The sequence below is a fragment of the Hyla sarda genome, chromosome 1 (genome assembly GCF_029499605.1).
Source record: "Hyla sarda isolate aHylSar1 chromosome 1, aHylSar1.hap1, whole genome shotgun sequence".
NCBI classification, from domain to species: Eukaryota; Metazoa; Chordata; class Amphibia; order Anura; family Hylidae; genus Hyla; species Hyla sarda.
This window is the reverse complement of record NC_079189.1, coordinates 544598852-545175567: the sequence shown is the minus strand read 5'-3', so window position 1 is coordinate 545175567 and position 576716 is coordinate 544598852. Positions and strand designations below refer to the sequence as shown.

Genomic DNA, 576716 nt, shown 5'->3' with positions numbered 1-576716 from the left:
AATAAAACAAAACCTATATAAGTTGGGTATCGTTCCAATCGTATGGACAAATTACTATAACATGTCATTTGTACCGAAAAGTGCACTGTGTATAAACAGAAGCCCCCAACTTGCTTTTTTAATTTTATTTCTCCATATATATCTACTTCGTTGTAGATTCGGTGGCAAAATGAGTGATGTCATTACAAAGTTCAGTTGGTCGGTAGAGGACACAAGATTCCTGAGTAAGCAGCAGCGTCCCTGCCCCAGCTTACTACATGCAGTACATGGGGCCGGTAGAGCGGCCAGGAGCGAGGTCCCCTTCAGTGTCATCTAAGAAGGGGGCCTCGCACATAGCAGTGGCTGGTAATGGGGGCGGCCCTGCGGAGAGGATGGGCGGCCCTGCGTAGAGGGGGGATAACTTCATTCTCGGTCCCCTAGCAGGGATTCCTGGGGGGGATCCATCCCCCCCAGTGCCCCCCCTCCCTGGTCCCTATGCCCCTGCCCCTATGGTGCCATAACAGCAAAAAAAAACACATGGCATACTATTTTGGTAACTACACCCCTCAAGTCACGTAACAAGGAGTACAGTGAGCCTTAACACCCCACAGGTGTTTGACGACTTTTCGTTAAATTCGAATGTGTAAATACATTTTTTTTCCACTAAAATGCTGTGCACGAGGCCCCAAAACTTCCTCATTTCGGCTGCATGAACTGTTGGGCATACAAGTTTGTTTGCTCCACCATTAGATTGACAAAGTCGTCACTGAAATAAAAACTAAAAAAGTCCATTTCAGTGTACCCAAGTATGTAAATCTGGCGGGAAGGCAGGGGAAGTGTGTATGTGTGTGCTTGGGTTCAAACTATATAACGATGCGTGATTAGAAGTCACACACCATTATATTATAACAAAAAAAAAAAACGCTGCCAAAAAAATAATAATAATCATCCGACCAATAGCAGCTCATCTGGGGAGGTGTCCTGATTGCCACCTCCCCTCAGCAACAGGAGGTGATTGGCGATGTATAGTATACCGCCGCTTACCTTCTAATTCCGGGTCATCGGACCCGTATTACCAGAATTGCCGCAGATCGCCAGTGTGTATTCACCAGCGATCTGCGGCGATTGCCAACATGGGGGGTCTCAGGACCACCCCATGCATTGTTACGGGAGGCCTGCTGAACGATTTCAGCATCCCGGTCCCCAAATGGCAAGTGGTGGGGACCGGAATTCCCATGGCCAGACAGGTACCTGTACGCTCTGTGTCCTAGACGGATTGAATGTCTGATGGAGATGGGCCTTAAATAACAATTAATGTGTCTTGCAGACTACTCATGTCCAACTGCAGCACATAGACCAGGATAGAAAAATAAACTGCCATTTCTGGGTTTTTCTCATTTGAAGCATATGGTAGTTACAGAAACCTTTTCCTTAGTGGTTGGTCACTATCATTTATGAAACATGGGAAATTGGACATCCACCTAGGGTGCCCAGTTTTGTATTATTATTATATTATTAATAAAACCAGCAGATTTTTTTGGGGGGTTATCATATTGCTGTAAATGTTATACTTTGTATTTGTAAAACATGATTTCTGGAGGTTATAATACTGTAATATATATTAACCCCTTAATAACTTCTGCTGTATATATACGGCGCAGCCATGTGGCAGTTCTATGAAGCAAGCTCAGAAGCTAAACACGCTTCATCTCCGCTTGATCCTGGCTGATGTGGGTCATCAGCAATCAGGCAATGTCCGGCATTAACTGTTAAGGCGCCATGGTCAAAGTTTGCCGCATCTAAAATGCCCAAAATTGTGAAATTTGTTAAAAAAAAAAAAAAAGAAAATTTAACCTCTTCCCTAATAACAAAAGTTTAAATAAAAAAAATGTAAACAAAAATAAGCATAAACATGTGTGGTATCGGCACGTGAATAAATGTCAGAACTATTAAAATATAATGTTTATGTGATAAATTGCGCTCCGGCAACTCACTCTGGCTGTGAACGCATTGTCCCCTGCTCATCACCAGCCAACGGGGCTGGGATTCGCATTGCAGGACCTATCCGCATGCGAATCCCAGCCCGTCACTCTCCTCTGTCCTCTGCTGCTTCCTCTCAGCTCCGGCATGCGTTCCCTCTGCTCGGAGCTCTAAGATTTAAAGGGCCAGTGTGCCCGTTGCACCTGTCACACTATTATAAGTTTCTGCACCTCCCACTTACCTCTGCTTTGTTGCCCTAGTGCCGTAGATAAAGCGTTTCTGTGAGTTGCCTTGCCATTTTTAGACCTCATTGTTCTGTGACGTCACCTTGCTCCTTTGCCGCCTGCCTACTGACCTCCTGCTACGTTCCTGACTACGCTCTGTTGCTGTCTGCCCTGACCTTCTGCTATCCTGACTTTGAGTTGCCGTACCCTACCTGTGCCTCGAACTTCATCAGCCATCTGTGTGGTCAAGTCGTGCCAGGGGTAGCGACCTGCCGCAGCAAGTCCATCCCGCTTTGCGGCAGATTCTGGTGAAAACCTTAGACTTTGCTCCCTGGTATGGTCCGAGTCATCTGCCACACAGGTCCAGTGGATCCACATCCATCGGTTTTCCTATCTCCTGAAACGGGAGTGTTACAATAACAACAGTGCATGTGAGGAGTTACCCCTCCCCCCCCCCCATAGTGCAGGTAAGTGTATGGAGGGGGGTTATTAGTAAATTCCCTCCTGTAGCCTTGAGTGTAGTCATGAGAGTAATCACAGTCCTGAAATGCTCCATTAAGAAAGTCTTCACTGGTTAGCTCCCATTGAGTGAATTGGTCCCACACTATAGCAAATTTTACATGTTATGTACATGTGGCTGTGTTTTGTATAGGGTCCATTTTCACAGCACCTACAGAAATCAGATGCACAATTACATAAAAATAGCAGTGCCAAATTAATGTAGTGAAACACAGTGACAGCACTGCAACCATATGATGACCAATGGCCAGGCGCCCCTTCTCACCTGCCCGCTGCAAAGCGGGATGGACTTGCAGCGAGCTCTGGTGAAAACCAGCAGCACCTTAGACCCCACTCCCTGGTACTGCTGTGTCATCTGCCACACAAGTCCAGAGGATCCACTACCACAAGTGTTCCTGTCTACTGAACCGTGAGTGTTACAGGAAGATCCGGCCATGGATCTCGCTAAGGTACCTCTGCCAAAAGTCTTGGATCTTCCTTCCTTTGTGGTGCGCCAGTCTCAGCAGTTGGCCCGACAAGGGCAGCAATTTACACAACTGTCTGCTATGATGCAACGACTCCTAGCCATGCAGCAGCAACAGTATCAGCCGCAACCTGCTCCAGTGTCTTCACCAGTTCCTGAAGCGTCTTCAGGCTACAAGTTGCGTGTACCTCTACCCTCAAAGTATGATGGTGATCCTAAGCTGTGTAGAGGCTTTGTTACACAGTGCTCTATGCATCTGGAGATAATGTCGGACCAATTTCCAACATAACGCGCTATGGTGGCCTTTGTACTCAGTCTTCTGTCCTGAAAAGCCTTGGCCTGGGCTACACCTCTTTGGGACTGCGGTGAACTGGTTACCTCCACATTGATGGCGTTTCTGGCTCAATTCCACAGTGTCTTTGAAGAACCTGCACGTGCTTCTTCTGCCGAGATGGCTCTTCTGAATCTCTGCCAAGGGAATTCCTCTGTTGGTGACTATGCGGTCCAATTCTGCACTCTGGCCTCTGAGCTTGCATGGAACTACAAGGCCTTGTGTGCCACTTTCAAAAAAGGATTGTCTTGCAGAATAAAAGGCGCCCTCGCTGCCCGAGATCCTCCGTCTTCCCTAAGTGAATTAATCCATTCTGGTATACCTATTGATGTGTGTTTTGCCGAAAGTCAGGAGGAACTATGCTTGGAGAGGGAACGAGCTCGTACCCCAAGATTTCCTCATTTGACTCTGTGTTTCAATGCCCATCTCTACAAACTCCTGTGCCTCTTGCTGAAGAGTCTATGCAAGTAGATCGTTCTCGCTTAACCCAACTGGAGAGATCTTGATGACGCAATGAGAATTTGTGTCTATATTGTGCTAGCCCCGAGCACTTTCTCTAGACTGTACAGTTCGCCCTCAGCATCCGGGAAACACTCGCACCTAGGGCACATGGGAGAGGCATCCCTAGCTTGACTGGAGATCTGGAGAGATTACTCGTTGGGGGCAGTTCTGTCAAAATCGTTGTCTCAGGCCAGTCCAGCCTAAACTTGTTTCTTCTCATCCTCCTCTGCCAGGTCTGCCTCTTTCGTATCAAGATTACTCGGATTTCTTCTGTGAAAAGCAGGCTGAGACTCTTCCTCCACATCATTCCTACAATTTCCCCATTGATTTACAGCCTGGGACTATACCACCACATGGAATAATCTATCCTTTGTCTGTTCCTGAGACTCAAGCCATAGTTACATAGTTACATAGTTACATAGTTACATAGTTAGTACGGTCGAAAAAAGACATATGTCCATCAAGTTCAACCAGGGAATTAAGGGGTAGGGGTGTGGCGCGATATTGGGGAAGGGATGAGATTTTATATTTCTTCATAAGCATTAATCTTATTTTGTTCCAGGAATGTATCTAATCCTGTTTTAAAGCTGTTAATTGTTCCTGCTGTGACCAGTTCCTGAGGTAGACCGTTCCATAAATTCACAGTCCTCACGGTAAAGAAGGCGTGTCGCCCCTTGAGACTAAACTTTTTTTTCTCCAGACGGAGGGAGTGCCCCCTCGTCCTTTGGGGGGGTTTAACCTGGAACAGTTTTTCTCCATATTTTTTGTATGGGCCATTAATATACTTATATACGTTTATCATATCCCCCCTTAAACGTCTCTTCTCAAGACTAAACAATTGTAACTCCTTTAATCGCTCCTCATAGCTAAGATGTTCCATGCCCCATATTAGTTTAGTCGCGCGTCTCTGCACCCTTTCCAACTCCGCAGTGTCCCTTTTATGGACAGGTGACCAAAACTGAACAGCATATTCCAGGTGAGGCCGTACCAATGCTTTATAAAGGGGGAGTATTATGTCCCTGTCCCTTGAGTCCATGCCTCTTTTGATACATGACAATATCCTGCCGGCTTTGGAAGCAGCAGCCTGACATTGCATGCTATTCTGTAGTCTGTGATCTACAAGTACACCCAGATCCTTCTCTACCAGTGACTCTGCCAGTTTAATCCCCCCTAAGACATACGATGCATGCAGGTTATTAGTACCCAGATGCATAACTTTACATTTATCCACATTGAACCTCATTTGCCAAGTGGATGCCCAGACACTTAGTCTATCCAAGTCATCTTGTAACTTATGCACATCCTCTATAGACTGTACCGTGCTACAAAGCTTGGTGTCATCTGCAAAGATAGAAACAGAGCTGTTAATACCATCCTCTATATCATTGATAAATAAATTAAACAACAGCGGTCCCAGTACTGAACCTTGGGGTACACCACTAATAACCGGGGACCAATCAGAGTACGAATCATTGACCACCACTCTCTGGGTACGATCCATGAGCCAGTGTTCAATCCAGTTACAAACTAAAATTTCCAAACCCAAAGACCTTAACTTACCTGTCAGACGTCTATGAGGGACAGTATCAAATGCTTTAGCAAAATCCAGAAACACTATATCCACAGCCATTCCTCTGTCAAGGCTTCTACTCACCTCTTCATAAAAGCAAATTAGATTGGTTTGACAACTTCTATCCTTAGTAAACCCATGCTGGCTATCACTTATAATACTATTATCCCCTATGTATTCCTGTATGTAATCCCTTATAAGTCCTTCAAACAATTTACCCACAATGCACGTTAAACTTACCGGTCTATAGTTTCCTGGGGAAGACCTAGAGCCCTTTTTGAAGATTGGCACCACATTCGCCTTGCGCCAGTCCCTTGGCACAATACCAGACACCAGAGAATCTCTAAATATCATGAACAGGGGTACAGATATTACTGAACTTACCTCTCTAAGAACTCTTGGGTGTAGTCCATCCGGTCCTGGGGATTTGCTTACATTTATATCACTTAACTTACCTTGTACCATCTCTACATTAAGCCAGTTCAGTACATTACATGATGTGTTACCAGCACTGACCTGGCCAATGTCAGCTCCTTCTTCCATAGTGTATACAGAACTAAAGAACCCATTCAGTAGCTCCGCCTTCTCTTGATCGCCTGTGACAACCTCCCCATTATCATTATTAAGGGGTCCTACATGCTCTGTCCTTGGTTTTTTTGCATTTATATATCTAAAAAAATATTTAGGATTAGTTTTGCTTTCTTTGGCCACCTGTCTCTCATTTTGAATTTTTGCTGTTTTTATTACATTTTTACAGATTTTATTAAGCTCCTTGTACTGTTTAAATGTTATCGCTGACCCATCAGATTTGTATTTTTTGAAGGCTATTTTTTTGCTGTTTATTGCTCTTTTAACATCATGTGTCAGCCATGTAGGATTTAGTTTCAATCGTTTATATTTGTTCCCCTTTGGTATATATTTAGCTGTATAGTTATTTAGAGTTAATTTAAAGATGTCCCATTTACCTTCTGTATCAGTATTTGAGAACACCTCCCCCCAGTCTATGTCCTGTAGTGCAGCCCTCAGCCCAGGGAAATTTGCCTTTTTAAAGTTATATGTTTTTGCCTTCCCCGCCTGTCTTTGTTTTCTACATTTTAAGTCAAAAGTAACTATATTGTGGTCGCTATTACCAAGGTTTTCCCGCACAGTTACATTACCAACCAGCTCTGCGTTGTTGGAAATGATCAGATCCAACAAGGCATCACTTCTTGTTGGGTCCTCCACAAACTGGCCCATAAAATTATCCTGCAATAAATTTAGGAATTGTCGCCCCTTTGTAGTTTTAGCCAACCCCGGACCCCAATCTATATCTGGATAGTTAAAATCTCCCATTATTACCACTGTACCTGCCCGGGCGGCCCTCTCTATTTGTTTATGAAGCCGAACTTCTATCTCTTCAGTGATATTAGGGGGTCTGTAGATTACCCCAAATATTATTTTTTCAGTATTTCCCTCCTTTTGTAATTCTACCCACAATGATTCCACATCCTCAGAATCATCACACACTATGGCATCGTTCACACTGACTTTCATACCACTTCTTACATACAGACAGACTCCACCACCTTTTCTGTTCATTCTATCCTTGCGAAACAATGTAAACCCCTGCAGATTGACAGCCCAGTCATGCGAGGAGTCCAGCCATGTCTCAGTGACCCCAACTATATCAATATGTTCCTCCAGTATCAAGGCCTCAAGCTCCCCCATTTTATTTGCTAGGCTTCTGGCATTTGTGAACATACACTTTACATTTCCATCCTTTATGTTATTGGGGTTAATGGGATTCAAGGGTGTAAGTTTTATTTTCCTATGAAGCCTATATAGCCATGAAGCCTTCATGGCTATATAAATCCAGAAGAACCTTTAAAAGGGATTTATCCGAAAATCCTCCTCTCCAGCCGGAGCAGGTTTCTTCTTCGTTGGGAAGAAGGATATTTCTCTCCGTCCATGTATTGATTATAGGGGACAAGATCACAGTCAAAAATTGTTATCCACTTCCTCTGATCTCTGAGCTTTTTGACCGTCTACGTGGTGCCAAGGTCTTCACAAATTTGGATTTGCAGGGAGCTTACAATCTGATTCGTATCTGTGAGGGTGACGAATGGAAAACAGCCTTTGCCTTTCGGTCTTTGCAATGCTCCAGCAGTTTTTCAGGAATTCGTCAATGATATCTTCCGAGATCTTCTCTACACCTGTGTTGTCGTATATCTTGATGATATCCTGATCTTCTCTTCCAACCTTGAGGAGCATCGCACACATTTTCTGAAAGTCGAAACGCGTTGGTGCGTTTCGTTTGTGTGTTTTTACTCTATGTTTTTCTGATTTTTGTTGAGCACTATTTTGGATTTTAAAATGTTCTAATTAAGTCTGGATTTTTTATCTGACTGAAGAGCCGGATTACCTTTGTCTATTTATTGCCACACCTGAAGACACGGCTTCAGTACTTTGACCGACTTGCTCCCACGAGGAAGGCTATGCTGGCATCTGCCGAGAGTTGGTATATTGGTGAGCTGAACTACGTTTTCCCCTTGTATTGTTGTCATCTACCAAATCATATCATCTCGGATTGAGGAGTTCAGTTTGCTTCTAAGTTTTGACGAGCTCTCTGTTCCTGCCTAGACATCTACCTGGATTTCTCCTCTGCCTATCATCCTCAGTCCAATGGTCAGGTGGAAAGGGTTAACCAAATTCTGGAGACTTATTTACGTCATTTTGTCTCAACTCGTTAGGACGATTGGGTTGATCTTCTTCCTTGGGCCGAATCACAAGGATTCCGAATCCAAGAGGACTTCTCCGTTCTTTGTTGTCTATGGACATCATCCCTTTCCTCCTCTCCCAGTTTCTGTTTCCATCGGTGTGCCAGCTGTTGATTTTCTGATCCATGACTTCTTGTCCATCTGGCAACAGTCCATCTGGCAATTTTTGTCTCAACCCTCTTCTCGCATGAAAACCCAGGCCGATAAAAAAAGAAGATCTCCTCCGTATTTTTTCTCCCGGTGATAAAGTATGGTTATCCTCCAAGTACATTTGTTTCAAAATTCCCAGTTACAAGTTGGGTCCTCACTTCCTGGGTCTGTTCGAGGTCCTGCAAAGAATTTACCCAGTCTCATATAAACTCAGTTTGCCGTCTTCACTTCGTATTTCAAACTCCTCGCATGTGTTACTCCTCAAGCCTCTGACAATTAACCGTTGTTCTTAAAAGAACACTACTTGTACTCCCGTTTTTGGTTCCTCAGATGTGTTTCAGGTTAAGGAGATCTTGGCACCGAAAAAGTGTGAGGTAAGAAATTCTTCTTAGTCGTCTAGAAGGGATTTGGCCTTGAGGAGAGATCCTGGGAGCCTGAGGAAAACATCCTGGATCGTGGTCTCCTCAAACTTTTTCTTAGCCCTAAAAGGAGGGGAGAGATCAAAGGGAGAGGGGTGGGGGGTACTGTGACAACTTGTTCTCCGTCCACTCACTCTGGCTCAGTGCATTGTCCTCTTCTCGTCCCCAGCCGGCACGGCTGAGATTCGCATTGCAGGATGCAGCCTGTCACTCACCTCTGTCCTCTGCTGCTTCCTCTCAGCTTCGGGCGCGCGTGCCAGAGCTCTAGAATTAAAAGGGCCAGTGCGCCCATAATTATCCGTTGCACCTGTCCCACTGTTATAAGTTTCTGCACCTCCCACTTACCCCTGCCGGATCTTTGTGTCCCTAGTGCCATAAAGAAACATTCCTGTGAGTTGCCTTGCCATTTTCTGACCTCATTGTTCAGTGACCTGAGCTTGCTACTTTGCCGCCTGCCTACTGACCTCCTGCTACGTTCCTGACTACACTCCTGTGCCGCCTGCCCTTCTGCTATCCTGACCTCGAGTTGCCGTATCTTACCTGTGCCTTGAACCTCCTCAGCCACCTGTGTGGTTGAGTCGTGCCAGGGGTAGCGACCTGGGTGCCGCCTGCTGCTGCAAGTCCATCCCGCTTTGCTGGGGTCTGGTGAAAACCAGAGGAAGCTTAGACACCACTCCCTGGTACGGCCTGTGTCATCTGTCACACAGGTCCAGCGGATACACTACCACAAGTGTTCCTGTCTACTGAACAATGAGTGTTAAAGTTCATTGTCAATGGCCTATGCATAAAAAAATACTAAATTCCAGAATTGCATAATTTTGGTCACTTCATATACCAGAAAAAATTATAAAAAGCAATCAAAAGTCCCATCAAAATAAATATGGTACCAAAAAAAATATATAGATCATAGTGCAAAAAATGAGCCCCCCATACATCCTGTATGCTAAAAAATAGAAAAGCTATAGGGGTCAGAAAAGGACAATTTTAAGCATACTACTCTTTGTACAAAAAAGTTTACATTTCTTAAAAGTAGTAAAGTAGAACACAATCTATATAAATCGGGTATCATTGTAATCAAATGGACCCACAGAATAAAGAAAAAAGAGAACATAAATTTTACTGAAAAGTATGCTGCATAGAAACACAGGAGATAAGATGTCTGATCGCGGGGGTCCCGCCACTGGGGACAATATAGCATGCGGCACCCACCTGTTTCTTGTCCAGAAGTGCTGGAGGGTCTGGGTCGCGACCACGGGAACGGAAGTCCGTGACGTCATGACTCCGCCCCGTGTGACGTCATGCCCCATTCCCTCAATGCAAGTCTATGGGAGGGGGCGTGACGGCCCTCCAGCGCTTCCAGACAAGAAACAGGTGGGTGCCGCATGCTCTATTGCGGGGGTCCACAGTGGCGGGAGCCCTGCGATCAGACATCTTATCCCCTATACTTTGGATAGGGGATAAGATGTTAGGGGTGGAGTACCCCTTTAAGGGGTAAAACACAATGTATGGTCAAGACAATTAGCTAACCTGTCTTCACAAATGGTCAATTTCTAATATATATAAAAGAAAACAATAAATCACTTTAAGAAGTCATATTGAATTATACTTTAATTTTGCATAGAGAAATAATTATGGTGCAGTTTTACTAATGTTATGCTAGTTCATCAATACAGTTAATTGAGGTGTAAGTTTGATAAGATTCATTAGCATGATTTATTTGGCTTATGTAGTTCATCTATAATAATAGTATCTACTCAGATGATCCTGACAACTAAAAGATAAAATAGAAGAACTAGACTTGAATTCTTAGACACTAGTTGCTGTACCTTTAATATTTTGTGTTGTTTGCCAACCATGCTTTTAGCAGATATTTTTCTTTAGTGCTTTTGCATTTGTCTTTCTATACGTATGTAGCTTTCTGTGATGCACTAACCTGGTGTCTTAATTTTTGAGCTTACTGGACAAGGATCTTCCTAGAGGATTAACCATGGTACAACTTCACTCCACTTACCTTGGGCATTGCTGCATCCAGAAGAAGTTCCCCAACTCTACAGTGTGGCACTGGATCCGGAAATGAGGCAAAACAACATTCAGTGTATTCGCAGTGAAGGACATGCATATCGTATCTTCACTGACTTTTGCATCTTTGTTTCTGAGGTTTTCTTGAATCCTTGCAGCCGGACTGTAGGATAGTCAGACAAGCTTGGATTTTGATTATAGACAAGACTAAGGTATTGTGTTCTTTTTGTTTGAGGTGTTCCTAGTTTTAGTTTCACTTAATGCTAACTATTGCAGTCTTCTTGCTGCAGCTCAGTCCAACTTCTACGACTCTTGAGATTATGAGGGAAAAAAAGATATAATAACTTTGCAAACAGCCATCAGCTATACAGGTATCATTTAGGTTAATTTCTTTCTACCAGTTATCTGCCCATGTCTGCAGCTGTGAGCATGATATAGAACTAACAGATTCTCTTTAGTAACCTTGATCTCCCTCTGTTTCTAATTATCTTCTCACTTATTTATGAAAACTGATTTTCACTTATGTTAAGTATTTGTCATCACCCAAAAACTGGTAGAGTTAATTTTGTATTTGGCTCTCCACATTGAATTTACTGATATGTTGGTTTTACATTTAGTTGGCTAAGTTTGAGGCTTCTGATGAGCTGAGGGTTAATTACTAGAGATGAGCGCGTTGAGTCCAGTAAACTGAGTCTCTCTCAGAACGTTAGGGTAAATTCAGTGCACGAAACTTTAGAATTTTGTCAGGCTAGGCTCGTGTGTCATCTTCCTGCATTACTGTGTCCAGTTGAAGCACTACAGATCCCAGCAGTGTCACTGCAGACAGAGTGCATAGAAGCTATCATATTACAATACAAAGCAAGCTGAGCAAAGCAGTGGGCTGACCTGCATTTTAACATAAATACTGTACACATTAAAAGCCTTTATAGTAAAAGTGAAATATGCATTTTAGGCAAAGTTATGCGTATTTTCCTCGTTTTAATCAAACATATAGTATTGTACCTGGGTTTAACATAATATGCATTGAAAATGTGTCTACTAGTGAACATGGAATGCGCATTTTAAGCCAAGTTACGTATATATTTTTAAGTAGACATATAGGGTGTCGTTTGCCAATGTGATCTCAAAATCTTTTTTTATAGCAAAAAGTGTCTGGTAGAGGAATAAGCAAGCAAAAGTTGTCACTGTCTTTCATGAAGTTGTGTGGTTGCAGAGCATAGTACGGCCCTTGTGGACTGTTTAACTCATTCTCAGGTCTTTTCAGAAGGAGGAAGTAGAGTATAACAATATGATTTTGACTCAGGTGTCAGTGGATTCCTTATCGTCTACAGCAGTGCTTCTCAAATAGTGAGGCTCCATAAAGGGGGGCCCGACTCACTCGCAAGCGGCGTCCCACATGGCGTCGGTTGCCTAGCAACTCTACGGCTGGATCTTACTTACAGCCCTGGGTTGTCAGTGTGGCTGCCTGGGAGAGGCGCTTTGAACTCCGGCATGGCGCGCAGCTACGTTCAGACGTGAGGTCACGTCACCGGGGTGACGTGACCTCACGTCTAAGCGCAGCAGCCCACCATGTCAGAGTTCACTGTGCCACCGAGCAGTGCGCCCGCCGCCCCTGCTCTCTCTCGTACAGGCCCTGCGTGTCCTCAGGTACAGATCCCTGCTTGTCCTCCATGTAAAGAGCCCTGCTTGTTGTCAGTGTACAGAGCCCTGCTTGTTGTCAGTGTACAGAGCCCCGCTTGTTGTCAGTGTACAGAGCCCCGCTTGTTGTCAGTGTACAGAGCCCCGCTTGTTGTCAGTGTACAGAGCCCCGCTTGTTGTCAGTGTACAGAGCCCTGCTTGTTGTCAGTGTACAGAGCCCCGCTTGTTGTCAGTGTACAGAGCCCCACTTGTGGTCAGTGTACAGAGCCCTGCTTGTTATCAGTGTACAGAGCCCTGCTTGTCCTCAGTGTACAGAGCCCTGCTTGTTGTCAGTGTACAGAGCCCTGCTTGTTGTCAGTGTACAGAGCCTCATATACGTTAATAAGGATACAGTGTTATGCAGAGGTGTACTAATAACAATTTTATAGACAAATGATACTATTTACAGTTGCGCGGGGGGCGCAAAATGTTTTCTTCTTCCTAGGGGGGGGGGGGGGGCATGACAGAAAATAATTGAGAAGCACTGGTCTACAGTTACATGGTGTGGTGGAAATGTCTGTTCTAGATGGTCTTTTTCATCATTTTTGTCTTTGCTTCCCTCCTAGTGCTAAGCAGAAGGATGCCATTAGCTAATAAAAGGAGTTGTGCCACAGTCAGCCTTTGGAGTGTGTTGCAGAGGTGATGGAGATGAAAGCAGTGGCTGAGCACTAGTGGATTTGGTGGTGATAGCCGTGGTGGTGAGATTGTAAGGCATCATTGTGGACATGCTGGGGGGGAGCAACGAGCCCTGGATCAGACATCAACAGTTCATACTGAGAGGGGTCGAGGGGAAGATCAGAAGGAGTTAAATCATAATCATGCCAGCAGTCCTGTTTATCTGATCAGCTCAGAAGCAGGTGATGGCAATGCTGCGGCCTCTGATGGCTTGAGAAAAAAGCCTTCCAGTGGATGGGCACAGTCGATGGTGCTGCAAAAAAGTAAGTAAGGCATAGCCTGTGTCCGACTTTAGGAATTAAGGTTTTACATTAGTATCACTAGTCCACCACTGCCTGCTGTCTGCTGGCTTCTACTAGCACTAATCTGCAACTGCCCATTACCCCAAAATCAGGCTTTCCATTCAAGCTATTTCCTCTTTACCATTTCAGGACCCCAATAAAATATTTTTTTTCAGCTTTTCATATAATTTTTGGAATGCTTGGAATAAGCCATGGCATCTTCTTCACTTGCCAGCCACAAAACCTGTTGCAACTGTCATAAAGAGAGAATTTTTAATATTTTCCCCAACTTTACAATATTTACAAAAGCTATTTAGTTAAAATGCATACAAAATCCGCTAGTGCAATGTGTTTTAAAACAAGCTGGTAGTTACCATGGGTTACCAAATCTTACTGTAAGTTTGACATTAACTTAACCTTAAAACCACTTTAAAACTACTTGAATACATTCCTAGATGACCCTAGCAGTGTTATACAGAACTTTAGAGCTCTAAGGCAAGTTATACACTTGTTTTGAGGCTTATTTCATTGTAGGTTTGTGTAGAACCTGTTTGATGAAAACCAATATTTTACTAAAACTTCGGTGAGCCATGTATCTCTTGCTCTGCATTATGTGCTTAGTATGAGCAGAACATGACCTTGGCTATATTTGGGGGCTCCCCCAGATTGCAACTTGTGTGTACCACCTGTGTATTTTGTTGCTTTATTCCTGTTTACCGTATATACTCGAGTATAAGCCGACCCGAATATAAGCCGAGGCCCCTAATTTTACCCAAAAAACTCAGGAAAAGTTATTGACTCGACTATAAGCCTAGGGTGGGAAATACATCATCCCCCCATGTCATCATCCCCCCTGTCATCATCCAGACCCCTGTCATCATCACCCTGTCATCATCCCCCCCCCCATCATCACCGCCTGTCAATCCCTTCATCAGTGGACCTCCAGATGTTGCAAAACTACAACTCCCAGCATGCCCGGACAGCCATCTGCCATTTTTCGTGCTGAAAACGCCCCCCTCGGCTTATACTCGAGTGAACTCTCCGCCTGTCAATCCCTTCGAAATGGTCTTCAACCTGTGGACTTCCAGATGTTGCAAAACTACAACTCCCAGCATGCCCGGACAGCCATCGGCTGTCCGGGCATGCTGGGAGTTGTAGTTTTGAAACATCTGGAGGTCCGCAGGTTGAAGACCACTGCGGCCTTTGTCATCATCCAGACCCCCCTTTAGTTTTCTACTCACCTCCCTTCGGTGGGAAGGAAGGGTGAGCTGGTCCGGGCCATCTATGCTGCAGGGACCGTCCGGTAGGGAGGGTTAGTCGTTCCGGGCTGTCCATATTAACCGGGAGGCCCTCTTCTCCGCTCCGGGCTGGCCCGGACTAGTGACGTTGGCTTGACCACGACGCACAGGGATGTTCATGCGCAGGGATGTCACGGACCAACTCACCCTTCCTTCCCACCGAGGGGAGGGGAGTAGAAAACTAAAGGGGGGTCTGGATGATGACGAAGGCCGCAGTGGTCTTCAACCTTCAAACCTCCAGATGTTTCAAAACTACAACTCCCAGCATGCCCGGACAGCCGATGGCTGTCCGGGCATGCTGGGAGTTATAGTTTTGCAACATCTGGAAGTCCGCAGGTTGAAGACCATTTCGAAGGGATTGACAGGCGGAGAGTTCACTCGAGTATAAGCCGAGGGGGGGGGGGGGTTTCAGCATGAAAAAATTGTGCTGAAAAACTCGGCTTATACTCGAGTATATACGGTATTTCTTTGTATCTTGTTGCTTTATTCTTTATCAATTAAGTAAATTATATTCACTTAGCTATTTTATATTAACCTATTTATTCTCACAATTTATGAATCCACTGTAAAACACAACCTTCTACAACAAATGTAGCAGTGCCCATCCGCCTTATAAATCAATATTGCTTATTGCTGCATCCTGTTCTCTTTACAAGCAGAAGTACCCCTGTTTTATGTAGCCCCAGGTGACAAAACTTTTAGTGTGTCTGGGTTTAACCCTAATCGGGAAAAAGATAGAATTTTTAGCTTCTGAAGGAGTGTAATACCACTTATCAGATATGGTGCTCTCAATTTCTCAAAGTACTGTTCCATTTACAGTTCATTAGTACCTTCAAACATTTCTCTGCAACAAAAAATGCTGTTTGTTTCTCTACACACCAGAGAGATTTTGAAAGCAGTTCATCCACTATTAAATCTTTGAAGAAGTCTCTTGTTGGTCCATTAAAAGATTTTACAGCCTGCTCTGAATCAATAAATGTGGATAGCGGGATGAACAGAGCTCTTAAAGCATGGTGTGACTAGCAAGCTCAGCCTGTGGTCTTATGTATAAATCTACTTGTTATTCAGAACTGATACAAAACCAATCAAAATGAAAACCTTGTTGTGAAGCAACGAAGTATATGCCAGAATCCCTTTATCAAGTCTAAATCTGAATAACCCCCAAGAGCAGCTTTATTTAACTAATATTCTGAGCCATGCATGGTCTAATGATCTGCTTTACACACAAATAGAGCCTCGCTGCACTTTTTAAAAAAGACGATTCTGTTTAAAAAGTAATTTATTTTTAGTGATGGGAAAGTAAGACTACAACAAATAACTTAAGCATAAACACTAAGCAATATAACAATAAAGTAAAACAATACTAAGTAGTTTTATAATCAGTTGTATCTCAATAAAGAGAGTGAATATCCCAAAACCAAAAAAGTTTGTTTGGGCAACGATACCCAAAACTGACCCTTTGCCTTAGATCCACTTCCTTTACTTTTATATAGATTATGAAAAGATGTAACTTTTTGTGTTTCAAAAAGTAGTGTTTTCAAGCAGACTAATAACAAGAAATAAAAGCTTTAGGACAACATTATAGACCTCTATAAACTAGATCCATGAGCACATAGGGGGGAAACGCGTTGGAATGCTTGGCACATATACCGTATTTAATGCTTCATTGGCAGGAATTGTGAGCAGTACTTTGAATGTGTGAACCTGGGTTATATCTTGTGGTCATATTAGACCAACCCTTATCCCAGGAAATATTGTTTATTTTCACTTGAGTGCTGTGTACTGTGTAGTTTCTTTTTGACAGACAACTTGTATCGTATTGTTTGTAGCACACTTGTTGGTGTCGGTGGACTTACATATTTTAATGTAATCTTAGTAAAAGAAAAATTTTAATAAGAGGCATAATACTCTATCATATCCATCAGCACATAATCCACCTACATTCCTTACATCCCTTTATTTTATTTTTCTGTGGGCAAAAATAAGCTAAAAGAGCACTTTAGTATTCCATAGCCAATGTCCTGGAGGCAGGGCCAGTGGGTGTGGAGCTGCCCTGAGCCAACAATCCTCTCTCCCCAACATCACCAGCTTTTGATTTACACACAGAATTACTTGGCTGATGGCAGCTCTGTATCTGCAGTCTGGGTGTGCACCAGAAACCACAGTGCTGGCACACACACAGCACTGCACACACGGTCAATGCAAGTATACTGTGTCAGTGAGTCATGCAAAGTGCCAGTACCTTTCACAAAACCAGCAAATCTTTATGTGTCAGTCACAGAACAAGAGCCCTCCCTGCTTAAAACCAGAAGAGAGAGGAGGCTCTGCTCTAAACTGAAAAAGGCAGATGGGAAGATCTCTTTAAGGCCAAAGATCAGACCGAAAAATTATCCAAAGGATAGGGGATAAGATGTCTGATCGCGGGGGTTCCGCCGCTGTGATCTCTCCTGCAGCAACCCCTGTCATCTGCTGCATGGAGCGAACTTTGCTCCGTGCCTGATAACGGGCAATACAGTGGCCAGAGTATCGTGACATCACGGCCCCGTCCCCTTGTGATGTCACGCCCTGCCCTCTCAATACAAGTCTATGGGAGAGGGCATGACAGCCACCATACCCCCCTCCCATAGACTTGCATGGAGGGGGTGGGGCATAATGGTACAAGTGGGCGGGCCGTGACATCACGATACTCCGGCCCCTGTATCGCCCGTCATCTGGCACGGAGCAAGGTTTGCTCCATGCAGCAGATGACACGGGGTGCTGCAGGAGAGATCACGTGGGTTCCCAGCAGCGGGACCCCCGCAGTTAAACATCTTATCCCCTATCCTTTGGATAGAGGATAAGATATCTGGAGGCGGAGTACCCCATTAATGCAGGCATCAGACTGGACCCCTATAAAAAAATTTCAACCCCATACAAGACACCTCCTCAGTCTTGTCTCTTTTTTTTTTTTTTTTATTATCTCCAAGCACCGCTGCATTAAGAATTCAGATTTTTCATAATTGAAGTTTGCAGAAAATAAGTTGTTTTCCTAGAAACCAGAAACAGAAGCACTTTTCTAAATATAAGATATTGTTTATCTTGCATTATTCTTCTGTGTATACTGACTAGAGAAGAGTCTGAGAATGACAAGCATGCACAGCCTGGGAACAAGCAAGGCACTGTTTTTGGCATAAAGCATCATTTTTTTTTTTTTTTTTTAAACCCTGAACTACCTGTTTAAAAATAAAAGGTACAAATATTATCCCTTGTAAGATAATTATCCCTTTTACACAAGGTAAAAAAATTGAAAAGAGACATTTTCCTTAGCAAGGACATAAGCAAAGGTTAAAGTGTTCCGAGCACTAGTTCATGGACCTAAATATAAAAAATTGATGAATGGCATGGAAGAAAAAAAATAATAATAGACAATAACAAATGAACAGGGAGAGAGTTAAGAAGGGCAGGGTCACCTTGGGCCATAGATACAGAAAAATGAAATGTTATGCAGGACATCCACTCTAGGAGTCATATATATTGTAAACCTAAGGATATCCAACATTATTAAAACGTTTCTGACAATAGATAGGGAAACTGGACAACTTCCTGAAAGGCCTTATCCAGAGCTGTAACTAGCAAAAAAATCACCATTCACACATGCATATCTAGAATGTAACTTAATGTATCCCCTCATCTGCATAAAATGTAACTTACAAAGTAACGTGCAATGATTTCCCATTTACTGGATGGACCCCAACTTATATTCAGACACTAGACCCACCTACATTTCTTAAAGTAGTACTCCATAAAGTTAAACAGATTTGTGAATAACTTATTTTTTTGTAGTTCTTTTCCATCTGACCACAGTGCTCTCTGCTGACACCTCTGTCTGTGTCAGGAACTGTCCAGTTTAGGAGCAAATCCCCATAGCAAACCTCCTTTATTTATTCTCTGACAACATTGAAAAACATATTTCCAAGATCTTCTGTATTGTTTTAATAAAATGGAAACTAACAGCGGGTTCTCCTGCACTAAACCCAATACACAGAGTTCTAGTGTGGGTGAAGCTGATTAAAATGATGTCGTCCCCTCTGCTCCTATATGTCCACCCACCTGGTGAATATTCATGGTATCAGAGGCAAATACACCCTGAATCTCCGGAATGGTGGCACTTATTTGTGTATTTTAATCTGGTTCACCCGCACTATAACCCTGTGTCTTGGGATTAGTGCGGATGAACCGGCTCTTTAGGGTACGGTCCCAGTTAGCGTTTATGCAGCGTATTTCACACTGTGCAAAATGTTCTGCACATCAGGAGATACGCTGTGTATTCTGCGATGAGCATACACACGGGCCTACCCAGCATATTGGTGGCAGGGCCATGTGTTGGCGTGACTGCGACGCACGGCCCTGCCCCCCAAACCTCACTGAACACACAGGCCTCCCACCGGGTAGCCCTGTGTATTTGATAACTGCAGAATACGCTGTGCAGCCCATTTTGCGCATTGTAAAATATACTGCATTAGCGCCATGTGGGTCCGTACCCATAAGGTGACATAAGAAACCTAATTAAGTTGTTCTAAATTCAGATGACTTAAAAAATAAATGTTAGGAAAGTAGAAAAATATTTTATGAATATACTTAAATGTAAGAAGTAAACTAGAGTGTGAAAAATGGAAGCAGGAAAACTTGGTCCGACAGGGTTAAATGATTGCATCAAGCTTGATTCTTTGTTGTTATATTTATACTTTAACTTGATTTATATTTTTGGCTACATATTATACACTCTGTATTAGGTTACTATGCTTTATCCCACTATTTATCTTGTGTATCTATGTTGTTTTCTAATGTACCTGTCCCAAGGAATGGGATTGTTGGTAAGAATAGGATTTTTAAAGGAGGGGTTTTAGGTGCTGAGGACGGCTAGAGAAAATACAGAGAGTTGTACAAAACAGCGTGAATCCTTTTGCCTATAACCCCTGCCATATGTGGTGAATAAAAGGCTCATGGTGAGTGCCGTCCATTGGATTCTAACTTCTGTAACCTTGTTGTAATGTAAGAAGTTTCGGCTGGTCCAGTCTATTTGATGAACTGTAAAACTACAATATTTAAGAGGTTATATGATCTTTTAAATTGACGTAGGACAAGTGATTGTCGGCACTCCTGTAGGTGGTGGTGCAGGGTTTACTTTTGCAACATATCTCTTCCTTTGCTGTCTGGAGCAGCTATTTCCGTAACAAATACTGTTAAAGGGGTACTCCAGTGGAAAGCATTTTTTTTAAATCAACTGGTGCCAGAAAGTTAAACATATTTGTAAGTTAATTCTATTATAGAATCTTAATCCTTCCAGTAGTTATCAGCTGCTGTATGCTCTGCAGGAAATTGTATAATTCTTTTTTTGTCTGACCACAGTGCTCTCTGCTGATACCACTGCCTATTGTCCAGTGCAGGATAGGTTTGCTATGGGGATTGTCTCCTGCTCTGGACAGTTCCTGTCATGGACTGAGGTGTCAGCAGAGAGCACTGTAGTTAGACAGAAAAAAAATTCAAAAATAAAAGAACTTCCTCTGGATCATACAGCAACTGATAACTACTGGAAGGATTAAGATTTTTAAATAGAAGTAATTTACAAATCTGTTCAACTTTCTGGAACCAGTTGATTTAAAAAAAAACAACTTCTTTCCCTTGGAGTTTTCTATTTAAGATATTTTGTCTGAATAAACTTACCTTTGCGTACTACTAGTCAGTGCTAAGACTTGTACAGCCTTTTAAATGGCACTGTCATCAAAACTAATTTTTGCTATTGCACTCCTTATGGCAAATAAAAAATCTTTCTAATGTACTTTGTTTAAAAAATGAAGTTTTCTGTTTTATTTGTTTCACTACATTAATTTGGCACTGCTATTTTCTATGTCATTGTGCATCTGATTTCTGTAGGTGCTGTGAAAAAGGACCCTATACAAAACACAGCTACATAAACATAACATGTAAAATTTGCTATAGTGTGGGACCAATTCACTCATTGGGACCTAACCAGTGAACACTTTCTTAATGGAGCATTTCAGGACTGCGATTACTCTTATGACTACACTCAAGGCTAGAGGAGGGAATCTACTAATAGCCCCCCTCCATACACTTACCTGCACTATGGGGGGGTAACTCCTCATAAGCACTGTTGTTATTTTAACATGTTTCAGAAGACAGGAACACCGGTGGATGTGGATCCGCTGTGGATCTCTGTGGCAGATGACTCGGACCGTACCAGGGAGCGGAGTCTAAGGTGCCGCTGGTTTGCTTCCCCTGGCATGGCTTGACCACACAGGTGGCTGAGGAGATGTGAGGCACAGGAGGGATAAGGCAGCTCGTAGTCAAGATAGCAGAAGGTCAGGGCAGGCAGCAGAGGAGTGTAGTCAGGACATAGAAGGAGGTCAGTAGGCAGGCGGTAGAGGAGCAAGGTCAGGTCACAGAGCAAAGGATGAGATACACAGCAAGGCAACTCTCAGGTATGCTTTCTCACAGGTTCAAGGCAACAAAGATCTGGCAGGGAAGTGTGGGAGGAGGAGGAATTTATCAATGAGCCACAGGTGTACTACACTAATGGGCGCACTGGCCCTTTAAATCTTAAAGCTCCGGCGCGCGTGCCCTAGGGGACAGGGACACACGCGCCGGAGCAGAGAGGCAGAGGCAGGGGCGGGAGAAGCACCTGGTGAGTGACGTACTGGGATTCACGGGTGTGTCCCGCGATGTGAATCCTAGCCCCGCCAGCAGCAGCAGGTAACGGGACCATGCGCTCACAGCTAGCACGTGCGGCCGGAGCGCAAAACGTAAAAGTTATACTGAGAATAATAGCTTATATAGTATACTATTACTTTACTATATTATTATACTTTTTTTTTTACCCTTTGAACTTTATTTAAAGGACCATATTAATATATTTTTGCTCTTCTCACATGAATAACATTTTTATTTCAGATGTTTTATAACCAAATTACTATTGTTGTTCAACATGAATTTACTAACCATTATCATGCCCCCAAACATTTTGGTGATGTTTCTCAAAAATCCAATATACAAATATCAAGAGAGAAAAGGAGAGAAAACTGCCAAGGCAATGATCATTTTTCATTCTGCCACAGAGCTTTATTTCAATGAAATCTCTCTTAGAGCGATTGTTTTTCTACTTAATCATTCATGCCTTGTCCAGTTAGCCTGAGTGGCATTTTTATTCCACAAGCCAAGTTTTTAAAGGTGCATTATTCAGTGCTTTTGGCACCAGCTACACTTTACTGCTCCGGTTCCAGAACATTTTTTATGAAAATGTTTCAATAGTAAAACGAAACACGCCTTCAAGACTTCATTTACTTTCTTACTGGAGCGTTATTCAACTGAGAAATGTTAGATTGGGATTTAGTGAAGACTCTATGACTTTAAGGCATTGATATTTATCCCAGTTAGTGATGCTGATCTCTCTATACCAGGTTTCAATATTAATCTCTGTATAATCTTAGATTACTTGCCCTTCTGTTTCTGAAACAGGTCAAGAGGTTTGGACCCAGTGTACTACCCAACCGTTTTGCTTTGAGCCGTACTCAGGAGTAGAATATATGTACCCTCTAGGTTTTTATCCTTTATTTTGCTCAAAGATACAGGTGGACTTAGGTGCTAGAGGATACCATGTCACTTCCCAAGCATCAGAATATTGTCAAAAAGACCAACTTTACCAGCAGGCACTATTTCCAGTGTATGTAATCACTATTTTTTAATTATTTTACACATACAATGCAATCACATCTTTCTGGGGTCGCAGCCCAGAGAATAGGCAGGGGGGTTGAAGCAGGTGGCACAAATTTGTTGACATCAATTTTGGTTAGGCACATGAGAGAAGGTACGGTACAGGAGGGATGAGGCAGAGATGGAATCCAGAAGACAGGCTTAGGTCAATACACAAATGTAGGGAAGAGATTTAAAAGGGAACTCCCCTGGAAGACATGTTTTTTTTTTTTAAATCAACTGGTGCCAGAAAGTTAAACAGATTTGTAAATTACTTTTATTTAAAAATCCTAATCCTTCTAGTACTTATCAGCTGCTGTATGCTCCACAGGACGCTCTATTCTTTTTGAATTTGTAACACTCACGTTTCTGAAGACAGATACTCCGGTGGATGTGGATCCGCTGGACCTGTGTGGCAGATGACTCGGACCGTATCAGGGAGCAGAATCTAAAGTGCCACTGGTTTTCACCAGAGCCTGCCGCAAAGCGGGATGGACTTGCTGCGGCAGGCGGCACCCAGGTTGCTACCCTGAGGAGATGCGAGGCACAGCAGGGATAAGGCAACACGTAGTCTAGATAGCAGAAGGTCAGGGAAGGTGGCACAGTAGCGTAGTCAAAGCGAAGCAGGAGTTCAGTAGGCAGGCGGCAGAAGAGCAATGTCAATTCACAAGATCAAGAGATCTGATACACGGCAAGGCAATACTGAGGTACGCTTTTTCAAAGGCACAAGGCAACAAAGATCCGGCAGGGAACTGAGGAGGGTGGAAGAATTAATAAATGAGCCACAGGTGGATTACACTAATGAGCGTACTGGCTCTTTAAATCTTAATGCTATGGCGTGCCCGCCCTAGGGGACAGGGCCACGCGTAGCGGAGCAGAGGGGCAGAGGCAGGAGAAACACCCGAGGGTGACGGACTGGGGCTCGCATGAAGGGGCGCGTCCCGCGATGCGAGTCCCAGCCCCATTGGCAGCAGAAGGTAAGGGGACCATGCGCGTGTGTGGCCGGAGCGCATAACGTAACAGTACCCCCCCCCCCCTTTGCTCTCCCCCTCCTTTTATGAGAGAGAAAACTCCTGAGAAGGTCACGATCAAGGATATTCTCCTCAGGCTCCCAAGATCTCTCCTCAGGACTGTAACCCTCCCAGTCAACCCCAAAAAATTTTTACCTATCACAGTTTTTGCAGCAAGAATCTGTTTAACTTTGTAGATGTCAGATGAGCCGGAGACAGTTGTGGGGACAAGATTCTTCTGAGAGAACCGGTTTATGACAAGAGGCTTGAGGAGAGAGATGTGGAAGGAATTGGTAATACGTAATGTAGCAGGTAGACGGAGTTTGTAGGAGAGAGGATTGATCTTTTGTAGAATCTGGAAGGGACTGAGCTTGTAACAGGGATCTTGAAGCGGATGTACTTGGATGAAAGCCACACCATGTCACCAGGAGAGAAGGACAGAGGAGGTCTTCTACTTTTATCCGCTTGCGCCTTCATGCGTGAAGAAGCCTGGGATAATGACTGTCGGGTCTGTTGCCAGATGATGGAGAAGTCACGGACCAGCTCATCAACAGCAGGCACACTGGAGGAGACTGTGAGAGGAAGAGGAGAACGAAGATGGAGTCCGTAGACAACAAAAAAGGGGGACGACCTTGTGGACTCGGAATCCTTATGATTATATGAGAATTCAGAAGGTCGACCCAATCATCTTTGCGAGCTGAAACAAAATGCCAAAGAAAAGTCTCAAGGATTTGATTAACCCTCTCCACCTGACCGTTGGACTGAGGGTGGTAGGCCAAGGAGAAGTCCAGATTGATGTCCAGACGGTTACAAAGGGCTTGCCAGAACTTAGAGACAAATTGCATACCTCGATCCGAACCGATATGCTGAGGTAGACCATGTAAACGAAAGACATGCAACAAGTACTTTGTCAGCTGCAGGGCAGAAGGAAGACCTGGTAGAGGAATGAAATGAGCCATCTTGGAAAACCGATCTACAACGACTCAGATGACAGTGTTATTATGAGAAGGTGGCAAATCGGTGATGAAATCCATGGCGATGTGGGACCAGGGAGTCTCTGGAATGGATAAAGGCTGTAAGAGTCCTGCAGATCTTTGTTGAGGAGTTTTGACATGGGCACATGTTTCACAGGACCGAACAAAATCAGAAACATCACGTTCAAGATGGGGCCACCAGTAGTGCCGGGAAATAAGAAGTAGAGTCTTGTATATTCCAGGATGTCCTGCTGTCAAGGAAGAATGACCCCATTTCGGGACCTTGCATCTCAATCTGGCGGGCACAAAGGGTTTTCCCGGAGGAACTTGCTGAATCTCGGCAGGAGCGGCAGAAATCAAACGGTCAGGAGGAATAATATGCCTAGGCACGGAGTCCAAACCAATGACGTCAGAGGACCTGGAGACAGCATCAGCCCTGATGTTCTTGTCTGCTGGACAGAAGTGAATGAAGAAGTTGAACCTAGAAAAGAACAGTGACCATCTTGCCTGGGGGGGGGGTTCAAACACTGAGCAGACTGAAGGTATAGAAAATTCTTATGATTGGAGTAGATGCTGACCAGATGAGAAGAACCTTCCAATAAATGTCGCCATTCCTCCAAAGCTAGCTTGATAGCGAGGAGTTCACAATCTCCAATAGAGTAATTCCTCTCAGCAGGAGAGATTGTCTTGGAGAAGAATACACAAGTTACATTCTTGCCCTTGGCGTTTTTCTGAGTGAGAACGGCACCCGCTCCAATAGATGAGGCATCAACCTTCAAAGCAAAGGGCCTCTCCGGAACAGGTCTTGTAAGCACGGGAGCAGAGGAAAATGCAGACTTTATGTGGGAGAAGGCCTCTTCAGCCTCTTGAGGCCAAGATTTAGGATTAGATGCTGTTACGCCTAGCGCTCCGGGTCCCCGCTCCTCCCCGGAGCGCGTACGGCGTCTCTCTCTCCGCAGCGCCCCGGTCGGTCCCGCTGACCGGGAGCGCTGCACTGTCATGACCGTCGGGGATGCGATTCGCACGGCGGGACGCGCCCGCTCGCGAATCGCATCCCAGGTCACTTACCCGTTCCCGTCCCCTGCTGTCATGTGCTGGCGCGCGCGGCTCCGCTCTCTATGGCGCGCGCGCGCCAGCTCCCTGAGACTTAAAGGGCCAGTGCACCAATGATTGGTGCCTGGCCCAATTAGCTTAATTGGCATCCACCTGCTCCCTGGCTATATCTGATCTCCTCCCATGCACTCCCTTGCCGGATCTTGTTGCCTTGTGCCAGTGAAAGCGTTTTGTGTGTCCAAAGCCTGTGTACCAGAACTTCTGCTATCCACCCTGACTACGAACCTTGCCGCCTGCCCCCGACCTTCTGCTACGTCCGACCTTGCTTCTGTCTACTCCCTTGTACCGCGCCTATCTTCAGCAGTCAGAGAGGTTGAGCCGTTGCTAGTGGATACGACCTGGTAACTACCGCCGCAGCAAGACCATCCCGCTTTGCGGCGGGCTCTGGTGAAAACCAGTAGTGACTTAGAACCGGTCCACTAGCACGGTCCTCGCCAATCCCTCTCTGGCACAGAGGATCCACCTCCTACCAGCCGGGATCGTGACAGTAGATCCGGCCATGGATTCCGCTGAAGTTCCTCTGCCAGTTGTCGCCGACCTCCCCACACTGGTCGCCCAGCAAGCCCGACAGATTGCCCAACAAGATCACCAGCTGTCGTACTTGACCACCATGACACAGCAACTCCAGTCGCAGCTACAGCAGATTCAGTCTCAGCTACAGCAGCAGCAACCATCTCCTCCGCCAGCTCCTGCACCTCTTCCGCAGCGAGTGGCCACTCCTAGCCTCCGCCTGTCCTTGCCAGACAAATTTAATGGGGACTCTAAGTTTTGCCGTGGCTTTCTTTCGCAATGTTCCCTGCACTTGGAGATGATGTCTGATCAGTTTCCTACTGAAAGGTCTAAGGTGGCTTTCGTAGTCAGCCTTCTGTCTGGAAAAGCCCTGTCATGGGCCACACCGCTCTGGGACCGCAATGACCCCGTCACTGCCTCTGTACACTCCTTCTTCTCGGAAATTCGAAGTGTCTTTGAGGAACCTGCCCGAGCCTCTTCTGCTGAGACTGCCCTGCTGAACCTGGTCCAGGGTAATTCTTCCGTTGGCGAGTACGCCATACAATTCCGTACTCTTGCTTCTGAACTTTCCTGGAATAATGAGGCCCTCTGCGCGACCTTTAAAAAAGGCCTATCCAGCAACATTAAAGATGTTCTGGCCGCACGAGATACTCCTGTTAACCTGCATGAACTCATTCATCTAGCCACTCGCATTGACATGCGTTTTTCTGAGAGGCATCAAGAGCTCCGCCAGGAAAAAGACTTAGATCTCTGGACACCTCTCCCACAGTCTCCATTGCAATCTGCGCCTAGGCCTCCCGCCGAGGAGGCCATGCAAGTGGATCGGTCTCGCCTGACCCTGGAAGAGAGGAATCGCCGTAAGGAAGAGAATCTTTGTCTGTACTGTGCCAGTACCGAACATTTTTTGGTGGATTGCCCTATCCGTCCTCCACGTCTGGGAAACGCACGCTCGCACCCAGCTCTCGTGGGTGTGGCGTCTCTTGATGCTAAGTTGGCTTCTCCACGTCTCACGGTGCCTGTACGGATTTCTCCTTCAGCCAGCTCTTCCCTCTCAGCCGTGGCCTGCCTGGACTCTGGTGCCTCTGGGAATTTTATTCGGGAGTCCTTGGTGAATAAATTCCGCATCCCGGTGACCCGTCTTGTCAAGCCACTCCACATTTCCGCGGTCAACAGAGCCAGGTTGGATTGCACCGTGCGTTTCCGCACGAAGCCCCTCCTAATGTGCATCGGACCTCATCATGAGAAAATTGAGTTTTTGGTCCTCTCCAATTGCACTTCTGAAATTCTCCTTGGACTACCCTGGCTTCAACACCATTCCCCAACCCTGGATTGGTCCACAGGGGAGATCAAGAGCTGGGGTACCTCTTGCTTCAAGGACTGCCTTAAACCGGTTCCCAGTACTCCCTGCCGTGACCCTGTGGTTCCTCCTGTATCCGGTCTCCCTAAGGTCGTTATGGACTCTGCCCGCCTTAAGAAGTGCCTCTCCCCCCCTCCCAGTCCAGTCAGGCAAGCCTCGGTGCCTCCTCATGGCCCTCGTCCTGGTGTCACACTGCCCCGTGCCAGGCCTCGCCCTCTGCCCTCCCTCCCCATTCCCACTCCTGCTGTACTGCCTGCCGTTGAGGAATCCCTCCATCCTTTCCCGGTGTCCTCATCCCAGGGGAGGCAGTTACCGGACAAAGAGAAGGGGAGACCTAAGGGGGGGGGTACTGTTACGCCTAGCGCTCCGGGTCCCCGCTCCTCCCCGGAGCACGTACGGTGTCTCTCTCTCCGCAGCGCCCCGGTCGGTCCCGCTGACCGGGAGCGCTGCACTGTCATGACCGTCGGGGATGCGATTCGCACGGCGGGACGCGCCCGCTCGCGAATCGCATCCCAGGTCACTTACCCGTTCCCGTCCCCTGCTGTCATGTGCTGGCGCGCGCGGCTCCGCTCTCTAGGGCGCGCGCGCGCCAGCTCCCTGAGACTTAAAGGGCCAGTGCACCAATGATTGGTGCCTGGCCCAATTAGCTTAATTGGCTTCCACCTGCTCCCTGGCTATATCTGATCTCCTCCCATGCACTCCCTTGCCGGATCTTGTTGCCTTGTGCCAGTGAAAGCGTTTTGTGTGTCCAAAGCCTGTGTACCAGAACTTCTGCTATCCACCCTGACTACGAACCTTGCCGCCTGCCCCCGACCTTCTGCTACGTCCGACCTTGCTTCTGTCTACTCCCTTGTACCGCGCCTATCTTCAGCAGTCAGAGAGGTTGAGCCGTTGCTAGTGGATACGACCTGGTCACTACCGCCGCAGCAAGACCATCCCGCTTTGCGGCGGGCTCTGGTGAAAACCAGTAGTGACTTAGAACCGGTCCACTAGCACGGTCCTCGCCAATCCCTCTCTGGCACAGAGGATCCACCTCCTACCAGCCGGGATCGTGACAGATGCCTTTTTAGTGAAAGCCACAATAGGAGAAACCAAGGATGAAAAATGTGGGATAAACTGACGATAATAGTTAGTGAATGCCAGAAAGCATTGAATAGCACGTAGGCCCAATAGACAAGGCGAATCCAATATTGCAGACAACTTATCTGGATCCATCTGCAAGCCCCGAAGAGAGACAATGTAGGGAAGAAACGGAAGACTAGATTTCTCGAACAGGCATTTCTCCAGTTTGGCGTAGAGATGATTCTTCCGTAGTCGCTGTAGAACCAAGCAAACATTAGTATGATGCTCCTCTAGGTGGGAAGAAAGATTGGGATGTTATCTAGGTATACGACAACACAGGTGTAGAGAAGATCACGGAAGATATCATTGAAAAACGGCTGGAGCATTGCAGAGACCGAAAGGCATTACAAGATACTCAAAATGTCTGTCACGAGTATTGAAGGCCGTTTTCCATTCATCTCCCTTGCGGATACGAATGAGGTTATACGCACCACATAAGTCCAACTTGGAGAAGACCTTAGCACCACGTAGATGGTTAAAAAGTTCTGAGATAAGAGGTAGAGGGTAACAGTTGTTGACCATGATTTTGTCCCCTGTAGTCAATGCATGGACGGAGTGAGCCATCCTTCTTCCCTACAAAGAAGAAACCTGCTCAAGCAGGACAAGAGGACTTACGAATAAATCCCTTTTGGAGATTCTCCTGGATATACTCAGCCATGGCTTTGGTCTCAGGAACTAGAGGTATATCTCAGGTATATCCTCCCACGAGGGGGAGTGGTACCAGGCAGAAGATCAATAGGGCAGTCATAAGGACGATGTGGAGGCAGAGATTCAGCCTGTTTCTTGCAGAAAATGTCAGCAAAATCTTACATAGTTAGTATGGTTTAAAAAAGACATACGTCCATCAAGTCCAACCAGGGAATTGAAGGGAAGGGTGTAAGGGGATAAGGAAAAGGGATGTAGTTTTATAATTCTGCATAAGCATTAATGTTATTTTGTTCCAGGAATGTATCTAACCCTGTTTTAAAGCTATTAATTGTTCCTGCTGTGACCAGTTCCTGAGGTAGACTGTTCCATAAATTCCCATGGTAAAGAAGGCATGTCGCCCCTTTAGACTAAACCTTTTCTTCTCCAGACGAAGGGAGTGCCCCCTCGTCCTTTGGGGGGGGGGGGTTTAACCTGGAACAGTTTTTCTCCATATTTTTTGTATGGGCATTTTATATACTTATATATGTTTATCATATCCCCCCTTAAACGTCTCTTCTCAAGACTAAACAATTGTAACTCCTTTAATCGCTCCTCATAGCTAAAATGTTCCATGCCCCATATTAGTTTAGTCGCACGTCTCTGCACCCTTTCCAGCTCCGCAGTGTACCTTTTATGGACAGGCAACCAAAACTGAACAGCATATTCCAGGTGAGGCCGTACCAATGCTTTATAAAGGGGGAGTATTATGTCCCTGTCCCTTGAGTCCATGCCTCTTTTGATACATGACAATATCCTGCTGGCTTTGGAAGCAGCAGCCTGACATTGCATGCTATACTGAAGTCTGTGATCTACAAGTACACCCAGATCCTTCTCTACCAGTGACTGCCAATTTAATTCCCCCTAAGACATACGATGCATGTGCATGTTCTTAGTACACAGATGCATAACCTTACATTTATCCACATTGAACCTCATTTGCCAAGTGGATGCCCAGACACTTAGTCTATCCAAGTCATCTTGTAACTTATGCACATCCTCTATAGACTGTACCGTGCTACAAAGCTTGGTGTCATCTGCAAAGATAGAAACAGAGCTGTTAATACCATCCTCTATATCATTGATAAATAAATTAAACAGCAGCGGGCCCAGTACTGAACCTTGGGGTACACCACTTATAACCGGGGACCAATCAGAGTACAAATCATTGACCACCACTCTCTGGGTACGATCCATGAGCCAGTGTTCAACCAGTTACAAACTAAAGTTTCCAAACCCAAAGACCTTAACTTACCTGTCAGACGTCTATGAGGGACAGTATAAAATGCTTTAGCAAAATCCAGAAACACTATATCCACAGCCATTCCTCTGTCAAGGCTTCTACTCACCTCTTCATAAAAGCAAATTAGATTGGTTTGACAACTTCTATCCTTAGTAAACCCATGCTGGCTATCACTTATGATACAATTATCCCCTATGTATTTCTGTATGTAATCATTTATAAGTCCTTCAAACAATTTACCCACAATGCACGTTAAACTTACCGGTCTATAATTGCCTGAGGAAGACCTAGAGCCCTTTTTGAAGATTGGCACCACATTCGCTTTGCGCCAGTCCCTTGGCACAATACCAGACACCAGAGAATCTCTAAATATCATGAACAAGGGTACAGATATTACTGAACTTACCCCTCTTAGAACTCTTGGGTGTAGTCCATCCGGTCCTGGAGATTTGCTTACATTTACTTTACTTAACTTACCTTGTACCATCTCTACATTAAGCTAGTTCAGTACATTACATGATGTGTTACTAGCACTGACCTGGCCAATGTCAGCTCCTCCTTCTTCCATAGTATATACAGATCTTGGTAAGGTGGAGTCAGGCCAGGTAAAGGAGGAAGACGAGAAACAACTTTACGCAGAACAGGTTGGAGGCAAAAATGTCTCCAGTTCTCCAATCCAGTTGCAGGGAATGGCGTTGCAGCCAAGGAAGGCCAAGAAGAATCTCAGAAGTACAGTGTGGCAGAACATATAATTAAATTGTATGCGATACTCCCACTTACATGACGAGAGATTCAGCACGGAAGTGAACCAAAAACGTAACAGAATTTTCTTTTCTGTCTGACCACAGTGCTCTCTGCTGTCCATTTTAGGAACTGTCCCGATTAGGATAGGTTTGCTATGGGGATTTGCTCCTACTCTGGACAGTTCCTAAAATGGACAGAGGTATCAGCAGAGAGCACTGTGGTCAGACAGAAAGGAAATTAAAAAAGAAAAGAACTTCCTGTGGAGCATACAGCATATGATAAGTACTGGAAAGAATCAGATTGTTATATAGAAGTAATTTACAAATCTGTTTCTTGCACCGGTTTATTTAAAAAAAAAAAAAAAAAAACGTTTTCCAGTACCCCTTTAATATGGATCTGGGGGAGCTGCTTTAAATCCATAGTGCTGATCTAGGACTGAAAGGAGAAAGATTAGGGTAAAGTGTACTGTCTCTTTAAACAACAGTGAGGGTCTATGCCATAGCGTCCAGTAGAGTAAAAGCAGACGTAGGCAATATGGCGGCCAGAAAGAACTGGGTATGCATGGACCAGGAAGTGACAGTACACTTTACACCTCATTGAAAAAAATAAATAAATGGGTGGTCTTATGAAGAAAACCCCTGACTATATGCATTATTAAAGGAACTGAACCTCATAGAAGGAATACCCCTACCCATGACTTTCCTCCATTAGACAGAATGGATAGCTGCTCTAATGGCTGCCATTTAATATTATATTGCCAAAACAAATCAATTAAGAAGTTCTGCGCTCATCGGTGATGTTATTTCTTCTTCTTTATTAATAGATACTTACAAGTACGGTATCAAGGCCTGGTAAAGTGCCGGTAGGCACAAACTAACGTTTGCCTTTGCATGTAAACCCCTACTGTCATCCTGTAAATTTTCCCTGCTTATTTTAAAATAAAGAAAAAGAAATAACATCCTCAGTGAGTGCAGCACCTCTTATTTGTGGATTTGTTTCTGCTGGAATGTTCTTTGTGAACTTGCACAATTGGATAGCTTCTGATAATTGTTTCGGACACCTGCGCATGGGGAGTGTAAACGCTAGAGGTTCAATATCTAGATAGGATCTGTGCTAGCTGTGCAGTAAAATGATATTGCCCTTGCAATGGCCACTGCAGGGAAAATATCTGGCTGTGGCTTTGCCTAGTGAGACAACATGTCTACAAGTGATTTCCAGTCCCTGGACTGAAAAGTCTTTACAGGCTACCCATGAGGTGTACTAACCCTCATGGGTTGGGGGGAGCTAAAAAAAAAACACATACTCACCCCAGTTCTTATTCCAGCGTCCCAATTTTTGAATGGGGCAGATGGAAAGATGCTGGTGGTTGATATCACCAATTGTGCCTTCCCATTGCATTTCACATAGAGAATGTTTATGTCCATTACAGGCACCTGCTTAGTCTTAGGCGCCCTTCGCATACATATGTCGTCCAGCGGTGTTTCCCTCCAGCGCTGTAGAAAAGCACTGGATGGAAATTGATTGTAGAATTGATCCCATTCATTTGCATGAGACAGTTCACATTCATCCGGCATCTCAAGTTGGACGCCAGAGGGTGGAACACGCCGCATGGGCACCAGACATCTTGATGCGTTCCCCTGTTCAGCAAGGACAATAAAGGTATGTTCAAATGGCAGAATTTGTGCGTTATGTCCACATAGAATATTCCACACGGACATTCCTGCTGCAGCAGAGTCCCATTGATTTCAATGGGATTCTGCTGCACTGTGCACACGACAGAATTTCTGCACCAGATGTTTTTGCCACGGAAATTCCGATTCCGACGTTCGCAGAAAGAATAGACATGTCAATTCTTTCTGCGGATTCCGCAAGGAAATGCATTGCTGTCTATGAGCGATCCCAGCACCCGTCGGATTAGTCAAATGTTTGGAAAGTCTGCACGTGTTTTCCATGCGGACATTCTGCACCTTTTTCACAGTGAACCTGGCCTTAATACATGCCAGAGCCTAAACAACAGATGCCAAGTGATGCACTTTTGTCATCAGTTGTGGCATCAGTTGGCCAAGTTTAGACTGAGCCGGGCGCTGGTCATATGTGAACCCCCACCTAAGACTATTATTTCCCCTATTATTGCACTTGTAGATGCAATTCTAGAGAAAAAAGGTAGATTACCAACTGTATCTATCTATCCCTGACACTATACATTTCACAGTAGACCAGTGCTTCTTAACCAGTGTGCCTCCAGCTGTTGCAAAACTAGTTTTGCAACAGCTGGAGTCACGCTGGTTGGGAAACCCTGCAATAGACGGTTACTTTTATTCCCAACCACAACCCAATAGCATAATCTTCAATAACACTTTGATATCAGATGTTTTTTATTTATTTATTTTTTGTGGTTTTGTTGTGTTTGGAAAAACCACTAACATTTTGTCATGAATTGCTTCAGTTTTGCAGGTAGAACTTAAAAAAAAGTGTAGTTCTGGTTCAGTAGTTTTTATTAGCAGTTTTAAAGTGCAAGTTAATACAATAAACATAAAACTAACAAACAAAATGACATATAAGATCTATCTCATATGTACTCGACAAAGTTGCGATGCACAGTGTTTCCCAACCAGGGTGCCTCCAGCTGTTGCAAAACTACAACTACCAGCATGCCCAGACAGCCAATGTTGAGAGTTGCAAATTTGCAACAGCTGGAGGCACCCTGGTTGTGAAACCCTGGTATAGCACATTGGGGAGTAATGAGTCCAATGCAAGGTGAGTAATTCATACAAATATATAGAATGCACAATATCTAAACCGAATTCAATAATATAAGAGTATGTTAAAAAAAAGTTTAGTTCACCTGTAAAAACTGCACTGCCAATAAATAAATTGCAAAACCGCAGGAATTTGCGCAAAATTCATTTCGTTTTTCATATGCATTTTTTTTCTGGATTTCCAAGGACAACAAAAGCAGCGTGAGCATCCAGCCTAATAGTAGAATAATTTGTGTTCTGCAGAACCGCGGCCATATTTTATAACAGGCACGAGATTTAATGCTCTTCAGTAAAGCGAATTAGGAATGCATAAAATGTAAATGTAGTTGTGAATGTAAAATACAATCGGCGCGTATCTGTCAGAAAGGTTTTATTAGTTAACGCAGAGCTGGAGGGATCTGTGCAAACAGCTGGCGGATCAGATGGCCTTCTACAAAAGTGCAAGGACGGATAAATGTTATGTTATTGTCTTAAAGTAGACTACTCGAGGACAGTATAGTGGAGCTGGCTAACCAGGATTAACCCCTTAAAGGAGTAGTCCAGTGCTGAAAAACGTATCCCCTATCCTAAGGATAGGGCATACGTTTCTGATCGTGGGGGGTCCGACAGCTGGGACCCTCTGTGATCACTTGGAAGGGACCCTGTGCTCAGTGAGGAGTACGTGCTGCAAGCGGCACACGGTCCATTCATTTCTATAGGAGCAACGAAAAGACGCGAGTACAGCACTTGGAGCGCGTGCCGTATTCAAGTAGATGACAAGCTTCTCACTGAGAGAGCCGGGGTTCAAGCAGTCAGACCCAACCCTGCAATCAGCTACTTATCCACTACGTTTACTTTAGCCAGAGTTCTCCTTTAAGAACAAAGCCTATTATGGCCTTCAGGACACAGCAATTTGGCTTTGGTTTTTCATAACTTTATTGTTTTTCTGTAGATGTAGTTATAAGTACAGTTATACTGTGTATCTGTGAACTGTAAACTGTGAAGAAGCTGCACTAGCTGTGTTGCCTATGTATTGTTACCTGCTTTCAATAAACGTTGAATGGGACGTGTGCTGCAGTTATTTTCTCTTTTTTTTATGTGAATGAGGCTAAGTTTCCACTTATTGATTTTCTGGCGTTTTTTTTTACCTTAAAAAAGAAAAAACTACATATTTGCTGCTGCACATTTTCCTACCCATTAAAGGGGAACTCCACCCCTAGACATCTTATCTTAGATGTCTGATTACGGGGCTCCTGCCGCTGGGGACCCCCGCGATCTCCCTGCTGCACTCAGCATTCGTTTAAAGCGTTGGGTGCAGCTCCGGAGGCTCGTGACATCATGGCCATGCCTGCTTGTGACGTCATGACCATGCCCCCTCAATGAAAGTCTATGAGAGGAGGCGCAGCGCCGCCCCCTCCCATGGACTTGCATTGAGGGGGGCATGGATGTGATGTCACGAGCGGGGCGTGACCGTGACGTTTCAAGCCTCCATCCAGCATTGCAAGTCATCCGGCATAGAGCGAAGTTCGCTCCGCGCACTGGATGTCTGGGGTGCCGAAGTCACCAGCTGCGAGACCCCCGCAATCAGACATCTTATCCCCTATGCTTTGGATAGGGGATAAGAAGTCTAGGGGTGGAGTACCCCTTCAAAGTAGATGGGGGGGAATTCATCAAGAGTAGTGTAGGTGGATGTCTTTTTACCCCATTGATTTGTGTGGTAGAAAATGTGATCCTACACCAAATACAGGGTGGGCCATTTATATGGTTACACCTTAAGAAAATGGGAATGGTTGGTGATATTAACTTCCTGTTTGTGGCACATTAGTATATGTGAGGGGGGGAACTTTTTAAGATGGGTGGTGACCATGGCGGTCATTTTGAAGTCGGCCATTTTGAATCTAACTTTTGTTTTTTCAATAGGAAGAGGGTCATGTGACACATCAAACTGCTGAAGGCAATTGTATATGCTGTGAAGATACGAGATGTGCAGCACCTGAAACTACGGATACGGATACTGGAAGCCTGTGCTAGCATTTCTCCTGCGGTGTTGCTATCAGTGTGTGAAGAGTGGGAGAAGAGGGTGGCATTGACAATCCAACACAATGGGCAGCACATTGAACACATTTTATAAGTGGCCAGAAACTTGTAAATAACTCATGAAAGAATAAAGTTACATTAAAATCAAGCACATCATTGTTTTTCTTGTGAAATTTCCAGTAAGTGTGATGTGTCACATGACCCTCTTCCTATTGAAAAAACAAAAGTTGGATTCAAAATGGCCGACTTCAAAATGGCGACCATGGTCCCCACCCATCTTGAAAAGTTTCCCCCCTCACATATACTAATGTGCCACAAGCAGAAAGTTAATATCACCAACCAATCCCATTTTATTAAGGTTTATTTCAGCTAACATCTGACCACACTACACTATGTAGCATTTGTGCCTTTTTTTTTGTGGTATTCGGGTTGTTTTTGCAAAAAAAGTGGAAATCTAACCTTACATGGACTATGCTGGTTTAAGGCCGCTTTCACACTATAGAATGCTCCATTTTAAAGATCCGTTATAATGACCCGTTAACAAAACCATTAAAACTGGATGTTAAACAGCCGTTACAAAATCCTATTATAGTCTATACCCGTTTAATAACGGACGTTGTTTAGAAATGGCCGTTTAACAGCCATTTTTAATGGTTTTGTTACCGGGTCATTATAATGGATCGTTAAAACAGAGCATTCTATATTGTGCAAGCAGCCTAAAGCTCCGTCAGATCCTGGACTTATTTTGCATGCACAGGAGCACACTTGTTTTAGGAAATCTGAACAACGCCAGCTACATACTCTGGTGAGATTATTAAATAATTTGAAAGACACCATATGATTTTTTGCCCAAAATGTATTTAAGTATAAAAAATTAATAAATGAATTAATAACTAAATAACTAACTAACTGCATAACTAAATAAATAACTAAAGTATCCGTTGCATTCCATTTATTTTTAGAGATTTCCCACTGCTGTTATTGAGCCCCAGAGAGTCCTTTCCAATGTGCACAGTTATTCTCATTTTCTTTATTTTAGGGGGAGTGGGGCCAGAGATGGACTGTTTGTCAGTGGTACACACATAGTTACTTCCTCTCTTCGTTGTCTAGCTATTCACAGCACAGCACAACATTCAGTCCTAACTGCAAATGCCATAGAATAGTGCTACTGAAATTGCACTAAACAGGCTGACTCTGTGCTGGGGGATGATTTACTTAGTAGACTGTAGGTTACACTACAGCACTGAGGGAATACCAGAGTAGGTAAGGGACAGCTGCCCATAGCTTTATGGGTGGTTTGAGATGAGAAGGAAGCCTTGATTTACATTTGAAGAACAGTGTAGATTATCTTCAGCATTCAGACTGGCTAGCTCAGGCTTTCTCTCGCTCCATCCTGAGCAGATCACATGGCTAAAACCCAACCCACCTCCTAAAATATGTCCTGCTATGTCTGGTACTAGAGACCTAACAACAGGCAGTGTGCAGCAGATTGCAAGGAAATGAGACACCTACTGACCAAAATTTTAGAGCTGTTTTTCCAGGGTTAGGATTAATTTTTGTAAATTAAGTGATTTACAAATACGTTAAAAATCACATAGACTTAAATTGAGGGAAGTTGTTTGGAACTGCAGGAACCATTTAAGAGAAAACATACCTTAAAAATCTCAATAACATTATTAGAAACATTTTACAACAGTATTTGCATGACACAGCGGGAAATGGTTGGGAATGATCCAAAGATCAAAGAAACCTACAGTCTTGGCCATTGAAGGGTGTTTTTATATAATTAATGCTCAATCACCACAGCAATGAAAAGTTCATTTCCTTCTCAATATAATCTCATATCTCATATATTTTAGCTGCCATGTAGCATGCACAGGCTGTGTATGTAGACAATACAGGCAGAGTATTTCTCCAATGTGGACACCTCTAGAGATTTTTTTTAATTGACAAATTTTTTTCCAGTTGACAAAAAAAAAAAAAAACATAATAGCAGATTTGCTAAGTAAAATTCTCACAAACTTTGGCTCAAATTTACCTTGCACACATTTATTTCATGCTTCAGACAATTTTTGCGCTGTGTTAACCCTTTAGTGATGCAGCCTTGTTTGGCCTTAATGATTTTGTGATTTTTCAGTGTATTGATTTTTTGCACCTCACCTTTCCAACAGGACCATATGGAGGCTGTACTTTGTAGTGACATCACTAATTTTACCACAAAATCTACAGGCTTGTTAAAAAAAATGATTATTTTGGAGGCTTTAGTTTCTACGCAGTACACTTTAAAGCCAACCCGGCAGATCCAACAAAAAAACATTTCTTTTAATCACTCACTCAGTACCTAATCCTGACCATGTACATCTACTAGTATGTGTCCAAGCAGGCAAGGGGGGCAGTTGTTTGACTGTCTTTTTCAGTATGAAAATTTTCTAACGAAAGCAATTGCAAAACCTAGTAGTTTTGCATGCTTTACAAAATGTAAAAAGTTTTTGTATCTGACAGTGCCGATTTAAGATTAAAATGGCACATAATATTTATTCGGTTGGTCAATAATATTACCATGATACCCAATTTACATAGGTTTTGTTTTCTTTTACTACTTTTAAAATGATATAACTTTTTGCAAAAAAAAATTAATATGCTTAAAATTGTCCTCTTCTGACCCCTGTAACTGTCTCATTTCTTCGTATACGGGGGCTGTATGAGGGCTTTTTTGCGTTGTGTTCTGAAGTTTTTATTGGTGCAATCTTTGTTTTGATGGACCTTTTTGATCACTTTTTATTCAATTTTTTCAAGTAAATAAAGTGACCAAACAACAGCAATTCTGGACTTTTGTATTTTTTTTTACATTTACGCCGTTCACTGTGCAGTTTCACTAACATGATATTTTATATAGTTTGTATAGTATGTATTCCTGGAGTGGCAATCCAAGAGCACAGAGGGGCTCTCTGGCCATTACCCGGCTAATCAGGACTCCCAAGGTGGTTCTGATCAACCCTTCTGAACCCACCGGCACCAGAATATTGGCACATTAGATCTTGGCATTAACTTTGCAGGATCTAAAGAATTAATGCCTCTCTAAGGCAAGCGCAGCTCCTGAGTTCACTTTAAAGGTGTTAATGTTTTCCCTCCCCTGACATAACTATACATTATAGGGTGGGAAAGGGTTAAACAAAGGGGTGCGACTTAAGAGGTGATGGGGATGTGACTAAGCAAAAGGGGGGGTTAAAATGTGCCACATTGCACCAAAGTTTTATCCCAGAAAATTGGTCTAAAACCAACAAGAGGTGCCATAAAGGTGGCATTAAAAAAAAGTGTCTGCAGGTTTGTCATTTAGTTGTCTAATTTTAGGAGTGTAAATAAATGTGCCCCATGATCTCGGTTCACACAGTTTTACCGATACATGGTAGGCATAGGTAGGCATGCTATCCAAAAGGGAACCTGATGTATACTGTAGCGTATTGGCAGCAGTCCCATTCAGTTTAATGACATGAACATAGCCAACTGGTAACGACGTTCGGGCAATTTCTCGCAATTCTGTGTTTCTTTTCTTTACTGTGTTTTTATGTGGGACATTAATCTGTGTTTATTAGCTTTTAGTATTCTCATGTGTCTACCTACCTCCATTGTTGATAGACGACTAACTGATCCTCTGTGAAGTGGAAAAGTGATAGGGAACTTCAGTGGCGTTTAATTATGCACATTGTTATGCATCTCTACACATTCCTTTGTTGGTATATGCATTTAATATTCATTTATTATGTTATCTATCTATTGGCCTGCATACTGTCTATGCTGTATCACCTTGTGTATATTAACTTTTCTGATCTTTATGACATGTGTTTATTATATTTTGCACTCATCATTTTATTCTAAAATGTTCTCATTTAATATTTTTATTGTCCATTTATTATTATTTTGAGACTGCAGGCACTCTTATCACTTTACGTCTGCATATGTGGTAGTGTATTTCATAAGTGCCATGCACATTTGCATTTATTCTGCTTGATAGATATATTTTTATTATTATTACATTTGCAATGGTTTGCACTGGGTATTACATAGTTACATAGTTAGTATGGTTGAAAAAAGACATGCGTCCATCAAGTCCAACCAGGGAATTGAAGGGAAGGGTGTAAGGGGATAAGGGAAAGGGATATAGTTTTATAATTCTGCATAAGCATTAATGCTATTTTGTTCCAGGAATGTATCTAACCCTGTTTTAAAGCTGTTAATTGTTCCTGCTATGACCAGTTCCTGAGGTAGACCGTTCCATAAATTCACAGTCCTCACGGTAAAGAAGGCGTGTCGCCCCTTTAGACTAAACCTTTTCTTCTCTAGACGGAGGGAGTGCCCCCTCGTCCTTTGGGGGGGTTTAACCTGGAACAGTTTTTCTCCATATTTTTTGTATGGGCCATTTATATACTTATATACGTTTATCATATCCCCCCTTAAACGTCTCTTCTCAAGACTAAACAATTGTAACTCCTTTAATCGCTCCTCATAGCTTAGATGTTCCATGCCCCATATTAGTTTAGTCGCGCGTCTCTGCACCCTTTCCAACTCCGCAGTGTCCCTTTTATGAACAGGCGACCAAAACTGAACAGCATATTCCAGGTGAGGCCGTACCAATGCTTTATAAAGGGGGAGTATTATGTCCCTGTCCCTTGAGTCCATGCCTCTTTTGATAAATGACAATATCCTGCCGGCTTTGGAAGCAGCAGCCTGACATTGCATGCTATTCTGTAGTCTGTGATCTACAAGTACACCCAGATCCTTCTCTACCAGTGACTCTGCCAGTTTAATCCCCCCTAAGACATACGACGCATGCAGGTTATTAGTACCCAGATGCATAACTTTACATTCATCCACATTGAACCTCATTTGCCAAGTGGATGCCCAGACACTTAGTCTATCCAAGTCATCTTGTAACTTATGCACATCCTCTATAGACTGTACCGTGCTACAAAGCTTGGTGTCATCTGCAAAGATAGAAACAGAGCTGTTAATACCATCCTCTATATCATTGATAAATAAATTAAACAGCAGCGGGCCCAGTACTGAACCTTGGGGTACACCACTTATAACCGGGGACCAATCAGAGTACGAATCATTGACCACCACTCTCTGGGTACGATCCATGAGCCAGTGTTCAATCCAGTTACAAACTAAAGTTTCCAAGCCCAAGGACCTTAACTTACCTGTCAGACGTCTGTGAGGGACAGTATCAAACGCTTTGGCAAAATCCAGAAACACTATATCCACAGCCATTCCTCTGTCAAGGCTTCTACTCACCTCTTCATAAAAGCAAATTAGATTGGTTTGACAACTTCTATCCTTAGTAAACCCATGCTGGCTATCACTTATAATACTATTATCCCCTATGTATTCCTGTATGTAATCCCTTATAAGTCCTTCAAACAATTTACCCACAATGCACGTTAGACTTACCGGTCTATAATTGCCTGGCGAAGACCTAGAGCCCTTCTTGAAGATTGGTACCACATTAGCCTTGCGCCAGTCCCTTGGCACAATACCAGACACCAGAGAATCTCTAAATATCATGAACAAGGGTACAGATATTACTGAACTTACCTCTCTAAGAATTCTTGGGTGTAGTCCATCCGGCCCTGGAGATTTGCTTACATTTATATTACTTAACTTACCTTGTACCATCTCTACATTAAGCCAGTTCAATACATTCTATGATGTGTTACCAGCACTGACCTGGCCAATGTCAGCTCCTTCTTTCATAGTATATACAGAACTAAAGAACCCATTCAGTAGCTCCGCCTTCTCTTGATCGCCCGTGACAACCTCCCCATTATCATTATTAAGGGGTCCTACATGCTCTGTCCTTGTTTTTTTTGTATTCATATATCTAAAAAAATATTTAGGATTAGTTTTGCTTTCTTTGGCCACCTGTCTCTCATTTTGAATTTTTGCTGTTTATATTACATTTTTACAGATTTTATTAAGCTCCTTGTACTGTTTAAATGTTATAGCTGACCCATCAGATTTGTATTTTTTGAAGGCTATTTTTTGTTGTTTATTGCTCTTTTAACCTCATTTGTCAGCCATGTAGGATTTAGTTTTAATCGTTTATATTTGTTCCCCTTTGGTATATATTTAGCTGTATAGTTATTTAGAGTTGATTTAAAGATGTCCCATTTACCTTCTGTATCAGTATTTGAGAACACCTCCCCCCAGTCTATGTCCTGTAGTGCAGCCCTCAGCCCAGGGAAGTTTGCCTTTTTAAAGTTATATGTTTTTGCTTTCCCCGTCTGTCTTTGTTTTCTACATTTTAAGTCAAAAGTAACTATATTGTGGTCGCTATTACCAAGGTTTTCCCGCACAGTTACATTACCAACCAGCTCTGCGTTGTTGGAAATGATCAGATCCAACAAGGCATCACTTCTTGTTGGGTCCTCCACAAACTGGCCCATAAAATTATCCTGCAATAAATTTAGGAATTTTCTCCCCTTTGTAGTTTTAGCCAACCCCCGGCCCCAATCTATATCTGGATAGTTAAAATGTCCCATTATTACCGCTGTACCTGCCCGGGCGGCCCTCTCTATTTGTTTATACAGCCGACCTTCTATCTCTTCAGTGATATTAGGGGGTCTGTAGATTACACCAAATATAATTTTTTCAGTATTTCCCTCCTTTTGTAATTCTACCCACAGTGATTCCACCTCCTCAGAATCATCACACACTATGGCATCGTTCACACTGACTTTCATACCACTTCTTACATACAGACAGACTCCACCACCTTTTCTGTTCATTCTATCCTTGCGAAACAATGTAAACCCCTGCAGATTGACAGCCCAGTCATGCGAGGAGTCCAGCCATGTCTCCGTGACCCCAACTATATCAATATGTTCCTCCAGTATCAAGGCCTCAAGCTCCCCCATTTTATTTGCTAGGCTTCTGGCATTTGTGAACATACACTTTACATTTCCATTAAGTTTTACACATATAGTCTCACTAATGGGATTTTCTGAGTTATTGGGGTTAATGTTATTATTTGAGTTATAAGGGCTAATTGTACTATTTAAGTTATTGGGGCTAATGGGATTTTTTGAGTTATTGGGTCTAACATTATTATTTAAGTTATTGGGGCTAATGGGATTTTTTGCGTTATTGCATCTAACGTTGTTATTTAAGTTATTGGGGCTAACGGTATTTTTTGAGTTAATGGGGCTTATTGTAGTTATTGAGTTATTGGGGCTAATGGAATTTTTTGAATTATTGGGATTACAATTTTTCGGGCTACATTTATTTTTACAGCTGGTTTGTAACGCATGAATCTCCTTATCCACTGCTCTTAACCTCCCCCCGCAGGACTCCTCTCCACCCACCATTATGTCCTGACCCCTCTCTAACCTATCCATCCCACTGTCTGCTTTCTTTGCTTTATTATCCTCCCCCCACTCACCTAGTTTAAATACTCAGCCACCCCTTCCAGGATTCTCTCCCCCAGCACAGCAGACCCCCTTCCATTCAGGTGCAAATTATCCGTAGAATAGAGTTTGTACCCCAATGAAAAGTCAGCCCAGTGCTCTAAAAACCCAAACCCTTCCCCCTCACACCACGACTTAAGCCATGCATTTAACTCCCTAAGCTCCCACTGTCTTTCCTGCGATGCGCATGGCACAGGAAGTATTCCAGAGAACACAACCTTAGAGGTCCTTCCCTTCAGCTTGGCACCTAGTTCCTTGTAATTATTCTTCAAGGACCTCCACCTACCATGTATTCTGTCGTTGGTTCCCACATGGACCACGACAGCTGGGTCATCCCCAGCCCCCCCTAGTAATTTGTCCACCCTTTCCACCACATGCTGAACCCTGGCACCAGGGAGACAGCAAACCATTCGGTTGAGGTGGTCTTGGCGACAAATTATTCTATCCGTCTTCCTGATTATAGAATCCCCTACCACAACTAACTGTCTTGGCCTACCTGCGTTACCATCCCCCACACTACTAGTTGAGCTGTTCCCCCGGCTGTTAGGGAGACCAGTATCCACTAGGGTTGCCATCTCTGATACTGAGGCCCTCGCATCATCGCCCAATTTGGCAATTTTACTTGGGAGATCAGAAGCAGAAGTGACCTTCCTTTTCCTTGCCCCCTTTCCAGTCCCTCTAACTACATAAACCCAGCTCCCTACTTGGGCCTCCTGGCAACCTCCATTTCTACCCCACTAACTGCTTGCTCTGTAAGATTGTCAATCGCCCTCAATGTTGCATTTTGCTCCTCTAGATCTCTAATACGAGCTTCCAGGTGGGCAACATGCTCACATTTGTCACAGCGGTATTCACCCTGAAGCTGCTGCTCCAGAGATGTATACATGTGGCACAATGTGCACTGAAGAAAACCTCCAATCCTGCTGTCCATATCCTTGGTGACAAACAGCTGTTATTAACTATTAAGAAAAACTACTTTTATCAAGGGAGTGTAATACTTACAGTTACAGTGGGTCCTGCTTACAACTCCTGCTTTTTAAACTTCTGCTTATAAAACTTCTCAAATGTAACACTTAATAATACAACACTTTAGAATACAGACCCAGCTTCAGCTAGACTCAGTCAGAGCAGGGCTCACATAGTTTCCCAGTTAGTTTTATACACCTGAGAGCAGTTAATCAATTACTTTTATTTGTAGCTCTGGCGCATTTCCAATGCATGCACATTGTTTCCTGCAGGGTCTTAGTCCTAATATTTTTTGGGGTTGGTAGCACATGGTGACGCCAAATCCAGCTGTTCTAGCATCCTCACATTCATACCAACATATCTTTATGGGGCCGTGCACCTCCTCTGATGATTCTGCATGTGTGTGGTGGGCGCTGTACCTTGATGCCATGCCCAGCAGACCTATTCACGGGAAACACATTAATGGTTTACGTGACTTATAGAAATGGAGGGGTTAAATAGGTTATCCAGGGATAGACACACAGAGCTAATTTCTTCAAAAATTGTACCATCCCTGTCCTCAGGTTGTCCGTGGTATTACAACTTGAGTCCATTTACTTCAATCAAACTGAGCTCCAATACCACACAAAGCCTGATCACATAGGTGGGGCTGTTTTTGGAAAAAAATTGCTCTGTTTTTTCATCCCTTGATAACCATTTTAACCTATCTACTTTATCCCAATGACAAAGCACACATGAAATTCATGCTGAGGGGCTGTAGGTAGACACCAGAAACATCTTAGGTAATAGCCACATGCTGAGTGGACATGGCTACTATAGCAGGCACTGTGCACTTTAGCAGATATTTATCATTGTTTTGTGCAAGTTCTCAGTGGTTTTCCATCTTAGAAGGTTATGCTCTTTTTCTTTATATAAAGAACGATTAGATGAAAAATTCATCTATACAGAATCAAAAATTAGAAATAAAAATTACGGAAAGACAGAGTTACATATGAACATTACTGATATAAGCAGGGGGTGTATGGGTTGTATACCCACCATCCTCTAGAAATCTGCTATGCCATAATGCTCAGTGGGGCCAAAACAGCTTATTTCACTAATGTCCTTACACGTCTTTGCCTTTCTGTAAATCATAGATTTTTTTATATTATGTACAAATACACTTTTAGACAAGAATCTGGTGTCTGAATGTGCCCTGGAATATCTACTACTTGTCATACAGATAATTACTTCCTCATATATTCTCATTTTCAATATGTTTTTTTCCAATGGGATCTCTATATCGAAAACCATAGATAACTGCATTTTTAAAACAGGTATACCCATCCATCTAAATGGAGGTCTTAAATTTGACTCTGTTGTATTCATCATTCAATAGATGTGACAGCTAATGGAAAGAAATACTTTTACAGACCACATAAAATATTAAAAAATATATTTATCTATTTCACCCGAGCTGTAGTGAAAAGTGAAGCCAACAGCTTCAAACTCCCAACTCCCATATTTTACTCTCTCTGCTCATAGCTGAACATTCCAATTTTCGGTTCAATGGTCCATTTAGTACAGGCACCTAATAAATGAGGCTGTGTAATTCGGTGTAATTTAGTTTGGGCCCCTGATTTAGATGTCTAGGACAATATTCCATTTACTAGCTTTCCTACAAATACATCAGAAAGCGTTAATATATTCCCGATAATGCATAATGACCGTAATTTATGACTTGCACATTCATATTTCCTGCGACTATTTTTCTCCTGTGGTTTGTACTGGAAAACACAATAGTTGTTAATGATTTTACATGCCTTGTTACAATCTCATGGGCTGCATATTTGTCTATGTTCAAGGTAAAACTAATCTCACAGCTGCCAAAAAAAGGGCTTTTTATTTATTTTCTGGTGTATCGGGGAAAAAAAAGTAAGAAGTAAATTGAATAGACCCCTCCAAGTCCGGCAGCACGTTTACTAGTGATGCCAATAAATTGATGACATTACCCAGCTGTCATCCTTCACAATTTATCTAATAATGAACACATTTTATAAGCCTTGGGTAGCGGGCGCCGGCAAAGGATAGAACTATCCACCCAAGCTGAAGTAATCCATCTTTGCTACAGCTTATGTAATTGGAGGTATAAACAGTAAAACTCTGCAGCCTATTTTATTAAAAATGTATAGGTGGAGTAAATCTGCCCCTCCCCTCCTCCCATAGTGCATGCAGTGGAACAATGGCGGACTCTGTCTGCTAATGCTTCTATGTATTAATACATTTTTCAATTACCTAGGAGTAAACAATACTTATAGCCCTCCCCTATGGCAGAATGACATTTAAGAAAAAAGGAACTGAAGCCTAATGTGAACACGTATATGTCAGTTAGGTACGTGTCCAAAGAGGGAAGCGAAAAGAAAACAAAAAAAAATTGAGAGGACTGAATACGTTTTACCCAGTGTGCTCCTTTCTGACAGAAGATGTTTTATGCAGTCTGCACCTTTAATTTCTTTCTATACATGTCTGGAATTTTTGATCTGTATTAAATGGACGGCATTGTCAGGACGAGATTACAGCATTATTCAATGCGCTCTATTAAATTTGTAATACGTGTTATGGAGAGGAGGCTGCGGTAAAGTATTGACTGTAAAAATAATATCGCAGTTCTTCTTTGCTGGAGATTTTCTTATTTTTATTTTTTTTTTGTTTTGTTGGAACCATCAGGTCTTGTGACAGAATCCATTAGGGAGAGCGAGGAACAGCTGTTTGTGTGACTGTGACACCAAGTCAAGGTTGAGTTATTCCAAGGGAACCGAAGAACTCACCGGCTTTTAGGGCTTCCATTAAACTGTTGTCTAGAAGTAAAATGCATACCCAGCAAATATAGCAAATATTCAACTACAATAACAGGGGGGCTTTGAAGGTAGCATACTCTAGGTATGGCATTTTCTTTTCCCATAGGATTCTATTTCAAACATGAATCAGACCTGAAAAAAAATATTAAGCATTATTCGAGTGTAGAGCTGTAGTAAAAAACAAAAGTAAAATAAATATGCTTACCCACCCCCGATACCACACTGTTCCTACTTCAGCTAAGAGCAGGACCTGCCTGCCAAGCCGATTACTGGAGGTAGCAGTGCCCTGTCTTGGCCAGTGTTTGGCTCAGTTGGAAGGTCCTGCTTTGAGCTCTTATCTTGAAAGCAGGCAGAAGACAGGAGCAGTAATGGACCAGAAGAAGATGAGCGGCAGCAGGACAAGTGGGGTATCAGGAAGAGAACAGTATAGCTTTTTAACGTTTCACTTTAGCCCCAGCACCATATACATATGTGGTGTCCCGGTACCGGATTGCATCCGTTACCTTGTGGTGAGGTCCCCAAAGTCAGAGTCCCTAGGTACCAGTGGGATCCTCATCTATAGTTAGCCCCTAGTCACCCCTTTAATAATTAAAATTTATTCGAATTCTAATTGTCTTTATGTATATAAGGTGTACTTACCTTGTTGTTGGTGTCGCAGGACCTGCGGAATAAGTGATGCGTTCCAGAACTCTATGGTTTTTACTCAAGGACCTTTGGAGGTAGTCAGGTGATCACCCACCATGCTTTGTAACGGTGAGTGACAGCTGACATGGACCAATCCAAAACGGCCCTGCCCCTGCCCATATAAGGGAGCGGCGGCCATTAATCTTTCTCTTTCCTCGTGGGCTGATGATGAGGACGGATCTGCGATGCTGTCATCGGCAACCACTAGGCCCAAAGCCTTGCGGCAACTGCCATCATTCCAAAACTGTGAGTTACTTCAATTCCCTATTACTCCGCAAAATCACTGGACCTAAACAGACCTCTAAATCCAGCGGATCTCTGCAAAACCTAAGTCTACTAATCTCAGGATAACTTATCGGTCCTAAGCAACTGTCAGTCACTGCCGTGCTGATAATAGACTCTGTTACTAAGACTGTTACCGTTACTGAATGTACCGCAATTCATCAGTAAAGTTCCTGCAAGTTCAAGTTCAGCACTGCCGTGGACAATCATTTATTTCTACACGCACCTATCGTTTTTGGGAAGGGTGGCAATAGGCCTAGCAACTACCTCAGCGTATTAACCCTCACCCTGGCGTCATGAGTGACAAGGGTTAAATTAACCCCTCATATTACAACACAGCAACACCCCGACTACACTATACCCCCCAAGGGCTACCACACATATTTTCCTCACACTAGCATACCCAAGCAAAAACCACAAAACTGTGTGAAGTAGGCATAAGGTACAGTTCGAAAACACAATATTTTGGGTGTTTTTTTGAGCAATAATGCATCCATTCCATTGCTCAAAAGAACAATCCAGAACTATGTTTTTATATTCATAAATTCTTTTGGACCTAATGGAGAAATGGTTAATAATTCATAGCCAAGATTATATGACCAAAATATGAAGTGCAAAATCTTTTTTTGGCCTTTTGCAGCTCATTTCTAAAAACTTTTTTTTACAAGATTTTGGGTGGTTTTTCCAAACAAGAAACATGTTAATTCTTTCTCAGAATCCAGAATTCTGCAGTTAAAAACAATGAGAGGCTGCTGCACCTGAATTTCTGAGTGGAATTTCTTGGTTAGAGATTAAATAGGTTTAATGGGCCCATAGGCCCATATTACTAAGCAAACAGTCGCACAGCGTTTTTCCATCGGAAAAACGCAGCGGACAGATTTTAGCAGGGGGTCAACAAGGAGACGCAAAATGCCAAACCCACTTTGCATTTTTGGGTTTGGCGTTTTTTCCCGACCCCAACTTTTTGCTGACATCTGGCAGTTTTGCCAAATTACAGCATAATGAAACTATGGTATTTTTTAATGCTAACTGTTGCTGCTTAGTTGGTATCTGGCTGAGAATGAAATATGAGGAACCCTATACATTTTTTTTTTTCATAAATACATTTTTAAAAATGCATAGGGTTCCCCATATTTTTATTCTCGGCCAAATACCAACCAAGCAGCAACAGCCTGACGTTACCAGGGTGGGTGAGGACCATTGTTACTGGCCCTCCCCAGCCTAAATAATGCCAGCCTGTTACCACCTAGGCACATCTTTGGCTGTCCGGGCATGCTAGGAGTTGTAGTTTAGCAAAAACTGGAATCTCCCTGTCTGGGAAGATACTGCCATAAGGGTTTGTTCACATTATACAAAACGTTGGGAACAGAGCCTCAGATTTACCACCCTGGCTCCCTTCTGTAGCTCCACCCCTAATGATGGCATCACCAGGGGGCGGAGCTACACGGACCTGGCAGGGACAGGAGCGAGGGTGGACATCTGGCTTCTGTATACAATATTTACAGCTATCTATAGATAACTGACTATACTGTATACTGCCTGAAGGGGCTGCAGGAGCAGGCAGTCTTGTTAGTATAGTGACTGGATTCCCGGCTCCTGTATAGTATACACGGTACACCTGTGCACCCCTGTATACAATATGGCCGGGAGAGGTGAGTAGTGATGCTGTACATCACTCCTCACCTCCATATACTCTGTGGACTGGGTGCTCTGCATTCAACCGGTGAACTGGTACCCTGAAGACAGTGAGAAGGCTGCCACAGTTTTCACACACCAGAAAAAATGACAGAAAAACTGTCAAAATGCAGGAAAACGTTGTTGCAGTTTTTCTGGCATTTTTCAGGTGTAAAAACATAGCCTAAGGGTTCGTTCACACACTAGTAACTAGCAACGGGTTTCCTGCTGCAGGAAACCCACTGCAAGTTACGCTACCATTCATCTGAATGGGTCCGCGGACAGTCCGCAAATGTGACACTATTGCGGACTGTCTGTGAACCCATTCAAATCAATGGTAGTGTAACTAGCCGCGGGTTTCCCGCATCGTGAAACCCGCTGCTGGTAATAGCGTGTGAACGCACCCTCAGGGTGGTTTTACCTTTTGGAAAAATGTTTTTGAAGTTTTTGATGCATCTACTACTGACTTTGGCTCAAACATAATAGAAAATTGGCTACACAAAAGCTGTTTGTAAAGTCAGCCTGAGGCTATGTCCATACATTCCAACTTGTCTATTCTTTCTGCGGATTTCACTTGGAAATGCATTGCTGTCTATAAGACAATGCATTTCTGAGCGGTCCTAGCGCCCGCAATATCATTCACATGTGCGGGATGTCCACCTGTGTTCTGGGTGGATATTTTGCACATTTTCTGCCATGTAAACCTTAGGGTACTATTATATATAGAAGTTGCAGGGTGGTAGTGTGCCACATAGCATGCACACCGGAAAAATCATTTCAATTATGTGTGAAATCTTGGGTAGAGGGTAGAGTCAGAGATCATTTGTCTGTAAAAATGATGAAAACAAAATGCCAATGTGGTTGTATGACATGTTATCTGGAAGTCAATAAGGAAATATGAAAAGCCATATAGTACCTACATGGTATTGTTGCTTGCAGTGTTGTGAACCCTTTGGCCTCTTTGTGTCCTTTGCAGTTTTTGGGGAAAAAAAAATATTTTAATCATGCTTTGGTGTTTTTAGGCAGTTTTGGGGCATTTTTTTCTCTCCTGTAGACCTTTATGGGTTAAAAAAAAATGTGTACATCTATGTGGGCTTTCTTTTTTTCCCCTACATAGTTCATGCAGTTGATATGGGAATAATGACTAAAAGGTGTCTAGTGCAGAATTTGTTTTATATCCCTTTCTATCCCTTTCCTGGGAATTGTGTGATCACAAACCAACACCAGTAGGGGCTTCATTTTACTTTATGCACATCAATAATGGGAAGGTAAGATTTATTAATATCAAGATGCTTTAAAAGGTGTTACAATTTTTCTATTGACTTGTGACATGTCACCCATAGGGTTTTGCTGTGTTTTCCTTTGTGCTGAGCAGTATTCAGCTGCACCACTTCCCCCATGCTCCCCTATGCATGAAGCCAGCAGTTAACGTGTGGAAACAAATGACAAATGACTTAGTCAAGATCTCAACATTTCTGTAGAATAAGATCTCAATGGTTCAGGCTTAGCAGCATTATCTACTGGAGTGTTTCTGTGCTTTCCAGACGATTAGTACTATGACATGAGTGAGTGATAGAGCGATGAACCATTCTTAGTTTCTGAAAAGCAATACCTTCTGTACAATACATTTACTGAAAAAAGGCCAAAATGTGCTCCATAAAAGGTGAATTTTGCATTAGAATCCTCCATCCTCAGATACATCATCAATGTTACATGGGATGAGGACCATCATACCCCCCCCCCCCATTACTTAAACTAAAATAGAAGACACGACAACTGTTGGGCATAAAGGCCACGGCCGTTTATTGAGGGTAAATAATTAAATTAATAATTAATCAAACAATTAATAAATAATCAATAACTGAATAAATAAATAACCAATTAAAACCATAGTAAACCAACCAATAATAATAACCAGTGTTTCCTTACTCCACCACAGCTGTCCCACCAGAACTCTGGGTGACACCCCCTTTAAGAAATTAAATTAAACCATAAAAAACTATAGCTGTCCGCCGTAAGGCGACGCCCTCAAAAACAGACCGTGACAGGGAGGGAGGGACGGGCATGCTGAATCTTTCACAGGTGTTACTTCAGACTGACCACCGGGTCAGTCCAGCTGTTGCTTAAATAGACTTCTATCTTCCCGCCGCTGCAGTGATTCACCAATCCTGATCCAGAGCCATTCTGCCCAGCAACATGCTGGCCCTATGAGAAAACTCGGCACAGAGGTTAGTAACTGTATAAACTCATCCCTGTAAACATTATATTAACTATTTCCCATCCACTTGAACTAAACCTTTAGGGAGGGGATGATGGCCCATCCCATGTGGCCCTTACATTACCTTCCAGGGCCCTAACATGGGATGAGGACCATCATACCCCCCCCCCCCCCCCCATTACTTAAACTAAAATAGAAGACACGACAACTGTTGGGGATAAAGGCCACGGCCTTTTATTGAGGGTAAATAATTTAATTAATAATTAATCAAACAATTAATAAATAATCAATAACTGAATAAATAAATAACCAATAATAATAACCAGTGTATCCTTACTCCACCACAGCTGTCCACCCAGAACTCTGGGTGACACCCCCAAACGCATGCCTGTATACAGGCATGCCTACCCCACAACCGTGGCCTTTTCAATAATATTCTGGAGCCCCATATTGAAAATCTCCACTCCTATGTAAAACAAGTGTACATTTTCAAATCTATACAACCCTGGGATGAAACCCTCCAAATCAGTTTGTCTATAAGAAAACCCACCCACAGATTTCATGAATTTCTCCACACTTCTATTTAAGCGTTTCCGAATTCTCTCAAGGAAACGATACTTTTTGGTTGCCCAAGCCAGTCTAGGTATTATTTCTGAAAACACAACTGTCGCTGACGGAAACATATCCATAATGGAAAATATTGTCTGCTTAAGGTTCTGGTACAATAAGGACATGTTGGTTCTGCCTACGTCATTCCCACTTATGTGCAGAACCAACACGTCCGGATGGGGCCAAATGCTAGACTTACTCAAGTACAGATCGAATAGATCAGCCAAACATAAACCCCTTTGTCCCCCCCAAAAAACACAGACCTTTTCAACTGGAAAATTTAAATTTAAACCGTATGGTCTGGTTACCGCTTGCCTCCTGGCCCAGTGGACGAAGGAGTGTCCCAAAATCCACACAATTTTGATAGCTTCATCTGAAAGAAACAATAGTTAATCAATCAACAATACTGGGCGAATATAAATCTTGTACCTATCAGACTCCCATCTGCCCAATTTCTTTATGTCTTCTACAGACAGACCAGCTAAGGCGGCTTCAGTAGCCGCCCCAATTCTAAAAGAGTGCGGGCTAACGCCTATATTACCCATACCTAGGTGATTAGCACATTTCTTTAGGACAGACTTGAATTGGAAAATGGTGAATGGAGAGCCATCTCTGTGTGTGAAAAAATGTGGAGAGACCCCTGGACGAAGTGCCAGATAATACTCCACCACTTTAGCAGGACAAAGATTATTATTTGACAGACGAAAAATGTGTAATAATTTTCCTTTCCCCAATGTATCTGTTTTAGATCTTTTAATATTTATTATTAATGCCCTGGAAGTAACTGAAATGTCCCCCAGGGCTAATGGAGAGGGAGAAAGTCTGTTTGGTGCAGTAAACTCACCCACCCTTAAGGCTCCGAAAAATGCAAAGGCTGTTTTAAACATTACTGATTCAAAGCTATCCAAACAGACATCCTGGCAAGCCTTGCAAAGCTTAACCAGAGTAGAGAAAACTATGGGTGGCCTACGGTCCTTACTGGCTCTCGTACTGCGGTAACCTTTCATGACCTGTTTAACTTGAAAGAATGAGTTGATATGTCTACCACTTCTGGAAAAATGATATCCCAGCTAAAAAACTGGACACATAACTATGGGACCATTTTTTGACTAACAAAGAAGCAAGAAACTGCAGGGCAGAACTAGTATGCAAGTAACCATTGTCCCTACAAAACGAACACCATACAGACCAAAACTTGCAATAATCCGCATATGTTTTGTCAGCAATGGACTTCTTCGCGTATTCCTGTATCAGTCCCACACAAGGTCCCATAAATGGGGTGGACATGGTATGCTTTCCTTGGCTGCCTCCGGCATACTTGATGGAACCTGTGAAACTGACCCAGTGACAAAGAATCAGCTATACAATTCACCTTGCCCTTAATATAGGTAGCCTTAAGCCAAACATTTAATTGCAAACACAAAAGCACCAAGTACCGCAGTAACTTAACCACTGGCTCGGATTTAGCAGACAAACAGTTAATTGCAAACGCCACCCCTTTATTATCCGTGTGTACCACTATCCTCCTGTTCTTGAACAACTGTCCCCATAAAACTAGGGCGACCACTACTGGAAACAATTCTAACAATTGAATGTTAGCTGTAAAACCCGCCTCAAACCAATGGTTCTGCTGACCATTGTCCATTAAAATATGCACCAAAGCCAAAGGAACCCGCTGCATCTGTGAAAATACCTAACTCTTCAAGGGAAGCAAAGTCAGCCTGCCAGATAGATGCACCATTAAAGTTAGTTAAAAATTCGGCCCACAAAGATAGATCATCTTTCATCACTCTATCTAATCTAACATGACTCCTAGGTGACTTAAGGCCCCTTGTAGCCATATATAATCTCTTTGAAAACACCCTGCCCATGGGAATCACCCTGGCTGCAAAAACTAACAGACCCAACAACCTTTGTAACTCCTTAAGGGTAACTTTCTTTTTAATCATTAAACTATGTATGCTATCCAGCATAGACACAATCTTCTCCTGAGGTAATGAAAATAACATAAAACTAGAATCAATAACAACACCTAAAAAGATCAACCTTTGACATGGAAGAACTGTTTTCTCATTAGCTAAAGGTACACCAAACAAACAGCAGATATCCTTAAAAGCCTTAAACAGCCTGTGGATATCCTCCCTACCACCTTGACCCAAAAACAAAAAATCATCTAAGTAGTGTAAAATATCACCTACCGGGCAAACCTGTTTGACAGACCACTCTAAAAATGATGCAAATGCCTCAAAATAATAACATGAAAGAGTGAAGCCCTTTGGGAGAGCCTTATCAAAGTAAAACCTGTTGTCAAATTGGAAACCCAATGAATTATAACCCGTCTCCCTAACCGGTAACAATCTAAACGCCGATTTGATGTCCGCCTTGGCCATTAAAGCATCTTGACCGAACTTACGCAACTTGTCCAAGGCGGAGTCAAAAGACGCATACTCAACCTGAAATTTCTCATTGTTAACCGCATCATTCAGAGATGAATTTAAAGGGTAAGATAAATTATGAATTAATCTGAACTCCCCTGGTTCTTTTTTGGGGACAATACCCAAAGGGGACAACCTAAAATTATCAAACGGGGGAGAATCAAAAGGACCCTCAACTCTGCCCTCCTCCACCTCTTTCTTTATTTTATTTTCTTTCTGACCACCTCAGCATGTCGAGCCACTGATTTCAAATTGTCTACCCAGAAGCATCCCGTGCCAGAAAATTCAGGAACAAAAAAACCAATCGCAAAACCCTCAATCAACATATTAGCTCTCACCGTGTCTGGGTACCTGCTTAGAAATGGCAACATGTTTTTGAGCGTCACTGGAGTCCATGCTGCGGGAAAGCGCCTCCCTGCTGGACGGGGCATTCTGGGTAGACAAATTGATTCTTTTAAAGCATTTGGAGACTGGGTGATTTGCCCCGCAATGGGAGCATTCGTGTCTATATTTGCAGCTGGCCTGCCACCTGCAATGGCTTTCGTTGAAGGCAAAACATACCCCCTTGCGAAAGGAGCCATGACTTGAGGGAGGCAAGCTGCGAGACCTTTGTGGTAACATTAGCTTCAGCCACAAACCCACATCCTTTTGACCCCATTTAATTTGAGGATGGTGTTACGCCTAGCGCTCCGGGTCCCCGCTCCTCCCCGGAGCGCTCACGGCGCCGTTCTCCCTGCAGCTCCCCGGTCAGCGCTGACCGGGAGCGCTGCCCTGTCATGGCCGTTGGGGATGCGATTCGCACAGCGGGACGCGCCCGCTCGCGAATCGCATCCCAGGTCACTTACCCGTTCCCGTCTCCTGCGGTCATGTGCTGGCGCGCGCGGCTCCGCTCTCTAGGGCGCGCGCGCGCCAGCTCCCTGAGACTTAAAGGGCCAGTGCACCAATGATTGGTGCCTGGCCCAATTAGCTTAATTGGTTCCCATCTGTTTCCTGGCTATATCTAGTCTCCTCCCTTGCACTTCCTTGCCGGATCTTGTTGCCCTAGAGCCTAGTGAAAGCGTTTTTTGTGTGTTTATACCCTGTGTACCAGAACTTTGCTATCTCCCCTGACTACGAACCTTGCCGCCTGCCCCCGACCTTCTGCTACGTCCGACTTTGCTTCTGCCTACTCCCTTGTACCTCGCCTATCTTCAGCAGCCAGAGAGGTGAGCCGTTGCTAGTGGATACGACCTGGTCACTACCGCCGCAGCAAGACCATCCCGCTTTGCGGCGGGCTCTGGTGAAAACCTGTAGTGTCTTAGAACCGGTCCACTAGCACGGTCCTCGCTATCCCTCTCTGGCACAGAGGATCCACCTCCTGCCAGCCGGCATCGTGACAGATGGACTGATAATTTCTGACGAAACATTTCGTCATAACCTATCCAGGCCACCCCACCAAAATTTCTGTATGCCTCCAATATAATGCCCATGTGTTGGAATAAAGCCGAACATAAATTCGGCCTCTTCTCGCCCATGACCGCAGCAAAAATACAAAACGCTTGCACCCAATTATTAAATGACCTCACCGCTTGCGTTTTCCTTTTCTCATCCTCTTTATCCTCCTTCTTCCATCAGAACTTTTCTGTTGTTCCCTAACTGATGGCAACAAAGAGAATATCTCAATATATTCGCCCCTCCATATCTTCTCCTTGGTGCTGACAGATAAGTGGAAACCTAAAGGAGACAACTCACAAGTAAGAGCCTCCTTCATACAAACACCAGGAACTGACAAGGAGGGGAGAGATTGGCTGACGGACACCCGTTCAGAATCCTGCTGTTTGCCTGACATGTCAGGCGTGTTACCCTCTTTAGCATTAGCTACACTTAACTGGTTGGCAGAATCAACTGTATTAACACCACTAAAATGATCTGAGCTATTACTGGTTGCCGGGCAGGAATGGGTTAACCCGGAGCTGCTAGGTTGAGGGACCCAGGCACTGCTGGGACTCCCCAAAGATGCAGAATGAGCGTGAGGGGTGGTCGTTAACTTCTCCCCTGCCGGCACCGCAGCCATCATATTAAAGAAGAATGTATAAATAGGAAAAAATACCCGGTTCCACAGCGCAATCCACAAATTCAATCAGGAGATGATGATGGATGTATAAGATATTTTATTAGGCCAGGGTGCAATGCGTTTCGGGGCTTGGGATCCCCTTCGTCAGGCAAATAGGCATCATAACATATCAGACAAACTGGTGCCCTTAAATAAAACCATTTTTTGGCGCCAAAATGAAGCTCCGCTCAATAGGCGTGGCCTCCATGAGCGGAATTAACATAGTGACATAAATGTATTGAAAAAACTCCCGATGATACTGATGATGACAGCCGGAGGAAGACAGGCTAAAATTGGTAACAAATTACCCTTATGTAGTGGGTGAAGGACTTCATAAAAGTTGGAGTTGTGTGATTGGGTAGATAGAAAAATAGATACAGATACTTAAAACAATAAGCGGCTAGTACTGATACTCCTTTAGCAGCCATAATAAATAACACATTAATTAGCACAAAATTCTGTGTATTAAGATGAGAAGTGGCTAAAACTCTAGTAATAACACCCTGAGAATAAATTTACATATTCATAAACCCCAAGGTATGGATTGGTCACAAGCTGCACCCCAAGGAAATGGCAGTGAGTAGGGCAATTGGGCTTTGGTAAGGGTATGTGGTGAATTCACCGAATGATATTGATGGCTTCATTGAGACCTAATGGGTATAAACTATTACATTTGTAAATCCAATAGGATTCTCTTTTCTGTAATCTGTCAAATCTATCGTGTGTTTTGGCAGGGATATGCTCAATAACTTTTAAAGAGAAAACGGAAAAATCTTTGTTATGACACATAGTCGCATGTTTGGACACACTCTGATTCAGAAATCCACGTTGAACGTTAAAGCGGTGTTTATTCATCCGGCAGCGTAACTGTTGCATAGTTCTACCAACGTATTGTAAGTGGCAGGGACATTCAAGTAGATGTATGACGTAAGGTGTGGAGCAGTCCACTCTGCTTTTCAGGGTAAAAGATTCTTTGGTCACATTGCTGGTAAGATTAGTAGCGCCTTCAATGATATTGTTACTAGTGTTGCTCACGAACATTCGCAATTCGAATTTTATTCGCGAATATCGCATATTCGCGAATTCCCGATTATTCGCGAATATAGCACTATATATTCGGAATTACGAATATTTTTTTTTTTTTTTCACAGTACACATCACAGTGATCATCCCTCTCTGCTTCCAGCTTGTGTGGTGTTAAGAAGGCTCTAATACTACTGTGTGATACTGGTGTGCGAATTTTCGCATATGCAAAAATTTGCATATGCAAATTTTTTGCATTTGCGAATTTTCGCTTATGCAAATTTTTGTATATGCTTATTTCCGCATAGGTAAATTTTCGCATATGCGAAAGTAAAACGAGAATATTGCGAATATTCGCGAATATATGACGAATATTCGTCCATATATTCGCGAATATTCGCGAATTCGAATATGGCCTATGCCGCTCAACACTAATTGTTACAACATTTGCATGTTTTGCTTCTGCATTTATATACCCCCGGGTTGTTCTTAGTCAGAACAGGAAGGGGATCACGGCTTCTTAAACGACTGGGTGCCAAAACATTCTTTAACCCCTTAAGGACTCAGCCCATTTTGGCCTTAAGGACTCAGACAATTAAATTTTTACGTTTTCATTTTTTCCTCCTCGCCTTCTAAAAATCATAACTCTTTTATATTTTCATCCACAGACTAGTATGAGGGCTTGTTTTTTGCGCGACCAGTTGTCCTTTGTAAATACATAACTCATTATATCATAAAATGTATGGCGCAATTAAAAAAAACACTATTTTTGTGGGGAAATTAAAAAGAAAAACACAATTTTGCTAATTTTGGAAGGTTTCGTTTTCACGTCGTACAATTTACGGTAAAAATGACATGTGTTCTTTATTCTGAGGGTCATTACAATTAAAATGATACCCATTAGTACATACTTTTATATTATTGTTGTGCTTAAAAAAAATCACAAACTTTTAAACCAAATTAGTACGTTTATAATCCCTTTATTTTGATGACCTCTAACTTTTTTATTTTTCCGTATAGGCGGCGGTATGAGGGCTCATTTTTTTGCGCCATGATCTGTACTTTTTTTTTATACCACATTTGCATATAAAAAAATTTTAATTCATTTTTTATAATTTTTTTTTCAAAAAATGTATGAAAAAAGTAGCAATTTAGGACTTTTTTTTCTTTTTTACGTTCACCCTACGGGATCATTAACATTTTATTTTAATAGTTCGGACACTTATGCACGCGGCGATACCAAATATGTCTATTAAATTTATTTTTTACGCTTTTTGGGGGTAAAATAGGAAAAAACTGCCGTTTTACTTTTTTATTGGGGGAGGGGATTTTTCACTTTTTTTTAACTTTTACTTTTACATTTTTTACATTTTTTTTTACACTTGAATAGTCCCCATAGGGGACTATTCATAGCAATACCATGATTGCTAATACTGATCTGTTCTATGTATGGGACATAGAACAGATCAGTGTTATCGGTCATCTTCTGTTCTGGTCTGCTCGATCTCAGACCATAGCAGAAGACGCTGGGAGCCAGAAGGAGGAAGGTGAGGGGACCTCCGTGCGGCGTCCTGAATGATCGGATTCCCGCAGCAGCGCTGCGGGCGATCCGATCATTCATTGAAATCGCGCACTGCCGCAGATGCCGGGATCTGTATTGATCCCGGCACCTGAGGGGTTAATGGCGGACGCCCGCGAGATCGCGGGCATCGGCCATTGCCGGCAGGTCCCTGGCTGCGATCAGCAGCCGGGATCAGCCGCGCATGACACGGGCATCGCTCCGATGCCCGAGGTTATGCACAGGACGTAAATGTACGTCCTGGTGCGTTAAGTACCACCGCACCAGGACGTACATTTACGTCCTACGTCCTTAAGGGGTTAAGGTGCCTGCACGCCTGAATGTAATAGCAGGTCTATCTGGAATGTGTTCTCCCAATATGGGATCTTGTTTTAGAATATTCCACTGGAATGCTATGTGCATGCTATGTGCTCGTCCCTTCATCATCTTACTATTAGTAGTGGTGGTGAAAGATTTGCACTGCTGCTACTAAAAGTATAGTGGTTGAAGGACTGTAAAGATGGAAGAGCCTGCAGCCACCTTAAACAGCTGATGAGCGGGGGTCCCTTGGGATCTAATATTGATGGCTATTACTGAGGCTAGGCATTTTCTAAGGCTGCATAACCCCTCTGCGTTCCAGGTAGGTCTTTTATACACAATATATAAATAGTTAATTCATTTTCATCTTTAGTTAAAATATTGCATGCCGTGTTTGTTTCACAGTTTCACCATTGTGTGAACAAGACTAAAAAAAGGCACACAAAGCTAACGCTCAGCCGGGTTGTCCACACCTACTGTAAATTACACAGGGGGTAACAGATGTTATTTTAAAAACACACATTGCATAGATCACACTTAGATGAAAAGCTTATACATAAGCAACAAAAGGTTACACGTGAGCGAGCTAAGAAACTGTAGGAGGAATTTTCAAAGACGTTTTATCCAAGGTACGCAAAGGTAAAAATGCATTAAATGAATTAACATCATGACATAAGTTATGCTAAATCTTTTAGTCCTTAGGAGGCCACAGCCCATCTACAAAATCTACCCGCTGTACTGGTTGCTTCCATTAAAATAAGAAAAGAAGCACAAAATAGCAAAAGGTCATGTATTCTTTCACAAATGGGATTTTTGGTTAAATTTGCAACTTCTATCTGCCAGAAAACTGGAATAAATAGGTTATTAGATTCCCCCCTCCCCTTTGTCCTTGACCACTGAGTGACCACCCATACATGTTTTTACGGCAGTCACTTGGGAGCTTTTGGCCAGACTGACACCTTTTTATGGGGACTCCTGGGCTGGGGCCCCACATTCAATGCCAGGAGTGACAAAACTTCCATTCCTGGCAGTTAAACCCATTAAATGCTGTGATCAAAACATGAACACAGTTTTTAAAAACTCTCCAAAGGATAGGGGATAAAATGTATGTGTTACACCGAGCGCTCCGGGTCCCTGCTCCTCCCCGGAGCGCTCGCGGCGTTCCTCTCTCTGCAGCGCCCCGGTCAGACCCGCTGACCGGGAGCGCTGCACTGACATTGCCGGCGGGGATGCGATTCGCATAGCGGGACGCGCCCGCTCGCGAATCGCATCCCAAGTCACTTACCTGTCCCCGTCCCCGGCTGTCATGTCCTGGCGCGTGCGGCTCCGCTCCTTAGGGCGAGCGCGCGCCAGCTCTCTAAGATTTAAAGGGCCAGTGCACCAGTGATTGGTGCCTGGCCCAATCAGCCTAATTAGCTTCCACCTTCTCCCTGTCCAAATTACCTCACTTCCCCTGCACTCCCGTGCCGGATCTTGTTGCCTTGTGCCAGTGAAAGCGTTTAGTGTTGTCCAAAGCCTGTGTTCCTGATCTCCTGCTATCCTCATTGACTATGAAGCTTGCCGCCTGCCCCGACCTTCTGCTACGTCTGACCTTACCTCTGCCTAGTTCTTCTGTCCCACGCCTTCTCAGCAGTCAGCGAGGTTGAGCCGTTGCCAGTGGATACGTCCTGGTTGCTACCGCCACAGCAAGACCATCCCGCTTTGCGGTGGGCTCTGGTGAAAACCAGTAGCAACCCTAGAACCGGTCCACCGACACGGTCCACGCCAATCCCTCGCTGACACAGAGGATCCACATCCAGCCTGCCGAATCGTAACAGTATGATCTCGGGGGTCCCGCTGCAGCACTGGAGGCTCTGAGTGAGAAGCGTGCCGACCCCTCCCATAGACTTGCATTGAGGTCTATGGCATCTAGTGAAAGATGCCATAAATAAATTATATTATGCGAAAAAACAATGCTGCTCCTCATATACATACATCAGTTTATCCTGAAAAGATTATCAAAAGTTTGGTGACCATATAGGGTTAAGCTGGGCATATACTGGTCAGGAAAGAAAAAATAAATAAATGAATAAAACAGGATTTCAAATTTATATCTGACAGATCCCATTCCACTAGTTCTTTTCTTACAGTATTACAGTATTTTGACCAAAGAAAATGTCTCACAGGTGGGGAATATGTGGTGAGGGTGCAATGGAAGGGCAGATGTTATTACCCTAGGGGCAGATGGTATTAACCCATTGTGTTTGTGACGCCAGGGCGTGGTTATCCTCTACACCACCCGAGGTATGGCTGCTGGTTCCTGGGCCAGGCGCAGGGCAAATAATCACTCCGATGCAAGGTTACAGAACAACAGCAGCTTTACTGAGGCAGACAGGTGTTATTGTCTTTGCAGCTCAGTTAGTCCCAAGGAGATGACCAGTGACTTTAGGAGACTTGCGGGCTTGCTGGGACTTGTAGTGGACTTGGACTGAATGAAACAATCCCACGCTGAGTTTAGCAGACTGAATAGACTTGACTATGACTAGACTTCTCCCCTGTGGTTGCTTACCAGGTTTTGATGTTCACCTGAAGGGGTACACTGTTGATGGAAGCATGGCTGCGTGGTTGGGCCTTGGTCTTCCTTAGGACACCAGACACTCTCAGGTCTTGACTGTACTGTAGCTCAGCAACAACTCTAACTCATCTAACTAGCTCATCCCTGGGTTTATCAGGGAGCAATGGAGGGGTCCTATAGGTCACCCACAAGGGGTCCTATAGGTCACCCACAAGTCACCTTGTCACTGACAGCTTCCCTGGTTACATGACTTGGTAACAACACTTAAAGGCATATTAACATCAAAGAGACAATTTAATAAATCACATAAGGCACTGTTAACCATTTAGGGTTTGTGGAATAGAGGTGGACTCAGGGGACACTGAAATGGATTCTGCCACACAGGACGGAAAAGGGTACAGGAGGGCAACTCTTGTACTGGGCCACCACAAATAACTTTGGGATCACAATAAACATAAATGCATAGAAGATCTGGGCACACATAGACTCTCTCAATGCTCAACTCTCACATTTACATTTTTTTTTTTGCTACAATCTCACTTACTGGGAAGTACCTGCCTACTGGGTGACACCTATCTATAAAGAGGGGCAATATTACCATTAAGGCCACAATTGGTGGGGAAAATGCATGGATGATGCTGGGAACATGGTGACTAAGATGTTTGTCCCACGAATTCTGTGGATATGAGTTGTGGACAAGAGATTTTGTAAGGGCTGAATGGAAAAGAAGACAATGTGAATGCCTTGGATCAGAAAAGACTACATCTGTAAGTCACTGGATGGAACTGCACTGTAAGCACTTGTACAGATATGCAGCTCTGATCTAAGACTATATGGTCACTGTATGTGGGTATTTTTGGTCTTTATTCTATTTTCCTCGTAACAGTATAGTGGTATAATTTAGTCATTGTGTGGTGGTAATGGTAGTGGTCATTGCAGGACTGTATTATTTATCTTGGTAGAAATGTTAGTGTCACGTATGGGCAGGGAACAGTAAAGCCCTAACTCACCCACAGCCACTTACCCTACCTATTGCCTATCCGCTCTAAGTGACGAATCGACAACCATGATGACAAACCTTCCCTGCTAAGTGCTAGGGCATCACAGTCAAAAGAATAAAATACAAAAACAGTAGGAGTCGGGAAACAGCTGGATGCACACAAACTACACTAAGACATACACACAGTCAAGTCAATGTCAGCCTAGCCGAGGTCAGTACCAGGAAATAACGGAGTACAAGAACACAGAGCAAGAGAAGAGTAAAGGGAAAAGCCAAAGATCAGTAAACAAGCAGGTATCCAGTAAGCAGGCGGTGTCAGCTAAGGTATAACCTTTCACAGACAATGAACTGATCACTACTTCTAGCTTACATAGGCAGGTGATCAGAGATACACCTTCCTGAGCTGAGCAGAGCTGAGAACCACACCCAGATGACACAAAGGAGCTCCAAGCTCCAGCCCAACTAGAGTCATTTAACTCTTCATGTTCAGCCAGAAGTTACAGCTTAGTCTTGGTGTTCCGAATTTGGCCATTAACAGCATGATGGTGATATGTATGATGATAATATTTCTTTCTTGTATACTGGTAGTATTGGTCATTTTGGCCTTGGTATACTGGATCTGTTCAGTAACAGTATGATGGTAATGTGTAAGGTGATAATATCTGACTCTTGTATATTGGTATTATTTAGTAACTGTCGGACCATATACATTAGAGGCATAGGATGTGTATCTATAGCTGTATGGTCTTGCCAACCAGCCTGCAGCTCAGTTTCAGGGTCTCGGCAATCTTCTTTTAGCCCAGACCATCTTTATGTAGAGCTATAATTCTTTTTTTCAGATCATTAGACTGTTCTTTGCCATAAGGTGCCATTTTTTACTTCCAGTGACCAGTATTAGAGAGTGTGAGAGTGATAACACCAAATTTATGACACCTGCCCCCATTTACACCTGAGACCTTGTAACTCCATTGAGTCACATGACACTGGGGTTTATTGGACCCAATTTGGACATTTCCACTTAGGGGTGTACTCACTTTTGTTGCCAAGGGTTAGATGGCTGTGTACTCACTGCTTTATATTGTAGGAGAGGGTCATTTCTTCAGTGTTGTCACATGAAAAGATATAATAAAATAATTGCAAAAATGTGAGGGGTGTTTGGTTATCTCGCCAGACATATTGCCGTATTGCCAATAACTTTTTTAATGTGATCTTTCTAAATCAGCCACAGGTATGCAGAGAGGATGTAAAAATGTTCAAAATTGTTCACACTATTACATTTCCAATGATGAAGTCCTCTGCTCACTATTACTGCATACTGTACATGGGTTGTCTCACTGGAAAAAGCCCCAACCTCACCTGGAAACTATTTGCAAAAGGTTTGCTTTGCAGACTATTATCAAGCAGTTTTCAAATTGTTTGAAAACACTAGAAACATGTTTAATAAACAATGTTTTGAAAACATGTTTATAGGTCGCTTTGTTTCAGGACCAGTCAGTTGAGTTAGACATGTTTATCGAGGAGCCTGGGGCTATTAAACAAATATACCTGCCTCTGATGGAACGGGACATGGAATGCCTTCAACTTCTTATCAGTCTCATTGTTTAGAGAAATATATCTGCAATTTCCTTGGGAGCATTGTGCTTCCTGTTCCTATTTTTGTTCCAACAATTTTTTTAAAGGGGTATTCTGGCCAAAGACATCATATAGAGGATGAGATGTCTGATCGCGGGGGGCCTGCCATTGGGACCCTCCACGATCACCGTGCATCAACCACGTTCTATGCCAGGCTGCTGCTCCAGTCAGACATGAATGGAGGGGGCATGGCGTGTCGTCACGTCTCCGGTCCCGTAAACACAGAGGTTTCCAAGACTGGAGCAGCAGCCCGGTGAAAGGAAAAAAAAACTGTGACACATAGCCGAATGTGGCCTGGGCTCCTGAGCTCAGCGTCCTTAACCCTTTTCAGTGCTGATCGCTGTTAGGATTAGGGGTTAGGATTAGGTTTAGGATGAGGGGTTAGGGTTAGGATTAGGGTTAAAGATTAGAATTAGGATTAGGATTAGAGGTTAGAGTTAGAATTAGGGGCTAGGGTTAGGTTTAGAGGATAGGTTAGGGGTTAGGATTAGGGGTTAAGATTAGAGGTTAGAGGGTAAGGGTAAGGATTAGGTGTTAGCGTAAGGAACTGAAGGGTTAACTTGCACTGAGAGCCTTTGTTTGGTCTTGTTGCTTTGGTTACGCCTGTCTGCTAAGACTGGTCAACTGACCTTGATTGTACACCTGGTCTGGACCTATTTAAGATGGCAGTCTATTCCCAGTCTTTGCCTGCTAAAGAGCTCAGTTTTTGTACTCCTTGCATGCTTTCTGCTGTATCTGTTATATCTGGCATTTTGACTCTTTGGCTCTGCTCTCTGACTCTTCTCTGTGGTATTAGCAATTTTTGTACTCTGACAAACTCCTGGCTTTTCATCTGTTCCTGCTCCTGTGGAGCCACAAGTTAGTCTTCCTTACCGATTTTTGGTAACCGCAAAATGTTCAAAACCTTTTGTGAGAGCTGCAAATTGTACTTCAGGTTAAGGCCTTACACATCTGGTACCGAGGCCCAAAGAGTGGGCATCATCATGTCTCTTTTGCAAGGGAATCCCAAGGAATGGGTATTTTCCCTTGTTCCCGATACTCCGGAGTTATCCTCAGTGGATGCCTTATTTACAGGATTGGGTCTTTTGTACGCTGAACCGGACCGCGCTGTGTACGCTGAGAGTCAACTGCGTACATTAAAGCAAGGTCGTTGACCAGTAGAGGAGTACTGTGCAGATTTTAGAAAGTGGTGCATGGCCTCCAACTGGAATACTCCAGCTTTGATTTGTCAGTTCAGACTTGGGTTATCTGACACCTTAAAGGGCATGCTTGTTACGTATCTCTCTCCTGACACCCTTGACCAAGCCATGACTTTAGCTGTGCGTTTGGATAGACGTTTGCGAGAACGCAAACGGGAGTGTTCTTCATCCTCTGTCCCTCCTGTCCTACTTGATTCCTCTCCTGTCTCTAAATCTGTCCCTGAGGATGAACCTATGCAGATAGGGTCCATTCGTGCCCCGTAAGAAGAGATTTTGTCAACTCTATGGACTGTTTTTTACTGTGGAGAGGACACTAATTTCATCGCCTCCTGTGTCAAGCGTTGGCATCCAAGTGACAATCGTGGTGGCCACTTGGGCGCACAGGTATGTCATGCCTCTCAGAGAGCTACGCCTGGCAGAGTTCTTCCAGGGGGGGCATTGTTCCTACTTGTGTACAATCTGATTTTACATCTAAGAGTATTATGAAGCCTGTTTTGCTTCAGCCTCTGGTTAAATCGGCATCTTGTGACATCTTGGACAATGAGAGTGGGGAGAGCACTCCAGTTGATTTGTGGTCAGAGGGTAGTAATGAGGATCTGGAGAATGACTGTGAGGACATCAATGAGTGGTGTCATTTGAAGGATGAGGATACAGATGAGGACATTGATGGTCCATCTGTATCCAAGTCAAGACCTTTATACTCTCAGGTGCTTAAGGGTCCAGTGGCCCCTCTTAAAAGGTACTGTAAGGAACCGAAGGGTTAACTTGCACTGAGAGATTTTGTTTGGTCTTGTTACTTTGGTTACGCCTGACTGCTGAGACTGGTCAGCTGACCTTGATTGTACACCTGGTCTGGACCTATTTAAGATGGCAGTCTACTCCCAGTCTTTGCCTGCTAAACAGCTCAGTTTTTGTACTCCTTGTATGCTTTCTACTCTATCTGTTATATCTGCCATTTTGACCCTTTGGCTCTGCTCTCTGACTCTCCTCTCTGGTATTAACGATTTTTGTACTCTGACAAACTCCTGGCTTTTGACGCAGATAGTGGACTTGGATTTATTGTGTGAGTGTGTTAGTTTTGCTTTGTTAGTCTGTCTGTTCCCTACTGTTCCTTGACCTGAGTCTGTATTATTGTATTTTATTATTTTACATATTACGTCCCTCACTTGTCTAGGGAGGGACTGTCACCATGGTTATGGACCTGTAGCCTAGGGCAGGTTCGTAAGTAGGCAGGAATAGGGGAGGGGGCAAGAATAGTGGGCACTCCTTACCTGCCAATATGTGACAGTTGGGGTTAGGATTAGGGGTTAGGATAAGGGATAAGGGTTAGGATTAGGGGGAAGGATTTGGGGTTAGAATTAGGGATAGGGGTTAGGATTAGAGGTTAGGTGTTGGGATTAGGGTAAGGATTAGGGATTAGGGTTAGGATTAAAGGTTAGAGTTAGGATTAAGGGTTTGGATTATGGGTTAGGTTAGGGGTTAGGATTAGTGGTTAGAATAAGGGATAAGGGTAAGGATTAGGGGTTAGGGTCAGGGATAAGGGATAGGATTAGAGGTTAGGTGTTAGGATTAGTGTAAGGGAGTGAGAGGGGTCGGCTGTGCGGATGGTCACATTCCGCTACAGGGACACAGTTTTCTTCATTACAGGTCTTCCCATTATAGTTTCAGTTCCACTCTAAAAATATAAAAAATACTGATGAAAATACTGAACAACATACGGTGTGAACCCAGCCTAAAGGTATATTCACACAGCGTAAAAAATACAGCAATGATTTATTATATACCATATTTTCAGCTGATTACGGAAAACAAATGTCCATAATTTTTTATATCCATTTTCTTTTGTAATTGGCTGAAAATACGAGGAAAATAAATTACAGAAGCATTTTTTTTCTGTGTGTGAACATACCCTAAGACTTAAGCCTTAATGAGTATTAGAGTTTACAGACTTCAGGTCAAAGAAAATGTATTATGTAAGAGATGAAAATACAGAAGAAAATGCTCACACAGCACAAAGCTAAAGAAAACTGACTGACTCCCAGAAAGAGAATATTTCCCAGACTGTTACCAAACATGTCCAGACTTTGTTTACAAATTTTGTTTTTTGTTATACATTTGAAATGGAAAACAAGGAATATTATTTTTATGTGAAAAATGTTTCTTGACAGTTGTAAACAATTTGCAAACAATAAAAAAAAAAAAAAACACAAAACCATGTAGGAATAACAAGACATTTGCTTGCAATCAGTTTCCAATGTTTTCAATGTGGACATGGATTAAGACTCTCAGAAGCTGAAAATGAGCACAGTTCGGCTGGGTTCACAGCGAAAAAAGTATAGTGAATGGATTTGCACCTTCTTCAGTGATTTGGACCCACTCTTGGTTTTACATGAAACCAAATGACCTGAATACTATGTGTGACCGAAGCCTATGAACTGTTTTCACTGTGACACAGCTTTCAAAGTAAAAGATACTTAACACCTTCTCTTCCCAGGACGGGTATGTCTTGGGGGGGGGCTTATTTGGAGCAGAATTCTGTTGTGATCGTTGCTGTTACTAACCCTTTAGATCCTGCGATTAAAGTCGATCATGGGACCTATTTCTGCGAAGAATATTGGTGCCGGCCGATCCAAGACAATAAGCGCGTCTAACAGACGAGCTTATAGTTAATTGTAGGGCTCGGCTGATTGACAGAGTGAAAAACCATTGGATCTTCCCACTTCAATCACTCTTGCGGCTGCCCGCAATGTGCAGGCAGCCAACAGGAGACCCGTGCATCAATCCTCTGCGCTCTATGCTCCAGTGCATGAGTGACATAATCATCATATGCCGAAGCACAGACCAGAGGCACATGATGATGTAGTCCCCAGCAGCGAGGAGAGAGGCTGCTGGGGTATATGGGTGAACCAAGTGAGTATGGATCTGTTTTGTTTTTTGTTTTTTTATCTTAAAAGAGTAGTCTACTGCAGAGTATTTTTGGTCCATTGTGCCTGGGCTGGAAAAAAAAAAAGAAAATAAACTTTTTCCTTTCATTTATTTTTCAGCCCGGCACAAAGGACTAAAAATACTCTGCAGTAGACTGCCCCTTTAATATTAGTGGTTGCTGCACTAAAGGGAGCTACTGTTCTAAAGGAGGCTGTTGCACTAAAGGGAGCTGTTTTACTAAAGGGGGCTTTTGCACTAAAGGGGGCTTTTGCACTAAAGGGGGCTGCTGCACTAATGGGGACTGCTGCACTAATGGGGACTGCTGCACTACAATTATTTACTTAAAGGGGGCAGATGCACGTACATTTACCTAATGGGCAGCTGCCACACGTACATTTACCTAAAGGGGGCTGACACAACAGCATTTATTTAAAGGGAGCTGCTGCACTAAAGGGGGCTGCTGCTCCTAAGGGGGCTGCTGCACTAAAGTGGGCTGCTGCTCTAAAGTGGGCTGCTGCTCTAAAGAGGGCTGATATTCTAAAGGGGGCTGCTGTTACAAAGGGGCTGCTGAACCTACATTTACCTAAAGGGGGCTGTTGTACCTACATTTATCTAAAGGGTGCTTCTGCAACTACATTTACCTAAAGGGGGGCTGTTTCACTAAAGAGGGCTGCTGCACTAAAGGGAACTGTTGGACTAAAGGGGGCTGTTGCACTAATGGGGGCTGCTGCACTAAAGGGGGGATGCTGCACTACAACTACCTAAAGGGGACTGCTGCACTAAAACCATCTAAAGGGGGCTGCTGCATTACAACTACCTAAAGGGGGCTGCTGCACCTACAACTACCTAAAGGGCGCTGCTGCACCTACATTTACCTAAAGGGGCAGCCACACCTACATTTACCTAAAGGGGAATGCCGCACCTACATTTACCTAAAGGGGGATGCTGACACTACATTTACCTAAAGGGGGCTGCTGCAACTACATTTATTTAAAGGGGGCTGTTGCACTACAACTACCAAAAAGGGCTGCTACTTTATACAGGAGGCTTTTATCTACAAGGGGACCTACCAACAGGGTGTAAACCCTACTTATAGGGGGATACTATTACCTAAAGGGAGTAACTATCTACAGGGACAGCTACCTACAGGTGACACCTACCTAAAGGGGTACCTACCTACTCAGGGCACCAGCATGATGGGGAAAACTATGTAAAGAGACCTGTATACCTACTGGAGTGACCACATAACTACTTTATGAGGGGGCTACCTATTCTTTCCCAACCCACTTATCTACACTTTCTACTATGTAGGACACTAAGAGGGTTATTATTACTGTTTGGAAAAGTGCAGATTCTAAAATGTTTGTTTGTTTGTTTGGCAGGTTCTGTGGAGATGAGCTGTGGTTAAAGAAGAAATCATTATGACGGTCTGGGCCAGATGGAGAAGAAAAAGGAAAGTGAACGACTCCAATCAGAGAAGACGTCACCAAAGAGTCATTGGATTTAACTAATGTAATCACTTATACACTTATATGGTCTGCAGAGCAGTGTAGAGCTGATATCTACCTCTATATGGTCACTGTAGGGGAGAAATTTCCTCCTTGTATACTGGTATTATTGATAATATTAGTCTCAGTATACAGGATTTGATCAGTAACAGTATAATGATGACATGTATGGTGATAGTATTCCTCCATGTATACTGGCATTATTGGTAATATTGTTCTCAGCATACAGGATTTGGTTAGTAACAGTATGATGGTAATATACTGTTGTGGCTCCGCCTTCACGTAGCCATACCCATGACCGAAATGGGCTGCTTAGTCTAAAATGCCCGGGCCGACATTTGGTTCCAGTCCGGTTAGCTGACTAGAGTAAAGTAAAGGGCAGAGCAGAAAGGTGGCCATATAACCATATACAGTAAATAGTAGCATAAGGCTGGGTTCACACCACGTTTTGTTCATACGGGGACCGGATTCGGCTGAGGGATGGGAAAACCGGGCACTCCCATATCCCGGCCACTCCCATCTCATTTGAATGAGCCGACTGGAGTCAGAAAGTGACTCAGCTAGGTTCATTTTTGTCCCGTATCCGGTTTTCTGGCCGGATTGAAAACCATGGCATGGTGCGGTTTTCAGTCCAGCCAGAAAACCGGATACGGGGCAAACATGAGCCGACCAGATTCACTATCTGACTCCAGTAAGCTCGTTCAAATGAATGAGATAGGGGCCAGGTCTGGCCCGGATACACCTGGTTTTCCCATCCCCCAGTCAGATCCGGTCCCCGGATGAACAAGACATGGTGTGAACCTAGCCTAAGGCTGGGTTTCTACTTTGCAGTTTTTGAGCCAAAGCTAAAAGTGTATTCAAAAAGAATGGGAAATAAAATAGCATACAGTATAACTTCTCCCTGCTGGATGCAATCTTCGCTTTGGTTCAAAAACTGCATTGGGAGTAAAAAAAAAAAAAAACTGTCAAACATTGTTAGGTGGACTACCCCTCTATGTGGAAGTCAGCTTTAAGTACTGAATATGATTTTAACATCTTGAGGACTCATAATTCACCTTTCAATTTTGCACCTACAGACCCATATAAGGCCTTGTTTTTTGCGTCACCAATTTTTTCTTTGTAATCACATTGCTTATTTTATAACATAATCTGCAGCAAAACAAAAGAAAACTTATTTGTGGTGTGGAATAAAAAAAACGCCATATTGCAAATTTTTAGGGCTTCCGTTTCTACACAGTGCACTTTTCGGTAAAAAAGACATTTATCTTTATTCTGTAAGTCCATACGTTTACAAGGGTACCCAATTTATGTAGGTTTTATTTTATTTTACTACTTTAAAAAATTATAACTACGTGCACCAAAATTAGTATGTTTATAATTGTCATCTTCGGACCCCTATAACTTTTTTATTTTTATGCATACGGGGCTATATGAGGGCTCATTTTTTGTGCCATGGTTTGTAGTTTTTATTGGTGGGACAACAATAACTTTTTATTAATATTTTTTATGGTATATGAAGTGACCAAAAATGCACAATTTTGGACTTCGGAATTTTTTTACGTATACACCATCGACCGTGCGGGTTAGCTAACCTTATATTTTAATAGTTTGGACATTTACTCACGTGGCGGTACCACATATGATTATTTTTATTTTTTATTACATTATTTTATTTAAGAGTCAAACCATGAAGCTTTTATTATGGCATAAAGGAAATCACATAATACAGCATAAAAGTAGGAAATAAAAAACTGCAGCCAGAAAGGCCAAAACATTAACAGCAGGCAGATACAAGATACAAGTATAAACGATACACAGAGCAGGCTCTTGAAAATAAACATAACAAGAAAGCCACAACATGGGCCAGTGGCTGAGAACAAGGACAGTCAATCCCTATGGTAAAGTAACATAACACAGACTAAACAAGTCCACCCCATCAATATAGTGAGAGGCAATAGGGGAAGCGCCGGGCAATACAAAGATGACAGCCATGGATCGAATACTGCTTCAAACTGTTCAACAGTGTCATCCCTAATAGCAGATAACTTTTCATTGAGCATGATAAGATTAATCCTATCAATCACTCTCATGTAATCCAGGACTGACTGCCAGGGCCGGATCATCATTGGTGCTCATGGAGCACCTGCTCCGGGCCCCGTGCCCGCAGGGGGCCCCGTCACATTCGGGACATCCCACGGGCTGCTTAGTAGCGGATCGGGGCCCCCGATAGCCCGGCCGCGGCCACTTTAAAACAGTGGCCGGCGGCTGCTGCTGTGGGCCCGCCCCGGACTCCTCCTGCTTTTTCTATATTTCATATTTCCTTACCTGGCCGCTCTCGGCAGGCTCAGGTGATGCGTCGGGTCATGTGGGCTGTGGCGAGTGACGTCTCCTGCGGCTCCTCTGCACAGTGTCAGGGACGTCACTTCTCATTTCCGGCAGTCGCTCCGCTACAGGGCACAGTTTTCTTCATTACACCCCAGCGCTGCAGGAAATGACGAGTGACGTCGTGCAGAGGAGCCGCAGGAGACATAACTCGTCACAGCCCATGAGACCCGACGCTACCTGAGCCTGCCGAGCGCGGCCAGGTAAGTAAATATGAAAAATATAAAAAGCAGGAGGAGGGGGGAGCAATGAGCAGGGGAGGATGAGTGGGGGAGGATGATGAGGCAGAGGGGGGTAATGACGAGCAGGGGGGTAATGAGGAGCAGGGGGGGTAATGAGGAGCAGGGGGGGTAATGACGAGCAGGGGGGGGTAATGACGAGCAGGGGGGGTAATGACGAGCAGGGGGGTAATGACGAGCAGAGGGGGGGTAATGACGAGCAGGGGGGGAAATGATGAGCAAGGGGGGAATGATGAGCAGGGGGGAATGATGAGCAGGAGGGGGTAATGATGAGCAGGAGCAGGGGGGGTAAGGATGAGCAGGGGGGTAATGATGAGCAGGGGGGAATGATGAGCAGGGGGGGTAATGATGAGCAGGGGGGTAAGGATGAGCAGGGGGGTAATGATGAGTAGGGGGGAATGATGAGCAGGGGGGAATGATGAGCAGGGGGGTAATGATGAGTAGGAGCAGGGGGGGTAAGGATGAGCAGGGGGGAAATGATGAGCAGGGGGGTAATGATGAGCAGGGGGTAATTATGAGCAGGGGGGGTAATGATGAGCAGGGGGGTAATGATGAGCAGGGAGGGTAATGATGAGCAGGGGGGTAATGATGAGCAGGGGGGGTAATGATGAGCAGGGGGGGTAATGATGAGCAGGGGGGGTAATTATGAGCAGGAGGGGTAATGATGAGCAGGAGGGGTAATGATGAGCAGGGGGGATAATGATGAGCAGGGGTGGAATGATGAGCAGGGGGGGGTTGGAATGATGAGCAGGGGGGATGATGAGCAGGGGGGTAATGATGAGCAGGGGGGGTAATGATGAGGGGAGTGGAATGATGAGCAGGGGTGGAATGATGAGCAGGGGGGGATGATGAGCAGGGGGGGTAATGATGGGGGGGGATGATGAGCAGGGGTGGAATGATGAGCAGGGGGGTTAATGATGAGCTGGGGGGGTAATGATGAGGGGGGGTGATGAGCAGGGGTGGAATGATGAGCAGGGGTGGAATGATGAGCAGGGGGGGAATGATGAGCAGGGGGGTTAATGATGAGCAGGGGGGGAATGATGAGGGGGGGGAATGATGAGCAGGGGTGGAATGATGAGCAGGGGGGAATGATGAGCGGGGTGACACTGTATATGAGGCTCCAGCTGTTACAAAACTACAACTCCTATAACGCCTGAAGCTCTCCAGACATAATGGGGGTTGTAGCTTTGCAACAGCTGCAAAGAGTGACCTGAACTAAAGTGATTTTAGACCATGCAGCCCGTTTTATTTTAACGGGGGCCTGACTCCTGTTCCACTCAGTGGAAGGGATGTATACCTGATGGTTGTAATCTGCATACCGGAATAAAAGCTGCTTGCAAGAGAGGACGCTGGTGAGTGCTCTGCTTTCTCTTTCTTCTGTGGATATAATTTAAAAAATCTGTTTAACTTTCTGGCACCAGTTGATTTAAAAAAAAAAAAAGAGGTTTTCACCGGAGTACCCCTTTAATGCCAGATATTGGCCAGATTGGTGATGCCCAGAATTAACCCTGGGTCCTGGCTGCTGATAGCAGTCGGGACCCACAGGGTTTAAAGCGTTCTCCACTCATGAGAACGATTTAAATGCCAGTAACAGGACCAGGGCATTCATGTATGCCCTGAGTCCTTAAGGACTTGGGAACGGGGGCATACCTGTACGCCCTGTGTCCCCAAGTGGTTAAAGTATGTTATTTATCTTGTTTATAAAACATGGCCGTACCAATGAATATACAAAGCGCTGTAAGCTCTTGTGAACAGTGCCCTTACTCCTCTTGTTTGAATAATCAATGTGTATTATTGTAATGCCTGATGTTGTCCTTTTTTATAGCCTCAAAATTGTAAAAATTAATAAAATAAATATTTACAAAATATAAATATTTAATATTATGATGATTATTATTATATTTAAACTAAAATCAAATCTTTTATTTTCTATCGCCCTTTTCCAGCATTGTGTTTTACCAGCTGACTAAGGGTATTTTTTTCTTGCCTTTCTCCTTTGAGCTCGCCATGTGTCTGCCATGGGATGTGAGCTGTCTTACATTGACTAGTATTAAGTATTAATGATATTTTCAGAAGAGCAATTTGGAGAACCTTTAACATAAATATGGTAATACGTCTGTTGAAGATTGCTTCTTATATTCCTAATGTTTAGGATAGTACTTCAAGAAGAAAAACGATTATTGTGACAATATCTTTCCATTTACTCAATGTCATGCATGCTCTTACACTCTTGAATAACTCCTGCAGCTTCAGGAACTACCATTGTTGGATTGGATTAGCCCTGGTATAGTGCAAGACTGCACATCAAGTTTTGTAATCCCCCCAGGGACTGTTCTTCCAGTTTACAATATCTTCAAACCCAGTTGTCTCCTTAATCCTATTTTTCCCTTATCTGGCCAGCTCACCCTTTTCTTTGCACATCTGTTTGCTTTTGACAGCTTACTGCAGCAGAACCGGCAATTAATTGAAGATGGTATGACTTTAAATCCCTCCGCTACTACCGAGTCTTGTGTTGATCGTTGTGCTGTGGCTTAGAGTATGCACCCATGTAAACCTATTTAAATAGTTCTTTTAGACATGTGTCTTTAAGAAAACAATATATGTTCATTTGTTTCTGAAGTGGAATGAATGACACAGGCTTTGAAGTAAAAAGATAAAGTTGAGCAGTGGCGTTGCTGAGGTTGGTGTCACCCGGAGCGATAGAAAATTGTGTCACCCCATAGCTACCCTACCACCCCCCCCCCCCCCCCCCAAGTAAGTCTTTAGCCTGTTGTGACAGACGCCACTGGTGTAGTGCATTGTGAAAAATTCCAGTATAATAATATAATATAAAAATATCATTTGCCCACAGAATGGGAAAGCGCTAAAGAAGTTTTCACCATTTAAAACTACAGCTCCCAGAATGACTTAGAGGGGTACTCCACTGGAAAACATTTCCCTTTAAATCAACTGGTGCAAGAATGTTAAACAGATTTGTAAATTACATCTATTTAAAATGTTAATCCTTCCAGTACTTATCAGCTGCTGTATGCTCCACAGGAAGTTCTTTTCTTTTTTAATTTCCTTTCTAGTCTGACCTCAGTGCTCTCTGCTGACACCTCTGTCCATGTCAGGAACTGTCCAGAGCAAGGGAGGTTTGCTATAAGGGATTTGCTCCTACTATGGACAGCTCCTAAAATGGACAGAGGTGTCAGCAGAGAGCACTGTTGTCAGGCTGGAACGAAATTAAAAAATAAAAGAACTTACTGTGGAGCATACAGAAGCTGATACGTACTGGATGGGTTAAGATTTTTAAATAGAAGTAATTTACTAATCTGTTTAACTTTCTGGCACCAGTTGATTAAAAAAATTGTTTACTGGTGGAGTACCCCTTTAAGCAGTGGTGAGGTTAAGCTTGGAGTTGTTTATCTCATCATAACTGTAGAATTTACAAGTGACTACAGCTCTGATAGGGCATGGTGAGGAGAATACACAATAATATCAGTGACTACAGTTAACGTCTTCTCTATAGTCTTTCCTTATCTAATTCAGATGGAACATACAGCCATGATTTTTTCCAGCTACATTTTCTCTCTGCAGAGTGTGACGCCCAAATGGATCCTCATTATGTCAGCAGATTTTGATCCTCTATATGAAAACAATTATTATTATAAACCTGCCCGACACTGTATCCTCTAAATATAATACTACTATACACTGCACTCTTTGAACATAAACCTTCCACATACCGTAACCTTTGAATATAAATCTGCCACATACCGTACCCTCTAGATATAAACCATCACACACTGTATCCTCTGAATATAATACTGTCACACACCGTACCCTCTGAATATAATGCTACCACACACTGAACCCACTGAATATAATACTGCCACACACTGTACCCTCTGAATATAATACTACCACACACTGTACATTATGAATATAATACCAACACACACTGCACTCTCAGAATATAAACCTGCCACACACCTACGCTATAAATACAATACTACCACACACTGTACCCTCTGAATATACTACCACACACTGCGCCCTCTGAATACAACCTTGCCATACAGTACATCCTCTGAATATAACCTTGCCAAACAGTGCACCCTCTGCACCCACATTAGGTAGCAGGTTCCCCACATTAGGTAGCATAGTCCCCCCCCCCCCATCCCCCCCAAACACACTGGTACTCACAGGCACACAAAGACACACACACAGACAGACACAAACCGGCACACACTGACACACAGACAGACACACACAGAGACACACACACACACACACAGACACACTGTGCAGGTGTGCTGGGGGTGTGCTGAGCGGCATGGTGTCATCCCATCAGGCTGGTGTCAACCGGTGCGGCCCACACCCCCCGCATCCCGGTCGATACGCCACTGGAGTTGAGCCTTAGTCCTGGGCTACTTCTCTGCAAATTGAACATATTTCAGTTTTTCCTTTCCATTATTTCAACCCTTTAAAGGGTTTCAACCCTTTAAAGGGAATCTGACAGCAGCATCACTGGCACTAACCTAAATATTCAGGGTAATAGTGCAGGTGATGCTGATCCAAACACAGTTTACCTTATAGCAATCCATGCAGCCATTTTGTTGTAATCCTTATGTAACGGGGTTTAGGGAGTTTCCACCTGTATCCCTGTGTGGAGGATGGCATTTGAGAATGGAATATGAGGTCGGGATATGAGTGGGATATGAGGACAGGATAGGAGGTCGGTGAATGAGGTTGGGGTATGAGATCGGATATAAGGACAGGATATGAGGACGGGATGTCAGGATGGAATACGAGGACAGGACATGAGAGCAGAATATGAAGTCGGGATATGAGGTTAGGATATGAGGCCAGGATATAAGGATGATAATGTCATTGCTACTTTTCCTCTCCCATATGGTTTAGGAAGACTTGCAATGCTGGTGTTAGGCCGAGCGCTCCGGGTCCCCGCTCCTCCCCGGAGCGCTCGCAGCATCCTATCATTCGCAGCGCCCCGGTCAGACCTGCTGACCGGGTGCGCTGCAATATCACTCCCAGCCGGGATGCGATTCGCGACGCGGGAGGCGCCCGCTCGCGATGCGCGTTCCGGCTCCCGTACCTGACCCGTTCCCCGTCTGTCTTGTCCCGGCGCGCGCGGCCCCGCTCCTTAGGGCGCGCGCCCGCCGGGTCTCTGATTTAAAGGGCCACTGCGCCACTGATTGGCGCAGCAGGCCTAATCAGTGTTATCACCTGTGCACTCCCTACTTATACCTCACTTCCCCTGCACTCCCTCGCCGGATCTTGTTGCCCTTGTGCCAGTGAAAGCATTTCCTTGTGTGTTCCTAGCCTGTGTTCCAGACCTCCTGCCGTTGCCCCTGACTACGATCTTTGCTGCCTGCCCTGACCTTCTGCTACGTCCGACCTTGCTCTTGTCTACTCCCTTGTACCGCGCCTATCTTCAGCAGTCAGAGAGGTTGAGCCGTTGCTGGTGGATACGACCTGGTTGCTACCGCCGCTGCAAGACCATCCCGCTTTGCGGCGGGCTCTGGTGAATACCAGTAGCAACTTAGAACCGGTCCACCAACACGATCTACGCCAATCCCTCTCTGGCACAAAGGATCCACCTCCAGCCAGCCGAATCGTGACAGCTGGGCACTCAGCTAATATTTTAATAGTTCTTTTTTTTTTTTTTGTTACATTTTAGGACTTTCGATTGATTATACAGTGTAATACAATACTTTAGCATTGCAGTATACTGTTAGATAGGTGATATACTATTACAGCCTGTCTTCAAAAGGCCTCCAACCACCAACTGATGGGTACCCTACTATTGCATTTTCAGTCTGAGCTGACAGATTGGGCACCTGTCAAATAACCATCCAGATGCCGTGACCATGGGATCGAGAGCACTTGTCTCTGTGAACTTGCTGGGCACGTGTGGTTGCCTTGGCGGAAGAGCAGCTTTGGACTTTCATTCTAGTGATCATCTGTGGTCCCTGTAATTTGACACCCACAAAGAAAAAGTTATGACATATTCTAGCAATACACTACAATTTTTATTTAAAGCCCAGGGAAGGGGCTTTAGTAATGTATGGGAAATTATAAAGTTGGTCCTGTGCAAATCTATCTATAAAAAAAAAACTTGGAAACATAAATCTATGTGATTTACTATAAGCTATAACTATCATGCTGAATATAAATAGAATGAGCTGTGCTACATATGTCAATAAGGCCCCCAATCTAAAGTTTAGAATAGACTAAAATATAAACCCCTTATAAGTCACATGTAGGTCACAGCATGGAACCGGATAATGGAATGTAAAGCCATTATCGGAGATGACGCTTCCGTTCTGGAGTTAGATGGATTCCTTATTAATTATGGAGGTTCTGTCACCTCCTTATGGGATCTCTGGAGTGATTTCTTTCTTAAGGCGATTTGTTGAAGTCTCTATTTTATGAACATTTTGTACTGGACTCTTCTGCTTTTCATTTACATTCAAGAAGAGCAATGCCTGAAATTATTAAAACGTGCAAATCCCATGTAAGTGAAAGCATTCTTAATAACCCCATTCCCTGTTGGCTTCATTATTTCTGCCTGTTTCAGAGCTACACGACAGCAGCTTGTCACATTTCTGCATAAAGCACTTACATCTCTAGTGAAGTCATTGAGGTATAGGTGGCGCACAATCTGTTACCCCAGTTTTTGAATAATCTTTTATATCAGTTAGACAGAACATGCAAACATTTTTGGATAACTCTAGGACGTGAGGTATACTTTCTATAGCAACATTGTTTCTAGTCATTAAAAAGTATAATTTAGCAAAACTCATCACTAGAGATGAGCGAATCAAATCTGACGAATTCTAATTCGTTACGAATTTCATGAAAAATTTGATTTGTAATGAATGCGAATATCGCCGCGTTTCTATGTGCAAATCGCTTAATTAAACTCCATTTAGTGCAATCCTGTCTCCAAGGCATCTAAAATGACAGATCCACATGTAAGGACATGGGGCAAGGAATCCTGGGAAGGCGGGAACACCCCTGTGATGTCACAGCCCTATATAATCGGCAGCCATATTGCGGCCAGTCACTTCATCCTTACACTGCAGAGAGATAGATAGGGACAGACAGCCCTGTGTGTTACATAGAAAAGCTTTTTCCAGCAGCGATTTACCTCCTAGTCAAGTCAGCGTTCTGCTGGACAGAGAGCAGTTTGTTTGTCACAGAAGAGCATTCTTACTGCAGCAATCCACCTTCTTTCACTGTCTACAGCATTTTATTATAGAGAGGATCATAGAACAGTTTGTTGCACAGAAGAACAGTAGCGATTCAGCTCAAGCACAAATCCTGCATAGAAGCACTGATAGGAAAGGGAGTGAGATTGAGGGCAATTTTGGCTGTAGTACACAGTGACTGTGTGCTACAGCACTGGTTTCTACTGCTGGTGTTGTGCACAAAAACTTTTTTAAGCGTACTGTAGTGCAATTTTTTGCCCTCATAAGGGCATACCACATACGTACAACTAAGTGCTGTACCATTGTATCCCTGACAAAGTCTCAAGGGCATAGATACTGTGAAAGGACAGCCAAAAGTACTCACCGGCTGGTGTTGTACACATACTTTTTTAAGCATACTGAAGAGCATTTTTCTGCCCTCATAAGTGCTTACCACATAAGTACACCTGTGTTCTACCATTTTTTTCCTGATAAAGTCTCAAGGGCCTAGATACTGTGAAAGTACAGCCAAAAGTACTCACTGACTGATGTTGTACACAAAAACTTTTTTAAGCTTACTGTTGCGCATTTTTCTGCCCTCATAAGTGCATACCATATATGTACATCTAAGTGTTGTACAATTTTGTTCCTGATAAAGTCTCAAGAGCCTAGATACTGGGAAAGGACAGCCAAAAGTACTCACTGGCTGGTGTTGTACACCCAAAAAAAATTAAGCGTACTGTAGTGCATTTTTCTGCCCTCATAAGTGCATACCACATACGTACATCTAAGTGTTGTACCATTTTATCCCTGACAAAGTCTCAAGGGCCTAAATACTGTGAAAGGACAGCCAAAAGTACTCATCGGCTGGTGTTGTACATATACTTTTTTAAGCATACTGTAGCGCATTTGTCTGTCCTCATAAGTGCATATCACATACGTACATCTAAGTCTTGTACCATTTTGTTCCTGATAAAGTCTTAAGGGCAAAGATACTGTGAAAGGACAGCCAAAAGTACACACCTGCTGCTGTTCTAGACAAATACTGTTTTAAGCTTAGTGAAGCGTATTGTACTCCCCTCATATACACACTAAGTCAGGCAGAGAAGTGCCAGGAAGTGCACAGAGGAGTAGCAGAGGCCTAAATTCATCAGGCACAAGCAGAGGTCGCAGCAGACTAGGGGCTAGTGGCAGCAGGAGTCGCAGCAAGAGGCCTGATGTCCCGGTATCAGCTAGTGGTCGTGTCTCAACCAGCAACCCATCTGCTGTCATCGATTTGTTAACACAGTCATCCACTTTATCACAAGTGACATCTGATACCCCCAGTCACCCGGTGGGTTCCTCAGACACAATCCACAGTTGGCATGGCATGGGAGCAGTCCATGTCCTCTCATTGCCTCTATCCTATATTGTTCCCTCCCCTACAGAAGTATCTTATGCTCAGGGCCGGTTTGGGCTTAGCATGGCCCTAGGCAAAATCAAAAGTGGGGCCCCAAAAGTCATAGTAGTGCACTAACCAGATTTGAACATTTTTGGTCACTTCAAATACTATAAAAAAAATATCTATATTGAAAAGTCCCATCAAAACAAAAATGGTTCCGATAAAAACTACAAATCACAGCGCAAAAAATGACCCTCATACATCCCTATATACAGAAAAATAAAAGAGTTATAGGGATCAGAATAGTACAAATTTATATTTTTGTATAAAGCCACTAAGGTGAGCCGCCAGAACTTTAGTAAATAACTTCAGAGTTAAGGAGGGCAATGGGCCTATAGCTAGCACAATCATGGGGGTCCTTACCGAGTTTAGGGATAAGAGTCACCATAGAGTATAGAAAGGACTGCGGAATCCCCTCCCCCCCTAAGAAGGAATTGAAGAGAGAAACCAGTCTAGGCAAAAGGGCAGATGCAAACGTTTTATAGGAGAGATAGGTAAAGCCGTCTGGACCAGGGGAGCGTCCCGCAGGGAGAGACTTAAGGACTTCTGTTATTTCCTCAGGGGTGATCGGAGCGTTCAGAACAGCACGATCAAAGGCCGAGAGAGATGGTAAATAGCATTGTGACAAAAAGGAACTCAAGGCAGCATCTCTTTCCCCCAGGTCAGATGGAAGCTGAGAGGGTAGAGAATACAGTTTGGAGTATTAGTCCAGGAAAGTACGAGACATAGCTTCAGGGTGGTATTGTAGGGTGCCCGCAGCATCCCTCAGGGCCGACAGAAACTGGGCAGTGGCGTGATCTCGCAAGCGTCTCGCTTACAAAGTGTGGGCTTTATTACCCTTTTCATAAAAGCGTTGCTTAGCATAGAGTAGGAGGCGTTCAACCTTACACAAGGCCAAATCTCCCAGACGAGAACTAGCAGCAACCAAGCGCCGCAACACCGATAGGGACGGGGAAAGTAAAAGATCCTAGAAATCTCAGCTTGAAGCTCCCAGGCACAAGCCAAAGCATCCCTTTTCAATCGAGTCCCTAGGGCAATACAGGGACCCCTGATCAGATTTATGCGTTTCCCACAAAATAGCCTGCGAGGAGACAGAGCCATCATTGGCCTTTTCTTTTTCTGACTTACACGATTCCACATTCTGCTTATTCTGTGCCTGTTCCTGTCCCAACCGCTTCTATTACTGTACCTGCTGTGTTACAAAGTCTCAGGGGGTAAAATGTGTATGAATTTCTGGGGCACGGTCACCTTTATAATAAGTTCCTGGGGGCACAGTGAATGACAGCATTATACTCAGAGAACACAGTGTGTGAAGCTGTTATTTTTAGGAGGTGCAGTGTATGCTATATATACTGTATATGGGCAATGTGTGTGGCAGTATAATGTTCACAGGGTACAATGTGTGGCGGTGCAATGAGCTTGTCTTAATATAGAGGTCGTGTATCTGCTGCAAAAGTGATGAGCCAAAGATGCCTGGGCTGCAAACTCTGCAAGTGAGAAATAGCTGAATGAAATCTTGGTGGTTTGGATCCGAAGACATTGTCATGTAAGTCACTAACACCAATATATATTTTGGTAGACTGTGCCCCAACAGTCCTGTGTCCATTTGCTGTGCTCAAGCCATACTGATACAGTTTCTAATGGTAAAACTTCTATATTGTGTTAACTCGACTTGGCAATTAGTATACTCGATAGTTAGAGAAGAAATAGCTTTCCATGATGTGAAATGCTGCAGGCATCTCTCACAGCCAGTAGAGAACCTTTTCTTAAAAATTTTAATCCCATCCCCCATTTTTCACAGACAGCTCCTTATGCCCTCTCTCACATACAGCTTGGTTTGCCCCCTCTCTCACAGACTGCTCCATTTGTCCCCTATTTCACAGACTGCTCCCTTTGGCTCCTTTCACACAGACTACTCCTACTGACCCCTCTCTCACAGACTGCTCCTTATGATCTCTCTCACAGACCATTCAGTTTGCCCTCATCTGTTACAAATGGAACACTCTTGGGATGTTTACTATCTGCGCTAATCATAGAGATGAGTGCAGGGAGTAGAGGGAGGCCTGTGCAGCTCTCTTCATGATTAAGGAGGGGGGGATTTAAGTGTCCATAAGCTTATTTAATTCTAAAAGATTTGTCCAAAACAAATATGGAAACTTGTTCTGCACTTCTGGGGGGTCAAGACCCATCAGCCTCCCCTCTCCTTATGAACCAACAGGAAAATTAATGACCACTATAAACAGAATCATTGATCCCTACGATACTGTTAGTTCAGGTCATTAGACCTGTGGTCAGGATTGATGGTCGTAATAAGGATGCTTAAATACAGCTGCATCTGAATGAGACCTAATACAAAAATTAAAGAAGTGTAAGTGAAGAATTCAAGATATGTTCACAGGCTTAACAACAGTGTGTAATTATTAATGTATTTCCATTCATGCCAAAGCAGTTTTTTTTTTTAATCTAAATAAGGCAAACAATGTAAACAGAACCATCAGATTTCTTTCTCCTTTAAAGAAGAATCTGGATCACTTCCAGCTAGCGGGAATGACATATATTCATAAGCCAGGGCTTAGATCTTAATAGTCTTTTATACAAGCTACAAAACGGCTCACATTTGGTACAAACTGACCCAGTTGGCTTGCAATGCTTAAAGCCGAGTAATAGAATCTGGAATTGAACCAAGAGATAATGCTTCTTCTCTTACAACAAAAGCACAGTTGGAGAATTGCTTCCTCCCTATAAGAATCACCCTGCATTGCCTTGAATAGTGAAGATAGTTGTAACTCACATAACACAGTAAACACGTTTTACATGAAAGAGTCAGTGTGATACTAAACATTTTTTTCTGTAAATGATGCAGATAGATAGATAGATATGAGATAGATAGATATGAGAGAGATAGATAGATATGAGATAGATAGATAGATAGATATGAGATAGATAGATATGAGAGAGATAGATAGATATGAGATAGATAGATAGATAGATAGATATGAGATAGATAGATATGAGATAGATAGATATGAGAGATAGATATGAGATAGATAGATAGATGATAAATAGATAGATAGATAGATAGATATGAGAGATAGATATGAGATAGATAGATGATAAATAGATAGATAGATAGATAGATAGATAGATATATATGAGATAGATACATAGATATATAGATATGAGAGATAAATAGATAGATATGAGATAGATAAATAGATAGATAGATAGATAGATATGAGAGATAGATATGAGATAGATAGATAGATAGATAGATATGAGATAGATAGATAGATAGATAGATATGAGAGATAGATGGATAGGTAGACATGAGAGATAGATGGATAGGTAGATAGATAGATGATTGATTGATTGATTGATAGATAGATAAATAGATAGAAATGAGATAGATAGATAGATATGAGAGATAGATAGATATGATATATATATATATATATATATGAGATAGATAGATAGAATAGATAGATAGACATGAGATAGATAGATATGAGAGAGAGAGAGATATGAGATGGATAGATTGATTGATTGAGAGATAGATAGATATGAGATAGATATAAGATAGATAGATAGATAGATATGAGAGATATATAGATAGATAGATATGATATATATATATATATATATATATATATATATGAGATAGATAGATATAATAGATAGATAGACATGAGATAGATAGATATGAGAGAGAGATATGAGATAGATATAAGATAGATAGATATAAGATAGATATGAGATAGATATAAGATAGATAGATATGAGAGATAGATAGATAGATAGATATATATGAGATAGATATATATATATATATATATGAGATAGATAGATATAATAGACAGATAGACATGAGATAGATAGATATGAGAGAGAGATATGGGATAGATAGATTGATTGATTGAGAGATAGATAGATATGAGATAGATATAAGATAGATAGATAGATATAAGATAGATATGATATAGATATAAGATAGATAGATAGATAGATAGATATAAGATAGATATGATATAGATAGATTTCTGCTACTGATTGGCCAGTAGATCTGTACTTGAATTAACCCTTTTGTATAGGGATGTCCCAACACCGGACATTTGCTAAAGTGCTTGTACTAATGCAAATGTCTCTGATACCTAATCTGATACCTGCCAATGGGACCCCCTGCACCCTGTGCACGCTACCAAACTATGCAGCACGCTCAGCAGCTGAGCACGTGTCATAGCCAGGACCTGTGGTTAATGCCGAAAATCACTGATCGCGGTGATGTTCAGCATTAACCCTTTAGATACCACAATCAAAGTTAATTGAGGTGTCTGAAAGTCCTGAAATTAGGTGGAGGTCAGCTCAGGTATGCTGATCGGGATCACCGTGGTGAAATCGGGGAGTCCCGATAAACTGAGAGGATGGCCTAAGGTCCCTTACCATGCTTCGTGCCTTCTGATTTGTCGCTCCTATACTACAGCCAGCCAGATAAGTAGTAAAGGAGCACAGATAACACTGATCAATGTTGTGGTATGGCATGGCAATTATGATGCAACCTACAGATTGTATGTAAAAGTCACCTATGGGGACTAAAAACTAAAAAATTTGTAAAAAAAAATTATGAATAATAATAAATAAATAATAAATATGAATTAACCCCTTCCCTAATAAAGGTTTGATTCACCACCTTTTCCAAATAAAATAATGTAAACAAAAATAAATATAAACATATGTGATATCGGTGCATGCGTAAATGTCTGATCTATTAAAATATAACTTTAAATAAACCACATGATCAATGACGTTAATATAAAAAAATACAAAAAATACAGAATTGCGTATTTTTGTAACTTCATATACTATGAAAATGTATTAAAAGCGATGAAAAGATCCCATCAAAACCAAAACAGCACCCACAAAAACTACAGATCACGGTGCAAAAAAAGAGCCCTCATAGACCTCCATATACGGAAAAAAAAAGTTATAGGAGTCAGAAGAGGACAATTTTAACCCCTTAAGGACTCAGGGTTTTTCCGTTTTTGCACTTTCGTTTTTTCCTCCTTACCTTTAAAAAATCATAACCCTTTCAATTTTCCACCTAAAAATCCATATTATGGCTTATTTTTTGCGTCGCCAATTCTACTTTGCAGTGACATTAGTCATTTTACCCAAAAATGCACGGCGAAACGGAAAAAAAAATCATTGTGCGACAAAATCGAAAAAAAAACGCCATTTTGTAACTTTTGGGGGCTTACGTTTCTACGCAGTGCATATTTCGGTAAAAATTACACCTTATCATTATTCTCTAGGTCCATACGGTTAAAATGATACCCTACTTATATAGGTTTGATTTTGTCGCACTTCTGGAAAAAATCCTAACTACATGCAGGAAAATTTATACGTTTAAAAATGTCATCTTCTGACCCCTATAACTTTTTTATTTTTCCACGTACGGGGCGGTTTGAGGACTCATTTTTTTGCGCCGTGATCTGAAGTTTTTATTGGTATGATTTTTGTTTTGATCTGACTTTTTGATCACTTTTTATTAATTTTTTAATGTTATAAAAAGTTACCAAAATACGCTTTTTTGGACTTTGGAATTTTTTTGCGCGTACGCCATTGACCGTACGGCTTAATCAATGATATATTTTAATAGTTCGGACATTTACGCACGCGGCGATACCACATATGTTTATTTTTTTTTTTTTACACTGTTTTATTTTTCTTATGGGAAAAGGGGGGTGATTCAAACTTTTATTAGGGAAGGGGTTAAATGACCTTTATTAACCCTTTTTTTTTACTTTTTTTTTGCAGTGTTATAGGTCCCATAGGGACCTATAACACTGCACACACTGATTTCTCATCCTGATCACAGGCGTGTATTAACACGCCTGTGATCAGCATTGTCGACGCTTGACTGCTCCTGCCTGGATCTCAGGGACGGAGCAGTCATTCGTCGATCGGACACCAAGGAGGCAGGTAAGAGCCCTCCCGGTGTCCGATCAGCTGTTCGGGACGCCGCGGTGGTCCCGAACAGCCCGACTGAGCAGCCGGGATACTTTCAGTTTCACTTTAGAAGCGGCGGTCAGCTTTGACCGCCGCTTCTAAAGGGTTAATACCGCACATCGCCGCGATCGGCGATGTGTGGTATTAGCCGCGGGTCCCGGCCGTTGATTAGCGCCGGGACCCACGCGATATGATGCGGGATCGCGGCGCGATCCCGCTTCATATCGCGGGAGCCGGCGCAGGACGTAAATATACGTCCTGCGTCGTTAAGGGGTTAAGCATACTTTTTTTTTGTACAATAGTTTATAATTTTTAAAAATAGTAAATTCTGTAGGTGGAAAATTGAAAATGCTATGAATATTAGAAGGGGAGGAGGGAAAAACAAAAGTGCAAAAATGAAAAATGCCTGTGTCCTCAAGGGGTTAAAAAGTGTCCTGTTCAGACAGCTGTCCGAGCCGTCTACTCTCTAATCCGCTCACTAGCTGCAGGGCACTTGTCCCGAATGACCTGGCCAGCAAGCGTTCCCGATGTAGGCCGCAGCTTCAGGCCTGCACCAGAGCAGAGGACGAAAGATGCAAGAGGTAAGTATAACTTTTTTTGTTTCAGTATTGGGGTACCCTCTCCCGGTCATACAGCTTTCCCAGTCTCCTGTAGAGACTATATGTCAGGAGACTGGGAAAGCTGGGTGACAGGCAGTACTCAGTGCTCTGTAGGTGGGGAAAAAGTTGAAATAAAATTAAATTTTTTTTTGTTTTTTTAATATAAAAATACCCTTCCCCTAATAAAAACTGGGAAAAATTTTTTTTCCTATAAAAAAAAAACCTTTAAAAAACTTGTCACATGACATTTAAAACTGTTAATTTGGTTTTGGGTCCTATGGTAATATGCGGCCAGTTAAACCAGTGATTAGTATGTGACAGATGCACTTAAAAGACAACTTTTATGCTTCCTACCTGCTATAGATTGGTATTAAAAAGTTTTCTCCAGCAAACATGCTTTCAGGGACAACTGAACGGTATCATAATATTCCACAATTATGTCTATATGTCACCTCTTAACACAGAAGATGCAAGGATATGAAAATAAGATGTCAGTACTTTGGCACCTACCAGCTGCCACTAAATAGGAATCTGTATCTGATACTTTTCTGACATGTGCAAATCTAATTCCCAATATACTGATGAAGCCCCCTGAGACCTGATCCCAACTGCTCTGCCAGGTATATTGAAGCACGCCAGGCAAAACTGATTTACGGTGTTATGCCTAAAAGGGGTGTTGAATGATCAAAGATTTTGTTGTAGGCTACAGCCACATATTGCAGAAAACCGGGTGGGTAAATGCTAATGGGGTCCATGCTTCTTTACATACAGTACTTTAAAGGGGTATTCCGGCCCTAAGACATCCAAAGGATAGGGGATAAGATGTCTGATGGCAGGGCCTTCACGCCCCCATAGGCTTGCATTGAGGGGACAGGGCGTGATGTCACAAATGGACGGAGTGGTGATGTCACGATTCTTCGGCCCTGTGGTCGTGAGCCTTCAGACATGGAGCTATGGTCGCTCCGTGCAGCTGAGACAGGTGGGTGCTGCATGAGAGATTGTGGGGGTCATAAGCGGCAGGACCCCCATGTTCAGACATCCTTTGGGTAGGGGGTAAGATGTCTTAGGGCCGAAGTACCCCTTTAAGATTAAACATTTTTTTTTTTACATATTTCAAATTTAAAGTTGGAGATTTTCCTGCAGCAAAATCCACCACAACTGTGGACTTCTTTCAGAATTGACGTCCCCCTTTGAAATCAAAGGAAAAATCTACAATGGGTCCAGTATAAAATTAAGATGCCTGACCCTCTGTACCATATTTCCTCTACTGTGTATGAACAGACTAGTGACCACAAACCAGAGCTACCATATATACTCGAGTATAAGCCGAGTTTTTCAGCACGATTTTTTGTGCTGAAAAGCCCCCCTTGGCTTATACTCGAGTGGACAAAAAAACGTTTCTGGCTTTAGCTGTGATGGGATGGTCCCAGCCGTCCATCTCCGCCTGTCAATCCCTTCTCAGTGGTCTTCAACCTGCGGACCTCCAGATGTTGCAAAACTACAACTCCCAGCATGCCCGGACAGCCATCGGCTGTCCGGGCATGCTGGGAGTTGTAGTTTTGAAACATCTGGAGGTCCGCAGGTTGAAGACCACTGCAGCCTTCGTCATCATCCAGACCCCCTTTTGTTTTCTACTCACCTCCCCTCGGTGGGAAGGGTGAGCTGGTCCAGGCCATCCTTATTCGACCTCCTATGCTGCAGGGACCGTCCGGTGGGGAGGGTTAGTCATTCCTGGCTGTCCATCTTCACCGGGAGGCCCTCTTCTCAGCTCCAGCCCGGCCCTGGACTAGTGACGTTGCCTTGACAACGACACTCAGGGACGTCCGTGCGTGACGTCCCTGCGCGGTGGCGTCAAGGTAGCTTCACTACTCCAGGGGTGATGACGAGGGGGGATGATGGCGAGGGGGCATGATGTGAGGGTGATGATGACGGGGTGATGATGACGGGAGTGATAGTGACGAGGGTCTGGATGATGACATGGGGGGGATCATGTATTTCCCACCCAAGGCATATAGTCGAGTCAATAACTTTTCCTGGGTTTTTGGGGTGAAATTAGGGGCCTCGGCATATATTCGGGATGGCTTCTACTCGAGTATATACGGTAAATGCCGCATTCACACTGCCCGCATCTGACCATGCTACTTTGGTACCTGCCACGACCTTTCCCTTGGTCCACATGGCCAATACCCACAGTGGGACCACACTTTAAGAGCTAGTGACCTGGCAGTCTCCAGCAGAAAAGTTCATTTTAATGTAAGAGGGTTAATGGGTGAAAACCTTTGGGCTTAGATACCTCCTTCAAAAGTGACCCAATAGACACAGTGGAACAGTGGGTCCACATACATTGCCCATTATATACAGCTATAGGTCTGTACTCTTAGTTCTAAGATTTGTGCTGTTTGACTAATAGGTAGACTATGAGTTTGTGTATGCATGCGGAGACAGCTTCTTTTGCCTTCCTTTACCTCTTAGGCACACAGACTTTTTTATCAGGGATATGGCAGAATATTCAGCTGACAGGGATGGTTAATAGGGCCTGATGAATGTTATCAGAGGGAGGAACTGTGGCAGATGCAATCCTAGATCCTATTACTGCAATGCATTTAATTAATAGTATTAGTGGTGTGAAGAAAGTAGGACATCACTTTCCTAAGTAATTTGAAAATGAAATGAGCTTTATAAGTCTGCAGTGTAAATCTTATGAAAGTGCATTATAATGTGTACCGAGATATTTCTATGCAATGGACAATGCAAAGTGTTGAATGTAGAACCAGGACAATAGAAATCAATCTATTTTTCAGCCAGGACTTCCTCAAAATTGGACTGTTTGAGCACAATACAGTGGGCCCAGGTTCTGAGCTATATGTCCCAAATGTCTAGTAGAAGGCACCTACGAGTCTTACAATTTATGTATTGGTGACATACATGTACAATTGCTGTATTGGTGACCATGCATTTAGAATAACTATTAGATCATCCCACAGTTACCTCTCCTGACCTCCCCATAATTGTTCAGCACATCCAGGGTAAACCACAACCAGAGTGGTCTGCTGTCGGTTTAAACCTTAAAAACCGATAGGGTCAGGCGTTGAATCTAACACTCCCAACCCTTCTACCCACCTGTCAGAACCTATACGGTTAAAAGGTTCTGACAGGTTCTATGTAGTTTTTTGTTGCTCGGTTAAGCCCGGTTGTCTGACTGGTCAGCTGACCTTGATTGGAGCACCTGTTCTGGCTCCATATAAGCTGGCAGTCTACTCCCAGTCAGTGCTTACTATAGAGCTCAGTTTGTACTCTAGCTACCTGTCGTCTGTATTTGTTATATCTGGCTTTTTGAACCTTTGGCTCCTCTCTCTGACTATTCTCTCTGGTATAAGTGATTTTGTACTGTGACATCTCCTGGCTTTGGATGCAGATAGTTGACATTGGACTTATTGTGTGAGTGTTTAGTCTATCTTTGTTAGTCTGTCTGTTAACCTACTGTCCCCGGACCTAAGTCTGTGTCATTATAGTTTATTTTTTTGACAAATAGGCCCCTCACATATATAGGAATGGAGTGTCTTCGTGGTTCTGGACCTGTTATTTAGGAAAGGTACGCAACTAGGCAGGGATAGGGGGAGAGGGGGAGAATAGTGTGCACTCCTTCCCTGTCCATTCCCACCACCACCAACATCATCTGTTGATGGAGAGTCAGGCGGCTGCCATACATCTTAGAAAGGCGGCTGAACCAACCTTCGGTCTAGGGTGTATGAGCACCCTTAGATTATAGAGTAATATGACCTGTGTGCAATGATAACAGAATAATTCACGTTTTTTTCTTGACAGAGCTGGGTCAATTTTTTTTACATTTTTTTTATTTTGATAGCGTTCACTGTGTTGCTGAGTGGCAATGTGAGGCATGGACCAGGACCAGGAAGTGAAGTTCACTGGGGACCATGTGCTGGGGTCGACGAAAGACATTGCCACTCGCCTTTGATCCACCTCTGTCAGTGATTGACTAAGCAGCACTCTGATGTATTGGGCCCCAGCAGCAGGAAGTGAAGCATGGCAGAGACCGGAAGCAGCGATACCTGAAGCTACAGAGAATAGACAGCATGGGCATGATTTTAGAAAAATGCTTTTTGCCTCACAACCCCTTTTAAGTTGTGGCCCTGTTAAAGGGGTTATCCAGGAATAGAAAAACAGAACTGATTTCTTTAAAAAAAAACACTCCCCGTCTGTTCCAGGTTGGGTGGGGTCTAAATAGGACCACCCGCTTGACCCAGAAAGCCCAGAACGAGCAGAGATATAAATGCCAATTTGGTACGTATATGCCAATTTGTCATGGCAACTTATCCTGGGACTTTTCCCACAAAACTATATATAAATCTAATCAGCTCCTTCTGCTTTATAACCTGAATTGGACTGTATTTTTAACATGACATTTTTTGCATGACAGATTGTCTGTTTTAGAAAAAAACATGTTCAATGGTTTATCCAAGGTTAGAAAAACATGACTGCTTTCATCCAGAAATAGTCCCACTCTTGTCCTCAGTTTGTTTGTGGTATAGCATCTCAGTTCCATTTAACCTGTTCAGGATGCAGGGCGTATGCATACGTCCTGCATCCCGAGTCCTTAAGGACGTAGGGCATATGGATACACCCGTGGGAATTCCGGTCCCCACCACTAGCTGGTTGGGGACCAGACCGGGATGCCTGCTGAAATCATTCAGCAGGCATCCCGGCACATTGCCGAGGGGGGTTCTGAGACCCACCCATATCGGCGATCGGAGAAAATTGCATGTCAATTCAGACATGCGATTTTCTACTATTCCGGGCTGATCGGGTCTCTGGTGACCCGATCGCCCGGAAAATAGGGATGATCGGAGCTGTCAGTGACAGCTCCAATCATCCTGAGGGTTAGGAGCGAGGTTGCAGTGCTGAAACCTCCTCCTATCCCCTGCCATTAGTCAGCACTGAGTGCTGACCAATGGCAGTTGAAGATGGGGGTTGCCATGGAAACCCCTCGCTCTGCCCACCCCTGGATGTCGGGCAGAAAGGGGGGGAGAAGATGGCGGCCAGTTCCTGTGGAGAAGATGCCGAGGGGACCGCCGATTGTCGGTGACATCAGCGGAGATCAGCGCAGAAGGTAGGGAGGCGACGGTGTGGAGCATCAAGGGAGGTGGCAGTAAAGCGATCTTTACTGCTGCCTTCCTAGTGGAAGCCAAACTGCAACTCCCAGCATGCTGGGAGTTGTAGTTTTGCAACATCTGGAGGGTCACAGTTTGGAGACCACTATTACAGTGGTGCCCAAACGGTAGCCCTCCAGATGTTGCAAAACTACAACTCTCAGCATGCCTAGACTGCCCAGGCATGCTGGGAGTTGTAGTTCTGTAAGATCTGTCCCTTCAGATTTTGCAATTTTCATGAAAATTTTGAAAATGTATGCTCTACTTTGAAGCCCTCCAATTTTTCCACAAAGTATAAATATGTCCATTTTATGATGCCAACATAAAGTAGACATATTGTATTTGTGAATCAATATAAAAGTTATTTGGAATATCAATTTTCCTTATAAGCAGAGAGTTTCAAAGTTAGAAAAATGCTAAATTTTCAAAATTTTCATGACATTTTGGGATTTTTCACAAAGAAAGGATGCAAGTAACGCCGAAAATTTACTGCTAAAATAAAGTAGAATATGTCACGAAAAAGCAATCTCAGAATCAGAATAATCGGTAAAAGCATCTTAGAGTTATTAATGCTTAAAGTGACAGTGTTCAGAATAGCAAAAAATGGCTCAGTCCTTAAGGGGTTAAGTGAAAGAAGCTGAAATGTAATTCCACAAAAAAAAAAACCTAAGGACAGGTGTTGCTCTGTTTTTGAAAGAAAGTGTTTTTCAATCCTGGACAGCCCCTCTAAAACCTGTATTAAGAAATGTATAAAGAATCCTCATCCATTAGCTAGGGTAGGTGCAGAGAGTGGTTAAAAATAACGTCTCTCATTCTGGAGGACCTGTGTAATGTTGGCGGTTGGCAGCCGTCAACATGCAGATAGTTCCTCTACTTAACTTAGTTGAGCCGCACACTCGACTCTTCCTCCTCACTGCAGGTTCCAAACTTCCTCCTTAGTACTTGCCAATTACAATGACAAGTACATGTCTGTCATGTCAGTGTATAGACAGATAAGTCCGGAAATGGGTGCAGATAGGGGTGCGTAGTTCTGCCTCGGATCACAGCTACTTGTGTTTTAGAACGGTGGGCTGCTCTGACCAAATAAAGTGCAGGTAAATCATAAAGTGTGTAGAATAATGCAGTCGGCATTTTTGAGCTGTAAACACCAACACAGCTTCTGTTTGCAGTGCTATTACCATCTACAGCATTAGCTCGCCCTCCTGCCTGTATCCCCAGTGCTTGGCACTGGGTCATTTTGGCCTTCCTGGCCAGCTGCCACTCAATTGGGACCACTCTTTTGCTAAAAACCTGGTATTTCCCCTGCAGCTCAAATCCAGCTTCCACATCCAGCAGCAGTATAAAAGATGAAAACCAGGGGTATAAGACTGCTCTCAAGTTTGACCCAAAGCCAAGCTGATAAATAGCACAGTGGTTTGCACCCATTGGAGCATTGCAACCTGGCAAGTTGATAGATTACATGGCCATCCGATGCTTTCACTGGTAACTGTGTAATGCCTTATTTGGTCTGTGGCGGTGCTGCAAGGCAATTGAACAAGTGTGACTGCTCATTACTGGATGTCCTAACAGCAGGGCACTCATTAACTGTATTCACCTTACTTTTGAGACACTTTTATAAAAATAAAAAAGAATTAGTCAAAGAGAAGAATCCATTTAATGCCGCAAAAATATTGTGCAAGAAGGAACAGTATGGTAATATCTACTATATAATATATAATTGATTTTAATAAACTTCATCTGTGTACAAATATTCATGCATCATTTTCAGGAGATAAAAAAAATAGTATAAAGAATTAGTTGAAATTCTATAATTTTTTATTATTTATTTATTGCTACAAAAGTCCAAAACTGAAAGCTATTGATCTAGCATCCTGAATGTGCAGGTCTGGGACACTGAGGCCGAGTCCTTGAATAACAACAGGGCTGCAGTTTTAATTGTAGAGAAATATCAAGAGTGATAAAATACCAGTGTTCTCCAATCGATGCATCATCCAAACTCAATAAAGCTTCCCCCTCTGGGAGACACCATATCTGAATTGTCAAATACTCTGTATAAAACAAGTAACATTACCTTGGCCATTTCATTTGGGCTCGTGGCAGATAGTTGATCTATATTACAGGCCAACTAAAATATCATTTGTCATGATTAAAAGAACCTTACTTCGTCTCCATGGCCTCGCTGACATGTGCCACTGTCTCCTTTTTCGTCCATCGAGTAAACACTTGCTGAAAAACAAAATAGATGAGTAAATAATATAAAACGTAATGAGCCATTGTATGTAGAATTTGCAAGATGCTGATAATTGTAACAATGCCATTACGGTTAAGCATTGCTTGTCCAAGCAGTAAATCCTTCTGGAGCTATATGTCTGCAGTGTAATACCCCAGGCCCGGGGGGAGCAGGTTTCAGGTGGTTGATTAAAAGCACACGCTACCAGCACTATTTCCCTGGCCGGATCTCTTTATCAATGTTGGCATGTGCGGTTTTTGAGAAATGAGTAAACAAGTTGTGCACATTTTTCTGGGAAATGCGATGTGACAAAGTGTTGACAAACCAATCATGCCCCAAAGCCTAATGTAAATTTATTAAATGACATCACCGCTACAATTTATAACTTTTTTGATCCACGGGACATTTAATCCAAGTACTGTATCATTTATGTGCACTGGTCTTGCAGAACTGTTGGCCTCAGAACCTTTCAAAGACTTCCTGAGACCCTAGGGCAATGGCAACCTCTTATATGAAACATAATTTGGGCATCAGATGAAAATAGCATATATGGTATACACAGTGGGGGTTATTTATCAATAATGGTCTTGGCTAGATCATTTTTGTGGTTTGTCTAGATGCGTTTCTTTTGGCGGTACTGCTCCAAATTTATCATATTGTCGCAGTGACCATGATAAATTATGCGCAGATCATTGCGCAGTGACCATGATAAATTTTGATGCACCCAGATCATTTTCTACTCCGCTTTCAGATCATGTCTATCCTGCTTCTAAGGCTAGGATTCCACTTGTTTTTTTTTATGCGTTTTTTTTCACAAATAAAAACCCCAGAAAAAAAAAGCCAGAAAAAGCGCCAGTGCAATTTCCTGTGTCTGACGTTTTTTCTGGCGTTTTGGCAGTGGAAATTGCATTTTTGGGCCCATTTTTTCAAAATGTGTTGGGTATCAGAATTTTTTTTTAAATAAAAAAAATAAATAAAAAAATAAAAAGGATGCAGTAGGGATGGGAAAAATGTATTTAACAAAATTTTTATTTTTTATCATGAAATTTTAATTAATTCTTAATAAAGTGTATGTGTGTGTATGTGTTTCACTTTTTTTTCTCTATTTTTTAAATTTTTTAGGTAGCATTACTACTCCCAGCATAGTAACATAGTAACATAGTTCATAAGTTTGAAAAAAGACCAGAGTCAATCAAGTTCAACCTATAACCCTAATGAGTCCCTGCTGAGCTGATCCAGAGGAAGGCAAAAAACCCTCATACTAGAGGTAAAAATTCCTTCCCGACTCCAAATATGGCATCAGAATAAATCCCTGGATCAACTCTCTGTCCATATAATTCTAGTATACATAACCTGTAATGTAATTACTCTCCAAAAAATGCATCCAGACCCCTTTTGAACTCTTTTACAAAGTTCACCATGACCACCTCCTCTGGCAGAGAATTCCACAGTCTCACTGCTCTTACAGTAAAGAACCCCCGTCTGTGCTGGTGTAGAAACCTTCTTTCCTTCTTTTAGATGTAGAGGATGCCCCCTTGTTATAGATACAGTCCTGGGTATAAATAGATCATGGGAGAGATCTCTGTACTGCCACCCGATATATTTATACATAGTTATTAGGTCGCCCCTAAGCCTTCTTTTTTCTAAACTAAATAACCCTAATGCTGATAATATTTCTGGGTACTGTAGTTCTCCCATTCCCTGTATTACCCTGGTTACCCATCTTTGAACCCTCTCCAGATCCACTATATCTTTCTTGTACACTGGTGCCCAGTACTGTACACAGTATTCTATGTGTGGTCTGACTAGTGATTTGTACAGTGGTAGAATAATTTCTTGTCGTGGGCATCTATGCCCCTATTGATGCACCCCATGATTTTATTTGCCTTGGCAGCAGCTGCCCGACACTGGTCACTACAGCTAAGTTTACTATTAACTAAAACCCCTAAGTCCTTTTCCACGTCAGTTGTCCCAAGTGTTCTCCCATTTAATACATAATCCCAGCCCGGATTTTTCTTCCCCATGTGCATAACCTTACGTTTATCAGTGTTGAACCTCATCTGCCACTTCTCAGCCCAAACCTTAAACCTATCCAGATCCATTTGTAACAGTGCACTGTCCTCTATTGTGTTTACCGCTTTACAGAGTTTAGTATCATCTGCAAAGATTGCAACTTCACTATTCAACCCCTCTACAAGGTCATTAATAAATATATTAAATAGGACAGGACCCAAGACTGACCCCTGTGGTACCCCACTAGTAACAGTCACCCACTCAGAATAAGTACCATTAATATTCACCCTCTGTTTCCTATCACTGAGCCAGTTACTTACCCACTTGCACACATTCTCCCCCAGCCCAATGCTTCTCATTTTATGCACCAATCTTTTATGTGGAACCGTATCAAATGCTTTGGAAAAATCCAGATATATGACATCCAGTGATTCCCCCTTGTCCAGTCTGGAGCTCACCTCCTCATAAAAGCTGATCAGGTTAGTTTGACAGGACTGATCCCTCATAAAGCCATGCTGATATGGTGTCATACATTTATTTTTATCAAGATATTCCAAAATAGCATCTCTTAGAAAACCCTCAAACAATTTACATAAAACAGGGGTTAAACTAACAGGCCTATAATTCCCGGGATCATCTTTTGTCCCCTTTTTATATATTGGCACCACATTTGCCATGCGCCAGTCCTAGGGAACAGTCCCTGTTACTATGGAGTCCATGAATATTAAAAATAGGGGTCTGTCTATTACATTACTTAATTCTTTTGGAACACGGGGTAAATGCCATCTGGACCTGGTGATTTGTCTATTTAGATTTTTTGTAGGCGGCACTGTACTTCTTCCTGGATTAGACAGGTGACTGTACTGGGGAGTTTGCCTTATCTCGCTGTATTTCACCTGGCATTTCTTTTTCCTCGGTGAATACAGTAGAGAAGAATTTGTTTAATATAATTGCTTTTTCCTGATCCCCGTTTATAATTTCTTCCTCGTCATTTTTTATGGGGCCTACACTTTCATTTTTGACCTTTTTGCCAGTTATATAGTTAAAGAACATTTTGGGGTTGGTTTTACTCTCTTGGGCAATGAGTCTTTCTGTCTCTATTTTTGAGGCTTTTATCTGTTTTTTACATATTTTACTTTTTTCTCTATAGCATTTTAATGCTTCTTCACTGCCGTCCTGTTTTAGTAGTTTAAATGCTTTATTTTTGTCATTTATTGCCCCTTAATGCTTTTATTCATCCATATAAATTTTCTTTTATTTCTGACCCTTTTATTCTCATAAGGTATTTACATCTTACAGTGAGAGTTTAAGATTTTTTTTAAAGTCTCCCATTTAGTGTCAGTATTCTTGTTTTTGAGGACATTATCCCATTTTATATTATTAAGGGCTTTTCTGAGTTGATAAAACTTTGCCTTCCTAAAGTTCATTGTTTTTGTGGCCCCTCGCGAGATTCTCTTATTGAAGAACAAGTTATAATGTATTATATTATGATCACTATTTCCTAGGTGTCCTATTTGCACATTAGTTACTCTGTCAGGTCTGTTGGTTAATATTAAGTCTAGTAGGACGCCCCCTCTGGTCTAGTAGGGCACCCCCAGACTGTTCCATGATGGGAGTAGTAGTACCTGTACTAATAGACAGATCGTCCCGGTGTCAATCCTGACATCCAATGCGATTGTCCTATCTATTGCAGAGATGCGGAGTGGCTCTATACAGCTCTCGCATCTCTGCTCTGTTCTCCGGGCCGGCCAGTCATGTGAATAGAAATTCACATCACTCATTCATATTTTCCGCCCAGAGTGGTGATTGGCCGGATGGTGGCAGCCAATCACAGCTATCAGCGGGAAATATGAATCAGTGATGTTCTAGTCATATTACTGGCCGGTTGGAGCATAGTGCAGAGATGTGGAGCACAGGAGAAAGCCGCTCTGCATCTCTGCAATAGATAGGACGATCGCATTGGGTGTCAGGAGTGACACCCGTGGTGATCTGTCCTTAACTGAAGGTACTACTACTCCCAACATGGAGCACACTCTGCTCCATGCTGGGAGCTGTAGTACCTGCATTAAAAGACAGATCGCAGCAAGTGTAACATCTGACACCTGTTGCGATCTGTCTATTAATGCAGGAACTACAACTCCTAGCACTGACAGAGTGTGCTCCATGTTGGGAGTAGTAGTACCTGCAGTTAAGGAAAGATCACAGCGTGTGTCACACCTGACACCCACTGTGATCCTCCTGTATAATGTATAGATCCGGGCAGCCGGTCTTCTATGATCCCCTGCACTGCTGTATATATATGCCTGTTCATATTTCCCACAGGGTTGTGATTGGCTGGAACCATCTGGCCAATCACAGCTCTCTGCGGGAAATAGGAACAGGTGTGTATATACGGCAGTGCAGGGGACCATAAAAGAGCGGCCGGCCGCATCTATAAATTATACAGAAGGATCGCAATGGACCCAGGGCGATCTGTCAATTAGTGCAGGTACTACTTCTCCCATCATGGAACAGTGTGTTCCATGCTGGGAGTAGTAGTACAACCTAAAATATGAAAAAAAAAATACAGAAATAAAGTGAAAAACACACACACACTACATTTTTATTGTTGTTGGCTACATATATGTTGGCTGCATTTTTTTGTGCCCCATTTGCGGAATAATTTGTGCAAAAATGTAAAACATGCAGATAATAAATACATTACCACTGCATCCATCACTTCAAAAACTGGTCTAGCAAGACCAAAAGGTAAGAATGTCGGAATTTAAAACTTGTAAAAAAAAAACGCCGAAAATAAATGCAATTTGAGCGAAAATAAACAAAATTCGCAGATGTTGACCAAAAAGAAGAATAGAACACAATGATAAATAACTCCCAGTTTCTTGTGAAACCATTCAGTCCCTTGGTGTTTTTATTCCTGTTTTGTTGTATTAGAACTTGGAATTAAAAGGGATTTTGGGGTGGGGGATATGTACAATACTGACCACTTTGAAGATACAGAATATTTTTTACTGAGATACAAACAAAAATTTAAGGGATATTCCGACTTAAATGGGCACTGTCGTTTACAAAAAATGTAATGTAATGTGGATAATAACATTATCTGTACATTATATTTGTAAATACATTGGTTAAAATTGTGCATATTTTTGGATGACAACATGTTCTATACTTCTTACCACTAGGGGTCCCTCCACTGTCCAGAACACTGTCTTGTCCCTGTAGATGTTTCCTCTGTGTATCTTTACAAAGACAATATTAAGGAAGCATGGGCAGGACAGGCAGGGCTCTGTGCATGCACTCGGGTTGTCAATCAGTCTGCTCTGTGAGCTGATAAGTCACAGAGCCTCAGTGCACAGAATAGCCAATCATCAGCTCTGAAGAATGAGGGAGGAAGTTACACATGAGATTTGTGGGTAAGTACAGGAATGTCCCCTTCTCCTCATTGAACTGCCTGCAGTGTGAGCAACACAAACTAGGAAAAAAGTAGTCTATGCAGGTCAGAGCCTTGCATAAGGAATACTTGATTTTTTTATGTACTCCCTCATTGTACTTCTCCTCTCCGGCTTGGCCTACCGTGGTTGCAACTCCATGCCCCGCAGTTGGATTGGAAAACTGGAGAAGTTCTTCGTTGGGGACAGCATTGCATCAACCACTGTATTCAGATATGTTTGGCTAAGTTGGAATCATCTTTTTTCCTCTACCCAGTTTGCCTTTGTTCCTTCAGGACTTTGCTGATGTCTTCAGTGAAAAACAAGCTGAAGTCCTAACACCACATCGTCCCTATGACTGTCCTATTGATTTGCTGCCCGGCTCTACACCTCCTCAGGGCAGAATCTACCCTTTGTTGGTCCCTGAAACTCAGGCTATGTCTAATTACATCCAGGAGAATCTTCAGAAGGGATTTATTAGGAAGCACATTGCTTCCATGGCGCTTCTCATATATTCTGCTCTCATGACCTCTCTCCCATACATACTGCTCCCATTGACCCTTCTCTCGTGTATACTTCTCCCATGGTCCCCTCTCTCATACATACATCCTGCTTCCATGGTCCCCTCTCCCATATGTACACTTATTCCATGGCTCCCTCTCTCATATACTGCTCCCATGCCCCCTCTTATATATACTGCTATCATGGCCCCTCTCAAATGTACAGATGTGGTGCTGTTTTTGTCTAATCATGTTTGACCCCTTTAAGCAAATTTAGACCTGTATTACAGATGCAACACTTGGACAACACAAAATTGTTCTCAATCATACCTCATGGGGTCAGGATGCAGACCCTAAAATGTGTCTGTATTAAGATCATTTGAAATGGGCTCTAGGAAGAAAGAACTATTGTGGCAAGACAAATTAGAAAATGGCTTCACATTCAACACAACATTGGTTATGTAGTATGTTTTGGAGCATAACCACAGGGAAGTTGTGGATGTTTGTTTAGTTACATAGACCTAGGATACATATATTGGGATTTCAGCATGAGAGTGGTATCTAATATCTATCCACACATCTCTATTAGGGACCCTCCGTGTAGCAGGCTAGAGATGTGTTAGCCTCCGCTCCACTTCATTACTATTGGTATAACTAATCTATGCATAAACTGAAGAAAGACTGCTTGCCTGACTATAGGTATAGAAGGGTTATGGGAAGCCTTAAATTGCACTATGAGTGAAAACACACCATTATTTAACCCAGCGGAGGCTGCAACTGATATAGTGTGGGGTATGCATAGCTGTGCAGCATAACAGATTGCAAATAGTGGATTACTACACTGTTTAGTGTCCCTATACTATATAGCACCTTTATTCAGTGGAATGCTCTGTCTACCTTTGTGCTCTGGTTTCTGATGACACTCAGTGACCAATTCTCTGTGATACCCCAAATACAATGGGGGCAAAAAAAAGTATTTAGTCAGCCACCAATTATACAAGTTCTCCCACTTAAAAAGATGAAAGAGGCATGAAAATGTCATCATAGGTATACCTCAACTATGAGAGACATAATGAGAAAAAAATCCATAAAGTCACTGTCAGGACTGGAGGAGACAGGGAGAGTGAGCCCTAAACTGCCTATTTGCCCATCCATCCTAAACGATGGATCGACAACTGGGCGCCGGTCCCTTCCTGGGCTAAAGTGCAGTGGAGTAAAAACACAAATACATAGTCGGTCGCAGGCCAGAAATGGAAAACTACTAGAAAATGAGATATACCAGACAGTCAGAATATGCATCCAGGTAAAGAAAACAGACAGGGCCGCACCTCCACAATTTTGTATTTTGATCTAATTACTTCTCAGCATAATTTCAAAAACTAACAGGTTGTTAGTATACATTTTGAGCAATAGGTACAAGCCCACTCGCCACGTCAAGGCTACCTATTAAGAGTGGGTCCCAAAAGTCCCTAGCATAAAATGGCGTAGCACTGGGTGGCGTCAATCACCGCCGCGACACCAGTGCCCACAGGGGGAACAACCCACTGGTAGAGCAGCCCCAATGCCACTCAAACCAGTATCCGGGCCGCATCCCCCCCCCCCCCCCCCCCCACAGACACAGCACTGCGGCAGCAACGGACGCCGCACAGCACCACACCAGTGTGAACAAGGTGTAAAAGCTCACTTACCATGTGCTCCCAGTCAGACTGGGAGGCTGCTAGAAAATGAAAGGGCCTTGTGTAGCTACCTGCTACTTATATAGGGTTGGGCTGAAGGGGTCGGGCGGAGTGCAGGTCAAGTGGAAAAAACAAAAAAGGAGGGGATAGAATACACAATGTGAATCCAGGTAGAAAAAACAGACATGGCCACACATCCACAATTTTTATTTTGATCTAATTGCTTCTCAGCATAATTTCAAAAACTAACAGGTTGTTTGTATACATTTTGATCAAAATACATTTTGATCACAAGTCCACTCGTCACTCAGGATGAGTCAGAATAGACTCCATGAACAAACAAACTGGACACCCCACTCCACAATATCAGTAGCCATTAATAATAAGCCAAATAGGGTACTGGTCAGCGGACACATTCCACCGTGTGGACAAGATGCTGACCCAGTAGGAAACAGAAATATAATAGATGAAACACTAGACTAGAACCGGATTAGTCTGAATAGACTCCAGAACACCAAACAGAATTATAACATACTAGACTAGAACCGGATGAGTCTGAATAGATAACCAAAAAATGTTTATTGATTAGTTAGATAAATGGTCTCAGCAGGGCCCTTGCTAGAGACCAGTAATAAATTAGTAATGAAACAATGATGTATAATGAAAAATAAAATAAAATAATAATTTTTAGCAGCCACCTCTGTATAACTTGGATTATATTTGGTCAAAACCAGCCATTTCTGTTATCTGATTTGTATTATCGGCAGTCTTTGAATAACAGTAACAATTAACGGCAGTCTTAGAATAACAGTAGCAGTTATCGGCAGTCTTAGGATAACTGTTATCCTGAGACTGCCGATAACTGCTACTGTTATTCTAAGACTGCCGTTAATTGCTACTGTTATTCTAAGACTGCCGATAATACAAATCAGATAACAGAAACGGCTGGATTTGACCAAATATAATTGGAGATTTTCCTATCCTTGGTGAAGGAATATATAGATTTTATTAAAGACAAAACGCGAGTATTTTGCTTATAAACTTCATTTACTGATCAGCAGCAAAAGAATATTAAAATGAATATTACAGAAGAAAAAACTTTAAACATAAGGTATAGCGTAGCCAACATGCTAGCGTATAACTACAGCCAATCAGGATACAGTGTTGGATATAATATTGGCAGTTGACAGAAACACTTCCTTCTTCTTTGCAGCGAAGGGAAAAAACAGTCCATAACTTTGAGGGAAATTAGTAGACTGGAAAAACGTCGGGAGAGAAGAACTTCTGTACAGAGGGTGATCTTCTGGAACATCATGTAGACCACTAGATATAAATCCTTGTTAGGAGGCTGAAAAACAAACAAGAAATAAAAGTATTATAGGGAAGGGATCTTAGGGAGGGATAATACTCGCGTTTTGTCTTTAATAAAATCTATATTTTCCTTCACCAAAGATAGGAAAATCTCCAATTTTATAGAAAGACAAAACGCTCCTATTATGCTAGTTTAAAGCTAAGCGTAAAATATGATACAATTTGATATTAAAGTATATAACAATTGAAAATATATAACATGGACTATAGAAGGACCATAGAGACATGAGACTGGGGTTTGAAATAAAAAGTCTTAAATGTAGAATCAGATGACCAATTTGCCACCTTAAGAATATCTGAAAGTGTAGCACAGGATTGAAATAATTTAGTGGATACAGCTCCTTTGGTGAAATGAGCGCCAAAAGTAGATATGTCAATGTCAGCCATTTCCATAGTCAATTTTACCCAGCGGGCTAAAGTCGTGGAAGAGACAGGATTGTGAGGTCTACAAAAAGAGATAAGGAGTGGTGAAGATGAAGAAGATCGTAAAGATTGAGTCCTGGACTCATAAGAACGTAGACAACGCACTACACAAATTTTGTGTTGATGAGGAAATGCAGGATAGAATACAGAATGGAGATTAGTTTTTGTGCGACAAAAAACAGTCAAGACTACTCCTTCTGGTGAATATTGCATTCTAGATATATCCAAAGCCCTAAAATGGAAAACACGCTTGACAGATATAAGACAGAGAAGAACAGTGCGTTTAAAAGAAAGTAGTTTTAAAGATAAGGAATCGTTATCTTCCCAAGATAGAAAGAGATCAAGAATGAGATCGTCCCAAGTTGAATTGTATTTAGGTAATGGAGGGCGTCTGAAACGCATGCCTTTCAAAAGTCTACATACAAGAGGATGTTTGCCTATTGGAATGAAATCAATGAGAGGATGTTTAGCAGAAAGAGCAGATCGATAAAGGTTGATTGTTCTATAGGCTTTGCCCGCATCAAAGGATGCTGAAAGAAAATTTAAAATGTCAGATATAAATGCTTGTAAGGGATCCAGATCCCGTTGAGAGCACCAATAAATCCACATTTTTCAGGCTGATCTGTAAGCAGATCTGGTACCTGGAGCTTAAGCGTCTCATAGGAGTTCCCTATTTGTGAAAGAAAATGAAGAGGTTGATCCGGAATTCCCGATATCAGCCAAGCGACAAGGATGAGTTGATCTGACAAGATCAAAGGATGAAAGTTGCCCAGAGGATCTAGGAGAAGATCTGGAATGGAAGGTAGAATCCGAGGGTAGTCTATCAAGAGATGTAGAAGTTGAGGGACCCATGATTGAGTCCGCCACCAAGGCGTGATGAGAACCATGGTGGACTTCCGTAGTGAAGTTTGAAGAAGAACTCATGGAATAAGATTGAAAGGAGGGAATGCATATAGTAGTTGTTGAGGCCAAAATTGGAGGAAAGCATCTATCCCTAGAGCATCCGGATCTTGTTTCCAACTGAAGAATTGTGGAATTTGGCAATTCAGACGTGAAGCGAACATGTCGAGATAGAGAGGAGCCCATAACTGGTTGATATGTTGGAACACTTCTGGATGAAGTTTCCAATCGCTGAAATCTGTAAGATATCGGGAGTTCCAATCTGCGATTGAATTGGATATTCCCGGAAGATATTCTGCCTTCAATGTAATGTGTCTGTCTAGACAAAAATGCCATAAATCTCTGGCAATGTCGGCAAGGGCTTTGGAATTTGTACCACCAAGATGATTTATATATTGAACCGCTGATATATTGTCAATGCGAAGTAAAACACAGCAATGTGATAAATTCTTTGCAAAGCTCTTTAGAGCGAAGGACCCAGCTAAAAGTTCCAAGCAATTGATGTGAAGAGTGGATTTGGAAGAAGACCATTTCCCTCCAGTAGAGAGGGAATCGCAGCGAGCTCCCCATCCCGAGAGACTCGCATCTGATTCTATAATGATGTCTGGATTGGGATCGAAATGTTTTCCCATTCCATATTTGGATGTGAGAGAGCCACCAAAGAAGTTCTTCTTTGGCATCTGAGGATAGACGAATCTCATCTGAATATCCTAGGACTTCTCTCAGGTGTCGAATTTTTAGGTGTTGAAGGGCTCGATAATGTAGAGGAGCCGGAAAGACTGCCTGAATAGAAGCCGAAAGAAGACCTGCTATCCGAGCAATAGCTCTCAGAGAAATCAGATCCTTCCGAAGAAGTTGGCAAATTTCTTTCCATATAGTATTCAATCTCTTCGGGGGAAGACTCAAAGTGGTCGACTGAGTGTTGACCAGAAATCCCCGAAATTCTATTTCCTGAGAAGGTTGGAGAATGGATTTTTTGTGGTTGACCAGAAAACCCAGATTGGTTAGAAGAGACAGAGTCCAGTCTCTGTGAGAGAGAAGAACAGATTCAGACTGTGCCATAAGGAGAATGTCGTCTAGATAAATGATGAGACGGACACCTTGACTTCTGAGTAGGGCGACAATAGGTTTTAGAAGTTTAGTGAAACACCATGGGGCCGAGGATAGGCCGAATGGAAGGCAAGTGAATTGCCACTTCTGATTGTTCCATAGAAATTGAAGGAAGATTTGCGAGGAAGGATGGAATATTCATTTTAGTATTCTTTTGCTGCTGATCAGTAAATGAAGTTTATAAGCATAATAGGAGCGTTTTGTCTTTCTATAAAATCCAAGTTATACAGAGGTGGCTGCTAAAAACTATTATTTTATTTTATATTTCATTATACATCATTGTTTCATTACTAATTTATCACTGGTCTCTAGCAAGGGCCCTGCTGAGACCATTTATCTAACTAATCAATAAATATTTTTGTTGTTATCTATACAACTAGTCTGCACATTTCATTCCATTACACATTTTAACCACTATATACATTTATTATAAACCCAGTCATCAATTCCACATTCACTAAATATATACCTTGAGGTCTGCAACCCTTTTCCTTTTATTGTGAACACAGACTAAACAGAACGGACATACTAATCCTAAAACTGACAAATGTAACGCAGACTAAAAACTACTATGAGCATGCTATTTAACCATGGCTAAAACCCAAAACATAAGTGCATGCTAAAGCAAAAATAGTAGATTAAAAGTTCAGACAAACAAAAAGTGTTTCACCAACAGCTTCATAGCAGCATGTCAGAAGCAAGACAGGATATCAATCACCAGCTCAGAAGCTAGACTGAGCTGGCCTTATCTAGACACACCCAAAGAGCTATTGGATGAAAAGCCAAAGGCTTTAACTATTCCCTTGCCAGGGAATATAAAACTGTTCAGACCACGTAAATCAAACAGCAGTCTGAACAGACATTACAATCACATTTTAAAAGAATGTGGTCACGATTGGGCAGGGAAGGAGTGCACACTATTCTTGCTTACTCCCCTATCCCTGCCTACTTATGTACCCACCCTGAGCAATGGGTCTGTAACCACGGTGACAGTCCTTCCCTAGACAAGTGAGGGACGTAATAGTCAAAATAATAAAATACAATAATACAGACTCAGGTCAAGGAACAGTAGGGAACAGATAGACTAAGGGTGGTTTCACATCACGTTTTGTACTTACGGTTCCCGTATACTGCTGGGAGGAGGGGAGGCGGGGCTTAATTGCGGCGCCCGCACTCAGCCGTATAGGGGAACCGTATTTAATGTATGTCTATGTGCCGACCGGAGTGAACCGCAGCCTCCGGTCGGCTGCGTTTTCGGCCGCATGCGGTTTTCCGACTGTAGGCAAAAACGCGGTCGACCACGTTTTTGCCTGCGGTCGGGAAACCGCATACGGCCGAAAACGCAGCCGACCGGAGGCTGCGGTTCACTCCGGTCGGCTCATACACATGCATTAAATATGGTTCCCCTATACGGCTGAGTGCGGGTGCCGCGATTAAGCCCTGCCCCCCCTCCTCCCAGCCGTATACAGGAACCATAAGTACAAAATGTGGTGTGAAACCACCCTAACAAAGCAAAACTAACACACTTACAAAAAAAAGTCAAAGTCCACTTTCTGCCTCAAAAGCCAGGAGTTTGTCAGAGTACAAAAGCACTAATACTAGAGAGAAGAGACAGAGAGCGGAGCCAAAGGGTCAAAAAGCCATATAAAACAGATACAGTAAAACGCTAGCTCGGAGTAAAAACTGAGCTCTTTAGCTTATAAGGAGTCAGAACAGGTGCTCCAATCAAGGTCAGCTGACCAGTCCAGACAGTCGGGCATAACGCAGTAACAAAAAACAACAAATAACCTGTCAGAATCTTTTAACCCTATAGGTTTTGACAAATTTATTTGCAAATTATGGTGGAAAATAAGTATTTGGTCACCTAAAAACAAGCAAGATTTCTGGCTCTCACAGACCTGTAACTTCTTCTTTAAGAGTCTCCTCTGTCCTCCACTCGTTACCTGTATTAATGGCACCTGTTTGAACTTGTTATTAGTATAAAAGACACCTGTCCACAACCTCAAACAGTCATACTCCAAACTCCACTATGGCCAAGACCAAAGAGCTGTCGAAGGACACCAGAAACAAAATGGTAGACCTGCACCAGGCTAGGAAGATTGAACCGGCAATAGGCAAGCAGCTTGGTATAAAGAAATCAACTGTGGGAGCAATTATTAGAAAATGGAAGATGGTGGTGGTGATGGTTGTACCCCAATCTCTGGCTCTCCAGCTGTTACAAAACTACAATTTCCACAATTCCTCAGGCTCCCCAGACATAATGGAAGTTATAGCTTTGCAACAGCTGGAGAGCCACTTGTAACGAGGTGATTGGTTGGTCCCAGCCTTACCCTGGTGCAGGGGGGGCCCAGGGTAATTTTTTACATCAGGGCCCTGTGGTTTCCAGCTACGCCCCTGATCTTGCCCCTGTAGGAACTGTCTGCTCAGCCAATAACTGGCCGCAGAGGTGACCCTGTAATAAGAAGTAGTACATCTGTAGAAGATGTCAGTAGATGTGGGGCCCTATGATTTCTCTGTAGGTCATTGCTGTGTGAATATTGTGCAATGTTTGTATTCAATTCTAAACTTCATGTATTCATAAATTGAAATAAATGGATCTTGCTGTGGATTTACCTTCCTTTTAGAATAAGTACAAAAGGGTATTACTGCCATCTAGTGGAAACCAGTGATATAACATTGGTGTCCACAACCATTTTTTAAAGCATTTAGGGACCACAGTTAAATTTAACACAAAGATTTAATTTCCATTAAGTTTAATCAACTTAGTAATGGCTTAGATTTATGCATTTACCAAATAACTGTAAAATTTAGTTAAAACCTTTTTTTTCTTATAAATCTCATGTTCATGGTTTAAACATGGCTTAAAAGTTAATACAGGAAAAAAATTAGTTAGCAGTTCCTGCCGAAATGCTTTAAAAAGGGTCACAAAACCCGTTAAGCTGTAACTTCTACCAGTGAACCATCTACAAAAACTGCAACTGAAACCTAACTAGGGAAACAAAAAAACAAGCATATTCAGGAGTCCACGGAAGAAGATTCATGTGAAAGTAAGGCCTTGAGGAGGTAAGGAAGAAAGATTTGCCTCTTTTAAGACTGTGTTCACGTGTTGTATTTTTTCCCATTTAAAGTACCGTCACCGTACTGTTGTGCTTTCGCGTAATTTCCCTAATTTGCTGAAATCCCTTTTCACAATTGTGCAAATCACTGTGAATGCATCATTTTTACAATCAAACCATAATGATTTTATAAGAGAGAACCAGATACATTACAGTAAAGTATCACAATACAGCAAAAGGAAAGTTCGTACATCAATTGACAGTGTATAGTGCAATGACATCCATAATTAACATCCTTTAAAAAAAAAAAAAGGTAATTTCTCCCTTTCTAATTAAGTATCTCCTTCTTTAGAATTTTTGCGCAGTGACACCCCCATTCCTCATAAATGAATTGTATCATTTAACCCCTTAAGGATGCAGGGTTTTTCAATTTTTGCATTTTAGTTTTTTCTTCCTTACCTTTTAAAAATCATAACCCTTTCATTTTTCCATCTAAAAATCCATATTATGGCTTATTTTTGCGTCACCAATTCTACTTTGCAGTGACATTAGTCATTTTACCCAAAAATCCACGGCGAAACGGGAAAAAAAATAATTGTGCGACAAAATCGAAGAAAAAACATCCTTTTGTAATTTTTGGGGGCTTCCGTTTCTACGCAGTGGATATTTCGGTAAAAATTACACCTTATCATCATTCTGTAGGTCCATACGGTTAAAATGATACCCTATTTATATAGGTTTGATTTTGTCGTACATCAGGAAAAAATCATAACTACATGCAGGAAAATGTAAACGTTTAAAACTGTCCTCTTCTGACCCCTATAACGTTTTTATTTTTCCACGTATGGGGTGGTATGAGGGCTAATTTTTTGCGCCGTGATCTGAAGTTTTTATCGGTACCATGTTTGCATTGATCTGACTTTTTGATCACTTTTTATTCATTTTTAATGGTATGAAAAGTGACCAAAAATACGCTTTTTTGGACTTTGGAATGTTTTTACGTGTACGCCATTTACCATTTGGTTTAACTAACGATATATTTTTATAGTTCGGACATTTAGGCACGCGGCGATACCACATATGTTTATTTTTATTTACAATGTTTTATTTTTTTATGGGAAAAGGGGGGTGATTCAAACTTTTATTAGGGAAGGGGTTAAATGATCTTTTTTAACACTTTTTCTTTATTTTATTTTTTTTGCAGTGTTATAGCTCCCATAGGGACCTATAACACTGCACACACTGATCTTTTACACAGATCATTGGCGTGTATTAAGAAGCCTGTGATCAGCTTTTTTGGCGCTTGACTGCTCCTGCCTGGATCTCAGGCACGGAGCAGTCATTCGCCAATCGGACACCTAGGAGGCAGGTAATGGCCCTCCCGGTGTCCTGTAAGCTGTTCGGGACGCTGCAATTTCACTGCAGCGGTCCTGAACAGCCCGACTGAGTAGCCGGGATACTTTCACTTCAGACGCGGCGGTCAGCTTTGATCGCCGCGTCTGAAGGGTTAATACAGGGAATCACCGTGATCGGTGAAGTCCTTTATTAGCCGCGGGTCCTGGCCGTTGATGGCCGCCGGGACCCACCCGATATGACGCGGGGTCACCGAGTGACCCCGCGGCATATCACGGGAGCCGGCGGAGGATGTAAATATACGTCTTTCGTCGTTAAGGGGTTAATATCCATATCATGTCTTAGTCCACACCCCAATGATAACTTAGGAGTTCCCTGCCCTCTACCAGGACTCCTATAAGAATGTATTATTTAAGACATCACTTGTCAGATCAGTCTAAATATTCCCTTTAAAGGGTTCCTCTCATCAAAAAAACTTTTGATATATTATAGATTAATGTATGCAGAATAACTTTCCAATTGCATGTTATTAAAAAATATGCTTCTTTTTATTTAATTTTCCACTTTGAAGAAATGACCACTAGGGGTCTCCCTACCAGTCCTGTCAGCAAGCATTTCAGACTCATGCTGGAGTCCTAAACACTACGAGCTGCCAGTCTGCTTTGTTCACAAAGGAGAACACTCAGAGCTGCCAGCCTGCTTTGTTCACAGCCTGTTTGGCTGTGAACAAAGCAGGCTGGCAGCTCTGAGTGTTTAGGACTCCAGCATGAGTCAGAAATGCTTGCTGACAGGACTGATCAGGAAAAATACAATAGAAAGAAGCATATTTTTCATTAACATGCTATTGGAAAGTTATTCAACATTCATTAATCTAAAATATATCAAAAGTTTATTTGATGAGAGGTACCCTTTAAAATATTCCCTCAGCAAACTAAATATCCTTCACTGATCTCATTTATTCATTTATGTGCCCATCTGGAACTTCCATTGCTGAGCCGGAATCCACCATACGGATCAATCAGCTAGAACTTATGTTAGTGGTGTAAACATATGGCATATGGCACAGCGAATCATTGTCCACCTTAGGCGGACCAATCACCATCTAGCCATGTGCCTCACATAAACAAACAACCACCTATCTGCTGTCTTCAACATATAAATGAAGAGTAGCCATTCCCTTTACACACCTGGTGTAAATACACGGCACAGCCAATGAGTGACTACCCCATAAACCAATCATCATCCACTTACAGACTCGATGTAAAGAATCATCAATCCGCATCCTTGTCGTATGAATTAATAGAAGCAGCATACAGTATCGGACTGAATAAATATCTGACACTTGTCTGCACTAAACATGGAAAGCGCCATGATGACACTTACATAAAACATCCCACATCTGAACAATAGAAACAATATGCACAAACCATAAATTCAAAATAACATTCCATACAAGAACTTTTTAATAGTTCTTTGTAACACTTCTTCCATGATATTTCTTGTTTTAGAAAAAGTTTTTATCATGAAATGTAATACTGGATATCCCAGCCGGCATACCCTTTCCGGTTTTGGATTTAAGTCACTATGACATCTCCTTTCCCACATTTTTTTAAAACTTTTTTTAAAATATTGTACTGTATGTATAAAAGCAATGAGTGTGTGTATTTATATATATATATATATATATATATATATATATATATATATATATATATATGACGAAATGAGGGACCCCTCGCAAAAGTCATAGTCTTTCAAGTTGAATAAAGAAAAGAAGTCTTTCACAATACAACTCTTCCAGTATCCTTACCGTCCCGTACCCCCACCTGGGAAACAGGACCACCGCACCCAGGCGCCGAGATCTGCATCCATCTTTTTCCTGCCGGATTAGAGACCCTAATGTCCAGATCCAGTACAAGCTCCATTGTTTGCAACCAACATCATCTATGATCAGGACTGATGCATGGCAGCCACGGGAGAATTTGACAGTGTATTTTAAACTCTAAGGCGATATCCAGTGTTGTGCCTGTAGCGCAACATAAAAAGGTGAGCGTGCTTATCCCACCCCAACGTTCCTTGTTGAATCCACCACTTTAGCAGACCAAAGTAATGGCACTTAGATAGCAGCCGTTCTTTGTTTCCTTTTCTTTCTCCATTATATACATGTGCAATGGCTGACACCCACCCTTAAAGGCAGAAAAATGTCTCATATCCGGGCTATGGGATGATGACTATCAAGGCTTTGAAATGCTAGTATAATGTTCCACTGTGTCATTATGAATCACTGACAAGTTCTCATTTACTATAATATGATTAATAATATGATTAAATCTCTCAATATGCAGGCATTTCCCTATGTAGCCACCTGTAGTCATAGATAGGGTACAAGGGAGATGGAAACTAAGAATATCATCCAAGTCAAGGACCTGTGTCCAGAGGGTAGCTACAACAGTGCAAGACCACCAAATATGGTACATAATACCCCTTTGGGCACACCCCCTAAAGCAAAGTGGAGATTTGAGAGGATAAATTGCATGCAGTCACGTTGGAACTAAATTAAATATATTCTGTGTAGAATCTTAAGAGATGCTTCTGCCAGGGAAACCCACCGACTCCCCTTAAAAGTGCAACATTCTTTCCATTGAGTGAGTGAAAGAGAGGAGTGGATGTCATCCTCCTATGCCATCATGAATGTAAGCTTCTTATCTTTATGAGAATGAATGTGACCATATGAATGGGACAATAAGCCTGTAGTCTCTGGAGTATATATTGAAAACGCTTCATAAAAGGTAGGAGCCATCTCAGACGGATTTGGTACTATTGACGAAAAATGTGACAGGATGTGATGGGCCCTAAATAGTTCCCTCCCTGGGAGAGCATATCGGGAACGTGAGGTTGCCATAGAGATCAACTTCTTTCCGCTAAGAAAATTGTACAGTTGTGTAAGCCGATGAGTAGACCCCCAGGTAAACCCCATGGGATCCATGCCAAGTAGAAATTCAGAATTAGAAACCAAAGACAGAAGAGGGGAGACAAAAGACTGCAGAGATAAATTGAAATGTACCAATCGCCACAAAGAGAAGGATTATAGAGTCACCTGGGCAGAGTAGGGCACCAAAGGTGCTAGAGGACAAGAAGAGAATAGAAGGAAACCAGGGCAGCCTTTAGGCCAACCCAGTGAGGTGCATGAAGGCCATGTTCACACAATGGAATTTCTTCTGCAGAATTCCGCATGGACATTTTGCAGGAACTGAGTCCCATTGATTTCAGTGGGATTCTGCTGCACTGTTGACATGGCAGAATTTCTGCACCAGATGTTTCTGGGGCGGAAATTCATATTCCGGCATCCGCAGAAAGAATAGTCATGTCTATTCTTTCTGCAGAGCCCACATGGAAAATGTATATCCGTCTATGAGATGGTACATTTCAACTGTGTTAACATAGCAGTCACATTCACACAGGCGAGCTGCCCCACATGAGCAGCATAATATTATGTGAGAAAATTGGGTACCGACAAGCCCCCCCATCCTCCTGTGGTATTGCATATTAGCTCTAGACATATGAGGCCGAATATATGACCGTACATATACAGTTACTGCAGAAGGATGTATTCGTCTATCATGCTTAAACATGTAAAGAAGTCAAGGGAAAAATACACCATTCTTATCGTGATTTTGTACATTGGCTGTAAAAACATCCCGAAAAGCAGCATGTGCCTCGAGTTTAAAGTAAGCCACACCAGAGGGTACATCCAGGCCCGATTTAAAAATAAAGAAATTTAGTTTAAAAATACTTATAGAAGTATTTTGCAATGTCAAGTTTAAAAAAGCAATAAATAATAATAATAAATCATAATAATAAATATTTATTTATGTAGCACCAACAAATTACACCGCACTTTACAATTTTAAAGGGGTACTCCAGTGGAAAAACTGTTTTTAAATCAACTGGTGCCAAAAAGTTAAACAGATTTGTAAATTACTTCTATTTAAAAATCTTCTAGTACTTATCAGCAGCTGTGTGCGCCACAGGAAGTTCTTTTCTTTTAGAATTTCTTATCCGTCTGACCACAGTGCTCTCCTGTCCTCTAGCACCTTTGGTCTGTCCAGAGCAGGATAGGTTTGCTATGGGGATTTGCTTCTACTCTGGACAGTTCCTGACATGAACAAAGGTGTCAGCAAAGAGCACTGTGGTCTGACAGAAAGGAAATTCAAAGAGAAAAGAACATCCTCTGTAATACACAGCAGATGATAAGTGTTAGGCCGAGTGCTCCGGGTCCCTGCTCCTCCCCGGAGCGCTCGGGGCATTCTCCTCTCTGCAGCGCCCCGGTCAGACCCGCTGACAGGGAGCACTGCACTGACACTGCCGATGGGGATGCGATTCGCATAGCGGGATGCGCCCGCTCGCGGATCACATCCCAATCCACTTACCTGTTCCGGTCCCCGGCTGTCACGTCCTGGCACGCGTGGCTCCGCTCCCTAGGGCGCACGCGCGCCAGCTCTCTAAGATTTAAAGGGCCAGTGCACCACTAATTGGTGCCTGGCCCAATCAGTGTAATTAGCTCCCACCTGCTCCACGCCTTTATAACCTCACTTCCCCTTCCCAGCATTGCCGGATCTTGTTGCCCTTGTGCCTAGTGAAAGCGTTTCCTGTGATTGCCTTATCCAGACCTTCTGCCGTTACCATTGACTACGAACCTTGCCGCCTGCCCTGACCTTCTGCTACGTCTGACCTCGCCTCTGTCTAGTCCTTCTGTCCCATGTCTTCTCAGCAGTCAGCGAGGTTGAGCCGTTACCGGTGGATACGACCTGGTTGCTACCGCAGCAGCAAGACCATCCCGCTTTGCGGCGGGCTCTGGTGAATACCAGTAGCAGCTTAGACCCAGTCCACCGGTACAGTCCACGCCAATCCCTCTCTGACACAGAGGATCCACATCCAGCCTGCCGAATCCTAACAATAAGTACTGGAAAGATTAGGATTTTTAAATATAAGTAATTTACAGATATGTTGAACTTTCTGGCACCAGTTGATTTAAAGAAAATAGTTTTCACCGGAGTACCCCTTTAAGGGTACAAATAAGGACAAAAATTAGACATTACAAAAATGACACACTGATTATTCAACCAAAAGGAGAAAGGGCCCAGCTTGGAACAGCTTACATAGAAAAAATCCTGATAAAAAAATAATAATACATTTAAAAATTTTTTTTTTTACATTTTACACCATGACAAAGGTAGTGTGAACATTGTGCCTCATTTTTCATGTAAACACGAGTATGAGCCTTTGAAAATGCCCTGTAATCTAGACCAAATCTGACACCTGCTTGGCGTGAAACTTGGTAAAAAGTGATGCGAAAAGTTTTAAATATGTCTCCCAGTATGTGTATTACAGAAACTACAGCCATGTCCTCTTCCTATTGTAAAACTACAACTCCCAGCATGCCCGCACAGCAAAAGGCTGTGCGGGCATGCTGGGAGTTGCAGTTTTGCAATAGCTGAAGGCACCCTGGTCGGGGAACACTGGTATAGAGGAAGAGGGGATAAACGTGTGTTACTCGTAAAATTGCCAGCAGCAACCGCTTGAGGACCTGTGGTCACATGTTGATGGTGTGAAGGTCTTCAAAAGACAAGTGAGTAGGTGGGCAGCCTCACTTCCATTTCCCAGTGGAGAGAAGGGCAGAAGGGTCACCCACTGGAGAGTGATTTACTGTGTATGTCAGTCTGTCAGAAAGTTTGTTCGGCATGAAGATATAGTGGGGACAGCCACTACACGTATCAAATAGGTTTATCATTAGTTATTACAGTAAAGGAGGTAACTGTAACTATGTGAGAATATTTGATACCTATACATGTGCATGTGAGCTGGATATGCACTAATATGCACTTAAAGGAAAATTGTCAAACTGTTCACCCACTCTAAACCCAATACACTGGGTTATAGTGTGGGTGAACAGGAGTCCAAAGAGGGGTCACTTACTTAAATACGTCCAGTAGATCCTGAGATGTCCCCCCCAAAATATCTTCTGCTTATTTCAGTGAATCGCATGCCGGGGGCGGGGCTTCGTTACTCCACTTCACTAGGATGTGGAGTCACAGACAATGAATATGTAAATTTAATGGTCAGAGCCCCGCCTCCTGCGTGCTATTCACTGAATTCAGCAGAGGATCTTCTGGGGGACTTATCTCAGGGCCTATCTGGGGGACATGTCTCATGGACATATTTAAGTAAGTGACCCCAATGTATCGTAGTGATACCTTACCAATGTATTGGGTTTAGTGTGGGTGAACAGGCTGACAGTTTTCCTTCAAATTTGTATAGCAACCTTACCTACTGTAGTTGTAGGACCTTTTCTTTTTTCCAAAGCCTTGATGATCCCTTTCATAAGCCCACAAAATAACCATCAATGATCCGACTCTGAGTGCATTACTGCAAATTTATACTGAGCAGGCTTTTGGGCAGTGTGTCACATTATAAGATCCTTATCGTACCATTTATGTCAAATGAATTAATAATCGTAATTTCCAGATGCAGCATTTCTATAATCTCTGTATCTTTATGTTTGTTCTTCAGTTTGATGCAGTTAGCAGATATGTGGTTATTGGTATATGTCTAAGGGGTTTTTAAGGCTCATTTCTCCCAATGGTTCATTATTTGTGAGACTTCTTAGATAAGCATTGCAAGAAGACGTGAGAACTACCATGTACTGTACAGCTGTATACTGTATGTTTTTTTATATACCTACCTTAATGTTATCTATGTCATTTCCAATGATTTTTTCTTTTTGCTTATAGAGAGCTTATATATTCTGCAGAGACCCAGAAGAGCTCACAATCTAATTTCCCCATCTCAGACTCAAACTTTCCTAGGAAGCCAAGTAACTTATCTGTATGTGTTCAAAGCGTGGGTGGAAACCCACACAAACAATGTGAGTGCCTACAAACTCCAACCCTTGGTCAGGATCCCAGTGTTACTGTACAAGGCAACCCTAGGGGCTGATGGCATTAACCCCTTGTATTCGTGATGCCAGGGTGTGGTTTATCAAAGATACCACCGGAAGGTATACTGCTAGATCCTGGGCTAGGCACGAGGGCAGTAATGACTCCGACACCAAGTTACGGATAATGGTAGCTTCACTGAAGGTAAACAGATGGTAAAGTCTATACAGTTCAGCCAGGGCCCACGGAGGTGACCAGTGATTCAGAGACCTTAAGGGCTTGCTGGAACTTGAAGTAGTACTGGACAATGTAATGCAGGCCAATCTGACTTTATAGATGACAAGGACTGACTTGACTTGACTTCACAGAAGTGTGATTGACTTGGAGTTACATTATGTTGTTTAAGTGTTCCCTTCATTTTTTTGAGCAGTGTATATTGAGTTCTGGGGAGAAGTGTTATAATACCAAGGTGCCCCAGCAGCCAAGGCATTGGGCAGATAGCCTCGGGCAACCTAATCCAAACCAGTGAATTAAAGTGTTTAAAGAGTGTTAGCAATGCAGTTACAAGCGAAAACAATCCCACATGTTTACCCTGTTACTAAGTAAAGAGCCTAAATGGACATTTACCTGTGTTACATGGACTAATTTCTATTTTGTTCCATAATCAGTTTGTGTGGGTTTCCTTCCACGCTTTGAACACATACAGATAAGTTATTTGGCTTCCTAGGAAAGTTTGAGTCTGAGATGGGGAAATTAGATTGTGAGCTCTTTTGGGTCTCTGCAGAACAGGCCGTCGTTACCGGACCGGCAAACCAAGCAATTACTTGGGGCCCCGAGCTGGCTGGGGGGCCCCCAGCAGAGCTGGTGCTTGTCCATCCTGTAGCGACAGGGCACTTCGGGGGGCCCGCACATTTCAATTAAATTACCTTTTTGTAGGGCACAGGCCCCTTAAGAAACAAAGCAGGGCCGGCACCGGACAGGTCAGGGGCTGATGGGAGGAGAGACGTCACGTGCCCCGCGCAGGCACGCACGTCTACTCCAATCACCTGACCTGTCCCTGCCTACATCCCCACGCGAACCTCCAGCATCCTCCCCGTGCACTGACAGGAGCAGCAGCAGACTCGCGCTGCTGCAACGATCTTCGGCAGGGTAAGTAAACTGGCACGGGGGGGGCGAGGGGGGGTTGTGATTGTATGGTGGTTAGGGGACTACAAGGGTGTGTGTGTGTGTGCGTGTGTGCGTGTGTGTGTGTGTCGGGGGGGGGCGTTATGGGGGTGATGAGAGGTGCAGGGGTGTTATGGGGGTGAAAAGAGGTGCAGGGGGGGGTTATGGGGGTGATGAGAGGTGCAGGGGGTGTTATGGGGGTGATGAGAGGTGCAGGGGGGTGTTATGGGGGTGATAAGAGGTGCAGGGGGTTATGGGGAATGTTATGGGAGTGATGAGAGGTGCAGGGGTGTTATGGGGGTGATAAGAGGTGCAGGGGTGTTATGGGGTGATAAGAGGTGCAGGGGTGTGTTATGGGGGTGATAAGAGGTGCAGGGGGGTTATGGGGAATGTTATGGGAGTAATGAGAGGTGCAGGGGTGTTATGGGGGTGATAAGAGGTGCAGGGGTGTTATGGGGTGATAAGAGGTGCAGGGGTGTTATTGGGGTGATAAGAGGTGCAGGGGGGTGTTATGGGGGTGATAAGAGGTGCAGGGGGGTTATCGGGAATGTTATGTGGGTGATGAGAGGTGCAGGGGTGTTGTGGGGGTGATAAGAGGTGCAGGGGGTGTTATGTGGGGAGATAAGAGGTGCAGGGGGGTTATGGGGAATGTTATGGGGGTGTTATGGGGGTCATGAGAGGTGCAGGGGTGTTATGGGGTGATAAGAGGTGCAGGGGTGTTATGGGGGTGATAAGAGGTGCATGGGGTATTATGGGGGTGATGAGAGGTGCAGGGGGGTGTTATGGGGGTGATGAGAGGTGCAGGGGGGTGTTATGGGGGTGATGAGAGGTGCAGGGGGTGATAAGAGGTGCAGGGGGGTTATGGGGAATGTTATGGGGGTGATGAGAAGTGCAGGGGTGTTATGGGGGTCATAAGAGGTGCAGGGGGTTTATGGGGGTGATAAGAGGTGCAGGGGGGTTATGGGGAATGTTATGGAGGTGTTATGGGGGTGATGAGAGGTGCAGGGGGGAGTGTTATGGGGGTGATGAGAGGTGCAGGGAGGTGTTATGGGGGTGATAAGAGGTGCAGGGGGGTTATAGGGAATGTTATGGGGGTGATGAGAGGTGTGTTACGCCGAGCGCTCCGGGTCCCCGCTCCTCCCCGGAGCGCTCGCTACACTCCTCTCACTGCAGCGCTCCGGTCGGTTCCACGGACCCGGGGCGCTGCGATACCGCCTCTGGCCGGGATGCGATTCGCGATGCGGGTAGCGCCCGCTCGCGATGCGCACCCCGGCTCCCGTACCTGACTCGCTCTCCGTCAGTTCTGTCCCGGCGCGCGCGGCCCCGCTCCCTAGGGCGCGCGCGCGCCGGGTCTCTGCGATTTAAAGGGCCACTGCGCCGCTGATTGGCGCAGTGGTTCCAATTAGTGTTTACACCTGTGCACTTCCCTATATCACCTCACTTCCCCTTCACTCCCTCGCCGGATCTTGTTGCCTTAGTGCCAGTGAAAGCGTTTCCTTGTGTGTTCCTAGCCTGTGTTCCAGACCTCCTGCCGTTGCCCCTGACTACGATCCTTGCTGCCTGCCCCGACCTTCTGCTACGTCCGACCTTGCTTCTGTCTACTCCCTTGTACCGCGCCTATCTTCAGCAGCCAGAGAGGTTGAGCCGTTGCTAGGGGATACGACCTGGTCACTACCGCCGCAGCAAGACCATCCCGCTTTGCGGCGGGCTCTGGTGAAAACCAGTAGTGACTTAGAACCGATCCTCTAGCACGGTCCACGCCAATCCCTCTCTGGCACAGAGGATCCACTACCTGCCAGCCGGCATCGTGACAGTAGATCCGGCCATGGATCCCGCTGAAGTTCCTCTGCCAGTTGTCGCTGACCTCACCACGGTGGTCGCCCAGCAGTCACAACAGATTGCGCAACAAGGCCAACAGCTGTCTCAACTGACTGTTATGCTACAACAGTTACTACCACAGCTCCAGCAACCATCTCCTCCGCCAGCTCCTGTACCTCCTCCGCAGCGAGTGGCCGCTTCTGGACTACGACTATCCTTGCCGGATAAATTTGATGGGGACTCTAAGCTTTGCCGTGGCTTCCTTTCCCAATGTTCATTACACTTGGAGATGATGTCGGACCAGTTCCCCACTGAAAGGTCTAAGGTGGCTTTCGTAGTCAGCCTGCTGTCTGGAAAAGCCCTAGCTTGGGCCACACCGCTCTGGGACCGCAATGACCCCGTCACTGCCTCTGTACACTCCTTCTTCTCGGAAATTCGAAGTGTCTTTGAGGAACCTGCCCGAGCCTCTTCTGCTGAGACTGCCCTGTTGAACCTGGTCCAGGGTAATTCTTCCGTTGGCGAGTATGCCGTACAATTCCGTACTCTTGCTTCTGAATTATCCTGGAACAATGAGGCCCTCTGCGCGACCTTTAAAAAAGGCCTATCCAGCAACATTAAAGATGTTCTGGCCGCACGAGAAATGCCTGCTAATCTTCATGAACTTATTCACCTAGCCACTCGCATTGACATGCGTTTTTCCGAAAGGCGTCAGGAGCTCCGCCAAGATATGGACTCTGTTCGCACGAGGCGTTTCTTCTCCTCGGCTCCTCTCTCCTCTGGTTCCCTGCAATCTGTTCCTGTGCCTCCCGCCGTGGAGGCTATGCAGGTCGACCGGTCTCGCCTGACATCTCAAGAGAGGACACGACGCCGCATGGAGAACCTCTGCCTGTACTGTGCTAGTACCGAACACTTCCTGAGGGATTGTCCTATCCGCCCTCCCCGCCTGGAAAGACGTACCCTGACTCCGCACAAAGGTGAGACAATCCTTGATGTCCACTCTGCTTCTCCACGTCTTACTGTGCCTGTGCGGATGTCTGCCTCTGCCTTCTCCTTCTCTTCTGTGGCCTTCTTAGACTCTGGATCTGCAGGAAATTTTATTTTGGCCTCTCTCGTCAACAGGTTCAACATCCCAGTGACCAGTCTCACCAGACCCCTTTACATCAATTGTATAAACAATGAAAGATTGGACTGTTCCATACGTTTCCGCACGGAGCCCCTTCTAATGAGCATCGGATCTCATCACGAGAGGATTGAACTTTTGGTCCTCCCCAATTGCACCTCGGAAATTCTCCTTGGACTTCCCTGGCTTCAACTTCATTCCCCAACCCTGGATTGGTCCACTGGGGAGATCAAGAGTTGGGGGCCCTCTTGTTCCAAGGACTGTCTAAAACCGGTTCCCAGTAACCCTTGCCGTAACTCTGTGCTTCCTCCAGTAACCGGTCTCCCTAAGGCCTATATGGACTTCGCGGATGTTTTCTGCAAAAAACAAGCGGAGACTCTACCTCCTCACAGGCCTTATGATTGTCCTATCGACCTCCTCCCGGGCACTACTCCACCCCGGGGCAGAATTTATCCTCTCTCTGCCCCAGAGACTCTTGCCATGTCTGAATACGTCCAGGAGAATCTAAAAAAGGGCTTTATCCGTAAATCCTCCTCTCCTGCCGGAGCCGGATTTTTCTTTGTGTCCAAAAAAGATGGCTCTCTACGTCCTTGCATTGACTACCGCGGACTTAATAAAATCACGGTTAAGAACCGCTACCCCTTACCCCTCATCTCTGAACTCTTTGATCGCCTCCAAGGTGCCCACATCTTTACTAAATTGGACTTAAGAGGCGCCTATAACCTCATCCGCATCAGAGAGGGGGATGAGTGGAAAACAGCATTTAACACCAGAGATGGACACTTTGAGTATCTGGTCATGCCCTTTGGCCTGTGCAACGCCCCTGCTGTCTTCCAAGACTTTGTTAATGAAATTTTTCGTGATCTGTTATACTCCTGTGTTGTTGTATATCTTGATGATATCCTAATTTTTTCGGCCAATCTAGAAGAACACCGCCAGCATGTCCGTATGGTTCTTCAGAGACTTCGTGACAATCAACTCTATGCTAAAATTGAGAAATGTCTGTTTGAATGCCAATCTCTTCCTTTTCTAGGATACTTGGTCTCTGGCCAGGGACTACAAATGGATCCAGATAAACTCTCTGCCGTCTTAGATTGGCCACGCCCCTCCGGACTCCGTGCCATCCAACGTTTTTTGGGGTTCGCCAATTATTACAGGCAATTTATTCCACATTTTTCTACCATTGTGGCTCCTATTGTGGCTTTAACCAAAAAAAATGCCGATCCCAAGTCTTGGCCTCCTCAAGCGGAAGACGCCTTTAAACGACTCAAGTCCGCCTTCTCTTCGGCTCCCGTGCTCTCCAGACCTGACCCATCTAAACCCTTCCTATTGGAGGTTGATGCCTCCTCAGTGGGAGCTGGAGCTGTCCTTCTACAAAAAAACTCTTCCGGGCATGCTGTTACTTGTGGGTTTTTTTCTAGGACCTTCTCTCCGGCGGAGAGGAACTACTCCATCGGGGATCGAGAGCTTCTAGCCATTAAATTAGCACTTGAGGAATGGAGGCATCTGCTGGAGGGATCAAGATTTCCAGTTATTATTTACACCGATCACAAGAACCTCTCATACCTCGAGTCTGCCCAACGGCTGAATCCTCGTCAGGCCAGGTGGTCTCTGTTCTTTGCCCGATTTAATTTTGAAATTCACTTTCGGCCTGCTGATAAGAACATTAGGGCCGATGCTCTCTCTCGTTCCTCAGATGCTTCTGAAATTGAACTCTCTCCTCAACACATCATTCCTCCTGACTGCCTGATTTCCACTTCTCCAGCCTCCATCAGGCAAACTCCACCAGGAAAGACCTTTGTTTCTCCACGCCAACGCCTCGGAATCCTCAAATGGGGTCACTCCTCCCATCTCGCAGGTCATGCGGGCATCAAGAAATCTGTGCAACTCATCTCTCGCTTCTATTGGTGGCCGACTCTAGAGACTGATGTGGTGGACTTTGTGCGAGCCTGCACTATCTGTGCCCGGGATAAGACTCCTCGCCAGAAGCCCGCTGGTTTTCTTCTTCCTCTGCCTGTTCCCGAACAACCTTGGTCTCTGATTGGTATGGATTTTATTACTGACTTACCCCCATCCCATGGCAACACTGTTATTTGGGTGGTCGTTGATCGATTCTCCAAAATGGCACATTTCATCCCTCTTCCTGGTCTTCCTTCAGCGCCTCAGTTGGCTAAACAATTTTTTGTACACATTTTTCGTCTTCACGGGTTGCCTACGCAGATCGTCTCGGATAGAGGCGTCCAATTTGTGTCTAAATTCTGGAGGGCTCTCTGTAAACAACTCAAGATTAAATTAAATTTTTCTTCTGCATACCATCCTCAATCCAATGGACAAGTAGAAAGAATTAACCAGATCTTGGGTGACTATTTACGACATTTTGTTTCCTCCCGCCAGGATGACTGGGCAGATCTTCTACCTTGGGCCGAATTCTCGTATAATTTCAGAATCTCTGAATCTTCCTCCAAATCCCCGTTTTTCGTGGTGTACGGCCGTCACCCTCTTCCCCCCCTCCCTACCCCCTTGCCCTCTGGTCTGCCCGCTGTGGATGAAATTTCTCGTGATCTCTCCATCATATGGAGAGAGACCCAAAATTCTCTCTTACAGGCTTCTTCACGCATGAAGAGATTCGCGGATAAGAAAAGAAGAGCTCCTCCCATTTTTTCCCCTGGAGACAAGGTATGGCTCTCCGCCAAATATGTCCGCTTCCGTGTCCCTAGCTATAAGTTGGGACCACGCTATCTTGGTCCTTTCAAGATTTTGCGCCAGATTAATCCTGTCTCTTACAAACTTCTTCTTCCTCCTTCTCTTCGTATTCCTAATGCCTTTCATGTTTCTCTTCTTAAACCACTTATCATTAACCGTTTCTCTCCCAAATCTGTTCCCCCCACTCCTGTCTCCGGCTCCTCGGACATCTTCTCCGTCAAAGAAATTTTAGCATCTAAAAAGGTCAGAGGGAAAACCTTCTTTTTAGTGGATTGGGAGGGTTGTGGTCCAGAAGAGAGGTCCTGGGAACCTGAGGACAATATCCTGGACAAAAGTCTGGTCCTCAGGTTCTCAGGCTCCAAGAAGAGGGGGAGACCCAAGGGGGGGGGTACTGTTACGCCGAGCGCTCCGGGTCCCCGCTCCTCCCCGGAGCGCTCGCTACACTCCTCTCACTGCAGCGCTCCGGTCGGTTCCACGGACCCGGGGCGCTGCGATACCGCCTCTGGCCGGGATGCGATTCGCGATGCGGGTAGCGCCCGCTCGCGATGCGCACCCCGGCTCCCGTACCTGACTCGCTCTCCGTCAGTTCTGTCCCGGCGCGCGCGGCCCCGCTCCCTAGGGCGCGCGCGCGCCGGGTCTCTGCGATTTAAAGGGCCACTGCGCCGCTGATTGGCGCAGTGGTTCCAATTAGTGTTTACACCTGTGCACTTCCCTATATCACCTCACTTCCCCTTCACTCCCTCGCCGGATCTTGTTGCCTTAGTGCCAGTGAAAGCGTTTCCTTGTGTGTTCCTAGCCTGTGTTCCAGACCTCCTGCCGTTGCCCCTGACTACGATCCTTGCTGCCTGCCCCGACCTTCTGCTACGTCCGACCTTGCTTCTGTCTACTCCCTTGTACCGCGCCTATCTTCAGCAGCCAGAGAGGTTGAGCCGTTGCTAGGGGATACGACCTGGTCACTACCGCCGCAGCAAGACCATCCCGCTTTGCGGCGGGCTCTGGTGAAAACCAGTAGTGACTTAGAACCGATCCTCTAGCACGGTCCACGCCAATCCCTCTCTGGCACAGAGGATCCACTACCTGCCAGCCGGCATCGTGACAAGGTGCAAGGGTGTTATGGGGTGATAAGAGGTGCAGGGGTGTTATGGGGTTGATAAGAGGTGCAGGGGTGTTATGGGGGTGATAAGAGGTACATGGGGGTGTTATGGGGGTGATAAGAGGTGCAGGGGGTTATCGGGAATGTTATGGGGGTGATGAGAGGTGCAGGGGTGTTATGGGGGTCATAAGAGGTGCAGGGGGTGTTATGGGGGTGATAAGAGGTGCAGGGGGGTTATGGGCAATGATATGGGGTGTTATGGGGTTGATGAGAGGTGCAGGGGGAGTGTTATGGGGGTGATAAGAGGTGCCGGGGGGTTATGGGGAATGTTATGGGGTGATGCGAGGTGCAGGGGTGTTATGGGGGTGATAAGAGGTGCAGGAGTGTTATGGGGAATGTTATGGGGGGGGGTGTTATGGGGGTGATGAGAGGTGCAGGGGGGTGTTATGGGGGTGATGAGAGGTGCAGGGGGGTGTTATGGGGGTGATGAGAGGTGCCCCCCCCTGCACCTCTCCTCATCACCCCCTCCCCCATAACCCCCCCCCCTGGTTATAGTAGTGATGAGGAGAGGTGGGGGGGGGAGTTATAGTAATGATGAGGAGAGGTTTGGTGGGGGGTTATGGGCGTGATGAGGACACAGAGGATAAGAGGGGTGTATATGTATATATGATGTGTATGCATGTGTGGCAGTATTGTATTCAGTGGATACAGTGTGGAGCAGCATTATATTCAGGGTACAGTGTGTGGCAGCATTATATTCAGGGTACAGTGTGTGGCAGAATTATATTTAGTGGGTACAGTGTGTGGCAGAATTATATTTAGTGGGTACAGCATGTGGCAGTATTCAGGTTACAGTGTGGCAGTATTATATTCAGCAGATGCAGTGTGTGGCAGTATTATATTCAGGGTACAGTGTGTGGCAGTATTATATTTATTGGGTACAGTGTGTGGCACTATTATATCCAGGGTACAGTGTGTGGCAGTATTATATTTAGTGGGTACAGTGTATGGCAGTATTATATTTAGTGGGTACAGTGTGTGGCAGTATTATATTCAGTGGATACAGTGTGGGGCAGTATTCAGGGGTACAGTGAGTGGCAGTATAATATTTAGTGGGTACAGTGTGTGGCAGTATTAAATTTAGTGGGTACAGTGTGCGGCAGGATTATATTTAGTGGGTACAGTGTGTGGCAGGATTAAATTTAGTGGACTGGATACAGCATGTGGCAGTATTCAAGTTACAGTGTGTGGCAGTATTATATTCAGTGGATACAGTGTGTGGCAGTATTATATTCAGGGTACTCTGTGTGGCAGTATTATATCTAGTAGGTACAGTGTATGGCAGTATTATATTTAGTGGGTAGAGTCTGTGGCAGTATTATATTCAGGGTACAGTGTGTGGCAGTGTTATATTTAGTGGGTATAGTGTATGGCAGTATTATATTTAGTGGGTAGAGTGTGTGGCAGTATTATATTCAGGGTACAGTGTGGGGCAGTATTATATTTAGTGGGTACAGTGTATAGCAGTATTTTATTCAGGGTACAGTGAATGGCAGTATTATATTCAGGGTACAGTGTGGGGCAGTATTTTATTTAGGGTACAGTGTGGGGCAGTATTTTATTTAGGGTACAGTGTGGGGTAGTATTTTATTTAGGGTACAGTGTGGGGCAGTATTATATTTAGTGGGTACAGTGAATAGCAGTATTATATTTAGGGGGTACAGTGTATAGCAGTATTATATTCAGGGTACAATGTGTGGCAGTATTATATTTAGGGTACAGTGTGGGGCAGTATTTTATTTAGGATACACTTTCTGGCAGGGTTATAATGATTACTGTCTTCATGCAGAGGATGAGGATCTGCTGACAAAGTGAGGAGCCAACGATGTCTGGATGTCAGACTGCAGAGAAGACTGAGCTGGAGGAAGACCTGGTCTCTGGACCAGATGAAGAAGAAAAGATAACAGAGAAGATGTCACTCAGGTCACTGATGTCATTGTGTGTTCTCCTGACTGTCCCATCAGAGCTGTAGTCACTTGTAAGTTCTGCAGTGATGATGGGTAAAACTGTGTCCAATCTGTGTCTCTTCAGCTGTTACAAAACTACAACTCCCATTGCAAGAGGCTCTTCAGACATGATGGGAGTTTTAGCTTTCCAACAGCTGGAGAACCACTTTAACCGAGTTAATCGGTGGGGGTCTCAGCAGTCAGACCCTCACCCAAAAAAAATGGCCCTGGGGGGTCTGGACAGGGGGTATGGGTAGGGAACACTGCTGCACCTAAAGTGGGGAGAACTATGCTGTACCTCATGTGGGGGGAACACTGCCAACCTAATGTGGGGAAAACTATGCTGCACCTAATGTGGGGGGAACACTGCCTATCTAATGTGGGGGGGAACTCTGCTGCACCTAATGTGGGGGGAACACTGCTGCACCTAATGTGCTTCGTATCGACGTTCGCTCACGTTGCGAATTCAAGGGCCGGCGTTACTATGTCCTGACGCCGGCCCTAGAGCGTGACATGCGTGAACATCAAAGGGGGGGCCTCCATGTCCATTTTGCTTGGGGCCCCCAAATTCCTTCAAACGGCCCTGCTGCAGAATATATAAGCTCTCTATAAGCAAAAATAAATAATCATTGAAAATGACATAGTTAACATTAAGGCAGGTATATAAAAAACATAAATAGAAGTTTGGGTGTTTGGTCCTTTACAGGTTATACAGTACATGCTAGTTCTCACGTCTTCTTGAAGTGCTTATCTAAGAAGTCTTACAAATTATAAACCATTGGGAGAAATGAGCCTTAGAACACATAGCGGAACAAGCAAGCACACGTGCAGAGAGCCCCAAGATGGCGCCGGAGGCCCAGAAAGTTGCCATGGCCGCTGTGCAAATGTTTCAGGAGCTGGCAGATCGTTTACAGCTCATTTCCCTTGGGGCCGAAGAGGCCTGCTACCAAGTCACGCTGCCCGAGGACGATGGAGACTGGCCACCAACCCCGGGGGAGGGAACGCCGGCATCTTCTTGTGCATCATCGCCGGTGAGGCTGTCCCCTTACCACCGGACTTGGGGCTCCTGGGCCAAAATTCCCACTGAGGAGTCAGAAGTGAGTACCCCGGCTGAGGCTGCGTTCTCTACCCATTGTTCTACCCCTAGCCCACAGCAAACCCCACAGGCCCAGAAGTCTGCAGCATGTTCGTGGTCCGCACCCTTACCAAAGTGGTTGTTTGGCGATGAGCCTGGACTAATACAATATATGAGGGTGCACCTTCTTCCCTTGCCAGGGAAGTCCCATCCACCAGTCCCATCGGCCCAGTCCTAGAGGGCCAGAAGAGAAGCTCAGGTGGCCGAGATTGTAGAGGGGCTGAGGGCACAACGAATGGAAAGATATGGGCCGAAGCTGCTGCCATATGAGGTGCGACAAGCGCAGCAGCAGGACATAAAAGCATTGAAGGCCCTGTACATTAGGAAGATAGAACATCCCCTAGAGGTAGAGGCATCAATGGAACGTCGTAGAGCCACGGTCATAAAGTTTGACAAAGTGCGGGGGTTTGGCACCCTCATGGACTGTTGTTATGTTGGGACCATCTTGGTTAATCGTTGGGCAATGCAGAGAAACTATCTCCCCCCATCATTGCATTCTCTAGAGAGCGAGGTGATCGTGGAGCATACTCCTGTACAGAGCTTGAGAGGAGAGTGGGCGGCTGCGGTGATCCGTCACCCGTCAAACCCAGATTCCGTTTGCCTACTTCCCATCGAACGACTAGGACGCCAATCCCTTTGGGTTGCTGCTGCCTAAAGTCAGAGGTACCGTCCAGAATGAGGAGGACTACATGTCTGAAGTGCTTCTCATGGCACCAAAGTATCTACCACAGTCATCTGTGAATTTGCCCAGGCCTACTCCTGTGGTAAGGAGGTTTGGCCTAACCAAACAAGCTGGACTTTTCTTCTGCTTACCACCCTCAAATCAATGGCCAGGTAGAGAGATTTAATCAAATCCTGGGAGATTATTTCCGTCATTTTGTCTCAACTCGGCAGGACAATTGGGTCGACCTTTTACCTTGGGCAGAATTTTCTTATAACCACAAGGTTTCTGAGTCTATGAGGAATTCACCATTCTTTGTTGTCTATGGTCATCATCTTCGTCCTGCTCTTCCTCTTCCAGCTTCTTTTGGAGTACCTGCTATAGATGAACAAGTACGGGACTTTAAGATCATCTGGCAGGAGACCCGTCGTTCTTTGCTTCACGCTTCCTTTCGTATGAAATCTCAAGTGGATAAGAAGAGAAGCTCAAGCCAGTAGTTTTCAACTGTTTTTCACAAGAAGTCATTGTTCGCTCTCTTGTCTCTGGTTCTTCAGATATCTTTGAAATGAAGGAAATTCTGGTGATGAAGACCGTAAGAGGGAGATGTTATTTTTTAGTAGACTGGAAGGGCTTCGATCCTGGGAGCCAGAAGAGAATATTTTGGACCACGACTTGGTCCAAAAATTGAGCCCCAAAAAGAGGGGGGAGACCTAATGGAGGGGTACTGTTACTGCAAGCATTCTGGCCGGTCACACTGGCCGTGAGTGCTCTCTTCCTCTGTTCTCTGGTGGACCCGGGATTCGCATCGCGGGACGCGCCCGCATGCGAATCTCGGGTCGTCACTCACCTTCTCCTTCTTCTGTTTCTCTGTGTTCTCACACCACCAGCACACGTCCTTACCTCCTAGGAGGCGCGCATGCTGGAGCTCTGAGATTTAAAGGGCCAGTGAGCCCTTAATTAGTGCTTGCACGTGTCCCTTCTCTATAAGTATGTGCATCTCCCTCTTGCCGAATCTTTGTGTGCCCAGTGCCCTAGTGAAAGCATTAATTGTGTCTTGCCTTACCGTGTTCCTGACCTACCTGCTTCATGACCTGACCTTGCTCCTGTGCTGCCTGCCTACTGACCTCTTGCTACGTCCCTCTTCTCGCTACCTTGCTGCCAGCCCTAACCTTCTGCTATCCCGACTACGAGTTGCCATATTCCTCCTGTACCACGTTTTCTCCTCAGCAGCCTATGTGGATGAGTCGTGTCAGGGGTAGCGACCTGGGTGCCACCTGCCGCAGCAAGTCCATCCCGCTTTACTCCCTGAAATGTCCCAAGCCATCATTCACACAGGCTCAGCGGATCTTCTACCTCCTTGCTGCTAACAACTAATAGGTTAGCCATGGGTTATCTTCAAGATAGGCCATCATTATTACACCGGTGGGGGTCCAAATCCTGAAAGCCTCGTAATTCAGCATCCTGAAGGGGCCCCAATAGTTTGTGCAAGTGCTGCAGCCTCTTCAATGTTTATTTTCACTCATACTTGCAATCGCTGTACTTTTAGTAGCATCCATCTAAGGAACTGTAGTGCTGCCCAGTTAACGTGAACGGGACAAATCTGCTAATAAAAGTAGGGAAATTGCGAGGAGTAATGCATGTAAAAACTGAAAAGGCTGAACCCCTTGCACAAGTACCACAGCCCCTTTAAGAAGCTACTCTATGAAAATTCTAGGTGTTGGACCTAACTTTTGATGGCCTACCTGGAGGATAACTCCTAAATCTAACGTCTTTTTTGGGGGTCTGTGCTCTGTGGCCCCCCAGTGATTGCTAGATTAAAGCAGCCACAATGATGAGGACATGGCCTGAATGCTGGAGTGAGCGGTCGCATCCCACAGGAGCTCCCGCTACCCAGGTTCTATTACCCTGATTTTACCTACCAAGCCGGGCTGGTCTGTCTCCAGAGGGTGGCTAAGCACCGTGGGAGCCTGTGTGGTGCATCTGGTCCGGGTCCTGCTGGCTGCTGGGGTCTCCGTGGTGGTCGTGCTTCCGAGGCCTGCGGTCCCGGAGTGAAGACAAGGGGAGCATCGCTGAAGTGCAGTGGAGTGGAGTTGCGGTCCTCCTGGTCCAGGGATGTGGTGGTGAGCTCGGAGGTCTGGGAGCTCTGGACAGTGAGGGGATCTAGGTGCCTGGCCATTCTTGCTGTGGGCGGAGCTAAGCCGATTGCCGTGGTTACACCCGCGACGCCCGCGGCTGGCTGAAGCAGCAGCAGGAGAGGTGTTCTGTCCCCTGCCCTGAGGCCTCTTGCTGAGTAGTGGACCTACTGTTCTCCTGACTCCCGTGCCTTAACCTGGCTGGCTTTCCTGTGGGCTCTGTTACCTGGCTTCTGACTGCGGCCTGCTTTGGAGGTGCCTATCTGGGACAGTCCTGTGTATGTTGTGAGTGTCCTCTGCTGCTCATCTCTGATCTGCTATTAACCTGGCTGCACTGTGAGTACACTGGAAGAAACCAGAGGGATTGCTGGGACTTTTAGTACCATACCTACTAGCTGCTGCTACCAATTATGCAGGGTGAGGGGGTGCAGTGCTTTTGGGACTTTGCTACTAGTGTCTTTCTACCTGCTCTGACCTGCCTGCCAATTATGGGTGGCTTGCGTGGCAAGCGTGGATATAAGAAATCTAAACTGAATGCTGATGCCTCCAAGCTGACCTCGGATGCGGATGCCTCCTCTGATGATGGGTCCTCCTGCTCCTCTCGTTCCTGCGGTCTTTCTCCTCGGGATACTGCAGCTCAGACCCTGCTTGCTACTAAAGTCTCTGTGCATGCGGTGAAAGCGCTGAGCCAGTTCTCCAGACCTCCAGACAGTTCCGGGGGGACCTCACCCACTCCACCATTATCCTTGCTGGATGGTTCTCCGATCTCCCTAAAGAGCTTATCCTCAGACAGACCTGTTATTGATGTTGACGAATTGCGGCAAGACTTCATTATCTTGCGTCACGAGACCCAGAAGATACGTGAGCGCACTGAGGAAGTGGAACAAAGGGTTGCTATGGTGGAAGATACTCTTCATCCTTTGCTGGACAGAGTGGACTACTTACAACGCCAGTTGATGGGAGTTCTGGGTCGGTTAGATGATATGGAAAACCGCCTGAGGTGCAACAACATATGCCTGGTGGGCCTTCCTGAAAAGGTGGAGGGAAATGATTCGGTGCTCTTCCTTGAAACGTGGCTCAAAGATCTTCTCCCTGTGGACACTTTCTCCCCATACTTCTCAGTTGAACGAGCACACAGGGTCCCGGCTTGGCCTCCTCCTCCGGGGGGTCCCCCATGTCCTTTTCTGGACAAGCTTCTCCATTTCAAGGATAGAGACGCTATTCTACGAGCTGTTCAACTTAAAGGCAAAGTAATTTGTGAAGAGAGCAGAGTATCCTTCTATCCCGACTTCTCTGTGGAGCTCCATAAGCAAAGGGGGAAATTTACAGAGGTTCGGTCAAAGTTACGTGCCAAAGGTTATCGCTATTCCATGCTTTATCCTGCGAGTGGTAGATGGAACTTCATTGGGTGGATGCAGCACCTTCTGTCAGTCCTGCGGACTGAACTGCCATGGACTGCCCTGCTCAGCGCTCCTTCCTCCTTATTCTGGGGTTTAGTTAGCGAGAGGGAGTTAGGTTACCAGGGACCCCATAGGTTCCGGCTGTCCCTGAGGTGTACCTGGGTAATTTTTAGCTACCGGACGATTTACTGTGGGTGGGGTAGTGGGAGTACTCTGTTTCAGTAGTGTTTCAGTTTGCTAGGCGTTTGGTGGGTGCCCTGCAATAGTTGTAGTTTTTGGGTATAGGTCTGCACTGTGTTAGGGGATGGTTTTAGCTATGTCCCGTTTAGTGTTAGACAGGGAATTGTTGGGATTGTTGTGTTTATGCATTGTTGCCCTTGTTTTTCTGTTAAGTGTGTGTGTTTGTCTTTTTGTGGTATGTGTGTGGTGGGGGTGGTCCTGGTGCTCCATCCTTCCTCCTGGCCCCCTCTTTGTGCTTCCTACTGTTCCTATATTTGGTTGTTGCTAGTGGTACCTTGAAAGTGCTTAGCTGTAATGTCCGAGGGCTTAATTCCAAGTTCAAGAGGGCAGTCGCCCCACATTATTTGCTTGCAGGAGACTCACATCACGGGTCAGAAGGTACTTGCCCTGAAGAGGGCAAGGATAGCGCAGGGTTACCATGCTTTCTATTCTAGTTATTCCAGGGGTGTTTCTGTCTTAGTTACTAAGTCCCTGCCACTGGTGGTTTCTAAGATAGCTTGTGATCACTTTGGGAGGTTTGTCATTTTGCACTGTGGGCTCTTTCTCGTTTGTTCTAGTCTCTGTGTATGTACCGCCTCCATTTCAAATCTCTTTGTTGGAGTTTATTACTAACAACCTCTTGTCTTTTTCCCCTGATCCTGTTTTGTTTTTAGGGGACTTCAATGTGGTTCCTGATCCTCAGCTCGATCGCACCACTGCTGTTGACCCTAGCTCCTCCCATATTAATACCTGGCTCAAGACGTTGGGCCTGACTGACCTCTGGAGATGGAAATATCCTACGGGATCTGCTTTCTCCTTTTATTCTGCTGCCCACAGTTCTTTCTCCAGCATTGACCTTGCTCTGGCTTCCAAGGATCTCCTCCAGGCGGAAAGAGATGTTTCCTACACCACTAGGGGGATCTCAGACCACTCTGCTATATTGGTAATTCTTAGTCTAGGTCCTAGTTCCCCTTCCCGTATTTGGCGCATGCACCCCTGTTGGCACCAGGCGGAAGCGGTAGTGGAGGCTCTGGGGGCTGCTCATACTGAGTACTGGAAGCATAATGCTTTGTATCCTGATCCTCTAGTTCAGTGGGATGCTTACAAGGCCACAATTAGGGGCGCTTTTTTAGCGGGAGTAGCGGGCCAACGGAAATTCAGGTCAGCCAGGGAGCGTGAGTTGCTGCAAGAAGTTGGGGTTTTAGAGGCAGCTTACATTAGAGATCCTACACCTGATAGTGAGCGGGCGTGGGCTAAGGCACAGAGGGCTCTGCTGGTTGTCCAGAAGGATAGGGTCCAATTGAAGTTGACCGACAAGGAGGCGGCGATTTTTGCATTTGGTGATAGGAATGGGAAGCTTTTGGCGTATCTGGCAAAGGCTAACCGCCCTGCCGCCTCTATTCCTTGTATCAAGGGAGGGGACAACTCCATATTGTCAGACCCTCAACAGATTAACTCTGTCTTTAGGGACTTTTACTCTTCCCTGTATTCAGCCCCTACTAAGCCCTGCCAGGGGGAAATTATGTTTTTCTGCAGGACCTGTCCCTCCCAGCGCTTAGCCGTGCCCAAGCGGAGGTGTTAGATACCCAGTTTACCCTGGAGGAGTTGGTGCAGGCTATTAAGGATCTTCCCCATGGGAAGACCCCAGGTTTAGATTGGTTAGTTGGAGATTGGTATGGGATGAGTGAAGAGCGTTTGGCCCATATACTCCTTAAATCATTTCAATCGGTGGCTGAGGCTGACTCGCTTCCAGACTCTGTGAGGGAAGCATTGATGGTGGTACTCCCTAAGCCTGGAAGGGATCCGTTGTTGCCCGATTCTTACAGGCCTATCTCTCTATTGAATGTTGATATTAAGATATTTGCTAAAATACTGGCTACTCGCCTGTATGGGGTCATTGGCTCTATCGTTCATCCTGACCACACCGGGTTCATGCCAGTAGGGCTACTGATGTTAACGTAAAGCGCCTACAGCTCAATATTTACATAGTTACATAGTTAGTACGGTCGAAAAAAGACATATGTCAATCAAGTTCAACGAGGGAATTAAGGGGTAGGGGTGTGGCGCGATATTGGGGAAGGGATGGGATTTTATAATTCTTCATAAGCATTAATGTTATTTTGTTCCAGGAATGTATCTAATTCTGTTTTAAAGCTGTTAATTGTTCCTGCTGTGACCAGTTCCTGAGGTAGACGTTCCATAAATTCACAGTCCTCACGGTAAAGAAGGCGTGTCGCCCCTTGAGACTAAACTTTTTCTTTTCCAGACGGAGGGAGTGCCCCCTCGTCCTTTGGGGGGGTTTAACCTGGAACAGTTTTTCTCCATATTTTTTGTATGGGCCATTAATATACTTATATACGTTTATCATATCCCCCCTTAAACGTCTCTTCTCAAGACTAAACAATTGTAACTCCTTTAATCGCTCCTCATAGCTAAGATGATCCATGCCCCATATTAGTTTAGTCGCGCGTCTCTGCACCCTTTCCAACTCCGCAGTGTCCCTTTTATGGACAGGTGCCCAAAACTGAACAGCATATTCCAGGTGAGGCCGTACCAATGCTTTATAAAGGGGGAGTATTATGTCCCTGTCCCTTGAGTCCATGCCTCTTTTGATACATGACAATATCCTGCCGGCTTTGGAAGCAGCAGCCTGACATTGCATGCTATTCTGTAGTCTGTGATCTACAAGTACACCCAGATCCTTCTCTACCAGTGACTCTGCCAGTTTAATCCCCCCTAAGACATACGATGCATGCAGGTTATTAGTACCCAGATGCATAACTTTACATTTATCAACATTGAACCTCATTTGCCAAGTGGATGCCCAGACACTTAGTCTATCCAAGTCATCCTGTAACTTATGCACATCCTCTATAGACTGTACCGTGCTACAAAGCTTGGTGTCATCTGCAAAGATAGAAACAGAGCTGTTAATACCATCCTCTATATCATTGATAAATAAATTAAACAACAGCGGGCCCAGTACTGAACCTTGGGGTACACCACTAATAACCGGGGACCAATCAGAGTACGAATCATTGACCACCATTCTCTGGGTACGATCCATGAGCCAGTGTTCAATCCAGTTACAAACTAAAATTTCCAAACCCAAAGACCTTAACTTACCTGTCAGACGTCTATGAGGGACAGTATCAAATGCTTTAGCAAAATCCAGAAACACTATATCCACAGCCATTCCTCTGTCAAGGCTTCTACTCACCTCTTCATAAAAGCAAATTAGATTGGTTTGACAACTTCTATCCTTAGTAAACCCATGCTGGCTATCACTTATAATACAATTATCCCCTATGTATTCCTGTATGTAATCCCTTATAAGTCCTTCAAACAATTTACCCACAATGCATGTTAAACTTACCGGTCTATAGTTTCCTGGGGAAGACCTAGAGCCCTTTTTGAAGATTGGCACCACATTCGCCTTGCGGCAGTCCCTTGGCACAATACCAGACACCAGAGAATCTCTAAATATCATGAACAGGGGTACATATATTATTGAACTTACCTCTCTAAGAACTCTTGGGTGCAATCCATCTGGCCCTGGAGATTTGCTTACATTTATATCACTTAACTTACCTTGTACCATCTCTACATTAAGCCAGTTCAGTACATTACATGATGTGTTACCAGCACTGACCTGGCCAATGTCAACTCCTTTTTCCATAGTGTATACAGAACTAAAGAACCCATTCAGTAGCTCCGCTTTCTCTTGATCGCCTGTGACAACCTCCCCATTATCATTATTAAGGGGTCCTACATGCTCTGTCCTTGGTTTTTTTGCATTTATATATCTAAAAAAATATTTAGGATTAGTTTTGCTTTCTTTGGCCACCTGTCTCTCGTTTTGAATTTTTGCTGTTTTTATTACATTTTTACAGATTTTATTAAGCTCTTTGTACTGTTTAAATGTTATCGCTGACCCATCAGATTTGTATTTTTTGAAGGCAATTTTTTTGTTGTTTATTGCTCTTTTAACATCATTTGTCAGCCATGTAGGATTTAGTTTTAATCGTTTATATTTGTTCCCCTTTGGTATATATTTAGCTGTATAGTTATTTAGAGTTGATTTAAAGATGTCCCATTTACCTTCTGTATCAGTATTTGAGAACACCTCCCCCCAGTCTATGTCCTGTAGTGCAGCCCTCAGCCCAGGGAAGTTTGCCTTTTTAAAGTTATATGTTTTTGCCTTCCCCGCCTGTCTTTGTTTTCTACATTTTAAGTCAAAAGTAACTATATTGTGGTCGCTATTACCAAGGTTTTCCCGCACAGTTACATTACCAACTAGCTCTGCGTTGTTGGAAATGATCAGATCCAACAAGGCATCACTTCTTGTTGGGTCCTCCACAAACTGGCCCATAAAATTATCCTGCAATAAATTTAGGAATTGACGCCCCTTTGTAGTTTTAGTCAACCCCGGACCCCAATCTATATCTATATTGCGGCAGTGGGGGAAGGCTTTCCTTCAGGGGTATTGGTTAGTCTTGTCTATAAAGCTTTTGATTTGTTGCTGTGGCCATATCTCTTGGAGGTCTTGGGGGTGTTTGGGTTTGGCCCTAGGTTCTGTGCCTGGGTCCGCTGGTTAAATGATTGCCCCAGGGCCCGTATTCGTGCTAACTTAGATATTTCCGCCCCCTTTGTATTAGGCAGGGGGACTAGACAGGGGTGCTCCCTCTCCCCTTTCCTCTTTGCGTTGGTGATTGAGCCCTTAGCAGTGGCTATATGTAGAGATCCCACTATCTGTGGCATCCCCAGGGAATCCATTGTGGAGACGATAGAGTAGATATTGAGAATTACACCCATTAATCAGGCATAGAGAAGCATTAGGCCCAATTCACACAACAAAACTCCGGATACAGCAGCCTTCTCAGGAATCGGCACTTACAGTCCACGGCTATCTGCTGTGGACAGTAAGCGCTGTTTCATTCACTACAGCATAGTGCCAGGCCTTCTCCTGCACATGTTCAATCTTCTAGCAGAATTCTTCATCAAAAATTTTGCTACAGAACTTCTGTAGTGTGAACTTCACAGCAAAATCCAGTTGAGATTGATGGGAGTCTGCTGCAAGCAGAAATTTTGTAGTGTGAACAGGCCCTTAGTGTGCAGTAAGCAAAGAAAGATGGTATTGTGCAGCATCTATATACAGGGCAAGATAAATGGGACTGTGCAGTATCTATTCAAGGAAATAGACGTAGTACTGTGCATTGTCTATATACTGGGCAAGACATTTTAGTAACGACGTATTTGCTTGATCAAAGATCTTCACATGATCTGCTCACCTACTGTTTTGGGATTATCCATTCAACCAAGAATATTTCACCTGTGTTCCCCAGCTGCCCCAAAATAAATGTTGGCAGATATCAGATGTATTTATGACTTTGATGTGGCAGAAAATCTAGAGATGTAGCCGTAATCTGAGATCCACCAATGATAACATCTCAACATCTTTTACCATATCTGCTTCCAAAAAACGAATAGAAAATGAGGGGAGTAATCAGATTTCAATTGATATGTACATATTTTCTTGCTGATAAATGGTTTTTAGGTTGAGTTTCTTATTCTACCTACAGTAATAGCCGAGCTCTCACTCCCACCCTCAGAGACTCCATTTTTTTGTCAGCAGTTCTGTTATAAATGAAGAAAACATAATAGATGAAAAAAAAATTTGCGTAGCACTCACCATAATGGTGAAAATAAAATCTTCTTTATTTTAAAAACTTTAGAAGTCCATAAACATGTGCAGTGTGACTACAAACAGGGAGAGCTGGAGAGCAGGAAAAAATATAATGCTGCGCTATTCTTACAGCCACCACCATGAAACCCCATGGACCCCATCATAAGTCAGTGGGATCCTTTATGTGATGAATTCAGGGCACTTTCATTTTCATTTCTTTTTCTATGAAGGAGCAGGAAAATGGAAAGATTGACAATAGAGTGAACACAGCCTCAAAAAAGTTCCAGTTTCCAAAAATAATGTTTATAATGAAACCTGCACTCTGTATCAGTTCTTCATGATTTTCGTGACCTTTCCTTGCTGTTATTCAATAGGAACTTTCTTTTTTTTACTGAAGTAGAAATCTGTCCTTGTCCTATGATGGACACATGGGTGCATGACATCTTAAGCTGCTTTCACACTATAAAATTCATCCGTTTTAAAGATCCGTCTGATGTTCCGTCTTGAAAACCCTGCAAATCGGTCGTTAAACGGCCGTTAAAAAATCCCATTACAGTCTATGGGATTTTTACATTATCCGTTTAACCCCTTAAGGACTCAGCCCATTTTGGCCTTAAGGACTCAGACAATTAAATTTTTACGTTTTCATTTTTTCCTCCTCGCCTTCTAAAAATCATAACTCTTTTATATTTTCATCCACAGACTAGTATGAGGGCTTGTTTTTTGCGCGACCAGTTGTCCTTTGTAATGACATAACTCATTATATCATAAAATGTATGGCGCAACCAAACAACACTATTTTTGTGGGGAAATTAAAAAGAAAAACGCAATTTTGCTAATTTTTGAAGGTTTCGTTTTCACGCCGTACAATTTATGGTAAAAATGACATGTGTTCTTTATTCTGAGGGTCAATACAATTAAAATGATACCCATTATTACATACTTTTCCATTATTGTTGTGCTTAAAAAAAATCACAAACTTTTTAACCAAATTAGTATGTTTATAATCCCTTTATTTTGATAACCTCTAACTTTTTTATTTTTCCGTATAAGCGGCGGAATGAGGGCTATTTTTTTGCGCCATGATCTGTACTTTTTTTTGTTACCACATTTGCATATAAAAAACTTTTAATAAATTTTTTATAATTTTTTTTAAATAAAATGTATTAAAAAAGTAGCAATTTTGGACTTTTTTTTTTTTCGTTCACACCGTTCACCATATGGGATCATTAACATTTTATTTTAATAGTTCGGACATTTACGCACGCAGCGATACCAAATATGTCTATAAAATTTATTTTTTTTACGCTTTTTGGGGGTAAAATAGGAAAAAACGGACGTTTTACTTTTTTATTGGGGGAGGGGATTTTTCACTTTTTTTTACTTTTACTTTTACATTTTTTTACATTTTTTTTACAGTTGAATAGTCCCCATAGGGGACTATTCATAGCAATACCATGATTGCTAATACTGATCTGTTCTATGTATAGGACATAGAACAGATCAGTGTTATCGGCGATCTTCTGCTCTGGTCTGCACGATCTCAGACCAGAGCAGGAGACGCCAGGAGCCGGAAGGAGGAAGGTGAGGGGAACTCCGTGCGGCGATCTGAATGATCGGATCCCCGCAGCAGCGCTGCGGGCGATCCGATCATTCATTGAAATCGCGCACTGCCGCAGATGCCGGGATCTGTCTTGATCCCGGCACCTGAGGCGTTAATGGCGGACGCCCGCGAGATCGCGGGGTCGGCCATTGCCGGCGGGTCCCTGGCTGCGATCAGCAGCCGGGATCAGCCACGCATGACACGGGCATCGCTCCGATGCCCGCGGTTATGCACAGGACGTAAATGTATGTCCTGGTGCGTTAAGTACGACCGCACCAGGACGTACATTTACGTCCTGCGTCCTTAAGGGGTTAAATCCGTTATAGTCCGTTATTAATAACGGACGTTATTTTGTGACTGGAGAATGAATGGAAGAAATAGTGCATGCACTATTTCTCCCGTTACTATCTTCCGTCACAAAATAACGTCCGTTATTAATAACGGACTATAACGGATTAAAACGGATAATGTAAAAATCCCATAGACAATAATGGGATTTTCTAACGGCCATTTAACAACCGATTTGCAGGGTTTTCATGACGGAACATCAGACGGATCTTTAAAATGGATGAATTTTATAGTGTGAAAGCAGCCTTACATTAAAGGAGTAGTCCAGTGGTGAACAACTTATCCCCTATCCTAAGGATAGGGGATAAGTTGCAGATCGTGGGGGTCCGACCGCTGGGGCCCCCTGCGATCTCCTGTACAGGGCCCCCGACAGCCCGCGGGAAGGGGGCGTGTTGACCTCCGCACTAAGCGGCGGCCGACACGTCCCCTCAATACAACTCTATGGCAGAGCTGGGAGCGCTGCCTTCGGCAATCTCCGGCTCTGCCATAGCGATGTATTGAGGGGGCGTGTCGGCCGCCGCTTCCTGCAGTGGTCGACACCCGCTATCTGGCTGGAGAGCCTGGCCCCCGTACAGAGAGATCACCGGGGCCCCAGCGGTCGGACCCCCTGCGATCTCAAACTTATCCCCTATCCTTAGGATAGGGGATAAGTTTTTCACCACTGGGCTACCCCTTTAAGGGTGGGTTCACACAGTCAATGGCGCTATGTACTGTGGATAGGAGATGAGTGTTAATGGTGGGACCTTTACACATTTTTTAATCATGATTGGGTCTATTTTCTGATACAGAGCTCCAAATGAGTTCAATCTACACACACTGGCCACTCATTAGGTACAATTCAATTGCTTATTAACATAAATAGCTAATCAGCCAATCACATGGCAGAAACTCACTATAAGACAACTTGCTGGAGTTCACACCAGAATGGGGAAGGAAGGGGATGTAAGTGTCAGTGGTCAGAGGAGAATGGGCAGACTGGTTTAAGATGATATGAAGGCAACAGTAAGTCAAATAACCACTCATTACAACCAAGGTCTGCAGAATACCAACACGTCCAACCTTGAAGCAGATGGGATTCAGCAGCAGAAGACCACACCAGGTGCCACTTCTGTCAGCCAAGACAATTCACACAGACTCACCAAAATTGGACAAAGGAAGACTGGGTGAACAACTGCAACATTCAGATGGCAGGGTCAGAAATTGGTGTAAACAACATGAACGCGTAGATCCATCCTGCCTTGTATCAACAGTTCAGGCTGGTGGTGTAATGGTGTGGGGGACATTTTTTAGCACACTTTGGGCCCCTTAGTACCAATTGGGCACTGTTTAAACAAGATAGTCTATCTGAGTATTATTGCTGACCATGTCCATCCCTTTATGGCCACAATGGGCCATTCTTCTGACAAATCTTACAACATCTCAGTCTGACCTCTGTATGGGCCTGACAGCACCTTTGATTGCATTGTTAAGTCCCATGTAAATAAGGTCAATGTTAAGACATGGCAATAAAGGAAATGTATCATTTATATGTGTTTTATTGATGAAAGCCATTTCATGTTCTGGGCATGCTCTGTGAACAGTGCAGAGATCAGTGTACATGGGGGTGAGCTGGGACCATCACCTATGGTGAAAGGTAGATCCTAAGTTATCTACAACTGTAATCCTCCCTTTGATGAAGAAGAGGAGAATGCTGAGAAGTGGTCTCTATAGAACAGGAAGTATCAGGTTGTTATTAGACTCAAATTGCAAGATTTAGAATTGCTTTATAGTTATAGTTAGTCAAATACTAAACAAAAAACTATACAAAAAAGTTTAATATTAAAAAAAATACTTGATTTTAAGGGTTACTCCACCAGAAAAAAAAAAAATTAAATCAACTGGTGCCAGAAAGTTAAGCATATTTGTAAATTACTTCTATTAAAAAAATCTTAATCCTTTCAGTACTTACCAGCTGCTGTATGATCCACAGGAAGTTCTTTTATTTTTGAATTTCCTTTCTGTCTGAACACAGTGCTCTCTGCTGACACCTCTGTCCATATCAGGAACTGTCCAGAGCAGGAGAGGTTTTCTATGGGGATTTGCTTCTACTCGGGACAATTCCTATAATGGACAGAGGTGTCAGCAGAGAGCCCTGTAGTCAGATAGAAAGGAAATTTGAAAAGAAAATAACTTCCTGTGGAGTATATAACAGCTGATAAGTACTGGAAGGATTAAGATTTTTTAATTAGAAGTAATTTACAAATCTGTTTACCTTTCTGGGACCAGTTGATTTAGAAAAAAAAAATTTCCAGTCGAGTACCCATTTTTGATGACACATTCCCTTTAAAAAGATTTAGTTTGCATGGGCGGAGTGACTTGGATGTGACTGAATTTCCTGCACATTATTGCATTTTATTTCTATATTCTAATGATCCGTAGTATTAAAAAAGTTGTAAGAAATGAAAATAACTGTAGCCTTTGAGCCATATATGGCACTGGGAGTGTGGGGGTGTGTGTGGGATGTACTCTGTCACTGTCATATTTGTGTTGGTGATGCAGATACAGGGACTTTTTACCAGATACACATCACTACGCATAGATCTGTTGCCTAAGCACTTTGTTATCTCTTGTTAATCGTAGCATAACTTGTAACCTGCAGACATCTGGAAAAAAAAAGGTAAGAGTAGCATGATATAGAATATTGTATATTTTTATTGAATAAAATAAAAGAAATAAGTAAATCACTAATAATTTTAAATTTACAAAGAGATAAATACCAGATTAGGGTCGATGTTAGACAAATTATCTAGTGTAGGGCATATTTTCTGTAATTACTTAATAGCATCACTTTTTTTAGTTTTTTGAGCATTTTATTTCACATGGCATTTTAATGGTAGAATTTTATGTTACCTTTATGAAATTTTTTTTTTTGTCCTTTAGTCCAATAGAGAAGCTCATACCAGAGCTCCACTGCATTTTATGTATCACTAGAATATGCTGCAATTGTTAGTTCCTATGTGCTCCACTGCATGTTTCTTTGATTGCTAGGTTATGCTGGGTCTTGTAGTGTTCCTCTTTTTATTTCTTTTTTAACTAGTTTATCCTGGCATTTAAGTGCCTCAATGAGTCACTGCATTTTTATTAAGAGGTCTTGCTGAGACTTGTAGTGGCTAATTGCTCCACTGCATTTATTTTTTTACTATGCTATGTTGAGACACGTAGTATCTTGGAGTTCAATTGTGCATTTATTGTGCTAGCTCAGTGTTCCACTGCACACTTATTTATTACTATGCTAGGTTGGGTATTGCTTTAACGTTGTACTGAGTATTTATTTATTATTAGGTTATGCTAGGACCTGTCATACCTGGGTGTTCCCATTTATATTTAATTTTTTTTCCAGGTTTATTTCACAAAGTTGAGCAGGGTTCATCTAATAAATCACTGTCTCTAGTATTATCCGGACATTTCCTTTCTTAAAATATAGTAGTGATTATGAAATGTCCATAATCCATTAAAGGGGTACTCCGGTGGAAACATTTTTTAATTTTTTATTTTATTTTATTTTTTTAAATCAACTGGTGTTAGAAAGTTAAACAGATAAATTAAGTATATTAAAAAATCTTTATCCTTCCAGTATTTATCAGCTGCTGTATGCTGCATAGGAAGTTGTGTTGTTCTTTTCTGTCTAACCACAATGTTCTCTGCTGACACCTCTGTCTGTGTCAGGAACTGTCCAGAGCAGGAGAAAATCCCCATAGCAAACCTCTCTTGCTCTGGACAGTTCCTGACACAGACAGAAGTGTCAGCAGAGAGCACTGTGTCAGACTGATAAACAACTGCACAACTTCCTCTATAGTATCCAGCAGCTGATAAGTACTGGAAGGATTAAGATTTTTTCATAGAAGTTATTTACAAATCTGTTTAACTTTCTGGAGCCAGTTGTTTTCCACCAGAGTACCCCTTTAAGTGTCAGGAATTGGAAGAAAAAAATGTATCTTAATGAGTGACTTAAACTTTATATAAACAGACAGGTAATGTATATGGTAAATGTATTGTTCAGCCATTCTGCCAGGTAGAGTTAAACAGTGTTCACTTTTTGTATCCTAGTTATTCTTTTAGGAAAAACATGAAACACATTTTGGGGCTGCTATTTGCTGTATGTCTTAAAACAGGTAAGATGATATGTATGCCACCCTATTCTTAATAACTTAAAGGGGTAGTCTTGGGAACTGAACCTTATTAGACACTTATCCTCTATCCACTGGATAACAGGGGGTCCGAGAGCTGACAACTCCGCAATCTCCTGTAAAAGTCCTTGACATGCTCCAGCCCCAATCACTTGCTTCCGTCCAGGAAAGAGCCGGGGCCCGTGCAGGAGATCACGAGGGGTCCCAGCAGCAGCAGTTGGATCCCCCACAATCAGACACTTATCCCCTATCCTATGCATAGGGGATAAGTGTCTGATAAGTTCAGTTCCCTAGACTACCCCTTTAAAATGTATGAATGGAACTGTCAATGCATCCACGCTTTTGTTTTCTTTACAACAATGTATTTTCAATAAAAATGGAAAAAATTACAAAGGAAACAAACAATACAACCAATAGTTAGAAGCTTCCGAATGGCATTATTCAGGAAAAACAGATGCTTCTTCTCCTCCCAGCCTCTGCTCTAACCCAAACTGGCAACAGGTGGTACATACGCCGCAGTCTATGGTTGGTCAAGACGAATGTCCGCACAGTCAGAGCACCAAAGGATTTCAGTGGCACCCGCTACAGACAGGAACTCCGCCTGGAATATATCTGGGCAGAAATTAAGCAGTGTGGATGAGCCTTAAGACTGTCTAGTCTAAGTTTACACTAAGAATATGATGGTTTCAGTAAATCCGGGCCACTAGGGAGGTAATTAAATCTGTCTAATAGTAAAACTGTCTGGTATTGCCCATAGCAACTAATAACGGCTCAGCTTTTTGTGGTGTCTCTGGGTGTGAAGGGGAGGTGTATGGGACAGATGTTGTAGCCCAGGGGCAGGTGTTGTTAACGCCTAAATGTTCATGACGTCTGGGCGTGGTTTTCCCGGTAACCACCCGAACGGTAGTATCGCTATGCCAAGCTTAGGCAGGGCCATAATAGTCCAGGACGAGGTTATGGTTAACAGTAGCGAAGGACCCCTTAGCTTGCTGGGACTTATAGTGACTTTGACAGAGTTTAGGGCAGCCACACTGACTATAATAGACTTGACAATAGAATTGACTTGACTGTACGTAGTGACAGCAGACATAGACTACTTGACTTATTGACATGTGGCTGTAGGTAGGCTTGAGGCCTCCAGATGTGCTGGACACTAGCTCTGAGACATCTGGTCTTTACTGTGCCTCAGGATCAAAACAGAGATTGTAATGGCTCTCCCTCTTATAAAGGGGTGCTCAGCCAGAAGACCATAGGTCAAGCTGCAGGTCACCTGGTTAGCTGGTGCTCTCTGGGTAACAAACACATCATGTGAACACATTATCATGTGACTAACTCAAAGGTCTTTAAAGGTCCTTTATACATAAGACACATAACACTATACATAATATATATTACTATGGGGGAGACCCTGCAGGAGGGCCCCCAGGACACAGAGGGACTCAACCTGACAGGGCCTAAGTACTGTACGGGACTATATCCTGTACTGGGACATTCCAGTTTATTTTACCAGATAATATGAAAGCTGAGCTATGATTGGTTGCTATGGGCAATACCAGACAGCTTTACTATTAGACAGATTTTTATTATCTCCCTGTGCTATTTTGCAGCTTGATTCAAGTGGATATGTGGTGTGTCACGATGCCGGCTGGCAGGTAGTGGATCCTCTGTGCCAGAGAGGGATTGGCGTGGACCGTGCTAGTGGACCGGTTCTAAGCCACTACTGGTTTTCACCAGAGCCCGCCGCAAAGCGGGATGGTCTTGCTGCGGCGGTAGTGACCAGGTCGTATCCACTAGCAACGGCTCACCTCTCTGGCTGCTGAAGATAGGCGCGGTACAAGGGAGTAGGCAAAAGCAAGGTCGGACGTAGCAGAAGGTCGGGGCAGGCAGCAAGGATCGTAGTCAGGGGCAACGGCAGAAGGTCTGGAAACACAGGCAAGGAACACACAAGGAACGCTTTCACTGGCACTAAGGCAACAAGATCCGGCAAGGGAGTGCAGGGGAAGTGAGGTGATATAGGGAAGTGCACAGGTGAACACACTAATTGGAACCACTGCGCCAATCAGCGGCGCAGTGGCCCTTTAAATCGCAGAGACCCGGCGCGCGCGCGCCCTAGGGAGCGGGGCCGCGCGCGCCGGGACAGAACAGACGGAGAGCGAGTCAGGTAGGGGAGCCGGGGTGCGCATCGCGAGCGGGCGCTACCCGCATCGCGAATCGCATCCCGGCTGGCAGCGGAATCGCAGCGCCCCGGGTCAGAGGACGTGACCGGAGCGCTGCCGCGGGGAGAGTGAAGCGAGCGCTCCGGGGAGGAGCGGGGACCCGGAGCGCTCGGCGTAACAGTACCCCCCCCCTTGGGTCTCCCCCTCTTCTTAGAGCCTGAGAACCTGAGGAGCAGACTTTTGTCTAGGATGTTGTCCTCAGGTTCCCAGGATCTCTCTTCAGGACCACAACCCTCCCAGTCTACTAAAAAAAAATTTTTCCCTCTGACCTTTTTGGCAGCTAAAATTTCTTTGACCGAGAAGATGTCCGAGGAGCCGGAAACAGGAGTGGGAGGAACAGATTTGGGAGAAAAACGGTTGAGGATGAGTGGTTTGAGAAGAGAGACGTGAAAGGCATTAGGGATACGAAGAGAGGGAGGAAGAAGAAGTTTATAAGAGACAGGATTAATTTGACACAAAATTTTGAAAGGACCAAGATAGCGTGGTCCCAACTTGTAGCTAGGGACACGGAAGCGGACATATTTAGCGGAGAGCCATACCTTGTCTCCAGGGGAAAAAACGGGGGGAGCTCTTCTTTTCTTATCCGCGAACTTCTTCATGCGTGATGAAGCCTGTAAGAGAGAATTTTGGGTCTCTCTCCATATGATGGAAAGGTCACGAGAAATTTCATCCACAGCGGGCAGACCAGAGGGCAAGGGAGTAGGGAGGGGGGGAAGAGGGTGACGGCCGTACACCACGAAAAATGGGGATTTGGAGGAAGACTCAGAGACCCTGAAGTTATACGAGAATTCGGCCCATGGGAGGAGATCTGCCCAGTCATCCTGGCGGGAGGAAACAAAATGTCGCAAATAATCACCCAAGATCTGGTTAATCCTTTCTACTTGTCCATTGGACTGGGGATGATATGCAGAAGAAAAATTTAATTTAATCTTGAGTTGTTTAAAGGCGTCTTCTGCTTGAGGAGGCCAGGACTTGGGATCAGCATTTTTTTTGGTTAAAGCCACGATAGGAGCCACAATGGTAGAAAAATGTGGAATAAATTGCCTGTAATAATTGGCGAACCCCAAAAAGCGTTGGATAGCACGGAGTCCGGAGGGGCGTGGCCAATCTAAGACGGCAGAGAGTTTGTCTGGATCCATCTGTAGTCCCTGGCCAGAGACCAAATATCCTAGAAAAGGAAGAGATTGGCATTCAAACAGACATTTCTCAATTTTGGCATAGAGTTGGTTGTCACGAAGTCTCTGAAGAACCATACGGACATGCTGGCGGTGTTCTTCTAGATTGGCAGAAAAAATTAGGATATCGTCCAGATATACAACAACACAGGAGTATAACAGATCACGAAAAATTTCATTGACAAAGTCTTGGAAGACGGCAGGGGCGTTGCACAGTCCAAAGGGCATGACCAGATACTCAAAGTGTCCATCTCTGGTGTTAAATGCCGTTTTCCACTCGTCCCCCTCTCTGATGCGGATGAGGTTATAGGCGCCTCTTAAGTCCAATTTAGTGAAGATGTGGGCACCTTGGAGGCGATCAAAGAGTTCAGAGATGAGGGGTAAGGGGTAGCGGTTCTTAACCGTGATTTTATTAAGACCGCGGTAGTCAATGCAAGGACGTAGGGAGCCATCTTTTTTGGACACAAAGAAAAATCCGGCTCCGGCAGGAGAGGAGGATTTACGGATAAAGCCCTTTTTTAGATTCTCCTGGACGTATTCGGACATGGCAAGAGTCTCTGGGGCAGAGAGAGGATAAATTCTGCCCCGGGGTGGAGTAGTGCCCGGGAGGAGGTCGATAGGGCAATCGTAAGGCCTGTGAGGAGGTAGAGTCTCAGCTTGTTTTTTGCAGAAAACATCCGCGAAGTCCATATAGGCCTTAGGGAGACCGGTTACTGGAGGAACCACAGAGTTACGGCAAGGGTTACTGGGAACCGGTTTTAGACAGTTCTTGGAACAAGAGGACCCCCAACTCTTGATCTCCCCAGTGGACCAATCCAGGGTAGGGGAATGAAGTTGAAGCCAGGGAAGTCCAAGGAGAATTTCCGAGGTGCAATTGGGGAGGACCAAAAGTTCAATCCTCTCATGATGAGATCCGATGCTCATAAGAAGGGGCTCCGTGCGGAAACGTATGGTACAGTCCAATCTTTCATTATTTACACAATTGATGTAGAGGGGTCTGGCGAGACTGGTCACCGGGATGTTGAACCTGTTGACGAGAGAGGCCAAAATAAAATTTCCTGCAGATCCAGAGTCCAAGAAGGCCACTGTAGAGAAGGAGAAGGCAGAGGCAGACATCCGCACAGGCACAGTAAGACGTGGAGAAGCAGAGTAGACATCAAGGACTGTCTCACTTTTGTGCGGAGTCAGCGTACGTCTTTCCAGGCGGGGAGGACGGATAGGACAATCTCTCAGGAAGTGTTCGGTACTAGCACAGTACAGGCAGAGGTTCTCCATACGGCGTCGTGTCCTCTCTTGAGGTGTCAGGCGAGACCGGTCGACCTGCATAGCCTCCACGGCGGGAGGCACAGGAACAGATTGCAGGGGACCAGAGGAGAGAGGAGCCGAGGAGAAGAAACGCCTCGTGCGAACAGAGTCCATATCTTGGCGGAGTTCCTGACGCCTTTCGGAAAAACGCATGTCAATGCGAGTGGCTAGGTGAATAAGTTCATGTAGATTAGCAGGAATTTCTCGTGCGGCCAGAACATCTTTAATGTTGCTGGATAGGCCTTTTTTGAAGGTCGCGCAGAGGGCCTCATTATTCCAGGACAATTCAGAAGCAAGAGTACGGAATTGTACGGCATACTCGCCAACGGAAGAATTACCCTGGACCAGGTTCAACAGGGCAGTCTCAGCAGAAGAGGCTCGGGCAGGTTCCTCAAAGACACTTCGGATTTCCGAGAAGAAGGAGTGTACAGAGGCAGTGACGGGGTCATTGCGGTCCCAGAGCGGTGTGGCCCATGACAGGGCTTTTCCGGACAGAAGGCTGACTACGAAAGCCACCTTAGACCTTTCAGTGGGAAACAGGTCCGACATCATCTCCAGTTGCAGGGAACATTGGGAAAGAAAGCCACGGCAAAACTTAGAGTCCCCATCAAATTTATCCGGCAAGGATAAGCGTATCCCAGGAGCGGCCACTCGCTACGGAGGAGGTGCAGGAGCTGGCGGAGGAGATGACTGCTGAAGCTGTGGTAGTAACTGTTGTAGCATAACGGTCAGTTGAGACAGCTGTTGGCCTTGTTGCGCTATCTGTTGTGACTGCTGGGCGACCACCGTGGTGAGGTCAGCGACAACTGGCAGAGGAACTTCAGCGGGATCCATGGCCGGATCTACTGTCACGATGCCGGCTGGCAGGTAGTGGATCCTCTGTGCCAGAGAGGGATTGGCGTGGACCGTGCTAGTGGACCGGTTCTAAGCCACTACTGGTTTTCACCAGAGCCCGCCGCAAAGCGGGATGGTCTTGCTGCGGCGGTAGTGACCAGGTCGTATCCACTAGCAACGGCTCACCTCTCTGGCTGCTGAAGATAGGCGCGGTACAAGGGAGTAGGCAAAAGCAAGGTCGGACGTAGCAGAAGGTCGGGGCAGGCAGCAAGGATCGTAGTCAGGGGCAACGGCAGAAGGTCTGGAAACACAGGCAAGGAACACACAAGGAACGCTTTCACTGGCACTAAGGCAACAAGATCCGGCAAGGGAGTGCAGGGGAAGTGAGGTGATATAGGGAAGTGCACAGGTGAACACACTAATTGGAACCACTGCGCCAATCAGCGGCGCAGTGGCCCTTTAAATCGCAGAGACCCGGCGCGCGCGCGCCCTAGGGAGCGGGGCCGCGCGCGCCGGGACAGAACAGACGGAGAGCGAGTCAGGTAGGGGAGCCGGGGTGCGCATCGCGAGCGGGCGCTACCCGCATCGCGAATCGCATCCCGGCTGGCAGCGGAATCGCAGCGCCCCGGGTCAGAGGACGTGACCGGAGCGCTGCCGCGGGGAGAGTGAAGCGAGCGCTCCGGGGAGGAGCGGGGACCCGGAGCGCTCGGCGTAACATGGTGGCCACGGGTGAGGTCCGCAGCCACCGCTATGCTTGGGGGTTATCACTTGGTTCTTGGGGGTATTAACCCAGGGTCGGATGGTATTAACCCTTAATGTCACGTGACGCCACTGTAGTCTTGGTATCTCCCGGGGTACTACAGGTCCGGGGAACTCCATCTCCCCACAGGCTAGCAAGGAAAGAATTGACTCCACACTAGGTTGCAGTTTAACGGAGGCTTTACTAACTTGAAGATAGGTGGTACAATCTCCACAGCGCTCATCCAAAGTCTCCCAAAGGCTTAACAGACAGTCTCTAGAGGACCACACAGCTTGCAGTGCCTGGACTTGATATTGCTTATATGCTTGGCTCTTACGGCCGGACTAGAAGTTTTAGGTCTGCTCTATATTAGGCTTGAGATTAAAGTAACTTACTGAAGTGTCGGTAGATTTGTGGCTTTTTGCCGGAAGATATTGAATTGTCCTTTAGGAATTCTCTGATCAAGGCTGAAGTAAAGGCTTGATATTTCTCCACTCTGTACTCTGAACTGAAATGAGTTGCTGTTTCTTCACTCAGCTTCTCTCCACACCTGAACTCCTGAACTGCTCTACTGCTCTACTCCTCCGGAACTCCTCTACTGCTCCTGAACTGAACTACACAGGAAATGCCACCCCTTATCAGGGAAGGCTAAACTAAAGCCCATTGGCTAGGCAGCTGTGGATCATAGAGTTGTCTGTTTCCCCCCTAGGATTTACAATAAAGTTACATACAAATAATAACACAACATAACATTCTGCACAAAAGTCTAGTCTAGCTCTCAGTCCTCCACTCTCACATACCCTGACTGAGCATGAGGTTGCTAGGTAACATACTTAAAGCTACAGATACCTAATAACAGATTATTAAGTTATAACAGTGCAAATACACATTAGAAATGGTTGAGTCCCTGCAGGGGAGCCCCAGGACACTGGAGGTCTCAATCTGACAGGGCCTAAAATACTTTGACACAATGTACCTGTACTGGGACACCACAGATAGGGCTAAACTGCAGTACAAAACAAAACAAGACAGATTATAAAGATAAAAAAAATAGGAGGCAAAAATCGGTCACAACAAGATTTATGACCAACTAACTAGTATACCAGACTGATAATTCAGGTTGTAGACATCTTTATTCCTAATGTAGAAATCAAGAATAGATGGAACAAGAGCATTGCAAGTAGAGCACTTACAGTGATCCATAAACTTAAAATGGCATTGAAGGAGTTCTTTAGTGAAATCTAACTTATCCCCTATTCTTTGGATAGGGGATAAGTTATAGATCGCAGGTGGTCCGACCACTGGGACCCCCTGCAATCTCCTGAACAGGGCCCCGGCAGTCTGCTGGCAGGGGGCGTGCCAACCCCTGCACGAAGTGGCGGCCAACACGCCTCCTCCATGTATCCCATAGAGATATATGGAGGGGGCGTGTCAGACATGGCTTCCTGCTGGGGTTGGTATGGCTGCTTCCTGCAGACTGCTGGGGCCCCGTTCAGGGGACCATGGGGGGTCCGAGCGGTTGGACCACCTGCGATATGTAACTTATCCCCAATCCTTTGGATAGGAGATAAGTTATATTTCACTACACTACTCCTTTAACCCCTTAAGGACGCAGCCCTTTTTCACCTTAAGAACTGAGCCCTTTTTCGCAATTCTGACCACCGTCGTTTACGCATTAATAACTCTAAAACCCTTTTACCGAATATTCTGATTCTGAGATTGTTTTTTTGTGACATATTCTACTTTATTTTGGTGGTAAATTTTCGTCGTTACTTGCATCCTTTTTTGGTGAAAAATCCCAAAATGTCATGAAAATTTAGAAAATTTTGCATTTTTCTAACTGAAGCTCTCTGCTTGTAAGGAAAATGGATATTGCAAATAAATTTAATTTTTATTCACAAATACAATATGTCTACTTTATGTTGGCATCATAAAATGGACATAATTTTACTTTTCGAAAAAATTAGAGGGCTTCAAAGTAGAGCAGTAATTTTCACAAATTTAATTAAAATGTTACAGAACTACAACTCCCAGAATTCCTGGGCAGTCTAGGCATGCTGAGAGTTGTAGTTTGGCAACATCTGGAGGGCTACCGTTTGGGCACCACTGTAACAGTGGTCTCCAAACTGTGACCCTCCAGATGTTGCAAAACTACAACTCCCAGCATGCCCACACAGCCTTTGGCTGTCTGGGCATGTTGGAAGTTGCAGTTTGGCACCCACTAGGAAGGGCAGCAGTAAATATTGCTTACTGCCCCCTCCCCCCCCCCCACCTTCGTTTCCCTACCTGCGCCTGTCTCCAGCGACGATCTGTGGTCCCCACGCCATCTTCTTCTCAGGTACCGGCCTCCATCTTCTCCCCCCGTTCTGCCTGACATCCAGGGGTGGGCAGAATGGAGGGTTGCCAACCCACTATCCTGCGCTGCCATTGGTCAGAATCAGTCCTTACCAATGGCAGGGGATAGGAGGAGATCGCAGCACTGCGACCTCACTCCTATCTCTCAGGATGATCAGGGCTGTCACTGACAGCTCCGATCATCCCTATTTTCCGGGTGATTGGGTCACCAGAGACCCGATCAGCCCGGAATAGCAGAAAATCGCATGTCTGAATTGACATGCGATTTTCTGCGATCGCCGACATGGGGGGGTCTCAGGACCCCCCTCGGCGATGTGCCGTGATGCCTGCTGAATGATTCCAGCAGGCATCCCGGTCCGGTCCCCAACCGGCTAGCAGCGGGGACCGGAATTCCCACGGGCCTATGCATATGCCCCACGACCTCCAAGTCGACATGCCGAACTACCAACCCCCCATTACTCGCAACAAATTTGGCAACCGCCTGGTTGACCCGGTCCCTAGCCCGATTCACACAGCGGACCGACTGTTCCTGCGGCCACCTAAGTCTCGCCACGATGTCGGGCCACACGAACAGAAGACCCGGAAACATGGACCACAATCTCAACAAGTCCAGCTTGATGTCTCTAATCAGCGACCGGGAGGTCTGCACCGCCAGGTCGTTCCCTCCAGCATGCACCACCAGCATGAAATGAAGAAACGGAAGAAACTCCGACCACAACAAGCCCCCCTACTCAACCTGAGCCGTTGCCCTGGAGAAACACAGCTGCCGACCGTTCGGCCGCACCGCTGCTCACACTCCACCCCGCCGCACATACGAGTGACCCACGATCCAGACCAAACAGGGACCAGCTTCTGAAAGACAGAACACAAAACTCAAGACCCCAAAAGCAATCCCCCAACCGGACAAAACCAGCCACCCAACCAACCAACCAACCCCCCCCCCCCCCCCCCCCCCCGTTGCAACAAATGCTGCCGCACGTATAGTTGGAACCTGCCAGACTCCCATCTGCCAATCCTCTTAATCACCTAAGGCCCCAACCCCCACCTAGCGGCATCCGTAGCTGCCCCCATCCGGAAGGAATGCGAACTATAACCGGACGCCTCCTCCCCCACCGCGGCCACACACCGCCGGAACACCTGAATAAACTGAAAGCGAGGCAAACTCACACCATCAGCATGCACCAGCAGCGATTCACCACAACCCGGCCGCAAAGCCACAAAAGCCCTGTAACACTGCACGGGGCATGTGACGGACGCCTCCAGAGACGCCAGATGCACCATGAAACCCCTACCCAGCTGATCCATCTTAGACCCCATAGGTATAGGCAGAGTAATCCCCCCTTCCCCATAGGTATAGGCAGACTTATCCCCCCTCTTCCCCATAGGTATAGGCAGAGTTACCCCCCTCTTCCCCATAGATATGGGCAGAGTTACCCCCCCTCTTCCCGGTGCAGTACCGACGACACCTGAGCCTCGGACCGAACCACCCATTCTAAAAACTTACTAAAACACTCAAAATATGCACACGAAATAGAACAACCCATAGGGAGACATAAATCAATGAAAAACTGACCCTCCCAACAACAACCAAGGAGATGAAAACTCTCCAGATGAACTGGCAGCAACTGAAATGCCGCCTTAATGTCGGTCTTGGCCAACAGGGCCCCACGACCGTATTTCCACACCCAAACCAAAGCCTCATCGAACGAGGTGTATGACATAAATACCATCTTTCACCGATGCCCCCTCATGGTGAGAGAGGTGGTGAATGAGGCGGAACTTGTTAGGTTCCCTTTTTGGCACCAGCCCCAAGGGGGATAAACATAAGTCCGGCAATGGCTGCTCAACAAACGGCCCAGCCATCTGGTCCAGCGCCACCTCCTTATACAACTTGTCAGCCACCACGTCGGGATGCGCCAGGGCCATGGACAAGTTGCGCATGTGTGTGTGTGGGGGGGTAACTCTGCCTATACCTATGGGGAACACGGGGGGGGGGGGTAACTTTGCCTATAGCTATGGGGAAGAGGGGGGGTAACTCTGCCTACACCTATGGGGAAGAGGGGGGGTAACTCTGCCTATACCTATGGGGAAGAGGGTGTAACTCTGCTTAATCCTATGGGGAAGAGGGGGGATTACTCTGCCTATACCCATGGGGAAGGGGGGATTACTCTGCCTATACCTATGGGGAAGACGGGGGGGTAACTCTGCCTATAGCTATGGGGAAAGAGTGTGTGTGGAGGGGTTAACTCTGCATATACCTATGGGGAAGACAAGGGGGGGGGGTAACTTTGCCTATAGCTATGGGGAAGAGGGGGGTAACTCTGCCTACACCTATGGGGAAGAGGGGGGGTAACTTTGCCTACACCTATGGAGAAGAGGGGGGATTACTCTGCCTATACCTATGGGGAAGGGGGGATTACTCTGCCTATACCTATGGGGAAGACGGGGAGGGGGGTAACTCTGCCTATACCTATGGGGGAAGTGTGTGTGGGGGGTTACTCTGCCTAAACCCATGGGGACAGGGGGGTTACTTTGCCTATACCTATGGGGAAGGGGGGTAACTCTGCCTACACCTATGTGGAGGACAGGGGGGTAACTCTGCCTATCCTATGCCTATATCTATGGGGAGAAGGGGGTTTAACTCTGCCTATACCTACGGGGAATGGGGGGTTAACTCTGCCTATACCTATGGGGAAAGGGGGGGGGCTCTGCTGGCTATACCTAAGGAGAAGCGGGGGTTAACTCTGTTCCTATATCTTTTGGGAAGGGGGTTTAACTCTGCATCCTATACCTATGGGGATGGGGGGCTAACTCTGCTGCTGCCCATATCTACAGGGAAGGGGAGGGGTTAACTCTGCCATCTATGCCTACAGGGAAGGGGGGCTACCTAACTTTATACCTGGATGCCTAACTACTTACCTACATATCAGGCTCTCTAACTATCTACATACCCAGCTACCTAACTATGTACATACCTGGCCTTCATACATTGCTGCCTAGCTACCTAGCTAGCCCTACCTGGCTTGTCACCTATCTACATATCTGGTTTCCTGATCTACCTACCTAGTTACCTTTTTACCTGGCTATCTACCTGCCCTTTTACTGTGCAGGACACCAAGGAGGGCATTATTACAGTTTGTGGGCCCATAGACGGAAAGATTGTATAGAGGAGGGCACTGGAAAAATGCAGAGTCTGACATGTTTGTCCTGCAGATGTTAAGAGATGGTCTTATCGGGGAAGAGAAGAAAAGGAAAGAGGACGCAGCTGATCAGAAAAGACGTAACTGTGAGTCCCACAATGTAACTGTAATCACTTATATGGTATACAGATCCTGTGTACAGCTGATATCTACAGCCATATGGTCCTGTATATAATCACTTATATTGTATACAGATCCTGTATAGTATACTGGTCTGTGTACAGTGGTTTTATTCAGTACAGTATGGCGGTATTATCCAGTTATTGTGTGGTGGTGTATATTTACTCCCTGTATACCAGTATTATTGGTCATGGAAATTTACCTACGTTAAAGTGTTTCTTACATATATGAATTTTAGTTTATTGTGTGTGGGATTTGGGTGGAATAGGGGCGTGGCAGAAGATTGACGAGCTGCGAGTGTTGTCAGTCTGCCCCTGCTCTTGAGCATTTTTCCTTAGAACACGATTTCCTTCGATTCCTTCTGAGGATGTTTGAAATAATTGACAACTGGATGTTACCATTTCTATTGTCAAAGGGTCACAGTCAGCTCTTATTGGACAGTTTAAGATCATGTTTGGACACGATCCCAATGAGTTACACCCTGTTGATAGGTTGTTTGTACATTTCTAGGAGGAATAACAGTAATGGCAGGCACCATGCAGAGCTCTAAAAATAGATGCTCCATAATTGGTCTTTCATAAAGAATAAAAATATTTATATATATTTATATATAAAAGACATATTAGAAGAGTTGAATAAGGGGACATCATACCTGTTAGAGTACCTATCATGAACTAAACTGTCCCTAATCCCCCAATCTGTCCCTGTCTCTACCTGACACTAACCCTGCATTTATTTATTTTTTCTAAAAAAAAATAAAAAACTTTGTACCTTTTCTCTTCTTCTCTCCTCTGCTCACTCTGCTCACTCTGCAGTCCGTGTGGAGGGAGGAAGGGGCGTGGCCTGCCCTTTCTCCTCTATGCTGCGATCCCTGCATGCATAGAGACCCCTAGTGGTCATATTTTAGAATGAAAAATAAATATATAAAGAAACATTTTAGATCATGACATGCAATTAGAAAGTTGTTAGGGAGACAATAATGAACAATATATTAAAAGTTTTTTTTAAATGACAGGTACTCTTTAATGTTAAAATGTCAAATCCTTTTATATCCAGCACACTGATAACCGTATTGCCTTGCAGAGTGGCATCTTCTTTTTCTCAGTGAGCTAGTTGTCATTAATGTCTCTGTCAGTAGCGGTATTGTCATCCTCATCCACAGGTGCTTCCATAGAGATGATCCACTTCTCCCAGCCCTTGGACAGTCAAGTAAGTGCCTTGCGGCCTCCAGGATAATGGCCTTGCCGATCTGTTATTTTCCCTGGTGGCAGGCATAGAATGTCGATGTTTAGCTGGGCATTGATGGTATTCCTGGTATGAACGGTGGTGGTAATTTCAGTTCTTCCAGTTTTGACCAGTCAATATCTCTAAAAAAGGGGTGCGATCGTATGCAGCCCTGATATCCCAGTCTTTTCCTTGGATCTCCATTCAGCAGCTCCTTTAAAATGGTTTCAACACTGCTGTCAAGATGATATTCTGACAGTGCAGAGATTTTACACTTGAAGCGTTTTCCTCCTGTTGTTAACTGAAAGAGCACAACCCCAAAAGAGTACCAATCTGCTGCAATGTTGTATATTTTTCCTGCTATAACCTCCGGGGCTACATATCCACGGGTTCCGGCATATCCTGTAATACCCTCTGTCTGTTTTAGGGCAAGGCCAAAGTCGGTGATGCGTAAGTGGCCAGCGCTGTCTATGAGAATGTTTTCCGGTTTAATGTCCCTGTGAATAAAGCCTTTGCCGTGAAGAAATTGCAGGCCAGATGTAATTTATTTCGGTTGTGTAGAATGTGGCATCGGCAGTAGGGAGACATCCTTTCTTTTTCAGGTGGCCATGTAAATCTCCCTCAGAGGCAAAGTCCATAAAAAGCAGCATTTTTTTTCAATTGAAAATGACAAATAAGAGTGAATTAAGAAAGGGCTACCTGCAGCAAGTTGTAAAATTTCTTTCTCTATATCAATCCGTTTTCTTGCTGATGGTGAGGTGCCTTCTTCCACAATTTTAACCGCTAGAGTCTTATATAAGACTTTATCCTTGACTTTTAAAACTTGTCCAAAGCCGCCCTTTCCGATGTAGGACTCATAGGTAAACCTCCACTTGGTGATGGGATCATTGTCTGCAGAGTAGTTACCGCTGGGTCCTGGTCTGGGCTCTTTGTCCTGTACTTCATCAGCCTTTGACCCACATTTTCGGATCTTCTGGGCTGGTCCATCCAGGCCGTTGTCCGGCCTTTTCCTCTTTCTTCCACCATCTTTTATGTCCAGACGTGTCTTCTTTTTCAGGGGCTCTGATGGTGTTAGCTCCTCTGTACGCCTTTTTCTCCCTCCCTTTGAATTTAGGGCTTCTTGGTTGTGATTTGAAGACCCCGTATTATAAAAATGCATAAAAAATGCTCAACCATATAATAGCACGTGTGCTCTCAACACTCTCCAAAAGAACAGTGAGCGGGTGTCCAGGATCACAGATTTGATGTCATAAAAGTACATAGGGATGACAGTAGACTAATATGACCATGTTAATATCACTATATAGGGGGGAATTTATCAAGGCTTGTATTGCAGTATTTGGCATAAAAAAAAGTCCACACTTTTAGCGCAAGACTCATTTTGGTAATATAAGTAAATAAAAAAAATGTTTTGCTTAAAAATAGCCACTTTTTTATGCCCGTTTCCTGGTGTAAGCACTGATAAATTTCCCCAATAATAATCTTACCATGACTGGGCTTCTGCATAAGCTTCAGTGTCCTCTTCTGAAACCAATGGATATTGGGAGGATCAACAGCTTCTAAGGCTGGGTTCACATCACGATTTTCCAATCCGGTTCCCGTATACGGTTTCTCAGTAAAAACCGTATGGGACCGTATTGAAAAACGTATACATTGACAAATCATTGAAAACCGTATGCATAAGAATGCATACAGGTGCATACGGTGTGCTGCCACCACGTTTTTTTCCCGTTCTGAAAACCGTGTCCGACCACGGTTTTTGGTCCTGTTCGAAAACCGTATTGCAACCGTATGCATTTTTTTAACATGTATGGGTCAATATGGTTAACCGTACGCTTTTTTGCATTGCGCATGCGCTTTGGACTCCAAAGTCCCTCCCACCTCCCCACCCTTCCAGAACTTCTCAGTCTGCTGAAAAGGAAAGAAGCAGTGACGTGAGCTCCGCCATATTCCTACACCTTTTTCCATGCTTTCCGGATTCCATAGTGAGTACTCTGCCATGTTTTTTAAAACAGGGAAACCACTCCTACTTCTATGGAAATTTCAATTAAACAATGAAATCTTTGTTTAAAAATGTACAAAATTGCTTGACAAAATCCAATTTTCACAGCCAAAAACGCATAGAACAGTACGGAAACTGATACATTTTTTCAAACCGTATACGGTTAAAAAATGCATACGGTTTGCTTTTTCTCATACTGTTCAATCCGGTTCAGTCCGTTTTTAGACCCATACGGTTTTGGAAAAAAACCTGATGGAAAACAGTATTGAAAAATCGTGATGTGAACCCAGCCTAAGTCAGTGGTCTCAAACTGTGGCCCTCCAGATGTTGCAAAACTTCAACCCCCAGCATGCCCGGACAGCCGTTGAAGTTTTACAACATCTGGAGGGCCACAGTTTGAGACGACTGATCTAAGAAAATGTCAGTATTACTGGTTATTACAGTATTACTAGTTACAGGCCAGGTCCGATAGATACTGACTGGCACCGGCATGCGCTCATCCATCAGCATCATTGGGATCATCCATTGTACACTTCTCATATTCTCCAAGTAATCGATGTATACCAAACAGAACATATCGTCCTGTAACACAAAATGTTGTTGTCTTTTTTTTTTTTTTTTTTTAATTGCCAGAAAAACTGTGATTAGGCATGCCTACATAAAACCAAATTTTTTATAGTTAATATCAGGGTAAAACATATACAAAATAACCTCACCATGATTGTGTTTCACATGACTCGGGCCTCTGTCCTAGAAAGGGCGACCTTAGTTTCTCTGGTACGTTCCCCCTAGCCTCAGATGTCCCTAAAATATTAATTGTTTAGAGATAAAGTACTACAGATAGGCAAGGTGCTTCAAATAGGTAAACTATGTAGATTAAAGGGAATAGAAAAACAGAACTAATGCCTTCCAAAAACAGCACTACACCTTTCTGCAGGTTGTGTATGTTATTACAACTTGGCTCCATTTACTTCAATGGAAAAGATGTGACCGTAAAAGTGGACGGACTCCAAAAAGGCAGAAAAACAACAATATAGGCCCAGATTTATAAAACTGTGTGAGGGAAAAACTGGAGAGATTTTTCCACAACAACCAATCACAGCTCAGCTAACCAGCTCTGGTAAAGTGAAAGCTGAGCTGTGATTGGTTGCTGTGGGATAATCTCTCCACTTTTTCTCTCACACAGTTTGATACATTTGGGCTATAGAGGTCAAGGGGAAAAAATATGAATACTTTTAGCCTATAGATAAAGAAGACTGGCTGGGAAACACTGATCTAGTAGATCCTTCCATTTACCACAATTTACAGTACAATCTGAGTGGATTGGGATTTTAAAAGTTTATTTACATATATAGAACCATTTATGATGCTTTTATCTTTAAACCTGAAACATAGTAACATAGTTCATAAGGTTAAAAAAAAGACCAGAGTCCATCGAGTTCAACCTATAACCCTAATGAGTCTCTACTGAGTTGATCCAGAGGAAGGCAAATAACCCTCATCTTAGATGTAAAGTTTTCTTCCCGACTCCAAATATGGCATCAGAATAAATCCCTGGATCAACGCTATGTCGCTATAAATCTAGTATACATAACCTGTAATGTTATTACCAGGGGCAGACTGACCGGCTGGTCCATTCGGATCACAAGAATTTTTATAATTTTTTTTATTAAACACCCCGGCCTGCCCCAGCTTCCAGACAGCCACTGTGGCAGCGGCCCTTTAAGAGAACCGCAGTGGCTGTCTGGGAGAGGGGCTTAGGTCACGCCCCACATGTGACCTTGTATAGGCCCAGGAATTCACTATGCCGCACCGTTAGAGAGCTCCCTGCTCTGCTTTCTCAGCTTTCTCAGTCGGTGTCTGCAGGGCCAAGGACACAAGAACAAGCCAGCCTGGCCAGATGGGTGGTTTATAAATGTAGTAGTTGTATTTTCTACCTGCTGTTTACTGCTCCCTACATGATGGCAGTGGTACAGTCACAACTATAACTTATATGTCTGATTGTGCCACCATGTAGGGAGCGGTGAAAGGCAGGGAGAAAATAGTGAGTGAAAGAGAAGGTTTCCCAGCAGCACAGAGGATTTCTAGCAAACTGTAATAAGACAGACAGCATTGTTCAGTGCAGTGTTTCCCATCCAGGGGGTTTCCAGCAGTTGTAAAACTACAACTCTCAGCATGTCTGGAAAGCCGTTGATCGCCTTTGATTGTCCAGGCATGCTGGGAGTTATAGTTTTGCAACACCCGGAGGCACCCGGGTTGGGAAACACTGGTTCAGTGTATGCCGGTGTTTCCCAACCAGGGTGCCTCTGGATGTTGCAAAACTACAACTCTAAGCATGTCTGGAAAGCCTTTGATAGCCTTTGGTTGTCCAAGCATGCTGGGAGTTGTAGTTTTGCAACACCCAGAGGCACCCTGGTTGGGAAACACTGGTTCAGTGTATGGCAGTGTTTTCCAACCAGGGTGCCACCAGGTGTTGCAAAACTACGACTCCCAGCATGCCCGGACAGCCAAAGGCTGTCCGGGCATGTTGGGAGTTGTAGTTTTGCGACAGCTGGCAGCACCCTGGTTGGAAAACACGGGTTTATGCAAAGGCAAGTTTGCATGTATTATTCCCCTATGGGGACAAGAAATTGTGAAAAAAAATGTAAAATATTAATAAACGTAAAAAAGCCCCTTCCCTAATAAAAGCTGAAATAATCCCCCCTATTCATATTTTTAAAATAAAATGAATGTAAACCAAAATAAACATAAACATGTTTGGTATAGCCACATGCGGAAATGTCTGATTTGTTCAAATATAGCATTATTGAAACCCCACGGCGAATAGGGAAAATGTAAAAGTACCAAACTACAGAATTGCTGATATTTGGTCACTTCAAATACCAGAAGAAAAAAATAGTAAAAAGAGATCAAAAAGTCCCATCAAAACAAAAATGGTACCAATAAAAACTACGGATCAAGACGTTAAAAAAAACTATTAATAAGGCTTTGTTCCTGATTTTTTTTTTTTTTTTTTTTTGGGGCCCCTTTGGCAGTTTCCCTGCAGTTTTTTTTTTTTTTTTTTCAAAGTTTGCTGGGTACAAAAAAATTTTTTATAAAAAATTAAGAAATTGTACAGTAGTGATGGGAGAATTTTTAGGGAACAAACTAGTTTCTTTGTTTTTCAACAATTTTTTTCTTTCTATCAGGGAATGATTTATCTGAGCGTGCAGGGACGTGAAAATGTAGCCGGCTATAAAACTAATGGCAAAGGGGTCAATGTGATTTTTAAATTAAATATTTTCTTCTAATCTTTAGTTTCATTAATTTCATAATAAGTTTCTAACTAATAAAAAATTTAATTTATTGGTTTCATAATTTATAATTTTTTGCCTTTTCATAATTTGCTTTCTAAACAATACAGTGTATTGAAACTCATTGCGATCCTAATCTATAATCCATAGAAGCTGTACCTTCCGCATGCCTGCTATGTACTCCGGCCGGCCAGTGATGTGAATAGAGCTTCACATCACTGGTTCATATTTGCCTCTGAGAGTCTTGATTGGCCGGCACAGTCTGGCCAGTCACAACTCTCAGCAGCAAATATGAATCAATGATGTGAATATAAATTCTGATCGCAACGGGTCACAAGAGTGAGACCTAGTTTCATCTGTCCCTCAGTGCAGGTACTACTGCTCCCAACATGGAACAGACTCTATTCCATGATGGGAGTAGTAGTAGGACCACCATAAAGTACAGTGGAGAATGGATTGTATTGTTATGAAAACATTTATTTATATTTTAAAATATTATTAATTAAAAAATCACATGGACCCCTTTGCCATTTTTTATATTGTTGGTTACATTTTCACATCCCTGCCCGCTACAAAAATTATTCCCTGATAGAAAAAAATAAAATAAAATTGCTATAAAAAAGAAAAAAAATTCCATCCCTACTGCATCATTTTTTTTAAAATGGTAACCTACAAAATGTAATCAAAAAAAGGTAACTCCATCCCTTTTTAGATCGCTAAAGTAAAAAAAAAAGAATAAAAATCACCAGTAAAAACCTCAGTGTTAAAACCAACATGCTAAAGTCTCAACATGCTGCGATTTTCAAAAACTGACAAGGAGCAGGAAAACGCCAAAGAGGGGTGAAAAAAATCAAAAGAAAAGCCAAAGAGGAGTTTTCAAAAGATTGAACTTGTACTCTGATATGTAGGTGTGGGGCAAAAGGGGTTGTCTAGACAGGAATAGGGGTGGGGCAGAGGTGGGGCCAGGGGTAGAGTCTTGCTGGGGGCCCTTGCTTTATTTGGTCCTAGGGCCCTGAGTGGTGTCAGTCCGCCCCTGCATAGAGTTATGGTCTCAAGATACAATGAACGGTCATCCTGGAACCAATTCATATTGTATCTTAAAACGTACCTCTCAGATCCCACAAAAAACAAACAAACCGCTAAACTCTTATGTTACTCGGTACCTAATCCTGATCATGCACATATATGTACATTTTTATGTTTCTAACATCCATATTTCACAAAAAAATTGCCTATTAGCTCACTGTCCATTTCATTCTGTCTTGTGGAGGGGGCGTGTCCTTCTCTTGCCTGCACTGTGCATGACTCAGCTTTGTTGTTCACTCTGCTCACTCACTCCTTGAGCCTGGCAGTCCTTCTCTGTAACTCCTTTTTCTCTGGATTTATGCTATACACATACACACAATGATTATTTGGGATTGCCTGTACTCTACCACCAAAGACAATATGATGAGCATTTAACTTAAATCTTCCTATGCCATTCATGTGTGTCATCCTTAGGCAGTCCTGTAATGCTGGAACTTGTAGTTTTGTAATAGTTGGATGTACAGTGTTTGGATAACTCTTTTTTGCCGCAGTGTTGCCTTCAGCTGTGTGCCTACAGCTTTTGCGAAACTACACCTCCGAGCATGCCCATACATCATATGGCTGTCCAGGCATGCTTGGAGTTGTAGTTTTGCCACAGCTGGAGGCACCAGATTGATAAATCTCTGTGTTACAGCAGTGTTGCGGCAGGCTGTGTTCCTCCTGCAGCCTTGTCCATTAGCCAATTCTTGTCTATGACCATTGGACAAGCTGATGCTGCTGTGGGACTCATCAGTGTCCTAGAAGGTATGGGGACACCTAGTGGAGTGATTTTCAAAGGCAGTTTTCTATAATAAAATGAGAACATTTTTTAAAGAATTATATTAGAAAAACTATCTTGCTGCCAAGATGTACAACATATAAAAAGTTTTTATATCAGAGAGTGCCCGCTAGCCTGCTAATAAGGAGAGAGAAATCCTAAAAGAAATAAAAAAATGATTTACCTTGATTCCCTTTGAATTGAAAGTAAATAGTTAATATTAGTTGTCACATGCAGGAAGTTCATGACCTGGAGCTTTTTTGTAATGTTTTTTCCTTGTTAATTGTTAGACATTGATGAGCGCTGTGTATGCAAAAGTGGAAGATGCAATTCCATTTGCATTGAATATGGTAGAGCTGTCATGTGACTAGATCCCAAAAATAGAGGAAGAAGACATGACTGCACATCCATAACTTTTACTATGATCTTGTAACATGTGACTAGATCCAGCACACCCTGGATTGCAATAGCTTCCTCCTGTCAGAGCTACTTTTTCCTGTTAAGGGATTTGCTTAGGCTTTTCCTGCCCCAAAAAGAAGAATCTTTGGAGTCAGGGGTGTAACTAAAAGGGGGTGCAGAGGTAGCAGTCGCACCAGGGCCCTGGTGCCTAAGGGGGCACCATGGCACATCTGCCCCATAAGAGACCAGTAGAATAAATGGCACATAGTGCCCTGCTGCAGATTTTGCACAGGGGCCCAGAAGCTTCAACTTACGCCTCTGTGCAGGGTAAAACAAATTTACTGTTAAAGGAGTACTCCGGAGCAACTACTCCTTGCTCCGTCCTGCCCGGGCTGCAAAAAAAATGAAAATAAACCATCACTCACCTTCCTGGGTTCCCACGGAGCGCCACTACAGCTGATCGGTCCTCCGGTCCATCTTCTTCATACTTCTGTGTGAATGAAGCGTCACATGGCACTCAGACTATTATGGGCCGAGGCAGAAAATCGTGGCGGCCGGCGATAGGCTGAGCGCCATGTGATGCTTGGTTCACACGGAAGTATGAAGAAGATGGACCGGAGGACCGATCAGCTGTAGTGGCGTTCCGTGGGAACCCAGAAAGGTGAGTGATGGTTTATTTTCTTTTTTTTTTTGCAGCCCGGGCAGGACGGAGCAGGAGTAGTCTGCTCCAGAGTACTCCTTTAACAGTAATCCTATTTACAGATAATTGGGAGTCCCGATGGTCCCGATAATGGGGAGTAATTGTCCTGTTCTTGGGATCAGTGGATTCCCAGTTGTTAAATGTTTAGTGACCTCATAGAGAAAAAATGGTGGTCCACACTGTTTATTCTGGTAACAATTTTTTCCCTGTTCTTGGTAAGCTGGGGTCCCAGTGGTTGGCCTCCTACTGATGCATGCTACCCTATGGGTGGGGGCTCCCCTGTTCACTGCTCTTGTACTAACATGTAAAATGTATTTTGGTAATATTGTGTGCCCCTGTTCTGTATATTTTTTCAGTGATTTAAGTTATTCATAGTCTTATTCTACAGGTCCTGATAGCCGAAATAAGTGTTAAAGAAGTCATTGTAACCTATGTATCAAGATAAAGGTATAAATCCAACCACTGAAAAGGATGTGGTATCAAGTGCAAGTTTTATGGCAGTGCCGAGGGAAGGGTGTAATGCAGAACTGATGAAACCATAACCTTATGTCTTATTGTGTAACAAATGGGAACTGTGGTAGGATTTTCTAAGAATGTGTCACACCTCTTTCTAACCGAAAAAATAGGAGAGTGCAATACAAGAGATTCCTCAGAATGCTATAAAAAGGATCAGTCAAACTTCTTCTGAATTGTAGCTGTGTTCAAAGAAAGTTGTGTCATATCTTACATCTTAGTTTCCCAACCTCCTAAATGGCAGAGGCTCTTGTTGTGTTACATGGTGGCACTCTTCAGTGGTAGATCTTTTATTTAAAACTCTAGGATACGTAGGTGCCCTGTTTACCGAGAGGGCCCTACATCCGGTTTACCACATAAGGGAGTACTATTTACCTTTATCTCTCTATATACAGTCATGGCCGTAATGTTGGCACCCCTGAAATTTTTCAAGAAAGTTATGTATTTCTCACAGAAAAGGATTGCAGTAACACACGTTTTGCTGTACACATTTTTATTCCCTTTGTGTGTATTGGACATAAATAAAAAAAAAAGGAAGGAAAAAAGAAAATTGAACATGATGTCACAAGAAACTCCAAAAATGGTCTGGACAAAATTATTGGCACCCTTTCAAAATTGTGGAAAAATAAGATTGTTTCAAGCATGTGATGCTCCTTTAAACTCACCCGGGGCAATTAACAGGTGTGGGCAATATAAAAATCACACCTGAAAGCAGATAAAATGGAGAAAAGTTCACCTGGTCTTTGCATTGTGTGTCTGTGTGTGCCACACTAAGCATGGACAACAGAAAGAGAAGAAGAAAACAGTCTGAGGACCAAAATTGTGGAAAAATATTAACAATCTCAAGGTTACAAGTCCATCTCCAGAGATCTAGATTTGCCTTTGTCCACAGTGCACAACATTACCAAGAAGTTTGCAACCCATGGCATTGTAGCTAATCTCCCTGGGTCATCCCTGTGGATGGAAGAGAAAAATTGATGAAAGGTGTCAACGCAGGGTAGTCCGGATGGTGGATAAGCAGCCCCAAACAAGTTCCAAAGATATTCAAGCTGTCCTGCAGGCTCAGGGAGCATCAGTGTCAGCGCAAACTATCCGTCAACATTTAAATGAAATGAAACACTATGGCAGGAGACCCAGGAGGACCCCACTGCTGACACAGACAAAAAAAAGGAAGACTACATTATGCCAAAATGAACTTGAGTAAGCCTAAATCCTTCTGGGAAAATGTCTTGTGGAAAGATGAGACCAAGATAGAGCTTTTTGGTAAAGCACATCATTCTACTGTTTACAGAAAACAGAATGAGGCCTACAAAGAAAAGAACACAGTAACTACAGTGAAATATGGTGGAGGTTCAATGATGTTTTGGGGTTGTTTTGCTGCCTCTGGCACTGGGTGCCTTGAATGTGTGCAAGGCATCATGAAATCTGAGGATTACCAACGAATTTTGGGTCGCACTGTACAGCCCAGTGTCAGAAAGCTGGGTTTGCGTCAGAGATTTTGGGTCTTCCAGCAGGACAAGGACCCCAAATATACGTTAAAAAGCACCCAGAAATGGATGGCAACAAAGTGCTGGAGAGTTCGGAAGTGGCCAGAAATGAGTCCAGATCTAAATCCCATTGAACACCTGTGGAGAGATCTTAAAATTGCTGTTGGGAAAAGGCACCCTTCCAATAAGAGAGACCTGAAGCAGTTTGCAAAGGAAGAGTGGTCCAACATTCCGGCTGAGAGGTGTAAGAAGCTTATTGATGGTTATAGCAAGTTATTTTTTACAAAGGGTGTGCAACCAAATATTAAGTTAAGGGTGCCAATAATTTTGTCCAGACCATTTTTGGAGTTTGGTGTGACATTATGTCCAATTTGCTTTTTTTCCTCACTTTTTTGGTTTAGTTCCAACACACACAAAGAGAATAAACATGTGTATAGCAAAACATGTGTTACTAGTTAATTTTCTTGAAAATTTTCAGGGGTGCAAACATTTACGGCCATGACTGTACATAGTTACATAGTTGATTAAGTTGAAAAAAAAGTCCATCAATTTCAACACATTGGCCCTCATTTACTAAGGGTGGATTGTAGGTTTCTTTGTGGGTTTTAATTCCCTACAATTCTTTTTCCACAGTATTTACTAAGGTTTCCCTACATTTTCCACTTTTCCCTACACTTTGCTTTTTTGACACATGCTCTGATCTGTCTAGTTTTCCTCAGCTCAAATCCACCACATTTTATGTGGAAACCTTAGTAAATATGTTGGGGTTTTGTGAAAATGTCGGGAACACGGCCCTTTTCTGAGACCACGCCCCCTTTCCCAGCGGCCACTCCCCTTTTCGGGGGTTTCTTAGCAAAATGGAGAGTTAGTCAGGTTTTTTCAATTCTGGCGCAAATTCTGGCTCAAAATCTGCGACAAATTTTGTGACAGATTCTGGCGCACAACCGGACAAAACATGTCGGGTTTGCAATAGTAAATGAGGGCCATTGAGTATAATGGCACTCACCAAAAGTACTGTGCAAACAATTTACGTTTATTTAAGTGCATGTCCATACGGGTATACTGGCCAGCATGTTCACGAGTATAACATGTTTTTATGGCCTTAAACGAAGATTGTTTGCACAGTACTTTGGGTGAGTGCCATCTACTTTCTTCTATGCTATGGCTATGGACTTTATGTATGCTGCTTAGCTACTGGTTTCAGCACCCCAGAAAAACTGTGCAATATTTAAAATTTTCTAGTGACTAATACCTGCTGTGGAAGACAAAAGTCAGTGGTCCAAATATGGCAAAATAAAATAAATAAAATCCTTGGACCAACACCCTGTCTTCAGAAATCTAGAAGCCATAACTTGTAATATAAAATTTTTCATGAAAGACATCCAGACCCGTCTTGAACTTGTTTAATGAATCAACCATCACAACATCATGTGGAAGAGATTCCATAGTCTCACTGCTCTTACAGTAAAAAATCATCTTCCCTCTAGATGTAGAGTAGAGATGTAAGTTACAGTGATTCGATTAGTCACAAACTTCTCAGCGTTTGCTGACTTTAGCCTGCATAAATTAGTTCAGCTTTCAGGTGCTCCGGAGCACCTGAAAGCTGAACTAATTTATGCAGGATAAAGTCAGTAACTGCCGAGCCGAGAAGTTTGTGACGAATCAAATCACTGTAACTTCGCTCATCTCTAACGTAGAGGATGCCCCTTGTCATGGTTATCAGCCTAAGTATAAGTAGATCAATAGAAAGATCTCTTTATTGTTCATTCATATATTTGTTTATTGTGATTATATCGTTTTAACGAAGTGCTGTTTCAAATCTAAATATCTCCAATGTTGATAATCTGTCTTGGTACTGGAATTCACCCATTCCTTTATTACTTTGGTTGCCCTCCTCTGCATGTGGTCCTGTTCAGTTTTGTCCTTATATTTAGGTGACCAATATTGTACACAATACTCCATGTACAGTTCAGACCAAAAGTTTGGACACACCTTCTCATTCAGAGTTTTCTTTATTTTCATGACTATGAAAATTGTAGATTCACACTGAAGGCATCAAAACTATGAATTAACACATGTGGAATTATATATATAACAAAAAAGTGTGAACATATGTCATATTCTAGGTTCTAGCCACCTTTTGCTTTGATTACTGCTTTGCACACTCTTGGCATTCTCTTCAAGAGGTAGTCACCTGAAATGGTCTTCCAACAGTCTTGAAGGAGTTCCCAGAGATGCTTAGCACTTGTTGGCCCTTTTTGCCTTCACTCTGCGGTCCAGCTCACCCCAAACCATCTCGATTGGGTTCAGGTCTGGTGACTGTGGAGGCCAGGTCATCTGGCGCAGCACCCCATCACTCTCCTTCTTGGTCCAGTAGCCCTTACACAGCCTGGAGGTGTGTTTGGGGTCATTGTCCTGTTGAAAAATAAATGATGGTCCAACTAAACGCAAACCGGATGGAATAGCATACCGCTGCAAGATGCTGTGGTAGCCATGCTGGTTCAGTATGCCTTCAATTTTGAATAAATCCCCAACAGTGTCACCAGCAAAGCCCCACCACACCATCTCACCTCCTCCTCCACACCAGCACACTGTGAAGTGAAAACCATTTCAGGTGACTGCCTCTTGAATCTCAAAAAAGAAAATGCCAAGAGTGTGCAAAGCAGTAATCAAAGCAAAAGGTGGCTACTTTGAAGAACCTAGAATATGACATATTTTCAGTTGTTTCACACTTTTTTTGTTATGTATATAATTCCACATTAATTCATAGTTTTAATGCCTTCAATCTGAATCTACAATTTTCATAGTCATGACAATAAAGAAAACTCTGAATGAGAAGGTGTGTCCAAACTTTTGGTCTGTACTGTATGATCTGACTAAAACAAGCAGAGTGCCATAGTATTTACAGTAGTTACTGAGTTGGATCATAAGGGTGCATTCACACGCATTGTGTTCTTACGGTCACCGGATACCATGGTTTTCAGCCCGGCCAGAAAACCAGATACGGGGGGAAAATGAGCCGAGCGGTGTAACTATCTGACTCTGGTCGGCTCATTGAAATGAATGAGAGGGGGTCCAGGTCCGGCTGGGATACGAGAGCGCCCAGTTTTACAGAAAACTTAGTGTGAATGCACTCTAACTCCGGTTTACACAACGGCAGCCAGACAGTCACAGAGGCAGCCAGCTGGTTGGTTCAGGGGAGAAAGAGGCAGCGGCATATTCTTCTCGCTCCTATCTGGTGGGGGTCACGTCGCCACATAACCGGGGTTTCTTTCCTAAACAGCAACTTCAGCAGTGATTTTGCCTGATAATTAAGAGAATGAGGGGGACCTGGAGGTGAGTGAGCTGCAAGCCGCACGCAGCACGTCACCTACCAAGGAGCCGCAGTTTGGCCTCCCCTGGTTTATAACGTTGATTACTGACCTTCTTCTTATTTTCATAGGATTTACAGAAAGCTGTGATGATATTGTGGACTGTTCCGAGTCTCCAGGTAAGCTATACTGTAACTGATTTAAAGGGGAACTCTGGTACATAAGTTCACATCCCCAATTGACAGGATAGGAGATAAATGTCTCATTGCGTGGGGGGGTCTGACCACTGGGACCCCCCATGATCTCCTGCCCAGCACCTGGCTCTCATGATGCACGGAGCAGCGTCGGCTCCATATACTGTCAACGCCTGCACAAAGCAGTTGCCGACGCCCCCTTCATGTATCTCTATGGAAAAGCCGAAGATACACGGGCAAGATATATACAGATACATGGAGGGGGCATGTCACCAACTGCTTCGTTCTTTTGTGATCTGTACTACCTTTAGGCCCTGTCAGGTTGAGACCCTCAGTGACCTCGGGGCTCCCCTGCAAGGTCTAACCCTGTTGTTCCATAATGTTGTGTATATCCCTTTAATACCTAGACAGCATCCTAATGTATAGGTAGTACAAAGGACCTGTGGGAGGTCTCAAGGACCTGTGTAAGTCTGTCACATGTTATGTTATGCAGTCACATGGTTTGTTGTCACATGTTCTCCCAGAGAGCACCAGCTTAACCTATGACCCACAGCTTGACCAATGGGCTTTAGTCCAGCCCCCCACTATATAAAGGGGCGGCCATTACAATTCACTCTCTTGTACAATCAGTCTTTACTGAGACAGCAACCACCAGAGATCAGTATCTGGAAGACCCCAAAAACTAAAGTCATTCCAGTATGTCTCAAGTCTATGTCTGCTGTCACTGAAACTAGTCAAGTCCTGCACATAGTCAAGTCCAATCTCGAGTCAAGTTAATTACAAGTATATTGTTCCAGCAAGCTGCGAGGTCCTTCTGGGTCCTGGACACCTCTCTGGGAAATCTGGCCTTGGCTGTGAAGATAATTCCATCTGTCTTATACTCAGTAAAGCCTCCATTTGACCATAACTGGTTGTGGACTCTCATTTCAATACTAGCAACTGGGATAGTGGAGAAATAGAGCGTGTGGTGTTCCGGAACCCTAAAACCACACTGGCGTCACGAACACTAGGAGTTAACAACATCTTGCCCCCGGGGGTAAATACCATCTGAACCTACCACTCACACTGCTACACTTGTGATCTCACCACACTGTGGTCGACAATAATCCATGCACAGAGCGGAGATCGCTCCGTGCATTGAAAGAACCAGGGTGCTGGGCAGGAGATCGCAGGGGTCCCAGCTGTCAGACCCACTGCGATCAGACACTTATTCCCTTTCCTGTGAATTGTAACTTATATACCAGAGTGCCTATTTAACTGTCAGAAGTTCACTGATCTATTCTGTATTGCCTATGATGGCTGTGATACACAGAAGCCATGTCCTAACAAATATTATGTATAATGGTTATTAAAGCTATATAGTGTTTTTAATCAATAATCCATTATGTAGTAACCAGATTTCAATGATTTTCATATTTTTTATTTCTTTATGGGTTATCTTTTTTTACAAAAGTGCAGTTGAGCTGTTACAAATAGCATCTCTTAATCAGCAGGAACAGTCCTGTCCTTAATTACATGGACAATGTGTAATACTTACTATTGCCTGTGTTGGCGCTGCAAGATTAGATAGATTCCCCTACAAATTACAGTTAAAGTGGTATTCCAGGAAAAAACTTTTTTTTTTATATCAACTGGCTCCAGAAAGTTAAACAGATTTGTAAATTACTTCTATTAAAAAATCTTAATCCTTTCAATAATTATCAGCTGCTGAAGTTGAATTGTTGTTTTCTGTCTGGAAACAGTGCTCTCTGCTGACATCTCTGCTTGTCTCGGGAACTGCACAGAGTAGAAGAGGTTTGCTATGGGGATTTGCTTCTAAACTGAGCGGTTCCTGAGACAGGTGTCATCAAAGAGCACTTAGACAGAAAACAACAACTCAACTTCAGAAGCTCATAAGTAATGAAAGGATTAAGATTTTTTAATAGAAGTAATTTACAAATCTGGAGCCAGATTTAGCCAGAAATAACTTTCTGGAGCCAGGTGATATATAAAGAAAAAGTTTTTTCCTGTATAACCCCTTTAATTGTTGCCGGAAGGGGGACACTTTGTGGTCATGTTTTTCATATTATTCTTAAAGGGGTACTCCGGCGCTAAACATCTTATCCCCTATCAAAAGGATAGGGGATAAGATGTTAGATCACGGGGATCCCGCCGCTGGGGACGGAGGAGGTGTGACATCCACCACGGCACCTCCCATAGACTTACATTGAGGGGGCGGGGCGTGAAGTCATGAGGGGCTGAGCAGTGACGTCACGATACTCCGTCCCCTGCACCGCCCGTCATCAGCCACAGAGTGACCCTCGCTCTGTGCAGCTGAAAAATGGGGGTGCTGCAGGAGAGATTGTGGGGGTCCCCAGTGGGGGGTTCCCCAAGATATAACATCCTATCCCCTTTCCTTTTGATAGGGGTACGATGTTTAGCGCTGGATTACCCCTGTAAGGGACCATTCTAAAAAGTAGGGATTGTCCATAGCAGACAACTCCTTTCGAAGTTACTTTAGAAGTAAATGTAAATATATTGATGGATATGTAGAGGGGGGGGGGGAGTTGTTACTATTCCTTTTTATAAAGATGAAGAGTAGGTAAAAGGACTAAAAACATAATGTGCTGTCACAATAACTTTATATTACATCAAATTGCCACAAAAATACACACGTACAGTGTGCATTATTGAGGTGCAGGATTTGAAGCTACAGATTTGAATGTAATCTAAATGACTAAACACAGCTTCAAATCTGTATCTTCAAATCATGCACATCAAATGTGTGCAGGATACTGTAAATGTGAATACACCTTTAGGGTAGGGTCACACGTGCCGCATTTTGTTTCGTATTTGCTGCTGCATATTTTCCTACCAACTGACTTCAATTTGTAGGAAAATACGCAGCAGCAAATACGCAGCAAAATACGGCACGTGTGACCCTACCCTCAAGGTTCAGCTAAAATGTTTAATTCCCAGCAGTCTACAGACAACCTGAAGTTATAAGGGAAATCACAGGCACAAAATACTGATGAACAGTCACTCACCTACTATTCAATAAGGGGGGCTTGATATTACGATTGCATACAGACAAGGCTTCTATGGTGGTGCCAGGTGCACAGTTATCATGTGACATGCCAGCTATAAGTCTACTGGTTGTGCCCATAGCATTAGATTGATAAGGCTACCCAGTGCCTTCTAAATACACCCTATAAAATACTACCACCCCATCCTCCCACAGTGTCATATAGTGTCTGTAGACTGCTGGAAACTGGTATATTTAACTTGCTCGTGTATCAGTATCGTTGCTTTCTCTGTAAAATGTCACTTGACTTCACACCCCAGTGTAGAGACAGAAAAATGGTGTGAGATAGGAATGTATACAAGATCTAACAGATACTGTACACAACTGCATGATCGGAGAGAACGACTAGTCTTTATGTTTCCAAAAATAAAGTACAAAAATGGAAACCCTGACACCCACAAGACTCAAGAAACCGATAATTATTTGTCTTAGTGGTCTGTCACTGTAAGGGAAGGTTGTAGGAACCAATATAGAACGATGTCTCATGTGTAAAGATAAACAAGATAATCATTAAAACCAGAAAAGATATTTGACACATAAGGTCAAATGAACGGTCTGAAGGTCTTTTCTGTATGTGCAGGTCTGTAGGTTCAAGTATATGCAAGAGAACAAAACTAAATTGTAGGCAGTATACTCAAGTCATAGGGTAGATGCCATCTACAGCTTAAATAATGAATAAATAGTAAAGAAAAAAATAAGTCCTGTCTGTGTATGAGAGGGGTTGTCTGTGATAAGGCAACTTCTCTTATACACAAACAGTAGTTTTTACTATTTATCCACTATTTAAAGTATATTTGCTGTTTCTAAAGATTTTTAAAAACCTGCATGGTTTGTTAGATTAACCCCTCAGAGTGGTAGCAATGTGATTTTGGGCTCTCACTGTTGTTATTTAGTCCATGAGAGTCCCCTCCATGGTGCACATTTCTCTCCATTTTAGAGGAAAGAGGCAGAGCACACACATGGGGCTTCCTTCCCCTTCTTTCTCTGGCCAATCACAGAACAGCCCATTCTCCTCTTTGCTACATAATAATATAGTGAAAGCTGCTGAAAGTGCACTGAACCAGCTGGGGGATGACTTACACAGTGTACTACTAGAGACAGCATGGGGGGGGGGGAGAAGGGTTACACTATAAACTGAGCTGCTGCTGCTGCTGAGAAGCCAAGGGAAGGGGGAGAGGGAGACGCACAACAGCACTGTGGACAAACAGCAGTAGGTACACTGTAGGTAGGTACACTGCTTTGAGCATTATGGCTCATAAGAGATTAGAGGGAAGCCTTGATTCACCTTTCTGGATCATCTTTAGTAGGTAGACTGGTTCAGCTTGCATGCACACAGTCCAGGCTTTCTTAAGCTCTCTCACATGCTTGCTCTCTTTCTTAAGCACTCTGTCTTCTGCACATAGCACATGGTAAGCCCTACCCCCACTTCCTGTAGTTTGTCCTGTTCTAGCTGTTCCTAGAGATAGATTTCTCCTAACAACAGACAGTGAGCAGTAGTTTGCAGATTAGTTTGCAGTGGCCAAGACCTGTGGTTGTTTTTCAGGGATAAAAAGTCAGTTTTGGTAAATGAACTCATTTACAAATATGTTATGTATCAAAAAGGCTATAAAATAGAGTGACTTTGTTTGAAAAGATAGCGACCACTTAAGCTGTAGATGGAATTTAATTTTAAACAGAACCACCACAGTTTCTAAGACCACCAGTAAGCAGCTCATTTTGATTGTGGAAACATGCAGCTGGCATTGCACATAGTGTTAAAGGTCCCCAAATACAAAAAAAAAACAGACTTTTTTGGGACCAGCTGACTGAAGTGTATAGGGGCCTGCCGTCTCCTCCTGAACAGATGCTGTTGGGGCAAGAAAGATGAGGCATGTTGGATTTCAGCTGCCGGACGCTTTTGTATTTGTGGAAATGAGCAGCCAGAGTTATCTGGCAGTGGCTTATATCTCCTCTCTTTTTCCAGAACACATGTACACTTCTCTTTAGGCAGGTGGTCTAGATCAAGAGGTTGTTTTTTTTCAACAGCTCCTTTTGTATAAAAAAAAAAAAAAAAAAAAACCATGACAGATGGGCTTGAGACCAGAACTCATTGTATAGAGCACACAGGCAGCAGAACTCTCTAGTTCAGTTTCCCAACCAATACACCACCAGCTGTTGCAAAACAAGGTGTATGAGCGCATGAAAGTGGTTACCCATTTGATGAATACGTTGTACAGATATTCTTCCTCCTCCTCTCTGGTGGATCCTATAAAGACAATGGTGTTGGTTTGGTCGATGGTCTCAGCTCGCTTTCCGCAGCCGGCGATTTCTCTCAGGGCACCCCTGTGGGGTAACCCAAATTTGGCACACCTTGAGGCGTTGGAGGCGGCTGGCTTTTGGAGCTCACATGGAGTCAAATTTGCTATGCACCTGTTTGAATAGGAATTATTTCCGTCCTTTTCTGTTATGCAGACTCGCTTTAATGTCCCTCGGAATGCCTATTTTAGGTATATCCAACTGTGACATGTGATCCAGGCATAGTTTGGCTCCCTGGATGTGGCTCCTGCCTTTATTGATGTTGAGTTGTTGCTGGGTACTTTCGACCTCGCCAAACCGCTTACGCAGGCATATGCACTATTACAATCTGTGGAGCCAGATCCCTTTGCCTTGGCTTATCCGAAATGGGCAGAAGATATTCCTGGTCTCTCGAAGGAGCAGTGAAAGGAGGTTGTGTTGTCCTATTATCCCACAGTAGTCAGTGCTCGTGATCTCCTTATCCAGTTTCGTCTTATCATTCGCTTGTATTATATGCCTGTCCGCTTGCTCCGTATGGGGATTTTTATCTTCTGATGTAATGTTCATAGGGGATCCCTTATGCATGCTGTGTTGGACTGCCCATGCGTGGTTCCCTTCTGTAGGGAAGTGCTGCAATTTTTAGCAGACCACCTGGAGTTTCCGTATGTCTATGCCCCCAAAGTATGTCTCCGTGGTGTTATCTATGGGCTGGTGTCTGGTTCGCATAGGCGACTCTTAGTACGATTTCTTCTTTTCTGTGCCCGTAAGGTAATCATCATTGCTTGGAAAGACACCACTACTCCCCCCTCTTTCCCGTTGGGTGGCCTTGGTTAACAAGTATGTTCCTCTGTATCGAGCCTTGTACATAAGTCGCGGTTGTCCGCAAAAGTTGGATAAGGTTTGGTTGCCTTGGTTACTGTTGGAGGCCTCAGCTGATACCCCGGGTCACAGACCTAGTAGGCCTGTCTATTGATGTTGTCGTGCCTGGTTTTTAACCCCTTAAGGACGCAGACCTTTTTCGCAATTCTGACCACCGTCACTTTACGAATTAATAACGCAAAAATGTTTTTTTATGACATATTCTACTTTATTTTGGTGGTAAATTTTCGGCATCACTTGCATCCTTTTTTGGTGAAAAATCCACAAATTTCATGAAAATTTTGAAAATTTAGCATTTTTCGAACTTTGAAGCTCTCTACTTGTAAGGAAAATGGATATTCCCAATACATTTTATTGTTATTCACAAATACAATATGTCCACTTTATGTTGGCATCATAAAATGGACATATTTTAGCTTTTTGAAAAAATTAGACGGCTTCAAAGTAGAGCAGCAATTTTAAAAAATTTCATGAAAATTGCTAAATCTGAAGGGACAGATGTTACAGAACTACAACTCCCAGCATGCCTTGGCAGTCCAGACATGCTGAGAGTTTTTGTTTAGCAACATCTGGAGGGCTACCGTTTGGGCACCACTGTAACAGTGGTCTCCAAACTGTGAACCTCCAGATGTTGCAGAACTACAACTCCCATGCTGGGAGTTGCAGTTTTGCCTTCCTAGTGGTTGCCACAGAAAAGATCACTTTACTTTTACTTTCAATCCCCCCCCCCCCCCCCCCCCCCCGCACCGTAGTTTCCCTACCTGAGCCAGGATCCAGCAGTCTCCAGCAAAGATTGGGGGTCCCCAGGCATCTTTTCCTCCAGGTACCGGCCTCCATCTTCTGTCCATGTTCCCCTCGACATCCAGGGGTGGGCAGAATGGGGGGGTTGCCCACCCCTGGATGTCGAGGGGAACATGGACAGAAGATGGAGTCCATTGGAGGTCCTGCTCTGCCATTGGTCAGAATCAGTTCTGACCAATGGCAGGGGAAAGGAGGAGATCACAGCACTGCGACCTCACTCCTAGCCCTCAGGAAGATCGGGGCTGTCCCTGACAGCTCCGATCGATCGTCGCTATTTTCCGGGTGATCGGGTCACCAGAGACCCAATCATCCCCGAAAAGCAGAAAATTGCATGTCTGAATTGACATGCGATTTTCTGCGATCGCTGACATGGGGGGGGTCTCAGGACCCCCCTGAGCGATGTGTCGGGATGCCTGCTGCATGATTTCAGCAGGCATTCCGGTCCAGCCCCAACCGGCTAGCGGCGAGAAACGGAATTCCCACGGGCATATGCATACGCCCCACGTCCTTAAGGACTCAGGATGCAAGGCGTATGCATATGCCCGGCGTCCTGAACAGGTTAAAGGGTTATTCCAGGAAAAAACTTTTTTTTTTTATATCAACTGGCTCCAGAAAGTTAAACAGATTTGTGAATTACTTCTATTAAAAAAATCTTAATCCTTTCAATAATTATCAGCTGCTGAATTTGAGTTGTTGTTTTCTGGCAACAGTCCTCTCTGCTGACATCTCTGCTTGTCTCAGGAACTGCACAGAGTAGAATAGGTTTTCTATGGGGATTTGCTTCTAAACTGGGCGTTTCCCGAGACACGTTTCATCAGAGAGCACTTAGATTGAAAAGAACAACTCAACTTCAGAAGCTCATAAGTACTGAAAGGATGAAGATTTTTTAATAGAAGTAATTTACAAATCTGTTTAACTTTCTAGAGTCAGTTGATATATATATATATATATATATATATATATATATATATATATATATATATAAAAAAGGTTTTTTCATGCATAACCCCTTTAATGTTGTCGAGAGGGGTGGGAGACGGGAGTCCCCGGGGTTGAGTGTGTGAGTGTCTGGGACACATAGCTCGAGTGATACGAGATTGAACGGTGGCAATTTGTTTTTCTCTCTTCCTATTCCCATGTTCACCTGATACCTGTTTTTGCTTCTAGTTGCTCCTGTGGGGCTCCTAGCTGTATTGTTTTGTTTTATTATGAAAATTGAATAAGTAAAAAGTTTTATTGAGTTGGATTACACTGCTTTTTTTACATCCATATTCTCCAAGAGGTCTTCATGGGCCAGCTTTATGTCAAAAGAACAATCTTACAACAGATGTTGATGAAACGTATCATATTTTGCTCAGAAAATGTTATGTGTATTATTTGTGAATGATATATCTTCTCATCTAAACAGACTGGAATCACGCGATCTTTTGTCAATCAGTTTTCAATGAAAAGGGCCGTTTCCTACATGTGAAATGTTCTTGGTTGCCATATGAATCTTCTGTATTATCGAAAAAAACAGGATACAAATTACATCAGGTGTGGTAAGTTGACTGAATGTTAGTCTCGTGCCACTTATGAATATATCAATAGAAATTGGAGGTGACAGGCACACTAAAATGTTAAACGGGTGTTTTAGGATTAGAAAAACAAAGCTGCTTTTCTCTAGAAACAGTGCCACTCTTGTCCTCTGTTTGTGCGCATTATTGCAGCTCAGTTCTATTGAAATAAATTGGAGCCAGGTTGAGGACAGGTGTGGTACTGTTTTTGGGAAAAAAACAACTATGGGGGAGATTTATCAAAACCTGTGCAGAGGAAAACTTGCCCAGTTGCCCACAGCAACCAATCAGCTTGCTGCTTTCATTTTTATGAAGGCCTGTGAAAAATGAAAGAAGCAATGTGATTGGTTGCTATGGGCAACTGGGCAAGTTTTCCTCTGCACAGGTTTTGATAAATCTCCCCCTATGTTTTTCTAATCCTGAATAGCCTCTTTAGCCTATGAGAATGCAGGTGGTCAAAAATTGAAATCTACTATATCCACTTTTGTAAGGTCTACTTAAATACTGTAAGATCACTGCATTAGAAATGGGTTGTACCATGTTTTTGGGTGATCATGGCTTGTACATGTCAGGGAAGAGATTTCACAAGCTGGTGAACATCCTCCATACTCAACTTAATGGGGTTCTACGCCCGTTACGATCCTTCTGTATAATGTATAGATGCGGCGGCCGCTCTTCTATGGTCCCTGTACTGACGTATATATACACCTATTCATATTTCCCGCAGAGAGTTGTGATTGGCCAGATGGTTCCAGACAATCACAACTCTTTGTGGGATATATGAATATGTGTATATATACATCAGTGCAGGGGACCATAGAAGAGCGGCTGGCCGCATCTATACATTATACAGGAGGATCACAGCGGGTGAGCTGTTCTTACCTGCAGGTACTACTACTCCCAACATGGAGCACACTCTGCTCCATGCTGGGAGCTGTAGTATCTGCATTAATAGACAGATCGCAGCGGGTGTAAGAAGTTACACTCGCTGCGATCTGTCTATTAATGCAGGTACTACAGCTCCCAGCATGGAGCAGAGTGTTCTCCATGTTGGGAGTAGTAGTACTTGCAGTGAAGGACACATCACAGCAGATATCACTACTGACACCCGCTGTGATCGTCCTGTCTAGAGATGAGCGAATTTACAGTAAATTCGATTCGTCACGAACTTCTCGGCTCGGCAGTTGATGACTTATCCTGCATAAATTAGTTCAGCTTTCATGTGCTCCCGTGGGCTGGAAAAGGTGGATAAAGTCCTAGGAGACTCTTTCCTAGGACTGTATCCACCTTTTCCAGCCCACCGGAGCACCTGAAAGCTGAACTAATTTATGCAGAATAAGTCATCAACTGCCGAGCCGAGAAGTTCGTGACGAATCGAATTTACTGTAAATTCGCTCATCTCTAGTCCTGTCTATAGCAATGATGGAGCGGCTGTATACAGTGCTCGCATCTCTCTGCACTATACTCCGGCCACTTATTCATTCATATTTCCCTCAGAGTGGTGATTGGCTGCAACCATCCGGCCAATCACAGCTCTGGGCGGAAAATATGAACGGCCAGTGATGTGGAAAGAACATCATCACTCAGAGTGCAGAGCAGAGATGCAAGCGCTGTATAGAGTCGCTCCGCATCTCTGCTATATTATGGATGATTGCATCGGGTATCAGACTGACACCCGGGGCGATATGACCATTAGTACAGGTACTACTACTCCCATCATGGATCAGTGTGTTACATTCTGGGAGTAGTAGTACTACTTAAAAAATGTAAAAAAAGAAAAAAATGAGAAAAAAAAGTTAAACACACACACTTTATAAAAAAATGTATTACAATTTTGTTATATTTTGTTATTTTTTTTTTTTAGTACCCAACTAATTTTGTACAAAAAACGCCAAAGGGGCCCAAAAAGGCAAATTCCACACAAAGGTAAAAACGCAAGAAAAACAGTGGAAGTTTTTCTGGCGTTTTTTTTTTCCAGTTTTTAAGCCAAAAAAAAACGCAGGGCAAAAATCTAGGGTAAATAAGTTTAAGTTAAATTACAGAAAATATCGGAGTGACATCATAGACTGGTTTATAAGGGTGAGAGCTTGATGGCAAGCCCCATACGAAAGCCTTGTCTGTAGTGAGACAGCCTCTCTAAACTTTTAGGTAAAATCACTAATGAACAGATGATACTGACACAAATCATGTATTCTTATTTTTTGTATTTTAAGGCCTGAACATCTTGACTGTCTAGTGACTGATACATACGACACCTCTATGATCCTCGAGAAGGACAAGCTTGAAACTGATTGGGTGACAACTATTTGGGTGTCCTATGAGATTTCTGATCAGCTTTGTGTGAAAACAAATAATTTCTCTATTTTACCAAAAGGTTAGTCTGTCAGATCAGGCAAAAAAAAAAAAAAAGCCTAATTTCTAAATGTAAAAATGTACAGTGTTACAAAAATTACAGCATTGCTACAGCTGGTAGTGGTGTCAAGGATGACCTGAGGTGAGGCATTAAAATGTGAGTGACTGCCGCTGTATACTGCTGATTGCCGGCACAAGGAATACACACCAGACAGAATGTTGGTATCATATCTCCTTCTCAGCATACTCGCTAAACAGCTGCCCCAAAGTAGTTCTGTTTAATTACACGGAAGTACATTGTTTTTACATTTGACAAAAAGGGAGGTTTAGTTATGACATCAAAATCATCTTGTTACATTTTGATTGGTTATTTGAGCTTTATCTCTGTATATATTAGCATAATTAATATTTTATTTCTTTCTTGGCCAAAGTTCATGTATGCGGCCCTCTCACTCTCATACTAGAAAATCCCAGATCTTTGCCCTTCTATACAATCTGTATCTTCCTCAAATGTTTTGTCTTCTAACGTCTCATCTTGGGCCTCCTGGCATCATTCCAAGGTTTCTGAGTTGCAAGCAGATAGCGAACTGGTTTATAGGTTAAGGGTAGTTTAACAAATATCTTTCTCCAGCATCAGCAATGGTATATTGGCATATTAGTATATTTTGATCAGTCATCAGAAACATAAGGGTCATCCTTGACAATGGCCATAACAAATCTCAAGTTTGCAGACAGAATTAAGGCTATGTTCACACGGCGGCATTCCGTTGTAATTTACTGTCTATTGTTTTTAATTAAATTCCGCAGGCCCATTCAAATTTTCCACATTCGGCAAAAATATAAGACCAGTCTTATATTTTGTGGAATTCCATGGCCGAATCCCATTGAAGTCAGTAAGACTTTGAATTTTAGCGGAATTCCAACACAATTCCAGCAGGAATTCCACAATTCCATTCAACAAGCTTTGTTTTGTGTGAATTTTCCCTGAAAATTCTGTGTGAACATAGCCTAAGCTGCAATTGTATCTAAATCCTAGAACCTGATGGTGCCATATGATCATTCTGCTACAGAAGAGAATATTATTTTCTTATCAGCTACTGAGGCATCTGAGCCTCCATAGGAGAACATGATTTGCATCCATTTAGAAGTGTGACTGCATTAGGAAAACAGTCCATGACAACCAGAGATATATTTAATATGTGATGTTTTATTCTAGTGAATTGTCAATTCCCAAATATCCAACATGCGATTCACTCAGGAAACTTCTTAAGATTTCATCTGGATAAGACTGGACAAGTGAGATATCGAGAAATCACATCGTCTCAGTGGCACACTGTAAGTGGTGAGAACAGTCATTTGGGGAGATTTATCAAAACCTTTCCAGAGGAAAAGTTACTGGGTTGCCCATAGCAACCAATCAGATCGCTTCTTTCATTTTTGAAAAAGTCTCTGAAAAATAAAAGAAGCGATCTGATTGGTTGCTATGGGCAACTCAGCAACTTTTCCTCTGGACAGGTTTTGATAAATCTCCTCCATTGTCTCCACGTACGTTCAGAATACTCATGGTGACAAAGTGATGGCACCCTGGAAGGGTATGAAATTGGTAAAATGGGTAAAACATGACTGCAAGATCAGACTACATAGGGGGAGATTTATCAAGACCTGTGCAAAGGAAAAGTTGTCCAGTTGCCCATAGCAACCAATCAGCTCGCTTCTTTCATTTTTAACAAGGCCTCTGCAAAATGAAAGAAGCGATCTGATTGGTTGCTATGGGCAACTGGGCAACTTTTCCTTTGCACAGGTTTTGATAAATCTCCCCTATAGGGATTATGGGGGAGATTTATCAAAACCTGTCCAGAGGAAAAGTTGCTGAGTTGCCCATAGCAACCAATCAGATCACTTCTTTCATTTTGCAAAGGCCTTGTTAAAAATGAAAGAAGCGATCTGATTGGTTGCTATGGGCAACTCAGCAACTTTTCTCTGGACAGGTTTTGATAGATCTCCCCCGTTGTACTTTCGATAAACAGCATCACATACATTGTTTATTTATTTATTTTTTTGGAGCACAAAAGAACTAAAAGGATACCCCGACTGGAAAACATTATTTTGGCCTTTTGCCACTATCCATAATATAAAAAAAAGTATAAAAATGCCAACAAAGTGACATAGCTGCTAGTAAAAGGGTATATGTCATCATATCAGCTGCGCATGCTTTTATTGTGCTGAAAAATATTTTTATGGGAGCACAAAGTGTCAAAGAGGCATGGCCAAGGGTCAGCTGTGACTTCAGGCCGCAATGTTGATCTGCAGCGATTCCCCACCCGCTCCCTGTTTGACAGACACATCGGGATTGACTGCCAGCGTGGAAATACCACGCATATCTTTATGTATCCAAATGTAGTCCAAATGACATTGCCCTCTTCTTGTGCACCGACCTCCCACAGCGCACGCTGAGCTATACTAGTGGCAGGGACCGGGCTCTAGAAATTGGGACACACGTGCAGTGAGTCTGCCAGGTTATGAGTCAGACTCACCGCGCATGCCCTGCAATCCACATTCACGATGCTTGTATGGTATTTTCACTGACGGACCACTGATCCCTAAGGGGGAGATATATTAAAATCTGTGTAAAGGAGGAGTGGTGGAGTTGCCCATAGCAACCGATCAGATCACTTCTTTCGTTTTGAAAAGGGCCTCTAAAAATTAAAGAAGCATTCTGATTGGTTGCTATGGGCAACTGGTTAACTTTTCTACACAGGTTTTGATAAATCTCCCTCCTATGTGCAGAATAATCCAGCAGTCTTGTTCTTCCAATTTTTTAGCCCCTTTACTAATGTCCCATAGCAGTGTTTCCTAACCAGGGTGCCTCCAGCTGTTGCAAAACTACAACTTCCAGTATGCCTGGACAGCCAACGGCTGTCCAGGCATGCTGGGAGTTGTAGTTTTGTAACAGCTGGAGGCACCCTGGTTGGTTGGTTGGGAAGGGTATGAAATTGGTAAAATGGGTAAGACATGACTGCAAGATCAGACTACATAGGGGGAGATTTATCAAGACCTGTGCAAAGGAAAAGATGTCCAGTTGCCCATAGCAACCAATCAGATCGCTTCTTTCATTTTTAACAAGGCCTCTGCAAAATGAAAGAAGCAATCTGATTGGTTGCTATGGGCAACTGGGCAACTTTTCCTTTGCACAGGTTTTGATAAATCTCCCCCATAGTGATTATGGGGGAGATTTATCAAAACCTGTCCAGAGGAAAAGTTGCTGAGTTGCCCATAGCAACCAATCAAATCGCTTCTTTCATTTTTAAAAAGACCTCTGAAAACTGAAGGAGCAATCTGATTGGTTGCTATGGGCAACTCAGCAACTTTTCCTCTGCAAAGGTTTTGATAAATCTCCCCGTATATGTTGTAAGCATAGGCCTGCAGGAGAGCTATATACACAACCAGCAGGGTATTTTTAATATTTGAATATTTTCAAAGTTGCTTCATTTTTATAGTAGATGGTGGTTGGAATGCTGTACATATATTTTAAAGGACACCGGTCATTTCTAAAAACCTTTGACCTATCATAGTGACATGTCATAAGTTTTGATCAGTGGGGGTCTAGGTGCTTAGACCCCATCGGTCACTAAAACGAAGGAAAAGAAAGTCAGCTCCAAAAAAGAGCCAATTGTATGACATAAAGATTCATAGAAAGGCTGTACACTGCATGCCCGGCTCTCTGAAGCACGTATTTTTGCCCTTATGCTTTAGTGATCAATGAAAATCTAAGCACTTAGATCCCCACTGATCAACACCCGTGTCACCATTAGGGTAGGGTCACATGTAACAGATCCGCAGCGTATTTTACACTGCGAATCCACCAATGTCCGACCCTAGAGTGTGTGTCCTGTAGTGCCTGCTCATAGCAGCATCTGGCGCTACAAGCAGACACTCAGAACCTGCGTGTCGCCACACACATGCACAGTGTACTGAGACATCGCAGCTGCTCTCGGCCAAGCTCAGTGCAATGTCTGTGAGTTCACGGAGCATGCGCGCAGCGACTCACAGGTCCATGTGTGTCTGCTCGTAGCGTCGGATTGCTGCTATGAGCAGGCACACGATAGGATCAGTCATCGTGGATCCACAACGTAAAATACACTGCAGATCCGTTACGTGTGACCCTAGTGTGAAGGGTAAGTTCACATGGTAGGAAAATGTGCAAAATGTCCTCTTGGGAAACACGAGCAGACATTCCACACATTTGAAAGTCCGGCAGGCACAAGAACCGCTGAAAACCGCTGAAATCCGCAGAAAGAATTAACAAGTCTATTCTATGTGCGGATGCCGGAATCGGGATTTCCACAGCAGAAGCATCTGCCACAGAAATTCCACCGTGTGCACAGTGGTGGAATTCTGCACGGATATTCCACCATGTGAACATAGCCTTCAGGTATGTTCACATGCTGGAAATTCCGCAATTCTGCAAATTTCATTCAGCAAAGCTGGCGGATAGTGATGAGCGGCATTGGCCATATTCGAATTCGCAATATTTCGCGAATATATAGCCGAAAAATTCGTCCTGTATTCATGAATTTTGCATATTCATTATATTCGCATATTCGCGTATTCGAGGAAGAAAACAGTGAGGGGGTGGGCAACTTTACTATTGGTTGCTAGGGATGTTGTTGATAACCTCTGATAAGTGTATTTGCATCATTCTAATTGGCCCACAAGTGAAAAGAAGACATATGCGAATATGCAGAAAAAAAGTGAATATTTGTAATTTCGAATATATAGCGAATATATTCGCAATATTCGTGAATTTGCGATAAAAATTCGAAATGCGAATATTTGTGCCCCAACACTACTGGCGGAACACAGTCTATGGGGGAGAATTATCAAAACCTGTGTAGAGGAACAGAGAATTCCACTGAGATTCAAACCCCATTGATTTCAAAGGGATTCCGTTGCAGAATTCCACAAACTATAAGACTGATCTTATATTTCTGGGAATGTGGAAAGCTGACTTTCAATGGGATTTCGCTGTCCCGTTCAGACAACAGAATTTTCAAAATTACGAATTTCTAAAATGATTCTGCATAATTCCACACAGAAATTCTGCCCTGTGAACATACTCTTACATATCAAAAGTTTTTAAAAATGGTAGGTCCCCTTTATGTCAGTCTTCATCATTTTCCCCTATGTTAAGATGTACAACAGCTGGATAAAATGAATTATTAAACGCCTTTGTTCTCTTGTGACAGATCCTAATTAAATGATTCCAGAACAACACACATTGACTAATAATTGAAATATAATGACATTAATGAAGAATGATACATAAAAAATTTTTTTTTTCCTGTAAACAGATCAATGTAACAAACATGTCAGCTAATATATCACTGCCAGGAACACTGTTACCAGAGTCATATGTTATGCAGCAAAGATGTTTCAATGAGTTTTGTTTTCATTGCAAATGGGAAACTGAGACAATAGTTCCACATGGTAAGGACTTCTCTCTCATTTTGCATATAAGATTAGTTTAACATGCTTTATAGTAGAATGTCAATTTATTAGTATCAGGGGTTCACATATGATAGCTGAAAGGATTATCCAGCCTCTTTGAGAAAGCAACTAGTGGTAGGCAATGGGAAGGGAGAATAAAAAAAAAAAAAAAAAAAAAAAAAAATTTACCCCTTTGCTCGCTCCCAGTCCAGCACCACCACTTCCGACAGAAGTGTCCTGATGATGTCCCTGTACAGTAAGCACAGGACTCTGCTGCCAATCACTGACAGAACAAGGGCATGTGACCATTGAGGTCAGTGATTGGCTGCAGAGTCCTGTGCTCAGTGTACACTTTCAGAAGTGGCGGCGCTGGACTGGGAGCGAGCAGAGGGGCAAGTATGGGTTGTTTCTATTCCTGTCGTTGTCTACCACTGGGTCATTTTGTCAAAGGGGCTGTAAAACCACTTTAAAGAGGTTGAAAAAAAGAAACATTTTTTTTTACTAGAAACTGCATAACTCTTGTCCATGGGTTAAGTGTCTTATTACAAGTCAGCCCTGTTTACTTTAAGAAGCTGATTTACCAGACACAACCCATGGACAGAATTGGAACTGTTCCTGAAAAAGTTGATCCTCTGTCTTTTTGTATTATCAAGTGCTAATTAAGACTGTGACCTGTATAAGTATTGCAGAATTTAAATATTGGTAATGGCTGCCTTGGATAGCTGTCAGTCGAATGCTTGTTGGCCAATGGCTATTCTCAATGGGTAGTAAAGAATAGGTTACTTTCAGCCAACTCCTGCAGTTGCTTATCTCTTGAGATAAAAAAAAAAAAAGTCTATAATGGAAGAAAGAAGGGTCGAGCATGTTGGATTTCCACATGCCCAATCCTTCTTTCCCCAACACCTTCTGTTAGCAGAAAGTATGGACACCTGCATACACATTTAATAGTCAGCCAGTCCTGCTGATATTGGTTAGGCTGACATTTATCTAATATATAAGTGCACCTTAGATGCAGGTTTATGTAAAACTGAAGTCTTTTTACAATTAATGGAATTTTTTTTAACCTGTTTGCTTTGGTTATTCATTTTAGAATTATTAGGAGCCCCAGATATCATGGTCACCACTGAAAAGTTATCGCCAGGCAAACAAAGACTTATTCTTGAGTGGAAGGTAGTAAGAGTCCTTTGATTTCTATGTATAGTTACTGTAGATTATAGGGAGAACCAGAAAAAATTTTCTTCGGAAAGGGTCATGTGCAGAGTTATATAATAAAAGTCAACCAGGGTGCTGACAAGAGTATGAAGAACATAGTAGCATAGTAAAGACAACTGTATTATAAGTTTCAATGTGAAGTGTATCTGTCCTTAGATAGCCAACATTTATCCTTTTATATGGATGGAGATGAGCTGCAATATCAGATACAGCCCAAAGTGAGGAGTTATGTTATCTCTGGAAAAATAATAGACTCCCTAACGGCCCATTTATTGTTTCCTTTGACACAACTATATTCCTTTACACAACTATATTACATTTCAGCCACTCCGTTACTGCTGCAATTCCTTGTAGTCCTACAAAGCCAATTTTTATTCACTATAAAACGTAATGGGCAGGGGCATTGCTAAGGGCTCTGCAAAAGTTTAGCTTAGACATCTACTATTTACACCTATGGGCATGGCCTGTCTGTAACTTTCAGTTACTGTACATTGCTAAATGTTCTTTTTATGGGGGGGGAGGGTGGAAAACAGAACAGCAGCAAGTAGATATTAATGCACAGCATCCTAATAATAAGTTATGAAATTAGCCAATTACAGGGGCAAATTGCCCAATCCCTTCACAGTATGCTGGATGCAAGCAGTATAGAATGGACCGTAAAATTCTTACTACCCTGATAATCAAATTAACATTTACTTCCAGTGACAGGTAACAGAGTTGTTCCTTTTTGTTTTCTTCTGCATCTGGCCCAGACCACCATGAACACTTCTTCCAGTCAGATCTAAACTTTGCAGAGTTTGCTGCCCAAATGTCTTTGGCTCCCCTGTACTGTTGTCACACACTGTCCTATTTTTGCCCAACCTGGTCTGAATAATAACCTCACTGTGACCCCTTAAAGAGGCTGTCTGAATTGTCAAAAAATTTTTTTTATTACAGACTGTCATTGCCATAAAATAAACAATTAGTAGCAGATGGCACAAAACCCAGAAGTTAGGATTTTATTACAAGACAATGAGGCTCCCATTATACTATCGCTTCTTTTACTGGTAAAATACAGCAGCAAGGGTTAACAGATAACATTTAGAGAAAAAAAAACTAACAATATGTAAATTAGACATGAACAGTAGCCAATCATCAGACAGCACAGGTAATATAAGGTAAGCACAGGTAACAGTCTTCCTCTGTAGCTCTGCATTAAAGATAAGTACATACTGTGTTTTTTCTTCCCCTCGGGGATTTATTTCTGTTTTATCACAATTTATATGCATTTTGGGTTCATATATTTGATTTAATCTCCATAAGTGACTGTTAAGACAGACTATGTATATATATTATGTAGGCTGTAATCCTTTTCTATGTGCTCTCCCCCCTTTGTATTCAAGTCTTTATCCTCCTATACATTCTCCTCAACACTCACCTTCATATATACTCCTTTGCCAGATTAGAATTCACTTTTCCTGCTTTTTTATCTTATTTTCATATATACAAGTGCTGTTACTAGACTCGAGTGCTTTCTTCCTTCTCCCCGTCGCAGGTCTTGGCACTGCCGAGTTCTCGCGATATTTGTGCTCACCGCTGGTGATCAGCTGTGGCGCGTATTCCTTCTCCTCACAGCCGCTCGTCGTCTCGTCAGCTGTCCGCATATTGACAAGCTCCATCCCACAAGTTGGAACTTCTCTATTAAGGTAATTTTTCCGCCACAAATCCTTATTTCAACTTATACTGCCATCCACTGTTATCTTATGATATAATTATTCTCACATATATCTTTATTTCTTTTTACAGTTCTCCTACCTGACCTTAGCTTGCCTTATCTTCCTATTAGTATACATATTTAACTTATTATCTCATTAAAAGGTGCTTCTTCATTTATACAATTTATTTACAAAACTTTAATAAAAATATTATTGGCTAAATTAATATATTTACATTGCTATTTACATGTTATGTATACAGATATACAGTGGGGATCAAAAGTTTGGGCACCCCAGGTATAAATTTGTATTAATGTGCATAAAGAAGCCAAGGAAAGATGGAAAAATCTCCAAAAGGCATCAAATTACAGATTAGATATTCTTATAATATGTCAACAAAAGTTAGATTTTATTTCCATCATTTACACTTTCAAAATAACAGAAAACAAAAAAATGGCATCTGCAAAAGTTTGGGCACCCTGCGGAGTTAAAGGACATGTCTCACAGTAAAAAAATGTTCAGCTTTTAGTGCAGAAGGTAAAGTTATATAGGTTTGTAAATCACTTCCATTACCAATGCTGCTTAGAAACAAGCTTTTTCTGCATTCTTCTGTCTGACAGGAAGTTCAGCTTTTCTAGGTTTTCATGACTTGCGACCCCCTATTCAGGCTGTTATCAGCAGCACCCCGGGGCCCTGACATGACAATTACCCAGAAAACCCCAGTGCTGCAGAGAGCTCCCTGTGCTCAGCCTTAGCCCCTCCCATCTGATGAATATTCACACTGTCCTCCCTCTGTTCTGCAGTGATTGGCTGAGCAGCACTGCCTATATGCCGGCTGATTCAGATCATAGCAGCCCCAGCAAACAGGCTGATTCTCTCCCCTCTCCTTGCTAATGTTTTTACACTGATAACAGAGGAGAAGGGGGAGGGGAGGGAGCTGCCAGCATAGAGCTGTCACACTGAGAATGGAGAGGAGGGAGAGAGGGAGCTGCAAGAGTAGAGCTGTCACACTGAGCACTGGGGAGAGAGGAGTGCAAGGCAGAGAAGGGGGGAGGTGATTGTGCCACTGTAAAGCTGTTTCACGGAGAGGAGGAGGGGAGGGAGAGATTTTACAGTGTAAAACTGCAGCTTCAACTCCAGGGTCCCTCTCTCTGAGCACTGAGATTAGTTTGTTTCCTCGTGGCCACCCTGCTGTATAGGGCTATGATTGGAGCTCAGTGTTATGTGGGAGTTAGCTAGCAGAGCTGTGGGAGTGACTAACATAAGTTAGGGGTGGTAACAAGCTCTCTGCTGAGGCGGCTGAGAGCAGGAAATGTGAGCAGTGCATGCAGGGAAATGTAGTCTTTGAGATCACAGGCATAGCCACCATAACCAGGAAGTAACTGGAATTTATGAGCTGAATACCCGGTGAATGGGGGCCAGGAAAAAAATCACAAACATGTCAGAGAGGTGGTAGGGGAATATACTATGGAATGGCTATGTATTTTTTTTCTTTGCTGCATGTGATATCTTCCCTAATATCTTGTACTGCCCCCTTTGGCAAATATCACAGCTTGTAAACGCTTTTTGTAGCCAGCCAAGAGTCTTTCGATTCTTGTTTGAGGTATCTTTGCCCATTCTTCCTTACAAAAGTCTTCCAGTTCTTTGAGATTTCTGGGCCGTCTGTCACGCACTGCTCTTTTAAGATCTATCCATAGATTTTCAATTATGTTGAGGTCAGGAGATTGTGAAGGCCATGGCAAAACCTTCAGTTTACACCTCTTGATGTAATCCCCCATAGATTTTGAGGTGTGTTTAGGATCATTATCCATTTGTAGAAGCCATCCTCTCTTTAACTTCAGCTTTTTCACAGATGGTACCAAGTAAGCATCCAAAAATTGCTGAAATTTTAAAGAATATATTTTTCCTTCTACTCGTGAGATGTTCCCTGTGCCACTGGCTGCAATACAACCCCAAAGCATGATTGATCCACCCCCATGCTTAACAGCTGGACAGAGGTTCTTTTCATTGAATTCTGTTCCCCTTCTTCTCCAAACGTACCTTTGCTATTTCCGGCAAAAAGGTTCAATTTTAACCTCATCGGTCCACAGAACTTGTTTCCAAAATGCATCAGGCTTGTCTATATGTTCATTTGCAAAGTTCAAACGCTGATTTTTGTGGTGAGGACATAGAGAGTTTTCTTCTGATGACTCTTCCATGAAGACCATATTTGTACAAGTATCTCTTTATAGTGGAATAGTGTACCACAACTCCAGTGTCTGCCAGATCTTTCTGGAGGGATTGTGCAGTCAAACGTGGGTTTTGAATAGTTTTTCTCACAATTCTGCAAGCTGTTCTGTCTGATATTTTTCTTCATCTTCCAGATCTTGCTTTAACTTCCACTGTTCCTGATGACTGCCATTTCTTAATTACATTCTGAACAGAGGATATTGGCATCTGAAAATGTTTTTCTATCTTCTTATAGCCTTCTCCAGCTTTGTGAGCGTCTATCGGCCTGTGTGCGGAAAAATAAAAAAGTTATAGGGGTCAGAAGATGAGAATTTTTTAACGTATAGATTTTCCTGCATGTAGTTATGATTTTTTTCAGAAGTACGACAAAATCAAACCTATATAAGTAGGGTATCATTTTAACCATATGGACCTACAGAATAAAGATAATGTGTCATTTTACAGAAAAATGCAGTGCATAGAAACAGAAGCCCCCAAAAGTTACAAAATGGCATTTTTTCTTCAATTTTGTCGTACAATGAATATTTTTTCCATTTGGCCGTGGATTTTTTGGTAAAATCACTAATGTCACTGCAAAGTAGAATTGGGGTTGCAAAAAATAAGCCATCATATGGAATTTTATGTGCAAAATTTAAAGTGTTATGATTTTTAGAAGGTGATGAGGAAAAAATGAAAACGGAAAAACCCTGCATCCTTAAGGGGTTAAACGAGCATAATGGGAGCCTCTTCGTCTTTTAATAAAATTGGAGATTTTAATATCCTTTGTGACGGAAAATATAGATTTTATTAAAGACAGGAGGTGAACATTATCCCACCTTTTTATCCCTACCCTATGCTGTCATATATTTTCTCTATTTTTCAGCTTAAAGGGGTACTCCGGTACCACAGTTTTATGGTTATCTAGCGTGTTTGAAGTAAGTTTAGCACTTTTGTAATTCACATGTTATACATCTGTCCACAGTATATATGTTTTCTGACCTCTTTTCTGTGAACAAAGTTTAGTAGTTTTTCTGGTTGCTTTTGACTTTTGTCCACACCTGCCATGTTTGTTCACTGTTGTGGACAAGACGTCAGTGCCGCAGCCGTTGCTGTTTTTTTTTTCTTCTGCAATGGTTTCGCCCCTTTTCCACACCCCTGAAATGAATATTCATTGAATTGTTGAGGGAGGATGGATGTCTCCTTCCGCTGTCACCCTACCCTGCTTGAATACCATGTATCAGCGCCATGGCTGACATGTAACCCCTTCCCCGCCATGGGGACCGTGCACCTGCGGGGGGGGGGGGATCTGCTATCATGATTCCCCCCAGGGGCGGGGTAATTAGGAACATGTCAGCTGCAGTGCTATCCCCACATCGGGGAATAAATGAATTGCCTGCCGCAGCGCTGTCCCCACGTCAGGGAACTAGTCACATGTGACCTGCGGGTGCTGCTCTGCTTCCTGACACCCCCCCCCCCCCCACACACACACACACACACACAAGCAAAGTCCCTGCAAGGGTTAACTGGGAATGAATGAATGAATTGCCAGCCGCAGCGCTGTCCCCACGTCAGGGAACCCCATGTCCGGAAGCAGAGCAGCGCCCGCGGGTCACATATGACTAGTTCCCTGATGTGGGGACAGCGCTGCGGCTGGCAATTCATTCCCATTTAACCCTTGCAGTGACTTTGCTTGGGGGGGGTTATCAGGAAGCAGAGGAGTACCCGCGGGTCACATATGACTAGTTCCCTGATGTGGGGAAAGCGCTGTGGCTGGCAATTCATTCATTCCCAGTTAATTCTTGTGGGGAATTTGCTTGGGGGGCGGTCATTTATCAGGAAGCAGAGGGGCGCCCGCTGGTCACATATGACTAGTTCCCTTATGTGGGGACAGTGCTGCGGCTCGCAATTCATTCATTCCCTGATGTAGGGACTGTGGGGTGAGAAGCTGACAGTGAGGGTGGGAGGACTATACTAATGAGCAGGGCGGGGAAAAGGAATGCTAAAGGGGAAATAAAAAATAAATAAAAACGCCCACAAACAGGGCTGGGCGGCAACGCAAAACAAGTTGGGCAGGGCACTGAAAGAGGAGACAGGCTACAAGGCATGCTGGGAACTGTAGTTTCTGAAGCAAAGGCAAAAAGGAAATAGATGCTACACTACATGGACACATGTGTGCAAAGAAAGGAAAAGAAAGGCAAAAAAGAGCAAGCACGAGACCAGAGATAACAAGAAACCTCACCTGCAATGGTAAGTAGAAACTGAAAAAACACATTGGCCACCGGAGTACCCCTTTAATTCTTCACTTCAAAGAGAACTTCATCATTCCCCAAATTTTCTGTTTGTCAAGTTTTTCCAGGAGTTCTTCAGATCCCACGATTTTCTTCTATCAAATTAGGAATACATGTTCCTTCAAGTTTTTCCTCATTGTCAAGATGAACTGTTTGCTAATTAGTTATATATGTTTTGGACCTTTTGTTCCTATTAATATATACTTGTTTGGAATTAGTTTTTCTGTTTTTTTTACTCGCATCAAAGAAGAGGAAGATTGTTACCTGTGCATACCTTATATTACCTGTGCTGTCTGATGATTGGTTACTGTTCATGGCTTATTTACATATTGTTAGTTTTTTTTCTCTAAATGTTATCTGTTAACTCTTGCTGCAATATTTTACCAAGAAGAGATGTTTGCCTCCTATTTTTAATAAAATCTATATTTTTCATCACCAAGTATAGGGAAATCTCCAATTGTCTGTTAAGTATGTAGGCCTATCATCTTCAAGGAGCAGAGAGGCAGCACTGAACACGTCCTGTCACAGTTGTGACCATTGCGACCCCTATTGCCATGTCACTGAGTATGGGGATCTCAGTTCAGGAGAACTTCGGAGGGCCCAGGAGTTGCAGCCTTGATACAAATATTCTCTGTAGCAATGTGAGTCATTACTCATACTTAAAAATAGGGGTTTGTAGTTACGGTCATCTTTTTCTAGCCTCTAGCCCACCTAGGTTAAAATCTGTGGATGGTGGGTTTGATTCCACTGGGAGCCTTTAATAAAATAACATGGGAATAATTATCTAAGTATTCTAGAGAATGTAGAATCTTTTTCAGACCTTATACCTATATCTGTTGTTTGCCTTTCATTTTTCAGTACATCGGTCATGACTTTGTGGATGGATACCGTGTCATGATTCAGAGGCTCCCAAACAGTTGTGGTTATATTATGACTTTTAATACAACCAATATTAAGATCCATGTAAACCTTTCTGTGGCTTTCTTTAATGTCTCAGTAATGGCTTACAATAAAGCAGGAACATCCAGGTCAGCAAGCACGGTGGTCCCTCTTTTGGCTGAACCAGGTAAAACATCACAAGCTATTTTATCAAGTGTATAAATTGTAATATTATATTATAGTAGAAACGCTAAAGCTGGAAAAGTTAGCTGGAGGGGGAGAGGGGGTGCATGGGCATCTATTCATGGTGCTGGGTGAAAGGGGAAGACTCTAGCACCAGCAGCAAGAATACAAAGCAGTCATTGTGCCAAAAGTTAAGACTCTCTCCAACTCTCCATTTTACTGAGAAAACAAGAAAAAGGTATGTGGCTATTGAAAAGGGCATGTCCCCGAAATGTTCACAAAAAAAAAAAAACATCTACTAAGGTTTCCACATAAAAATGTTGTGGATTTGAGCTGAAGAAAACCCCACAGCTCAGAGCATGTGTAAAAAAAAAAAAGCAAAATGCTGGGAAAAGTGCAAAATGTAAGGGAAAAAATTAGAGAGAGTTAAAACCCACAATAAAAAAAACTACACTCCACTCTTAGTAAATCAGGGCCATTATGTCTGATTGGAATTAGACAGACTTAGCGCCGAGCTGGGGAGGGATGCACGCTGCCCCATATCTAACAATCAGAGGGGTCTCAGGACAAAGACTCCGGCCAATCTTAACTTTTGACAATTCTGTACAAGACAGAAAATATATATATATAAAAAAAAGGCCAGCACATCCAAAAGAACCATTATAAATATTGTAGTACACACTGCTATGGCTAAAATACAGTGCAAACCCAAAAATTACAGCATACTACACACTAGCATACCATCATGGTAGAGTCATCCGATGGAGTGGACCATCTCAACACCGTGAGGTGGTACACACTGCGTGGATATAAACAGAGAGTAACTGGATACCTACATGCCCCATAGTAATGAGGTCACCTTACCATGGTGGGTTGGTACACACTATTTGATCAGGTATGCTTCACCGATGCTTTTATGAGCCGATTATCAAAATATAAATTTTCATGGAAATAAATAGTGAAAGGGGCTTACGCTTTACACATAACCTGCTGCAAGTTTCAGCGTGTCTGTTTGCTAATCATGTGATTCAAGTTGATAACCAGCTTATAAAGGCATCGGTAAAGAAACTTACTAGACTACTTTGTACACCAGGTAGGTAGCTAGCAGCATACAAAATATCTCTTTAGATGTGAATGCTCCTTTAAGAGGTAGAGCAATAAAGGTTAATTATTAATAATACTAATAGTACTACTAATAATAAATAATACTGGAAATATATACTATTACTGATAGTACATTTCTTACATGGTAGAGTATAGAAGGCCTATGTCTGTCCTCTGACTCTCTTAGTCTATGGCACCCGACATCAGGGACTTGCATGCAACTTGCTTTTGGGCTGAAAAAAAGGGAAATCAGCGTTTCTAATAGCTTCAACCATTTTTATTTTCTTAAATGTAAATATAGTTGAATACTGTTTTCTAGAAAGTGTTTGAGGGAACTGGGAGATGGAGGCTAATGGGAATGGCCCTTTTTGTTCTTGCAATAATCTGGCCTCAGCCTGCTAATAATGTCTTAGCTCTTAACCCATATAAATATAAAACATATACACTGTACACAGCTTGTACACTGTCATGACGGACAATGCGTGATGTTACTATGAGAGTACATTTAATTACCTAGTTACATTTTGGATGCTTTGTTTCCTTGCAGATTTTCCAGGAAAGATAAATGCTACCTATGTAAACAACACAATATTTCTCAGTTGGAGCCCATTGTTTGAATGTGATTTTGTTGTAATAAACTGGGGCACAGGCTACTCTAAAATGGAATCCAAAACTATTATGGACAAAATAGAAAATTATTCAATTCCAGGTAATATCCATTTCTTTCCCCCTTGTTGACCACAGCATTTGACAAAAATTATATACGGTAATATTAGTACTGTATTGTCGTATTTGAAGTAATCTTCAGAATAAAGCTAACAGGTCTTTTATACTACATAATGCACTGTGTAAAAATGAAATCTAAGAAACAGAGGCAGAATTTAATTTTTTTTACATTCTACCCACAAATAGTTTTTTTTTAAAGTCTCTCTATACATAATAAAGTATAATAAATGGCACCGCAAACAAATAATTACACCGAAAGACTCCCTGAATGAATGGTGTGCATCGGCACTCTAATCATACTCTATTGCAGTGGTTCTCAACCTTTTTCGCCACTGTACCCACAAAGGGTGAAAGTATGTCGGGCGGAACTTACGCACGAGGGGTACCCGCAGACAAAATACGTCATAAAAGTACTTAATTTTAAAATGGCATGTGCTTACCTTTCTAATGTGATACTAATGCGATACTTAATCCCCTTGTGCCATTATTCCCCCCTCCATCTTAATCCCCTTGTGCCATTATTCCCCCCCCCCTCCGATCCCCCTGGGCCAATATATGAGATACATACAATAACACCCTCCCATACTGCGGTGTTACACTTAGTTTAACATGCTTACCAGGCCTGAGTCTATCCCATTCGGCGGGAGTTGGAGGGCTGCACTGAAGGGTGACGCCCTTCTGCATTGTGCCAGCACCTCCGTGCAACGTCAGGGACGTCACACGTTAGGCCCCCGGCAACCACTCCAGCGTCCAATGCAGGGCCGGTATTTGTCAGCGAATTGCCGTACCCCTGCATAACCCGTGGCGTACACCTGGTTCAGAAACCCTGCTCTATTGGGTTTCCCAACAATGTGGAGAGCTGAGCTAAGCAATGCCTGGAAGACCCAAAGAAAATAAATGAAGCAATGGTCGCACATGTTGATCATCTTGTTATTCTTTATCTTGTAAATTGGGAATAATTTCTGGAGATGGCAATACCCCTTTAAAGTAATGAGACTGCTGGCTTTAGAATATCAATTAAAAAGATAAACGTATGCATTCCAAGCAAAGATTACACTTAATATTAAGTATGATTAATATGAAAAATGTTGTTTGAGGTTATAGGGTAATCAAACTATAGCATCTATATAGAAAGGCGTGGCGTAAGACTACTGTGTCCACCTGGGCAATACTGGTTGTAAACCCCTTGCACATAATAGTATAATACATTTAAAGGGGCACTCCTCCGTCTGCTGTGGTGCCCTCTCCCATAGACTTGCATTGATAGGGGGGTGACGTCACAATGGGACATGGCCGTGATACCATGAGTGGCCATGGCCGTGATGTCATGAGCCTCCAGCGCCACATTGCTAGTCATCCCGCATAGAGGGAAGCTTGCTCTGCGCACTGGATGACTCGGGTGCCGCAGCAGAGATTGCGGGGGTCCCGCCGTGATCAGACATCTTATCCCCTCCGTTGGATAGGGGATAAGATGTCTAGGGGCGGAGTACCCCTTTCAGTAGTCAGCTACATTTATGTATCCCTAATGGCCCAAAGGTCCAATTGGGGTCCGTATCATTGTAAAATTCATAAACAATAATGTTGTACTCTGAAAAACCTCCCAATTCCTGTGTTCTATATCTATTTCCAGGTCCATTTGTAGCCATGGAACGTTACACAATCATGATTTCCCTATATAACTCCTGTCGATGTAAAGATTCCACAGAAGAAACAACATTTGGATTGACCTATATTTATACAGAAGAAGGAGGTATGATCAACATACGAGGAAATGACCTATAGCATAGAGAATATCACACTTAATCATCAAGTGGATGAGAACAGAAGAAAACATCAGCTTCACACATGCCATTACATTTATAACTGGCATGATGCAATGAATGGGCCAAATGCTTTTCATTTAGGGAGAGAGAAGAAAGGATCATGATGGTCCTAAACTCTGACAATTCCGTTGATTCATTGTAAACCTTTCCCTTATCTATTGATAACCAGTATACAGGTGTGATTATAGAAACATCCTATACAACTGCCTCTTTGTTTTTAGATTTTCAGACAGGAGTCTGATAGACAGGACGGGAGTGAGCACAGAGCAGTGCTCGTTCCACCCTCACTTCCAGGACTTTGTCCCAGCCTGTGCTTTAGCTGGGACACAGATGATACTGCAGCCAGATAGGATTGTGTTCTGGATGGTATGGGGACACCTAGTGGCCTTTTTTTTTATAAGCCATGATTTCGATAAAAAAAGGCGATGTCAGATTTTGAATCTGACAGTGCCCCCTTTAAAGGGGTACTCCACTGGAATACATCTTATCCCCTATCCAAAGGATAGGGAATAAGATGTCTGACCACGGGGGTCCCACCACTGGAGACCCCCACGATCTCCAGCCCGGCAGCGGCGGCATCCGGAACACGGAAGCTTGGAGCTTCCGTGTTCATGACGTCATGTCACGCCAGCCCTCTCCATTCATGTCTATGGGAGGGGTGGGGTGATGGATAGTCCATAGCATCACGCCTCCTCCAGTAGACATGAATGGAAGGTGTTTGGCAGCTGTAGTTGCCAGTCATCCAGCACGGAGCGGAGTTCGCTCCGTTCACCAGATGACTAGGGTACCGGGGGGGGGGGGGGGGGTCCCCAGTGATTAGTTATCCTATCCCCAATCATTTGGATAGGGGATAATAAGATGTTTTCCAGCAGAGTACCCATTTAAAGGAGGCAGTTTAACTCCTTAAGGACCCAGCCCAAATATACCTTAAGGTCCCGGCCATTTTTTGAACATCTGACCACTGTCACTTCAAGCATTAATAACTCTGGGATGCTTTTACCGTTCATTCTGATTCCGAGATAGTTTTTTCGTGACATATTGTACTTTATGTTAGCGGTAAAATTTTGTCGATACTTGTATCATTTCTTTGTGAAAAATTCCAAAATTTTATGAAAAAATTGAAAATGTTGCATTTTTTTTTAACTTTGAAGCTCTCTGCTTATAGGGAAAATGAATATTCCAAATAAATTACATATTGATTCACATATACAATATGTCTACTTTATGTTTGCATCATAAAGTTGACATGTTTTTACTTTTGAAAGACATCAGAAGTTCACCAGCAATTTTCCAATATTTCAAAACATTTTCAAAATCGGATTTTTCAGGGACCAGTTCTGTTTAGAAGTGGATTTGAGGGGCCTTCTTATTAGAAATACCCCATAAATGACACCATTATAAAAACTGCACCCCTCAAAGTTTTCAAAATGACATTCAAAAGGTTTGTTAACCCTTTTGGTGTTTCACAGGAATAGCTGCAAGTTGAAGGAGAAAATTCAAAATCTTCATTTTTTAGACTCACATGTTCTTGTAAACCCAGTTTTTGCATTTTTACAAGGGGTAAAAAGAGAGAAATTTTCTTAAAATGTGTAACCCAATTTCTCTCCAGTAAGGAAATACCTCATATGTGTATGTCAAGTGTTCGGCGGGCGCAGTAGAGGGCTCATAAGGGAAGGAGCGACATTGGAATTTTGGAGAGTGAGTTTTTCTGAAATGGTTTTTGGGGGGCATGTCATATTTAGGAAGCCCCTATGGTGCCAGAACAGCAAAAAAAAAACACATGGCATACCATTTTGGAAACTAGACCCCTTGAGGAACGTAACAAGGAATAAAGTGAGCCTTAATACCCCACAGGGGTTTTACGACTTTTGCATATGTAAAAAAAATATATATATATTTTTTCACTAAAATGTGTGTTTCCCACCAAATTTCACATTTTTGCAAGGGTTAATAGCAGAAAATACCCCCCCCAAAATTTGTAACCCCATCTCTTCTGAGTCTGGAGATACCCCATAAGTTGACCTGAAGTGCACTATGGGTAAACTACAATGCTCAGAAGAGAAGGAGTCATATTTGGCTTTTTGAGAGCAAATTTTGCTCGGGGGGCATGTCGCATTTAGGAAGCCCCTATGGTGCCAGAACAGCAAAAAAAAAACACATGGCATACCATTTTGGAAACTAGACCCCTTGAGGAAGGTAACAAGGAATAAAGTAAGCCTTAATACCCCACAGGGGTTTCACGACTTTTGCATATGTAAAAAAAAAAATGTTTTTTCACTAAAATGTGTGGTTTCCCCCCAAATTTCACATTTTTTCAAGGGTTAATAGCAGAAAATACCCCCCAAAATTTGTAACCCGATCTCTTCTGAGTATGGAGGTACCCCATAAGTTGACCTGAAGTGCACTACGGGTGAACTACAATGCTCAGAAGAGAAGGAGTCATATTTGGCTTTTTGAGAGTAAATTTTGCTTTGGGAGCATGTCGCATTTAGGAAGCCCCTATGGTGCCAGAACAGAAAAAAAAACACATGGCATACCCTTTTGGAAACTAGACCCCTTGAGTATGGAGGTACCCCATAAGTGGACGTCAAATGCACTGCAGGAGCGCTACAATGCTCAGAAGAGAAAGAGTCACATTTGCTAATTTTGCTGAAATGCCCCCCATGTCTGGCATGTCGCATTTACTGCCAGAAAAGCAAAACAATTTTAAATTTTTAAATACATTTCTTTGGAAAAAGGACATACCTCATATCTGGGTGTAAAACGGATCTCCGGGTGCACACTGGTCACGGAGGAACAGGAGGGCAGTCAGGGGCCTTGAGCTTCTGCCTATGGAGCCAGAACAGTGGGACCCCCCCATCAAGGGGCATTATATGGGGTACACTAATAACTAACAAGGGGTACAGTGGGACATAAAAGGATAAAACAGGTTATGTTCCCAGAATGATGACCCAGAGCATAGCCAAAACAAAAAAATATGCCCACCCCAAACCCTATGCTCTGAATCATCATTCTGGGAATGTAATGTGTGTGGCCGTCCCTAACCTGTTGCCTCAAATGCGCACCCCGCTCAGGTGGAGAGAGAGTGCTGCGCATTTGAGGCAACATAAAAAGTCCCCAATGATAGTGACTCAGTGACCCATGACCCAGAGAAAAAAATACCCCCAGAGGTCTTATCATTTTTTTTTTAATGAGAGTTTTTTGGGCAATTTAGTGGTTTTATGGGGTTAAAACTTGGAATGTACTCTGGACTTGGTACATTGGGGTCAAATTATGGAAAATTAAAATGAAAAGGGAAAATGTTGTACTGCATGGAAGTGTGATACTCCCTGAAGCAGTTTTTAATGCAGAGGCCCGGATGATCAGGGCAAGTGTCACATTGATAGGTGGTGTCCTTCCTAATCCCCCTCCTGTTACACACTCTGCATTTTTTCTGGGATCGTCCCTTCTTTCCAGTGTGGGGGACCTCACCTGGAAAGTGTTGGCCTGGGACGATCCTGGCACCTATAACTTCAGTTCCTTGGGAAGTCCGGCCTGCTCTTTCCCGGTCAGCAAAGATCAGAACCTTTAGGATTTCTTCTTGGAACTGAAGGTATGTCCCTGTGTTGCCAGCATTCTGGTACAGTACAAAAGAGTTGTACATGGCAACCTGCACCAAGTAGACCTCAACTTTCTTGTACCATACACGTGTTTTCCGCATGGCGTTATATGGCTTCAGGATTTGATCAGAAAGATCAACTCCCCCCATATACCAATTGTAGTCCAGAATACAATTGGGCTTGAGGACCGTTGTTGTGGTACCTCGCACAGGGACAGGTGAGCTGCCGTTACCATGAATAGTGGTCAGCATAAGGACATCCCTCTTATCCTTATACTTGACCAGCAACAGATTTTCATGGGTAAGGGCACGGGACTGACCCTTGGGCATAGGTGTCTGAACAAAATTTAGAGGGAGGCCTCTCTGATTCTTCCGCACGGTCCCACAAGCGGACTTGGATCTGGCGGCAAGGGATGTGAAGAGAGGGATGCTGGTATAAAAGTTGTCCACGTACACGTGGTAACCCTTATCCGGCAATGGGTACATAAGGTCCCAAACTATTTTCCCGCTAACACCCAGAGTGGGGGAACAATCTGGGGGTTCAATACGGGAATCTTGTCCCTCATACACCCTAAACTTGAGAGTGTACCCGGAGGTACTCTCACAAAGTTTATATAGCTTCACGCCATATTGTGCCCGCTTCGAGGGAATATACTGGCGGAAGATGAGTCTCCCCTTATAACTGATGAGAGACTCATCTACAGAGAGCTCCCTAAGCGGTACATAGGCTTTCAAAAATTTGGCCCCAAAGTGATCGATGACCGGCCTCACTTTGTAAAGCCGGTCATAGGTGGGATCACTTCGGGGTGGACATGTCGCATTATCTGCATAATGCAGGCATTTCCGAACGGCCTTGAACTGCTTCCGTGCCATGGCCATACTGTACAGCGGGGTCTGGTATAGGACGTCCCCGCTCCAGTACTGCCTGACACTTGGCTTTTTGACCAGGCCCATGTGCAGCACGAGGCCCCAAAATGTCCTCATTTCGGCTGCACTGACGGCGTACCATTCATTGGACCTGGCAAAAAAAGAATCAGGGTGGTGGGCGATGAACTGCCTGGCATACAGATTCGTCTGCTCCACCATGTGATTGACCAGGCTGTCACTGAAAAAATAACTGAAAAAGTCAAATTCAGTGAACCCAGCCGTGTCAATCCGGATTCCGGAGTCGCCAACAAACTCCGGAATCCGTGGCTGATAACCCTCTGGGGGTCTCCAGACAGGTTCACCGGAAGGGAGCTCCGGTAAAATCGTCTGGGGGGTCGGACTCCTAGTACGAGCGGCATCACCACTCGCACTAGTGCCAGCCACTGGGGCACTTTCATGGGGGTGCGTGGCCTCGCCTGGTGGCATCTCCGCCGCCATGCAGGGGGCTCATCATCAGTACTAGATGATGAGGAGGACGATGAAGAACACAGGAATGTTGGATCTTCATCGTCCTCACTGACAGATTCGGAGTCGGAGGCAAAGAAAAGGGGGCCGTGGCGGGGGGGGAGGGGTTGTGTGTGGGGGGTGGCGGGGATGTATGTAGTGTGTGTGCTTGGTGTATACTATATATAACGGTGAGTGATTAGAAATCACACACCGTTATATGAACAAAAATAAAAAACTGCGGCCCCAAAAAAATGGGGGGCCAAATGCAGCGCCCTGAACCCCTAATAGGGCCCGGGTCAAGCTAAAAAATCTCAGGCAGACCCTTGGGGACCTATTAGGGGGTCAGGGGGGGGAATTTTTTTTTTACTTTTATTTTACTGTTTTACACAATTTTTTCCTACCTTTCCCTGGGGGGTTTTCTGTCCCTGCTCTATGGGTGATCGTCGGTCCTGAGGGGGCTCCAATCCTCACAGGGGGGGGGTCCCTGGCACCTTCGAGCAGCTTTGCCCGCTGACTGAACTCAGCTAATGGGCAGAGTTGCAAGAAGATGCATTTAACCCCTCCCCCGCCGGCTGCTATTGACTGGACGATCGTCCAACCAATAGCCGCGCTCCTGGAGAGGTGACGAAATTGCCACCTCCCCATAGATACAGTGGGTGATAGGGGGTGTATTATACACCCCCGATCACCTTGTATCTTCGGGTCAGTGGGTCACACGTGACCCGCATGACCCGAATCGCGGCAGATCGTTAGTGTGAATTCACCAACGATCTGCCGCGATCGCCGACATGGGGGGGTCTGATGACCCCCCTGGGCATTTGCGCGGGATGCCTGCTGAACGATATCAGCAGGCATCCCGGTCCGGTCCCCACCCGGTGCGCGGCGGGGAACGAAATTCCCACGGGCGTATGGATACGCCCTGGGTCCTTAAGTACCAGGACGTCGAGGCGTATCCATACGCCCTAGGTCCTTAAGTGGTTAAGGCTATGTTCACACTTGTAAGAATTAGACAGATTAATAAATCTGGGCATTTGATTTTGTAATAGAATCCAAGCATTTTTAACTATGACCTGACTCTTAGACTGCAGATGAGAGGAGGAAGTTGTAGATGGTTGCTTTATTATTTATGTTGTCAAAAAAATAAATAAACGCATGACAGGCGTCTGTTTTTGTAGTAACAGGCATATAAATAGAAAACTCTACATCTCGGTATTCGCGTGACCTCTGTAGTATCTGCATTAAAAGTCACTTTTTTTTTAAGTTCCAAGAACAGGTCCACATAATGTTACCGTGAAAAATATTACCAAGACCTCAGCTGTCATTGAGTGGGAAGAGATCCCTGAAGACGACTGTCTGGGATTTTTGTTGGGCTACAGAATTTCCTGCATTGATACTTCAGGAAACTCCAGAATAGGTATGTAATGTAATACATTGTTAGAACCTGGACTTTACACATTATAGTAGGGAAGTACAATACAAAGTAAGTAGACTATAAATGGTCTCGCAGACCAATTTTGAGTATAACACATAGAATATAAAGTACAATAATAAAAAATAAAAAATAAAATTTTAATTAAAAAAAAATTTGTTCTAAAAATCTAGCATGTTTCCCCAGTGGACCCAATGGGAAGGCTTCTTTTTTGAGGTTACATTAGTCCCTAGTGTGCATAGCAATAGTGTGCCAAGATATATTTCTTATTATCACAAAAGGACCTATGGATGGAGGGTAATTTGTTATACACTTTATTTACAATTGACCACATCAGTGGTCACTAGTACCCTAAATTTACCATACATTAAATTAATTTAAACGTAAAACATAACTTTTATTACTGTGCCTATTGTTAAAAACCCAACAGGTGGTCTCTCTATATTGTGCTCAAAACTTGTAAAGCATGTAACTACATGCCACTGATATATATGAATTGCGGCTGCAGTCCGCAAGTTACTAATGAGAGACCTAACTGTTGTTATTTTAAAATACTATACACATCGCCCCCCCCCCCCCCCCCCCCCCCCGACGTTTCACCACCAGCCGGTGGCTTTTTCAAGGGTTTTAGGGCAAAAGATACATTTCTCAACATATGGCGATGCAAGGCTAATAATCTTAATACAAGCAAACTAAGAGAGCAATCTATAACAGTGTTTTCCAAGCAGTGTACCTCCAGCTCTGGCAAAACTACAACTCCCAGCATGCCCGGACAGCCCCATAGCAAACCTCTCCTGCTCTCGACAGTTCCTAAAATAGACGGAGGTGTCAGCAGAGAGCACTGTGGTCAGACTAGAAAGGAAATTCAAAAAGAAAAGAACTTCCTGTGAAGCAGCTGATAAGTACTGGAAGGATTAAGATTTTTAAATAGCCTTCCAGCAGACCAGAGCAGAAGATCCCCGATAATACTGATCAGTACTATGCCCTATGCATAGCACTGAACACTATTAGCAATCTAATGGTTGCTATAAATAGTCCCCTACGGGGACTAAAAAATTGTAAAATAAATGTAAAAAAAAAGTTATAAAAAAAGTGGGGAAAAAAGGAGAAAAAGCCCCTCCCCCAATAAAGTTTTAAATCACCCCTTTTCCCCATATTAATACAAAAAAGTGTAAAAAAAAAAAAAAAGATAAATATTGAACATATTTGGTATCACCGTGTGCGTTAATGTCCGAACTATAAAAATATAATGTTAATGATCCCCTACGTCGAATGTCGTAAACATAAAAAAAATTTTTCTAAAATGTGAGCTTTTTTGTCACATCAAGCTGCAAAATAATTGAATAAAAAGCGATCAAAATGTCACATATATGCAAATGTGATACTAAAACAAACTACAGATCATGGCACAAAAAATGAGCCCTCACACATCTCTGAATACAGAAAAATAAGAAAGTTAGAGGTGGTCAGAATAGGGCAATTTTAAACATACTGATTTTGTAAAAAAAAAGTTTGAGATTTTTTAAAAGCAGTATGTTAATAGAAATGTATGTAACCATGGGTGTCATTCTAATCGTATAGACCCAGAGAATAAAAAAAAATGTAATTTTTACCGTAAAGTGTACAGCGCGAATGCGAAAACCCCCCAAATTGCTAAATTATGATTTTCGTTTAAAATTCCTTACACAAAATTCTTTTGGGGGGTTTACCATACATTTTAGGGTGAAATGAGTGATGTCATTACAAAGTACAACTGGTCAAGCAAAAAACAAGCCCTCATATGGGTCTGGGAACTGAAATATAAAAGAGCTATGAATTTTAGAAGGCGAGGAGGAAAGCGCAAAAATAAAATTGGCTGTGTTCTTAAGGTGACCCAGCCAATTTTCACTGTAGGACCCGGCCATTTTTTGCACATCTGACCACTGTCACTTTAAGCATTAATAACTCTGGAATGCTTTTACCTTTCATTCTGATTCTGAGATTGTTTTTTTCGTGACATATTCTACTTTACGTTAGTGGTAAAATTTTGTCGATACTTGCATCGTTTCTTGGTGAAAAATTCCCAAATTTGATGAAAAAATTGAAAATTTTGATTTTTTTTTATCTTTGAAGCTCTCTGCTTATAAGGAAAATTAATATTCCAAATAAATTATATATTGATTCACATATACAGCATGTTTACTTTATACAACATGTTTTTACTTTTGGAAGACACCAGAGGGCTTCAAAGTTCAGCAGCAATTTTCAAATTTTTCACAAAATTTTCAAAATCAAAATTTTTCAGGGACCAGTTCCGTTTTGAAGTGGATTTGAAGGGCCTTCTTATTAGAAATACCCCAAAAATGACCCCATTATAAAAACTGCAGCCCCCAAAGTATTCAAAATGACATTCAAAAGGTTTGTTAACCCTTTAGGTGTTTCACAGGAATAGCAGCAAATTGAAGGAGAAAATTCAAAATCTTAATTTTTTACACTGGCATGTTCTTGTAGACCCAGTTTTTGAATTTTTACAAGGGGTAAAAGGAGAGAAATCTTCCTAAAATGTGTAGCCCAATTTCTCTCGAGTAAGGAAATACCTCATATGTGTATGTCAAGTGTACGGCGGGCGCAGTAGAGGGCGCAGAAGGGAAGGAGCGACAATGGGATTTTGGAGAGTGAGTTTTTCTGAAATGGTTTTTGTGGGGCATGTCGCATTTAGGAAGCCCCTATGGTGCCAGAACAGCAAAAAAAAAACACATGGCATACTATTTTAGAAACTACACCCCTCAAGGAACACATCAAGGGGTACAGTGAGCCTTAAAACCTCACAGGTGTTTGACGACTTTTTGCTAAAGTCGGATGTGTAAATGAAAAAAAAAATTTTTTTCACTAAATTGCTGGTTTTCCCCCACATTTTATATTTTTACAAGGGATAATAGGAGAAAATTACCCCCAAAATTTTTAACCCCATTTCTTCTGAGTATGGAAATACCCAATGTGTGGACATCAAGTGATCTGCTGGCGCACTACAATGCTCAGAAGAGAAGGAGCGCCATTGAGCTTTTGAAGACAGAATTTGGTTGGAATAGAAGTCGGGGGCCATGTGCGTTTACAAAGCCCCCCGTGGTGCCAGAACAGTGGACCCCCCCACGTGACCCCATTTTGGAAACTACACCACCCACAGAATTTAATAAGGGGTGCAGTGAGTATTTACACCCCACTGGCGTTTGACAGATCTTTGGAACAGTGGGCTGTGAAAATGAAAAATTAAATTTTTCATTTTCACGGACCACTGTTCCAAAAATCTGTCAGACACCTGTGGGGCGTAAATGCTCACTGTACCCCTTATTACATTACGTGAGGGGTGCAGTTTCCAAAACTGTGTCATATGTGGGGGGTTCCATTGTTCTGGCTCTATGGGGGCTTTGTAAACACACGTAGCCTTCAATTCCGGACAAATTTTATCTTCAAAATCCCAATGGTGCTCCTTCTCTTCTGAGCACTGTAGTTCGCCTGCCGAGCACTGTACATCCAAATATGGGGTATGTTCTTACTCAGAAAAAATGGGGTTACAAATTTTGAGGGGCTTTTTTCCTGTTTCCTTGTGAAAATGAAAAATTTTGGGTAACACCAGCATTTTTGTGAAATTTTTTATTTATTTTTTTTCACCCAAATTCGTCAAACACCTGTGGGGTGTGAAGGCTCACTATACCCCTTGTTACTTTCCGTGAGGGGTGTAGTTTCCAAAATGGGATCACATGTGGGTATTTATTTTTTTGCGTTTATGTCAGAACCGCTGTAAAATTAGCCACCCCTGTGCAAATCACCAATGTAGGCCTCAAATGTACATAGTGCGCTCTCACTCTTGAGCCTTGTTATGTGCCCGCAGAGCATTTTACGCCCACATATGGGGTATTTCTGTACTCTGGAGAAATTGCGTTACAAATTTTGGGGGGCTTTTTTTCCTTTTAACACTTGTGAAAATAAAAAGTAGAGAACAACACCAGCATGTTAGTGTAAAATTTTAATTTTTTTTACACTGACAGGCTGGTGTAGCCCCCAACTTTTCCTTTTCATAAGGGGTAAAAGGATAAAAAGCCCCCCAAAATTTGTAACGCAATTTCTCCCGATTACGGAGATAGCCCATATGTGGCCCAAAACTGTTTCCTTGAAATACGACAGGACTCTGAAGTGAGAGCGCCATGCGCATTTGAGGACTAAATTAGGGATTGCATAGGGGTGGACATAGGGGTATTCTACGCCAGTGATTAACAAACAGGGTGTCTCCAGCTGTTGCTAAACTCCCAGCATGCCTGGAAAGTCAGTGGCTGTCCGGAAATGCTGGGAGTTATTGTTTTGCAACAGCTGGAGGCTCCGTTTTGGAAACACTGCCGTACAATACATTTTTCATTTTTATTGGGGGGACAGTTTAAGGGGGTGTATGTGTAGTGTTTTACCCTTTATTATGTGTTAGTGTAGTGTTGTGTTTTTAGGGTACAGTCACACTGGCGGGTTACAGTGAGCTTCCCGCTAGAAATTTGCGCTGCGGCGATAAGTTTGCCGCAGCTCATACTTGAAGCAGGAAACTTACTGTAAACCCGCCCGTGTGAATGTACCCTGTACGTTCACATGGGGGGCAAACCTCCAGCTGTTTCAAAACTACAACTCCCAGCATGTACTGACAGACCGTGCATGCTGGGAGTTGTAGTTTTGCAACAGCTGGAGGCACACTGGTTGGAAAACCTTCAGTTAGGTTCTGTTACCTAACTCAGTATTTTCCAACCAGTGTGCCTATAGCTGTTGCAAAACTACAACTCCCAGCATGTACTGATCGCCGAAGGGCATGCTGGGAGATATAGTTATGCAACAGCTGGAGGGATCGCAACTACAACTCCCAGCATGCCGAGACAGCTGTTTCGGCATGCTGGGATTTGCAGTTTTGCAACATCTGGAGGGCTACAGATAGAGACCACTGCACTGTGATCTCCAAACTGTGGACCTCCAGATGTTGCAAAACTACAAATTCCAGCATGCACAGCCAGCAAACAGCTATGTGGGCATGCTGGGAGTTGTAGTTTTGCAAGATCTAGAGTGCTACAGTATAGAGATCATTGTGCAGTGGTCTCTAAACTGTAGACCTCCAGCTGTTGCAAAACTGCATCTCCCACCATGCCCAGCAGCTGTCTGGGCATGCTGGGAGTTGTAGTTTTGCAACATCTGGAGGGCTACAGTCTCAGACTGTAGCCCTCTAGATGTTGCTAGGCAACTTACCGGCTTCCGTCGGATCAAGGGAGCCGTCCTCTTCTGCCGCACGACATCACCGCCCGCGCCGATCACCGCCGCCGATCCGGTCCCGCAGCTTCCACCGACAGGTAAGTGGATCTTCGGCGTCCTGCCCCGCCTATTGTGGGTGGGCAGAACAGGGAAAATGAAAGTAAACCCCCCCGCCCCCGATCTGCTATTGGTCGTCGCGTCTAGACCACCAATAGCAAAGATAGGAGGGGTGGCACCTCTGCCACCTCACTCCTATGGCTACAGGGGGATCGTGGGTGTCTAAGACAACCGCGATCCCCCTTCTATTCCGGGTCACCATAGACCCGAATTACCCAGAATCGGCGCAAATCGCAAGTGTGAATTTACTTGCGATTTGCGCCAATCGCTGACATGGGGGGGTCTGATGACCCCCCTGGGCATTTGCACGGGGTGCCTGCTGATCGATATCAGCAGTCACCCCGGCCCGGTCTCCGCGCGGTGGGGACCGAAATTCCCACGGGCGTACAGGTACGCCCTGGGTCCTTAAGACCTAGGTACAGAAGGCGTATCCATACGCCCTAGGTCCTGTACGGGTTAAAGGGGTACTCCAGTTTATAAAAATATATCCCCTATCCTTTGTATCTAAGTGTCTGATTGTGGGGGGTTGAAGCGCTAGGACCGCCGCTAACTCCTGCCTGACGCCCTGGCTCTCCCCATACATGGAGCTGTGTCGACTACCGCACAAAGCGGTGACCGACATGCTCCCTTCATGAATCTCTATGGGAGAGTCAGAGATACACGAGTACAGTGCTTCAGCTCACCCATAGAGATGCATTGAGGGTGCATGCAGCCCCGCACTTTGTGCATGAGGAGAGCAGGAGGGTCCCAGCGGTCTGATATTTATCCTCTGGGGATAGGGGATACATTTTCTGGAGTACTCTTATAAGAAAAAGGCAAAACTGATGCTAAGGGGTGCTGAGCTACCTTCAAGCTAGTGTCTGCTCTGACTCAAGCATAACCATAATAAATGTTTAACAAGGAAATCCTATTAGAATTAAGTACAATCTGTTACGGAGACTTACAGAAGCAATTTGTTAAATATATATTGATTTCTCCTTCAAAGGGGTATTCCACGTTTTTTTTTTTTTTTTACTTTTAAGTAATGTGCCCTGGATGCCAAGTTATGCATGTTGTAAATTTACTTGTATTACCTGTGAGGGGTGGATCATCCCCTATTTTGTGTTTTCATGCCCTTGAAGTTTTAGCATTCCTCTGCATTTTGGATTACGGTCGTCTCAAACCTTTCCCGGCTTCCAGTCTGACTCAAGACAACAGCTGATCATAGGCTTGGCTGCTTCTCTTCTTCCCTGTCAAGCCAGGGCCCTGTTCCTCTGTGCCATTGTTGCACACCCAGGTGTCACGATCACACCCTATCGGTCCAGCCAAGACGCTAGAGAGAGTGCGATGGTGCAAGGGTTAAAGCCGCCAGACCTCTGGGTATCCACTACTAGTCCCAGCAAGTCACCAAATTAACCCTTAGATAAACGTGTTTCCACCAGAGCTGCTTTCAGAAAGGTGAGCTCATATATTTATAGATCAAAGACCAGAGCTGATTAATTAAACATTTAATCTGATAAAAGGTATCACATTGCTAACTATATAAAAATACAGAAACAAATTACATACAGTTACAAAAATATATAAAAGAGTTTTGCAAGGCAAGTTCAGAAAACAAAAGATGAAGTTCTTACAGCATGATGATGTAGCAGTCCTTGAGAGTGCTGTTTTTAGGATGGTCTTGCCAGCTTGAGTCTAGCATTGTTTAAATATTATCTCTGCTCCTTTGGAGGGAAACTCCATTCACCCCCCCCCCCCCTCCCCTCTGATCTCACCAGGTGGGGCATCTCTCTTCCTGACCCCTTATCTGTTTGATTATATGATGGGACCAGAGTGCATGACTTCAAAGGAGATAAAAACAAATACCCAGACCCCCCAATAAAATGCAATACACAAACCCACAGTCTGAATGACCTCCACCCCCAGGTCTTGGATAACACCTCACACACAGTTATAATTTATAATACACGTATAGGATTTTAATAATCAGGCCTTGGGCCTGACACCTCCCCCTTAAGATGGGGACAGAGAGATCTTGCCTTTCCAGGCGGATAGATCTGTCTCCATTACTCATCTATTTCTCCCTGACGCGATCGTACCAGTACTTCTGCCTGGACTGTGCTGCTGTGAGGTTGTCATGTACCAGCCCAGTCAATGTCTGCATCCTGTCCCTGAATCTCAGAACATACTCCATCACAGAAGTCTCAGGGGCATGTAGCCCCCCCTTCCCATTCTCCCCTAACTAAATCTAGGGGTCCCCGCACTTTGCAACCATACAATAACTCAAAGGGCGAGAAACCTGTAGACTCTTGGGGTACCTCCCTGTAAGCAAATAACAGATGGGGTAAATACTTTCCCCAGTCTCTGCCCTCCGATTCTACATATTTTTTTAGCATTTGTTTCAAGGTGCCATTGTTACCGGACACTCTGTCCAACCAATGTAGAGGGTTGTGATCAGTTATGACAATAAAATCCTTACCATACAGGTATGGCTGTAATTTTTGCAAAGCCCAGACCACAGCTATACATTCCTTTTCTATGACTGCATAGGCCACTCCCAAATGTCCTGCCAGGGGGGGGTCTCATGGGCCAACCTCAGCAGCTCTTTCCTGTCCTGTCTAGGAACCACTAACGGCCTTTCTCCCTCCTGGGCCCCTAGCATGCCTTTGGAAAGGGACTCCCAGTACAAGATATCATTTTCCCAATACACCCAATGCCCCTCTGTGTCAACATCTGTATGCTCAGCACGTTGTCTCAGCCCTACAAGGGAAGGGTCACTGCACAGAGCTTCCCAGAAATGCTCATTTCCCTCCCCCCATCTCGTGGTATCAGGGAGCACATTTCCCCCAGGTGAACTAGCATCTCCACCTTCGTCTGCTGGGGCTTGCAAGTCACACAGCTTGATTTCCCGGCTGACCTGGTGGTGCTCTGTGGGTGTGTGACTCACCTCCAGGTACTTGCTCCAGCTTGTGCAGATCCACGCTTTTCTGTTGGTGCCCGGTTGTTGGCAAAGTCATCTCCTAGTTCTGCTGCTTCCATGGCTATCTTGGGCTTGTGGCACAGCCTTGAACAAACTGAGTCTAGCATAGTTTAAATATTATCTCTGCTCCTTTGGAGGGAAACTCCATTCACCCGATTATATGATGGAACCAGAGTGCATGACTTCAAAGGAGATAAAAACAAATACCCAGACCCCCCAATAAAATGCAATACACAAACCCACAGTCTGAATGACCTCCACCCCCAGGTCTTGGATAACACCTCACACAAAGTTATAATTTATAATACACATATAGGATTTTAATAATCAGGCCTTGGGCCTGACACCTCCCCCTTAAGATGGGGACAGAGAGATCTTGCCTTTCCAGGCGGATAGATCTGTCTCCATTACTCATCTATTTCTCCCTGACGCGATCGTACCAGTACTTCTGCCTGGACTGTGCTGCTGTGAGGTTGTCATGTACCAGCCCAGTCAATGTCTGCATCCTGTCCCTGAATCTCAGAACATACTCCATCACAGAAGTCTCAGGGGCATGTAGCCCCCCCTTCCCATTCTCCCCTAACTAAATCTAGGGGTCCCCGCACTTTGCAACCATACAATAACTCAAAGGGCGAGAAACCTGTAGACTCTTGGGGTACCTTCCTGTAAGCAAATAACAGATGGGGTAAATACTTTCCCCAGTCTCTGCCCTCCGATTCTACATATTTTTTTAGCATTTGTTTCAAGGTGCCATTGTTACCGGACACTCTGTCCAACCAATGTAGAGGGTTGTGATCAGTTATGACAATAAAATCCTTGCCATACAGGTATGGCTGTAATTTTTGCAAAGCCCAGACCACAGCTATACATTCCTTTTCTATGACTGCATAGGCCACTCCCAAATGTCCTGCCAGGGGGGGTCTCATGGGCCAACCTCAGCAGCTCTTTCCTGTCCTGTCTAGGAACCACTAACGGCCTTTCTCCCTCCTGGGCCCCTAGCATGCCTTTGGAAAGGGACTCCCAGTACAAGATATCATTTTCCCAATACACCCGATGCCCCTCTGTGTCAACATCTGTATGCTCAGCACGTTGTCTCAGCCCTACAAGGGAAGGGTCACTGCACAGAGCTTCCCGGAAATGCTCATTTCCCTCCCCCCATCTCGTGGTATCAGGGAGCACATTTCCCCCAGGTGAACTAGCATCTCCACCTTCGTCTGCTGGGGCTTGCAAGTCACACAGCTTGATTTCCCGGCTGACCTGGTGGTGCTCTGTGGGTGTGTGACTCACCTCCAGGTACTTGCTCCAGCTTGTGCAAATCCACGCTTTGCTGTTGGTGCCCGGTTGTTGGCAAAGTCATCTCCTAGTTCTGCTGCTTCCATGGCTGTCTTGGGCTTGTGGCACAGCCTTGAACAAACTGAGTCTAGCATAGTTTAAATATTATCTCTGCTCCTTTGGAGGGAAACTCCATTCACCCCCCCCCCCCTCCCCTCTGATCCCACCAGGTGGGGCATCTCTCTTCCTGACCCCTTATCTGTTTGATTATATGATGGGACCAGAGTGCATGACTTCAAAGGAGATACAAACAAACAGCCAGACCCCCCCCCCCCCCCAATAAAATGCAATACACAAATCCACAGTCTGAATGACCTCCACCCCCAGGTCTTGGATAACACCTCACACACAGTTATAATTTATAATACACATATATGATTTTAATAATCAGGCCTTGGGCCTGACACCAGGCCTGTCGCTAAAGGACAGGCAAACCAAGCAATTGCTTGGGGCCCCGAGCTTGCCCGGAACCCGAAGCAGAGCCGGTGTTTGTTGTGCTTCCTATAAGGCTGCAGCCGCCTGAGCGCTCTATAGAGATCCTCAGGCAGCTGCAGCACTCCTGGTCACCTCCTGAGTTCCTCCCCTTCCCTGTAGCGTGGCCGAGCTCCTATTCCTCCTGGCTGTCAGTCCGGCCGGGTACTACGCGGTACGGGAACAGGAGATTAAGTTTCCTGTTCCCGCCGGGACTGACAGGAAGTGTACACTGAGTGCTAACTTCCTTTCAGTCCGGCCGGAAACAGGAAACTGAATCTCCTGTACCACGCGGCAAGGAGGTAGAGGAGCTCGGCCACGCTACAGGGTCCAGGGAAGGAGCCGGAGGAGGTAACTGAGAACATAGGTAGGGTAGGGAGGGGAAAAAAATAGAGGGGGAAGTAAGAAGGACACAGTGGGGAGGGCCTCCATGTCTATTTTGCTTGGGGTCCCTAAATTCCTTTAAACGGCCCTGTGCACACCTTCCCTACAGTCACATGAACGCAGCACAGTTAGCATTCAGCGCTGAAGCCACACCCCATGTGATCAGTTGAGTTGCTGTGCGTTGTCTCAGTCCACACAGAAAGCCTGGAAAAGCTCAAGAAAACAGTAATCCATAGTGCAGAGGAATGCCAAACCTTCAATTAAATAAGAAATACAAGTGAAGAGTTCACTTCTGACAGGTATTACAAGCAAATTTACAACATACATCACTTGGCAACAAGGGCTCATAACTTTAAAGTACAAAAAAAAAATGGAATACCGATTAGATTTTTTTTTTTTTTTTTTGCTTCATGTACATGGCACTGCACTTGGTATATACAGCAAAGTAATTTCAGAAATGATTGGGTTGTCTGGCAAAAAAAAAAAAAAAATTTCTGAAAACTTGGCCAAGCTGCCTGATTAAACAAACAAACAAAACAAAAAACTATTATTTAGCAGCTCCCAGTCTTCACCACACTCCAATTCCTGTTGCTGGGGCCCATGACATTAGAGTGCTGTTCAGCCAATTACTGGATGAGGTGGAAAACTGCTGGGGCCAGTGATCGGTAATGTGACTTATCAGGTCCCTGCAACAGGAGGTAAAGTTCACCGGAGATGGGGTTCTGGGGTTGTCATAAGACATTGTCGCAACTAATCACAGTGATTGTCTGAGCAGCACTCTGTCCTATTGGGCCCCAAGAAAACGTATGTGGAGCGCGGCATAGACTGGGAGCATCTATACCAGAGAATAAGGGGAGGGGGGGAGGTAAGTATAGGTAATTGTTTTATTTAAACAGGCAGCCTTTCAATGTTTTCAGAAAAAAACATTTTCAGCAAACTCCTTTAAGTCCACCAGACCCAACCAGTCCCAGGGAGTGGTTTAAATAATAGAGAGGTGCAGTGCATACTTGGTTACTTTTCAACAAAACGAACTTACATTACTGAAATTAGCTAATATTCCCTACCTGAAACCTTCATGTGACTGGGGGCCATGACTTGTGTTTTATTCACATTATGCTCTGATGTATTTCATAATGTTAAAGGGGTGTTTCTCAGGAATGAAAATTAATTGGCAGAAGTCCGGTCTTATGCCATTGGATGTAGAAACTGAGGTCCCTATTGGCCCTGTAAACGTACTAAGAGTTAATGATAGTTTGGAATATTTGGGTATTAAGATCTCTAGCGCTGTCTCGGATTTTGAGAGATTAAATTTAGTACCTCTGATGGGGAAGGTAAGGGGAAAGATAAATACTTGTAGGAAAATGAGATTAGGAATGGCAGATAGAATAGGACTGCTGAGAATGGTATTACTCCCCATGATAACGCATTATTTGAGAGCTTCTCCAATATGGATTAAAACACTTGGTTTAAAAAATTAGAAAGCATATTAAATAATCTTATATGGGGAGGAAAAGAGTTAGGATCAAGAGTCAATATCTGTACCATCCCTTAGAGGAAGGAGGGCTGGGTCTCCCTAACTTTCATCAATATTTCATAGCATCCCAACTAACATTGGTTATCCAAGAGCAACAAACATTGTTGGATTATTTGGAAAGGGGGCGTAAGAAATATGGGTCCATATGGGAGTGGTTGGAGAGTGGGAGTTTGAAGAAGGACGCAGAAGAGGGGAACACAGCTAAAGAAATATTGGTACAAGTATGGGATACTATTAAATCAGCAATAGGGATAACAAGTAGTGTATGGTGTACCCCCATATGGAAAAATGAGAACTTCCCAGAAATAAAGAAAATCGCTGAATATTTGAATTGGGAAGATAAAGGAATTAGGTTGGTAGAGCAGGTTTGCACAAATGGGAAGATAATAGATTGGAAGTGTCTGAGTGAACGCTTTAATTTAAAAAATAGTAATTATTTTGGGTATGTACAGTTAAAGGATGCCTTGGGACAAGAAGAACCGAAAGAAAAATTAAAGGTAGAGTGTTATCACATTACAGAATATATAAAAAATGCACAGGGGGGAAAAAAGAAAATAATGAGTACACTATATAAAATGTTAGGTCAGAAGGGTTGGGAGGACATAGTAAAACGGTTAGGACAGGCACTGGATATAGGTGGAATTTCAGGGGAAGAGTGGAAACTCGTGTTAAAGAATATTAGAAGAACAACGATTAATGCAAATAATAGGGTGTCTTTCTTGATGTTAGTATATCGGGCACAGTACTCACCGCAATTTCTCTATAAAATTAATGTTAGGGAAAATGCACAATGCCCCAAGTGTGGGTTTGAGGGAGGTAATTGGTTACACATGATATGGAATTGCACGAAGTTGCAAAAATTTTGGAGTGTGGTTTTTGAAACTATTAAAGATAGAATAGGGGTGGCATTGCTCTTTGAACCTAAGGTCGCAATCTATGGACTAGAGATAGTGGGAACTAAGCATACAGATCTTATAATTGGAGTATTAGGAGTGGCAAAGAATTTCATTCTCAGGAAATGGTTGGCCCCAGCGGTTCCATCAAGAGAAGAATAAGGTTAGAACTTTTGTATGTATTTTGTATTTATTAAAATAAAAAATAAAAAAAATAAAAAAAGGGGGGGGGGGTTATCCAACAAAGTGATTTTAGTACGTACCTGCCAGACAGTGAAGAACATGGTTAAGGGGGATCCGTGCTTGTCTTGGGGCTAAATGGGTATGTTGTGAGATTACCATAAAACTTGGTCTTTTTGTGAACTGGCTATTTCCTGTAGTTTGTTGTCTGAAACTACAAATCCCATAGTTCCTTGTTTGTAAGTGTGAGGTCATTATTCATCCTCACACACATCAGCCCCCTACCCGTTGACACACACCTGTGCTGCCTTCAAGGCAATAGACCAGTGTTTTCTGACCAGGGTGCCTCCAGCTGTTGCAAATTCTTGCAGAATGATCTCCCACCCAGCGGTCTCTCCCTCTGAACACCTGACTAGTGAGGTAATGCCTCATGCAACACTGCAACCTGTGAAAATCTGAGACGACACTCATTTTGTATGTTGATAAAAATAAATGTAGGGTCAAAAATCACAGAAGAGTTGCGAGACCACCGTGAAACACCAGTACAAACACTATATTATGAACGACACTAACTTTACAGCCCCTGTAGTATAGTCAAATAAAAAACAATCCTGGAATACCCCTTTAACCTCTTAAGGACCCATGACGTACGCGTACGTCATGAGTCCGCTCCCGATCTATAACGCGGGGCCACGGCGGGACCCATGGCTAATAGAGCGTGGCATTGATCACGGTGCCGCGCTATTAACCCTTTAGACGCTGCGTTCAAAGTTGAACGCCGCGTCTAAAGTGAAAGTGAAACCATGCCGGTTAGCTCAGGGAGCTGTTCGGGATAGACGTGGCGAAATCGTGGCATCCCGAACAGCTGTGGGACACAAGGAGGGTCCCTACCTGCCTCCTGGTGTCCGATCGCCGAATGACTGCTCAGTGCCTGAGATCCAGGTATGAGCAGTCAAGCGACAGAATCATCGATCACTGGTTTCCTATGAGAAACCAGTGATCAATGTGAAAGATCAGTGTGTGCAGTGTTGTAGGTCCCTATGGGAGCTATAACATTGAAAAAAAAAAAGTGAAAAAAAAGTGAATAAAGATCGTTTAACACCTCCCCTATTAAAAGTTTGAATCACCCCCCTTTTCCCATAAAAAAAAGTGTAAATAAAAATAAACATAAACATATATGGTATCGCCGCGTGCGGAAATGTCCGAATTATAAAAATATATAATTAATTAAACCGCACGGTCAATGGCGTACGCGCAAAAAAATTCCAGATTCCAAAATAGTACATTTTTGGTCACTTTTTATATCTTGAAAAAATGAATAAAAAGCAATCAATAAGTCCTATCAATGCAAAAAATGGTACCGCTAAAAACTTCAGATCACGGCGCAAAAAATGAGCCCTCATACCGCCCCATATGTGGAAAAATAAAAAGTTATAGGGGTCAGAATATGACAATTTTAAATGTATAAATTTTCCTGCATGTAGTTATGATTTTTTCCAGAAGTATGACAAAATCAAACCTATATAAGTAGGGTATCATTTTAACCGTATGGACCTAGAGAATAAAGAGAAGGTGTCATTTTTACTGAAAAATTTACTGTGTAGAAACGGAAGCCCCCAAAAGTTACAAAATGGCATCTTTTTTTTTCAATTTTGTCTCACAATGATTTTTTTTTCAGTTTCGCCGTAGATTTTTGGGTAAAATGACTGACGTCATTACAAATTAGAATTGATGGCACAAAAAATATGCCATCATATGGATTTTTAGGTGCAAAATTGAAAGAGTTATGATTTTTTTACGTTAAGGAGGAAAAAAATGCAAAAACGGAAAAACCCGGGTCCTTAAGGGGTTAAAGAACATCCGACATTGTAATCTTTGAGGAAATGAGAAAAAAATGCAAACCAAACTGTGGTTACACATTTCTTTCCCTTGGTTTATCAGCTGTCATCTAGAACATTTACACATATAGTAAAGAATAGTAAAGGCTGCAATATTTGTGATGACTCGAGGAGCCTGTATGGTTCTTATATCTGATATCTCTTTTACTGCTGCGGCCCTGCTGTATGAACATTTTGCCCGTCCTTACACAATGCCTTTAGATAACATTTTAGATAATTATAAGATAAATCTATAAATAAAACTCATTGGGGGGAATTTATCATCAGTTTTTCCCTGTTTTTGTGTTGATTTGTCACACAATTGTGTAAAATTGTGTAAGCTATGCAGTGGTCATGAATTCATCATGTGCAATTTGTCTCACAATATGTAGCAAATCTAAACCAGCTCAGACATGGCGTACAAAACTGGCTGTAGACAGCATTTGTAAAAAGTCGCACATTTTGGTATGGGATAAAAAGTTACAGAAAAAGTTGCCGAAGAGGAACCATACAAATGTACTTAAGTGTAATAAAAAAAAGTGTAATAGCCCCATATTTTTCACATGCCATGCAAACATTTAATAAATTTGGCGCACATGTACATTACTACCACACAAATTAAACGTGTGAAAAAAATCATTCCCCTATGCCAGCCTCTATAAATTTGCGCAATGTGTGTGTGCATGTATGTTCCAGCATAATTTTCAAATGGCTGGAGATATTTTGATGAAACTCAGTAAACGTGTTACCTATATGTCAACTAAAAATATAGGATAGGTTCATTATCCCGAACTCGAACACGTTTGTGAATGTCTGAATTTTTGTCTAACGTTTCATGCAAGTCTATGCGACTTTCAGTACCTTACTCCACAAGCTCCACTCTGCATTTCTTGGTGAATGTGTTGGTTCAGATTGCAAGCCACACCTATCCCACAAGTCACACCTCTTTTATGTTTGGCCCTTTTTTGTTTTGTCCAAAGGATAGGGGATAAGATGTCAGATCGCCGGGGTCCCGCCGCTGGGGAACCCCGCAATATAGCAAGCAGCACCCACCTGTAACTGCTTCCGGAAGCACTGGAGGATCTCAGGCTAATTCCTCCCGACCACGGGGACGGAAGATCGTGACGTCACGACTCTGCCCCCATGTGACGTCACGCCCCCCCCCTCAATGCAAGTCTATGGGAGGGGGCATAACAGCCACCACGCCCCCTCGCATAGACGTAAATTGAGGGGGCGGGGCATGACATCACACGGGGGCGAATTTGTGACATCACGATCTTCCAGCGCTTCCGGAAGCAGATACAGGTGGGTGCTGCTTGCTATATTGCTATATTGTCAGCAGCGGGACCCCGGCGATCTGACATCTTATACCCTATCCTTCGGATAGGGGATAAGATGTCTAGGGGCGGAGTACCCCTTTAAAGTTGAAAACCCTATTTTTTGCCCAACATACCTACATCAACCTCAATTTCTTCATTTAACCCCAATTTCTTCATCACAGCTCAGAAATGCCCTACTCCACAAGCTCTGCATCTTCGGGTGAATGTGTTGATCCAGCTTGTATGGCACAACCTACAATCTGTTCATCACTCATAGCCATACCTAAGGACAGGATATGTGGACAAAATAAGAGGACAAGAGCTTCATTGGCTGCAGCAATGTCACACTTTGGCTGGTGATTAGCTGAGCTGCAATGTGATGTAATGGGTCAGGCACCAGGAAGAAGGTCGGGCCTAGACGTATTACATCACACTGCTGCTCAGCTTATCGCCGGCCCAGGCTGGACATTACTGTGGTCGGCAACTAGCACAGCAGTTTGACGTGTCAGGCCCCAGAATGTGGGCCGGCAAGCAGGAGACCAATTCGAGCGGCTCGAGGGAGCGGTTGAAGGTAAGTAAAAGTTTGTTATTTTTTATTGTGGCAGCACGGGCAGAAAAGAAAAACCCCTTTAAGGTCACACATTCATGAGCTCTGCATCAATGTAATATGAGCATCTAATATTATTATAATTAGTGGTATTCATAAAGTGACATGTTTCTGTATTACTTACCCACCATAGGTCCTCTGAAACCAACCATTTGAAAATATAGTATATTTTTGATGTTTAATGTCCATAGACGCCTTTCTTTTAATTCTTGCTTTATACATATTATGGAGCACAAACATAGCTGTATGTGTGACCTGTGTGACCTGTCCTCCTGGGCTTTTCTCCTCCCTGTCTACTATCTGGACTGATCTGTAACCTGTTATCTATAACAATGGCACAACAAAGGATCCGTAGACTTTTTTTTTTGTGTCTAATGAAGACTAGAAAGTTGCTTCATTATTTTATTCATAAAACAGAATAGATAATAACTATGAAGGTGCCCACACTCTTTTAAACACCATTTTCATCTGTTAGATTGTCTTTTTTTTTTTTTTTTGTCAAACAGTTAAAATAGCATTTAGCAGGTGATGTACAATCATATATAATTTTAACAGCCAAAAAGAGTGGATTTTCAGTTGAGTTATTATGTTTCCGGAGTTTCTTTTTTTCTGTTTAGTCTTGTTGTGAGTGATTTATTATATCACTGTTATATTTGGATGTTCACTTTCTAGATATTTACTTGAACACCTCAAGTCAAAGAATCTACCAGATTGAGGGTCTTGCAGGCAGACGCAAATATGAAGTGACTGTGTCAGGAGTGACAGCGACAGGTGTAGGAGCACCCAGTGTTCCTCAGGTGATCCAAACTCTAACCTATGGTACGAGCAATCTTAATTTAATTCAGATTTGTGTGTGAATTCTTATATATATATTTAATTTCCTCATTCAGTTAAATACTGTATGTCCTTTCAGGCTGATAGGATTCTACAGTAATGTCTACAAAACAGCCACTTTCTTCATTTTAGACTAATTCAGGGATTTATTCTAATTGTCATATTTGGGAAGGAATTTTTCCAGTAGTGTGGGGCAATTGGCATCTGCATCATAAGGATTTGTTTTTTGCTTTCCTATGGATCAACATAATTGGGTTATGGAGGGGGGGGGCTTGTCTTTTATCAATCCGATCACCTTAGTAAACAAGTAGAATCTATGAGCTAACTTCCCTTACCTCAACAGCCCAATATGAAAGCACTAAGTTGCAGTTTACATGCATCCAGGGGAAAGATCTTAAAGGTGTTTTAGAAGGAATTTTCCAGCAAATGAAATGGGGGGGGGGGGGGGGGGGCTACTATTCACATTGTGTGTTATATAAATAAAATTTAATTTTAATTGTAGGGCTCACGGTGCCTCCGATGTTCTGCTTCAGCCCCCGATGCGATAGTCTTCCTGAGCTGCAGCGTGACATATCAGGCCCAAGAAGCATCCTGGCCCCTTGCGTCATACTGCAGCTCAGCAATGTCCCGCCTGGGCCAGTGATTCGCTGAGCAGCAGTAACACACATTGGGCCCCTCTCCCACTGGACAACCCCATAAATAGTCATACATATATCTGTCATCCTAGGACATGTATTTGTTCTTTGTATACTATATGTGCAGGACAGTTACTGTTAAAATCTATGGATTTCGAGAAAGTGTATTACCAAATGGCAAATTTTTTGCATAAAAAACTTTTTTTATGTTTTTAGGCTAAAAAATAAGAGTGTGCACATAGACTTAGGGTACGTTCACACTACGGAATTCCCATGGAATTCCACGTGTCATCCGTGAGACCCGTTCACACTGCGGAATTTCAGCGGCGGACAATTCCGCCGCTGAAATTGTTCCGTGCAAAGAAAGAACATGACATGTTCATTCTTTGCGCGGATTCCGCGAGCACTGCATAGCAGTCAATGGTGACGGCTCAGTGCCCCGCGGCCCTAGCACCGAAGTATTTTCATCTGCGGCTGCCAGACGGAGTCTTTGCTCACTGAATTCAGCGAGCTCAGATTCCGCAGTGTGAACGCACTCTTAAAGTGACTGCCCCTGGTGGCCTCCCATCTTTCAGTCATAACTGTATTCAGACATGTCAATAAACCAAAGCAAGAAACAGAGGAATAGTTTCGGTCAGAAAATTGTTGCCTTCTGTCATTTTATCCATCAAGTGGATTTCAAGCGTAATTCGAGCAGAATTTTAGCGGAATCTCCACACGGAAATGAAGAAGAATGAAGGAGGAGGCTATTTAATTCTACTTTTCTGAATTACGCTTGAATTACGCTCTAAAACGATGTTGGGTGGAATTTTTTTTTTTTTTACCATTGACTTCTATTGATTTCTGCTTGCGGATTCCGCTTGAAGAATGAACATGTTCTTTCTTCAAGCGGGACTGAATTCAGCGAGCAGAATTTACTCAGTGTGAACTGAGAAGCGGAAAATACATTGAAGTGAATGGAAAATCAGGTCTCTATTCACTTCTATTTTGTCTTTCCCTGAACAGGTGAAGCTGAATTGCAAACTATTATAATTGTTACTTGTGCCGGACTTATCCTCAGTGCCATCATTCTAGTCAGGGTCTGCGCCTATACAGTTCACAGGTATGTATGTCAGGGACTTGAATAATGATGTTTAGGGCTTATAAACAACGTTATTGTGGATCTGTTGTAGAAAGGCATGATGCCTCTACTGTATGTCACAGATTTCATATAAAATTTGGGAATCCAAATATCAATCTAAATTAAAGTCAGAGCTCACAATGACAATCTTTCCACCCAGCCAGCTTAGTAACTGACCTTCATAATGGCACTGGGACTTTGGTGACATTAATAAAATACATTTGCATCACTTTAATCTCTTTGACAGTACAGGCATACCCTAATCTGAATATATCAAAAATATAACCGACACTTTGGCCGTATGTGTACAAAATGGTATTGCAGCTCTATTTTGTATGAAGCCATAAAGGCACCAATGTAAACATCTGATGTCAGAGACATACAGGCATAATTCATTTCATATTCAAATCAAACTCTGTATATATGTAAGAATTCACAGCATTGGAGCAGCTCATGGAGGCCACACAGCTCTGTACTAGAGAAAAGGGATACAGTATTAGGCTGGGTTCACAATAGCATAATACCAATGTATATTTATGCCAAACACCACACTTGCTGATCTAACCCTTTCCTGCTCTGTATACATAATGTGAAGGCAGAATAATGATTTGCTACTGTAAGTCAGCCAGGTCCTAACAGGCAGGATGCAATTGGCAGCCAGCAAGTACAACAATGTTGCTTTTTTTGTTCACCCTGCATCCTAATGGTAATAAAAAGAGATCACCCTAAAGTATCGCAAATGGTACCAATAAAAATTACAAGACAGCCTGCAAATCCCTGTGATCACCCCAAAAAATGAAACATTACCATTAGCTTAAATGACTACCAGTTAAATGGACTAGGAAGTCCTGATCACACACTTTTTTAGTTTCTTAATGTGCCCTTTTGTTCCTGAGATATGAGGGTTTATAGTTTGTCTGACATGAATGGCAGAACTTAATGGGGTACTCCACTGCCCCAGTGTCCAAAACATTTTGTTCTGAACACTGGGTGCTGGCTGCGAGAGTCGTGACGTCACGGCCACACACCCACAATGCAAGTCTATGGGAGGGGACTTGGCGGCCACCACGCCCCCTCCCATAAACTTGCATTGAGGGGGCGTGGTGGCATGAGGGCGTGGCCATTACATACCAACCCCCGCAGCGCTCACCCAGTGTTCGGAACAAAATGTTCCCGAAGCTGGGGCAGTGGAGTACCCCTTTAATTTTAATTATGGGAGTGAAAATCAAGTGATGGGCAGAATACTAGTGTCAGTGTTTTATATTGAGGGGCGTGTCTGCCCAATTCACACCCTCTGATTATATAATCCCGCCCATCACCTGATATTTACTCCCATTATTAAAATTTATTCCACGCCCATCTGATTTCCTGAACTGTCAGACAAACTATAAACTCTCATATCTCATGAACAGGAGGATGTATCAAGAAACTGAAAAAAGGTGTGTAGAAAGTGAGGCTATTTCATAGTAAAATCTCATTTTGGGAGGGTTGGCCACATGTTCTCTTTAAAGGAAATGTAGAAAAAAGTTATGGTTTACAGAATTGAAAACACAAAAAAATTTCCCTGAGACCAAAGTTTAATTTGTGTTTTTGAGCGGTTACAGACCCTTGCATTATTTACTTCATGTTGGGCTACATTCATATCACGTTTTGAAGCCTACGGCTGCCAGATCAGGCTGGGGATGGGAAAACCAGGCGCTCCCGTACCCTAGCCAGACCAGCGCCGAAACCCATTTAGAGTGACTCCGGTTGGCTCATTTTTGCCCCGTACCTGGTTTTGTGACCAGACCTAAAACTGTAGTATACAGTACAGGAGTGCCCGGTTTTCCAATCCCCCAGCCGGCAGCAGTAGTAGATGATTGGTGACCAGGACAAGAAAGCAATAAGCTCAGAGGCCTCTCATGATTATTGAACGTTCTGTACTGTGCCCCAACATCGGAATAAATGTATCACTTATATATTGAAATGCCATCTTTAAATATGGATAAATAATGCAGAGACACACACTACATAATAAATTGCTATGATGGTATCATAAAGTAGATGACCAATACCCTAAAGAGCACCTGCAAAGTGTCATACTGTAGAGGTATACCATCTCATCCCAAACCGTGCTAGATCTTAGCATGCAGAGACACAATATTGTATTAAAGGTGTGAATAAAGTAATCACAGTAATAAAGGGCAGGGGTTATTACAGTCAACATGCAGCTGACTAATGTGCTAGAATTTCTATTATGAACCCTTTACATGCAATGCTGAAATAATTTTACATGCTAGAAATATTGCCATATTTAATATTTGATTTTACAGAGTAAAGAAGCGGTATTTTCCAAAAATCCCTAATCCAAAACACAGCCACATTGTCAAGATGAATGAAGCAACCGGCACAAAGGTATGTAACCAAACTAGATCCATAAATATTTCATGTTTGAAATAGGTTACTGCACAGAGCACAATCTACATGAGACAGAGGGTAATAGATCCCCCCCCCCCCCTATGTATTCTATATAGTGCACGAGCAGCATGAAGGTCATTATGAAGCATTACTTCTCTTGCTATTTCCAACTGCTCCCTTTACTCTCCATAGCCATCAATGGGCAGCAGCTGTAACCTGTTCTCTCAGTGAAGCTGAAAATCAGTCTCATCTCTGCCTCTCTGAAGACAGATTTTACTAGTGAATTCAGAGAGTTAGAAGAGCAGGAAGCAGGCGGCAGAAGGAGAAGAGTCTGATAAGTGGAAAAAGAAGCATTATTCTGATATATCTGATTAAAAAAAACTTATCACTGTACTGTTAATTGATGGGGAAAAGCAAAATGGTTACACCTTAAAATAAAGATAAAGTGGCACAGGGCAGAGGATTTTAATAATTTTCCCTTTGATTTACCTTACAGACTTTGCTCATGCAGTCATCGCCATATGATGAAGAAAAGTCTTGTTCTAACCACCTTGGTGTGGAGGTGACCCAACAGATAGAATTGATATCAGATAAGTCAAGCATCCAAGAAATGGACAATAGTGTTGGGCAGAAAACATCTAACCATCAGAAGACATCTCATGCCTATGCTGCAAATGTAGAAGATTACATTGACAAAATGTCAGTACTCAAAGCATTCCAAAGGATGCCAGAAACCACTAGCTATGTACGACAACAGCCCACAGATGAATAGATGTAGCATTAGATATACTGCAATCTGTTCTAAAAACATAATGATATATAAACTAGGGATGTCCCGATACCATTTTTTTTTACGACAGAGTACAAGTACCGATACTTTAATTCTAGTACTCGCCGATGCCAATTACGAGTACTTTTATTTTAAAGGGAATCAGACACCAGGGTGACCCGGTTTCTGGTGCTGCTTACCGTGCTGATATGTGAGTTCCTTGTTCTGTGCAATAGAGGCGGCTGCTGTAGTATGGGCCAAGATCTCTCTCTTCCCCATTGGGCAGAACAGGGAATTTGCATTGGCGGCAAGACCAATGTCTCGGGAGCGATTGGTGAGAAGCGGTAGAAACTGGGTCACCTGCACGGTCTACCTATAAATTCAAGTTAGTGCAGGTGACTCTACTGTAAGATTGTCTTTAATAGTAGGTAGTATAGATACTTGCACACATTAGCAGCAGCAGCCCCCCTGCAGACATTAGTAGACAGCGCCCCCTCCCCTTGTAGACAGCACCCTTCTATCATGAGGAAATCCATACCCTCCCCCCAATCTCAAGGTCCCCTTTCTAAATACACTAACATATAAAAATGTTTAAAACAATAATTCACCAAGATGGAGTTGTTGGAATGACTTTAAACGTTATAGGTGTATGTAATGTTGATAGATGTAAGTGATAACATTAGCGTGAAAGGATAAGAATATTGGGGGAAACTGTACAATTCACTAGAGGCTCTAGCACCCTGTTGGGCCACTTCTAGACTGGATACAAGATGTGATATGATTGGGCATGGATGCAGACAGGTTCCATATGGCGTCCTATGGCACATTTGTCCACAGATATTGCAGCTGTATATCCTCCACACTCATAGGTTGCAGAAGCGGGTATCCCATCTGGTCAAATATATTATAAATCTGGTTACTAGGCAGGCAAGGAAATATTGCACTCTGGCAGAGACATTCCTAGAAAACCCTTGCTGTGTGTGGGCGAGCATTATCCTGCTGAAAAGTTGGATGCTTGCCAAGAGAGACAACAAGTGTGGCCACAGGATGCCCTGCACATATCAAAGCTGTTAGTGTCCCTCGTATTACTACTAAGGGTGACAGTCATATGCGATGGCTCCCCAGATCATCACACCAGCAGTTGGGACAGTTTGTTGCTCCACAGCAGAGGCAGGATTGATGCGCTCACCGACAGGCTTACATAAACAAACCCAACAGTTGTCAAATCCCAAAGAAAGCCTGGAATGATATGGTTCCAGTCTGTAGCTGTCAAGATTTCTCATTCACAACAGCACTGCAAACAAAGGCAATAGTGCTGGCTGTCAATGGCAGAACACGTAATGTGACACCAAAGTGTCTGGAAATGGTCCAGGCAGAGATAGAATTCTCTAATAACAGTGCCACCTAGGTCTGGATGGTGAACAAGGAAACTGGGAGTACCTCATACTTGGTGGAACAAATGTTCCTCTCTACTGGTGGTCTGTCTGGGCCATCTGGAGCCTGCTCGCCAAGTATGCGTGCCCTCACATAACCATTGCTATCATTACTTCCTAACAGCTTAGTCAGAACAGTTTAAATGGCGGAAAGTTTGTTGAAACAACCATCCTGCTTTTCTCAGTCTAATGATAGCCTCCTCTCATGATCTGTCAACTCGAGAAAATGTCTTTAAAGGGGTTATCCAGGAAATTTTATTTTTTTTATATATATATTAACTGGCTCCAGAAAGTTAAACAGATTTGTAAATTACTTCTATTAAAAAAACTTAATCCTTTCAGTACTTATGAGCTGCTGAAATTGAGTTGTTCTTTTCTGTCTAAGTGCTCTCTGATGACACCTGTCTCAGGAACCGCCAGTTTAGAAGCAAATCCCCATAGCAACAAGGAGAGAGGTCAGCAGAGAGCACTGTTGCCAGATAGAAAACAACAACTCAATTTCAGCAGATGATAATTATTGAAAGGATTAAGATTTTTTTAATAGAAGTAATTTACAAATCTGTTTAACTTTCTGGAGCCAATTGATACAAAAAAAAAAGTTTTTTTCCTGAAGTACCCCTTTTATATTTACATCCTGTGCCGGCTCCCGCGATATGAAGCTGATATGAAGCTGCGACCCCGCATCACATCGCGTCGGTCCCGGCGCTCATCAACAGCCAGGACCCGCGGCTAATACCACACATCACCGATCACGAAAGTGAAAGTATCCCGGCTAGTCAGTCAGGCTGTTCGGGACCGCCGTGGTGAAATCGCGGCGTCCCGAACAGCTTTCAGGACACAGGGAGGGCCCTTACCTGCCTCCTCTGTGTCCGATCGACGAATGACTGCTCCATGCCCAAGATCCAGGCAGGAGCAGTCAAGCGCCAATAACACTGATCACAGGCATGTTAATACACGCCAGTGATCAGCATAAGAGATCAGTGTGTGCAGTGTTATAGGTCCCTATGGGAGCTATTACACTGCAAAAAAAAAAAAAGTACAAAAAAAAAAAAAAAGTGTTAATAAAGGTCATTTAACCCCTTCCCTAATAAAAGTTTGAATCACCCCCCTTCTCCCATAAAAAAAATTAAACAGTGTAAATAAAAATAAACATATGTGGTATCGCCGCGTGCGTAAATGTCCAAACTATAAAAATATATAATTAAGTAAACCGCACGGTCAATGGCGTATGCGCAAAAGAATTCAAAAGTCCAAAAAAGCATATTTTGGTCACTTTTTATACCATTAAAAAATGAATAAAAAGTGATCAAAAAGTCAAATCAAAAATCATACCGTTAAAAACTTCAGATCACGGCGCAAAAAATTAGCCCTCATACTGCCCTGTACGTGGAAAAATAAAGTTATAGGGGTCAGAAGAGGACATTTTTAAACGTATAAATTTTCCTGCATGTAGTTATGATTTTTTCCAGAAGTACGACAAAATCAAACCTATATAAGTGGGGTATCATTTTAATCATTTGGACCTACAGAATAATGATAAGGTGTCATTTTTACAGAAATATGCACTGCGTAGAAACGGAAGTCCCCAAAAGTTACAAAATGGCTTTTTCCGTTTCGCCGTGAATTTTTGGGTAAAATGACTAATGTCACTGGAAAGTAGAATTGGTGACGCAAAAAATAAGCCAGAATATGGATTTTTAGGTGGAAAATTGAGAGGGTTATGATTTTTAAAAGGTAAGGAGGAAAAAACGAAAATGCAAAAACTGAAAAACCCTGAGTCCTTAAGGGGTTAAGCGCATCATAGAGGCTAGTCTAGCAGACAATGATCTCTCACTGTACACTACCTAAAGGTAACCTCAGAGCCTTTCTAGGTCAGAGGGGGAAGCATTTTTTACATCTTCTTGCGACAAAACCCTAGATCTCTAGATCAGACCACACCTGTAATCATTTCCATATAATTATGAGACATAACTTCATGCTGAGTCTTGTAGCAATTGAACATTGACAATGAGTATACTTTATGGGGCGGGTAAAGCATTCTGGCCATATTTTGTTTTGGGCTTTGACCATTCCTATGCTAGTCTTTGAGCCAGCATAAAATACATTATCTTACATAAGTCCAACCGTAACATGTGCACAGTCTGTAGTGTCCAATGTGGGCCCAAAGTATAAATATTTTGCATGGCCACCAACATTTTCCAGCACTGACGGTATCAGCCAAGCATAGCAGGGGTCCCAGATGCAGACCACCAGCAATCAGGTATTTCATTCCCTATCCTGTGGATTAGATGACTAGTACCAAAGTACCACTTTAACCCCTTAAGGAGTCAGCATTTTAAAGTTTTTGCATTTTTGTTTTTTAATCCTTTCAATTTTCCACCTAAAAATCGATATTATGGCTTATTTTTCTGCGCCACCAATTCTACTTCACAGTGACAGTAATTTTACACAAAAATCCACGGCGAAATGGAAAAAAACATAATTGTGCGACAAAATTGAAGAAAAAATGGCATTTTGTAACTTTTGGGGGATTCCGTTTCTACGCAGTGCATTTTTCGGTTAAAATGACATCTTATTCTGTAGGTCCAAACAGTTAAAATGATACCAGGCACGGAGCATTCGGCGATCGGACATGCAGGAGACAGGAAGGGATCCCTCTTGGTGTCCTGCAAGCTGTGGGATGCTGCGATTTCACCGCGGCGGTCCCGAACAGCTGCCGGAATGCTTTCGGTTTCACTTCAGATGCGGCGGTAAACTTTGATCGCCATGTATGAAAGGTTAATACTGGGCATCCCCGCTATCGATGATGTCCGGTATTAGCCGCGGGTCCCGGCCGCTGATGGCCATCGGGACCGACCCGTTATATCGCGGGAGTCGGCGTTAAGGAGTTAAATTATTCCTGTAATCTACTTGCAGACACAACCACAGCATATATTGAGAGAAAACAAGGAAATTATCCTGTGAAATTCTGCTGAGGTTCTACTAACAGCGACTTATACATTCTACCTCTTTACCAGTGTGAAAATACAATATGCTTACATGTTATTGCTGCAAAGGAAAATCCTTAATTATTATGAGCAATGACCACAACAGAAAAATAAAAAAAAAACTGTTTATTGAAGGATATTTTTTTTAGTTTATGAGTTCTAGGTGTGCAATGTCCCTTGAAGAAGCAGTCATGTAAAACAACATGCCACACTGTTACAAGGCACTGAAGTTTTACTTTGTGCTCTAACGCAGTTCTCCAACCCATGTGCCTCTACCATGCTGGGAGTTGTATTTTTGCAACAGCTAGAAGTACACAGGTTGAGAAGCACTGCTCTAATGTAATGGGGGCAAAAAAAAAAAAACAGCACCACAACTTTCTCAGTCCAGCAGAATGGTGCTCAAAACTTACGTGACCTGGAATCTACAGCAGGCTCCAGTTTTGCCACTGTGGAGTAAAACGATGAGACCATCTAATAAGAGAGTGAAGGACATCAATAGAAAATTTGAAATGTAACAAGAAAATGACAATCCGGTGCATATACAAAACCGTTGTATTGCAGGTAACAATGTAGTGTAAAAGTATGTTGTATACGTTGCATTTTTAGTAGTAAAACCGTGGAGAGAACAGTTACTGGTCATCATTTACAGTTTCAGAGTTTACAGGGAAAATTTGACATGTAAAAAAAAATACCCAGCATACAGTTATGAGCATCGCCCCCCGCTGTACACCCAGTGTAATGTTAAAAATAAATGTACATTTTGTGTTACTGGCAGTGATTACCTTTACATCTTTCTATCTTTCTGATATATGTAGAAAAAAAAAAATCGGTGCTTGATGGAAATAATTCAGGTTTAAAATGATTTTCATAGGCAACTGGACCATATACTAACCAACACGGAAGTGAAACATATATATATAAAAAAAAAAGAAATAGATTCCATTAGAGTTCTATTAGACACCACATAATGCCCACATCATGTTCATTGTGGAATCAGATGAATGCATCTAGAATTTTGGCTGTGAGTTCACTGAAGATCCAGGAGTCTTGGCTAAGCTTAAGCCACTTCTGTTTTCCGTGACTTACTGTACTCGTTTATTGTACAGTTCCCATTGTACCGATTGTCCCCTTCATCATCAACATTTTCATCATTGGCTTCTTCACTCACAATATCCTTTAAGTCATCCTTTATGCTATTCTTTTCCTGAAAGTGAAGTACAGTGACTACTTAGTCTTTAAGCAAGCAGTTTGCAAATAAAGCTTGGCTAGCGATTACAAAAGGCAATAGACATAAGAGATAGGATGTACATAGAACAAAAAACAACTATCAGTGGTATACTGAGCAGATACTGGGCATTCACATGAGCACGTGTACTTCGTAAATGTCCTCAATAACCGCAGGCCATAAACAAAAATCCACCTCTCCTCTGTTCCTTCAGCTCTCCAGAGTGGTGCAAGACCAGTCCCTCGCGCTATTAAAAGTAAAGTCATTTAACCACTTAAGGACTTAGCCCTTTTTCACCTTAAGGACCAGAGCATTTTTTGCAATTCTGACCACTGTCATTTTAAACATTAATAACTCTGGAATGCTTTTAGTTATCATTCTGATTCAGAGACTGTTTTTTCGTGACATATTCTACTTTAACATAGTGGTACATTTTTTGTGGTAACTTGCATCCTTTCTTGGTGAAAAATCCCAAAATTTTATGAAAAAATTGAAAATTTTGCATTTTTCTAACTTTGAAACTCTCTGCTTGTAAGGAAAATAGATATTCCAAATAAAAAAAATTTTGGATTCACATATACAATAGGTCTACTTTATGTTTGCATCATAAAATTGATGAGTTTTTACTTTTGGAAGACACCAGAGGGCTTCAAAGTTCAGCAGCAATTTTCCACAAAATTTTCAAACTCACTATTTTTCAGGGACCAGTTCAGTTTTGAAGTGGATTTGAAGGGTCTTCATATTAGAAATACCCCATAAATGACCCCATTATAAAAACTGCACCCCACAAAGTATTCAAATTGACATTCAGTCAGCGTTTCAACCCTTTAGGTGTTTCACAGGAATAGCAGCAAAGTGAAGGAGAAAATTCAAAATCTTCATTTTTTACACTCGCATGTTCTTGTAGACCCAATTTTTGCAAGGGGTAAAAAGGAGAACATTTTTACTTGTATTTGAAACCCAATTTTTCTCGAGTAAGCACATACCTCATATGTCTATGTAAAGTGTTCGGCGGGCGCAGTAGAGGGCTCAGAAGGGAAGGAGCGACAAATGGGTTTTGGGGGGCATGTCACCTTTAGGAAGCCCCTATGGTGCCAGGACAGCAAAAAAAAAACCCACATGGCATACCATTTTGGAAAATAAACCCCTTGGGGAACGTAACAAGGGGTAAAGTGATCCTTAATACCCCACAGGTGATTCACGACTTTTGCATATGTAAAAAAAAATTTTTTTTTCCCTAAAATGCTTGGTTTCCCAGAAGTTTTACATTTTTAAAAAAGGGTAATAGCAGAAAATACCCCCCAAAATTAGAAGCCCAATTTCTCCCGATTCAGAAAACACCCTATATGGAGGTGAAAAGTGCTCTGCTGGCGCACTACAGGTCTCAGAAGAGAAGGAATCACATTTGGCTTTTTGAAAGCAAATTTTGCTCTGGGGGTATGCCGCATTTAGGAAGCCCCTATGGTGCCAGAACAGCAAAAAAAAAAAAAAAAAAAAAACACATGGCATACTATTTTGGAAACTAGACCCCACAGGGAACTTAACAAGGGGTTAAGTGAACCTTTATACCCCACAGGTGTTTCACTACTTTTGCATATGTAAAATAATTTTTTTTTAACCTAAAATGCTTGTTTTCCCAAAAAAATTAGGGATTGCATAGGGGTGGACATAGGGGTATTCTACGCCAGTGATTCCCAAACAGGGTGCCTCCAGCTGTTGTAAAACTCCCAGCATGCCTGGACAGTCAGTGGCTGTCTGGTAATACTGGGAGTAGTTGTTTTGCAACAGCTGGAGGCTCCGTTTTGGAAACAGTGGCGTACCAGATGTTTTAAATTTTTATTGGGGAGGGGAGGGGGGCTGTGTGGGGGTATGTGTATATGTAGTGTTTTTTACTTTTTCTTTAATTTTGAGTTAGTGTAGTGTAGTGTTTTTAGGGTACAGTCACACGGGCGGGGGTTCACAGTAGTTTCTCGCTGGCAGTTTACGCTGCGGCAGAAAATTTGCCACAGCTCAAACTTGCAGCCGGATACTTACTGTAAACCTCCGCCCATGTGAGTGTACCCTCACATTGGGGGGGGGGGGGGAACATCCAGCTGTTGCAAAACTAAAACTCCCAGCATGCGCTGACAGACTGTACATGCTGAGAGTTTTAGTTTTGCAACAGCTGTAGGCACACTGGTTGTGTATCACTGAGTTTGTGACCTAACTGTTTCACAACTAGTGTGCCTCCAGCTGTTGCAAAACTACAACTCCCAGCATGTACGGTGCATGCTAGGAGTTGTAGTTTGCAACAGCTGGAGGCACACCGGTCGTGAAACACTGAGTTAGGTAAAAAAAAAAAACCTGAGTTTCACAACCAGTGTGCCTTCAGCTGTTGCAAAACTACAACTCTCAGCAGTCACCGACAGCCAACGGGCATGCTGGTAGAGTTGTAGTTATACAACAGCTGAAGGTACACTTTTCCATAGAAAAAATGTGCCTCCAGCTGTTGAAAAACTATAAGTCCCAGCATGCCCATAAGGGAATGCTGGGAGTTGTGGTGGTCTGCCTCCTGCTGTTGCATAACTACAGCTCCCAGCATGCCCTTTTTGCATGCTGGGAGCTGTTGCTAAGCAACAGCAGGAGGCTGTCACTCATCTCCAACTGCTGATCCACGCCGATGCTGCAGGTCAGTCCCTTGCCGCCGCTCCTGGGGCCCCGATCCTAACATTGACGCCGGGGATCGGGGTCCCCAGCTGCCGGGGTCCTCTTCCCACACCCAATCACGTCCTCCGGAAGAGGGGCGGATGGGGTGGCGGGAGTGACACCCGCAGCAGGTGCCCTGATTGGTCGGCCGGTAAACCGGCCGACCAATCAGGGCGATCGTGAGGTGGCACCAGTGCCACCTCACCCCTGCTGGCTATGGCTGTTCGGGGCCATCAGAGACGGCCCCGAACAGCCTGTAATTCCGGGTCACTGGAGACCCGATTGACTCGGAATCCGCTGCAGATCGCTGGGCTGAATTGATTTCAGCAGGCATCGGGCACCAGCTCCCCTCCAGCTAGCGGCGGGGGGCCAGGATTTGACAGGACGTACTCAAACGTCCTGAGTCCTAAAGGACTCGGAAAAGGGGCCGTTTGAGTACGTTCTGCGTCCTTAAGGGGTTAATAGAACAGCAGGACCTTTAGCACTCCGGATAACAGCGAAGGAGAAGGTCCTGCACCATTCACAGAGCAGAGGATGCAGAGGCTTCAGCGCAGGAGCGAAGAGAAGGTGAGGGGAATTTTTATCATTTTCTTTTGGAGGGAACTTATTGGGGGAAATTATTTAATGAGGGTATCTACCTAAAAGTTTTCCTACCTACATGACTATCTAACTCCAGGGGACTTTCTACTTACCTACAGAAGGCTTCTAACATAGTAGGGGGGATTCCCTACCTACCTATTGGAGGCTTCTAACTAATAGGGGAGGATTCCCTACCTAACTACTGGGGGCTTCTACCTATTAGGGGGATTTCCCTACCTAACTACTAGGGGTATATAGCTTAATTATGCATTATCTAATACAGCACTGTGTATTGAGCACACTGCCATCCACTCACTTACTGAGAGGTAGGAAATCACAAAAGGAGGTAGCCTGTCACTCCCAGCATAGAATATGCATTTATTTTATTTATTTATGGGGGCTGCCAGGACTGGAAATAATGGGACAATAGTGTCTGGTAATTATGGACAGAACTATGGCTGATAATTATGGTAGACTGACAATTATGTGAGGGGAAATTAGGGTGGCAACTGTGATTGTTAACTGTGTGGGGTAAACTGTAGCTGAGAAACTATTGTGTGGGGCAACTAAAAGGGAAACTGTGTCTGGCATTTATGAAGGTGAAATGTGGCTAGTAATTATAGAGGTACACAGGCACCTGCTGCACCACCTATAAGGACACCGATGATTCCCAATCATGAAGGAATCTGTGACTAGATACCAATGAAGGTACCTGTAGCTAGATCTATGAAGGCACCTCTGTTTTTGTCCCCTATGAATAAATAAAGCATACTTATACGGGGAGATTCATGAAAACTTGTGCTGAGGAAAAGTCGACCAGTTGGCCTAAGCAACCATGTCGCTTCTTTCATTTTTTAAAAGGCCTCTGAAAAATAAAAGATGCAATCTGATTGGTTGCTATGGGCAACTGGTCAACTTTTCTTCAGCACAGGTCTTGATGAATCTCCCCCATAGTTCTGTACTGTCTATACAGAAAGGAGCCTACTGCAGAAATAAATCCCAGGAACTTTACATGTCCCACAATACAATACTGCAGGGAATTGTTCCCTTTGTAAAGGCTGCAGGCAGGACACATCAGTTTGGTCACTCGATTATCCTTCTCCAAGCCAATGACATTTATTGCAGTTATTAAATCTTGCAAACATGACAGTCTAGAGGTAGAAGGGCACCAAAAGTGCTGATGTGCACAGCTTATTTCCGTAGTAAGCAACACTACATTGCGGCAGTACATATTTCCGAAGGTAATATTAGTGGAAATAGAAACAGATGTGCTGTTTCAGGCATAATACCGGAACACAATATGACACACCTGCTTGGACTGACATTACAAAAATGATTATTATACTATCAGAAGAAGCGGACATTTTTGCAATTTGCACTAAACACAGACAATAGCTGGAATAAGAAAAAAAATGCAGCTCTTACCCTTATCTTGTACTTATCATATGATTCTCTCATTTCTTTGTCTTTATTGCTATTTTTCTTAGATGTGGAACGATCGCTCTCTCTTCTATCTCCGCTGTGATCCCTTTCTTTCCCCTTTTTCTTTTCCTTTCTATTTTTACTAACAGAACAAATAAATTACAAATTTGCAGAAACTTTCAAAAAGGCAGAGATCAGAGAAAATATTTGCAGTTGAAAACATGAAAGTATATGTCAAAAGAAGGGATAAAAATGAATGGAGAGCTTTTCGCTGCCCTAACTCCTCTTCCCCTGTAGTGCAGAGCTGTGATAGACAGCAGTGGGGGAGTATACAGTACAACGCTGTTTCCCCAACCAGTGTGCCTCCAGCTGTTTCAAAAATACAACTCCCAGCATGCCCAGACATCCGCAGGCTGTCCAGGCATGTTGTGAGCTGTAGTTTTGCTACAGCTGGAAGCACACTGGTTGGGGAAACCCTGATGTTCTGACACTTTAACAAGCCCCCCCCCCTCAAATACCGTGATACCGCCATAATTTTAAAAAATACCGTGATACACATTTTTGCTCATACCGCCCAGCTCTAAATCACACTCAAAATCATAGTGGAAAACCACACTACAGGCTGATCCAACTTTGATGTAATGTCCTTAAAACAAGTCAAAATGAGGCTCAGTAGTGTGTGTGGCCTCCATGTGCCCGTATGACCTCCTTACAACGCCTGGGCATGCTCCTGATGAGGTGGCAGATGGTCTCCTGAGGGAGGTCCTCCCAGACCTGGACTAAAGCATCCGCCAACTCCTGGACAGTCTGTGGTGCAACGTGGCGTTGGTGGATGGAGCGAGACATGATGTCCCAGATGTGCTCAATCAGCTTCAGGTCTGTGGAACGGGCGGGCCAGTCCATAGCATCAATGCCTTCCTCTTGCAGGAACTGCTGACACACTCCATCCACATGAGGTCTAGCATTGTCTTGCATTAGTAGGAACCCAGGGCCAACCGCACCAGCATATGGTCTCACAAGGGGTCTGAGGATCTCATCTCGGTACCTTATGGCAGTCAGGCTACCTCTGGCAAGCACATGGAGGGCTGTGTGGCCCCCCAAAAAAATGCCACCCCACACCATTACTGACCCACCGCCAAACCAGTCATGCTGGAAAATGTTGCAGGCACAACGTTTTCCGCAGCGTCTCCAGACTCTGTCACGTCTGTCACATGTGCTCAGTGTGAACCTGCTTTCATCTGTGAAGAGCACAGGGCACCAGTGGCAAATGTACCAATCTTTTTGTTCTCTAGCAAATGCCAAACATCCTGCACGGTGTTCAGCTGTAAGCACAACCCCCACCTGTGGACGTCGGGCCCTCATACCACCCTCATGGAGTCTGTTTCTGACCGTTTGAGTGGACACATGCACATTTGTGGCCTGCTGGAGGTCATTTTGCAGGGCTCTGGAAGTGCTCCTCCTTGCACAAAGGCAGAGGTAGCTGTCCTGCTGCTGGGTTGTTGCCCTCCTACGGCCACCTCCACGTCTACTGATGTACTGGCCTGTCTCCTGGTCGCGCCACCATGCTCTGGACACTACGCTGGCAGACACAGAAAACCTTCTTGCCACATCTTGCATTGATGTGCCATCCTGGATGAGCTGCGCTACCTGAGCCCCTTGGGTGGGCTGTAGACTCAGTCTCATGCTACCACTAGAGTGAAAGCACCGCCAGTATTCAAAAGTGACCAAAACATCAGCAAGGAAGCATAGGAATTGAGAAGTGGTCTGTGGTCTCCACCTGCGGAACCACTCCTTTATTGAGGGCGTCTTGCTAATTGCCTATAATTTCTACCTGTTGTCTGTTCCATTTGCACAACATCATGTGAAATTGATTGTCAATCAGTGTTGCTTCCTGAGTGGACAGTTTGATTTCACAGAAGTGTGACTGACTTGGAGTAACATTGTGTTGTTTAAAGGGGTACTCTGGCCCTAATACATCTTATTCCCTATCCAAAGGATAAGGGATAAGATGCCTGATTGCAGGGGTCCTGCCGCTGGGGACCCCCCATAATCTGTCATTCAGCACCCACCTTTGCGAGCTCTCCGCAGCGCTGGAGGCTCCGAGTGTGCAGCATGACGACCACGAGGCCGGAGTATCCTGATGTCACACCCCGCCCTGCCCTATAGACTTGCATTGAGGGGCGTTTGGAACATTTACTTCCGAATGCTGGCCAGTGGAGTACACTATACACAGTAGTAACCGAGTTATCTTAATGTGTAGAGCGTATATACAACTCCTATACGACAGAGCTCCAGCCTCTCTGTTCAACAGTTCATGATAAGACACACATGTATAGGGCGCAACTCCAGCTGACACGCCGGCAACAGGATTTTAGGTGAGTATACACATGAATGTTCTGACTCACGGTTTAGTAGAAAATTTCTTTCTTGTTTATTCAAGTTTATTCGGGTATTGTCTCGCAGGACATCAGGTTAGCAGCATAATATGCAAGCAGCAAAGGTGGATACAAGCTCCGTGCTCCCTTCAGTCATGGCCCAACGTTTCAGGGGCAAGCCCCCTTAGTCAAGCGCCATGACTAAGGGGGCTTGCCCCTGAAACGTTGGGCCATGACTGAAGGGAGCACGGAGCTTGTATCCACCTTTGCTGCTTGCATATTATGCTGCTAACCTGATGTCCTGCGAGACAATACCCGAGTAAACAAGAAAGAAATTTTCTACTAAACCGTGAGTCAGAACATTCATGTGTATACTCACCTAAAATCCTGTTGCCGGCGTGTCAGCTGGAGTTGCGCCCTATACATGTGTGTCTTATGGCCAGTGGAGTACCCCTTTAATGGAGTTTATCCAGCCTTACAAAACTGATGGTCTGTCCTAAGCCAGCAATATTTGAATGGGCTCTGTAGTTGCAATCACTGTACTATAAGTAGCAGAAGTTCATGGTACTGTAGTGTTGTCACATTTAGGTAAGTAAGGCAGCACTGCAGTACCTTACACCCCTTCTAACTATAGTACAGGGATTCTCGGAGGAGCATAAGTAAGCAAAACAGTACACTGCTCGCAAAAGTGCTATGGCATCGTCAAACTGCTGATCAGTGGGGGTGCCAGAAGTTGGACCCTGTCAGTCTAATATTGATGGCTTATTGCTATAAGCCTTTTGCTGAGGTTAGTCCATTGAAGGCCAAATAACCCCTTTACCAAAACTCCCAAATAAGTGTCTTATGATGGAATATTACCTTCTGGGTGAAGGAGACCTAGAAACCCTCTTCACATATTTGGAACTTTTAGGGGATTTGGAAAGACTTCGACTTCTCCTTTTACGTCTTTCCCTGCAACAAAAAAGGAAACAGTAGTACATGTAAGTAATATTCTTTTTCCTTACAAAAAAGAATCCAACTTTCCCTCTTTAACCCCTTAAGGACCAAGGTAATTTTGGCCTTAAGGACCAGAGCATTTTTTGCACATCTGACCATTGTCAATTTAAGCATTAATAACTCTGGGATGCTTTTACTTATTTTTCAAGATAGTTTTCAAATCAGAATTTTTCAGGGACCAGTTCAGTTTTGAAGTGGGTTTCATATTAGAAATACCCCATAAATGACCCCATTATAAAAACTGCACCCCTCAAAGTATTCAAAATAATATTAAGAATGTTTGCTAACCCTTTAGGTGTTTCACAGGAATAGCAGCAGATTGAAGGAGAAAATTCTAAAGCTAAATTTTTTACACTAACATGTTCTTGTAGACCCAAAAATGCCCCCCAAAATGTGTAACCCAATTTCTTTCAAGTAAGGAAATACCTCATATGTGAACGTAAAGTGCTCTGTGGGTGCACTAGAGGGCTCAGAAGGGAAGGAGCAACAATGGGATTTTGGAGAGTGAATTTTGCTGAAATGGTTTTAGTGGGGCATGTCGCATTAAGGAAGCCCCTATGGTTCCATAACAGCAAAAAAAAAAACAAAAAAAAAAAAACAAAAAAAAAAAAACACATGGTTCACTATTTTGGAATCTACACCCCTCAAGGCACGCAACAAGGGGTACAGTTAGCCTTAACACCCCACAGGTGTTTGACAACTTTTCGTTAAATTCGGATGTGTAAATGGAAAAAAAAAAGGTATTTTTTCACAAAAATGCAGTTTTTTTCCCAAATTTACTATTTTTACAGGAGGTAATAGGAGAAAATGCCCCCCAAAATTTGTAACCCCATTCCTTCTGAGTATGGAAAATACCCCATATGCGGACGTCAAATACTATGCTGGCGCACTACAATACTCAGAAGAGAAGGAGCCACATTTGGCTTCTTAAAAGCAAATTTTGCTGAAATGGTTTTTTTTTTGGGGGGGGGGGGGCATGTCACATTTCGGAAGCTTCTGTGGTGCCATAACAGCAAAAAATACCCACATGGCATACTATTTTGGAAACTAAACCCCTCAAGGCACGTGACAAGGGGTACAATGAGCCTTAACACCCCACAGGTGTTTGATGACTTTTCGTTAAAGTCGGATGAGTAAATAAAAAAAATTATTCACTAAAAAGCAGTTTTTTTCCCAAAATTAACTATTTTTACAAGGAGGTAATAGGAGAAAATGCCCCCCCCCCTCCAAAAAAAAAAAATTTTGTAGCCCCATTTCTTCTGAGTATGGAAATAACCCATGTGTGGACGTCAAGTGCTCTGCGGGCGCACTACAATGCTAAGAAAAGGAGCTTTTGGAGAGAGAATTTGTTTGGAATGGAAGTCGGGGGCCATGTGCGTTTACAAAGCCCCCCATGGTGCCAAAACAGTGGACCCCCCCACCCACATTTTGGAAACTACACCCCTCACAGAATTTAATAAGGGGTGCAGTGAGAATTTATACCCCACTGGTGTTTGACAGACTTTTGGAACAGTGGGCTGTGCGAATAAAAAAATTAAATTTTTCATTTTCACAGACCACTGTTCCAAACGTCTGTCAGACACCTGTGGGGCGTAAGTGCTCACTGCACCCCTTATTAAATTCTGTGAGGGGTGTAGTTCCAAAATGGGGTCACATGTGGGGGGGGTTCCACCGTTCTGGCACCATGGGGGCTTTGTAAACGCACATGGCCTTCAATTCCAGCCAAATTCTTTCTCCAAAAGTCCAATGGCGCTCTTTCTCTTCTGAGCCCTGTAGTTCGCCCACAGAGCACTTCACACCCACATATGGGGTATTTCCCTGCATCGCGGGGTTAACTGAATGACTTCTATAAAAGTCATGATGCGCAAACTACCAGCACATCATGACGTTTATATAAGTAATTTTGCGGGAAGGGGTTAAAGGGTTTCTCTGCTTTAAATAATGCATACTTGTTGGAAAGGTCCCTTGACAATAAAGTGATCATTAAGTGTCCCAGCTGTGGTCTGCGCCACCACAGGAGAAACTAAGCATTACACAGTGCCTTTTCAAATCATCTGGACGTCTGCCTACTGCAGCTCAGATCAACCAGAGCGAGAGACACTAACTGATCCCCATTCTTGCCAAAAGGACCTAGACCAGCGGATCCCCCCCACACACACTTAACTAAAATTTTCACTGCTACATTTATCCTCTATGGGCCTCCCGAGATGCAACAATCGGTAAGAAAACATTTGGAAATAGAGGGTCTAACCTGCTAACACTGCCAGACTTCCTGGCAGAGGAGTGGGTCTTTGTGGGGCTCCTAGACTGTTTTTCCTTCTTCCTTCTATCATTTTTATCTTTTGTTCTTTCTTTTTCCCTAGTTTTGCTTCTTTCTTTGTCTCTTTTCTTCTCCCTGTAGAAATAATAGGAAAAAAAATCTGAAACCTCCCCTCACATCACATTCTTCCTGGTAAAAAATACTCATTATTAAAAGAAATAGTAATTATTAGAATAATAAGACAATGACATCATGTTACACATTTAAAATCCACTGATAAGCATCTGAACATATGAAGTACACCACTAAATAGCACTTTTCTCTGTCCCAATAGTGACATCTAGTGTACAGAATCACACACAATATCCTCCCATTAAAATCTATATTTATTGTAAAATAATTTTGAAGTGTTTTGCCTTTAACTCCTTTAGGACTCAGGGCGTACCTGTACGTCCTGTGTCCCGCTAACTGGGTTTAAACCATTCTCACAAGCGGAGAACGGGTTAAACCCAGTGAGTCCCGGTTGCTAAAGGCAGCCAGGACCCACAGCTAATGCCAGGTACCGCTGATCAGGCCGATGCATTAACCCTTTGATCGCAGCATCTAAACTGAAAGTGAAATTATCCCGGGAGCTCAGCGGAGCTGATCGGGACTATCGAGACAGAATTGTGATGTCCCGATCAGCTTACTGGACGACAGGAGGGTACTCACCTGCCTCCTCGTTGTCCGATTGGGGAACTGCTGCTCCATGCCTGCGCAGCAGACTAGAGCAGCAGAGCGCCGGTAACACTGATCAATGCTGTGCAATGGCATAGCATTGAACAGTGTATGTAGTCAGAAGATTGCATAGAATCCAATGAGTACACCACATCAGGCATCCGTGCGTTCCTTTGATTCGCAGGCCGATTCAGAAACCTCATCCACAAATCCTCCGGATGGATGAGAACGATGTGAGGCAGCCCTGGAGGTTGGGCACGATGAAAGGAAACTTCTGGAGCCACGTCCGAAGTTCCTGGTTCCTCTAGATGGAAGGTGTCTCTTATGGCCGAGACCAATGAGTGCACCATGTCTGACATATCCGTGCGGTCCTCTGAAACAGAGGCCGACTCGGAACTTCATCCACAAGTTCTCCAGGTGAATGGGAACATGTGAGGCGGCCCTGGAAGAGGGGGAGACTGACCAGGTACGCGGGTCTGGAGAGCCAGAGCGGCGACCATGGGAGCGTCCTCTAGGGGAGCGACGCTTGCTACAGGGTGGAGTAACGGGGCGATGCCTGTAAGGGGAACGCCCGTGCCTGCCAGAAGACTCGGATGATGAGTCAAATGAAAAACACCCCTATGACGCTGCGAGAGCGTCAGTATAGGGGGAGAGCGGGACCCTCCGGAGGGCCGTGAGAGTCTCTTCCATGCAGTCACCACATAACGGGAGATCTGAGCCAAGTCGGATATAGACTGGGGGAGGGAGAGAACCCAGGCTGGAGGGGTGGCCGAACCCACCGGGTCTGGAAGACAACCGGGGTAGAATAGCAGGGGGGTCTGGGGGAGCAGTGGAGCAGGCAGAACAAGTGGTTCAGCAGAACCAGACAATTTTAGTTACAGCTTTTACAGATGTAATGAGTGGCTAACACTCCAGTTAACTGTTTAGAGAGAGAAACAGTTCTGGGTACGGACATAGTAAAAAAAGGAGATTTTAACACTTACCGTAAAATCTCTTTCTCAAAGGGTCCATTGGGGGACACAGCCCGTGGGTTATGCTGCTGTCTCTAGGAGGAGGTGTGACACTATGGTAATAAAAAAAAGTCAGTTCCTCCCAGCAGGATATACCCGCCTTCAGGCTCTGAGCTAGTCAGTTTAAGTTCCAGAGCAATAGGAGGAGACCAATAGGGCAGAGAAACAAACAGACAGAGAACCAAAGGAAAAACCCAAAAAGGGTGGAAGCTGTGTCCCCCAATGGATCCTTCGAGAAAGAGATTTTACGGTAAGTGTTAAAAAATCTCCTTTTCTCTATCGGCTCCATTGGGGGGACACAGACCGTGGGACGTACCAAAGCCGTCCCTTGGGCGGGCAGATAAGTAATCAGGCAGACGGACGATCTACTGCTGCCTGCAACACTTTACGACCCAGACTAGCATCAGCCGATGCAAAAGTATGAACTCGGGAAAACCTCGAGAAAGTGTGCAAAGATGACCAGGTAGCCGCCTTGCAAATCTGCGAGGTCGAGGCTCTATTCTGGAGAGCCCAGGATGCCCAACAGAACGTGTGGAACGAGCCACAACCCTGAAAGGAGGAATCTTCCCCTTACAGCTTCCGCAATGGCGGACCAAATCCACCGAGAAATGGTGGCCTTGGAAGCAGGTTGTCCCTTGCGATGACCTTCCGTAAGGACAAAAAAGGAATCACACTGACGAAACGAAGAAGTGATGGAGAGATAAGACCGAACAGCCCAAACAACATCCAGCTTGTGTAGTAAGCGCTCCTTAGGATGAGAAGGAGCCGGACAAAAGGACGGGAGGACAATGTCCTCATTGAGATGAAAGGCCGAGACCACCTTAGGCAAAAAGGAAGGAACTGGCTGGAAAACGACCTTGTCCTGGTGGATCACCAGAAACGGAGAACGGCAGGAAAGGACTGCCAGTTCAGACACCCTCCGGATGGAGGTGATAGCAACAAGAAATGCCACCTTCCAAGAATGGAGGCGGAGAGACACCTCTCTAAGGGTGCACCCTGGAGGGCACTCAGAACCAAATTCAAGTCCCAAGGGGGAGAAGGTGACCGATAAGGAGGAACAGCGTGCGCCACTCCTTGCAGGAAGGTCTGGACACGAGAAATAGAAACCAGGGGCCGAAACCAGACCGTTAAGGGAACTGAGAGACATCCCCAGTTCCAACCCCGACTGCAAAAAAAGGAGAGAAGACGGGGAACAAAGAAGGTCACCGGGGAGAAGTCCTGAGCTTCACACCAACAAAAATAAAACCGCCAAGTACGGTGGTAAATTCGTGCGGAGGAGGGCTTACGAGCCTAGAGTATGGTGTGAATGACTTGGGAAGAGAACCTGCAGGCCCTCAAAACCGCGCTCTAAACCGCCACACCAACAAATGCAGCGACTGTGAAATGGGGTGGCAAGAGGACCCTGAGAGAGTAGGTCCGGGCGGATCGGAAGACGCAGAGGAGCGTCGTCCAGGAGCCTGACTACGTCGGCGTACCACGACCTTCGGGCCAATCTGGAGTTACCAGAAAGGCGAGGACGTCCTCTGCCTTGAGCTTCCTCAGCACCCTAGGAAGGAGCGGAAGAGGAGGGAACAGATAAGGTAGGGCGAACCCGCCCAAGGAAGCACTAGGGAGTCCAATGCCAGAGCCTGAGGGTCCCAGGACTTGGACACAAACGGAAGGATCCTCCGATTGTGCCAGAACGCGAAGAGGATCACATCCGGAAAGCCCCAGAGGTCGCAGAGCTGCGCGAAGACCTCCGGATGAGGAGACCACTTGCCGGGGTCGGGTGAGGACCGACTGAGGAAGTCCACTTCCCAGTTGAGCACTCCCGGAATGTGAAATGCCGAAATGGCCGGAACCTTACTCTCCGCCCAGGTGAGAATCTTGGTCACCTCGGCCATGGATGCCGAGCTGCAAGCGCCGCCCTGTCGATTTATGTACGCCACGGCCGTGGCGTAGTCCGACTGAACGCGGACAGGACGGGACTCCCAATGAAGAAGACAAAGAAGAATCGCACGTAATTCGAATATGTTTATCGGAAGAAGGGTCTCCAGGGGAGACCAGAGTTCCTGGACCATCCAATCCCTGAACACGCCGCCCCAGCCCGACAGGCTAGCACCGTTGTAACAACCTACCAGAGAAGGGGAAGAAATTACCGCCCTTGGAGAAGAAGGGGGGAGCGGAGCCACCAGCGCAGAGACTGATGGACCCTGCGAGGGAGAACAATCTGATGATCGAGAGACAGAGGAGACCTGTTCCATCGAGAGAGAATCGCCAGTTGAAGGGGGCGGTAATGAAACTGGGCAAAGGGTACGGCCTCCATAGTTGCCGCCACCCGACCCAGGACTTCCATACAAGTACAGATGGAGACTGATACCTGGGTCCGAAGGGAGCGGACCCCTCAACCAGAGCGCCAGACGTTTGTCCGGCGGAAGACAAATGCGGGCAGAGGCCGTCAAATTGAAGTCCCAGGAAGGTTAGAGACTGGGTAGGACAGAGGACTGACTTGTCCCGGTTGACCATCCACCCGAAGCGAGTCAGAGTGTGGAGAGTGACGTCCAGATTCTCCAGAGTCTGGACTCTGGTCGGAGCCTTGATGAGAGGGTCCTCCAGATAGGATATCACCTAGATACCCCTCGACCAAACAGGCCCAACACTGGCGCAAGGATCTTTGTAAGGACCCGAGGAGCTGTGGCAAAATCAAAGGGGAGGGCTATGAATTGAAAGTGCCCTTCCGGAACTGCAAGCGGAGGTACCGATGATGGCCCGGAAATATTGGCACATGGAGGTAGGCATCCTTGATGTCCACCGATGAAGGGAACTCCCCTTGTTCCAGGGACGCCACCACCGAACGGAGAGATTCTATTCTGAAGTGGTGGATGAGAAGGATGACGGTTGGATTGGCTGCACAGAACCGTCCATCTTGGGGACCACAAACCCGAAAACGTTCACCTGGAGGAACGGGGACGATAACCCCCTGGAGAAGCAGAGACTGGAGAGACGCTCGAAATTGCTTCGCCAGGGGAGGAGACCGGGGGGCCCGGGATCGAAAAACGCGATCCCTCGGAAGGAAGGCGAAGGCGATCCAGTAACCATTGGACACCACATCCCTGACCCAGAGTCCTGAATGTGTGAAGTCCAGATGTCTCGGAAAACAAGAGACGACCTCCCACCCGAAAAGAAACCGCGGGTGGGGGCCTCACTTCATGCAGAAGTGGGCTTGCGCTTGCCCGATTTTGGCGCAAAACTGCCGGACCGGTTGGAGTCCGAATTTCAAGCCGGGCGTGCCCGGAACAAGGGAGCCTTCTTGTCCCGCGAGGGCGCCTGGAAAAAAGGACTTCCTTTGGGAAGAGGGGCGAGCCTTATTTTGAGGTAATAAGGAACTCTTACCTCCCGTTGCCTCAGAGATCATCTCATCGAGGCGTTTGCCAAAAAGACAGCCACCCGTAAAGGAAAGCTCAGTGAGGGACCTTTTGGAAGCGGCATCCGCAGAACAGCGGGCTGACTACATGGAAGCTGTGCACAGAAAGCCCCCAGCTTTAGAGCATTGGAGAGCCAGAGCAGATAGATCCTCTGGGGGAGATCCTGCTAAGATATCCTGATGGAGCTTCTGGCACCACTCCGACAGGGCCTTGGACACCCATGTCAAGGCGAAAATGGGAAGAGGAGAAGAGCCAGCTGCTTCAGAAGCAAACTTAACTAAGGATTCTACCTTCTTGTCCGTGGGATCCTTGAAGGCAGCGGCAACTGCCAGAGGCAGTGTAGTCACCCTAGAGATCCGGGAGATTAGTGGATCCACTGTGGGAGGGGAAACCACCTTAGCGACAAAGTCCTTGACAAATGGATAACGTTCTTGGATTCTCCTGATTCGCGGGTAGGGCAAGTGGGCAAGGCAGAGCCAGGCATTTTGGTACTACAGTGTATACAGATCAAATAAGTCTATGTATCCTGGCAGCTGCAGAGAGGAGAACAGCTCCATGCAGCTAGAGTGAGAAAAGGAACGGCCAATGGTAGAGGGGGGCGTGCCTGAAGCAGAGGCAATAACTAGTTGGCCCCCCCCCCTGACTGAAATTCGCCCCCACGGCGCTGATTGGAGGCTGATGCGCGCCTCAGAAGAGCTCCGACCGCCCTGTGGGCGGAGCTAAAACCAGGCCGAGAAGGAGCTGTAATGGCGCCCGCTCCTTTTCCCGAGCGCACATGTCATTTGCATATGCGCACGGGGGAACAGAGCGGGCGGTTGATACGCCGGCAGAGACCACCAGAGAAAACTAAAATAAGCCGGCGCTGAGAGCACCCGGCTCGTACCAGCGCCGCGGGCTGCATATAAGGCACTGCCGGCGAAAACGGAAGTAAGCCAGCCCGTACTAGCGCCGCAGCTGTAAGCTGCATATAAGGCGCTGTACAACGTAACACAGCCATGACATGTGGTGATGATGACAAGGGGATGATGAAGGGGGGGGGGTGTGGGATTATGACAAGGGGATGATGAAGGGGGGGGGTGTGAGATGATGACAGGGGGATGATGAAGGGGGGGTGTGGGATGATGACAAGGGGATGATGAAGGGGGGGTGTGTGGGATTATGACAAGGGGATGATGAAGGGGGGGGTGTGAGATGATGACAGGGGGATGATGAAGGGGGGGTGTGGGATGATGACAAGGGGATGATGAAGGGGGGGTGTGGGATGATGACAAGGGGATGATGAAGGGGGGTGTGGGATGATGACAAGGGGATGATGACAAGGGGATGATGAAGGGGGGGTGTGGGATGATGACAGGCGGTGATGATGAAGGGGGGATGATGACAGGCGGTGATGATGAAGGGGGGATGATGACAGGCGGTGATGATGACAGGCGGTGATGATGAAGGGGGGATGATGACAGGGGTCTGGATGATGACAGGGGGATGATGTATTTCCCACCCTAGGCTTATACTCGAGTCAATAACTTTCCTGGGATTTTGGGGTGAAATTAGGGGCCTCGGCTTATATTTGGGTCGGCTTATACTCGAGTATATATGGGTAGTAAAATAAATAAAACCTACATAAATTGGGTATCCCTGTAACCGTATGGACCTACAGAATAAAGCTAATGTGTCATTTTTACCAAAAAGTCCACTGCGTAGAACCGGAAGCCCTAAAAAGTTGAAAAATTTAGTTTTTTTTTTCTTCATTTCACCCCACAAATAATTTTTGGGTGTTTCACCCCAGATTATGTTATAATACAAGTAATGTCATTACAAAGTACAATTGTTGATGCAAAAAACAAGCCCTTATATTGGTCTGTAGGTGCAAAATTGAACTCCTTATGATTTTTAGAAGATGAGGAGGAAAATACGAAAATGCAAAAACGAAGATTGTTTTGAGTCCATAAGCTGAAAATGGGCTGAGTCTTTAAGGGGTTAACGATGGACAATGATCCAATAAGGGACACATCTATAATTTTTTACATGAATGGCCATAAACTTCAAACAGACGTATAGCAAGTAACAAATCTGCATCAAATATGCAAAAAACTTATATCACAAAAGGAAACAGATGCCATAAATAAATAAATGAATGAGTGAATGAATGAATGAATGAAACGGTCAGACTTATCATACTGGGCTATGTTCTTCCCAGTACTAGAGAGTAATAAAGTGCTGGTAAAGTAAAGACGTTAAACTTGGTTTATCAGCCAAGGACTAAAAACTTATGGGTATTATGGGTTTGACACTCATATTAAAGGTGACCATGCACCTTCAATGGCTGTCGGCCAAACATTTATGCAGCCAATAGCTATTATTTTTAATCTTTCCATACAGTCGAATGTTCAGCTTGGATAAAAGTTTGTGTTCTCAATAGAGAGGGGAGGAGAGAGTTGTTACCAGACTCCTCTGGCGCCAGCTTATCTCTGAAAATAGATTGGTTGGATGAAATACAATATGTCTGACCCTTCTCTCCCCCAACATCACCTGTTAATGGGACAGAAGGCCACCAAGCCTGCGGGATTGGGCTGACTTTGCATTAATGTGTATGGTCAGACGAGCAGATCCACAGCGTATTTTACGCTAAGGATCCGCTGATGCAGGGCTGCTACTGGGTGCCTTTGGATGTGCCTGCTCGGAGTAGCAAAATGCTGCAATGAGCAGATACACTGAAGCGATGTTCGTGTCGTCGCGCATGCGCGGTGTACTCGCACACATCATGGCCACTCCCCCTGCACCATGAGCTAGGCCGAGAGCGGCCGCAGTGTATGAGTACACTGCGCATACACGCTGTGACTCGCACATCGCAGTGTGACTGCTGGTAGCGCGCATCTTGCCTCTCCGAGCAGGCACATCAAAAGGCACCATGAAGCGGTCCTTCAGTAGCAGATCCGCAGCTTAAAATACGCTGTGGATCCGCTCATCTGAGCATACCCCAAGACAGGTTTTAACCTCTTAAGGACGCAGGGCGTACCTGTACGCCCTGCGCCCGATCCCAGTATATAAAGCAGGGTTACACCGGTACCCCGTGTTATAGCTGATCGGTCCCAGAGGCTAATGTAAGCCGGAACCCTGGGCTAATAGTGTGCGGCACCAACTATCCCTTTAGAGGCAGCGTTCAAAGTTGACCGCCGCGTCTAAAGTAACAAAAATACACTCCCGTCAGCTCAGTCGGGCTGATTTGGACCATCACTGTGAAATCGCGATGTCCCGATCAGCTAGAACGTGAGCAGAGGGTGCCTTACCTGCCTCTGTCGCGTCCGATCGGAGATTCATTGCTCCAAGCCTGAAATCCAGGCTTGAGCAATCGACCACTGATAACACTGATCATCTCCATGTTAATGCATGGGGGTGATCTGTGTATACGATTAGAGTGTACAGTGCTATAGCCAATAGAGGGAGCTATAACACTGCAAAAAAACAAGCAAAAAAAAGCGTGACAAAAAGGTACTAAAGATCATTTAACCCCTTCCCTAATAAAAGTAAGAATCACCCCCCTTTTCCCATTTAAAAAAATAAATAAAATCTGTGTAAATAAAAATAAACATATGTGGTATCGCCGCGTGTGTAAATGTCCAAACTATGGAAATATATTGTTAATTAAACCGCACGTTCAATGGTGTATGCGCAAAAAAATTCAAAAGTCCAAAAGAGCATATTTTTGGTCACTTTTTATATCATGACCACGGTTTTATGTCTGGTGGGAAAACCGCATACGGGACGAAAATACACTCCCGTCAGCTCAGTCGGGCTGATTTGGACCATCACTGTGAAATCGCGATGTCCCGATCAGCTAGAACGTGAGCAGAGGGTGCCTTACCTGCCTCTGTCGCGTCCGATCGGAGATTCATTGCTCCAAGCCTGAAATCCAGGCTTGAGCAATCGACCACTGATAACACTGATCATCTCCATGTTAATGCATGGGGGTGATCTGTGTATACGATCAGAGTGTACAGTGCTATAGCCAATAGAGGGAGCTATAACACTGCAAAAAAACAAGCAAAAAAAAGCGTGACAAAAAGGTACTAAAGATCATTTAACCCCTTCCCTAATAAAAGTAAGAATCACCCCCCTTTTCCCATTTAAAAAAAAAAATAAAATCTGTGTAAATAAAAATAAACATATGTGGTATCGCCGCGTGTGGAAATGTCCAAACTATGGAAATATATTGTTAATTAAACCGCACGTTCAATGGCGTACGCGCAAAAAAATTCAAAAGTCCAAAAGAGCATATGTTTGGTCACTTTTTATATCATGACCACGGTTTTATGTCTGGTGGGAAAACCGCATACGGGACGAAAATGATCTGACCGTAGTCAGCGCTTCACTCCGATCGGCTCATTGAAATACATTACAAACAGCCCGCATATGGCAGGGATACGGGAGAGCACGGTTTTAGCTTCCCCCAACCGTCATGTGAACCCAGCCTATGTAGGGTATTTTAATCTTATGGACCTACAGCGTAAAGATAAGGTGTCATTTTTACCGAAAAATTTACTGCGTAGAAACGGAAGCCCTCAAAATTTACAAAATTGAATTTTTTCTTCAATTTTGTCGCACAATAAATTTTTTCGCAGTTTCGCCATAAATTTTTGGGTAAAATGACTAATGTCACTGCAAAGTAGAATTGGTGGCGCAAAAAACAAGCCATAATATGGAATTTTAGGTGCAAAACTTAAAGTGTTATGATTTTTAGAAGGTGATGAGGAAAAAAACGAAAATGCAAAAATGGAAAAACCCTGCGTCCTTAAGGGGTTAAACAACTGTATTAATTCAGCATTTAAGGGTCTCTATTATGTATCTGAAAATTATCAGACCAATGAGGTTGTGACCTATCAATTGTTTACTCTCCCTTAGGGAGACTTGTTCCTGTTTGCATTTGCAAAAATTTCAATAAAAATGTATCTGATTTACAAAAAAAAAAACATGGTGTATTGCGAGACCAAAAATAAGGACTACCACTGTTACTGAACTAATAGTACCAGGGAGTGAGATTTCATAGAATTTAATTCTTATTAAATCTGATCATACCTTGAACGTGATCGGCTTTTGGACCTGCGTCTGTCTCTTGATCTAGAAGACTTCTTATGAGGACTTTTTGATCTCCTGCGTTCTTTATGCCTAGATTGGGAACGGTTTTGGGACCTGCTTCTGAAACAATATAACAAGATGATAAGGGTTGTCTTCCCCACACGCTAAATTCCAAACTGGGTAAAAGATGCCTTCTGTTACATTATACTGAATACCCAGATGACAACTTCGTTTCCTTACATTAACAAACAATGCATGAACTTGTTGTGGTCAAAAGCTAGACTAGAATAAAAACTTGTTGTGAATGCTTAAGCAAGCTTTTACCTATGCTTTGAGAGTGACCTTTTCCATCTTGATCTGGACTTGGAGCGAGAACGGGATCGTGTTCTGGAGAGCTTCTGTATCTTTTCAATTGGTTTGCCAGTTTCTGTTGAACATAAAACACGATAAAACAAAGGACTTTAACTTATAAAAGACAAAAGCAGACACAAACATGACAAAAACTGCCTAGAATATAAAGAAGAAAACTGAATTGTTCATAAGCATGCAAATTCCAAAAACATACTGGCTCTTATTTATAGCCAGGTCAGACATATAGACAAAGAGGAGAAACTGTGTAAAGTTTCTGAAAAATAGCTGTAATAGTTTACTCTCTTTACTCTGCTGGTTCAATCAGATCTGACTCCACTGTCTCTTTGGCAAAAGTGCAACTTGAAGTCCTCCGACCTGCAACCTGAGGGGTTTTCTCTTTGGACATCAGATGGTTCCCAGACGATAAACTGATCACAAGGAGGAACCTGGAAGCTGGCATTACCTCTGTAGTACCCCCACCACTGAATGGCCACTGAAATCTACAGGTTGCCCATATTATGCAACTGGAAGATTTAGGGAGAGACAGGAAAGGGGGGGGGGCACTCCCTTGTGACGTATATCAGCTTGGTGTGTACCCTCCACCACACCTAAGTGATATACCAACCTGTTCAGTAGTAGCACCGTGGTGTGCGGCTCCTAGGAGTCTTAGCACCAAGGTGTAAAGATCCGGTTGTAGGAGATGGCTACTACACTCTGACCGGTACTGGTCTTCCTGAAGGGGACCAACGTATAAAGCAAGTAAACATGAAGAAGAAAAAACGATCTTGGAGGTGCTGTTCGGATTGAAGGACATAATCGAAGAACCCAGACAAGCACAGGACAATGAATAATTTATTTTGACGATTAGGACACGTTTGGCTTCCTCAGGTCCAACAACAAAGTACACCCAGTAGTTGTAGATATGGATGGGGGTACTGGTATGAATCCTGTGAGTCTGCATGCTGGTGTGGCAGACCTGAGTTGGACTTGAGGAAGCCACAATACAGTGCTGAAACGAGTCATCCTAATCGTTAAAATAATTCATTGTCCTGTGCTGGTCTAGGTCCTTCGTTTATGTCCTTCAATCAGAGCAGCCCTTCCAGATTCTTTTTTTCTTCTTCTTGTTTAGACAGGGTTCACACTACGGTTTGTAACTACGGTTCCTGTATATGGCTGGGAGGAGGGGTGGGCGGGGCTTAATCGCGGCGCCCGCACTCGGCCGTATTTGGGAACCGTAGTTTATGTATGTCTATGAGCCGACTGGAGTGAATTGCAGCCTCCGGTCGGCTGCTTTTTCGGCTGTATGCGGTTTCCCGACCGCAGGTAAAAACGTGGTCGACCACGTTTTTACCTGCGGTCGGGAAACCGCATACGGCCGAAAACGCAGCCGACCGGAGGCTGCGGTTCACTCCGGTCGGCTCATAGACATACATTAAATACGGTTCCCAAATACGGCTGTGTGCGGGCGCCGTGATTAAGCCCCGCCCACCCCTCCTCCCAGCCATATACAGGAACCGTAGTTACAAACCGTAGTGTGAACCCTGCCTTACTTGGCATATTATGCAGCAGTGTCCAGTACTCCTGAGCATAATCTTTATATCTAGTCAAAGCCCCCTTTATGTACTAATATTTATCTAGAAGGATCAATTTATAAAAACTTCAGGGGATAAAGCTTGAGCATCAGCTTTAGATCAGTGTGGTCTTCCAGTCGAAGCTGTGGTCAAGAAAATTGCAATGGGAAGGCCCAGTGGTGTCATAAAGATAGCTACACTGCACAATGGATGTAGCACATCAACATCCATGCAGATTCGGTCCAGGTGAAAAGATGACAGCTCCACATAAAACAAGACATAACTGCTTACATAACCATATAGGCCCAGATTTATCTCTGTGAGAGAAAAAGTGGAGAGATTTTTCCCCAACAACCAATCACAGCTCAGCTAACAAGCTCCGGTAAAGTGAAAGCGGAGCTGTGATTGGTAACAAGCTTAAGCATATCACATCATCCACATGCAGCCGTATCATCATGCTGTTATACTGCCCACTACCAGGGACATATAGTATACGCTTTCCCAGGGGCAACTATTATAATACAACTGAATATCTGGATTAAAATAGAAAAAAGACTCACATTGCAGTCATGCTAGGAGTGCTGAGAATTGTAGTCTGCTCCCAGTCCTGTACACTTATAATGCAATGAATAGTAAGCTACAAATACCAGCCCTAGAAGATCCACAGTATCCCATCCACCCCTGCAAGTATCAGTGCCAATAAGAACAAGTCCTTGTCATCAGCAAAGTGTAATGTCTGGTTGACTGACAGTTATTAAAGCCAATCATGTTTCTGCAGAGGAAACAAGGAGAAAAAAGGCGAGAGAAAAAAAAAAAGGAACGTTTGTAATTGACAATGCTGCAGTAGATTGTTCCAGAGGACATGCAAATCACTCATGTGTTTGCAACGAGAACAAAGCATTTCCAATATATTATGCAACACCTTCTGCCTTGTATCCTAAGTGTTACTAAAAGTGTTAATAAACAAAAGGAAAGGAAGGGGGTGGTGGCTGTCTAACTCGGGGGTAAGGCTAAGACACCACCAAGACAGGGAACAAAAACAGTATTCAGACAGCGAGAGCAGCAGTGTTTTATTACCCTTGATCATCAGCCATCTCTCTCATACTACATAACAACAACCCTCCATGGCAATTGATAAGCCACTCTACAAAAACATGAAGATTTGACCATTATTTACATAATCACCTTTCAGTCATATTAAAAGGGACCTAAGAAACTAAGACTGGAGCTCTTTCAAGGATCCTTCAAAGAATAGAAGATAGTCACCAGTCAGCTCCAGCAGCTGTGCACTGTGAGCATCCTGAAAAGGTGCTGGAGACTGTGCTTAACCCCTTAAAGACTCAGCCCCTTTTCACCTTAACCCCTTAAGGACCCGGGGGTTTTCAGTTTTTGCATTTTCGTTTTTTCCTCCTTACCTTTAAAAAAATCATAACTCTTTCAATTTTGCACCTAAATCCATATGATGGCTTATTTTTTGCGCCACCAATTCTACTTTGTAATGACATCAGTCATTTTACCCAAAAATCTACCGCGAAACGGGAAAAAAAAAATAGAGAGACAAAATTGAAAAAAAAAAACGCCATTCTGTAACTTTTGGGGGCTTCCATTTCTACACAGTACATTTTTCGGTAAAAATAACATTCTTTATTCTGTAGGTCCATACGATTAAAATGATACCCTACTTATATAGGTTCGATTTTGTCGGACTTCTGGAAAAAATCATAACTACATGCATGAAAATTTATACATTTCAAATATTCATATTCTGACCCCTACAACTTTTTTATTTTTCCGCTTACAGGGCGGTATGAGGGCTCATTTTTTGCGCCGTGATCTGAAGTTTTTAGCGGTACCTGACATATTCTACTTTAACATAGTGGTAAATTTTTGTGGTTACTTGCATCCTTTCTTGGTGAAAAATCCCAAAATGTCATGAAAATTTAGATTTTTCTAACTTTGAAGCTCTCTGCTTGTAAGGAAAATTGACATTCCAAATAAATTATATATTGATTCACATATACAAAATGTCTACTTTATTTTGTCATCATAAAGTTGACATGTTTTTACTTTTTGATGACATTAACCCCTTAAGGACCGGGGGTTTTTCCGTTTTTGCATTTTCGTTTTTTGCTCCTTGCCTTTAAAAAAATCATAACTCTTTCAATTTTGCACCTAAAAATCCTTATGATTGCTTATTTTTTGCGCCACCAATTCTACTTTGTAATGACATCAGTCATTTTGCCCAATAATCTACGGTGAAACGGAAAAAGAAATCATTGTGCGACAAAATTGAAAAAAAAAAAAAATGACACCTTATCTTTATTCTGTAGGTCCATACGATTAAAATGATACCCTACTTATATAGGTTTGATTTTGTCGGACTTCTGGAAAAAATCATAACTACATGCAGGAAAATTAATACGTTTAAAATGGTCATCTTCTGACCCCTATAACTTTTTTATTTTTCCATGTATGGGGCTTGTATGAGGGCTAATTTTTTGCGCCGTGATGTGAAGTTTTTAACGGTACCATTTTTGCATTGATAGGACTTATTGATCGCTTTTTATTCATTTTGAAATGATATAAGAAGTGACCAAAAATGCACTATTTTGGACTTTGGAATTTTTTTGCGCGCACGCCATTGACTGAGCGGTTTAATTAATGATATATTTTTATAATTCGGACATTTCCGCACGCGGTGATACCATATATGTTTATTTTTATTTACACAGTTTTTTTTTTTTATGGGAAAAGGGGGGTGATTCAAACTTTTAATAGGGGAGGGGTTTAATGATATTCATTCACTTTTTTTTTTTCACTTTTTTTTTGCAGTGTTATAGGTCCCTTACATTTTTCATTTTCACGGACCACTGTACCAAAAATCTGTCAGACACATGTGGGGCGTAAATGCTCACTGCATCCCTTATTACATTACATGAGGGGTGTAGTTTCCAAAATGGTGTCACATGTGGGGGGGGGGGGGGTCCATTGTTCTGGTACTATGGGGGCTTTGTAAACACACATGGCCTTCAATACCAGACACATTCTCTCTCCAAAAGCCCAATGGCGCTCCTTCTCTTCTGAGAATTGTAGTTCGCCCGCAGAGCACTTTACATCTACATATGGGGCATTTCCATACTCAGAAGACATGGGGGCTTTTTTCCTATTACCCCTTGTGAAAATGAAAAATTTGGGAAAACATTTTCATGTCCAACTTTAACAAAAATTCTTCAAACACCTGTAGGGTGTTAAGGCTCACTATACCCCTTGTTACATTTTGTGAGGGGTGTAGTTTCCAAAATGGGTCACATGTGGGTGTTTTTTATTTTTTTTGCGTTTATGTCAGAATCGCTGTAACAATCAGCCACCCCTGTGAAAATCACCTCAAATGTACATGGCGCTCACACTCCTGAGCCTTGTTGTGCGCCCGCAGAGTATTTTACGTCCACATATGGGGTATATCCATACTCAGGAGAAATTGCGTTACAAATTTCTGGGGTCTTTTTTTCCTGGAGTAGACCAAAACTTTACCTTTTTAAGGGGTAAAGGAGAAAAAGCACCTCCAATACCAAAATTTCCCTACGGCAGTGTTTCCCAAACAAGGTGCCTCCAGCTGTTGCAAAACTCCCAGCACGCCTGGACAGTCAATGGCAACAGCTGGATGCTCCGTTTTAGAAACTGTGCCGTACCAGACATTTCTCAATTTTATTGGGGGGAGGGGGGTAAATGTGTAGGGGTATATCTATATCTAGTGTTTTACTTTTTATTTTGTGTAGGTGTAGTGTAGTGTTTTAAGGGTACATTCACAAGGGCGGAGATTCACAGCAAGTACATTCACATATTTGGGGGGGAGGGGGGGGCAAACCTCCAGCTGTTGCAAAACTACAACTCCCAGCATGCCCTTTGGCTGTCCGTACATGCTGGGGGATGTAGTTATGCAACAGCTGGAGGCACACTGGTTGTAAAACAGATTCTGTTACTTAACTGAGTGTTTCCCAACCTGTGTGCCTCCAGCTGTTGCAAAAGTACAACTCCCAGCATGTACGGACAGGCAAAAGGCATGCTGGGAGTTGTAGTTTGCAACAGCTGGAGGCACACTGGTTGCGAAACACTGAGTTAGGTAACAAACTATGTGTTTCGCAACCAGTGTGCCATCAGCTGTTGCAAAAACTACAACTCTCAGCATGCAGTGGCAGCTGAAGGGCATGCTGCGACTTGTAGTTATGGAACAGCTGGAGGCATACTACTACAACTTCCAGCATGCCCTTTGGCTGTCAGTGCATGCTGGAGGTTGTAGTTATGCAACAGCTGGAGGCACACTGGTTGCAAAACACAGAGTGTTACTTAACTCCATGTTTCAGTGCATGCTGGGAGTTCTAATTTTGCAAAAGCTGGAGGCACACGGGTTGGGAAACACTGAGTTAGGAAACAGACAATGTTTCCCAACCAGTGTGCCTCCAGTGGGTTGCAAAACTACAGCTCCCAGCATGCCCGGACAGCTGAAGGGCATGTTGGGAGTTTTAGTTATGCAACAACTGGAGGAGAACAGTTTGGAGACCACTGTATAGTGGTCTCCAAACTGTGCTCTTTCAGATGTTGCAAAACTACAACTCCCAGCATGCTGAGACTGTCAAGGCACGCTGGGAGCTGTAGTTCTGCAACATCTGGAGCGCTACAGCTTGGGAACCACTGTATAGTGGCCCTCCAGATGTTGCAAAACTACAATTCCCTGCATGCTGGGAGTTGTAGTTTGGCAACTCCTAGAAGGCAGCAGTGAAGATCACTGACCACTTCAATGCTGCCTCCACCGCCGCCTCCTTACTGCCGTTGATCCCAACGCTGTGATCGCCAGTCCCGCCGCCTCCTTGTGCACTCCGGTACCTGCCGCCACCTTCTTCGACATCCAGAGGCAGGCAGAGCGGGGATTTCAACTTTAACCCTCCCACCCCCTCCTGCCATTGGTCGGTTAGTCCTAAACGACCAATGGCAGGGGATAGGAGGAGGTGGCACCACTGCCACCTCACTCCTATCCTTTAGGATGGTGGGAGCTGTCTCTGACAGCTCCGCTCATCCCTATTTTCCGGGGCTATCATGTCACCAGAGACCCGATCAGCCCGGAATCGCTGCAAATCGCCGATCTGAATTGAACGGCGATTTGCGACAATTGCCCACATGGATTGCCCACAGGACCCCCTCAGGCATTGTCACGGGATGCCTGCTGAATAATTTCAGCAGGCATCCCTCTCCGGTCCCTGCCCGGAAGCAGAGAAACGCAGGGCGTACCTGTACGCCCTGCGTCCTTAAGGAGTCAAAGTGGTAATTCACTGGCCAGTGTTCGGAAGTAAATGTTCTGAGCACTGTTTTCACACTGTGGGAGTCGGCCGCGCCCCTTGTGACATCACAGCCATGCCCCTCAATGAAAGACTATCACGCCCCCTTACATAGACTTGCATTAAGGGGGTGTAGCCGACCCCCGCAGTGCAAAAACAGTGTTGGGAACATTTACTTCTGGACACTGGCCAGTGGAGTACCCCTTTAACTATCAATCTGTTAAAAGTGTTTCCAAAACAAAAAGTACACCAGAGAATATCCCTGTGCTAGGACCCCCAGTGATAAGCCTGGTAAACTGTTGAAAGGTTATGGACACCTTTGACACGGAATAATCATTATTTTTTAAGATGAGAGTGGTTACCCTTTAGTAAAAAATGCATTTAGTTTAAGTGTTCAATCTTCATCCTTTCCTTCATTTTCAGATCCTTAATATATTTGCAGTCTACTTTTGGGTTCAGACGCTTCTCATAAGGGTCCTGCAGTAATACATGGATGTGAGGTCTGTGTGTTCAGCACTATGTGGTTCTACCCAGCAGGTTGCCATTTGTGTGCCCTCCCTCCCCTCTATAGCTAGCAAGGGCTGCACTCCATGTATGGATAGGGAGAAGGCACATGATGAAGGACAGATGGCCTTGTACACAGATTGCAAAAGCTTAAATGGTAGATATTCTGTGTGAAAATTATTTAAAATGTTGCCTCATTTTGTATTCTGGAGACAAACGAAAAAAAAAATTCAATTCAAAAAGGCCTTCAATTTCCTGAGAGTATCATAACAAGAAATGCGTGGAAAAACGGGTCCTCTAGTGTGAGAGAAGCGGCTGACCTCTGTGTTCTGGCTTATATGTGGGGGCCTTGAACAGGGGCACACTCCCCCACTAAATCTAAATTTCTATGGGGTACTTGAAAATTGTGTTTTGTAAATCAGACAATCTGTTTAAAAGCAGTCAATGTGGATGCACATTAACATGAAGTAACAACACTTACATAACATAAGACAACAGATGACATTAGGTTTTGAAAACAAAAATATGTGATGTCTATCCAGGTACATAAGCAATAAAAGTCTCTGATGGGTCACCTACCTGGTTCTATGGCCTCTGAGATCAATGACTGGGCTTCTCGTACACGCTTCATCACTTCTTCTAGTTCTTTTGCAGCAGCTTGAGGCGTCAGCTCAGGAGGCTTTACAATAGCATTATTGGAGTGATTTATTCTGTGGGAACAGTAAAGATTATTCTTAACCATTGTTGAAAATTTAGCAGGTTAAAGACAAAATATAAAATATATTCACTCTTACAGAATACATTAAAGGAGATCTGTAGTGCAATATTATAGATCGCGGGGGGTCTGAGCCATGGGGCCCCCCGGGATCTCCTGGACGGGGCCGCAGCAATATGCTGGAAAGGGGGTGTACCGTCCCCGCATGACGCGGCGGCCGACACGCCCCCTCCATGTACCCCCTAGAGATACATGGAGGGGGGAGTGTCTGCCGCGGCTTTCTGCTGGGGACGAAACTTCACTTCCTGTAGACTGCCGCGGCCCCGTCCAGGAGATCCCAGGGGGCCCCCACGCTCGGAGCACTGGCAATCTATAACTTATCCCCTATCCTTTGGATAGGGGATAGATAAATTATTTTGCGCTGGAATACTCCTTTAAACCATTGTAACTGAAGAAAATCTAGAGCTCCAAGATCCATGAAACTTATCTTTATTTTTCCTTTATTAAAAGAATAAGGATGCAAACGTCTTATACAGGAATAAGCAATAACCGATCTGATGAAAGCCAAAAGACATTTAAATCAGGCTAATGTAATTCTATAGACCTTTTTAGCTTGTAGCTCAGGCAATTTTTTGGCATACACACTGTACATGGCCTTAAACAGGCCTGTAAAAACTAAAAACAAGTATAATCTTCATTTTAGGCACAATTTCCACTAGCATCATGACGTTTCCTCTTCCAATAGCCATGGCAGCTATGCTGGATCTGTTTTTAAATAGATCTCAAATTATTTTAATGGAGTCTTTTAATGGAGTCTTTCAGGTTCCTTTAAATTGGCACTGTTAGATCCAAAAACTTTTTATATGTTATTACTGATGAAAATTAAAGACCTTTTGTAATATAGTTGTTTACATTTTTTTAGAATATTTAATAAAGCAAACTGCCCCTGAAAATCCCACCACTAGGACACCCCATCGATAATAAGACACTAACCAGATCTGCAGCCTCATGCTTGTCCATGAGTCATGGACAAGACTGCACTAATCACCTCCCACCACCACAAGGGAGGGACACCCCCACTTCCCCTGAGAGGATTTCTAACACTGTGAGCTAATCAAAAGAGTTTTTTCTATAATAAATACAGGTGACAGAAGCATAAAAATTGGTCAGGATTAGGTACTGAGTAACATTTTTTATATGGGATCTGACAGGTACGCTTTAAGCTACAGTCTGGGCAATGCTTTCCATAATAAATGCCAAATCCCTCCTGAGGAAATGCATAAGCCAAAAATGTGAACACAGTCTTGCAATCAGCTTTTATACATCAAAACAAATATTAAAACAGGAAGAACTCTATTCACAGTGCTTAAACCTACTTCAGAGGTCTATCACCAAACATAACTCCATTGAACGATAGGGCCCTCAAAACAGAATTCTGGTCAGAAAATTCCACAAAGGCAAATCGCGTTGGCTGCGTCTCATCCCCAGCCATACGGACAAATCTAACATCTCCTACTTGTTTAAAAAATTCAAGTAGCTGCTCTGCTGTAGTCGTCTGAAAAACAAGTTAATAAGAAAATGTAAAAGTTATGAACAGGTTATTTTTATTCATCCATTAATATTTAGTTGTAGATATCCCCTGAGGAAGGCGCAAAACAATTGTAGGAGTAGTGGAGGTTTGTCTAGATGCATTAATATGGGTATGAATATTCAGAGCATAATTGTATTATAATACTTTGTATTGGGTTCTCCCCCAGTATTAGCTCACAGTATTGCCAGTACACTATGACTCAATGGAGAGTAAAGAGGCTAAAATAATTAAATAAATACATATGATCTACAATAAAGAGATGTACCCTGAAATAGTCATTAAAGGACTACGCTGCCCCTAGACATCTTATCACCTATCCTAAAGATAGGGGATAAGATGTCTGATCACGTGGGGTCCGGCCGTTGGGACGCCCCGCGATCTCCAGGTCAGCACCCCTTAGGATAGGGAATAAGATGTCTAGGGGCAAAGTACCCCTATAAAGTACTGCTTGCCCAGTCATTAAGTGTATGGCAGTGATTACCTATGCAGTAAAGTATTCATGCACTCCTGCGCTTTTTTATATGAACTTCACCTAGAAAAAAAAAACTTGTGTTGTGTTGTTTTGTTTTTAAATGTTGGTATTAGTAACATTTGAGATCCTAATTTGATAAGAGGAGTTTGAGACCCTTTCTTGGAATATAATGTTTGAGGAGTCCTTCCTAAATTATAAGTTATATGATTGACCATAAATGAGTATATGGTACAATGGTTACACTAAAGCATAGGTCCAGTGGGAATTTTGTTGATTATGTGAAACTTTAAGGTAAATCATTTGGAAAACAAATTCAAACACTCACTACCTGGGAATTTAAGTTTCCAACATAAATCGTTCTCCGAATTTCATCAACCTTTGTAGGGTCAACATTTCCAACTAAATGTGGTTGTTGCAGTTCAGCAAGTGTAGATATGGCAGGTGAGAGAGCTGGAAGAACTGGTGCAAGAGCTGGAAGAACTGGTTCCAGTGGTGTTGTTAACGTTGCTGCCAGTGTGGTGAATGGGACACTGAGCTGCAAAGTAAAAATAAGTTAATAAAAGGTAAAAGGAATTTAATGGTAATCATATAAGCAGATTTATCAATCTGCTAGAGACAAAAACTAGAGGTATTTGCTCATAACAACAAATCACAGCTCAGCTTTCATTTTCCAAGAGCTTTCTAAAATATGAAAACCGAGCTATGATTGGTTGTTATGGCCTTATTAGTCCAGTTTTTGTCTCAGACAGATTGATTAATCTGGGCCATAATGTGTCATGTTACCTGCTGCCTGTTATATAAGGTCCTCATTAGATCAGAAGTGAAGGGAATGTAGAAACTTAAAGGGGTACTCCACTGGAAAAAAAAAATGTAATGCCAGAAAATTTACAGATTTGTAAATTACTTCTATTTAAAAATCTTAACCCTTCCAGTACTTATCAGCTGCTGTATGTTTCAGAGGAAGTTCTTTTTGAATTTCCTCTCTCTCTGACCACAGTGCTCTCTGCTGACACCTCTGTCCATTTTAGGAACTGTCCAGAGTAGGAGCAAATCTCCACAGAACACCTATCCTACAGTTCCTAAAATTGAAAGCACTGTAGTCAGAAAGAAAGGAAATTCAAAAAAGAAAATAACTTCTTGTGGAGCATATAGCAGCTGATCAGTACTGGAAGTATTATGATTTTTAAATAGAAGTAATTTACAAATCTGTTTAACTTTCTGGCACCGGTTGATTAAAAAAAAAAAAAAAAAAATAAGTTTTCCAGGGGAGTACTTTAAAAAGGAGATTTTTTAACACTTACCGTAAAATCTCTTTCTCGAAGGATCCATTGGGGGAGACAGACTGTGGGTGTATTCTGCTGTCTCTAGAAGGTGTGACACTATGGTAATAAAAAAAGTCGGCTCCTCCCAGCAGGATATACCCGCCTCCAGGCCCTGAGCTAATCAGTTTTAGTTCCAGAGCAATAGGAGAGGACCGACAGGTCAAAGAAGACCCAAACTGTCCGAGAACCAGAAGAAAAAATACAACTGAACACACCCTCGGACAGAGAACCGAAGAAAACCCCCAAAAAAGGGTGGGAGCTGTGTCCCCCAATGGATCCTTCGAGAAAGAGATTTTACGGTAAGTGTTAAAAAATCTACTTTTCTCTATCGGCTCCATTGGGGGACACAGACTGTGGGACGTACCAAAGCCGTCCCTTGGGTGGGCAGATAAGCAGTCAGGCAGACGGCCGTTCCACTGCAGCCTGCAACACTTTACGGCCCAGACTAGCATCAGCTGATGCGAAGGCATGAACCCGGTAGAACCTCGAGAAAGTGTGCAAAGACGACAGGTAGCCGCCTTGCAAAACTGCGAGGCCGAAGCTCTGTTCTGGAGAGCCCAGGATGCCCCAACAGAACGGGTAGAATAAGCCACAACCCTGAAGGGAGGAATCTTCCCTTTACAGCGATAGGCTTCTGAAAAGGCAGACCGAATGCACTGAGAAATGGTGGCCTTGGAAGCAGGTTGTCCCTTACGACGACCTTCTGTGAGGACAAAAAAGGAATCACACTGACGAAACGAAGAAGTAATAGAGAGATAGGACCTAACAGCCCGAACCACATCCAGTTTGTGGAGTAAATGCTCCTTAGGATGAGAAGGAGCGGGACAAAAAGACGGGAGGACAATGTCCTCATTGAGATGAAAAGCCGAAACCACCTTAGGCAAAAAGGAAGGATCTGGCCTGAAAACAACCTTGTCCTGGTGGACCACCAGAAACGGAGAACGACAGAAGAGAGCCGCCAATTCAAACACCCTCCGGATGGAGGTGATAGCAACAAGAAACGCCACCTTCCAAGAAAGGAGGCGCAGAGACACCTCTCTAAGGGGCTCAAAGGGTGCACCCTGGAGGGCACTCAGAACCAGATTCTAGTCCCAAGGGGGAAAGGGTGACCGGTAAGGAGGGACAGCATGCGCCACTCCTTGAAGGAAGGTCCGGACATGAGAATTAGAAGCCAGAGGACGCTGGAAAAGAAAAGAAAAGGCTGAAACATGACCCTTAAGGGAACTGAGAGACAACCCCAGTTCCAAACCCGACTGCGAAAAGGAGAGAAGACGGGGAACCGAGAAAGTCACAGGATACAGGACCTGAGCTTCACACCAGCGAAAATAAGACCGCCAAGTACGGTGGTAAATTTTTGCCGAGGAGGGCTTACGAGCCCTGAGCATGGTGTGAATGACTTGGGAAGAGAACCCGCGGGCCCTCAAAACCGCGGTCTCAACCGCCACGCCGTCAAATGTGACGACTGTAAATTGGGGTGGCAAAGAGGACCCTGTGAGAGCAGGTCCGGACGAAGTGGAAGGTGCAGCGGAGCGTCGTCCAGGAGCCTGACTACGTCGGCGTACCACGACCTTCGGGGCCAATATGGAGCTACCAGAATGGCGGAAACGTCCTCCGCTTTGAGCTTCCTCAGAACTCTGGGAAGGAGCGGAAGTGGAGGGAAACAGGTAGGGTAGGGCAAACCCTGCCCAAGGAATCACTAGGGCATCCACGGCTAGAGCCTGAGGGTCCCGGGACTTGGACACAAAAGGAAGGATCTTCTGATTGTGCCGAGACACGAAGAGGTCCACGTCTGGAATGCCCCCGGAATGTGAATCACCGAAATGGCCGGAACCTTGCTTCCCGCCCAGATGAGAAGCTTTGTCATGGCTGCCGAGCTGCGAGTGCCGCCTTGGCGATTTATGTATGCCACGGCCGTGGCATTGTTCGACTGGACGCGGACAGGACGGGACCGAATCCGCGACTCCCAATGAAAAAGACAAAAGAAGAATCGCCCGTAGTTCCAATAAGTTTATCGGAAGAAGGGCTTCTCGGGGAGACCAGAGTCCCTGAACCGTACAATCCCTGAACACACCACACCAGCCCGACAGACTGGCATCCGTTGTAATTACCTGCCAGTGAAGGGGAAGATATGACCTCCCCTGAAGAAGAAGGGGGGAGCGGAGCCACCAGAGCAGAGACTGACGGATCCTGTGAGGGAGAACATTCTTGCGATCGAGGGACAGAGGAGATCTGTCCCATCGAGAGAGAATCGCCAGCTGAAGAGGGCGGTAATGAAAACTGGGCAAAGGGTACGGCCTCCATGGCCATCACCATCTGACCCAGGACTTTCATACAAGTGCGGATGGAAACTGGGACCTGAGCCCGAAGGGAGCGGACTCCTGGCATAAAAGTCAGACGTTTGTCCGGCGGAAGGCAAATTCGGGCAGAGACCGAGTTGAAGTGAAGTCCCAAGAAGATCAGAGACTGGGTGGGAGAGAGGACTGACTTGTCCCGGTTGACCATCCACCCGAAGCGATCTAGAGTGTGAAGAGTGACATCCACATTCTCCAGAGTTGGGGCTCTGGTGGGAGCCTTGATGAGAAGGTCGTCCAGGTAGGGTATCACCGAGACTCCCCTCGACCGCAACAGGGCCATCACTGGCGCAAGGATCTCGGTAAAGACCCGAGGAGCAGTGGCCAGGCCAAAGGGGAGGGCTACAAATTGAAAATGCCCCTCCGGAACCGCAAAGCAGAGATACCGATGATGGCCTGAAAATATTGGCACATGGAGGTAAGCATCCTTGATGACCACCGAAGAAAGAAACTCCCCTTGTTCTAGGGATGCCACTACCGAACGGAGAGATTCCATTCAGAAGTGGCGGATGTGAAGATGGCGGTTGAGACGCTTGAGGTCTAGGATTGGTCGTACCGAATAGTCCTTCTTGGGGACCACAAAAAGATTGGAATAGAAACCCCGAAAACGTTCCCCTGGAGGAACGGGAACAATAACCCCCTGGAGAAGCAGAGACTGGAGAGCCTCTCGAAATTGCTTCGCCAGAGAAGGAGACTGGAGGGCCCAGGATCGAAAAAAGCGATCCCTTGGGAGGGAGACTAATTCGATTCGGTAATCGTTGGACACCACGTCCCTTTGATTTGGCCGCAAACCGGCCAGAACGGTTGGTGTCCGACTTCCCGGACGGGCCGCGCCCGGAACGAGGGAGCCTTCTTGTCCCGCGAAGGTGCCTGCTCAGACCCCTTGCTGGGGGCCAAGGGTCTGAAAGGACCAAAAGGAAGAGGACTTCCTTTGGGAAGTGCAGCGCGCCTTATTTTGAGCCAACAAGGAACTCTAACCCCCGTCACCTCAGAGATAATCTCGTCAAGGCGCTTGCCAAAAAGACGGCCACCCGTAAAAGGAAGCTCAGTGAGAGACCTTTTGGAAGCGGCATCCGCATTCCAAGCTTTAAGCCACATAGAACGGCGGAGAGCAGCTAGGTGACCCACAGCAAAAGCAGAACAACGGGCTGACTGCATGGAAGCTGTGCACAGAAATTCCCCAGCTTTAGAGCATTGGAGAGCCAGAGCAGACAGATCCTCTGGGGGAGTTTTAGGCACCACTCCGATAGGGCCTTGGACACCCATGTCGTGGCAACGATGGGAAGAAGCGAAGAGCCAGCTGCTTCAGAGGCAAACTTCGCTAAGGACTCCACCTTCTTGTCCGTGGAATCCTTGAAGGCAGCTGCATCTGCCAGTGACAGTGTAGTAGCCTTAGAGATTCGGGAGATTGGTGGATCCACTGAAGGAGGGGGAAACCACCTTAGTGACAAGATCCTTGTCAAATGGATAACGTTGTTGAATCTTCTTTATTCCCGGGAACCTCTTGTCTGGATGTTTCCATGTAGATTCCAGAATGGCGTCAAGGTCAGCGTGAGAGCTGAACCTTTGAGGTGCTGGCTTAGCACGATGAAAGGATATTTCAGGAGTTGCATCCGAAGATCCTGGGTCCTCTTAAGTGAAAGGTGTCTCTTATGGCTGCGACCAATGAGTTCACCGTTTCAACTGTACCCGAGCGGTCCTCTGAGTCAGATGCCGATTCGGAAACCTTGCCAGCCAGTTCACCAGGAGAATGTGAACGAGTGGAGGCAGTCCTGGAGGATGGTGACCCTGACCAAGGAACGCGGCTCTGGCGTGGCAGAGCGGCGACTCCGAGAACGTCCTCTGGAGGAGCGACGTTAGTGACCAGATGATATGGGGGGAGCGCCCACACCTATCTGAAGACTCAATGGAACAGTCGGATGAGGCACCCCTAGTACGCTTGTGAGAGCGTATGTGGGGAAGAGGACCGAGCCCCCAGAGAGGGCCGGTGCAGGGCAGACCCCTTCAAGGTGGACACCACTTCCCGGGAGGCCTCAGCCACCAGGAGACTTGAGTCAAGTGAGCCATATACTGGGTCAGAGAAGAAACCCAGTCTGGAGGGGCGGCTGAATCCACCGGAACCAAAAGGGCATCCGGAGGTACCAGGGGGTCTGGGGGAGCAGTGGAGCAGGCAGAGCAAGTGGGCTCAGCAGAGCCAGGCATTACAGTGCTTACATACAAAATAACCGAAATTCCAGTTTTCTGTTTAGAGGGAGCAACAGCTCTGGGTACGGACTTAATGAGAAAAAGACAGGAACTTTCCCACCCTAGTCTGTGTCCCCTGGCAGCTGCAGTGAGGAGAACTCGGCTCCGTGCAGCTAGAGTGTAAAATAGCCAGTCAATAGCCAGAGAGGGGCGTGCCTGAGGCAGAGGCACTAACTGATTGTCCCCTACTGAAGTTCGCGCCCACGCCTCTAGGGAGCTCTGACAGCCCAGGGGGCGGAGCTATGAGAAGAGCAAGAAGAAGCTGTAATGGTGCCCGCTCCTTGTCCCGAGCGCACATGACAGCCACGTATGCTCTTGGGGGGAAGTGAGCGGGCGGCCCAAATGTCGTCAGCGGCTGCCGGAGAAAACGAAAGTAAGCCGGCGCTCAGAGCGCCCGGCCAGAACGAGCGCCGTGGCTGTCAGCTGCATATAAGGCTCCGCGGTCATAGCCGCACAGTAAACACACCACACACACACAGTGAAGCAGTAAAAACACATTCACACAGTGTAAAAAGGGAATGCATGCCCCCTAAGATGCCACTGCTCGCCCCAGAATAAAAGTCAAGCCCCAGTATAAGCCAGCCCCATAAACCTGAAAAGGTGGGCCAAAAACTGAGGGTCTCCAGAGGTTGCAAATCCGCACCTAAAGGAGAAAAGGGAAATGTACTTACCTCAGTCAGAAGAACTTACCTAATGGAGTCTTCCATGAAGTCTTCAGCCAGCTTTTTGTCGCCTGCATCACACCTAGCTGCTATGTGCAAGCGAGGAGAGCAGGGGAATAGGGGGACCCGGACCCATGAGGTACCAACCCAGGCGTTGACCGTTGGCGAGGGGGGTGAACAGCGCATATACGCAATGACTGTGCCCAATTACTCGCAATGAGGAAACAGGGAACCGGAGTCCCTGAGTCCCCACCTGAAAACAAGAAAGAAAAAGGAATATAAAACTAACACGTCCCTATACTAGGAAAACAATAAATCAGAAGACCTGGTCTGGAGAATTCCAGACCATGTCCACCTCCTGCAAGACACTAAGCTAAAACTGATTAGCTCAGGGCCTGGAGGAGCTGACTTTTTATTACCATAGTGTCACACCTCCTAGAGACAGGAACATACACCCACGGTCTGTGTCCCCCAATGGAGCCGATAGAGAAAGTTCATATAATAGCTCATTCACAGCCACATTTTTTTATTAAATCCTACACAAGGGGATTGAACACAAACCATAGGTAGAGTATCTATTACAAATACTAGAGCCCTTGAACAACTATTAAGGGATTCTCAGGTAGGTTACATTATAACCATGCCACCAAAATCACAAGAGAACTTATCTTAAAGAGCCTGTCAGTAGATTTATGCTGCCGAATAAAGGGCAGAATAAAGTTGACAGGCTCTCTCATCACAACTAAGTTTTATTCTAAAATGCTGAAAAGTCTGAGAAGCAGTCTCCCAGTTTTCCCAACAACCGGCTACATTGACAAGATTTTTCCAGCACTGTGTATAGGGAGAAACTAGTCAATCAAGGCGAGAGGATGCTGGGATCATGCTATATAATTTTAACTAATAAATGGAAAGTAAACTTTTTGGCAATAAGGAGACTAAGAGAAAACAAAAACAGTGTACGTAGGGGGTAAACTCACTTCTCCTTTAATGGTGTCTGTAGCTGGATACATAGGGATCAGATGAAGCAAAATGCTTGGCAATACAGTTATAGACAATCCCCAATTGAGCTAAAAACATATCACTTTATTATGAATACCATTAAATAGGGATATGCGGGTGTTCATATCAGGAGAATTGTTGGTTTGCTCGTTCTAATAATTCTACCCGAAGATACATTTTCTATGGAATTTTGATGATTGATGTAATAGTTTTAATGGTATTCATAATAAAGTGATATGTTTTTATCTCAATTGTGGATTGCTTCTGATTTAAGGTAGCTAATTGACACTGTTGGTCAGTGATAGTGCAATACAGCTATAATTAGCAGGTTTACTTACCAGTGGTACATCCACTTTCTCTCGTCGCAGGACCTAAAGTCAGATAAATATTAGCTGATAATATGCATAAAATACACAAAGCATTATACTGAAACTATAGAATAAATAAAAGTTCATGTCATAAAATTAACCTGAATAATGACAAAAGCAATGCTTCCTCCTGCATCATCAAGGATTCATAGATTGCTCTCTCCTTTCAGCTTTAAAGGGGTACTCCAGTGGAAATTTTTATTTTATTTTTTAAATCAACTGGTGCCAGAAAGTTAAACAGATTTGTAAATTACTTCTATTAAAAAATCTTAATCCTTCTAGTACTTATTAGATGCTGAATACTACAGAGGAAATTCTTTTCTTTTTGTAACACAGAGCTCTCTGCTGAATCACGAGCACACTGATATCTCTGTCCTTTTTAGGAACTGTCCAGAGCAGCATATGTTTGCTATGGGGATTTTCTCCTACTCTGGACAGTTCCTAAAATGGACAGAGATGTCAGCAGGAAGCATTGTGCTCGTGATGTCAGCAGGGAGCTCTGTGTTCCAAAAAGAAAATAATTTCTTCTGTAGTATTCAGCAGCTAATAAGTACTGGAAGGATTAAGATGTTTTAATAGAAGTAATTTACAAATCTGTTTAACTTTCTTGCACCAGTTGATTAAAAAAAAAAAAAAAGGAGTACCCCTTTAAGCAGGAGAAAATTTAGAAAGTTTTGAGAAGCTGCATATCATAGCAATATACTAGGATCACTAAACAGACAGGCAGTGAGAGGCAGAGGGGATGAATAACTCTGTAGCCAACCATTGTACAAACTCACCAACTATATCACTGCTCTCCTGAGTTATTAGTTAGGGCAGAATAATCACTTCAGTAGCACTCCATACATTAGAGAACAAACAGGTAGTGCTTCGTGAGTAATTCATAGTATCCCACAATTGAAATACCTGCACAGGTTTTATGCTGTCTCCGGTTTCAGCAGCATAAAATTGATGACCAGTGTCCTTTAATGCGTTTGGGCACATTTAGAAATCAAGAGCCCAAATTATTTGTCTGAAGCCCTCCAAGTATTTTTAGTTGACTGCCACCTATAATACTTACAGATGCTAGTGGAGATGGAGTAGGTGTAGGAGTAGGTATAGGAAGCAGACCTGCACCAGGAAGCAGGCTGGATAATGTTGGAGCTGGTGCCAAGAGAGAAAGGGCCTTGGCTTCTTCAGGTATTTTACCTGTAGAGGCAACAATTTTAATGTTATTACAAAGTATGCGGTTCTGTTGATATTTCAGATTTTTAAGCCACTACATAAACCAAATAAAAAGGGACTAGTATATCCTTAGTAAGAAAGAATACAAACTCAAGGAATTTTCACCCCTCCTGTAATTACCCTGATCTCCAAGGAAATAAAATAAACGTGTGGAAAACGTCAAATACTAAATCTCATCAAATGGAATTTTACTTATAAAACTGAATAGACAAGTATTTAACACTTTGAGCTATGGGTCACCTGTACTGGAAACTTAAGGTTCATGAACCAAACGATATCAAGCATGGAGCCATTTTCCGGGGCGCTGTTTTCACGCTGATCGAAAGTTGTGTTACACATGACAACCGTTCGTGTTGGCTGCATCACTAATAGCACACAGAACATCAGATACAGAAAAGAAGAACATTTTTTAAAGTTTAATCCCCAAAAAATGCAAGTTACCAAATTTAATAAATAAGATAAAAAAATAAAGCAAAACAAATAATAAAGCAAATGTAACAAAAATAAAAGCAGGGAGAATGACATATTCCCTCTTTGGTAAAATTATTGTTGGGGTTACTAAATTGTGATGTAATGTGGGAATTACACTTCTATACAAATCACAGAAGATAAATTTAGTCTTTATTGGTGCAATTATAATTGATTAGGTAACACCATGCAGGCCAACTAGAGAAGGGCACAGTCCTACCACATAGACCAGATATCAACAGTGCTGGGTTTTAGTTAAAGGGGTACTCCAGGGAAGTATATAAATATTTAAAAAAAAAAAAAAAAGCTCCAATGCCACCACACTAACTGTGCTCCCTGTAAGGTACCTTTCACACTATAAATTCATCCGTTTTAAAGACCCATTATAGTATTCTGTTACAAAAACCCTTAAAATCAGCCGTTAAACGGCAGTTACAAAATCCCATACGCCCGTTTTAACCCGTCATAACAGACGTTATTTTTTGATGGGAGAAAAAAACAGAAAAAATAGTGCCCTCCCCTTGCCTACATCTATCTCCCAGCAATCATTGCAGCTCTGCTCTGCCAGTCAACTTACTCTGAGAGATGCCCCCACCCTCCTGATTTGGACAGAGACAGAGTGGATTGCTGGATGAGGCCATTCCTTCACTTCATGCATGTAAGTGACAACCAAAGAGGGGGTACTGCTGTATGGGCTATGGGCTTAGTTCCTCGGAATACCCCTTTAACTTGTTACAACTGTCTTGTGATGCTTGTATTCACACTACCCCAAGTAAAGGAGATGGCTTCAGATGTCTATTATTGTAGAGTCAGAACTATAGGACTGGGTTCTAGCCAGAAAAGCATGTAATGTTTAACATTAGGCACAAACAAGATATGAATTAACAGACATCGCTACGCAATCTGTGCAACAATTCTTCAGTACAAAACTTGGAAACTGATAATTTTACAAGTTGCTCACATTATTATACAAATAAAAATAAAATAAATATAGGGCATGACTACTTTTAACTATGTGTTATTCTAACCCCTAAAGCAAACTATAAATATAGCATACCTGCAGAATCCATACTAACATTATATAATAACACTTATATTAATTATTAATCTATAATACAAGTGATCCCCAGATGACATGTGAATTTAACTGAAGTGTCCCTTTTAGGTATATCAAAAGTTTTAATTGTTCAGGGTTTTAGTGCTAGGACCCCCACTGATCAGTGCAACCAGCGAGGAAAAGTTTTTCACTACCCGGCTCAAAGCAATTTCCATCCAAAGTCTATGGGGCTGTTGAGAGCAGGTGGATGGAGATGGGTGCAAGCCAGGGAATTAAGCTCTTAAAGGAATCGGTCATCAGTATCACCCACACTAATCTGTTGGTACAGGCGTGTAATGCAGGTGACACTGATGATAATGACCCTTCTCTATCCCGTCTGTCCTTTAGGATTCTTATTCGGGCGATAGGCTTGAGCACGCTAACGTCACCACTGCTACTTCTTCACTCGGCATGGCTGCGAGCAGGCTTGGTATACAGCAGCAGTGAGGTCATTGTGCTCCTGCCGTGCATCAAGCCTGTCGCCCGAATAAGAAGCATAATGGACAAGCAGTACCACGGATCAGGAATAGGCAAGTATCATTAGTGTCATCCACACTACCGGCCTGTACCAAGAGGTTAGGGTGGATGACAATGACAACGGAATCCCTTTAAGCATGCTCTTCTCCTTGCTGCTTCTACTAATCGTTGGGATCTTAACATAGAGTCCCTTTACAAGGCTACACTGGTCTGTTCACTGTGCAGAGAAAACACTAATAAGCAAAAGCAGAATTAAAGGTTATCCCATGGTAAAAGCTATCCCCTATTAACAGGATTAATGATATCTTACTGACTGGAAGGGGTACAACTGCTGGGATTCCCAAGAATGACAGTGGTCAATTGTTCTCTAAGTGAATGAGACGGCAGCATGCATGCTTGGCCATTGCACCATTCACTTTTTTGGGGACTTCTGAACACTGCTAAACACTGAACTTGGCTATGTTTGTAAGTCCCAGGAGAAGTGATCAGTGGAAGTCCCAGTGGTATAATCGCTCCCACCAATCACCATCTTATGTGAATAGAGGATAACTTTTCATCTTGGGATAACCCCTTTAAAGAGGACCCCTCACCTCACTTGACCTGTTATTTAATTGGAAATACAATTATTTACTGAAACAAACCATTCAGAGACATCTTTATTAAAGCTTTGGTTTGTGCTGTTCCTCTAGTATTCTTACTAGAATTTATGATTGTATAGTCAACTGGGTGATACCAGTCGGAGGAGTGTCCCTTCACTGACATTATCCAATTACAGCTTTATAGTCCAAGACAGTGCAGAACACACTTCTTACTGGTAACACCCAGTTGACCATTTATTCATATTACAATACAGAGCTATCAGAAAAGATGGTTCATGGTATAGAGATAGTACACAAGAGAAAGTCTTACTCAATACCCCCTTCTATGAACCAAAATAGTGTATGTACGAATAGCTCCCACTCTGGTACACATGTTCGTACATGCATTAGGCTGGGTTCACACTACGTTTTGTACGGCTGGGAGGAGGGGGCGGGGCTTAATCGCTGCGCCCGCACTTAGCCGTATAGAGGAACCGTATTTAATGCATGTCTATGAGCCGACCGGAGTGAACCGCAGCCTCCGGTCGGCTGCGTTTTCGGCCGAATGCAGTTTCTCGACCACAGGCAAAAACGTGGTCGACCGCGTTTTTGCCTACAGTCGGGAAACCGCATACGGCCGAAAATGCAGCCGACCGGAGGCTGCGGTTCACTCCGGTCGGCTCATAGACATGCATTAAATACTGTTGCCGAATACGGCTGAGTGCAGGCGCCGCAATTAAGCCCCGCCCCCTCCTCCCAGCCGTATTCGGGAACCGTAAGTACAAAACGTAGTGTGAACCCAGCCTTAAACAGGCAGCAATGGATTTATATGGCTGTTATGTAATACACAACAACATTTGCAGGTGGTCTGTATAGCCAGTAATGTTTTTTTTTTACGGCTGCACCAGCTGATCGAGGGGAATAATCTGACCCTCAGTGATCAGTAGGTGATAGTCTATGACAGTGTTTCCCAACCAGGGTGCCTCCAGCTGTTGCAAAACTACAATTCCCAGCATGCCCAGACAGCCTTTGGCTGTCCGGGCATGCTGGGAGTTGAAGTTTTGTAACAGCTGGAGGAACCCTGGTTGGAAAACACTGCTCTATGAACTCCTGTGATGGAAAAGCCCCTATACCCCTCATAATGTTAAAGGGGTACTCCACTGGAAAACATTTTCTTTTAAATCAACTGGTGTCAGAAAGTTAAACAGATTTGTAAATTACTTCTATTAAAAAAATCTTAATCCTTCCAGTACTTATCAGCTGCTGAATGCTCCAGAAGAAGTTATTTTCTTTTTGAATTTCCTTTCTGTCTGACCACAGTGCTCTCTGCTGACACCTCAGGAATTGTCCAGAGAAGGATAGGTTTGCTACGGTGATTTGTTCCTACTCTGGACAGTTCCTAAAGTAGACAGAGGTATCAACAGAGAGCACTGTGGTCAGACAGAAAGGATATTCAAAAAGAAAAGAACTTCCTCTGTAGTATTCAGCAGCTGATAAGTACTGGAAGGATTAAGATTTTTAAATAGAAGTGGTTTACAAATCTCTAACTTTCTGGCACCAGTTGATTTAAAAGAAAATGTTTTCCAGTAGCCCTTTAACAATTAGAATCTAAACTACACAGCTATAAGTGTGGACATATTCATCTTCATGGTAAATATATTTCAGCCACAAAGATTAGCAGATGTGTAGTTAAAATAAATACTAATCATTCAGTCCCAATGACAAACATTAGCAGAATGGTTTTAAAGGGGTTATCCAGGAAAAAACTTTTATATTTTATATATATAATATATTATATATATATATCTCAACTGGCTCCAGAAAGTTAAACAGATTTGTAAATTACTTCTATTAAAAAATCTTAATCCTTTCAGTACTTATGAGCTTCTGAAGTTAAGCTTGTTCTTTTCTGTCTAAGTGCTCTCTGATGACATGTGTCTCGGGAACCGCCCAGTTTAGAAGAGATTTGCTATGGGGATTTGCTTCTAAACTGGACAGTTCCCGAGACATGTGTCATCAGAGAGCACTTAGACAGAAAAGAACAACCTTAATTTCAGAAACTCATAAGTACTGAAAGGATTAAGATTTTTAAATAGAAGTAATTTACAAATCTGTTTAACTTTCTGGAGCCAGTTGATATATAAAAAAAAGTTTTTTCCTGGATAACCCCTTTAATAAGACACCATGAGAGGAGGCTCCAGTAAACTTTAATAGCTGTTTATCGGGAAGGTAAAATTTATGGGGTAACAGCAGCCCGGCTAAGAAGCAATATGCCACAAGTTACAGAAGGAGCTGAATGTATAAAATAGTTTTGCCTTTACTAATTAGGCTTTTACTATAGAAGTGTATATTTAAGTCTCCTCCATGATTGCATAATGTACTTTCTGCTCACCTGTACATGATTAAGAGCCTCCACTGTTTATTCTGCTTCCCTACAGAGTGGTTCCCCTTGGATTACCTATCATGTTGTTTACAGCTTTTGTATGTTTTAAAAAGAACAGGTTTTTTTGGCATATGTGTCATAATGAAAAATTTTGGGCATGATAAGCTTTTTTTTCCGTTGTATTGTGATTGTTACTGTGCATGATCAGTATTGCCTTTGGGGGTTTCTTGTATATCTCTATGGGGAAGAGTAAGCTACAGCCAGACTGGCATTGGCACATCTCTCCTGGAGCAATAGGGTAGGGCAGGAAAAATCTGATATAAAAAAATCTGTCAGGAGGAGAGCAGGAAGGGTGTAACACACAGGTTTTTTGCTAAATCTCCCTTAGTGTCTTGGAAGGGCAAAAATAATTAGAAGCGTATCATATCTCTGTATGAAAAACCAATCTATGGTTTAAAGGAAATCTAATCAGTTTCACCCGCACTAACTTGTCGGTAAAGGTGAAACTGATGACCACCATACTTAGGCTGGGTTCACACAATGTTTTTGCAATACAGTTCCAGTATCAGATTTTTGATTAGAAAAAAAGGGATTCCTCAAAACCGGAATAAACTGTATCAAAACATGTGTACAAACTTTAATCCGAACACGGTTTGAAAAATTATGTCCGGTTGCATCCGTTTTTTTTAAGAAAAAGCCATGTACGTTTTTAACTTTTCCCTCCATTATGAATAAAGTTTCACTTGTTTGATTGAAATTCCAAGAAAAAAAACTGGGCAAAGTCAAAAACTGTATGGGGAAAACTGGATGGAACCATATGCACATACGGTTCTCTACGGTTCCAATTGACTCCCAAGTATACGTTTCAATACGGTTTTTCATCCGGACCAAAAACCGTGATAGGCTACAGTTTTGGGTACGGGGAAAAAAAACTGACAAAACCATACAGGATACAAAACGGACACAACCGGATACATTGTTTGGCATACGGTTTACAATGGAGAGTCAATGCATACGGTTTTCAATACGGTTCCGTACAGTTTTCAAATTGAAAACGTATACGGGAACTGTATTGCAAAAACGTGGTGTGAACCCAGCCTTACCTTATCTCTCCTTCCGTGCTCCTGTTCTCCCACTATCTTTCTGCGTATCTTCCATTTTGGGGCCAACTTGGAGCTTGGGGGGGAGCTTCATGATGTCACCGCTGCTGATTTCTAGCATTTGAAGCCAGCAGAGAAGCAGCAGCAGTGATGTCAGGAAGCTTTACCCATGCTCCAAGTTGGTCCCAGGTTGGAAGATACGAAGGAAGATAGCGAGAGAATGGGAGCACAGAACGGGATCAAGTAGGTATGGTTGTCATCAGTGTTACCTGCACTACCTGTCTGTACTGACAGGTTAGTGCAGATTACACTGATGACAGATTTCCTTTAACAGCATTACTGACTTTTGTTCTTATAATAATGTAAGACTGTGCTCAGGAGACCAATTTTAAAGGGAACCTGTTATTACTTGCCAATAATGCCAACACAAGTCACCTGGGTGGTCCCTAAAAGCTTCTCTTCGCCCATCCATTGATATATAGATCTCTACTTGTTTGGGTATAGGTAGAGAAATATCAATCAAGGCAGACAGGAAGAAGTCACTGGAGACCAGGCAGCATCAAAGTGACAATAGGGTCCCTCACCCTCTAGCCACTTTTAAGTTAGGGTCACACGGGGTCCTGGCAGCAGTCACAGAGGGACTGCAGAGCAAGCTTCCAACTGCAGCAGGGTAGCTCTGTGCCTCTGCTCGTAAGCTGACGATTTCTACAGCGGGAAATCTGCCACTCGGAGTGGACACAGAGCTACCCTGCTGCAGCCGTCAGGGGTGAAATACACTGTGGATTTGCCCCGTGTGACTCTGCCCTTACAAGACTATATGAATTTAAGACAGATCTATTAGATTTGGGTTTGACAAATCTTACTGCAGATTTACTCATCTCTTCTGGGGATGTAAAAAGTGTCTCTGCTCTTTACAATCCAAGACAGATATACTAATCATACTGACCTGAGCATAATAACAAAAATATAAGGGGACAAAGGATAATATCAAGGTGAAAGTTCTAATCACTAGTACAGAAGGAAGAAAAGGCAGAAAAAAAACATAACTCTAATAACTCTAGTATCCACAAGTACCAAAACAAATTTGCTAAAGGACAGGATTTACAGATTACAGAACTATCTAGTATTCATACATAATAGTAGTTCTAAGAAATGTAGGAGTTATAGGTTATAAAGAAACTGCCTTGTGCTAAAATATAAAGAAATTCAATGTTGCCCCCATCATTCTGCACACAATACCCCATAATGCCAAAAAGAAATCAGAACGTTAGAATTATTTGCTAATTTATTGAAAAGGAAAAGCCATGTAATATATTGCACTAACATTCACTGGTATTCAGACTTTACTCACTACTTAGTTGAAGCCCCTTTGGCAGTGATCACAGCCTCCAGTCTTCTTGAGGATGAGGCCACAAGGTTTACATGCCTGGATTTGGAGATTTTCTGCAGATCCTCTTTCAGGTTGAATGGGGACCATCTGTGGTTAGTCATTTTTCAGTTGGGTTCAAGTCAGGGCTCTGGTTGGGCCACTCAAAGACATTCACAGAGTGGTCTCTAAGGCACTCCTGTGTTGTCATGGTTGTGTGCTTACTGTCATTGGGGAGATTTATCAAGACCTGTGCAGAGGACATGTTCACCAGCTGCCCATAGCAATCTGATTGGTTTCTATGGACAACTGGTCAACTTCTCCTATGCAAAAGTTATAATGAATCTCCCCCACTGTCTTGTTAGAAAATAGATATTCCGCCAAGTTAGAGGTCAATAGCGCTCTCTGTATCAGGTTTTCATTAAGAATATCGCTGTACTTTGCTCTACTCAGCTTTCCCTAAATACTGACCATTCTCCCTGTCCCAGCTGCATGATGATGCCCCATGCATCTTTGTAGGAATGGTATGGGACAGAGGAGAAGCAGTGCCTGGTTTCCTCCAGATAAGATGCTTAGAACAGAGGCCAAAAACTTCTAAACTTCTAACTTGGTTCCATCAGAATCTTGTTTCTCACAGTCCAAGAGTCCCTTTGGAGCTTTTTCTTTTTGCAAACTTCAGGCGGCTTTAATGTGTCTTTTACTGAGAGGAGAGGCTTCCTTCTGGCCGCTCTGCCATAAAGCCCAGATTGGTGGAGGCTGCAGTGATGGTAGACCTTCTGGGCGTTTCTACTATCTGCACACAGGAGTTCAGCCACATTGACTACTGGGTTCTTGGTCACCTCTCACACCTAGCCCCTTCTCCTCCAATGTTTGGTGGGGCAGTCAGCTCTTGGAAGAGTCCTGATTGTTCCAAACTTCTACATTGATCTGTATAAAGGATAATGATTCCTCCTAAAAGTCCTCTAAGGGACTAATAAAGTTGAAGTAAAAAAAAAAAAACACCCATTAACCCCTTTAATATTAAGAGTTTAAATCACACCCCTTTTCCCAAATTTCATATAAAAAATATGTAAACATAATAAAAATTAACATGTGTGGTATTGTCGCGTGCGTAAATGTCTGAACTATAAAAATATAATGTTAATTATACTGCATGGTCAATGGTGTATACATAAAAATACCAAAGTCCAAAATTGCGTATTTTTGGTCACCATAAAATTTTTTTTTATTAAAATCGATTAAAAGTCCCATCAAAACAAAAATGATACCAATAAAAACTACAGATCACGGTGCAAAAAATTAGCCATCACACATACCCATATATGGAAAAATAAAAAAGTTAGAGGTCCGTAGAGGACATTTTTAAACATACTAATTTTTGTGCAAAAAGTTATTTTTTTACAGAAGTAAAACAAAATCAAACCTATATAAGTTGGGGATCATTTTAATCGTATGGACCTACAGAATAAATAATACCGAAAAGTGCTCTGCATAGAGTCAGAAGCCCCCAGAAGTTACAAAATGTCATTTTGTTTTTCCAATTTTGCCCCCACAAATATTTTTTTTCTGGTTTCGTTGTAGATATTGTGGTGACATTATTGTTGTCATTACAAAGAAAAATTGGTGGCGCAAAAAACAAAAACTTATATGGGTTTGTAGGTGGAAAATTGAAAGAGTTAGGATTTTTAGAAGGTGAGGAGGGAAAAAAAGAAAGTGCAAATATGAAAAAACCCTGGTCCTTTAGGGGTTAATAGTTATGGAGGCCACTGTGCTCTTGAAAACATTCAGTGCAGCAGATTTTTTTTACCCTTCTCCTGATCTATCCCTCCACACAATCATGTCTGAGTTCTACAGGCAGTTATTTCCTCCTAATGGTCTGGTTTTTTGCTCTGATATCCATTGTCCACTGTGAGACCTTATATAGACAGGACTGTGTCTTTCCAAATCCTGTCCAATCAGATGAATTTACCACAAGTGATCAAAAGAAATGAGAGGCCCCAGAGCTAAATTTAAAGTGTCATAGTTAAGGGTTTGAATACTTATGTCCATGCAAAATTTTTGTTTTTCCTCATTAATACAAACATTTCTGAAATTCTGTTTTCCCTTTGTCATTATTGAGTACTGAGTGCAGAACAATTGGAGAAAACATTTTTTTTGTATTTTAGCATAAAACTGGAACATAAAATGTGAAAAAAATGGAAGGGTATGAAAACTTTTCCAATGCATTTTATATGTAAAATTCTAAACTGTAATAGTAAACTATTCCCACCCAAGATCAACAAGTGATCCAGCTGTACCGTTTCAGCAACTGATAGAACAAGATAGAATCAAAGACACTGCTGTCATGTAGATCCAGAATACCAACCCTGCCAATACTCGGGGAGCATGATTTGTGGCGACAAAGAAATTAATCACACAAGACATTGGCTAGTTTACATAGGAAAACACCTATTATGTATAGGAGGAGAGGTAAAAGCAGCAAATAAAATAAAAGCGGGAGGAAAGAATAAAAACAAAAAACAGAAAAAAAAATAAAAAAATAAAAAACAACACACAGAGACAGGGCGTCCATCTTCGGTAGTCAGACTCCGAGCTCATCCTCACATGTAGGTTTTCCCTTGACGGCTGGTTTAGTGGCATGGCAAACAGTGCCTTACTCAGGCATGTGTAACAGATCTGCCTTGGCCAGGCTAGTCATCTAATAATGCACATATAATCACACAAAAGAGAAAAAAAAAAAAAAAAAGAAGAAGAAAAAAAGAAAAAAACATACAAAACCAAATTGTTAAAATCTGTCTGCTTTGAAACATGGACATAAAAGAAAATGAATGTTTTGAATGTTGCTCAGGTTACATAGATTCCTTTAACATCACCCATTTAGTCTGGTAAAATATATTGACATTGAAGCATGGTTTCACATTAGATTGAGAAATATAACAGTAAACGGGGATAAGTAATAGCGGTCACATCATAACTGGGCTCTACATTGGAGGTATGTCAAAATCTACCATATATCAAATATACACATACCATAACAGGTCCATTCATTTTAAATGCATATTCCAGCATTTTTTTTCCCTTTGAAAAAGCTGTTTCTGGTGCAGAGTTAAAATAGTACCGCCTACAGACTCCCGAAGCCGGCACTCTCTCTACTACTCCCATCATGGATCAGACTCTTATCCATGATGGGAGTAGTAGTCCCCCCAGCTGCAGGAGTCTGCAGGCGACTGGAAAGGCTACACTAGTGCTTGTACTACTACCCCCATCATGGAACAGAGTCTGTTCCATGTTGGGGGTAGTGGTACAGGGGCTGAGGGATTGATCGCACCGGGTCTCACTTCTGAGACCTGATGCAATCAGATGTTATTAACCAAGGGAGCGGGCGGCATGGTCCGCTCCCCTGCAATGTATTTAGAATTTATTCACAAATTCAACACCCCTCTCCCTCCTCCGCATCTTCTAGCTCAATTAGAGCGCACAGCAGGGTCGAATCAGTCCATTCCCCGCTGCTCATCCCTGTACCAGATGAAGAGGAGCAGCAGGGAATGGACTGACATGTCCCCCGCTGTGGGCTCTGATTGCGTTTGTAGTACAGGCAGCGGAGACACGTCAGGTACCGGCTGGGAATGAAGCGCAATAACAGCACACAGCAGAGACATGTCAGTCCATTACCGGCAGCTCATCCCCGTCGGGTACGAGGGATGAGCAGCAGGGAATGGACTGACACGTCCCCTCTGTGCGCCGTTATTGACCTAGAAGATGCGGAGGGTTCGGGGGGAAATAAACTGTGAATAAATTCAGAATATCCACAGTACTAGTTTAAAAACCCCGCCAGGAGCCCTGAACAGCTCCTCGGTGCCAGACATTCAGGGCTCCCGGCTGGGTATTTAAAAATTAAAGTAAAACACACTATATACATCGCAGGGGAGTGGACCATGCTGCCTGCTCCCCTGGTTGTCCGTGGATGTCACCTCTTCTTAGCATGCTCAGAATCACAGTTCAAAAATGGATATTAAAAACCGGGTGCAAAGGGATGACATTAAATGCTCATCAGTTTGCCATAGGCTTCAATGTTACATTTATAATATCCGTTTCTATTCCGTTATTTTGGGCGAAAAAATAAATACTGCATGCAATGTCTTTTTGTCATCAAAATAACGGATTAGGAACCAAATGGGTGCAAACAGCTTGCAAAGGACTGTAAAAAAAATCCCATTTACATCAATGTGATTCATTTACAGCTATTTGCAAAAAGCAAGAACAAATTCGAGAACGGGCATGAATTAACGGGGACAACTCTGGTCCCCAGCAAGTACTGTATGGCTCCTTTCAGTCCCCCAATCTCCTGTATTCTGCTTTCAAGACAAGCAATTGATGCACAACTTGCAACCTCAGCCAATCACTGCCCACAGAGGCGTTCCAGTGAGTGGCTGGGTAGGCAGACAAGAAGACAGTAAAAGATCAAGGGACCGGACAGAGCCCAACGGGAGCTGCGAGGGATAGGAGTTAAGTAAGTATATATATTTTTTTATTTTTTGTTTTATTCCAACTTGGCACCAGCAACATAGGTTCAAAACATCTGAATATTATATATTTTCTTTTCATACAGCAAACCACACTTTTGAGTACTTCAAAAAGGTATATGTTTGTGATAACGACCAACTGCAGTCACTAGAAAACAATGCTTCGGATAGTAAAGTGAACGGGCCTGCCATGGTACACGTCTGCATACCTTTTTGTATGTATTCCAACACATACCTCTACTGTAGGGCTTAGACATGAATGTAGCATTGAGAATATACAAGCTGCACTGTAAACTAAGTCCTTAAAATGGGCACTATCACTTCAAAAAAAAACTTTTCACATGTTGAAGAGACATGCCAAAGGTTTTGATCAGTCAGGGTCTCAGTGTTGAGACCCCACCAATCAATAGGAATAGGCGGGAGAAACATGAACTAAGCACAATCTCTGCCAGCTCCATTTGCATGACCGAGACAGACTATTATGGAACGTCTATGGGACCGTCTACTGGCACACACACCAAGTGGATAGAAGCAGCTACGGGCTTCTCCTCACTTCTTCACTTTTGACGGGTATCTATGACAAGTCAAAAGTCTTTTGAAGTGACAGGTACACTTTAATACAGCTGATATACTTATACACAGAACACGCAGGTAGATTGTATGGATATCTTGGAGCAGAGCCCTATGCATTGTGATTCTAATATCCTAAGTTTGGGGCCATCACTGCTTTTGTGAACTTTTAGGCATGAATCTCTCTGTACAAATGTGGATGGGGTCCAGTGGTCAGACAACAACCCCCCACCCCACCCCCTGCCAAAACACACACAATGAAATACTTATCACCTACCTTGTGGATAGGGGATAAGATCATTTTCAGTGGACAACCCCTTGAAAGGTGTTATCCAGGATAAGAAAAACTAAGCTGATTTCTTCCAAAAACATCACTCCCCCAGGTTGTGGTATTGCAGTTCAGTTACGTACATGCTAGACGACTGTGACATAATGCCCTATTGTAAAATTCGGAAAAGGAAAAAGCATGCATCTAAAGGGAAAGTGCTGAGCTGTGTTTTCCTTTCTGTATTTTACATAGCCCTGGTTTCACTGGCATAGAAGAGTCCACACACACACACACACACACACACACACACACACACAGTGCCCATCGGACAGTTCTTTTTACTATCTGCCAGTGATTTGAAAAGGGATTATCCGGGAAAAACTTTTTATATATCAACTGGCTCCAGAAAGTTAAACAGATTTGTAAATTACTTCTATTAAAAAATCTTAATCCTTTCAGTGCTTATGAGCTGCTGAAGTTGAATTGTTCTTTTCTGTCTAAGTGCTCTCTGATGACACCTGTCTCGGGAGCTGTCCAGAGTAGAAGCAAATTCCCATAGCAAACCTATTCTACTCTGTGCAGTTCCTGAGACAAGCAAAAATGTTAGCAGAGAGCACTGTTTCCAGACAGATAAGAACAACTCAACTTCAGCAGCTGATAATTATTGGAAGGATTAAGATTTTTTAATAGAAGTAATTAACAAATCTGTTTAACTTTCTGGAGCCAGATGATCTAACCAAAAAATGTTTTCCTGGAATACACCTTTAAGGCATTTAACTCATCCAGTGCAGAGTGCTTGTTCCCTCTCTGCAGATGGCAATGCCCCATTGTGACATCGCTATTTCAGATTGGCAGTCCTATTAAAGTAAATTACATCACAAAAGCTTAGGACAGATGTTGTGTTGTTTTTGGAAAAAATTAGCCCTTATGTATTGCTGATAACCCCTTTAAAGACTAAACAGTGAAGTATATTATTCTCTTTCATGAAGACTATGAACATTAATCTCAAGATGTAAAGTACCGTAAGTATGCTTACATGTTGAGGATTGTGCATACATCCATAGACAAGGACTGTCTCTATATGATCACTGTCTTGAAGGGAATATGCCATCACTTTCATGCTGCCTGAACCATGAGTGATTAGGTTGGTTCCCGGTGGCTTCTTTCCACCCCACCAGCTATGACTGATAAATCTCTCCCAGTCTGAGAGACCAATAAAGCCTGTCGGGACGGGCAGAAGCTGCCAGAGACCACGCCAAGATTCATGTTCAGAAAGAATTAAACTGATGATGGGTTCCCTTTATTTTTATAGCATTGCTTGTGTGTATTCTGAGCTTTTATCTAACATTAGGAAGTGCAAACTTAATTGGGGTGCTGCAATGTCTTCTGCACTGTATATGGTAGCCTCCACTGGTAGAGGAATACATCACCGGCACCAGATAAAGACACACAGGATTGTGTGTCCGGTTACCTTATTGTATTTCATTAATATCACAAATGACTTAATATTGGTTCTTGGGTATGCAAGTGTGGTAAAAAAAAAAACTGTCCTACGAAAACAATGCTGGAGAAAATGGGGGAGCCCAAAAAAATGCAGTCAGGTTATCAAGCCAATTGCATATAATAACCCTACTTTACTCCTAGAAATAAGTCAGTCATTTCCTTGGCCAGATGTCAGTAATTAAAAAATAAATAAATAAATAAAACATTATTATAAATAAAAGCATTAAAAAAAAAAAAATTTTTGTAGAACAGTATAGGTTATACATTCTTTAAAACACGATGAAAAACTGAAGGATTTTCAGCATTTTGCGATTTTCTTCTTCTCACTAAGGGCCCACTCAGACGGGGGAATATCCAACCGGAAAAGTTCAGAATGGGCATTTCGTGCTCAACACGTGCCAACTCAATCAGAGCAGATTCTGCTGAATAAATGACACGTTCATTCTCTCAGCAGAGTCAAGAATTTGAATTTCTGGGGCAGAATTTTCTGCCACAGTGATTTTGCCATGTGCACGATGCAGCAGAATCCCATTGCAAACAGTAAGAGGCTGCTGCACCGGAATTTCCAAGCAGGATTTCCACTCAGAAATTCCACCGTATGAACTGACCCAAGGGAGAGAAGTGGCAGGGGATTTATCTATGTACAGGATACAGATCTCCACTGACATACACACAGCATTATAATGGGGTGAACATACACTCTCCCTTGCCCCCTGCAGCCAGTCTCCCAGATCAGTACCTAGAGAGCAAATGTAGACACAAAAGTCACTTTTTCCCTCAGATGTAGTTTAGTATATTGAATAATTAAACCAACTCTTCTAATGTTAACTTATATGCTACAAGTCACATCCTACTAAACTTCTTTTGGTTGGGTGCCAATTGTACATATGCAAAAAGCCTAGGCAGTGAAAAATAATGGAGAAGAAATAGAAAAAACAGTAAAGTTCTGACTTTATCATAAGGTTTCTAAGAAGTAATAGTAAACCGCTGCATGCACTAGAAATTATCCTGAAGTTACCTACTTGGCTAAATGAGTTTTTTCATCTGGACATTACCAAAGGGGATTTGTGTTTGTACCAGAGCTTTTAAGCATAATGGCCCAGATTTATCAAAACCTGTCCAGAGGAAAAGTTCCTGAGTTGCTCATAGCAACCAATCAGATCACTTATTCTATTATATCCTTGTATGATATATACAGCTATTCATTTAAAGGACTGTGTTCCTTTTATTTTATTTTTTTACTGTTAACTGTTTCAATGTTTTCATCAATAGTTTTTTATTTCTTTATTTATTTTATTTATTGTGTACATTACCTGGACTAGTGCTGGGCGGTATACCGGTTCATATCGCATATCGAATTTTTTTTTTCTGCACGATATGGGCCCCTCCCCCCTCGAATGAGTGAATTAACCGCCGCAACGCGCTGTCCCCACATCGGGGAACTAATCATATGTGACCCGCTAGCGCTGTTCTGCTTTTCTTCCGCCCCCCCCCCCCCCCCCAATGAATTATCAGCTGCGCTGTCCCCACATCATGTCACCCGCAAGCGCTCCTCTGCTCGTCCTCCTATGAATTGCGGGCCGCTGGCGCTAGAAATCTGTACTGTACTACAAAGAACGTTGCCCGGGCTGCAAAAATAAACAAAATAAACTTTAACATACCTTCCGACATTCCCCCATTGGTCCAAATTCCACCCCTCACCTGCTTCCTGAGGATGGGAACGTCACAAAGCCGTCAGCAGCGATGTCCCGCCTTGGCCGCTGATAGGCTGAGTGAGTGCACTGTCATTTAAGGAGGCCGGCTCAGCTTATCACCGGCCGCAGCGATGTCACGCCCCGGCCGATGATAGGCTGGCGGCTCTGTGACTTTCTCGACAGCAAGAGGATCGTAGCGCAGGACAGTGAAGATGGTACCATAGCAACGGGGGAACGTAGGCAGGTTAAAATTTATTTTGTTTATTTTTGCAGCCCGGGAAACGTTATTTATAGTACAGTACAGATTTCTAGTGCCGGTGGCCCACAACTCATAGGGGGATGAGCAGAGGAGCGCTTGGGATGACATGATGCGGGGGACAGATGCGGGGGACAGATGCGGGGGACAGATGCGGGGGACAGATGCGGGGGACAGATGCGGGGGACAGATGCGGGGGACAGATGCGGGGGACAGATGCGGGGGACAGATGCGGGGGACAGATGTGGGGACAGATGTGGGGACCGTGCAGCTGATAATTCATTGGGGGGGGGGGTGTTGGGAGAGAAGTGGCGCCCCGGTCACATGGATGGGGGGGGAATACCATGGAACCGCCATCACTTACAAAAATACTGTGACACACGTTTTTGCTCATACCGCCCAGCGCTTTTTATTATCGCGGTATCACGGTATTACCACCTGTACCCCCCACCCCAGTGAGGTCCCTGTGCCCACTAGCGGTGTCAAATGTGCCCCCCGTGAGCGCAATCGCTACCATCACCACTAGCGGGGTCCCTGTGCCCACTAGCGGTGTCACAAGAATGCCAAGCGCGGCTCTGTTCCCCGTCAGTACTCAGGGTACAGGAACAGATTTAAAAGCCTTGCGCGCAGCTAACGTAGTACTGCGCATGCGCAGTACTACGCATATGGCGTAGGGCTAACGCTAGGCTCCTAGCACTGCCTACGTTAGCCCTACGCTATCTGCGTAGTGCTGCGCCTGCGCAGTACTACGTTAGCCGCGCGCGCAAGGCTTTTAAATCTGTTCCCGTACCCTGAGAGCTGACAGGGACGGGGAACAGAGCCGCGCTCAGCATTCTTGTAACACCGCTAGTGGGCACAGGGACCCCGTTAGCGGTGAAGGTAGCGCTCGCGGGTGGCATTCTTGTGACACCGCTAGTGGGCCCATGGATCCCGCTAGTGGTGGGGATTGATCGTGCTCGCGGGGACACTGGCTGACAGGCGCAGCGGAGGGACACAGTAAATGGATTAGCTTCTGTGGCCCGATTCTGCTCTCGGAATCAGGCCACAGAAGCATACCGGGACAAGTGAGGGCGCCGCGCTGGGCTCTACATTTCATCTGGAGGGTGGGGGAGGGGCCCGACCGGTATAGCGGTATGGGAAAAAATCCATACCGTGGGATAAAAAAAAAAAGCGGTATCCGGTTCATACCGGTATACCGCCCAGCACTAACCTGGACCACAGAAAACAAATGACTGAAAAGGAATTATTGACATTATTAGACAGATTTCTGGTCATGCTCTGTGACCTGTGCAGGGAGGGGGAGGTGGGGAGCTATGGTGTCACCTTTCATTGTTATCCTGACTGTGATGAGAAAAAGGAGGCTGCTGAAAAGTTTCCACTACAGAACAGAAAGAGTCTGCTTATTATTAGGCCCAGTAAAATGGAAAAAAGGGGAAAAAAAACATCACCAAAAATTCTACCCCAGAAGCAGCTAGGGAGAGCACAAAATGTTGGGTTGATGGGTGGTTTTGTTATATACCTATTCCACTTGGTATGATTATCATCTATATTTTTTATATAATTATATTATTATGCTTGGTTTGTGAATATATTGTAGTGAATCCTGCGCACATCTTTATTTCCCCGCATGATATATGTCATCGTTATATGTACAGTCCTAAATTGTTTCCTACTTAAGGGTATGTTCACACTGAAGGTTTGGAGAGGAATTTCCTCGAGTAATTCTGCTCGCTTATTCCTCTCCAAATCATTCAGCAGTGAAAAACCCCATAGTATGTAATGACATTTCTGCTTTTCAGTTCACACTGAGGAATTTCCGCTAGCGGAATTCGGTCACTGAATTCCGTTCCGCATGAAGAATGAACATGTTCTTTCTTCATGCGGAATTCGCGTCCTAACCCCATAAAAGTCAATGTAAAAAAAATTTCAGGCCGCCACACTTCCACATGGATTTCCCGCAAAAAATTTTTTTTTACAATGTCTCCTACTGTCATTTCTGAGCGGATTTGTTCAGCGCAAATTCCTCGCACATATTTGTCAGTGTGAACGTACCCTAACTCCAGTGAAAAAACACACACCAGATGGAAACCCGATGGAACCCAAAGTCAAAGAGACCTGTCGGATCCGTTGTTTGCCAGATATGTTACTAAAGCAGAGATCACATCTTCCTAGGAGCTCCATCACAGATGTGATCTTGGCCTTAGTAGCATTTCTGACACCTGTGGACATTTATTGCTGTATTATGCACTTTTCCTGTGGGGAGAGATTTAAAATTTCCAGATATTTTAAAGCCATGGAACAAAACGACCGCCTACTATGTTATAAACATATTATTCATCATTATAAAGCTGGGGGGGAAAAAAAAAAAAAAACGACTAAAAATAAAACTGAAAGAAAATGTTTTTTCCCCAATATTTCTGAGTAGTTATACATATACATTCCTCTGAGTTGTTACATTTTCTGTGTTCTTACCTTTTGTAACTTGCACAGGAGGCCTACGTATTGCTCTCTTATGTCACAGGGGTTCTTTTTAGATTACATTGCATTGTCTCTATTGCATTTTATGTGGTTTTAAATGTATTTTATCATGTATAAATGTTCTAATAAAGATGTACCGTATATATTTTGATCTATATAGTCCGGCTCTTATGTATAGTATGTCTGAACAATAGCTCACTTTCTGATGACACATTCCCTTTAAATGGCCGTATGAAATACTACATTTCCCATAGATTAACAAGGATTCGACAGCAACTTGTTCTTACAAAATCAGCTGTTTGTTTGGGGTCTAGTTTGATGGATATATTAGGGAGACTGTGTTAAGACAATCCCTTAAACCACCAAAAGATTACTAGAAAGTAGCGGACAGACAGGAAAAATAAGGAAATCAGGGAATGAGAAATAAGTAAAGTGCACAGGACAATGGTACGCCACAGAAAAGTAACATTTAGGAACAGAGGAAAAATACCTATAATCTGCAGTACCTTTGAGAGTCTATGAATGATCGTATGACTGAGGAAACTTTCTAACTACGACAAACAGTAGCCAATAAGCATCTATTAGTAATTCAAACCTAAGGGTGCTAAAGGCATAACATCACGGTACACTTAAAGGGGCAGTCCAGTGCTGAAAAACTCATCCCCTATCCTAAGGCTAGGGGATAAGTTTCAGATTGTGGGGGGTCCGACCACTGGGGCCCCCCGCAATCTCCTGTACAGGGCCCCGACTCACTGGACCAGATAGCGGGCGTCGACCACCACACAAACCGGCGGCCGACACGCCCCCTCAATACTGCGCTATGGCAGAGCCGGAGATTGCCGAAGGCAGCGCTCTGGCTCTACCATAGAGTTGTATTGAGGGGGCGTGTCAGTCGCCGATTCGTGCAATGGTCAACACGCCCATTTCCCGCGGGCTGCGGGGGCCCCGTACAGGAGATCACAGGGGGGCCCCAGCGGTCGGACTCCCCGCAATCTGAAACGTATCCCCTATCCTTAGGATAGGGGATAAGTTTTTCACCACTGGATATTTTCCCTGGTAGACTTTTATAGCATTTCCTATAGCTCCATGTCCCAAAATGAAACTATATAAAAATGTTAGAAATGGCTAGCATTGGGTGGGGATTTCAGCTTGGCATCAGATTTAAGCCTCATATGAAGGCTACCACTATACACAATTGATTCAGAAATGATTAGGACATATTATGCAATGACGTTACGTGGTGTGATAGATAACATCAGCAGCAATACTCACCTTCTGCACATGGTACAACTATAAGGGCTCTGTCAATAAAAACCGTGTTGGTTAGATGCTGGGCTACGCCGACACTGGATGGTTCACGAAACTTAATATAACACACTTTGGAAGAAAAAGCAAGGGGCGCATTGCTGGAAGATAAAAGGAGGAACAATTAATCTGATACATGTCACCCTTGTAAAATAAAATACATAAATAAAAAAATAGCTAATAACATAAAGCAGGTTCTCTAGCTTCAAGAGGATTATACCTGTAGTTATGTTCACATATACAGAGGTCCATGTTTAGCAATTCACTTAGACACTTATCCCCTATCACATTTTATCATTTTTTTCTGAGGCTGATATACCATTTTACCTCTAATCCAGGTATACACAAGGCAATTACAAGAGCTTCCACAGTATTCTCTAATAATAGCCTATGCTGCACTATTTAAGCCCAAAAAAATCCAGCACTATTTTTTTAATTACGTCTTTAGAGAAACTAATTTACTACACCAGCAAGCCTGTGACGCGTGGCCCCACCCCCCAAACCTCACTGAGCACACAGGGCTGCTGCCGGCAGAATACGAATCCCGCACATTTTGCACAGTGTGAAATACGCTGCGTTAGCGCTATGTGGGACCGTTCCCTTATTGCCCACTGGCATTGCATTACAATGGGGTATGATGTGCCAGGTTGACATAAGTAGTGCATGACTGTATAAGGGCTCATTCACACAAATGTATCTTGGGTTTGAACAACAATAATATTTTTTATTATTGTTAATTATGATTAAATACTTATAACTAAACAATAGAGATGAGCGAATTTACAGTAAATTCGATTTGTCACAAACTTCTCGGCTCGGCAGTTGATGTCTTATCCTGCATAAATGAGTTCAGCTTTCAGGTGCTCCGGTGGGCTGGAAAAGGTGGATACAGGAAAGAGTCTCCTAGGAATGTATCCACCTTTTCCAACCCACCGAAGCACCTGAAAGCTGTAATAATTTATGCAGGATAAGTCATCAACTGCCGAGCCGAGAAGTTTGTGACTAATTGAATTTACTGTAAGTTCGCTCATCTCTACTAAACAATGCCAATACTGAACATTAAAGGTCTTTGCCCACATCTCCATTTATTCCATTACACGTGTTCCAACAGATCAGTATTGGTGTCATTTCAAGCTTCTAATCAATGGGTTGAATGTTTTGCATAGTTCACATGTTCTTGTTTGTTACATTTTCATTTACATTGGTATTTCAGCAACATCACCAAACCCAACAGACAAAAAAAAAATTAATAGCTTATGTCAGTGTTCTCCAAACTGTGACCCTCCAGATGCCGTTGGCTGTCCAGGAATGCTGGGAGTTGTTTTGAAACACGTGCAGGGCCACAGTTTGGAGACCACTGGCTTACATCACAGCTGTCTAGTGTTTTCCAATGGAGTGCCTCCAGCGGTCCAGGGATGCTGAGAGTTCCACCCTAGGGTATACATTTTCGAAGGGGGGGCTGTTAAAGGGGTAGTACGCCCCTAAACATCTTATATCCTAGCTGCTGGGACCCCCCCAACACCCCCCCCCCCTCCCCCCTGTGCTCTGGACAGTTCCTGATATGGACAGAGGGGTCAGCAGAGAGCACTTGTGGTCAGACAGAAAGGAACTTCAAAAAAGAAAAGAACTTCCTGTGGATTATACAGCAGCTGATAAGTACTGGAAGGATTAAGATTTTTTTTAATAGAAGTAATTTACAAATCTGTTTAACTTTCTGCCACCAGTTGATTTAAAAGAAAATGTTTTCCAGTGGAGTACCCCTTTAATCACTTGGGAGACAAGCAACCTTTTTTTCTTGCGATTGGTGGGGGTCCCCCCTATCAGCAACTTATCTCCTATCATGTGAATAAAGGAATACTTTTAATTTTGTCATAACAGGATCAAACACTGATGAAAACCAGACAAGACCCAAATTACACCCCTGTATTTGTTCAGTGTAAATGTGTCCTAATCGAGAGTATGGGGGAGACTGATCAAAACCTGTCCAGAGGAAAAGTTACTATGAGCAACCTTTCCTCTGGACAGGTTTTGATAAATCTCCCCCGATATGTATAAGTTAGATCCTATAATAACCCCTATAGGAAGGAAACATGTTATTTAGTACTATGCACAGCCTAGATACATGTACTTCAGTGTTTCCTAACCAGCAGACCTCCAGCTGTTGCAAAACTACAACTCCCAGCATGTCTGGACAGCCAAGGACTGTTCGGCATGCTAGGAATTGTAGATTTGAAACAGCTGCAGGCACTGTTGTTGGGAAACACTGTGTACTTGTGACCTGCAGTTATATACAGTGATCCCTCAACTTACAATGGCCTCAACATACAATAGTTTCAACATATAATGGTCTTTTCTGGACCATTGTAACTTGACACCAGACTCAACATACAATGCTTTGGAATCTGCGAAACGTGTCAATGGCTGGAAGAACCGACCAATCAGAATGGATATTTCACTGGTAAAACCCCTGTGCATGCACTGCCTGGTAGCGCCCCCTAAAGTACAGGGAGGTATTACATGTTCTGTACTCTTTACCTGTGCCAGGGTTAGCTGCTCCTTTGGGCATCAGGTGAGGGCGGCTCCATTTTCCTTTATTTTTTTTTTTTTTTTATTTATTTATTTTTTTTAGGACATTGTGTGTTCTGTACAGGACCCTGAAGAAGCTCCTGTCCTCTACATAGACCAGTGTTTCCCAAAGAGGTTGCCTCCAGCTGTTGCAAAACTACAACTCCCAGCATGCCCGGACAGCCTTTGGCTGTCCGGTCATGCTGGGAGTTGTAGTTTTGCAACAGCTGGAGGCCCCCTGGTTGGAAAACACTGAAATAAACAGTGATTTACAGCACCCAGCAGCTCTTTCTTACTTTTATATGTAAGGATTTGCTTTATCTATATTAGTTATCCACTAATTTATCTTTAATCCTCACTTTTTCCTATTTTTGGATGACATTTTGGTGGCTTCCGAACAAATTACCAGGTTTCCAGAGTTCTGGTCTCAACATACAATGGTTTCAACATACAATGGTCGTCCTGGAACCAATTAATATTGTAACTTGAGGGACCGCTATATATTGAGGGGTTGATTATGAAACTGAAAGCTGTTTTGATGGCCTTATTTCCCATAGCAACCACTCACTGCACAGTGTTGTATTCTACACTCGAAATATGAAGTGCTAAGATTGGTTGCTATAGGCAACCCTTTTTTTTTTTTTTTAGTTTTCATCAATCTGACCCAACTGACCAATCACGGCGCAGCTTTCATTTCTTAAACTTTGAGAAAATGAAAGCTGAGCGCCGATTGGTTGCTGCGGTTAACAGTGTCCCCATCAGACAGCGGTCATCAATCCGCTCCATTGTGTTTCCTCTGTGTAAGGAGAAGTAAAGGGTATGTGATGGGGATTACTATGGGAACAATGGAGGGATGTATGCAGAGCGCAGGGCCAAGGGGGAGCGCCCGGGACCCTGTATGTGAATATTCAGCCATTATAAATAACGGGTATTACACGGAATAAGAGCCGACCGGGAACCGCACTCACTCGGGTGGGTAAAGCCGCAGCTCTTCCACGTCTCCCAGGAAAGAAAAGAGCGTCCGCATCTGCTCGCTGGTGACGGAGGCGGACAGGTTGGTCACCTGAATGACCGCGGTCTGTCCGCTGCTCATGACGGCGGTGGGGGTCTGCACCGGAGGGGCCGACACCGGAAACCAGCCGCCTGAGAGCGGCGACCAACGAGCGCGGACGTGCTTAGAGGACAGAACGGCTCCGGAAGACGCGCGCGCTCCTTGTTCGGTCACACAGCGGCCTCTAGTGGCCAAAGTGGGAAATCGCATGAAAAGAGAACAATGGGCTTGTGGTCAGATGAAAAGTTGAGATGTTGCCCATAGCAACCAGAGTGCTTCTTTATTATTTTTAAAAAGGCCTCTGAAAAATGAAAGAAGCAATCTGGTTGGTTGCTATAGGCAACAGCTCCACTTTTCCTTTGCTAGGTTTAAATAACTCTCCCCCAATGTTCTTACATCGGTGGTCTCCAAATTGTAGGAAAACTCCAATTCCCATCATCATGCCCTGACAAGGATATTATAAGAAAAGAGAGCACTCCATAGCGTAAAACCGCCCCGGTGAGAGTGACAATTGATTGGAAGAAACCCTTACCACAGGCGGTTGTGTGAGCTCAGTGGGGGAGATTTGTCAAAACCTGTGCAGAGAAAGAGTGGTGCAGTTGCCCATAGCAACCAATCAGATTGCTTCTTTCATTTTCCACAGGCCTCTAAAGAGGCCTGTGGAAAATGAAAGAAGCAATCTGATTGGTTGCTATGGGCAACTGCACCACTCTTCCTCTGCACAGGTTTTGATAAATCTCCCCCAGTGAGTATAAGACCCGGTCTGCAGCCTCCCAACCAAACGAACAGTAGTGGGTGAAGACTTCCAGAGGATGGTGGGTTACCGCGGCGCTAACCAGGGATAGGCACGTCAGGTAAGTAGAAAGGAAGGATTTTATATTATATAAAACAATGCAACACATTTGACCGCGCTTGCGTGGCTTCATCGGGCATTATGAAGCCGCACAAGCATGGTGAAATGCGTTGCATTGTTTTAAATAAAATCCTTTCTACTTACCTGACGTGCCTATCCCTGGTTAGCACCGCGGTAACCCACCGTCCTCTGGAACTCTTCACCCACTAATGACAAGGATATGGCTAATTTGAGTCTTTCCCAAGCCATGGAGCCTGAAAAACTACAACTCCCAGCATGACAGCCAATGCTGGGAGATGTATTTATGCAACAGCATGCGGCACCCTGGTTGGGAAACATTGGCTTATATAAAGGGCCTAGCTACAAAACTCCTGTAAAAACCATAACTCATGTATTTATTTATTTACTCTTATCTACAGAACCATGCGAAGACTTCTATTATGTGGGACCAATTATACTTTGTAATGATATCATTAATTTTACCACCAAATCTATGGCAAAGACAAAAATAAATTCATGGGGTAAAATAGAAAAACCAAAATGCAATTTTACAACTTTTGGCGGCTTCCGTTTCTACACGGTGCACTTTTCGGTAAAAATGACATGTTATCTTTATTCTGTAGGTCCATAGGATTACAATACAATTTATGTAGGTTTTGTTTTATTTTACTACTTTAACTTTTTTTTTTACTTTTTATTAGAAAATAAGTATGCTTAAAATTGCCCTATTCTGACCCCTATAGCTTTTTTTTTTTTTTTTTGTCCGTATACAGGGCTGTATGGGGCGCTAACTTTTATTGTGCTGTGATCTGGAGTTTTTATTTGTACCATTTTCTTCTTTACATGGCACTTGTTGATCACTTTTTGCTCACTTTATTCTGATATATAATGTGACCAGAAATCAGCAATTCTGGTGTTTGGTATTTTTTTTTTTTTTACTTTTACGCCATTCACCGTCCAGTTTTATTATTGTGGTGACCACTGGTGTGAAATGTGCTGGCAGTGGTTGTGGGAAACAAATAGACACAGTTTGTGACGCCAGGGTAGTGTTAAAGGAGTACTCTGGTGCAGACTACTCCTGCTCCGTCCTGCCAGGGCTGCAAAAAAATAAAAATAAACCATCACTCCCCTTCCTGGGTTCCCACGGTGCGCCACTACAGCTGATCGGTCCTCCGGTCCATCTTCTTCATACTTCCGTGTGAACAAAGGGTCACATGGCACTCAGCCTATCGCCGGCCACCGCGATGTTCTGCCTCGGCCCATAATAGGCTGAGAGCCATGTGACGCTTCGTTCACACGGAAGTATGAAGAAGATGGACCGGAGGACCGATCAGCTGTAGTGGCGCTCCTCGGGAACCCAGGAAGGTGAGTGATGGTTTACTTCATTTTTTTTGCAGCCCGGGCAGAACGGAGCAGGAGTAGTCTGCTCCAGAGTACTCCTTTAACCTCCACACCTCAAGGGTAGCAGCTTCCTGGGCCAAGCGCTAAGGCAATAATGATCACAGATGCACGGTTACGGAAACTGCTTTTTCTTTGATCAAAAAGTGCGCTCAGAGCCTCCATTTTGCTGCTGCAACCTTCTTTTTTTTGTATACTCTGTATTTGCCACAGCAGCGTGCACCCGTGTATTAGGTAGTTGTGCTGGCTATTTTTCTTTTTTTTTTGTGTGTAACTTAGGGGGAATGACACCCTCTGTAGCCGTGCACCCCTCCCCTTTTTCACAGGAGGTATTTTAAATTGATAATGGATCCAGCATGTCACCCAGTCAGAGGCTATATGCCAAGTAGAGGTGAGTGTTTTGAGTGTTAGGCTCAGAATGTGTGTTAGGGTCCCATCTGAAATGAGGCCACCTCCACGTGGTGGATGGGGGTGACACGTTTTGATCAAAAAGTGCGCTAATAGCCTCCATTTTTTGACCAAGAGTGCTGCTGCAACCTTCTTTTTTTTTTTTGTATAAGATTTGTAAATTACTTCTATTAAAAAATCGTAATCCTTCCAGTACTTATTAGCTACTGAATACTACAGAAGAAATGATTTTCTTTTTGGAACACAATGCTCTCTGCTGACACCTCTGTCCATTTTAAGAACTGTCCAGAGTAGGAGAAATTCTCCTTAGCAAACATATGCTGCTCTGGTCAGTTCCTAAAATGGACAGAGATGTCAGCAGAGAGCACTGCGTTACAAAAAGAAAATAATTTCCTCTGTAGTATTCAGCAGCTAATAAGTACTGGAATGATTAAGATTTTTTAAAAGAAGTAATTTACAAATCTGTTTAACTTTTTGGCACCAGTTGATTTAAAAAAAAAAAAAAAAAGTTTTCCACTGGTGTACCCCTTTAATGAAGAGATGAATGAATGAAGACTTGCCTCTTTTTAGAAAATGGAGAAAGCTGCATAATAGTATGTAAAATAAGATGGGTCGAATAAGTAGTAGTTTTTCCTTGAGCTTGTTGATCCTGGGGATGTGTGATAAACATATCATCAGTTGATCACGAGAGAGTCAGGAAGGATGGTGGCACGGAAGGGCAACATTTCTTTCTGGCAAGGGGAGTAAGCTAAACCAAATGAAATACAATTGATGGTATATATCATGGAAAACAATAAGCAGCTGGGAATAGGAGAAAGAGGATAGTTGTGTAAATGGAAGGAGGTGATGGTAAATGGAAAATAAGAGAAATTTAGGGGGAGAGTTTTTTTCCCCTCTCTTTGGGTAAATTAAGGAAAGAAGAGGGGAAAGGAAGAAGAAAGTTTTATTAATATAAAGAGAACACACAAATACGGGTGATATGGGTCTCGAACAGGGCACTAGAACAAAATTTGAGAATTGTAAGGGGGGGGGGGGTTATTTTTTCTATATTTAAAAACTTTCTTTCTTCCATTCATACGGTCCCAGTGACTCCCTGTCAGTCCCAGCTGCAACCACTGTGATTGCAAGCAGGGACAACTGGAATTCAAGAATTACAACTCCCATCATCCAGTACATAAAACGTATAAAAAGGTAATCCCACATCCATGGTTACATATTCCCTTCTACAGCTTACAGCAACAAAAAAGTAATTTCCATCCTACTGAAATTATAGCTCGCATCCATTTCTTCCTGCATATGCAGAGACATTGGAATTACAAGAGGAGTTTTGCAGTAATTTGTCATTTAAAACCAGCTCATATTGTATAATAACAATGACATCATCCTTCACAATTACATTAAATACATACATTATTGTCCCGGCCATCTGCCTCGCAAATTACAATTTGAAGTATCTTTTGATTTCTGATAGAAGAAGTCTGTAAATTTATGGATTTTTGGTAAATTAGGGAAACAGCATTTTTTTGCATACTGTATTATACATATTACTGATGTCCCTGTCCTCAGCTCATCTCTGACCCCCGCAATTATTCATGGCAGCACATCTATATGCTCGAAAAAATAAAATAAATGGGGCTAAAAAAGTAAAGTGAAAATAAAAAAAAATGATGATTTAGAACAAAAACTAGAAGAAAAATTATGAAATGCACTCCTCATTCCATTTAATATTGAGCGCTAAATTTTCTCGTCCCTGCCCACTCGCGAAAATTAAAAGACAAATAAAAAATGTTAAAGGAGGACTCCAGAACATAAAAATTGTCCCCCATACTGCCGGCAGTAAAAAAAATAAAGATGTACATACCTTCCTCCGCTCCCCCGGGGCCTCCGGTAACCGGCTCCGGTCTCCGCCGCGATCCACTTCCTGGTTGCCGGTGGTCGGATGAATCCTACTGCGCTCAGCCAATCACCAGCCGCAGCGCAGTCCGACTCGGCCGGCGATAGGCTGAGCGGCAGTGTGACGTTTTTGGCCCCGGCCGCAGGTGCTGGTGTAGTTTAGAATTTTGTGTCCTGAAGCGTTTTCACACTGCCGCTCAGCCTATCGCCGGCCAAGTCGGACTTCGCTGCGGCCGGTGATTGGCTGAGCGCAGTATGATTCATCCGACCACCGGCAACCAGGAAGTGTATCGCGGCGGAGACCGGAGCCGGTTACCGGAGGCCCCGGGGGAGCGGAGGAAGGTATGTGCATCTTTATTTTTTTACTGCCGGCAGTATGGGCGACAATTTTTATATTCCGGAGTTCTCCTTTAATGTTAAGTTTTAAAAAGGGATGGACCTAAAAATGTAGCCGACAATAATAATAAAAATAATATTTTTTTTTATAATACATTTAAAAAAATATATTTTTATTAGTAATGTATTTTAAACCCTTAAGGACCATGGGTTTTTCTGTTTTTGCACTTTCGTTTTTTCCTCCTCACCTTTTAAAAATCATAACCCTTTCAATTTTTCAATTTTGCACCTAAAAATCCATATTGTGGCTTATTTTTTGTGCCAATTCTACTTTACAGTGACTTCAGTGATTTTACCCAAAAATCTACGGCGAAACAGAAAAAAAAAATCATTGTGTGTCAAAATTGAAGAAAAAACGCCATTTTGTAAATTTTGGGGGCTTCCGTTTCTACGCAGTACATTTTTCGGTAAAAATGACACCTTATCTTTATTCTGTAGATCCATACGATTAAAATGATACCCTACTTATATAGGTTTGATTTTGTCGTACTTCTGTAAAAAATCATAACTACACAGAAAAATGTATACGTTTAAAATTGTCATGTTCTGACCCCTATAACTTTTTTTTTATTTTACCGCTTATGGGGCGGTATGAGGGCTAATTTTTTGCGCCGTGATCTTACGTTTTTAGCGGTACCATTTTTGTATTGATCGGTCTTTTTGATCGCTTTTTATTTTTTTCATGATATAAAAAGTGACCAAATACGTTATTTTGTACTTTGGAAATGTTTTTTTCACGTACGCCATTGACCGTGCGGTTTAATTAATGATATATTTTTATAGTTCGGACATTTACGCACGCGGCGATACTACATATGTTTATATTTATTTTTATTTACATGTTGGTTTTTATGGGAAAAGGGGGGTGATTCAAACTTTTATTAGGGAAAGGGTTAAATGACATTTATTAACTTTTTTTTTTTACACTTTTTTTTTTTTGCAGTGTTATAGCTCCCATAGGGGACTATAACATTGCACACACTGATCTTATACCCTGTTCACTGCAAAGCCATAGCTTTGCATTGATCAGGGTTATCGGCGGTCGATTGATCAAGCCTGCATCTCAGGCTTGGAGCAAACAATCACCGAAGGGACACGCCGGAAGAAGGTAAGAGGAGCTCTGCTCGTGTCCCAGCTGATCGGGACACCGCATTTTCACTGCGGTGGTCCCAATCAGCCCCACCGAGCAGCCGGGCAGCTTTCACTTTCATTTTAGACGCGGCGTTCAACTTTGAACGCCGCGTGTAAAGGGTTAATAGCGCGTTGCACCACGATCGCTGCCGTGCGCTATTAGCCCCGGGTCCCGGCTTCAGATACATGTCGGGACTGACCCGATCACCGCGTGACCCCGCGTTATATGGCGGGAGCCGGCCAAGGATGTAAATATACGTCCTTGGTCGTTAAGGGGTTAATATTGTGTTTAATAAAGTGTGTGTGTGTGTGTCTTTCTCAAAAAATTTTTTTTAGGTAGTACTACTACTCCCAGCATGGAACAGTCTGTTCCATGATGGGAGCTGTAGTACCTGTACTAATAGACAGATCACCGTGGTGTCACTCCTGACACCCGATGCGATTTTCCTTTCTATTGCAGAGATGGAACGGCTTTCCCCTGCGCTCGCATCTCTGCACTATACTCCGGCCGGCCACTTATTAATATTTCCCGCAGAGAGCTGTGATTGGCCAGATGGTTCCAGCCAATCACAGCTATATGGCATATACTCATACAACAGTGAGACCAGAGAAGAGCAGCCGGCCGGCCGCATCTATACATTATACAGGACAATCACAGGAATGTCAGGAGTGTCTCCCGCTGTGATCTTTCCTTACCTGCAGGTACTACTGCTCCCAACATGGAGCACACTCTGCTCCATTCTGGGAGCTGTAGTACCTACATTAATAGACAATTCGCAACAGGTGTCGGAAGTGACACCTTCTGCGATCTGTCTATTAATGAAGGTACTACAGCTCCCAGCATGGAGAAGAGTGTGCTCCATGTTGGGAGCAGTAGTACCTGCTGTTAAGGACAGATCACAGCGGGTGTCACTCCTGACATCCGCTGCGATCGTTCTATCTATTGAAGAGATGTGAGCGCAGGAGAAAGCTGCTCGCATCTATACATTATACAGGACGATCGCAGCAGGTGTCGCTAATGGAGAAATTTGTTATTTTGAATCAAGTCGAAGTTCGTATTTGGCCCAAATCGAATATTTCATGTATTTTGAAATGAATTTGACTTCGTCCAATTCGATTCACTCATCTCTATTCATACTTTTTTTTTCATGCAAAAATTCATAATGAAATTCGTATAGTGCGCATGCACGATTATATCTTTCACCTAAAAGAAGGGAGGGATCAGTTTCCTCTGACTGGAAGTGCCAATATTTGTTAATATTTGCATATTCGCATATTTGCATATAAAAAAAAGAATATTCATCATTACAAATATATATATCACTATATTCTAAATATTTGCGAAATCGCAAAGTGCCGATATTCGCAGTAAAAATTCGTATTTCGAATATTCGCGCTCAACACTAGTTACACTTTGCTGTGTTGGAAAGAGTATTTATTGAAAAAGTATTTATTCGTAAGGCTACTTCTCCTTGAGGCCTGGCTTCTTCTCTTGAAAGAAGGAGGATGTATCACTCAGACAATGTATCATCTATGAGGATCTACCGTATTTATCGGCATATAACACGCACTTTTAAAACTTAAATTTCAGGCAAAAAGCGTGTTATATGCCAATAATTCTTCTGGTCACTGATTTAAAGTGGCCACAGCAGCAGCTGCTTGTTAAGTGACCAGCGGCGTCTCCTCCCCGTTCTGGAAAACTGTCACTTGTTTTCTCCCGCACTATCCACAGGTACTGGTGGATAGTGCGGAAGACACTGATTAAAATGAGCCCTACCTTGTCCGGATCTGCCCTACCTTTTAATCAGCGTCTCCCGCACTATCCACCAGTACCTGTGGATAGTGCGGGAGAAAACAAGTGACAGTTTTACTTTTCGTTTTCCCTACCTCCCCCCTCCCTTATCATTCCCCCTTTTCCCCCGCTTTTCATAGATTTTTTTATTTCCCTTACCTGGCTGAGCTTCGCCAGGTCAGGTCAGGCGGGGGGGGGGGGGGGGGGGGGTCTTGCGGGCTGCGGTCAGTGAAGCAGATGAGTGACGTCCTCTGCCAGCTTCTCTGCACGGCATCAGTGACGTCACTTTTCATTTCCTGTAGTCGCTGCCGAAAAGTGACGTCCCTGATGCCGCGCAAGGAGCCAGGAGAGGATGTCACTCATCTGCTTCACTGACCACAGCCCACAAGACAGTGGAAGCGCAGCCAGGTAAGGAAAGGGGAAGAGTGGTCTTCAGCCTGCGGACCTCCAGATGTTGCAAAACTACATCTCCCAGCATGCCCGGACAGCAGTTGGCTGTCCGGGCATGCTGGGAGTTGTAGTTTTGCAATATCTGGAGGTCCGCAGGTTGAAGACCACTCATAGGAGGAACATGATGGGGGGATGATGAGACAGGGGGAAATAATGGGGGGGGGGGGAATGATGTGAGAATGATGAGACAGGTTGGGGGGATGATGAGACAGGGTGGGGGATGATGATGGGGGACATGGTGAGACAGGGGGAATGATGGGGGACATGATGAGAAAGGGTGGGGGGATAATGATGGGGGACATGATGAGACAGGGTAGGGGATGAAGAGACGGGGAAATGATGAGGGGGGAATGATCGGGGGCATGATGAGACAGGGTGGGGGATGAGGAGATAGGGGGAAATGATGGTGGGGGAGACACTAAATGCTTAATGTCTGTATGGCTAGTGGTGGTCTATGACAGGGGGAAATGATGAGACATGGGGGATGGCGATGAGAGGGGTAAATGTGGCACAGGGACTGATAAAAGGGAAGGAATGATGTGGCACTGGAGAGGACGGGACCAAACTGGGGTGCAGAAGAAAACAAAGTTGGGGGGATGATGTGGCATTTAGTCCAAGTCATTTATTTTACATTTTATTTTTTTTACTTAAATTTCCCTGTTAAAATAGGGGTGCGTGTTATACGCCAGTGCGTGTTATACGCCGTAAATAACATTTCCATAAAGGATCTCTATCGTCCCCCTCTTATCTATTCTTGAGAGAATTAGAGTTAAAGTTGAGCTCACAATTTAATCCAGACCTAGAAGAGGGACACGTAGCAATCAGCTTGTCAAGCAGGCTTGGGAGGAGGAGGGTTCAGCCAATGGGACTAGAAGCAGCCATGTCTACTCCTCCATGACTAGTTAGCAGGAATTAACATAAAGCACAAGTGCCATTCAAAGTTGTTTTTCCACTAACTGATGCATCATATGGAATGCATCTAGGCATTGGCACTAGAGATGAGCGAACTTACAGTAAATTCGATTCGTCACGAACTTCTCGGCTCGGCAGTTGATGACTTTTCCTGCATAAATTAGTTCAGCTTTCCGGTGCTCGGAGACTCTAGGAGACTCTTTCCACCTTTTCCAGCCCACTGGAGCACCTGAAGGCGGAACTAATTTATGCAGGAAAAGTCATCAACTGCCAAGCCGAGAAGTTTGTGACGAATCGAATTTACTGTAAGTTCGCTCATCTCTAATTGGCACAATGCTGTTCATCAGACCTGTCAGGCATTGGGGACAGTTTGTAAGCCACAAGGGATCTGAAAGTTTCCCTTTATTACTCAAAAAGTCACTATGAATACTAAGTCCCTTAGATCCCTAGGCCTTTGCAATGTGTGCCATTTTCCAGCACTTAGAATTAGATTTTTGGTGGTATCATGTATTGAATTCACTGGTGTACTTGGATGATGTCCTACTCTCAAGACCTCAAATCACATGCCTGCATGTTTGCTCATTCAATACTCATCTTTATGAACATTCCCTATACACAAACTAAAGAATTGTGCAAATGCATATGCTTCCTTTCCTGTGTTATGTCATCTCTTTACCTTGTCTTCCTGTGGACACGGAGAAAGATAACTCTGTACTCAAATGGGCTCAACCCACTTGCTATAAACACTCCAGATGTCCATTGGCCTCACTGACTACTAATACCTATTCAGAAGTTTAAGGGTTATTGCTTCTCTCATCAAAAACTAGCCCTAGGGGACAGAGACTGGCATATAAAGCTATTGACATTCTCAATACTACACCTTGATCCAAGCGCTTCTAAAGGCCTCAGTTTCGAGGACAAGATCTTTAACATACCCAATAATTGAGCAGTACGAATAGTTCATAAAGAAATTGTTATAGATAAAAAAAAAAAAAAAGACTTTCTTGTATAGTGCTTATATATTGGTTTTATGAATGCTATGGGTGCTGGACTGATCAGTTTTATTATATTCACTTATGTTCATGACTGTTTGAATTCCACAGTATATGTTGTTATTGGTCCACACATACGCTTAGGGGAGGGCTATATGATGTCATTTCTGACATCATTACGAGATCTATTTATTCATGAACATGACATTTTTTACATGGCTTTAAATATGTTATGTTCGAAGCGCATTGTTTCTGTGTTTCCTGATATCTACTTTGTAGTATGCTGATGGATTTAAATTTTAAGTATTTCATAAAGTTAGACATTTTTTTTAACCAAGCCAGATGCTGGATGTTTTCTGTAGTAAGTCTACTCAATTTAGCAGTCAAACTAACTCTAAAAAGGTAGTGACACCTTGAAGAAGCCAAGCTTCCTGTCACCTCATTCATATCTTCAAAATGCCTGAAAGATTAAATCCTTGCCAAGCCCTCTGTGCTCTTAATTTTTTCTCATTTTGATTTTACTATTACCTACCGTCCTGCAGAGCTGACACTTTGTCTCTTTTGTTACTACTGAATAATGTTTTGATGATTCTGCTCACCTTATCCCCAGTTGTATTGTGGCTGCTATCAACACTACTCCTGCACAACCTTCTAAGGCCAAGGATCTTTGTTTTAAGGTTGTGTCATGGACTAATTCCTCCTTACTCTTTGGACATCAAGGTATCAAATGCATGTCTGAACTCCTGTTTTATCAAAAAGGTACACTTTCTGTATTCAGGTCAGCGTCCATGAAGATAAGTGACCTGAACTAGTGCCTTGTGTAACGCCATTCGGCATGTACTACTGTGTACCAGTACTGTCCCATGCCAAGCAAGTATGACAGCTTCCACCTCCACTCACTGCGCCTGTGCACGGAATTGGCTAACAGCATCTCCCACCATGTAGAGTTCCAAGGAAAAGGGAATGTCCAGCCCAGGATAGCAGTAAAACAGGATACTTTATTGGGTCATATTCAGACGGAACACATAAGCCGACACGTTTCGGGCCTATCACAGGTCCTTAGTCATGGCATACATACATCTTAAAACTCATAATATGTACACAGTATAGTAAAAGTACTGTGTCACATGAACACAAATCAATCTGAGCATTACTTCAAAAATCTGGCACAGATTTGGATATGGGATGAAGACATGAGCTAAAACGTAGATCAAGAAAGCCAAAAAATCTGACATAGATTTAGATATAAGTCGGAGTCAGAATTCACATTGAAACCTATACTAAACAAGAAACAGACCATAGTATTTCAGCATAGAATCTAATATGCAAGTATCAAGTCTTGTCTCAGACTCATACTTTGTGGTTGTCACGTATTAAGTTGGAATATCCAAAAGGATTCGCGATTCAATAAGGTCCGTCTATGATCTCCCCCTCTTGCATGTTTGTGTACCCTCTCTATACCTGTCACCCTCAAGGATGATACATCCCCTTTATGAATGTCTCTAAAATGTTTGGACAGAGATGATACATTAAATTGTGAACCTTTGGCATCAGAGATGTGTCTTATCCTACTTTTCAGTGCATTTGAACCTACATATTTGATCTCGCAAGCAACACAGGTTACTAAATAAACCACATACGTGATATTACAATTAATATATTTTTTAATATCATAAATTTTGCCTGTGTTGCAAGAATAGAAATTACTGGAGATTTGCATGTGGTTGCATGTAATGCACTGTCCATGTCCACACTTCCATGTACTGGGGAAGTTGAGCTATGTAGGTTTAGTTTTGCTTTTATTGAGATCCACAAATAGGCTGGGAGATAGTTTGGATCCTAAGGAACTGTTTGTACTGTTCCATGTGTGCATTTCCTCCTTCACTGTAGGCTCTGGACATCCTTCTCTCCTGCAATTTCAGTTTCTAGAATGTCCCAGAGGGGCTGCGCACATGCGTGCAACCCATTGTAAACTCCTGATTCCTGTCCTTTCTCAATTCATGTCCGGCACCACCTATATGAGAGGACTCTTCTCTTCCTGTGGTGCCTGAGCAATATTGTAGTATCTAAAAGTGAAGCGTGCCTGTTGCCTTGTGGAATACCTGTGTCTGACCTGAGCCTGATATCCTGACCCTGCTTCTGCCTAATCCATAGTAACTGTTGATTCTTCTGTGTATGACCTGGATTTATGACCACGCCTCTGTCTGCTGCTCAAGCCTGCTCCACCTGGCTGCATCTGAGCTCCTCCGCTCTGCTGTTCTAACAGCTCCAGCTCAGCTATAACACTCAGCTATAAAGTCAGCTCTGATAATGCCATGTTGCTGTGCTTATACCATGTAGAGCGTTAACTTGCCCCGCAGCTTAGTTCCATTGAAGTTAATGGAAGCTGAGCTGCATTACCTGACACCACCACTATACAATAAACGGTGCAGGGCTCACAGTGTAATTTACTGTATAGTTCAGGGTGCCAGACTCTTCCTTGGGTTCGGCACCTTCCACCAAACCTGCAAATCCTAAACAGTTTTCATGTCTCTTTGCTCTGCCCACTAGTTATCAATACATTTTTCTCAGAGATCAAGGAGTTGGGCCCACAACTGGCACCTGCTGATAATGAATGGTATCAGAAATCTCTCTGATGTCGGCCAAGTGTTCCCTTCATTTGAAAAAAAAAAAACTTTTGACATGTCACATGAGACATATCAAAAGTTTTAAACTGCCAGGGTCTAGGTGTTCACACAATCTCTAAAATAAACAAGGAAAAGTACTTTACTCCATTTGCTGCAATGATACATTAAAGGTAGTGAGCCAGGAACTTCTTAGCAGCGCGCTGCTCCTGGGCCATTCTATAGCTTGATGGGGGTCTGAACACCCAGACCCCAACCAATAAAACTTTTAACATGTCAAAAGTTTTTGCAAATAACGGGCATAACTACCGTGGCATCTATACAACCTAAGTGGTCTGACCACTTGTCTTGGCAGTCCAAGGCCTTCTGTAGGTCTCCGTGGCTGTCAAGAGAAAACTACCAATAGGCTGTATTATCAAAGTGCCAATTAAATAGATCAATGCAATACATTTGCATTACAGTTTGGTATTGTTATAATCATATAGACTCATAAAATAAAGCTAACGTCAGTTTTAGTGTGTTGGGAATTAAAAAAAGATAATTGTGGGAGTTTCCTATATTCACTTGTACTATTGATCTATGCAAACGACAGTGCCTATTTAAGCAGTTAATGGGGTTATCCAGTGGAATTAGGTAATTTCTTATTGTCGCCGGCTGCATACAAAAATAAAAAACACTAACTCACCTTTTGTAGGCAGCATGAGGACAACAAGAAATTACCTAATTCCACTGAATTCCACCCTCTAAAGCAATGGTTCTCAACCTTTGTCGCTACTGTACTCCCAAAGTGTGAAAGTATGTCCGTGGGTACCCCTCGTGCATAAATTTGCACAGAACTTACGCGCAAGGGGTACCCTCGGACAACATAAGTTATAAAAGTACTTAATTTCATAATGGCATGTGCTTACCTTTGTAATGCAACACTTAATCCCCTTGTGCCATTATTCCCCCTCCCACTGATCCCCTTTTGCCATAATCGGATAATGGCAAAAGGGAATCAGAGGGAGGGGAGAATAATGGCACAAGGGGATTAAGAGGGGGGGGGGGTGAATACCCCCCTCCATCTTAATCCCCTTTGGCCATTAAGCCCCCCCCCCTCCATCTTAATCCTCTTGTGACATTATTCCCCCCTCCGATCCCCCTGGGCCAATATATGAGATACATATGGTAACACCCTCCCATACTGTGGTGTTACATTTAGTTTAACATGTTTACCAGGCCTGTGTCTATACCATTTGGCGGGAGTCAGAATGCCACACTGACAGGTAACGTCATTCTGCGCTGTGCCGGCACCTCCGTGCAACGTCAGGGACGTCACACGTCAGGCCCAGCAGCCACTGTAGCTAACGTAAAGTGGCTGCAACCGCAGGTACAATATAGTGAGCTGCCGCAGCGACTGCGGGTCCAATCCCCACTCTGCGCTGTCAAACACTGGCTAATGCATGGCTGGTATTTGTCAGCAAATTACCCTAACCCCACATAACCCTTGGCACACCCCTAGGGGTACACGAACCCCTGCCCAGAGGTTATTCACCATAAGTTGATTTTAGTACTTACCTGCCAGACAGCAATGGACATGCTTAGGAAGGATCTGCACTTGTCTTAGGGCTAAATGTATATGTTGTGAGATTACCATAACACTGGGGCTAGCTTTTAGTCAACTGGCTATTTCCTATTGGAGTTTGTGCCCTCAGACTACAAGTCCCATGGTTCCTTGTTTGTAAGTGTGAGGTCACTTTTCTCCCTCCCACAAATTATTCACCCCACCCATTGAAGCACACCTGTAATCATTCCCATGCAATAGACCAGTGTTTTCTGACCAGAGTGCCTCCAGCTGTTGCAAAACTGAAATTCTTGCAGAATGATCTCTGCCCCACCCTGCGGTCGCTTCACCCATTGAAGCAGAGACAGGCTCCCTCTGAACACCTATTGGTAGCTTAGGAGTCACGGAAGCCGTGGCAGGTCGCACAATGTATGTCTTCTCCCGTTCCCACCCCACCTGCCTTATTTGATTGATGTACAATGTTTTGCTTCCAGCACTGAGTACTGTATGTTAATATGGGAGAAGAGGGGGAAGGCGTGAATGCTGCAGCTCAACAACGCCTCCTAGACTATTGAGCTCTAAGCACAATAAAGGTGATCTGCAGCCCTAGACACTTATCCTCTATCCACAGGATAGGGGATAAGGGTCTGACCGGGGGGGTCAAAACGCTGGGACCCCGCAATCTCCTGTACGGGGCTTCGGCTCTACTGTGCAGGAGGCATATCAGCTGTAGAATGACGCTGTGGCCGAAACGCCCCCCTGCATGTATCTCTATGGGAGAGGAAGAGATGCAGCGTTCGTGCATCCCCGCCTCTCCCATAGCGCTGTATTGAGGAAGCGTGTTGTCGACCTCAGTGAGGTAGAAGACACGCGCGTTAGCCACGACAAGGCCGGGTCCCTATACGGGAGATCAGGTGGGGTCCCAGTGGTCAGACCCCCTGCAATAAGACACTTATCCCCTATCCTGTGGATAGGGGATTAGTGTCTAAGACTACAGTTCTCCTTTAAGAAGGGATGTTGTGTATTTTTAAGGAATGATTTTATGGGCAATTACCACCGTAATTTAGCATCATGGGTTCCATATGAAAACATTGTGCCTCTGTAGGAAATCAGATGTATACAGAATGACAATATGGGTCCATAGAACGCTATGTAAGGTCACTGTATTCCAGAATCCTGTTTATAGATGGCGTAAATATATTGCATTACATAAGGACGATTGGCTTTTAACCACGAACTGTGTGATTGACGGCCATGAGCTCATTTTCTCCCTGCCCTATATTTATGACCACTTTTGTTTGTTGCTGGTTCGGAGCTGCCCACGGTATTTACTGTAGAATAGATCTCTGTCTGTCTGCATTTGCAGTTACACATTCCAGGACATAGAACAGATTGCTGCATACAGACTCACACAAACAGATGCGTTGTCTGCAACAAATGAATCCAAGCCAAAGCATATTTCATTCACAGCTCTACCCACTTCTCTCTCCGAATACTTTTAGCAGCCCCTGTAAATAATTGACTTCGATGTAAAGAACAACACAGTGTAATTTATTTGATGGTCCTCAATGTGACATTTATCTCTTGGAAGGAACCCACCGCCCCTTCATCTGCCATTATTTGTATAGCCACAGTCTACTGAAAAGTAATGTATCTAGGAGTGAAGCCCAATTTAATCTAGGATCCAAAGATGAGAAACACAGTCACACTATTCCTAATAATCATCTCCTCTTATTTTGTTAGGAATGAGTTAGAAAAAGCAACAGACTTTAGGCGATTTTTATTATAAATTGTCCACTTTCAGATCAAATTTTTTTTTAACCCCTTAACGACCATGGACGTATATTTACATCCGTGGCCGGCTCCGGATCTGTGAAGCGCGCTCAGAAGCTATCAGCAACCAGCATCCGCAGCTAATATCGCCGATCGATGTCCGGTATTAACTCTTTAGATGCCATGATCAAAGTTGATGGCGGTGTCTAAAACAGGAAAAATCCATACTGGCTAGCTCAGCAGAGCTGTTCAGGACCGTTGCGGTAAAATCGCAGTGTCCCGAACAGCTGAGAGGACAGCGGGAGGTGCCTTACCTTCTTCCCGGTTGTCCGATCGGTGTTTGATTGCTCAAAGCTTGAAATCCAGGCTTGAGCAATCAAACGCAGAAAACACTGATCAATGCATTCCTATGGCAATGCATTAAACAGTGCCTGCAATCAGTGTATGCAATATTACAGCCCCTAGAGTGGGCTATAACACTGCATAAATAAAAAAAAAAAACAAAGGTTAATAAATGGGATTTAACCCCTTCCCTAATAAAAATCAGAATTGCCCCCCTTTTCCCATTTAAAAAAAAGGTGTGCAAATAAAAATGAAAACATACATATGTGGTATCGCCACGTGCGTAAATGTCTGAACCATAAAATTATATTGTTAATTAAACCACACGGTCAATGGCGTACACGCAAAAAATTACAAAGTCCGAAATAGAATATTTTTGGTCACTTTTTATACCATAAAAAAAATGAATAAAAAGCGACCAAAAAGTGTGATCAAAACAAAAATGGTCCTTACCTGTACTATAAGACATTCTCGTCTTTGTTGGTTCCTAAACTTGTCCCTCTTTTTAATTCCTTTCTGGATGGGGAGACGATCCCGCAGTCTTTCTTGCACTCCCTTATCACCCTCATACCCAAGCCTGGTAAGGATCCTCATGATTGTTCCAGTTACCGGCCCATTGCCCTCCTTAACTCTGACCTTAAGCTTTTTTCTAAGGTTTTGGCAGTTAGACTATGCTCCTTCCTCCCGGCCCTTGTTCATAAGGACCAGGTTGGATTTATCCCTTGTCGCCAGGGTGGAGACAACACTAGGAGGGTAGTGGACCTGATTGATTTGATCAATCGGACATCTGAACAGGCATTAATTCTTAGTCTTGATGCTGAGAAAGCTTTTGATAGGCTTGGGTGGCCGTTCCTCTTTGCTACTTTACAGAAATTTGGGGTTTCGGGGAAGTTTTTGACTGCACTGCAGGGTCTCTACTCCTCCCCTACAGCTTCACTTAAGCTTCCTCACTCGCCATCTCCTACTTTTTCTTTGTTTAATGGGACTCGTCAGGGTTGCCCGTTATCCCCGCTGATCTTTGCACTCTGTATTGAACCCTTGGCTGCCATGATCAGGGGTGATCCGGACATAACTGGTATTTCCTTACATGATAGGGAGTTCAAGGTTTGTTTATTTGCTGATGATGTTCTTATTACGCTTTCTCGACCTCTACTGTCTCTTCCTTCTCTTTATAGGGTTCTGCATGACTATGGGGTGGTTTCTGGCTACAAGGTAAATCTTTCTAAGTCAGAGGCCCTTCCTCTTAACCTTCCCCCTCATCTTTCTACTCTTTTACGCTCTAACTATTCTTTCCGGTGGTCTCCCTCTGCTATTAAATACCTTGGGGTCTGGATCTCCTCTCACTATTCCTCACTATACTCCACCAACTATCTCCCCCTTTTCAGGGATCTCCGTGCCCTTATGGAAAAATGGCGCTCGCAATATATTTCTTTTTTTGGTCGCATTGCCGCGGTGAAAATGACTGTTCTTCTGAAACTCCTCTACTTTTTTGAAACCCTGCCGTTTCGGGTCCCGCTGTCGGCCCTGCGCTCCCTACAGGCGGCTATTTTTCGGTTCATTTGGGACGGGAAAAGACATCGGCTACCGATGTCCGTGATGTTGGCTGGGCGGGCGTTTGGGGGTCTGGCGGTCCCAGATGTGGTGAAGTATTACTGGGCTGCCCATTTGCGCCATCTCGCGGCGTGGTCCACCTATCATGCCTACAGCCGCTGGATGGAAATAGAGAAGCTGTGGTTAGCGCCTGTCCACCCGAACGCTCTCCTTTGGACTCTTCCTGCTTCTGCTCTTACTCTCTCCCGTCTCCTGGGTCCTATGGCATTTTCTAAATATGTGTGGAATTACTGTTCTGTCAAATTTAAACTGCTGTCTCCCTCTTCCCCTCTTCAATCTTTCATTTATCATCCTAGCTTTCCCCCTGGCCGGACCTCTCTTATGGTGAGGGAATGGGGGTCTAGAGGCCTTTTTTGCTGGGCGGATGTAGTTGACCCTTTGTCACGTACCCTCTTGCCTTTCTCTCAGTTAAAGTCTCGTTGGGATCTCCCCTCGTCTGAGCGTTTTCATTATTCACAGCTACAACACTTTATGTCCTCCACGCTAGGTGCACTGGTGGTGTCTTCCCCTACGGGCTTTGAAAGGCTGTGTCGTGGTGGACCTCAGGCGAGGGGTCTTCTCTCCGATATTTATTCCTTGCTAATCCAACCTCAGGAGGGAGTCCAGGTATCTCATCGCTATATGTCTCGCTGGGAGGAGGCACTTAATACTACTATCACTCTCCCTCAGTGGAAGATTATATGGGAGCGGGCCTCTAGGGCGTCTATATGTACGGCTTATAAGGAGACTCAATATAAGCTACTTATGGGTTGGTACCATACTCCAGAGTTATTGAATAGGCTGAATCCCGATATCCCCCCCCCCCCAGTGCTGGCGTTGTGGGGTGGGTTTGGGTACACTGTTTCATGTTTTCTGGTCCTGCCCTCTTATCACGGGGTATTGGGAGTTAGTGAGTCGTTTGGTATCAGATGTTCTTGGAGTATCGGTCCCTCCTGACCCTCAGGTCTACCTTTTGCACCTCTCACACTCTGCTCTGCCCAAGAAACTGTTTAAGCTATCTATGCATATGTTCTTGGCAGCTAAGACACTTGTTGCTAAGTGCTGGAAGAGGACTCTTCCTCCCTCTGAATCAGACCTGCTCTCCCATATACGTGATATGCGCTCTTTATAATATCTCACTGCCTCTTTGAATAATACTATCCCTGCCTTTCTTTCAGTTTGGGAACCATGGGACCGTTTCTCTGACAGGCAACCTCCCTGAGGCGATACTGACATCTTCCTCCCCCCCCTCTTTCCCCTCCCTCCTTGTTCCCCCTCACCCCCCTTTTTTTGTTGTTGTTTGTTTATTTGTTTTTTGTTTGTTGTTTGTTTGAAGTTTTGTTGTCTTTGTCTCTTTTTTGTCTTTGTTCCTGTCTCCTCCCTTTGTCTTCGTGTTGAAGAGTTTTAGTTCTCTCTTTGAATATTTGGCTATATAACTATGTTCATTTAATACAGTCTGTATGGTTTATCTGAGGGTGGGGCTAGTTGTTTTGGACTACAACTGTTTCTGAATGCTCTGGTCTCTATATTAGCTTGTCACTTGCCCTGATGTGATCGCACTGGGCACTGGCCGGATTATGCTTTGATTGCATTTTACTAACTCTCTGTTTATGTGAAAATCTTTAATAAAAATTACAGTTAAAATTTTTTTTTTTTAAATGGTACCGATAAAAACTTCAGATCACGGTGCAAAAAATGAGCCCTATACTGCCCCATTCGTGGAAAAATAAAAAAGTTATAGGGGTCAGAAGATGACAATTTGAAATGTATAAATTTTCGTGCATGCAGTCATGATTTTCTTCTGAAGTACGACAAAATCAAACCTATATAAGTAGGGTATCATTTTAATCGTATGGACCTACAGAATAAAGAGGTGTAATTTTTACCGAAAAATGTACTGCTTAAAAACGGAAGCAAAATTGCATTTTTTTTTTTTCTTCAATTTTGTTGCACAATGATTTCTTTTTTGTGTTTCCCCGTACATTTTTGGGTAAAATGACTGTCATTACAAAGTAGAATTGATGGTGCAAAAAAAAGCCATCATATGGATTTTTAGGTGTCAAATTGAAAGGGTTATGATTTTTAAAATGTAAGGTGGAAAAAGAGAACATGCAAAAACTGAAAAACGCTCGGTCCTTAACCCTTTAAGGTTCAAATAATTTTTAATTGAATTTTTCAAGAAAATTTTTTCACAAAACAGAATTGGCCAATAGATAACAAACACGGCCAAAAGAACAATACGGAAATAAATAGAACAGAATCATACAAATTCTTTAGAAATGATCACTCAGTTTAGATACACTTCTTTAAAAAAAAAAAAAGAATTAATCAGATTGCACATCTGACCACTGTCACTTTAAGCATTAATAACTCTGGGATGCTTTTACTTTTCATTCTAATTCAGCGATTGTTTTTTCGTGACATATTATTCTACTTTATGTTAGTTGTAAATTTTTGTCGATACTTCAAAAATGTTATTTAAAAAAATTGAAAATTTCGCATTTTTCTAACCTTGAAGCTCTTTGCTTGTAAGGAAAATGGACATTCCAAATAAATTATATGTTTATTCACATATACAATATGTCTACTTTATATTTTCATCATAAAGTTGACATGTTTTTACTTTTGGATGACATCAGAGAGCTTCAAAGTTCAGCATAAATTTTCCAATTTTTTACAAAATTTTCTAAACCGGAACTTTTCAGGGACCAGTTCAGTTTTGAAGTGGATTTGAAGGGCCTTCATATTAGAAATACCCCACAAATGACCCCATTATAAAAACTGCACCCCTCAAAGTATCCAAAATCACATTCAGTAAGTGTGTTAACTCTTTAAGTGTTTCACAGGAATAGCAGCAAAGTGAAGGAGAAAATTCAAAATCTTCATTTTTTACACTTGCATGTTCTTGTAGACCCAGTTTTTGAATTTTTACAAGGGGTAATAGGAGAAAAATCCCCCCAAAATTTGTAACCCAATTTCTCTTGAGTAAGGAAATACCTCATGTGTGTATGTCCAGTGTTCAGTGGGTTTAGTAGAGGGCTCAGAAGGGAAGGAGCAACAATGGGATTTTGGAGAGTAAATTTTGCTTAAAATGTTTTTGGGGGAGCATGTCACATTTAGGAAGCCCCTATGGTGCCAGAACAGCAGAAAACCCCCACATGGCATACCATTTTGGAAACTACACCCCTCAAGGCATGTAACAAGGGGTCCAGTGTGCCTTAACACCCCACAGGTGTTTGACGACTTTTCGTTGAAGTTGGATGTGTAAATGAAAAAAAAAAAAATTTTCACTGAGGTGCTGATTTTTCCCCCAAATTTACCATTTTTACAAAGGGTAATGAGAGAAATTCCCCCCAAAATTTGTAACCATATCTCTTCTGAGTATGGAAATACCCCATGTTAGGTCGTAAAATGCTCTGCGGGCGAACTACAATGCTAAGATGAGAAGGAGTCACATTTTGCTTTTGGAAAGCAAATTTGGCTGAAATGGTTTTTGGGGGGAATATCACATTTAGGAAGCCCCTATGGTGCCAGAACAGCAAGAAGAAAAAAAAACCTGGCATACTATTTTGGAAACTACACACCTTAAGGAATGTAACAAGTGGTACAGTGAGCCTTAATCCCTCACAGGTGTTTGACGACTTTTTGTTAAAATCTGATGTGTAAATGAAAACATTTTTTTTTTTACTAAAATGTAGTTTTTTCCCCAAATTTTACATTTTTACAAGGGGTAATAGGAGAAAATGACCCCCAAAATTTGTAACCCGATTTCTTCTGAGTATAGAAATACCCCATATGTGGACGTCAAGTGCTCTGCTGGCGCACTACAATGCTCAGAAGAGAAGGAGCGCCATTGAGCTTTTGGAGAGAGAATTTGTTTGGAATGGAAGTCAGGGGCCATGTGCATTTACAAAGCCCCCTGTGGTGCCAGAACAGTGGACCCCCCCACATGTGACCACATTTTGGAAACTACACCCCTCACAGAATTAAATAAGGGGTGCAGTGAGTATTTAGACCCCACTGGCGTTTGACAGATCTTTTGAACAGTGGGCTGTGCAAATGAAAAATTAAATTTTTCATTTTCACGGACCACTGTTCCAAAAACCTGTCAGACACCTGTAGGGCGTAAATGCTCACTGTACCCCTTATTACATTACATGAGGGGTGTGGTTTCCAAAATGGGGTCACACTGGGGTGCCACTATTCTGGCACTATGGGGGCTTTGTAAACACACGTGGCCTTCAATTCCGGACAAAATTTATCTTCAAAAGCCCAATGGCTCTCCTTCTCTTCTGAGCATTGTAGTGCACACGCAGAGCACTTTACATCCACATATGGGGTATGGTCTTACTTAGAAGAAATGGGGTTACAAATTTTGGGGGGCTTTTTTCCTATTTTCCCTTGTGAAAATGAAAAATTTAGGATAACACCAGCATTTTAGTGAAAATTTTTTTTTTCTTTTTAATTTTCCCACCCAACTTTACCTGTGGGGTGTTAAGGTTTACTATACCCCTTGTTACATTCTGTGAGGGGAATAGTTTCCAAAATGGGGTCATGTGTGGGTATTTATTTTTTTGCGTTTATGTCAGAACCGCTGTAAAATCGGCCACTCCTGTGCAGATCACCAATTTAGGCCTCAAATGTCTAGTGCGCTCTCACTCCTGAGCCGTGTTGTGCGTCTGCAGAGCATTTTACTTCCACATATGGGGTATTTCCGTGCTCAGGAGAAATTGCGTTACAAATTTTGGGGGTCTTTTTTTCCCTTTTACTGCTTGTAAAAATAAAAAGTATGGGGCAATACCAACATGATAGAGTAAAAAAAATAAAAAAAATTTACACTAACAGGCTAGTGTAGCCCCCAACTTTTCCTTTTCATAAGGGGTAAAAGGAGAAAAATCCCCCCCCAATATTTGTAGTGCAATTTCTCCCGAGTATGGAAATACCCCATATGTGGCCCTAAACTGTTTCCTTGAAATACGACAGGGCTCTGAAGTGAGAGAGCGTTATGCGCACTTGAGGACTACATTAGGGATTGCATAGGGGTATTCTACGCCAGTGATTCCCAAACAGGGTGCCACCAGCTGTTGCTAAACTCCCATCATGCCTGGACAGTCAGTGGCTGTCCGGAAATGCTGGGAGTTGTTGTTTTGCAACAGCAGGAGGCTCTGTTTTGGAAACACTGCCGTACGATAGGGTTTTTCATTTTTATTGGGGGGGGGGAACAGTGTAAGTTGGTGTATATGTAGTGTTTTACCCTTTATTATGTGTTAGTGTAGTGTTTTTAGGGTACAGTCACACTGGCGGGCATTTATGGAGAGTTTCCCACTAGGGACTCAGACTATTTTCACCTTAAGGACTCAGCAAATTTTCATTTTTTACATTTTCGCTTTTATTCCTTCCTTTCTAAAAATCTTAAAACTTTCAATTTTGCACCTACAGACAAATATAAGGGCTTGTTTTTTGTGTCACCAATTGTACTTTGCAATGACACCACTTATTTTGGAATGTAACCTGCGGCAAAACAAAAAAAATATTTGTGGGGTGAAATAAATAAAAAAACGATTTTTTACTTTAGTTTTAGACGCCGCAAACAACTTTGATCACAGCGTCTAAAGGGTTAATGCCGGGCATTAGCCGTTGGTCCTGGCTGCATGTAGCAACCGGAACCCATCTGGTTTAACCCATTCACTTTAAACCTGGTAAACGGGACCAGGGCGTACAGGTACGCCCTGAGTCCTTAAGGATCAGGGATGCAGGGCATATGCATACACCCTGCATCCCCAAGAGGGTACTGAAGCACAGTGGAGCAACACCAGCAGATATGGCTCCCCAAATCATAGTAATTGTGGGGACTTTGGGGTTTTCCTGAACTGTAAGTCATAATCATCACAATTATGACAAATCACAGCTTGAACTAACTTGCTCTGCATGTAATGAGTCTCACATTAGTTTCACCTTTTAAGTTGCATTCCTGAAAGAAATGAACTTTTGCACAATATTCAAATTTTTCGAGTTTCACCTGTAAATTTGTGTTCAATGGGATTCTGCTGGAGTGATCACACTGCAGAATTTCCATGTTAGAAAGTCCTGTATCTGAAATTGAAGATTCAGGACCAGCCAAAAGACCACTGGGTTGCATTGCCATCTATGTAGACACTGCATATCTGTTCGGTCCTACCACTGATCATTTCAGCGATGTAGACAGAATCTCCGCTCAGAATATCTGAGATTCGGCAGTGTGGACAGACCCTTACTTAGAACGCTGTGCTGCGCCATTGTTAGGTGTTCACATCATTGATGATTATGTGCCTATATAGAACCACATGATGGCTGCAGACAAAAACTGGCCATTCTTATGACATACATCTCTGTGGCCAGTCACTGGGTATACAGGGTTTGTCATCATTGCAACCAAGTAAACAAAAAGGTCAGGAATCCCCAGAGAAGCAGCACTGAAGTGTTGGGTGAAATATCAGGTTCCTTTTGTTAGTTTATCAAATTTCCTCCCTTAGGTCATTTTTTCAAGATCTCAGAAAACCCCTTTAATAGTGTTTAAACCACATTTCACTATCCTCGGCTAATATAGGATGCTTTAAAGTGCCCCTGTGCATTGATTATCTCTGTAGTGCTTCTCTTCTCCTGTAGTGGCGCTGCCAGGGAATTGCATACTTATTGCCAGGTTTTCAGGGTTTTCAAATTACCGATGGTAATCCCTGCAGTGGGAATTCTTGGAATCATCTTATCATTGCATCAGACTGAGGAAAGCAAATCCACCAATTTCAGCAGTACCGGTAAACTATCTAATGTATAGGAGGCCCTCCCAACAGATGATGTTGAAATTCAAATGGCTCAATCTTTTGTTCTCGGTAGGATGAGGTTTTCAGAAATGACTGGCAACAGCTTGAAGGGGTACTTAAGGATAGGGGATAAGTGTCTGATCCCTGGCACTTCCATAGAGAATGCATTCTTTATGGGAGCGCCAGAGATAAGCGAGCGATGTACTCGGTGCTACCATAGACACTGCATGGAAGGGGTTTATAGACTTCGCTCTCCATGTACAGGGAGATTCAGGTGCCGTTCTGGAGATCGCAAGGGATTCCAGTGGTCAGACCGCAATGGCCCTCTAAGATTGGGTACTGCGTAGCTACCGTATTTTTCGCTGTATTAGATGCACTTTTTCTTCCCCAAAAAGTTGGAGTTGGTGCGTCTTATACAGCGAATACACATCTATCGCGGCAGTCCCTGCGGCCATCAACGGCCGGGACCCGCGGCTAATACAGGACATCACCGATAGCGGTGATGCCCTGTATTAACCCTTCAGACGCGGCGATCAAAGCTGACCGCCGCATCTGAAGCGAAAGTGACACTAACCCGGCTGCACCGGGAGGGACCTTACCTGCTTCCTCGGTGTCTTCTCCGTGCCAGGATTCCCTGCATGGCTGGCGCTCTTCGTTGTTATCACGTCGTCGCGCACGCCGCCCCCTCATCCAATAGGTGATGGCGGCGGCGGAGAGCGAGGATACCGGGCAGCAGAGATGTTCCGGAGTGACGGGGACACCCCAGGGACGCGGCGACAGCAGTGGAGGGCGACATCCAGGGCAGCGGTGACGGGTCCGGAGTGGCGGGGACACGAGTATTACCTCCTATACCAATGGTCTTCAACCTGCGGACCTCCAGATGTTGCAAAACTACAACTCCTGGCATGCCCGGACAGCCACATGCTGGGAGTTGTAGTTTTGCAACATCTGGAGGTCCGCTGGTTGAAGATCACTGTGACCTATACTTTACATTGTATTCTAGATTTTCCTCTATTTAAAATTGGGTGCGTCTTATATACCGGAGCGTCCTATAGGGCGACAAATACGGTAACTGTCAAAAGCTTTATAAAAAAAAATTACACACAAGAACCCCAGTTTGTAAGAGCATTAGTTTATTTTCTAATTTTCATGTGTTACTTGAGAAACAATTTACTTATATACAAAAATTGGAATGTTGAATAAATGCTGATCATTAAAACATTACACAGCTGTTGACAAGAAGATTCCATTAAAAATAAAAGAGCACAGCATACCTAAACATGAAAGCTGGGCTGAATTTCTTTGCTTTATTGCTAAGTTTTGCAAGTCCATAGAAGGCCTTAAATGTATGTACATATTTCTTTAAAACACAAGTCCAAAATAAAAATTAAGAAAAAGAAAAAAAAAAGAATAGGCTATTTACACAATAAATAGTGGGCGATCTGCAGTTGGGTTGAATCTATCTCAAATCACGAGACAATGAGGCGGCTTGATGTGCATCTCACGTAAATATAGTATATTTCAGTGTCTGCATCTCTGCATAGTTGGGTTCATATAAACCAGACCAATGCCTGGACAGCACAATACATTTTATACACGGTTGCAGTATATATTCGTATACACAGACACCCCAAGCTGTGTATTGTAGGACACCTCGGACTCCTTTGCAATGGAGTTGATTTCAAAACACAAATGTGAGAATTAAAAGGTTTAAACAAAAAAAAATAAAAAATAAAAGTATTCCTTGAAACTGTTGCATTGTTTTGTGTAAGGTGCGTGAATCCTTCTTCTAGTACCTGGAAAACAATGTGTGCTAATTCATATGAAAAAGCAATATACAGCAGTTTTTGAAATGTTCTCCTCCAGACAACCAAAATCAAGAGGTTAATAAATATCAAAGACGGGCTTTCGGGTGCCCACCTGACCTTCAAATGTGTTGCCCACCTATCCAGTATATCTCAATGGAATATAAAATATCACTAATATAGCAAACACTTCATTCCAGACACAGTAATTCAAATGCTGCTGCAAGAGTGAACCGTATTGTTAGTTCAGGAACACATTAAACATTTATTGCCACAAGGCATTTCATCCATTTGTATGCATAGGTCATTTGGATTCACAACCATACCCTTAAATTGCTATGAATTGTGCTCTCACACAGAGAAGTAAAATGATATTGGGAAAACATTTCCGAAAAATCATTCTTATGTCAAGCCATGAAACAGAAATAAGAAAAACACAAGAAATCGCTGGGAGATTCTGTTCTCAGACATGAAATGTTGTTTACCAGGTAAGATTAACACAAATTTAAAGGACATGTTCCCCTCTCTAGACAACTGCTTAAAAAGATGAACTCCTGAAGATCAGTGTTACTGTTTACTTCTATTTATACACTTTATCATATACATTGTAACAAAATACAGCAAATTTCTGCGGTTATATTCCAAAATAGTCACTTCCTATGTAAAGATAAGAGAATGTTAAGTAAAGGAATATAAAGAGCTGTTAAAGGGTTTCTTACAGAACATTACATTCTATATTACCACTGCAGAAATAATAAGAATTACTAGAAGAAAATGCAGCATGTTGCGAACCATTAGGTGGATGAAGAATAAATGGGCCTTGAGCTGGCCATACACATTAGATCATTGTCCGCCTATCCTGCCAATTCTGGTTGGACCAGACAACTAATCTAATCAGTATAGTGGCCTACTGAGTCTCTTCTGTCGGTGGGAAAAAAAAAGGATCGGGCAGCTGGATCTAAACATACTCAGTTCTCAGAGTGTCTGGCTGCAGCTTATCCCTCTTTTCCTATTAAAAACAAGAAGCACTCTCAGCCAAGCAGCGTATAAATGTGTAAGTAGGGGTCAAGACGTAGCTATCCGCAAATGAGAGATTGGCTGATCTTTATCTAATGTGCATGGTCAGCTGTATGTAGAAAGACTAGTGAAGACTAAGTGTCAAAAGTAGGGCTCCTGCACCCAGGCATTCTCTGGCTCTATAGTATCTCATAGTTGTGGGCAGCCATAATATGGCGCCCACAGACAGGTAATTCCTAAGCCTCCAATTATGATATATCATGAATACTACTTGTCTCTTCATAGGGGCCAGAGGGACTCAGGGACTGAGTGTCACCACAATCTCTACTCATGACCTATAGTTTTGACGCTGCCCATGGAAGTGTATAGAGTTGTTTTTTGTTTTTGTTTTAATGTTTGCCATATTTGTATGAATTTGTAAAAATTTATTAAAAACATTTTTTTTTTTCAGGCAGTATTCTGCCCGAGAAAAGTAGTTTGACCTAGGAGGCACTGTATAGCCTATGGTGCAACAGTACAGAACCTTAAAGGGGTACTCTGCTGTTCAGCGTTTGGAACAAACTGTTCCGAATGCTGGAGCCGGGAGCTTGTGACGGCATAGTCCTGCCCCCTCAGACGGTGCGCCCCGTCGCCGCAATGCAAGTTTATGGGAGGGGGCGTGACCGCTGTCACACCCCCTCCCATAGACTTGCATTGAGGGGGCGGGGAGTGACATCATGAGGGGGCGGGGCTATGACGGCATGAGCTCCCGGCGTCGGCTCCAGCGTTTGGAACAGTTTGCTCCAAATGCTGAGCAGCAGATTACCCCTTTAAGGACAACATGAGCTGCCAAACAGGTTCCGTACCCACAGTTCTGCTAGTAACAAGATGCCCCTAATTTTTTGACTCTGCTAGTTTTTCTTATACATGAGACTCCCGATCTAAAATCAGTCCAAATGTATCTAATATGGAGTAAAAAATAAATTATATGCATGTATTTAAAAAAGTACAGACATTGGACAGGGACCCCAGGGGCGGTGTTACTGGCCCATCATAAATATAAATTTGTAAGTTAATAAAACAAGTGTCATAATATGGATCTCGTTAAAACAAATATTATAATTAGCCCTAAAATAAACAGTAATTGGTCATCTATGGCACTTATCCCTGGTCTTTAATAGCTACATGTACTGAAGCGCTGCAGTCCCCACCTATTTACACCAGAACCGTTAATGAAAAAATAGCTACAAGTAATCAACCAATGTTTTTTTGTGGAAAAAATTAAATGCCATTGGAAATATTTACAGGACTAAGGAACAAAGGCAGCTTGTGGTAAATCACTACACAGTATAGCGTTAGAAACCCTTTAATGACTCTAGCACATGTAATTCACATTTCAGTGTTCCCTGTAGAAAGAGCCCTTTTTTTAAATCTCTGACTTTACAAACTGACGATGGGTCCATGGGACCCCTTGAAGACTGTAGCTACTGCCAAAAATGCTTCATGATTCTGCTGCATTTCCATGCACTTGCTTTGGTTACCTAGCACCAAACACTACCACATTTAGCAAGTAAGAGGCCATTCTGTCCCATGTAAAAAGTGAAGAAATGCAGGTGTAATGTCACACCGTCTCTACAAAACAAATTGAAGCTGTGGCCTATAGTTCATGGGCAGAACCAGGTTTTCCTCCGTGGAAAAAACATGGACCAGTAGCAAAGGTTAACTAATAAACCTGGTCCGCCTAGCACACAGCCTATTTGGGACAGTCCAGAGTACTGAAAAAAAAAAAAAAAAAAATGGATGAAAATTGTAGGCACCATGAAGAGATGCTGCCGGTCTAGGCTGAGCTATCATCTTGTCTAGAACGACCAAGGCTAATGTCAGCCTTGGCAACATCTTTTATATTGCATGTGAACAGGTGTCAAATTTCCAAAACATGTAAACACACTTTCCCATATGTTTGTCATTACAATAAAAAAATGTAAATTGCACATAATAAAAATTACCTCCCAAAAAAGAAAAAAAAAAAAAACACTTAAAAAAAATATCAAACAGTTGATATCACGGTTATTAGAAAAATGTATGCTGTCCTTGTCTTTAAAAAAAAGAAAATAAATTGCTTTCGGCATTGAGATCCCCATGATTAAAGAAAAGAGCACTTATTTCCTGCATGTTCAATGAAATCCGATAGGACAGGTGGCTCCATTACCTGGCTAACCACACGCGCCACTTTGCTACACCATTTGCTAAACCATTTACACATAGCAAAGCCAACGTCAACATCAACCTGCCTGACTCTACACAAGTGGTTTTTGATTCAGAAAAATGTATAAAAAAAACAAAGTGTGATACCAGGTGTGAAGAGAGAAAGGCTTACACATACAGAAGAGAACGCTCTGACACTCACCTGCTCATCGCTACAGTTGAGGCTCTTTTTTTTTTCTATCGTACAGATTTTAGTAATACACGTTATCCAAAAATAAACCTACATTCTGTACAAAAACAGCACAGGTTTGTTCTTGTAAGCGCCACTTTCAGCAAACATTCAAACACCCAGACGACAAGGCATTTGACCCCGGCTGTCTTATCCACAGTGGTTTACAACCCACGTATTCGACATTTCAGCTCTGTATAAATTGTTTATCTTTTTATCAAAATCCAAGTGCATGTTCAGATTTGTTTTTTTTTTATCACTCTATGTTGCTTTTATGTATGTACATAGAAAAATAGTTTTTTGATACTAATGAGTCTCTTGACACATTGCTGGCTTTTCCGTCCATTTTTGTGTTTCTTTACACAGCTCCGTCCCGTAAAACAATCAGCTCGACTGCACTCTGAAACTTCTTGAGAAGCAACACCGCTTGTCCATGGTCAATGTTTAGGAAACTGTATCCATTTGCCTAAAGAAAAGAAAAATAAGTTAGATATATATTGCACTTATTTTTTTTTGTTTTGTACTGTGGGTTTATAAAGGCAACAATCAGACCAGAAAATAAATCACATATATATGTTACCTGTACATTTGTGAATCAATAATAGGTGTTCTTATGGTAACTCCTTTAACTAGTTCTTTTTTACCAGCACAATAGGTTTAAAGCCCATCTGTGGCCGAAAACAACTTATCCCCTATCCGCAGGATAGGGCATAAGTGTTTGATTGTGGTGGGTCCGAATGCTGGGAACCCCCGCGATCTCTTGCATGGGGCCACGGATCTCCCATGATGGAGGCGTGCCAGCCACAGCATGACACCGCAGCCGACACGCCTCCTCCTTGTAGTTCTATGGGAGAGGCGGGGAGGCACCGTTCGTGCCTCCCCTCCTCTTCCATAGAACTGTATGGGGACGGGGCGTAATAGTCGACCTCTCTAGGTTGACGCTACACGCATTAGTGCTCTCATTGAGCGCTAATGCAGGGGGGGTGCCAGCGGTTGGACTCCCTGTGATCAAACACTTATCCCCTATCCTGTGGATAGGGCATAAGTGTAATAATGCTGCAGTTGTCCTTTAAGTCACCTGGTAACCAACTGACATATACTTAAAGGCTAAGGCTACACAGTGACTTTGGTCACACAACACTGCAATGTGAACCAATGCCAGATGGGACCAGTTGGATTGTGGCTTGCACATGACTGTAAGCACTGACCTTGATGTAAGTTGCAACCGAGTGCAAACTGCTTGTGGCTAATTTTTTTTTACGCTCTAGCGTAAAATTGAAAGCCAAATCAGGAAAGCCTAAGTGCCAATCTGTTCTGTAGAAACGAAGATACATACTGACTAAAGTCTAAAACAGTGTGCAGTCTAAGAAGCTTTCATTCATTATACAAAATGGACCATGAAGATCTGGCTGCAATATATCTCCCAAGACAAAGGGATTAAAGAAGTACTGCAGCCATAGCGGGTGGTCACGTGAGCGCTTCTGCCTACTGAGCGCTCCTGTGACCAGCGACCATGAATATTCAAATTCAGATGGCGGGCCCGCCTCCAGCGCACAATTCAGCGAAGATAGAAGAGAATATTCTGAGGGACCGGGCACCGGACAGAAGGTATGTATATTAGTCATTGGTTTCCTGTTCACCCACACTATAACACAGTGTATTGGGTTTAGTGTGGGTGAACAGTATGACTGTTTTCCTTTAATATAGATAAATGAGTGTACCCTGTGGGAGCAAAGTGAACCAGTGTGGGCGCAAAGTCGACACAGATGACATATCCTATTTATGGCTGATAAACTCAAGTAAAACATTTTTTTTATTAACAGATACAAAGATATAGCACACGATCCAGCACTTGAAGAAACTTGCAGCTTTACTGGAAATCACGAGGGTACAGACAGGTAAAACTGTTCAAGACAACGTCAGACGCGTTTCAAGAGCATACGGTCTTTTCATCGGTCATTTTTTTTATTAACCCCTTTAGGACTGGGAACATTTTTGGACTTATTTTTTCTTCCTTGCTTTTAACTGGCCATTTATTTTTTATTTTTTCCACTTACACACCTGTATAAGGGCTTCTTTTTTGCAGGACCTAGTGTACTGACCTTATTTTGTTATAGCATGTACTCCTAAATCGAAAATAAAATATTTGTGAAATGAAAATGCAATTTTGCTAATTTGGGAGGAATTCATTTTTGCGCCACTTACCATTCAGTCAAACTACTTAAATTCTAAGCTTTTTTATTTTACTGGGCTGTTTTGTGGCTTTTTTTGTGAGTGGGGTTAAAACCATTTATTTTTTACACACTTTATTAGTCCCCATATGGACTTGTATGAGCCATCATACTGGATTATTAACATTATATTTTAATAGACATGGTTAAAATAGGCATTAACGCATGTGCCGATAAAAAAATATGTTTATTACTGATTTATTTTTTTTTGAGTAAAATGGGAAAAGGGGCGAGTTAAGTTTTAATTGGGCGAGGGGCTTTTTCTTTTTTAAACTTTTTTTCACATTTATTTTACTTTTTTTATGTCCCCATAGGGGACAATTTATAGCAATCCTTAGACTGCTAACACTGTTCAATGCTATGCATAGCACAGGCATAGTACTGATTAGCATTATCAGCGGTCTTTTTCTCAGGTCTGCTGAAAGGCGGGATGACAGCTGGAGGCAGTTGAGGGGACTTCCGTCTGCCATCTTGGATGATCTGATCCCCGTGGCTGTGCCATGGGCGATCAGATTAGCCATTAGAAGCCCTGCATTGACGCATATGCCTGTGATCTGTATTGATTACAGCATCTGAGGGGTTAATGGCTGGCTGCTGATAGCAGACGGGACATGCCGTGCATGATTCGAGCACCGCTCCGGTTCTCGCATGATATACAGGAAGTAAATGTACATCCTACAGCTTTAAAGGGGTTGTCCAGGAATAGAAAAATATAGCTAATTTCTTTCCAAAACTGCTCCCTGTCTGTCTCCAGGTTGGGTGTAGTTTTACAACTTGGCCCTATTCACTTCAATGGAACTGGGCTACAATACCACACCCGACCTGTAGACAGACAGACAGTGTTTTTTTGAAGGAAAAAAACTGCTCTGTTTTTCTATTCCAGGATAACCCCTTAAAGGGGTATTCCAGGATTTTTTTTTATTTGACTATGCTACAGGGGTGTAAAGTTAGTGGCGTTCATAATATAATGTTTGTACCTGTGTGTGACAGTTTTCTCACAATTCTTCTGTGATTTTCACACCAATATTTATTTTTAACAGCATACAAAATGACTGTTGTCTCAGATTTTTCCCAGGTTGCAATGCGGCCGAGACCTGACTCACAAGTCAGCTGATGACAGGGAGCCTGTCTGCTTCAATGGGTGGAGGGATCGCTTGGTGGGAGAGATCAATATGCAACAGCTGTAGGCACCCTGACTGAAAATCACAGGTCTTTTGAATGGATGCAGGGGTGGGGTGGCTGATGTTTTGGAAGGAGGAAAATGGAATTATGGGATTTGTAGCCAAAAAAGAAAAAAACTCAAACAGGAAATACCAGTTCACAAAAAGATAGCCACAGTGTTATGGTGGACTCACAACATAGCCATTTATCCCCAAGACAAGCGCTGATCCTTCCTAAGCATGTCCATTACTGTCTGCCAGGTATGTACTAAAATCACCTTATGGTGGATTACCCCTTTAAAGCCCCATCGCATCAGGACATACATTTATGTCCATTGTCCTTAAGGGGTTAAAGTGTTAATAGCACGATCACTGCATGCCGGCTATTAGCGCCGGCCACCCACCAGCTACTGATATCCAGCAGTCGTGCAGATGTTTAGTCTAGTGGCTCCAGCATTGTACATGTAAACTGTTAGAGCCGTTAGCACAATATGATGCCAATGGAATAAATTATATGTATATGGGGCACATATGAACGCCTTGTACTTGCCTGGAATCTGCTGCTAGCCAGAAGATAAGATGTAAGAAAAAGGGAAGAGTATGAATGTTAATGAAGTGATGGCAGATGTGATAAAGATTTCTTGGATGTGAGGGGGAATGTATGGATGGTGACAAACACCACATTTCGCGTTTCCTGATCTTTACCTGTAGAATTTTGTCCCCAGGCTGTAATAATTTGGATGCTGGTCCTTCAGGCTGTACTCGTGTCACAAATATTCCCTGGTTAAATAAAAAAGTACATTTTATTCAACACACAAGTCTTAAAGTTGGAATAAAGAAAATAACATCACAAATACGAAACTAAACTATGGACCAAACATGGGAATATTAAAGGAGTACACAGGGAGATCGCGGGATGACACTTAGGATAGGGGATACATTTTTATATCACGGATTATTACTTTAAAGGAGAAGTCACATGCTAAATATTACTAAAAAATTTTTTAGATTTTTCAGATTGTTCCACTGGGGCCCCTTGCAATTTCCTGTGAGATAAGCGGTGTGCTTCCTATAACGCCAATTGAGGCATAATCGCCAGGGCACTAGAGCATTGCTTTTTCGTCAAAGATCCCACATTTCCCTCACATTGACTTTCAAGAAAAAGAGGACAGCGTTCAAGACAGTAAGCAGATCAGTATAAACAATAGAGATAACCACAACCCGATCCATAATGCCAGCAGAATGAAGATTGAGGGAAAGAACGAGACTGACCTCAATAGCATGTCTTAACGGCAAATATTTGTTAAAGACCAAATTCCTTGTAGCTGAGTAAAACACTGTCCTGTCATACAATTGCGCCAATAAAGTTACCGCTGAAAACGCCCCCCTCGGCTTATACTCGAGTGAACTCTCCGCCTGTCAATCCCTTCTCAGTGGTCTTCAACCTGCGGACCTCCAGATGTTGCAAAACTACAACTTTCAGCATGCCCAGACAGCCATCGCCTGTCCGGGCATGCTGGGAGTTGTAGTTTTGAAACCTCTGGAGGTCCGCAGGTTGAAGACCACTGCGGCCTTCGTCATCATCCAGACCTCCCTTTAGTTTTCTACTCACCTCCCCTCGGTGGGAAGGAAGCGCATGAACGTCCCTGTGCATCGTCGTCAAGGCAACGTGGAGAAGAGGCCCCCCCCGGTGAAAATGGACAACCTGGAACGACTAACCCTCCCCACCGGACGGTCCCTGCAGCATAGATGGCCCGGACCAACTCACCCTTCCTTCCCACCGAGGGGAGGTGAGTAAAAAACTAAAGGGGGGGGGTCTGGACGAAGGCCGCAGTGGTCTTCAACCTGCGGACCACCAGAGGTTTCAAAACTACAACTCCCAGCATGCCCGGACAGCCATCGGCTGTCCGGGCATGCTGGGAGTTGTAGTTTTGCAACATCTGGAGGTCCGCAGGTTGAAGACCACTGATGAAGGGATTAACAGGGGGGTGATGACGGGGGTCTGGATGATGACATGGGGGGGGGGGATGATGCATTTCCCACTCTAGGCTTATAGTCGAGTCAATAACTTTTCCTGGGTTTTTGGGGTGGAATTAGGGGCCTCAGCTTATATTCGGGTCGGCTTTTACTCGAGTATATACGGTATGCCTTTTCCTTCCCAAAATTCCTCTCCCAGTAAGGCCAGCTCTGGTACCCGAGTTGTTCCACAGAGTATGTTTCGCACAAACACAACAGTGCAGAAGCTGCTTGAACTTCTCCCAAACATTGAAAAAGAGAGGGGACACTTTGCTCAAATCTGGTCTTTCATAAGCTCACTAATAGGAGCATAAGCAGTATTATGATATTGAATGTTCACAGTCGGATTTACAAAAATTAAAAGATGCAATTTAGGTAAGAAAAAGGTATTTATTATAAAAATATAAATATATATGGCATTAGATAGATATATAAGGATAAAATACAATAACATCTTTATGCAAAAGTACGTATAATGCAATCTATATTGTTCAGCCTCTATAGAGAAATAGTGTGCAGGCAATGTGATGTGTCCATAGCATACAAGTCTATGTTGGTATATAACAGTGGAGAGCTTATTGTCCATGTAGTAGTTACTATGTAACTATAGAAATACTTGTAGTCTGTGCAGTCGCTAGATAACTAGTCGTAATAGTTCAGGACAGTTTGTCTCACCCGTCCTGGCGTGGTCCCGTAGAGCTCTCTCTACTTACCCGCTGTGGCTTCCAGCCTGGACGCTTAGTCGCTTCCTGGGTTTAGTGAGTCCTCAGCGCCGGCGAGCCAGGGGAGGGAGTGGTCTGCTGGCCGGCGTGTCGGTAAATTGCTTCACGCGGTGTGCGTACCAGGAGTGGATAAAGTTGATTGTAGCTGTATCTTTGCTTCAGTATGCGGTATAAGCAATACAGCAATCTATAACAACTGCATACTGAAACGACTAGGCGTCCAGGCTGGAAGCCACAGCAGGTAAATAGACAGAGCTCCACGGACCACGCCAGGATGGGTGAGACAAACTGTCCTGAACTATTACGACTAGTTATCTAGCAATATCTATTACGACTAGTTATCTAGCAATATCTATTACGACTAGTTATCTGCACGGACTACAAGTATTTCTATAGTTACATAGCAACTACTACATGGACAATAAGCTCTCCACTGTTATATACCAACATAGACTTGTATACTATGGACACATCACATTGCCTGCACACTATTTCTCTATAGAGGCTGAACAATATAGATTGCATTAAACGTACTTTTACATAAATATTTTATTGTATTTTATCCTTATATATCTATCGGCATTTCTGCAAGGGCCCTGCAGATAATGCCATATATATTTATATTTTTATAATAAATACCTTTTTCTTATGTAAATTGCATCTTTAATTTTTTGTATATCTGCCTGTGAACATTCAATACCATAATACTGCTTATGCTCCTATTAGTGAGCTTATGAAAGACCAGATTTGAGGAAAGTGTCCCCTCTCTTTTTAATGTATATTTGCTCTACAGGTTGCATAGGGTACATAACTTTATACACTAGTACTCATCTGGCATATTTATTTATATCAACTTTCTCTAGTGGTTTGCGCTACCTTCCTTCCATATTTCTTCCAAACATGAACACAATGACTGGGGATCTATCCAGCGGAGAGGCAATCTCAAGTAGACAGACGGTAGTTTTGCCATCAGAATAAACTAACATCAATTTGCCATCCAAGCCTTAAGTGTGGAGATTGGCCCAACGCTTAAACTGTTGGACTGTACTGCCAAGAAATACAGCCACGGATTAGGGAGGGCCAGACCTCCATTGTCCTTACCCCTTTACAGTGTTTCGATGCAATAGAGCTGGGCACCAATCTATAATGAGTTCAGGACAAAGAGAGGCAATTCAGGGATTCAAATCGGGGAATTGTGAAGGACATTCATTGGACAGGCCGCCTATCAGGGAGAGTGGGATTCTCTCCAGACCCTAACTTTTTAAGCAGACATGTCTAACAATGGGATCAGAATAAGATCTAGATAGACATTGTGCCCTAGCAGTCCCCTGAACCCCAAGATAATGAAACTGTGGCACAACCGAGATGCCCACCACTGAGATTTTCAGCAAAAGCAGTAGCAGATCTAAAGGGAGGAGGGCAGATTCAGCCCAAATATTAGGCCAGAGTAAGCCCCAAAGTCTGTCATTAGTTGCATAAAAGGAGAAAAGAAGGAAGCGACATTCCCCAGAATACATTCCCTCCACGTGAGAATATTTCCATAATGCAGAGTCATATAAAGGCACCATAGGGCAGTACAGGCACAGGGAGCATATATGGTCCAAAGTACCAGGCTCCATCCATTCTGCTCTGATTAAAGGTGTTGTTCCAGGATTACAACTTACCACCTATCCACAGAACAGGACATAAGTCTGACCATTAGGACCATTGTGAAGAAGAACTGGGATCCCATGTCCTTCAGTGTGAATATAGCAGGGACTGAACATGTGAGCTGCGGCCCTGTTCACTTGCTAAAGGACTGTCAAAAAAAGGAGAGTTTAGTGCTTGGCTATCTTAGTAAGTCCCATAGTGAGTGAATAGAGGAGCAATCCACATGCTTGACCGCTGCTCCATTCACACTGTTCTCAGATACTTCCCAGCTTTTCTTTGAATAGGTGCCAAGATTTAATATTTGGATAATGTTTTTAAGGCGATGCCTGCTGGTAAAGATAAATATATATTTTTTTATTATATGCAATTAGGGTTGCCACCTGGCTGGTGTTCTACTGGCACAGTCGGTATTTTGGCCACCCTGACAGTATTTTTATATCTAAAATACCGGCCATGAATGCTGCACCATATACTATACTAGTGTTCCCCAACCAGAGCGCCTCCAGCTGTTACGAAACTACAACTCTCATCAACAGCTGGAGACACCCCAGGTTGGGAAACACCGACCTTTTCTATATACTACTATATAGTCCAACATGCTGGGAGTTGTAGTTTTACGTTTGGGGCAGCTGCTGAGCCACAGGCTGTATCAGGGCATGCTGGGAGTTGCAGTTTTAACGTTTGGGGCAGCTGCTGAGCCACAGGCTGTATCAGGGCATGCTGGGAGTTGTAGTTTTACGTTTGGGGCAGCTGCTGAGCCACAGGCTGTATCAGGGCATGCTGGGAGTTGTAGTTAGTAACTAACTGCAAATCCTGAATTTAATAACAAAAAGCGATCAAAAGGTCACATCAAAACAAAAATGGCAACATTAAAAACTGAAGATCGGGGTGCAAAAAATGAGCCGTCATACAGGCCCGTATAAGGAGAAATAAAATAAAAAAGTTATAGGGGTCATAATAGGACAAAATTTCCCCCGCATATATGTGTATCCTGTGATGTCACACATATATATAATTCATTATGCAAATTAGCATGGCCGTTTTGTTTTGGTTGCAAGAAAGGTGGCAACCCTATATGCAATGGTGGCACTAATGGTAAAGGGAGGCAGAAGGCAGATAAATACTTACATCATCACCAGGTCTGAAAGGGTTTCCTCTACCACCAACACCTCCTGATATACTGAAACCAAGCTCAGGATCCTTCAGCAGCCGTACCCTGACCTTAAATTAGTACAGAGAAGGTTAAGTCACTCAGGTCACTAATGAGTAAGATGTGATAAAGTATATTCACATTCTTTGGATCTATACTAAGGGATCACAGAGAATAATGTAGGTGCAGGAATTTAGTGCAATTATTCCAATTAGGCACCAATATAAAAAAAAAAAAAGTGTTGCTACCGTGTTTCTCCGAAAATAAGACCGGGTCTTATAATAATTTTAGTCACAAAAAAACACACTAGGGCTTATTTTCAGGGTAGGGCTTTATTTATTTACATTTGATGGGCGCAGCTCTGCCCCCCAACATCCCCCCCCGCCAGTTTATCAGCCCAGCGCTGCACCCCACATCAGGGGGGGCTAATCGTACCGTATGTCACCCGCGAGCGCTGCTTCTCCCCCCCCCCCCTCCCTGCCAAATAATTATCAGCCGCTGCGCTGTACTTGTAAAGTAGCTTGAGCATGAAGGGCCCACATATACACCTGAATGTTTTTTATGTAGCACACACCTCTATACTTCTAAACACTGGCCAATACCTTTGCGCCAAAAGATCAGTTAAGTATTCCTGTGCCCGGGCTGCAAATATAAAAAAACAAACTTTAACTTACCTTCGTCCTCCCTTCCCGCATTGCTAAGGATCCGGCCTCATGGTCCCTCCGCTGTTCTTGCTGCGGTCCTGGGGATGGAACGTCATAGAGCCTCCAGCCTATCACCGGCCGCAGCGATGTCCCGCCTCGGCCGATGATAGGCTGAGCCAACTGTCATGTAAGAAGCCGGCCGACTCCTTACATGACAATGCGCTCAGCCTATCATCGGCTGAGGCGGGACATCGCTGTGGCCGTTGATAGGCTGAAGGCTCTGTGACATCACAACACCAGGAAGCAGCAAGAGCAGCGGAGAACAGTGAGGCCGGTTCATTAGCAACGGGGGAACGGAGGACTAAGTTAAAGTTTGTTTTTTAATATTTGCAGCCCGGGCATTGCCTAGATCAGTGGTCTTCAACCTGCGGACCTCCAGATGTTGCAAAACTACAACTCCCAGCATGCCCGGACAGCCAACGGCTGTCCGGGCATGCTGGGAGTTGTAGTTTTGCAACATCTGGAGGTCCGCAGGTTGAAGACCACTGGCCTAGGTCTTATTTCGGGGTAGAGCTTATATTGCAGCCCACCCCGATAATCCAGCTAGGGCTTATTTTCCGGGTAGGGTGTATTTTCGGGGAAACACGGTACCTATAGAAACACATAAAAAGAGTATACACGTGCATCAATGCTAGAGGTGCTGTGATCTTGAAGGATAAGCATATATCCAAAAGTATGAGACATTCCAAATATCGTTAAGCACAGAAATCCCACATTAAGGATTTTCTCTCTGTTTGGACAATCACTGAACAGTGTTCCAACAATATGCTGAGATTACAGATATTACAGCTCATTCTTATACAGAATGCTCACTAAAGGGCTCTATAGCGGAATCTGGGACTTAGGAGACTGCCGCACAGCTAGCACTATGGGAAAGGTGGTGTTGCAAATAGGTTTCTTATACTTCAATAGTTATTCAGAAAGGTCAGTAATCATTCAGAAACCGAGAGGTCATGACTTGACATTTAAGATGGAAAGCAGCCTTACCACAGCTGGCTGGGGATGGTGAGGAAGGAGCTGGCTGTAGTTGTTCTGTGACCTCGATGGCTGGCTCATCTGGCCATTGCTCAAAAGCATCTGTAAGTCAATTGCACAAAATAAATAACAGTACCACGTGAACGTTGCAAAAACTGCCAGCTTTCCAGTTTTACCCTTCATAAGTAAGTTAAGGTGTTCCTGTCATTACAAAAATATTTCATATGTCCTAGGACCCCGACTGATCACTAGAATAAGCAGGGAGGGCAGTAATTGGCTACATGCTTCTCTCCCCACATTGGCCCTCATTTACTTAGAAAATCGGGTTGTAAGTCTATCTTGCTTTCTTACCCGACTGCTTTTTTCCCCTGGTATTTATTATTATGTCGCATCCTGTTTGTCGCACGTGGGTTTTGTAGGTTTTGGTTTCCAACTCCTTTGAGTTGTCAGGAAAAAAATCCACAACAATTCAACAAATTCGGGTTGGAAACCTTTATAAATACGTCGAAAAACTCAGAAATGTCGGGTTACGCCCCTTTTTCGGGTTTGGGAGAATCCACATCGGGTCCGTCGTGAAAAAATGTTGCATCGTGTCGCAGACTGGCCAAAAAAAACAGACAAAACAAGTCGGGTTTAGAATAGTAAATGAGGGCCAATGTGTCTATGTGAGTGAGATAGTTACTAATACTTACATTATGAGACAGTCTCGCTCGTGGCCGACCAAAACTTTAGTTATGTCTCTGACCTATCAAAAGTATTTTGTAATGATAGCGTCATTTTACCATTCAAAATGAGATCCGAGCAAGTTCCATATCACATCAGGGTCTCTGGCAACAAGAAACCTTATACTGCATGCTATGTTAAGATGGTGTTTCTTGTAATTTTAGCCCATTTTATACCTTTATATACTGTATGTCAAAATAAGGTACCGCTATATTGTACCCAAATTATATCCAGCATCTAAATAATACTTTTGAACATGTATAATGCTGCTATATGGTTGTAATATAATATACATAAATGTGCCTCCTCCACACACACTTTTTTGTGTGCGTGTGTGTGGTTGTAAGAAAAAAAGCCAAAAAAAAAACACCAGCAATTCATTTCTGTCATTCACATACTATATTTTTAGCAGTTTTTTTATACAATCATGGTCGTAAATGTTGGCACCCCTGAAATTTTTCAAGAAAATGTACTATTTCTCACAGAAAAGGATTGCAGTAACACATATTTTGCTATACATATGTTTATTCCCTTTGAGTGTATTGGAACTAAACCAAAAAAGGGAGGAAAAAAAGCTAATTGGACATAATGTCACATCAAACTCCAAAAATGGGCTGGACAAAATTACTGGCAACTCATGGCACTGTAGCTAATCTCCCTGGGCTTGGACGGAAGAGAAAAATTGATGAAAGGTGTCAACGCAGGATAGTCCGGATGGTGGATAAGCAGCCCCAAACAAATTCCAAAGATATTCAAGCTGTCCTGCAGGCTCAGGGAGCATCAGTGTCAGCACGAACTGTCAGTCAACATTTAAATGAAATTAAACGCTATGGCAGGAGACCCAGGAGGACCCCACTGCTGACACTGAGACATAAAAAAGCAAGACAACATTTTGCCAAAATGAACTTGAGTAAGCCAAAATCCATCTGGGAAAACATCTTGTCGACAGATGAGACCAAGATAGAGCTTTTTGGTAAAGCACATCCTTCTACTGTTTACCAAAAATGGAATGAGACCTACAAAGAAAAGAACACAGGCCGACATTTATCATTGTCTTTAGACTATTTTTTGTGTCTAGAAAAGGCGCAAAGAAAGGTGCAAGCTGGGTTTATTTGCGCCTTTTTTGTGCTTTTTGGTTTGCATACTTCTGCTGATTTTGAATTGCAATCCACTGATTTTGGTGATACACATCATTTGGAAGGGTTTCACGATCTGTGCCTTTTTGTGAAAAAAAACGACACCAGCCCAGACTTAGGCTGGGTTCACATCACGTTTTTCCCCATATGGGAGCGCATACGGCAGGGGGGAGCTAAAAACTTGCGCTCCCTCTATCCCTGCGTATGCGGTCCCGTATGTAATTTCAATCAGCGCACTGGAGTGAACCGGTCGGCTCATTTTCCCCCATACGCGGTTTTCTACCGGACCAAAAACCGCGGTTGACTACGGTTTTAGGTTCGGTAGAAGACCACGCACGGGGAAAGTGAGCTGACCGGTTCACTCCGGTCGGCTCAATTAAATGAATTACATATGGGACTGCATACGCAGGGATAGAGGGAGCGCAAGTTTTTAGCTCCCCCTGCCGTATTCGCTCCCATATGGGGAAAAACGTGATGTGAACCCAGACTTAGCTTAGCTGTATGGTGTATGTGAAGAGTAAAATTTCTGAAAATGTGACCTGCACAAAATATATGAAATGCTCTGCGACTATTTAATTAATTTGGTGTTCCTACACATTACCAGCACACAAAAAAAAAGTGTAGAAAATGCTTCACTTACACCTACAATGATAAATGCTGGCTACAGTACCTTCAGTGAAAAATGGTGGAGGTTCAATGATGATTTGGGGTTGTTTTGCTACCTCTGGCACTGGGTAACTTGAATGTGTACAAGACATCATGAAATCTGAGGATTACCAACATTTGAGGTCGCACTGTACAGCCCAGTGTCAGAAAGCCCAGTGTCGGAAAATATGTGTTACTGCAATCCTTTCTGTGAGAAATACTTAATTTTCTTGAAAAATATCAGGGGTGCCAACATTTACGGCTATGACTGTATGTCGCTTTTCCAAAAATAGCTTGTTTTAGTACATGCATTTTTCGATTGTGTATTTTTTCTGTGGCATTTTTCCTATTACAAGTCATGTGACTCTTATCACGTGATTTAATCTTCTTCCTGACAAATGTGGAAAAAGAAGCCACAAACAAGAAAAGAAGCAACATACATTTACACAAAAAAGTAGGTAAAAAATTATGTTTGTTATACCAGCTTAAATAGGTATTAAATTGGTTTTCTCCTGGGGTTCCATCCTTGGGGCCCCCACATAAAACAGTGCCCTAGGTATCTGCCCAGTTTGACAACCCCTTAAGCCAGCTCTAAGTGAAATTACATATGGAAGCTATAGTGAACATTGAGCAAGAAAATCAACCCTGCAAAAAGGTTGTAAGTCATTAAAACAGCCCTACCTTCTTTCCACTATCAGAGGCACTATCCTTGGAGACCAGTGTTGCGTAGTTTTGCTGTCCAGGTCCAAACACATCATCTTGGGTGGGTTCCCCGGTGCTCCCAGCTGTCGGGTGCTATCACATAGTGGTAGAGAAAATGAATAAAGTTATAACCGTGCACCCAAATCAGGTATAATGTATTAACATTCCTGCTTGTGGCACAAGGTTCAGTAAGCATAACAATATAGAAGCTACAGTCACTGAATATATAAACCCGATTAGCAGGGAGACATGAATTAAACATGTAGAAATTAATGGCATTATATTCAATCCATTAACAAGATTTATTAGCGCTCAGTGCCGAAAATCAGAGTATTTTCATTAGAAAAAGCCAAACGCAGCGTTACAATGATCTGATTAGTTATAGCATTACGGGTATGATGGACAAGATCAAAATATGCGCTCCTAAGCCGGGTCTTGTATGTGGTCGAGTAGGTGTTTTGAATATTGTATAAATTTTAAGATACCGTAACTCTTTTATACTAGTAATATATCATTATGTTCACAGGTCAGATTTATTTTGGGATGTATTTACTTTAAAAATCATAGACCTTAAACCGAGCACCTACTAACATGTTGGAGTGTGTCACCAATCTCCTATCTGTATTTATTGGAGAGCCTATAAGGGAAAGCCTGAGACTGGTACTTGGATTTGTGCTATGGATTTGAAGTTTAAAGGGGTACTCCAGTGGAAAACTTTTTTTATTTTTTTATTTTTTATTTTTTTAAATCAACTGGTGCCAGAAAGTTAAACAGCTTTCTAAATTACTTCTATTAAAAATCTTAATCCTTCCAGTACTTATTAGCTGCTGAATGCTACAGAGGAAATTCTTTTCTTTTTGGAACACAGAGCTCTCTGCTGACATCTCTGTCCATTTTAGGAACTGTCATTCAGTACCTATAGGTGTAAATAACACATGAATATTGTTCCAGAATTTGTTGCTTTTGCCTCATATGGTTCAATCAGATTTTGCGATTGGGTCATGGACTATATTGCCATAGCCATCATTGCCTCTTGAGAAAGCCGGTGACACGGCGAAACGGCGAAACATGTAGAGGCGGCAATTGGATAGCTTTATTTTAAGCGGTACCAGTTGACTGTGAACATAGCAGCCACTGCAGGGCTGCAGTACAGCTACCTTGGAGAGATTGTCTCTCCTTAAATCAATTTAATCTATTATTAGGTCACCTGGTTAACAGTTTTACCATTATTGGGATTAATAATATTTTAACAGTACACAGTAAAAGTTATGTTTTAGGGGTTGCTCAATAGGGGTTTATACCCCGGGCTAAGGCCCAGGGGTTTGGTAATAAGCAGCACCAAGTGCTCCTCTGTATTTGGATTAACTGTGGGCAGACCGTAAATTCAAAGATTTTTCCTGAAAATTTTCTCAAAAGAAAAAAAATGAAAAGTCTTATTTTTTTATTTTTGGAGACTTAATAGTAAAAGGTAGTCAAATATATCATTGTGCATTATTGTATAGTTTAATAGAATAATTTGCACTAATTCTAGCCAATGTCCTATATCTGTGCTGCCTACAAGCCTGGTGGGACCTGTGAAGGATTTGTGTATCCCACCATCAATGACCTCACTATAGCTATAAAAAGTATAAAATGTTGATATAAAAATACTGAACACGACCTGCATAACATAAACAGTCAAATATTAACAGGCAGATTGATTTAGTCAGGCGTTAGTCAGCAACAACCGTAATTGGAAGATTATATGGATTTACTCGTGACATGGTGAGTACTGTGAACAGCAAACAACCTTTTCATGTTAATGGAGGCTTATGAAAGAATCCCCACTGACCAGTTTGGAGCCCTAATTTACAACAATACACCATAATAATCTGCAGGAAAAAATGGTGAATAACTTTGTAAGCACCTTGCTCTACTTCTCTTCTATTAGTTTTGCGTTCTATGATGTTTTATTCTGTTTTTTTATGAAATAATTCCCACTGGGCATTGCATTGTGGGAGCTCAGAAGACAGCTACAGTATATACGCAGGGGGAAGCTTTTAGGTCACATGTCTGACAACAAATCAAACAAACTCTTGTCTGTTTCCATGGGCAACCTGTAGAATTTACCTGTAAAATCCACTGAATCAGATGAGAAAAAGCTCTTAGTTTCCTATGCAAACTTGCTCTGCCCTTCTGCCAATCCCATTAACTTCAGTGGAGAGAGCTGAACACGGAGTGTGCGGTCCCCCTTACCTTCAGTCTTCTGCTGGATGTGGCCGCTAGCTGCTTTAGCTTTAAAGGGGTATTCCAGGAAAAAACTTTTTTTTTTATATATCAACTGGTTCCAGAAAGTTAAACAGATTTGTAAATTACTTCTATTAAAAAATCTTAATCCTTTAAGTACTTATGAGCTTCTGAAGTTAAGGTTGTTCTTTTCTGTCTAAGTGCTCTCTGATGACACGTGTCTCGGGAAACGCCCAGTTTAGAAGCAAATTCCCATAGCAAACCTCTTCTAAACTGGGCGGTTCCCGAGACACGTGTCATCAGAGATTACTTAGACAGAAAAGAACAACCTAAACTTCAGAAGCTCATAAGTACTGAAAGGATTAAGATTTTTTAATAGAAGTAATTTACAAATCTGTTTAACTTTCTGGAGCCAGTTGATATATAAAAAAAAAGTTTTTTCCTGGATAACCCCTTTAAGCTCCACATTTTTGACATATTGGAGAGTATGCCATACATTTTTACAGATACAAAATGTGTCCAGTTTAGAAAACCTATTTTTTATATACACTATAAGGGAATTTTGAGTTAATACAAGGGGTCCTCTGTAATCTTCACACTAGTCAAGAGATGAGTTATTCTGAACAAAGAGTTTCTTTTGCTCTGGAGGCCCTGTGCTAACCTGCAATACACATAGGGGAGATTTATCAAAACCTGTCCAGAAGAAAAGTTGCTGAGTTGCCCATAGCAACCAATCAGATCGTTTCTTTAATTTCTGTGAAAAATGAAGAAGCGATCTGATTGGTTGCTATGGGCAACTCAGCAACTTTTCTTCTGGACAGGTTTTGATAAATCTCCCCCATACAATTTACAGCTTAAAGGGGTACTCCACTGGAAAACATTTTTTTTTTTTAAATCAACTGATGACAGGAAGTTAAACAGATTTGTAAATTACTTCTATTAAAAAATCTTAATCCTTCTACTACTTCTAAGCTTCTGTATGCTCCACTGGAAGTTCTTTTCTTTTTGAATTTCCTTTCTGTCTGACCACAGTGCTCTCTGCTGACACTTCTGACCATTTCAGTAACTGTCCAGAGCAGGAGAAAATCCCCATAGCAAGCCTATCCTGCTCTGGAGAGTTCCTAAAATGGACAGATGTGTCAGCAGAGAGCACTGTGGTCAGACAGAAAGGAAATTCAAAAAGAAAAGTAATTTACAAAGCTGTTTAACTTTCAGCCACAAGTTGATCTAAAAAAAAAAAAATCATGTTTTCCAGTGGAGTACCCCTTTAATTTCCCCTGTGGTGGCTCTGCAGGAAATCTGAACACTTACTGCCAGCTTTCCCCATAGATAACAGGTGATCAAAGGGGAAAACCTAGAAACTTTCTGATTGGAATGTATTAACATAAGTAGACATATTGAAAAGCTAAAAGCCTCTTTAAAGGGGTACTCCAAATTTTTTTTTAGATCAACTGGTGCCAGAAAGTTAAACAGATTTGTAAATGACTTCTATTTAAAAATCTTTGCAATACTTATTAGCTGCTGTATACTACAGAGGAAGCTGTGTAGTTCTTTTCAGTCTGATCAAAGTGCTCTTTGCTGACACCTCTGTCCATGTCAGGAACTGGCCAGAGCAGGAGAGGTTTGCTATGGGGATTTGCTTCTACTCTGGACAGTTCCTGACATGGACAGAGATGTCAGCAGAGAGCACTGTGGTCAGACAGAAAAGAACTACACAACTTCCTCTGTAGTATACAGCAGCTGATAAGTACTGGAAGGATTAAGATTTTTAGTTTTGTAATTTACAAATCTGTATAACTTTCTAGAGCCAGTTAATATAAAAAAATGTTTTCCACTAGAGTACCCCTTTAAAGGAGTAGTCCAGGATAGAAAAATGTATCCCCTATCCTAAGGATAGATGATAAGTGTCAGATTGCGGGGGATCCAACCACTGGGACCCCTTATGATCTCTTCCTAAATGGAGCGTGTCAACCACCGCACAAAGCTGTGGCCAACACTTCCTCTCCATGCAGATCTATAGAAGAGATGGAGATTCCTAAATGCAGCGTTCTGGCTCTCCCATAGAAATGCATGGAGAGGACGTGTTGGCCACCACATCGTGCGGTGATCTACAAGCCCCATTCAGGAGGAGAGTCGGGGTCCCAGACAGGAGATCGCAGGGGTTCCTTAGGATAGGAGGTACATTTTTCTATCCCAGAGTACCCCTTTAAATTTTATTTGAATAAAACAGTTATCCTATTAAACTTAGTATAGCAACATAGAATGCAAAGCCAGGGCACCCTCACTTTGTGGTTCAGGGGGGACAGCCAAGCAACATCACTAATGGTTAACACAAAAAGCAAAAAAGGAGACCGCACATAATGAACACGTCAGAGTGTAGGGAGCAGAAAAGGTGAAATCCCGGATTATGGTTGATTATAGGATCTTGTATTACTAGTAAAAAAAAAAATAGGAGACAAGCACAAGGAAATGACTCTTTAATGTGCCAGCGAATTAGTATTTTAGTGTTTTAGTGTGCCTCCAGCTGTTGCAAAACTACAACTCCCAGCATGCCCGGACAGCCTTTGGCTGTCCGGGCGTGCTGGGAGTTGTAGTTTTACAACAGCTGGAGGTGGTTTGGTTGGTTTATTTTATACATTTGCCCAATGCAGTAATTGGGTCCCCTTCTGAGCTTGCCATAGTAGATTTGTAGAATATATAGAATATATTGTGCACCTGTATCATTTCAAATTCAAGTATTCTTATGGGATCCAATGGCAATTTAAGTTTTTATGGCTGGTGTTGGCTACCAAATGGGCAATTGTTCTTGATGTTCTATCAGGTTGGGGTATATTCCTGCTTCTAAAGACATTAGCATGCAAACGTGCATTTGTAACTGTAAGGCTATGTTCACACGGGCGAAAAATGTGTGGAATGTCCACACGAAAAACTGGTGCGGAAATTCCACACATTTGACTTACCTGCTGGCGCTTGGATATGCGCCATCTCATAGACTGCAATGCATTTCCTTGCAGACTCGGCAGAAAGAATTTCCATGCCAGATGTTTCTGCCATGTAAACAGCGCAGCAAAATCTCATTGAAATCAATGGGACTGTGCGGCAGCGGAAGGTTCGTGCGGAATATTCTGTGTGAACCTGGCCTAACTCCTATTATTTCAATCCCAAATTACCGGAAATTTTAAGCACTGCCAGGGAATCCCTACAAACCATGGTGAAGTTTTTTTTTATTTTATTTTTTTTCTGCATCAGTCATGATGATGGGATTGTTTCTTATCTTCTTGGCAGTCAGACATCAGAAGAGATCCACAAAAAACTGATTGACGCAAATGTTATTTCTATGTGCGGAATCCAGTAACATTGTTTTGGATCAGCTTATTATTGCACTTTAGTAGGTTTTTGTATTGCGTTTCACAGAAATACACATATAAGGTTGTAAAATTTTACCATCATTTCTTACCCTATTGATTTAGGCACATTTGGTCATTTTCAACAATCATAGGTAAAACTACATCCAGCATGTTGGAATTTTTACGATGATCCTAAAACAGCTACTATAAGTACTCACACGAAGTATGTGAACACCAGAACCTCTTCTGTCAGCTACACTCATGGCAACACTGCCCTGGCTGCCATGCAGATCTCTAGAGCTGCCATACAGAGAACCGCTAGCTGCAGTGTAAGTGGAATTAAAGGACCGTGACAGCATGCTCTGAATAGAGAAGGACAGATGTAACATCACAGATTAGTAAAGCATGCATATACAACTCGATGGGTTATTCAGACAACCACTCATCACACGTACACACGTTTCATGCACATACTGTACAAAACATAGATCCCCATGCAGCTGTGTGAGGTATACCCGGAACCCAAGAGGTGAACATGCAATGACTGTATTCCGATAATCACTGTACAAACACGCAGGATCTGAAGCGTCCAGGATATGTTCACACGACAAACATATAGCGGTAGAATCTACACATCTTTATTGTGAAGTTAGGATACACATTTAAGGCCAAAGATAAGAGTCTTAAAGGGGACGTCTCATCAGATCACTTTCAAAATGTAGCCCCTCGGCCTGATCCGTACTGGCATTCCCGGCAAACACCTAATTTTGCCAGGGGACGCCTCAGCCAACCAGGCATTTGCACAGGAAAAAGTTATGACTTTTATTTAGATGACAAATATGGCTCTAGTATGCCAGAATGGCAGCTCTTTCTGAGCTGTACTTCATTCTAGCTAATAGAGGATAGAAATTCCAAGTAGGTTACCCCCTCTGTGATGTTCAGATGTCCCTATAGGCCATATGGACAGGAGTAGTCTTCATGAGGCAACCTCTTTAAAGTGTACCTGTATATAGATTAAAGGGGTATTCCAGGAAAAAAAATTAATCAAATGGCTTCAGAAAGTTAAACAGATTTGTTAATTACTTCTATTGACAAATCTTAATCCTTCCAATAATTATCAGCTGCTGAAGTTGACTTGTTCTTTTCTGTCTGGCAACAGTGCTCTCTGCTGACATCTCAGCTTGTCTCGGGAACTGCACAGAGTAGAAGAGGTTTGCTATGGGGATTTGCTTCTACTCTGGACAATTCCCGAGACACATGTCATCAGAGAACACTTAGACAGAAAACAACAACTCAACTTCAGCAGCTCATAAGTACTGAAAGGATTAAGATTTTTTAATAGAAGTAATTTACAAATCACTTTAACATTCTGGAGCCAGTTGATATATATATAAAAAAAGTGTTTTTTTCCTTCCTGGGTAACCCCTTAAAAAGAAAATAAGAAATGCTTCTTGCTTACTCCTTAACTGATGCTGATCCTGTCCCTGTACTTAAATTCTGGTTTTAATCCTTTTATGGCTCCTTATTACCTTGTTTATGTTGCTCACAATGCATGTAGTTCACTGAAGAGGAGTGGGCGTTCCCTTGTTTGCCCTCACATCACATGTGGGAACTTCCTCCCCAACTCCTCAGAGCTGACAACTGGCTGCTCTGTGCACTGAGGCTCTGTGACATGCCCTTGACTCACAAATATACATATAATGTTATTATATGAAAAGTTTTTTTGCAAATTAAAATGTAAATATATGTTCAATATTGATTCTAGTTTTAGAATAGCATTTACTGATCATAAGGTTACAGACTGTGCTGTAGTCCAGAGCTGAAATCATAATTCTTCTGTTTTCAACTGAAATCAGTTGCCAGAGTGACAGCCATGCCATTAGCAGTTTGTACAAATTTGTGGGACATTTAGCCTTTTTCTACATTAAAGGGGTATTCCAGGCAAAAACTTTTTTTTATATATCAACTGGCTCCGGAAAGTTAAACAGATTTGTAAATTACTTCTATTAAAAAATCTTAATCCTTCCAATAGTTATTAGCTTCTGAAGTTCAGTTGCTGTTTTCTGTGTAACTGCTTTCTGATGACTCACGTCCCGGGAGCTGTCCAGCTCCTATGGGGATATTTGCCCATAATGCAAGGGATATTCTCCCATCATGCACAGCTCCCAGGACATGACATCATCATTGAGCAGTTAGACAGAAAACTTCAGAAGCTAATAACTATTGGAAGGATTAAGATTTTTTAATAGAAGTAATTTACAAATCTGTTTAACTTTCCGGAGCCAGTTGATATATAAAAAAAAGTTTTTGCCTGGAATACCCCTTTAAAGTACTGCACAGCAGGGTGTATTGAGCTTTTCTATTGGAGGTCTGAATCTTTCTAGTGTTTAAATAATCAAATTATTTATTTAACTTTTTAGTGCAGAAGCAAGCTCTGTGCAGACACTGAACCAGCAGGGGATACAGTAAGAGGTAAGATCAGCAACTAGTCAAATTCAAAGGCTACCTCATACTTTTTTGGTCCATGTTTTCTGCTTCCGATAAAAAAGACTGGACATTTTCTGCCATTTAACTAATTTTTTTAACTTGAGTATTTTTTAATTCTATTATGCAATTTGCAAATCAGCCACTTTTTGGGATATAAACTGCCCAAATAAACATGCAGAAAAATTTACATTTGTGCGGCATAAATGGACAAAAAAGGATCTTGCACCACTACGCAGCCGTGATATTACAGCCATCAAATGTTACTGAATGGAAATTACTATTAAGTTCAATGGCACTTAATATAAACACCCATTTTATGGTTCATAAAACGGACCAAAACACTCTGTCTGAACATAGCCTAAAGCTATGAATAAAAATGGGCTGAAAATATGCTGCAGCCAGGATCAGCGCAAGGTACAAAAAGATGTTCTAAATTAAAGCAGATCTTTTCAATGCTATTGCACAACTGCGTTGCTAAGTGTACCCCAATGTAGAGTAGAGCAGGCGTGCATGCCTCCAGGGGTCAAAGAACATGAAAAAGAGAAGTATCCCTGTATCCGACACAACCCGCCCCCCATGTATAACACCATAGTGTTACTATAACTGAAGATAACTCCTAATGTAATTTAAAGGGGTATTCCAGGCCAAAACTTTTTTTTTATATATTAACTGGCTCCGGAAAGTTAAACAGATTAGTAAATTACTTCTATTAAAAAATCTTAATCCTTCCAATAGTTATTAGCTTCTGAAGTTGAGTTGCTGTTTTCTGTCTAACTGCTTTCTGATGACTCACGTCCCGGGAGGTGTGCACTTCCTATGGGGATATTCTCCCATCATGCACAGCTCCCAGGACGTGACATCATCATTGAGCAGTTAGACAGAAAACTTCAGAAGCTAATAACTATTGGAAGGATTAAGATTTTTTAATAGAAGTAATTTAAAAATATGTTTAACTTTCCCGAGCTAGTTGATATATATATATATATATATATATATATAAAGGTTTTGCCTGGAATACCCCTTTAATGTGTTTCTAAGTTTTTAGACCAGGTCTACTGATTTCTAGTGCTGCAATGTTAGGAATGTCCATTGGATTCTTGAAAGTTGCCATTAGGGGGCAGTAGTGCACGGTGAAAATGCTACCAACCTTCCTCCAGCTTAACATAAAAATAAATAAAATCAGAATTTTATGCTCTGCTGTAACTATCTCCAACCTGTGGCTCTTCAGCCGTTACAATACTAGGACTCTTAGCATGATGAGAGTTGGAGTTTTGCAACAACTGGAGAGCTACAGATTGAAGATCCATGCTCTAATAAAAGCCATTACAAAGTAGTGAATCATTCATTTTGCAATTCATACACAGGATACACAATAAAACCTGGGTAATAGATCATTGAGCACACAAGTAGCATAACAATAAGAATGTACTAGAATGTATGGGAAGGCCAGAGGTCCGGGTAGGCTGTGAAGATGTAGACTGAACAACAAGAACCAGCATGTCTTATAAACAGAATAGTCTAAGATAACAGTATAATGCTAAATGACTAGACGTGACTAAAAGGCAGAGGATAGCTTGGGTAATAAAAATACACAATGTAATCCGCTGCAATTATTAAGGCTTCCAAAGCCTCGGAGGAGAATCCAAAACACATAAAGAAAATTGCATTTTTGCTGCCACTCATCCCACTTCTGTACTTTCACACAGCATTAACCTCAGATTATTCACTGGAGGACGGCTGGTTTGCCTCTGGCAACAAACAGTTTTTGGCACAAGAACATACGTGAAAAATAATAGACCTGGAATGAGGCAAAGTCGACAATTTCTAGTACAGGACTACACAAAGCCAAGAAAACTTCAGCACTGGGAAACCAACTCCTACTAACATCCTTTAATTCTGTACAAGCTTTTAATGTCAGACTAAAGGTGCATGATATATCTTATTAGAGAAAAATGCTTCTTTTCTCCTGTTATCAAACTCGCACCCTCTCCTGTTGCTTAAAGGGGTACTCCACCCCTAGACATCTTATCCCCTTTCCAAAGGATAGGGGATAAGATGTCTGATCGTGGGAGGTCCCGCCGCTGGGGACCCCCGCAATATAGCATGCAGCACCCACCTGTTTCTGCTCCGGAAGCGCTGGAGGGTCTGGGTCCCGACCACTGGAACGGAAGTCCGTGACGTCACGACTCCGCCCCGTGTGACGTCACGCCCCCTCACATAGACTTGCATTGAGGGGACTGGTCGTGACGTCACACGGGGGCGGAGTCGTGACATCACGGACTTCCGTTCCGGTTGTCGGGACCCAGACCCCGAGCTTCTGGAGCAGGAACAGGTGGGTGCCGCATGCTATATTGCAGGGGTCCCCAGTGGAGGGACCCCCACAATCAGACATCTTATCCCCTATCCTTTGCATAGGGGATAAGATGTCTAGGGGTGGAGTACCCCTTTAAATCTTCAGCTCAGCTTTGTCCTGGGTATGCAAGAAAAGGGCGGGAGGAGGGAGAACTGCAAATTATAGATGTATTGCAAATTATAGCTGAAGCTTGCAGAGCAGTAATCTGCTACAAAATACCTTATACAAGTTATAATGGCCAGAAATAGTGCTGCTCCGCATGTACACACACAGCTTATCCTGAAAAGTCACCTCAAATGACAGGTACACTTTAAGAGAACAGGGCTGAGTTGCCACCAGAAACCAAAGCCCATAGCACTGTAAAAATGTTAGATTAGAAACAGTTTTTCTAATCTTGGAAACCTACTATTCAACTTTTAGATCACAAAAGGCAAAAACAAAACAATGAATCGGCTATTACTGGTATACAGCAGCCTCACAGGGGCACTGTATAGGAATCACCGCTACTATCCATAATGCAGTGACTGGTCTATTATTGTAATGTTTAAGGAGATGGCACAAACAAAACACCCGCATGAACACGCTGTTACCAATTCTACTACAATAGTCAAGACATTACACAAGAAGCCATCTGATTAAAGGGGAAGACTTTTTCATGAGTGTAACATGTAACATATACAGTGAAAGGATAGAGAGAACAAGGATAAAGTTCTATTTGGAATGCTTAACCTGTGTTATAACACATTTTCATTTAAAGAGGACAATCCCATGACAGACTTTCAGAGTCATAAGATTCAGTAGCTGCTGGTCATTTATTTGTTCAACCAACAACTACGGTACCTGTTCTGTTCACCCCATTCTATATGGGAAGAAGGGAGGTAAGCCACTGCCAGAGCTGTCTGGCAGCGGTCTGCTTCCCATGTCCCCATTCAGTATACATGAACAAAAGGGTTGGGCAGCTGAAATTCGACATGTCCGATACTTCTGCCTGACATCATTTGCGAGAAGACCCCCATACACATTAGATAATTGGCTGATCACACCGAAATTGACAAATTCGGCCCTCTATTTGCTAATGTGAATAAGGTGCGACTGCAGTTACCTATCGTTTTCTGTTCCTCTCATATTACAACCACAGGGGAACATGGGGACTGGTTGCAGGTTTCTTACATTGGAAAAAGATCCCCAGTGATTTTCCTAGTATTAGCCAACATAGCTAATATTGTAACCAGCAGATATCCAGTGTGAGGTCCTGCAAACTATTCCTCATATCTCATAGGGGTTAAATACCAAAGGTAACTTAAAGCGATGGTAGAATTAGGATTCGTGTCTCTGTCCCACATCTTGCTTTGTTTCAAACTGAAAACATATCCTTGTAAACCAATTTTCTTTCTTTTCAACACACATTCTGGATGCACTGCAGTCTGCTTAGAACTCATGGTTTACTAGGAAGCACGCTTATCCTTACCTTTTCAAGTTTTTTTGCTTCTATGTGCCGTAAGACCTGTTCCCGCCAATCGTGAGGGACTTTACCCCGGCCTTGTGGGTCCAGTAAAGAATGTTCAGAATTAACCCTAGCATTTGGCTTTTTGGAAGGACTAGTCCGAGAGTAGTTAAAATCACTGACAGACATTGTTCTCTCGGGAATATCATTAACAGAAGGTCTTGCACTTTGGGGTCTTGGTACATTAGGGCCATCAATACTGTATGTCCTAGCTGACATAGGTCTTTGTGGACCTGCCACCATATGTGATGGTCTTGTCATTGAATGTAATTCTCTGTATGTCATATAGTCCCCTTCTGGTACCACAACCCTTCTGATGGGTCCTGGATCACCTATAGTCATAGAAGCATTGGAGGAGACACTGCCTTGTCTTTGAAGAGTGTTGCGACTAGCGCCTTGAGGGACTCTGTCATTTGGGGACATGGCCCATGCTTCCATGTGCCTCGGTCCCATTCTCTGAGGCACACTGTACATATTACTTGACCTCACATTATTATGATTAGAGAAGTTCAGGTTGGCAGGGTGTTTGGCATAGTTGGGACTATCATTGCTTTCTGATATATGGTAACGTGGAGGTGGTAAGCTTCCTTGGTCCATAGGAATGCTCTGTTTTGGAGACCACAGATTGTCCTTGGCTGAAGCACTGTTTGCACTATACTGAACATTATACTGAGGCACAGCAGCCATCTGAGATGCTGCAGGGGCTCTCATGGTGTATGCCCCCTCTGGGTTGTGGTTGGAATCAAATTTGAAAACAGTTTTTTTTCCAGAAGATAGCAGATCTGAAGAAGAAGAGGAGCTAGGGAAAACCTGCAAAGGTTGATCATATAGAAGAGTGGCCGATTTGCTTCTAACAATATTTTGTCCGTCAGCTCCCATTGCTGCAGATTTACCAACATATGTGGGCTGTGGAGAGCCAGTGTCACTAAGGATATCATAGATCCTCAGTCCACCAGCCTCAATGTTGGTTACACTATGGGATTTTACAACAGAATTCATAGAATCTCCAAGCTGAGGAGACAAATCGTCGGTACTTTTTGAAACACACATTTCGAATGAAGGCACTGAATCCTCTGATGCACTTCTCACCGGGTCACTCATATCTGGGGACATCTGTTCGTCTTGGGAATGTCCATTCACTTTGTTGATTGTACACAGATCTGGGTATGTTTTTCTGTTCTCCAAAACTTCCATCTCCCGTTTATTGTTTGTAAATCCCTTCCCCGAAAGGACTTCCTGTGATATCAATGGCCGATCCAGGGTATCAGAGTACAGGCCATCATCTGTTGTAAGGTTATTATTGATGTTTATCTGGTTCAGATTTTGTGCCATCTCACTGGTATTGTTCATTCTTTTCTCTTGAACTAAATCCTCTTCGCTGTTTGGTGAGGGTATGTCAGATATCGCTCTCTCATCGACAGTATTTAACTTGCTCCCATTATGTAAAATATTGTTTAAGTTTTCATCTTCGTGTCTGAAAATAGAGAGAAAAAAAGTAAGAGTAGTAGGAGCCCAACTATTGGGGATATGTAAAATGCAACCAGAACAGCGATGCATATACGCTATCCCGCACACAGTCTATACATATGTCCATTGCAGACCTTTCATTTACCTGGAGGGTTACATTGCCTCCTTTGTGTTTAAAATCTTTAACCGGTGACCATACTAGTGACATATAATTATGGACTGAATGCATGTATTTTTAGTTGCAGGCAGGGGCAGACCCTGGTATTATAGTAGATATAAAGGTCAAGCAGATTAGTTTAAACCACTAGAGATGAATGAATCGATTTGGAATTATTAAAATTTGTTCAGAATGTCCCAGAACGGATTTTGGCAACTTCGAAATTGTTTGGGCAAATGGCTCAAAATGGCTTCCTTCACTTTTATCAGAAAGAAGATTACGTTTTAGGGACCCTGACCCTAAGTTGGAGTTAGGAGCCCTAACACTACCCTAAATTTAGAGCAAAGGACCCTAACTTGGAGTTAAGTGAGGGCCCCTAATGCTACTAACTTTTAGCTAGGGTTATGCTCTCTTTGCGTTTAAGAGTTTGGACACAGTCCTAGTAGTGTCATACACAACTTTTTAGGGAACTATAAAGGGAACTTTCAATTAGAGCTGGGTGGTAGGACCAAAAATGTGTATCACGGTATATTTGTAAGTTATGGCGGTTCCACGGTATGTAACGGTATTTTCCACCCCCCCAATCATGTGACCCGTGGACGCTGCTTCTCTAATCCCCCCCCCCCCTGGTTTATCAGCCCATCGCTGCGCTGTCCCCCACATCGGGGAACTAATCATAGGTCACCTCTTCCTCCTGTGAGTTGCGGGCCGCCGGCGCTGGAAACCTGTACTGTACTACATATTCCTTGTGCCCCGGCTGCAAAAATAAACAAAAAAATAAACTTTAACTCACCTTCCCACGTTGCTCCGCTAACGGCCTCACGCTGGGGATGGGAACGTCACAAAGCGTCAGCCTATCACCGGCCGCAGCGATGTCCTGCCTTGGTCGATGATAGGCTGAGCGCACTGTCATGTAAGGAGCCGTCCGGCTCCTTACATGACAAGGCGCTCAGCCTATCACCGACCGAGGCGGGACATCGCTGCGGCTGGTGATAGGCTGACGGCTCTGTGACGTTCCAATCCCCAGCATGAGGCCGTTACCGGAGCGACGACGGGGGAACGTAGAAAGGTGAGAAAGTTTATTCTGTTTATTTTTGTAGCCCGGGCACAAGGAATATGTAGTACAGTACAGATTTCCAGCGCTGGCGGCCCGCAACTCACAGGAGGATGAGGTGACCTATGATTAGTTCCCCTATGTGGGGGACAGCGCAGCGCTGGGCTGATAAACTGGGGGGGGGATGAACAGCGCCCGTGGGTCACATATGATTGGTTCCCCGATGTGGGGACAGCGCGCTTCGCCTGATAATTAAGTCATTCGAGGGGGGGGAGGGGCCCAACCGGTATTGCGGTATGGGAAAAATTCATATCGGGAGGGAAAAAAATTTCTGTATTGGGTATGAACTGGTATACCGCCCAGCACTTCTTTCAATGTGGACTTTTCTTTTCCGACAGCCAAATCGAATCTAAAATCAAATTTCTTGAAAATTTTGCAGGTCTATCAACTGCCATTCAACTATAAATAATGCATACATGGTCATGGTAGGAAAATAAATCATTGGACCAAAGCATTTATTTATTAGTGTTTATTAGTGGTCTTTTTTTTTTAGACTCTACAATGGTCACCACGTGGATGTGATCACACTGCCTATTACACGAATGGCTCTCCCCAATATCCACTGCATAAACAAATGCAAAGAGAAGAAGCTTGATCTTTGTAAGCGGTACAACAGATGGATATTACCAAACAGGATTCTGCCAACAATATGATCAGAATATAGTTACCTTAATTTCAAGCTCATGGCAATGCTGGACTCTTTTTCAGGCGAGCACAGGGAGGTATCATGGCTGCTCTCAGTGTTTAGTGAGACGGAGTCAGACATACGGGATGGTGAGGAGCAGTTGCTGTTGTTCTGATTACTGTTGTGGGTCACTTCATCGGACAAAGAGTCTGCATCCTTAATATCATCTGAAAAACAATACAGCCAAACAATTAGGCTCCGGTACTCATCCAGGACACCAGCACTGCAATATAAGAGCACCTCATCCAACTTTAATGCATAAAGTGCATAGAAATATTAAGACATAACAAACCTCAAGCACTCATTTATTAATCATAATGGTAAGTTTGCAGTTTATGTTGGAATTATGAACAGTATAATTTACTGTATACAATATGACTATGTTCTCAGTGTCAGGACATTTTTGTTTCCTTTTATAGCAAAAATATATTCAGAATCATTGTAGGTAGACTGTCATCACTCACATCAGCCCTTGTTATCAATAGGGGCACCTTATCTAATTTCGACTATGGCCCTATGACACACAATCACTAGGGCCAACTTCATAAGACAATAAAAGGGGTGCTCAAAGTGGCATTAAAAAAAAAAAAACAATAACGTACTCGCTGATCCCCTCCCAGTGCCATTCGAACGGTGCCACTCCTACTGCTCAGAACTTGTTCTTGATCCCTACACATAGGAAGTGCCCAGATAAGTCTGGTTGTTCCACTGTTATAGCCAATTATTGGCAGAGTGGGCATTTCCTGTATGTCAGGAAGAGGAACAGGTAATTCTTAAAGTGGAACAGACGCAGCAAGGGCATAGGTAGCCAGGCAAATACAATGTTCTTATAAAAAAAAATATTTATATGTTTTACCTCTACCATGAGCACCCCTAAGAGTAAACCCATTTAGACTATTAGGACGTTCTGTGGCACGAAATCTATGCAGTCGGGGAGAGAAAATACAAACTCCTTGTAGATGTTGCACCTAGGTGGATTTAAATACCAAGACCGCAGTGCTGCAAGGCAACCAAGCCTCTGTGCAGCCCTAGAGACAGGGTTAAGTAGGTCTCAGACGAAAGGGGTGACATACAGGCTACCAATTTTTCACAATAAAGTGGTAGAGGAAATTGTCTGTATGAGGAAGGCTATATAAAGACAGTTTATTTAAGATCAGACAGAACTGTAAAGGCCCTATTACATGATGCAAGAAAGTCATCCAAATCCACCAAACTCAGTGGAATAATGTGTATTAGGGAATCCTAACTCTTCAGATAAAAGCTTTTGGTTTAATAAACATTTGGCTTACAGCTATTGTAGGATAGAGGTTATATGTATAAAATATACGTTGTGGTCCTGCTTTATACAAATGGACAGATTCTAAGGAATTTAGAAGGCAGAGCAACTAAGACTAAAACTCACCTTTCTTGTTGTTGCTCAGAGCCACCACTTTAGGTTGATTCATAGATGTCTCTATGAGCGGTGGCCGCATTTCTGCCATCTTCATTTCTTCATCATATGACAGGTCTTCTGACTCCTGTAGCAAAAAAAATGTCACCAGGTGGGCAATCACTTAAAATCTATAAAAGGGTTGGCCAATCCCAATTTGTTAATAGGGACCTGTGACAAGCAGTCAGCAAAGTGTCTTCCTGCTTGAACCTCAAGTGTTCAGATTTTATCTGAGGGAAAATAGCTTTTCCCACAAAACAGCTTTCTACAAATATGTAAATCTTCCTTTTGGAAGGCATATATAACTCCTAGTAGTATTTTAAGGCTTTTTAAGGGGTTAAAGGGGTACTCCGGTGAAAAACGTTCAACTGGTCCCAGAAAGTTAAACAGATTTGTAAATTACTTCTAATTTAAAAAAATGTAATCCTTCCTGTACTTATTAGCTGCTGAATACTACAGCGGAAATTCTTTTCTTTTTGAAACACAGCTGTCTGCTGACATCATGAGCACAGTGCTCTCTGCTGACATCTCTGTCCATTTTAGGAACTGTCCAGAACAGCATCTGTTTGCTATGGGGATTTCCTTTTACTCTGGACAGTTCCTAAAATGGACAGAGATGTCAGCAGAGAGCACTGTGCTCGTGATGTCAGCAGACAGCTCTGTGTTCCAAATGGAAAATAATTTCCACTGTAGTATTCAGCAGCTAATAAGTACAGGAAGGATTAAGATTTTTTAATAGAAGTAATTTACAAATCTGTTTAACTTTCTGGCACCAGTTGATTAAAATAAATATTTTTCACCGGAGTACCCCTTTAAGCTTTGATTTGTAGGGATGATGCCACCAATATACTTTGCATATTATTTCTCAATAAACCATTGCATGGTCTATAAGACTCCACACACCTTCTGGCACACTGTAAGGAGAAACTTTACCCCCTTCGGACCCGGAGGAAGACTCGGTGGGCCACATTTTGTAGTTAGCACAACATTCCCATCATTGTAATAAGAGCACTTACATATGCAATAAGAATGTCCATAGTAAGTTAACAGCTGCAATTTACAATTAAACAGCTTAAAAACGGTTTTCCAAAATGAATTTAAACAATTATTGTCTCCTTTGATGAGAATTCGTTGTAATGTGACACCGTGGCCCTCAGGCATGCTGTGTGCTCAGTCAAACAGGATGAAAGGCAAGTTCAAAGCGCATTACAATGAGCCTGTGTTAGAAGTAATCAAATATTTCATTATTTCCCAGTTATATAGGTAAAGTAGGTGACTCATGGCTGAGCGATCATCCTGGGAACCTCTAAACAACTAATTAGGAATTAGTAGAATTTTTTAGAATGACTGTCCCCAAGTCATCTGCGGAAGCCTGTGTCATTTTTGTTAACTGACTCACAACTGATTTAACGTACAAAAGTGGTAATCCAGTACCTTCTAAACAAAAAAACAACTCAATATTATATTCTAAATCTTCTTAACACGTAGCAGTTCATGGTACAAAACACAAAAAAAGTCCACTTTATGGCATACATTTTATGCCTTTCAAACCATGCAGCTTCTGTTTGAATTCCACCTACAAATTCACATTGATAAGGAACAATTTATTGTTCTCTTTTCAGAGTTGTGGCCTTGGGGTAGTTATCTGGAATAATATACATGTGCGATATATCTATCTATACATAATCCATGATTTATATCCCTAACCTATTAGGCACTGATTGTATGGTATTAGAGCGGCTGACTCACCATGACAGTCGTGCCCATCACAGTACACATACCTCTAGTGTCTCGTCATGGTTGACAACAGTTTTTGCATTCCAGAGGTTTTTCGTGAGATTAGTTGGTTGCGAGTTTCCTATTGTGTTCTGAGGTTCTGGCTCATAAGGTTTCTGAATACAGTTCCCCACAATACTATTTTCTTTTTCTTCTACATCATTTTTAGCTGGGACAGGTTCTGTAACCTAGGTTTACCCAAAATGGAACAAATCAAAATTTCCATTATGACTATTAAAATCATAAAGAACGTAATATCACATGGAGTATTACAAAAGGTATTCCCATATACAAGACTTACTTACATTAGTATAGCAATAAACCATATAGGAGAATATTGTGCACTGTGGATAGACCATAAGGCATCACACACAGTGGCCCTCATTTACTAAGAAAATCGGGTTGTAAGTCTATCTTGCTTTCTTACCCGACTGCTTTTTTCCCCTGGTATTTATTATTATGTCGCATCCTGTTTGTCGCACGTGGGTTTTGTAGGTTTTGGTTTCCAACTCCTCTGAGCTGTCGGGAAAAAATCCACAACAATTCAACAAATTCGGGTTGGAAACCTTAATAAATACGTGGGAAAGCTCAGAAATGTCGGGTAACGCCCCTTTTTCGGGTTTGGGAGAATCCACATCGGGTCCGTCGGGAAAAAATGTCGCATAGTGTCGCAGACTGGCGCACGATGTCTGCGACATGGCGCAGACAAAGATGCGCCAAAAAAAACAGACAAAAGAGGTCGGGTTTAGAATAGTAAATGAGGGCCAGTGTCTACAGATCCACAGTATGACTTCTAAATATGTGGGCCTAGGGTTACTGGCCAGTCCATCTATACTTATGCAAAAAAAATCTTACCCATTAGGGGTATTTTTTTTTTTTTTTTTTTTTAAATAAAACATTACTTTAAAGTGTTTAAATAAACAGTGCTGAATGATCGCACTCAGTCAACTACTCCAGGATCTTCATACAACTTAAACAAGCAAATGAAATACTAAATAACAAAGTTGTTTTTTATGTCACAGATGTAATAAAAGAAAATGTCCTCAAAGTTATAAATTCAGGGTATGATAAAGATTGGTGGAGGCCCCTGGATGAAAAATAGGTAAGTGCCTAATGCACCCTATCACATGGAATTATAGAAGAGATGGGCATTGTTGTTGATGGGCCTCTCTTCTAGTCTTTGGAACATACAGTAACAAGAAAGCCTCTCCCCCTCTACCCACGCAGATCAGTACATCCTCCGCCCTTGTACCCATTGGTCACCTGGTTCCTATTTTGGTAAAAGAATGAAGCACTGGACTGGGCAGAGAGTGTATGGTGAAGACACCACGGTACAAATGAAAAGTAGAGAAATTGCCTACAGCAACCAACCAGATGTCTCTAAAAATGAGAGCTGGGATCTGTCTAATTACCCTGGGCAGCTGCACTAATTTATATATATACACACAGTGACCCCCGACCTACGATGGCCCCGACATACGATCATTTCAACATACGATGGCCTCTCAGAGGCCATCGCATGTTGAAGGCAGCATCAACATAAGATGCTTTTGTATGTCGGGCCATAGCTGACGGCTATCCGGCAGCGCAGACTGCTTCAGCTGCCACCGGATCGCCGTTTACGGTGCCCCGTGTGGTCCGCTGACGATCACTTACCTGTCCTCGGGGCTCCGGAGCGTCCTCTTTGGGATCCCCTGCATCGTCTGCGCTCTCCATCGTCGTCATTACGTCGTGGCGTACGCCGTCTCGTCATCCGATAGGAGCGGCGTGCGTAGCAACGTGATGGCGGCGACGGAGAGCGAGGATGCAGAGGCCTTGCCGGAGCGTCGGGGACACCCCGGGGATGCGGCGACAGCGATGGAAGGCGACATCCAGGGCAGCAGTGACGAGCGGTAACGGTCCGGAGCGGCGGGGAAACGCGAGTATAACCTCCAATACCAGTGGTCTTCAACCTGCAGACCTCCAGATGTTGCAAAACTACAACTCCCAGCATGCCCGGACAGCCGTTGGCTGTCCGGGCATGCTGGGTGTTGTAGTTTTGCAACATCTGGAGGTCCGCAGGTTATAGACCACTGTCCTATACTTTACATTGCACGGATCCCTCAACACACGATGGATTCAACAAACGATGGTCCACTTGGAACGGATTACCATCGTATGTTGAGGGACCACTGTATGTATGTATATATATATATATATATATATATTTTTTTTTTATTTTTTTTTTTTAATCCACTGGCAACAGACTATTTCTACGTAGATTGTTGTAAGTAAAGTAGACAACAGTTTTCAGAAAATGTTTAACCTTAACTCCTGTGTCTTTCGTGTGCTGTTGCTGGGCTTCATTTTGCTTCACTTCTCTATTGGCTTCCTCAGCCTTTTCTTCATCTTTTAATCGGTGCACTATGGTCTGCACAGTTTTCACCATGTTTTTCAACTCATCGGGGTACGGTGTTGGATATCTCTTCAGATTACCTTCCTGAATTGAAAAGAAAAAAAGGAATCCACATTGATTCCACATCAAAATACTTAGTGCGCACAGCACAAGATCTAAAAAAAAACAAAAAACTTAAAACAAGGCAGATGGAGAGATTACATTCTGGTACAGGGCTGCAGACTATGCTGGCACTAAAAATGAAAATACAGTAATGTTGTATGGAGTTGTGAGAGCACACCCGCAGAATTTCATGTGGTCCTATTTTACCTCTGTATAACTCTAATTTCCGAGGCATGTGGAACAAGAACAGTAGCATGAACTGTTAGAAGCTCAGGGATCTGGAATTCCTATCGCCCGATGCCTAGGTCATGCAGTTCCGGGTGCTGAGCAGGTGAATTTCTCAGGCCCTTAGCCCTGCTTCAAGCAAGCAAGGCCGGACATGAAAGCCCCTGACAAGCACGCCGGCGCTCAGAGGAGTGTATGGAGAAGGCTCCGGACTCGAGAAAAAACAGAGCCAATTTCTTCCAAAAATACTGCCATACCTGCCCCAGATATTCTATGGTATTACAACTTGATTCCTATACCTTCAATGGAACTGACCTGCAATACCTCACACAACCTGAGGACAGGTGAGGTGCAGTTTTTTTTTTTTTTTCTTTATAATCCTGGATAACCCCTTTAAGGTTAGAAACTGAAATCTTAGCACATTCAGCACAGGTATATATTGTCAAATTGATAGAGATGCCAAGATTTCATACCAAGAAAAGCATTGTCATGCATGGACAATCTTAAGGATTGACCTTTCTAAGGCACTGTTCACACTAGCATCACGGCTTCTGTTTATACTGGAGCCAGGACAGCTATTATGCTGGGGCCATTTTTGAACAGATACAGAGTCCTGATGTATCCCCTTCAAGTTTCAATTAGATTTCAGTAGATTCAACATTCAGGTATTTTTGATGGCAGGAATAGTGTTGCCGATTGCACTATTCTCTTTGGCAAAAATACAAGAAACCTCATAGGACAGGCAATGCCAGTGTCAACAGAGCCTTAGAATTAGACATCTAAAACAATGTTGATTCTAATCTACAAAGAGATTAATTCATTTGTCAGTAAAGTTGCTTGACAGATACACTTAATAATGACTGCTCTATATCTTTAAATCAGACTTCATCCCACCCTGACCATAGTGTCCTAATGATCCTGTGCAATCTGGATACTCAAGATGTGCCCAAATTCTTGAGGGTGTCTGGATAGCACCACGTATGTCAAGATTTAACAGAATATGAGTTGTGTAACTTTTGTTTCTGGAAGTTGAATATTTGGTGTAAATAATAGATATTACCTTTGCTTTAAGAGTAAACATCATAAAGGACACGTCTCCGTAGCTTTCAGTAAACATGTCTTACTTCTATTTAATACAATAAAATGGACACAGTATTTCTGCTTCCACAAGCTTAGGTTGGAGCATACTGACCCGGGCTGGAATGTCCCGTTCATCCTTGTCATCATCACACTCGAAGGCAACTTGAGCGCGCTGTTTCCTCTGCTCCTCCCACAATGATGGGTTAAAGCTCTCATTGTCTGAAGAGAATATAACTGTGCAAAAAACAAAAAGACACCCCCATTACAATAATGCCCAAACCACATGATTGTTATATGAACTAAATCAGGTGCCAGGTTTAGGAGCACAAAATATTTTTTGTAGTCATAAATATAAAAAAAATATGAAACAATTTTTACATAAAGAGATGGGAAGCTAACTAAAACTAAAAGCAAATTGCTTATAAATATGGTGAAGTGCCCAACACACAGGGGTACATTCCTTTTTTCTGTGGGCAACACAAGCCTGTGTGCGCCAAAGCCACTTTTTGACAATTGGAAACAGTGCGGCAGCAGGACCCAGGAGAGGTGTGGATACTGCATAGGTGTGGGGATGCAGGTCTAGACCTATCAGACCACCACTGTGTGTATGCCACTGTCCACGTGTATATGCACTGTGTGCATGCAACTTCTTTTGAGCTGGTGTGATAAAGTTTATTCGAGGTGGCAGTAAAATGTTGCTCAGAAGCATTAGATCAAGGTGCATGTTGTGGATGTGCGGCCATGTCTGTTATTTCTCAAGTTGAATTAACATTGGGGGAAATTGATCAAAACCTGTCCAGAGGAAAAGTTCACCAGTGGCGCACAGCAACCAATCAGATCGCTTCTTTCATTTTGCAGAGGCCTTGTTAAAAATGAAAGAAGCGAGCTGATTGGTTGCTATGGGCAACTGGGCAGCTTTTTCTCTGCACAGGTTTTGATAATTCTCCCCCATTGTGTTTTCTATACCCTTTTTTTTTTTTGCTTGGTCTGCACTTTGCACCTCCCCCTCAGCCCAGGCCTATATAATTTGCAGGAAGCTGCATTAGGGCCCTATTCCTCCTGGCAGCCTCCCAGTCTCATGGTGAAAATATTTTTACATCTGTTCCCTCTGGTGCGGTGCGGTTTGGCATCCGTTGCTGCCCCGGCACTGTGTCTGTTTGAGTGGCATTGGGGCTGCTCTGCCAGTTGGGTTGTTCTTCCCGTGGGCACTGGTGTTTGGGCGGTGGTGGTCGCCAATCAGTGCTGCGCTATTTTATGCTAGGGATTCTAGGGACCCACTACTTACAGGTGGCTATGACGTGGCTAGTGAACTTGCAATTCATGATCATAAAGTACACTAACGACCTGTTAGCTTAATTAATGTTGCTGAAAAGCATTAGATCAAGGTGCATGTTGCCGATGTGCAACCATGTCTGTTTTTGAATTCGCAGTAAACTGGGAGACACACGTAACGCACGTTTGGAGTCCCTGTCATGGCTTTCTGCAGGATTCTATGCAGTTTCAGGCTATATTCGAGTCAGTTCGTAGTTCTCTTATCTATCTGCACGTGGAGTGTACATGCAGCGACTTGTAATTCCCTTGAGCCACAGTGGGTCCTATAGGATATCCTGTATTATTATATAGATGCATGCAGTCTGCTTTTATATACCGTGATACACATTGCATAGAATCCTGCAGATAGCAATGACATCGACTCCAACGCCAATGCGTAACTCATGTCTCACATTTTACTGCCATGTCACAACTTCATCACACCAGGAACTGCACACCGGATGGCAATTCTGGTGGATCACAGAAACACATGAATCTGACCTTAGCAGGTTTTGCTGTACATTTTCTAATGTATATGCTACAAATTGTGTATATATTTGAATATTGAGTTATAAACCGTAACTACAGTCACAAAGGGCGCATTATGCAAATGTAACACTAGTACATTCTCTAAATTCCTGTTAGACAAAAATAATCATCAGGCGGATAAATATACAGTAGTGCAGTCTCAGTGGAAACTGTGCACCTGTTCTGTGAAGAAGTCAAAATACAAATGACAAAAGAGAAGGCCGCTCCATTGCCTTTTGTCCATCTGCAGGAGAATGATTAATCTGCAAAGTAAACATCTAAAATTCCATTCAGTGGTGACGGGGAGACCAAATCCAGCAGATTGTTATCCAAGCACAAAGCACAATTCTCTGACTTCTGGAGCATGGCCTGCGAGAACAACAGGTCCAGCCCATGGAACAATATCCACACCAACCCTTGTACTGAAGCAGAGCTATTATTTTTCTCTGGTGTAAATACACGAATACATATGGTGTTTGGACCACAGGGCAGAGAAAAGCTAGAAAGTGTTTGTGTATATATTTATATGAAGGCATTACACATAAAGTCTATTGATTGCAATGGGAACTGTGTACTGTCTGACATTGTTGGAAAAGTGAGCACATGCTGGGGTAACCCGCACCCCAACCACACACCTACAGAATACAGCTGATCACTGCGGAATCCAGCAGATGGACATTCAAGAGAAACATTTTATCAGGGTATGTAACTAATAGAGTTTCTGAAATATCAAAGAAGCTGTGTCACCAATACCACATAGGGGATAAGTGTTATTGGTGGGAAAACTCTTTAAAATTACTATATTAATTAATTAATATGCAATTCCATAACTATAAATGTATAAATAATCCTTAAAAAATACAGAATCAAATCACTGTAAATGGAGCGATTGCAATAATAATATTATGGAAACAGACAAGAAACACTGTTCTCTTACTGTCATCAGTCCTTGGCTGTTGCGGGAACATATAGTTAGTTAAGACGGTTTTCTGTGTGTCTGGATCGGTCTCCTTCTGCAGTGGGATGAGCGGCTTGGACTGAAAATGAACAAACAAGATCAGGACCTTACCCATAATAATGTGTAATCATTACAGTCCTAACTAAGGCTTCTTTCACACTACCATCTTGCCCCTTCTTTTTAACAGCCGTGTTTGTGCTACAAAAGGTCCTGCAAACAAAGTAAAGATACCGGACCATAACTGGTGCTAACGGCTGAATAACGTCTGTCAAAATAACAGGCATATTCATCCTTTAAGACCGTCATAACATCCGTCATGTACCGTTATAGTCTGTTATTTTATGGCCGTTTTAACACCTCTGCCTACAGATTCCCGCAGACGGGACTACTACTACTCCCATCATGGAACAGACTTGTTTCCATGATGGGAGTAGTAGTTCCTGACTGCGGGAGTCTGCCGGTGGCTGGGGAGGCTACATTAATGTTTGTATTACTACACCCATCATGGGGGGGGGGGGGGGGGGGGGTTGTAGTAGAGGGGCTGAGGGATTGATCGCACTGGGTCTCACTTCTGAGACCTGATGCGATCAGAAGTTATTAAACAGGGGAGTTTTAATAACTTCTTATCCCCCCCAGTGTCCTTATTTCCCCTCCCACTGCCTGCTCCTCATCTTCTTGGAGCAGGGCAACAGCAGGACCGCGCTGGTGAATGAATGAATCAGACATCCCGTATGTAGGCTTTATTCATTCACCGCCGCCCGACATGTCCCCACTGCTGCCCTGCTCCTAGCGCAATCAGCACACCGCTGGGAAATGTCTATTCTCTGCTGTTCATATTTGTGGGGTATGGAGATGAGCAGCAGAGAATAGACAGGTCCCCAGCGGGGCGCTCTGATTGCGCTAGGAGCAGGGCAGCAGCGGGGACATGTCGGGCTGCGGTGGTGAATGAATGAAGCCTACATGGGGGATATTTCGGATTCACTTCAAAACTGTTCATGCATGGTGGGAGTTGTAGTTTTGTAAGATTTAGAGGGACACGGTTTAGAAACCACCGCACAGTGATCTCCAAACGGTAGCCCTCCAGCTGTTGCAAAACTACAAAATCCAGCAAGTCCACACAGCAAACAGCTGTCTGGGCATGCTGGGAGTTGTAGTTTTGCAACATCTGGAGGTCTACATTTTAGAGACCACTGTCACCGACTTCCGTAGTCAGCAGGGTCGCTGCACCAGGGAGAGGATCGCCGTCTGCTGCCACCGGTCACACCACAGTTCCCCCATTTTGCCCTCACTACCATGGGTGGGCAGAACGGGGGAACCGAACTTTAACCCCCCCGCCCCCGATCTGCTATTGGTCGGTCGCTTCTGACTGACCAATAGCAGGGATAGGAGCACCTCCCTCCTATCCCTTCAGGGGGGGGGGGGGGTGTCTTGGACATCCCTGATCCCCTTTATTTTCTAGGTAACCGGAGACCTGTATGACCCGGAATCGCCGCAGATCGGCCAGGGGTGGGGGGGAAAGATTTCAGCAGGCATCCTGGTCTGGTCCCTGCACGGCGAGCTGCGGGGACCGGAGAAACGCAGAGCGTACCTGTACGCCCTCAGTCCTTAAGGACTTGGAAACGGGGGGTATGAGTACGCCCTGCATCCTTAAGGGATTAATAGAAGAATTTACAAATCTGTTTAACTTTCTGGCACCAGTTGATTTAAAAAAATATATATAAATGTTTTCCACCAGAGTACCCCTTTAAAGTATCATCAGTTTGCCATAGACATCAATGTTAAAATTTTAACGGCTGTTATTCCACCGTTATTTTTGACAGGACAAAAATTAGTGCATCCATCGTCTTTTGTGCCATTAAAAATAACGGCCGTTAGTCATAACAGGCTATAAAAAATAATCAAAAAATCCCATAGACTTGAATGGGATTTTTTAATGGCCGTTTTTAAGGGTTTTCTAACGGAACTTTGTAAAAGGTCTTTTAACGGAGCAACAGTATAGTATGAAAGCCCAAGCCCAACAAGAAAGATGGAGGTCATGTACTACCCTACTATTTTATCTTTATCTATAAAGAGCTTATATTTAGTGCAGTCAGTAAATTCATTGTATTATGATTGCAAAAATAACACAAAGGCTGTAAGGTTGGGCTCACAAGCAGCAGTAAATTACCTCAAATTATAGTGGTTTGGCGATACAGTTAGTGGCCACATGGTTTTCACAAGTGCAACATGTTAAGAATAGGCACGTTTTAAATTTGAAAATGCCAATTTAAGGTCAATTGTACACGGCAAACTAGATTCTTGCACATTGTATAACATGTAAGTCATTTTAGGTAACTCTTTAGGATAAGCTTTCCGGTGAGTATATAGGAGGAATATTACTATTTCAGGCCCTTATAGTACTTGTATACAACATATTTCCCCCTGGTTTCCCCTTTGAAAGCTCACCTCTGTGTCAGCTTTCTTTGAACTTAGTGGACTAGCATGTTATGGCTCCTATACAATAAGTATACATAAAAACAGGAGACCTTGCTTCTGTACCTCTCTTAAGTAATCCCCCAGAAGTAGCAGCAGCAGCATGGAGGACATTATAAATCAGGACTTGAGCAGTCTAAACTCTGAATCCAGAACCTTCTGTGAAACAAACCTGCAGAGTCTGACGGTTTCTCCCTACACTTTCTCTCCTCATCGCTCACCCCCCCTGAACTACCATTTTTGTAGACTTCTTTCTATGGGCAGTGTACTTTGATCTCCGTAAAGCTGCTTCACTCTGCTAAAATGAAAAATTCCCATCTATATTTAAAAATAATCCTAAATCTGGCAGTTTCCACTTTAGACATAAAACTACATGGAGACTTCCTATTCTGTACAGATAATTTCCCAGCATTTTCTCCATATCAACACAGACAGGAGCACAGTGAAAGATGACATCATAACACTGGATCCAACACAATTCAAAGCACAGCTCAGCCTCCCCTCCCTGAAGAACGATCTCTGAAATGGTAACATCTCCAATGGGACAGCAACTATTTATTGATGTCTATGGTCCTGCGGTAAAGCATGTGTCTAAATGCTGTTAGAAACAGCTCAGGCAAGATAGAAGCCAACATAATAATGTACAATAAATGAAATAAAGAAAATACAAACAGAAAATAGAGACATATTTAAAAAAATAAATAAATAAAAAGAAGAAAAACAACTTCATGTTTCTGTAACTGGCTCAAATAAATTAAAAAAAATCTAGATAACACATTTCCTTGAAGACTAACAATGACAGATAAGAAGTGGGAGGAGGTGAGGAGGAGCCTTCTAAGTAGAGGAGGAGCCTTCTAAGTAGAGGAGGATATTTTTTTTTTCAAGACAAGATACATTACAGAAGTTTGCATATTTGCGTCTACTATTGATTTATATAAAGTGGTTTGAAAGGACAATTACACATTAAGGGTAGGGTCACACACAGAGCATCCACAGCAGATATGACACCATGGATGCGCTGCCGGCAGGAACAGAATGACTGCAGAGCGAGCTTCCAGCTGCAGACGGGTAGCTGTGTGTCTCAGTTTGTGACTGTCAGCGGGAAATCCACCACTGTGCGGACACACAGAGCTAAAGGGAGCAGGGAGCTTGCTCTGCCGTCACTCTGTGCCTGCCAGCAGAGCATCCGCAGCATCAAATATGCTGTGGGTGCACTGTGTGTAACCCTAAGAATGTAAGATACCAGAATAACTGCTTTGTGCACAGATTAACCTGATGGACCACATTACAAGGATCTTTCAGGGGCTGGGGAGTGTATCATGCAATAAACCTGGTACTGTATCGTGCTTTCTAGAAACACAGATGTGAACAGAGGCTAAGAGAAACTGAAGTGCCGCCATGAAAAACTACTTGTAAATAGCCTGTTCAGAACATCATAAAACAAATGTCTTGCTTATGTAGTTTGATGTACAGAATTGTAGGTCAGCATTGCATCTGACATAATATTTCCAACCCGCAAGTAAATCCCTTTGATAATGATTAACAATTGAAATCTGGCTCTGCCAGCACCCGGATGGGGGCCCGGACCTGTCTGCATTATGTAATTATTTGGAAGGTGTGAACACATTAATAAATCTTTCATTACAGTGGAGAAAATGGTTTTCGAGAGAACACAATGTATCGAGAACAAACAACAGGATTGTGCTCTCATGTGCATAAGTGCATAACCTCCTACTGTCAGCGCACACAATGCATTCCAAATAAACCTCCCCGACACACAGTTCTCCTTCTCTCGCAGAGTCCTGTCATTTAGATGTGACGCTCTAGATTTCATTAGACATTGGGGACACAGAGAAAGCATAGTGGGAAAAGGTCATTTCCAGGGAAAGTGTAATCCCCACCTGATTATCTGACAACCACATTGCTGTGAGTTGCTGCAGTCTTGTGAAGCTAAAGGGCAAATTCTTTAGTCTGTGGATAAAAGAAAAATGGATAACGTTGACAAAAAGATTTATTTTTGTGGCATTTGTGGTGACGTTTTGTGGTGAACAGATCAAGGTTCAAGCATATTACCCAAGCAATTACTGTACTTCCAATACATTATATTATATATACACATATATAATGTCAGATGACTGGGGACAATCCTAATCATCTGACATTATCAGCGTTGCGCCTAAACTAGAAAAGATGGTTAAAAGTGGCCATAGACAAATTTGTCAGTGCACACAACAGATTTCGGTAGAGTCACCAATAAAACATACAGTATATGTCTAACTATTTTTCACACTTTCATAGAATTAAGATGCAAATTTATCAAATACGATCTAGGGTTCATTTGACTCTAATGTGTATAGAGGCCATTCAACTGTACCCCGATGTCAAAGGAGAGAAGGCTTGGGCATATTGAAAACCATATGGCACCATTAGGATATGTTCACACTGGAGTGAAATGGTGTAGATTTTATGTGGATTTTGACTTTCCAATGGAAGTCAACTGGGTAAATCTGCAGCAATACTGCAAGAAATCTGCAGCATTTCAGTTTCATGTGAACATACCCTTTTATATAACTCTATAGCTGCCCCAACAGCACAGCACCATATGGACTTACATAGTCATATACACTACTCAAAAAAAATCAAGGGAACACTTAAACAACACACTGTAACTCCATGTCAATCACACTTCTGTGAAATCACACTGTCCACTCAGGAAGCAACACTGATTGACTATCAATTTCACATGATGTTGTGCAAATGGAACAGAAAACAGGTGGAAATAATAGGCAATTAGCAAGATGCCCCAATAAAGGAGTGGTTCTGCAGGTGGTGACTACAGACCACTTATCAGTTCCTATGCTTCCTGGCTGATGTTTTGGTCACTTTTGAATGCTGGCGGTGCTTTCACTCTTGTGGTAGCATGAGACTGAGTCTACACTCCACACAAGTGGCTGAGGTAGTGCAGTTCATCCAATATGGCACATCAATGCGAGCTGTGGCAAGAAGGTTTGCTGTCTGTCAGCGTAGTGTCCAGAGCATGGAGACGCTACCAGGAGACAGGCCAGTATATCAGGAGATGTGGAGGAGGCTGTAGGAGGGCAACAACCCAGCAGCAGGACCCCTACCACTGCTTTGTGCAAGGAGGAGCACTGCCAGAACCCTGCAAAATGACCTCCAGCAGGCCACAAATGTGCATGTGTCCACTCAAACAGTCAGAAACAGACTCCATGAGGGTGGTATGAGGGTCCGGCGTCCACATGTGGGGGTTGTGCTTATAGCCCAATAATGTGCAGGACGCTTGGCATTTGCAAGAGAACACCAAGATTGGCAAATTTTCCACTGGTGCCCTGTGCTCTTCACAGATGAAAGCAGGTTCACAATGAGCACATGTGACAGAGTCTGGAAACGCCGTGGATAATGTTCTGCTGCCTGCAACATCCTCCAGCATGACCGGTTTGGTGGTGGGTCAGTAGTGGTGTGGGCTGTGTGGGGTTTCTTTGGGGGCCGCACAGCCCTCCATGTGCTTGCCAGAGGTAGCCTGACTGCCATTAGGTATTGAGATCCCCAGACCCCTGTTGCGGTTGGCCCTGGGTTCCTCCTAATGCAAGACAATGCTAGATCTCATGTGACTGAAGTGTGTCAGCAGTTCCTGCAAGAGGAAGGCATTGATGCTATGGCCTGGCCTGGCCTGCCCGTTCCCCAGACCTGAATCTGATTGAGCACACCTGGGACATCATTTCTCACTCTATCCACCAATGCCATGTTGCACCACAGACTGTCCAGGAGTTGGTGGATGCTTTAGTCCAGGTCTGGGAGGACATCCCTCATGAGACCATCTGCCACCTCATCAGGAGCATGCCCAGACTTTGTAGGGAGGTCATACGGGCACGTGGAGGCCACACACACTACTGAGTCTCATTTTGACTTGTTTTAAGGACATTAAATCAAAGTTGGATCAGCCTGTAATGTGGTTTTCCACTTTGATTTTGAGTGTGACTCCATATCCAGACCTCCATGGGTTGATAAATTTGATTTCCATTGATAATTTTTGTGTGATTTTGTTGTCAGCACATTCAACTATGTAAATATAGTTCAAACAAAGAAAAGCTTAGGCACAGCAGGTGTAATGAGTTACTCGGGAGATAGCCTCAGTGTCTGAGTCTGTTGGTGGTGGGGTGCTGACATTCAACTATGTGAAGACAAAAGTATTTCATACGATTAGTTCATTCATTCAGATCAAGGATGTGTTATCTTAGTGTTCCCTTTATAATTTTCAGCAGTGTAGTTCGTACTGTTGAAAAAAAAAGACATATGTCCATCAAGTTAAACCAAGGAATTGAAGAGAAGGGGTATGGTTTGGATGAAGGAGAAGTGATGTGATTTTAATTTCTGCATAAAAATGTATGTTTTATTGTTCTAGTAATGTATCTAGCCCTGTTTTGAAGCCCTCCTGCTGTGACCAGTTCCTGAAGTAGCCTGTTCCATAAATTCACAGTTCTTATGGTAAAGATTAGAAGGCTTGTCACCCCTTAAGATAATCTTTTTTTCTACAGACGGAGGGCCATTTATATACTTACATACATTTATCATATCCCTTCTCAAGACTAAACACATTGAATTCTAATCTTTCCTCATAGCTAACATGTATGACAAGTTTAAAGGGCATCTGTCATCAGCATCACTCCCACTAACCTATTGTTATAGGCTTTTAGTGCAGGTGACACTGATGATAATAGTACTTAACATTTTCTGATGCATTCCTCCTTTTCGCCAATATTTCCATTTTTCTTAATATGCTAATGAAGGAGCTTGAGACATGTAGGTAGTACCCATGCCCTGGGTGCATGGTAACACCTGGCTTGAATTTTCATAGTAAATGCCTCCTCCCCTGTGCTGAGACTCCTTTGCTGCAGAATGGAGCTCCACTCTGCATCTAGACCCTTCTCCTCTGCTGTATAACTTCACTTTATATCTCTTGTGGAGATCAAGCTGGAAAGGCTAAGCACACAGGAGGAGGTGTTTACAATGTAGATTCGAGACGAACGTCACTGTGCATCCGGGACTTGGGCACTACCTGTTGCACCAAGCTCCTTTATTAGCATATTAAGAAAAACGGAAAAGAGGCACGCATTGGAAAGCGGTATGTACCATCGTCATCAGCGTCTTCCGCACTCCAAACCTATACCAATAGTTTAGTGCAAGTGATGCTGATGACCGATTCCGTTCAATTTGTCAGAAGACAGATGACCATTTAGTATTCATTTAGTCTGGTAAGGGTACAAACAGTATACTTAGTGGGTTATCTAGCTTTTGCCCATTTTAGAGTAACTGGCATGTATTCTTGATATATTGTTTAATATTGTATTTCTTAACTGGTGAATCTAGCTCCTGGCCCTCCCCGTACTAACTGATGCAGGCAAAATGTAGTCACAGGGTACATTCATATGTTTATCATCTGCTGAAGATTTTCCACTGCACAAATTCTGCAGCAGATTTACTGCAGACCCTTGAAACCAAAGGGTAGCAACATATTTTGCAGCAGAAATTCTGCAGAAGAATTTTCACAGTGGTTTAGGCTTGTGTGAACGTACCCTGGCATGCAGGACGGATTCATAAAGGAGGCAACCGCTTTTACATAGTGACTCATAAAGGTATAGCTGTGATGTCAGAACACCTTAGGAGGGCATACCTTAAGGGTTGTCTCCTTTATGTCATTTCACCTTCATACATAGTGTGGCGTGTGATAGGAATGTGGATGTGGAAGAGCACCTAGGGCAACAAACTGTGGTATGATATGATATACTATATATGTGTATGTAGTTCTGGTGTATACATAAATGGACATGTGTGATTGGTGCTATGGTATGCATGCTTGAATGCCACAGCTGCTGGAGAGCAAGCGGAGATTAGAATGTTAGGTTTAGGTATGTCTACAAGAATCACATAGTACTCCCACTTGAGTAAGACAACATTAGGTTGAAAACACAGAGGAAGCACATTTTCTAAGACTTGTATTCTAAAGTACAAAAATTGCTCATTCTATGTCTCACTCAGGATTTTATTTTAGAGAATGGAGTTTAGTAGGATGAGCATTGTCACCCACAGCCTGGTAGGTTTACTATTATTTATGCCAGAAATAAGGTAAACCTGAAATCTAGTCCAGCTCAGAGATGGCATGAATTAAAACGGTATTTGTTGCTTTAAAAAAAAAACTTTTGACTATGTCAAAAACTCCATCTAAAAACCTAAATGTGTGAACATACCCCTTCATCTAGTTAAGTACATCCTGAGGTAGACCGTTCCATAAATTCACGCCGCCTTTACCGTGAGGACTGTGAATTTATGGAATAGTCTACCTCAGGAACTGGTCACAGCAGGAACAATTAATAGCTTTAAAACAGGGTTAGATACATTCCTGAAACAAAATAACATTAATGCTTATGCAGAATTATTAAACTACATCCCTTCCCCTTATCCCCTTACACCCTTCCCTCCAATTCCCTGGTTGGACTTGATGGACGTATGTCTTTTTTCAACCATACTAACTATGTAACTATGTAACTATCACTCACCTGTTGTCACTTAGATTTATGACCTTCAGTTTCTGCATATCTCCCATCTCTTCTGGGAGACACTCCAATTTGTTAGAATGTAGGAACAATACAGTGGCACTTCTCCAGTGTCCAATCTGTTAAATTAGGGAGGAAAAAATCAAGTTACAAATTGACACAAATTAACATTTTCATAAAAAAAAAATATATGGAATAAGCCATTTTTGCCAATATATATGGTATAAGCCGTTTTTTGCAGCCTATTGCCATAAGGACATGGTCTATCTCTGGTATTGCAGTTCATCCCCATATAAGCGAATTGGGCTGAGCTGCAATACCAGACACAGCCTGTGGCTAAAAGTGGAGTTGAATTTTTCAGCATTAAATTTTCTTTATTAAACAGCTTTTAACAAATCCATTTTTTTAATGATACATTCACTTTAGAAGGAAGACACAACACATAAGATCATGGTGTAGCCCCTTTATAACCTTAGTTTACACAATTATTTCTGTGCAGGGAACCACAGACTGCTAGAAACAGGTTAAAGGGGTATTCCAGGGAAAAACGTTTTTTTTTATATATATCAACTGGCTCCAGAAAGTTAAACAGATTTGTAAATTACTTCTATTAAAAAATCTTAATCCTTTCAGTACTTATGAGCTTCTGAAGTTAAGGTTGTTCTTTTCTGTCTCTGTGCTCTCTGGTTACACCAGTCTCGGGAACCGCCCAGTTTAGAAGCAAATCCCCATAGCAAACCTCTTCTAAACTGGGCTTTTCCAGAGACACGTGTCATCAGAGATTATTTAGACAGAAAAGAACAACCTTAACTTCAGAACCGCATAAGTACTGAAAGGATTAAGATTTTTTAATAGAAGTAATTTACAAATCTGTTTAACTTTCTGGAGCCAGTTGATATATAAAAAAAAAAGTTTTTTCCTGGAATACCCCTTTAAACTGCACAGCATGCACATGAAATAAGATCTGGTTGTGCTAAGTGAGGGCAGGAATTACAGTTTGACAACCAGAACACATTTGAAAGCTTTTACGCCGATACAGTTGCACTGGCACAAGATGTACCATCTGATATTCACATGCCTTCTAGACAGAACACAAATAAATATAGTCAATAAAGATGATGTAGTCACCACTACCATTATTACATCACAGGCACAAACTGTCTTTTCATTTAAGGCCCCCGAACACATTTTGGAAAAAATCAATAATGGTTCTGATTTTGGCAGACCAGCCTACTGAGGAAGAGAAGGATCGGGTGTAAATTTCAGTGCCCCATTCTTTTGTTTTCCTTAGAAACAAGCTGGCAAAATCAGAGTTTGCATGTGTATGTTGTAATGAAAATGAAAAGTTGTTGTCTAACAGTTTGATATGATGTGTGTCAACCTTTTCACGAAGCCCATCACGTAGGCCACACGCTAAAGGGTTTTTTCCATCATTTAAAGTGATGGCTATTATATCACTTTATTATTGGTGGGGGTCTGACCTCAAGGGCCCTTACTGATCCTAAAACAGAAAGGCCTGCAGCACTGATTCAGTAGTGTGGCCCCTTCTTTGTTTTATCCTCCCCAATGGCACTTAAAGCCACGCAATTATGCAGAGAACTGCAGTCACCCCCACCTTCACCTTCATTCCCAGTAAATGTTCCAGATGTCAGACCCCCACGATCACAGTGATGACAAATACAAGAGATACCGTATATACTCGAGTATAAGCTGACCCAAATATAAGCCAAGGCCCCTAATTTTACCCCAAAAACCCAGGAAAAGTTATTGACTCGACTATAAGCCTAGGGTGGGAAATACATCATCCCCCCCATGTAATCATCCAGACCCCCGTCATCATCATCACCGGCTGTCAATCCCTTCAACAGTGGTCTTCAACCTGCGGACCTCCAGATGTTGCAAAACTACAACTCCCAGCATGCCCGGACAGCCGATGGCTGTCCGGGCTTGCTGGGAGTTGTAGTTTTGCAACATCTGGAGGTCCGCAGGTTGAAGACCACTGATGAAGGGATTGACAGGCGGAGAGTTTACTCGAGTATAAGCCAAGGGGGGCGTTTTCAGCACGAAAAATCGTGCTGAAAAACTCGGCTTATACTCGAGTATATATGGTATGTTGTCAAACTCTGCACAGTTCAGCAGAAAATTTGCCCCAATGTGAGATAAATTTTATTTTTTAAACCGTTAGCAATAAATACATCAAGTATACTAAACACTCATTACTTTTCTATATACACAAAGAAACTTTTGAAGTGTTATACAAACATGTCAGAAGTTTAGATTCTTGGGGTCTGTTGCGGATATCCCCAACAATCAATTAAATGAATGATAAAAAAATGGCTTAAACCAATTTGCTTGCAAAAGTAGGGCTACGCAAAAAATCAGTGGGGAAAGCCAGCTCTCAGGTGAGCATTTCTCCTCATTCCATTTTTTCGTGATCTGTGAGGGTCTCAGCCACTCGCACTCTCACCAATCAAATTTTTGACACATTTCTATGACACATGAAACGTTTTTTTTAAACTTAAGTTTCAGTTTCCATAGATAGAGATTTTCTTAAAATTTTGAAAAATGTGCTGTGTGTGCTTAGGACCATAATGCATTGGAGAGTAATGAGGTCTCATCATTGGCACATATGGAGCCATAAGGAAATCTAAAGACCCACCAAATGGTTAAACCATACATCTCACAGGTGCAATTGTCATAATAAAACATTGCTTGGGGGCAATTTTAATGAGCACTATTATACCCATCCCAAATTATTATTCTCAATATTATTTTCAGATCAACTACAGCTCTGTTGCATCCCAAAATGTTAAGAAGCATTACTGCTATATAAGTAATGCAAACCCTATACTAGTAAACTTACAGGTCATGTGTGTTAACCAACAAACTGCCACTAAGAATTAAAGGCGCCGATTCGGTAGACTAAGAATCCTGCCAGACAAAACTGATTAATCTGTGAAGAAGAGCTGCAAGCTAGAAATCTTTAGAAAGTCACGGTTTACTCGCTTACAGTCCTAGTGAAATTGATTCTAAAGCAATTCACACATTGCATGATGAATAAAACAGTCATGGCACCTCTGGGGGAAGCTGTATTAAGAAGTTATGATCAGCAGCAAACGTCCGTATCTGAGAAAATTGCCCGATTGAGGAAGGTAAAGCTTCAATCTCATTGAAACTGCAATCCAGCTCTTCAAGGGAAACCAGCCTGGAGGGAGAAGATGTCGCTATTTAAATAATAACGTATACAATGTTTTAGAAAGCTTCTATATAAACTTCAGAGAACTGTACAGCTGTATGAGATCAGAATCTAATGGATGAAAATCATCTGGGGATAGGAGCTTCAATGAGCTGATCGCCTTTTCTATACGTTATTACCTATCACCATTACAGGTTCACTAAACCTAGGAGAAAACCTAATTCTGTATACTCCTAATTAAACTGCCTTGTAAGAAGAGTTGACTAAAATAAGTATCCACTGTATTTACTCTATTCATCTATTTCCAAAAGCAACAACCGGGGAATTGCTCAATGCAGATGAAACTAAAGCACATCATTTTATGTACATTCATAAGTGGTAGGGGATCCGAAAATGGTCTGGTTTCACATATGATAAGGTACAGAGGGGAGACCTCTAAAATGTGATAAATGTATTACACTGGCTAATGCTGTATAGATAAATGTGGGGCATATTTGGAAGTAGCATAGCGTGGGTTGCCAGCACCTGGTGCAAGGTAACTACTGTGCTTAGATCACCTATTGGTTGGCTTACTTTTCTCAAAAATTGTGGCACACAACAACAAGTCATCCTCCTTTCCCGCTAAAGCCACACTAACTAACAAATTGCTGTCCTATGTCCTCCTGTCATTTGCAAACATCACAGGGAAGCGGTCATACAAACTGTTTATCAGCTATACATGTCATCTTAAAGGGGTACTCTGCCCCTTGACATCTTATCCCCTATCCTATGTCTAGGGGAGGAGTATCCCTTTAATGGGCAACACAACAGAGGCTGGGTTCCCATTACGTTTTCCCCCATACGGGAGTGAATACGGCAGGGGAGAGCTAAAAGCTTGCGCTCCCATATGCCTTTTTATTCGCTTCCGTATGCCATTCATTTCAATGAGCCGACCGCAGTGAAACGTTCGGTTGGCTCATTTTTGCCCCGTATGCGCTTTTACAACCGGACCTAAAAATGTTTCACTGCGGTCGTCTCATTGAAATGAATTACATACGGGAGCGCATAGAAAGGCATATGGGAGCGCAAGATTTTAGCTCTCCCCTGCCGTGTGCACTCCCGTATGGGGGAAAATGTAATGGGAACCCAGCATCATCTGGGGGTGTAGTGAAGAAAACGGTTCCCTGAAGAGAAATGTTCCCAAGCAGCTGATGAGAAATGCTGAGTCAGGAAAGCCACTGTGATTGGCACACCCGCCCCATATTATTGGTTGTTGGGGGGGGGGGGGGGGGGGGGAGTGCAGTCTCTCTCTGCTCACTATTTTGCAGCCTTGCTGTGCCTGGACACAGTTCTCTGCAAACCCTACACGAGCAGACAGATCAGGGGAACAATTCTCTACACCCTCCCTCCCTCCTTCCCCTTCAGACAACCAGCAGCACAGCAGCAGGATATGTCCTTTATCATGTCCCCGATCTCTATGTTCACTTCCCCGATCTCTATGTTCACTTCCCCGATCTCTATGCTCACCCTGGCCGCGAGAGATCAGGGGAACAATGCTCTACAGCCTCCCTCCCACCTTCCCCTTCAGACAACCAGCAGCAGGATATGTTCTTTATCATGTCCCCGATATCTATGCTCGCTCTGGCAGCTGTCAGGGGAACATTTCTTTTCAACGTCTTCTTGCACCAAAATGTACAGTGGAAAATCCACATGATTTAGCATTTCTGTCATGTGTGGCCATACCCTTAGGGCAGTGGTCTCTAAATTGTTGACCTCCAGCTGTTGCAAAACTACAACTCCCAGCATGTTCAGACAGCCGTTTGCTGTCTGGACATGCTGGAAGTTGTTGTTTTGAAACATCTGGAGACCCACAGTTTGCAGATCACTGCGCATAGCTCCCTAAACTTTCGCCATCCACATCTCGCAAAACTACAACTCCCAGCATGCCCCAACAACCAATAGTATGGGGTGGGTGTGCGCATCTCAGCCAACCACAGTGGCTTTGCTGATTTAGCATTTCTCATCAGCTGCTTGGGAACATTTCTCTTCAGGGAACAGGCTCTGTTTGGGGGAAAAAAACATATTTTTGGGAAAGTGTCTATGTAGTATAGCCTAAACTTACCCCCCTATGGTGTCTGGTAAATACATGAGCTGGTTTTCATCTATTTTCAGAGTTGTCAATTTTTTCAGGGCACCTAGAGACGAAAAGAAAAGCAGATTCATTCAATCATTTATGTACAGCAAACCTACAATTTTTCTGGGTTATTTTTACTTAAAGGGGTACTCCCGTTTAAATTTTTTTTTTTTTTTTTAATCAACTGGTGCCAGAAAGTTAAACAGATTTGTAAATCACTTCTATTAAAAAATCGTAATCCTTCCAGTACTTTTTAGGGGCTGTATACTACAGAGAAATCCAAAAAAGACATTCATATCCTCTGATGTCATGACCACAGTGCTCTCTGCTGACCTCTGCTGTCCATTTTAGGAACTCTCCAGAGAAGAAGAAAATCCCCATAGCAAACATCTTTATTCAATTTTAAACATATGGAGTTGTCATGTTGCAAAGGAGTACAGGAAAGAATGCTTCAGGGTGCTGAATGAGAGAATTCTGCATAAGGTCAAATTCTTGTGTTACATGTCGGAATGAACGCCTTCGATTAAAGCAGGGTTTCCCAACCAGGGTGCCTCCAGCTATTGCTAAACTACAACTCCCAGCATAGCTGCTAAACTACAACTCCCAGCATAGTCTCCAAACTGTGGCCCTCCAGCTGTTGCAAAACTACAACTTCCAGCATGCCCAGACAGCCATCGGCTGTCTGGGCATGCTGGGAGTTGTAGTTTTGCAACAGCTGGAGGCAGCCTAGATTGGAAACACTGGATTAGAGAGTGGATACGAATATCTGTATTATAAAATAGAAGGAGTATGGCATATAGTACTAGAGAGATGAACTTAAGATAAATAAAATGATAATAATAATAATACAAGGCAAAATAGGCAGATGACTAGAGCGCCCTCTTCATAGAGGGGCGCCACTTTGCACACTGCAAGATGGGGGGCCACCCAGCCAGCACTATCGTGTCACCCTAGTAGTGACTTAATTACATGAGGAGGAGGTATGTTACAGTGTATCACCCCAGTAGTAAGGCGATTACATGAGGAGGAGGTTTGTTACAGTGTATCACCCCAGTAGTAATTAGATTACATGAGGAGGAGGTTTGTTACAGTGTGTCACCCCAGTAGTAAGGAGATTACATGAGGAGGAGGTTTGTTACAGTGTGTTATCCCAGTAGTAAGGAGATTACATGGGGAGGAGATTTGTTACAGTGTATCACCACAGTAGTAAGGAGATTACATGACGAGGAGGTGTGCTACAGTGTGTCACCCCAGTAGTAAGGAGATTACATGAGGAGGAGGTTTGTTACCGTGTGTCAACCCAGTAGTAAGGAGATTATATGAGGAGGTTTGTTACAGTGTGTCACCTCAGTAGTAAGGAGATTATATGAGGAGGGGGTTAGTTACAGTGTGTTATCCCAGTAGTAAGGGCATTACCTGAGGAGGAGGTTTGCTACAGTGTATCACCCCAGTAGTAAGGAGATTACATGAAGAGGAGGTTTGTTACAGTGTATCACCCCAGTAGTAAGGAGTTTACATGAGGAGGAGGTATGTTACAGTGTATCCCCCTAGTATTAAGGTGATTACATGAGGAGGAGGCTTATTACAGTGTTTCACCCCAATAGTAAGGTGGGGCGTGTCCAAGGGCGGAGATAATGGGCAGGGTCAAGGGGCGGCAAAATTAGCTTGCGCCTAGGGAGGCAAAAATCATTGCCCAGCCTTGGATATTCTTTTGTTTTGCTATTGAAGGATCACATGAGATCTAGACAGATACCAACCAATAGATTCTGGTAACTGTTGAATGGCATTGCTCGACAGCAGCAGGTCTTGTAAGCTTTCGCACCCCGAAATTCCGTCTTCCACCATTTCGATGTTGTTTTTTGACAGATCTAAGTATATCAGTTGTTTCAGACTTCCAAGAAACTGTAGCACGAGAAAGGAAACACTATGTAAGGCAGCGTATGAGCGGTGTCCGTAAATATATCACATGCTTAGATGTAACAATCTCCACATTCTGAACAAAGATTTTGTGTTATGTGTCCTCGGAAACCGAACTGGATCTTCGAGAGGTTTTACATTTCTAAAATGTTTACATCCTGCATGTTGGTTTAGAATGTGAAAGACAATGTCCTGACTGCATAAAAATTGTAAAGGAGCTCTAAAAATACAGAAACCATATTTTGCTGAGGTCATACGAGTATACGTTATATTCTAGGTGGCTATGTCAGGGCACATACATACCCCTGGAATATAGGTAAGTCTATTGCCATCCATCCAGAATTCCTTTAACCCACTCAATTGTTCAAGTACTTCAGGCTAAAAGAAAATGAAAATGATATACGGATTATATACGGTATGTAAAATGATTAAATCCACAAAAATAACACTTAAGTACACTCAAGTAAATAAACATAAAGTACTAAAGTATGCTGTATGGGACAGATACTGTCATGTAAGAACTACATCTAAGTCCCAAAAGGCCACGAAGAACTAAGAGTTGATCCTTAGTGAAGACCCCTCAATTGGTTAAAGCCAAAAAAGGCATTTAATAAAGCCATCTTTAGACTCCTATATTACTGTAAATACTCCTATCAATGGTCACTCCCATTCATTTCAACAAGACCCATAAAATCCACTTCTTCAACTGACATGACCTTTAAACAAAAAAAATTAAATGTAGAAAGTGAAACGATAAAGCTAGGTGCACACTACAGAATTTTGTTGCACAATGCACACAGCAGCGGAACTGTCCCCATCGAAAGAATGATCTTTCTCATTCCTTCGGCAGAATACATAGTCATTTATGAGAAAGGCAAAGTCTGTGCAGTCCTAGTACCAAGTGATTCAGTCAGCACCAGCTGTCCCCGGGACCTCTGGGCAAAAAAATTCCAGCCAGACATTTCTCAGTCTGAATCCAGCCTAAGTGCATTTGCCTGACTGCAAAAACAACTTTTATTGCCGACCATTAACAGACTGACCTCAGTGGTAGTTCCAGACCTGAGTGCAATATTGATCTGTTTGGCCATGTAAACTGAAGGTCAAAAAGGATAAGACTGGGCTGTGCGCCATGTGAAATATACACCAGGGTCACTTTTAACTTTTATACACTGTATTACCGTTACTGTAAAGAGTAACCAAAAAAAGAAGAAAATCCAACTAAATAGTCTGGTCGAGGCCATCCTACTTAAGTCAGATTATTAAATAATAGACAAACCGACACTATATAGATACATAGATGTGAATAACAAAATCATAAGACACCAGTTTGAGCAGGGAGTTTTTGCAGTGCTTACCACTTCTGTGAATTCATTACTTCCGAGATCCAGTCTCTCAAGCTGTGTAAGTCTATTCATAGTTCTGAAAGAGGAAGGCGTCAGAGAAGCAAGTTATATTTTTGTAGTGACAGCAGTACATATATTAGAATGACATTTCTTATCCTCTTGACACCAAGTAGGGTAACTCCGTAGAATAGCATTGCCAGACCAATAAAACTCTTGTGGTGGAGATATATCTTTATGTACCCCTTCTACCCATCATGGAGTGAGGGAACAAGCAGCACTCACGATGCCTGTTACTAGGAATCTCTAATGAATTAAAATGGGAATCTGAACTTCCACCTGATTTTCTCTTTTCTAATGTGTTCATTATGCTGGGGATGAAACATGTTGGGAATTGTAGGTAAACCAAAAAGTCTAGAAATGTTGCTTAAAAAGTACGTAAGCTGAAGATGTTCTGTTCTTTGGAAAATTCCTATTTTTTGGAAGGATACTCTAAAAATAAGCTGATCACAAAATGTGTCTGGTGGAATGCCTAGGTATTTGCTGTAGTCTGCTGGAAACCCGAAGTATTAAAAATTCCATATAGCGCCACCACAGGGGAAATTAAATAGGTTATTCAGTATGAGGGGAGGGGGGTCCCAGCAGCTAACAGCATTTAAAAAAATACTTTTACTTCTGTTCTGCACTCCTGCGGTGCCTATGGTGACTCGCTCCAGTCCCCTACTGTGATCCTCTTCCTTCCCAAAATTGTCAAGTTGGGACCCAGAGTTTCCCACTGCCCCTCATCCAATCACTGGTCACGGCGATGTCCTGCCTCAGCCAGTGATTGGCTGAGGGGCAATGTGACACTGGGCCCTGATGTCACTCCGGGCCTAAGCATCACAATTTCAGGAAGGAAGAGGATCGCAGCCAGGGACCGGAACGCATTACCAGAGGCAACGCTGGAGCAAAGCAGGTGTTAAATGCTGTTTACTGCCAAAGTTCTGATCTCTCCCACTGAATAACCCCTTTAAGCATTACACACTACCCATTCAAATAAAATTGCTGTCTGTCTCTGTCTGGAGGTCCTATCCCGTCCTTTATTGTACACTCTTTATAACCCTTCTCCACTCTGGCTTAAGGTGGCCATACGTTTTCAAAAACTGTCTGCTAAACAAATGTTCTCTCTCCTGGCCTCCCCATACACAAGAACATTCGGCATGGTCGAAGGATCATGTGGTCTCTACAGGGAGGGGAGTGGTAAGGCATAGCCAGACAGCTCTTGCGCAAGCTTATCAGATGAAGCGGTTAAAATACAACACGCTTGACCCTTCTCTGCATCAACTTAATTTGTAGGTGGAGAGTAGGGAAGATATTAAGACATTTGGCCAAACTTAAGAAACGTGGCGGGTTTTGTTGACTTTATTGGCCTTTATAGAGAAGCGGATTCAGAATAGGGGACACCGCTTTATCAGAATTCTCTATTTGGGTATGTGAAAATATGTTTTCTAAACTGGACAACTCCTTTAAAGGGGTACTCCGCTGCCCTGCTTCCGGAGCTCCGCTCCCCAGCATCCTGAAGTTTATTGTTCCGAACGCTGTGTGCGGGCTTCCGTGTTCAGGGCCGCCCCTCGTCACGTCACACCCGCCCCCTTCCCATAGACTTTCCTTGAGGGGGTGAGCGTGACGTCATGAGGGGGCGGGCGTGACATCACGAGGAGCGGCCCTGAACAAGGAAGCCCGCACACAGCGTTCGGAACAATAAACTTCCGGACACTGTGGAGCTGAGCTCCGGAAGCAGGGCAGCAGAGTACCCCTTTAAGGCTTGAGCACCAGTTCCTGTTGTAAGATTTTGGGAATACTGGGAAAGGGAAACTACCAGGGATTTATTGGGAATTCCCTCTTCACTTTCAGCTCCAATGCAAATCAGACTCAATCATTGCATAATGATATGTTGTGTAACTTTCCAAAATACTTTGTGAGTCATTTAATTGATGCCCTTACTGTCTCTTTTAGCTGTTAACAAATGGGAACACGATAATAATTTTACCCACTGGCAGAAAGCAGAGATCTTTTAATAAGGAAGAATAGAAATGAAGTAGTTTAGAAAGTACATTTTTAATATACAAGGATAAATCTGTGTTTTGGTGCATCTGTGTTTGGCTAAAATCACATGTGTAGCACTTATATAAAGGAGTGCTGTTCTTCTCCCCGTGTATCTGATCAATTTCTAATTTCCTCTCTGAACTGTGACCCTGTGGTTGCTAGGCAACAGAGCCCACACTTTCCCACAAACCCCCTTTGCTTGCATACACAGTCAAAACTAGCAGCAATATGTAGTTGGACTGAGCATGTCTGACCGTCTCAGCGGATGCCCTAAGTCGGTTGTAACCAAGGGCAAAAGGGGCAAAAGCAAAGAAGGCACATGGGGGATAAGTAAGCGTATATCTCTAAAACTGTACATTTTTAGAATTGCTTTCACATTTGAAACATACTTAATTTCACATAATACATCAGTTTAGCCCTATTTATCTTTGTGGTAAAAAACCCTTTAAGGAACATAATCCGTTCTCTAAAAGCTATTATCTGAATCCATCCCTGGTGTAATTCTTATCACTTTGGAACGGTTTGGCTCTGATCACAATGTTCACATGAGGGAGACTGAGTCTTATTAGATGTGCAGCAGAACCACGGTATTCAGTGAAGTGCATACTCTGTGTTTACATTCGTAATACTGTAAGTAATATGCTCGCATTTTTTTGGACGGTTCTTGGCAAGAATTTACGTCAAAAATGTTCTAATGCATCTGAACAGGGTTGCCGAAACTCCCTTCATCCATGAACTGGATACAGACTGTCATTGGGTCTGAGGTAAAAATCTATTTCAAACCAAACACACATAAAGGGGGAGATTTATCAAAACCTGTCTAGAGGAAAAGAAGTTGCTGATTTCCCCATAGCAACCAATCAGATCACTTCTTTAAAGGGGTACTCCGGCGCTTAGACATCTTATCCCCTATCCAAAGGCGTGTGACGTCACGCTCCGCCCCTCAATTCAAGCCTATGGGAGGGGGCGTGACAGCTGTCACGCCCCCTCCCATAGGCTTGCATTGATGGATGGAGCGTGACATCAAACGGGGGCGGAGGTGTGACGTCACACGCCGCCTGCCCTGTGGTCGCCGGTAATCAGACCCGGAGCGAACATGCTCCGGGGACTGATTTTAACTGGGGTGCTGCTTGCAAGATCATGGGGGTCCCCAGCAGCGGGACCCCCGCGATGAGGCATCTCCAAAGGATAGGGGATAAGATGGCTGATCGCGGGGGTCCCACTGCTGGGGACCCCCGCGATCTTGCAAGGAGCACCCCAGTTAAAATCAGTCCCCGGGGCATGTTCACTCCGGGTCTGATTACCAGCGACCACGGGGTAGGCGGCGTGTGATGTTACACCTCCGCCCCCGTGTGATGTCACGCTCCGCCCCTCAATGCAAGCCTATGGGATGGGGCGTGACAGCTGTCATGCCCCCTCCCATAGGCTTGAATTGAGGGGCGGAGCGTGACGTCACACGGGGCAGAGGTGTGACGTCACACGCCGCCACACGGAGGCGTGACGTCACAAGCCTTTGGATAGGGGATAAGATGTCTAAGCGCCGGAGTACCCCTTTAAAGAAGTGATCTGATTGGTTGCTATGGGGAACTCAGCAACTTTTCCTCTGGACAGGTTTTGATAAATGTCCCCCAAAGAGGGCCAAAATTTCACTGTGTCAATTGAGGGATACAGGTTGGCATACAGTGTTTTCCCATTAGAAGTGAGTAGTGTTTTCTTTTTTTCTACAATCTATAAGCACTCATAAATATATACTTGTTCAGTCTGTAAATCCTGACCATGACCTAGAAGACAAGACATTACTGACACAGGAATTACAGATCCAATTTCTAGCAGGAGAGATAAACTAGAAGGAATTACAGCTGACAAGTTCTTAGCCCTTTATTTGCCTTTTCTTTCTGGATAACAGCTGACTCTTCTCTTCTTTAAACTACAGTGGTCCCTCAAGTTACAATATTAATTGGTTCTGGGACGACCATTGTATGTTGAAACAATTGTATGTTGATACCATAACTCTATGGAAACCTGGTTATTGGTTCTAAAGGCACCAAAATGTCATCCAAAAATAGGAAAAAGTGAGAATTAAAGAAAAATAAGTAGATAACTAATATAGATAAAGCAAATCCTTACATATAAAAGTAAGAAAGATCTGCTGGGAGCTGTAAATCACTGTCTATATCAGTGTTTCCCAAGCAGGGTGCCCCCAGCTGTTGCAAAACTACAACTCCCAGCATGCCCGGACAGCCAAAGGCTGTCCGGGCATGCTTGGAGTTGTAGTTTTGCAACAGCTGGGGGCACCCTGCTTGAGAAAAACTGGTCTATGTAGAGGACAGGAGCTTCTTCAGGGTCCTGTACAGTACACACAATGTCCTAAAAAAGTAATGGAGTCACCCTCACCTGGTGTCCAAAGGAGCAGCTGACCCTGGTACAGGTAAAGTGTACAGAACATGTAATACCTCCCTGTACTGTAGGGGGCACTATCAGACACCAGTCAGTGCATACGCATCAGTAATACAGGGGTTTTACCAGTGAATGCCCATTTTGATTGGTCGGTTCTTCCGGCCATTGACATGTTTCACAGATCTGGACTGTCTATACATTGTATGTTGAGTCTGGTTTCAACTTACGATGGTCCAGAAAAGACCATTGTATGGTGAAACTATTGTATGTTGAGGCCATGTCACGATGCCGGCTGGCAGGTAGTGGATCCTCTGTGCCAGAGAGGGATTGGCGTGGACCGTGCTAGTGGACCGGTTCTAAGTCACTACTGGTTTTCACCAGAGCCCGCCGCAAAGCGGGATGGACTTGCTGCGGCGGTAGTGACCAGGTCGTATCCACTAGCAACGGCTCAACCTCTCTGGCTGCTGAAGATAGGCGCGGTACAAGGGAGTAGACAGAAGCAAGGTCGGACGTAGCAGAAGGTCGGGGGCAGGCGGCAAGGTTCGTAGTCAGGGATGATAGCAGTAGTACTGGTACACAGGCTTTGGACACACAAAACGCTTTCACTGGCACAAGGCAACAAGATCCGGCAAGGGAGTGCATGGGAGGAGGTCAGATATAGTCAGGGACCAGGTGGAAGCCAATTAAGCTAATTGGGCCAGGCACCAATCATTGGTGCACTGGCCCTTTAAGTCTCAGGGAGCTGGCGCGCGCGCGCCCTAGAGAGCGGAGCCGCGCGCGCCAGCACATGACAGCAGGGGACGGGAACGGGTAAGTGACCTGGGATGCGATTCGCGAGCGGGCGCGTCCCGCTGTGCGAATCGCATCCCCGACGGCCATGACAGTGCAGCGCTCCCGGTCAGCGGGACCGACCGGGGCGCTGCGGAGAGAGAGACGCCGTACGCGCTCCGGGGAGGAGCGGGGACCCGGAGCGCTAGGCGTAACAGGCCATTGTAAGTTGAAGGATCACTGTATCATGAACAGACCCAGGATTGTTGTTAGGCTGCTCCAACAATAAGCACTGACAAACGCTGAATGAACCGAACAGGAAAACATATAAAAAGATGCAAGTGCGTGATTTGGTGGAATGCAAGTTCAATAAACATTCTAATCCCAGCACAGTATAATAAAGGGTGTGCCCAAATGAGACGGGTTCACAGTCAGACCAGCACTGCAGCCAAGGCACCTCGCCGCAGATACCTGGCACTCCACCATTAATTAGAATTAGTCTGTGTATGTCACAGTGACATGTAATTCTCAACCTAAAGAGATTTAGGCAGAAAATAAAACATCTGCTATATGACAAACCCTACGAGACATGGTGCATCTATACATATCATTATTATGTATGTGTATCACAAACATTTTGTCACCTCTTGTTGTTTTAGGCAAGCTACAAATCAAACTTTGCTGCCTGGTAACCCAAACTGTTTTCTGAACACGGTAGGCTTCAGCCACATATCGGTATTGTACAAACAATACTGCTTCCATGGCTGCGTCCACCAAACACTGGCATGTAGCCCTATTAATAATGCTTTGGTTTCAGCCTTCTGCATACTATATTACAAACAATGCTCAAAGGACTAATCGATCTCAAAAGACAAAAAGTTTGATGAAGATTTTATCCAAGTAGAAAAAAATTGTTAGAAAAAGATAAGATTAGTGAACACATATAGATGTCTCCCATTAAACATAGTAATAAATCTGTATGTTGTGAGCTCCCCCTAGGGGTGGCTGTGACAGACAGAATGTTATCATTTACCTCTACAAATGTGTGAGGAGAGGCATGGGACTTGCAGCTCTATGTAGCTATATTAAAACACAATTTTACAACATTTAGGGGAAGATTTATCAAAAAGGGCAAGTTGCTGAGTTGCCCATAGCAACCAATCAAACCGCTTTTTCCAGTTTTCAGAGGCCTTTTTAAAAAATGAAAAAAGCGATCTGATAGGTTGCTATGGGCAACTCAGCAAGTTTTCCTCTGGACAGGTTTTGGTAAATCTCCCCCATGATGTTGAGTCTTTTTAGATTACCAGATGTATTTTAATGGTATTAACAATCCATTTACAAATAATTGATCATTAAGATCTACCAATCATATTTAAGGATACACTTTACAAGGTAAAAGGGAACCTGTCATGTTGAAAATGCAGTCCACTCTGCGGGCATCCTGTTATAGAGCAGGAGGAGCTTAGTACATTGATACCTAGTTGTGTGGGAAAAGTCTCAGGATAACGCTGCTCATTGGGGTACGGTCCTAATGACGGTCCTACTCAGTGTATGAAGGCTATCTCTGTGCGTGTGCATGTAGAAAGAGCTGTCACATGTTACCAGAATGAGCAAATAGTCAAGTGGATGGTCTTACTCAGTGAGTGACAAATCTCTCAAAAGAACACTTACATACATACATACACACACACACACACACACACACACACACACACACACACACACACACAGAGAAACCTGTCAATTTCTGAGTAGGACCACCCATATGACTACTCAATCCAGAATAAGCAGAGTTTTACATGGCTAAATGACAATTTATCCTTTAACTTTTCTCACAAAACTATAATATATATATATATATATATATATATATATATATATATTTAGCTGCTCCTGCCCAATAATAGCATGATGCCTGCAGACCGGAAAGTATTTTCAACGTGACATGTTTCCTTCAATATGAAATAAAGAAATACTTACTTTGGTAACATTTTTAACTGATTCTCCCGAAGTTCCAAAATTTGAAGTTTCGTTAACCTATGGAATTTATAAAGTTAATTAGTGATAATAGAGTGTCTGAAAGAACAAAGAGATAAAGCCAATAACACTAAATAGTCAATAAAAACTGAGGAGATAAAGTTGCAGAAATGTTGGTAATAACCTCATTACCAGGTCCATTTCACTAGTGCATGAGCAGACTTGTGGTCACATGGCTCAACTGGGCTAGTTGTTATGATATGCTTTTTTGCTAATATGTAAATGAGGCTCAAGTGCTCAAGGCGGTGAATAGGAGAAAATGGGCTGGCTAACCCCGGGCTCTTGTCATGCTGGGGAAAGCCCCCTAGGCACTTAAGCATCATTTACACATTAACAATAAGGCTTATAGCTAAGTAAAGAAAAGGACTATGGTGATAAAAAGATATGCCTTACAGGAGTACTCCAGTGCAAAACTTTTTTTTTTTAAATCAACTGGTGCCAGAAAGTTAAACAGATTTGTAAATTACTACTATTAAAAAAAACTTTATCCTTCCTGTACTTATTAGTTGCTGAATACTACAGTGGAAATTCTTTTCCGTTTGAAACACAGAGCTCTCTGCTGACATCACAAGCACAGTGCTCTCTGCTGACATCTCTGTCCATTTTAGGAACTGTGCAGAGAAAAGGAAATCCCCATAGCAAACATTTGCTGTTCTGCGCAGTTCCTAAAATGGACAGAGATGTCAGCAGAGAGCACTGTGCTCGTGATGTCAGCAGACAGCTCTGTGTTTCCAAAAGAAAAAAAGTTTCCGCTGTAGTATTCAGCAGCTAACAAGTACAGGAAGGATTAAGATTTTTTTTATAGAAGTAATTTACAAAATCTGTTTAACTTTCTGGCACCAGTTGATTTAAAAAAAAAAAAAAAGTTTTTCACCGTAATACCCCTTAAAATTATGATGTTTAGCCCTATCTAGCCATAGTCTTATTTACACCCCTGTTTTTCTGCAGACAGCAGCTTTGTTTCCTTTTCATTAAAAAAATCTAGAGATGCAGCATCAATTCCTAAGTACACAACTCTTCAATTCTGTTAGCGATTCAGCACAGATGCTCTAGAAGTTGCCAACCAGTCTCTATTTACAAGCTGCCAGAAATGCAGTCGAGCACTGAACATGGAAATATGGCCCAAAACTGCTGATGGAGAGTAATAAGTCTCTATGGGGAAATCGGCAAGCTGGGGTAGGAAATACCAACTTTCCACCTTCTGAGGCAGAGCTACTTTACATAATTTATTTATATATTTTTATTATGGGACTTTTGTTGATGGTCTATCCTCTGGATAACCCATCAGTATAGGGGAGGGTCAGACACCCAGCACCCCCACCAATCAGATTACTTAAGGTGCCTTTGTGCTCCTGCAAGTTACCTAACAGGCATATTGCTGGACACTTGAAATTGTCTGAACCTGGAATTGAAGCTCATTCCATCTACTTTAATGGGATGCAATGCAACATGCAATACCAGGTACATCAGCTGCAGAACGTAAGGCAGTGCCTCCAGTAGGAACTGAAGAGGCCGCAGCACGAGTACAACTGTCCCATAAATCAGCGGGACCGCCAGGTATGAATGGACTGTTTTACGGAAGAAGAAAAAAAAAGTCCCAGAAAGACCCTGAGGCCATGTTCACATGTCGGAATTTCCGTGCCAGATTCCGCATTGGAATTTGGCACAGAGATTCCGCTGAGTTCAACGGGATTCTGCTGGCTGTGCACATGGCGGAATTTCCGTGCCAGATGTTTCAGGCATGGAATGCCATCTTCCGTGTCCACAGAAAGAATGGACACATTCATTCTTTCTGCAGCCTCCGCACAGAATGAATAGTCGTCTATGAGATGGCGCATTCCAGTGCGGTCCTAGTTTATGCCGACGCCCGCAGTTTGCGGACTGTCCGGAGATTCTCTGTGCGGGCATTCCGTAGTGTGAACATAGCCTAAAAGTTTCCATTCAGTCAGATTGTGGAACAGGAGGCAGGGTGTGTATATATATATATATATATATATATATATATATATATATATATATCCTATAAATGTGACATGTTAACAGTATATGCTGTGGGTTGGGGGAAAAAAAAAGTTGACCCCATAAAGCTACTAATTTGCTAGTCATTCACTATCTGCACAGGAAACCTTGGATAAGAAAACATCTATTTTAATATAACTTAACATTTATAATAGATTAAATAACAGTATACCAATACTAACTAAAAAGCCTTTATCACCAAAAGCTGTGCCCCGGTGTGGACTTTCCGAGGCTTGTATAGGAACAACTTCTCTCTTATTGCATTACATCATGATTTAATAAAACATGGCCAGCAAGCATGTAGGTCTAAAAGACAACCGGTCCCCTCCCTATCCACACAGCTGAACAAGAACAATAGGTTTTAGGTAATTGATTTAGACTTTTACAGCAACTATTCTACAAACCCCACAAGAATCGCATCAAGAGAAAGTCAGTCAAATGGAAATCTTTAAAAGCATCTAAAATCAATGCGAGGCCTAGAAAATAAAATTCAGAGCCCACAGATGTCACCCTTTTAGATATAAAGCCCGAGCACCATCTAAGAGGATTTCCCACGTGGGTTAACAAGAAGAAAAACCACACAACTGACTATTTGCTGACATAGGAGTTCAACAGTGCAAAGACATGGGATTTTTAGTGTGAACTTGGCTGGAGACCTCAGGAAATGTTGGCTGCAAACTACAAAGGGTAACAAGCTGAAATGCTGTGCTTGTGTCTCCCAATAATGGGTAGAAGAAGGGTGAGGAGTCATTACAAGTACAAAACTAAGGATGACAAGCACAGGACTAGCAGAAGGAACCAGAAAAACAGAATAATAGAATTACTGGACATAATTCCTTATACTATAAACCTTTGTAAAACACAAAGTATTACAATGTAAACTGTCTTTCCTTCTAATACTTGCTAATGTCAGGTGCACATAAAAAAATCTCCAGAATGCACCTTTTTCTCACTATGGAAACTGGCTCGGAGTCATTCTGATCTGGACTTTTTACTTCTTAAAGGGGTACTCCACTGACCAGCATTCGGAACATTTAGTTCTGAACGCTGTGTGCATGCTGTGGGGGTTGGCCACGCACCCTCATGAAGTCACATCCTGCCCCCTCAATGCAAGTCTATGGGAGGGGCCACGCCCCCTTTCCATAGACTTGCATTGAGGGGGCGTGGCCGACCCCCGCAGCATGCACACAGCGTTCAGAACTAAGTGTTCTGAACGCTGGCCAATGGAGTACCCCTTTAAACCTCCCCCTCACCAGTCTATCCTGAATGCTGCAGTCAGGCTCATCTATCGAATGTTTTACTCTTACAAAGTTCTCCACAGTGCTTCACCTCCTGACATCTTTTCCTTCATCTCTGTCTACCACCTTACCGAGGCTCTGCATGCTGCAGATAATCTAAGACTAACATCCTCCATAATCCAAAACTTTCCCTCCTGCCTTCAATACTTCTCTCATGCTGCGCCAGAGAGCCCTAAAAACACATCAGGCCTTTCACCCTTACTCCAACTCACCAATATTCCTCAAATGTAATTCAACATCCCCCAAATTCACTTAATATATAATACATTCAGGGACATAAGTATGGTGGGTGCGAGGCTACTTTTGTATAGTATGTGGCACATGGTATGTAGAGTCCTTGTTACAAATGTTGCATTGGGGCCCAGGAGCTACATGTAACACAGTCACTGGCTGGATGGCTGGCTCATACAGATTTAAAGGAGAACTATGAGATTGAAAATGTTATCTCCCGTACGGGGCCGTGGCTCTCTACATAGAGAGCGCGTGTCGACCACCGCACGAGGCAGCGGCTGACACGCGCCCTCCATTTACTGCTATGGGAGAGCCGAAGTGCTGCCTTCAGCAATTTCCAGCTCTCCCATAGCAGTGTATGGAAGGGGCATGTCGGCCGCTGCTTTGTGCGGTGGTAAACACGCCCTCTCTAACCAGAGAGCCGGGGCCCCGTACGGGAGATCGTGGGGGGCACCAGCGGTCGGACCCCCCGCGATCTGAAACTTATCCCATATCCTTAGGATAGGGGATAAATGTTTCAATCCCGTAGTTCTCCTTTAAGTGTACTACCCTGTGCGTGTGTTTTGTTTAGTTTTTTTTTTTTTATTAGGCTAGGGCAACATAGCGACTTTGGTTGCATGACAACAAATTGCACCCAAGTCATGTGACTAAAATCATGCAACTTAGCTATGACTAACTGTCACACAACTTTTACCAGTTAAGATCTCGGTGTCCACAGCATATCACTGCCAAATCACAGAAGTCACAATCAGGTAGAAGTCCTAGGCCACTTGCATTGAGGTCAATGGTGGGCAATTTGTGACCAAAATATTTTCAAGGATTTTTTATTTTTTTTTGGCAACTGTCGCATTAGAGGTCACAGTTCGACATTATGATATTTGTGTCGCGTGAACAAAATCACCATGTAGCCCACAACCTTAAAGTGAGCCTGTCATCACTTCATGCAGTCATTGGGGCATTCCCTGGTGGATTCTCCCCACCCCACCAGCTATGATTCAGAAATCTATCATTCAAGGCTGGTACGGCAGGCATAAGCCTCCTGGATCATTCCCAATGAAACGTGGTTTGGGCTGCATGATAGTGATGACAGATTCCCTTAAATAAAACAATGCTGGACTATCATTGCACTTTAACCTTTCTCTCATTTGAGCAGGTCCCTCCCATCTAATGTTTGAACTGTTAAAGGGGTACTCCACCCCTAGACATCTTATCCCCTATCCAAAGGATAGGGAATAAGATGTCTGATCGCGGGGGTCCCGCCGCTGGGGACCCCCGCAATATAGCACACAACACCCAGCTGTTACTGCTCCGGAAGCGCTGGAGGGTCTGGCTCCCGACCACGGGGACGGAAGATCGTGACGTCACGACTCCGCCCCTGTGTGACGTCACGCACCGCCCCCTCAATGCAAGTCTATGGGAGGGGGCGTGACGACTATCACGCCCCCTCCCATAGACTTGCATTGAGAGGGGGGGGGCGTGACATCACACGAGGGCAGAGTCGTGACGTCACGATCTTCCGTCCCCGTGGTCGGGAGCCAGACCCTCCAGCGCTTCCGGAGCAGTAACAGCTGGGTGCTGCATACTATATTGCGGGGGTCTCCAGCTGCGGGACCCCCGCAATCAGACATCTTATCCCCTATCCAAAGGATAGGGGATAAGATGTCTAGGGGTGGAGTACCCCTTAAAAAAAAAAAATTACTATTTGTTACTCTGAATTGTAAAGTGCTGCAGAATATGTTGGTGCTGTATAAAGAAATATTATTATTGATATTGAGATATATATATATATATACATATATATATATATATATATATATATATATATATATATATATATGATGTTGTAAATAAAAATACATCAGGGTTTGTAGTATTCTAAAATGTGTTTAACATCAGTTACAACTTATATTTTGGGTTTATATGTGAACAAAGTTAGTTAAAGTAAGAACTGTAGGTGCTGTGAGTAATGTAATTCAGTCCCTCGAGCAAACTTAGGCAAGAGACGGTCTGTGTGTATACATTGTGTCATAGATGGGGTATACATTCATATGCATTCATTGCTCTTCTGTAATGTTTATAAATGGCGCAGTCTGGGCAGACGCAGCCCCAAGGTTTCCTCATGGAGACTGAAATACTGCAGCAAACAGATCATAAAATATAACTCTGGGCATTGTTGATTTTCATCTTAAACTATTCAAGTCCAGAATATAAATCAGATACACTTTTTAAGTAGGAACCATCTGCTCATTACATATTACACTGATTTTTATGGTGCTCTATAGAGATACACTTAAACAGCGCTGACATCAATCAACCAATATAGAACCCTATGGAAATATGAAGACTAGCAAAATCTGAGCAAAAAAGCAACATGAAAATGAGTACAGCTGAGAGAGCCAAGGCACAATGTTTTCTATTATTAGGGGCAATATCCCCTGATGCTCAGATGGAGCAGCAGTCACTTTGTGAGATGTAAGCAGTCCTGTGGGTTATCTGGGGTTTGCACAGGATTGCAGATAACCAGATAGCCTTAAAGAGGTACTCAAGTGGGAAAAAAAATACTTTTTTTTGATCAACTGGTGCCAGAAAGTTAAACCGATTTGTAAATTACGACTAAGGGTGCAGATGGACACCTGAAACGCGTCACTATGTATCCTGTTTGCTGGCTTTTAATAATAAAAAAAAAAAAAGATTTTTGCACTATTCCCTCGCTGGACAACTTTCCCGATTAGTAAATTACTTCTATTAAAAAATCTTTACCCTTCCAGTACTTTTAAGCAGCTGTATGCTACAGAGGAAATTATTTTATTTTTGAATTTCTTTTTTGTCCTGTCCACAGTGCTCTCTGCTGACACCTCTGTCCATGTCAGGAACTGTCCAGAGCAGCATAGGTTTGCTATTGGGATTATCTCCTGCTCTGGACAGTTCCTGATATGGGCATCAGATGTCAGCAGAGAACACTGTGGACAAGACAAAAAAGAAATTCAAAAATTAAAGAATTTCCTCTGTAGCATACAGCTGCTAATAAGTACTGGAAGGATTAAGATTTTTTAATAGAAGTAATTTACAAATCTGTTTAACTTTCTGGCACCAATTGATAAAAAAAAAAAAATGTTTTCCACCGAAGTACCCCTTTAAAGAGCTCCTCTGGAAGGTGTACAACAGTTCTTTCCAATAACTGAGCAGTCAACGTAAAAAGGGTGTCACCAACATGCTCCCCCACCCCAAATCTTTGCAGTTATACAGTCATAATATACTATGTGACTTTGGTTTATTCCAGAAACCTAAAGGGGTAATCTAGAAGGATAAAAGTGTTCTCAAACAAACTGGTACCAGAAAGTTATAAAGATTTGTACATCACTATTTAAAAATCGTAACCCATCCACTACTGAGTTGTTGTATGCTCCACAGGAAGTTGTGTAGTTATTTTCTGTCTGACATCATACTCTCTGCTGACACCTCTGTCCATATCAGGAACTGTCCGGAGCAGGAGAGGTTTGCTATGGGGATTTGCTCCTACTCTGGACAGAGATGGCAAACATGGACAGAGGTGGCAGCAGAGAGCACTGTGGTCAGACTGAAAAGTACTACACAACTTTCTCTGGAGGTATTGAGAAGTATTAATGCAGTGTTTCCCAAGCAGGTTGCCCCTAGTTGTTGCAAAGCTACAACTCCCAGCATGCCCGGAGTTGCAGCTTTGCAACAGGTTGGGAAACACTGAACTAATGTAATCATTACCGTAAAGATCTCTATACATAACAAGTTACAGCACAGTACATTATAGTTATAGCTCTCCAGATACCGGCTTAATAGCAATGTCATTCCAGAGACATCTTGTGGTATACGAATTTGACCATCAAAAAAAATTTCTAAAATATTGCATCCCTTTAAATCAAGACAGCTGCTAACAAACCATACGATCGTCTGGACTCACCTGCCAAAATTAGCTGGCAAGAAATCAAGAAAAGCATCATTTAGGTATAACTGAGTCAAGTTTAACAGCTGTGAAAATCCATCTGGGAGCCTAGGGAGAGAAGAAAATATTACCAAAAAATTAGACTGAAAGAAATGCCAACAGAATTGACGGTAAACAGAAAATACTTTGGCGCTCTCTGAACGTAACGGTATGTCATGTGAAGGGACAGATCTCCATCATTTAGAACAAAATTATTATTAATAGAAGATATAAAGCTGTCACGTCCGGCCTCCCAGGATAATGAACACAGCAAATTAACATCTCAGTCCATCAAGAGCAATTTATTCAGTGCACTATAAAGGCTCGATTTAATAAACGCAATGCGACCCAAGGGGTTAAAGGCAGGCAGAACAAGGGCGCAAAAAGAGGCAGTCATTGAGTAAGTAACAGTAACCCAGTTTTTACCAATTTATTACACTTCAGGCACGGGAAATGTCATTTGTCTTATTAACTTTAACTCTTATTAAGTCTGCAAAAAATTACTATGGTTCTGGTACAAAAGGGGGGGGGACATGACAACTTAGTTTGGAAAAATATGGGAAAATTGTAGTATGTGTCTTTTTTTTTAATCTGTATTTCCAAAAGTGGGTGGGAGCCATCTGGTTATAAATTATACATTTGTGTACTGATCTTAGGGTAAATAAATAAATAAAGATTTAGGGGAGGGATTTGTTCACAGGTTTAGAGCCTCTTTTGGTGTAGAAATCACAGAAACGTCTTTGTTGCGCAAAATGTGTGTGACTTTTTGCTAAAGTGGTTTTGACTAAGATGACTTTGGTAAGCACTTTTGGTTTTTTCACTTTGAAGTGATTGCTGATTTATGAAGTGCAACGTTTCTTAAAAAATCCCTCACTTTGTCGCAAGTCTACACCAGCCGAGACCTAGTTGTGGAGAGCATTTTAAAAAAAAAGTAGCATTTATTTTGCAACGAGGTAAAAAAAAGTTGGAGGAGGAATCATGCAAAGTGGTGTTATGAGATGTGAGATTTCTTGCATTTTGCCTACACGTGCCAAATTTATGCCTGTGCGATGATATGATAAATAGGTTGCACATAAGTAAAACCAAAGCAAAAATAAATAACGTCAAAACACGCTTTCTAAAGACAACAATGATAAATGTCCCTCTTAGGATATGTTTACATTACAGAATTTCTGTGTGCGGAATTGCACTCAGGAATTCTGCTGTATAAATCATAACATTGATGTGGATGGGTCTTTCGTTTACCCATTCACACTGCGGGATCCCCAGGCTGCAAAAGTCCTACCAAGCTCACTAGCTGCACACGGCCAAGGAGAAGAGACATGACTGTGCATATGATATTACTACTGCACCAGCTCCAAGACATTGGCATGGTCCTTGGTGGCTTCTCCCCACCACTTCATCGAGTGATAGATCTCTCTCTGTGTTCAGTTAAAATAATATGCAGAGAAAGAAAAGACAAGACAGGCTCTATCTAAGTGCCCTTAAATCCAAAATTGTGAAAAGATGATCTGTTTAGAATCTATCAGTTTCACCTATAGATGAAATAGTGAGATATTGCACTCACCTATCAGCGTTGCGCTGCAGGCACAACACTGTTGATCAGATATAGGAGTTAAAACTCAAGGATATCCCCGCGGCAGCCTTGCATCCATTCCTGGTCATCAGAGATGGCGGTGTGGTTGTTGGAGTCAGATATGTGAGCGAGGAGCTACTCACTGAATTCCATCTGCAATACTGGCGCTTTGCGGGGGAGCTGTAGTACCAAGTAAGGCACGGATGCCAGCCGTAGTAAAACCAATAGGTTTATTTTGGAAGATAGTTTAAATAAACAGGTAGACAACGCGTTTTGCGAGGGAACCCTTGCTGTATTCAGTTAAAAAAAGATCTAATAATCCAGGCAGGTGAAGCAAGAAGAAGCCACAGGCTGTCATGTTGCCAATGTGCGGTGTCATTAACATAATGTATTAAAAGGGAACATGTCATCACTTTCAAGAAGTAGAGTCATTGGGGAGGTTCCCTGTGTCATGTTCCCGGTGGCTCCTGCCCCCAGATCTGTTCCTGTTTGGGTATGGGGAGAGATCTATTCGTAAAGGCTGGTGGGGCGTGGAGAAACTAAGGACCGCACAGAGGACTCTTGGTTCAGGCAGCAATAAAAGGTAAGTTCCCTTTAATGGGGTACTCCGGTGAAAAACTATTTTTTTTTATTTTTTTAAATCAACTGGTGCCAGAAAGATTTGTAAATTACTTCTATTAGAAAATCTTAATTCTTCCTGTACTTATTAGCTGCTGAATACTACAGTGGAAATTATTTTCCGTTTGAAACACAGAGCTGTCTGCTGACATCATGAGCACAGTGCTCTCTGCTGACATCTCTGTCCATTTTAGGAACTGTCCAGAGTAAAAGGAAATCCCCATAGCAAACATATGCTGTTCTGGACAGTTCCTAAAATGGACAGAGATGTCAGCAGAGAGCACTGTGGTCATGATGTCAGCAGAGAGCTCTGTGTTTCAAAAAGAAAAGAATTTCCGCTGTAGTATTCAGCAGTTAATAAGTACAGGAAGGATTAAGATTTTTTAATAGAAGTAATTTACAAATCTGTTTAACTTTCTAGCACCAGTTGATTTAAAAAAAAAAAAAAAAAAAAAGAAAAAAAAAAAAAAAAAAGCTTTTCACCGGAGTACCCCTTTAACTACATTACTGGGGTTGTGATTTTTAAAGACTTTACTATTAGTTTTTCACTATAACCCACTTCTAGACTGTAGACTGCACCAGTGTATCTTTGCTGATTTGACACTAATGGTGATTTAGGGCACATTACAAACTAAAGGCTATTAACACAGCCTATTCGTGTAATAGCGTGCTTTGATATACTGTCAGATTCATGCAGTTTCTCTAAAATGAATCAATGAGGACATGCGATCTGCTTCTTGATTGGTTGGCAAAAAGAAAAAAAAAACGCACTCCTGCAAACTGTTCAATAATCCATTTGCCATTAAAGAGAGAAAGCCCTTTGGAAAAAAAGCACAGAAGCAAAGAAAGAAGGAAGGGCACAAGGGGTTTGAGTCTTGATTTCCGAGCCTTCGTCGCTAAGCAGTTTTCAGTAATAATAATCATTGATTCCCTTGGGTTGCATGTAACATGTCACAGACCTCTTAATTATCCCCTCCTACAGTCACCAATCTGCAGCCTTTACTGCCTAAGCACATAATACATTTACTACCAACATCTCCGCAGATGAAGAAATCTGTGGGAAGACTTAGAAAAATGAACATGCATCTGGATTAAGACCATGACTAATAAACTAATGTTTACTCCATGGTTTAACCAATTATTACTACTTGTCTTGTAGAAAGAAGAAATCGATAAAAGCAACTAGATGTAATGCTCCAACAAATGTAGTTGGAGAACATCATGATACTTACTTGGAAATTGGATTGACGCTTGCTTCGACGATTGTCAAAACTTTACAATTCTTAATATTTTCTGGAAACTCCTGTATACCTGTTAATAATAGAAAAATCCTTAGGTATATGTAAACAAGAGCACTTTCCATAGCATATAGTCAGTGAGAATAGATTATCTGAGTCTATAACCAACTGCAAGAATAATACGCCCATCAAAAAGGCTAAAGACTAGAGAACCTGCACTACTGCATTACCAACAAATTGCAGTACACGTACCTAGTATTGTTGCTGCTGCTATACTGTACATTTGGCATAGATTTGCATATGTCAAACAAGGTCTGTAAATAACCCTCTGATATTAAACATGACAATCGCTCATTGTTAGCCCACACAGTAAATAATTAAAATAGCTGAACCCAAAAAAACAAAGAAGCTGAATATCCGTGTAGGAGAAACTGTTGCGGTTATTAACATGCTATTATAGGACAAGACACTTTGACGACAGTTCCACTCCAACACAGCAGGATATCTATGTCTCTTTATACAACCTTCAAACTATTTCAAAAAATATATAGAATAAAGAATGATATATGATATGATATGGTTGTATACTGTCAGACAACTCGGATTTGCCGTAGGCACGATTTACTTAATGCCACCTCCCAGTAGAGTATAAAGTAGAGAAGAGGCCTCCGAGCAAAGATAAAAATTGGTATCCTCAAAATGGTGCTAAGTTTTTAAAGGATGGTCTGGTGGTTATTCTTTACCATTTCCATGACCCTTGCATCAATTTCTTACCATTGATTACATAACAATGGTCTGGACATCTGAGATAAATTGCCAAGACTAAATGACCCCATCCACGGCTATGCCCCAGCTCTCAAGAGCAGCTGTTTGGGCTACCGCTATGGTTCATATGCTCTTGCCCCACCCCACAGGTAGTTTTTGCTATATCACTTAGGTATCTTAAGACAAAGGTGAATACCTATGAAGAGATTTGTTTTTGCCCTTGGGGACTCATTAGAACTGGACAGAATTTCATGGTGATCAATATGAAAAGCCATATGTGCAGACTTGATCCTGAAGATAACTCACAAGAAAAAGAGTGTGACTGAGCAACAAATCCCTTGGCGTAGAGACAGGATGCAGGAGACCCGAAAAAGTCATCAGAGGAAAGGAGGATTTCCTTTCCCATTATCCTATCACAATGGGTTATCTAAATGTCATCCCTATACTAACTCTGGTTAACTGTGAGAACGCCATTACATTCAGGATTTCTATCTTTTATCAGAGCACTGTATAAACATACACAATTCTTCTGCTATTCTTTGAATATATTCTGTGCTAAGCCTTCTTAAAAAATCTGGAGAGCAACTATTGCCAGGAGTCTGACTTATGTGGTTACTGACAGTCAGGCATTCCATTGGTGTTTCTTGCAGGGTCTGCCTGTAAGCTTGGGGTTAAGGCAGTGACTGTCATAACCTGCCCAAGATCCTGTTAGGATAACTTCATGTGAGGCACTCTCAATACAGGTTCTTGACAACCCAAGGGCACAAGCAAGCTGCAGGAGCACCCAACAACACACCTGATCATCAGTGGTTATGTATACAAAAAAATCACTTCACCAGTGGTCGAATGAACATTTGGGCATTAGAGCACCATGTGGATCTATGGTTGGAAGACATTCACAACACTATTTATAGTGCATAGCGTAAAACCACCCGGGTGAACGTGGCAAAAAATTTGCTTTTAGTAAGCCTCTTACCCCAGTTGGTTGTGTAAGCTCACACACAACAATGTTCAGCGTGGGTGAGTAATATGGTCCGGTCTGCAGCCTCCCAACCAAGTAGACAGCAAATGGGGATCGACTTCCAGAGGATGGCGGGTCTCCACGGCGCTGACCAAGGACGGACAAGTAAGGTAAGTAAAAAGGGATTTTATTGGGATAATGAAATGCGTTTCACCATGCTTGCACGGCTTCATCAGGCATCTGATGCCTGATGATGTCACACAAGCGCGGTGAAACGCATTGCATTATCCCAATAAAATCCCTTTTTACTTACCTGACGTGTCCGTCCTTGGTCAGCGCCGTGGAGACCCACCATCCTCTGGAAGTCAATCCCAATTTACAACACTACTTAGGCAGGATAGGGGTGCAGCCTGCAACACACCTAATTTAGTAGGAACTATATAGATGAAACTATGGGATTGGGGTGTGTGCATCCACTTTATCACTGCCAGTCAGACCATTTGAACATTAGGATAGCTCCTTTGGGTCCATGACAGAAAAATTCCTGAACACGTCTTAAGTGCGTAGCCAGCAGGAAAAAGTGCAAGCAAAAGAGAGTTCTTAAAATGCAGTCTATAAAACTAAACCAAGTGCCCTATAGCTATATATAGCTATGGTATTACGGTATCTAAAAGCCCAGGGGCCTAGATAGTTGCCCCATGTGAAATTATTGTTCTTACTTAATTTCTGCAATAACACTGATCAGGAATTGATTATTTCTGTACTACAGACAGACATGGAGAACACTGTGGTCTGGTCACTTGAATCCTCTATGGCTAGCATCACGCTTGACACCTAATACATAACTATTATGCTTATTTTGAAAAATAGCAGAGTGGAAACATTTTCAGGGATCCATAACAGAATTAAACTTGCACAGATCTCTACTATGTGTTGCTCGTAGTTTACGTTCATCATTCTATCCTGTAGGACTCGAGGTTCCAGGCATCCTAATAAGGACATCAACACAAGTCGAGCTCAAGATGCCAAATCACAACTTGTCATGCCTACAAAATCAGGACTACTAGTATTTAAGAAGGCAAAGATGGTTTTGAAACATTGAAATGTTTTAAGTAGTGCCCCATTGTATACCTATGTTCGGAGGACCTTGATCGGGTCCAGGACACTGGCACCTCTGCTATACGGACTGGCTAAGTAGTGCTGTATTCAGTTTGTATTTATGGTTTAGTATCTATATACATGTGAGCATGACAGGAAACGTATCCAAAATTCTTTACAAGATCATTAATCAATCATGTAAAAACACAAGTACTCAATAAAGAGGCCTGTGTGCAATTCTTGAATATCATACATAAGCTCCAGTCTTTCAGAAAACTGGCAGGAAAAAAAACTTCTTTTTTAGGTTAGGGACTAACCAAGTGTGTGGGAATTACCTGAGGAAACATATCTCCAGTGGGGGAGGTTTCTGTTGCAGCAGTAGCTAAATGAGCCTTGCAAACAAACCGATTCAACTGGTATATGGGGCAGAAATGGAGGGCATCATAGTATTGATCCCCGATTCGCAGGATAGGGAATAAGTCTCTGATCACGGGGGTCCGACCGCTGGGACCCCCTGCGATCTTCTGTACAGGGCCCCAGCTCTGCTCCTGTATGTGACCTTTACCACCCAGCACATCAGCTGGTGGAAACATGCCCCCTTAGTTCATCTCTATGGGAGAGGCGGAGACACAGGACCCCCCGCCATCAGACAATTATCCCCTATTCTGCGGATATAGGATACATTTTTTTGCACTGGACATCATCTTTAACGCAAATGCACTAAATACTTATTCTACTTTACTTTTCTAAAAAAAAGACATGAAAAATGAAGCAGTTTGTTTCAAGTCTACCATGCGGATTTTGCATACACATCGCAGGATATATGAAAACGTAATGGTTTGAGAATACTGCCTTCAACTTTCATCGGGCAAACAAAAGCATAAAACACAGCTACATAAAGTGTCAAACACGTAAATGACTGACAACCAAGAGTCACTAACCCTCCGCGGTGTAATCATCTCATGTCTATTACATTTTCCTTCTCTGTTTCTATATCACCAGCTGCTGGAAAAGAGCTCAGCTATTTCCAAGGCCTTAAATCTATTACATCAACTGGTAAAGTGCAAGGTATCATTTTTTTCATTAAGTCATTTAATCAGACAGTGACTCCGTCCATGATGTATTCAAGATGTCAACTCTGCTGACAAGTAAATAGTCTTATTCGGACGCCTTAGAGATCAGACAAAAATAAAGCACATCCTTAGAATGGAATCTGTAGAGAAGGAAAAGCCTAATTTAAGGCCATTACAGACGGGTTTGTTTATTTTTATTGTGCTGTAAAGTGGAAAACTGATCTGCAAATGTAGATAAAAAGTAGGTGAAATCCAGAAAAATGGTGTATACCTTCACCAGCTGGATAACTTCAGGTGTCACCTGCACATTCAGCCAATACTTAATCTTTAGTAAGGGTACGTTACTTATGGTAATTTACCAGCTGCATTTTACATCTCCCCACTTCAAACTTTTCGTCTGAAAAAATTCTCTTTATTTCTATCCTCTCTTGCCTGTTTCTTGGTGTGTCATTATACTGTTTTTCTCTGACGGTATACTTCCTACCCTGAAATAATTCTCCTTTTTGTAATTACTTAGGGTGCAGTCACATCACGATTTTACCATCCTACTTCTTCTCACGATTTTTAACTTTGAAATCGTACAAATCTGCATGTCAAGTTGTATCCATTGACTTCCATTCATTAATGATAGACAACAAATGCATCAGTTTTGATCCGCATCCGATTTTGCACGATTTAAGATCGGAGGTAAAATCGTGGTTGACCACGAATTTTCGTCCGGATTCTAAATCTGATCGAATTTGTGTCCGATTTTTTTTATTATTGATGTCTATGTAAATCACATGGAATCGTGTAACTGAACGATTCTATCAGATTAATCGCACACAATTTTTTAGTATACATGCGCAGTAGACTTCAAAACACATAAACTTAACTTTATTGCCATTGGCATACATATTAATTTTAAAAACAGGATCAGATTTTTTTGGAAAATCGGATGGATTTATCATCTGTACAATTTTTGGATACGATTTTAAAATCGGATAGCAAAGAAATTTTCACATACGATTGTATACAATTTTTTGCAATCCGATTTTGTCCGATTTTACGGTCCGATAATCGGATGGTTAAATCGTGATGTGAACCTAGCCTTACTACTGAATTTGGAATTTATTATCCTATATGCACATCATGTAGGTCATGTATTAAGAATTGCATATAGGATGAGAAGTCCGCAAATTATTAGGTAAAAAAAAAAAAAATTAGATAAAACTAAAAAGGACCTTTATATGTTGTAATTTTGACTGCATATATTTATTTCACAGTGCATCTTCCCTGTTGGTTGGGACAGATAGGCTCTGTCCTTCCTATTTTTCTGTATGTTGCAATATTTAAAAATCCCTATAAATTTTAATAAAGTTTTACGGCATTTATGAAAAAAAAAAATTTCCAATGTGCTTGATGTTAAAATCTGCACATTGTAGTTTATTCACTTCAGTTCAAGTAGATCATTCTTTTTATGCTGCCTTCAGTTCTTGCATTGTTAACAGAGAAAACAAAAGCTTGATCTCAATACATGCAATTAAAGAATTATATAAAAAGGTACATGAATACGCTATACTTCTAATAAAAGCGGCAAAAAAATTATATCACAACACACAACAGAATGAATCTAAATTTTTTTACTGATAACAAAAACAAACATAAAATTACCCATAAAAATGTTCACACAAAGGACACTTTAAAAACAATGATGGGAAGCATGAGATATGGGTTTAATTTCAGATACATGGAGTGCTGTGACATTATTTAGATAGATAGATATGAGATATATAGATATGAGATATATAGATATGAGATATATAGATATGAGATAGATAGATAGATATGAGATATATAGATATGAGATAGATAGATATGAGATAGATAGATATATATGAGATAGATAGATATATATGAGATAGATAGATATGAGATAGATAGATATGAGATAGATAGATAGATATGAGATAGATAGATAGATATGAGATAGATAGATAGATATGCGATAGATAGATATGCGATAGATAGATAGATATGCGATAGATAGATATGCGATAGATAGATATGCGATAGATAGATATGAGATAGATAGATATGAGATAGATATGAGATAGATAGATATGAGATAGATAGAAATGAGATAGATAGAAATGAGATAGATAGAAATGAGATAGATAGAAATGAGATAGATAGATATGAGCTAGATAGATATGAGCTAGATAGATATGAGATAGATAGATATGAGATAGATAGATATGAGCTAGATAGATATGAGATAGATAGATATGAGATAGATAGATAGATATGAGATAGATAGATAGATAGATATGAGATTTATAGATAGATATGAGCTAGATAGATATGAGCTAGATATGAGATAGATAGATAGATATGAGATAGATAGATATGAGCTAGATAGATAGATATGAGCTAGATAGATATGAGATAGATAGAGATAGATAGATAGATAGATATGAGATAGATAGATATGAGATAGATAGATAGATAGATAGATAGATAGATAATCAGAAGAGGAGCAGCACATTCAGGGTAAAGCAAGGTGCACAGTGCAGGCTGAATCAAGGCTCAAGTCCCAAGACTAGATAGGATAGATAGATAGATAGATAGATAGAATAAATAGATAGAATAAATAGATTGATGAATTTAACCCTCTATCTTGTGCCCCCAAACTGTTTATAAAGTGTCCATTATATGCATGTTTTATGGGTAATTTTTTTTCCCTTCATTTCTATTACATTATGTATTGTGGCATCACTTGGTTGGTTCCTTTTTTTTTATTATTACATTTTTTCATACATATATACAGAAAGAACAAAAGAAAAAAGGAAATACCATATACTATACTCTTAACCAGGAGCTTATCATCATTCCGTCGATATAATCCTAATAATTACCGTATAATAAACATAACTTCAAGTACTACCCATCATACCAACTTATATACAGACAAACACAAACACACATAAACACAAAAGCGCAGAAGTATATACCTAACAGAGATAAGACTGCAATGACTGAATTGTGTTAGAAGGGACCCAAACAAATCCTGACAGATCCTACTGAGGTTCTTTAGGCTTTTGCTTTCTTTGGACAGCAACAACAGCTCTGCAGACCACTGTATTCTTGCCATAAAATAGAATTACCAGTTGGATAGAAATAAAACACCAATATGAACAGTGTAGGATTGCTAATTGAATATTTTGCTTATTACCTTTGAATACGTCTGTGATCCCATTATATTATGTTGATCCGGTTGTTGTTCTTGTGACTAAATCTGCTATATAATAGTTTGACTAATGATAAGCAATTTCCCCAAAAAACACTAATTTTACTTAAAGGGGTACTCTATATTATAATTATTTTTATTTTTTTTAAAGAAAATTGTATAGTACTTTCCAGTCTAACCAAAATGTTCTCTGCTGCCACCTCTCTTATTTTGATGACCTCTAACTTTTTTATTTTTCCGTATAAGCGGCGGTATGAGGGCTCATTTTTTGCGCCATGATCTGTACTTTTTTTTATACCACATTTGCATATAAAAAACTTTTAATACATTTTTATATTTTTTTTAAAAAAATGTATTAAAAAAGTTCACCGTATGGGATCATTAACATTTTATTTTAATAGTTCGGACATTTACGCACGCGGCGATACCAAATATGTCAATTAAATTTACGCTTTTTGGGGGTAAAATAGGAAAAAACGGACGTTTTACTTTTTCATTGGGGGAGGGGATTTTTCACTTTTTTTTACTTTTACATTTTTTTCCATTTTTTTTTACACTTGAATAGTCCCCATAGGGGACTATTCATAGCAATACCATGATTGCTAATACTGATCTGTTCTATGTATAGGACATAGAACAGATCAGTGTTATCGGCGATCTTCTGCTCTGGTCTGCTCGATCTCAGACCAGAGCAGAAGACGCCGGGAGCCGGAAGGAGGAAGGTGAGGGGACCTCCGTGCGGCAGTCTGAATGATCGGATCCCCGCAGCAGCGCTGCGGGCGATCCGATCATTCACTGAAATTGCGTACTGCCGCAGATGCCGGGATCTGTATTGATCCCGGCATCTGAGGGGTTAATGGCGGATGCCCGCGAGATCGCGGGTGTCGGCCATTGCCGGCGGGTCCCTGGCTGCGATCAGCAGCCGGGATCAGCCGCGCATGACACGGGCATCGCTCCGATGCCCGCGGTTATGCACAGGACGTAAATGTACGTCCTGGTGTGTTAAGTATCACCGCACCAGGACGTACATTTACGTCCTGCGTCCTTAAGGGGTTAAGTCATCTTGTTCTAATACAGTGTTCCCCATCCAGTGTGCCTCTAGCTGTTGAAAAACTACAATTCCCAGCATGCCCGGACAGCCTTTGGCTGTCCGGGCATGCCGGGAGTTGTAGTTTTGCAACAGCTAGAGGTACGCTGGTTGGGAAACACTGGTTTAAAATGACAATTTTCCAAACACTAACAGAAGCGATAACAAAATCTGTCACCAAGAGAAGATATAAATGGGTAATAAACTATAAGGCTGGGTTCACATGTGGTCAGCATTTTTGGTCAGGGAAAAAAAACTTTAATGGAAAGATTTGCACTTTCTTTCAGTTTTTTGGCTAAAAATACTGACTAGAATACCTTGTGTGAACCCACAAAAATCCTATTGTATGCTGCGTCAGATAACAGCTAGATGACAACCCCAACGTCCACTGTAATGATGGTCACAGACAATTGTCACCAAAGATTTAGACAACCGAGAGGTCTAAGAAACGGCTGGAAAGACCAATAAACAATACTTCTACTAGACGGGGGAGATGATCTCAAGACAAAGTATCTGATCGCATGCAAATATGACACCCACTGCAGCACTTAGAAGCTTGTTGATATACAATTCAATTAACTTGTGAAGGTACTTACCATTCTTGCTGACATCTAGTTCCCTGAGATTAATGAGATTTGCTATAGATGCTGGCAATATTGTTAGGTCATTGTCTGGCAAACTCAGCTTGTGCAGAGACTGGCAGTTGAATAGTTGCTATTGAAAAAGAAAAAACAGAGAAAAAACATGGCAGTCAGCTTACATTTTCTACTTCACAGCTGATGGTGGGAAAACAGAGAACAAAACAATACGCAAAAGGCACAATGGGGTTTAGGGTTGCAGCGCTTACAGTGCAGGAGTTTTATACCATGATATGTGGCGGTGTATGGTACAGGCCACAGAATCTCAACTCTTGCTTTTGCCCAAGACTTCGAGTATGTGACTCAAGGTTCCACACTGATCAGCGCACACTTCTTTTTACTCAATTTTTACACTTGAAAGAAATGCTGGACATTTCACCGCGCAGGCGCATGTAAAATCCCCGGCAGATTTTTATAAAACTTCATCCAAATGCTTGAGACTGCACAGATATATGAGCATTTTATATATTTTCTGATTCCCGGTATCAAATACTCGTGGCAGCCCCTTTGAGTTTGAGGGGGGTTATCCAGCTATTAAAAACGTATCCCCTATCTACAGAACGGGGCCCGAATTTCCTTGCTGAACCCTTTGGCCTCTACCTTTCAGGATGTACATGTCTCAGCAATGACGGCCCGCTCAGCCAATCACATGCCGCAATGGTGAACTGCCTTAGTCGGCGATTGGCTGAGCGGTCTGTTACTGTTGAGACGTGTACATGCCTGAGGGTTCACAGGGGATAGTCAGGTCCTGTCCTGTGGATAGAGGGTAAGTTTTTAATAGCTGGATAACCCCTTTAATGGACCAAACAGTCTACTATTGACCAATTTCACTCCATATCGCATAGTTTACCAAGCTTTTGCAGTCCTAACAGTTATTAGTAGATTATGTTTTTATCCATTACAGTTTGTCATTTCAGATTACTTTACGTCCTCTGTACACTCCAAATGGAAACTTGCCCTAAGCTCAGCTCCAAAGTGAGTAGAAACTAACTGGTAAGATCTCTTTTACAGACAAGACACACAAATAACAAAAGATCCTACTCCCCTATATCTCAGAAGTGCTTTGCCTGTGTTCCTGCACTCTCTCCCTCATACCCCCCTCCCCTCTTCATAGACTTGTATGAGCAGTGTAACATGATCTCTCAATGAAACAAGGAAATCCATCCCCTTCTAGATCTCTGTTGGAGATAAACAGAAAAGTGGTAGGGGATGAAATAAGCTCAACTGGTGGAGAAGGAAGCATTTTTCTATAATAAGATATATTACAGAATTCCTTATATTTATATAAGAAACCTTATCCTATACAGTTGTTTGTAATGATTGGTTGAAGTATACATCGGAATACCTTTTTGATTATGCAAATGGGCCCTAAGAGCAAAATCCTAAATGAATAAAAAATATTTTCTAAGACGGTAAGGAAAATGTTCATAATGCTGTATGTAAATAAAGAACACTTTGTAGAATTAAAAAAATATTGCAACTTTGGTTGCTAAGGGCAACTGGGCAACTTTTCTTCCTGACAGGTTTTGATAAATCTCCCCCAATGTCTCTATATGAACGGGTTAAGCTGCAGTACCAGGACATGGATGTGTGTTTTATTGTGCTGGTATTGCATTCTTTGTTGCGCTTATCAGTAGGGATCAATGAGCATGTGACCACATATGTAGTTTACCCTTATGATAATTGTGGTAGCCTGGGGGGTGTAGGGTATGGGGAGTGTAGCTGTGCGGTAATTAAAGGGTGCTTGTTAACCCTTTCTATTCGTGATGCCAGGGTGAGGGCTCCTCAATAAAGCTTTTCCTACCGCCGCCCTTCCCAGGAACGATAGGGAGGTAGATGATAATAGGTTTAAGATAGGTAGTAATAATGGATTGTCCACAACCGGAGAGCTTCTGTAAACAGCGTCAACTTTTACTGAAGATTTTCTGTCCGCTTCATTAACATAACAGTCTCCTAGCATAACAACAGCTTTTCCTTGATGATTGACAATGGTTGGGACTTTAGCATTAAGAGTCTTTTAGTCTTTTGCGCTGTTCCACTGGATTTAGGGGAATTCGTTGCGGTCCAGTAGTCACGCTAGCATTAACAGGAATTAGACTTGAACTCACGATTTTTGGTTCTACTGAGGTCGTAGGTTTTGAGGCCTAGCGTGTCTTTGAAAGTTGTGTAGCACCGTCCTGTTAGTCCAGCATCCATGAGAGCAGCAACCCAAGAGAGTGATAATTGGACGCAGCTCCCTTATATGGGCAGGGGCTGGACTAATGCTAATTGGTCCAAACGGATGTCAATCACCATTACAGAGATTTGTGGGAAACACGTGACCCAAGGACCTCCTAAGGTCCTACAACATACCATAGAGGTTACTAGCGTGGTCACATGACCGAAGGTCCTGCGACACTGAACAAGGTAAGTACTATACATTAATATAGAACAGATATAATTATTAAATATATACACAGGGATGTGGAAATTATATCGCCCAATGCCCGAGACATGCAGTTTTGGGCGCTGGGCAGGTGGATTCTTCCGGCATTTAGCCAGGCTTCGGGCAAGCAGCTCTAAATGCCGGAAGAATTTGAAAAATGTGTGCAGCGTTTGTATTGTACCTGCGGCCTCCTTCCTGAAGCGGTGCGCACTATCCGTGACGTCATAGGAAGCGCAGGACGCCGGGACGCATAGGCAGCGGCGTGACGCTGACGTCCCGTGCCGCGCCTGGGATGACGTCACCTGACGTGTGCATCGTGCATCCCCCGGCCCGCACATCGTGCATCCCCCGGCCCGCACATCGTGCATCCCCCGGCCCGCGCATAGTGCATCACCCGGCCCAAGCATCGTGGATCCCCAGGCCCGCGCATCGTGGATCCCCAGGCCCGCGCATCGTGGATCCCCAGGCCCGCGCATCGTGGATCCCCAGGCCCGCGCATCGTGGATCCCCAGGCCCGCGCATCGTGGATCCCCAGGCCCGCGCATCGTGGATCCCCGGCCCGAAAGCAAGGTCCTGCGATCTTTACAGGCAGCAGTAAGTGTAAAACGTCCATAGAGATATTTTTGTAAGGGGGTATGCTTGTTTAAATAGGAACCCTACCTGGGTGATCATGTATATCTGGGGGCCTGTACACCAATTGGGAACCCCTATCTCTTTATCAGGGGGGCTCCAGCTGTTGCAAAACTACAACTCCCAGCATGCTCGGACAGCCAATGGCTGTCTGGGCATGCTGGGAGTTGTAGTTTTGCAACAGCTGGAGGCTTCCTGGTTGGAGAAACAGCGGTATACTGGCTGCACAGTGTTTCCCAAGCAGGGTGCCTCCAGCTGTTGCAAAACTACAACTCCCAGCAACATGTTGGACTATATAGTAGTATATAGTATAGATAAGGGTTTCCCAACCAGGGTGCCTCCAGCTGTTGCAAAACTACAACTCCCAGCATGCTCGGACAGCCAATGGCTGTCTGGGCATGCTGGGAGTTGTAGTTTTGCAACAGCTGGAGGCTCCCTGGTTTCTAGAAACAGCGGTATACTGGTTGCACAGAGTGTCACAGCTCACTTCCCCACTGTGACACACAGGTCCCAGCACATAGAAGATGCCCTATTATCCTTATGTGCGGGCGGCGAAAATGCACGTTTATATAAAAAAACATACCATTTATTCGGTATGAACAGGTATACCGCCCAGCCCTAGGGGTCATATATATCTGGGGGCCTGTACACCTATTGGGAACCCCTATCTCATCATCATCGCCCCCCCGCAGCGCGATCGCGGGGGGAGATCCACTATAGAGGTAGCCGGAGGGCTTACCTCTGCTTCCTGCTGTCCCGCTCTGTCATTGATAGATCCTGGCTGGTCCAGGCTCTATCAATGGATCACAGAGCACACAGATCAATGGAGTTCAATAGAACTCTATTCATCTGTATGAGGAATCTAATGATTCCTCCTATAAATCTAATAAAGTGTAAAAAAAAAAAGTTTGAAAGACACACAGTAACCCAGTGGTCTTCAAACTGTGCCCCTCCAGATGTTCCAAAACTACAATTCCCAGCATGCTAGGACAGCTGTTAGCTGTCCGGGCATGCAGGGAGTTGTAGTTTTGCAACATCTGGAGGGCCACAGTTTGAAGATCGCTGCATTAACCCCTTCCATGTTAAAAGTTGAAATCACCCCCTTTTCTTATATAAAAACATGTAAACATAATAAAAATAAACATATTTGGTATTGCTTTGTCCGTAATTGTACAACCTATTAAAATATAACATTATGTATCCCGTACAGTAAATGTAAAAAAATACCAAACCACCGATTTGCAATTTTTATAATATCCCAGAAAAAAAGTTAAAAAGTCAGATCAATACCAAAATGGTATCGATACAAAAAACAGATTATGGCGCAAAAAAGCCCTCATACAGCCTGGTATGCGGAAAAAAATAAAGCTACAGGGGTTAAAAAATGGCAATTAAAAAATTTTTAAAAAGTTCAGAATTAGCAAAACATGACGTAAATTATACAAATCTGGTATTGCTGTCATCAGGCGCCTAAAGTATAAAACTAACATGTTACCTCAACCACAAGGTAAATGGCGCAGAAAAGAAAACCACCAAATCTGCTAAATTATCTTTTACTATTTCAATTTCACTTCACCTAATATATATTTTTTGGTTTGGAGAATATGTTATTGAAAAATTGAAAAATGTATCCTTATAGTAGGTAGTTATGGCTATTATAGGGCGAGGAGGAAAAAATCAGAGCGTAAAAGCGAAAATTGGCCCGGACAAGTGGATCGTCATGAGGGACAAGTAGATTTTGCTCCATGTTAGTCCCGAGGACAAGTCGTTTTTTTAATAAAATTTCCACACCCCTGTATACATTTATTATTACTAAAGATAAACTTTAGGAGAGGCTACTAGGGGCTGTCCCACCTGAGGAACACTACCTGAATGTAGTTACTCTGACTTTGTGGACCTCTACACTAGGTGCTGTGTGCAATACTGTACCGGGACACCACATAATGCATTCATGCAAATCCCCCCAAAAATTAGAGAGATCACATCATGATGGAACACACCATAATATTCCTTGTCATTGACCACAAGCTCTGGCCCCTTCCACTTGCAAAATCTATAGGTCAGGAGGTCATACATCTGGACTTTCACTAATGTCCTTTGCAAATGATTAGTCTTTTAAAAGGGTCAGACACAGCATACATGGCTTTAAACAGATTTGCATTTAAGATTACGTCATTGTTACAATGATGCTCAAATGAATAAAGCTACTTTGGGTTTGCTGCATCCGTAATTACAAAACATGCAGCCACTGCCACGTAACTTTATTTGACATTCTTATAGAAGCCTGGGCCAGTTTAAATAAGTTCATGCACTATATCAGTGGTCTCCAACCCACAGACCTCCAGATGTTGTAAAACTACAACTCCCAGCATGCCAAGACAGCCGTTGGCTGTCCGGGCATGCTGGGAGTTGTAGTTTTGCAACATCTGGAGGTCCCCAGGTTGAAGACCACTGCACTATATCTAAGGCATCATCTGTTCTGTGAAGAATCTGTGGCCCTCTACATGTAAATATGGGTGCAGCACACACGACGTGATATCTGCATGTGATATTTTGTTAATAAAATGAGTAGTGATCTATCAGCTGAGAAGAGAAGACGGTGCACTTCTTGTATATCTGCTGCCATCAATACAAGGAATGTGCTGCCTCCTAGGTTCATATTGTTTCCATAAATCACATTAGGCTCTAAGGCATATGTCTAGCTGTCACCACCTAACCCCATCAGTGATGATCTCATATTACGTTATCTTTGTCAGAATGGCCAAAAGATTTGTGGAAGAGCTGGTAACATTTGCAAGAAAACACAAACATTATGGGGGAGATTTATCGTTGCTTTTAGAGCATTTCTTTTTGTCTAGGTGTTGGCGCAGTTCAGGCGCAAGCAGTATATTTAGCGACTTTTATGCGTCTTTTGATATAGACAGTTTCACTCTTTTTTCCTACCCGTAGAACTTTTAATTTTTGACCATGCAGTGGTCACGTATTTATCATTTGCGACTTTTGTCAAAAGTCGCTATTTTGTGCACAAAGGTACTTTTTAGGCGCAAAGCTACACCACCTACCAGTAGGCGTGAGAATCGCTTCTACCTTCCACAATTCAACCTTTGACCCCTTGTGGACAACAGCTTCCCACTCCCCTTCTATGACAAGCACTCAGGAGCTGAGCGCAGGTCATAGCTGGCACCAGGACCCATCTCTAATGCCAGACATCACCGATCACGGTGATGCCCGGCTTTAACCCCTTAGACATCGCAATCAAATTTGATTGTAGTGTCTAAAATGCAAGTAATGATGTCCCGGCAGCTCTGTGAAAGTAAATAAAAACGCCTAACCTGCCAAATTCAGGACCCGGGAAAGTGTCTACTTCCCTCCCTCACAAGTCTAGAAAAAGTGTATGTGGTAGAGCTTTTCCCACCACAGCAGAACTGCGCAAAATTCATCATCCTGCTACACCTTCTTGATAAATAAGATAGACGCTAGTCACACCCACCACCCAAATAAACGTGGGTAAATAGTTCTACCGTAGGCATTATTTGATAAATCTGGGCCTATGTGTGTAAGGAATAGGAAGTGAAGTACAAGCATAGCTAGGAAAGCAGCATCACCCCCCCCCCCCCCCCCCCCCGCAACTGATGGGGCCGGGGCACATTGGGGGAGATTTATCAAAACACCTGCACAGAGGAAGAGTGGTGCAGTTGCCCATAGGAACCAATCAGATTGCTTCTTTCCTTTTAGACACGTCTCTTTAAAAATGAAAGAAGCAATCTAATTGGTTGCTATGAGCAACTGCACCACTCTGCCTCTGTTCAGGGTTTGATAAATCTCCCCCATTGTCTTTGTGCTCCGCTGACTTCTCTTCTAACAATCGGTGGAGGTGACAGCAAAAGCTGGTTGTTCTCATCATTTTCGGTCACAAAATACTGCCATATGGTGCCAAGATAATGCTTATATATACAGCTTACCTAAACCCACCACCTAGTGTTAAAATATGCAGTATCTAAATAATGCTACAATAATATAAAGAGGTGGTATATCACTTTATGAACAGTGGAGATCCAAACTCTGGGACCCCCCCTTACACAATCCCAATGAGTGGGACATATCGCTTGTGTAGTGATGAGTCCTCTTCCCTGTTTTGATGATCACTTTTTATTCACACAGTACACATCATTATGATGTGTACTGTAAACACTGTGATGTGTACTGTAAAAAAAAAAAAAAAAAAAAAAAAAAAAAAAAAAAAAAAGAATATTCGGCATAACGAATATATTTCGCTATATTCTAAATATTCGTGCAATCACGAAGTGCTGATATCCGTAATAAAAATCCACTATTCGAATATTCCCGCTCAACACTACTGAATGGATTTGGGTAAGGAATAGTTTGCTTTACTCAGGATCAGCCAGACTTACCACCTATATATTCCAATTAGTGAGGTCGATCCATCTGCCAGTTTCCCTTTAAGGAACCCATATAATATTGCAATTTACTTCCCCAAAAAATACCACCATAAATCCCCCTTAATTAAATCTAGGTTACTTTTAAAGGGGTACTCCGGTGAAAACCTTTTGTCTTTTAAATCAACTGGTGACAGAAAGTTAAACATATTTGTAAATTACTTCTATTAAAAAATCTTAATCCTTCCAGTACTTATTAGCTGCTGAATTCTACAGAGGAAATTCCTTTCTTTTTGGAACACTGATGACATCACGAACACAGTTCTCTCTGCTGACATCTCTGTCCATTTTACCAACCATGCATAGCAGATGTATGCTAAGCGTAGCATGGTGGCTCAGTGGTTAGCATTGCTGCCTTGCAGTGCTGGGGACTTGGGTTCAAATCCCTCTAAGGACAACAATAAATAAAGCGTTATTTTTATTAGAATAACGTCAGCAGAGAGAACTGTGGTCGTGATGTCATCAAAGAGCATTCCAAAAAGAAAATAATTTCCTCTGTAGTATTCAGCAGCTAATAAGTACAGGAAGGATTAAGATTTTTTAATAGATGTAATTTACAAATATGTTTAACTTTCTGCCACCAGTTGATTTAAAAGAAAAAAGGTTTTCACCGGAGTACCCCTTTAACCTGGGTTTTCCATCTTCAGGGACTGTTCATGACCCAAGGCTATTGCCCAATTTTCTCTGACCATGTGATCAGCCTTCGATGGCACATACTAGCAATATACTGTCAAGGTGTTAGATGGAAAGCCATTTTAAAGGTTTTATTTTTGGTAAAATGATGAGACTATGGCATGTTCATATGGTATCATGGTGGTAAGACTACACACCCACTGTGTATGATGAATCTGTATGTGACAGGACTGGAACATTTTATTTGTCTTGACTTCCTTCAAGAACAATTTGATGACATTATTCTGCCTGGGCAAATCAGGGAATGGGAGGAAAGGAAAAAAGTACCGTAATATAGGATTTCTCTATTTTGGTGGATTAACCTTGACAGCTCATTTCAATATAGAGAAAGCGCCCAGATATAAAGGTTGACAATTCTGAGATATGCCTGAGATAAGAGATACCGCTTAGGTTCCTATATGGTTACATATTATACAGCAGTTCCAATGCAGAAATTTTTCTGGGACTGAAAATTGGTCCCATGGGGTTGTTTTGGTGTCAAGCATGTGGATATCTACAAGCCCTGTTGCATCTGAATTCACCCTTACGTTCTAATATTGACCAGATTGTTTCTGGCAATACAGTGGTCCCTCAAGTTACAATATTAATTGGTTCCAGGGCGGGGGCCTCCAGCTGTTGCAAAACTACAACTCCCAGTATGCCCGGACAGCCTTCGGCTGTCCGGGCATTCTGGGAGTTGTAGTTTTGCAACAGCTGGAGGCACCCTCTTTGGGAAACACTGGTCTATGTAGAGGACAGAAGCTTCTTCAGGGTCCTGTACAGAACACGCAATGTCCTAAAAAAAAAAAGTAAAATGGAGCCGCCCTCACCTGGTGTCCAAAAGGAGCAGCTAACCCTGGTACAGGTAAAGTGTACAGAACATGTAATACCTCCCTGTACTGTAGGTGGCGCTACCAGACACCAGTCAGTGCATACACTTCAGTAATACAGGTAAAGAGTAGTACAGAACATGTAATACCTCCCTGTACTGTAGGGGGCGCTACCAGACACCAGTCAGTGCGTGCACGTTAGGATTACAGGGGTTTTACCAGTGAAATGTCCATTCTGATTGGTCGGTTCTTCCAGCCATTGACACGTTTCACAGATTCCATAGCATTGTATGTTGAGTCTGGTTTCAAGTTACAATGGTCCAGAAAAGACCATTGTATGTTGAAACTATTGTATGTTGAGGCCATTGTAAGTTGAGGGATCACTGTACCTTTATTCCCAGAAAGAGCATACATCTTATATACATTGAGAGGCACTGCAGCATTTGTATAAGGTCAGGACTGTGTCACACAATTCTCCACCCAGAGAGCAGACCAAAGCTATTATGTAGGACGGTAACATGGTGTGACACGGTTAGTGTGACATGCCTACTCCCAAAGTCAAATAAGATCATAAATACTAGATGACTTTGTATCTTCATATCCTTTATGACATTTATGAGTCTTCATGACTACAATTTATATCCAAGGTAAAACTTCACGTCAGGAAAAGTCTATTAACCCCTTAAGGACTCAGCCCATTTTGGCCTTAAGGACTCAGACAATTTAATTTTTACGTTTTCATTTTTTTCTCCTCGCCTTCTAAAAATCATAACTCTTTTATATTTTCATCCACAGACTAGTATGAGGGCTTGTTTTTTGCGCGACCAGTTGTCCTTTGTAATGACATAACTCATTATATCATAAAATTTATGGCACAACCAAAAAACACTATTTTTGTGGGGAAATTAAAACGAAAAACGCAATTTTGCTAATTTTGGAAGGTTTCGTTTTCACGCCGTACAATTTACGGTAAAAATTACGTATGTTCTTTATTCTGAGGGTCAATACGATTAAAATGATACCCATTATTATATACTTTTATATTATTGTTGCGCTTAAAAAAAATCACAAACTTTTTAACCAAATTAGTACGTTTATAATCCCTTTATTTTGATGACCTTTAACTTTTTTATTTTTCCGTATAAGCGGCGGTATGAGGGCTCATTTTTTGCGCCATGATCTGTACTTTTTTTTGATACCACATTTGCATATAAAAAACTTAATACATTTTTTAATAATTTTTTTTAATAAAATGTATTTAAAAAGTAGCAATTTTGGACTTTTTTTTTGTTTTTTACGTTCACGCCGTTCACCGTACGGGATCATTAACATTTTATTTTAATAGTTCGGACATTTACGCACGCAGCGATACAAAATATGTCTATAAAATTTATTTTTTACGCTTTTTGGGGGTAAAATAGGAAAAAATGGACGTTTTACTTTTACATTTTTTTACTCTTGAATAGTCCCCATAGGGGACTATTCATAGCAATACCATGATTGCTAATACTGATCTGTTCTATGTATAGGACATAGAACAGATCAGTGTTATCGGTTATCTTCTGTTATGGTCTGATCGATCTCAGACCAGAGCAGGAGACGCCGGGAGCCGGACGGAGGAAGGTGAGGGGACCTCCGTGCGGTGTTCTGAATGATCGGATCCCCGCAGCAGCGCTGCGGGCGATCCGATCGTTCATTTAAATCGCGCACTGCCGCAGATGCCGGGATCTGTATTGATCCCGGCACCTGAGGGGTTAATGGTGGACGCCCGCGATCCCTGGTGGGTCCCAGGCTGCGATCAGCAGTCGGGATCAGCCGCACATGACACGGGCATCACTCCGATGCCCGCGGTTATGCACAGGACGTAAATGTACGTCCTGGTGCGTTAAGTACCACCGCACCAGGATGTACATTTACGTCCTGCGTCCTTAAGGGGTTAAAGGGGTATTCGAGGAAAAAACTTTTTAGATATATATATCAACTGGCTCCAGAAAGTTAAACAGATTTGTTAATTACTTCTATTAAAAAAAATCTTAATCCTTTCAGTACTTATGAGCTTCTGAAGTTAAGGTTGTTCTTTTCTGTCTAAATCCTCTCTGATGACACCTGTCTCGGGAAACGCCCAGTTTAGAAGGGGTTTGCTATGGGGATTTGCTTCTAAACTGGGCGTTTCCCGAGACACGTGTCATCAGAGAGCACTTAGACAGAAAAGAACAACCTTAACTTCAGAAGCTCATAAGTACTGAAAGGATTAAGATTTTTTTAATAGAAGTAATTTAAAAATCTGTTTAACTTTCTGGAGCCAGTTGATATATATAAAAAAAAGTTTTTTCCTGGAATACCCCTTTAACTCTGTTTTTCCCGCACAAGCTTCACTAGGGTCAAATTTTAACGCAATGAATGACTAAATGGCACTGACTAAGGTATGACTCAATATCGTACACTATAGGCTCTTATAATCCAGCTCCTTTTTAAGGCTTCATGCATAGTCATCTCATAGCTCTATTTTATACAGAGCTATAACAGGATTCATAGGGTCTTTACTGTACTTCCTTATCCCTCAGATTTAATGTGGAAATTGTGGCCTGTCCCATCAGGACTTATTCTCTCCTAAATGCTATAGGGAAGAATATGCATATAACAAAGGCAGTAATACAGCATTCATACAGTGCCATAGATTCCCTGCATGTATGACACGCTAGTTCAACGCTTTCTTATTTTACACAAAACATTTTAAAGGATATGTACATTTTTGAAAAAAAGTTATAGTAGCCTGTAGGTTTTAATTGGTGGGATCAGAGTTTAGAGAAATCCAATGATCACTTAAACAAAAGGGCAGTAGCATGTAGCTGAGTGCTGTGCACCCTAACGGCATGATTACATGGCTGATACCTGTGTGTTTTTGACACAGAAACGGCAACGATTGCCACCTCGAAAACCAAGCCATACAAAACTCTGCTTCCTTTGACTTTCATAACTGTATTACAGCCTTTGTTATATGCATATTCTTCCCTATAGCATTTAGGAGAGAATAAGTCCTGATGAGACAGGCCGCTAAGTGTTTGGTGTCCTTATCCACAACAAAATTCGTAGAACTACTATGAATCCGTATACTGCATGCTCAGCAGACACAAAAAAATGTTACAAAAAGTCACAGTTCCTGCCTTCGTGACTGATAGTGGTCTCCGCACCTGGTCCACTCCCTATCCCATATTACACATTTTTTGAAACAGGTAACATATAAATCAATTTCCATGAAGCAGAATAATGTTTGGAAGGCCTGGGAGTTATTTCAATTAAAACAAGGAATGAATAAAAAATAAAACAAAATACACCAAACTACCTTAGCCTTAAAATAGCCTGTCAGCAAGTTCCCCTTCAGATGACAGCTATCTCTCATGACCCATTTATATATATATATATATATATATATATATATATATATACACATATACACACATATATATATATATATATATATATATATACACACACACACACACACACACATATATACATACACACACATACACACACACACACACACACATATATATACATACACACACATACACACACACACATATATACATACACACACATACACACACACACAAATATATACACAAATATACAGTCATGGCCTTAAATGTTGGCTCCCCTGAAATTTTTCTAGAAAATGAAGTATTTCTCGCAGAAAAGGATTGCAGTAACACATGTTTTGCTATACACAGGTTTATTCCCTTTGTGTGTATTGGAACTAAACCAAAAAAGGGAGAAAAAAAGCAAATTGGACATAATGTCACACCAAACTCCAAAAATGGTCTGGACAAAATTATTGCCACCCTTAACTTAATATTTGGTTGCACACCCTTTGGAAAAAATAACTGAAATCAGTCGCTTCCTTTAACCATCAATAAGCTTCTTACACCTCTCAGTCGGAATGTTGGACCACTCTTCCTATGCAAACTGCTCCAGGACTCTCTTATTGGAAGGGCACCTTTTCCCAACAGCAATTTTAAGATCTCTCCACAGGTGTTCAATGGGATTTCTATCTGGACTCATTGCTGGTCACTTCAGAACTCTCCAGCGCTTTGTTGCCATCCATATCTGGGTGCTTTTTGACGTATGTTTGGGGTCATTGTCCTGCTGGAAGACCTAAGATCTCAGAGCTTTCTGACACTGGGCTGTACAGTGCGACCCAAAATCTTTCAGATTTCATAATGCCTTGCACACATTCAAGGCACCCAGTGCCCGAGGCAGCAAAACAACCCCAAAACATCATTGAACCTCCACCATATTTCACTGTAGGTACTGTGTTCTTTTCTTTGTAGGTCTCATTCCTTTTCGGTAAACAGTAGAATGATGTGCTTTACCAAAAAGCTCTATCTTGAGCTCATCTGTCCACAAGATGTTTTCCCAGAAGGATTTTGGCTTACTCAAGTTCATTTTGGCAAAATGTAGTCTTGCTTTTTTATGTCTCTGTGTCAGCAGTGGGGTCCTCCTGGGCCTCCTGCCATAGCATTTCATTTTATTTAAATGTCGACAGATAGTTCGCACTGACACTGATGTTCCCTGAGCCTGCAGGACAGCTTGAATATCTTTGGAACTTGTTTGGGGCTGCTTATCCACCATCCGGACTATCCTGCGTTGACACCTTTCATCAATTTTTCTCTTCGGTCCATGCGCAGGGAGATTAGCTACAGTGCCATGGGTTGCAAACTTCTTCATAATGTTGCGCACTGTGGACACAGGCAAATCTAGATCTCTGGAGATGGACTTGTAACCTTGAGATTGTTGAAATTTTTCAACAATTTTGGTTCTCAAGTCCTCAGACAGTTCTCTTCTCCTCTTTCTGTTGTCCATGCTTAGTGTGGCACACACAGACACACAATGCAAAGACTAAGTGAACTTCTCTCCTATTTATATGCTTTCAAATTGCCCACACCTGTTATATTGCCCACACCTGTTACTTGCCCCATGTGAGTTTAAAGGAGCATCACATGCTTGAAACAATCTTATTCATCCACAATTTTGAAAGGGTGCCAATAATTTTGTCCAGACCATTTTTGGAAGTTTGGTGTGACATTATGTCCAATTAGCTTTTTTTCCTCCTTTTTGGTTTAGTTCCAATACACACAAAGGGAATAAACCTGTGTAGAGCAAAACATGTGTTACTGCAACCCTTTTCTGTGAGAAATACTTCATTTTCTAGAAAAATTTCAGGGGTGCCTACATTTACGGCCATGACTGTGTGTGTGTGTGTATATATATATATATATATATATATATATATATATATGGGACATGAGAGATAGCGGTCATCTGAAGGGGAATTTGCTGACAGCTATTCAAACTGCCAGGCTACAGCCATGACTGTATACAGGGTGGGCCATTTATATGGATACACCTTAATAAAATGGGAATGGTTGGTGATATTAACTTCCTGTTTGTGGCACATTAGTATATGTGAGGGGGGAAACCTTTCAAGATGGGTGGTGACCATGGCAGCCATTTTGAAGTTGGCCATTTTGAATCCAACTTTTGTTTTTTCAATAGGAAGAGGGTCATGTGACACATCAAACTTATTGGGAATTCCACAAGAAAAACAATGATGTGCTTGGTTTTAACGCAACTTTATTCTTTCATGAGTTATTTTCAAGTTTCTGACCACTTATAAAATGTGTTCAATGTGCTGCCCATTGTGTTGGATTGTCAATGCAACAATGCACAATGTTCCCACTCTTCACACACTGATAGCAACACCGCAGGAGAAATGCTAGCACAGGCTTCCAGTATCCGTAGATTGCAACAGGACCCTCAGTTTACGCAGAAGATATTGTTCAGTGATGAGGCAAACTTTTATGTGAATGGTGAAGTTAAAAAACAAAACCACCGCTATTGATCTGACACTAACCCACATTGGATAGATCCCTCCAAGACTGTTTGAACACAAAAATTGATGGTATGGTGTGGTATATGGGGTATAAAGATAGTGGGGCCATTCTTCATCAATGGAAACCTCAAGGCCACTGGATATGCGAATTGCTACATGATGAGGTGTTTCCCTCTTTATGCACTGAAGCTGGCACGTTCCCTGAGTTTTTCCAGCAAGATGGTGACCACCACATTATGGGTGTAAGGTCCAATCATTCCTAAACGAACAGTTTCCTGGAAAGTGGTTTGGTCGTCGTGGGCCAGTTGAATGGCCCCCAAGGTCTCCCCATCTGACCCCCTTAGACTTTTATCTTTGGGGTCATCTGAAGGCAATTGTCTATGCTGTGAAGATACGAGATGTGCAGCACCTGAAACTATGGATACTGGAAGCCTGTGCTGGCATTTCTCCTGCGGTGTTGCTATCAGTGTGTGAAGAGTGGGAGAAGAGGGTTGCATTGACAATCCAACACAATGGGCAGCACATTGAACACATTTTATAAGTGGTCAGAAACTTGTAAATAACTCATGAAAGAATAAAGTTACGTTAAAACCAAGCACATCCTTGTTTTTATTGTGAAATTCCCAATAAGTTTTATGTGTCACATGACCCTCTTCCTATTGAAAAAACTAAAGTTGGATTCAAAATGGCCGACTTCAAAATGGCCGCCATGGTCACCACCCATCTCGAAAAGTTTCCCCCCCTCACATATACTAATGTGCCACAAACAGGAAGTTAATATCACCAACCATTCCCATTTTATTAAGGTGTATCCAAATAAATGGCCCACCCTGTATATGCTGCTTGGCTGAAAGAATGGAGAAAGGGGAGAAAACCTCCTACAAGACTCTCCTGTTGGCTTTTAGCCCCTGACAACAAAACTGTAAAAACAAATAAACTGATTTCATTCATAAAGAAGCCCTGGACAGAGAAATGTGAAGAATGCGTCTTTCTATAAATGATAGATCTATAAATAGTTAACATATTTTACTTGTTTCTTCTATGACACATTTCCCACTAATGTGATGGTCACAGGACAGAACAAGTGAGTCAGAGGGACCTGTACTGGAAGGCCCGGACTGCACTGTGCATTCACTAACTCCAATGACTGACAAGCATCATGTGGAAGCCGAAAATGGAGCCATGACCTAATGACAAGCTTAACATCTTTACACATCCTCACCCAGCTAATAAGAAAGAGGAATGACAACACCGAGAAGAGAGAGAGCGGAGCAGTTATGTGTCACATCTCATTGATTTTCTTCATTTCGGAACACTCCTCCTCTCATGGTTACAAGGGATGTTTAACACTTTGTGTGAATTGGATACAAGCTTTTTTTTACATTTACTTTATATTGGTATGAAGGAGAAAACAGGCAGTCACTTCTACAACATAGATGCAGCGAGCACAGTTCTCACCTATCAGTACCACTTCTGCCATTTGTAGAGAATGTTCTTTAGAACATATCATTTAGCAGAGCCCCCAGAATGGCAATGGAAGGTTCTAATACTTCTAAGCAGAGGATATCAATTTGGGTAAAAGTTGGGTCACAAAGCACACAGCTTTAAGAATTCCCATTTATTGAAATTGTACCAGGGAGTTTGGGCATCAAAACTCAGGTATCTACCTTCTTTCCAGAGCTGGGATTCTCAATCATTCCAATATGGCATCTGACGAGTTTATTTCACACAACTGAAATATAGTAATAACGTCAATTGACTTCTTTTGAAATTGTGTGGTGGCTCAAAAGATGATGCCTACAAGTCTAGAAGATTATAGATCATGCTGGAGTACGGGAGCTGAAGATCAGTAAACTGTGCAGCGCGTCAATTCTGTATGAGATTATTATTATTTTTTAGGCTGGGTTTACATCAGCATTTGGAGCTCTCTTCGCTGATTTTGTCATAATGACAGGACTTTAGCAAAGAAAAGATAAAATGCTTCTTCTTTACCCAGCAAATATAGCAAAGTGGTATCCTGAATGTAAACAAAATATACCTGCGATATACTCAGCTCTGTGGTGGTGATGTCACGAGGGGGCGGAGCCGTGAAATCACCATATTCCGGTCCCTGTATCATGAATCATCAGACACTGAGCAATCTTCGCTCCGTGCAGCTAATGATAAGTGGGTGCTGCAGGAGTCCCCAGCGGCGTGAGCCCCGCAATCAGACATCTTATCCCCTATCCTTTGGATAGGGGATAAGATGTCTAGGGGCGGAGTACCCCTTTAAGCAAATATTCTATATCAACACATAATTTGAACACAAAGTACTAAAGAAATAAAGATTAAGAATACAGATGAGAAGCATTCTTCAGGTCAAAAAAAAAGGTGTGAGGACAACACATTGAGAAAGTAGACTATACAAAAAAGTCCTGAAGAAACGCACTAGATGTAGAAATCTAGGTCACAAACTTAGCATGAAACAAGAACAAAGAATCATGAAAAATTCCATGCCGGATTCAGCATTCTAGCCTTACAGCACATTTATAGAAACAGAAGTGCTTCTGCTGAAACCTGCGCTCCTCAGCCCGGAAAGTACAGGAATCATCAGCACTGTATTCACTCCAAGTATTACAAAATAGGAATGTTAGCTATTCTAAACAGATGATATATCTTTGTGAACATATTTTTTAAAGGGATTTTCCATTAAAACATTTGTATTATCTGTCTTCCCATCGCCAAAGCCAGTGCAATATTAACTATGCAAAAAACAAAGAAAAAAAGGGGGGATTCAGCTCACCACTGTGCGGTATTGGATGCAGGAGCTCCGTAGTTGCAGGAGAGCAAGGCAGGCAAGGCGCGGGCCGTGTCCCGGAGAACAATGGAAGAAGAAAGCACACGTGCAGGGGGGCCTCCAGCTGCTCCAAAAAGTCCAATTAGAAAGTTAAAACTTCACCTTTAATGTAGCATGTTTAAAAGCAAAGGATATCCATGATGGAAATAAAAAAGGAAAGGAAACCGACGTGTTTCGAGCCTGTACTGGCTCTTAGTCGTGGCACATAGTATAACGGGCAAGTGCCCCCTTATATAGTGTAACTCCAAATGACCCCAAACGGAAACAAGGAGGCCCGGATCCCGGAAGGGTAGTGACGTAGATCAATGGTGAAAACACCTATAAGACCTGGACTGGATGGATAGTCATGTGCAAGGTGAGTGCATGACATTCAACACTACGTATACGGTGGCCATGTCTCATTCATATGAACTGACCTCGGCAGCATAGCGTGGCCCGTGTGTAGGCATTATTATTCAGACCTATTTAGGTTGCAGACCGGTTGTACACATATGAAGGGGTCATATATGGGACATCAATTAATTCATGTCCCATATATGACCCCTTCATATGTGTACAACCGGTCAGCAACCTAAATAGGTTTGAATAATAATGCCTACACACGGGCCACGCTATGCTGCCGAGGTCAGTTCATATGAATGAGACATGGCCACCGTATACGTAGTGTTGAATGTCATGCACTCACCTTGCACATGACTATCCATCCAGTCCAGGTCTTATAGGTGTTTTCACCATTGATCTACGTCACTACCCTTCCGGGATCCGGGCCTCCTGGTTTCCGTTTGGGGTCATTTGGAGTTACACAATATAAGGGGGCACTTGCCCATTATACTATGTGCCACGACTAAGAGCCAGTACAGGCTCGAAACGCGTCGGTTTCCTTTCCTTCTTTTTTATTTCCATCATGGATATCCTTTGCTTTTAAACATGCTACATTAAAGGTGAAGTTTTAACTTGCTAATTGGACTTTTTGGAGCAGCTGGAGGCCCCCCTGCACGTGTGCTTTCTTCTTCCGCAATATTAATTATGCAGCTGATAGACTCACTGAATTTAGGAGACCAAGTGACATAGTCAGAGCCCTTTCCACTAGAAGTCTAAAGGGGAAACAGGTTGTTCATAACAGAGGGTCAGTCAACAGCTCCTCACCCCCAATGGTATATAGCAATGTTAGTCAGCACTGTCAGAGGCTAGAAAGTCATTTCCCACCATGACTGCAAATAACTCCATCAGGAGTCCTAGTGCAACCTGTCACGTGCAGCATATAAAACAACTGCACAAAAAAAAGACTGGAAGTCCCTGCTTGGCATATCAAGTAAGATTAGGATAGCTCTTCTTCTTTGACTGCTAATGGAGCCATCTGTTCCCATTGCCCCTACAAAACAGGTTAATTTCAGTGAAGCTCCATCTTTGATATATATATATATATATATATATATATATATATATATATATATATATATATATATATAGCCAGAAAATCAAGCATCTTCCATCATTGCAATAGCTTTACTTTATGTTTTGCTTATGGGTAACAAAGTCTGTTTGGGAATGTAGAAACTGTGAATTGGCATTTAGAGTGGAGAAAATACTTTTTCAAAATTTTCTATGAAATTTGGATACAAAGAACATTTGCTATATCTGGGTATACATGACAAAAATGATGAAACCAAACATAGGTCACACTCAAACAATATGCATAACTCTGAAAAAAAAAAGAATGGACCACAATGGTATTGAAAAGTTAACAGTCTATTAAAACCCATAATATAAAAAGTATTAAATGAGCTACACCCATGTAGTAGTGTCCTAGGAGGTAAGTACTGTATAAAAACCAAATAGATAACTGTAGCTTTTTACATCTAAAAAATGTAAAGCTAATGGCATACTGAAAAATAGGATATTAATTGATAAATGATAAACTCTGTGTGAAAGCACATCAGGTCAATGTCATGTACAATTCCTGGCTAGGTACACAGGAGTCCCAGCATACGTTTCGCTACCACTACCTTCATAGTTAGGGCTTCTGTGTACCTAGGTTGAAATTGTATATGACACTTACCAGATGTGCTGTCACACAGTGTTTATTATTTTGAAATTAGTATTCTATTTCTTATTGTGCCATCGGCTGTGTATTTTTTAGGATGTATACCTAGTTATAGCAATTTATTTGTTTTTTATGGAGTGAGTATTTACCTCCTGTTTCCTCTGGTAAAGCTTATTGAGCCATTTTGTCTTTTTATTACTTTTTTTTATATTATGTGCTTTGGAGTTTCATATCTGGATATACTCAATAATTGACTATAGGATGAATGGGTATTAAAGGGCACTAGATTTTACCCTATATAAAACTTCTTGCAACATGTTAGGGTAAAATAAGACTTCTCACAGGACCGGATGTCCTCCTTGGTGTCAGCTAAAGTTCTGAAAATGAAATTTGAAAATTTCCCACCCAATGGTTATCAGTCGGAAGTAGTCATCAGGGTGTGCGGCATCTTGATGTAGTCACAGAGATCAGAGCTGTAATCACTTCCATTCAGGTGTAATTGACAGCCCTGGCACAATCGTCATCACCGCTCTGCTCCTTTCTCTTCACTGAAGTCTCATGGAAGCTGAGTGTGGTGCCCAGGCATCTCGCCTGAGTGGGAGTGACTACAGCCCCCTGAGTGGGAGTGATCACGCCTGAGTAGGAGTGATTACAGCCCGGAGCTCCGTGACTACATCAGGATGCCACATGCCCCGAAGACTACTTGCAGCTGGTGACAATAGGGCAGGACAATTTCAAACCTCATTTTCTGCACTTCAGCAGATACCAAGGACATCTGGATATGGTAAGAAACCTTATTTTACCCTATTATAACATGCTGTCAACAATTATATAGGGTACAATCTGGTGACTGGTTCTTAAAGAGGTTAGCACACTACACACAACCCCTGTACAGGAAACTTATCTTCCCTTTCATGCAGCCTAACTTGCTGCTTATAACAATGCATTAGCACTCCGCCTCCTAATGCACAGTTATAAGAGATCGGGAGCAGAAAGAATGGCTGCTCGGTGAAGGTGTTCTTAAGTCAATGTCCAAATAAAAGAGATTTACAAAATAAGACTATTGTGCAAAGTGCTGCACTATAGTAATTTTTCATAAAATCACCCGCAATGTTGCATACACACTTTAAGCAAACTGCATTTGACTAATAGATCAACACAAGAGTCGGATGGGCACTGCAAACACCTATAAACTGAGATAAATAATACCTAGGTGTAGTAAAAAGCCTTGGGGTGCTAGACAGTAGATGCAAGCATGTATATCGATATCTTATGCAAGAAGAAAAATGTCTGCACTCACCAATTGACTTTAAAAGAAATTCGGACTTTATTCAGTGTAATAGCAATGTCCATAGAAAATCCAAAAAATACACCCAGGAGGAACCCGGAAGAAGCGTCACAGAGGAGAAACGGTGCTGTAGTTCCTTAACACTTCGGCCGCAGAGCCGCTAGCTGCTCCCCCTCCCTGCTCACCTGGGTGTATTTTTGGGATTTTCTATGGACATTGCTATTACGCTGAATAAAGTCCGAATTTCTTTTAAAGTCAATTGGTGAGTGCAGACATTTTTTTTCTTGCATAAGATATCGATATGCATTTGACTAATGCTGAAGGTAAGGTGCCCCATATGTGTGTGGCGTCATTTATAAACCAGAAATGAGGATCAAGTGAGAAATAACATCAGCTTTTGACAGCCAGGATGGTAGGAAAACATATGAACATCTGCTGAAGAACAAATGTAACAAGGTGCCAGCTAAATGAAAACTTTGGAAGTGTAAGGAACTCCCTGGCTGAGGCTTGTGCTCATGAGATGGAGTCAGAGTTAAGTGAACGGTTGGCACAGAATTCTGCCAAGAAAGCGAGAGCAGCGACGTGAGTTAATGCCCATAAAACACAGCTGGACGAGACCCAGGAGAGAGGGCTGCTTGTCATCAGTGTCATGGAAAATATGAATCCTATACTGAAAATTGGTACCTTGGGAAGCTCTTCAATCTGGTTGGCATCCAAATAAAGTTCCTCCAAGGTTTTCTCAAATGTGAAAATCTCTTTCGGCACCTGTTCCAGGCTGCAGTGAGAATAGTCAAGTGAGGTCACAGTTTCTTCCTCTCCCCGCAAACACCGGCACGGCACCAGCCGCACAAACAGGTTCCTCTTTGCAGTCATTTTCAGGCACTGAAAAGAAAGCCAGATACAATATAAATGTCAAGTATAAATCAACATTCTCAGCAGGTCTTGGGTAAGGCAAATCGTATCCTTGCAGTCCTGAGTATCTGAACGTCCCAAAACATCTCCCGCCTGATAACTCATTTCTAATGCACATTGAGACGTAGTTTAAAAAAAAAAAAAAAAAAAACACACAAGACGCTCCTCCATGAAAATCCAGCTAAACAAGTTTGGATGTGGCGGAATCTTCAGGAGGATCTGCGTCCTATTATAAGAACAACAATGTTGAACTTGTTGGATCACTTTATCCATTTGGAGGCTGGAGTAGTATTTTTTACTGTAGGTTTCAGTGTTGGCTTAGCAGAAAAAGACCATTATAAACCATTTCTACTGTATAAGCAATGAGGTGGGCAGCCGGAGGAGGTCAGGATTGACAATTCTATTATACAATTATATTATAATGATGAGAACTCCGGTCAGACAAGTACAATAATCAGTAATTACCGCTGAACCTGTGAAGCACAATGTCTCAAGGGGAGAGTTTATGATGAACACAGGGAGGAAGTCAATAGCATTCTGAGCCTCCAGCAAAGTTTATATCTGTATACACAACACACATTAACACATAGTGGATAAATTGGGAGCAACACGGGTAAAGGGCAAAAAATCTTTTAGAAATGGAATGTCCAACACAGGAAAAGTGCAATGCAAGGTGCTTTATTAAATCCAGGGGTCTCAATAAAAATACAGATCAATCAGAAGAGACTGACGCATTTCGGGTTATACATTATTAGTCACAACGTATGTTCTGGTCATAATAGAACGCAGTAAAACATTCTTACAACTGGTCATATTTTTATTGAAACCACTAGATTTTATAAAAGCACCTTGCATAGCACTTTCAATGTGCTGGAAATGTTGTTTCTCGGATTGACTTTATTCTAGCAGAGGATGCTGCTGGTGAGTCCGCGCACAAGTGAGCAGAGTGAAGATGTGAGCGGTGTATTTTTTGTGTCAACTTTCAAGGTAACAATGTTTTTTTTTGTCTTTTTTTATTATTAAAAGTGCTCAGGCTGGGCTAAAAAAAAAAAAGGAAATAAATAACATTTTACCTACTGTGATTCTACACCACTGTTGATCCATTGGTTCAAGGAAGTGCCTGCTCAGCCAATCACTGAGCGCAGCAGTGTCTCATCCCGGCTAGTGATTGGCTGAGCAGGAGGGAGCTGAAAGGAGCCACAACAGGAGCTACAGAGGGAGCTGCAGGAGGCCAGGGGGAGGTAAGTATCACTTTTTTTCACCAGGCTTAGCAATAATTTTAGAACACTAGAATACCCCCTTAAAGCCTTCTTTAAAAGCGAGTCCTTCTGTAAATCTTATAAAATTCTATTCCAGCCGTATTTATATGTTCTATCTGTTTACAGGGAGGCTGACAAACTATATGTCTGCAATAAGAATTTCACAGGGGTCGTAACACAGCTATCCCAGGCTATCCATAATAAAGGGACAGATGCACTTTTCAGAAGATTTCCCATTCAGGACTCTTAAGAGACTGTGTACCAAACCTTTAGGTAGCTACGTAGGTTATAATCATATTTATATTTTTGACTACAAATAATAATGTAAAAAATAAAAACATATGAATAAAATGTTTAGTAATGATAGACCCATCACCAGCTTTTATAGAACCCGCAAGTTTAAAGTGACAACAGAGTAGGTCATATCAGGTCACACAGCATTATACCAGGTCACACCTTTATAAGAAACCATGCATCAAGCATGTTGGGTTCTGAATGCAAAGAGTAGTGTAGAAGGCCTATGGGGGAGATTTATCAATGCCTTCTTGACATTTTATTGGCTGTAATTTGGTGCAAATTTTTTGTCCAATCAGCTTTTGTGCAAAAAATTTGCGCAATTTCAAAATAGACACTTTCTGCAAAACTGACTGTGAAATGCAGTGAAACATTATTGACATTGCAGTGAAAGATATTGACACTGTGCACCTTCTAAAAAGGCACAAAAAGTGCGCAAACGTTCAAAAAAAAAAATACACAAATTGATACCATGATACCATACAGCAGATTCTGAAGTGATTTTTCATGCGTGCAAACTTTATCAAAGTCTGTGCACCATTTTGTGTTATTGGTAAGCCAAACACTAAGCAAAATAAAGGCATGAGGAATGACTGCACACAACCACAAATGATAAATCTCCCCCTATATGATTACACATATATCACAAGGGAGTGATGAGACCCTCTAAGGGTAATGTAGCGCGTTAAAATTAATTCGCAAAAAAAGGTCCCACAACACATTGATACTTTTGACTGCCTTAGAGATCACTTGTCTTTCCTCCATTGAGAAAATACATGTCTACACAATAGGGATATCCTGATAAAAAACAAACAAACAAAAAAAAAAAACACTAAACTTTTTTGGCCATTATAAAAGACCTGATCAATACACAATTTTGCCTTGACCATGCAATCAATGGAAATATTTATGCTGGCCAATGATTGCACTATTGTTACTCAATATTAGTATATTTTACATAATACTCGGACTTAAAGGGGTATTCCAGGAAAAAATGTCTTTCTTTATATCAACTGGCTCCAGAAAGTTAAACAAATTTGTAAACTACTTCTATTAAAAAATCTTAATCCTTTCAATAACAGCTGCTGAAGTTGAGTTGTTGTTTTCTTTCTGGCAACAGTGCTCTGTGCTGACATCTCTGCTTGTCTCGGGAACTCCACAGAGTAGAAGAGGTTTGCTATGGGGATTTGCTTCTAAACTGGGCGGTTCCCGAGACGCGTATCATCAGAGAGCACTTCGAAAAGAACAACTTAACTTCAGAAGCTCATAAGTACTGAAAGGATGAAGATTTTTTAATAGAAGTAATTTACAAATCTGTTTAACTTTACGGAGCCAGTTGATATATAAAAAAAAGTTTTTTCCTGGAACACTCCTTTACGGTGTACCTGTCTTTAATAAATAAATAATTATTGACATGTCCTACCAACAAGGAGAACTGACCATCCGCTCCTCTCCTTTCTTTATGTCTATGAGACATGGTCAGCCTCATAGACCAGTGTTTCCCAACCAGGGTGCCTCCTGTTGTTGCAAAGCTACAACTCACAGCATGTCCGAGCAAGCTGGGAGTTGCAGTTTTTACACAGCTGATTGCAAGTCTGTGACATGAAAGGTCGAGCTCTGAATGCGGGGACTAATGTTTTTTTTTGATGACCGTGCCCATTTAAAGGTCAAGGTGCTGAGAAACTCAAAGATTGCTAAAACGGACCCTTTAGGTGGGGATCCGAACATGATGACCACGATTGATCAAAACTTTCAACATGTCAAAAGTTTTCTTAAAGTTCAGAATCTCTCTCAATCTTCATTGGCTCAATTGCATACACAGGAGCTGCCATAATGGTATATATGGTTACATTTCAGATTTTTGTCCAGTTCTCTTTGCTTCAGAAAGGTCACTTTTAGGGCCTGTCTCCTTATCTGAAGAAAGCTGTAACATAGTAACATAGTTCATAAGGTTGAAAAAAGACCAGAGTCCATCAAGTTCAACCTATATCCCTAATGAGTCCCTATTGAGTTGAGTTGATCCAGAGGAAGGCAAAAAACCCTCATACTAGAGGTAAAAATTCCTTCCCAACTCCAAATATGGCATCAGAATAAATCCCTGGATCAATGTCCTGTCCCTATAAATCTAGTATACATAACCTGCAATGTTATTATTCTCCAAAAATGCATCCAGACCCGTTTTGATCTCTTTTACAAAGTTCACCATGACCACCTCCTCCGGGAGAGAATTCCACAGTCTCACTGCTCTTACAGTAAAGAACCCCCGTCTGTGCTGGTGTAGGAACCTTCTTTCCTCTGGACGTAGAGGATGTCCCCTGTGAAGCTGTGAATGGTGCAGCAGAATCCATGGGACTTTGCTGCTACAAATGGAATTCCACTGTGGGGTTTCTGCAGCAAAACGCGTTGAGAAGGGCATGATCTGCCAATTTTAAAATCATCACTGTGTATTGTGCATAAGCAGAGATCTGCAGACTCCGCCACAGCTATATGGGTTAGACGTTACACAATGATATATGATATATATTTTTAGCCTTTTTGTTGGAATATATCTATGTTAGTTCTGACACATTAAAGGGGTACTACGCCCCTAGACATCTTATCCCCTATACAAAGGATAGGGTATAGGATGTCTGATTGCGGGGGTCCCGCAAAGCGGTTCCCCGCGATCTGACATCCTATCCCCTATCCTTTGGATAGGGGATAAGAAGTCTGGGGGCAGAGTACCCCTTTAAGAGTAGAGTCACGTGCCATATTTTTTTTTTTTTTGCTGCTCCTTTTTCTACCCATTGAAGTCAATGTGTAGGACAATATGCAGCAGCAAAATACAGCAAGTGTGACTGTACCCATACAGTTATATTTTAGGGGAGGACATAAAATAGGGGGTTTGTGACTCCAGGTTTGGGCCCAGGAGTTTGTGGTTGGATCGTCTGAAACATTGCAGCATTTCAGAGTGCATCATACCCTATTGTAGTAAGAGAGTGTCAGTGTTTCATGATGCCTGTGGTTCGGGCAGCATGAACCCGATGACAAGTTGCCTTTAAAACAGCCTGCAAAACAAGCTGTACCAAACTCAGCTATCTTGACCGTCTGTCAGTCCCAGAGGCGAAACTACAGGGGTGCAGAGGTAGCAGTCATATTGGGGCTCTGGTGCCTAAGGGGGCCCCAAAGCACATCTGCCCCAGTATTATAATTGGCACATGGGGCCCTGTTGCAGATTTTGCATCAGGACTCAGATGCTAAAAGTTATGTCTCAGAAGCTACAGAGCCCTATTTATGCTGTGCTCCGAGGACTAAATCTGCAAAGCTAATAAAGATCATGATACACTATGAGGCATCTAGTTAAAACGTATAAGGATTTATTGTACAGCGACAGACCATGTAAAATGACTCCCAAAGTATCCGAAACATTATCACAATAAATTGGTAGTCATGGAGATGGGAATGCAAAAACAGAGCAGAGATATACCAGAAACCATAGCACATTAGATATATAGTTATACCCCCCCCCCCCCCCCCCAATATAGTCATTGGCTGGAAACAGAGAGTTCTGTTGTCAGCTGAGAAAAGTGCGCCAAGGAAAAATACATGCTACGTGCCTTTAAGTAGTTGCAGATATTGGCAGCGGCTTCTAGTAGGATTGTATGGCAATCTATAATACAATAACGGGTTTACTGTATCATTTAACATGCATTATTATTATTGTTTATGCTACGCATCATCAAAAACCAGGAAAGGGCCATCATTTTCTTGTTAAAGGCCTTTTAATATTCTATTCAAAAGAATCTATGTTGTCTTGGTCTTCATAGAGAATAGATTCTGGGTACCTCTAAATCAGTCTTTTCTAACCAGTGCGCTGCCAGCTGTTGCAAAACTACAAGTCCAAGCATACCCGGAAAGCCAATGGCCATGCTGCAGTGACACACTGGTTCGGAAACACTGATTTAAAGGGGTTCTCCGGTGCTTAGACATCTTATCCCCTATCCAAAGGATAGGGGATAAGATGCCTGATCGCGGGAGTCCCGCCGATGGGGACCCCCGGGATCTTGCACGCGGCACCCCGTTTGTAATCAGTCCCCAGAGCGTGTTCGCTCCGGGTCTGATTACGGACGACCACAAGGCCGGCGGCGTGTGACGTCACGCTCCGCCCCTCAATGCAAGCCTACAGGAGGGAGCGAACACTCTCCAGGGACTGATTACAACCGGTGTGCCGCGTGCATGATCCCGGGGGTCCCCAGCGGCGGGACTCCAGCGATCAGGCATCTTATCCCCTATCCTTTGGTTAGGGGATGAGATGTCTAAGCACTGGAGAACCCCTTTAAATGGTAGTACAAATGTACAAGGATTTCCAATTATATAAAATCCTGAAATGTTTTGCAGATACATACTGCTTTCAACCTCTTCCTCTGCTTGCACGTCCGTATTTTCTGTAGTTTTGGCATTCCAGGCCAGGTTTTGTTTTTTGGCCATATCATGCACACTCACCATCACTAATCGTGCAGCCCCATTTGCTTTATTACAGCACAGCTGCATCTATGCATTTCATCATTCTAACTGTCACGTGATCACCAATCTAACCTACAGAAAGTTACATGGCTTAATGTGCAAAAAGGAAATCTGTCCTGGGTCAGCTGACCTCCTGTGAACTATATGATGACATAATTGCCATCAGATTGCCTTCTACTAGCTCCTGGACCCCTCACCTCCCCACCCAGATCTGTATACTGCTGTTGCTTCTATCTCTATGGGATCAGGATATGTAGCAGTGATATACCTCTTCTGAGGCTGTGTTTATCCATTATATATTTTGCTTTTATGTTTTGCTTAAAATTTTCTCACAATTGTGGCAAAAAAGGTGCTATTTTACCACAATTGTGCAAATCATGGCAAAAATCTGTACTTTTACAGCAATTTAGGAAAAGCACAGGAGTACTGTGAAAATGTTGTAAAACTAAAAAAAAAATGAAAAAAGGTGATGTGTGAACACACCCTAAAGACTTTATATCTTCATAAAATACCTTAAAGCGCAACTGCCATGAGGTTTGGGGTATATAACCTAACCACAGTGTGTGTATGGTGTGTAAAATATGTCTCCAGCCTTGCTTTTAGCCCTCTTAGTACGGCTTTTATCCCTCTTATTATAAAACACTATTATATGCAGCCACTGACAGTCAGATAGGCGTGGCCAGGGGTTCGCTATGCCCCGTGGCCGCCACCCTGTACACCAGCGCTGGGACCGCTGTGTGATTGACACACAGGTCCCAGCGTATGTGCCCCTTATCTTTCATATGTAAGCGCCGACAGACATATCTTTACGGAGCGCGAGTGCTCACCGACTGTGTGACGACTGTGCGCATGGATAGTGCCAGTCCTTCTCCTCTTACTTCTGTCAGATGGCGCTCACATATGAAAGACAAGGGGCGCATGTGCTGGGACTTGTGTGTCAATCACACAGCGGTCCCAGTGCTGGTGTATAGGGAATAGGCGTGGTGGCCACGGGGCATAGCGAACCCCTGGCCACACCTATCTGTCAGTCAGTGGCAGCATATAAAAGTGTATTTTGAGCTAATAAAAGCCATAATAAGAGGGATAAAAGCAAGGCTGGAGACACTCACTGTGGTTAGGTTATATGCCCCAAACCTCATGACAGTTGCACTTTAGCTGTGCTTATAGGTCAAACCACTTATGCCTAATGGCAATATTTCTTAAAAAGCGCACTTTGAATAAGAAAATGCCTCAATACTGCACAGCAGTATTGATCAGTTTATACTGCTCAAAAAAACTAAAGGGAACACTTAAACAACAATGTAACTCCAAGTCAATGACACTTCTGTGAAATCACACTGTCCACTCAGGAAGCAACACTGATTGACAATCAATTTCACATGTTGTGCAAATGGAACAGACAACAGGTGGAAATTATAGGCAAGTAGCAAGACACCCCCCAATAAAGGAGTGGTTCTGCAGGTGGTGACCACAGACCACTTCTCAGTTCCTATGCTTCCTGGCTGATGTTTTGGTCAATTTTGTATGCTGGCGGTGCTTTCACTCTAGTGGTAGCATGAGATGGAGTCTACAACCCACACAAGTGGCTCAGGTAGTGCAGCTCATCCAGGATGGCACATCAATGCAAGCTGTGGAAAGAAGGTTTCCTGTGTCTGTCAGCGTAGTGTCCAGAGCATGGAGGCACTACCAGGAGACAGGCCAGTACATCAGGATACGTGGAGGCCACTGTAGGAGGGCAACAACCCAGCAGCAGGACCGCTACCTCCACCTTTGTGCAAGGAGAAGCAGGAGGAGCACTGCCAGAGCCCTACAAAATGACCTCCAGCAGGCCACAAATGTGCATGTGTCCACTGAAACGGTCAGAAAAAGACTCCATGAGGGTGGTATGAGGGCCCGACATCTACAGGTGGGGGTTGGGCTTACAGCCCAACACCGTGCAGGACGTTTGGCATTTGCCAGAGAACACCAAGATTGGCCAATTCTCCACTGGCTGCTGTGCTCTTCACAGATGAAAGCAGGTTCACACTGAGCACATATGACAGAGTCTGGAGACGCAGTAGAGAACGTTCTGCTGCCTGCAACATCCTCCAGCATGAGCAGTTTGGCGGTGGGTCAGTAATGGTGTGGGGTGGCATTTCCTTGGGGGGGGCCACACAGCCCTCCATGTGCTTGCCAGAGGTAGCCTGACTACCATTAGGTACAGAGATGAGATCCTCAGACCCCTTGTGAGACCATATGCTGGTGCGGTTGGCCCTGGGTTCCTCCTAATTCAAGACAATGCTAGACCTCATGTGTCTGGAGTGTGTCAGCAGTTCCTGATAGAGGAAGGTATTGATGCTGTGGACTTGCCCGCCGGTTCTCCAGACCTGAATCCGATTGAGCACATCTGAGACATCATGTCTCACTCCATCCACAAATGCCACATTGTACCACAGACTGTCCAGGAGTTGGCGGATGCTTTAGTCCAGGTCTGGGAGGACATCCCTCAGGAGACCATCTGCCACCTTATCAGGAGCATGCCCAGGCGTTGTAGGGAGGTCATATGGGCACATAGAGGCCACACACACTACTGAGCGTCATTTTGACTTGTTTTCAGGACATTACATGAAAGTTGGATCAGCCTGTAGTGTGGTTTTCCACTTTGATTTTGAGTGTGACTCCATATCCAGACCTCAATGGTTTGATAAATTTGATTTCCATTGATAATATTTGTGTGATTTTGTTGTCGGCACATTCAACTATGTAAAGATGAAAGTATTTAATATGATTAGTTCATTCATATCTAGGATGTGTTATCTTAGTGTTCCATAAAATTTTTTGAGCAGTGTACATACAAAATGGAGCCTATCCCATGCCTGCAATATCAGCTAATGAGGGTAAGCACAAGGCATACACAATAAGCTCTCTAATAACAGCCTATGCTGTACTGTAAAGGCAGGGCCACCATCACGGGGTACAGCAGGGTGGTACACCAGTGCTGCAGCACACAGTCGCTGTGTACTACACCCATAATTGCACTCTCTCAATCTCACACCCTTCCCCATCAGTGCTTCTAGGCTGGATTTGGGCTTGAGGTGAATCACTGCTGTAAAAATGATTTTCTGTGCAACACATTGCTGTCTGTCTGTAATAGAACGCTGATGTGACTGGCCGCAATATGGCTGCCGATTATATAGGGCTATGACATCACAGGGGTGGCTGGCTGCTGATAAGCTGCAAGTGATTCAGGGTCCTCCCGCCTTCCCAGGATTCCTTGCCCCATGTCCTCATATGTGGATCCACCAATTTAGATGCCCCAACTGCACTAAATGGAGTTTAATGAAGAGATTCGCGTGGTCGAATTGCGCCATATTCGCATTCGTTGCAAATCGAATTTTTCCTTAAATTAAAAACAAATTCAGAGTCAACAGATTCGATTCGCTCATCCCTACATCTATCTATCTTCAAGGGGCACTACCTACTGGGGGCATTACCTACCACCTACCAGGGGCTTAACCTACTACCTACCTAATGGGGGCGTTAACTAATAGTCGAAGGAAAATTACCTACCCATCACCACACGATCCCCCTACCCTTTACCCAACACATTAACCTACTCCCTAGGACATCAAGGAGGGGGGGGGGGGGGGGGGGGGGGGGAGTAAGGGGACCCAGGCCAAAAGCTGTGTAAGAGGACCCATAATTTCTGATGGCAGCGCTGTGTAAAGGCAAAGAACTAAGAACAAAATAAATAATACAATGTATATAGGGCTGCAACTTGGCCGATTATTGTTTCTATTAATCGGATTAAAATAACCATAGTGGAGAAGAATATAATTTGTGAGTTAGATTACTGAGGGAGTAAATGAAGGGAGGAAATCGGACTGAAGGTCTCTGGTGTGTTTTAGGTAAGGCATGCATTGCTTGTTAAGTGAAAGTTTGCGTGGCCAGCTAGATGCTGAGCTTCGCGGAGGCATAGAGGAGGAGCTTTTTTTTATTATATTTAAATATGTATAATTGAAATATAAATTTTCTTTTGCTTTCCTTGTAAGGGCTATACCCCCCTACCTGTTTCTTACCTGTGGCCAGGGGGACAGAGAGGGGCAGCACATTCCCTGATCATCCATCCTTTGTGTCCCCAGCAGCCCATTTAGTGAAGAGGGGGCCATCTTCTTTCTGCAACTATCGCAAATTTGGCAAAGAGCCTGACAACCGGAGACTCGCGATAACTGCAGAAAGGAGCTGCAGGAAACAGAAGATGGTATGTGCTGGGCCCCCTCTTCACTTAACAGGATATATATATATATATATATATATATATATATATATATACACACACACACAGTGATAATCGCAAAGTGTATGTGAACTTTAGAAATTGGCTGACCAACTAATCAACCAACCGTTTAATAGATTTTGACAACTATTTACATAATCGATTATTTGCTGATTAATGGATTAGTTGTTTCAGCCATAGTTGGAAGGAAGATGCACAAAAATTATACAGTAAAAAATTTTCTGATATATTTTTATCTTTAAAACATCTTATACAACCTAAGGACATCTTTAAGTTTCAGAATTTCTTCAGTCAAAATAAAACCACAGGGAAACATAGCTCAAACTTAAAGGGGTACTCCGCCCCTAGACATATTATCCACTATCCAAAGGTTAGGGGATAAGATGTCTTATTGCAGGGGTCCGGCGATCTTGTCTACAGCACCCCAGATATCCGGTGCACAGAGTGAAATTCCCTACAAGCCAGATGACTGGCGATGCAGGGCGGAGGCTTGTGACATCACTGCCACGCCCCCTCAATGCAATTCTATGGGAGGAGGCGTGATGGCCATGACGTCACGAACGGGGCGTTATCGTAGCATCACGAGTCTCCGGCGCTGCACCCTACGCTCTAAACAAACGCCGGCTGCAGCAGGGAGATCGCAGGTGTCCCCAACGGCAGGAACCCCACGATCGGACATCATATCCCCTCATCCTTTGGATAGGGGATAAAATGTCTAGGGACGGAGTACCCCTTTAATGAAATCATTGCTTTTTTACTATATAAAAGCGGAAAGCAGTAGGCAAACCATAATCTCTATAGCAGTGTTTCCCAACCTGGGCGCCTCCAGCTAATGCAAAACTACAACTCCCAGCATGCCCGGACTTGGCATGCTGGGAATTGTAGTTTTGCAATAGCTGCAGCATACCGGTTGGGAAGCAGTGCTCATAGGCTAGACCCGCAGAATTGGTTGTATAACGACTCCAAATCAACATACACCCCTAAAAAACGTACTGGAACAAAAAATGCCATCAAATAAAATATGCAAATGCTTTAGTGAAATGCATCCACCTAAAATGAGCTTATTACATCCCAATGTGAGGTATATAAAAGATTCCAACAAAACAAGCCTGAAACAGCATGCCCTAATAAGCCACATGTAGGGACAGAGCTACAAAATTCTTAGTATTACGATACATAAATAGGAAACACATGAACAATACTCAACAGGCAGAATAATTCACTCAAGTTCAGTGTATAATAAGGAATAACATTCAGCTAACATGTGCCTACCCCATTGTACCTTGACAGGCGCTAAATTAAGGCAAGAGCCTGAGTAAGTCCAGGTCATGTCCTCTTTCTCTAGTGACTGTCAGTCAAACGGGTAAGGTGGATGCAAGCGGGCCAATTGTTGGCAATAAAGAGGACATGGGCTGGACTTACCTGGACTCTTGCCGTGCTGCGTAATGCCCCCTGGGCTTTTAAAGCTTATTTACATAACAAAAAAGGCTTTTATCTCATTTCTTTATTTTTTTTAAGTATGCCCAGAATCCTGATGACTAGCCATATCTAGCCACCTGCCTATTTACACCCCTGTTTTCCGGTTGACAGGTCCCCTTGAACCCCAGAAGTAATTTACAAATCTGAGTAACTTTCTGGAGCCAGTTGATAAAAAAAAAATTCTACTGGAGTACCCATTTAAGGACACCGCAAATTTCATTTTTGTACTTTCATTTTTTTCCTCCTTGCCTTCTAAGAGCCATTGGTTTTTATTTTTCCATCTTTAGACTCACATGAGGGCTTATTTTTTGCATGACTAATTGTACATTGTAATTATATCACAGATTTTACCATAAAATGTAAAGCGATACAAATAAATATTATTTGTGTGGGGAAATTGAAATAAAAATACACCACAATTTTGCAACTTTTGGAAAATTTTGTTTTCACGCTGAACACTTGAGGGTAAAAATTATTCCTTTATTTTGTGGGTCAAGATGATTAAAATGATACCTATGTTTACATGCTTTTCTATCATTGTACTGCTTTAAAAAAAAAATATCTATATATATATATATATATATATATATATATATATATATATATATTTTTTTTTTTTTTTTAGAAAATAATCATGTTTAAAATTGCCCTATGTTGACCGCTTATAATTTTCTCATTTTTCTGTATACAGGGCTGTATGAGAGCTTATTTTTTTTTTGCGCTGTGATCTTTTACATATATGTATGTGACTTTTCAATTGCGTTTTGTTATTCATTATTTGGGATCATTAACGTTACATTTTGAGTTTGGACATTTGCGATCATTAATTATTTCTTTTAATCCTTTTTAGGGGGTAAAATGGAAAAAAGGGGGTATTTATTTTATTTACATTTTCTATGTCCCCATTGAGGATCCCTAACCATCCAATTGCAATACCTAACAGCCGATGTAACAGTCTTTTTGGAAAGCAGCCATGGTTTATCTGATCTTATACACCCCTTTGATGAGGTAACCTGATAAACCTGTGTCACGACATGACCTGAAGCTGCAATGGGCATAAACAATAAATGAATACCAAAAGCAAATATTTACCCAGACGCATCTATAGGCATTGTACAGCTGGGGCTGAGAAAGTCGCTTTCCTGCTTAGTGAAGCAAATAGATATAATGTGCAGCTATTCAACCATTTCCAACAACCAGCTTAATGTAGACCAAGTACCATCTCACTGCTCTGCAAGAATGCTTAGAAAGTGCTTAAAAAATTGAAGGGGTACTCTGCTGGAAAACACTTTTTTTTTTTTTTTTAAACCAACTGGTGCCAGAAAGTTAAACACATTTGTAAATTACTTCTATCTAAAAGTCTTAATCCTTCAAGTACTTAACTACTGTACGCTCCACAGAAAGTTATTTTCTGTTTGAATTTCCTTTCTGTCTGACCACAGTGCTCTCTGTCCATGTCTCTGTCCATTTTAGGAACTGTCCAGAGTAGGAGCAAATCACCATTGTATAACTCTCCTGCTCCAGACAGTTCCTAAAAACAGGAGAGAAGGCGCTCCATAGGGTAATACCACCGGAGATGAGGGGGGGGGGAGGGGAGAATAAAAACTTATTAAAAACTGCTCACCCTGAGTGGTTGTGTAGCAACATACACAACAATGGGAATCGCTTGGATACAATGGTCCGTCTGCAGCCCTCCTGATGTGGAGTCCACAATGTGTGAAGGCGAGAGATGGCTTCAGTAGGCAGTACAGGAGTACATCGGCGCAGAACTAACACAGGACACAGCAGGTAGGAAACTAAAATCCAGTTTATTGATGCAACGCATTTCCCTGCGCAAGCGCAGATTCATCAGGCCTGATGAATCTGCGCTTGCGCAGGGAAACGCGTTGCATCAATAAACTGGATTTTAGTTTCCTACCTGCTGTGTCCTGGGTCCGTTCACCGCCGATCTACTCTGTACTGCCTACTGAAGCCATCTCTCGCCTTCACACATTGTGGCATGGACAGAGGTGTCAGCAGAGAGCACTGTGGTCAGACAGAAAGGAAATTCAAAAAGAAAAGAACATCCTCTGTAACATATAGCAGCTGATAAGTACTGGAAGGATTCGGATTTTTAAATAGAAGTAATTTTCAAATCTATTTAACTTTCTGGCATCAGTTGATTTAAAAAGAAAATGTTTTCCAGCAGAGTACCCCTTTTTCGTTGAAATAAATAAATAACACTGTGATAAAATAGCATATAGAGAAACCAAACAATTAGCTCTCCTGACATGTTTCTCTACTTGGAATCATCATCAATTAACAGTTGTGGCGTTGCTTTTCCTTTGTCATGTTGCTCTTTTAGAAATGTATTGATATATTGATAATTGATTGAATATATTGATAATTGGGTGTTAAATATACTTTGTAAATGGAAGGCGTCCTTACACCACAACCCCTTCCAATCAACACTTTCTGTGGAAGACATCCCACAATGCTTTAACCTTATATGCCTCAAAAAACAAAACTGGTACAAATATAAGAGTGGACAACAAATCAGGATGTGGAATTCGATTATGTTTATCACATGTATTACAGATACTTAGCTTTAAAGGGGTACTCCAGTACTTAGGGGTACTTAACTTTTTTTTTTCTTAAATCAACTGGTGCCAGAAAGTTAAACAGATTTGGAAATGACTTCTATTAAAAATCTTAATCCTTCCTGCACTTATACTGAATACTACAGAGGAAATTCTTTTCTTTTTGAAACACAGTGCTCTCTGCTGACATCTCTGTCCATTTTAGGAACTGTCCAGAACAGCATATGTTTGCTATGGGGATTTCCTTTTACTCTGGACAGTTCCTAAAATGGACAGAGATGTCAGCAGAAAGCACTGTGCTCATGATGTCAGCAGACAGCTCTGTGTTTCAAACGGAAAAGAATTTCCACTGTAGTATTCAGCAGCTAATAAGTACAGGAAGGATTAAGATTTTTTTAATAGAAGTAATTTACAAATCTGTTTAACTTTCTGGCACCAGTTGGTTTTTCACCGGAGTACCCCTTTAACTGGAATAAGACCAACAGAGATAAGCTTTTACACAAGCCATCCAATGGAAGAGATTTCGATCGATCAGGAAGAATTGGTTGTTGTAGTCTGACTCCTATCCTTCCTATGACAGCTTATCACTGTTCCAAAAATGTATTTATTTTTCAAGTTCACCTTGTATTGCATTTGTAAAATAAAGTCTCAGATACAACCTACAGCAGCAGACAAAAATGACTTTACCAACCTGAATGCTGTGAAGCCCTTGAGTGATATCATGAAGTGTAAATGTAACCGAGGTCATGGAGGTCTGAAGATTAGAAAGCCAGCGTGATCACCCGAGATACTAACTCTTAACTAAACCTGATAAATAGCAGAAAGAACACAATTTTTCCTCTCAATGACATGTTTGTTTTGTGGCAATGCCTCAACAAGTGGTAATGTCTGTATAACTGTTCACACATCTTTAGCAACTTAACTGCCTTGTCTGTGCATCATTTCTTTTAATGGTGGACATAACTGGCCCAAGGCATTGATGTCTAGTTACTCCACTAAATATTAGTATCCTCTCTATTCATTTCTAAGGGAGCACCCAAGATGAGAATCAGCAAAAGGTTTTCAAAGGTAGTTGGTTGCTTGCGAAGCGCTAACATATTCTGTAGTGCATACCATGCATAGATACGTAGAAATGAAGCACTCACCAGGTCTTGAAGTAAATCACCAGCTCCTTTTATTTCATTTGTAGCTTACAGCGATGTAGTAGGTGCAAGGGAGAGCGGACAGGTGTAATATGTGGGGGAAGGGAATGGGCGACGGTCCGTTATCGCACTTGAGCACTTCGTCAGGCCCCTAGGGGCCTGACAAAGCGCGCAAGTACGATAACGGCCCGTCGCCCCCTAGGGGCCTGACGAAGCATGCAAGCGCGATAACCAACCGTCGCCCATTCCCTTCCCCCACATGTAACACCTGTCCGCTCTCCCTTGCACCTACTACATTGCTGTAAGCTACAAATTAAATAAAAGGAGCTGGTGATTTACTTCAAGACCTGGTGAGTGCTTCATTTCTACGTATCTATGCATGGTATACATCTTCAACTTTTGTATGTGAGCACCAAGAGGGTCAGAGTGTTGGAAAAGCCTAGCGGAACAAACCTAGTAGTGGAAGTGCAGTGCCGGGCATGAACTGTTTTGGACTATATTCTGTAGTGCCGTACAGAGACTATAATCACTGACATTGCTCCCGTCCCTATTTCATACAATACCAAATAACCTATAAATATATGTTTTCGGAGTGTGACAGGAAACTCAAAGAAAACCAATGCAAACATGGGAACATACAAACATTACTCTCTTACATACATGAGGCACTAAATATACAGTACATGAGCTAATACGAATGCCTCTTTCTTAAAACAGACTGAGAAATTCTGTATAATATGTCCACAACCATGGAAGTCAAAATTTAACTTGTGACTTGTTTAAGTGGGGTCAGTATAAAGAACCCAGTTATTGTCATCTATAGCCCTTATAAATAAAAAGAATGGCTTATTTTACTATTTATAGCCTAATGAGTGGATGAAAGGAGAAATCTGACAATACGGGAACATGGTCCTGTGTAAGGAAATAGATAAGACCCTCGTTAGCTATGAAGGGAAGTGCAACACACATTACAGAATGTGAAGGAGAGAAGCATCCAAGGCACAACAAATTCCTCAGACACTTCTTATGTTGTGAGAAGGGTGGAATTATGAGAGGAGACGGAAGGAGAGGAATATTAAACAAAAGGCAAAAAAGGGAGTAGTTTCCTCCTAAGCATCTAAATTCATAGAAGTAAAACTTCCAAGACGTATGCTTTGGTGCAGCTCCATCACCAGATTAGGAAATGTCTATATGTACAAAGTACAGTAACCCCCCGACATGCGATGGCCCCGACATATGATCAAATCGACATACGATGGCCTCTCAGAGGCCATCGTATGTCGATGTCAGTATTGACATACAATGCTTTTAAATGTCGGGGCCATCGCATTAACTGCTATCCGACAGCGCAAAATGCTTAAGCTGCTGTCGGATAGCAGTTTAAGCATCCTGGACAGGTTCACTTACCTATCCCCGCTGCTCCCAGTCCACTTCGCGATCCTCCGATGTCTTCTGCATCTTCTCCAGGGTCGGGGCCTCGCTTTTCGGTGTTGTTATTACGTCGCTGCGCACGCCGTGTGTAAGAACGTCACCAGAAAGCGAGGCCCGGACCCGGAGAAGATGCGAAAGAAGCCAGAGGATCCCGAAGAAGACGCCAGAGCAGCGGGACAGCATTGGGAGCCCCTGGGACAGCATCGGGAGCGGTGAGGACGCGGTCCGGAGCGGCGGGGACAGGTGAGTATTAAATGCACTTTTTACATTGCACGAATCCCTCAACTACGATGGATTCGACAAACGATGGGTCGTTTGGAACGAATTACCATCGTATGTTGAGGGACCACTGTAATACAACTGGTAAAGTCAAGGACATTTAAGTGTCCAAAAGAAACTAACAAAGCAACATGTGCATTCTGCTACAGTTCAGAAAATGTACAACTTATATGGGGCTTTATAAGAAAAACTAAAAAGTATCCATACACACATAGAAAACAGTTGGCTTAACCTGCTGATTTCAGCTGGACCAGACAACTTCTTCAACAGATGATATCTGAATGGCTTATCCCTCCTCTCCTCGTTCAGAATTTAATAACCTAGGAGAAACACACTCCTAGGTTATTAGGTATCCCATGACATTGGTCCTAGAATGTGTGTCAGAGATCGTATAGGGCTGCACCTCCATGACCCATGGTGGCACACAGTAGGTATACCTGGACAATGTGATTCTCCCAAGTCTTGGGAAACAACCACTCACTTCACAACCAAAGCATTTTATTGTTTTCAGAACCATTTTGGCTGGGGTTGTCCATGAGTTTGGCCAAATCAGCAGTTGCATCAAAAATTGCCATATGGTACTGCAGGGATTGTGACTAAAGTTAGTGAATGCTGTCAGGTCGCAAACCATAAGTTGCCACAACGGTACTGTCACAAGAAATCTGTCCAACAAGGATTTCTTGCTATGGTCAGGCCATGGACAAGGCCCCATTTGGGAAAAACTATTCTTTAGCTACCCTCAATACAGACAAACTCCACCCAAGCAACCAGAACCAGTTATGGAAGATTGTTACTAGTCCTAGGATAAGTTAGAAGAATGTATGCTTGGAAAATTAATGGAATGTAGTAACACAGAAAACGTGGTAATGGGAATAAAGCAAGAGATTTTGTTAGAATGATAAAAAGTAGGTATGCTAGGTCTTCTGAATCTTTTCTTTGATATAACAAGGTGGCGATTAGAGTCCCAATTTGAAAGCAGGTTCTCCAGTTATAAACAAATACCCTATCAGCTCTAGTTTAAATAAGGATCTGGAAATCAAACAAGTATCTTCTTATGGGGTAAGTTTATAAAATACGGGATTCTTTTAGGTTGACCAAAAGATTTTGCAAACAAATGTTACATGTAAAGCCAAAAAACTGAAACAATAGTAAATATCAGCGACGCTGGAGTTAGGATGTGAATATTTCTAAAGAAAGAGGAAACCACATATAGTAAACAAGAGCCAGAAATACCGCTCTGAAGAAAATACAAGCCACCAAAATAAGTGAACTTAACAAGAAAACTAAAACCAATGGGTCTTTTCATGCACAGCCATCACAAAACCACCATTGTCTAGAACTATAAACAACTGTACAGGCAATTTGAAATCAAAGCCTAATATTTAATCCTCCAATTCAATAAGTGCTAATGACAGCACTTAAGATGAGAAAAAGCACGACTACTGAGGGAACCACAAGACAACAATAGGGGAATTACAGAGCACAAAATGTTGGTAACACAGCTATGTTCTATTTATCAGGTCCTTAAGACGCGAGCATGCCCTAAATGTTCAATGCAATAAGATATGTAATAATAAGAACAAAAAGCCATCCTGCAGGTACGATTCACCCGGCTCCTCTCACGAGACCTCCAGCAAGTAGGCAGACATCTTGCAGGGGCGCTCAGAGGCGACTGCCAGCTGTTTCATGTACAAGATAATGCGCTTCTTCCGGCATTCAACTTTGAGCGCCCCTGCTAAATGTCTGGCTGCTTGCTGGAGGTCCCATGAGAGGAGCCGGGTGAATGGTACCTTTGCGGTGAGTGCAGGATGGCTTTTTGTTCTTATTTCCTATTCTGATGCCTTTGTACTTAATATCCTAGCACCGCCATCGGACAAATATTGCCTGTATACCCACAGTGTGTATCCTTTGTTCCATTTGAATTGGTTGTCAGCTGTACAGCGATTTGGCAGTGCCGCTCGGAAATTCTGTGTTGGTTGTTGTGCAATAAGATATGTAACTAGATTTCTTAAGATGCTCAATACTATAAAAATTGCCATTAATGGGGTCGTCTGAGGAAAAAAAATAAACATTTCTGCACAGCTGGTGGAGTTGTAACAATAATAAACATATACCGGGGCCTGATGAAACGCCGAACAGTGAAACAGTGGCTGTCGTCCAGGTGCCCGCTCCTGCCTCTTAGCTCCAGTCGTGTCTTGGGGAAGATGTCTCATCTGTGTTCTGAATGAACTTTGAATAAACCGTTGCAGCAGGATTTCCAGGTGTGTGCTCCATTTCTTTTCTCCATATTGTTTATAATAAACATGGTATACTTACTTCCTCTGGTCCCAGCAGCTGCTGCATAGATGTCTCTACCTAACAGGAGCTGGCCTGCTTATGTGTGGCCGCAGCAGTGTCTCATCTCAGTCACAGATAGGCTGAGTGTGACTGTGTGCAGTGGTGCTACAGCTGGCCAAACAGCATAGATTGAAAAGGACCTATTAGGTCATCTGATTTTACCCAAGATCCACCCCATTTCAGCAGGGTCTGTTTATTTCCACTTTCATTACTTTTAGACCAATACCTCCATCCCTTTATCTGCTGACAGTGCAGTTCCCTGGGGAGAGGAGTCCTACACAGTTACTTACCTGTAGCAAAAGGAAAGAGACCAACCAGGGCAGGACCCCCTGACTCCTAGAACCCACAGCAGCTGCATGGTCTGTCTCTGTGGTATGCCCTTGTACATCTCTATCTCTATGGTATGCACATCTTTTTATATTTCCCTGGGGTATTATGAATGATTCAAATGGTCATAAAGTTAAATATTTTATCAGCCAACTGTCCCCCATAAACATAAACCATTTGTGCAAATCTTACTTCTATAGAGGAGAGGGGATATGCGTTTGCATTGCATTTGGTTTATCCTGAGAAAACCAAAAGTAAAAAATCCAACCTTTAATCTATTTCCTAAGAAAGGACATATTGCATGACATTGGCATGCCCCCATTGAGTTAACACAGAGTGAATCCTGCCAGGATCATCATAATCCAACCACAAATGCACACTGCCTATGGCTAGCTTTATTAGCCTGGAAGGGGCACACCAGTAGAAATCATGCTCAGTTTCTGCCATGAGACAAGCAGATGTAGATATTGTATTCATTTTCCTTTAAGGTTTTTCCCTTCTCTGATTCTCTATCATGTACAGTATGTTTAAAAGGAAAAAATAGTTTTCATTGCTTGGGGGTTAACGGTCAAATCTGCGCCTTGCATACAGCTTTGTACAATACAGAGAACACAGGGGAGTCGTGTTATTTCCAAGTACAACAAAAACAACTCAGCCTGTTTACGTAAAAGCATCCCATAATGGCACAGAATGGATTTAGAACATAATGAATTTAGAGATTGTTAGTAGGACATTATGAAAGAGTCCCAATACTCAATAAAGGGTTGGAAAACAGAAATAAGACAATGTAACCTTTTCATATCGTAGATAAAGAGAATTATTTACAAATAGAAAACATTTTGTATCCCTTTAGTTTCTTGAAGGAGTTGTCTCATCTCAACAAACCTTTTCTAAGAAGAAGCTAGCCTGTCCCTCTAAGTAGCTAGCCTGTTCATCAACTGATGTAATCGTAACACATAGTTTTATAATTGTATTACCTGGTGGCAATTCAAATGAATGGTCAAGTTGGGTAAGCCAAAGCGAGAGCGTCTCTCCCCATTGGCCTACAGAATAGACTTGCTATTCTAATAATTTTAAATTGAGAATGCAAACAAATGCTTTAATATACAGAGCTCCTAAGAATAGTAAGAAATAAATAAAAGCTTTCAGAAACCTATTTCTGTAACAGATCGACTGCATGATAACTTTCCAGTGGTAACTGAATCTACTGTAGAAAATAGCTTTATAAATAACGTTCTAGACAAACGCCTTACATTAGGAGCTCAAAACTGGATAATGGAGTCAATGAATGCCCTGACATTTAAAACCAACAACAGCTGAAGAGACCAGAACAAATGCTAGCAATATTAGACTATAATACAAGTAATCGCTTTTGAAGAGGACATTAATGCTGGCCTGACTGTAATGCCCAAAGGATTATTTCATAAATTGTGACGGAAGCATCATTAGAGAAGAATAACACGGAATAAAAGAACAAGACTGTAATACATAAGGGTAAGGTTATCACTGTAACCTTTTCTATACCATAACGGATGTCCCACAGAGAGAACCCCTTTTCATATGCCATATAGGAGATTATAGAAGTCATAGGGGAGGGATCTCCCACTCAGGAACAGCCCCCTTTAACTAGAATGGAGAGAAGTTCTGTAGTCTACAGCCTTCATTGAAGTACATGGACAGCTATTCATCTGATTGGCTGTAATAATAAAGAACACTATTTTCCTGTAGTAGCTATGGATGGAAAAATGCCCAGCTGGCTATGGATTCCTGTAGGAAAACTAGCCATTTTTCCTGGTGGCCGTGGTAGCAGGATTATAGACAATCATCTGCTCTCCCCAGTGACTGCCTTTAGAAAGAAGAGACATCCTCTTTGCCCGTTAGGTTCATTTCAGATGGTTTGCTTTTTATTTTTTTTCTCTTTTGCAAGTCAAGCATTGATCTCAGAGGGTGGAACATGACAAGGGAACCCTCATTGATGCCATCTTAAACTATGGAAGACCCAGAAATATATGGAAAACCCATTGATTTAACATGAAATCCTTTATTTACCCTGTGGAGAAGATGCAGAGAACTTAAAGGGGTACTCCGCCACTAGACATCTTATCCCCTATCCAAAGGATAGGGGATAAGATGTCAGATCGCCGCGGTCCCACTGCTGGGGATCCCCGGGATCCCCGCTGCGGCACCTTGCTATCATTACAGCACAGAGAGAGTTCGCTCTGCACGTAATGACGGGCAATACAGGGGCCGGAGCATAGTTATGTCACGGCTCCGCCCCTCGTGACGTCACAGCTCGCCCCTTTCAATACAAGTCTATGGGAGGGGGCGTGGCGGTCGTCACGCCCCCTGCCATAGACTTGCATTAAGGGGACAGGCCGTGATGTCACGAGGGGCGGAGCCATGACGTCACGCTGCTCCGTCCCCTGTATCGCCCGTCATTACGCACAGAGCGAACTCGCTCTGTGCTGTAATGATAGCGGGGTGCCGCAGAGGGGATTCCCAGCAGCTGGCCCGCAGCGATCTGACATCTTATCCCCTATCCTTTGGATAGGGGATAAGATGTCTAAGGGTGGAGTACCCCTATAAATAGAGAATAGTAGCTCTCTAATGCCACTTTTTAGAGGAAGTCAAATGTTTGGCTCCTTTAAGAGGCCTCAGAACAAGACTGGGAATTTAAAAACCAAGCCAGAACCTCAGCCAATAGGAAATGTCACCCAACTGGAGACAGCGGTTTCAGGGTTGATGCCTCTCATCCGAACAGAGCAGAGTCTGGGCTAGTTTACAGAGAGACCTATGTTGTGGGAATAAAGAAGTAGTTGTTTTTCCTTGAGGAGAGCACCAAAATGGTGTGTGGAGCTTTATAATCCATTCACGTTCCACTGGGAATTCTCAAAAGAAGAAAATGCAAATAGCTCTCTGGTGCCACCTTTTGGAGTCCTCTTACGGTTACAACTAATGGTTAGGGGACCAAGCAGGACACCCAGTGATGAACTTAAAACTGTGTGATCACTTAGAGGACAAATCCGATTAAATTATACTCTAAATAGTGAGTGGCCATCTTCATGACTAGTGGTGTAAATGTGTGCACCTTTGCCAGTATTCAGCAAATTGCATATAGAGACTGCACATCATTGGGTACCAGAGAGGCACTAAAATCAATACAACTTCAACTTTTCCTCTTGACGTTTGTTAGAGACATATACATGGTCTACAAAGACAGATATAACTGCTGAGGAACCACATCACTTACCCCAAATAAAACTAAAACTATGTTTACCGAAAACAAGAACTCAAAATAAAGAATAAATTTACAGTGACACAACTTGTTTGCTTAAAAATGGTCTCTGTCAAGCAAATATAAGAAATGTATAAACTTATCAGAGAAAAATGCCTCTTTCTCTACTTATCAGAGTTCTTTGCCTCCTAAATGCATTGTTCATCCTGAAAAACCACCCAAGTCCATCTTGAGAGAGGAGACAGACTATCGGCTTATTGAGGGATCAGATTACATACTGCCCATAGGAGTTTATAGAGTGTATTAGATCTTACCTGGTGCTAGATTCACAGCTTTGACTACTCAGTACTGCTGCTGCTTTAAAAGGTGTACTATAGTGATATAGAGGAGCAGGACCCGCCTTTTGTGTTTCCTCATTCCTACTTGTATTACAGAAACCATAGATGTAAGCCTCCACTTACTAGGACAGGGACAGATGATAATTACAAATGAAGCCTGCAGAGCAGAAATCTGGTAAAAATGGCATATACATGCTCTGTTATATATGGCCAGAAATACTGCTATTCCTTGTACAAACCTGACATGACACGTACGATTAATGCTTCCCTTTTGAGTTTAAGGCATTATTAGAGAAGAATGAAAACTTTAAAAAGGGACACCAATTTATCGGACCCTACAACAACTACTGTTCACAGTACAATAATTTCAATGATATCACATAAAACACTACAACAGGTATAACGCTTGTGCTTATGAGAGCTGTAGTTTGTGTAGTGCAGTATTATTACATTAGAGGTTATTTACTAAATGAATTACTAATGACTTAGTGCCTATCCAATTTACTAGGGAAGGTAAAATGACAGTAACAATATATTATCTTGCCATTTAAAGACAAGCCCTTTCCATATTCTTTAATATGGACATATAGACGTCACGGAGGGGGTTCCCTGCTCTAAAATTCTCTCTATGAACCATTCTAAGGGACTATCATTCTACAAGACTTACTGGGAGAGCAGAGTACTGCGCTCATCTATCTCAGTCAGACCCATGGGAAGAAAAGGGATCACATTGGGGGAGGGGCCTATTCTCACGGTCGGTTGTGGAAAACAGCTGTCAGCCAATAACAAACCTATCACCTATCCTGGTAAGCCATTGATATGGCCACATAAACTACTGCATTTTTCGCCGTATAAGATGCACTTTTTCTTCCCCAAAGTTGGGGAAAAGTTGGTGTGTCTTATACGGCAAATACACATTAAAACCTGTCCTATCGCGGCAGTCCCTGCGGCCATCAACGGCCGGGACCCGCGGCTAATACAGGACATCACCGATCGCGGTGATGCCCTGTATTAACCCTTCAGATGCAACGATCAAAGCTGACCTCCGCATCTGAAGCGAAAGTGACACTAACCCGGCTGCTCAGTCGGGCTGTTCGGGACCCCCGCGGTGAAATCACGGCGTCCTGAACAGCTTACAGGACACCGGTAGGGACCTTACCTGCCTCCTCTGTGTCTGCTCCATGCCGGGATCCCCTGCATGGCCAGCGCTCTCCTTCGTCGTCATCACATCGTCCCGTCATCCAATAGGAGTGGCGTGCGTAGCAACGGGATGGCAGCGACGGAGAGCGAGGATACCCGGCAGCAGAGATGTTCCGGAGTGACGGGGACACCCCGGGGACGCGGCAACAGCGATGGAGGGCGACATCCAGGGCAGCGATGATGGGTCCGGAGCGGCGGGGACACGTGAGTATTACCTCCTCCAGTGGTCTTCAACCTGCGGACCTCCAGATATTGCAAAACTACAACTCCTGGCATGCCCTAGATTTTCACCCTTTAAAATTGGGTGAGTCTTCTATGCCGGAGCGTCTTATATGGCGAAAAATACGGTACTACTACATTTTCCATGCAGAAGCCTTTGAAGCAAAAATAAGCAAATTCCTATTTAGGCGTATTGGATTCCTATTGAATTCTGAGTTGGAACTGATAAATGCATTCTCTCTCTCTTTCCATCAATGTGGAAAATGTGTGCACTACTGACAAAAAAATAAAATAATATATATATATATATATATATATATATATATAAAAATAATTACAAATATATATATATATATATTAGGGGAATATGCAAAGCAGCTCATTACATCACCTTTTCAGGTAATGTTCCCTGGTATCAGCTTAGCTCCTGTTAAGGAATATAAAAAGCTGATCGGGATTTTATGCCAGGCCAGACGACTCCCCAAAAGGGAAGTTTCTACCCATCTGCAGACAGCTGTTTCGTGGTTTTTGCCACTCGTCAGTACAGAGCAGGGTGATCTGGCTTGGCTGGGGTAAGAGGCCTGAGAGCAGCTAAAGGGGGTGAGTATTTACCTCAGGACGAGGCCACCACTCCTGGTGTAACGGATAAAGGATATCGCCAATGATAAAGGATATAGGGAAATGATATAGTACTAATTTAGGATATATAAATATTGTATACTATTCCTCCTGCCTTTCTTCCTTTTCCAAGTGTTAACAACCTTCTCTAGTTTCCCTATATAAATTGTACAGTTTAAGTAATTCCCAACACAGGGTTAATAATACAAAGGTTTATTCACTAATACACTATATAACTTTAGCTAACACATATACATACAATTTAACCCAATACAATATCTTACCCACCCAGCTAATTACACACCAATACACAAGCACACAAGTGCTCAATCCAGAACAGCTTTCTGTCCCTAAGGCTATAGGAGTTAGTGATAGTAATGATAGAGTCAGTGCTTGATACAGTTAACAGGGATGGAAAGGGTTAAAGCAGGGCCTTGGTAGAGAGGAGTGGAAAGGAATTTGTGTGTCTTAGGATGGGACGGATAGGATTAGAGTGCAGGTTATTAAGAGAGAGAAGTTGGGGGAAAAGGTGTATATGTATGTATATATATATATATATATATATATATATATATATATATATATATATAGTAAAAAAGGAAAACTGATTCAGGCATCCACATGTAAAAAAAGAACCAAACAGCAGATATATTAAAAAGATTTAAAAAACTAAACAAAACAATGTTTTCTGGCGCATGTGTTCACAGCAATGTAGAATCAACCTTGTTTACTTTATAGCCAATGTAAATGTATCAGAACACTTAATGCATGGAAACGAAGATGAGAAAACAAATGAAGCGTCCCAGTGAGATTCCCCAAATGCCCTCCCTAAGATCCTGAAAACTATCACATTTTCTGGCAAGTGTCAGCAGCACTGCTGGAAAACCAAAAGTATGTAGGAATCCTGAGGAATATGGCTAGAAGCCAACAAACAAATCATGACTGACTAAGTGCAAGCAGGAAAGGCTTTTTCTCCCTCCTAGCGCTGCCTGTGGATATCAGTCTATAGTATGTATGTCACTGTGTGCCTGCTGCTTACACAAGGTGACTGAGGACAAGGCTGGAGACTGGCACAAGCACGCAAAGAAACGGCTCAGGAAGCCAAACAGCTCTGGGCTCTCCCCTTCCTTCCAGGCCAAAAGCTGCTAAAATAATTGCAATTAAAACTAACATAAATTACGCTTTCAATGGACTCTCTGCTCCAGAAAACAGGGCTACAAACTATTTTCTCTTATGCTTGTTATATCAACTATATGAAGGGCAATGAAGGGAGTTACACAGGTTTGGCTACATTGACTTTAAGGGGGTTATCCCAATATTAAACATTATCTCCTATACACAGGATAGGGGATAACTAGCTGATTAGCGAGGGTATAAATGTTGGGACCCCCACTGATCTTGAGAATGGAGGTTAATTGTCTTCCGAGTGAATGACGCAGCTGCGAGCATGCTTGACCGCTTCACCATTTATTCTCTATGAGACCATTTAACATTGCTGAGTGCAATGTTTGGAAGTCCCATAGAAGTCCCAAGCATGCACGCTGCCACTTTATTCACTTGAGGGATTTAGCTTTCTTAGAAGCATGGTATTTCTATATTAACAGTGATGTGCTGAGGCACCATAGGGCGGAACATGGAATACCTATGACTCTGTAGTGTGAAGCCTCAGATCTGGTTTATGCTGATTCAACTGCATCTTAAAAGAAATGTGTAATCAGAAAATGACTTCTTGTTTAAATCAGGTTTTTATGTTAAACATATTTTTTTATGAGTTTTTGGTGTTTATTTAACCCCTTAACGACGCAGGACGTAAATGTATGTTCTGGTGATGTGGTACTTAACGCACCAGGATGTACATTTATGTCCTGAGCATAACTGCGGGCATCGGAGCGATGCCGGCATCATGCGCGGCAGGTCCCGGCTGTGGATCGCAGCCAGGGATCAGACGGTAATGGCGGACACCCGCGATCCTGCGGACGTCCGCCATTAACCCCTCAGATGCCGTGATCAATACAGATCACGGCATCTGCAGCATCACGGTCACTTAACAGGATGATCGGATCGCCCGCAGCGGTGCCGCGGCGATCCGATCATCCTGCATGGCAGACGGAGGTCCCCCTCACCTGGCTCCGCTGCCTTCCGGGAGTCTTCTGCTCTGATCTGCCTTCCCGCAGACCAGAGCAGAAGATGACCGATAACCCTGATCAGTGCTGTGTCCTATACATAGCACTGAACAGGATTAGCAATCGAATGATTGCTTTAACCCCTTAAGGACTCAGGGTTTTTCCGTTTTTGCACTTTCGTTTTTTCCTCCTTACCTTTTAAAAATCATAACCCTTTCAATTTTCCACCTAAAAATCCATATTATGGCTTATTTTTTTGCATCACCAATTCTACTTTCCAGTGACATTAGTCATTTTACCCAAAAATGCACGGCGAAACGGAAAAAAAAATCATTGTGCGACAAAATCGAAAAAAAAAACGCCATTTTGTAACTTTTGGGGTCTTCCGTTTCTACGCAGTGCATATTTCGGTAAAAATTACACCTCATCATTATTCTGTAGGTCCATACGGTTAAAATGATACCCTACTTATATAGGTTTGATTTTGTCGCACTTCTGGAAAAAATCATAACTACATGCAGGAAAATTTATACGTTTAAAAATGTCATCTTCTGACCCCTATAACTTTTTTATTTTTCCACGTACGGGGCGGTATGAGGACTCATTTTTTGCGCCGTGATCTGAAGTTTTTATTGGTATGATTTTTGTTTTGATCTGACTTTTTGATCACTTTTTATTCATTTTTTAATGTTATAAAAAGTTACCAAAATACGCTTTTTTGGACTTTGGAATTTTTTTGCGCGTACGCCATTGACCGTACGGCTTAATTAATGATATATTTTTATAGTTCGGACATTTACGCACGCGGCGATACCACATATGTTTATTTATTTATTTTTTTACACTGTTTTATTTTTTTTATGGGAAAAGGGGGGTGATTCAAACTTTTATTAGGGAAGGGGTTAAATGACCTTTATTAACACTTTTTTTTTACTTTTTTTTTGCAGTGTTATAGGTCCCATAGGGACCTATAACACTGCACACACTGATCTCTCATCCTGATCACAGGCGTGTATTAACACGCCTGTGATCAGCATTATCGGCGCTTGACTGCTCCTGCCTGGATCTCAGGCACGGAGCAGTCATTCGTCGATCGGACACCGAGGAGGCAGGTAAGAGCCCTCCCGGTGTCCGATCAGCTGTTCGGGACGCCGCGATTTCACCGCGGCGGTCCCGAACAGCCCGACTGAGCAGCAGGGATACTTTCAGTTTCACTTTAGAAGCGGCGGTCAGCTTTGACCGCCGCTTCTAAAGGGTTAATACCGCACATCGCCGCGATCGGCGATGTGTGGTATTAGCCGCGGGTCCCGGCCGTTGATTAGCGCCGGGACCCACGCGATATGATGCGGGATCGCGGCGCGATCCCGCTTCATATTGCGGGAGACGGCGCAGGACGTAAATATACATCCTGCGTCGTTAAGGGGTTAAATAGTCCCCTATGGGGACTATAAGAGTGTAAAAATAAAAGTAAAAAAAATTTGAAAAAAACCTTCCCCAATAAAAACGTAAATTGTCCCAAAAAGTGTAAAAATTTTTATTTTATATACATATTTGTTATCGCCACGTGCGTAAATATCCGAACTATTAAAATAAAGTGTAAATGATCCCGTACGGTGAACGGCGTGAACTAAAAAAAAAAAAAAGTCCAAAATAGCTGCTTTTTTATAACATTTTATTAAAAAAAATGTATAAAAAAATGTAATAAAAGTTTTGTATAAGCAAATATGGTATTAATAAAAAGTACAGATCACAGCGCAAAAAATGAGCCCTCATACCGCTTATACGGAAAAATGTAAAAGTTATAGGTCTTCAAAATAGGGGGATTTTAAACGTACTAATTTGGTTAAAAAGTTTGCGATTTTTTTTAAGCGCAAAAGTAATAGAAAAGTGTATAATCATGGTATCATTTTAATCGTATTGACCCAGAGAATAAAAAACACATGTAATTTTTACCATAAATTGTACGGCGTGAAAACAAAACCTTCCAAAATTAGCAAAATTGGGTTTTTCTTTTTAATTTCCCCACACAAATAGTATTTTTTTGGTTGCGCCATACATTTTATGGTAAAGTGAGTGATGGCATTACAACGGACAACTGGTCGCGCAAAAAACAAGCCCTCATACTAGTCTGTGGATGAAAATATAAAAGAGTTATGATTTTTTGAAGGGAAGGAGGAAAAAACGAAAATGTAAAAATAAAATGGTCTTAGTCCTTAAGGTCCAAATGGGTTGAGTCCTTAAGGGGTTAAATAACTTTCCATTTTACGATCTATATTTATAATAATCCTGAAATCTTGCAATTTTCATTCTGACCACTAGGGCTAAAACTAAGCTGAGACTGCTTTTCTGCACAGATCATTTCCCAATAATGCTTTTCTTCTTAGGCCCCTTTCACACTATACATTAATCAGTTTTTTTGTGATGGGAGAAAGTAACGGGAGAAATAGTACATGCACATAAGTCCGTTATTAACAATGGGTTAAAACGGATAATGTAAAAATCCCATAGACTATAATGGGATTGTGTAATGGTGGATTTTCAGGGTTTTCATAACGGAACATATAACAGATCTTTAAAAACAGATGAATGTATAGTGTGAAAGGGGCCTTAAGAGAAGAGTAAGGCTATGTTCAGATGTAGGAATCAGTACGGAAAATCTCGAAAAAAACGGCATGGCACCAAGACCGCTCTGAAATGCACCATCACCATAGATGGCATTTTATTTCTGTGTGGAGTCTGCAGAAAGAATGGACATGTCCATTCTTTCTGCAGACAGCTGAATGGGAATTTCCATGCCAGAAACATCTGGCGTGGAAATTCCTCCATGTGCACAGTAAAGCAAAATTCCTTTATATTCAATGGGACTCTGCTGCTGTGGAAAGTGAAAGATGAGATCGGTGGAAAGATAACACTGGATCCACCACCATTCACAGCAGAGATAAGCATCCCCCTCCCTATAGAATGACCTCAGTAAAGGTCTCCAAATTATCTGAATGGGACAGGTCCTGTCTATTGTTGTCTATGGTTCATGTGTCTTTCTGTAAGGCAAGATGACAGTCCCATAAAAATGTACAGAAATGAAAAAAAAAATTTGAATCAGAAAATATGAACAGATTATAAAAAAAAAAAAAAAAAAACAGGTTTCAGTATCTGCTCTAAAAAGAAAAAAAATCTAGGCGACTCATTCCATTTAAGCTAACCCATGAAAAGGCTTACTTTACTTTGTACAAAACAGAAGAATAGAGCCTACCCTAAGTTTGGTAAAAGTGAAAGGCACAGCTTTAAAAAAAAACAACTAAAAAAATAAAATAAAAAAAACAACAAGAGCTGTTAAAGGGGTACTCTGGAGAAATATTTTAAAATTACTTCTATTTAACATTCTTAATCCTTCCACTACTTATCAGCTTTTGTATGCTCCACAGGAAGTTGTGTAGTTGTTTTCAGTCTAACCACACTGCTCTCTGCTGACACCTCTGTTTATATCAGGAACTGTCCAGAGCAGGAGCAAATCACCATAGCAAACCTCTTCTGCTTTGGACAATTCCTGACATGTACAAAAGGAAGCTAGCAGTGAGAACTGTGGTCAGACTAGTAAGAACTACATAAGTTCGTCTGGAGCATACAGCAGCTGAAAAGTACTGGAAGGATTAAGATTTCTATATATAAGTAATTTATAAATCTGTTTAACTTTCTGGCACCAGTTAAATGTCACATTTCATAAGCAAAGAAAATGCTTGTCTTCTGCCAAAATATTTAAGAAAAACTTATTTCACAACTTGTACAAGTTATTAAACTGTTGCAGGAACAATTATTGAATTTAGCTGAAATAAGTAAAAGGTTATTTTTTTATTTTTTATTTTTTTTGGCAGAAGAACACAACTGCTCTGAAGTGTGCCCTCTGCTGAGCTCAGAATGAGGTTGGGGCAATATTACGCGATAGCAAAAAAATAATGTAAAATGGATAGATGTCAAGGAAAAAAATTGTTCTGTCGATCTCTCCAATCTCCATTTCAGTCAGCTGAACAAGCATGTAATTTCAATAATGAGAGCTGAGAATAGAAAGAGCAGCCTCTGACAACTTCCCCCTGTTCACCTTGAGAACATAATAAGATCAGACACATTAAAATCCAACCAGCCCAATCATGGCTTCCCCCATGGTGGGTCTAAAACATCTGGTAATGTCTATTATTAGAACTGATGGAAACACTAACATTGTTCTTATCTCTTACACAAGCTCTAACTCAAAACTAGAAAGCCTATGGGATGCTGGCAAAGAGTTAAAGGGGTTATGATTTTAGTACGTACCTGGCAGGCAGTAATGGACATGCTTAGGAAGGATCTGCACTTGTCTTGGGGCTAAATGGCTATGTTGCGAGATTACCATAACACTGTGGCTAGCTTTTTGTGAACTTGTATTTCCTGTTTGACTTTTCTTTTTTTTCACTACAAATCCCACAATTCCATTTTCCTCCCTCCCACACATCAGCCACCCCACCCATTGAAACATAAAGGAGCTGCATCCATTCAAAAGACCTGTGGTTTTCAATCAGGGTGCCTACAGCTGTTGCATTAGTTGCAGATTAATCTCTCCCACCAAGCGATCCCTCCACCCATTGAAGCAGACAGGCTCCCTGTCATCAGCTGACTAGTGAGTCAGGTCTCGGCCGCATTGCAACCTGGGAAAAATCTGAGACAAGTCATTTTGTATGCTGTTAAAAATAAATATTGGGGTGAAAATCACAGAAGAATCGTGAAAAAACCGTCACACACAGGTACAGACACTATATTATGAACTACACTAACTTTACAGCCACTGTAGCATAGTCAAAAGAAATCCTGGAATACCCCATTAAAGGGGACCTCTCATCAAATAAACTTTTGATATATTTTAGATTAATGAATGTTGAATAACTTTCCAATAGCATGTTAATGAAAAATATGCTTCTTTCTATTGTATTTTTCCAGATCAGTCCTGTCAGCAAGCATTTCTGACTCATGCTGGAGTCCTAAACACTCAGAGCTGCCAGCCTGCTTTGTTCACAGTTTTTATGTCAATATTTTTTTTGAATTTTTAGTGATTTTTTTTCTAACTTTACATTTTACTATCTACATTTTAAAATAATCTTGAAATCTTGCAGTTATTATCCTGATCAATAGACCTAAAACTAAGCTGAGACTTCCTGTGCTGTACAGATCACTTTCCAGCAGTCTCCGTCTTATCAAAGAAAGGAGAACAGTGAATCTTGACATGAGAGTGTACATAAGAAAATAGATGTTTAGAGCTCAGCCTCCACCTCCCTTTAGAATAACCTCTGCAAAGGTCACAAAGCATGCCTGGACACCTTTCCCATTCAAGTCAATAGGACAGCTTCAGTCTATTGTTGCCTATATCCATAGCATTACCTTCACCTTACTGGTCCCTTGCAAATGCCACCCTGATGCTGTCTGGGTTCTCCCGTTTCTGGTTACATCTTGACAAACTGGAGATGGCCAGCCAGTCCCCATCTGAGAAGGATCAACATTATAGGACTTCGAAACATTGCAGAGTTCAACACTCAGCAGTGGGCATTTCCTTCCATTTCCTGTGTATTAAGGCAGGACCCAATAAGGGTCAGCATGGTGGTGGTGGAGGGGGATCAGTGAGGTGAGCAATGCTTAATATTACTTTTAGCTCACTCTATTTGACAAGACAAACCATTAAAGAACCATTTATATAGAATGGCATTTGGAAAAGACAGAAGAACTCCAGTTTTAACAACCCAATGCTCCAGAACCTATACTCAAGGCTTCTCAATTTTTTTTTTTTACTGGAGCCTTGCTCAACAAACCAAAGTCATGACTGGGCCTCACTAGAAGGTCAAAACAAATCCCTGTGCTTCACCATCTCAGACGGAAATCTATGCATAAATTTGAAATAGTGCTTAACTTTTCATTTGTCTTCTTAACTCTGTATTGACCTATTCTGTATTTATTTAAATGCCCTAAAGTTGCTAAACTAGAGATAGTTACAGTCAAAAAAGACTGCAGTTTATAGTCACTTTCATGAAACATGCCTCCCCAGCTGTGCCTGGGGAGACACGCCATTTGGTAAAGCACTGCACTAATGGTCCATGCCGGTCTTTGTGGATTTACTTGGAGCAATGACCACACATCCTTATGATTAGTGTTGCTCGCGAATATTCGCAATTCGAATATTATTCACGAATATCGCATATTCGCGAATTCCGCGAATATAGCGCTATATATTCGTAATTACGAATATTCGTTTTTTTTTTTTTTTTTTTTCTTCACAGTTCACATCACAGTGATCACCCCTCTCTGCTTCCAGCTTGTGTGGTGTAAAGAAGGCTGTAATACTACTGTGTGAGACTGGCGTGCGAAAATTCGCATATACGAAAATTAGCATATGCTACTTTTCGCATATGCGAATTTTCGCGTGTGTTAAATTTGTAAATGCCAATATTCACTTATGTTAATTTTCGCATATGCGAATGTTCGCATATGCGAAAATAAAACAAGAATATAACGAATATGCGAATATTCGCGAATATATGACGAATATTCGTCCATATATTCACGAATATTCGCGAATTCGAATATGGCCTATGCCGCTCAACACTACTTATGATCACTATGATCAGTTACAAGCTGTACATGCTAGCATAATTGCTGTGGCCAATGACTGCAGTCACATAAATGGCATGTTATCACTCCGGTATAGTCCACCTAAGCATCAATGTTGAAGCGGCCATGGAATCCTTTTTTATTTTTTTTATTTTTAAATCACCTGGTGCCAGAAAGTTAAACAGATTTGTAAATCACTTCTTTTAAAAAATCTTAATCCTTCCAGTACTTTTTAGGGGCTGTATACTAAAGAGAAATCCAAAAAAGAAATGCCTTTCCTCTGATGTCATGACCACAGTGCTCTCTGCTGACCTCTGCTGTACATTTTAGGAACTGTCCAGAGCTGGAGAAAATCCCCATAGCAAACATATGCTGCTCTGGACAGTTCCTAAAATGGACAGCAGAGGTAAGAAAAGGTTTAGTTTAAAGGGGCGACATGCCTTCTTTACCGTGAGGACTGTGAATTTATGGAACGGTCTACCTCAGGAACTGGTCACAGCAGGAACAATTAACAGCTTTAAAATAGGGTTAGATACATTCCTGGAACAAAATAACATTAATGCTTATGCAGAATTATAAAACTACATCCCTTCCCCTTACACCCTTCACTTCAATCCCATGGTTGGACTTGATGGACGTATGTCTTTTTTCAACCATACTAACTATGTAACTATGTAAGCAGAGAGCACTGTGGTCATGACATCAGAGGAAATGAATTTCTTTTTTGGATTTCTCTTTAGTATACAGCCCCTAAAAAGTACTAGAAGGATTAAGATTTTTTTAATAGAAGTGATTTACAAATAAGTTTAACTTTCTGGCACCAGTTGATTTAAAAAAAAAAAAAAAAAAAGTTTTCCACGGAAGTACCCCTTTAACAGGTGAGAAATGTTTCATTGGTTTTATTTTATAACATTATTTGTTGCCAGTTAATCTGTGAACTCTCTGAAAACCCCTTTAAAGGTTCTGTCAACACACAAACCTTACAAGTAGATCAGAAAGTAGGGGATTATTGATACACTCCTCCCTCCCATGGTCAGCCATAGATCAGATCCTGACACTGTCCCTGAGCACAGTGGAGATTTTAAAAAGGAAGATTTATTGGCAGCAAAGTTTCCAAATCCCGTCAGCCCCTCAACATTATAAAGTATCAGAGCTTCAGTCCATGCAGGAATCCGCAGTTAATTGCTTAATGCATCACTCCGGTATCACACCAGAGACAGGCGCATTAAACATCCCAATAAATCTCATTGATAACAGCAGAATATAACAATACTTTAAAATGGACTGGTGAAACCAACCTGCAATTACAATCCCAAACAGGCCTGTGCAGGCTTAGAGCGTCATAGGAAATGTGTTCATTCTCAGCGAGCAATCAAAGAAATAAGCCCAATGAAGCAGAAATGGAAAATAAAGCTATAAACTATGGGCACAGCTTGAGCGCTCAAACTGCAACATGCATTTCATTGGGTTCTTTACCATATACATAAATGCACTAAGAGTCCTTCATGATAAAAAAAAGGTTGTATAGTTTAAGTCTTACTACTACTATAGATTATATATAGATACTATTATAGAGCATGCTTATCTAAATAAGTCGAAGACCCTGTTTTAAACAACTGAGATCAGTTCATTTCAAGAACCCCTTTCCCCTTAATAAAGAACCCCTTGCTTTATTAATCAAGAGATATATAAGAAATGTAGACTAGCCATCTACTTTTAGGACATTAAAAAGGGTACTCCATACTACTTCTGGTGCCAGAAAGTTATACAGATTTGTAAATTACTTATAATTAAAAAATCTTAATCCTTCCAGTACTTAGCTGCTGTATGCTCCAGAGGAAGCGCTTTTCTTTTTGAATTTATTTTCTGTCTGACCACAGTGCTCTCTACTGACACGTCTGTCCATGTCAGGAACTGCCAAGAGCAGGAGCAAATCCCCATAACAAACCTATCCTGCCCAGGACAGTTCCTGACATGGACAGAGGTGTCAGCAGAGAGCAATGTGGTCTGACAGAAAATAAATTAAAAAAAAGAAAAGAACTTTCTCTGTAGTATACAGCAGCTGATAAGTACTGGAAGGATTAAGATTTTTAAATAAAAGTAATTTACAAATCTATATAACTCTCTGGCACCAGATGATTTTATAAATTCAAAAAACATTTTTTTTCTACCGGAGTACCCTTTTAAGGTTGCATTCACTCTACAGAATATTCGGCCAGATAGAATACATGCCCGAAATTTAAGTACAGCGGGTGCCACCAAAATCCATCAGTGCTAGGACTATTCACAGCAATGAAGTCCATGTGTAACATGTTCATTCTTACTGCAGGGGCAGAAACTGGAATTTCCGCAACAGAATTTTTATTTAAATTTTTTGGGAAAAAATTTTGCAATGTCAACGGAATACTCATTCACACCAATGCTATCTTCAGGCAGTGGCTCAGAAATTCCGGGGTTTGAATGCACGCTAACAGTTGATCGCAGAAGGTCCAAGCAGCAGGATTCCCGGCAGACCTTTTAAATAGAGAAGGCATTGCCCAAACTGGACAGCCCCTTAAAGGGAATCAGTTTATAGTTTTGAGCCTTTAAAACTGCTGACAGCAATATACAGAGTAGGGAGAATGTGCAGCTCGACTATAGTAGACATGAGATAATGGAGGTTAACTGTATAGCACTCAATACCCAAGGTGCTTGACAGAAAGACAAAAAGTGTGCAATAAAACAAAGTTACAGTCCTCAAGTGATCTACAAGAGAATAGTGAATGAGATTAGACCAGATAAAATCAATAAAATAGATATTTCATTAATTTTCACATACCAGTGAACGTATCCATGCATAAATGAACTCCAATATATAGGACTTTTTTTTCCATCTGGGTTTTTATATATGTATGATATTTTTCGCCCTATAGGACGCACCGGCATATAAGACGCACCCAATTTTAAAGGACAAAATCTAGAAAAAAAAGATTCTGAACCCAACAGTGATCTTCAACCTGCGGACCTCCAGATGTTGCAAAACTACAACTCCCAGCATGCCCGGACCACCGTTGGCTGTCCGGGCATGCTGGGAGTTGTAGTTTTGCAACATCTGGAGGTCCGCAGGTTGAAGACCACTGGTATAGGAGGTAGTACTCACGTGTCCCCGCCGCTTCGGACCAGTCACTGCTGCCCTGGATGTCGCTCCATCGCTGTCGTCGCGTCCCTGACGCTCCGGACGTCTTCTTCCCCAGGATGCACGCTCTCCATCACCTATTGGATGACGGGACGGCGTGCGCGACGACGTGATGACGACAAAGGAGAGCGCCGCCACGCAGGGGATTCCGGCACCGAGCAGACCGAGGAGGCAGGTAAGGTCCCTCCCGGTGTCCTGTAAGCTGTTCGGGACGCCGCGATTTCCCTGCAGCGGTCCCGAACAGCCCGACTGAGCAGGGGGGTTAGTGTCACTTTGGCTTCAGACGCGGCGGTCAGCTTTGATCGCCGCGTCTGAAGGGTTAATACAGGGCATCACCGCGATAGGTAAATGTCCTGTATTAGCCGCGGGTCCCGGCCATTGATGGCCGCAGGGACCGACGCGATAGGTGTGTATTTGGGGAAGAAAAAGTGCATCTTATACGGCGAAAAATACGGTATATATTTTATATATTTACATTTTTATATTCTCTTCTTTTACATCTTATTGGCCCTTTAGCTATTTGTGGAGGGCCCTGCGTCACTTCCTCCCATATTAGCTTATTTTATGTGTATGTTATTTTTTCATTAATTAAATATCTATTTTATTCATTTTGTCTGGTTTGGTCTCATTCTTCATCACTCTATAACCCCCCCCATTCTCTTGTAGCTCACTCAAGGACTGTAACTTTGTTTTATTGCACAGCAATATACAGAGGTCGGGGAGGGAAGTATAATAATATTTTTTGTTTCTGTCATGTACATTGTTTGATGTTCCTACCTCAGCTATGCCAAGTGCCCAAGAGGCGGGTTTTGTAGACAACTCCCTCAGCCCATTTTCTCAGCTACAAATGACAGCTGTAGCATCCAATCAGGAGATAGCTAGAACTGTCATTCATAACTGAAAGGAAGGTCTCAAAACTGCTGAATGATTCCCTTTAAATGTACCCAATTGTTGGTACATTTCTTGGATGATAGATTAAACAACTTGGCTTTATGAACATGGCTTTGTATGGAGACAAAATTTGGCATCTATCAATACACTTCTATAAGACCCAGTGAACACGTGCTTGTTTTTAGTTTCATAAGGGGGTAATTTTTTTTTACTTCATACAATATGAATCCTGTTTGTAGTTGTTTCTAGGGGAGACTAATCAGGTAATAAGGTACCATGTGAGGCACCACACAGTGGTACAGGGAGTGCCTACAACCACTACGGACTTTATGTGTCTCTATAAAGCCAACTGGAAATGGCTCTATAAAGGTCTAAGGCTGCTAACAAAAGTATTTGGTTTAGAGGCTATGTACACTTGCATTCATCTTTTTAAAAATTCATACATTTTAGAAATAAAATGCATTTGCCGAATAATTTATACCAGATATTTTTTCTGCAAATAATGTTTTCTTTCCACAGTCATTTACGTCATCGGTTTCCCCAAATGAAAAAGGCAGACAAGTTCAGGCATTGCAGCCGTTCAGGGAGTGGCTGTTCTGTACTTTCACAACTCTGTTTCCTGTGATCGGGCAGGTGACTTTATGCCACTGACACATGGTGTGTAGCAATACAGTAAACTTTTACTAGTCTACAACAGTCATTTACAAGATTTTAAGATTTCTAGGGGTTTGTAATCGCCCCAATATGTAGATGAAAAATCAAGGTACTGTAACTGTTAAACACAATACAAACACTGAAAGTCAACAGGCCCTAAAGAACCAAGCTGCTAATCCAAACACACTATCTTTCACAAACTTCTTACTAGCATACGATTTACCAGTGGTTATCAATATCTTCCATTTCCTCAAGGATCATAATCAAATCCATATCTCTTTCTTTTCCTCATTCTCTATAAAAATATAATCCTTGTCAGATCTCAAAGGGGCTTTGGAATTTTGTGGGAAGCGCAGTCTGCAGCTCATTTATTGCATTACTCACTTATGTCACATAAAACTGGAGTTCATTTTCTTCACGTAAAGCTAGACTCATTCTGGTGTCAGAACCCATGAATTTATTCATTCTGTAGTTCTTTTGTACCTGGGATTTCGATTCACACATCAGCCTTTATTCACACAGGCATATTAAAGTTCCATATAACCGAAGGCAAAAAGAAAAAGACCAGTTCTTGTCTTTGCAAACGAAGAAACCTTTCCCATGGGTTATGCCAATTTCCCCCTATGCAGCCACATCAGATGAAATGGAGTATTACTAAGACAGAGTTTGCCCGAGAAGTAGCAGTTCTTACGGGTCTTCACTTTAACTCATAGAAACGTATCCCTAGCCTATGATATTTTTTCTAATAGGAAATTTGACAACCGATAAAGACAACCCAAATGTATACCCTCCTGCAAGAAGCTAGCAACATGCCTATGGGATTAAATCTTAAGCCTAGGTTCATTTTTGCACTGTCTATCGCAGAACAAAAAAACGAAAATAACAGTGTTGCCAGTTCCTACAGAAGCTAGACACCAATTGCGCTCAAGACACCACAATGACTTAAATGAGGTGCACTGGGTTTTTGTCTTGGCGTACAGCATTTCAATATAGAGCTGCATGCTTGTCCGAGTTTCTTGACAGAATCTGCAATGAAGGTGTTAAAAGATAACCTGCCATCATGCTGTCCCAACCATGAGGTATCAGGGTAGTCGCCAGTGGTTTCGCTGCCCCTTAATTGATAAATTTCAACCTATTTCCAAACAGGGAAAGATCCATCAATCAATGGTAGAGAAGCTAGTAGGGAAAGCCCCAGTGGCACGTGGTTCAGGCAACTTGGAAGTGACAACAGGTACACAAATGTTTTGCAATGACAATTCACACTATGTTTTAAAGACTCCCAATGTAAAGTTTCAACACAAGGCTACAAAGAATGCCATAGTATAAACACACAGTGTGATACTTCAGAAGAAAGCCCTTGGGAAGCTATGATGATATAACTTGTCCATCTATGGAGAGTAAACCTAGGTTATGGCAAAGGTCGTGCCTGTGCTTAATGCCATATGTTGGCACCTATCGGCTAATTTGTGTCAACATTTGAAGTTGTTGACGGTTGTCCAAAGTTCCAGGGAATGTACTACTACAATATGGAAGATCTCCTGATCCCAACTGGGAACATCTGCTAGACATGGTTCTACTCAACCATTTTTATTTTCATTAAAGTTCCTATCAGTTTAACAGCACAATGCACCATCTCCTCAAAAGGACCAAAAAACATGACCGTGTGGGAGATTCATCAATACCTGTGCAGGAAAAGTTGACCAGTTGCCCATAGCAACCAGACTGTTTTTCACTATTGAAAAAGCCTCTGGAAAAATAAAAGCAGCAATATGACTGTGGTTGCTATGGGCAACTGGTCAACTTTTCCTCTACACAGGTTTCCAAGATTTGCATCACATTGGAAATCAATCCTTTTTGGTGAATGCAACTAAAGCCAGGTTCACAATTGTCTAGTGATGACGCAGAGGCTCCAGATTAAAAGTCATTGATTGCATGCCACATTTTGTGGAATTTATATACTTATTTTTTCTCAATGAATAAATCATTATATGTAAACTGGTTTGGGTGTCTGTATTTTAAAGGGGTACTCCAACCCTAAGACATCTTATCCCCTATCCAAAGGATAGGGGAAAAGATATCTTACGGCTGGAGAACTCCTTTAAGGAACTCGTTTTAACTGCTGGGCTAATATGATACACAGTTTATAGGTCTGATGCTGGGTCTTAGTTGAACCTATGGGGCACTGTCAATTCTATTCCTAGGTGGATGCACCTAAAGAATTGCTTAGTGTATGTGTACAAAAGTAGCATAAGTTACAACACTGAAGTCAATGGTCTTATATGCTGAAATGGATTTCTAATAGAGATAGTTAAGGTTGACAATACTTCTTACAGATATTGGTCATTTTAATTACATAATTCTTCTACATTGACATGCTCAAGAAGAAAAAGAACAGACGGAGAACATATAGAAAGATACCAAGGGAAATATATTATTCAAGAAACTTCAAATTGTGCACTCCAATAGAGGAGCAATAGGTTCTTCACTACAAGGTCAAGAGTCCTGGTAAGGATCAGCGAGGAACACAGAAGAAGCAGCTGTATTCCCGCTACTGAGATGATTCACTGCAGGGTAATGAGCCAAGGGTGATGGCAGCCACAGAGAGCAGTCAGCCCTCTATCGCTCTTCTACAGATAACAAAATGTGCAGAAGGTGTTCAGCAATACATCACATTCCTCCTTGACACACAGAGATTATACAGGCTTGCAAATATGTAGGGAGTCATCTGGCCACAAAAAAAATGTGGTGTTTGAGCACATTGTAAGTACAGTAATTTACTGACTCCTATAATCCAAGATGTCAGCTGGTGTTTAAGATCCTACTGATCTAAACCCTCCTGTATCCCAAAAATGACTGAAATACATTTAATGCAACAAATGGCTTAAACGCCTGTCTTCCCTTGGCTTTGTTATGGACTGGGTCCGTAATGACATGGCTTATTTTGGGCCACTTCTCTGCTAAATGCATTTAGGTTTCTGATATTTACAGAGTTATTTTGGGAACATAGGTCAACTGCAGCATTACCTCTAGTACTATTATCAGTAAAATCTTGTAGAACCAGATCATGATAATACTGAAAATGTGACAAAGCTGCAAATTTGGAGAACATTCACTAGCCAAATTATAGCTCCATACAACCTCCGAGTTGTTTACACCCATAGTAGGGCTATGGGGGGCCATTCTGTACCTCCATATGTTTCAAATTCCATAGAGGGTTTTTTTTGTCAAGATTCTTGATGAACCATGCCAAAAAAATATACTCCATCAGATGCCATGTTATAGAGGTATTCTACTTTAGAAGCATTGCTTTTAGGGTAGAATATCTACATAAACTGGTGCCGTACTGAGCCTCCGGGAGTTAATGTGCCTCTGTACATTGTCTGTGCACCATACACTGTTTGCATAACACCTTATTTTATAAGGTGACAATTAGTCTGCCTATACTTTTATAGAGGTGTGCTGAGGACACATTGTTCCTATAAAATGATGTTTCCATCTCCTAGACCAGTGTGCCTCCAGCTGTTCAAAAACTACAACTCCCAGCAAACCCCAGCAAAAATCAGCAATTTGGGGTTTGTATTTTTTTTTGGAGTTGACGCCTTTTAAAGTGCAGTATCAGGAACATCCTAATTTAATCTAGTAGATTGGACAATTACGCATGCAGCAATACCAAATATGTTTATTATTATTTTTCTTTTTTTTACAGTGTTTCAGTTGAAAAATGGGAAAAGGGGGGTGATTTGAACTTTTCTTAGGAGGGGGGGGGGGGCTATTTTATTTATAAACCAAATTTTTGCCCCCCCCCCCCCCCCCCCAGGGGCCTTTCATTAGACAACATAAGATTGCTTACATAGATCAATTTAATTCCATTGCATTACATTGATCTATGTTTTTGGCGTTTGATTGCTAAGACTTGCCTAAGGCAGCCTTAAGCAACCATTGATCCATCGAGGCAAAGGAAGGACAGGTAAGTCCCTGTTCTTCCCTAGCAACCCATCTGCTGCCCACGATTACATTGCAGAGCTGCAGATGGGTCCCAGAAATGACTTGATCACTATTGATCACAGCATTTAACCATTTAAATGACGGTCATCTGAGCCAGCTCCAATGTCCGTCTTTACCAGCAGATGTTAAATGCTGATAGCAGCAGGGATCTGCCTGCTATGACGCAGGCCTGCGTCATATTCCCCTCACCCACCCCATGAAATACCGGTAGGTCATAGGTCAGGAAGGGGTTATTTCCGCTTATACATCCATTTCTATCTGTTAATGTCCATTTTTAAATATTTACCTTTAAAAGGTCACATGATCTTGCCTCACTTCCTATGTTTTTTTCTTTTCTGACCATGCTCAATTGCAATAATGGATTACAACAAATGGAAAAATTAACGGACCCAGACGGAGGTTACTTCTGCCACCATAGACTTCAATGTTAAATTTATAACAGACGTTATGATGTGCATTTTTTCTGACAGAAAAAAAAATTAGTGCATGACTGATGTTTTTTTATTGTCAAAATAACGGACATTGAGCTCAACTGATAGTAACTGATGTGATTGAGATTAAAAAGTTACCCATTAAAAGCAATGGGATCCTTACACTTCAGTTTAATTTCCTCAGATGCTTCAATGGATCTGAAGAATGGAAATAAAAGCTGTGATGTGAACCCAACAATAGCCAATGAACAAATATCGTTTGCCATCCGTTAGACTAGTTTCACATAAGAATTTGTTATCTGTTCAGGCATGATCAGTTTATCTAGTTTAACAAAAATCAGTTCATCATCCATTTAAAATATGATCTGTTCATTCTTTCTTCTGAGGGCCCATTTACATCACATTTTAGGTATATGGCAGCTGGCAGGAAAATTTGAAAACTGTCCGCCGCCGTAACCCTATCAGACCCATGCTGCACCCTATTCATTTCAATGAACCAAACAGAGTCAGCTAGTGACTCCAGTCGACTCATTTTTGGATTGTATGCAGTTTTGTTGCTGGAATGGTAACTGACGTTCTGGGTCTGTTTGGCTTTTCTTTTGCACCAGAATGGACCCATAACAGGGTCCTTCTGATGGACTGTTTACCGAAGCACAATGGCCATATGAACGAGCCCTTCGTAATCTGCAAATAAGCAACTGGAAACATATTATTGGACCAATCACCTAATACAGCACAGCAGCATAGGATGAAGCAATGGCCCTATTTCTCCATATATCTCCCTTGTTTACTAGACGACACTGTTTACATCCCTTGCAGATGGTGGTGTGCTAGTTCATGTATTATTTTTAGTTGCATCTTTGGGGACTAGGCTGCATGTTTATATCCATTGCATCTAAAATGAGGTCTGTGTACAAAGTGCCTCCTCCTAATGCAGTTGATACATAACTGATCAGAATAGTAACACGTAGTAAAATAATAACAAATATATTTTTTAATTTCGACAAAGTTGCAGTCACATTATTAGTGACCTCTTTGCTGTCCAGAATGATTTTATCTACACGTGGTAGCTTTCCCGGACCCTCACAAAATATTTAACGATGTCCCTAGATTCAGGCGAGGAGGGGTCAATCAATGGCTCATTCATCATCTGTGACGCACGTCACAGAAGAGGCAGAAAATGCTGAAGTTGCTGTTTCTCAGGCTGTAATTACAAGGGTGCTGATCATAGACACTTCCCTCACTACACTGTGATATCGCTTATTCTCATTTTCAAGCTTGTATTTGTTCTCATCACCTGTGAGCAAACAGCAATCACCATTTACTATGGCAGAGGGTGTAAGGCTTCACCCTTCACACTAGTGTTAAACTACCATTTCTACTGAATCAGGAATGCACAACTAATCCGTCACTCTATTATCTTAAATTGTAAATGACAGGGTTTTTTATTCATTGGGTGCAAAAAAAAAAAAAAAGAAGCCGAATACCAACAGACAGCCTTTACCAACACAAAAATACCATTATAACCAAAAGAAGTTGTAACGGTTAATCAGCAGTTACCTACATTTTCCTATGAGGAACAGAATAACACAAACAGTCATAAAAACAGAGTCTAAGGCTCAATTCACATTATGTTGTAGGGCAACACTGGAGGTATATGTTCGAAAACTAGCAAAATAGTATCGTGACATATACCGGACATGCCCAAGATGCGCCCATTCACTGCAGACCAAATATAGCCAACTAGAACTTCTGTCCTCCAGTTCAGCATTCAAGCACCAACATTACAGAAAACATCAATTTATTTAAAAAGGACCTGTGGTTAAATTCCCACAAAATTAGATTGCATTAATATTAAATACATACTTTAGGGTGTCTCGATAAAACACCTTTTTACAGTTTCATGATACGTCCTTTAGTTTCCAAGATATGAGGGTTATAGTTTGTCTGACAATTCAGGGAGTCAGATGGGTGTGAGCTTAGTTTTAATAGGAGTGATCAGGTGATGGGTGGGACTATATAGTCAGGAAGTGTGTATTAGGAATACACACCCCTTAACGTACAATAGTCACAGCCCCTGACTGTATAATTCCACCAATCACCTGATCCCAGTACTAATATTAAGGTTTGCCAACTGACTGGCTCCCTAAGTTGTCAGACAAACTTTAAACACTCATATCTCAGGAATGGGGCAATGGGTTAAGAAACTAAAATAAATGTGTGTGATCAGGACAGCTTGAGCCATTTATGGACAGTAAAATCAATATTTTGCGAAGGTTGGCCACATGTCCTCTTTAACCCCTTAACGACGCAGGACGTATATTTACGTCCTGCGCCGGCTCCCGCGATATGAAGCGGGATCGCGCCGCATCATATCGCGTCGGCGCTCATCAACGGCCGGGACCCGCGGCTAATACCACACATCGCCGATCGCGGCGATGTGCGGTATTAACCCTTTAGAAGCGGCGGTCAAAGCTGACCACCGCTTCTAAAGTGAAAGTGACCCGGCTGCTCAGTCGGGCTGTTTGGGACCGCCGCGGTGAAGTTGCGGCGTCCCGAACAGCTTGCACAACACCGGGAGGGCCCCTACCTGCCTCCTCGGTGTCCGATCGGCGAATGACTGCTCCGTGCCTGAGATCCAGGCAGGAGCAGTCAAGCAACGATAACACTGATTACAGGCGTGTTAATACACGCCTGTGATCAGGATGAGAGATCAGTGTGTGCAGTGTTATAGGTCCCTATGGGACCTATAACACTGCAAAAAAAAAAGTTTAAAAAAAAAGTGTTAATAAAGGTCATTTAACCCCTTCCCTAATAAAAGTTTGAATCACCCCCCTTTTCTCATAAAAAAATAAAACAATGTAAAAAAAATAAATAAATAAACATATGTGGTATCGCCGCGTGCGTAAATGTCCGAACTATAAAAATATATCATTAATTAAACCGCATGGTCAATGGCGTACTCGCAAAAAAATTCCATAGTCAAAAAAAGCGAATTTTTGGTCACTTTTTATATCATTAAAAATGAATAAAAAGTGATCAAAAAGTCCGATCAAAACAAAAATCATACCGATAAAAACTTCAGATCACGGTGCAAAAAATGATTCCTTGTATGTGGAAAAATAAAAGAGTTATAGGGGTCAGAAGATGACATTTTTAAACGTATAAATTTCCCTGCATGTAGTTATGATTTTTTCCAGAAGTGCGACAAAATCAAACCTATATAAGTAGGGTATCATTTTAACCGTATGGACCTACAGAATAATGATAAGGTGTAATTTTTACCGAAATATGCACTGAGTAGAAACGGAAGCCCCCAAAAGTTACAAAATGGCGTTTTTTCTTCGATTTTGTTGCACAATGATTTTTTTCCCGTTTCGCCGTGCATTTTTGGGTAAAATGACTAATGTCACTGCAAAGTAGAATTGGCGACGCAATTTTTAGGTGGAAAATTGAAAGGGTTATGATTTTTAAAAGGTAAGGAGGAAAAAACGAAAGTGCAAAAACTGAAAAACCCGGAGTCCTTAAGGGGTTAAGCACTATTTTCCAAAAGTGACAGTTTTGCTTAATTTTGGTTTACTGCTCCATAGGAGTTCTGTATTCAGTAAACGGCAGCCTGTATTTTGCAGACAGATTGCTACAGCAAATCTGAACTTCCCACAATCCTTAGCGTTCAACATCCCCTGTTTTAATAGTAGGGATTCTGATAACTTTGAGTTTGTGAAACTTATTTAAGTGACTCTCTTTCTTATAAATGTGAGAGCAACCTACACATATACACAACTAATATAAACATGTTAAGCAATATGATGAACACGGTTATTACGGCCATGACAGAGACATCAGGTTATCTGTCCACAGGCACACAGCACTGGAGGTTTTGCAGCACAGTAGGGAGGGCTTTTGACTGTAGGGTTTGGCTGTCCTCCCTGAGAAAACATATTGAACAGCTCAAGCTTCCATGTTGTGGAAGTCACTGAGAAAAACAATTCAGACAATGTTGCAAAACATAATAAAAGTACCCACAAGTCTATGCAGAATGAGCTAATGATGTACTCACCTCTCTGTTTTTTGCTCCCTGCTGTTTCCTCCCTGAGCTTGCAAAGCCAACATTCTGTAGAAACAAGCAAAGACAGTTGTGACGTTACTGTTAAGCATCTGCCACCAGCTTCACAATGCTACGGAAGGAGGAAAAACACTGATCTAAGAAGCCTTTCAACTTCCGTCTGAGGGTTAAGAGCACTGAGCTATCGGCTTTTCATATACTGACAAGGGAAGGGGGAAATGGAGAACTAAGACTTACAACAAATGCTTAAAGGCTGCTCTAAAAACCAAACCCTTGTTTTATAATAGGAGATAATAGGTTAGAATTTCCAGTACAGTACACATCTTGGCAGATCGACAAGATCGTCTAGTGAAAAGACACTACTAGTGAAAAAAGAGACTACTAAGAACTTTACACATTCTGTCATTCCACTTTTATGCCTTCAGAAAAAGTATGAATAAACTGAACACTGGACATTAGCAGTCCTCTTGTCAACGGGCTGTGTCACTAGGTGACTATGTCAGGCTGTGACACAACATATTGACAGGAAGTTACATTTTGATACATTGACATATTGACATATTGATACATTTCTAGGAGAAATCCACAAGAAATCTGCAGTGAACCTGTATTGTTAAGAGTCAGACAGTTCAGGTCAGCAACACATGGGCAAAAAACACAGTACCAAATCAGAAGACAAAGGGTAAAACAGGGACAAGCCAGAGACTAAGAACATAGAGGGCAGTGTAATACACAGTCAATACCAATACAGAGTACAGTGCTCCGACCTGTTCTGTATCCATTTGGCTTTTTTTCTCGACTGAACTTCTGTCCTTCTGACGGACTGTCTGAACAGAGCTCCATTTACTGAAGCACAGCAGCTGTGTAAATGAGCCCTTCGAGAGAGGCCAAGTACAAAATCAGAAGGCAGGAGTGAGGCCAGAGAACAACCTCGGGCAAAGGCTGAAAGTCGTTTAAATATCCTGTCTATGGTAAGTGGAAGCGCCGGCGAAGGGCTGATTTTATTGGCCTGCCTGATCACAACACTTTGCCACAGGTATGTGTTCAAGACAACAAGAGAAGCAGTGGCAGCGCTGAAGGAGGACCAGAAGTGGTGCTGGAGGCTGGAGAGATACATATGTGATGTCCCAGTACGGGATATGCTCCTGCAGTCCTGTCTAGTTGAGTACCTGTATGTCCTCAGGGCTCACCTGCAGTGTTCCCCCATAAGGTGTATAAGTTATATACTAAGGGTAAAGGACATTTGATATGGTCATATGATTGTTAGTCAAATGATAAAGGTTGTCCAAGTCCAGTCCAAACGTCTCAGAGCCAGTGTCCAGTACATCTGGAGGCATCAAGCCTAATTTGCAGCCACAGATCTGTAAGTCAAGTCATCTTTGTCTGCAGTCACTATCTTCAGTCAAGTCAGTTATAGTCAGCGTGGCCATGCTAGAGTCTGTCAAGTGATTGCAAGTCCCAGCAAGCTGCAAGGTCCCTCGTGTTACTGGTCACCTCTCTGGGAACCTTACTACCTTGTAAAGACTGTTATACCTGTTCAACTTCAGTAAAACTATCATTAACCTTAACCTGGCCTTGGACTATTATTCACCCCTGCCTAACCTAGGAGTAACGGGATTACCTTTGGGTGATTACATAGGCAAACTACACTGTGGCATCACGAACACTAAGGGGTTAATACCATCTACCCCTGGGCAACACCATCTGCCCCTACACCTCACATCGCACCCCTGTGGCTCACCACACATCTTAAAGGGGTATTCCAGGCAAAAACTTTTTTTTATACTTCAATTGGCTCCGGAAAGTTAAACAGATTTGTAAATTACTTCTATTAAAAAATCTTAATCCTTCCAATAGTTATTAGCTTCTGAAGTTTTATGTCTAACTGCCCAATGATGATGTCACGTCCTGGAAGCTATGCATGATGGGAGAATATCCCCATAGGAACTGCACCGCTCCCGGGACGCGAGTCATCAGAAAGCAGTTAGACAGAAAACAGCAACTCAACTTCAGAAGCTAATAACTATTGGAAGGATTATGATTTTTTCATAGAAGTAATTTACAAATCTTTTTAACTTTTCGCAGCCAATTGATATATAAAAAACAGTTTTGGCCTGGAATAAAAGTAGCCTATGTTTAGGGTACATGTCGGAATAACGCAAAAGCGGTATGCTTATTTATGCTGCCACATACTTGTGTTGGGTTCAATGAATACAACAAAGCCTACTAGTGACTATGTTCGGTCCATTTCCAGATGTATATTACAGTATACCATTCTGTAGGAATGCCAACCTTTACCCTGACTTTATAAATGTGAACATAGACTTGCATGCAAATTTGCGTAGATTTAACTCTATGTATTGCAAAGAGTGGATTCCTTGCTGAAAATCTGGGTTTTTTTCAAGCAGCAGATAAGATTTTCACGCTGATTTTTTTTCTGCTACATTGAGGATTGCATTAAAACTCCCAATTCGATTGCACTGTACTGTAAATTGCTGCAGATATCTCTCCGCAAATCCATCAAGCTTATGCCCCACCTTAGGGATTCTATGTACGCTACAATCCCAGCACAAGACGTAATGACATATGGGCTGGGGTACGGGTTTGTTTACTCTTTGTTATTTACCTTTGTTTAGCATATACATAGAACCCAGTTCATATAACGTTTGCCAAAAAAAAAAAAAATAGCAAAATAAAGTAAATAAAATACTGCACGGTTTTTACTAGGGAGTCCGATGTGTGACATATGTAACTGTATGTCATGCAGCCTTCAGTCAGCAAAATATGTCAGGAAATACTTACAACATATACCTCATATAGAAGGCAACAGCAAAGTGTGACCAGAGCCTTAGCTGTATCTCTAACCACTCCATAGAGGAAACAGAAGATATAGAAAGGCCTCACCTTAACCAGAATCCCCCTCCCTCTAAACAAAACAGAAAACCTCTTCCTGTTCTCAGTAAAATTGCATCTCTCAGCTCCAAAATATGATATTCTTTTTTACAAATTTTAGGACACAACTCAAAACTCCTAAAAAAAAAAAAAAAAAAAAAAAAAAAAAAATGATGGTGACACTTAAAGGGGTATTCCAGGAAAAAACTTTTTGATATATATCAACTGGTTCCAGAAAGTTAAACAGATTTGTAAATTACTTCTATTAAAAAATCTTAATCCTTTCAGTACTTATGAGCTTCTGAAGTTAAGGTTGTTCTTTTCTGTCTAAATCCTCTCTGATGACACCTGTCTCGGGAAACGCCCAGTTTAGAAGAGGTTTGCTATGGGGATTTGCTTCTAAACTGGGCGTTTCCCGAGACAGGTGTCATCAGAGAGGATTTAGACAGAAAAGAACAACCTTAAAGGAGTAGTCCAGTGGTGATTCAGTGGTGAGCAACTTATCCCCTATCCTAAGGATAGGGGATAAGTTGCAGATCGCGGGGGGTCCGACCCCTGGGGCCCCCCGCGATCTCCTGTACGGAGCCCCGACAGCCCGCTGGAAGGGGGCGTGTCGACCTCCGCACGAGGCGGCGTCCGACACGCCCCCTCAATACAACTCTATGGCAGAGCCGAAGCGCTGCCTTCGGCAATCTCCGGCTCTGCCATAGAGATGTATTGAGGGGGCGTGTCGGCCGCCGCCTCGTGCGGGGGTCGACACCCGCTATCTCGGCGGAGAGCCGGGGCCCCGTACAGAGAGATCGCAGGGGGCCCCAGCGGTCGGACCCCCCGCGATCTCAAACTTATCCCCTATCCTTAGGATAGGGGATAAGTTTTTCACCACTGGACTACCCCTTTAACTTCAGAAGCTCATAAGTACTGAAAGGATTACGATTTTTTAATAGAAGTAATTTACAAATCTGTTTAACTTTCTGGAGCCAGTTGATATATAAAAAATTTTTTCCCTGGAATACCCCTTTAATATGTCCAAATCGCATGAAGTCCAAGCAGTGTAGATCATTGCTGCTGTTTGTGGCGTCCTTGCACTAGTGCAGTGTTTCCCAACAAGCTGTTGCAAAACTACAACTCCCAGCATGCCCAGACAGCCAAAGGCTGTCTGTGCATGCTGGAAGTTGTAGTTTTGCAACAGCTGGAGGCTCACCGGTTGGGAAACACTTCACTAGTGAGCTACTTTGTGTACCTTGTGTCTGGGAGAGGAGTTAAGTAAAGCTATGAGGTTTCATTACAAATGGGGTCCCCAGACTATAATGGGGCACGGATATTTTGGTCCCCTTTACTAAGACCACAGGTGCGTGTGCAAACTCTGCACCCCTATACCTAATACCTACAGTGTAGTTTTTTTTTTAAGTTACCCCAAAACATGGAATAAGGGGCTTAAATGTTGCAACGGCTTAGAGTGAATATGGACTACTCTCTTACTTATGAAGGTTAAAGAGGTACTCCGGTGGAAAAAAATTTTTTAACTTTCTGGCACCAGTTCATTTAAAAAAAAAAAAAAATTATTCCCCCGGAGTACCCCTTTAAGCGGAGGATAGCAAAGCACAACACACAGGCTTCCTAATCTAGTAATAGTTTGCATTTGGTCATAAAAATTGCATTATGAAGTCTTAACTAATCGCCCGTAATGTTCTATTTATACGGAGGCAGTTATTGTATTTTTGTATAAATACTATTCCAGAGGAAATGATCTTTGAACATATTCAATGCAGAGCCGCAGAATATTAAATTTATTCCAAACAAATAGCCAATTAATGTATAATCAAGGGAGGCTTATTACTGTAGTCTCTATTAGCTATCCAAGTTGTGTGCAGAAAGAACATACCCCCAACGCTACGCTACACTGCCACTAGATTCTATTAGTACGGCTAATAAAATCCCATCATCACAGAAGGCTACGGCAGCCAGGATGCCACCGGCTGTGTAACAAATGCTTGTCCGACCTAGAGGCAGCGCTATTCTAAAACCACCAGTATATATGGCACTTTCCCCCCCATCATGTTTGGTTAGTATAAGCCCACACATCCACCAGTGGGATGCAAAACATTTGTATTTTTGTCATATGTTCTTTTTGTGGATTCTTTCTACCTGTGTTTTCCCACCTGTGGCTCTTGAGCTGTCAGGGCACTGCAATTCCCAGCATGCCTTGACAGCCTGCAACTGCTGTAGTTTCCCAACAAAAGGAGCACCCAAGTTGGAGAACTACAGACTATTAGACAGGAGTTGAAGGGGTACTCCACCCCTAGACATTTCATCTCCTATCCAAAGGACTCCCGCGATCTCGGCTGCAGCACCCCAGACATCCTATGCATGGAGTGAACTTCGCTATGTGCCGGATGACTGGCGATGCGGGATGGAGGCTCGTGACACCAAGCCCACTCAATGCAAGTCTATAGGAAGGGGCGTGACAGATCCCTCCCATAGACTTGGATTGAGTGGGCGTGGCCGTGACATCACGAGCGGGGCGTAGTCGTGGCATTACTAGCCTTCAGCGCTGCCAGGTGCAGCAGGGAGATGGCAGGTAAGACATCTTATCCCCTATCCTTTGGACAGGGGATAAGATGTCTAGATGAGGAGTACCCCTTTAAGTCCTGGGAAAAATAGTGTGGGAACTTACCCAAGATTTCCACTCAAAGGCTGGTCCTGCAAGACTCCTGCAATGTTCCTGCAGAATATAGGGTAGGTATTGAAGAGCGTGACTTATTCAACAGGCCAGGATCTAATCCAGTGCAGTACCTAGCTCCTGCACAAAGCCATAATATGGATATGTTAATAGAGCCTAAGTGAGGTTATAATGCGTATTTTCATATATATTTTTTTTTACAGGGAGTACAACTTAACAGGAGTTAGGTCGCTTTTGGCAGACTGCAGGGGCCTTGTTCAGGAGATAGTGGGGGATCCCAGCGGTCGGACCCTCGCGATCTATAACTTTTTCCCTATTCTTGGTATAGGGGATCAGTTATATTTCACTGCACTACTCCTTTAAGAACTTAATTTACAAGTGATCTTTTTTTATTATCTAGGGGGTAATGACTATTTGACAATACTACAAGGACAAATGAACATTGACTACCATGCTGAAGTATTTATGGATGACTGCTGTGAGGTGAGCAGTCAAAACGTATTAGCAAATCATTACCAATAAGGTACATATAAATGTCATATTATGGGTTTACTGTAAAAATAAAGAAGAATATAAAGATGTGTAAGTACACATGTGAGAGCACAAGGGATTACACATTAACCTATATTACTCTGCTAGGCAGGTCTATGAGAAACCCAAAAGGGACATATCCTACTGGATAAACATTCAATGTCATACTATTCCAGTATATTACACATAAGGAAAATGAAGGTTCGAACCTGGTTGAGCCACATTAGAGAATTACTGCTAGGCTGAGTTCACACTAGCTTTATATTGACACATTTTCACACTTGTATTACAGCCTTTAAGTACCGTTCCAACCATGGGTCTAATGACCCAAACTAACAGCTGTCATTTTGGGTCATCAGACATAGGATCGGGCTGGAACCTGTGGCCATAATACAGATGCAAAAATGCATCCATATTATGCGGGATTGCTGGTCAGAATTTGTAGCCAAAACAAGAGTTGAGTCCAAAGCACAGAAACAGGGGCAAATCTTTCCATAACGCTTATTCTCTGTTCTATTCCAGGTTGTTGTTAAAAATACGGACCAAAAAGTTTACTAAATACTGTTCACACTACTACATATGAATCCAGCAATGACCTAATGGTGTGATGAGACCGTGCCTCCATGTGACCATTATTCAATGCTTATAAGATTCCAGGTGTTGGGACAACACATTCATAGGCCAAGACAAATATTTATCTGTATGTAAAAGTGTTGGTGGGAAAGGGAAAAAAAACTGTTGGGGGATCATATTAAATTGACCACCAACAGGCAGTATGTAAGCAGAACAACAATGTGCACTTTCCATTTCCAAACAACATATGGCACCCAATAATGAGTCCAAAGGTCCAAAGCAATTCACTCTTTCCATCATGAGGGAACATTCTTATGACATAAGTCAAACACGTACAAACAAGATGATGGCTATATACTGTAACTCAGACAGGGATAGACAAATAGTTACCATGATAACCGCTGAACCCAACCTCCAGTCCAAGATAACCACTGGTCTGACTTTACTAAACTGATCAAGGTGTCGGTGATTTAGGTCTTTACATCCAGACATGTTTGGAGACAGGTGACCACTGCCAAAGTCTGGGGTCAACTAATAAATAATAAGGTGGAATCATCATGGAAGGAGAGGCCTCCAATGGGACACATTAGATAGAATGACTTCATATCTGAATGGAAAAATATGATGTCAGTTTGAAGGACCAGAACACCCTTCAGAAATAAAAAATTGTTGCATAGTCACAATGTTATGCCCTATAGTAGGAGAGTATTGCTTTTAGAGTAGAAGATCTCCGTAAAATTGATCCAACATATGGCTACACATTGGTTCTGTAGTAGAGAGCCCCATAGGGTATCTGTGCCCTTAGGTTTGCCATGTGCACAAAGCCTAATAGTAAATTCAGATTGGAGGCTGATATAATAATCATTACTTCCAGGGAAACAAAGCAGCCAGAAGTTTGGTTTGTTTATTTAACCAGATACACAGTTTTAGCATTGCAGGGATAGAGCTAAATTGATCATTTTGATTTAACTAGGTTTTTTTTTTTTTTTTTAACCCATGTTTAAATATTTGCAGTTTTTGGAGTTGCTTATGTTTTATAGTGTGCAGTTAGATTAGTAAAACACTTTATGTGGCAATATTCAGATATTTTATTTAACTTATGGGGGGGAAGCGAGACGAACGTTCCTTTCCCTCAAGCAAAATGTAAGTCAGCAAATACACAACACTTCATCTGATCTCCTGGAATCTGAAAATCCAATACACACATAGGAGTTAAAAAATAATCTGAATCTCTTGTAATGACGAATTTCTCTGCTGGGTAGAGTCAACAGGTGCTTCCTATAATATCTAAACCAAAAAAAAAATAGATTCTAGCAGATCTGTCTGATAAAAATTCAGATGAAAGTTTATAAGAGTGAAGATGGAAAATACATGAGAAAACTGTCGGAACATGATATCTGTCCTGACTCCATCACAACGATGACCAGAAGAGAATAGGCCAAGAGCAGTGTTAAAATATCCAAAATCCAACATGCCCGATATTTTTTTCCTCAACAATCGCCATTGTTTGAGACATGAAAAATGTATTTCCTTTTAACAGAAAACATGGCTTATAAAATCATGGCCAGTAAGTGAGGGTGGGCTAGCACCCGCATCCTGATAGGACAAGAGAGAAAACAGAGGAGTACTATCAGACAGGAGAAAGCACACAGGAGTGCTATCAGACAGGAGAGAGCACAGAGGAGTCCTAACAGACAGGAGAGAGCACAGAGGAGTCCTATCAGACAGGAGAGAGCACAGAAGAGTGCTATCAGACAGGAGAGAGCACAGGGTAGTGCTAGCAGAGAGGAGAGAACACAGGAGTGCATTCAGACAGGTGAACTATCAGACACCAGAGAGCACAGAGGAGTCCTATCAGACAGGAGAGAGCACAGAGGAGTCCTAACAGACAGGAGAGAGCACAGAGGAGTCCTATCAGACAGGAGAGAGCACAGAGGAGTCCTATCAGACAGGAGAGAGCACAAATGAGTGCTATTAGACAGTAGAGAGCACAGAAGAGTGCTATTAGACAGGAGAGCACAGAAGAGTGCTATCAGACAGGAGAGAGCACAGAGGAGTGCTATCAGACAGGAGAGAGCACAGAGGAGTCCTATCAGACAGGAGAGAGCACAGAGGAGTGCTATCAGACAGGAGAGAGCACAGAGGAGTGATAGCCCACCCTCACTTACTGGGCTTTGTCCATGCCTGTGCTTCAGCTTTGATAAAGCTATGATGTTATAAGCCATGATTTCTATAAAAAGGAAATAACATTTTCTTGTAAAAGTATATTAGAAAAGTTAATGTTTTGCCAAGATGTACAACATATAAAAGTTTCTGACAGTGCCTCTTTAAACAACTTCAAATGATGCTAAATTATAACTATAGGGAGTATGCACATGTATAAGGTTGCATTTTTTAAGCCAAAGTCAGGAGTGGAGCCAAAAAGAAGGACAAAGTATTAAGAAAGGACTATTAATCAAATGTTTGGTATCCAATTCAGTGTTTAACAGTGCTACATCTTAAAAAACAACCTAGACATATGATTCCAGCCTAAGATTAGAAGTATAACCTAACACTAGCTACATCCATGAATGAAGAATGAAGGCCTAAGCCTGCAATGCAGTAACAGCCTTCAGAGACAAATTGGTTATGAAATTACAGTTATCTCTGTGTCCTTCTGCTATTTCCTGCGATTTCTATTAGCTCTATCTTATTTGCTCTGTACTTTCCAATATAATTACCAGCCAGAGTGGTTTCTGCTAGACTGTCCTCTGCGGGAGGATTTAACATGACATAAGTTTCTCAGCCCCCAATGTGCTGCTTTCTTTCATTAGTCCTTATTGTGTCATTGCCCTCCAGGGTAAAGAGGCCATCGCCTGCTCTCAGCAGATGTGACAAAATGCTCAGGGTAAAGGCTGAGAGGGTGAAATTGTGAGTGACAGCAATGTAGTTTAGACCAAAAAGGTATTTAATTTCTCAGATTGTTCCATTTATTTTGTAGGCCAGTAAAAGTAAAATTTTCTGTGTAACTAGTCACTTATCTACTCGTATCGTATCTACTCTAAATATATCTTCATAGCGGAAGTTACAGCTCTGTTCTTGTTACATAGTACCAAAGTCAGCAGTAAAACTATAAAAACAAAGCATAAAATTCAGGCTGCCTGAATTCACCATCAGGGGGAGCTTAAAAGCTTACTATTTTAAAACTGAATTTAAGGAAGGCATTTTATGCTGGGAGGAGGCCACAAGTGGGTAGAATATTAGCATTAATTATACCTGCCTGACAAGAAGATGGCAAATCACAAAGTGGCATGTACAGTAGGTAAGATAATCGTAATATAGATTTGGGTCTACGTACACTGCATATGTCTGTACGTCTGTCTGTATGTGACAGATAAGATTTAGATCTATAAATCATGCTTAAAGTGTCACTGTCAAAGGGACATGTCAAAAGTTTTGATCAATGGGGGTCTCAGTGTATAGACCCCCACCTATCAGGAGAATGAGTGATAAGAAGAGCAAAAAGTTACCTGGTTGTTCTAACCATTTGGGGTCTAAGCACTGAGACTCTGACCGATGAAAAGATTTGACACTCTTTGTGATATATGTAAAAAGAAAAAGATCCAGGAGCACAAAATTAGGGGTTTCCATCCCTGGGCATAGCGTGAATAGATGTAAGTATATAAAAACTGGCCTCTGGTCAAGTTAAATGAATCACTATAAACAATCAGATCAGTCAGCGAGCTATCAAAATGTCAGACATATATTTACTGCACAGCAGATGACTTCGCTCATGAACATACTTTCAGAAATAAAGTGATAAGGCCAAGTTGGCCGACTGTCAAGCACTGACAACCCAAGAACTGGCTCTTACATATAATACACACATGAAGTTTTAATAATTTATATTTTACTGCAACAATTGAAAAACACAAAGGTAATAATATATTCTCTATGTATTCACATTCACAACCAACGTTTCACGTTAAGAGTAACTCTGATCAAACTCCAGTAGCAGGATCTCTGTTTACATCTCCTGACACATTCGTAGACAGAGACTTGCCCAAGAATACAGTGACCAGGATACGGATTTGCCTTTAGTCTGATGCATGTCAATAGGAGTCCAGGAAAATCTGTATCCTGATCGCTGGAGTCTTTGGCTACAAACAATTGCCAGGAGATGTAAACAGATAACCTGCGGCCAAGGCCTCCAGCTTTATAGAAAATCAGCCCAAAATTTCTATTGATATGCACCAAGTTCTGAAGTTTTTTTATTGGCTTAATTGGGAATCTATTGGCTTAAAAGGGAAGCTGTTTATGTGTATTTTTTACTCAAAAATTTAAGGATAACTTGTCATTTATTTATTAAAAAATATCTGCTTATTCTGGGCCATGTAGTCATATAGGAAGAACTGTAAGTCATTGAGTAGGGCCACCCACATGACTACTTAGCCCTGAATGAGTAAAGATTTACAAGAATAAAAGTTTCCATAACACTATATATCAATGTGCTTAGCTGCTCTTGCTCTATAACATGATGCCTGCAGAATTTACGTTAAATGGAAAAGGTTAAAGTTTCTTTAAGTGTACTCAAGTCATGTATTGATTTAAGAAAGAAAAGTACGTGCCTTATATATTTTTATTTTAGTATTTGGGGGCTCGTCATTGTAGGACATCAATATTATTTTTGGTCAATGGGTTATGTCATATAACCCAGATTCCCTATAAAGGACACAGCCAAGCCTCCTGTACACAGAAGAGTGTTCTTCTTCCTATTATTCTGAATACATTATCCTGTTCTGCTCATGAATATGAGGAGTCCTTAGTCAGGCGCTGACTTGATCACAGCTCGCAGAATATTCACAGACTTTTCTCTCTTACAGAACGGCTGTGAACTCCCAATGAACCCGAGCCTCGAATACAGCTAGTTATCTCTTATTCTACACACATCTTTATAGTTGTCTTCCACGGCTTTAAAAAAAATGAATAGTCATATGACATTGAGAATACATTTTTGGGATTCTTCTTCAACTAAGGGTTCTTTTACGCAGGCAGACAGCTGCTCACTACAACCACCAATTGACTATGCGCAAGTTGATGGGTGCTTATTGAAAGGACCCATACCAATCCCAGGCTCATACACTGGCTGATCCCCATACCTTTTAAACAGGACAATATACTGGTCCATTCGGCCAAGAATCACCCTGGGTAAAGGAGCCTTAACTTTTACTCATCTGATGAAGGACAACCAAAAATGTTAGGCACCAGTAAATGTCACCTCTGCCCCCCGTATCTAGATTGTATCAATTGCTCAAGAGGCATGTCTCCTTATATCAATCCCTCTTTATCAATGGGAAGCGTCCTAAGAAATTTGATAATAAGTTCATACCTTGGCTCCTCTTATATATATCTATTATTGACATGTACTGGGTTACTCTGAGTCCTTAAACTATACCTTTCTTATATTCTGCCTTGGGGAGGGAGGGTTGGTGTGGATGAGTGTGTACATTCTTTTCGGTTGTGGGCACTGTTATTGGGATACTGTGACGTTTATCAATGCGCTGCTCCTGATCTACTGTGTAGGTTGCATGCCCAGTCAAGAACAATCAGATTCTGTATTTGATTTCTATGGTTGTTTTATTTTCTATCGTACTTTTTACATTAAAATTGGCAAAAATAATATATATATATGTGGCCATACACCCTAAATAGCCCCCAACCAAGCCAAGTGTGCTCTCAATAGGACGTGCGGTATATACTGCTAGACTCCGCTGGTGGCAGCTTATCTCTGGATTGGGGATGAGATCAGAGAGGCTGAATTTTTATCCAATATTTTGTTACCTTTAAGATAAGTTGTGCCAGAAATGATCCCCATATCTTTTTCTCTAGAAAGAGCACATCTGAGATAAAAGGGAATTCTAGTAGGGGAAGTAGCAAGCTGAAAAGACAATGGGCAGCTTGAGGCAAAATGTTCAATATTCCCAGGAAAAACTGCCTGTATTATTGACTGGTTAAAATGTAATGTGACTATATATAGTATAAAAACATTTTTAATTCCTGGCCATAGCATATTAATATACCGACTCAACAGAACCTGATGTGCTCTATTATAAATCAACAACTGGCATGGCTCCTTTAAGAGAAGAAGTTATAACCGTGGTGTGAACAGAACCTAGGCAATCTTCATCTGCTCCTAAACCACCAGCACCTTAAAACTGTTCTCATTCATTGTGGTGAGAAAAGCTCAATAAACACAGGGTCAAGACTGTATTACAGGGTGGGAACTGGATGACAGGGTGGGAGGTTTTGAGGGTAAAAAAAAAAAACTCATACACCGTGCAGGACATACCGCATAGCTCAAAAAATAAATAAAAGGAACACCAAAATAACATATCCTAGATCTGAATGAATGAACTAATCGTATGAAATACTTTCGTCTTTACATAGTTGAATGTGTTGACAACAAAATCACACAAAAATTATCAATGGAGATCAAATTTATCAACCCATGGAGGTCTGGATATGGAGTCACACTCAAAATCAAAGTGGAAAACCACACTACAGGCTGATCCAACTTTGATGTAATGTCCTTAAAAAAAGTCAAAATTAAGCTCACTAGTGTGTGTGGCCTCCTCGTGCCCGTATGACCTCCCTACAATGCCTGGGCATGCTCCTGATGAGGTGGTGGATAGTCTGTGGTGTTGGTGACATGATGTCCCAGATGTGCTCAATCGGATTCAGGTCTGGGGAACGAGCGAGCCAGTCAATAGCATCAATGCCTTCCTCTTGCAGGAACTGCTGACGCACTCCAGCCGCATGAGGTTTACCATTGTCTTGCATTAGGAGGAACCCAGGGCAAACTGCACCAGCATATGGTCTCACAAGGGGTCAGAGGATCTCATCTCGGTACCTAATGGCAGTCATACTAACTCTGGCAAGCACATGGAGGGCTGTGTGGCCCCCCAAAGAAATGCCTCCCCACACCATTACTGACCCACAACCAAACTGGTCATGGTGGAGGATGTTGAAGGCAGCAGAACGTTCTCCACGGCATCTCCAGACTCTGTCAACTGTCACATGTGCTCAGTGTGAACCTGCTTTCATCTGTGAAGAGCACAGTGCGGCAGTGGCGAATTTGCCAATCTTGGTGTTCTCTGGAAAATGCCAAACGTCCTGCATGGTGTTGGGCTGTAAGCACAACCCCCCACCTGTGGACGTTGGGCCCTCATACCACCCTCATGGAGTCTTTTCCTGACTGTTTGAGTGGACACATGCACATTTGTGGCCTACTGAAGGTCATTTTGCAGGGCTCTTGCAGTGCTCCTCCGGCTCCTCCTTGCACAAAGGTGGAGGTAGCAGTCCTGCTGCTGGGTTGTTGCCCTCCTACGGCCTCCTCCACGTCTCCTGATATACTGGCCTGTCTCCTAGTAGCGCCTCCATGCTCTGGATACTACGCTGACAGACACAGAAAACCTTCTTGCCACAGATTGCATTGATGTGCCATCCTGGATGAGCTGCACTACCTGAGCCACTTGTGTGGGTTGTAGACTCAGTTTCATGCTACCACTAGAGTGAAAGCACCGCCAGCATTCCAAAGTGACCAAAACATCCACCAGAAAGCATGGGAACTGATAAGTAGTCTGTGGTCACCACCTGCAGAACCACTCCTTTATTGGGGGTGTCTTGCTAATTGCCTATAATTTCCACCTGCTGTCTGTTCCATTTGCACAACAGCATGTGAAATTGATTGTCAATCAGTGTTGGACAGACTGGACAGTGTGATTTCATAGAAGTGTGATTGACATGGAGTTACATTGTGTTCTTTCAGTGTTCCCTTTATTTTTTTGAGCAGTGTAGTAAAGAAATCAGACGACAGAAAGCCTGATGTAATTGGTGCTACTCGCAGAGAACATGCCAAGAGATGTTTGGCTGTAACCTACACATGCGTGCCTGCAGCTAGTATCATATCTGGAAAAATGAAAGCAGCCCTACAGCAACAGCACTACAGGAAAGGGGGGACTGCGCACATGTAAAAAGCAAAGACAAAAAACTGACTGATTATATATTATGAAACAAATATAAGCATACATAGTTTCCTAGAAGATTATTGGAACTACGTGAAATAAGGTTTTAGCTGTGTTTTTTTTCCCTTAAAGTGGTAGCAGTGCATTTTTGCGCCATTACATTACTGCCAAGTGAAATCCTGACCTACAACTACACAATCTTTGTTACATGTAACCTTAGTTCACGCTTGTTGTATATCCTGGCCTACATCTACACAATCTTTGTTACATGTAACCTTAGTTCACGCTTGTTGTATATCCTGGCCTACAACTACACAATCTTTGTTACATGTAGCCTTAGTTCACGCTTGTTGTATATCCTGGCCTACATCTACACAATCTTTGTTACATGTAGCCTTAGTTCACACTTGTTGTATATCCTGGCTACATCTACATAATCTTTGTTACATGTAGCCTTAGTTCACACTTGTTGTATATCCTGGCCTACATCTACACAATCTTTGTTACATGTAGCCTTAGTTCACACTTGTTGTATATCCTGGCCTACATCTACACAATCTTTGTTACATGTAGCCTTAGTTCACACTTGTTGTATATCCTGGCCTACATCTACACAATCTTTGTTACATGTAGCCTTAGTTCACGCTTGTTGTATATCCTGGCCTACATCTACACAATCTTTGTTACATGTAGCCTTAGTTCACGCTTGTTGTATATCCTGGCCTACATCTACACAATCTTTGTTACATGTAACCTTAGTTCACGCTTGTTGTATATCTTGGCCTACATCTACACAATCTTTGTTACATGTAGCCTTAGTTCACGCTTGTTGTATATCCTGGCCTACATCTACACAATCTTTGTTACATGTAGCCTTAGTTCACGCTTGTTGTATATTCTGGCCTACATCTACACAATCTTTGTTACATGTAGCCTTAGTTCACGCTTGTTGTATATTCTGGCCTACATCTACACAATCTTTGTTACATGTAGCCTTAGTTCACGCTTGTTGTATATCCTGGCCTACATCTACACAATCTTTGTTACATGTAGCCTTAGTTCACGCTTGTTGTATATCCTGGCCTACATCTACACAATCTTTGTTACATGTAGCCTTAGTTCTCCCTTGTTGTATATTACTGTCAGACAGCTATATTAGTAACATATCTGGAGGGAAAAAAATGGTAATTTAACGAAGATCTCTGGCAAAAAATAACTTATAAGTAGCTGATCTTGGGGGAAGGGGTCAGGGTCTGCCCTCTGGGGACCGAACCCACCCCCCCCCCCCCCCACAGCGCGATCAACGGGATGGGACCCGGCGCTCAGTGAGGAGCGTGTGTCGTCTGCCAACATGCACTCCATTCATTCCTATGGGAGTGCCGAAAAGACCACAGTACAGTTCTTGGGCATCATCAGTGCTCTCATAAAAATTAATGGAACGCGTGCCCTCTATAGGCAGATGACATGTCCTCACAGAGCACCGGGGTTTCGTCCCGGTGATGGCGGAGGGGCCCTGCGATCAGCTACTTATCCGTCTGAGTACTCCTTTAAGACAAGCCATTAAAGGGGCATATTTGTGCGTGTATGTGTGTGCATATATATATATATATATATATATATATATATATATATATATACATATATAAAAAACACAACACCCCAGCCAAATATAAGGAGAATTTATCAAAGCAGGTAGTGGTGTTTTTTTGCTTATCTCTGTCGCATAAATTGTCGCAAATGCGCTAAAGCAAATTATCCTGCGACTTTTTCACAGAACCCAAGCAAAAGCAAAAATCTTGTTGAACACTACGTAGGGAAGTTTGCCCGATGTCACTTTGCAGTGGGATTGAATTTATCATAGCAACTGTCGCCTAAAAAGTTGCATCGTCCATAAAAATACCGCACAAGAACACAAACTTTTTCCTTGCTTTCTGACTGCTCTTACCTAAGCATTTCCTGCTTCCAGACTCATGCAGGAGAGGCCAAGCCGCGCAGCACAGGAGCAGCCAACCCTGACAGCACTGGGAGGAGGTGGTGACTTAACCCCACCTATGGCTGGACGCCGTTAATAAATGGCACAACCGTCTTCGGGGGTGTATGAAGAGAGCTCAGGAACTGGCTGATGCCAGACTGATACTGGCTGATGCCAGACATCCCCGATCTGTGTGATGTCCAGCATTAACACTTTAGACGCCATAATCAACTTTGATCACGGCATCTAAAATGCCTAAAACATATGCCCGTAGCTAAGTGGAGCTGATAGGGACACCTGTGGCAAAACCCGCAGGGTCCCTATCAGCCGAGGGGGCGAGTGAAGTTTCCCTACCTGCCTCCGGCTCGTCCCATCGGTGCTCCAATAATGCTGCAGCCTTAGCAGGCTGTAGTAATGGAGCGCCGATAACACTGATCAGTGCTGTGCTACAGGCTCCTTTAGCACAGCATTGATCAGTATCTGAATAGTTCCCATAGGGCAGTTATTTCTTAATAGTGTGTCTGCAGCTGTTACTAAACTACAACTCTCAGCATGCCCAGACAGCCTTTTGCTGTCCAGGCATGCTGGGAGTTGTAGTATTGCAACAACTAGAGGCACACTGTGTGGAATACCCTATAGGAAATTTACAAAATTTACCAAAAAATAGTTAGTAATAAATGAGATTAAACCCTACACTACGCATGCCCCCTTTTCAGCCGAATGCTGCGGCCCCATGCAGTAGATCGCAGGGGGTCCCAGCTCTCACACCCCCTGCGATCTATAACTTATCCCATATCCTTTGGAGAAGGGATAAGTTATTTTTCCACAAGACAACTCCTTTAAACCCTTAAGGATTCATCCCCTTTTCACCTTAAGGATGCAGCAAATTTTCGTTTTTGCATTTTCATTTTTTACTCCTTCCCTTCTAAAAATCATAACGCTTTCAATTTTTCACCTACAGACCCATATAAGGGCTTGTTTTTTGTGTCACCAAATCTACTTTGACATTACTTATTTTATAATATAATGTGTGGCGAACAAAAACAAAAAAATTTCTGTGAGGTGAAATTTTAAGAAAAAGTGCCAATTTGTACCTTTTGTGGTCTCCAATTTCTAAGCAGTGCACTTTTCATAAAAAAATGACACCTTATTTTTATTCTGTTGGTCCATACAGTGAAAGGGTACCTCTCATCAAATAAACTTTTGATATATTTTAGATTAATGAATGTCGAATAACTTTCCAATAGCATGTTAATGAAAAATATGCTTCTTTCTATTGTATTTTTCCCGATCAGTCCTGTCAGCAAGCATTTCTGACTCATGCTGGAGTCCTAAACACTCAGAGCTGCCAACCTGCTTTGTTCACAGCCAAACAGGCTGTGAACAAAGCAGGCTGGCAGCTCTGAGTGTTCTCCTTTGTGAACAAAGCAGACTGGCAGCTCGTAGTGTTAAGGACTCCAGCATGAGTCTGAAATGCTTGCTGCCAAGACTGGTAGGGAGACCCCTAGTGGTCATTTCTTCAAAGTGGAAAATTAAATAGAAAGAAGCATATTTTTTAATAACATGCAATTGTGAAGTTATTCTGCATACATTAATGTATAATATATCAAAAGTAATATGAGGTACCCTTTAAAAAAAATAAAAAAATATATAAATTGAGTATTTTTGTATTTTTTTTTTTAATACTTATAAAACTACATGCACATTCTGATAGGAACTTGCTTTCTGAGGGGAGTTTTCAAAGTTTTACTTTCGTGTGCCAAATCAATCAATCCTGTGCATCATTTTGATAAATTAAGCGAACAAAAGCAAATGCAAAGCAAAAAAAAAGCACTTTCAACTAGCCTTTCAAAAGAAAGCTTTGATAAATTCCCCTCTATATCCTTGGCATATTCAATGTAAACTAAATGACTGAGCAAAGATGACTGAGCTGCAGCTTCAAATTCCATGCATCAAATATGCTCAGGACACTGTACATGTGAATACACCCTGAAGAATAATCCCTGATACTTTAATGGAAACAAATGAGTAAAGCATTCCACAGACATAAAGGGGTTTGCCCACAAATGGTAGTTATCCCCTATGCTCAGGACAGGGGTTAACTATCTGCCAGAACCCCACACAATCTCCAAAATGGGGAACATAGCCTTCCCTAAGGACGGAGAGCCAACTCTCCTCTAAATGTTGAGGTCTCCCCTGAAAACGGAGTGGCGGTGCCTATGCATGACCGATGCTCCATTCTCAGAGGAGACTTCTCTATGAGAGCTGCTGAAGATAGTTGAACACTATACTCTACTATTTTCATCTGCTATTAGAGATTGAATGGAGCAGCAGAGAGCAGGTCCAACTGCCCCTTTAGTCCCAGAAAAGACCTCTCCATTCAGAGGAGAGTCAGCTCCACAACTTTAAGGGGGGTCTCTGCTGGCACCACATGCAATTTCCAGAATGCAAAACAGTTGTACCCCCTGCAATCAGATGGTAAGCCCCCATCCTGAGGATAGCAGATAACTACTATTTATGGGCCCCTTTAAGTAGAGTGAAAGAAGCGCAGGTTTAGCTACTTCTCTATTCAAACTCCTTGTGGTTATACAGTGATAAGGAAGTTAACATGATCTTAAAGGGGTACTCCGGATAAAACATTTTTCCTTTTAAATCAACTGGTGGCAGAAAGATTTGTAAACTACTTCTATTAAAAAATCATAATCCTTCATGTACTTATTAGCTGCTGAATACTACAGATGAAATTCTTGCTCTCTGAGGACATCACGACCACAGTTCTCTCTGCTGACATTATAATAATAATAACGCTTTATTTATTGTTGTTCTTAGTGGGATTTGAACCCATGTCCCCAGCACTGCAAGGCAGCAGTGCTAACCACTGAGCCACCATGCTGCCCTTAACATACATCTGCTATGCATGGTTGCTAAAATGGACAGAGATGTCAGCAGAGAGCACTGTGCTCGTGATGTCATCAGTGTTCCAAAAAGAAAGGAATTTCCTCTGTAGCATTCAGCAGCTAATAAGTACTGGAAGGATTAAGATTTTTTAATAGAAGTAATTTACAAATATGTTTAACTTTCTGCCATCAGTTGATTTAAAAGAAAAAAGGTTATCACCGGAGTACCCCTTTAATGGAAGGGGGGAAGGGGCGATTCCTTGTTTTAGTAAGGTCTGACCACTGGGGCTACCTCAATCTTCGGTGGTGGGCCACACAGCTCCAAAAATTCTCTATGGGAGCTGCCAGATACAGAATTCGGCTTTCTCCATAACCATTACAGGGGGAGATTTATCAATACCTGTGCAGAGGAAAACTTGCCCAGTTGCCCATAGCAACCAATCAGCTTGCTTCTTTAATTTTTATGAAGGCCTGTGAAAAATGAAAGAAGCAATCTGATTGGTTGCTATGGGCAACTGGGCAAGTTTTCCTCTGCACAGGTTTTGATAAATCTCCCCCATGGCATGTCGTAAATGTCGAGATCTGAATATTTTTCCTGCAAATGCTGTACACCAATGAATCACTACTAGTTATATCACTAATTCAAGGCAGTATTGGCATTGTGTAAAACACACCTTACATCCCCAGCTTTAAATGAGAGAATAATGTAAAGGAATGTTAATAAAAGATAAAGCACACAGGCGAGGTGCTAACAAATGACTATAACAAGTGATTGGGGGGGGGGGGGGGAGTAATGATGATGCTGGCTATGATATGGCAAAAGAAACTTCAGCTAGGAGTCAGCGTTGTGACGTGTCGCGTACCACATGACTACACCAAAGTGTCGCATAACGCATGACTACCCCAAAGATACAGGGATAGGACAGCAACTTTATACACACAAGTCAGGACTTTGACCCTCTGCATCAAATATTTGTACATCCAACATGACTATGCAGCAAACACTTGTACGAATACTCCTCAACGTAGTCACTAGGCTGGTAATTCATTACACATATGTATGAAAGAGGACCAAGTCACCCCACTAAGTTTCTGCTTTTAATGTTTTGCTGAGCGTTTGTGTACATATTACATTGTGCTACCTATTGGAGAAAGCTTGCAGTTGTGTGTCAGGACATGTTCATCTTGTTTCATAGTGATATATTTTGTTTGGTGCCTTTGTTTAAGTATATTGTTATCTATGTTGCCATTATATTGAGAAAGAGTTGTGGTGAAGAAGAATAGCACTTTATATTATTGATACTATGGTTTATAATATCACTGCACTGTTAAATTATGTATGATAATGTACATTTATGGGTTAACATTTCTCAAAAAAAAAGTCATTGTTGATGTTTTGCTAGGAGCTACAGTTCTGGAACTTTCTAAAAATTAGTTACGTTGCTGTGATTAGTGTAAACTGCTGTCCCTACTTAGTGGTAGCCATGGCACTGGGATGTCCCTTATAGGCCACCATTGTCCTGGCCAATGGAATCTTCTTCTGGGAAAGGTGTTTTGGAACACCACTCTGTGCCTGGGCGGAGATGTCTATTTATATTTGGTTAATAACCAATAAGGAGGTTGTGATGATTTCTCGATAGGAAGTTTGTATGCCACATTTGGTCACTGTATTGGGTATCATGAGGCTCTGCGCCTGTCAAGCCTATGCATGTGTGCTCAAAATCCCTTGTGTGCGAGTAATCACGGAGAGGATGAGTTTGGATACGTCTGGACTGTGCTGGGTTAGGGGACCAGGGGAGAACTTCTTGTTTGTATGCACACATATTCTGTTTGGGGACAAAGGCCTTGTTCAGGGCTATGGGCCACAAGAATTACAGTCTAGAGTGCCCCAACATATATTTCAGAAGGACACAGAGACACAGTGTGCAAATAGGCTAAATGTACACGCATGCTCGCGTGTGTGAGTGTATATACACATATACACTCACACACAGATATATAGATATACATAAAGAGTTCTATATCCAGGGGCAAGCATACTTGTGCTGGGCTATACATTTTTATTTAACATCCAGATCTAATTCAGTAACACAACTATTGCAAAAATGTTCTCCTTAGGGTAAAACCTTTAGAGCTTTTAATCATAACTCAATTACACACAACACTGCCAACCAGTTGTAAATGTGTAAATGGGGTCCAAAATTATCAGGAAAGTAGTTTTACTCCAATACAGAAGCAGACAAAAATGTTGGTTAAGCACATAACCTGCATTTGAAGGCCAATATATGTCAGGCTCCTATAGCTATTCTTAAACAGTTAGTACCGTAAAGACGAATTACAAAAAAAAGTGTCTAAACTGGCCAAATGTGTATAAGCGACTTATACCACTCATGTGTATGGGTGGGATCAATAGAGATAGCTGTTGACCAAACTATTGTATGCATATGGTTACCTTAAAAGGAATCTCTTCAATTTAAAGGAGTACAGTAGTGATAAGGGATAGGTGTCTGATGGCGGGGGAACTGACCGCAGGGACCATGCGCAATCTCCTGCACGGTGCTCCGGCATCCCTCACCACAGTGTGGGAGTCGGCATCCATCCTCCATTCATATCTATGGAAGAGCCAGAGATACTCAAGACGCTTATCCCCTATCCTGCAGTACCCCTTTAATTCTGCCTGAACCACGTGTTATTAGGGTGATCCCCGATACCTTCTGACTTACCCACCCACCATGATGGAACAATCTCTTCCTATAACCAAACAGGGAGCGCTCAATTAATCAAAGCTGGTGGGGAAAAAAAAGCTGCCACGGACCACCCTGATGAATCAGGGTTCAGGCCACACCAAAATGATAACAGGTTCCCTTTAGGAGATTGTCGCCAACCGCGTATACTAAAGAAAGGGGGCCCCATAGTAAATATCAAAACGGATGACCTATTATGGCATCTGATTTTGCCCCGCAGAACAGAAAGGTCTGATGTTAATTCATCCTTGCTTTCTATGGCACATTGGTCAGTTTCCCCCCTGTATTAATTTGCTGGCAATGCAGTTCCATGAAGAGAGGAGAGTTCTACACAACATCTTGTCACAATGTTGTCCTAGATTTCAATTCAAATGGGATTCACCCCAGGGCACGTTCAGCTATTGCAACACCACCACTCCAAGCATCCCCGGTCAGCCAAAAGCTGTCCGGGCATGCTTTGAGTGGTAGATTTGCAACAGCTGGAGATCTCCTGGTTGGGAAAGAACCACTGACCACTACGGCCACCTAAAAACAATTTGGCTTTCTTCTAAACCATCATTGCCAGGATTGCAACACCGTCTAAGTGAATCAGCTGTATCTATACACAGCTATAACTTTAATGGCATTGTTGAATGAACTGTAGGAAAATGGCTGCCCCCACGATCACTACTTTATTTCCCACATATAAAGTTCTGAACATCCCGACATAGGTTTAGAATACAGTTTACACCTCTTTTTAAAATGTGCACTTTAAAAGCTTTTACGTTGGGTTTTATGCTCCTCTAAATTCCGTACCGAGAAACTGATATTCTGAACTCCGCTTAGAGCGGGAATCGCATATCGATGTAAACCCTCAGCTGCTTATATGAATCGTACAGATGTGAGGGATTGCAGGAATCATTCTGACAGTATAATGCCAGCTCACTGCAATTTTTCTCAGTCCTACTGACCCCCTGACATGGGCTCCTGATCTCCTGTCAGTCAGTCCCCCCCCCCCCCCCCCCACCCCCCTCCACAAATAAATATATAATGGCTTTCGGTCTCATTATGTTACATACAGACATGTACCATCTGCCAAGCAGACGTGATCTGTTTCACTGACATTATCTCATTACACTTCACAAGACTAATGTTGCCGCTTACATCGCATTGCTTTAGCCAATTTATAAACATTAAAAACCTTGGCACAGATTCAGGCTTTTCCAAATACCTGGTTGAGAAAACGGCAGAATGGGGAAAGAATGCAATGCTGACAATGCCACAGGGATCAGAGAGACCCACTGGAAAAGCATGGCTGCCAAAGCGTAAGTAATACATAGGAACGGAATAGGGACTTAGTGCTGCACCTGCCGCTAATACACAGAGAGACTGCAGAGAGAGAATATGTCTACGCAGCAATGATGATACAATATGCAGCAAGAAACAGACACGAGTTGCGTTACTAGAAAAGCATAAAACTGCTGAGCAATATAAAAAGAAAAATGTATTTGTACATACAGTACAAAACAAAATACATGTACACAGTGAGGTTCTAGGAGCTGGAATCCGACCAGTGAATTTTCTAAGAGGGTCCACACAAACTGGTCATTAGTGGTGATGCTGGCAGGACATGGGCTTGTAATGGATGCAGAAAAGTATTCACCACAAAAAGCTATTTTGTTTAACTAAACAAATGCACAGGAAGAGTTGTAATCCTTGGGAGCCCATCCTTATCTTATAAAGCAGTTTTCATTTAGGTATGTACCTGTGTTCCCCAAACTGTGCCGCTCCAGGGTTGCAGAACTACAAATTCCATCATGCCCCAAGAGTTGTAGTTTTGCAACGGGTTGTGGAAACTGGTATATAATATACAGGAACTCCTAGTAGGCTTCTGATATTTAGGTGCATTTTGCCTTGTTTAGTGGAGTACACATATATTATGATGCACACAGTAATAAAAAGTGCCATGATAATATACAGGTATATTCCCACGTACTGTATAAGCTACAGATTTTGTTTTGTGTAAATCAACATAAATAACTGAAAATCGCACTATAATCCACAGCACATAGTATAAAAATGTCCCATGGCAGTGATTTCCACAGTGTGTCTCCAGCTGTTGCAAAGCTACAACTCCCAGCATGTCCAGACATCCAAAGGCACATTTTCTGCAACTGATCTGAAGCAAATTAGCAGTGTGTGAACATTCTCTAAGGGTGGATTTTTTTTGCGAATTCACAGCATGTTTCCCAATGCGATCATGAATGGGGGTAAGCTGTCAGTGGAAGATTCTGCCACGGACAGCCTATCCCCATTCAAGATCGCATCGGGAAAGACGCTGTGAGTTCGCAAAAAAAAATCGGCCCGAGTGAAAAAGCTCTTACAGTCGTAAATATCAAGCCAATGTACAGCTGTACTTCAATACAGTGTCACCTAGATTGTTTTTTACCAATTTGAATCAAATATTGGACATGTACTTATTTAGTAGTCTTTTTCTATTTACTATAGAAGATAAATACTGCACTCTTATTCACCGATGGTGCTCAAGTAGTACCCCAATCCTTGTTTAAGTAACATAAAAATTGTCACTTCAATTGCAGAATATGTGAACTTTATTTGCAATCCTTAAATACACATGACATTACAGTCCTAACCGGACCTCCATCAAAAATCCGGATTGTTGTGGAGATTGGTGTGGAGAGACAGAATCGGCCAGTTCATGTGCTGTGGCACAATCCGGATTTCTGATGTAGATCCGGTTAGGACTAAAATGTCATGTATGTGTATTTAAGGATTGTAAATAAAACTCAGAACTTTATTGTTTCAAATCAAACACATTTAAACCCAAGAGCAATGGTAGAAATGTAAAGCACTTAGATTTCTGATGGTGATGTACATCAGATCGACACAAGGATTCAGTTTTTCCATGCAGAATATGTAGAGTGCATTTCCACAGCTGATACTTTTCTAAATGTAGCTGAAAATCCATGCTAAAATTTTCCACAGTATGTGAAAGGGGTTGCAGAAAGCCCATTTACCGTATATACTCGAGTATAAGCAGAGTTTTTCCAGCACAATTTTTGTGCTGGAAACACCCCCCTCGGCTTATACTTGAGTGAACTCTCCGACCGTCAATCCTTTCTCAGTGGTCTTCAACCTACGGACCTCCAGATCTTGCAAAAACTACAACTGGGAGTTGTAGTTTTGAAACATCTGGAGGTTCGCAGGTTGAAGACCACTGTGGCCTTCGTCATCATCCAGACCCACCCCTTTAGTTTTCTACTCACCTCCCCTCGTTGGGAAGGAAGGGTGAGCTGGTCCGGGCCATCTATGCTACAGGGACCGTCCTTCGAGGAGGGTTAGTCCTTCGGGGCTGTCCATCTTCACCAGGAGGCCCTCTTCTCCGCTCCAGGCCCAGCCCCGGACTAGTGACGTTGCCTTGACGACGAAGCACAGGGACATTCATGCGCAGGGACGTCCCTGTGCGTCATCGTCAAGTCCAGGGCCGGGCCTGGAGCGGAGAAGAGGGCCTCCCGGTGAAGATGGACAGCCCGGAATGACTAACCCTCCCCACCGGATGGTCCCTGCAGCATAGATGGCCCGGACCAGCTAACCCTTCTTTCCCACCGAGGGTCTGGATGATGACGGGGGGGGGGGGGGGGGGGATGATGTATTTCCCACCCTAGGCTTAGAGTCGAGTCAATAACTTTTCCTGGGTTTTTGGGGTAAAATTAGGGGCCTCGGCTTATATTCGGGTCGGCTTATACTCGAGTATATACGGTATATGCATTAGAATACAGACGGTTGTTGGATTTAAGCCGGGATTCTTTGTCAAATCCAACCTATAAGAATGAGGTCTAAGAACTCGAATCTGCCACTACAGAAAATGTGATAGGATATAGAATGTATTTTATAATGTAAAATTTGTGCTTAAAGCTTATTTCTATTCCATTGTAGAACCAAAACCTGATCCTGGACAGCAGTAAATCAACTAAAGCAGGGAATAGTGTTCTTGAGTTATTGACTGGAAGGATGATGAATGCACAACATGAACACTGCAGACACAGCAGAGATCAGAAAACACCGGCTGCGGAAATCAATGCTAATTCCTTTTTTTCTCTTTACTTTTGTCTCTTTGCTTTTGCAGCCGCATCCAGAGATGGTATACAAAAGAGAAGGGAAAAAAAACACCTAAAAGACAACATAAACCTGGAGTGCACTCTTATCATAATGGTACAGATGAGCTGCCACCTGTCTGTTCTCATAGAACTTCCCATCCAATAATAGGACTACGTAAAACAATGCCAATAAGTCAGGCAATGAAGCTAGCTTAATAGCATTGCCGAATGTGTATATCGACATCAAGCTAAATCAATAAATTCAGATTTCCACCTGTTAATATACCTTACCCTAAACGCTCTACTATCACTTCAATGGTTCACTTACTCCTGGAAGATAAAGCATGCAATCATTGTAACTCTGTCAGTGAATATTTTAACGGTTTACATTATTACAGATTCATTTGTTTTCTACTACTTACGTGTAGCTCCACCGTCCTCGTACATTATACATAAACCTGCTATAATGGAGATTTCATTACAGCAGAATGTGCCCTAAGAGACAAGCCACAGGCGCTCCGAGATGCCATTTCTACAGAAACCTGCACTCTATAAACTACTGCAAATTGTAGGACACTTTTCCCCCGGGCCTATACTGGCAACAGACTATGATAAAACTGTAGGGCACGCAAGAATCCCTTCTAAATGAACTGCAATTTTTCCAAGAAACTTAAAGGGGTTAACAAGAGGTCTCTCTGTAAGCATAAGAAATTCAGCAGGGCTAGCTTACCGCTACATCTTTATCAGATACGCTTTACTTGGCGCCTGACAGACTTCAAGAACCTGAAAACCTGGAGAAATGAACCAGGGAAATGTAGGACAAGTGGAGTATAGAAGAAACAGAGAGATAATTATTTCCAATAAATGGAAAGTACAAATCGAAAGCACAAATCATCATGTTTTGTGCACAACAAAAATTTAAATATCACCAATATTACAGTCTCATAGCGTCAGAACTGGGTCTGATAATTGGAGTTGTCCAACCTACAACAACGCCCCCTGACGAAGCGCAGCAGCACGAAACGTGCGTTGGGGTAAGTGTAGGTGGCATATGGCTCTACACTGATCTACCATGTTATTCTTTTGTGCCTTTCTTTCGGCTGTCATTATTGCTTGCAGGACTTATATGTACCTAGTATGATATACTTTCTATCTGAAGCTATCATTGACTGGCACTTGTATCTACCTTCTCCAGTGTTTGTTGCCGATACCTCCTGTATTTTACCAGTTCTGTGCACTGTGCTATTTTAATTCAATGTATTATATGTACTTGGAAACCAACAAGTCCTAATAGAACTGAAGGGGGTAATCTGTATTCTCGAGCAGAGCACCAAACTGGTCTTATAGGCCATGCAATGTTTTCATGGAAAAATATGCAAATGGAAAATACCCTATTGGAGGCAGAACTAGTCCTAATGAAAAGAAGTTCAGGTTACCCATAGATTTACAAAGGTATATGGATATACATATAAACTCACATAAAATCCCAGTGCCTGATGTGGCACCGACATTTACCTCTTCTAGAAAATAAATGTTTTCACCCTTATAGACCTTAATGTTAATAGTTCTGTACTACATTAGACTTCACAAAGAACAGATTGTACCGTAATTATACACACGCTGAATAAGTAATGGAAGCAAAGTTAACAAAAAAAAGCTGACTTAATAGACTTCTCCAGACAAGGGTTAGGCTCTGTAAACACTGCGTTCAAGTCTTTTATGTCTTTTATTTTTGTATATCTCCAATGAAAGGCTCTGATATAGTTACATAGTTACATAGTCAGTACGGTTGAAAAAAGACATACGTCCATCAAGTTCAGCCAGGGAATTAAGGGGTAGGGGCGTGGCGCGATATTGGTGAAGGGATGGGATTTTATATTTCTTCATAAGCATTAATGTTATTTTGTTCCAGCAATGTATCTAACCCTGTTTTAAAGCTGTTCATTTTTCCTGCTGTGACCAGTTCCTGAGGTAGACTGTTCCATAAGTTCACAGTTCTCATGGTAAAGAAGGCGTGTCGCCCCTTGAGACTAAACTTTTTCTTCTCCAGACGGAGGGAGTGCCTCCTCGTTAACCTGGAACAGTTTTTCTCCATATTTTTTGTATGGGCCATTAATATACTTATATACGTTTATCATATCCCCCCTTAAACGTCTCTTCTCAAGACTAAACAATTGTAACTCCTTTAATCGCTCCTCATAGCTAAGATGTTCCATGCCCCATATCTGAACCCTTTCCAGCTCTACAGTGTCCCTTTTATGGACTGGTGCCATATAGATATACAGTGGCATAGGTCAACTATTGATATCATCTTTAAACAAATACAGTGATCCCTCAACTTACAATGGCCTCAATATACAATAGTTTCAACATACAATGGTCTTTTCTGGACCATTGTAACTTGAAAGTGGCTCAACATACAATGCTATGGAATCTGCAAAACGTGTCAATGGCTGGAAGAAACGACCAATCAGAATGGACATTTCACTGGTAAAACCCCTGTAGTCCTTAAGTGCATGCACTGACTGGTGTCTGGTAGCGCCCTCTACAGTACAGGGAGGTATTACATGTTCTGTACTCTTTACCTGGGCCAGGGTTAGCTGCTCCTTTGGACACAAGGTGAGGACGGCTCCATTTTCCTTTTCTTTTTTTTAGAACATTGCGGGTTATGTACAGGACCCTGAAGAAGCTTCTGTCCTCTACATAGACCAGTGTTTCCATAAGAGGGTGCCTCCAGCTGTTGCAAAACTACAACTCCCAGCATGCCCGGACAGCCGAAGGCTGTCCGGGCATGCTGGGAGTTGTAGTTTGGCAACAGCTGGAGGCACCCTCTTTGGGAAACACTGAAATAAACAGTGATTTACAGCTTCCAGCAGATCTTTCTTACTTTTATATGTAAGGACTTGTTTTATCTGTATTAGTTATCTACTTATTTTTCTTTAATCCTCACTTTTTGCTATTTTTGGATGACATTTCAGGGCTTCAGAACCAATTACCAGGTTTCCCTAGAGTTCTGGTCTCAACATACGATGGTTTCAACATACAATGGTCGTCCTGGAACCAATTAATATTGTAACTTGAGGGACCACTGTATAGCATATATATTTTTATGAAGGCTCATAGTATAGAAAAGAGCCATCTTCCAGGCAGACACATACTATGCTGATAAATGCCTCTTTTGGCCTCCTCCAGATGAATGGAACCCCAGAGGTACATTTCATGTATACACTGAGCTTTTCCTGGCACATACACCAAACATAGAACTTGCACAAAGACTGCATAGATAGCTGAACAGAAGAAAAAAAAATAACTTTTGCATATGCCCTGCTGGTACAAACTGTTTACAACGTGCCCTTTACCCACTCCTGTTATTTCTTAGACTGAACCTAGGCTTAGAGATGAGCAAATTTACAGTAAATTCGATTCGTCACGAAACTTCTCGGCTCGGCAGTTGATGGCTTTTCCTGCATAAATTAGTTCAGCTTTCAGATGTTCCGGTGGGCTGGAAAAGGTGGATACAGTCCTAGGAGACTCTTTCCTAGGACTGTGTCCACCTTTTCCAACCCACGGGAGCACCTGAAAGCTGAACTAATTTATGCAGGATAAGTCATCAACTGCCGAGCCGAGAAGTTTGTGACGAATCGAATTTACTGTAAAGTCGCTCATCTCTACCTAGGCTAGGTAGAATAGTTGCACTATATATGCCATGGTATATTATACACTACAGCATAAGCAAAGCATGGCACACATGTAAAATACTATATAAAAAAGCACATATATGTAACCTATAAGACATCAATGTGCTGAAGAATAGGCTGCCCAGGTAAAAAAAAAAAAAAAAAAAAAAAAAACATTTGGGAATTGCACAGGTGCTCATGACTGGAAAAACTAGGTAGATTTTCCATTCAGCCCTAGGCAAGCTGGGTGATAATTCCTATAGAACTTGCAATATTAATATTAGTCAGTGATTTTCAGCACAGGTCATTTTTTTGTCTAGGTATAGGGGAAAATGTATTCTTATGTATACTATGCATTGATCAAATTAATGTTCAAAATGTAATAAACTAAACGCACTGGTTTAGAAAATGTACAGTTAAAGGGGTTATCCAGGAAAAAGCTTTTTTATATATATATATCAACTGGCTCCAGAAAGTTAAACAGATTTGTAAATTACTTCTATTAAAAAATCTTAATCCTTTCAGTACTTATGAGCTTCTGAAGTTAAGGTTGTTCTTTTCTGTCTAAATCCTCTCTGATGACACCTGTCTCGGGAAACGCCCAGTTTAGAAGAGGTTTGCTATGGGGATTTGCTTCTAAACTGGGCGTTTCCCGAGACAGGTGTCATCAGAGAGGATTTAGACAGAAAAGAACAACCTAAACTTCAGAAGCTCATAAGTACTGAAAGGATTAAGATTTTTTTATAGAAGTAATTTACAAATCTGTTTAACTTTCTGGAGCCAGTTGATATATATAAAAAAAAGTTTTTTTCCTGGAATACCCCTTTCATTCTGAAATGTTTCTTGACAAATGTGGTCAGAACGCAGAATGGTACAATAAATGGGGCAGAACAGTGAACATAATTGCTAAAAACAAACAAAACTAGCAACAAGTTGTGGACAAGAGAAGCAACTGCTAGACAAAAAGTCAATGGCAAGACACAGAGTATGAGGAAATGTACTAAAAGAGTGGTTACATGTCCATTATGATGGCAGATACAAGGGCAGATGACTGAAGAATAAAGAACAGATTAGAGATGAGCAAACTTACAGTAAATTTGATTCGTCAAAAACTTCTCGGCTCGGCAGTTGCTGACTTTAGCCTGCATAAATGAGTTCGGCTTTCAGGTGCTCCGGTGGGCTGGAAAAGGTGGATACAGTCCTAGGAAAGAGTCTTCTGGGACTGTATCCACCTTTTCCAGCCCACCGCAGCACCTGAAAGCTGAACTCATTTATGCAGGAAAAGTCATCAACTGCCGAGCCGAGAAGTTCGTGACGAATCGAATTTACTGTAAGTTCGCTCATCTCTAGAACAGATTTTCTGTACTCGATCCATATATATTTTCCATTGGCAACAAGTACAGTTAAATATCAAAATGACTACAAACTATTTACAGAAATGCTAGTAAAAGAGTAAGATAAAAAAAAAAAGCGTACACTATGTCAATTATTTATCTTGCATGGATGAGGTGGCAGCACATTCTGCCTTTGATAAGAATTCTTTAATATGGATTATTTTCCAACGCAAGTGTAAATAGATTATATACAAATCGACCAAGGTTTGTTTAAAAAACTACTTGGGCAATTGTCTCTAGTGAAAGGCCAAACAGATCACTGGTCAGCGTTCATGCGGCTGTTCATTTTATGACTCATGTGCAATGTTAGTTGCTGTATGACTATTATTTTGGTACTATATGGTACAACAAGAATTTGCGGACTATAAAAGATACTTATATTTTAACTAACTTCTATTTTTATAATAGCATTATGAAATGATCATAAGAAAAGATCAGGATCAGTAGACAAAAAAAAAAAAAAAATAATGTGATTATTAGATTAGATTTCAATACCATCCCAACCACGGGAATGGAAGATCGTGACGTCACAACTCCGCCCCCCGTGTGACATCACACCCCGCCCCGTCAATGCAAGTCTATGGGAGGGGGCGTGACAGCTGTCACGCCCCCTCCCATAGACTTGCATTGAAGTGGCGGGGTGTGACCTCACACTGGGGCGGAGTCGTGAAGTCACGATCTTCCCCCCTGGTCGTGATGGAATTAGCCTAAGGGCCTCCAGCACTTCCGGAAGCCGTTACAGGTGGGTGCCGCATGGTAGAATGCGGGGGTCCCCAGCGGTGGGACCCCCACGATCAGACATCTTATCCCCTATCCTTTGGATAGGGGAGAAGATGTCTAGGAGCGCAGTACCCCTTTAAGGTGTTTAGAGATTATGGAAGAGATTTATCAAAACCTGTCCAGAGGAAAAGTTGCCCAGTTTCCCATAGCAACCAATCAGCTCGCTTCTTTCATTTTTTAACAGTGCCACTGCAAAATGAAAGAAGCGATCTGATTGGTTGCTATGGGCAACTGGTAACTTTTCCTTTGTACAGGTTTTGATAAATCTCCCCCATATATATCTGAATTATTATTGTTATTACTACAATTGGTGGGAAGGTAAAGAGTCACAGGCAGAGAGGCGGACTCTTATTTACGGTAAATTCTGTCTGCTGTAATAGATTCTCTTTATATTCCAGAAGTAGGTTAGACGACATCTGGTGGCTCATGGATACTAAAAATAAGACTTACAGGAACAGTCTTAGGACAGATAAAATATATTTAGGAAGCAAGGAGAGCAGAGCTCTGGCTTTAATGGCTAGGAAAGAAGGGCAGTCATTTTATTGACAAGCTAGAATCTCAGACTGTGAGGTGCCCCTGAGTAGATTGGGAGACAGACGTGACAACAGCGATCATTCCCTGAACAATCCTTTATCTGGCTTCTTTCTTTGGTTTATGAACAGAAATGACAATTTTAGGCTTATTTAAAGTAAACCTGCCAGGTGGTATATGCTGCCCTATGTGACAGCAGGATATGTATAGGAAGATAAGCTGAGCTCTGTGATATAGGACTATACGGTCCCTAGAAGCAGGATTTCTAGTTAGGATGGCTTTAAACTGCCATATTTTATGAACGACAAATCGCTTCTATATTATGGCGGCAAAATCCAGGCAGACCACATTTCTGATAACTGAAATGGACATCTGTCAGTCCAGGTCATCAGACCTGAACTTGCTGCCATAACATGGATGGGTAATACTCCCATGTGAAGCCGGCCTAAAAAGCAGAGTATATACTGACAGGACTCTGAGGAGAGACAGCAGAGTCCCGCTTACTCTGACCACACACAGTGACCGACAGCTTCTCTAGTATCAGAGTGTCAGAGTGTCTGAGGTCACAGGACTCTTAGCGTCTCTCCTAGGAGTCCTGCCTGGATTTACTCAGCTTTTTGCTCCAAAATCTTGCCTCATGAAGCTTTATTTCACTCTATCCTACATTACTCTTTGATTGGGTAGCGGAAATCCCTTGAACGGTGTGCTTTAAATAGTATAGTGGGCAATACAAACTACAACAATAAAATTATACAAGTTCAAGACAATTAAAGGGGTTTCTACAGACCCTCAGGATAGCCCATCAATGTGTTCACACCTGAAACCCTGCCAATCAGAGTTTCTAGAGTTGCAGCAACTGCAAAACACAGTGAACAGTGTCTGAAACAAATGGCTCCGTACGTTGTGCATTGGTCGTGCTGGTTTACTGCAGCTCAGCTTCTTTTCAGTGTTGTGTAAAAAGCCATAATTATGCATCTAGACTAGACCTACACAACAACATTTATCTGTTGCACTGGAGCAAAGAAACCCATTGATGCCTACAAGCAAACCATTGATGCTCAGCTGTCTGGAAGTAGTTCCTTAGTTTTGCATAAGTTCAGGCTCAACAACATTGGGCAATGTTACACAACCGTTCGGCTTTCTGGCATCTGCATCACTACTACTCACAGTCCATGGTGCCAATGAAGATGTAAATGGCATGCAGTAGTTATCATGTAACCACAGTTGTCCACATTAAAATGTACAAAAAAGAAAGTTGCAACAGCACTCTAGGTCAAAAAAGAGAGACTCTTAGCGCACTTTTTGATCAAAATGTGCCCCCCCCCCATCCACCACGTGGAGGTGGCCTCATATCGGATGGGACCCTTACATGATAACTCACCTCTGCTGTGCATATAGCCTCTGACTGTGCGACATGTTGGATCAGCCATTGACTAAACCACCTCCAGTCTGATAGGGGTGGGTGCACGGCTAAAGAGGGTGCCACACCCCCCAAATTACAACTTACCTAGAGTGCTGTTGCAACTTTCTTTTTTGTACATTTTGTATTTGCCACAGCAGCGGGCACCTGTGTATTAGGTTGTTGTGCTGGCTATTTTTCCTTTTGTTTTTACTTTGTAAGTTGGGGGGGTGGCACCCTCTTTAGCCGTGCACCCTACCCCTCTCAGACTGGAGGTGGTTTAGCCAATGGCTGATCCAACATGTCACACAGTCAGAGGCTATATGCACAGCAGAGGTGAGTTATCATGTGGTGGATCGGGGGGGGGACACATTTTGATCAAAAAGTGCGCTAAGAGCCTCTATTTTTTGACCTAGAGTGCTGTTGCAACTTTCTTTTTTGTACATTTTGTATTTGCCACAGCAGCGGGCACCTGTGTATTAGGTTGTTGTGCTGGCTATTTTTCCTTTTGTTTTTACCACATTACAATGTAGTTATTGTATTTTCATATATGGACTTGTTGAGTCATTCTGTAGTCCTATGAGATGGTTGCAGTCAATATGGAGAAGTAGGGTTTCATTTTGAGCAGCCAGTTAGTAAAGGATGAGACTAGACTGCTGTGGCCTGGTATCATTTAGTTTAGAAGAATCTCCAGTCAATGTAGTCTGCGAAGGATGCGTTATGAGCAAACTGCCCAGAAACTGGTCAAGGTATCAGGATCATGGTTTCCCTTTCCTGCATACCTCAGAAGAGAAGCAATGCAATAAAAGGGATATATAAATAAATATGCAGCTATGGAATCACGCTGCTGAAGTTTACAACAACGCAACAACAGAGGCTTGCAGATGGCAGCACAATTTTCATAGATGTCTTCCATCCTTGCTACAGAAGGAACACTAGCTCTACTAAACCAGTCTTTTAAACCAATAAGATAAAACCAGTCTAGCTTCTGACTGATCTATTACAATCGGTCTCATTCAGTTTCATGCAATGTCACACGATATATAGTCACAAGTCTCCGGCTCATAGTGTATTTTGAAGTACACACCTGTTTATCATATCAGCACATAAGTGTCACAAGCTGCATCTTCCCTCTATATAATGAGGTTTTCATTTACTAATTTGACAGGCTTTAATAAATTATCTTGCCTGGTCAGAAATAGAATCGCTACTCACCCGATAACACGGCCCTTCCTGCCTTCTTTTTTTCAGTTCACAGTATAACAGAAAGTATCTTCTGAAATCTAGACATTTGTTGTCAAGCAGATACTAAGCAAGAAGACACCTAAAGGATAAAAGAAAAAAGTATATGAATTAATATAGTTCTTAATATCATGTATACCATTTACCAGATAGAAATCTAGTGGGGGTTTACCACCATGAAGACCACCTGTTGAAAGAATAGATCATAAAATATTAAAGGGGTACTCCACCCCTAGACATCTTATCCCCTATAAAAGGATAGGGGATAAGATGTCTGATGGCGGGGGTCCCGCCGCTGGGACAGCTGTCACGCCCCCTCCCATAGACTTGCATTGAAGGGGCGGGGCGTGACATCACACGGGGCGGAGTCGTGACATCACGATCTTCCGTCCCCGTGGTCGGGAGCCAGACCCTCCAGCGCTTCCGGAGCAGTAACAGGTGGGTGCTGCGTGCTATATTTCGGGGGGTCACCAGCGGCGGGACCCCCGTGATCAGACATCTTATCCCCTATCCAAAGGATAAGATGTCTAGGGGTGGAGTACCCCTTTAATCAAAAGAGTCTACCTATAGGGGCCCCAGTGATTTTGAGAACAGGCTGCTCTCAATCTCATGAAAGGCATATGCGAGTTCTTACCACTAAAATGAATGGGACTTTGGAAATTGAAGAGTGAAAAACATGTATTTTAATGGGGGAAAAAAAACAAGAACGTCCCCCGGGACTAAAACAGCAGTAGGATGTCAATGATCAATATTTTAATTAATATTAATATTCAATTAATTCTTTCAACAGGTCATAAAACAACATGGCGGGGGAAAAGCCTAACATTTCTTTTCCCAAAGATAACCATGCACCTATGTGTCAGATATAAAGGCAGTTCCCAAAATATTCATGCAATACTCATGCATGTTAACCTGTTGTGAACAATCTTTGATACAACAGGGAATTGCTTGCGTGTGTATGTTAGATAAGCAGATATTTTCCCAGCTTACCGTATACTCGAGTATAAGCCGACCCGAATATAAGCCGAGCCCCTTAATTTCACCCCAAAAACCCAGGAAAAGTTATTTACTCAACTATAAGCCTAGGGTGGGAAATACATCATCCCCCCCATGTCATCATCCAGACCCCCGTCATCATCCAGACCCCCGTCATCATCCCCCTCCCCTTCATCATCACCGCCTGTCAATCCCTTCATCAGTGGTCTTCAACCTGCGGACCTCCAGATGTTGCAAAACTACAACTCCCAGCATGCCCAGACAGCCATCGGCTGTCCGGGCATGCTGGGAGTTGTAGTTTTGCAACATCTGGAGGTCCGCATGTTGAAGACCACTGATGAAGGGATTGTCAGGCGGAGAGTTCACTCGAGTATAAGCAAAGGGGGGCGTTTTCAGCACGAAAAATCGTGCTGAAAAACTCGGCTTATACTCGAGTATATACGGTACATAGTTACATAGTTTGTATGGTTGAAAAAAAAAAGACATACGTATAATAAATCCTCAAGTAGCTTAACAGTCTTACAATAAATAAATTGTGATGTAATTGGATTTTATGATTTATTATTTTTTTTTATTATTTGTTCTTATTTCTCAGTAAAAAATGGATATTTTTTCTGAGACGTTAACATATATGTTGTGGTTTGTCAGTCAACTCTAACCAGGAAACAGCAACCCCTCATTCTCAGGATTGACAGTCATTCACACTATAAAACATGAACCATCTCATTGGAGACAACCATAGACAATATTTTGTTAGGTTATATTCACACTACAGTCAGAAGCTTGACCACTAGCTCTCCAGTGTAAAGGTGGCCACAAAACAAGTAGGTTGATGTATGAAAAACCACTGAAGGAATGATTATCTGATAATTGATTTTATTGCAGTCACAGCCATATACAATTAAGTCCATATTAGTCAATATATTTGATTAAACTGACCATATATGATCAATGAAATTACAAATTATAAATCTGGAAATATTCTCAGGACTTTCTGAGAATATTCTTTCCCAAAAGATCGTTCATGGACAAAAAAGGATCTTTCTGTACACAAATTCTTTCTTTAGTTGAAAACTTCAAACATTTCTTTTTAGGCGGTAACCCCCTTCCATCAGTTCTCTAAGGCTAGGTTCACATATATGAGTCCAGTCACTGTTCAGGGTCTCTGTTGCAGATTCCATTCATGAGCTGTAAACGGAGTAGGATGGTCCAATGCATGATGGACACCAATCAATTCCAAGTGACCCCATTAGCTTTAATGGGATCCTTTGGGTTTTTGGCTGGTGTCCGTCATTTTGCTGGACTTAAACCAGACAAAAAAATTTAATAAAAAACATACTGCATGCAACATTTCTTCTCCCATTGTTTGAAGGGAATATGTGATGGAAACAAATCTGAACCTAACATGGTTCAATTGTGTATTGTTAGATTTTACCCAACAAATGATCGCTTTAGTGGAAATCATCAACTTTCATCTAATGTGTATGGGATTTTGTCTACACAAGTCCTTCATTCCTGGAACCCTCTGACTGTATGTACCTGTAGTGAACCACATTTTCAGAAAAGTTAATTGAACAAAAAGATGATGCTTTCCTTCAGAGACTAAACCATGTCAATTTACTATTTTTCACTCCAACTAAAAAAAGCACATGGAGCATCTGCAGTTCATTAGCTACACTTCAATGATAATAATATTGCTAAAGCCTATTTCTAGATTTGCTTTGCTGAGATGATTTCTCTGGGAGTATATAATCTAAACAAATAGGACCTGCCTAGGCAAATCGTGACTGTGCATTATTTGGGTGTCCATTGATTTTAAAGTACGTTGGCCAAAAGTACAGAGTACTTATCATGAACTCATCTGTCCCTAACTCTTACTGACTCTAATTCTACCTTCTTTTTTTTCTAAAACCCCTTTTCCTACCTTTATCAGTCTTTTCTTTCTTGCTCAGCTTTCTGCCGTCTGTGAGAGAGGAAGGGGGAGTGGCCCGGCAGACATGACGTTAGCTAAAGCCTGCCTGGGCTCACTTCTGCCCTTCTCTGGGCAGGCTTGTAATAAAAAGGGGGGGGGGGGAGATACATTTTTGTTAATCACATGTTATTAGAAACTTGTTTCTAACACATTGATTAACAAAATAGAAAAATGTTTTGTGGTGACAGGTGCTCTTTAACTTATCCCCAATCCACACATAATCCTCAGAAGAACCAGAACATTGCAAGTAAATAAAATAGAAAAAGATGACAAAATAAAGCCGCTTACAGCAAAGTTTTTGGAATCCAAACATACTCAACAGGCACCAAACACATAAGTCAGCAGAAAAACTTCTGAAACTACTGGAAGACAACAGGTGGAACTTGCAAAACAGCACTAACTTGAATTGAAAATAAGCTATACTTCTGTAGTATCCACTTCATCTACATCAGTAGGACAGAAAAAAGGGGGTCGTTTGGGAGGCGGGGTCCTTTTCTAGTATAGCCTAATCATCAAACATTCCATCTGCCCAATAAACACTGTTTACAGAGTTCATAATGGGCAGTGCCCTCTTCGGCCAGGTACACATAGGTGGCACTTGTGCGGAATGTCTGCACAGAATATTCCGCATGGACACTGATTTAAATGGGATTCTGCTGCACTGTTCACACAGCAGACTTTCTGCGCCAGATGTTTCTGCCTGGGGAAATTCTGATTCCGGTGTCCGCAGAAAGAATAGACAAGTCTATTTTTCTGCATAGTCTGCAAGGAAATGCGATGACGTATGAGAGATGGCACATTTCCAAGCTTTCCTAGAACCTGCAGGAGATTCCGCACATTTTTCGAACGTGTGAACATAGTGTTAGATCGGGCCCTTCTATGGGATCAGGCTAGACATTGTGTTAATGAACTTTGGTCACCCATCACTGGTTCACTATTTAACCTTTCTTGGACCACGTTTACTGGGTAATAACCAGTACAAAGCGGCAACAATCCATAAACCCTGCGGTTTTGCAAAAGCACTGACCATCTATACATCACAATCTTTCAAAACATACCAACTTCAAGAACAGAACTGTTCCCTTGCTGCCCAATATAGCCAACCCCTTAAAAGTCACCCCTGTCATGAGATAAACAATCTACTTCACCCATTAATGCTATGGGTGATAGGTGCTTACATCTCACGTACTATGTTGTCTCACTGTAAACGTGCTGAGGTAGTTGCCATAAAATCTTGACTCCCACAAAATTCTGTAGTGTAAGTCTTTAAAGACCTTTCTCTTGGGTATAAAACCTTAAGTGATGCATATCATTTAGAATATTACACGAGTTTCAAAAACAATTTTGGGACTCATGTTTTATATTCATTATTTATCAGCAAGGAGACAAGAAATTCTCCAGATGTTATCTGCAACCTGGAAATCTGCGAACAGCCCAAAACGTAGTCTTTAATAAAACACTTTATCTTCCGGGCTGCGCAAAAACATGACACAACAACTTGTGTTCTGCGAGAACCACTGTCTACAATAAAAGAATGCATAATCTAAGATTACGGAGGTCTCTGATGATTATAGCCCAAACTACAGCAAAAAATTTGAATTTAACTATAAAATGTGTTAACATAGATCAAAAATGGCTTTTGCACAAGGGTCTTGGGATGTATCCCACTGGAGGGGGAGGGGCACAAAAATTTAACACGTTAGATTTCAGCAAGCCTGATCCTTTGTTCTCTGTCAGATAAGGCAGCAGTGGATTACACCCTCTCCCTAGGCCTATTGAGCATGCTTATGAGAGTCATAGGAAAGGGCACATCCTATATATAATGCAGTATTAGGGCTCATGCACAGGACGCTTTCATAGTTCTGACAAGTTCAAAGGGGAATTCGAAGTTGTAAAAAAATGTGTTGCCACTAATGAAATACCATTATAAAAAAATTAAAAAATTAAAACATATTTGCGTTCCTCGCCCCTGCTGCCATTGTTCTACTGGGGTTGGTCATATCACACAGCATCTCTGATTGGGGTTGGCGATCATATTAGCCGTTGCAGCTGTGTTCTGTCGCAGTCACCGATTGGATGAGTAGGCAATACACAAGCTGAACCCAAATACAAGAAGTGCTGGGTGACTGGATAGGCTTGGAGAGAATGGCAGCAGGAGCAAGGCAGGTAAGGTATTCTTTCCTACTTGTTTCCAGCAGTATGAGCACTACTTTTCTATTAAATTAGGAAAAACCCTTTAAGGCTTTGTTCAAACGGCAGAATATTTGCAGTGGACATTCCGCAAATAGCAGGTGCCGGCAGAACATGCCGGTGCTAGGATCGCTTTGAAATGCGCCGTCTCCATTGATGACAATGCCTTTCAAGGCGGATTCAGCCGAAAGAAATAACTTGTCAATTCATTTGTCGGAGGCTTGAATCTGGATTTCCGAGTCATGTCAATTCTTGAAGCAGGAAATTATCCTCACCAGAACTTTCTGTTGACCTCAATGGGGCTTTGAATCTAAGAAGATACAAAGCAGAATTTGAGGCAGAATCTACATGGAAAATCTGCTGGAATATGCCTCAAATTACCTAATGTGCATTGGATTCCTCGTAAAAAAGTAATGGATTTCCTCTTTTCCACTGAGGAAATTCAGCAAGTAGATTGCGCAAGGCATTTCCTTACTGGGCATGAGCCCTTATAGTTTCTTTTATATTTTTTCACAATGGATTGGGTGGTTTACTAGTCAATGAAATCCCAATTGGGTAAAAGAAGTTCTAATAATAAGAAAATAATATTTAAGATATATATATATATATATATATATATATATATATATATATATATAATTTTTTTTTCTCAATATATTCATTCATTGACCAGTAAACCACCCAAACTATATATATATATATATATATATATATACACACACACACATACATAATATATATATCTCATTCCTGGCCTAGTGAAGCCAACTATGTTTCTGATTATTTCCCGTCACTAAGTGGACACAAAGGCCCATTTCATGGACATCTCTGATTTTTGAAGAAAGTTAATATAAATACAGAGTTTAACATGTATATTTTATATGAAAATCTACATATATCTTTACAGATTGGGGGGGGGAAATGTCTCGCTCTGACCCCTCAGCAAATCCCTGTTGCATAGCTGTAAACATTCATCTTCCAATAAATTCTGCCTCCAGACAGTAATTACTCGGATCCCGTTTTAGCTCCACTACACTCCTTAATAACCGTGTTTCATCAAGTGCTCCAGATGCCTTCCTATGCTCATGTGCCTTAATCTGCCTTGTGCGTCTTAAACCTTACAATAATCAGGACCCCCACCCCCTTTTGTCACTTGAATGGTCTAAAGATTTGCTCGCCTGTTAGAATAAGCAGTCATTGTGGTCTAACAGCATACAGACTCTGAAAAGTGAACACTTCTGGGTTGTAGATGCAGTTTTTTGGGGGGATAGAAGCAAATCATTAATTATGTGGAATCGGACTGTAATTAACGATTATTTGGAAAAATCGATTAGTTGGCCGACAGTTTTTTTCATTCTATTAATAGAACCAATAAACAGAATTAGGGGACCAGGGAAGGGTTAACGGGAGACGGGAGGATGGGAAGAACACATTGCAAAGAGTTAACTGGGGAAAAAGAGGGGACAGCACCTGAAGGCACCTATGAGCCTCGCTGCAGGGGAGCAGTTCACAGACCTTAGTGATGGCCGTCCTTGCTGCACCAGGAAGAACTGTCACTGCAGAAAGAAAGGAGACCAGAGCTTATGGCCAAATAGGGGGGCTCCTGCGATGTTAGGACCACAAGCTTCTTATGACCAGAGACACAGAGAACAAGGAGTCTGTGCCAGCTTCCAGACTGCACTCCAGTCCGTGGTCTCAGTGCTGGAACTAGGCAGCAGATGTTGCAGGCCAGTAGCATCTTCAAAAAAAAAAAAAAGCACCCAGAGGCACCGGGGGTTGGGGTAAGGGAGACATTAAGGGGCAGACTGAGGGGTTAAAAAGCAGGGAAAGTAGTAAGAATTTTAGAAATACTATTTTACTAGGCTAAACCCCATAACAATCGGTGAATCCATAATGAAAATAGATAATGGGCATGCTGAGAGCTGTAATTTTGCAACAGCTGGAGGCACACTGGATGGGAAACACTGCATTAGACCAATAATCTCCAGTGATCGGTGTTTCCCCGGTGTGGCAAAACTGCAACTCCCAGCATGGGAGTTGTTGTTTTTCAACAGCTGGAGGCACACTGGTTGGAGAACAAAATCTACACCAAGCAACATAAGAATACATAACTTTATGGTTGGCTCGGTTATGTTGAGCAATGCTTGCCTTTCCGGTAGAGGTTTCCCCAGCGATATCCTCTTACTCTGAAGCCTGCCTGCTGCAGGTCCCCTCTTAATCAGTTTATCTACAGATATAAAGACTTGAGAATATAAAAAAAGGCTAAATAAATCATATAAGTAAATAAGTAAAATAAATGACAAGAAATATATATATATATATATATATATATATATATATATATGTAAAATCATTCAATGCAAGCTGCATTAATAAGAAAGCGTTACTGGTACGTAGAGAGAAAAAATGTATTGCCTTTAGAAGCAAGCATCACTTTGATGGAATATACCTGTCATATAGCTATAAGCCAAGCATGACCAAGTAGCCGTCTCCTAGCATCCCTGAAGAATGGGAGGGTAACTCGTCACTCCTGTGAGGATGTCCGCCCCGCTCACAGAGCCGCAGCCACAGCTGACTCCGGTTTTCTGCAGCTTAAATTCTTACTAATAAGTGTACAACATGGAACACGTTCACAGGAAGCTTTTTGCGCCATATTTTTTCTAAGATCATTACTCTAGAATGGCATTTCCCAACCAGGGTGCCTCCAGGTATTGCAAAAATACAACTTCCAGCATGCCCGGGCAGAATATAGAGCATTAAAGTGATAACTGCAAGTGACAGCGCAAACATTATTATTATTTTTTTATTACTTGTAACCATATACAGTGCTGGTACTTGCTGAGGCCTTATGCACACAGCCATATTGCAGATCTGTATTAGACGAATACCGTCATATATTGTAGAGCCCACACTGTTTCTTCATCCCATGCCCTGTTACAGGAATAATTCTACCTTGTAGCATTGCCTCTTAAGAAGAATACAGTACTTGGTGCTGGCATTAAAGTAAGGTCCACAGAGTGCCTACATGACCTTATGGACTCTGGACTTGCATGTGACTTTGGTTAGCTTACACTAAATAAAATCTATTACACAGTTTGGAAGAATTAGGGCCTTATTACACAGGGCCATTATAGGCCGAATAGTTTGACATCACCCTATAGGTTGACATCAGCGATCAGTCGCAAATACTCGATTTCTCAGTGAATCGAGTAGTTCAGACCAGTCAGAAACATATTTGTTTGTCGATCGCACATTCCTCCATGTAATAGGGGATTTACAGAAAACATATGATGGCTTAGGGTATGTTCACACTGCGGAATTCCGCGAGTGAAATTCCGCACAATTAACGTTAGCATCTGTGTGAATGGGTCTTCCGCGAGACCCATTCACACTGCAGAATTTCAGCCGCGGACAATTCCGCCGCTGAAATTGTTCCGCGCAAAGAAAGAACATGTTCATTCTTTGCACGGAAGTCCGCGAGCACTGCATAGCCACTGGCTGCCGGACTGAATCTCCGCCCGCTGAATTCCGCGAGCATAGATTCAGCTACAAATCCGTAGTCTGAACATACCCTTAAAGGGATACTCCGGAGGGGGAAAAAAATGTTTAAATCAACTGGTGCGAGAAAGTTAAACAGATTTGTAAATTACTTTGAATAAAAAATATTAATCTTTTCAGTACTTATCAGCTGCTGTATGCTCCAGAGGAAGTCTTCCTTCTTTCTGGAGTTCCTTTCAGTCTGACCACAGTGCTCTCTGCTGACACCTCTGTCCGTATAAGGAACTGTCCAGAACAGGAGGGGTTTGCTATGTGGGATTTGCTTGCACTCTGGATAGTTCCTAAATGGACAGAGGTGTCAGCAGAGAGCACTGTGGTCAGACAGAAAAGAACTTCAGAAAGAAATACAACTTGCTCTGGAGAATTAAGCAGCTGATAATACTGGAAGGCTTAAGATTACATAGAAGTCATTTACAAATCTGTTTAATTTTATGGCACCAGCTAATATAAAATATAATAATTTGTTTTTCACCAGAGTACCCCTTTAAGTACCTTCAACAGGTCATGTTTTTAGGATTTTCTTTGTTTTTCAGAGGTGACATACAAGTAATTATAGTGCATCAGGCCTCAGCACAATTATATCACCTTTTAAAGACTAAGGATATCTTTAAAACATGACCTGTTGGGGGGACAGGGGGTATTATATGTGGGGGCACAGGACAGGGGGGACATTATATGTGAGGGGCACATGACAGGGCCCTCCCCTGTCATATGCCCATATAATGCCCCCCTGTCCTGTGCCCCTCACATATAATGCCCACTCAGGGGGCATTATATGTGAGGGGCACAGGACATGGGGCATTATATGTGAGGGGCACAGGACAGGAAGTATTATGAGATGCACAGCACAGGGGGGCATTATATGTGAGGGGCACATGACAGGGGTTATTATAAGTGAGGGGCACATGACAGGGGTTATTATAAGTGAGGGGCACATGTCAGGGGGGCATTGTATGTGGGGGGGAACAGGACAGGGGGTATTATATATGAGGGGCATATAATGCTCCCCCCCCCTGACATGTGCCCCTCACTTATAATAACCCCTGTCCTGTGCCCCTCCCTTATAATAACCCCTGTCCTGCGCCCCTCCCTTATAATAACTCCTGTCCTGTGCCTCTCACATATAATGCCCCCTGTGGGGAGGGGGAGCCTCCATGTCTATTTTGCTTGGGGCCCCCAAATTCCTTCAAACAGCCCTGTGTGTACGTGCCATGTATTTGGAAGCCATAACCAGGAGTAAGTCCAAAACACAGAAGAGGAGCAAATCTTTCCATTACAGTATTTCTCTGTTTATGTTCTAATCCTGGTTTTGGCTTCCAAATACTCAAGTAAATTCCTGAATTAAATGCACAAGTGTGAACGAGGCCTCATAGGAATGAAGCGAATGGGAAGTATAACTGGGTAGAAATAAGACTGGTGGTTAAGACTCTAAATAAATGGGTGTTAAGTAGGGAGGAAACCTAAAGCTAAAGGGAGTGTAACAGTCAGAGGTGTCAGTAGCGTCAAACACCGACACTCTGACCTATGACTTCATGGGAATCTCTGCTACAGAAGAAAAAGATCTTAGCAGTACACTGACACATTGGTAAAGCTTATGAAGAATAGATATTTGGAAAAGACAAAAAGAACACAACTTGAATTAACTTTCAACAAGAATTATAACAATAACCTGAACTTGGAAGAATAAAGCCATGAGACCTAAGTGGCCTAGTGGATCACTGACCAAGTCAAGACTATTCTTCATACTTTAAAGACAAATGGCCAGTACGAAATTTATTTCTAGATTTAGCCCTAGAAACCATCAGAACCACATGTGAATAACCATGTTTGTTTGATTGTTTTACTAGTTATTTCCTAGTTATTTTATACTGAGGTCTATGAAAGTTCATATTGCCAGTAAGCAAACCAAGTTTGTTCTTGGATTGCTCCAAGTTACTCTTTGGTCTCCGGATTTGTGGCTTTGTACAACCTCAGAATTGTTTAGACTTGTAATACGGTTCCGGTTTGAGTTTTTTTTAAATTATTTTTTAAGTCACTATTTAAAAAGGTAAATAAAAAAAATGCACTACTGGATGCAGTACTACTAAGGATGTATAGCATTGCATCAAGGAATGCTACCACTCTAAGGGTTTATTCACATCACGCTTTATATATAAGGTTGCCGTATTTGGTTTTCAATGTGAAAACTGTATTCATCCATATGACATCCCTTTGAAAACCGGACACAACTAGATGTATCTGGTTGTTCCCGTGGGCAAAAACCGCGGTCTACTACAGTTTTGTGCTCGGACCGGTCCGGTTTGGGGATCTTTCATGATGTGCAGTTTTTTTTTTTGTTTTTTTTTTTAACATTGTACTCAATGCATAACAGATTGGGCATTATATTCAATAGTAGAGAGAAAAACTTGGCACTGCTTGCCTAATTATTAGCACCTGACATCCAATGCCTCCATTAAAATACACAGGGTGGTGTCAGTTTTTTGTTTCCATTTAGAATAACAAAAAACTGATACAGCAACAATAGGTGAGAAACGCAAGGTGAATGCAGCCTAGCATGTTGCTATTTGGAGGCACCATACAGTCTCATGCATAGTGACTATTGTCCTACTGCGTGTACCTGGGGAAACCAAATATCCTCCATAGAGTCCCCAGGTTCTGCTGTATGTATGAGGCCTTAAACACTGCAGGGTTTTTCCATCCATCATGTAGAAAACATACATGGTTCACATTCTACATTATTCACTATAACAAAGTTTAAACGCTGCATAATATTTCGGCTGAGGATCTCACCATCAATCTATAGTGATTCCGAAGCAAAATCTACATTTCATAGGGGTGAGATCAAGTGAATTTTTTGCAGATTCTTGGCACAAAATTACTGTAAGATCCACTGCCGTGTGTGGATTTACCCCTAGCCTGGAGTTTCACAGTCCTTTAAAACCAATCCCTGTATTTCTGCTTGAACAACAGGAAATGTCTTCTGATTCTTGGCTCCTTTATATTATTTTCCAATTAGGCCCGTGAAGGATTAGGGGCTTAAATAGGTTATAATATGGATGCGGAACCTGTCAGAAATAATGTGCGCATGAAATTTCCATTCTAGCCTTTTATGTCATTTTCCATTTTTCCTTCCATCAATGCCATTTGTTAGATTTTATGTGTAAACCTTGCAATATAACATTTAGGTTGAAACGCATACTTTCAGGATTACGTAATTCCACCCATACTTTACTAATGTTCCAATAAAATACTGCACATTCTTCACATTTCTCCTCCTGATGAAAAATTATGATACCACACAGTATTTATTCTACATGGAGAAAAGAGAGAGTTAAAGAGCCGTCTTAATGCAGACCACCCCTTATGGCTACTTTCAAACTCTGTAAATGCACACTTCTGTTTTTTTTTTGTTTTTTTTTTGGGGGGGGGGGGGGGGTGCCCGTTTGGGTTGCAGCGGATCTGCAACTAATTTTAAGGAGGTATTCCAGCATGCAGCAACCTTTCTCCTGGAACTCCGTGTCAATCAAATAGGAGAGGCTGGGAGGGGACAGGAAACAGTGTGGCTCTGCCCCTGGGACTACTTACCCAGTGGCGAGCAGTAGCTGTCTTTGGTAAATCCACAGTAAGTGAATGTAAACCTGCTTGGGATAAACATATATTTATGCGTAAATACAAATAAAGGAAATATTATGAGGGCAGACTAGAAGATCAGGTGGTCTTTTACTGCCGACAATAATTTAAGTTTCTATTCTAGTTTAAAAAAAAAAACACACACACACACTTCTCAACTCTTCTATTCCTTGAACAGTAAGTCTTGATTTACAGAAACGTGCTATGGCTGGATTTGACCCACTGTGGTCATTTGCCGTTCTACCTCTGAGCATTGGTAGTGTCTGGTATTGCATGTCCATTGAGGAGAGAAGGACTTTGATGCAATACCATACACAACCTGTGGTAAAGTGTGGCAGTGTTTTTTTTTTTGTTGTTTTTTTGTTTTTGTTTTTTCGATCAAAGTTTTTTTGTTTTGTGTACAAGATACAAAACTGAAAAAAACACAAATTAACAACAACAACTTCCCGTCCCCCCCCAACCCCCAAGGTCCCTATGACGAATACAAACTACAGCTGGGTGTCATAACCCATATAGTAGTCTCCAAAAAGAAAAAAAAATAATTACTTTATAGAACATAGTAAAAGGAGGAGAACAACAGATCGGGTTATAAGGAAAGGGGAATAAACCCTGAGAAATAAAAAGATCACCAGACAGTAAAGCCAATATAGAATAGAGACAGAATAACATACGGAGACCCATAGAGAGGGGACATAAAGACCACAGACTACATGGACAAATCTAGCAAGGGAAACACCAGTCAATCAATCAGATCATCTAGGGACACCCATCCCATGTAAATAGGCCTCCATTGGAGTACGCTGCAAATATGTAGAAGCCAGCCCAAATGTATCAATCCAGGGGCCCCAAAATGGACTCAAACCTTTCCATAGCCTTCCATTTAGTATAAACCTCCCTCTGCAACCAAATAACATGATTCAATTTAGAGATCAATTCAGAGAGAGTGGGAGGAGAGACCATTAGTTGAGCAATTAACTTATCAGCCTTGTAGAGAATCCTACAAATACCTAAATACACCCCCTGATCCCCATCCGGACCCTCCACATTGCAATACAGAAGGAGGAGTAGTAATTAAATGTAACACCTCAGTCCAGAACTGTGTAAGATGTGTACAATCCCACATCACATGTAACAGATGGGCACCAGGTAGAGAGCAACGAGGACAACAGGAGTCCGGCCGAACTCCAATACTATGGAGAAAGTCAGGGGTCCGGTACACCCTATGTAATAAGAACAACTGGGACGATGAGCCTCTGACACTGCTAGTTTCGGAGCCCACTGCTTATCAGATATAGGACCCACATCTGTCTCCCACTTCGCCTTGATAGTCGAGAGGTAAGCTCTATGGTAAGAAGAAAGCAATTCCCTATACAAGCCCTCCACCGCAGTCAAGGGGCCAATAGAGATCATTCTGGGCCCTAAATTGGGTGTCCAGGGCATGTCGTAGCTGCAAACATCTATAGAAAAATGACTGCAGCAGAGCAAACTCCTCACAAATCTGAGCAAAAGGCTTCAACAACCCTCCTGCATACAACTGAGAAATACAAAACCCCCCTAGAAGACCAAAGGGAAGAATCATTAAGATTAGGATTATTACAGAGGGGAGAGTAGGTAGCTTAAGTAGTGTACTGGAGAAGAGATGTAAACTTCACCCACACCTTACGTATGAGAGTAAACATAGGCACCATATATGGCGGTCTAGTTTGAGCGGCAATTTCAGGCAAGTAAACAGGTGTCACCCCCCCCAACCCTCTGGGACACTAACTGAACCGACCTTCCCATGGAAGTGTGTGTGTGGCCCACCCCTTCAACTGCTGTACCTGTACGGCCAGGAAGTATAACCACGGATTAGGAAACGATAGGCCCCCTTCTTCCTTACATGGTGGTGTTTTTAGAACAACACTAATCCCCTCCACAACTGGGGTCCTCAGACTGAAGATCTGTTTTACAGTATCCTTGTGCCTGTAGGACTAGTAAGGAGAGAGGTAGACACCAGTAATTTTCTTCAGGCTACATTTATATTTGCATCAGAATCTTCATTATGAAATTATGTTGAGATTTCTAACAAAAACACAAGTTAAAGGGGTTATCCACCATAAGGTGATTTTAGTACGTACCTGGCAGACAGTAATGGACATGCTTAGGAAGGATCTGCGCTTGTCTTGGGGCTAAATGACTATGTTGTGAGATTACCATAACATTGTGGCTAGCTTTTTGTGAACTGGTATTTCCTGTTTGTTTTCTTTTTTTTTTTACTACAAATCCCATAATTCCATTTTCCTCCCTCCCACACATCAGCCACCCCACCCATTGAACCATAAATGAGCTGCATCCATTCAAAAGACCTGTGGTTTTCAATCAGGGTGCCTACAGCTGTTGCATTAGTTGCAGATTGATCTCTCTCCCACCAAGTGATCCCTTCACCCATTGAAGCAGACAGGCTCCCTGTCATCACCTGACTAGTGATGTCATGTCTCGACACACTGCAACCTGGGAAAACCCGAGACCTGAGTAATTTTGAATGCTGTTCAAAATAAATATTGGGGTGAAAATCACAGAATTGTGAGAAAACCGTCACACACCGGTACAGACACTATATAATGAACTACACTAACTTTACAGCCCCTGTAGCATAGTCAAATGAAAAAAAAATCCTGGAATACCCCTTTAAACTATCACAGCATGCAGGAAAGCCTATAATATCCATTGGGTGCTCTCAATGTCCACCATGCATTTGATCCTGCGCTGCTATACAAATACTATGTATGAACCCGGCCTATGAGGGAGCAACAGAACAACGCAAGAACAAGCGCAAATGCAGTGGACAAGTTTTGTGGTTGTTTTTTTTGTACAGCAATAAAAAAAAACAGTAGTCAACAAGGACATTTATATTGGAAATTTTCCTTGACCTTTGTAGATTTTTCACAATACATAAATGAAGACATAGCAGTTAACTCATTGGTGTTCACAACCCTGCGGAAACCTTCCACCATCTCACAGGTTTTGTGCTGCAGTTAATAAAACTCACGTTTTAAACAAACAGGAAGTAACATGAAAGCCAGCGCTGCTGAAGAAAAACCACAAAAACTAAACTGCAAACCCACCCCATAACACAAACACCCCAGTTAGGTTACATTTAAAACAACCATTTAAGCATTTTTTGCAATGCTCTATGATGGTGACATTTGCGCTATGGTGCAGACTAATATATTGATCAAATACTAAGTGTGATCCCAACCCAATGCTCTATGATGGTGACCTATCCTAAAGTCCCAAATCGTAGAAGCAAGTGATATTTACAGTAATTTATACAATTTCTTGCATATCATGGCAATGAAAACACTTATGTCATATCAATCTATCAGAAGAAAACACATCCCTTGCTCTACCTGGTGAGACTTTTTCCAGTACTACATAAACTAGAGTCATGAACATCTTTCGGACGACCGCTAGAGACTCAATGGAAAAAATATTTAAATGCAAATTCCTGATAAATGTTCTGGATTACAATATCTCAGTGCTTTATCTTTCATTATTAGGCTGATATTTTCAATTTTTAAAGTGTTCTTGATTTTGCCATTACTGGGTGTTTCTAAACAGAATACTGCTCTTACTGTAAAGAACACTTTCAATAGCTTTGACTAATCAGATTTTACCTTTTAAAAAATACCTTGTTCAGATCCTTTTGGTATAATAGGACCTTTTCCCCATGCTCGGCGAAAATATATATGCGAATCAAGAACTAAAATAAAAGTTGTATGAATAGATCCTTAAAGGGGTACTCTGGTGGGAATTTTATTTATTTAATTTATTTTTAAATCAACTGGTGCCAGAAAGTCAAACAGATTTGTAAATTACTTCTATTTAAAAAATATTTACCCTTCCAGTACTTAGCTGCTGTATACTATAGATAAACTTCAGAGAAATTTGTGAAGTTCTTTCCAGTCTGACCACAGTACTCTCTGCTGACACCTCTCTTTGTGTCAGGAACTGTCCAGATCAGGAGAGGTTTTCTATGGGGATATGCTTCTAATCTAAACAGACAGAGGTGTCAGCAGAGAACAATGTTGTCAGACTGGAAAGAACTTCACAAATTTCTCTGTAGTATACAGCAGCTGATAAGTACTGGAAGGCTTCAGATTTTGAAATAGAAGTCATTTTCAAATCTGTTTAACTTTCTGGCACAAGTTGATTTGAAAACATTTGCTTTCAACTTGTTTCCAAGGGAGTTCCCCTTTAAAGGAGTACTGCAGTGTTAGACACTTATCCCCTATCCGCAGGATAGGGGATAAGTGTCTGATAGCGGGGGGTCCAACTGCTGGTACCTCAGCGATCTGTACGGGGAACCGGCACTGCCGCAGCTCTGTGTGGATAATGTGTGTGTCGTCAAACGACCACTGGGAGCAATCTCCTGCGCAGCACCTCGGCAGTCCCCAGGAAGGGGTCATTTCGACCCACGCATGAAGTGGCAGCTGACAGGCCTCCCCTCCATGTATCTCATAGAGAAACATGTCGACCAAAGCTTCCTGCAGGGGTTGACATGCCCCTTCCTGGGGAATGCCAGGATGCCATGCAGGAGATCGCGGGGGTCCCAGCGGTTGGACCCCCAGCGTTCAAAAAACGTATTCACTATCCTGTGGATACGTTTTATTGCCCTGGAGTACTTCTTTAAGATAGGAAAAAAGGCTAAAAGAATGAAAGTGAATAGATATCCCACATGGTCACAATGAAGCCAATGATCTCTATGGTACAGTGGTGGCAAATTCTATATCTGCAGCACTCACAGTACAGGACCAGAAAAAAAAGTTACATAAAAAAACTGAAAATTTACACACAGAAGATTCAGTATGTGGCCAGGAAAACATTAAGCGCACACAAAGTGTTATCGTCAAGATCAGATTCTGTCCCCGTTTCCCATATGTCAGCAGATTTACAGCACACTGGTAGATTTTTGTGACTGATTTAACAGATGGACATCATTGGGAAACTCTAATTTGCCATTGTTAATTACTCTTAAATACTAAGATTAACAATAGATAAGCTTATGCGTTTTTTTACAGTACAGGTTAATAGTTTAATATATATATATATATATATATATATATATATATATATATATATATATATATACATACATATACACACACATACATACACGTGTATACATTTTAAAACATTACAAACAAAAAAAGTGAGCAACTTATATACAGTATCTGCTAGAAGCCCCAAATACTACCAACACAGTGCACAAAATAATACCTCCAGAGCCATATAAAGAAGCTCCTAAACAAAAATGCCATACAGAGCCACAACAGCTATATATAATGTTTATATGACAGTGCTTATATTATGTGCTTGGGCTAGGGTAAAATAATAAGATATGTAGTTACTTACCCCAATACCCTGCCCTGTGTAGCACTCTGGGGAAAAGCTACACAGACAGACTGGGCACCATCAGAACTGCTGCAGTGGAAGGGAGGGACATCAATGAAGGTGAGGATACGTGTTTTTTTTTTTTTATAGTTTTTACCCCAGACCAGTGGTTTCCAACAGGGTGTTTCCAACTGTTCTAAAACTACAACTCCCAGCTGAAGGCTGTCCGGGCATGTTGAGAGTTGTAGTTTTACAACTGCTGGAGGCTCTCTTTTATTTTTACACTATATGAGTGGTGTCCATTTTCTGTATGCATCTGGAAATCACCCGAGGTGTACAACATACATAACTATAGATCCCAATCACGAAACGGAGGCCAAAAAAGTGTCAATTTGATCTCTGCTTTGGGTGGTTTCTGACCGGTTTGCGTTTTTCTTCTGGATAGAATAGTGCAGAGGTTTTGCGCTACTCCATACTGCGACATGCTGTAAAAAATGTATATCCCAAAGTATGCACTTTTTTTATAAAAAATTTTTTTAAATATGGGGGATACCCCTGCCATGGTTTGTGGTGTTAAAAGAACCTAAGAATTCCCAACCAACCCCTTTATTTTTTAATGCCAAGCGTGCTAGTTGAAATAAACACCTTGGGAACCAAATGTTTCATTTTCAATTTGATAAAATAAAACATTTCGTAGTAACATACGGACACACATCCATCCATTTTCCCAGCTGTAACTTCACCAATGCACAGCTCATCAATATCCACAAGCAGGTATCATATAGGGAAATCTGCTTCTAGGAGTCACTGTCACTAGGCAATTCCAAGAAAGAGGTAAAAGAGCACAAAGTAATTCTTGGCAAGAACCGATGTACTCTGGTGAACATCTCCATGGCAGCACTGGATGGTCAGTGAGAGAGTAATGAAGAACAAGTTCTGGAGACAAGCTGCGGCCAATAATGTAGATTAAGTTGGCTATTTCCAAGAAGCATCTTACTGATGAGCTGTTCCCTAAATTTGAATCAATGGGGCTGATTTATTACTACTTTCTAAATAGTTAGATAACTTAACGGGGTACTTTGGTGGTAGTGTTTTATTTTTTGTTTTTTTTTTAAAAAAGGTGCCCAGCTTGTTTCTTATTAAAGAACAAAAAAAAAAAATCACAAACCTTTACACTCCCCCGGTGCCTCCGATCCTCCTCTTGGTGCTGGTGGCGTCACAGTGCAACTCAGCCAATCACTGGCCACAGCAGTGTCCCACCTCAGACAGTGATTGGCTGAATGGCACATGTGATATATTGAGCCCTGGCCTTCTTTCTGGTACTGGGGCTCAATATGTCACATTGCCGCTAAGCCAATTTGCTGTGGCCACTGCGGTCAGTGATTGGTTGAGCTGCTCTGTAACACATCAACCACCAGTACCAGGAAGAGGTTCGCACTGGGGACCGAAGCAGCATTACTGGAGGCATTTTGGCAGCACAGGAGGGAAGTAAAGGTTTGGTTTTTTTTTTTGTTTTAATTTTAAGAATAAGAATTAGGTTGGGCATCTTTAAAAAAAATAAAATAAAAAAAAATGCAATAAAATAAAAACACCCTACCATCAAAGTACCCCTGTAAAGGGTTACTCTAATCTGGACTTATGTGGAATATCCATAGGATATGCCAAGGGACCTGAACCAATCTTGAGATAGAGGGCCCTCAGCCTGGCCTTCTTGTGGCCTTCACCGTAAACAGTATAGCCAGCTGTTTTAAGCAGTTTGAATAACTTCTATCAATGTTAATGGAAGTTGTGTACGCTTAGCACAGAGTAGTATAGTGAACCATGACTTTCACTGACGTTACCTCTGGCAGCAGCAAGCAGACCCTTGATCTCGAGAAAGGTAGGAGTCCCATCGATCAGTCATTTATTGCATATTCCTCAGATATACTGTACCATAAATGTCCCAAATGGGAATACCCCTTTAAAAGTAGAACAGGCAGACAGAAGATGCACCAAATGTATCACAGTATAGCACTCTGTGTAATAGATTTGGTGTATTTTATTAGACAAGTTAGACACTTTTTATGCCACCTCTTGGTTGGCTTACTGTACAGCAACACTTTGACAAATTTTAAGTCGCAGCCCTTTTTTAAGCACTCTTCAAACTGTTTAGTGAGGTGTAAAATGTGTCTTCGTACACATTAAATCTTCTGCAAGGAGCAAACACCATTTTTTTAAAAAGTAAATAGACAGAATTATGGTGCATTTAGCTTAGTAAATCTTTCCCAACCATTTTATCCTCATACTATATAGTATAGGTCAGCCAAAAAAACTATTTTTGACATATAAGAAAAAGAGATAAATGGACCAAACTTATGATATACTCATACTATTCAGCAGTTTCTTGGTCATAGTTGGCATCTAAAGGATTTACATTTACTGCAAAATTTTCATGCATTATTTAAAATTAGGAAATGCTTTTCAACTTTAAACCATTAACTTAAAGGGGTGCTCTGCCAAAAAACATGTTGTTTTAGGGGATAAGATAGGGGATAAGTTGTCTGATCGCGGGGGTCCCACCACTGAGGACCCCGGCAATCTCCAGGCCAGCAGCGGCAACATCAGGAACACGGAAGCTTGGAGCTTCTGCGTTCATGACGTCATGCCACGCCCCCTCCATTCATGTCTATGGGAGGGAGCGTGAAGGCCACTACGTAGCTGTCACGCCTCCTCCCATAGACATGAATGGAGGGGGTGCGGCAGCTTTAGTAGCCAGTCATCAGACTGGAGTTCGCTCCATGCACAGATGACTGGGGTGCCGCGGGGGTTGCTATCTTTTGGATATGGGCTAAAAAAAATTTTCGGAAGAGTACCCCTTTAAAAGGTATTTGATGGTTGCCTGCATTAAGCATGGCTGCCATAACAAATCAGGATTACCTATAATCAGGGTCCCTATTTAAAGACTCCTCTTACTAAAACATTATAGCTGCCTTTAAAGCAGGTTTACAGCAGTACTCAATGTAAACAACTGGTGCTCCTGGTATGCAGATGAATCACTCTAGTCACATAAAGGTAAGGGCTCGTTCACACGGCTGCTCTGGTCCGGTAAAGGGAGCTCCATCGGAAGTATGGGAGTTGAGCGGGAAAAAAAATAAATAAATAGAGCATGTCCTATAAAATACCGGACACCCGACAAAGCCCCTTCAAGTCAATGGGATTCTTCAAGACATGGCGGTGTCAGTTGTGCTCCGACCTGTCCGGCGAAAAAAAAAAAAAAGACGAATGGTTCAGAGCACAAGGGCCGTGTGAAGTTAGCCTAGTATGTACAGGACCCAGCAGTTAAACACCCATACTGGACAACAGGTCTGCTTTACTTGGTATTACGTTGGGTCACACGTGCCATATTTTGCGGCTGCGTATGTTCCTACCCATTAAAGTCAATGGGTAGAAAAATCAGCTGAAAAAAAAATATGCAGCAATATACGGCACATGTGACGCTACCCTTATACTGCAAATCAGACCATGAAAAGGGTAAGGTTTATGCAAATCCCATCCAAAAGTAGGTTTTTCCTGGGCAAGGCTTAAAGGGGTTATCCAGGAAAAAAGTGCGCGCCGGAGTACTCCTTTAAACAGGTTTATAAATTACTTCTATAATAAAATCTTAATCTTTTCAGTACTTATGAGCTGCTGAAGTTGAGTTGTTCTTTTCTGTCTCTCTGACGACACCTGTCTCGGGAACTGTCCAGAATAGAAGCAAATCCCCATAGCAAATCGCTTTTATTCTGTGCAGTTTCCACGACAAGCAGAGATGTAAGCAGAGAGCACTGTTGCCAGACAGAAAAGAACAACTCAACTTCAGCAGCTGATAATTATTGGAAGGATTAAGATTTTTTAATAGAAGTCCTTTACAAATCTGTTTAACTTTCTGGAGACAGAAAGTTTTTTCCTTCAGTACCCCTTTAAATGTGCCAAAATATCCTGAAATCCAACATGTCCGATCCTTCTTTCCTCCACAATATGAAATAAGAGAACAGTGGGGGGGCTAATATATAATATACCGGTAGCTTGTGGAGTAACTACAAATTTTGCTATTCCAATGAAGGGTTGGAAAAACCAGAGCATTAGACCAGTGTTTCCCAATCAGAGCGTCTCCGGCTGTTGCAAAACTACAACACCCAGCATGCCCGGACAGTCATGCTGGGAGTTGTAGTTTTGTAACAGCCGGAGAGACTCTGATTGGGAAACACTGCATTAAACTGTGACACTTAACTAATGTGTTTGACCAGCTTTACAGTCCATTGATCCCAGATAAAAGGATTTTAACAAATTAAACTGTGCAGTCTTCTTATCTCTCCCCTTATCTAGAGAAATATTATTACAGTTGCAAGGATCTAAAGGGATGAAAAGCAAACTTAGTCTTCAATGCCATTTGTTAAAGGTGAGCGATCACTGCAGAGGGAGGAGGAGGAGGATGCATTTCTGCTGGGGCTGATTGATGTGCCATAAATGAATTTATTATGTAGCATCCAGGGATACGGTAAGCATGCTCATTCCCAAGGGTCAACCATCCTGTCAAGATCATTCTCCTAATGCACATATCATCAATTTGCTAAGATATAATTATAACCAAGAACAGCTACAAAAAAAATCCTGTGAACCTACGCACCACTACCAAAGCCAGGCAAAGTCAACAAGACGTATGACCATCCCTTTAAATCAAACAAAGCTGTATACGGTTATAAATAGATGGCTTGGCTTCTTTCAGGTACATACTAGAATGTCTCCTCCCGCAGCAACGAAATGTCCTTTCCACACAAATGAATCAAATGTGATCCGAAACATATGAATCTTAAAGGGGACCTGTCGCATTGGAAATGCAGCAAATTGTGAAAGCAACAGCTCCTAAAGAATCCGAGGTGCACTTTGCCTACGGGGGGGGGGGGGGGGGGGGGGATTTGTCTCAGCCAGCCATAACACTGCACACACTGATCTTTTACCCCGATCCCTACAAAGCCATAGCTTTGCATGGATCAGCATAATAGGGGGTTGATTGCTCAATCGGACGCCACAGAGCAAGGTAAGGGGACCTCCGCTCGCGTCCTAGCTGATCGGGACATCGCGTTTTTATTGCGATAGTCCCGATCATAGAGCTGGGCGGTATGACCAAAAATGGGTATCACGGTATTTTTTTTTATTATCGCGGTATCACAGTATTTAACGGTATTTTTTGGGGGGGGCATGTTAAAGTGTTAGAACATCATGGTTTCCCCAACCAGTGTCCTTAAGAGGATATAGATTTGTGAGTATACTCAGTATAACTTGTTATTAATTGATCTAAACCATCACTCATTTTGAAATTAAGAGTCTAGTGGGCGGTTCTACTCAGTGATAGACAGCCTCTCCTTAAAGGGGTACTACAGTGGAAAACTTTTTTTTGATAAAAAATAAAAAAATAAAAAAATAAAATAAAAATGTTTTCCACCGGAGTAGCCCTTTAATGAATTGATAAAGATAACAGTCAGTCGCTGATTAGGACCACCCACTGGACTCCTCAGCCCAGAATGAGCACAGATTTAGCTAAAAAAATTACAAGGTATAACTTCAATGCAAGAGAGAAATAAGTCGCACTCACCCGATTGTAGTGAAGCTGGAAGAAGCGTCTCCATGATGTGAAACTAGTAGCCTTCTGTGGTATACGTGAAAATATATTTATATAATACATAAATAAATTTATTATATAATATATATATTATACATATTTCCAATTCCGTAATGTTAAAACTTATGCTTCTGTGTGAATGCTCTCAGCAGCTCTTCCAATAGGCCACAACTGTAGATAATTCATAGTTTGTGGAAAACCTATATAATGCCAAAAACGTTATATCATGTACAGAATCAAAAGATCTAATTTAGTCATCAGAAGTTGTATGGCATCCCCTCACCCAATTTTTCACACACTGGTCTTAAATTTCTTCAATAATTTGACCACAAGAACCGTTCCCATCATGTATATTATATCAAGTAAGACAGAATGGACTTGTGAAAGTACACCTCATAGACACCGGGCATCAGAAAGCTTCGCTACTAAAATAAGCTCATGACCTACTCTGACAGTGAGGAATCATGTCACCCAGACAGATCCATTGCAAGGCTTTTCTTGTCTGCTGGCTAAATAAGTTGAGCTTATATCTCAGCACATGAGTACTCTGGAAACCAAGTAAACTAAACAATTCAGCATAGACCGCTGCTAAAAATATGACAGCAAGAGGATCAACGGAAGGAAGGATCACAAATATATACCATAAAGTCTCTATAGATTTATATTGCCTGACAAATTACATATGGATACCAATTTTAAAGGTGCCAAACAAAGCAGTATTCTGTTTTCAGCACCACAATACAATATACACACACACACAACTCTCCTAAACTCTTATTTTAAGCTCCATCATAAAAATGCACGTTTACATCCAGAATTATTAGTAATATATCATAGTGAAAAGGCTGGGTTTGGGAATACACAGGTTCTTCCATGATTGCAAATGAAGAGCTGTGAAATACTGTGAGTGGACAGAAGAACGAAGACTCTGAGGCTTGCTCTGTGTGTAGGTGGAGGAAGAAGGACTCACAGGCTTGCTCTGTATGTGGGTGGAAGAAGCAGGACTTACAGGCTTGCTCTGTGTGTAGGTGGAGGAAGAAGGACTCACAGGCTTGCTCTGTGTGTGGGTGGAAGAAGCAGGTCTCTCAGGCTTGCTCTGTACGTGGGTGCAGGAAGCAGGACTCACAGGCTTGCTCTGTGTGTGGGTGGAGGAAGCAGGCTTGCTCTGTGCTTGGGTGGAAGAAGCAGGACTCACAGGCTTGCTCTGTGTGTGGGTGGAGGAAGAAGGACTCACAGGCTTGCTGTGTGTGGGTGGAAGAAGCAGGTCTCACAGGCTTGCTCTGTGTGTGGGTGGAGGAAGAAGGACTCACAGGCTTGCTCTGTGTGTGGGTGGAAGAAGCAGGTCTCACAGGCTTGCTCTGTACGTGGGTGCAGGAAGCAGGACTCACAGGCTTGCTCTGTGTGTGGGTGCAGGAAGCAGGACTCACAGGCTTCCTTTGTGTGTGGGTGGAAGAAGCAGGTCTCTCAAGCTTGCTCTGTATGTGGGTGGAGGAAGTAGGACTCTCAAGCTTGCTCTGTATGTGTATATCAAATATTGTATTCATTATTTAAGTCACACAAAAAATGACAAATAAAAATCACATAAAAAGCACAAAGAGCATGGCAAGAAAACAGTACCCACAGGATAATGATAGGGTCTGCTGGCTAGAGAAAGATTTCTTTCTCTAGCCAGCAGATGTGCTGTCCCAGATGTGCTCAATCGGATTCAGGTCTGGGGAACGGGCGGGCCAGCCCGTAGCATCAATGCCTTCCTCTTGCAGGAACTGCTGACACACTCTGACACACTCCATCCACATGAGGTCTAGCATTGTCTTGCACTAGGAGGAACCCAGGGCCAACCGCACCAGCATATGGTCTCACAAGGGGTCTGAGGATCTCATCTCGGTACCTAATGGCAGTCAGGCTACCTCTGGCAAGCACATGGAGGGCAGTGCAGCCCAACAAAGAAATGCCACCCCACACCATTACTGACCCACCACCAAACCGCTCATGCTGGAGGATGTTGCAGGCAGCAGAACATTCTCAACTGAGTCTCCAGACTCTGTCATGTCTGTCACATGTGCTCAGTGTGAGCCTGCTTTCATAAGTGAAGAGCACAGGGTGCCAGTGGAGAATTTGCCAATCTTGATGTTCTCTGGCAAATGCCAAACATCCTGCTGTAAGCACAACCCCCACCTGTGGACATCGGGCCCTCATACCACCCTCATGGAGTCTTTTCCTGACCGTTTGAGTGAACACATGCATATTTGTGGCCTGCTGGAGGTCATTTTGCAGGGCTCTGGCAGTGCTCCTCCTGCTCCTCCTTGCACAATGCGGAGGTAGCGGTCCTGCTGCTGGGTTGTTGCCCTCCTACAGCCTCCTCCACGTCTCCTGATATACTGGCCTGTCTCATGGTAGCGCCTCCATGCTCTGGACACTACACTGACAGACACAGCAAACCTTCGCTGCACTACCTGAGCCACTTGCGTGGGTTGTAGACTCTGTCTCATGCTGCCACTAGAGTGAAAGCACCGCCAGCATTCCAAATTGACCAAAACGTCAGCCAGAAAGCATAGGAATAGAGAAGTGGTCTGTGGTCACCACCTGCAGAATGACTCCTTTATTGTGGATGTTTTTCTAATTGCCTATAATTTCCACCTGTTGTCTGTTCCATTTGCACAACAGCATGTGAAATTGATTGTCAGTGTTGCTTCCTGAGTGGACAGTGTGATTTCACAGAAGTGTGATTGGCTTGGTGTTACATTGTGTTGTTTAAGTGTTCCCTTTATTTTTTTGAGCAGTGTATTTTCTTGCCATGCCCTTTGTGCTTTTTATGTGATTTTATTTGCCCTTTTTGTAGGATTTAAATTGCTCTGTATGTGGTTGGAGGAAGCAACAGTCACAAGCTTGCTCTGTCGATCGGGGAAGCTGGACTCTCACATTTGCTCTGTGTGTGGGCAGAGAAAACAGGACTCAGGCTTGCTCTGTGCATTGGAGGAGTCATAGGATGGTGCTTTGTGTTGGCGGGAAAACAAGGGCTCACAGATTTGCTCTCTTGTAGGCAAGAGAAGCTCTTGCAGCATCTGAACATCTTTTTTAAAGCAAGTACTGACTCAAATCGTGGAAACCTATACCAGTGGCGTAAGCATGGGTTGTCATCACCCGGGGCAAGGCAAGTAATTTGCGCCCCCTAACCTGTGGATTTTAGCACTCGAGTCTCTTCCACTAGATTGGTTAAAGAAACCCTTACCCCCTAAGCACATGTATTGTTTGTTATGAAAATACTGATGTAATTAAAGTAAAATGCATCTAAATACAAGTTTATTTTCAAACACTTTATTGAGTGCGAACATGCATTACACATTCTCCACATTTTCAGCAGGTCTATGAATACAAATCTACAAATGTAGTAACCTAGCATGGGCCGTGCTATTATATGTCATCTCACAACCATCGTAAACGACAAAAAGTATCAAGAACAAAAACTAAACATCAAAATGGAACCATACCCTGGAGATGATCCAAGGCACATGACTTTGGGTATTATAAGTAAGCGGCAAATGTCAGGGGGCATTATATGTGCATTATATGGGCACATGACAGGGGCCCCTGTCATGTACCCCCATATATATTGCCCCCTGACATGTGCCCCTCACATATAATGCCCCCCTGACATGTGCCCCTCACATATAGGACAGGGGGCATTATATGTGAGGGGCACAGGACATGGGGTATTATATATGAGGGGCACATGACAGGGGGGGGGGGTCCTGTCATGTGCCCCCACATATAATGCCACCCTGACATGTGCCCCTTACTCATCATTTGCCCCTCTCACTTATAATTTGCTCCCCCCTCCCCTTTCTCATGCCCGTCACCTTTCTCCCACACTGCAGCTGCTCCATTCCTGCAGTCAGTGAGAGCCGCGGGGACGTGATCTCCGGGCGCCGGCGCGATTATGTGATGTAATTGCGCCGGCCTGCCGTGATTGGCTCTCACTGACTGCAGGAATGGAGCAGCCGTGGCGTGTGATAGCAAGGTGACGGGCGTGAGAAAGGGGTGGTGGAGCGGGACAGCCGACAGCTCCCGCTCCACCATGCGATAGTTCAGGAAGAGGGGCAACAATCTGGGGGGGGGCCTCGGATCGGATTCGCACAGCCAGCACTGCAGAGAGAGAGAGAGCGAGCCAGCCAGGGGCGGAGAGCTGCGAGTGCGAGCACGCCCCCCCAGATGTTGCGCCCGGTGTGGCCGCCCCCCCCCCCCCCCTTCACCCCCCACGCTATGCCTCTGACCTATACATCTCCAGGCTCTCAGTATCTGCCTTGGCATATTATGCTCCCAGATAGGGTACCCTGGTGACCTTAAAGAGGTTTTCCTACAAAGCAAAGTTTGTATGAAAGTTGGTAAAATAAGTTGTGTGTCGCATACCTATATGTAAAGGAGGACAAATGTGGTTTATGTTTGTGGCTCTTTAAATCAATACTGGGGAAAGTCATATTGGTCAAGTATTTCAGTCTGCCAAATTCAGCCCATATGATCTGTGCATGCACCGGTGAATCTAGAAGAACCAGTTCTTCTTCCCTTTAATAATTAGCTTATAAACTATGTCAGAAACTAGAAAATATTTGTCTACCCTGAAAAATGGCCGAAAAGAAAACAATTTATTGTGAAATAAATGACAAGGGGCTAGGCCTTTGGCTGTCTGGCCTACCTAAATCTCCATGTCCTCTCCCCTTTCATGGTCCTCCTGTAAAACAAAGACTGTATGTAGAGAGAAGTCAGAGACTGACACTTGATTTGTAAATAAATGCCCTGAAAATCAGCTATGGGATCTAAGTTGCCTAAACACACTAGATTAAATTGATCAAAGTGAACAATTTCAACCAAATAACTGACTGTTTATCAACAAACCATCATTTAAGCCGTCAATGACAGACTGTTGTGTTAAAGAACAATTTCAGAACTTCCCCCGAAGAAATTTGAACACATTGTTCATCAGACGATTGTTTGTTCAACAGTTTTTCAACCATCAACCTACTTCTATCTAATGGGTATTGCCACTTCTTGCAACGCTCATTCACTGGGTAAACTATAGCTTTTCCTTGCAGAATCCATGGTAATAATGTTCATGATCAGTATTTCTTCTAAATTAGAGTATGCTTTGGGGGTGTTTTCCATCTTAAGTCAAGGATGGAATAAAAAAAAAAAATTAAAAAAAAAGACTCCATTTTCTTTAAACTTATGCCTGGCTTTTATTTAATACATTTTTTTTTAAATAAACTTGATTGCGGGAAGACATTCACAGACTTTGTGCACACAATTTCAGACAGTTTTTGAACCTTCTTTTTACATTTGAGTGAATTCTTCTTCACTTTTTTGGGGAGATACAACCAGTTATTTATGCCCCAACTTACAGCCATATTTTGGCACATAACTGGTCATAAAAAGGTCCAGCACTTAGTTTTAGAGCAACAAAAATTACAGCTGTAAAATGAATGAATGTGTATACACAGAAGAGAGCTGTTTTCCAATTGAGAAAAAAAATGGAAGCCACACTTGCAAGCAGTGGCCATTAGCATACAATGTTGTCAGAAAAATCACCAGCAAAACTGTGCGGTCACGTGTCCCCACATGTTTTCATATGTGTGCAGTAGATGTGAAACCCTAATATGTCTTCCTTCCATTATGATCTACAATCCGTTATGGCTTCAAAAACTGAACAAAACCTAAATGTGCAAGAAAACCTTTATTTTAGGCAAAAGTAAAGCCCTTTTATAAAATAGAAAAAATGGCAAACATCAACCCATGTGCTAGAACTTAAACATGTGCTATCTCATCACACTACCCAGTAGAAAAAAGAAAAAAAAAACTATAAAAAAAGGAAAGACTGAACTAGCATGAGGGAAGCTACATTTCTTGTAAAATACAACCAGTTGTCACATCACAGAGGTAAAGAGATGTGTTGAGGCTACAAACCACAACAAGACGTCACACATAGGGCATGAGGGTGTTCAGCTCCAACTACAGAGACACAAATGAGCAAATCCTGTCCTACAAATAGGTTACAGCTAAAAGAAAACAAAAAATATTTTTCTACTCGGCTCTGCAGTTCTCCACAACATTACATCAGGATTCCTGTTTTTACATGTGCAAAGAACCATATAAAAAAAAGTTATTCAGTTTATTCATGACTGAGGTCCTGCCCAATGTGAATGGCTCTACAGAGATTACCCATTGTTCTTAGCTAGTTACAGAAGCCAGCCTTGTACTGTAATACACCATATATTCTAACATCAACTTAAAATAAAAAGGGCTATTCCACTTGTTGTACGCTGATCTGTTGAACCTCTGCGCAATTACAAATCTAACATCAGGTTGTTGTTTTTATACATATTGATCAAATTGTACAAATTATCACCTCACGGCCACCTGATTCAAGTGGATCCCTAACTTAAAATGGTGTGACATCAGGCAACGAACACCACCGCTGCACTGCCAGGAGAATTAACCCAGTGGTCCGGCAGCCCCATTACTGCCAGAACAATCCCCTGGCTCTGGACTATGCCACTCCACGGACACAGTGCCAGGCACAGTTTGTATTACATAACATTCTACCATAGCTAAAATAGGTTTCTGCCTCATCAATGAGGTAAAATGGGATTCTCCAATGCAACAGAATCCCTTTATGATACAATGGTATGAAGTAACAAAAGTAGTAATGTGCCCACCTTGCCAATCCCCTTTTGACATAGTGTTGACATTTCTATGATCCTCGACTGGTCTCTGTTCATATGACTCCAGTGATGTCAACATTTCACTTCTGACGGCAATTGGGGCAGGCTCAGTGGTGCCCTCAGGGGTGTCTACACATCCCAGCTACAACCATTGATAGGCTGCAGAGGTCATGAGTTTAATTGCTATGCTATAGCCATTAGCTGGAGGCTGGTAAAAAGACCAGCGGGACCAGGGAAGAATCAGCATAGGAGCAGGGGGGGATTGATAAGATCAGTATTATTTTGCCTGCTACCATTTTTTCTGTTTGCGAAATATTTTACAGGGCTGGAAGTCCTGCTTAAATGACTCAGCATTGGTACCACTTTTCTACAGGTATCTAGTCCCTCATGTAGTGAAGCCACACGTGTAGTAAAGTCACACGTAGCTCATGCATGCCCCCTGCATGTACTTCTCCAACTGCTGGTTGCTGTACTGGTAGTAAGTGCTAATGTGACAGCCATGTTGTTTGGTCATATTCTTAATAGTCATATTGTGTTATCATCTACTGAATCTAATAGTGGCCACGACCTTCATATTTTTGGGGTCCTCTGACTATTGACGTACTCTACCTACTAGGTTGCAGGACGCCAGCAGCATGCAGTATTGGAGATGTAATATATGCAGCATCATTATGCGATTGCAGAACAATGACCTTGCCCATGTAAGGACGACACCAACTAACACAAAAGGGGAATAAGATTACTTATCTGTAAAACATACAGATATGTGAAATCATGAGAACTAATAGTTTAGTGCTCACTGACATAAGCATTAGGGATCGACCGATTATCTGTATGGGCGATATTATCGGCCGATAATCACGATTTTGGGCATTATCGGTATCGGCAATTATCTTGCCGATAAGCCGATAATGCCCCGCCCCCCGCACCGCCCCCACTGCACCGCGACCGCCACCCCCTCGACCCGCCGCACCGCACCCCCCACCGTGATGCTAGGCGGTATGCGGTATGGATTTTTGCCCATACCGCTATACCGGTCGGGCCCCTCCCCCACCCTCCGAGTCAATAAAAAAATTTAACTTACCCGTAATGGGGGTGGTCCAGGCCATCCTTCCTTCATGTAGTGTCCGGGGGCGTTCCGGGTGGAGGGTGGTCCGGTCCGGGCTGTCCTTCTCCCACGGTCTTCTTCTCCACTCCGGGCAGGCTCTGGCCTAGTACGCTGCATAGACGCCGCTACGCCGTGACGTCAGGTGCGTCGCTGCGCACGGGCGTCACTGCGCAGCGACGTCTATGCAGCGTACTAGGCCAGAGCCTGCCTGGAGTGGAGAAGATGACCGCCGGAGAAGAAGGACAGCCCGGACCGGACCACCCTCCACCCGGAACGCCCCCGGACACTACATGAACGATGGATGGATGGCCCAGAGCACCCTGGCAGGTAGGGGAGAGAAGCGGGTGGTGGCGGCGGCGGTGGTGGTGGTGGTCTATGGCCCCGCAAAAGCCACTGCAGATCATTGATTTAAAGCGCCCGCTTTAAATCAATTATCTGCAGCGGTGTCGCAGGGGGTTAAATAGCCGATAACTTATACCGGAATATCGGTATAAGTTATCGGCTATCGGCCCTAACCTGCACCGATTATCGGTATCGGCCCTAAAAAAACGATATCGGTCGATCCCTAATAAGCATTATCAATAATAATATTGTACAGTTTTGAAAATCCTATTTCCATCTACACTAATAGGAAATTCCCAGTAATTAAAGGGGTTCCTCCGTTTAGGATCCTCATCTTTTTGACAGAGAAGAGAGAGGTTAGACAGGTCCCAATAAGGAGCATTGATCTCTGGGCTCGACAGTCCTTTACTGATCCTTTGCAAGAACCCAACTTGTCCTGTAGACAAACCCAATAAATTAAATGAGTACTGTGTGTAATGTTTCATATCACCTGTGGTGGTGCTGCAGAGAACCAAACACTTACAGACAGGGCTCTGTACAGATTACAGCTGATCGCTAGGATTGGTTTTCTACTTTTCTCTGATAGGATCTTACACAGTAAATCTCGGTACGCTAGTTGTGTGGGTGAAGAGACTGGCAATACTCCAAAATATGATTTACTGGAGCTATCCTTTAAGAATTTGTAGACCATTCTTTTCAGTATTAAGAGATTAAGTGTTGATGTGTGTTCCAAACAATAAGGATAAGAAACAGATTTTCAATACCTTTCTTCAGAAAGTTAACAGGAACTGGAAGAAGAAAAAAACTGAATAGCAAAGAGTTGAATCATGAGCACGGCATTGAGATTACCTCTTCCGATTTCATAACATTATCATAGACAAAGCTTATTCTCTAAAATTTTCCATTGTCCTGCTGAATTGTCCTTTTCGGCGAGAAAAGGACTATTCAGTAGGATTCACAAATTATAATGATTAAATAAGAAACATGATCTTGGTTCACATAAGCCAGATCAACATGTAGAGACAAAACACATACATTACAATCATAGCACCGCAGGATATTTAGTATCACCAATATTATTAACAAAGGGTTTTTAACTGCCCCTATAAAATAATAGCTTACTGATTCTATTCAGAGTATCTGAAATTAATAGAACGCTGCAACAAGAATCTGAAGACCATGTTACTGATCTGTATGGTACTGATCCATAAAACAACACCCACAGAGTACTATGGGCCTCTATGTGGAGGCATACAAAGGTTGTTCTCATTAGGTTTTTCAGGTTTTTCTCATCTCATAAAAATGCATGGACAACATTGAATACTACATTACAGAGGTATTCTACCCTACAAGTAATAATAAAATGGTTCATAAAGGCGCACAAAGAGGGGGGGGGGGGGGGGGTAGAGATCTACCATCCGTGTGTCTGGTGTATTTAAAAAAAAAAAAAAAGTCCCAAAATATTTGTCCAAACAACTGACCTGTGAGCTCACCAAGTGGACAAGGTTTGGCTTAAAGTGGGCATATTGTCACGTGAAGGTGGCTTGTCCACCTACACAAGGCAAATTTACTACGATTTCCTTCTTTAAACAGCGGTAAATTGTAACCGAAATCTATGCCAGATCTGAGCTGGCGTAGGTTTCAGTGAGGGCACATGGGCAGCCTCAGGTGCACTTTTTACACATATCTGGCATGACTGTGTGCTGGTGGAGAGTTACTTAAAACTGGCCTGCAAGACATTGGTCTTAGTAAATCCCCTCCCCCCCCCCCCCCCCCCCCCCCAAAAAAAAAAAAAGTGTCTAGGGTCCTGGCTCACAGCAGGCCCGTGTGTGTAAACTCAGACTTATGTTAATGACCCAAATTACCCAAACTGGCAGTACCATAGATTCTTGGCACACCAAGGATTTATAGTGCTGCCGATTTGGGTAATTCGTGCTTGGGTCATTAATGAATAGGCCAGGAAAACCCCTTTATTATAATTTCATACACACAGCAATGATGTGCAAAAAAATTAAAAAAGACAAATGGGTCACACAACACGACATTCAGGGAAGACAGTGCTCCCAGCTTCTCCCTAGACGTCAACCCAAGTACTATATATTATAGCACATGGTATCCACACAGTTCATATTATGGACCCATAACCAGTCTGTGTGCATATGAGCTTGAAGCAATATATCCCTTGAAGCAATACTTGTAGGGGCAGTATTAAAGGGTTAATAAGGGTCAGGACAAGACAAGAACAATGATACACAATCTGAGGTTATTTGGGGGGAGGGGGAATCATAAGCAACATGAGGAAATATTTTACTGAAAGACTAGTAGATGCTTAGAACAAAACGTCCAGCAAATGTGGTTGGTAAATCTACAGTCAGTGAATGTAAAAATGGCTGGAATAGACATTTCTATTCTAAAATAAAAAGAGGAAAATAATATAGGGGCAGACGAGATAAACCAGGTGTTCTATGTTGATGACAATCTTCTAAGTTCTTATGAAGACCCCCCCCCCCCCCCCCCTTCATAAGACCACCCCCTTATCCAGACCAGATTTCGGGTAAGGGATTTTAAGTGTACCATCGAATTTGCATGACTGTCAATTTCTTAGAAAAAACAACCCCCATAGAAGACCACTTTTCAACACCATTTTGAGTTGTCTTCTAAAGAGGTTTCACATTGGTCTTTTCTATGCTTACAAAATACTGTCCCCAAGTCCAACAAATCACAGGCCAATAGAACTATTTTTGTTCTAGTAGCCTAAGAAGAATCAAAAAAATGGCAAAAAAAAAAAAACATATATAAAAGCAGTAGAGAGGACCACTGCAGCCCAGAGCACCAATACCATGACAGTGCCGCTACAGAGAACAAGGATAGGGCTACCTTCAGTCATCACACAGAAGAAGAATAGTCTTCAGGTTACATCTAAAGTATGTGTGATCCAGAGAAGTTTTCTCATGCAAAATGCAAATGACCAACATTGTCTTGTAAAGTGCATGCCACTTGTATTATTGCACCAGGACACAATCACATGGCCACCATTTTGCATGGTGTTGGCCTATTGTTGCAAAAACTCTAGAGGTGATGGATACTCTGCCCTCCATGGTGGAAATGCATGTCCTGCTGTGACAGATAGGATGGTTCTACATGTCTAGTAAAAGATGCCTGATAAAATTCCCATACATTTTAAACACATGGTTCCTGCATTACCACATGGAGAATATCAGGACTGCAATGCTGAACACTGACATCTTCATGGTCCTGGGTGAAGAAGTCCTTGGATCACAACAGCTGTCCCTACAGACATCAAAAATGAGCCGGCTTCATGGCCAAAGGGCCAAACAACAGGTTCTCCAGTCTCATTTCCATGTCAATAGTTTACGGCCTTTAATAAATAAATGCACTTGTTTGACCTTGTTCCAAGGATCACTAGAGCCAGCAGAATTTCCCAGATGGTACGCTGCGAATAGCCTGCAACCACTTTGTAATACAGAAGCAATAACTAAATATATAAAATCAGACATGATCTAAAGACTGGGTGCTCAGCCTACAATCCACTGCGTCTAAAGAGAGCTGAACATTTTGGCGCTGTCAATGGGACATAATGTTGTCTGATTAGGACCAGACTAGATGTGCCTGTCCTGGAATGAACAAAGAGCTCCACTGTGTGTAAGGACAAGGCAGAGGGATTAAAACCCGGGGACTACTACCCCCTACCGCTCCTGCAGATAAAGTTGATGAAAACTGCCACTTTACAACACAAAAAAGGTAAAGAATCGAGAATAAAAGAGGGAATAAATCACCGTAAAGATCCATATAGACGTATCTTCTACGAGGTCACATCCAACAGGCCTCTATAGGAACAATAAACGAAGACAAGGAAAAAAAAATGGAAAAAAAGTTTGCAGGGCTTCAGATTACCCCTGACAGCATTACACTAGGTCTTGACGCATCGCAGAACAAAAACGTACTCTAATGTTACCAAAGTAGCTGAGTTTTCCAGCCTAGGTGAATTTATATAGCCAATTTCTGATTATTTAGCAGATGTTAAGGTTAGATACAATCCTGGCCAGACGATGCAGAGCTGCAAAACTACTGGTGCATGTAGAAACCTAGACAAGGAGCGCACCAATCTGCAACCACACATTTTCCTTAGCGACACAAGCACCCATACTACAACCAATAAAATTCTGCAGCATGACAGCAGCGGTAAAAGCAGCTCACTAGAAAGTGCAGCAGCTACCATACCATACCATATGTGATCTGGTCTGCTAAGCAACACCAATTGTAACCACAGTGGACTGGCTCCAACTATACAGACAAGGCCTGAACAGAAAGGTAGCAACCTGCAACAAAGCCAAGCGCAGGAATCTATGAGCTCATAGTCAGATCTGGTTCTGCAATGGAAACAAGCCGGTCATAAAAAAAAAAAAGACTACAATTGGAACCATTCTCCAGCCCATTGTGCTCATTTCTATGAGGCTATCCATCAAAAAGTCTATAAAGCAAACAGAACAATCCGAACCATGTGGACTGTGAAGACACACTTGTTATGATAGAGGCAAAACCCAAACACATTATTGAAGATTATAAACTTCACTATTGTTTTGTGTAAACTGAAAAGGTATTAGTTGCTTCAGGACAAGCAGCAGTATTATCCTAGTGACACTACATTCCTAAAACCTGACCCAGTTTGTCAAAATGAGCCACAAATGGAAGAAGGCATAAAGCTTTACCAAAACTGTAACATTAAAACAGAACCTAAAACAGAACCTAAAACAGAACCTAAAACTATAACATTAAAACAGAACCTTGTGCCTATAATATACCCCCGAGTGTCCAGTACTACAGAACCTGTCCTGTATTGTACAAACTACCAGCACAAGAGAACAAACTTATTTACAAATATAAATCTTCTATTTATAAAACAAGCATACATCTTATACACAAACAGAAGTAGTCACCAGGCTGGCAGCTCTTACCTTGTCCTGTTCTGACTTGATCTCTTCTTCCTTTCTGTTTCGCCTTTTAAAACTTTAAATAAAAAAGACACAATCCAATAGAAGTTTCTACTTTGCCTTTAAAATCCTCCTCAGAACTGTTTCCCCAGAAATATAAATCCAGATAAATTTCCAGCTCCAAAAAAAATCACCCAACACAAACGAAATGTAGAAGTTCCAGATGAAATAGCAGATGAAGTTTCCCTCTTGCTCATGCAGGTTTATTCTGTTCTCTTTTCTCTTTTCCTGGAGGAGGAGGAGCAAATTAAAGAATAAAAAAAAAAAAAAATCTTAAAAAGGGGGGGATTAAAAGTGCTAAGGGGGGAGGAGATGAAAAGTGTGGAGTGTGGTGGGGGGCTCAGGGCTGGGAGGGGATAAGAAGGGGTCTGGAGATGGAGGATTCTAAGTGCTTGGATCCTTGGATGCCCCCCCTGAGTCTTTGAGTATTAGAGGGGGTCACTAGGGTGCTGTGTTGGGGGGCACAGTGTCGCACTATAGAGCCGCACCCTGCATACAGACACACACAGGCAGCACTCTCTCAGTGTCTCTCCTCCCCTGTACTGCTGCCAGCAGCACACACACTCCCCTCCCCCTCTGTCTCTGGTTTCCCCTCCTCTCAGGAGGCTGTCTCTCTCTCTCTCTCTCTCCCTCTCTCTGTTACTCTCACTTCCTCAGGCGTCACATTTCTCCTCTATCTGTCTCTTCCATTTCCTCTGTTTCCCCTTTTTGTAACATTGTATCACCCTTCTGTAAGAAGACAATGTATCTGATCCTGCAGCCCCCCATGCCTCCCCTACCTACCTGCCTGCTCTAGGTTTCTTGCTTTTGCACAACTGTTGGTGTTTGCAGCTCTGACCATATGCCAGGGTGCATAATGTCTCCATGGGTGGGCACAATAGAGGAGATGCCTGGGGAGGGGGGCATGAATTAGAAGGGAGAGGTCACATAGCTGGCCATGACCCTTTCTCTAACCCTCAGATAGTTTGTGTACACATGTAGTAAATACCACTCTGGATGTGCTGCCATAAGGTGCAGTAGAAAGAAAAACCACCACAGGGTTTCATAGCTCTGTAGCAGTACAGAAGGCTGTTCAGGGCCTCATTCACATCAGCGTTGAAGCTCCGATCGCCGAGTACGTTTTAAGGAAGCGTTGCCACCTTTCTTGCAAAAAAAAAATACCGACCATAATTATTTGCATAATTATAATGATTTGCATCATTAATTATATATGCATGACATCGCAGAATACATATATGCGGGTGAAATTGTGTCCTATTCTGACCCCTATAACTTTTTTTTATTTCTCCTTATACAGGGCTGTATGGAGGGGGGGCTAATTTTTTTTTGTGCCCTAATCTGTAGATTTTAAAAGCATCATTTTAGTTTTGATGTGACTTTTTGATCGCTTTTTATTAAATTTGGGAGTTGCGGTTAATTACTAACTACAACTCCCAGCATGCCCTAATACAGCCTGTGGCTCAGCAGCTGCCCCAAACGAAAACTACAACTCCCACAATGTTGGACTATATAGAAGTATATAGTATAGGTCAGTGTTTCCCAACCTGGGGTGCCTCCAGCTGTTGCAAAACTACAACTCCCAGCATGCCCTAATACAGCCTGTGGCTCAGCAGCTGCCCCAAACAAAAACTACAACTCCCACAATGTTGGACTATATAGAAGTATATAGTATAGGTCAGTGTTTCCCAACCTGGGGTGCCTCCAGCTGTTGCAAAACTACAACTCCCAGCATGCCCTGATACAGCCTGTGGCTCCGCAGCTGCCCCAAATGAAAACTACAACTCCCACAATGTTGGACTATATAGTAGTATATAGTATAGGTCAATGTTTCCCAACCAGAGCACCTCCAGCTGTTGCAAAACTACAACTCCCAGCATGCCCTGATATAGCCTGTGGCTCCGCAGCTGCCCCAATTGAAAACTACAACTCCCACAATGTTGGACTATATAGTAGTATATAGTATAGGTCAATGTTTCCCAACCAGAGCACCTCCAGCTGTTGCAAAACTACAACTCCCAGCATGCCCTGATATAGCCTGTGGCTCCGCAGCTGCCCCAATTGAAAACTACAACTCCCACAATGTTGGACTATATAGTAGTATATAGTATAGGTCAATGTTTCCCAACCAGAGCACCTTCAGTTGTTGCAAAACTACAACTCCCAGCATGCCCGGACAGCCGTTGGCTGTCCGGGCATGCTGGGAGTTGTAGTTTTGCAACAGCTGGAGGTGCTCTGGTTGGGAAACACTGATATAGGTTATGGAGCAACATTCCAGGAGTTGTAGGATTGGTTTGATAAATACCAGCCATTGCATATTTTCAATATAAAAATACCGGCAGAATGGTCGAAATACCGGCTGTGCCAGTAAAATACCGGGCAGGTGGCAACACTAGGCATGAGCAAAGAAAACAATATTGTAGATTAGTTTTTTTTTTTTTTCTGTACAAATCCTGAAAAACAACAGACTCTAGACATACACCAATCAAAGTCAATGGGACCTGTTGGTGTCTATTCTGCAACAGACAGTTCAGCTCAGTCTGTGAGAGCGCCGATGCTAGTGAGAACTTAAAGGGGTACTCCGGTGGAAAACTTTTTTATTTTTTATTTTTTTAAATAAACTGGCTCCAGATTTGTAAATTACTTCTATAAAAAAATCTTAATCCTTCCATTACTTGTTAGTGGCTGTATACTACAAAGGAAATTCTTTTCTTCTTGGATTTTTTTTCTGTCTGTCCACAGTGCTCTTTGCTGACACTCTTTTTTATTATAAAAATACAAAACAATTCCAAAAAACAAAAACACAAAACAAGCTTAACCAGCTACAACAGAAATGCAAAATAAAATAAAACCCTGCCTAACCGGCCAGCCCAGCTTTAATAAATTGTAAAATATACCAAACTACAACTATACTATACCTATACACCTAAGCAAACTATGAAATTCACACTCACACACATAACATTAAAAATAATAATAATAATAATAAAAAAAATAAAAAAAAATATACAAAAATTAAATTAGCTCAACTTGGCTAATTAAATGAAATAAATAAACCAACATAAAATTCAGCACCACCTGGCTATAACTCAAAATGATAAAATGATCCATACTTGGGAAAATAAATAAATAAATCAAGCAACAGAAAACATAACACACGCATAATCTCCAAAACTAACAAACACACACACACACACACATATTGAGAATGAACATAACAACAGCACAACTTGGCTTATCAAAAAAAAAAATATATATATATAATAATTTCCTATATATATAAAAAAAAAAAAAAAAAAAAAAAAAAAAAAATTTAAAAATAAAACGTTTTTTAAATAAGTTATATATACACAGACAAAAACACCTACATATAATAATAATAATACAGAACTACAACTGGTCCGACTGCCCTTTTCTTATGGCTAATGCAACAATATAAAACAAAATACATGACACACTATACCAACAAATAAATAATATAAAACAATAAACATAGCACAGTATACATACAAATATAATAAATGTGCCTCACAAAAATACCTACAAAAACCCTAAAATAAATCCTACACTAAAACTGTGCCCTCTCCCACACCACCCCTCCTGTACATGGGTCAGTCCATAACCGTTCGTACAGTTCTTAAGTCCAGTCCTTAACTGACCCATGTCAGATCCCCTAAGGAGAAAAAAAAAAAAATAAAAAATAAAAAAAAAAAAATAAAAAAAAAAAAAAACACCCCTCCCCACCTAGCACTCCAACCAACAAACTAAATACAACCTTATATACAAGACCACAACCCAATTTAGGCCCAAGTTCAGTGCCTGTAAGCCCTTCATACCATATCAGCTGTAAACAAAACAAAAAGCTATGGTGCACATGCCACAGCCCACCACCAGGGAGAAGGATGGCAGATCTGATACACTGAAGAAATTTAAACTCTTTCCCTAATTCCCCCTACTATTCTCCCTAATTCTATCCCTTCATTAAAACTGACCCTACTATCACCCTATCTCTATCCCTGTATGCCTGTCCCTAACCAAAATAAAGGTACTCTACCAAAAAGGTCTAGTACCTAGGGCACATGAAAAGAAAACCCTCTCCATAGGAGAGAAGCCCTACTGGTACCAAGACTGCCATACTCCAAAGACCTGATCTTCCCGAGGTCACCGGTGATGTTCCTACAGACCTCCACCTCGGAGAGGACTTTCTGCTGGGTGGACACTAAACACCGTGCATTCCACGTGTGATACTTAACCACTAAGCTGACTAAAAATAAAGTGCCCCGATCTCGGCCACCGAGGGTCCTGAATGCCCCATAAGCCCACTCTGGATAGGTAAGGCCGGCAAGTTGACTCCAGCCGATGGAAGCGCCCACCCGGTTGTAGACCCCTACGTTAAAGGAACAATGAAGCAGGAAGTGGTCCATGCTTTCCAGCGTGTCCCCACACTCTTCTCGTGGACACCCCCGGTCATCAGAGTTCCTGTACTTCAGGTTGTCCCTTACACCTAGCTTCCCCTGAAAGCAGCGCCAGGCCAAGTCCCAAAACTTCTGGGGGATCCTTTTCAAGTTTAAAAGATACAACCCCACCCTCAGATCCCGACCTGGGCAGTCGCTGAGCGCCAGAGGCTTCTGGAAGTGGGTCAACAGAACCCGTTTGTCAAGGAACTGCCTTGACTGGGTCCTGATTTCCCACACTCCCAGACCCCACCGACGTATCGCCTTCAGAGTCGGGGTAGCGTAAGCCGGAAGATATCCATGTGGTGTACGGAGGTCCTTCACTTGCCCTCCTCTCTCCCATTCCTGGAAGAAAGGCCGAAACCATTCCCTGCAGGAGAGTACCCACGGAGGAGCCCTCTCTTTCCAGAGATTCGAGATGTTAGCTTTCAAGAAGGTGTTGGTTAAGAACACCACAGGGTTTACCATAGATAAACCCCCTAGTCTCCTCGTACGGTACGTAACCTCCCTCTTGACTAGATTCAACCTGTTCCCCCATAACAGTTGGAAAAACAGGCTGTAGACCCTAGTGTAGTAAGCATCTGGCAAGATACATACACTGCCCAGATAGATAAACAAGGGGAGCAGGTATGATTTGATCAGGTGCACCCTTTCCCTGAGGGTCATAGACCAACCCTTCCACTGGTTCACCCTCTGAGTGGCATCATGGAGCTTACCGTCCCAGTTTTTGGTGGAATAATCATCCTGGCCGAATGTGATGCCTAGAATTTTTGCTGAGTCTTGGGGCCCTGGGAGGGTGTGCGGGAGATCAAACGTGGGATCCCCCCCTCCCAGCCAGAGACTTTCACACTTTTCCCGGTTGATCTTGGACCCGGATGCCTCCGAGTAGCGCTCCACCTCTGACATCACCACATCGACCTCCTCCCTCGAGGAGACGAAAATAGTGACATCATCAGCGTACGCCACCACTCTCTGGGTGACATCCAGCTCCACCAGACTCATCCCGACTCCCGCCAACGGCCCACGATCTACCCTCCGGACGAAGGGATCAATCGCGAATACGTATAAAAGCGGGCTCAAAGGACAACCCTGACGGACTCCGGACCCCACCTCAAAAGAGCGGCCAGACCACCCGTTCACCAGTGGGAAACTCTCTGCCCCGGCATACAAGATCTTAAGCCAATTAACAAAAGTACACGGTAAGCCATACCTCAGGAGGACGGACCAGAGGTACTCGTGGTTCACCCGATCAAATGCTTTGGCCTGATCCAAGGACAGTAAGTACCCCTTCCAGAGACCCGCACTACTCCGCTCCACTGCCTCCCTGACACTGAGGACAGCACTTAAAGTGCTTCGGCCTGGAACAGAGCAGTGCTGAGCCCCCGAAAGGAGCCGGGGTGCAAACTTCACCAGCCGATTAAACAGTATCTTGGCCAGAAGCTTCCTGTCCGTATTGAGAAGAGCTATGGGCCTCCAATTCTCAATACGGCTGGGATCTTTACCTTTTGAGAGAAGAATCAGGGCCGACCTCCTCATTGACTTTGGCAGAGTGCCCGAGGAGAGACACTCATTGAATACCTTGGTCAAGAGGGGAGCTAAAGACTCCTTAAAGGTCTTATACCACTCGGATGTTAAGCCATCCGGACCTGGCGACTTCTTGGGGGCGAGCCCCTCAATCGCCAGTCTCACTTCCTCTTCCCTGATATCTTCTGCCAAAACATCAAGAGAGGGGTCTACCCCTGGCTCAGGAATGGTTTCAGCCAGGAAAGCCGACATCCTGTCTCGATCTAGATCCTTCCTCCCCAAGAGGTGCAAGTAGAAAGATCTGACGACCTCCAGGATCCCTGATCTGGACCGATTCAGGGATCCCGTACTATCAACCAGTCCTGAGACTACTTTACTACTCACTGACATCTTGCAGTTCCTGTAAGGGTCGGGCGAGCGGTACTTCCCGAAATCCCTCTCAAAAACCAAAGATGCGTGCCTATCGTACTGACACCTCATCAGCAAGGACTTCACTCTGGAGATATCCTCCCGACTACCTCCAGTCGAGACAAGGAGCTCGAGTTTCCTCCTCAGACCCTGATACAAGCGATACCTGTTCAGGGACCTGAGGCTCGAGAGCTGGCGGAAGAACCCCGCAACCCGCTTCTTGAATATCTCCCACCACTCTGACTTACTACTACAAAGGCCCAGTAAAGGTACCTGACTCTGAAGAAAATCCTCAAAGGACTGTCTTATCTCTGCTTCCTCCAGGAGGGACGAATTCAGCTTCCAATAACCTTTACCCATCCGGGGGGTCTCTGAAACATTCAAGGAAAACAAAATCATACAGTGATCGGAGAACTCCACCTCAACCACGGACACTGCGGAAGAGACGGCTTCCTCCTTCAAATAAAACCTATCTATCCTAGACCTGCGACTACCTTGATGATAGGTGAAACCCGCGTGGCCTGAGGGGCTCCGGATGTGGGCGTCCTCTAGGCGAGCTTCCCTAACTATATTATTAAGGACCACACTATCGCAATCCAGCGGACCATTGGAGCCTCTCCTATCTTGGGACCTCGTGACATTATTGAAGTCCCCTCCAAAGATCACTTGCCGGCTTGTAAAAAGGAAGGGCTTAATCCTCATAAAAAGATTTTTACGGCCCAGCTTAGTTTGTGGGGCATAGATGTTTATGAGCCGGAGCTCTTGTCCCTTCATGAGGACATCTAAGATCAGGCACCTCCCCATTTCTAACTCAATAACCCGTCTGCATTCAACCGGAGCGGTAAAAAGGACCGCCACCCCACTATACGGCTCAGCCGCAAGAGACCAGTGAGAGGGCCCGCGCCTCCACTCTCTTCTGGCTTTCACCAGAGAGGCTAGATCTGACAACCTGGTCTCCTGTAAAAATAAAATATCGGCTTCAACACGGCCAAGAAAATTGAAGGCTGCGAATCTAGCCGTATCAGACTTTATACTGGCACAATTAATAGATGCCAGCGTCAGTGGGGTGAGTGCCGCCATCATGGGTGATTGAGTTAGACGGCCACACCTTTACTTCTGTTTCCCCTTCTTTTTTGCCCCCTCATCCCCTGAAGAAGAGGAAAGGGCAGGACCACTTTTGGACCTTTTCTTAGATTCTGATTGGTCCATGTGGTCCCCGTCTCCATCCGGCCCCAGTCTAGCCTTGCCCTCCGAGGAAGATGCCTCCGCAGGACAGGGCACAGTTCCCCCCAGAGGCTCTCTCATCCTAGGCACCCCGCCCTCACCTTCCCCCTCCAAGGAGGGGGAGGAGATGGTATCGAGGACGAGGTACCGGTTTGACAGGTCAATCAGAGGGGGGGCAGTCAGGCTTCCGTTTTGGACCTGGACCGTAGTACAAGGCTTAACAGAGGGCTCCGACCTCTTCTTTCTCCCTTTCCTTTTGCCCTTGTCTTTCTTTTTTGGCCTTTCCCCACTCTCCTCATCCACACTTTCATAGTGGGAGGAATCAGAAGGGTCGGCCATTTTGCCTTCCTCTCTGCGCAGCCTCCTGATCTCCTCATCCAGCACGTTCTCCCCCAGGGCTTCAGTGGTTACAGGGCCAGCTTCAGGAGCAGGGGCCGGAGCTACCCCAGTCACCTGGGCACTCTCCAGCTCCCTACTCCTCCTACGATTTTCCTCCCGCCTTAGTTTGGCAGGGCCCTTTTTCCTCGTCACTAGCCCTGTTATGCCCCCATCCCTGCTCGTACCCTCCCCAGCCGGGGCAACTTCACAGCTCTCCCCGGCCGGAGCGGCCCCAGCACGGGCGAAGGCGCTTGGACAACGGCTGAAAGGGTGCCCGAGGACACCACACAGGTGGCACCGGATCTGTCTGCAGGATGCAGCCAGATGACCCACCCCACCACACAAAGCACAAACCTGTACAGTACAGGCTGCACTAAAATGGGTGGGGCTACCGCACCTGTGACAGACCTTAGGCTGCCCCTGGTAAAAGACCTGGATTCTGTCACGTCCAAGGAAGGCAGCTGACGGAATGTGGGCAACTGTACTACCTGAACGCTTGAGTTTGACGGAAAACGTCCAGGCCCCAGACCAGATCCCGTGCTCATCTAGATTTTTCTTGGGCATGTCCGTCACATCCCCATACCGTCCCAGCCAGGTCATGATGTCATAGCAGGAGAGTGACTCGTTACGAGTCAAAACGGTCACTTTCTTGACTGAGTTCTGACGGGAAATAGCCTTTACAGCAAAATCCCGCCAGCCGGGCTCATTCTTCGCCACTTCGTAGTTCGACCAGAAGAGTTCGAGACCCTCCGGTCGAACAAAACTGACGTCAAATTCGGACGAACCATAGGGGTGAATCAGGGCAAAGATGTCACTCGCCCTGAATTCCATCTGGAGGAGGAGCTCAACCACTTTAGCGCGAGGCGGGCACACATCCTTGCCCCTCCAAATCAGACGGACCACGTTCCTACGGTTATTGTCCTGCCCGGGTGTCGGGAGGGACCAGACCACCTCCCCATTCTGCTCTCGGAATGCCCCCAAACCGTGCCTCTCTATCCAGAAAGACAGGTCGACCTCACCCCTTCCCTCTACCTCGATTGACCTGTTGCCCCTACGTAGAGCCTCCAGGAGGCGCTGCTGCAAGTGACCCCCGGGGCCGGATGGAGAGGGGGACCCCCCGGCAGCGACATGAGCATAGCTCCTAGGAGCAGTCACTACCGGGGGGGCAGCCGAACCAGACTCAGACCCAGGACCACCATTCACACCACTACACCCACCAACATTCACACCACAATTCTCATCATCCATACCAGACTTTGTATTCATACCACCACTACTCCCACCATTATTCACTCCACTAACACTCCCACATGCACTCTTCTCATTCACAACACTACCACACCCATCATCCTCACCCCCTACACTCGCGTTGTGCCTAACATATCCTGGGCTGGCTGGGACTTGTAGTACTGCCGGTTTTAACAGAGTCTTTTTTGCTGGCTTTGCTGTTGCTGGGGTCGACTCTGATGGCTCCTCCTCCATGGGCGATGTTACTGCCTGAGCCTGGGGCTGCCCCTCCGAGCGCACCCCAGCTCCTCCCACAACGCCATCACCATGTCTTCCCGACTGCACGGGCTCTGAGGCTGGCACTGGCACTCGGACACTCTCCCCCCTCACAGGAGAGTGCCCCGCAGCACCCACAGAACACACAGACCGACCGTTTTCCACTCCCGATGCCCGGACACTCCCCCCCCTCACAGAGGAGTGCCCTGCAGCGCCGGTAATGTCCACGGCACTCGGGGGACCGCCCCCCAAGCACACAGACATATCACTTATCTGGACACTCCCCCCCCTCACAGGGAAGTGCCCCTCAGTGCCAGCAACACCTGGGGAACCGCTCCCCAAGCAAACAGTAGCATAGCTTGCCCCTGGTGCCTGGACACGCCCCCCACCACCCTGGGGCGCTCCCGCAGCACCAGGGCTGCTCACCTTAAGCCCAATAGGACTTGCTGGCTCTATAGCGTCCTCTGCCGTCTTGGACGCCATGCTGTACCCCCCTTTCTGGCCCTGCTTCACCACAGAAACGGGGACTGGCAGTTTGGGGGGCCCAGCAGTCTGAACCAACTTTACAGCTGGCCCGGACTGCTGGAAAGGACGAAACACATAAGTCACAGTCTCCTGAACCTTCTGCCTTTTCTTCCTTTTCTTTACTAGATCATCTTTACCGAGATCCTCACCAAAGGTAAAATCCTCCATACGGGTAGGGGACTCCTGCTGTATAATGGCTTGCAGCAAACCCCCACTGGCCAGCTCCTCCTCACCGCTCTCCTCTGTCTCCCCATCACTGGAGGGTAGCGCCACCTGGGCTGGCTCAGGGTAGCTATCTTGGGGGGGCTGGGGCTCACACACACTAGGGGTGGCATCCATTTCACTTCCCACAGCCGACTCTCCGCCATCTTCCTCCCCTCCTTCCTCCTCACTGCTCTCCTGAGGGCAGCATGCACCATACTTCCTTTCCTTGAATCTCTCCTCATTAACCAGTTTTTCTTTTAGGAATCCTGCCCCCTCAGAGATTTTTCTTTTGGCCTCCTCCACCTCCGCCACCTCTATCTTCAGAGCCCGCACCTGGGCAGTGAACTTCTGCCTCTTACCTGTAGGGCCCTGGTCAGCCTGGTAGCGGGCAAATCTCAGGTCCTCTCTCAGACTCCTCAGCTTCCTGCCCAGCTCTTCGTACTCCGCCATCTTTGCTTGTATCCTTGAGCCATATGTCGCCAATGACTCCCTTGGTCCCCGTGCCCCCCATTGCTGGGGTTCCGGGGTAACAGAAGGACCGCTGGTCTTTGCTGATGCCTTATGTCCCTCTGATCCGGTCAGGGGAGTGGGCTCCACATTTCTGCGGGCCCTGCTGGAACGTCTCACCCCGACCTTGAATCCGGCTGTAGACACATTCTTCCCCCCTCTCGCCAGCCGGGAATGAGAGGTAGAAGCCCGAGGCTCCATGCAGGAAAGCCCTCCCAAGGAGCCTGCCACGCTCCTGGGAAAGCCCGATGTAAAAACCTGCTTCTCTGCCTGGAAGTCTGGAGAGCAAATGGAGCCACACCCGACAGCTGCACACACTGAAACCACAGGATGTGCTCTCTGCTGACACCTCTGTCCATGTCAGGAACTGTTCAGAGCAGGAGAAAATCCCCATAGCAAACATATGCTGCTCTGGACAGTCCCTAAAATGGACAGAGGTGTCAGCAGAGTGCACTGTGGTCAGACTGAAAAGAAATCCAAAAAGAAAAGAATACCCCTTTAAAGCTTTAGTCTCACTTTGTTCCGGTGGCAGGATACATTTATCACATAGAGAATTGCTCCTTGATCAAACGTATTCTCGGTACTCTGATGTCAAACTTCCTATGCAAGTCTGTTGTACCTCCGGTATCTGAGTTTTGGGAATCCATCTGATCACCTCAGGATATGAGATTGTTCGAAAGGTTTAAAGGGGTTATCCACCATAAGGTGATTTTAGTAGGTACCTGGCAGGCAGTAATGGACATGCTTAGGAAGGATCTGTGCTTGTCTTGGGGCTCAATGGCTATGTTGTGAGATTACCATAACACTGTGGCTAGCTGTTTGTGAACTGGTATTTCCTGTTTGACTTTTCTTTTTTTGACTACAAATCCCACAATTCCATGTTCCTCCCTCCCACACATCAAACCCCCCCCCCATTCAAACAAAAGACCTGTGGTTTTCAATCAGGGTGCCTACAGCTGTTGCATTAGTTGCAGATTGATCCCTCCACCCATTGAAGCAGACAGGCTCCCTGTCATTAGCAGACTAGTGAGTCAGGTCTCGGCCGCATTGCTACCTGGGAAAAATCTGAGACAACAGTCATTTTGTATGCTGGTAAAAATAAATATTGGGGTGAAAATCACAGAAGAATTGTGAGAAAACCATCACACACAGGTACAGACACTATATTATGAACTACACTAACTTTACAGCCCCTGTAGCATATTCAAATAAAAAAAAATCCTGGAATACCCCTTTAAATGTATCGTGCTGCTGAAACAAAGTGAGACTAAGGCTCCTTTCACACTATAAAAACAGTTCCGTTATGAACGCCCGTTAGGAAATCCGCAGTTATACGGCCGGTACAAAATCCCTAACGGCCGTTAGAAAATCCCATTATAGTTAGAGATGAGCGAATTTACAGTAAATTCGATTCGTCACAAACTTCTCGGCTCAGCAGTTGATGACTTATCGTGCATAAATTAGTTCAGCCTTCAGGTGCTCCGATGGGCTGGAAAAAGGTGGATATAGTCCTAGGAAAGAGTCTCCTAGGAATGTATCCACCTTTTCCAGCCCACGGGAGCCCCTGAAGGCTGAACTAATTTATGCAGGAAAAGCCATCAACTGCCGAGCCGAGAAGTTCGTGACGAATCGAATTTACTGTAAGTTCGCTCATCTCTAATTATAGTCTATGGGATTTTTCTAATAGCCGTTTTAACCCGTTATCACCCGTTATTAATAACGGCCGTTATTAATAACGGCCGTTATTTTGTGACAGGCGATAGTAATGGGAGATATAGTGCATGCACTTTTTCTCCTGTTCATTCTCCCATCACAAAATAATGGCTGTTATTAATACACTTTTAATGCACTGGAAACACTTGTAAATAAAGATTGTAATAATGTGTGCATCTATGGTGACATCGAAACAACGACCATTGGAGGGTTGTATTGTTTTTGCTATAAAGAGAGAGAGGGATAAGTACCTGCCATATACATATGACACTGCTTATCTCAAGTACAGTGCTCCTTCAAGTTACAATATTAATTGGTTCCAGGACGACCATTGTATGTTTAAACTATTGTATATTGAGACCATAACTCTATGGAAACCTGGTAATTGGTTCTGAAGCCCCCAAAATGTCATCCAAAAATAGGAAAAAGTGAGGATTAAAGAAAAATAAGCAGATAAATAATACAGATAAAACAAGTCCTTACATATAAAAGTAAGAAATAACTGCTGGAAACTGTAAATCACTGTCTATGTAGAGGACAGGAGCTTCTTCAGGTACATACAGTGTCCCAAAAAAAGTAAAATGGTGCCACCCTCACCTAAAGGAGCCAGAAGGTTAAACAAATTTGTAAATTACTTAAAAAATCTTAATCCTTCCAGTAGGTATCAGCTGCTGTTTACTACAGAGAAAGTTCTTTACTTTTTGAATTTCTTTTCAGTCTGACCATAGTGCTCTCTGCTGACACCTTTGTGCTGTCAGGAACTGTCCAGAGCAGGATATTTTTTGCTATGGGGATTTACTCCTACTCTGGACAGTTCCTGACATGGACAGAGGTGTCAGCAGAGAGCACTGTGGTCAGACAGAAAAGAAATTCAAAAAGAAAAGAACTTTCTCTGTAGTATACAGCAGCTGATAAGTACTGGAAGGATTAAGATTTTTTAATAGAAGTAATGTACAAATCTGTATAACTTTCTGGCACCAGTTGATTTAATATAGTTTTCCACCGAAGTACCCCTTTTATTTTATTGGATCTTAAAGAGGTACTCTGGCCCTAAGACATCTTATCCCCTATCCAAAGGATAGGGGATAAGATGCCTGACTCGGGGGGGGGGTCCCGCACCTGGGGACTAGTACTAGTACGTCCTGGGTCCTTAAAGCCCAGGGTGCCAGGACGTTCTAGTACGTCCTGGGTCCTTAAGGGGTTAAGGTCCCAGACCCACTGGGCTAATCCCATCAACTTAGTAATGCTTCCCTTATGTAGGAGAAGAATGTGTCCGTCCACTTTCTTAGTTATTGGTGGTAGTATTGGGTTGTGAATGCAGCCTGTCTGTATGGGATATAGATTTGCATAGCTATTGTATATCATATCATATATTTTGATAAATAGGGTTCAGACCAGGAAGATACAGCAACTACTGATAAAACAATGTTAGGCAGACTATATAGCTTTGCATTGGGTGAGGTCATCTACTATAGATCAGCGTTTCCCAACTTGTGGGTCTCCAGCTTTCATGATGGGAGTTGTAGTTTAGGCAGTGTTTTCCAACCAGGGCACCTCCAGCTGTTGCAAAACTACAAATCCCAGCATGCCCAGACAGCCTTGTGTTGTAGTTTTGCAACAGCTGGAGGTGCCCTGGTTGGGAAAGACTGAGCTAAGAAGCCATTAGTAATGTATGTATGTGTCATAGTAATGTATGTGTGTATGTGTCATAGTAATGTATGTGTCATAGTAATGTATGTATGTGTCATAGTAATGTATGTGTGTGTGTCATAGTAATGTGTGTGTGTGTGTCATAGTAATGTATGTGTGTGTCATAGTAATGTATGTGTGTATGTGTCATAGTAATGTATGTGTCATAGTAATGTATGTATGTGTCATAGTAATGTATGTGTGTGTGTCATAGTAATGTGTGTGTGTGTGTCATAGTAATGTATGTGTGTGTCATAGTAATGTGTGTGTATGTGTCATAGTAATGTATGTGTGTATGTGTCATAGTAATGTATGTGTGTATGGGTCATAGTAATGTATGTGTGTATGGGTCATAGTAATGTATGTGTGTGTCATAGTAATGTGTGTGTGTGTGTCATAGTAATGTATGTGTGTGTCATAGTAATGTATGTGTGTGTGTGTCATAGTAATGTATGTGTGTATGGGTCATAGTAATGTATGTGTGTATGGGTCATAGTAATGTATGTGTGTGTCATAGTAATGTGTGTGTGTGTGTCATAGTAATGTATGTGTGTGTCATAGTAATGTATGTGTGTGTGTGTCATAGTAATGTATGTGTGTATGTGTCATAGTAATGTATGTGTGTATGGGTCATAGTAATGTATGTGTGTATGGGTCATAGTAATGTATGTGTGTGTCATAGTAATGTATGTGTGTCTCATAGTAATGTATGTGTGTCTCATAGTAATGTATGTGTGTGTCATAGTAATGTATGTGTGTGCCAAAGTAATGTATGTGTGTATGTGTCATAGTAATGTATGTGTGATAGTACTGTATGTGTGTATGTGTCATAGTAATGTATGTGCGTATGTGCCATAGTAATGTATGTGTTTATGTGTCATAGTAATGTATGTGTGTGTCATAGTAATGTATGTGTGTATGTTTCATAGTAATGTATGTATGTGTGTGTGTGTCATAGTAATGTATGTGTGTATGTGTCATAGTAATGTATGTGTATGTGTCATAGTAATGTATGTGTGTATGTGTCATAGTAATGTATGTGTGTATGGGTCATAGTAATGTATGTGTGTGTCATAGTAATGTATGTGTGTCTCATAGTAATGTATGTGTGTGTCATAGTAATGTATGTGTGTGCCAAAGTAATGTATGTATGTAACTGTCATAGTAATGTATGTGTGTGTCATAGTAATGTATGTGTCATAGTAATGTATGTGTGTGTGTCATAGTAATGTATGTGTATGTGTCATAGTAATGTATGTGTGTGTGTGTGTGTGTCATAGTAATGTATGTGTGTGTGTGTGTGTCATAGTAATGTATGTGTGTGTGTGTCATAGTAATGTATGTGTGTGTGTGTCATAGTAATGTATGTGTGTATGTGTCATAGTAATGTATGTGTGTATGGGTCATAGTAATGTATGTGTGTGTGTATGTGTCATAGTAATGTATGTGTGTGTGTCATAGTAATGTATGTGTGTGTGTGTCATAGTAATGTATGTGTGTGTGTCATAGTAATGTATGTGTGTGTGTGTCATAGTAATGTATGTATGTATGTCATAGTAATGTGTGTGTCATAGTAATGTACGTGTGTATGTGTCATAGTAATGTATGTGTGTATGTGTCATAGTAATGTATATGTGTGTCATAGTAATGTATGTGTCATAGTAATGTATGTGTGTGTGTATGTGTCATAGTAATGTATGTGTGTGTGTCATAGTAATGTATGTGTGTGTGTGTGTGTCATAGTAATGTATGTGTGTGTGTGTCATAGTAATGTGTGTGTGTGTGTCATAGTAATGTATGTGTGTATGTGTCATAGTAATGTATGTGTGTGTGTGTCATAGTAATGTATGTGTGTGTGTGTCATAGTAATGTATGTATGTATGTGTCATAGTAATGTATGTGTCATAGTAATGTATGTGTCATAGTAATGTATGTGTATGTGTCATAGTAATGTATGTGTCATAGTAATGTATGTGTATGTGTCATAGTAATGTGTGTGTGTGTATGTGTGTGTCATAGTAATGTATATGTGTGTGTGTGTCATAGTAATGTATTTGTGTATGTCATAGTAATGTATGTGTGTGTGTGTCATAGTAATGTATTTGTGTATGTGTCATACTAATGTATGTATGTGTCACAGTAATGTGTGTGTGTATGTGTGTGTCATAGTAATGTATATGTGTGTATGTGTCATATGTGTGTATGGGTCATAGTAATGTATGTGTGTGTGTGTATGTGTCATAGTAATGTATGTGTGTGTGTCATAGTAATGTATGTGTGTGTGTGTCATAGTAATGTATGTGTGTGTGTCATAGTAATGTATGTGTGTGTGTGTCATAGTAATGTATGTATGTATGTCATAGTAATGTGTGTGTGTGTGTCATAGTAATGCATGTGTGTGTGTGTCATAGTAATGTACGTGTGTATGTGTCATAGTAATGTATGTGTGTATGGGTCATAGTAATGTATATGTGTGTCATAGTAATGTATGTGTCATAGTAATGTATGTGTGTGTGTATGTGTCATAGTAATGTATGTGTGTGTGTCATAGTAATGTATGTGTGTGTGTGTCATAGTAATGTATGTGTGTATGTGTCATAGTAATGTATGTGTGTGTGTGTCATAGTAATGTATGTATGTATGTGTCATAGTAATGTATGTGTCATAGTAATGTATGTGTCATAGTAATGTATGTGTATGTGTCATAGTAATGTATGTGTCATAGTAATGTATGTGTATGTGTCATAGTAATGTATGTGTCATAGTAATGTATGTGTCATAGTAATGTATGTGTATGTGTCATAGTAATGTATGTGTCATAGTAATGTATGTGTCATAGTAATGTATGTGTGTGTCATAGTAATGTATTTGTGTGTGTGTCATAGTAGTGTGTGTGTGTCATAGTAATGTATGTGTGTATGTGTCATAGTAATGTATGTTTGTGTGTGTGTCATAGTAATGTATGTGTCATAGTAATGTATGTGTGTATGTGTCATAGTAATGTATGTGTGTATGTGTCATAGTAATGTATTTGTGTATGTGTCATAGTAATGTATGTGTGTATGTCATAGTAATGTATTTGTGTATGTGTCATAGTAATGTATGTATGTGTCATAGTAATGTATATGTGTGTGTGTCATAGTAATGTATGTGTATGTGTCATAGTAATGTGTGTGTGTGTATGTGTGTGTCATAGTAATGTATATGTGTATGTGTGTGTCATAGTAATGTATATGTGTGTGTGTGTGTCATAGTAATGTATTTGTGTATGTCATAGTAATGTATGTGTGTGTGTGTCATAGTAATGTATTTGTGTATGTGTCATAGTAATGTATGTATGTATGTGTCATAGTAATGTATGTGTCATAGTAATGTATGTGTCATAGTAATGTATGTGTGTATGTGTCATAGTAATGTATGTGTGTGTGTGTCATAGTAATGTATGTATGTATGTGTCATAGTAATGTATGTGTCATAGTAATGTATGTGTCATAGTAATGTATGTGTATGTGTCATAGTAATGTATGTGTCATAGTAATGTATGTGTATGTGTCATAGTAATGTATGTGTCATAGTAATGTATGTGTCATAGTAATGTATGTGTATGTGTCATAGTAATGTATGTGTCATAGTAATGTATGTGTCATAGTAATGTATGTGTGTGTCATAGTAATGTATGTGTGTGTCATAGTAATGTATTTGTGTGTGTGTCATAGTAGTGTGTGTGTGTCATAGTAATGTATGTGTGTATGTGTCATAGTAATGTATGTGTGTGTGTGTCATAGTAATGTATGTGTGTATGTGTCATAGTAATGTATGTGTGTATGTGTCATAGTAATGTATGTGTGTATGTGTCATAGTAATGTATTTGTGTATGTGTCATAGTAATGTATGTGTGTATGTCATAGTAATGTATTTGTGTATGTGTCATAGTAATGTATGTATGTGTCATAGTAATGTATATGTGTGTGTGTCATAGTAATGTATGTGTATGTGTCATAGTAATGTGTGTGTGTGTATGTGTGTGTCATAGTAATGTATATGTGTGTGTGTGTCATAGTAATGTATTTGTGTATGTCATAGTAATGTATGTGTGTGTGTGTCATAGTAATGTATTTGTGTATGTGTCATAGTAATGTATGTATGTGTCACAGTAATGTGTGTGTGTGTATGTGTGTGTCATAGTAATGTATATGTGTGTATGTGTCATAGTAATGTATGTATGTGTGTGTCATAGTAATGTAAGTGTATGTGTCATAGTAGTGTGTGTGTCATAGTAATGTATGTGTGTGTGTCATAGTAATGTATATGTGTGTGTGTGTCATAGTAATGTATATGTGTGTGTGTGTCATAGTAATGTATGTGTGTGTGTGTGTGTGTGTCATAGTAATGTGTGTGTGTATGTGTCATAGTAATGTGTGTGTGTGTCATAGTAATGTATGTATGTGTGTGTCATAGTAATGTATGTATGTGTGTGTATGTGTCATAGTAATGTACTGTGCATTATCCTACAGCTGTCAGCCTGACACAATCGATTCACCTCTGTAGCTCCAACCTGCTTCCTCTCAGCACAGACAATTGATATTGACAGGATTAGCAGAATCCTGCAGAGAGGAAACAGCAGACATCTCTATGGGCTGAGCTGACACTACAACTCCCAGCATGCTCTCAGCTGATTCCAGGAGTTGCACCACCTTATAATAATTGAGATGTCTAAGCTTCTCAGCCTGCCCCATGTAGTGTTCTCGATGACATTGTGCCCTGTACGGGTTAATATCCTAAGAGCCTCTCCCTCACATGACGTAAACATGGCGCGCCCGTCGCCCGCCCTCCTACACCGGTCCACGGTCCGAAAGGAGAAGGAAGTCACAGCCAATCAGAGCCAGGTCTGATAACTACGGGAGCCTATCAGACGCCGGGCAGATAACTCTAGCAGCCAATCAGAGGAGAGCTCTAGTTAGAGATGGGCGGGGATTGAACGCTGTCTGCAACTGCTGGGACGGAGGAGGGGAGGGAGAAATGAGGAGGGGAGGGAGAAAGGAGGAGGAGGGAGAGAGAAGAAGGGAGAAAGGAGGAGGAGGGGAGGGAGAGAAGAGGGGAGGGAGAAAGGAGGAGGAGGGAGAAAGGAGGAGGAGGGAGGGAGAAAGGAGGGGAGGGAGAGAGGATGAGGAGGGAGAAAGGAGGAGGGGAGGGAGGAGGAGGAGAGGGATAAAAGAGGAGGGAGAGAGGAGGAGGGGAGGGAGGAGGAGGAGAGGGATAAAAGAGGAGGGAGAGAGGAGGAGGGGAGGGAGGAGAGGGAGAAAAGAGGAGGGAAGGGAGAGAGGAGGAGGGGGAGGGAGGAGGAGGAGGGGAGGGAGGAGGAGGGCAGGGAGAAAGGCAGAGGGGAGGGAGAAAGGAGGAGAGAGAGGAGGGGAGAGAGAAATGAGGAGGGGAGGGAGAGAGGATGAGGAGAGAGAAAGGAGGAGGGGAGGGAGGGAGAAAGGAGGAGGGGAGAAAGGGGGAGGGAGGAGGTGGAGGGAGAAAGGAGGAGGAGGGAGAAAGGAGGAGGGGAGGGAAGCAAGAGAGGGGGAGGGAGGAGGAGGGGAGGGAGAAAGGAGGAGGGGAGGGAGAGAGGGGGAGGGAGAAAGGAGGAGGGAGAGGAGGGGAGGGAGAAAGGAGGAGGGGAGGGAGAAAGGAGGACGAGGGGAGGGAGAAAGGAGGAGGGGAGGGAGAAAGGAGGACGAGGGGAGGGAGAAAGGAGGAAGAAGGGGGAGGGAGAAAAGAGGGGGAGGGAGAAAGGAGGAGGAGGGGGAGAGAGAAAGGAGGAGGGAAGGGAGAGAGGAGGAGGGGGGAGGGAGAAAGGAGGAGGGAAGGGAGGAGGAGGAGGGCGGAGGGAGAAAGGAGGAGGTGGGGGAAGGAAGAAAGGAGGGGGAGGGAGAAAGGAGGAGGGGGAGGGAGAAAGGAGGAGGAGGAGGGGGAGGGAGAAAGGAGGAGGGGGAGGGAGAAAGAAGGAGGGGAAGGAAGAAGGGAGGGAGAAAGGAGGAGGGGGAGGGAGAAAGGAGGAGGTGGGAGAAGGAAGAAAGGAGGGGGAGGGAGAAAGGAGGAGGGGGGAGAAAGGAGGAGGGGGGGAGAAAGGAGGAGGAGGGGCAGGCAAAATGTCACTGATCTCTTTATTATTACTATTAGAGATGAGCGAACTTACAGTAAATTCGATTCGTCACAAACTTCTCGGCTCGGCAGTTGATGACTTTTCCTGCGTAAATTAGTTCAGCCTTCAGGTGCTCCGGTGGGTTGGAAAAGGTGGATACATTCCTAGGAAAGAGTCTCCTAGGACTGTATCCACCTTTTCCAGCCCACCGGAGCACCGGAAAGCTGAACTAATTTATGCAGGAAAAGTCATCAACTGCCGAGCCGAGAAGTTCGTGACGAATCGAATTTACTGTAAGTTCGCTCATCTCTAATTACTACAAATAATAAGAATATACATATACATATATAGGTGGATAGATATATAGATATATATGTGCAAGTGTTTAGACGTTAGATCCCCATCAGATACTATATATCAGTGTTTTCCTTACCTGTGGTTCTCCAGCTTTTACCCATCATGATGGAAGTTGTAGTTTTGGAACCACGGTAAAGCCACAGATAAACGCTGTTATAAAGGGTTGTCTTAATATAGCAACCAAATTGCTTCTCTCAATGGTTAGGGATATCGTGCAATGTGTTTCCAACCTGCATCAAGCTGAAAAAGCTGAGCCAGGTTTGAAACGTGTTGGTTAACTATATTAAGAGAAGCCCTGCCAAACGCACAGGGGGAGATTTATCACATAGGAAGAAATGGGGGGTTCAGCTCACAGAAGAATAGTAATTAAAACATAGCTTTTACTAAATCGTCTTAAAACATGGAAAAAAGAAACAAAAACGTAACAAGTGCCTTATAAACAGGACGCTGACGTGTTTAGAGCTTTG

General features: G+C 42.8%; 3 protein-coding genes across 11 annotated transcripts; 1 reads left to right on the top strand and 2 right to left on the bottom strand.

Annotated features, from left to right (window-relative positions):
- The first annotated feature begins 133446 nt into the window (after nucleotides 1-133446).
- On the top strand, nucleotides 133447-232650 carry LOC130274270 (uncharacterized). Its single transcript, XM_056522427.1, has 17 exons — nucleotides 133447-134520; nucleotides 136114-136235; nucleotides 146313-146365; nucleotides 173228-173275; nucleotides 181717-181849; nucleotides 184078-184238; nucleotides 185433-185551; nucleotides 189568-189703; nucleotides 190794-190873; nucleotides 197964-198171; nucleotides 199819-199980; nucleotides 201628-201747; nucleotides 208054-208206; nucleotides 225820-225966; nucleotides 227622-227718; nucleotides 230049-230130; nucleotides 230630-232650. The coding sequence occupies exons 1-17, from the start codon at nucleotides 133447-133449 to the stop codon at nucleotides 230903-230905; spliced, it is 3171 nt and encodes a 1056-aa protein (XP_056378402.1). The 3' UTR covers nucleotides 230906-232650.
- Nucleotides 232651-234985: 2335 nt separating this feature from the next.
- On the bottom strand, nucleotides 234986-300599 carry SREK1 (splicing regulatory glutamic acid and lysine rich protein 1). Of its 3 annotated transcripts, none has more exons than XM_056541554.1 (13): nucleotides 300371-300599; nucleotides 296805-296938; nucleotides 276609-276736; nucleotides 275519-275551; nucleotides 267931-268137; nucleotides 266916-267094; nucleotides 265404-265534; nucleotides 257393-257495; nucleotides 257069-257188; nucleotides 246856-246999; nucleotides 244467-244559; nucleotides 241237-241366; nucleotides 234986-236526 (listed from the first exon to the last, which is right to left on the bottom strand). In XM_056541554.1, exons 1-13 carry the CDS (start codon nucleotides 300493-300495, stop codon nucleotides 236380-236382), a joined length of 1674 nt encoding a protein of 557 aa, XP_056397529.1. In that variant the 5' UTR covers nucleotides 300496-300599; the 3' UTR covers nucleotides 234986-236379. The 3 variants fall into 3 exon arrangements, with proteins under 3 accessions (XP_056397529.1, XP_056397528.1, XP_056397527.1); XM_056541553.1 differs by having other exon boundaries at nucleotides 241237-241375; nucleotides 257069-257185; nucleotides 300371-300598; XM_056541552.1 differs by having other exon boundaries at nucleotides 234988-236526; nucleotides 241237-241375; nucleotides 300371-300596.
- Nucleotides 300600-328868: 28269 nt separating this feature from the next.
- On the bottom strand, nucleotides 328869-576351 carry ERBIN (erbb2 interacting protein). Of its 7 annotated transcripts, none has more exons than XM_056541548.1 (29): nucleotides 576326-576351; nucleotides 555604-555867; nucleotides 519081-519189; nucleotides 483690-483743; nucleotides 435983-436180; nucleotides 414179-414296; nucleotides 405364-405442; nucleotides 401917-402006; nucleotides 394378-394434; nucleotides 387163-387226; nucleotides 386111-386185; nucleotides 385648-385792; nucleotides 383879-383951; nucleotides 381657-381786; nucleotides 378585-378700; nucleotides 373914-373983; nucleotides 369520-369619; nucleotides 366856-366977; nucleotides 365247-365420; nucleotides 362947-363129; nucleotides 361139-361253; nucleotides 359720-359903; nucleotides 356278-357787; nucleotides 350188-350331; nucleotides 344376-344489; nucleotides 341203-341292; nucleotides 339490-339582; nucleotides 334679-334753; nucleotides 328870-331048 (listed from the first exon to the last, which is right to left on the bottom strand). In XM_056541548.1, the coding sequence occupies exons 5-29, from the start codon at nucleotides 436169-436171 to the stop codon at nucleotides 330941-330943; spliced, it is 4218 nt and encodes a 1405-aa protein (XP_056397523.1). In that variant the 5' UTR covers nucleotides 436172-436180; nucleotides 483690-483743; nucleotides 519081-519189; nucleotides 555604-555867; nucleotides 576326-576351; the 3' UTR covers nucleotides 328870-330940. The 7 variants fall into 7 exon arrangements, with proteins under 7 accessions (XP_056397525.1, XP_056397523.1, XP_056397521.1 ...); XM_056541546.1 differs by lacking the exon at nucleotides 576326-576351 and adding an exon at nucleotides 574563-574631; XM_056541547.1 differs by lacking the exon at nucleotides 576326-576351 and adding an exon at nucleotides 574460-574549.
- Between the last annotated feature and the right edge of the window lie 365 nt (nucleotides 576352-576716).

Bases quoted from the DNA above. Each gene is read 5' to 3' on its own strand.
- SREK1 (XM_056541552.1), bottom strand. From the start codon at position 300,495: ATGAGCAGCGGACAGACCGCGGTCATTCAGGTGACCAACCTGTCCGCC. The intron at 247,000-257,068 runs GTATGATCAGAT...TTATTTCTACAG, and splicing joins AAAAGCCGATCACGTTCAAG to GGAGAAGAAAAGAGACAAAG. The intron at 244,560-246,855 runs GTTAGACCCTCT...TTTTTGTTGCAG, and splicing joins AAGTCTGGCAGTGTTAGCAG to GGAAAGACGTAAAAGGAGAA.
- LOC130274270 (XM_056522427.1), top strand. From the start codon at position 133,447: ATGGGTGGCTTGCGTGGCAAGCGTGGATATAAGAAATCTAAACTGAAT. The intron at 136,236-146,312 runs GTTAGTTGGAGA...TTATTCTTTTAG, and splicing joins AAGACCCCAGGTTTAGATTG to GAAAAACATGAAACACATTT. The intron at 190,874-197,963 runs GTAGTAAGAGTC...TTCATTTTTCAG, and splicing joins GACTTATTCTTGAGTGGAAG to TACATCGGTCATGACTTTGT.
- ERBIN (XM_056541548.1), bottom strand. From the start codon at position 436,171: ATGACTGCAAAGAGGAACCTGTTTGTGCGGCTGGTGCCGTGCCGGTGT. The intron at 405,443-414,178 runs GTAAGTACCTTC...TATTATTAACAG, and splicing joins ACTAGATGTCAGCAAGAATG to GTATACAGGAGTTTCCAGAA. The intron at 394,435-401,916 runs GTGAGTCCAGAC...TAAATTCCATAG, and splicing joins TTGCCAGCTAATTTTGGCAG to GTTAACGAAACTTCAAATTT.